The 576716-nt window shown below is 40.5% G+C and overlaps 9 protein-coding genes and 6 long non-coding RNA genes across 39 annotated transcripts in view; 10 read left to right on the forward strand and 5 right to left on the reverse strand.

Annotated features, from left to right (window-relative positions):
• Positions 1–5979: 5979 nt before the first annotated feature.
• LOC309381111 (macrophage mannose receptor 1-like) lies at positions 5980–39939 on the forward strand. 2 transcript variants are annotated; one of them, XM_081931610.1, is made up of 19 exons: positions 5980–6151; positions 7921–8325; positions 10734–10907; positions 14232–14390; positions 15280–15393; positions 16886–17032; positions 19093–19272; positions 21338–21495; positions 22532–22645; positions 26955–27070; positions 28772–28920; positions 29034–29233; positions 30270–30391; positions 32929–33013; positions 33991–34129; positions 34741–34776; positions 36578–36747; positions 38470–38537; positions 39822–39939. In XM_081931610.1, the coding sequence occupies exons 1-19, from the start codon at positions 6091–6093 to the stop codon at positions 39928–39930; spliced, it is 2706 nt and encodes a 901-aa protein (XP_081787736.1). In that variant the 5' UTR covers positions 5980–6090; the 3' UTR covers positions 39931–39939. The 2 variants fall into 2 exon arrangements, with proteins under 2 accessions (XP_081787736.1, XP_081787735.1); XM_081931609.1 differs by having other exon boundaries at positions 5981–6151; positions 16886–17029; positions 19090–19272.
• A 239-nt stretch (positions 39940–40178) lies between these two features.
• On the forward strand, positions 40179–59789 carry LOC309380850 (macrophage mannose receptor 1-like; the record flags this gene model as incomplete). Its single annotated transcript, XM_081930945.1, has 12 exons — positions 40179–40188; positions 41200–41342; positions 42040–42154; positions 42330–42472; positions 45826–45928; positions 48275–48507; positions 49019–49184; positions 50225–50377; positions 52376–52486; positions 54988–55173; positions 55967–56002; positions 59352–59789. 12 exons carry the CDS (start codon positions 40179–40181, stop codon positions 59576–59578), a joined length of 1626 nt encoding a protein of 541 aa, XP_081787071.1. The 3' UTR covers positions 59579–59789.
• Positions 59790–64517: 4728 nt separating this feature from the next.
• LOC309381062 (macrophage mannose receptor 1-like) lies at positions 64518–99133 on the forward strand. Its single transcript, XM_081931465.1, has 30 exons — positions 64518–64684; positions 66556–66957; positions 68125–68298; positions 69770–69934; positions 70630–70743; positions 71689–71832; positions 72814–72996; positions 73501–73658; positions 74109–74222; positions 76226–76341; positions 77177–77325; positions 78161–78360; positions 79510–79631; positions 80700–80778; positions 81822–81963; positions 82382–82417; positions 82942–83111; positions 83875–83942; positions 85479–85579; positions 86529–86671; positions 87240–87351; positions 89585–89727; positions 90399–90501; positions 90968–91200; positions 92869–93034; positions 93523–93675; positions 95029–95139; positions 95936–96124; positions 97820–97858; positions 98519–99133. The coding sequence occupies exons 1-30, from the start codon at positions 64624–64626 to the stop codon at positions 98746–98748; spliced, it is 4320 nt and encodes a 1439-aa protein (XP_081787591.1). The 5' UTR covers positions 64518–64623; the 3' UTR covers positions 98749–99133.
• Positions 99134–106268: 7135 nt separating this feature from the next.
• LOC309381064 (macrophage mannose receptor 1-like) lies at positions 106269–151974 on the forward strand. 2 transcript variants are annotated; one of them, XM_081931466.1, is made up of 30 exons: positions 106269–106403; positions 108260–108661; positions 109015–109188; positions 110845–111009; positions 111478–111591; positions 112714–112857; positions 113836–114018; positions 114526–114683; positions 116318–116431; positions 117699–117814; positions 119469–119617; positions 119743–119942; positions 122840–122961; positions 123233–123311; positions 124281–124416; positions 125034–125069; positions 127095–127264; positions 129359–129429; positions 132061–132161; positions 133762–133904; positions 134626–134740; positions 136098–136243; positions 137573–137675; positions 138481–138713; positions 139911–140076; positions 142172–142324; positions 143498–143608; positions 145541–145729; positions 148987–149025; positions 150383–151974. In XM_081931466.1, the coding sequence occupies exons 1-30, from the start codon at positions 106319–106321 to the stop codon at positions 150415–150417; spliced, it is 4152 nt and encodes a 1383-aa protein (XP_081787592.1). In that variant the 5' UTR covers positions 106269–106318; the 3' UTR covers positions 150418–151974. The 2 variants fall into 2 exon arrangements, with proteins under 2 accessions (XP_081787592.1, XP_081787593.1); XM_081931467.1 differs by lacking the exon at positions 143498–143608.
• On the reverse strand, positions 108691–189988 carry LOC309353409. Of its 4 annotated transcripts, none has more exons than XR_014161815.1 (3): positions 189590–189988; positions 184177–184332; positions 108691–108755 (listed from the first exon to the last, which is right to left on the reverse strand). It is a non-coding gene; the product is annotated as an uncharacterized lncRNA (long non-coding RNA). The 4 variants fall into 4 exon arrangements; XR_014161816.1 differs by lacking the exon at positions 108691–108755 and adding an exon at positions 113851–113938; XR_014161817.1 differs by lacking the exon at positions 108691–108755 and adding an exon at positions 119518–119614.
• SLC39A12 (solute carrier family 39 member 12) lies at positions 162300–181125 on the forward strand (the record flags this gene model as incomplete). The annotated part of the gene is made up of 6 exons (XM_081930926.1): positions 162300–162448; positions 165767–165986; positions 173425–173476; positions 175237–175358; positions 175899–175974; positions 180718–181125. The coding sequence occupies 6 exons, from the start codon at positions 162300–162302 to the stop codon at positions 180759–180761; spliced, it is 663 nt and encodes a 220-aa protein (XP_081787052.1). The 3' UTR covers positions 180762–181125.
• Positions 189989–190175: 187 nt separating the features above from the next.
• On the forward strand, positions 190176–313762 carry CACNB2 (calcium voltage-gated channel auxiliary subunit beta 2). Of its 10 annotated transcripts, none has more exons than XM_081882366.1 (14): positions 190176–191379; positions 199166–199258; positions 269784–269903; positions 288058–288180; positions 291718–291854; positions 293092–293168; positions 297175–297308; positions 300578–300658; positions 300891–300949; positions 302687–302796; positions 308563–308714; positions 309266–309361; positions 310083–310268; positions 311704–313762. In XM_081882366.1, the coding sequence occupies exons 1-14, from the start codon at positions 191272–191274 to the stop codon at positions 312181–312183; spliced, it is 1956 nt and encodes a 651-aa protein (XP_081738492.1). In that variant the 5' UTR covers positions 190176–191271; the 3' UTR covers positions 312184–313762. The 10 variants fall into 10 exon arrangements, with proteins under 10 accessions (XP_081738492.1, XP_081738494.1, XP_081738495.1 ...); XM_081882368.1 differs by lacking the exon at positions 297175–297308 and adding an exon at positions 297918–297979; XM_081882369.1 differs by lacking the exon at positions 297175–297308 and adding an exon at positions 297455–297474 and having other exon boundaries at positions 190177–191379.
• Positions 290178–297448, reverse strand: LOC309353483. The gene is made up of 2 exons (XR_014161898.1): positions 297350–297448; positions 290178–290742 (listed from the first exon to the last, which is right to left on the reverse strand). It is a non-coding gene; the product is annotated as an uncharacterized lncRNA (long non-coding RNA).
• Positions 313763–319334: 5572 nt separating the features above from the next.
• Positions 319335–342456, reverse strand: NSUN6 (NOP2/Sun RNA methyltransferase 6). Of its 7 annotated transcripts, none has more exons than XM_081882542.1 (14): positions 342156–342456; positions 341296–341383; positions 336599–339767; positions 335084–335239; positions 334156–334235; positions 333366–333478; positions 332507–332660; positions 331330–331411; positions 328899–329018; positions 326452–326596; positions 325680–325828; positions 322664–322789; positions 320559–320606; positions 319335–320008 (listed from the first exon to the last, which is right to left on the reverse strand). In XM_081882542.1, exons 3-14 carry the CDS (start codon positions 336671–336673, stop codon positions 319802–319804), a joined length of 1455 nt encoding a protein of 484 aa, XP_081738668.1. In that variant the 5' UTR covers positions 336674–339767; positions 341296–341383; positions 342156–342456; the 3' UTR covers positions 319335–319801. The 7 variants fall into 7 exon arrangements, with proteins under 7 accessions (XP_081738668.1, XP_081738666.1, XP_081738667.1 ...); XM_081882540.1 differs by lacking the exon at positions 342156–342456 and having other exon boundaries at positions 336599–336706; positions 337501–339767; positions 341296–342019; XM_081882541.1 differs by lacking the exon at positions 342156–342456 and adding an exon at positions 341875–342003.
• Positions 340325–341212, forward strand: LOC309353488. Its single transcript, XR_014161902.1, has 2 exons — positions 340325–340985; positions 341022–341212. It is a non-coding gene; the product is annotated as an uncharacterized lncRNA (long non-coding RNA).
• A 203-nt stretch (positions 342457–342659) lies between the features above and the next one.
• On the forward strand, positions 342660–350587 carry ARL5B (ARF like GTPase 5B). Its single transcript, XM_081882754.1, has 6 exons — positions 342660–342858; positions 345365–345425; positions 347038–347185; positions 348450–348533; positions 349240–349391; positions 349997–350587. Exons 1-6 carry the CDS (start codon positions 342813–342815, stop codon positions 350043–350045), a joined length of 540 nt encoding a protein of 179 aa, XP_081738880.1. The 5' UTR covers positions 342660–342812; the 3' UTR covers positions 350046–350587.
• An 8570-nt stretch (positions 350588–359157) lies between these two features.
• On the reverse strand, positions 359158–443162 carry LOC309353390. 2 transcript variants are annotated; one of them, XR_014161782.1, is made up of 9 exons: positions 443070–443162; positions 442636–442864; positions 439017–439092; positions 418007–418085; positions 413914–414063; positions 393786–393857; positions 376416–376589; positions 372731–372852; positions 359158–360370 (listed from the first exon to the last, which is right to left on the reverse strand). It is a non-coding gene; the product is annotated as an uncharacterized lncRNA (long non-coding RNA). The 2 variants fall into 2 exon arrangements; XR_014161783.1 differs by lacking the exons at positions 372731–372852; positions 376416–376589; positions 443070–443162 and having other exon boundaries at positions 442636–442726.
• Positions 436637–576716, forward strand: part of MALRD1 (MAM and LDL receptor class A domain containing 1) — a gene marked incomplete at its 5' end in the record, with an annotated part of 228456 nt that continues 88376 nt past the window's right edge. The window contains 30 exons of one of the 3 annotated variants that reach the window (XM_081931395.1): positions 436637–436934; positions 441036–441173; positions 445819–445913; positions 445998–446159; positions 448681–448777; positions 457838–457957; positions 458706–458852; positions 467185–467330; positions 471550–471645; positions 476659–476866; positions 477891–478037; positions 481767–481876; positions 482537–482716; positions 486423–486537; positions 488045–488191; positions 489133–489285; positions 490128–490233; positions 491662–492029; positions 492768–493189; positions 501223–501310; positions 501835–502011; positions 503355–503529; positions 521753–521909; positions 523718–523828; positions 525546–525759; positions 530659–530906; positions 531799–532087; positions 541691–541936; positions 544074–544231; positions 572339–572519. In XM_081931395.1, the coding sequence (XP_081787521.1) occupies positions 436772–436934; positions 441036–441173; positions 445819–445913; positions 445998–446159; positions 448681–448777; positions 457838–457957; positions 458706–458852; positions 467185–467330; positions 471550–471645; positions 476659–476866; positions 477891–478037; positions 481767–481876; positions 482537–482716; positions 486423–486537; positions 488045–488191; positions 489133–489285; positions 490128–490233; positions 491662–492029; positions 492768–493189; positions 501223–501310; positions 501835–502011; positions 503355–503529; positions 521753–521909; positions 523718–523828; positions 525546–525759; positions 530659–530906; positions 531799–532087; positions 541691–541936; positions 544074–544231; positions 572339–572519 (5164 nt within the window). Of the gene's footprint in view, positions 436935–441035; positions 441174–443247; positions 443336–445818; positions 445914–445997; positions 446160–448680; positions 448778–457837; positions 457958–458705; positions 458853–467184; positions 467331–471549; positions 471646–476658; positions 476867–477890; positions 478038–481766; positions 481877–482536; positions 482717–486422; positions 486538–488044; positions 488192–489132; positions 489286–490127; positions 490234–491661; positions 492030–492767; positions 493190–501222; positions 501311–501834; positions 502012–503354; positions 503530–521752; positions 521910–523717; positions 523829–525545; positions 525760–530658; positions 530907–531798; positions 532088–541690; positions 541937–544073; positions 544232–572338; positions 572520–576716 lie in introns of those variants that run through there. The other 2 variants (XM_081931396.1, XM_081931397.1) reach the window with 2 other exon arrangements.
• On the forward strand, positions 459148–462085 carry LOC309353476. Its single transcript, XR_014161891.1, has 3 exons — positions 459148–459713; positions 460086–460440; positions 460801–462085. It is a non-coding gene; the product is annotated as an uncharacterized lncRNA (long non-coding RNA).
• LOC309353434 overlaps positions 551502–576716 on the reverse strand; it is a 37314-nt gene continuing 12099 nt past the window's right edge. Inside the window, exons 2-3 of one of the 2 annotated variants that reach the window (XR_014161848.1) lie at positions 569272–569346; positions 551502–551659 (exon numbers count right to left, since the gene is read on the reverse strand). This is a non-coding gene — a long non-coding RNA (uncharacterized lncRNA). Of the gene's footprint in view, positions 551660–565324; positions 565785–569271; positions 569347–576716 lie in introns of those variants that run through there. The other variant, XR_014161849.1, reaches the window with a different exon arrangement.

A 576716-nucleotide genomic window follows, 5' to 3' on the forward strand; every position in this document is an offset into this window, starting at 1 on the left:
ACCAGTGGGGGAGTGTGTGCCTGTGCCCCCTGAACCCACTCAGGCCCAGGCATTGCCCTTAAAGCCACCGCTGGGAGGCAGAGGCAGGCGAGAGGGGAAAGTGAGCCATCCCACCAGCACTTGGGAGCTGTGTGGAGCCACTTCTCCCTTCGCTGCCACTCTGTATCTTTTAAGCACCTACACTCAGGTATTCATGGTTTTTCCCCCCTGAGTAGTGGGCTGTGTTTTTGAAGTTGCAAATTAACAGGGCGACTCTTTCCTCCTTCTCTCCCTCTCTCCCCCTCTCTCTCTGTGCCCCCTCCCATCTTTCCACATATCCCTACTTAACTGTTTCCTGCCTCACTTTAAATCCTTTCTCACATGGAAAGACACCTTTGGGAAGCGATTTTGCCCTTTTGGCTCCTTTCCCCTAGGATTATAGTATTGTAGAATTGGAAGGGACCCTGTTGAGTATCATCTAGTCCAACCCTCTGCAATGCAGGAATTGCCACTATCCCATCCTTTTTTACATTTGCTCTCAGCCCTCATTTGCCCTCCTATGTAAATTTACATATCACTCTCCCTCTCTCCCTCTTTCTCTATCTCTCTCACACACTGTTGCCTCAGAGTAGACTCACTGAAATGAATTAAAAATCCAAACATAAATTTCAAAGTGACTTCCCTAAGTAGAATTTAGTTGGATGTAGACTGTTATTATGACCAAAGTATCTTACCTAAAAAGATCTGCACCAACCAGTTTATCTGAGTGCATTATTCTCAGGGTGGGAGGACTTATTTATTTATAATTGCTTAATCATATGGGACTAAATTGCATTATGTTGTAAGGGCCCTTCATAAAATCTTAGAATTGTACATTTGGAAGGGACCCCAAGGGTCATCTAGTCCAACCCACTGCAATGCAGGAATCTCAACTAAAGCATCCATGACAGATGGCCATCCAACCTCCAGTTACAAACTTCCAAGGAAGGAGAGGGCAAAACCTCCCAAGGGAGTCTGTTGCATTGTTGAAGGGCTCTTGCTGTCAGAAAAGGTCTTCCTGATGTTTCGTCAGAATCTCCTTTCATGTAACTTGAAGCCATTGTTTTGTGTCCTACTCTCCAGAGTGGGAGAAAACAAGCTTGTTCCATCTTCCATGTGACAGCCCTTCAAATATTCAAAGATGGATGTCATATCTCCTCTTAGTCTCCTCATTTCCAGGCTAAACATACCCAGCTCATTCAAGCACTCCTCATAAGGCTTGCTTCCCAGACCCTTGATCGTCTTGGTTGCCCTCCTCTGCACACGTTCCAGCTTGTCAATGTCCTTCTTAAATTGTGGCACCCAGAACTGCACACAGTATTCCAGGTGTGGTCTGACCAAGGCAGAGTAGAGTGGTACTTGATCTAGAGAGTAGACTTCTGTTGATGTAGCCTAGAATAGCATTAGCTTCTTTTGCTGCAGCATCACATTGTTGACTCCTATTGTGGTCTACTAAGACTCCTAGATCCTGTTAACATATACTGCTGGTAAACCAAGTGTCCCCCATCTTATACTGGTGCAACTGGTTATTTCTGCCTAAGCGAAGAACCTTCAGGCTTAAAGGGTCTAGTGGGACTTAGAAGAACAGAAAGGAAAATCTCTTCTGGTGGGCTCCAGTGTCACTTCCTGAAATTTGGGGATTCTTTTAAAAAATGGAATTTTGTAAAGCACTTACCTAGACTAGGGTAGGTTTAAGAAGGTAGTCCTCATCTGACCACAACACCCATAGGCACCAACTCCCTATGGCTGAGGGAATCTTGGACTACCCCACCCCCTGCAAAACTGGGATGGGACTAAGGAGGGGCCTGACCTCACTGTGGTGGGCCTCACCGGGTCTTCCCACGTCTACGATCAGCCCCATTGGGCTTTCCTACCCCTGTAGCCTAAGATATCTCAAAATGTTGCTATGATGACAAATGGAAAAGAAAAGAACCAAGTATGTCACCTTGAGGTCCATGGAAAAAAGATGGGATATAAACATAAAGATAAATAAAATAAATACGTAGCAAGTGGTTTTCAGTATCTATGAATGCGTCCCAGCTTTCACACGCAGCTGGCAGATAATCTGAACACCTGCTGACTGAAACTCTTGAATTTTTATATTGTTCATTTGCCATTTAACTTATAAGACGAAAACTATATATATTTAGTTCTAATAGATCAAAATTCGTTTAGAAGGAAATCCCATTGAATTAAAAAGGATTTATCCAGTGCTGCTGCTGCTTTTTCAGCCGGAACTTGCTGGAACTCAGTTCTGGCACCTCTCAGGTGGGCACCATTGCCATTCTAAGAGAGCAAGGGAGGCGCTCGTGGTGAATTCTGGCACCTCTTTTTCTAGAAAAATGGCACTGGATTTATATTCATGGAAGAATTCTTAAGCTTGCAGCCTGACATAAATTTAATAGTGAAATTTCCAGCTCTTCGTTCTCTTTGCTTACGCACCTGTAACAAATCTGGCATTTTAAGGGAAGTGATTTATAGACAAATACTTCCACTTTGGGGTTCGCTGAAGTTTGGCCTCAGCTGCACTGGATATATAGTTTTGTTTTTCAGTTACAACTTACTTGGAAAAGGGTTTCCTAACAGCCTGTTGTGAAATATAATTCTTGAAAACAATGACATATATTTCTTGAAATATATGTCCTACGCGTGCCTACTAGCAAATAAGGGGCTAACTACTGCTCACATACAAGTTCCATACCGTCCAACAACCCCCAGATAAAAATAAGGACATTTATCTAGACAACCTCCCCCTTTTTTGCCCCCTGCTGAGCATTTCCGATCAGAAGAAGGGTGAGTTCCACCACCATTACACCAACAGGACACTGCACACACACCCTCCTGAGAAAACTCCTGATTTTTTTTTTATTATTATTCTTTGGTAGATTTACCAAAAGAAAACCACATACCAAAAAAAATTTTTTTTTTAAAGCGGGCAAGATTACATGCAGATGCATAAAGCATTTTAATTTTTTTTTTTTTTAATGAAGACCCCTTGCACCCAACTCCAGACACCCTTTCTTCCTGCCCAGGGCACAGTGGTGGAGGAAGCCTCTCTGGCGCCCGGGGTGGGGAATGCGTATGTGCAGCAGCCTGTACAGACACCGCAAGCGCCCTCAGCTGCTTTACAGCTGGGGGGGAGGCAGTGGGCCATCTTGTCCCCCCTCCACAGGGTGGTACCCCGGGTGAGCCGCCCCCCACCCCATCATACACCCCTGGCAGGGCAGCCCTGCACTTCCCCCACAGTTTAAAAAAGCCATAAATTGCTTAATTAGCCAAGGGCTGCTTCTCCTTCCACAGTATTTCGCCAGAAGAGGAAGTGAGCATTGGAACAAATATATTGTCAGCATGTCAGCAAGCATGAATCCAAATGTCGAAAGAAGGTTGTATGTGACGAAGCACTCAATGCATCTTTCACAATGACAGTGTAATGAGTTTAGTATCGATTCTTGGTGTTCTTTTGCATGGCAAAGGCATTTATTAACAGTTTCTGACGGAACTCACTGCAACGGCAGTGACAGAGCCAAATAACATGAACCAACATCACTGCCACAAAGTTTTAAGAAGACCAGGAAGCACAGTCACATGCACAGAAATACCATACTCTCTCTCTTAAGCTGGGTTTTGCTGCCTCAGTCTGTGTCTGCCCTTCCATCTCAGCTTTCACTGTGATCTTCAAATAGGTGCCAGAAAAATAATTGCAGTCGCTTAAAAAAGAACACCATAATTAGACAAAAATAAATAAATCTGAGCAACATTAAACTTAACCTGTTTCCAAGGACTCAAGGCCTACAGAAAGGACACAACAGACATCATTCCTAACTGTTCTAAGGTAATATAACTTAGTTGCCCATAATGGTGCCCACTCCCTGCTTCAGCTCTCCCATGGAGCATGTGTAACCTATTGGTATTTGGTTATTATAAAATAATAATTTCCTGGATGCCTAGATCCAGACGCTGGGCAAGCTCTCTCCAGTCAGTAAGCCCAGCAGAGATTTAAAATAATGAAGCATGCAGCAAAGTAAAGCATGGGTATGTAGACTGTTAGACCTTTAAAATATCCCACTTTAACTCACTCACAAAGCTTCCCTTTGTTTCCTGTTAGCATAGAAAAGGCCACACAGTTTCGTAAGTTTTTTAAAAAAAAAATACTTACAAAGTTTCCAAAGATCAGATTCATGTAGTTTTCCATAGAAAACTAGAAAGAAAAACACAGGCAGATAAACTTAGTTGCAAAATTTGATAACATGGTTTCTAAACACGTGGTGTGGGCTCTGAGTGACAAGCCCAGGTGTCCTCCCTGGCCAGATTCACATAATGGAAGAGGGGCGAACAAAGAAACTTCACCTCCTTCATCCCAAGGTGAGGGGGTATGACCCAGTCAAGTCTAGCAAAAATAGCTTACTCTATGGTTTTAACTCCTTCATGCTACGCATGCTGTTTATATGAGACTGAATTTCCCACATATCCTTGTTTAAGTGATATGCAGCAGCAGGTTACATACCAATTATTCTTGTCCTTTGCCTGATAAGTCGGGTGTGGGTGGGCTGTATATACTTTTGCTTTCATGCTCCCCAGAACCTGCAGTGATCATTGCTGGAACTGACTTCATCCACTAAATTCACTCTTCTGAAAATCAGCTCTGAAACTTTCAAGATTTCAGAAAAGACTAAAGCCTGCAGAGACTATAAATGGTGTGTGTGTGTTCCAGCTCTCTTAAGGGTTGGTGGCTTGGAATATCATCCAGTGCATTCTTAAAGAACTAAACAGTGGCAGAGCATATGGTACTGTTGCCTGGGGCAAGTGCATTGCTTCAAGGGTGTACATATGCTGCCCTGGTAGCCCTGTACAACTGGGGCCTGACTGTCCTACCCCAGCCTCGGAAAGTGGTGCAGGAGTGCACTCTCGCATTGGAGCCTGGGAGTGGAGCTGTGGCCAGCTGCCGCAGTTGGGCCATCATGCAAGGAAGCTGCCACTGCAGTTCCTTCACTCATTGGAGCCAGGCTCCAAAGGCCCGACCCGGGCACAGCTTCCCTCACCGCGACTCTGGTCCCAATGAGGGAGCCAGTCATGGGGGTGGCCTGGTTGTGCCCCTAAAAAACACACACACACACAACGCCTCTCTGCCCTCCCCACGCTACACCTAGGTTATTACAAGGAGCTACAGTGGTACCTCAGGTTACATATGCTTCAGGTTACATATGCTTCAGGTTACAGATTCCACTAACCCAGAAATAGTACTTCAGGTTAAGAACTTTGCTTCAGGATAAGAACAGAAATTGGGCTCTGGCGGCACGGCAGCAGCAGGAGGCCCCATTAGCTAAAGTGGTGCTTCACGTTAAGAACAGTTTCAGGTTAAGAACGGACCTCCAAAATGAATTAAGTATTTAATCAGAGGTACCACTGTACTTAGATGGCTCTTAGTCACAGACTGCATCTGCACATTCTTCAAGTATTTATAGGGTGCCAAGAAAAGGGCAGGAGTTTCAAACAAGAGTTTTCACTCTCCTGAAATCCCTCAGCAAACCTTGTAGAGTAAACCTTGTGGGCCAAGGATGCAGTTTGAGTCTTAACCTTAACACACTCAGCGTCCATGCTGTCTGTGGTCCCACAATTGGGACACACCAGGCCTTACACAGTTCCTGCCAGCTCTTTGTTCTGAGCAGCTCATCTCACTGACTTTAGCCCAGAGATTCCTTATCTGTTTGACCTGGAACTTGATCTTCAAGTCATGGCTTAGCAAGAGCATAGTTATCAATGAGAATCCTTTAGTTACTTCCTTCCGTAGCACTGTGTACTGTTTGTTGGCTTGGTAAGTTGAACCAGCCTATGTGATGGGAAATAAATCTAACCCAAAGATTTTCAGCAGAAATAGTTTTCTTTCTCTGAAGGAAGCTGATTAAAAGTTTAGCAAAAAATCTAAGTGAGTGTGCTACAAGTGTTTCATAATGCCAAAGACAGAAGTGAAAATATCATTCTGCCTGACTCATTTATGAAGGAGTTCTTAAAAAGCAGCAAACTCTGATTTCTTTTATTTCCACGGGAGCGGTGTGGCAAGTTTGGTTGTGGCCAATGTCTTTCCTTTTGTTCCTAAATCTCTTGATCCTCATTCAACCAGCTTTTCAGGTATCAGGTAAGCTCTTCTTCACTTCCATCACCGTTGCTACCTCAGCAATAAGTTGAGGTGCATATTTCAGGTACTTTTATTTGGTTAAATTTAAATAATCTTCTGGAAGTTAAAGTTGTACAGCTAGGAAGTTAAAACCATGACATGTTAGATTGAATGATAACTAATTTAATATTTAAGTTGCTCACAACAAAGAAAACAGGTGTGGGTTACAATAAATTAACTGCTAACACAATTTTGAAAACATGTTTTTAAATTGTGTTCTATTGCTTCAAGAAATATTTTGCTTTTGTCCTATACAGAAGTCAGTCATATCGCTGTTGCTTATTTTTGCACAATACAGAAAAAAATGCTAAATAAAGAAATTCTTAAACAGTAATACGTTAACAATATTATTCATGAAAAATACTCAGCATCTTCATTAAATGACAGTGTTTGCTGATGATACATTTATAATGGTGCAAGATTCAATTGTTGTGCTTCAGTCTTTGAAATAACATTTAGAAATCTTCCATCAAGATTTAATTGCAAATTAATTATGCAAAATAAAAAATACTACCAATTAATTTGATGGTGACACTTCAAAAGCGGCTGACAGAAATGTCAAAGATAAAGATAGCCCATGTGAGGTTTACATAGCTCGGGATAATCTTAACAGTTGATCTCAAACACTTAAATCAAAGAAATTATGAAGCTTTGTTAAAAAAACAATAAACAAAGAACTGTTAAAGTAGAAGTTCACAAGCCAAAGCTGGCTAGGTCATATCATGGCTATAAAAATGTCAAGACAGCTGGCCAGAGGTAGGTGGAACGGTATTTGGGGAGGGAGAATAAAAGGAGCCATTTCTGAGGAAGTTTAAGAGAAAGCAAAAGGGAGAGTTGTTTCTGGTCTGTTTGTGTCCATGCTGAGGAAAATATCTATAGCTAGAGAAAGGAGACTCTTATCTTAGATTAGAAGACTGTGTGCAGTGCCTAGGGAGAGTATTCAGCCAGAAGTTAAATGGGAGGCTGAGTTTGACCCAGGAGAAGTAGAAGTTGTGAGGTTACAGTTTACTTAGGTCTCATTCCAGTCAGGAGGGGAGAGCTCCTCTAGAAAGAGAAGACTCCCAAACCAGTTAAGAGGGGTGCGGTGATCCCTTGGGTCTGTTACTTGGAATACCTCAGGAGTGTGATTGTAAAAAGGTAGGGTAACTGGCAAAAAGTACCACCTTGGTTAGGAACCAAAGAATTAAGCTGTGGAGGAAGCTGTGTATGTAACACCAAAGTAATTAAGTTTGAGGAACTGAAGTAACATAACTGAAAATAAGCAAAACATTTACCAACTTGTCTAGAAATCTGTAATATCTAATGGAAGCACGATAACTGAACATAAGCAACTGAAACTTAAAAGAAGTTGTGTGTTTACTACCTTGATTGGAGGCCTGTAATGGAATCCATTAGATTTAGTGTAAATATTAAATAAGTTAACTGCTTCTTGAAAGTACATAATTTCCTGACACATCCTTTGTTTTATTAACTTTATTCTATAAAATAAATCTTATCTGTTCAACTTCTGCCTGGGTCTCCAAGTATCAAAGTTTTCCCTCACACAAGAACCCAAAGTCAACCTGTTGTTGTGATTATAGTGTGTGTCCATAGGTGGGAGCTACCGCAATTGGTGTACAGCAGTAGGATCCACCACATAATTGGTGCTAGAAGTGGGATCCACTACAAGAGCCCTGTGCAACTTTCTCACAAAGTTCCTTCCTATTATTTTTCCTCTCTTAATTTTACAGAGAGTGACAGCTTTCTGATATATAATGAAAACCTCAAGCTTTGTATACAGTCTTGGAACACTCGTTCCATCATCCTGGACTTCTGTGATAAGAGTAATAAACGGCAAAATTTTAGGTGGGTTTCCAACGGCCATATTTTGAACATGGCGACAAAGTTATGCCTGGCAGTGCCTTCCAAATCAGACCAGGCCCGAGTCACACTTTCCTCCTGTAATGAGACCATTGAACTTCAGAAATGGGAATGCACAAATGATACAAAGTTCCTTGGACTTGAACACCAAGATTTGTTTGTAACTCCTGAGGGTGGTCGAAAAGATCGTGTTATGCTGTCTAATAAAGCCACCAGTGAGAATACCTGGAAGATCTATAGAACTGAAGACAAATTGTGTTCTAAACACTATGAAGGTAAAGTTCAGATAATCTGTTCTCTTTTTTTAAAATGACCAGCTTGTGTATTTGCTTCAAGAATGATGAATCCCCTGCATCAGGGGCGAAATAGGAACGATGGTAATCACGTAACTTCAAAATATATCAGTAGAAAAACCAAACTTGATAACAGTCATCAGGACCACAGTAAAGGGGCGGCAGAGGCTGTTTAAAACAGTCTGCTTCTACAGTGACAGACTTGGGTAATGTGGCACTTCGTGTGAGGTCAAAATTTGGCACCCTCACTCAGCCCTCATGCTCCCTTCTCAAAGACAGGTAAGGAGTCTCTTGACTTTGGGAAGGAGGCATGAGGGCTTGGGCAGGGGCCTATAGGCCTCCTATCACCTTCCCAAAGATGGGAAAGTGCTAACTAGGCTTGGTAAGGAGACAGAAGGACTCTAGGACCCTGTCAGGGCCTTGCGCCTCATTCCCAAAGCCCAGTATTTTCCTTACTGGGCTCTGAGACAGCACCCTCTCAGCTCAGAGCCCAGTGTTTGTGCCCTGCTCGCACAGCCCTAAATCCACCTCTGGCTTCTGCCATGGTAAAGACAAAAATGTCACCTGGCCTCTCCATCTCTCTGACTGTCCATCCTCTATCTCCCTAACACACATCTACACACATACATTAGTCCCAGGAAGGAATCCTTTTTGTAATGAGCACTCAGCACATTACCTTTTTCTTTATCAAAGTAGTGATAATGTAATTCCAGCCAAATCCAAGTACTATGAAAACTCCCATTACTTCCATGTCACAATAGAACTGGTTGTTGTTGTTGTTGGAGATTCCAACACTTGAAAGTCAAAATGCTGCTACCAGTCCAAGTCTCAGCTGGTAGTTCAAGGGTGGGGATTAAATTCTATTCGGTTTGCATGTAAAGCTGAATTTATCACATTTACACGTTTGAAAATGTTATGACAACTAAAACAGAGTTTCCCTTCAAAATTCACAGTTGCCTGAATTTTGCAATGTAGTTCTGCAACCAAGCATTGCTTACAAAAAGGTATCTATTAGGGGGAAGTGTGCACAAAAAATAAACACATTTGCAAAAAAATATTTTGGGGAAAGTTGCTTGCAGAAATATACACATTAGTCAAATCTGCATATAAAATGTGCTCCATATGAGATATTCACACTAAAATGCTGAATAAATCACGAGGATTTTTTAAAGTGCAAATTCCTGCAGAAATGTGGAGAACTGAATTTACATTTGGAAAAAAAGAAACTGAGAGAAACAAAACTGACAAATTCTTCCATCCCTAGTCAAGGGGTAAAAGCTAACTAGGGGAAATATCAGGAGTGACAATGGTGGAGTCTGCTGTCAGAAGCCAGCAGTAAAGAGGCAGAGAACATGCTCCAGGGTTCAGTCTTATTAGCAAGGGGTGGAGTCCAGTAGTAAATGAGCAGGGCATAAACAATTACATTGTTCAATTCAAGTGTGGATGTGTTCCTCGTATGTACCTCCGATACAAATAATCAGTCCAAACTCCAGCTAGATCACAAGAACAGAGCAAAAGCTAAAAATGTTGAACTCTAGCAGCTGAGGGAAACTGCAGAGCAAACATTAAGGCTTATGTGCAAACCATATATTCAAAGCACATCTCCGCAAGGAATCCTGCAAACTGTGGTTTGTTAAGGGTGCTGGGAGCGTGTGATTTCCATTTCTCTCACTGAAGATGCTGCACTGAAACATTCGCCACTTCCAGGTGCTGCTTCACTCCTGTCACAAAGCACACATGTGCCTTCTGCCATAGCAAAATGTTCAAGTGAAGTTTTTCAGTTGCAAATGAAACTGAAAATCCATTCCAGGATAGAACTATCCCTGAACAGTGTGTGCTCTATTTCCCTTTAGCTCTGTTTGCCTTAGAAGGCAATGCTTTCACCTCCTTTGTGTTGCAACAAGGGCTCAGGTCTACCCAAACTGGATGGGCTGTACTTTTCTGTTTATTTGGCCACCCGACTCTGGAATAGGCATTCCATTATGGGCACTAGTGTTTGAGTGTGCATACCATGCAGCCTACTTCAGAAGGACTTGGAAATATAGCAAGATGCCTTGTCTGAAGACAGAATATTGGCTCGTCTACCTCTTATTGTCAGCACTGACTGGCAGTGGTTTCAACCAGGAGTCTTTTCCAACCCACCCTGGACACACCAAGGGCTGCTTATTTACTTCAATTAAAGGGAAGTTTTCGTGTATGCATTGATGCAATAGAATGGATGTTCAAAACTTGAGGGATGTGAACACTGCAAAAAAAGTGTATGTGTGCATCTGCGTATATATATGGAGCTCTATATTGAGAGTTTTGTATTCATTTCTTCTGCTTTAGCTAATTCTCATAACTGTTTGAAAGCAGTCCGGCATAACACAGTCTGTTCCATTTGCCTTTAGCTCTGTATACTATAGAAGGCAATGCCTTGGGAGCCCCATGTAGGTTTCCATTCAAGTTTCGGAACAAATGGTATGCTCAATGCATAAGAGATGATGATAATCATGGACAACTTTGGTGTGGAACAACTGAAGATGTGGATAGAGACTCTTTAACTGGATATTGTCCAATAAAAGGTAAACAATTTCATCTCTCTGTGGTAGCTTATCTTAAAGTTTTAAGTGTCTATACGCTTATTGCATTTATAAATTTAAAATTTATTGTTGTAAATTGTTTTAAATGTTTGTTTTCCTTCTGGGATTGTACCCCCAAGTATGTTTTATAAGCTGGTCTCTGACCATAATAAATTATCTAGCAGGTAAACAATTAAAAAAGTTTTGTTGAAACCTTTACTTTGCCATCATATCTTTGATGCTTAGAGGAATGGTTCACCTATAAAGAGAAAAGAGAAGCTGTCTCTGTTGCCTCTGTTGTACAGATTGTGCAATTTAAGAAGAAAATGGAGGGTGGGGACCTCTCCCCTGTGAGTCAGAACAAAATGAATTGTCAGTAATGTCAGGCTACCCTACAGGATCAGGCCTGCCATTTTTCATTGGAAAGTGATGGTTATAAGGATGCAGCTCAGTTCAGGCCAGAATCGAAGTCTAGACCAGAGTTGGGGAGCTGTCAGGGATTAACCAGATGAGGAGGAGTGGGGGAGACCTCCACCCCAGCAGGCTTCCAGGCAGGAGGCAGATGAAGATAGTATGGACCCAGGGTCATGGTGGTTTGAGACAGGACACACCCCAGAAGAGGAAGCAAAGAGCTGGGAAATAATGGAGGGTGAGGAACAGGAGCAAGCTAGCAGGTACCCTAGTCCTGAACAGAGAGAGGACAGAAACAGTACAGCAGACAAATGACATCATGGCACTTGAAAGCTTGGTAGAGCTCCCTTCTTATCCTAGAACAAGACGCTCCCTTCCTGTCTCAGAGCAGAAAGCCAAACAGAGACAGAAAGATTCCTATGCCAGCCAGGAGGAGTCTGGGATGTAGGAAATCAGCGCCAAGGGAAACGGGTGGGCACCCTGGGCAACAGCTCAAGCTTAAGGGAGTACATTCCACAGCCTCCGTGTATTCTGTTTGATACTAATAAAAGGACTGAAAAGCCACTGTCTCTGCATATATGGATTTACTCAGCAGTTATCTCCATGAGCTGTGTGCCGGCTCCCTCGTGACAGGAGCTGCTGGATGCAGGATGCAGACAGATTTCATCTGGTCCCCTCCCAACATTCAGTGGGGAGCAGCTATGGGGGGAAGGGGTTTGGTATGGTGTAAAGCAGAGCTTTCCAAACTTCTAATGTTGGTGACACACTTTTTAGACATGCATCATTTCATGGCAGTAATTTAGTTTAGTAACCAGAAGTTAAACTACTGTATTTACTCAAATACAATGTGCATCTTTTTTGGCCAAATTATGTTGCAAAAAATAGGGTGTGCATTAGATTTAATGGTGCATTTACATTCTCCAGCAAATACTTTTTTGGTTTCAAGGTTTGCGTAAATGCAGTAAGCCATTTTTGCGTAAATGCAGTAAGCCATTTCCAGCCCCAGGAGCATTTACATGATACGCCTACTGACACACTAATGTGTTGTGACATACAGTTTGGAAAGCTCTGGTGTAAAGTGTGTAACTGCACATCTTTCCCCTGCTGCAAGAAGAAAGCAGAGGGCAAAATGTATTGGCAGACTTCTGTTCCTTGTAAACATGAATCTATGGATTTTTTCACTCATATACTGACAATTTTCAGGATGCAGTTGCATATAGAAGTTTATCTCTTTGCATAGCTCTGAAGTGGGACTTGCAGTTTACCAGCGCATTTACTTTATTTGTATTGTTTTTCTGGGATGACTGCAAGGGTTTTGATACATGGGTCGAAGGGGTCAGATTTGGGGAAGAAGGGAGGCCAGACTCCTAGCTTTAATTTTGAGAAGAAGTAAGTCAAATGGGCAGATGTGGATAAAGGGACTGTGGATATTGTCCAGTAAAGTTAAACCCATTCATTCAAATAAAATTCATTTACAGTGGTACCTCGGGTTAAGTACTTAATTCGTTCCGGAGGTCCGTTCTTAACCTGAAACTGTTCTTAACCTGAAGCACCACTTTAGCTAATGGGGCCTGCTGCTGCCACTACGCTGCCACCGCACAATTTCTGTTCTCATCCTGAAGCAAAGTTCTTAACCCGAGGTAATATTTCTGGGTTAGCGGAGTCTGTAGCCTGAAGCGTATGTAACCTGAAGCGTATGTAACCAGAGGTACCACTGTATTTATAATCTGCACTTTTATATATATCTTTTAAAAAATTCAATGGATGGTATAAGATAGGAGGCTTTCAGTTTGTCATCATAAATGAGCTGTTTAGAGGGATGCTTCTCCTACAAAGAGAAAAGGGAAGCAGTCATTATTTTCTCTGTTTTATAGATTGTGTAACTTAAGCAGAAAATGTGGGGCGACAGGACTTTCCCCTGTGGATCAGAACAAAATGGATCTCAATAATGTCAGGGCCTCCTACAGTATGAAGCCTGTACTTCTTCATTAGAAAGTGAGAGGGATAAGCATGTAGCTCACTTCAAAATCAAAGTCTACAGCCGAAGTAGGGTGCTAAATCCAGGGTGCAGCTAGATTTCATCTGGTCCCCTGGTCCCATACCAAACACCAGCTGTTCAGTGGGGAGTAGCTGAGAGGGAATGGGGTTCAGATATTGTACAAAGCATGCAGGTTCTTTCCTTGTGGTAAGAAGCCCAAAGCAGAGAAGGAATTTGAATGAGTGGAGCTCCTAAAATTAAATATATTCCTCCTTATTTGGGGAACGTGTATAATGGTATGTTAAAGGTGAATGTTTGTGCTTGGCTCTGGCTCTCATTTTGGAGTCTGTCCAGTGATGATTTGTGTTTTTATGGAGTGGGGTGTGACAAAGCAAAAGTGAGGTGAGCTCTGGGGTCAAAGGTGAATTTAGGGAAGCTCTACAGGTTCAGTCACACTGGGTGCACACTCTCAGGAGCTCTGCCAGGGATGCCACATGATTATTTAGTATGGATCGTGAAAGGAGGAGGTGGGGTAGAATTTTGGCATTGCCTAGGGTGCCATTGAAATTTGAGACCCCAAGGAACACCACTGCTGGGGTAGTACAGGCCACACATTATTTATTCTTGTTTTTATTTATTAAATTTGTATGCTGTGATGGCCTGATTGCAGTTCCAGGACCTGGGGGCAGGTATCCATGTTTCTCCCTTGCAGATATCCACACGGAATGCATGAATATGGGGCTTGAGAAGCCCTCTGATTATGGAGTGAGGTCCAGTGATGCTGCCCAAGTATCACATAAGCTTCTATGTTTCTCCATAATGTTTGAGGTATTCTTTTGATAAGTGGTATGTTAAGTCATCAAATGTATCTCACTTGTAGATTTAGCTTCACCATTGGTAATTTTATAATTTGATGTTAATGTTAACAATGCTTACAGATGATGATTTTTTCTGGACCAGAAACCATTGGACAGGGGATCTGTATCAGATCAATTCCTACTCAGCTCTAACATGGTACCAAGCAAGCAAAAGTTGCCAGCAACAGAATGCAGAATTATTGAGCATCACCGATTTACAAGAACAAGCATACCTGACAGGTAGGACATAACAAGGCATACCTGAAGAAGCAATTGGTGTCCTGTGATAATCTACTAATTAGTCAATACCATCTCAACTATAGACAGCAACTTCATAAACATTATATAAGAAGTAACCTCACCCCAGAGGAGTTTCGAACAATCCCCATACAGCTTATCTGTTATCTCAGGTTACCAAAGGATCTGGTAGTTCTTCTGTGTCTTTAACAACTGTATGAGGAACTGCATATAGGATTGTGTTGGTTGAAGATGTTGAAGCATTGTACCTGCATACTAGACAAAATGTTCCATCTAATTTCTGCCCTAGAAGCATAAAAATGAGTATGGTCATACCTTGGTTCTTGAATGGAATGCGTTCCAGGAGTCTATTCGAGTTCAAGAACCAAGGCACAGCTTCCAATTGGCTGCAGGAGCTTCCTGAAGCCACTCAGAAGCCACAGAAGCCATGCTGGAAGTTCGGCTTCCGAAAATCGTTCAAAAACCAGAACAATCACTTCCGGTTTTCGATCGTTTGGGACAGGAACGTTCGAGTTGCAAGGCGTTCGGCTTCCAAGGTTCCACTGTATTTCTTTCATTTTCTCATTGGCCCCTGCCTCCAGCTTCCTAACTATAAACCTCATGCTACATAATATCTGCTTACCTGGGGCTCCGGAGGAGGATGTTTGCCACACAATATGACTGCAGCTGGGCCCAGGAGGCCGCCATCTTCCTGCCCAGCCAGGGGAAGGGATGGCCATCTGGTACCCCCCCACCTCCGGCCGTGCTGTGGCCTAATTCAACCCAATACCAGTATCCTGTGTCCACTCTGTCAGCCCTCCCTACAGCAGCTGCAGACATCATGTGCCTGTGGCAGTGATTCAGTATGACTGATATTCTTTTCCTTGAATAGGATTAATAAATGATAAGAAAAATGACTACTGGATTGGATTGAACTCTTTCGATGTTGAGAGTGGGTGGCAGTGGATTGGCGATCGTCCTTTCAGATATTTAAACTGGGCTCCAGGTGAGTAAACATTGGCATGCCAACAACTAAATAAATACTGAAAGCCATCTCCATTTAGTATTCAGTCACATATGGTATTATTATTATTAGTAGTAGTAGTAGTAGTAGTAGTAGTAGTATTAAAACATTGTATTCTGCCCTATACCTTCAGGTCTCAGAGTGGCTCACAGGATAAAATCACAATATAAAAACACAGAATATATAATCAAAATAAATAGGGTAAATGCTTCAAGGGATTTACTGGCGCCTATAAGATCAAGAATGGATACTACCCAAAGGAATTCTCTGGTTCTCACCAATGCCCTGAAGTTTAGTTATCCATTGTCTCATGGAGAGTATTCTCATTCCGCCCCTCCCCCCCCCCCCCGTGTTGACAAATGTTCATTCTGGCGGCAGTCAGCAATGTTGCATTAACTACCTCTCCCCTCTTGGTACAATAACTTTAAGATATTCAAATAACAATATTAGAGGCTCCAAAACTTAGCCAATTATTACTTCTTCCCAGAATTTTCTGATTTTAGGACATATCCAAAAAATGTTACACAACCCAGCATTTTCTGCTTTAGGGCTCCAATAGGCATCATTCAATGTACCATATATCCAATTAAGACATAATAGTGTCTTAGGTACCAGCAGAAGAAGAAACACACATTTAAACACATACAGAGTTATTTTCCATTTCAATGTCAACCAAGCAATTATACTTAACAACATATTTGGGAGAAGAAAAGGCTAAGGAGTAAGCCCGACACAAATCTGGAGTCCCTAAGACAGTGGGATGGCACCCAGCGGCAGAGGAAGTGGGGGGCAGGGGGGCAGTTTACCCCGGGTGTCACCACTGAGGGGGGGTGACAAAATGCTAGGCGGCACTCACGGCGGTGCCTGCAGTGCACTCTCCTGGGAGTGACACGGTGGCTTGGGCACCCGCAGGCTCTGCGCTGCCCCAAATGGTCTGCCCACTACCTCCCCCTCAGCTGTTGGTCGGCTGAGTTGGAGGAGGCAGGCGGAGCATCCTGCTCCAGCTCGCCCTGCCCCACAAGCAGCTGATCAGCTTGCTGCGTCACTGATGGCATCTTATACACCTGCTTCCAGCAACTCCTGCAGCCAAACTAGTGTCAGACGTATTTCTCTGCTTCCTTTTGAACCACACTAGTAAGGCCAAGAGTGGGGTCTTGTCATCTGGGTAGTCCAGGACTTCCATACACACTGTCCAGGCTTGCACCACAAGGAGGTCATTTTGGTGCTGTTACTGCAGCTGTTTGAGTTCATCCCCAGAGGCGCACTTTATTGTCTCTCAAGACAGACAGATGTCAACAATAACACCACAAGCCTTACCCATTCCATAAAAGGGCTGTATATACATGCTTTAATAAATCAGTAAAGTGTATTGGTATTTAAAATCTTGTAAGCAACATCTTGAAATAAATAATAATTACAGTGTTGCTATGTTAGGACAAAGCAAAAAAATAGTTTTTCTCACTCTTTCTTAAAGGTAGCCCATCTCCAGAAACAGAAAACATCTGTGGATCAATGCAGTCTGAAAATGGCAAATGGCAGAATAAAAAGTGTCAAGATAACATTGGGTACATTTGCAAGAGAGAAAATTCTTCATTAGATACTTCTGTTATTTCTTCAGGTAGGATGCTGCACTGGGAATGAAGTTTACCTTTATATTGTTGTACCATAAGTTATGGAGTGTGCCAGTGTCCAATATTTCTTAAAGCTTTTCTCTAGTAATGGAGGTTTTGCTATTTGTAGCAGTGTATGCAATGTGAAGCATTTTATTGGACTCAGATGCTGGAGGATATTTTATCAGTAGCCAAGAATAAGTTATCTATCGGTAAAGATGTAAGGTGTGGTCTAAAAAGGCATATGTTACAGGAACCTGGACCACATATGGCGGTGCCTGAGTAGATTTCCATGGGATGGATATAATCTAGAATTCAATCATGAAAAAAGATGGGAATTATAGAAAAGAAAGAAATATATTGGAACTCCTGTACAAAGCTCAAACAGTCTTCCCCCTACACCTAACTTTGTGATTATTACATTTTTGTGTAAACCTTTGTGATCCTTATGAATGTGGTATATAATTATTATCAGTCAAAACAAAAATAATTCCTTCCAGTAGCACCTTAAAGACCAACTAAGTCAGTTCTTGGTATGAGCTTTCGTGTGCACACGAAAGCTCATACCAAGAACTGACTTAGTTGGTCTTTAAGGTGCTACTGGAAGGAATTGTTTTTGTTTTGACTATGGCAGACCAACACGGCTACCTATCTGTAATTATCAGTCAAGTCATTGAAAAGCTGTGAGTTGTGTGCAAAGAACTGTGATGGTGGTGTGGGCGATTCCTCCGCACAGGGCACTGAGCCAAGGGGGAACAAAATAAATAAATAAGTAAATAAGGAATGAATGAATGTGAAAATAAGAAATATTGGGGAATGCCAATTTTTGTCCTCGCTCAGGGTGCCATATTCCCAAAGCCTGCCTCTGAGGAAACCATCTGCTAGGACTGCTGAGAATATATGATTGCAAGTTTATGCTATGCTATAAAAGTTTATATGTTCTATGACATTTCCTTGTGCTCCTGCTTGCTCAAGATCTTGTGCAAGTGGAAGGATGTCTTCAGATTTAATTTCACAATTTCCTGCAGTAAAGGGTGGACTCCTCAGATGGCCTGCCACTTCCACTCACTACACTCGGCTGAGCTGTGCAAATTCATAAAACATGCCTCACAGGGGGAGAGTAACCCCACTTCCCAGTCCCACCTCAGATCTTGTAGACTTGGCTCAAGTCTTGTAGACTTGGCTCACCACCATTTTGTTACCTCAACTGGGTTTTGAAGTGGTTGCAGAAGGGGGGAGGGTCTTACCAGAAGCCTCTTCCTCAGAAGCTTTGACCACTTGTGGTGGTGCATCCTCTGCGGGTGCAATTATTTTCAACACTGAGCAGGACTTTGAAGTACAGCTAATGATAGTGCTTTCTCGTGACCTGAGGCAAACCTAGGACCTGTTCAACAACTTTCCTGGGATGAGGGAGCCCCATGTTGCCAGGGTTAAGTCTGGTAGACCCCAGTAAAGGGGCTATGTGAAGTCCCCTTCTGCATCATACATGACGTTTGTCTCAGTCCCAAATTCTGTCTGGATTAATTGACAATGCATAATTTCTAAGGACCGTGTGTATATGTGTGTGAGAGAGCAGGTTGCGTAGCAGTTAAGGCACTGGGTAGGATCCATAGTAATTAATCAAAAGGGGTGCTGTTCTTTGGGTTTGCCTTCCAGGAAATTGGGGTACCCTGTTAAGGGTATCCTAAGAGAGGTGCTCATAAGCCCAGATGGGGGTTGAGGACCATAGCACTCCCCTAGGTGGCGATTCTGATGGGTTGCTCCTATTTGGCGTAAGTCATAGGGCATTCCTATCTCAGAATTGACCCCATCGCCAGCAGTCAGCAGACCAGCTGACTGAACAGAGAATCACCTAATGCCTGAGCCAAATTCATTTACATCTGTAATCAATAAAGTTGTGGCCTGTTTTGATCCAAGGACATAGCCCTGGTTGCTTTTTTTAAAAAAAAAAAATCATGTATGCAAGGCACCAGGCAGTGAGCTCAGTGTACCTGAGCTTGCAGTTGTTTTTTTTTTAAGGAAATCCATCCAGTCATGCTATCTTAAATATGATTTTTTCTCTTTTTAGGCCGGTCAAAGCCTATTAAATGTTCAGATGGCTGGGCTCCATATGAAGGCCACTGTTACCGCCTTTACAGACACCTCAAGACATGGCCGCAGGCACTATCATCCTGTCGAAAGGAAGGTGGAGACTTAATAAGTATACACAACATTGAAGAACACAGCTTCATCATTTCTCAGCTAGGCTACCGTAAGTATATCCAGAAAGTTCTGTTCTCCTGGTATCCAAGATATATGTGAGATAAAGGGGAAGAGAGTTTTTGAAGATTCAGGACAGATAGAAAAAAGGACTTCTTCAGGCCACTCAGAGTTAATTATGAAACTCGCTCCCAAAGGAGGCAGTGATGGCCACCAACTTGGATGGTTTTAAAAGAGGATTAAACAAATTCGTGGGAAAGAAGGCTATTGATGGCTACGAGCCACGATGGCTATTCTCTGCCTCCACAGTTGGAGGTAGCAATGCTTCTGAATACCAGTTGCTGGAAGCCACAGGAGGGGAGAGTTTGCTCTTGTGCTCAAATCCTGCTTGCTGGTTTCCCAGAGGCATCTTGTTGGCCACTGTGAAAACAGGATGCTGGACTAGATGGACCAGCAGGCTCTTCTTATGTTTTGTTGTTGCCACATGCTGGAATGGAAAGTTATTGGGACCCCTTCCCTGATTAAAAATATTTTGGAGGGATTGTCTGTTGTTGTTGTTGTTGTTGTTGTGCTGATGATGATGAATATGGGACACAAAAATGTCAAATGTGAGATATGGCACTGACTATTACAGCCTTCCTCAGCCTGGTTCCATCCTGATGTTTTGAACTACAAACCCTATACATTTCAGCATAACCAATGGGCAGGGATGATGGGAGTCGTATTCCAAAACATTGGAGGGTACCAGGTTAGTGAAGATGCTACTGCATCTGTAATACTGCATTATGTGACTGACACTCCAAAATAAACTTTTTGGCTTGCCCGGGGGGGAGGGAGAGAATTTAGGCCTGGGCTCTCCGTCTAGCTTTTGGGGCTCTCCGTAGGCGACACACACTGGATGTGTTCAACATCCACCACAAGAGCTTTTGCTTTGCTGGTAATGGCTCTTGCTTGCCTAGATGGAGAAGACAGTATGGCTGCAAGGGTCACTCACCTAAAATTCAGGGTGGGTGGCAGTTGCAGTCCTGGCACATCTCCCCAGGAGCAGAAAAGATCATTTTGCCCTCACAGCTGGCCATTGGAATATTCCTCAGCCAGCTGCGCGGGATGATGGGATTGTCTGTCAAAATTCTAAATATTCTGGGCCAATCAAGACCCTGGAGGGGTGGTTTGAGCAGCAGACCCGAGTACTAGTCTTCACTCTGGTCCACCTCTGGAAAATTAAAAGCCTGCTGAGCACTGGACTGTCAGCGCAGTCAGCAGAAGAAAATAGCCTTCCCACCAACCCTATATACTGTTCCTTGGGCACCTCGTTTTGAAGACTTTGCTGTGGTTCAAAATGGTCGCTGTATTAGGGACTGGGAAGGAATTTACCAGCAAAAAAATTTGGCCTGTTTGGGGTTTCTGTCTTCCTAATAGTAATCATCACATCTTTCAGCAGATAAGGTATTGGGTGGAATCTTTAGTCTGTCTTTGTGTGCAGGCTGACATGGTGGACCACCCCGACCACAAGCAGGGTATCTCAGGGTATCCTGGAAAAGTGGTCAGAATCAAAGTTCTGTCCTGAAGCCAAGTGGGGAGCAGCTGGGCTTCCAATTGCAGCCCAGGGCAGGCCACCTTAGTTGACCCACATCTTGAGGTGGCCCTTAACCTCAGGCATGACCCTGCCCTAACTTCAGCCTTCTCCTAGCCAATACACAGCCAGTGCCTAAGCCTGCCTACATCTGTAATCAATAAAGTTCTGGCTAATTTTTAACCCCCCAAAGTTGTTGTGGCATCTTTGTTCCTCCTGCCATCACTTGCCGCTACCTTCCACAGGGGGGCTCACTGCACATGGGTGTGCAAAACCCCATAAGTTATGTGTGACTGAAATGTAGCATTGCACCACCCACTCGTGTTTTTGGCCCAACCCACAACTGGCAATGCTCCTCGAAAGATATTCTGGATCTCTGGCTGAAAATGGTTCCCCTCCACTGAGGGGACATTAACGTGTCCAACTGGGTGCTAATTCCCCATTTGTACCCCACAGAGCTGTGTAGCACAGGATCCTGTTCCACGCCCGAGTTCTTTGTAACTAAAGTCACGGAGTAAATAATATGATGAATTTGTGTTCTTAGAGCCGGAGGATAGTCTATGGATAGGACTGAATGACCGGAAGACTCAGATGTATTTTGAATGGAGTGATGGATCTACAGTGAGACTCACCAAGTGGCAGAAAGGAAAACCCACACACATAAATGATGTGCAAAACGACTGCGTATTCATGAATGGGGAGGTAAAAATAAGGAATGCTAATAGAGATGTATTTCCCTTGGATTCGTCTTTGTGTGAAAGACCAAACAAATATACTGACATCCAATCTGACACTCCCACAGCTGTGCTAGTGCACACCAAACTTTCCTACACTGTCCTTGTACTGTCCAGGTAAGCAGCATAATTGGTGTAAGCTGGGTGACTCCACAAGACCCTCCCCACCATGCCAGCTGCTCTTGTTGAAAGCTAATTGTATACATTGCAATTCTAGGAGAACTAGGGGTGTAAGGAGACAGTGATTTGCATCCCATCCATTGTTAGTCATAATTAGCACTGTTTCCATACCACTACATGAAAAATGATCTTCTTGAGAATCTCGCCTTCTTTCTTTTTCTTTTTGAAAGAGGAATCTTCTAGCAGATATGATTGTGCCATCACTCTGGTGCTGATGCTTCTGGGCATCACTAAGAGTACCTTCCCATAATTAGAAAAATTAAAATAAATTACACAATTAGTAAAAATAAATCAAAGAATACATTTTGCAAAGTAAAATAATATGCATGATCTGCAAACAAACCTAAACAATGTATTTTTAAAGACAAGATAATAGAAATCTGAATTTTATATTTGAAACGTCTACAAAGGTGGGAATTGGGCCACCTCACCTTGAGTTCTCCAATTGGGATAGAAATATATTTTCAAATGCAACCAATTTTTTGCAGGCTGAAACCTGACTTTGTTTATTGTTAACAGGCTTGAAATAAATCTCTCTCTAATCCTTTTTTCTTGGTATTATTGGTATAGGCCAGGGGTGGAGTGCCATTAGCTCGTTATCTGCACCACCACTCACAGTCTCACAACTTATTCTTTTTTCTCAGTATAGAAATGCATTATTGTAGAGGCTGTAGAATTCAGAGCAGTGCACATGTAATGGGCGTTTTGTGCAGCTGTCCCCCTTGTGCAACAATAGAAAACTTTGCATCAAGAAAATGAGAAAGTGTAAAGATAGTCTACCCTCCTTCATTGAGATACACATTTCTTCCCCTTTCCATCTCCAGAATGGATACTGGGCAGATAATTTTTGTGAAGAGGAACTTGGTTACATCTGTAAAAGAGCATCTTTGGCAATTATTTCTGAAGAACCTGAAATTGCTGATCCAAATTGCCAAAAAGTAAGTATAAAGTCAACCACGTTGTAGTTTAAAAAGTTAAATAAGCATATATGCCATCCATTTCTATTCTTAATATTCTATTCTATAAGATTCTAGTCTATAGGATTTGTTGCCCATTGATGCAGAGGCACCTCTAGCCTTGAGATGAGCTGTACAATTTCTCTCTCCCACATACACACCAATTGCTTGCCCTTCCTCAACCGCATTCTCCCATCTTCAGCAACTACAACACCATTCCTCACTTCTTTTATTTTTTTACTGCTAGCAATGGGAAGATCTAGACTGTTGTCCTAGAGGGTTTTCTGTTACTTAAATTTCTCTTTCTCTAGTACTTAAGGTAGCAAACAATGATAAATAAAGCAAAATAAAGTAAACTTGGGAGTCCAGCATCACTGCTAAAAATGTATTAAACCTTGCCAGGTGGTGAAAAGGCCAAAGAGAATCAATGTGTTTTGCACACCGTCTGGACGGCAAATAAATAAAAGCAAATTCAGATCTCAGGGAGGAATTTGCAGTGCCTTGGGGCAAATTTTTCAAAGGCCCTGCTCCTCATGAGGGCAGTTCCATCAGATACGCATTATACCATCCTCCCACTGCCCATAACAGGAAGAGACATTCTTATAAATCTGTGCTGGTCTCCAAGGTGTCAAATGCTAAGCTTAATCAAATTTACTTGGAACCAAGGAAGCTTCACTTCTGGATTATAGCCAGTAACCACACTTCAAATTGAGCCCTCATGTGCTTATGGAAGTGTGTGTTCTTTGGGGTTGTCATAGAATCATAGAATTGTACAGTTGGAAGGGACCCAAATGGTCATCTAGCCAACTCCCTGTAATGCAGGAATCTCAACTAAAGCATCCATGACAGATTGCCATCCAGCCTCTGCTTAAAAACCTTCAATGAAGGATAGTCCACCATCTCTCAAGGGAGCCCACTGTCTAACAGCTCTTACTGTCAGACATTTTTCCTGATCTCCATTCTTGTAATCAGAATACAAGTCTTGCCCTCCAGAGCAGGAGAAAACAAGCTTGCCCATCTTCCATGTGACAGCCCTTTAGATATTTGAGGATGGCTATCGTATTTCCTCTTTCCCTGCCTAAAAATACCCAGCTCCCTCAACCATTCCTCATAAGGCTTGGTTTCCAGACCCTTGATCATCTTGGTCACCCTCCTCTGCACACATTCCAGCTGGCCAATATGCTTCTCAAATTGTGGTGCCCAGAATTGGACAGAGGATTCCAAGTGTGGTCTGACCAAGGCAGAATAGAGCAGTTCTGTAAATTCCTTTTATCTGGACACTATACTTCTGTTGATGCAACCTAGAATAGCATTAGCTTATTTCTTTTCTTTTCTTTTCTTTTCTTTTCTTTTCTTTTTCTTTCTTTCTTTCTTTTTGCTGTATCACATTGTTGACTCATGTTAAGCTTGTAGTCTACTACAATCCAAGTGTCCCCTGTCTTATATTGGTGCAGCTGGTTCTTTCTGCCTAAGTGCAGAACCTTACATTTGTCCCTAGTGAATTCCACACAAAACGTTTTGCGATTCAGATAACGCCCTGCGTGCATTTGAAGATCCTCTATTGAATACATGGAGCATTTCCTGAGTCAGAGAAAAGTATTGGACAAGGGAACCTTATGCATATGCCTTGGAGCCTCTATGTGTACATTCAAGGCTCTTTATCAGTCTTTCATTGTTAAAGTATATAGTTAGTTATATATCAGGATTGTTCCGTTTTCACTTTTTGGTTTCACACTACTGCAATTTCCAAAAGGGCAAAAAATAATAAAGATTGTCACATTGGCTGGGGTAGCAAATTACTGGCAACAATGCTGAAGGTCTCTGATTCATTGACCTATCCAATAAAAAAGAAGCACTGCGAGTTCGTGCACTGTTAGGGGTGATGACATCATTGTCCCTGGCAACATATAGGAGAACTCTGTATAAGTTCTATGATGTCTAGTGGTGGATGTGATTCTCATCTCAGTAAATGTTCAGCAGCACCATTAAAATAAACGCAATGTCATGATAAACAGGAGTGGGGAGAGAGGGCATCCTTGTCTTGTCCCTTTTTCAATTCTGAATGTATTTGTATTATTTATAATCAATTTAGCAAATTGGTTCTTGTATATTGCCTCATAAAGCCTGTTTATCATGGCTTTAGAGGTAATAATGAATAAAATAAGAACAACACCAGAGATACAAGGGATTAAGGTAGGAATAAAGGAATATAAATTAGAAGCTTATGCGGACGACTTGATGCTGTCTTTGGAAGAACCACAAAAAAGTCTCAACAAAACACTGGAATTACTAGAAGAATATGGTAACCTATCTGGCTTCAAATTGAATAGATTAAAGACAAAAATGATGACTAAAAATCTGGGAAAGGAAGAAAGAGAAAAATTAGAAAAACAATACGGAATTAAGATCACGAAGAAAATAAAATATTTGGGAATCTGGATTACTCCAAGAAATATAAATTTAATTCAGGACAATTACTCAACAACGTGGAGGGAAATTAAAAAAGATTTGGATGTCTGGAACAGAGTTAAACTCTCGTGGATAGGAAGAATGGAGGCTATAAAAATGAATATACTCCCAAGAATGTTGTTTCTGTTCCAAAACATACCAGTTCTTAAAGGCTCCAAAATATTCAAAGATTGGCAAAAAACACTCTCGAAATTTATTTGGAATGGGAGAAGGCCAAGGATTAAATATAAATTACTTACGGATCGAAAGGAAAGAGGGGGGTTTTCGGTCCCGAATTTAAAATTGTATTTCGAAGCCGCCTGCCTTTGTTGGACCAAAGACTGGATAACTTTGGAAAATACAGACTTATTAGATTTAGAAGGATTCAAAAGGTACGGCTGGCACACTTACTTATGGCCAAATAAAGAAAAAATACACAAAGATTTCACAAGTCACATTATTAGAGGCCCATTATATGATGTTTGGGAGAGAAACAAAAAAATGTTGGAATGGAAAACACCGTGGTGGTTGTCCCCAATAGATATTTCAACAATTAAAAAAATAAATATGGAAGGACAGAGATTGACTTACGAAGACTTACTGACGAGATCCGAAGGCGGCTGGATATTAAGACCATATGAAGAACTGAAAGGAAATCTAACAGGCTGGCTACAATATCATCAAATAAATGCAAGATGGACGGAAGATAAAAAAGTAGGAATAAATGAAAAGAAGTCCAAATTCCAAATAGAAATAATAGAGAGTAAAACCAAGCTGTTGTCCAAAATGTATGATATACTATTGGAGTGGGACACTAAAGATGAGGAAATCAAGGAGGTTATGGTAAAATGGGCAATGGACCTAGGGCATAATATAGAATACGAAAAATGGTCAAAATTATGGAAAAATGGAATAAAATTTACGGCGAGCGTCACAATAAGAGAAAATGTACAAAAGATGATGTATAGGTGGTATATAACACCAGCTAAGTTAAATAAGATGTATAAGACGGGTAATAAGGCCTGCTGGAAGTGTAAAACAAAAGAAGGCAATTTTTTCCACATGTGGTGGACGTGTGAGGAGGTGAAGAAATTTTGGAATTTAATTTATAACGAGTTAAAAAAAATATTTAAATACACCTTCGTAAAAAGACCAGAAGCCTTCTTATTAGGAATTATTGGCGATGAAATAAGAAAAGAAGATAAAACCTTATTCCAATATTCGACAGCAGCGGCCAGAATACTAATTGCACAAAATTGGAAAAGTACAAATATACCAACAGTGAGGGAGTGGCAAGCCAAACTATTTGAATTTGTTGAATTAGCTAAAATGACCCAAAAAATTAGAAACCAAAGAAATACAAAGTTTATTGATGATTGGAATAAATTTATGACTTATACAGAAAGAAATTATAAAAACTTAACAACTATAGCAGGCCTATTATAAAACTTACGATGTTTTATAACCAGTAACAATACCAGCTGTAGAAAAGGGAGTCTCTAAGTAAGAAACCCGAATCCAGCAGGGAAGGAAGTCAACTTGTATGTCGGAAATGTCTATTGGCATTTCTCTTGTTTCCTGGTTTTTTGGTGTGTTTTTTTGTATGTTGTGTTTCTTTTTTATCTTATATTTTTTGTGCCTTATTGAGATTTTTGTTTTTCTCTTTTCTGGGTGTATGTGTTTTTTGGTTTTACTTTTTTTGTTTTGCTGTCTTTTGTAATGTTATTTGTTAGCTGTAAAGAAAACTCAATAAAAAAGATTTAAAAAAATAAAAATAAACGCAATGTCTCCATCCTGGTAATATTGTGGTAACATATGGTTGTTGGTTCTTCTATGTCAACAGGGCTGGAGAAGGCATGGTTTCTACTGTTACTTAATTGAACAAACATCTGCAACATTTTCAGAAGCAAAGACATCATGTGCAGCAAATCACGGAACTTTGACTTCTGTGGAAAACAGGTATCAAAACTAAATGGTCTTGCTGTTTGGAGGGCATATACTGTATTCCTTTCTTCTTCCCTTTGCTGGACATGAAAGAGAAATGATTACTTTTCTTGTGAGACATGAAAGATAAATGATTACTTTTCTATGGGTTGTTTCCAGCTAAGGTTTGCTCACATTAAACCTGCTGATGGACATAAATTATCCATGCTCATTAATTTCAATGGGTCTACTCTATTGTGAACAGGACTAACAACCATATGTGTTTTATGTGAGTGAAATGTGTAATTGCTATATTTCTTTGTCACATAATGAATATTAAGATTTGACCTGTAGCCTGTGACTAAGCTACTTTGTTGAATTAGCTGCTCTGTGTTTCTTGTGAATTTCCTACTTGATTTGCAATCTGTGGCTTGCCTCACTTTCCTGAAACTTCTGCACTGCATGGACCTTGCACTCCTTGTCACTGATTTCATTACATGCAACTCCCAGTTTACACGGGGCACTGTTTGTCTAAGTGAAATTATATATATTTGAAACACCACTGAAAAAGCCTGCTAACACCTCATTCTCCTCTACCCCTACCCTGTTCTGCCCATTTTTGTATGGGGTTTGGGTCACTTCCAGGTTCAGCGTGATGCATGCATGCACAGTCACACGCATATTGGCTGTGCCTATAATGACCGCTCCCCGCTTAAAACGGGGGGCGCCCTTTGCATGGGCACGTGCAGCCCCTAGATCTGGAGCGGCTCCAACAGCATAGGCTTGGCTTTGCCTTCCCTCAGGTGGGATACCTGAAGGTCTCCGCCTACCTCAGTCAGTTGTCCAATCCCACCTGGGGGAAGCGTTGCCAAGGAGACCAGGCCAGGTAGGGGAGGGATTACCTGCCCACACAATAGAGGGAGGATCTTACCTGGGAATCCTCACTTCGCTCCAGAGCTTCTCCCACCCTACCCACCCTCAGTTAATGTCTTATTTTGCAGGTTAACTTTTCTTCACAGGTATGCGGGCGCTGCTACGTTAAGGTCGCTGTTAAAGGGCCGGAAAGGAATTTCCCTGCATTGGCAGGTTTCGCCTTTCCCGTAGCAAAACGTCACAACTTTGGTGGTATCAGGCCTTGGGCGGAATCCTTTAGTCCATCTTCCCCTTTGTGGCGGCGATACCAGGGATCCCCGTTAAAGGGGTTTTCTGAAGGGAGGCTTTGACCGTACGCCGAAAGGTCGTCATTGCTCTCCCCTGCGGCGGCGGCGTTATGAGGGCAGCTATCTCTGCTTGAACATATGTTCTCCAGAGCCGGCCCATCCCCCCCCCACACACACACTGGATAACCCTGATGCTCCCTAGGTCCCCGGCTAGAATTCCTTATAAAATCCCTAATCCTATATGTATGTTACACAAGTCGCCTAATGTGCAGCCTGGGCTGAGATTCTTCTGCTTCAGTTATTTGCCTGGATGCACTTGTATTTTTTTGTTTTTCACTTGTAAAATTGCTGTAGACTGAATTGTATAGATAGATGCAACATGCAGGTATATTGCTTAGTGATAGTGGATCTATTGGTTTAGACACATCCCTTTCTCCACTGTGGCCTGTCCATTATCCTGCTAGGCTCTGTACTTCAACAGGAAGAGAACTGTCCTGTGGTAGGCCATCAGTTTAGTTTTAAAATATAGGAAATTTAAAATAATTCGAAAGAATTGATTACATATTCTTCTCCACAGATATGAACAGGCCTTCCTGACTAGTCTAGTTGGACTTCGTTCTGAAAAATATTTCTGGATCGGCCTTTCAGATGTAGAGCAACCAGGGACATTCAACTGGACAAATGGAGACGGTGTTCTGTTCACCCACTGGAACTCAGGAATGCCTGGTAGGTATTGCCTGAAGTCCACCAGGAATGGTATTTCACAAAGGCTTTCTCCAATTGTTTTGAATATCTGTGAAGAACAAGGCTCAACTGAACTTTTCTTGTACTTCCAAAAGGGCAACAACCCGGCTGTGTTGCCATGAGAACTGGGACTGCAGCTGGATTGTGGGATGTTGTGAACTGTGAGGAGAAGGCAGCCTTCATCTGCAAACAATGGGCAGAAGGTGTAACAACAACTCCTGCTCCCAAACCAACTCCTCTGCCTGCATGTCCAAATGAATGGCATCCAAGCAGTACTAGACCTGTGTGTTTTAAGGTAGGTATACTGTTTCTTGATGACGCACGTGGCTCTGTGGTCTAAACCACAGAGCCTAGGGCTTGCCAATCAGAAGGTTGGTGGTTCGAATCCCCACGACGGGGTGAGCTCCCATTGTTGGGCCCCAGCTTCTGCCCACCTAGCAGTTCGAAAGCATGCTAAAGTGCAAGTAGATAAATAGGCACCGCTCTGGCGGGAAGGTAAATGGCATTTCTGTGCACTGTTCTGATTCACCACATGACCCGGAAGCTGTCTGCGGACAAACGCCGGCTCCCTCGGCCTATAGACCGAGATGAGCGCCTCAATCCCTGAGTCGTCTGCGACTGGACCTAACGGTCAAGGGTACCTTTACCTTTATACCATTTCTTGAGTCAGTTTCAGTGCCAGTTCTTGCTTGTTTCAAAACAAGGATGGATACATATTTCAGTATGTCTGTTTTAATTTCAGTGTTACTGCTCAGTGCAGGTTTTTTATCGTTACTCTTTTTATAGTGGGGTTTGGTTCCATGATTTATTTGAACTGCCAATATTCAATTGCTTATTAAATGTTTTATAGATGGGGAGGATGGAAGGTAGATCTTTGGTAGGTTTGCAGTAGATCAAAATGGACTTCCAGAACTGGCATTAGAGCAGAAGAAGCAACCTTCTGACCTTCTGTAGAAGAAAGACTGTGCTTGTGCAGTTTATCCAGGACTTTCAGATGGAAACACAGAGAGATTTATGCTTCCCTGTGTTACCTGCTTTCTCAAGAACCACTAGTCTGGGAGTTCCTTGTGCAAAGGCAGGAGGAAGGGCAGCTGGTGGGAGGGACAAAATGTTGGGAGGAAAGTTCAAACTGGCATCAGTGGGAGCCTCCTGCACAAAGCTATTTCTGTACATTTTAAAAACATGTACAATTATGCCATGTCTATTTTGGTCATTAGCCACTATTGTTAAATGCCAAATAGGTGTTCATGCAAACCACACAAATCTCACTGTGAATGAATTTTGCAAGATTTGTTTATTACCTATATGCAATTGTATTTATATGCATTTAGGCCTATTACAAAGAAGTAAAGAACAGGAAATCTTGGTTCGAAGCACAAGATTTTTGTAGAGCAATTGGAGGAGACCTAGCTTCTATTCACAGTGAAAACGAAAAAGATGTTATAATGGAATTGTGAGTTTCATTAAATGGTTTTTCCTTCACTTTGTCTCAGTATCAAAAAGGGTTGGGGAAGACATTTGCAATTTTTTTCTTGTGAACCTCCCAACTGACATTTCCTGAACCAAGGTGCGAACCCAAACACCTCTCTCCTCTGAAATGCATGTACTAAAATGGCCTGCCTCTCACTCACTTCCCTCATGCCCATCTCTCTCTTTGCCCAGGTTCTGTAGCTGCAGTTTGTGTGTGACTGTCTTACAATGCAGTTGTACCTTGGAAGTCGAACGGAATCCATTCCGGAAGTCCGTTCAACTTCCACAACGTTCGGAAACCAAAGTGCGGCTTCTGATTGGCTGCAGGAAGCTCCTACAGCCAGTCAGAAGCTGCAGAAGCCCCGTCAGAAGTTTGGCTTCCTAAGCCGACTGGCCAAAATATTGGGAATTGCTAGAAAAAGATGGAAATAATTGGAAATTGCAGAGTATGGAGAAAATGAAGGATAAAGTGCGAGACTGGTTACATTACGCTCAGATTAAAGAAGTTTTTAAAAATGACAAAAAGTTAGGGTTCCAGGTGGAGAAATCGAAGTTGGAAACAGAATTGTTAGAACCTAAGACTAAGGTACTTTCAAGAATGTATAACTTGCTGTTGAAATGGAACACACAAGACGAAATGGTTAAATCGGCTATGATAAAATGGGCACAGGATATTGGGCATAACATTATGTTTGAAGACTGGGAAAGGTTGTGGACCACTGGGCTGAACTTTACTGCATGTAATGCTTTGAAGGAAAATGTAATGAAAATGATATACAGATGGTACATGACCCCAGTTAAACTTGCCAAAATATACCATTTGTCTGATAATAAATGCTGGAAATGTAAAGAAAATGAAGGAACATTCTTTCACCTCTGGTGGACCTGCCCTAAAGTGAAGGCCTTCTGGGAAATGATATATAATGAGTTGAAAAAGGTATTTAAGTATACCTTCACTAAGAAACCAGAGGCCTTCCTTCTGGGTATTGTCGGCCAGAAGGTGCTAAAGAAGGACAGAACATTCTTTATGTATGCAACAGGAAGCTCCTACAGCCAGTCAGAAGCTGCAGAAGCCCCGTCAGAAGTTTGGCTTCCTAAAATGGTTTGCAAACCGGAACAGTCACTTCTGGGTTTGTGGCATTCGGGAGCCAAAACATTCGAGAACTAAGCTGTTTGAAAAACCAAGGTACGATTGTAAAGGAAACACAACTTGCTATATGGTAACTTTTCCTACTGCCCCACACTTTCCAAGAGCACCTCCTGTTTCCATAAATGAACCATATGCATAGGGTTGGGTGCATGTCCAGAACAATATGAGGATAGAGTTTAGCATGTAAATATGAAGCTAAAATGCAGGTTTTCCAGCTGTTTGGTGATGGAGATGGTTTGGACAGCAGTATCGCCTTTCCCATAAGTCCCTATTTTCTTTTTTAAATAAAGGATTTGTAAATTTAGCTTGAAAAAGAAAGAAAAAAAGATGGCAGTGAGAGTGAGGCTCACTTGTAGGGTGATGGTTATGTGGGTGGACAAGCAGCATGGCTCTGCTTGGCTGGGGTGCTCCGGCATTGTCAGTGGCTTGCCCACCCTGGGCATGAACAACTCACGCTATGCCACTGCTTTCAGTCTCCACTTTGTCAAGCTTTACTAAAAGTAAGAGCTCATGCTGGCTCCTCCCATATTTCATATTATCTCACCACTTCTTGAACATTCATCCCAGTGACCAGCAGCTGAGAGCTACCGATTTTCCTAGAAGAAACTACATTGTCACATAGTTAGCTTTGTTCTGAGGGAGGCTTCTGGGAAGCAAAGGGAGAAAGTTTTAACAAATGTATAAATGAACTCATGGGCCGCAGAGGACTAGGGACACCTGGATTATAATGTGGTCACCTATACAGAACCAATAACTTAGTTTGAAATCCAGGTGTGCTTAAGAATTGACCATGTGAGCAGAAGTTAGACACACACACAGTTCCTGCTCCAAACAGTACACCCGCTCCAGAAATCTGATACTGTACCAAAAATTAAATGTATGAACTGGTGATAGATTCATTTATGCTATTTTTCTAAAGAATATTAAGCTAGTCGCAATACAGACAACTTCCCATTTGCACGCATTGCTGCAAACCCGTAAGTGGCACGACAAAGCACAAAAACAGCTCCAAAGAGTGCAAAAAATGACACAGCCTTTGCATTGACCTTTGCAGCCTTTGCATTGACCTTTGAGGCCAGTAGAGAGTTGGAGTTTGAGAATGGAGGTTTGGAGGGAGCAATTGTGGCAGAGTTCAGTGGTCTGCTATTTTTATTTTAAAAAAGGTTCCCAGAGGTTTTGGAGGGTGTTTACAGGCTTTTTCAATGGTGTTCAATAACATGGTTTTACTTAAAGGTATGGTGCCTTGGAATGTATCCCTTGTGTAAATGGGGAGTGGTCTGTACCATGAAGTTTAAAACACCAACTATATCTACATCCATACTCTGTTTGCAATTTTCTGATCTCTGTATATTTATTGTTATATATTTTAGAATTAGGAAAAAATATGGTTATTATTGGACTGGTTTCAGTGAGTTGGCACCCAATAAAGGATATACTTGGAGTGATGGATCTCCTGTAAGTAAATGACCTCTTACTCTCCAACTGAACATTGACAGATCCCATAGCAGTGTTTTCGATTTTAAGTCACTGGAAATTTCAGTTTTTATAAACATGATTTGCTTGTAATCTCATTTTTAGATTCAACATTTACGGCAGTTACTACAGAGCAGTGGCGGAGCTTCATGCTCCAGCAATGGGGGGTGGAGAGCAGACGGGGCGTGGCTGGCTGACATCCTGGGGGCATGGCATGCGTCCCAGGAGCATGGTGCACTGCCCAGAGGAGCGTGGCATGCATCCTGGGGCCGTGGCATGCCGCCTGCGGGGTGCAGCGCCCAGCACGGGTCAGGTGGGCACCCCACCAGGATCGCGCTGCTGGGGGTAATGCGCTCCCACTGCCCCCTCTTCTTCCACCAGTGCTGAAGAGTTGCTGCTTGTCTGGTTGGATTAGATTTGTTTTTATATGTTTAAATGAACATTTTTTATTTCAAAAACAAGGATACTGGAGCAGGAGAGCACACGTTGACTGCCTGGTTTATGTTGTTTTGAGTATGTGGGCAGGTAGGCGGCATTCCTGGAACCAACAAGCATTAAAATCTAAGCAATGATTCAGATTCCTGGAACAGCCAGGCTAGCTTCTTGGTAAGGTAACTGGCCATCCCAGTAACAAAGGAAGTGGTTTGGCATTAGAGGGAAAATGGGTGGGGGCCCCTCCCTCAACTCGCTTGTAGTTAGAAAGCCAAAGGCATGGGCCACAGGGCCAGTCATCTAGATAACTTACAGTGACCTGAACTGATTCTTTATAATAACCTATAGGATCAACACACTATTAATAAACAAATGACAGCCCATCTCTCTTTCTACATATGCACATGCACACATTTGTACAAATCTTTCAAAGACTGCAACATAAGTCTGTCTCCTTTTCTGTATATTACTGCTAAAGCTTTTTTTTTTTTTTTAGAAAGAGTAAGAAATCTTTATTCCCACTGTAGGTAGACTTTGAAAGGAATTTTCATCTTAGTGATCGTTACCATGAAGACACGGGATGCAGAGCCATGTATGTCTATAGTTCGTGGCAGAGTTCTGACTGGTGTGAATATTTTAAGAATTGGGTTTGCCAAATAAAGAGAGGTAAGGTACCCTTTTAATCTAACACTAGTTCATTAAGCAAAGTGAACAGGCTTTATGCTGCTCTGCTGAAACCTGGCATTTTAACATTTTTATTACATGCCTAACTTTTCAGAGAAGGAAATAATAATGTGAAATACATTCAGCCGTCATTAAGAATGTTGCAGACTTCAGATCCTTGGCTTTCATTTTATGAGATATGAAGTACAGGTGTCTCCCCATATGCGCGTGATTAGCATGCATGCTCCCACTGACATGTGTGCCCTTTTTGGCACCAAAAGGGGCAGGAACAGTACAAGGTGTGGGCAGAACAGGGAAATCCCCACTCATGTTCATCCTAGCGACGCACACAGTAGCCGGGAACAAAACCCCAGTGTAAGTGTGGATTCTCCTGTGTTCCATTTTGATGAGAACGAGGGATCTAGTGCATCAAACTCTTTGTGACTACAGAAGCCACTGATTGTTCTGTCGCATTATTCTGTCAGAATTACAGAAATGTCATATGCTATAAATGACACTTTAATTTTTATGTACTCCTGTTTGCAATATGAAACGATGTAAGAAAATAGAAATTATGCTAGGGTCCATTAGAATTAATGTGTTTTGTTTTTCAGGTGTAACAGTGAAAAAAGATCCAGTCGTTGGTTTTGGTATGTTGGGTGATTCCACCTTTCCTTGGGTCACACATGCCTCTTTTAAGCAGCACCATGGAAAGTGGGGCTGGGGCTGCCTTTTCAGCTCTCTTGGGCCATTGATGGTTCTGCCAAAGATGCAGGTGCTCCCTGGCTTGGGCTTGTTCAATTCTGCCTTCCCTCAGGTCACACAAGTTTAAGTAGCCCCAGAGAAAGTGAGAAAGGAGCCACCCCACCAGTTTCTTTTCATCCATTGGAAATTCTGTCAGGAGCCAGCGGCAGCTGCTCCCTAACCTGGGCTTGCTTGCTTGGATTACATATAATTGGGGAGGGACTGTCTCTTAGTGATAGAGCATCTGATTTGCATGAGAGAGGTCCCAGGTCCTCCATATCTCCAGGTAGGACTGGGAGACATCCCTGACTGAAACCCTGGAGATTACAGCCAGGCAGTGTTGACAGTACTCAGTTAGGAGGACCAGTGGTTTGGCTTAGGCACCCCCTCTGTTCCTGAGTGTCAGATCTCCTTAGCTGCTGTACATCATATTCTTATAACTTGAGTTTATCCTTCTCCTCCCCCGCCCCTTTATTATTTTTGTATTTTCATTGGCTAGGCTAAGAGGATTGAACTGCTTTGGAATGTAGGATTGTCCCTCCACTTTTTGTTCAGGCTGCACTGCCGGTGCACAATTTAACAGCTTGATACACACAAATTAGCACACACACTGGCAGAATGTGGTTCTCTAGCTTCAGGAAAACCACCTGGCGGCCTGAAGTTTAGTTGTACTAGGCAACTACTGAGTGTGAGTGAGAGCAAGAGAGATGTTATCTCAGTACAGTCGTGCCTTGGAATTCGAAAGGCTTAGTTGCTGAACGTTTTGGCTCCCGAACAATTGCAATACGGAAGTGAATGTTCTGGTTTTCCAATGATTTTTGGAAGTCGAATGTCCGGTGTGGCTTCCCCAGCTTCCAACTGGCTGAAGGAAGCTCCTGCAGCCAATCGTAAGCCATGCCCTGGTTTTCAAATAGTTCTGGAAGCCGAATGGACTCCTGGAACACATTCCATTCGGCAACCAAGGTACAACTGTACTATGTATGTCTACCCAGAATTAAGTCCCACTGAATTAAGTTCAAGAGTGATGATGTCACAACCCCACTGCCCTTCTCCACAAAAAAATCGCCCATCATGGAGATGAAGGCTGATTCTGTTTCATATCTGGTCCAAAACCCAGACTGAAAAGGCCAAGAAAATAAGTTCTCTCCAAGAGCATCTGAACTACTACTAAACCTCTCATGCACCTTGCCCCTCAAAGGACCACTAGTGACTTACTAGCTACCATATGTGAAATCATAAGACAGTACCTTTAAAAATGCAGTGTCTTGCATACTTGCATTTTAGCTCACCCCCCCCCCAATGCTGTTATCATCACCACTGAACCAACTTTTTTTCCCCTTGGGAAATATATGTCCATGGTTCTAGGTGCTCTTTTTATATTTTACTTTTAAAATATTTTTAACCAAACGGGGTAACCAAACTGTTTTGTTTTTAGTTGAATGTGAACAGGAATAAAGCATGGAGTAGAAAAGGGGAGTGTGGTGGTGGTGGTGGGGAGTCCTTGTAAGTTTCAAAACTGAAATAATGTATCTGTCTAAAGTAGGGGGGTTATTATCTTCATTAAGATCACTGAAGTTGCTTAGCTGGACCACTTGTTGTGTGAATTAATGTTATTCACATGTTTATATACCTCTTCAAAATCTTTTGATGAAAGGTAGTTGAGAAATATTTTCAATCAAATAAATAAATATATGCTTTCTTTTGCAGAATATGAATTTACAAGAATTGAAAATGGCTGGATTTTGTATAATGAGAGCGAGTACTATTTCAGCAATGCAAGTTCATCTGCAGAAAGAGCATGGGAATTCTGCAAGAAGCAACATGCAGATCTTGTGGTCATTGAAAGTGAAACTGAAAGACAGTTTTTGTGGAAATACGTAAGAAATATATGGAACATATGCTTCCCTAATCAAATATAGCTTGGTTTTAAAAAGAGCCAGATACATTGTTTGATAATAGCCATTTTGTTGCCTGAAGAACATTTTCTTCTGCATGGTGTCACCGAAGCTTGCAGAGATAATTAGTGCAATCCTATGCATGTCTGCGGAGAAGTAAGTCTCTTGACTTCAATGGGTCTTACTTTCAAATAAGTCTGTAGAAGATTGCAGCCTAAAAGACCTAATTTGAGCCTTTGTGGTCATATGCTTCCATTGTAAAACAAGGCACTGATGGGGAAGTGAGACTTGCCAAATAGAAATCTACATACATTCCTCTCACCATCACCCCATCCCCCAAATAATTGTTACAATTCAGGCATGATTCACAGCCACAGCAATATGCTGATAATAGTTTCCATGTGATCAGGGGTCCACACAGGTATGGAAATAGGATTCCTGAATGGGCTGACCAGGTTGTGTGATAAATGCCCAATCTAGTACTAGACTTTCCAGGCATTGCTTGTGCTGACAATTATCTCAATCCGTCCAACCACATGAGAAGAAATTTAACAGGAACTGAGGTACAGTGCCCATCAAACAGTTTCTGATTATGCTCCTCTTGTTAGGTCTCACAAGAAGTTATATTTTCCATTCCTGTTGGAGCTGGCATTTTCTGTGGCTATACTGAACTACTTTCCAGCACACCGGGTTCTTTCAAAACCTAAAAATAGTTGTTTCAGTATTTATTTTTGTGACTAAGCATGTAATTTTAATTCCACCAAAGTTAAAAATGCCATGCAGAAATAATTTTCTAAGAAACTTGATGGTTCTGGTAATAGGCTATCAAATGTTTGGGAAGAGCAGAAACTTCTCAATAGATTCTCATGAAAGCATGGTGGGCTTATCACTCAGAGTTTCACCTTCTGTCTTCACCTGCCCAACCACCCTTTCTACCTTTCTCTTCACCCATTATGAAAACTTCTTCTAGCCCCTTCTTATCCCTTCCCTCTTCTAGTTGGTTAAATGTTTAGTTGGTTGGTGGTTATTTTAATTTGGGTATAACTGTAAACTGCTTATTATTGCTGCTGCTGGTGGTGGTTTCTATTGATTTGTTGGTTGGTTTGTGGCTCATATAGGATATTTTGTTTTCCAATGTTTGATGCTTTGTTGTGATTTTATATATGTTGTAAGCCTCCCAGAGTGGCTAGGGAAACCCAGCAAGATGGGCGGAATATAAATTTAAAAACTATTATTGTTATTATTATTATTTATTAGTTCTTTCCTCTTTATTTTCTCCTTTTATTTCATTTGTTACTTTTCCTCTTCTTTGTCTTCACTAAGAATTACAAATTCACTAAATGAACAACAGACCAGGTAAACACCGTGCTATATTATGGCCTGGAAGCTGGTGGAGTGGGGTGCAATGTTACTGAGTTATATAGAAAATAGAAATCTTCAAATAACCAGCTAAAATTGAAACATTTTTTTAAAACTTTCTTCTGTGCTTACCCTCATTGTAACTGACAGGTTTTAATTTGTTTTAATTGAAAAGCTTTAATTTTATTTTTAAACAGCATGGACATGCTATGTTCGTAATTACAAACCTCTTTCTGTCTTGCCTGATTCTGCACTTCCTATGGGACAGCTGAATTATCTTGCCCTGGAGAATATGTGATTGCTTTATTGTTGCATTTACTTCCCATTTTTCTTTGTATGTTGTAGAATCAGCTTTATCGCAGTCATTATGACCATTATATTGGTTTAACTGTGGATTTTGAAAAAAGTTACCGGTAAGTAAACACAAGTAAACAAACAAACAAACAAAAAGTGGAAATCAGATTTTTAGTTCTTGTGCCCAAAATAGCAGTTGTCATTTTCATCACTGGATAACCTTCCTTTGCCTAGAAGGGACGTGGGTAGCACTGTGGTCTAAACCACTGAGCCTCCTGGACTTGCCGAGTGGAAGGTCGGCGGTTCACATCCACGTGACAGTGTTAAGTTCTCATTACTCTGTCCCAACTTTGGCCAACCTAGCTGTTCGAAAGCATGCCAGTGCAAGTAGGTAAATAGGTACCGCTGTGGTGAGAAGGTAAACAGTGTTTCTGTGCACTCTTCCACTCATCACTGTGTTCCATTACACCAGAAGTGGTTTAGTCATGCTGGCCACATGACCCAGAAAGCTGTTTGTGGGCAAACACCGACTCCCTTCGCCTGAAAAGCAAGATGAGTGCGACACCCATAGTCACCTTTGACTGGACTTAACCATCCAGGGGTCCTTAACTTTTTTAAACCTTCGCCCCTCTCTGCTCTGACTCAACATTGGGTCTAACAGATCTCAAAATATACCTTCTATGATTTACTTACTTACTTACTTATTGCATACCTCCACCATAAGGTCCCCAGGTAGGTTACAACAATGTAAAAATACATTCTTAAAATTTACTATGCTGCCACAACTCCTTTGTCTCTCCCAACTTTATTAAGACTTCAGGCACCACCTTCCCAATGACAAACTTACTGTGCTCTAGAATCATGGAATTGTAGAATTGTAGAGTTGGAAAGGAATCCCCAGGGTCATCTATTTCCTCCAAGCCTTCTGAGGGCACAGCACTCCTTTCTCCTTGTAACTGGTATGGTGCAATGGTTGGAGTGTTGGACTATGTTACCTATTAATATTATTTTATGCATTATCTTAAAGAAAAAGTTTGCTTGCCTCAGGCATAAAATCCAAATAACCTCGTGGTGATAAAAAAATGATATTAAGGAAAGTAACAGGCAATTTGCTCTGCTTTAATAGCATCTCAATCTTTAAAGATAATGATTTTTTTCTGAGCCATTTTGGCTCCATTATTTCAGCAATACTGCTGGATATATTTAATGTTGTTTCCTCAAAAAGAAAATCTGACAGTGCTGTCTGATAGAACACTAAGGTCAACAGCTAAACCGTTTTATTAGCTTGGTGTTCTTTGGCCATGGAGCTCAAAAAAAACCTGAAAACCATTGTAAAAATATGCAGTATACATGAAAAAGCTATGACTTTGTTCTGTCCAATACTGTCATATCATTTTCTCTAGCTGGTTGAATGGAACTCCAGTTACCTATGAAGCCTGGGCACCCAATGAACCCAACTTTTCAAACGAGGATGAAAATTGTGTCATCATGTATTATAGAACAGGCAAGTAGAATAAAATATTATCATTCTTTTTAAAAAATCTGAGAATGAGAATGAAATAATTTATATATAGTTAACTACTACACACTGGTCCCAGCACACATATTAAATCTTAGAGATATGAATTTCTTCTATTCAGAGCTAAAAACAAAGTTTCTCTCCAAACACCGACTCCATTAGCCCGAGGCTGGAAATAATCTGGAAATAATCATTAGCAGGTCTTTTTCTCTGACTGCTTTCAGAGAACCAAAGACCCAAAATGGTGCCTTGTAATTGAATACCTCATGTGATCTAAGTTAAACACCTGACAGAGCTAGCAGAGATACATTCTCAGTGATACATTCTCAACTTTTTAGGCACTCTGCTGGTCTTGTTTAGTTCAATGGAACTTCCCATACTATGCTATGCTTTTAGCAGTACACACAGAAAGTTATATAGAGTTATTTTAAATTTCGATGTACAATGAAACAATTGTACTTAACATGACAGGATATTTAAACGTTTTAAAGCACACTTGAGGCTATGTCCACATTATGGATTATGGATGGGCATTATATTTGTATCACATCAGCAAGTGTATACAACAAAAGAGATTTGGAGAGATGCTAAACAGATATATACATTAAAGATTGATTATTTTTAATAACATTGGAACCGTAAGTAGTTCAAATTGTGAAGAACTGCTTATTTTACAGTGGTACCTCGGGTTACATATGCTTCAGGTTACATACACTTCAGGTTACAGACTCCGCTAACTCAGAAATAGTACCTCGGGTTAAGAACTTAGCTTCAGAATGAGAACAGAAATCGTGCTCCGGTGGCATGGCAACAGCGGGAGGCCCCATTAGCTAAAGTGGTGCTTCAGGTTCAGAACAGTTTCTGGTTAAGAATGGACCTTAGGAACGAATTAAGTACGTAACCAGAGGTACCACTGTATTTTATTTTTTCATTTATCCATACGCCCCACTGTCTTCCAACATGGAACTTATGCAACATAGAGTTCATGGACAGCCTCCCTTTGAAGCACATTGATCAGACTGAGACCAGCTTAAGTTCAGAAAAGTTGTTGTACCATGTGCCTTCAGATTGTGTACTGGCATAATTGGTATATATACCACAACAATCAAGGGCAGTGTGTTGACCTGCAAGCTCTATTTCCAGTACAGTAGTAGTAGTTGCTGTCAAGACTTTATTTGTAATGCATCCTTGAACGGCTGTTGATTATTTTTCATTTGGGAGTGATTTCATCTTACTGATCAACACAAAACTTCTCTATTCAGGCTTATGGAATGACATAAACTGTGGTGCTGAGAAAAGATTCATCTGTGAAAGGGATAAGAGTTCTGTCCGTTCAGCTGCTGCTCCCACAACGCCTGCACCTGTTGGGGGCTGTGCAGATGGCTGGCTTTTCTTTGATAAAAAGGTAACTAAGAAAGTGATTTCAAGTATACTGGTATATTACCCCTTTTCAGTTATTATAGCACATACAGTGAATGTTTTTCCAGGGCTTTTGAGTATGCAGTGATTGCTCTCCACGTCCACAGTTCTATGCAAGGGCTCTTTATAGAGGTTAAAATGAATGTGCACGTAGCTTAGGGGTTAAACCTCCCATCATTATTACACATCTCTCCCCGCCCCCCCTGCTTCCGCCGCCCCCATGTCTATAAGGACTGAAAAGGACTGCTGTGCTGCAAAATAGAAGTGCCAGATTTTAAAATAAAAGGTGGTATTCTTAAAGTTTGGTTATGTATCAGCTACCCAAAAGAGCAGTTAAATGGTATTCACACTAAATTTTCAGAATTTGGTTATGTTAATTTTTATTAAATGACACTCTTTTTGAAACAGGTTATTTTCTTCTCAAAGAGAAGCTCAAATGCTTCCCTCCTATACTGCTGCTACAATTTGAAAAGTGTAGGCGTTCTTTCATCTGACGCGGGCAATCTCATCTTGTTGCATAGCAGAGCTGGCTGTAGACAAAACAATACCAAAACATTTAAAAGGCAATGACATTATCCAAAGCATCAAATTAAAAGCAATAAAATGCAGTTTTCAATCATTAGTTTTCTGACATTTATTTCTAAAAGAAAGTGGATATCACAGCTCTTTATCTTTCTTCACAGTGCTTCAAACTATTAGGTTTGAATGAAGAAGAGAGGAAAAACTGGCACGAAGCACGACTTGATTGCAAAGAATCCGGAGGAAATCTGGCTAGCATACCAAACAAAGAAACACAAGGTGCAGTCATTGCCTTTAAAACATGTTTAAAACTCCCGAATTAATCAAACTTTATAGGTTTTTTGTATACAAAATATATCAGTTCATGGTATTGATTACTTATTGGTCATGGTGGTGAAATCCACCATGGTGAATTTTTTATGTTTTAGTCATTTCTTGGTTTTTTGTTTTTTAGCATTCCTTATGGTGCAATTACAAAGTGCTGCAACTGACCCTTGGATTGGACTGAATGATTGTAGTTCTAGTCACAGATTTGTATGGACAAGTGGAAGTGGAGTCTACTTTACAAACTGGGCCCCAAAGTTTCCCAATTACAATGTAAGTCCTGCCTGCAAAGGCTTTCATCTCTCCCCCTCCCCAAAGATGATAAATGTATCCTACATTCTATTATAGTAACGCCTTCTCAGCATTAGGATCCCATTTATATATATCTCTCTTCCCCCTCCCCACCTACTTTGAGGGGCATCTACTTAGTTTATCTTTTAGTGCTGAAGTATCAAAAATAGGCAGGGACTGTTGGGATACTGCCAGGGAGACAAAGGCCATCACTGCCTTCCACGTCGTCTCCGGACGATCTGTTGATGTCCCATAGTCACGCAGTATCAGCAATTAGCGGCACCAAGCCTCAGAAATAGATTGCCACATTCCTGGGCTGGTGCACACTCTTTCAGCAGAATTCACACAGCAGAAGTTGCACTCAGGAGAGTATCATTTAGAATGTTTATTCAGCGTTGGTCAGAACAAAGAAAAACATGACCGACTGCTATCGTGTTCTGGCGCAGAGAGAGAAAACGAAAGCAATAGCAAACATAAAACATCCTGAGAAACGGGAAACACGCAGACTCTGACTCACACAGCCTGCTCCCTTTTAAGGTGGAACGGAAATATCCTAACAGGGACGTGGGTGGTGCTGTGGTCTAAACCACTAAGCCTCTTGGGCTTGACGATCAGAAGGTCGGCGGTTCAAATCCCTGCAGCGGGGTGAGCTCCCGTTGCTTGGTCCCTGTTCCTGCCCACCTAGCAGTTCGAAAGCACCTCAAAGTGCAAGTAGATAAATAGGTACTGCTGTGGCTGGAAGGTAAACGGCGTTTCCGTGCACTGCTCTGGTTCGCCAGAAGCGGCTTAGTCATGCTGGCCACATGACCCGGAAGCTGTAGGCCGGTTCCCTCGGCCAGTAAAGCAAGATGAGCGCCACAACCCCAGAGTCGTTCCACAACTGGACCTAATGGTCAGGGGTACCTTTACATTTTTATCAAAAGTAGGCAGTAGAGTTGTAAACAGATTCTGAAGAGCCTCTGTAGAAGTTGGTGTGAAACGCCTTATATGCCAAATAAGGCCTGTTGCTTTAAATGTGTCAATTAAATTTGGTCTGGAGGGTTGGAAACTTCCCCTCACCTCTCTCTGGACATTTTTATTCTGTTTGTATTCTGCCAGTGGATGAAAGATTTGAAGATAATCTGTCAATGTTTAGTTTCCTAGTTAGAGTTAACACCTTCCTCCCCAAAACCCACTGAAGCATTGCCATTCGTTTCAATTGTACATTCCCTACTGAGTTGGGGAATTCAGACATTCTGAAGGGCATCTCACCCATTTCTGTACACACTTTCCTTGATCTTCAAACCGGTAGGTGCTGCCACATCTTTCTCAAATAGCAATCACTTATATTAGGTCTTACAAGGATTCAGAAACATGCTGAGAAAGTTGCAAGAATCTGAGATGGCTTCTATTGTAGCATTTAAAATATTGTCCTGTCAGTGTGCTGGTGGGATGAGTTATTAGAATACCACCCAGTGTCTAGGTAGAGTTACTGCTCCCTTTGATGCTCACACCTGACAACCCTTTTCTTAAAAAGCTGTGGTCAATCTTCTGCCAAGGCTACGCCCACATGCCAATCACCTGGTGTCATTAGAGCAGGAAGAAAGGATAATGGACTTCTGAAGCACTACATGTTGAAATCCTGGCAATCAGCTGACTTTCAAGTACCTTGACCCCTGATGCCATTGTGGCATCAGGCGGTTAACCAGCTGCCCCCCCCCCCCGCTACATTTAAACTCTACATTTAAGCCTGGCTGCCATTTTATTTTTCCCAAGACTAGTTTTCAGGAAGTGTCCTGAATCCTCACTCTGATACATGGAGTCCCTCTTGTGGAGGAGCTTGTGTGGAAATTTATCACACTGGGTACTCAGTGGTAATGTACTATTTCTGCCAAGACTTGAACTTAAAGGTGAGGTGGATGAATTGTCCGGCAGGAAGAGTGTTTCAAGCCAAGCTGCTTGTTGGAAACAGTATTCGTCAGGGGCTCAGGAGCAGAGGCACAGGAAAGGGAGGAAATGGAGAGCGAGGGGGAGGAATCCGAAGGAAATGTAAGCGATGACAGTGGTCCGAGGTCTCTGAGTCTTTCCAGCGAATCGGAAGATTCACAGAAAGGGGCTCCCATGGTCAGAGCAAGGGGGGTGCCTAGGGGGACACCCCAGGAAGAAGGGGCCAGAGGGGACTCAGAGCAGCAGTTGGAAATCAGGACCAGCTTCCCCACCAGAGCGCAGTAGGGGGGAGGAGTCCCAGGTATCGGGATCAGGCTGGTCACCACCAGCGGGAGGAGATGAGTCAGGATTGGCCACGCCTCCATCGGAAAGCGGGGAAACGGTCAAGAGGAAGGTTGGAGGCTGGGCGCGCGCGCCAAGTTCAAATGTACAGGCGAGCGGCACAGTCGGTAGCCCGGATAGGGAGCCAGGTCCTAAAGCCCGCCGAAAGGAGGGGCAGGAGTCAGGGGGGTAAGCGTCAGAAGAGTCCAGAAAGGAGGAGACCCAGGGGGGGCAGAAGGACCCAGAGGAGAAAGGAGAGACGGAAGAGGTGGAGTAAGGCTAGAGTCTTAAATTGGTGTACAGGGGGTGGAGACTCAGACGGAGCTTCACCGATCTAGCTTCTAGACGTAGAGCTGCACGCTGCAGCTTGTAAATGCAAACTGAACTTCAATAAAGACTGTTGTACATTACTACCGGCTAGCGTTGGTCCTCTGTGAGCTGGGACCTGGAGGCAGCTCTGACAGTATTGTATCAGGAAGAGTCAGGCATCATGTGAGCAGTTTTATAGCCGGCCCTGCTGACTACACTACTTCCTGTAAACTTCAACAGGGCCCTCATCCAGAGCATGCATCATTAAAAGATGCCTACCCCTGAGTAGGGTGAAGATGGGAGGCCTTGTGTTGCCAGACATGCAGTGCACCTTTAGCCTAGGGTTTGATGTGGTCTTGGCACCATCTGATCCTGGAATCACACAAGCAATTGTGTAGTCTGGATTGTGTTGAGTTGTATGATCTATTAGCTTTCATCAGGTATCGTGAATTCACAGGCACCCTTAGTTGCAGCAATCTCAGGGTGTTTGCTGGACTCCACTAACTCCCTTTGATCCCAGGAAACAATGGGGCCAGCCCCTCCTTAGATATTTAATTCAGTGGTGGAGGCTGTTTCTTGGCTGGGTTGGGCAAGACAGTGATGAGAAGTGATGAGTGATGAGAGCTATCAGTGATGAGAACTATCCATCTGCAAACTTATTTCTAAAAAGATAGGATACTGTTTTCATCTAGTTTGAGAAGTACAAAAGGAGGGCTCTTAAGAAAAATCTATGACAAAAGGATTGCCCCCTACACAACGTAAGTGTTTTTATTCCTTAGGGAGACTGTGTTTTTATTATGCGTGAGCCTCTACCGAAGGCAGGAAAGTGGAGAAATGGACCATGTTCTGACAGGAAAAGCTACATCTGCCAAAGAAACACTGGTACATTTTAACTTTATTGATTACAGATGTTTGCAAGTTGATTATTGTTTACAGGTGTAAGCAGTTTTTGGTGTAGGCATTGGATATGTATCCTGAATCAACCAGTCAGACTGCTGATTTTTTTCTTTTTGGCTTCGTCGAACTTGGATTAAGGTTCACCTTATGACAGGCACCCCCGAACACGGCCCTTCAGATGTTTTGGGACTAGAATTCTCATTATCCCTGACCACTGGTCCTGTTAGCTAGGGATAATGGGAATTGTAGTCCCAAAACATTTGGAGGGCCGAGTTTGGGGGTGCCTGCCCTATGATGTGTACAGTACATCAAACAGAGTGATCCATCAGCCCCACCACTCGGGACAGGTATCATGGCCCATCAGCCCCCATCTGGCCACCATCCCCTCCTTTATTGGGGTACCAAATCTTTTTAGCAGGAGGGTGTGGGATCCCCAACACTGCCCCCTCCAGGCTAAGGATCCAACCCAATGCTTTACCCACCATAAAATTGTGACAGTTGGTGACCACTGCCACGAGGTAGGCAGAAACCTCTAGACAGGCCCAGTTCATTAGCAATAAAAATTCCTACGTAGCACCAAATAGAATGATGGAGAATCTCCATAGCTGGATCTTGAGCATGGCCTGCCCACTTACCTCCAGGCAGGACCGGAGGCTGATACATAGGGAATAAGGGTGCGGGATCTAGTGGCAAACAAGCCGGGAACCACAATTGTGGTGCCCCTTTATGAATGACATGGCCATACCCACTAGCTTGCCTGTCATAGTCCCATTAAACAGACAGGCTCCCACCAACTCGCATGACCACAGGAGGAGGATTTTGTCCCCCAATGGATGTGCGGGACAGGAAGAAGATGCCCAGCTCAGCTGTGGTCGCCCCAGGCCACAAACCATCACTCCCAGGGGACTTAAGGTAAGTGGGAAATCTGCCAAAGAAACACTGGTATGTTTTTAGAAGAAAAGTAACAGAAAATTCACCCAGTGCTATACCAGCTGCACTGGCTCCCGGTGGAGTACAGGAACAGGTTTAAGGTGCTGGTTTTAACCTTTAAAACCCTATACGGCTTAGGACCCTCGTACCTATGGGACCACCTCTCCTGGTATGTCCCACAGAGGAACTTATGGTCTTCAAATAAAAACATCCTGAAGGTCCCAGGCCACAGAGAGGTTAGGCTGGCCTCAACTAGAGCCAGGGCTTTTTCGGCTGCGGCTCCAATCTGGTGGAACGCTCTGCCACAAGAGACTAGGGCCCTGCGGGAATTGACATCTTTCCGCAGGGCCTGCAAGACAGAGCTGTTCCGCCAGGCCTTTGGTCAGGGTGCAGCCTGACTCCCTCCTTTGGCAATCTTCACAGAACTTTAGCTTAATGGTTGCCATCAATTTGATTTTAATTAATTTTTATAATGAAATGTTTTTAGAATGTTGCACTATTTTATTGTTGTTAGCCGCCCTGAGCCCGGCTTCAGCTGGGGAGGGCGGAATATAAATAAAAAATTATTATTATTATTATTATTATTATTATTATTATTATTATTATTATTAAAATAATATGTAAATCAGATTGACTTATGGAGACCAAAGGCAGTTTTCTATGTCATATCATTTTGTTCATAAATAAAAATAAGATGGCCGCCTGTCTTTGTATTAGAGATTCAACAGTGAGCCGTATAAAGAAAAAGTGCAGTTGTGACAACTATATCTTATAGGTGCATAGAAATGAACTCTTATGAGAGAGAGCCTCAAATGTGCACCTGCTGAGATATAACTTGGCTTTTCACCCCTGAAATAGGACTGAAAGAGGCATAAGTTGAGTTCTATTTCTGTGTCATAATATCTAACCATATTCAACATGACAGGATTCTCCCATAATCTGTGCAAGTTCATTTGACCAGAAGAACAGAACTCCATGTGTACAGCTGTCCTCCTAAGTGTATTTCTTGAACCCACCTTGAATGACTGAACAGAGGTTTATTATAGGAAGCTAACTGAAGAATAGTTTCTTGAAGTCTCTGTGAAGAAATGAATGTGTTTCAAAAGGGCCTGTTGACTACATGTTGGGAATTTGGTTTGCTTCTATTGAGACTATAAAGGAAATATATTTTGATGCCCTATCTGTGTCATCTTGAACTAGAACTAGAATGTTTTTGTTGACATTTAAAATGTTGATTTTCAAGGTTTTTAAATGTTTCATTGCCAATTTTTAGTAACTTTGAGATATTAAAATGTATGTGATAACAATAGTACAATATTTCAGTATCCAGTGAAATAAAATATTTGTAACATATAAAGTCTAATCTGGACTTTGTTTTTTCTCTTGATTGCTTTCCTATAGATCCTGCATTATCACAGCCCGAAACAATGGCTCCAGCCTTTCGCCATATCCCTTTTGGGAATAGCAGCTACTCTTTCATTGCTCCCAATATGACTTGGGAAGAGGCTAGGAAAAAATGTAATTCAGAACACTCAGAGCTTGCCAGCATTTGGAATCCCTACATTCAATCATTCCTATGGCTGTGGGTGTTGAAATATGGAGAGCCTGTGTGGATTGGTCTAAACAGCAATATGGTAAGAACTTGGCCAAGCAAGCCAAGTTTGAGGCTCCTGTGTGGAAAGCAATTCAGGTGGGATACCAGTGATGGAATAACACCACAGTTTAAGAAGGATATTGACAAGCTGGAACATGTACAGAGGAGGGTGACCAAGAGGATCAAGGGCCTGGAACCATATCTTATGAGAAACAATTTAGAGAGTTGGGAATGTTTGGCCTGGAGGAGAGAAGACTGAGAGATGATATGATAGCCATCTTCAGATATCCAAAGGGCTGTCTCACAGAAAGGGTGGAGCAAGCTTGTTTCCTACTCCTCTGGAGGGTAGGAGAAATCAGCAGTGCATTGCAGGGGTTGGGCTAGCTGAGCCTTTGGGCCTCTTCCAACTCTATGCAATTCTCTGATTCTGTTGAGTGTATGTGCAAGTGAAATGAAAGGGGAAAATAAATGATGCAGAATTCATGTTGTGGGAAACAAAGATTTTTCTAAACCAGCATTCTGGTGCTGTTCCATGTGCATTTGGATTTTAGACTGGTGGGCACTACACCTGGATAAACAACCGGAGATTGGCATATACTAATTGGGCTCCTGAAGAACCAACGCAGAAAACAGCCTGTGTCTTCATGGACCTTGAGGGTCATTGGAAAACAGGAGCTTGCAATGAAACCTACTTTTCTGCCTGTGAGCAGTATACTGGTAAGCAAAGGAAGTATCTGTTTTCATGTGGAACATTACTTTCTAACTCCAATAAAGTCTCCATTTGAGCACAGTACTGAGATATGTGCTCTTGGCACTTTTGACTATTTTGTAAAGAATAAATGAGTAAAAAGTTACTATTCAATCCATCAGGTTAGAATAATAAACAAACAAAAATAGAACGGAGGCTACAATAAGTAATTGAGCCTCAGGTACTGCAACTAGCTTCCAAAGGAAGGAGGGGTAACGAAGTAGGGGATCTTTTTCCTGCTTTGAAATCCCCCTTAACAAATGGTCTTTCTCCTTGAGTTTTTTTACTGCTGTACCTTTGTAATTAGCTGCCCTACCCTCTTGTGAGAGGAAGGGTAGAAAAATATAACAACAACAATCTTATAAATAATTTTCATTGATGCTTATTCAATCCCATTGAATGAGATTGATACTGAAGCAGATTTTCTAACCACATGCTTAAGGATATGGCTTGCCACTAAGGATACAACAAAATTGTGTTCTACTAAACCGTGCAGACTGATCAAATGGTGAACAGAGCCTTGTTAAACAAATTTATTCTACTTTCAGAATATACAATTCTGACCACAGTAACCATCTTCATCCAGATTGAGGCTAAGTGTCTCATTGTTTCTCCACACCCACACACACCATGTGGGTGTGTATTTCAGATTCTAGGTGTTGCTTTGTAAAATCACCTGATTCTGCTCAGGCCAATTCCCTGACTGTCCAATTCAACTTGAGGGGTGAAGTTCTCTTCCCCCTACCTTCACTTCTGTTCACTGTTCTGAAATTTAAAAATGACAGTAGTGGCTGACATTTGCCAGCATAGTAAGAGCATGGATAAAGTCTGCCAAATTATAAACCAATTGGTCCAGAGGTTTTTACGCTACATACCTTGATCTCTCTGAGATATCATGCTTTGCTTCATGATTCATGATTTCTTTGAACCTCATGCGCATCACTAGTGTTTATAGATTTCTAAGATGCCTGTTCTTTTTTTTGAAAGAAAAATATGTTCTCCATAATAGGTACAATCCCAACTGAGGAGCCACAGCTCCCAGGAAGATGCCCTGCATCAAAAGAAGATGGGAAAGCTTGGGTACCTTTTCGGGATCATTGCTATCAGTTCTTCTCTGGCTGGTATGAATGGCCAACAGCTTCCTTCGAATGTGCTCAGTTAGGTGGGTATCATTTTGAATTAGATCACAACATGAATTTTCCATTCTAGTTAGTACGGAAAGCCAGTGTGGTATGGTGATTACCTGCACTGCAGTTCTCTCCTATACTTCTCTCCAGAAGTAAGTCCCATTGGGTTTAATGGCACTTATAGATGCCTATGTAGATATGGGATTTTAGCCCTGGACTTTGACAAGAGAGGCAGAAGCTCAAATTCCTGCTCACCCAGAAAGCTCACTAGATTACCATAGGCCTTTCAGCTTAGTGTATCTCAGTTGCAAGGATAAATTAGGAAACATGATGAGCCCAGCGTCTCATCGTAAACTCTCATTGGAGGTAATGTATGATGAAAATGTAATAAATTACCAAACATATACTGTTAATGGGCTGACACTAAAGAACTGTGTGGCTATTTTCCTTTTATGCGCAGTTAGAAATACAGAGTGAAATATGTTTTAAGTATTGGAGTTCAGGATTTGTGAACCATCTAACTTGCAAAAATGACATTTATTTTAAATAAAATAAAAATCCTTCCAGTAGCACCTTAGAGACCAACTAAGTTTGTTATTGGTATGAGCTTTTGTATGCATGCACTTCTTCAGATACATTGAAACAGAAGTCACTTATATATATAGTGAGAGGGAGGGGAGGGTATGACTCAGAAGAGTGGTGGGAATGGGTGGTTGGCTGATAGGTGTGGTAAACCTGTTAACGACTGCAATTGGTCTTACAGAAAAAAGCAAAGGGTGAGATGGCTAAAATAGCTTTATGATGTATAGTGAGATGAGAGAAATGCTTGATTGTATTACTGCATTTCACCACATAATGGTCACCACCGCATAATAGTCGCATCCCTTTTTCTGGACCCCAAAAATGGTCCCAGAGCATTCCTTGCATAATAATCACTGGGTAACTACTTCTGAGGCTCCTCTAGGCCTCAAGCCTCTTCCTTTCCTCCTCCAGCTGCCGCCACCCCTGTTCCCCTCATACCTCACCAGCTTGGCCATGAGCTCCTAGCGGGAGTGGAGCGAGTGGGAATGTTTCTTCCTACCTTCCTCCTGCTGCTTTTTAATCACTGTTTCAGTGGGAACCGATGCTGGGGATGGCTGGGACACGTGGGCTGAGGGGAGATACGGCGGGCACCGGCAGGCCCGGCCACAGGCACTGCTGTCACGACTCATTTGCTGCTCCCATGGCGTTCCTTACTGGAACTTCCTGTCTAAATTTGAATGGCTGTTCTGCTCTTGCAATTCAAAGTATAGAGCGGTGACTATTGTTCACCATAGAGATTCTGATAGATGAGCGATGCTGCTGCACATCAGTAGGGTGGGCAATGGAACATATGCCCAGAGTGGCTGGGGAGGCCCTGCCAGATTGGCAGGGTAATATTATTATTATTATTATTATTATTATTATTATTATTATTATTATTACTATTATTTATTATATTCACAAGGAGGGGCTTCATTTTTACAGAAAGGTATGCTAGTGTCTTTTTCCGTAAGTGTTTTCTCTCCCCATGGTCCCAATAACAACAGTTATTTTGTCTCCAGCTCGTGCTCGCTCTCCCCATGCCATCGGCTCTGCTCCTCAGATCCACCTGCTGTTGTCCCCATTTTTTCCTTTGCATAATGGTCACACTTTTGTATTTCCCTGTGTAATAGTTGCACACACACCCTTTTGGAACGGGGAAAAAACGGCACCAAAAATGTGACCATTACGTAGTGAAATACAGTGTCCTTAAATGTTTTTCTTAACTATTATTATTGGGGAAAGGAGCTAGGTTACAATGATTCTTTTCTACTACAACATTATGCAATAGGATAGCAATTACAATCATTTGAAAGAAAAAGATATACACTTTCTGTAAGGTATCTAGAACCTTATATTGTTGCCAGTACTGCACAGTGAATCACTGGTCATACTCTGTTAGGCAGTCTCATATTTTTCAAGGGGAAGACAATGTTTTAATGAGCTAACTTTACTCCTCTTCTGTATCTTAGGTGCCACCTTGACTTCAATAGTAGATTTAGCTGAACTGCATTTTTTGAGGGATCACACTCAACATTTATCTCGTGATGAGTATTGGATTGGAATGTTCAGAAATAATGATGGTAACTGTTTAACATTCAATATTTAATGTATAATATATTATTAATGCAAAAATATGTTCAAACATATGGCATTTCATTTTCGTTTTGGTTTTTGGAAGTAAAAGAGCTCAGCAGGAATAACTGTTAGCGCAAGCAAATGGTACTAGCAAATTCACATCACCTTGTATTTATGAGTCTGCTTGGTATGCATTCAGGAAATTCACCAATTTTCTGTTAGTTCTTTCATGGCATTTGCACTATCTTATTGCCCCCTGAAAAGTGAAATGATTTGCTTCCCCCACCCCCCACCCCGTTCTTTACTCATCTCCTATCACAAGCCATGGAAGAGAGCTGTCTGGAAATTCAAATACCTGCATCCAACCAAACTCCACTGGGAATAATAAAAGGGTTATATGTGAAAGGGGGCAACTACATAAAATGTGGCAAAAAATCAATTTACCCAAAAAAGATCTGCTTGGTCAAGTTCTTTGAGCATCTAAATGAAAGCAATCAACAAGAATTTCAACTAGATAGTAAATGGTAATAAAGGAAGCAAACCTCCTTTCAAATCTTTAAGCCCTGTCCCTAATCACATCCCTTTTAGTTTGATTATTGCTCTGCTATCTGCCCCAGATGTCCCTCTGGGCATATTGGGAATATAAACATACCCAGCTGAAGTGAAGGACATGAGGCAGGAGTTGGTAATGCAGGTGAGCTGTGCAGAAGCAAGCTGCCAGCTAGCTCTGCCGAGGCTCTTTTTATTAGCACAATATGCAAAGCCAGTCAGATACATTTTGGACTGTGACCTTTACACATCTTCCAATCCCAAGATTGAGGGGTAGTACAAAGTTATTTTGGCACCTGTTTCTACCGCGTCACTTTCCCCTTGAACAATGTATGACGAAGGAGACAAAGGTCACAGACAGGGCACGGCAGACTACTAAGAAAGTAAAAGGTTAGATAGAGGGCATGATGTTTAGACAGCTGCGGTTTGTCTGAGGATGGAAGTGTGCTCCACACCCGGCGATCATTCCTTCACCCAGCTCCTTTAAGTGTTCCTTCTAAGACTTGATTTAGACTCTGTTATCTCTCAGAAGACATGCTGAACTAAATCAAACAGGAATTATTGTCCCATATCTCTGCTGAAGTCTTTTGAACTGAGATATGAGGCCTCAGACCTTAAGGTATCCTGGACCCAAGTTGTTCAGGGTTTTGTGTATCAACATAAGAATCTTGAACTTGGTAGTATGGGGACCACTTATATGGCGCTTTCCCACAATGAGCTGTGTCCAGAGCAGCTTACAGCAAACATTCAAAATATTGAAATGCAGAGCACTGGAAATTCGAATATACAAAATGCAGAACATGTCAGTAAATTCAAAAAAACAAAAAAGGAACAATTTGGCAAACATAGAATAAATTCAATATTACAAAAGGCTTAAGTACCAACACACAAAGCAAAACAACAATAAAGGTTCCTTTGCTGGTCTTGCTGCACTCCAATGAGGCTTAAATACAGTTCAGAGCAGAAGGGTAGATGGCATATAGCTGGTTCCAAAAGCTCTCCTCCAGAGGAGGGTGACAGCAGCAAAAGGCAAATGTTGGGGAGCACAATGATGGTAAGTCTCTGGGGGCATTGGGGCAGTGGCGTAGGAAGGAGGTTACAGCAGGTACGGTCCGCCCTGGGTGTCATCACTGAGGAGGGGTGACAAAATGGCAAAAATATGTGTTTTTAAAATAAATTTTAAAGAATTGGGCTCACAAGACTTAAAAAAAAAGAACAACTTCCGCAACCACTACACACCCCTTCCTATGCCACTGGTAGCTAGGTGAAGTGGGGGCACTGGGCGGCACACTGCAGGGCCTGCAACGTGCCTGAGCCATGTGTATCTCCTGAGGGGGAGGTGGCAGCTGGATTGCCTGCAAGCTCCGCACTGCTTTTTTGAGCAGTGCAGGGCTTGCGTCTCCCTACTGCCTCTGCCACCCTAAAGCTGAGGGGGAGGTTGCGGAGAGGCTCCACGCAGCTGCCCTGCCTTGGCTTGCCCTACCCCCATGGTAGCTCACCCCACCCCCGGCTGCAGGACGCATGCACCACACCAGGCAGCCAAGCTAATAGCTACGCCGTTGTATTGGGGGGTGGGTTAATGCTGCCAAAAATCACTGAGATCATTAGTGCATTCAGTGTTCTGATATGATAATGGTGGTAGCTTGCACATTTTCAAAACTGCAAACATTTGAGAGGAAAAGCAGTCAGTTTAGTTTTAAAACATATTTTCATATCTGAAGGCAGCCCTGTATAGGGATGGTTTTTAATGTTTGACGTCTCACTGGGTTTTTATAATTTGTTACAAGCCGCCCAGAGTGACTGGGGGAACCCAGTTAGATAGGAGGGGTACAAACTACTATTACTACTACCACTACTACTACTACTACGAACATTATTGTTTTTGTTAATATTGTCTTAGACGTATTATTCTACTATTTTCCATTTCGTTATGTAATTTATTTATTTTAATAAATAGGAGAATGGATGTGGCAAGATAACACTGCACTGGATTTTGTCAATTGGGACAATGAAAAGCCCACAACTGATCCTGAGTCATACCGTTTTAATTATGAGAAATGTGTTTTCATGAACAGCCAAAATGGGAAGTGGTTCAGGCAAGGGTGCCGCTATGGCAAGGGATATATATGTAAAATAAACAAAAGTAAGTCTTAAATGGTTATTAGACTTAATTTACCAATAATTCTGATTCAATATAGTAGTTTAATGATGAGTAGAGCTACTGCTTAGGACTTTTTCCTATCTTGGCATTTTAACAACATTCCCTGCCCCCCGAGCTATCCTTACTAGCAAGTTCTCAGCATTCTTTGTGGCAATCTCTCCATAGATATACTGTCTACCATCCTTTATGTCACATAAGCCGCTTTTCATCAAATGGAGGCTCTGCTTTTTGTCTTTACCGCTCTTTGTCACTTCCTACTGCCTGTCCAGCTTCTGGCAGACCTTACTGATGCTTCCAGTTGTTGACACCCTAATAATAAATGGCAGAAGTGATGACAGAACCAAAGTTGAAGCGTATTTATTTTTTGCTGCTAATAATATGATAGCCTGTCTTTTAAATATAATAAGATAAATACCTAATAATAAATGTTCTCCCCCTTTATCATTTACAGTCCCTAGAACTGTGGAGTTTTTATAATTCATAATTTTTTTTTATAAATCAGTCCTTTTTTCAAGAGGGAATATAATTTAATAGTTTCCACACTGACAGGTTTAAAGTTGAGGTCACTATACTTGATGCTGCTATCATAGGGATTTGGTGAATGCACTAAACATTTCAGATTCAATGCTTGTTTTACATTTTTAAATTGTCAAGTTTTGTATTGAAACGTCAGCATTGGTAATAAGCACTAGTAAAGAATCATGCCTGACTTTTGGTTTTGTATTTTGCTGTGATATCTATAATTTACACAGTAAGCATATCTTTTGTTTTACAGTTATTGAAGAGATGACAACTTCTGCAAAAATGCCTGGTAAGACTCTTAAACTAAGTTAAAGTGTTAAGCATCTACCATTGGCAACAGCAGGTGGGTTTTTCCCTTAGACAATTTATAAGATTTTCTATCAAAAAGAGTAAATCCAGATTAATGGGGCCAGAGGAAGGAATGCAGGCTGACATTCAGGTGGACACTGCAAAGACCTTGCAGACATCAGGTCATTTTCCCTACTACAGCTCAGCTCTCACTCTTTGCTCCCCATTTGTAATGAGAATGGTAACCTTATTCTAAATCATGGAAGTCTCATAAATGGTGCAACTGAGGCCGCAACAACCTCTCTGATCAAGATCGAGTCATTACTCAGAATGGTGGGCATGCTGATCACAATGATTGTTGTTTCACTACTATTATGTCATTTTGCTTGGAGGGCTGCCACTCCCATCCCCACCCCGGTAGCAGTCATGTCTTTTGTAGCAGGATGGCAGGCAAAAATCAACAGCAGAACCTTCTCTCAGGGTAATTCCCACCAGATATGTGGGCACAAACTGGTTCTGCTGGCTCTACTGGGGAAGAAAGGATGGCAACTCTTTTCTGGTGATACTAGGAAGCAGGAGAGGTGGAGGATGGGAGAGAGATCTTGATTTAATTGAAAATTCAATAGTGTCGCATGTGAAAAGTGGGGGAGAGGATAAGTTCCTCTCTCATCTGCATATCCATAAAACAATGGTATCCTGTTAAAGTTGTAGTGCAAATTGCCTTGACATTTGGGAATTGTTCAGCTGCACTGAAATATCCAATGTCTTTTGGGTTGGATTCCTTCAGAACCTGCCAAAACTCTTTTTTAGAAAGGGCTTTTCTTTTTATACTTCAAGGAGAATCAGAGCAGCTCTCATACACACACAGGTTCTGATTCCACATCAGTTCAGCTTTTGCATCTTCTTCCCTCCCTGCCCCTCCCCCCGTCAGATGGCCATTTCCTTGCAGGGGCGCCGAGTTATAAAAAATATTGGGGGGGCCCATACCGGGGTCCTGCCCCGGGAAGTTTTCTAAATTTTAGATGAAAATTAGTGAGTTTTAAAGTTTTTTAAAAGTATTTTAGAGTCATATGATCAACATTAGAACCCCGAAAACTCGACTCTCTATAACTCCACACTCCGGGAAACTCGACAAGCCTGAAACACTTTTTGGCTTTGAAAAAAGAAACAAAACATAAACATGCACGGTATTTTCGTAAAAAGCTAATTTAATTTACAGTAACAATTATGCTTATAGACTATTACAGAGCAGTGAATATATAGCTCTGAAAAGACTGAAATGATATTTAAATAAATCCTAAACTATCATTAAAAGAATAAAACATAAAATATTGCTGTCACACAGTAATAGCACTTTGATTAATAAGTGAAATAGCTAATTTAAGCTTACTTTGAATAAGGCTGAGGGTTCATTAAATAAAAATAATATCTCAAAGTTAATGCTTTAATACAGTTAATAAAGTTAATACAGTATGCCTAATACTGTATGTAAATACTGTAATACTGTATGTAAATAACGGGCTTTAATTGGGTCTTACACCCTAAAAATATTTAAGTATTAACTATAGTAATATAGAAATACAGTACTAAACTAGTACTAATATTTCGAAACTGAAAATTTAACATTCTGTATGTATTTAATTCTCTATTTTATAAAGATTTTTAATATCTGACAGTGAGTTTGGAGTAGCCCAATGCAAAAATCCTGAGGATCCATGTGGATCCATGCTTTGTAACCACGTTTTTGTACCACTGTGACCCTAGGCAACAGTGGGTGCGTGATTTTTTTGGTGCAAGATGTAGCCATGGACATGCTATGTGATCTGATGGTGAATTTGGGGTGACCCAATGCAAAAATCCTGAGGATCCATGTGGATCCGTGCTTTGTAACCACGTTTTTGCACCACTGTGACCGTAGGCAACAACAGTGGGTGCGTGGTTTTTTTTTGGTGCAAGATGTAGCCATGAACATGCTATGTGATCTGATGGTGAATTTGGGGTGACCCAGTGCAAAGATCCTGTGGATCCATGCTTTGTAACCACGTTTTTGCACCATTGCAGCCCCAGGCAACAGTGGGTGCATGATTTTTTTGGTACAAACTGTAGCCATGGACATGTAATGTGATCTGATGGTGAATTTGGGGTGACCCAATGCAAAAATCCTGAGGATCCATGTGGATCCGTGCTTTGTCACCACGTTTTAAATGGGGAGGGAAGGAAAAACACAGAAGGGACAAGAAGCACAAGAGGGGTGTGCGGAGAAGCAGCTGGCTAAGAATGCAGGGGAGGAGTTTAACGGGGTGGGGGGGAGGAAAGGAAGGCAAAAGTCCCCCCCCAAGCCAGCCCTCCCTCCCTCCCTCCCTCTCTCTCTCTCTCTCTCTCCCACCTGCACGCAGTGTGACTAGGAAAGAATTAGAAGGAAGGACTCGATCCTTTCCTTAACCCTCTGCTTGCCAGGAGGGCAGGGGATTCCCTGCTCTTTGTTGAGTTTGAGCAAACGCAGCAACAGAAGCGGGTGGGCAGTAAGACCCTGAGGCAGAATGCAGGAAAGCAGCAGCTTCTGCCTTCCCTCCGCCCGACTGCCCGATCTTATTTTTGCCTGATTTTTGCCTATTTTTGCCCCTGCGCTCCGGCGAGTCAGCTCCAGGGACCACACATTCGCTCAATAACACACACAGAGCGAAATTTACGGTAATAATTTTCTTAAATTATTAAAACGAATTTTTGAGGGGGCTCGGGCCCCCTCAGGCCCCATGGAGTCGGCGCCTATGTTTCCTTGGTTTGTAAGCTCACAGCAGACTATGCTTAGGTGAAGCAAACAACACCAGGGATGTATGACTCTGTTGGGTTTGGTTTCTTTCAGCTTCTCATTTTTCCATCTTAAATTCATTTCTCATTATTCCCCCACCCATTTGCATTCACGGGGTTCTGAAAATTCAACATCATTTTAGTGTGATTTTTTTCTGAGCAAAAACATGCTTGTGTGCAATTTTCCCCAATATAAGCATTTTTACAAAACAATTTCGCTAAATACAATGCATTTTTGTATATTATTTTAACTAATATCTGTACTCCTTACTCCAGTATATGCATTTTTGAACATATTACTTGACAGGATAACTGGATTACAAATTTCAGGCAGCTGAAATTTTTAAAAGATGGCTGTTTTTCAGTTTTCATATTGTTTTAGGGAGTGTGGATTTGGTGGGTTTGACATTAATTTATCCCTTATCCCTAAACACCACCCAGCTGTCTTTCTTAGTCATACAATGAGATAGAATTGGTTATAGTATGAAGTAGTTACTGCTCTCTCTGCGTGTATGATATACATTTTTTTCCCTTATTGGTAGAGCAAGAAGACAGCCTGGCATCAACACAGGGCAGAGTTCTGAAGGCGGTTCTCCCGGTTATCTTCCTCCTCATTGGTGTGGGTATAGCAGCCTATGTTTTCTACAAAAGAAGAGGCAGACGACAAGAAATCACTGGTAGCATTGACAACCCTATGTATCACGACAAAGTAGTCATTCTTCCAAATAAAGATTCAGAAATGGGTGAGGATGAAAAAGAGGGAGATTAACAAATGTGTAACTCTATATGCATTTCCCTGGGAGTAAGTCACATTGAGCTCACCAGGACCATTGATGGAAATTAATTGTTCCAAGCTGCAATATGTAGTGGTACTTCCTGTGACAAGACTCATGATGTCACAGTGTAAACATGATTATTACTTAGTGAAAACAAATGCTATATGAAATATTTTCAAATTAAAGATTACTTGACTTGAAAAACTAAGTGTCAAGATTCCTATCTTACTTCAGAGTCCCAGTCAGTCACTTATGTTCAGAGCTACCTGCTGAGCTCTTCCCCTTTCAAGGTTAGGGTTCATCTCATCCCTAGGTACTTTCTTGTTGTTGTTTAGTCGTTTAGTCGTGCCCGACTCTTTGTGACCCCATGGACCAGAGCACGCCAGGCAGGTTTCCTTATTTATCCGTCTGCCACTTAGGCTACCACTGGTTTGCTGCCCCAGCCTTTACAACCCTATTTCCTCTCTTCTCTATTTCCTGGATCCTTGGTAATGCTTGCTATCCCCTCTTATTCAGCTGTAACCTCTCCTCCATTAATTCACCACAGGTAGTGCCCCTTTCCCTTATTCCAGTGCCAGTCAGTATCCTATTCTCATCCCTTTCCTGTTTACCACGTGGTTATCTGCTTGTTCCTCCTCCATTTCACACTCACTCATACACAGGGTCGGTAGGGGACATTTTGCTGCTTGAGGCAAAGCTTGTGCTGCCCCCCTCCCTGCCAAAGCTGCCTCCTCGCTGCCACCGAAGCCACTGCCTGCCACTATTGAAGGTGGCCAGGGAGAGAAAAGGCAGCCCAAGAGGAGCAGGTCGCAGCTCAGGAGAAGGAAGAGGAGCAGGCAGCTAAGGAGGAGCAGCAGGCAGCAGGCAGTAGCCAGGGAGGAGGAGGGCAACAAGCTTAGGAGGCAAGCAGCACACTCCTTGGGTCCCAGATCTTCTACCTCTCCTGACTGTTCCCCACCCGGCCACCTGAGGCCACTGCCTCACCGTGACTCACACATTCCCTTTGCCAGCCAGTTCTCCCTCGCCTTTGCACCTCACCCCTTATTTATCTGGGATTAAAGGGCTGTATTGCTCTGGAGATTATTATGTATTATTTTTTGTCCCACCTTTCCTCCGAAAGGAGCCCAGGTTTTAAAAAAACAACAAAGTACTAACACAATAGTTTTAAAAAAAATGAAAATGAAATGAAGTTGAAAAATGAATAAGAACAACTAAAACATACATAAGCAGCTTAATTAAAATTTCACTCAGTAGGGGATGTTAAGAGAATTACAAGAAAAACAGAAACAGGAACAGAAATTCCTGAGGTTGCCTTACTCATCCCACGCCCAGAACAGAAATCAATCCAGCCAATATGATCAGTATTCCCTACTGCTGTTGTGTACAATCTGCAAAGGACAGATAACTGATTACATCCATTTGCATTGTGTTTCCTTTGCATTAAATGAACTGGGTGGAATTACATAATGCCACCAGAACTTGCATAATTAATGTAAGTTACATAATTTTGGCACAATAGGCAACAGGACAAAGTTGCAGTCAATGGGATAAATGTCCAGAAAGGACAGGGGCAAAGCATCCATACACAACAAACTCATGTCCATGTATGGAGGCCTCACTTAGACACACACATAATGTGTTCAGAGAGGTTTCACATATCTGGAAATCCCTGATGAGATGTTCATATAGCATTTCCTTCTTTTTTCTGAATTAATTCTTCTGAATGATCTAGTAGGATCCGGACCAGACAGTAACAATGTCTGCAATGAAGAAGTGACTTGAACAATTTTTCCATTTTTTTCTAGGAAACTTCTGAACATGACAGCACGCTTTCACTTCTCTTTCTCCTTGAGTCACATTTTTTCAGTTCTCCTTTGGGGCAGGGGGCGAGGGGCTAGGCATTACTTGGACTGCACAAGACACAAGAGCAGCCCCATGATCCTCCCCACCTCCTCCGCACATGTTGTTCTTTATAGCTCGTGCCCTGGCGTTATTTCCTGCCCCTGCTCCAGAAATAGGCATTGGCTGCTGCTGGCGAGGACAAGAAAAAACACTCAGCATAATGATGCAGGGAAACACAGAGCATAGCAAGTTAGTTCCTACAGGGGTGGAGGTGGAGATATCAATGGAGGAGAAGGCTGTCCATAGCTTCTAGTCCTGATGTTATATTGCTTCCAGTATCAGAGGCAGAAGACCTCAGAATGCCAGCTCCTGGGGCCAGCAAGTGGGAGAATGCTGTTGCACTTTTTGTGAGCTTCCCATAGGGCTTCACCATTTTGAGAACACAATCTGGACGAGATAGGGCCAGGCCTTTGGTCTAATCAAACTTGTCCTTTGGGAAGAGGACCTTTACATACAGTTCTGCTCTGCCAAAGTTCTGTAATGAGAAGGAGACCTTGGGAGCAAACCAGCTGTACCATTGGGTAAAGTCAGGTGATCACCTTAGGTGGCAGATGTTGGAGGGCTGTGGCTTGTCCTTTTTCCATCTTAAATTCGTTTCTCAACATTTCCCTAGCCATTTTCATTCGTGGGGTCCTGAAAATTCAACATCATTTTAGTGTGAAGTTTTCTGAGCAAAAACATCTTTGTGTGCAATTTTTTCCAATATATTCCTCTGCCTATTCCTCTTAATTTAATTTCATTATACACAAGTTGTACAATGACAATAAAGGTATTATTATTATTATTATTATTATTTTCCCCTGACCCCCTTCTTCCCAACTGGAAGATTAGCACCACTCTGCTGAACTAACCTGCTGCATAAGGTGAAGTCCAGAATGCTAGCCCATTGCCACTGTTGAAGGAAGAGTCAACTGCCACTCCAGTCTGCTTCTGTATGTGGAATGATAAAGAGCAGTAGCGCAGGTAATTGAGTTTAGACCCTAGACTTAATGGTCTTAAGGGGTCCTCCTTTTAGATTGCAATTTTCATTACTTCAGTTCTGAAGCACCGAATCAGCATCTCTCCCCCACACTCCCGGCTATTCCATTATTTACAGCTGCTTCCATATTCCTGATTAGTTATAGCAAAACAAACAAACAAACAAACACATTTGCCAATCATAATTTTACAAAAAAAGGAGAGAAATACTATGAACACATGCCGTTCTGCATTTTAAACTCATTTAAACTGTAGTACTTTCATGACAACAGGAATAAAATGCAGTTAGCTTCTGCTGCCCCAGAAAGGATAATATATTTTGTCCTGTCGGGGGGAAAGGTGGGGAATAAATCAATATATAATAAGCATATTGTCAGGGAACTGCCATCAGTACTGGAGGGAGAGCGTGAAAGCCAGAGGGATTCCAGAGGGCGTCCAGGGATCGGGAGAAGCAACCCATCTTCTGGGGAAGAGAATCAGGAAAGCACCAGTGGAGAAGGGGGGCAGGTGGGGGAAGTGGCGAGGCGGTTCCATGACTCCTTGCCTGGGACCAGCAGGGAGACTAGGGGTCCTCCGTTGCCCACACCCTCCCTACGCAGAAGGCTTCCGCGCAGAGAGGGTAGGCGGAGACTAGGCGTCAAAGAGCTTCTTTGCTGGAAGACGTTTAAGAAACGCCCACTCACGGATTCTGCCAGCGACTGAGTCAGCCACGGGTGAGTGGCGGTCCGGACAGATAAGGTTCACTTTGGCAGCCCAGCCAGGTGTTTGCACCAAGCCAGGAAGATAGGCACCTGCTTACGCACGAGCAACCCCCTTAGGAACCATTACACATATATTTTAAAAGCAGAAGTAAAATGAGCCTCTGCAACCATGCCGCCAGTGGCAACCTTGACTATAAAATTGTTTTTTTAAAAAAACAATGTGGTTTAAAATTGGATGGGGGAACCATCTGTTGAGATTCCTGCATTGCAGGGGGGTTGGACTAGATGACTCTCAGGGTCCCTTCCAATTCTACAACTATGATTCTAAGAAGGTAGAATACTGTGTTGATCATTGTCAGCCCTATGGGTTCCAGCATATCTATATCATGACAGGTGCTAATGTGCTGTTGAGTGAAAGGCAGGCAATGACACCATTGCACACCTGCACCAAAATATGCATTTTGTGAGTGGTTTTAAGGTCCGTGGCTAGAAAGAATGGTATAAAAGTAATAAATAAATTTAAAGAAATAGTAAAAACGAAATTTAGTTCTCCAGAAATATGAAGAGACTCATCAAGGCATTTCAACTTTTGGGTGTGATTTAAAAAAAAAAAAATCATTCTAAATGTGAAGCTCCATATAAGACATTAAATGTGAAGTGCAACATATTTATTTGCCTATTCTCATTAGAAAAAAGTGTCAGCAGTTATGAAGTAAGAGTCCTGTACATGTATGGGTTATATAGCCTGTCCCTGTAGCTGGACCATAAAGAAGGCTGATCACCGAAGAATTGGTGCTTTTGAATTATGGTGCTGGAGGAGACTCTTGAGAGTCCCATGGACTGCAAGAAGATCAAACCTATCCATTCTTAATGAAATCAGCCCTGAATGCTCACTGGAAGGACAGATCGTGAAGCTGAGGCTCCAATACTTTGGCCACCTCATGAGAAGAGAAGACTCCCTGGAAAAGACCCTGATGTTGGGAAAGATGGAGGGCACAAGGAAAAGGGGACGACAGAGGACGAGATGGTTGGATAGTGTTCTCGAAGCTACCAGCATGAGTTTGACCAAACTGTGGGAGGCAGTGGAAGACAGGAGTGCCTGTTGTGCTCTGGTCCATGGGGTCTCCCTGTATCCAAGAAAGATATCCTTTATATCAGTGGCTCCCAACATTTAAGAGTCAAAGGACCCCTTTCAATCCCCCCCCAAAAAATTAAAGGGTGCAAAGAGGATCTTCTGGCCCCCGTATACTGTATTCAGATTAAGTCCACTGCTGCATTTGCCAAAGACAAAAAATTGCAGTATTGCAAAATTTGGCTTTGTGTACATTATAACATGTCAAACACAGAAGTGAAATTTTCATTCTGCCTGGCTCATTTATGAAGAAGTAACTGAAAAGCAGCAGACTCTGATTTGTCTTCTTTCCATGGGATCTGTGTGGTAGGTTTGGTTGTGGCCAATGCCTTCCTTTTTGCTCCTAAATCTCTTGGTCCTCATTCAAGTGACTTTTCAAGTACCAGGTAAGCTCCACTATTGTTACTTTAGTAAGTAAAGGTGCACCTTCAATAAATTTAACTGTTTACATTTGAATTATCTTCTGGAAGTTAATGTTGCATCATTAAAGTTAAATCCATGCAACAGGAGATACAATGAGAAGTAATTAAACATTGAATCTTCTTATAGCAATAAAATCAGGTTTAAATTACAATAACATCACAGCCAACATCATTTTGAATATAATTTACTTCATGAGTTTTTACTGTTGCAAGAAAGATTTTGTTCTTTCTTCATGCAACACTCTGCTGTATCCTGTTACTTTCTTTTTCACTCCTGTTACTTTCTTTTTCACTATATAAAAATGAACTGTAAATATAAGAAATGCATCAACAATAACATTTTAACAATATTAAACAAGAAGAATATCTGACATATTTATGTACACAACAAAAAAGGCATCTTTTGTTGTTTCCATTGGTGTCCTTTGCACTGACCTAGAGCTCTTTGATCCAGTGGAGCCTTTTGTCAGGAGACAATATTTGCCATTCCTCCTTCCTCATGTGCTTCCCAAGCTGTGCCAAGAGGTCTCCCAAGTCTCTGGAGCAAATTGGGAGGAAATACAGTGCAGGAGGAATGAGGAATTCCCAAAATATTGCCTTCCTCCCTGTTTTGCTAACAGAAAACTGCAGGATCAAAGAGCCCTCCTTTCATAGTGAAGGATCCCACTGAGTGCATTCCTTGCGCTTTAGCAAATCTAAATTACACCTCTTCCTCATGAAAGGAAAGCATCATATCCTTACTGTTCTTGAATATAATGTGATATTTCTCAGGTTATTTATTGGTATGGTTGGAGTGTTATAATCATGCAGGCTGTTAGCCTACATGACTGTTTTTACTGTATCTATTGGGTAAGAATTTGTCCTGGTGTTTTTTATGACTGTTGATACTACTTTTAGGATACTGTATTTCTCATGTCTTATGTGTATTTTTTTTAAAAAAGAAATCACCATCAGACTAATTCCTACTGAATTAGTCAAATGGTTTTAATTACATAAATAGCAAATGGTTTTAATTACATAAATAAATAGGAAATCAGTTGGTGACCACATATTGTGGGCCATAGAATATGTCTTGGTGTAATAAAAGCAGACAAGTGGGGAATATTTGGATGAGATCAATGGTTTGGGTAGGCAAGAGGAGCTAAACCTTTTCCCAGCTACATATTTGTCCAAATCCTCCACCAAAGCTGTTTTTAGCCATGGGGCAGAGGATTTTTTTTCACAGAATGCAGGTGCCAGCATATTATTCCCTGTACAGCGCAGGATAGGGGGTGGGGGGCAGGGGGACAGATAGTTTCAGGGCACTGATGTGGAAGGATAGGTGAACCTGCTCACCTCTGTTCTCCAGTTCAAATTGCCCTCGCCCCATGCTTTTAGCAATAAATAAATAAATTAAAATAACAATTATGAAGATTCAATCTCAGATGTCTCGCATCATGTCTAGTTTGGCACTCAAAAGGAGTGAAATATTTTTTTTAAAAATCCTTTTTAAAAAAGCTTTATTTATAAAGGTATGGGTCTTTTGTTTAAAAATGCAGCATTTTGAGAATAATCAAATGATTACAAACTTATTCAGAATAAAATAAACTGCAAACAGGATTTGCAAGAAGGACATCAAAGTCAGTGTCCGGGCTAGGAATTAAGCAAATTATGGATCTCTGATAAATAAGGTGCAGCACTGTCAAATGCAGAATCAACATGAGAGGTATTTCTCTCTTTGCTCTTTCAATCTTATTGCTTCTTGGTATTATCATCCTGCCAGTGGTTGCCTTGTTGGAAGCTATGTGGATTTTTTTCACCATGTTCCTATAATTTTTCCTCTCTTGATTTTGCAGAAAGTGACAGCTTTCTGATACAAAATGAAAACCTCAAGCTTTGTATACAACCTCAGAAATCTCGTTCCATCATCCTGGTCAACTGCGATGAGGATAATGAGTGGCAACATTTCAAGTGGGTTTCCGACGACCAGATTTTGAACATGGCAGTGAAGTTATGCCTGGCAGTGCCGTCCAAGTCAAACCTGGTTGCACTCACCCTCTCCCCCTGTAATGAGACGACTGAACTTCAGAAATGGGAATGCAGAAATGACAGCCTCCTTGCACTCGAACAGGGGGATTTGTTTTTAAATCCCGAAGGTGGCCAAAAAAGTCGTCTTATACTTTCTAAAGTAGCCACCAGCAAAAGTACCTGGAAGATCTATGGAACGAAAGACAGCTTGTGTTCCAAGGGCTATGAAGGTAAAATGAGAGAGTTAATCCTCTTTCTTTAGATATTCAGCTGGTGTATCTGCTTCCAGCATGTTGAATCCCCTACATCTGGGACCCAAAATAGGTATGATGCAAATCACATAACCATCAGTCCAGACTCCAGCTATATCAAAAGGACAAAATAGGATCTAAAGGCAGAGTACTAAAGAAAGTGGCTCAACTTAAGCACCAACTATATATATAGTCAGGGAATTAAAGATCCCATTTCAAAATTAAGCAGCTAAAAAATACCCCCTTCCTACAAACAATACAATACTCTCACACATCCTTTTTTACATATCAGATGTTCTGTCACACTGAATAGAATATTTATCACACCCCCATTCTCAAATTATGTTCTTGTGTATATGGGCTGCCATACATCTGGAATATCCTATACATAACTGGGATTTGGCCATCACAAACTGTGTCCGGGTGGAAATTGCTTCAAATATCTGGGAAAATCTTAATGTATGGCAACCCGTGCTGGAAGTGTGGATTTTTGTGAATTTCCTTAAAAATATCTCAAAAACCTTTGTGTCTGGATGTTCAATTTTTGAAATATGGCAACCCTATGTGTATATCTTCCCCCTGGAGGGATGACTGTCCTGTATGGTAATAGCTTTTAGATGCTAAACATACCTTCATATATCTGATATAAACATACATATTACTGTTTTATAATATTGTTGTTTTTATGGATTTCACACACAGAGCCCAATACTTGATTGCTGCTGACTGTTGGTATGACTGGTTGATGTCCTTAAGTGATGGCTGGGCAGTTTGGAGGGTTCAAGCTTTGGTTAGGTAGAAGCTGGGCCAACCAGCATGGACAGCTGAGTGGTGGCACCTTTGGGAACTTAGTACCCTTCCTCTACAGTACTTTCCTAACCCTGCCTGGAGACACCAGAGGCTGACAATTCATTCCACATAATGGAGGAATTGCATGCATTTATTCTGCGTACATGCAAAGGGATGGATGCTCAAAATTCCACTGAGGTGAACATGGAAGCCTGTACACACAAACAGTGCATATCTGAGTTTACATAGAATCCTATAGAGGGCTTTGTCCTTGTTACTTCTGCTTTATTTGTGTTTGCCTCTCAATAGTGTTCAAAATTATTCCAGCCTAACATTATCTGTCCAATGTTCCTTTAGCTCTGTATACCATAGAAGGCAATGCCTTTGGAGCCCCCTGTGTGTTTCCATTCAAGTATAAGAATAAATGGTATGCAAAGTGCATAAGAGATGACGATGAAAATGGACAACTTTGGTGTGGAACAACAGCAGATGTGAACAGAGACTCTTTAAGTGGATATTGTCCAGTAAAAGGTAAGCACTTAACAATGTTTTGTTTGAGCCTTTACTATGTTATTGCGTATTTGCTGCTTAGAGAAATGTTTAACCTACAAAGAGAAAAGGGAAGCTGTTATTATTGCCTCATCTTTACAGATTGTGCAATTTAAGAAAAGAACATGTGGAAAGAACTTTTCCTTTGCAAGTCAGAACAAAATGAATTGTGATTCGAGGACCCGTCCCCTGCTTGGGAATAAAGACACGTGGACACAGTATATTAGGTTAATGGGCTAGAAAAAGGCCACAACTTTATTGATTACAGCATGTGAGAAGGTATTGGCTTAGGCATTGGACCACTGAAAGTTTAACTCCACCCACTCAGAGAGGGGTGAGTCTGACGAGGGGTTAACCACCAGTAGGGGGAGCCTGTTGATGCAAATACAACTATAAGCTCTCCCCTGATGTCACCGAGGGTCGTGCCATGGCCCCCGCCACACAGGGCATCAGACAGGATCCACGACCGCCAGATTCCTTTAACGGAATACCCATAAGTGAAGGGGTAGGCGATGGCCACACCTTGCCCTTCCATACACCAACAACACATTCCAATGCCTAACCGGGCCCCTACAGGATCAAGCCTGCAGTTCTTCATCTAAAAGGAACAGTGATGAGGATGTAGTCCAGTTCGGGCCAAAATCAAAGCATAGAGCAGACATGGGTCCTTCTGGATATAGCCTGCAGCCAGATTTCACCTGACTCCTTGGTCCTCACAACCATCAGCTGTTCAGTGGGGAGCAGCTGAGAGGCAAGTGGGTTTAGATGTTGAACAAAGCATGCAGTTTCCCAGAGGCAAAAAGATTAAAACAGAGAGGGGACCTGAAGGTACAATTTGAGTGGAGCTACTAAAATTTTAGCAGATGCATAGGTCTCTCTGTGTGATGGTGGGTTAAACTAAGTGTTTGTGCCTGAGTCTGGTCCCTCCCAGTTTGAGATCTGTCCAGTGGTGGCTCATGCAATGAGTGGGGCGGAGATCATGGTGTCCTCCCAGCAGCAGTGTCGATGGAGAGAAACAAAACAGCAGTGAGGTGGGATGAGCTCTGGACTGGTGCCGGCCATATGGGTGCAGGTACATTCATGCATTAGGTATGGATGTTTACAGGGAGAAAGCCAACTCATCAAAACTATCCTGGAACCTGAAGTCCTGATTGCACACAGGGTTTCCAGGTCCTGGGGAAGCACAAATGGTTAGATATCTAGGTATGTGTAGATAACCACACCTAATATGTGAACACTTGGGATGGGGCTTGGGAAGCCATCACTTGATGGGGAGAGCCAACGATGCCGCCCCTTGATCACACAAATTCTGTGTTTCTGCAGATTGCTTTGAGTATTCTTTGGAAAACTCAAAGAATCTAGATCATTAAAGAATCAAATATATCTCAGCTGTAGAATTAGCTTAATCATGGGTGATGTGAAGATTTGACACTCAAGTTAACAATGCTTACAGATGACCATGATGAGTTCTTCTGGACCAGAAACCATTGGACAGGGGATCTCTATCAGATCAATTCCCAGTCAGCTCTAACATGGTACCAAGCAAGAAAAAGTTGCCAGCAACAGAATGCAGAATTATTGAGCATCACCGATTTACATGAACAAGCATACCTGACAGGTAGGACATAACAAGGCATAGCTGAAGAGGCAATCAGTGTCTTGTGATCTTTTGCTAATTAGTCAATACTGTCTCAGCTCTAAGCATAAATTTCATGAAAATTATGAGAAGTCCCTTTCCACTCCTAGAATATCTTAGGATGTGTACACACACAGCCTTAAAGTACATTTGCTACCTTATACAGATGACTTTTTTGTGCAAATCATCACCTTCCTATTGTTGGTATATTGTTCTTTTGGTGTTTTAAAGTGCCTTTTGATTGAAAAAAATGTAAAATACACTTGGAGAATATATAGTAAAATACTTTTGAAACTCTACATTTATTTATTTTGGTGTTGTATGCACCATGTTATGTTTTCTTTTAATCAGTGGAACACAATTCTGACTTTGTTGTTGTGAACGAAAAGCCATAATCTTACATTGTCTCTCACTTTCCCAATATTTTTAGACATAAGACGCACGTGTCTTCAAAAACTGTATGAAAAGCAGAAATTCATTGGTTGAAACTGATGCTGGTTGAAGCATTGTATCGGCAAACTAGATGAAAAGTTTTTTCTGATTAATTTCTATTTGGTATCCAGCTTTATGGGGGTGGATCTGACATCCTGTTATGTTTTGTCCCCCCCCCCAGCTTCATCAATATACATCTCCAAGCTATATAATACAGTTTAATTTATTTTATTTTCCGTGAATAGGATTAATAAATGGTATAGCTACTTACTACTGGATTGGTCTGAACAGCTTGGATCTTGACAGTGGTTGGCAGTGGATTGGCAACCACCCTTTCAGATATTTAAACTGGGCTCCAGGTGAGTGAACAACTATGTGCCAAATCGGATCAATATTGAACAACATTGTTGCTTAATATTCAGGCACAAATGCCAAAAAATTGAAGGGATTTACATGAGGTTAAAATATCCAGAATATACTACCTAAAGGAATTAGTTTTGAATAATCATGCGGCATTTAAAAACAATTCTTTGTAGCCTTCTTGTAATGATTAAACCAAATAGTTTAACTTTCCCTAAAGTTCTTGTACCATGATTCTGAGAAGATCTGCCACTTTCTGTCCATTCAGCTTCTTCTGTTTTTTAAGAGCTCTGTGGGAGACAGCAATCTTTTAGTACACATTCTCCCATCACAGTGTTGGGGAGGGGAAATGACACTTAACAGAACCTCAGTTTGTGCCATAATTTTTAAAGTAATGCAAGTGCCCTCCTGCTGCATAGAATATGGAACTGTGGTGTAATTCAGTAGTCACAATCCAGTGAAAAGGTACCTGAACCCAAAGAGAGATTTCCAGTTATCAGGTAGATCACAGATCATGCACACCCACCCACTTCCAATTGCATAGCGGATACACATTTGGACTTATTTTCCAGCTCAGATGGTTTGCTTCATTGTTCACCAGTAAAGGTGATTAGACTGAAGATATGGTGATAAAATGGTGGCTCCACAATTATGGAATGCAATTCCAGTAGAGATTAGGCAGACTCAAACTTTTAAACAAGCCTTTTCAAAAGCTCTTGATGAAGGGGCAATGGATGGATGAGGTTAATTTACTGGAAAGTGGCTCATTTATTATTGTTCTATGCTGGTTAGTTTCAACTTTATTGTTTCTGGTCATATATATATTAAATGGTTTTGTGCTAATTTAAAATATTGTAGGCTGCTTTATGAAAGATCTACTCAAACTGCAGCGCTGCAGTGTTAACACAGGACTCAAAGATCACTTGTCTCACTCTTTCCTAAAGGGAGCCCATCCCCAGAAACAGAAAAAATCTGTGGATCAATGCAGTCTAAGAATGGCAAGTGGGGGAATGATAAGTGTCAAGAGAAACTTGGATACATTTGCAAAAAAGCAAACTCTTCATTAGATGCTTCTGTTATTCCTTCAGGTAAGATGATAAACTGGGAATGAAGTTTACCTATATCTATATAATTGTATCATCATTATGTATAGAGGGCGCCAGAGTCCAAAATTACATTTATAACAGTAATACAGGTTTTGCTGTTTGTAGGGGCATATGCAATGGGAAATGTTTGATTGGACAGAGATGGTGGAGAGTATTTTGTCTATCAGTAAAGACCTCAGATTTAAAGGCTGCGGGCAGGCTTTTACTGGAGGCAGGCCAGCTGGTCAATCAGCACCGCCTGGTTCGTTCCCAGGGGTTAAAATTGCGGTCCGACCTGGCAGTTTTCTCTCTGACCTGTCTCTCGCTGGATCTCCCACCCTCCCTCCCTTTCATTATACTCATTATACTGGTTTTTTTCAACCACAACCTTGCTATGGACCATGTCAACCACTGTATTAGGGGCCAGGCAAACTGGCACCGGCTATTGGGTTTTTGCTTACCTCAGAGCAATCATCACAACTTTGTGAGGCAATCGGGTAAACCTTGGTCTTGGCTGGAGAGGAGGTTGTAGACTCTATCTCCCCCTCCTTGGTGGAAGGTATCCTGTTAAAGGGATCCAGGAGAAGCAGCTTCTGTCTGGTTCCCAGATAGGGACAGGGTCATAGCAATCCTCTAATGAGGACCCCTCGGGGGGGGGGTACCCCTATTTGATGTAGGTCATAGGCCCCCCCTAGTGGTGGTTTAGCCTTAGATGCACTCCCAGCAGACAGGCTGGAGTGCTGTAGTCTCGCTTCACCCAATGCCTTTGCCAAATTGTTCACATCTGTAACAAATAAAGTTGTGGCCTATTTTAACTGATAAAACCTATATACTGTTGTCTTGTCTGGTTATTCTCCCCCTTAGGGGAACTGTGGAGTTGCAGGGTCCTGACACACAAGTGAGTCAATGACAACATAATGGCAGATCAGAATTTTTAAAGCTCATTCAGTCATGCAATCTTAGATATATTTGTTTTATTTTTAGATGGCTTTAAACCAATTAAATGTCCAGATGGCTGGGCTGCATATGCAGGTCACTGTTACCGCCTTAACAGAGACCTTAAGACATGGAAGAATGCGTTATGGTCCTGTCGAAAGGAAGGTGGAGATTTAATAAGTATACACAACATTGAAGAATACAGCTTTGTCATTTCTCAGCTAGGCTACAGTGAGTACATCCAGAAAATTCTGTTTTCCTGGTATTTGGTGTGTCTAAAAGAGAGAGGGTGGGGTTTTCCCCCCAGCCACATACAATTATACATTGTTACTAAGGCCCTCCCCTATTGAAAAGCACCACAGAACGATAGTCTGCTGAAGTGATTAAGGTGCACAAACAAGTCAAATATGGGAGATGACACTGACTATTATAGCCTTCTACAACCTAGTGCACTTCCATCAACCTCAGTCAATATCACCAATGGTCAGGGATGATTACAGTTACAGCTCAAAATATTTGCAGAGCAACAGCTTGGCGAATGCTGCTCAATTAGACACTACTCATTTGTAGTTCAGTATTCCATTAATCTTTATGTAACTAGTTGCACATGTCAAACTGAGCTATAGTTCAAAATGGTCTCCCATTTCCAAATCTATGCACCATAGAACAGTGTGCAATAGGATCCTATGCACTCTGGACTGGGGGCAAATAAATAAGTCGGCTTAATGTTCTTAGAACCAACAGATCTTCTATGGATAGGACTGAATGACCAGAAGATTCAGAAGTATTATGAATGGAGTGATGGTTCTTCCGTGACATTCACCAAGTGGCAGAAAGGAAAACCACAACAAATAAATGATGTGCAAAATGAATGTGTCATCATGAATGGGGAGGTAAAAATATGAATCCTATAAGAGAGATGTATTCCCCTTGGTCCTCAATACATTTATTCAGCCTATTACACAAAAGATTCACTAATCCCTTGAATTTTCTCCAGCCAAGTGGGACCAATTCTTCTTAAATTTCTATACTGTCCTTCATCTGGGGATCACATGCTGGTTTACAATGGCAGCACTGGTCTCTCTGCCATCATGCCAACTCAATATCCTAATCATCATCATCAGAATTATCAGATCCTCAAGCTGAATACTTCATTAGTTTCAGCTGAAGATTTCAGTGAAGTTCAAATGTAATAGGAATTTTGTGAAGTTGTCCAACTCATGCAAAAATGGAAAGCTTTGCATTGACACAAAGACATCAAGCAGGAAGAAAATGAAGAAAATGAGAAAGCCAGTGGACCCCTCTTCACTAATATTTGTATTTCTTCACATTCCCATCTCTAGAATGGGTACTGGGCAGATTATTTCTGTGAAGTGGAACTTGGTTACATCTGTAAAAGACAACCTTTGGCATCTCTTCCTGGAGAACCTGAAGTTGCTGATCCAAATTGTCAGAAAGTAAGTCTAAAGTAAACTGTGTAGTGATTTAAAAAGTGAAATATGTATAGACACCAACTATTTCTTTTCTTAAAGCTGTCCATTAATGCAGAGGTACCTCTAGCCTTGAGGTAAGATGTAAAATTTATCTTCCCCCTCCCCTCCAATTTTGTACCCTTCCTATGGCCACTCAAGCCTCTTCAGCAGCTATACCACGAGTCAGCTTTCTTTGCTTCTTTTCCTTTTTACTGCTGACCGCAGGAAGGCTGCTTTATCAAAGATTGAAAGACAGATCCACTACATATATGCAGTAAACCCTGCTTCCACTGCCAACAACAGGAAATATTCCCATATATCTGTCTTAGTCTCCAAGGCATCAAGTGTGAACAGTAATCACTTGGAATCACTTCTTATGGATCATAGCTAGTAAACAAAATATGGTGGAGGTGCTTATGGGAGTATTTGCTTATAGGGGCAGTGCAATTCCTTCATTTGATTCAGATAATGGTCAGCATGCATTTGACAGCATGAAGCATTTCCTGGTTCAGAGAAAGATATGGGGCATGTGAAGATTATGTGTATGTCTTGGAGATGCTATGGGTGCATTGAAGGTCCTTAACATCGATTCACTGCTTCATATTTTTTAAACATTTCAGTTTTATTTGAATCTCTAGTTATTGTTCTATTTTAAATTTTTGGTTTCACCCAACTGCAATTTTCAAAATAGTGATGGGCACAAGTGCTGGTGATGCAACTCAGGGGCACAGCATATGCTGCAGGCCTCAGAATCAGCCTTTGACATTTCAAGAGGATTTTGTACAACACTCCTGGAAACCTTCTGCCATACTGAAGGAGACCTGTTGCAGACAGCTTCATATGTTCAGCTCCAGAAACAGTTTGCAAAAGTCACACTCATCATCTGGATTTCTACCAGATGTTTCCCTAAAATCTGCTCTAGACTCTGGGCTCAGCTCAGTTGGTAGAGCATGCGGCTCTTAATCTCAGGGTCATGGGTTCATGCGACACGTTGGGCAAAATATTCCTGCATTGCAGGGAGCTGCTCTAGATGACCCTCATGGTCCCTTCCAACTTTACAATTCTATGACTGTATGAAATGGCCAATGTATTAATTTCTATGCAGACGTAAAGGCTCTTGCACCACTTTAGAGAATGACAACATTGGCCTAGATCAAAGATCTCTATGCAATTTCTGTGGTACCTCAAGCTGGATGAAGAATCCTGTTTTAATAAACTTTCAGCAGTGTCACTAAAACAAACACAGTCTCTCAATTCCAGTGCGTTTTCAGTAAGTTACTTTAAAGATAATATTCGGGTGGTACTGGACACCTGTTAGACTATCGTATGTTATAAAATGAACTTCACCGCTATGCTGGAGGAGATGCAGTGAAAGAGGATTTGTACTTCATGCTTCTTGTGGTGGGATTGCCCTATAGCTCAAAAAATTTGGAAGGGTGTATTTTTCTAATTAGGCAAAATTACCAAAAAAATATCCTATACTTAGATCTGATTCTAATGCTCTTATTGATTGGAAGTGGTAATAAACATAATAATAAAATAAATTCAATATTCCACGTTGTTGTTGTTGTTGTTGTTAAATGGAGAATTGTTAGCAATGTTGCTGAATGCAGAGCAGCTGGAACTAGGGTTCTGTGGAAGGAGGGTTCTGTGCTCACAAAGGAGGGGTGGTATATAAAAGAAACCCTCATCTTAAACCATTAGCAGAACTGACATAAAAGCGTGCAGTGAGAATAAACTAAATAGAATATAAAGGATAACCAGTAAATAGATTTGAATTGGATATGTAGTGGTAAAATATATAATATAAGTAACCACAGAAAGTGGGGAAGGGGACGATATTAAGATTTGGTTTTTTAAATTGCTTATGTAAATTTATCTTTGTTATAATATTTGTAAAATGAGAAAATAAAATTATTAAAAAAACCTCAGTGTCTCCAACCTAATACTGCAATAATAAGTGGTTGTTATTTCTTTTATATTGACAGGGTTGGAAAAGGCACGGTGTCTATTGCTATTTAATTGGACAAACATTTGTAACATTTTCAGAAGCAAAGAAATTTTGTGAAACAAATAAGGGATCTCTGACTTCTGTAGAAAACAGGTATTAAAAAGATTTTCCTTCCAGAAGAAAGGAACAAAAAGAAGTGTTTTTAATAGCGATAAAATGAAAAATTGGTTTATTTCTGCATATTCTAAGATTACAAGCAGAGAAATAATTGGTATGGATTGTGCTGGTACATGCAATATGTAGATGTATTGTTTAGTGACAATGGACCTGAAATCTTAGGGTATGTGTGCGTTTTTACTTTTTACTTTGAATAGTACTATGGTCAATATACCCAACTGGTTCGATGACACTCTTGCAACAGGCCCACCTAGACACCACCTTAAACCTGTCTTCACACCATATATTTGACACGCACACCCCGGAAAAAAGAATAATGAGAACTGTAGTTTATTAAGGGTACTTTGAATTATAGCTCCGTGAGGGGTAAACCACAGTTCCCAGCATTCTTGAGTTGTGCATGCTTTACACAACCTCTCTGTGTCAGGCAGCACAGCCACATAAGGCATTTAGAACATTTAACTCTATGTTGCGATATGAAGACACATGCACCCAATTTATGCGAAGGTAGCTGAAGTTAACTAAGTATACAGCTACCTTCTGCATGTGATCTCCTTCTGATCTCCTTCTGTATCTGAAGATCTCCTTCAGCATTTTGATCAGCATGACAAAAGCATATTTCTCATATAAATTACAGGTATCACCAACCACATTCTGTAGTGGAGTCTGACACTTTGGATTTATAGCTGTTGAACTCACTTCTGCTTTGATGTACAGAGTGGCCAACTCCAGTATGTCCTGAAAATTAACTTTTTCTTAAAAAAAAAAAGCACCCACTTTTAATGCATTTATTACTCATTTTTCCCCACAGATATGAACAGGCCTACCTGACTAGTCTAGTTGGGCTTCGTTCTGAAAAATATTTCTGGATTGGCCTTTCAGGCGTACAGCAACCAGGGACATTTAACTGGACCAATGGAGATGGTGTTCTGTTTACTCACTGGAATTCAGCAATGCCTGGTAATAATAATAATAATAATAATAATAATAATAATAATAATAATAATATACCACCTATCTGACTGTGTTGCTCCAGCCACTCTGGACAGCTCCCAACAAAAAATCAAAAACACAATAAAACATGAACTGTTAAAAACTTCCCTGTACAGGGCTGCTGTCTAAAAGTCATATAGTTATTTATTTCCTTAACATCTGATGGGAGTGTGTTCCACAGGGCAGATGCCACTAGTGAGAAGGTTTGCTGCCTGGTTCCCTGTAACTTCAATTCTTGTAGTGGGGATCTACCAGAAGGACCTCAGAGCTGATCAATGGGAGTAGAGACACTCTATACAGGGCTGAAGCCGTTTAGGGCTTTAAAGGTCAGCGCCAGCACTTTGAATCGTGCTTGGAAATGTATTGGGAGCCAACGCAGATCCTTTGAGACCAGTGCTATATGGTCCCAGAGACTGCTCCCAGTCACCAATCTCGCTGCCACATTCTGGGTTAGCTGTAGTTTACGAGTTGCCTTCAAAGGTAGCCCCACGTAAAGCACATTGGAGTAGTCCAGGCAGGAGATAACCAGAGCATACACCACTCTGGTGAGACAGGGTGAAGGCAGATAGGGTGTCAGCCAGCATAACAGGTGGAGATGGTAGACTGCTGCCCTGGACGCAGAATTAACCTGCATTGGACAGCTGTGTGTTAAGTACTTCCTGAAGCCTAGTTGGAATGATATTTCACAAAGGGCTTCTACATGATTATTATTATTGTTGTTGTTAGTAGTAGTAATAGTAGTAGTTTTACACATATGAACAGAAATTCAATTGACGTGGCTTGTGTCTTGTGTCTCCAAAAGGGCAACATCTTGGCTGTGTTGCCATGAGAACTGGGACTGCAGCTGGCTTGTGGGATGTTGTGAACTGTGAAGAGAAGGCAGCCTTCATCTGCAAACAATGGGCAGAAGGTGTAACAACCACTCCTGCCCCCACACCAAGTCTCCCACCTCCATGCCCAGATGGATGGCGTTCAAGCAGTACTAGAAATGTGTGCTTCAAGGTAGGCATACCAGTTCTTGTCTGCTTAAATAGCAAGGCAGAAATGGCTCTTCTCTATCAGTAAACCATTTGAGATATTTGAGGGTGTGGTTTTAGTTTTAAAGTCAATATTCAGTGCAGGTTTTTTGTGACTATTGTGGGGTTTTACTTCAATATTTTGAACTGTAGTTTATTTGAAGTACAGACTTTTTATATTTTAGTCGAGGAGTGGGCAGAATGTAGCTCATTGGAGAGGTTAGAAGTAGATCAGAATGGATTTTTGCCTCTCAACTATAGATCATGGTTAATGATATTTACGGAGCGTGTGTCCAGAGGGAATGTTTTCTATGTATCTTTGTCATCTATGAATTCAAACACAGGATCAAAACAACCAAGAATATTCATTTCATATTTGGCTGAGTCCTAAAATATGTGACTCTAAGGAATTGAAATAAGATTCTAAATGGCTGCTTCACAAGTATCCACCAGATCTTTCAGATAGTTCACCTTGTGCAAAAAATCCTTGGGAGGAAAAATCCTTCAATTTACTTTTTAGAAAGAGTTTTAAATATCCTCACTTATCTTATTAAATGAGATTTACAGCTAAAATAAAACACAATGCATCTAATTTTAATAGCGATCAGATTTTTTGCACCCTGCTAGTGACAGAAGCAAAAAAATATTCTGGAAACTGGCACTCATCATACTTTTTTCTGTCAAATGTGACCTTGCCAAAGAAATTGATTTGGGGGAAGTAATTTGTGATTTGTCAAAGAAAAGGGCAAGAAAAACCTTTTAACTGACTTGGTATTACTGTATTACTACTACGGTTATCCACTCTTCACCAACAGGTCCCAGGGTGGATTGCAACAATTTAAAATTTAAATAAGTTAAAATGGATTACAGTGACAGTAATAGGGTGGACAATATAAAATGTTTACAGCTGTGTTGGGATAAAAACATGGGTGCTGGAACTGGTTATTGCTCAGAAGCAAAAGTAGTCAAATCAGATGTATAATATAAAGTTGGAGAACCAATAGAAAAGAGTATCAGGATATGAACCTTGGTTAGGAAATAAAGAAGGGAATTACCAATATTCAGGGAGAGGGAATGTTATATATTTAAAACAGATTATTATTACTTATGTTTAACTATATTTTTATGTCTTTAGGCCTATAAAAAAGAGAAAGAGAGCAAGAAATCTTGGCTTGAAGCACGAGATTTCTGTAGAGCAATTGGAGGAGACCTCGTTTCTGTTCATAGTGAAGAAGAACAGAAAATGCTATCAGAGTTGTGAGTTTCATATAATGTTAATCCTCATTGTCTCAGAAGAATCAAAAACTCTTCTGGTTTAATGGCATTTTAATGTCAGCTTTCCAGTTCACACTTCACAAACCAATACACATACCAAAACCTATTTCTCTTTTAAAGTTAACACTCCGAATCCTGCTGCATGGCACAAAACCACACGGTACCTGAGGCATCACTAGAAAATGTCATTTATTGCAAGCAGAGGAATTAATCCAAACTGGCAGAAGTGGAGGTCACAGCAACAGTGTCATCCCTCTCTCTTGCTTGCCGTGCTTTCCTGAGAGGAGGAGCTGAGACTGGCACCTCCCAGTTTGCCTTTATCCCACCATCTTTTGCAAACACATTGCAATGACCAACAGCTGGCAATGGCCATTTTTGTTTTCTAGACGCCCTCCTCAAAATAACACTACATTATCACATAGTGTTCTCTTTTCTGAGGAGCAGGGAATTTCTGGGAAATAAAAGAGGTAACTCCCAGCTGCTTGAACCCAGAAGGAACACAACTGTCCCACCCCCAAATTGCAACATGTATCACAATTTTGCTACCCATGTACAGTCCAGCTGGTTAGAGCAAATCAGTTCAACCTTGGTTATTAGCAAATAACCCAGAGGTGCATTTAAAATAAAAGCACACATTCTACTCATGTAAAAACACCAGGCAGGCCCCACAAATAACCCAGAGATGTATTTTAAATAAAAGGACACATTCTACTCATGTAAAAACACACTGATTCCAGGACCATCCGTGGGCCGGATTTAGAAGGCGATTGGGCCGGATCTGGCCCCCAGGCCTTAGTTTGCCTACCCATTTCCTAGTTTATAATACAGTCACCTGTAAATATCCAATGACTTAGCATGTAATGCAAGCATGCCTAAGATGCCTAAGAAATGACCACATGTAATCTGAACACACACACACACGCAGAGAGAGAGAGAGAGTTCCTGCTCCAAATGGCTCATCTAAGGTGATCCTCAGAGTAGTCATTATATTGTAAATTTTAAAACTCTTGAAATCAACTCTCTGCTTACAATATTTTATATATATTTTAGGTCTTCTGCAGACTATTATTGGATTGGTTTAAGTGAATTGGAGCCCGATAAAGGATTTACTTGGAGTGATGGAACTCCTGTAAGTAAATGATGAATACTAATGCATTGTTGGTAAAATTATTTGCAAATTCATTTATAATCTTAGTATTCAAGCCTTGTTCTCATAGTGAACTTTGATCGAGTACATAGCAATACTTTAAAAGTTTATTTATTGAAGTGTCCAGCATTAAAGTATTTATAGATGTGATGTGCAATCTAATTTTTGGACCCAACACTTATGGCAATTGCTGCACAGTTGCTTGAAGTTATTGCTTGCTCAGTTGGAAAAGTGTGTGTGTGTAAGGAACATTTAATTTATTTATTTTTAAATGTAAAAACAAGAGAACACAGACTAATTATCCACTTTGCATATAATGCAAAGCCAAGCTATGGCTTAGGGCAAACAGAGATTGTGGCTGCTGCATTCCTTCCCTGGTTCTGCTAGTGCTGCACTACCTGAAGCAAACCCATGGTTGGGAAAGCAATCATTTCAATTAAAATAATTAGAACAATTTAAAGTAAAAATAACAACAATCCAGATGCAAATTATTTCATCTAAAAAGAAAAGAAAAAAGTAGAGTGATAAGATAGCAAGAAAAAAAATGCATTTGCTTTTTACTATCTCCTTAAATCTATGCATTTCCATTACTATGATGCTGTGGGCTAACCATGTGATACAACTGCTCCCCTCTAGCCCAGATGACATGGCCAGTCATCTGAATAACTTGCAGAAGCTTACACACACACACACACACACACACACACACACACACACACACACACTATTAATGTGAAAATGATAGCCCATCTCTCCCTATGCACTAATACATGCACATGTGTGTACAATAAGGTTACCAGTCCCGCCCCCTCCCCAGTGAATCTGGGGATACTTTTCAACTTCAATGGATTTTGTATGGGGACTAATTTGTAAATCCGGGTACTGTCCCCGGGAAACAGGGACGTCTGGTAATCTTAGTGTACAACTCATTCAAAAACTGCCACTGTAAGTCTCTCCTTTTCTATATGTTACCCTTGATGATTCTTAGAAAGAAAACGAGTAAGAAAACTTTATTCCTACTGTAGCTAAACTACGAGGAGAGGAGCTTTCTCTATCAAGTTTTAAGAGATAAAGACATGGGGTGCAGAGGAGTGGCTTCATTTTATTCGTGGTGGAAACCTTCCTGGTGTGAGCATTTTCTGAATTGGATTTGCCAAATAAAGAGGGGTAAGATTCCTCTTCGTTTACAACAGGTTCATTAAACAAAGCCAACAGGGCCTTCATCTGCTGCACTGCTGAAACCTGATTTTTTAAAAATATGATTATTAACCTTTTGCCCTTTGAGAAGAGGTTAAAAATGAGAAATGTGAAAACATTTAGCCTTCATAATGATTGTTGCAGGGTTAATATCCTTGGCTTTCATGCTGAGATGTAAAGAACTCCATTTCAATTAGAACAAGGAACCTGAGCCATGTACACCATGGTGAATATCGGTATTTGCTGATAGTTCCTCTGCATTAGGTTGTTAATTGTGCCCTGGAAATGTACAAATAACACCTTCATTTTTACAAACTCCTGTTTGTATGAAATAACATAATGCAATAAAATTCACTATGATATAATGAATATGTGTTTGGTTTTTCAGGGGTGTCACTAAAACCGGAGCCAAGCAATCATTTCGGTATGTTGGGTGATTTCACTTTTCCTCAGCTCACACAGGTCCATCTTAAGCAGCACCATGGAAAGCAGGGGTGGAACTGCCTTAACAGGTCTTTCAGGCTATTGGGGGGTCTGTCAGGAGCCAAAGATATGTTTGCTCCCTGGCCTCAGCTTCCCAGTTTCTGCTTTCCCTCAGAACAAAGAGGTCTTTTGTAATCTAATGGAAAGTGGGGAAGAGGCAGCCCCAGTGATTCTCTTTGGCCACTGACAGTTCTGTCATGAGGATCCCATGGTAGATGCTCTCTGGATTGGGCTTTCTCGCTCCTCAAATTGGCTACATTCAACTGGATCCTTTGCATGCAGAAAGCCACAGTTTCTGTCCTCAGCATCTTCAGGTAGGGATTGAAAGATTCCTTCCTGAAATACTGGAGAATTGCTGGCTGGGTGATTTAAAGCTACTCACATGTTTGAATACCACTCTGAAATCTTTTGATGCGGAATAGTTAAGAAATATTTTAAATGAAATTAATACTTCTTCTGTTACAGAATATTCATTCAAAAGAATTGAAAATGGCTGGATCTTGTATGAGGGCAATGAGTACTATTTCAGTAATGAAACAGCGTCTGCAGAAAGAGCTCGAGCATACTGCAAGAAGCATGGCGGAGATCTTGCAGTCATTGAAAGAGAAAGCGAACAAAAGTTTTTGTGGAAATATGTAAGAAATAATTGGAACATATGCTTTCCTAATCAAATATAGCTGGGTCTGCTGAGACATAAGCCTAGTTGAATCTAATGGGTTTTACTTCCAAGTAAGTGTGTAGAAAATTGCAACCTAAAGGACTTTGACTTTCTGTGGCCATATACTTTCCCTGTAGCATCTGGCACTAACAGGTAAGTGAGGCTTTCCAAGTTTCAAAAAGAATGTACCATCCACTCACTCCACTAATCATCACAAATTCATGCTTTACTCATGAGAAAAGTGCTGAAAAATGTCTCTGTGTAATCAGGATTCCAGCCATTCAGGGTTCTTACATTCATTGTTTAATTTTCCCCCTCCCTCTCCTCACCTCAGTTAAAAAACCAAAAAAATGTAATTCACTAAGTGGAAGAGTGAGATGGGAAACAGTGGGTAGAATTCTGGCATGAAAGCTGTGTGAGTTGCACTGTAATGCTTACATAGAACTAAAAATCTTTAATAAACCAGCTTAGATCAGTGAAGCCCTACATTAGTATATTACAACATGATGCGAAATTTTCTTTCATGCTTAGTTTAATTTTAGCTGGCATGTTTTAATTCATCTTAACTGGAAACTTTTAATGAAGTTTGTAAAAAGCACAGATGCTGTGCTCATCATTACAAACCTTTCTGTATTGCCTGATTTATGAATTCTGCACTTCCTATGGAGTAGCCTACATTGCTCTGCCTCTGAATACTATATTGTTTCATTTACTTCCAATTTTTCCTTTGTCTGTTGTAGAACAAGCTTTATGGAAGTTACAAGAACATTCACATTGGTTTAATATTGGGTCTTGATAGAAAGTTCGGGTAAGTGAAGAAGAAAAATTAGAAGTGGAATTCAGATTTTCAACAAAATTGTAAATCTAAGTTTCTCCTAAGTAACTAAGCTAATATTAATTAATCTAAGCTATAATATTTTCCCCCTTCCACAGTTGATCTCTAAAGGAAATTTAGGACTCTTCCAAATACAGAGGTTGCCCTACAGTCCTGTTCCCTGTAATGGTGTCCTGGAGGCTACATGAAACTTCAGATTTCCCTCCATGACCATAAAGAGGAAGCTTTAATGTCAGTTACCTTCTCCTCACCACCTCATAAAATTTCACAGCCTAATAACATGAAAGCCCCAATTTTGGCATGGCTGGAAAATGAACATGGGGAAGGCTTGGATCCTATGGATCCAACATCTTCCTAGTCCCACAATATACCCCCAAACTGTGGAGAATACCATTTACTAGGCTGTCACCACTTCCTTGTCTCTCTAGGCTGTATTAGGTCTCGGGGTGCTCTCCCCCTGTGAACTTTCTTTTTATGCACTGAGGAAGAGGGTACCACCCTCCGATCTGCCTGACTCCTACAGTTGTTTTATGTACCTTGAGTGTGGTCCCAGCCATGCTCTGAATGTTGGAGCAATGACATTCCCCATCTCCCAACTAGTGCCTTTTGGGATGCCACTAGAAGAGACTAAGAGTGCTTTCCAGCTGATGGTTGTCCCTACACCTGACATACCTGGCCTTTCTTCCATTCAGGCCAGCAAAGGAGCAATGTGAAGGCATGCCCAGCCTCGCTCCTCTTCCCCTGCGTGAGCCAACTGCTGTTCTCCTTCACTACTGCCCCCCTCCCCAATCAGGACATTAAGGTTGCAGTTGTAAATGAGGTTTTTTAAAAAAATGTGTGTAAATTAAGAACCAATTTGATCATTTCTCAACTATGAATGTTAGATTCCACATATAAAATACAAGCATTTCATTTTCTTCTAATTAAAATGAACTGCCCCAGTAACTGTAAGAACCCATATTTCACTATCTGTCTGCCATTCGGCACATCATCATCATCATCATCATTACTACTACTACTAATTCATTTTTCAGGATAGGGCTGGGCCAGGGCTATAGCGTCATCACCAATTTTGTTAACCCTAATAAATGAGCTGTTCATAATTCTATCTATTAACATTATTTGAAGCAAAGTCTTAATGAATTATCTTAAAGAAGATGTTTCCTTGCCTCAGGCAGAAATTCCAAATACTTCCTGGCATGGTGATACTAAATTATTATTAAAGAAAATAACTGGCAATTTGCTCCTCTTTAACAGCATCTCAGTCCTTCAAGATTAGGATTGTTTTCCTAGTCATTCTGATTACATTATTTCCGTAATTTTGCTGGATATTCTTAATGCTGCCAACTTAATGCTGACCTGCAAGGTTCAACAGTAAAATGTTTTCTAGACCTGCTGTTCCCTTGACTAAAAAAGCCCACAAACAGCAAAAACCATTGTGGAAATATGCAATGTAAATAAAGGACAATTACATTGTTCTGTCCAATACTCTCGTATCGTTTTCTCTAGCTGGTTGGATGGAACTCCAGTGACTTATGCAGCCTGGGCACCTAATGAACCCAACTTTGCAAATGATGACGAAAACTGTGTGGTCATGTATTACAGCACAGGTAAATAGAATAAAATACTACCATTAAAACAAAAATCTTGAGAAACTGTGTGTTTGAGGATGGGGAAAGGGATTAATACAGAACAAGTACAACACAGTGGGCTTATCTGGACTTACCTGTTGCCCCACTCTTTCCAGGTACAGTCCTGTCTTTAAAGCTCCATTTCCCAGAGTTTTCATTGCAAAAACCCATTTTTTAAAACTGAAGCACAACAAACAGCAATTTGGGTTTTCCGCAGATTGCTGTTTGCTCCAATTGAGATTTAAAGAGTGGGTTTTCATAGAGAAAGCTCCAAGGCAAAAGAAAGAAAGAAAGAAAGAAAGAAAGAAAGAAAGAAAGAAAGAAAGAAAGAAAGAGCACTCGGACATGGAGCTTTAAAGTGCAGACTGTGCCTGGAAGCAGGGAGGAAAGGCAAGTGTGGATAAACCCTGAATCTATAGTTGCAATGACTATTCCATCCATAAATATACATTGTTTGGGAGGGAAAATTCATTATTTTACAGCTCTTGAATTGCCTTTTTAAAAAATATGACATGGTATTAAAAGTTTTAAAGGATGCTGTATATTTATCACATGAGCAACTTTATACAGCAAGAGAGATTTTGGGAAATACTACACTGTTTCAATGCTATTTTAATAACTTTGGGACTTTAAGCAGTTTGTATTGTGAACAACTGCTTGCTTATTCCATCTACACATTGTCCCCACTGGCGGAGGAAGAGGAGTGCGGGGGGAGCACCCCGCCCCCGGCAGCGCGATCCCAGCAAGGTGCCATCACGGCTGCCCCCCCCCCCGCACTGGGTGCCATACCCCTGATTGTCCCATTTCTTCCAATATGGAATAAGTTGCTGCCGCTGCTCTTTGTTATTCAAGCCTTCATTTGTGCTGTGTACCTGAAGGACTGCTTGCCCTTTTCAGTTTGTGAGTGATTTAATAACTCTCTGTTTAGGTTTATGGAACGATATCAATTGTGGTGCTGAGGACAGATTTGTATGTGAAAGGCATAACAGTTCTGTCCGTTCATCTGTTGCTCCCACATTGCCTGTGCCTCTTGGAGGCTGTGCTGAAGGATGGCTTTTCTTTGATAAAAAGGTAACTAGTGTGGTCATTACAAATTGCTTGGCATACTAGTCCTTTTCAGGTAGTATTAGTGCATACAGTGAATACTTTCCCCAGAGCTGCTGAACATGCAGAGGTTGCCCTCCATGTCTTACTCAGGTGTTCTGTATAGAGCTTAAAATAAAGAAGCACGTAGACCAGGAGGCGCAGCTTGTCATTATGTTGTCACATTCTTCTTCTCCACTAAGAACTGAAAAGGACTATTGTGTTAGAATAGTAAATATAATAATAATAATAACAATAATAATAATAATCTGTATCTGAATAGTTAAAATTTTTGATTAAAGGGGGGATATTTTAAAAGCTCAAATTAACAACTGTAGCTACCAAGGTGGATGTTCTCCCCAGTTCCTTCCTCTGCCCCATTTTCCACCCCATCCTAATCTCCTTCAAACCAGCAAATCCTATGGGGTTAGAACTGCTCTTTAAAGCCAAGCAAAATTATCCCTGTCTGTTTGCTCAATACCATTTCATGATTGCTACTTTCATTACCCATTACATCATGTATGGAATTTTGGAGAGTTGTTATTTCCCCCTACAGTGCTTCCAGCTATTTGGTCTTAATGAAGAGAGGAAAAACTGGTCCTATGCACGAACCACTTGCAAGAATCTAGGAGGAAATCTGGCAACTATACCAAACAAAGCTACACAAGGTGCAGTCAGTTCTTTTTAAAACAGATTGTTCATATAGACTTGACATGTTAAAAGTCCAAGAGCCTCGACTCAAGTTATGTTTGTGCCAGAAGAAGGGTTAGAAATGGCTCCCTTGTGGCGCCTGACTACTCAGGTGGCTTGAAAAACTTCAGGCCACACGGTGGAGCTAGAAACCAGGGCAGTGATGCAGCAGTGCATATTACCAGCTCCTTCCACATGGCCGTAGACCTCAGGGACAGCTCAGTTGGTATATAATGAGATTCTTAATCTCAGGGTTGTGGGTTCAAAAGTCTCACGTTGAGCAAAAGATTCCTGCATTGCAGGAGGTTGGAGGTCCCTTCCAACTCTACAATTCTATGATTTTATGATTCCCCAAGTAGTATAGGAAGAATCTACTCTGCAAAGATTCCCACAAGACAAGTGCAAGAAGAATAAAATGACCCCATAGGTATTCTGTATAATGCATTTGGTGGCTGCAGTTGGATAATACTTGGGGAACTTGAGAAAGAGTGACTGCTATTTTAATAGCAGTTAAAAGAGATTTAATAGGCAAGCTCAATAGCTGGGGTGGGAAAACTTTTTACCTGTTGAGAGCTGTATTTGCTTGAGGGGCCATCCGTTAGGGGCTGCAGGAATAACGAGGACAACAGAAGGTTGGATGCAAGTGAGCTGTGCAGAAGCAAGCTGAAAAGCAAGCCTTGCAGAGCCTCTTTTTATTGGATAAAATACAGTTGGAAAAAGAAGTAGTGAAACCACTCTGAACTTTAACATATTCCATCTAAGCACATTCTAAGCATTAGCTAATACACGTGTCAGCAGGTGTTTCCCGTAGGCGTTGTGAAAGTGGATTGCGTCTGTGTTCCTTGTTATGCTTTAGCCAAGCATTCTGTCTAGTAAACAGATCATATGAAAGGACAAAAGGTCAGGGGGAAAACCCTGTCTACTTGCCAAGAGGCCACAAGTTCATGGAGCGTGGGTGCAAGGCTCCTTGGCACACTGTGGCATGCCGGGTGTGAGGTGTGCCTCAGAACAAGCAGAGCGTTACCTCCATAGCTCCAAAAGGTCAGGGGGAAACCCTGTCTTCTGGCCAGGAGGCAAAAGTCCAGAGAGTGTGGGCACAGAGCTCCTTGGCACGCTGTGGCATGCCGGGTGCGAGGTGTGCCTTACCTCCACAGGGGCTGCATACTGTCAATGGGTAGAGCTGAAGGCAAAAGTGGCCAGGGCACCCTTTCTCTCTCCCAACCTTTACCTCCCTGCCCACTTCTCTGCCACCATTTCCCCTTTCCCATCACCCATACAAAATTAGCCTGATAGCCAAAATTAAGCTACCCACTCCAATTTTATTGTCTTCCAAAGCATAATTTTGTACATGGACTATATTTGGCAAGCAACAATGCTTATATTGATAAGATAATGAGTCTTAATTAATATGTATATTGTCAGTTTGAGGGAAATAGTCTGTTGTCCATCATTTTGAAAAGAAAATGGAGGGACTATTTGGAAAAGCATTACAAAGAAATGAAATCGAGGGCAGGATTTGAGATAGGAACAGCGGAAGATAAATGATAAAGTAATTGTATCAGAGGGATTTTGGTAATAGATAATAATTTGATACAGAATGCAGTAGAAAAGAGTTTGAATAAAAATACTGTGGCGATGGGAAGTCAGTATATGAAACAATGTATTTAATTTGAAGTTAATTTGTGAAATTCAATAAAATTATATTGGGGGAAAAGAGAGGAAAATGGGTAATGATTCAAAATCTTTAAAAGGCAAAACTTCACTTCACCAAACATCTTCTCAGTTCAGATCTAGACCCTTCTTAAGCTGGGGAAAAGCTTGTTTATTGTAAGGGTGGCCTATTAATGCTTTATCCAGGTACAGAATGTGGTGTGCTGGATTCAGTGGCCCTTTTTGTTATTATTAAAACAGAGTAGTCAATGTGATGTCCACCACACTTTGTGAGACTGTAACTCCATTAAGCCCCAGGCAGCATAGCCAGTGGTCAGGAATGGCAGAAGATTTAGTCCAACAGCATCTGAAGGCCAGTACACTGGCAATTCTTGCATTAATCAAATGTGTTTTGATGATGATGATACAACATGAACCCAAACTACAACTAAATCACATTATGACATATCATAACACTTATGACTATATCAAACACTTATAGGTGAAGGGCGTACATTTGCCAAATCCTTTTTGAAAAAATGTGTCATTGTTTTTATTTAGCATTCCTCACGGTGCACTTAAAAAGTGCTGCAACTGATCCTTGGATTGGACTGAATGATATTAATATTGAGCGCATGTTTGTATGGACAGATGGAAGTGGAGTCCACTACACAAACTGGGCCAAAGGTTTTCCAGGTTATGGTGTAAGTCGTGCCTGCAAAGGCTTTCATCATTTTTACCCCAGAAACAAGAAATATCTTCTATATTCCATTCCTGCAGTGAAAATACATGTGCAGAGAACCTTCAGTGTTAGCACCCCATTTCTGTACCAATTCCCCATTCAATCTCTGGCTGGTGTCTCCTTTGTTTATTTTTAGAGCCAACTGTCTCAAGCTAAGCAGCTAGTATGTAAAGTAACAGTTAGGCAACACCTAACCAGTTTTATAACTGGTCTGCTATCCTACCCCACTTCCAGGAAGCATCAGCTAATCCCTGATCTAGAGCACGTATCAGCTACTGATTCCTACTCCTGAATAGGATCCAGAGATAGGAAGCCTTGCGCTGACAGATGCACACTGCACTTGTAGTCTGGATTTATTCTTGCCACTATCTATGATTGGGTGATTGTGGAGCCTGGTATTTGTCAAGAGCGGTGCTATTTTTCTAGGAAAAGAGGTGCCGGAACCCACCATGAACACTTCCCTTGTTCTCTATTAATGGCAATGGCACCCACCTGAGAAGTGCCGGAACTGAGTTCCAGGGAGTTTCGGGTCAAGAGTATAAAAGGAAAGTTTCAAGTACAAACGGATTGGCCCCTACATTGTATAAACAGCTACTGTTTTACTTGTCCCTTTGTTATATTTTTATTTCTTAGGAGGACTGCATTTTTATGATGAAGGAGCCTGAAAAGCTGGCAGGATATTGGAGAGACGCGCCATGTTCTGCTAAGAAAAGCTACATCTGCCAAAGAAACACTGGTATGTTTTTTAGAAGAGAAGAAACAGAAAACAGTGTTTAATGCAGATTGCATTATAGAGTCTAACTCCAGTTTTCTGTTCTGGTAAAAAAAAAATTAAAAAGCTGATTGCCAGTTTTAATGACTGAATTGAGGTTTTGTCATCTGAGAATGATGGTGGATAGGAAGCTAATTACAGAACAGATTCTTGACCTCTCTGGAAAGAAATGGAGGTGTGTTGTTAATGGTCATGTTGACTACATTTTAGGTATTTTGTTTGCTCCTTTTGTGATAGTAAATTAAATGTATTCTGTGGCCTCATCCATATATGTTTTTGAAGAAAACTTGACTAAGTGTTATAGCTGGCATTTAAAATGTCGATTTTCAAGATTTAAAATGTTTAGGGAATAATAGTATTCAGAAATTTAGTGTCAGGTGTGTGTAGTCTAAACTGATCTCTGTCTTTTCTCTTGATTACTTGCCTATAGACCCTGCATTATCACACTCTGAAACAACAATTCCAGCCTCTGGTTATGCCCCTTTTGGGAATAGAAGTTACTCTCTCAGCAGCCCCAAAATGACATGGGAAGAGGCCAGGAAAAAGTGTAAATCTGAACAGTCAGAGCTTGCCAGCATTTTGGATCCCTACATTGAATCATTCCTATGGCTGTGGGTGTTAAAATATGGAGAACCTGCATGGATTGGCCTAAATAGCAATATGGTAAATACATATGATATACATTAACATAATACTGTACTACATAGCCACATCAAGAACATGTGTTCAGAAGGACATAGAAAAGACTTTTATTACCTGACTTTATTACGAATATCCTTGGTAAGCATTACAAAAGTTTTGGATATCGTCTGTGGGTTACCTATGAGCTATTTCCAGTGGCTATACTTTATCTGTAAACGAAATCTTAACAGAAATATAACAATTTCCAGTCTGTAAAGGGGCTTCTGCACTCAGTGCAGCAGCACACCCCCAGGCAGCAAGATCTTTAGTAGTCTTTAGTCTCGACTCCTTTTTCACCCTCAGAAAGAGAAATCAATCACTTCTATGTTGCTTTAGGAGGGGTGGGGCAACAGGTTCCATAGATGACTCGCATTGTCTACAATGAATACAGTAAACTAAGTACCATACTGGATCAACACCAACCAGGATTCTTATATATATATATTCAAAACTTGACATCCATTTCCTTCTCTCTGTGGTTCCTTAAATTTATTTTTAATATCTTAATATATACTCATAAAACTGCAGGTTATTATAACAATCCTGCCAATGTTCTTATCTGTTTACAATTTATCTGTAAATATTCAATCAACTATTTCCATTCTTTTATAAAATGTTATCTTGACTGTATATTGATGGTAGCTATTCAGGAAGGTGCTTCCTTCCTGATATTTTAGGTACTTGGATCCCAAGATGTTCAGGATTTGGTATGCTAATACCTTGAATCAAGCCCCATAAGTCAATGACAGCCAATACAGTGATTTCTGGATGAGTGACCCACACATTGTTCCATCAGGCTGCCCCACTTCCCATCTAGCAGCCACATTCTGCAGTAGCTTCAGTCTCTGGGCCATCTTCAATGATAGCCACAGATAGAGCACATTAGAGTAGTCCAGGAATGGACTTGATTGGCAGACATAAAGTGGGCATAAGCTCTCCTAGTCAGAGAAGCCAATTGAGAGGACAGCAACAGGAATCCTGCAGCACTCCCAAACTAAGACCCTGTTCCTGCAGGGCAATTGCAACCCCTCCCAGGACAGGTTATTCACCTAATTCCCAGACATAGGAACCACCCCTTCACAGCACCTTCATCTTATCAGGATTCAGCCTCAGTTCGTTGGCCCCCGCATAGCCTATTACTGCTTCTAGGCTCCTGTCCAACACCTTCACAATTTCTCATGATTCAGATGGAATGAAGAGCTAGAGCTTCATGCCACCAGCATACTGAAAACATTGTGCTCCAAATCCCTGGATAGAGCCATAGCTACAGAGGGGTTAGTCAGGTTTTTTGCCCAGGGTGGAGCCTCTAGAAGGGCACCATTCAGGCTCCCAGCCTATGTCTGTGTGTGTGTGTGTGTGTGTGTTTGTGCATGCACAAACACGTGTGCGGGGGGTGCCAACCTGGATGAAACAAAGCCTAGTTTCGCCCCTGCCTTTGATAGCTCAGAATTGTTTCATACTCATGACTTCAGACGTCATAAGTATAGTACTACTACCCAGACTTCATCCCCTAAAGGATGATGAAATGTGTGTATAAATAAAATGAAAGGGAAAGAAAAGTAAGTGTTGTGGAGTTCATGTTATGGAAAATGAACTTAAAAGCTTTCTCTGGGCCAGAGTGTGTTATTCCACTGTGAATTTGGATTTCAGACTGATGAGCAATATAAGTGGATAAGCAACTGGAGACTGGTATATACTAACTGGGCCCCTGGGGAGCCAAAGCAGAAAAAAGCCTGTGTCTATTTAGACATTGATGGTCACTGGAAAACTGGAACTTGCAATGAAGCATACCTCTCTTTCTGTGAGCACTACCACGGTAAGCAAAGGAATGTCCATCTGAGCACAGAGCTGAGAAATGTACTGTTGACATTTCTGCCTCTTTCTAAAATGTTACTTTTCAAACCATCAGGATATAATAAATAGGCAAGCAAAAATAGAATAGAGGTTGCAGTAAACAATCCAGCATTAGGTAACCATGTTTAGCAACTGAATACACTCAGGCATGTGTTTTAAGACAGCAATTCTATACACATTTACCTAGGAGTAAGCCTCATTTGACATTACTGTGAGTAAGCATCTAGGAGTACTCAGAAACTATAAACCTATTATTTTAGGGAGACTTCTTTGACATGTGCAAATTTGCAGAGTTTCATCTCCCATTTCACCTTCTACATTTCCAGGATTCCTCCAAGATACTCATGTGCACCTCAAGATTTTGGATTTGTTCAAATCTTATGCATATCTCTGGTACTTAAGGGTTTCTAAGATACCTGTTCAAAAAATAAAATATTTGTTTCATAATAGGTAAACTCCCAACTGAAGCTCCACAAGTCCCAGGGAAATGCCCTGACTCAAAACAGGACCAAAGATCTTGGATTCCTTTTCGGGCTCATTGCTATCAAATCAACCAGCCTTCAAATGGATGGCCAGATGCATCCTTCAAATGTACTCAGTTAGGTGGGTGTCATTTTGATTCAAATCACAACGTGATTTTTCCATGCTAGGAGATTCCTAGTTAGTGTCCAAAGCCAGTAATGTACACTGGTTAGTGCTGCAGTGCAGTCCTATACATATCCTAGCGTGTCTATTCAGAAGTATGTCCCATCGAGTTCAATGGGGCCTATAGCTAAGTAAGTGGGTACGGGCTTTCAGCCTTGTACTTTGACCAGAGAGACAGGGGTTCAAATTCCTGCTCACTCACAAAGCTTACTGGGTGCTCCTGGGCCAATCCCCACCTTTCAGTTTAACTTATCTCTCAGGATTGCTGTGATGATAAATCAGGAAGGGAATAAACCTGGCATATCTCTCTGAACTCATTGGAGGTACAGATGACTTATACGGGGGTTGGTTTCTAGGGATTGTGTGTAAAGCCAGAACAACCCTGGCACCACCACCCACACAACCATCCCTACCTGTCGAGAGCCAGCACACCGAGAGTGTCTTGCCCCTTATGCAAGGTGGAGAATTCTCATGCTGGCTCTGGGAGGCTCAAATGAGATCTCACTGCAAACAACGGCTTCTTTCTTACTGTCTGAATCCAGCAACAGAAAGATTTATTATTAAAAGAATATTTAGAAAACCTCATATGCAGGCCTGTTATCAGGGATCAGCACACTCACGCATTGGCTGATGATCCAAGCACTTTGAAGGACAGCTCGCCTCCATGTGTCCTCACCTGAAGCATGCAGGATTGTCAGTGTAGCCAGAAATCCCACTTGCTGTGGCTTGCCATTTTATTTCCTCCACAGTACCTCTGAGCCCAGACAGAAGGTTGCTCCACTGGGGCCAGAGAAGCACTATGGGGGAACAAAAATGGTATGTGGCAGCAGCAGGGCTTTCTTGCTAAGCTGACTTTTTGCTGCTGCCTGTAGGTAAAGTGAGAGGAAGAGAGATTGGCCAGGGGTGTGAGATAAACAGAGGGGTGATGAGGTGACCAGAGACCTTGCTGCCTGGAAAAAGGGCTTCACTAAGAAAGGGACTTTGCAACCCAGCTCACCATTCCTGCATCCTGGGGGCAGGCGTTTTCATCAACACTCCTGACAACTTCATTATTGCCAAGGATCACTTGCCAGGGCTGTCAAAAGTCCCATCAAACCTCATGTCAGTTCTACCAGTGCATATCTAATACATATATGAAGGTGATTTGTTACCTAGCCATCACCATAAGGTCCCAGGGTGGGTTACAGTTATATTTTTTAAAAATATATATTAAAATGGGAATATTTTAAATAAATTAAAATGAATAAATAAAATTTAAAACAGGAATGCAATTTTTAAATGAGTTTACTTTACTTGTATGATGTTTCCTAGGTAGCACCTTGATTTCTATAGAAGATTCAGCTGAACTGAACTTTTTGATGGAGCATACTCAGCAATCCCAACATGCTGACTATTGGATAGGATTGTTCAGAAACATAGATGGTAATGGTTTAACATTCAATATTTATTTATAATACATGGGGCTGTGCCCCTGCTTGCTCCACTCATCAACACCCACCCACCCCAGCCATTTCCCCACATTAACCCTCTAGACCAGTGTTTCCCAAATTTGAGTCTCCAGCTGTTTGGGGACTACAACTCCCATCATCCCTAGCTAGCTAGCAGGACCAGTGGTTTGGGATGATGGGAATAGTGGTTCAAAAACAGCTGAAGTCCCAGGTTTGAGAAACACTGCCCTAGATCTTCCCCATCTTCCTCCCTAGCTTCCCCCTTACTCACTTTTATTGAAACTTTGGCCGTGGTATAAACCTGCCATTTCCTCTCTGTTCCTCCACTCCACCTGTTTTACACAAACCTTGCTGTTGTTTTAAAGCACCATTGCCCAGTCAGTTCTGTCCATCCATGCTTTACTCGAACGTCTGCTATGGTAGGGCTGCCATATGTCCAGATTTTCCCAGACATTACTGTGAATTTCTGAAAGGCAGCGCTTTGCACTGGATCTTAGGCAAGTCATACAGAAAACTGCGCTCAAACCAGGGTGGCCTGGTTTTTACTTTTGGAAATATGGCTGGCATTCCTATCATTTACAACTGCTATTTCCCTTTCTCCCCCCAACCTCTCCCCATTCCTGCTTTACTCAAAACACTGCTGTTGTAAACCGCCACTTTCCTTCCTCTCGCTCTTTCCCAGTCTGACTTCATGCAAATCCAGGATTGTGCAGTGGCATTACTCTTTTTCTCGACAGTCTTTATGCCATTTACTTTACTTTTATAATTAGGAGAATGGATATGGCAAGATAACACTGCACTGGATTTTGTCAACTGGAAAGATGAAGAGTCCACACCTGATCCTCAAGCTATTTTCAGTGATAGCGATAAGAACTGCATTCTCATGAACAGCCATAATGGGAAGTGGTCCAGGGAGCACTGCGGATACTCTAAGGGATTTATATGTAAAAGACACAAAAGTAAGTCTTAAATGGCTATTCAGCTGAATTTCACAATAATTCTGATGCAGTTGAACATTGAGTCACTTGTCTAAAGTTAGTGTCTTAGGACACTCTGCTCTAATTGCTCTCTGACTAGATTATGCTACTAGACGTTTATCCTTGTCTCTTTATTTGCCTTCTTCCTAAAGCTGTCTAAGGAAGGGGCTTCCATGTTACTACAGAAAGGGACTTTTCTCTCTCTTGGCATTTTAACAATATTCCACCTTGTCCTATTCTTACTAGGTAATCTTTCTAGACTGTCAGTCTTCCTTTTTCTAGCATAAGCCACATTTCATCAAATTGATACTCTGCATTTTGTCTTTCCTACTCCTTGTCACTTCCTATTCTTTTTTCAACTTTTGACAGACTTTACTGATACTTCCAACCAACTAAATACTCCCTAATAATAAATGGCAGGAGAGAAGGTAGAACCAAAGCTGAAGTCTATTAATTATTTGCTACTAACTATAGAATATTCTATTTTTTATAACTAATAAGGTTGTTAACATTTTATCAATATCTAATAGTCAAGGTTCCCACAATCATTCTCAGTCCCCAGAAGTTCTGTGTGATAAATATAATAAATTTGCCATTTTCCTCAAAAGGGAAGAGCATTTAGTAGTCTCCACATTGACATATTTAAAACTCAGCTCATCATCGCTGATCTCACTAAGCAAAGGGATTAAGTGACTACACTAAACACTTCAAATTTAAAACTTGGCTCCCATTTTTAAACAGTAACATATACTTATTGATTTTTTTTATTGAAAGAAGCACACCCAAAAGCAAATGCCGTATCTAAAGTGCATAATCATGTTCTTTTCATGGTGTGATATGTCAGGACCCAAAGCTTGAAAAATAAAAGGATAAATGTGCTTCCTATAATATTGTCACACACACCACATTTTTCAGGCACTAAGGGATTCCAGAGGTCCCATCACATACCTTTGGTTTTTGTTTCATTGGGAGCAAAATCACTGGAGGCATAAGATGAACGTGCACACAGCATTAAAACTCCAATAGAACTTTTTACCTGTTAGGTTTTGGAGGGGAGAGGTGTCTCCAACCCTTTAGCTTTGGATTCATCACAGAGAGTGAATCAGGCTTCTTTCCAGCTCCAGTTGCCAAACCAAGACTGCCTATTATTTGTTCTCCATCAAAGATAACACCAGTACCAGCCAGAGTAGGGGGAGGACATGCCAACCTTTTTTTTCTAATCTTCAGATGTATTTTTGCTGTATTCTTTAGCCACCGTGGCTATGCTCTGCCACTGCAGTTGGAGGCAGCAATGCTTCTGAATATCAGTTGCTGTAAACCACAGGAGGGGATGGTGCTTTTGTGCTCAAATCCTGCTTGCTGGTTTCCCACAGGCATCTGCTTGGCCACTGGGAGAAGAGGATGCTGGACTAGATGTGCCATTGGCCTGATCCAGCAGGCTCTTCTTATCTTCTTATGACAAGCTATGAAATGTCAGTTGACCAATCCTACATTTTTCTTCTAGATGGGAATGGCACCAGGATGTGCTTGCTGGCATGCTGCTTAAGTTTCTTTTCACTCCTCAGTCTGGTTCACTCTGTTGCTAATCAATGCTAATTTTTTATTTTAAAAAATATTGATTTGCATACCTAACTTTCTTACTATGCTGAGAACATAAGCATATCTTTTGTTTTACAGTTATTGAAGAGACAACTAAAGCACCTACGAAAAGGACAGGTAAGGCTGCTTTGTGAAAAGAACTCAGGAAAATTATAAGCATTCTTGCTATCCAGAGCCTTGCACCAAACATTCTGAGAAAAGAACTTCTGGTTCAAAGCTGAAGAGAGAAATTTCTGGGGAAAGGTGGAGGCATTATAGCTCTCTACTGGGGGGAAAGGGTGGCGACTGTCCTTTCTGGTACAGAACTGCCACTATGAAGCGGAGAATTGGGGGTTGTGTGAGAGATTTCCATGTAATGGAATATTCCAGTGTTTCAGATGGAACATGAAAGAACAGAATAGTATTCTGTTTAAGATGTAGTACAAAAATAACTGGGGGGTGGTACACCATTGCCTTGGCATTTTGTAGTTGTTGCCAGCTGCGATGAAACAGCTAACATCTTTTGGGTTGGATTCCTTCACAGCCTGCCAAAACCCTTTTCTTTAAGAAGGGACAAGATGTTTCTGACTCCACATCTCTTCTGCTTCTGTATCCCCTCTCCATGCCCTCCAGTCATGTGGCCATTTCATTGGTCTGTAAGTTCTTGGCACACTATGCTTATGAGCTGCAAACACCACCCAGCTATCCCTCCTTTTCATACAAGGGGGTCTATTTGTGTGTGTGTTTCTCTATTTGTGAGTTTGTGTTTGTGTGATATACATCTTTCCCCATTCACAGAACAAGAAGATATTCCTGCATCAGCACATGGCAGAGTTGCAAAGGTACTTCTACCGGTTATCTTCATCCTCATTGGCATGGGTACTGCACTCTATATTTTCTACAAAAGAAGAAGTAGAAAACAACAAACCACTGGCAGCTTTGAAAACTCTCTGTATCGTGACAGTGAGATCGTTCTTCACAATGATTCAGAAGTGCTTGTGGATGATAAAGAGGGAGATAGGCTGTAATGTGGGAGTAAGTCTCATTGAGCTCAATAGGAATTACTTCTGAATTGACAGGGTTAGGATTGCATTATTAATTCATTTCCAAGAAGTAACCATATGCATATGCAGAGGTCCTTTCTATCACCACATTCATTGTGTGGCATGCTCTGAATGCATAATTATTATTTAGAAAAAAAACATATTCTAAATAGAATAAATTCAAATTAAGGTAATTTTAATCTGTTTTAGTATTTTAACTTTTGTATGTTTTTAAGAATGGTTGGAATTTCTCCTTGATTTTATTGTTTTATCATTTTGTAAACTACTTTGTGGTTTTTAAAAAATCAAGAGGTGTATACATTTTATGAAATAAAAAAATTATAAATTAAAGGTGACTTGACTTGAAAAACTAAGGACCATGTCATTGATATCCTTTGGCAACCAAGGTACTGCACAATATTTTTGCCCTAAATCAGCACAGTGTCCATGCATAAAGCTAAAATTCCACTTGTCTGGTTTTATAGGAAGAGTATGCACCCCATACTCTTATGGGGTGCATCTAGCCCTCCTCCACTCTTCCAGGGAAGCCAATCATCTTTTTTTTTTAAAAGGAATTCCATATGTGCAGCTCTGCCGATTCAGTACCTAATTTTGTATATGTTCTTTCCTATCCAAATAGGCCTATTTAGTACAGTACTTGCCTTTAAAAAGGCTACTAAACATTATATGGGCTTGTGTGGGCTTATACAACAATAACTATACTTTACTCAGAAGTAAACCCCACTGAATTAAACAAATCGTGTATACCAGATTGCAACCTGAATTGGTTATTCTTAAAAGGTACCACGCAGAACAGTTAACAAGGCTCCCCATACACCTCCAGGCCCATAGGAAAATATTATCATCCACAGGCACACATACTTTATTAACTCTTATGACTTCTTTCCAGAATATGGAATAAGGAATAGTCAAAGTATCCTACATACTGATAACCTGAAACTAATAACCTGTTTATTGATAATATATTGATAACCTGTAAAGCACTCTATGTGGGTCTTTTACAGAGATGCAGCTCAGTCTTATACCTCAGAGGTGAGGAAATATACCTCATATATACCTTATACCTCAGAGGTGAGAGCCACGTTTGCTCAAGGTCTGGGTTTCTAGAACAACAATCAGTGTCTAAAGGTGTCAGGGCCAAAGCATACATACACAACCCACTCACCCCACTTAAACACACGTATAATGCATTTGGAGGGGCTCCCGCCCAATTGCAGAGAAAGAGGAAGCTTATGACACACCAATGAACTCACTGCTAAGATGTTCAAATATAGCATTTCCTCTTTTCCTGAATTAATTCTTCTGAATTATCTTGTAATATCCTGGTCAGTCACTCCAGCCATGGGAATGAAGAAGTCACTTGAATAGTTCAGTTCATAAATTTATTGTTCCAGCCAAAGGCCATGACAAACTTGTATTAAGCAATAGTATTAATAAAATAATGCAAAACATCCATTCATAATATAAAAATATGCAAAGACTTTTGCCAAATTCCTTTGCATTAAAACAGTTTCCCTTATGCATCTAACACCTCCAATTCTAATATTATTTTGCCTTTAAAAATCCAATTTCGAACATTCATGAGGTAAGAGGGAAAAGTTCCAAAGATACCAACAAACTCAAATCCAGCTTGATTTCAGATTAAACCTCTGAATTACAACAGTTTATCACAATTTTATCTAATTCAGATCTCCTGATTATTTTTTACAGCCATTATATAGAGGGCCACTCTCTGTGTTATGAAGCTGTTATTGTCACTCAAAAGAAACCAAACCATTTCTGTTCATTCTAACACTTCAAAAGTGTTCACAAAAGGCAATACTGAAGGAGAGACTATAATATAATCAATAGCACTTCCACCATGTTTGTATATTGACCTTTAGAATTTATAAATTGTTCTTGTTGTTGGCATCTATCTGTCTTGGGAGACAATGGAAGAGTGTGCCTTTGGAGGTAAATTCAAACCATTACAGTGCCTGCTATGGCTGTAGAGACCAGATGAAGGTATCTGGTTTTGCTTCTGCAGGTACACCATGGTGTTTCTTCTCTCTGTGTTCCTCCTAGCAGTCTTTCTTCCTCTGTCATTGCTATGGATGCACAGCCTGACTCACTGTCTCCTGACTGCTGTGTTGTGTTGTGCTGTTGTGTTGTGTTGTGTTGGAATAGAAATTCCAAAATTTTCAGGCCCTGTGCATTATATTTCTTGTCCAAAGAACAATGTGAAGTTAGGCAGATATCTTCCAAGTCTAAGCCTCAAGGCAGTAAGATACCCTTTGCAGTTGCTCCAGTTTGGGCATTAAAATCTCCACACAAAAAAGTATAAATACTCTGGAGAATTCATATGCTCCAGTATGGATGCTAGCTCTGACCAAATCTTGGTGGTCTGTGACAAACTATTAGTAGGGGGAAGGTAGATGTTTATACAGAAAAGAAAGATTCCTAATTCAGTTCTGAGTGGTACCAACGAAAGCTGATCATTTGAATTCCAAAATTTGCTAACCAAAATTCTCCTGCCAAATTACATATAATAGTTTGTGGTCAAAACCAGTTGGATACTGCATAATATTTTATTATTATTATTTTAAAAAACAGTATTCGTTCCCTGCCAAATATTAACAACACAATCCTATATCCACTCAAAAGTAAATCCTACTAGTTTACCACACAATCTTAACCATGTCTACTCAAACGTAAGTCCTATTGAATCAGGATTAGGATTGTAGAATTACTCCCAGAAAAGTTGGTATAAGGTGCTGGGAAGGACCAGATTCCAAACAGGCTATGGGTGGATCTTCCCTCCTGGTTTACAACATTAAGGAAGGGTTAAGGAATGATTTACACAACATAACGGACACATTACATTTAGCTTAGAATGTTAATAATGCGTTATTAAAATGTTGCAGAGGAACCATGGTTGCAGAGCAACCATGAACCAGCAATAGGGAAACTGTTGTTGCCAACAAAACAAGGTAGAAACATTTTAAATTTACCAGTACGTCCTGTGACATTTTAGAATAATTTATCTAATGTCATTCTAATAATGTTTAAAAGGTCAGTACAGATCCAGCCTATAAATTAGACAAATAAACTTCCCTGATCAGCAGCCAAGGAAAAATTACGGTACACGTCTGTTGCTCTGGCCTTCTTAGGAGGAAGATGTCAGATGAATCAACACATTTTAATGCCATCATAAATTGCACATACATTCTATATTTCTCTTCAAAAATTATTTGATAGATGATGGTGATTATAAGTTTATTGTCATTACTGAAATCGTTTCATGTACGTGCCTACCAGGAGCTTGGGCAGCTGGGCAGTTTGTGCTTCTTTGATCTTCTGGACCTTGTGCTGGAGGTGCACAGACGGACAAGGTGGCTGGGCAGGCCCAGATGCTGCTGCTGAAACCCATAAACTTATTCCAACTCATGTGATATTCACGCATCCACACCATTACCCAATATGGAATGTCTGAGCTGGGCAACAAAGGGAGTGGGAGGAGGGCTCCCCTTCTCTTTTAGACTTCAGAGCAAGTGAGAGGGCAGCAAGCGTGGGGGGAGTCCATCCCCCTGCCCACTAGTTTAAAGGAGGAGGAGTTGCTTCAAAGGGTGCTTTTACAAGCATTTGAAGGCACTCTCTGTGCTCCCCCTCCATGAATGAGCAGTTGGGCATGGGAGCCTTTGGATGGGGCCATGGCCCCCAGTTTGGAAGTCACTGCTCTTTATCTCTGAAGCTCAAATAAGGAGCAGCCGGAGTTCAAATCCCTGCTCAGTCATGAAATTCACTAGGTGGCCTTGGGCCAGTCACAGTCTCTCAACCTATCCTACCTCACAAGACTGTTGTGAGGATATAATGGGGAAGAGGAGAACAATTTATGTCACCTTGAGGGTAACAAATGTAAGATAGATAGATGATAGATATAGATGATAGATGATAGATAGATAGATAGATAGATAGATAGATAGATAGATAGATAGATAGATAGATAGATAGATGATAGATGATGATAGATGATAGATAGATAGATAGATAGATAGATAGATAGATAGATAGTGTGTGTGTGTGTGTGTGTGTAAGATATAAATGCAAGAATAATATATAAATGTAAGAATAAAGAAAATAAATAAGAAGTGATTTTCAGTCACTGTGAATGCGGCCCCACTTTCACATAATCTGAATAGCTGTTGAATGGCTTGAAACTGTTGAATATTATATTTATTCACCTTTTTAAAAAATGAAGTTTATTCTGGCAGCCCAATCCTAAATAAATTTGCTACAAAGAAAATCCAATTCTGCTCAAAAGGCTTTACTACCAAAGAAGGGTGCTTAAGCTTGCAGCCTGTATACATTTAATAGTAACATTTTCATCCCTTCTTATTTTCTTGTTGTGCCTTTTCACGTTTTACCTAAAGCAATTTACATGCAAATACTTCCACTTTTAAGGATGCGGGTGGTGCTGTGGGTTAAACCACAGAGCCTAGGACTTCCCGATCAGAAGGTCGGCGGTTCGAATCCCCGCGACGGGGTGAGCTCCCTTTGCTCGGTCCCTGCTCCTGCCAACCTAGCAGTTCGAAAGCACGTCAAAGTGCAAGTAGATAAATAGGTACCGCTCCAGCAGGAAGGTAAATGGCGTTTCCATGCACTGCTCTGATTCGCCAGAAGCGGCTTAGTCATGCTGGCCACATGACCCGGAAGCTGTACGCCGACTCCCTTGGCCAATAAAGCGAGATGAGCGCCGCAACTCCAGAGTCGGTCACGACTAGACCTAATGGTCAGGGGTCCCTTTACCTTTTACTTCCACTTTTGGACTTACTGAACTTTCTCAATTTCAGACAACATATGGTTTATTAGCTGATGATAGCTTACTGCACTCAAAGACTTGAAAACTGGTTTCTTAATATCCTGTTGCAAAATACATTTCTTGAAAACAGTGTCCATTTGACTTAAATGGAACTTAAAGCTAGTCAGAAAAGCCAGTCAATAATGAATAGTAAAAGTTAGTCATCCTACATAGATTTCAAAAGTGCATACTAGTTTGAAGAACTGTTCCTAACTATAGGAGCCAAAAAAAGGTTTAGCGCTTAGGGCCTGCACAAAAATCATTACTATAGTGATTTTTTTCCCATTCCAGTTGTAAATCCCAAATTTATTTTCTTCAACCTTGGGTCCCCAGACGTTGTTAGTCTATAACTCCCATGATCCTCAGTCAGCATAATCAGGGATGAAGGGAGAGGTAGTCTAATAACACCTGGTGATTCTAATAACACCTGAAGGCTCGAGGTTAAAGAATATTGGCCTTTTTAAGTATAATTGTTTAATTGTACTTTGAAATGGAAAATGACTCCGTATGTGTATTGCTAAGGGGGCATGGAAAATTCTAGTGCAACTAAGAAAAGCTCTCCGGGTACCTAAGAGGCTGGTAATTAACTGTTGATGGTATGTCTGCTGCTCTCTCACATGGTCTTTAACTTTAGATTACATGGGAGCAAATCTCCATTTGGAGGGAGTTCTTTGTTCTCAAGCCACAGCAAAATAAAGGTATGCAAATAAGTCTATCCTGGAGAATAAAGCCTCAGGCTGGATGCAGGCTAATGGAGTCTGTGTGTGGAGCAATATACCTTTGATTTCAGGCCTGTTTGGAGTAATATTATATTTCTAAGAAGATGTTCCTGTGCTTGAACAAGCATAGGATTTTATACAACTATTTGGATGCATCATTATTAAGACTATTCAAAGAAAGTTCTGTTAGTAAAGTTTTGGAACCATATTTTGGTCTGGACAATTTTTATTCCAAGAAGAGTCAGATTTTATTCATCCTATTGCTTTAAGTTGCACAATATTACTATCTGCAATAGGTCTAGTATACCTCACAATGTGGACCATCAGCCGTTTGCTCTGCCTGTGATCTGCATTAGTAGTGTTTGCTTGAATGGGCAGGTAAAGTCATGAGAAAGACCCAACACGGAGTTGTATAATGGGGGATGGGGAACTTGTGCATCTTCAGACATGGTTGGACTCCAACTCTCATGAGTCCCATTCAGTATGGCAGCAGTCAAGGATGATTTGAGCTAAAGCCCAATAACATCTGCAGAGCCACAGGTTCCCTATCCCTTTAACAATGTGGTCGGTTTTGTAAAGCTCTGAACATTTAATAAACCAGATTTAATCTATAAACAACCTTGAGTCCCTGTAAGGGAAAAAGGTGGGATACAAATATAATAATAGTAAATGATGAGGCTGATAAGCTTACCATGCACTGAAACATCAAGCTCAGCTCCAACATGGCCTCTATGAAAATGGTTTGTGTTGTTATCTCTTTATGTTTATTCTCCAAGCCAATGCTAAGAGAAGTGAATCCTAGCTTGCACTCCTGCTTGACTTGCTTCTTTCTTCGGGCAGGCAGGTAGAGAGAGCAAGCTTTAGCCCCAGGGACTGAATGTGGCCCTCCAAGCACCTATATCTGGCTTTTGGGACCCTCCCAAGACACCATTCATATGTTGTACCTTCTTTGGATGTTTTTGCCTGCCTAAAATGTGCCCTTGAAGACTAATAATGCTTCTTGAATGCCTGGGGGGAGAATATGAGAAAACTGCATGTCAGGGCATGTGTGTGTGTGAAAATTAATATTTGTTGCTCTACACCAGGGGTCAGCAAACTTTTTCAGCAGGGGGCCAGTCCACTGTCCCTCAGACCTATATTTTTTGGGGGGGGGGAATGAACGAATTCCTATGCCCCACAACCCATTTTTTTAAAAAAACACACACATTCTACTCATGTAAAAAACACCAGGCAGGCCCCACAAATAACCCAGAGATGCATTTTAAATAAAAGGACACATTCTACTCATGTAAAAACGCATTGATTAGTTTGCTTACCCATGCTCTACACAGCAGCGGCGTGTGGGCCCTGGACGGTTGCTTCTATTTTACTTTACTTCTACTTTCCCATTCCCCAAAGCAAGCCATGGATGTTGCTGGAACTGGGCTCCAGCCACTAAATGAACAGTTCTGTGAATCAACTCTGAAAGTTCCATGTCTGAGGAAAGGGACTCAGATTCCTAGCTGAAGATTGTCTCTGAGCTTGGCAAGTCTCTGACAGTACTATTGCTAACAAGAGTGTCTGGGAGTTTTTTTAATAGAAAAAAAATTGTGCTGGTGCCCACCAAGAAGTTGTTACACCAAGTGCCACACTTTTAACATGTGGGGGGAAAAGGTGCGAGTACCATGTACCCTTGAGTATTCCCAGAAAGAAAAACACTGGTTAACAATTTGTATCACCTATCCCCTCTTCCCTCCTTTTTATTTTTTTTTATTTTTAGCCCTGAGCATTATTATCTTGAATTTTAAACTGGTGGATTTTACAAGGCTAAGTGGTGGGGAAAGAATCAATATGGCCCGAGCTATTATTCTGGAATAGGTATTTCCCATGAAGCTATGCTGTGTGTGTAGTATTGTGAAAACTTCATTCTGTATGACTCATGATGAAGAAGTAACTGAAAAGCAGCAATCCCTGAGTTTGTCTTATTTTCAGGGGAGCTATGTGGAAGGTTTGGTTGTGTCCAATGCCTGCCTTTTTGCTCTTAAATATCTTGATCCTCGTTCAGCCAGCTTTGCAGGTATCAGGTAAGCTCTTCATCACTTCCATTCCCATTATGATATTAACAGTAAGTGGAAGGGCATCTTTCACACTGTAGATTTACCTTTAAATAATCTTCTGGAAGATACTGTTAAAGGGAAATCCATTAAGTGTTAGATGCAAAGAGTGTTAATTAAACAATTAATTTGCTTTTAACATTGAAATCAGGTTTAAATTTTAGTAGAAGAATGGCTAAACATAATTTTAAATGCAATTTACTACATGGTTGCAAGAAAGAATTTGCTTTTTTCCTATGCGGCAGTCATATCCTGCTACTTATTTTCTTCACAATAAAAAAAATAAGCTGTAAATATAATAAATGCGTAAACAATAACTTTTCAACAAGAAAAATATTCAACATTTCTTTTTCCATCACTAAAAAGTATCTGCATTGTACTCAATGATGTCCTCTGCACCAACTCTTTGATCCAGTGGAGGCTTCCATGAACAGAGCAGGAAAGGGGCAATGTTTGCCATTTCCCACTCCCCCTAAATGATGATATTTCCTCTACAGCTCTGGAGAAGATTGGGAGAATATGTAAGGTCTGAAGGAGTAAGAGGGAATTGACGAAATGTTGTGTTTCCTTGCTAATGTCCCGTTTTTTGCTAATAGAAGATACTGCAGGATCAAAGAGCCTTCCTTCCGAGAGAACGACACTGCTGGTCACAGCCCCCTGTGCTTTAGGAAATCTGAATAGCATTTATTCCTCACAAAAGGAAACAACCACATTGTTATAAGAATGTAAAATAAAGCCTGGTGGATGAGGCCAATGGCCCATCTAGTCCAGCATTCTGTTCTCACTGTAGCCAACCTGATGCCTGTGGGAAGCCCACAGGCAGGCACAGAGCACAAACACACACTCCCTTCCTGATGCCTAACTGTACTTGAATACAAGGGAAACAACTTATTGAAGTGGCTGGAGTTTTATAATATAGATTATAAACTGTTAGCTTAAATAGCTATGTTATTTCTATCTGTCTATTTCTATCTTAACTGTTCATACAGTTTTCAATGACTCAAGGATATTGTACTTCTCATGTGTACATATTGACTTGTTTATAGTATATTGTCACCATCACCATCATCATCATCATCATACCTTGAGATGAGTTCCTAGCTTAATAACAAGTGCCTGCATATTATTCCCTTTACAAATAAAACCAATGGGGAGAGCATTAGCATCAAGGAACTGATTTGGCGAAAAGGTTCAGCCCACACCCCTCTGTTCTCCCCTCTCCCCAATACTTTTAGAAAAACAAAAAGACATTGGGAAGATCCAGTACAAACTCTCATATGCCACATTTAGTTAGGTCCTCAAAATATTAAAAATAATATTAACTATAATACAATACTTATAACTATAATACAAAAGAAATGTAAAATAAAAATATTCCTAGTGGCTCTGATGTCTTCTTTAAAAATAATAATACAGATTTTTTTAACCAACCACCTTTTAAAAAGCGCAGCATTCCTTAAAAATAGATGCTGAGAACACTAAGGTAATTCACATATTATTCAAAGTAAAATAAGCTGCAAACTAATCTGCAAAAAGACATCAAAATTGGTGTCTTAGCTATATGAACGTAGAAAGTTATTGCCCACAAATCAATAAGAGCAGTGGATAGTGAAAATTAACTACAGAATTAACACAAGAGGCATTTCTCTCTCTCGTCTTTCCATGTTATTGCTTCTTATTATGAATCCTGGTATTATTCTGTCAGTGGTTGCCATAAGCCTCCCGAGTGAAGGGCAGGTAATAAATTAAAATGATTAGGATGATATTTGAAGTTATATGAAACTTTCCCCACAATGTTCCTGTTATTTTGCCTCTTAATTTTACAGAGAGTGACAGCTTTCTGATATATAATGAAAACCTCAGGCTTTGTATTCAGGCTCAGAAATCTCATTCCCCCATCCTGGATTACTGTGATAAAGACAATGAGGGGCAACATTTTAAGTGGATTTCCAATGACCGGATTTTGAACATGGCAGTGAAGTTATGCCTGGCAGTGCCTTCCAAGTCAGACCAGGCCCGAGTCATGCTCTCCCCCTGTAATGAGACCACTGAACTTCAGAAATGGGAATGTAGAAATGACAACCTCCTTGTACTTGATCTGGAAGATTTGTTTTTAAATCCCGAGAGTGGCCAAAAAAGTCGTCTTATACTGTCTAAAGTAGCCACCAGCAAGAGTACCTGGAAGATGTATGGAACGAAAGAAAATTTGTGTTCTAAGCACTATGAAGGTAAAATTCAGAGAAGTTCTCCCTTTTTCTATATGATCACTTCTTTAGACATAGCTTGTTATGTCCTGCTTCAAGCATGGTGAATCCCTTGCATCTGGAGGCCAAAACAGGCATAATAATAATCACATAATTTCAAATTATTTCAGGAAACAACCCAAACTTGATAGCAGGCATGGGAGTCCAGTTTCCACCAGGACCTCAATAAATAAAAAGGCCTCTTTAATTCCATGCACGGCCATGAAAAATCTATCTCTCTCTCTTACACCCACATCCACACCCTTTCTATTAGGAGGAAACTTTTCTTTAAATGTTCAAAATTATTTCAGCATAACATCTATCCATTTTTCTTTTAGCTCTGTATACCTTAAGGGGCAATGCCCAAGGAGCCCCCTGTGTATTTCCATTCAAGTATCAGGATAAATTGTATGCTCAATGCATAAGAGATGGTGATGAACATGGACAACTTTGGTGTGGAACAACTGCAGATGTGGATAGAGACTCTTTAACTGGATATTGTCCAATAAAAGGTAAGCACTTAGCAATCTTTTTTTAAAAGCCCATACTATTCTACCATATATTTGCTGCTTAGAGGAAGGTTTCCCATACAAAGAGAAAAGGGAAGCTTTTGTTATTGCCTCTGCTTTACAGATTGTGAAACTAAAGCAGAAAAGAGAGGGGGTTACCCTGTGAATAAGAACAAAATTGTCAATGATGTCAGGGCCCCCTACAGGATCAGGCTTATAGCTGAAAGGGAGAGTTATAAAGAAATAGCTCAGTTTGTGCCAAAATCAAGGTCTAGAGCAGAGAGAGATAGGGAGCTGCTAGATACAGGATGCAGACAAATTTTGTCTGGGATTTTGGTCTCATTACAACCATAAGCTGTTCAACTGGGAGCAGTTGACAGGGGCTGGGGTTTGATGTTGTTACAATTGCAAGTCCTTCCCCTGTGGTAAGAAGATCAAAGAAAAGAGGGAAATGTCATAAAAATCTTCTGCTCCTGTGCATTTTTTCAATTACATACTTGAAATTTTCAGAATGCACTTACATATTGAAGTTTGAGCCTTTGGAAGGGTAAGGCATGGCTTGCAGTTCATCCGTGCGTTGACCTTGTTTGCATTGTTTTGCTGGAATTATTGAGTGATTTTTGCTTGCAAGTACAGAACAGAGAAGGACATGGCCACAGAGCCTAGGGCTTGCCGATCAGAAGGTCGGCGGTTCGAATCCCTGTGATGGGGTGAGCTCCCGTTGCTCGGTCACTGCTCCTGCCAACCTAGCAGTTCGAAAGCACGTCAAAAGTGCAAGTAGATAAATAGGTACTGCTCTGGCAGGAAGGTAAACGGTGTTTCCGTGCGCTGCTCTGGTTCTCCAGAAGTGGCTTAGTCATGCTGGCCACATGGCCCGGGAGCTGTATGCCGGCTCCCTCAGCCAATAAAGCGAGATGAGCGCTGCAACCCCAGAGTCGTCTGCAACTGGACCTAATGGTCAGGGGTCCCTTTACCTTTACCTTTTACAGGACAGAGAAAGGGTGATAGAAATGGTGTGCTGTTGTTTTTATTAGTGAGCTGTTTCTACTTTAGGTCAAATAGTCCATGGAGGAAATGCATGTACAATTTGGAGTGGGTAATAATTAAATATATGCCTCTGTTATGTATATGTGTGATTGTGCAATGACACTTCCAGCATCCCCGCAGGGTAGACTTGTATTTTGAAAGTAATTCACTGACATGGATGGGGGCAGAAAACAAGGCAGCTGTGAAGGGGGGGGGATACCCTGGGTTTGTACCAGTCACACAGGTTAATGCAATTCAATGCATTAGGTGTAGATGTTTACAGGGAGAAAGTCAACTCACAGAAACTTTCCTGGAACTTGGAAGTCCTGATTGCACATGGGGTTCCAAGTCCTGGGGTACATAGTGAGTTATTTATGTGTAGATTTCCCCCATGCAGATATCCACACCTTATGCATTAACACTGAAGATGGGACTGGGGAAGCCATCAGTTAATGGTGGACTGCCAGCAATATTGTCTTTTGATCACATAAACTTCTGTGTTTCACCATTCTGCTTTGTGTATTCTTTGGGAAAGTGGTTCCCAGATTATTAAAGACTCGAGCATATCCAGCTTCTAAATTTTCTTCACTATTGGTGATTTGATGATTTGACACTTGTTAACAATGATTACAGATGACCATGATGAATTATTCTGGACCAGAAACCACTGGACCAGGGACTTCTATCAGATCAATTCTGACTCAGCTCTAACATGGTACCAAGCAAGAAAAAGTTGTCAGCAACAGAATGCAGAATTACTGAGCATCACTGATTTACAGGAACAAGTGTATGTGACAGGTAGGACATAACAAGGCATATTTAAAGAAGTGATCAGTTTATTAGGATATTCTGTTAATTAATATTGTCTCAACTAGAAATAGCATTTTCAAAATGATAATATTAGATGTACCCTCCCATCACCCAAAGAATTAATTTGGATTCAGTCATTTTCAGACCATTTCAGTATGAAATATTAATTGCTTCTCAGGTTACCAATCTTTTGCAGGTCCTCTGTGTCTTTAACAACTGTAAGAGAAGCAGAAATTCACTGGCTGAAGCTGATGAAGCACTGCATCTATAAGCTGAGTGAAAGGCTTCAGCTGAAGAATTTCTGATTGATACGCAGCTCTGCCAGTAGAAAAAGCTGACAACTCTAGTAATGTTGGGATGAGAATGTTTAGTTTTTGCTCCCATGACCCTAGCTTCATAAATATAAACTTCCTAGCTTCATAATGCAATCTAATTGATTTTCTTTTCCTTAAATAGGATTAACAAGTTGTATGCCTACTGACCTGTGGATTGGGCTGAACAGTTTAGATGATGAGAGTGGATGGCAGTGGATGGGCAACTATCCTTTAAGATATTTAAATTGGGCTCCAGGTGAGTGAACATCTATGTGCCAACAAGGTGCCAACAATTCAATCACATATGCTAATTGCATGAAGGGATTTACAGTAGATTAGAAGATCCAGAGTTTATACTACATAAAATACATCAATTTAAACAGGTTTAATGATAAACCAAATATAATGTATTGCTATTTTTCCTAATGCTTTGCTATAGCTGCTTGGATCATCATTCTGAGAACATCTGCCATTTTCTCTCCACTCAGTTACCTCTTTTTTAATAGGAACCTTTTGATTTATTATTTAAATTTGTATGCTGCATTCCCTATAAACATGCTCAAAGTGGCTGACAACAGACCGATGAAAATGCAAATCAATTGTTACAATAATTCTGCATAACATAATTCAGCCATCCAACAAATAACTCAATTTGATTCTCAAAGAGCTCTGTATAAGGCATGGATGTTAAAATCCCCTAGGACAACCAGACGAGGTGTCTCCAAGGAGAACATCCACCATGACCTGAAGCAGCTTGAGCATGGAATTCTTGGTGCAGCAGGGAGGTTGGTACACCAATAGGAATCCTATTGCCCAGCTTCCAGATCATGCACTCAGAAAACTGGGTCTCCCCAGTAGGACACCTGGTGCAAGCCAGTGACTTCCTAAAAATCACTGGAAACACCCCCCCCCCCAATGATTTGGGTTGCTGTAAGAAAAACCTGGCAGACAAGCAGTGGCAAAAACAGGCCCATCTGCCACGTCTAATCAAGTTTCTGTTACACATGCCAGGTCAATTCCTCCATCCACAAACAAGTCATGGATGGCAATAGATTAAAGTACATGTGTAATAGGGCTTTTTTCGGTGGTGGCTCCACAATTTTGGAATTCAATTCCTGTAGAAATTAGACAGACCCTCTTTTCTCACACTTTTAAAGAGGCTTTTCCATAAGCTGTTGATAGTGGTGGGACAGGACAGGGCAGTTACTGGGGAATGGCTAATTTATTATTTTTTTATGCTGGTGAATTTAAACTTTATCATTGCTGACTATATATTAAAAAGTGGTTTATGGAAATGGCTTAGTACTATTAAAATAATGTTGCAATGTTAACATAGCTTAACATAGGCAATTATCACCTGTCTCACTCATTCCTAAAGGCAGCCCAACTCCAGAAACAGAAAAAATATGTGGATCGATGCTGTCTAAGGTTGGCAAATGGGAGAATAATAAGTGTCAAGAGAAACTTGGATACATTTGCAAAAAAGCAAACTCTTCATTAGAAGCTTCTGTTATTCCTTCAGGTAGGACGATAAACTGGGAATGAAGCTTCCCTATATATCATTATATCATGATTTATGGAGGGTGACATTGTCCATATTTATACAGTAATACAGTTTTGCTGTTTGTAGTGGCATATGTAATGGGAAACATTTTATTGGATTGAGATGACTGAGAGTATTTTGACAGTAGCTAATAATAGGTTAGCAATCAATAAAGACTGCAGGCATGGTCTAAATGCATGTGCTTCATAAACTGTACTAGGCTGGTCTAGGTATGGTCAGTACCTGGGTAGTAGATTTTCTAGAATTCCATGAAATAAAGGTGGGATTTAAATGTAAGGAAGAAATATCTCAGAACAGCTGAACTTTGAACTAGTTAGAGAAGGAGGGTGACCTTCCTGGAAGCCACCTCCTCAGGAGCTTTGGCCCCCTGTGGTATTGATGCACCCCCTCCTTGAGTGCCACTGAACAGGACTTGGAAGTGCAGCTGATGCTAGTGGCTTCCTTGTGACCTGTCTCAAAGCTAGGGTCAATTCAACCCTGTCCAAGGGTGAGGGACTCCCTGGAGTTGGCAAATATAAATCTGGTGGCCCCAGTAAAGGGGCGCTCTGAAGTATGTTCACAGATCAGGCTTCTCTCTATCCCAAATTCTGTCACTGAGAATAGATAATTTATAAGGACTGGTGGGGGGCATTGAGCAGCTTGCCTTCAACAAGGGAGATAAGGAGCGTTTCCATCTATGACTGCCATTGTACACCAAACCCACATTCTATCAGGTCAAAAAAGGTACAGTATGTGACTACAAGAACTGTTTGTTAACATTGACAATAATATAATCATATGAGAGGATGGGTTACCCTCTTTTGTTAATATCAATTGCCAGATTTGCATCTACTAAATTCTGTATTGAGTCAATGACATCATAATGGCACATAAATTATTATTTTTAAAAAACTCCATCTAGTCATGCTATCTTACAAAGGACTGTTTTCTTTTTAGATGGATTTCAGTCAATTAGCTGTCCGGATGGCTGGGTTGCATATGCAGGTCACTGTTACCACCTTAGCAGAGACTCCAAGACATGGAAGAGTGCCCTATCATCCTGTCGGAAGGAAGGTGGTGATTTAATAAGTATACACCACATTGAAGAATACAGCTTTGTCATATCTCAGCTTGGCTACCGTAAGTACATCTAGGAAATTTGGTTCTCCTGGTATCTGATATATATGTGAGATTAAGAGAGATGGTATTTTGTGTTGCTTTTTTGTTACACATGCAAAGATGGAATGTTACTGAGGTCTCTGTCCTGTTGAAAAATACATGAAGATAAACAGGTCAAACATGAGATGACATGGACTATTATCGCTTTCAACAACCTGGTTCAGTCGCATCAACCCCAGCCAATATAATCAATTGTCAGGGATGTTGAGAAGTATAGTTTAAAACATGCGGAGAGCACGAGGTTGGCCAGTTAGATTATCCTCAGTTGTTGTGCTGCATTTGAAAACTGACATTCTCCAATAAGCTGTTTAGCTAGCTGCACACTGACATGTCTATTTGAATTACAGTTGTGAATTTTATCCACATCTATGTACCATAGAACTGTTTGTGATAGGATCCCGTTCAATATCTGGACTCTTTGTACCTAAAGTGTGAGAGCAAATTAATTAGGTGCCTTTATGTTCTTAGAGCCAACAGATCTTCTATGGATAGGACTGAATGACCAGAAGACTCAGATGTATTATGAATGGAGTGATGGTACTAAAGTAACATTCACCAAGTGGCAGAAAGGAAAACCCACACAAATAAATGATGTCCAGAATGAATGTGTCATCATGAATGGGGAGGTAAAAATATGGAACTTCCAGTAGAGATATATTGGTCTTGAACTGACTTTTTGGGTGAAATATTGAGAGTCAGTCTGGCAAACTTAATGCCAAACCCTCAATTTTTAGAATAGTTGAAAAACCAATTCCCAGGCAATTCTGGGAACTGAAGCTCTGTTAGGTCTCCTAACAACTCTCAGCACTCTTAGCAAACTACAGTTCCCAGGGTTCTTTAGATGAAGCCATGACTGTTTAATACTGCTTAATGCTGCTTATGTAAAGGTAAAGGTAAAGGTAAAGGGACCCCTAACCATTAGGTCCAGTCGTGGCCAACTCTGGGGTTGCGGCGCTCATCTCGCTTTATTGGCCGAGGGAGCCAGCATACAGTTTCCATGTCATGTGGTCATCCCAATGCTGCTTATGATACCCCTTTAAATTTATAGTGCCAGGTAAGTGGCAATGCTAGTGTCAGGAGGGGAAGCTCTGAAAAACTACCCAGCACACCATTCACTCCTGTTGAGAAATTAGTGTATGGACGCAGCAAAACTGTATTACTGTATAAATATGGACAATGTCACCCTCCATAAATCATGATATGATATATAGGGAAGCTTCATTCCCAGTTTACCTGGCACTATAAATTTAAAGGGGTATCATAAGCAGCATTGGGATGCGGGTGGCACTGTGGGTTAAACCACAGAGCCTAGGGCTTGCTGATCAGAAGGTCGGCGGTTTGAATCCCCATGACGGGGTGAGCTCCCGTTGCTCAGTCCCTGCTCCTGCCAACTCAGCAGTTTGAAAGCACAAAGTGCAAGTAGATAAATAGATGCCGCTCCGGCAGGAAGTTAAGCAGCATTTCCATGCACTCCTCTGGTTTGCCAGAAGCAGCTTAGTCATGCTGGCCACATGACCTGGAAGCTGTATCCCGGCTCCCTCGGCCAGTAAAGTGAGATGAATGCCGCAACCCCAAAGTTGTCCGCAACTGGACCTAACGGTCAGGGGTCCCTTTACCTTTACATTCTGTTAGAACACAGAAATAGTGTACAATATGGTACTACATGCAGAATTATTTTTCCTGAAAATCTCATCTTCCTTTTTAAAAAAAACATTTTCAGCTGATCATAGTTGCACCATTGCTTGTGTGGGAATTTTCTCTTAAAATCTCAGAAGCCAAACATGTGGCTCAGTAAGACTTAAAGTCTTTGGTAGTGATGCTTCAGTTCTTTGATAGTGAATGCTTTTTACCATAGTTATAGAAAAACTGAAATAAACTATGCAAAGTAAAACCATAGCGCAGAACAAATTTTGCAAACTAAAAGAATTTACATACTATACAAAGATTGCAGAATTTTAAATAATGCTTTTTAAAAAACAAAATAATTCAATCCTAAACTTCTATATTTGAAAATCTTACATCAGTGGGAACTGGACCAGCTCAGCCTTAAGTTTTCGAATTAAGATGACCACTTATGTTTGAATGCTACCATTTCTTGCAACCTGAAACCCTGTTTTGTTTATCATTAACAAGCACAGTATTTCTCAGTAGTTCATTAGTTTTGGTTGTAGATATCAAGGAAGACACCAAGCATCAAGGAAATGAGAAAGTGTAAAGATAGTGAATCATCTTTCACCAATATTTATGTTTCTTCATCCAGGGTGGATACTGGGCAGATTATTTCTGTGAAGTGGAACTTGGTTACATCTGTAAAAGAAAACCTTCAGGAGTTCTTCCTGATGAACCTGAAATTGCTGATTTAAATTGCCAGAGAGTAAGTCTGAAGTGGTTTAAAAAGTTCAATGCACATATATGTCTATCATTTATGTTCTCTACCAGGGTTTTAAAGCTAATTAATAGTTGAAATTTCTCAGCAGCAACTTGTGACCATAAGAGTGTGGACATGATGGCTTGTTCAGATCCATCAATGAGGGACTCCTGTAGGGGGCACAAGCAGAGGGGAAATTAATAGATAAAATTACAGGAATTCCTGAATTCTAGTTGCTGGGAACTGCCGGAGGGAAGAGTACTCTTGTACTCAGCTCTCATTTTCAGGTTTCCTAGAGGCATCTGGTTGACTACTGTGAGAACAGGATGTTGGGCTAGATGGGTCAGTTTAATCAGTTTCCCTTGGAATCTAGTTCTGTATTATAGCTAATAAATGTGATAGAGCTCTGATGTGCTCATGGAGGTATGTGCTCACAGGGGCAATGTAATTCCTTTATTGGATTCAGATTTTGGAATTTGGGGATTCTTCTCTGAATACATGGAACATTTCCTGATTCAGAGAAAAGTACAAGTATACATTGGAAGGTCTTCATCATCCATTCAGCAATTTATGCATTTCAATGGTTAGATTCAACTTTATTCCTTAGCTAGCAGGATTGCTCTGGTTGTTGTTTTTTATTTCACACAACTGTGTTTTCCCAAAGAGCAAAATATAATAGAGATGGGCAAAATTGCTGGTGATGCAACCCAGTGGCAAACATATGCTGGAGGCCTCAGATTCAATCCCTGACATTTCCAGGGGAAAGGGAAGTTGGGCAGCAACACTGAAGACCTGCTGCTATTCAGAGTAGACAATACTGAAGGAGATTACATTCTGACTCTGCTTAAGACAGTGTTGTATGTTCTACTCCAGAACCAGAGGAAATCAGACTCGTCTGCTTTATACCAGACTATTCCCCATAATCTGCTTTAGATTGTTATATTGATAGTCTGGGCTCAAAAAAGAATTGTCAAATGGTCAAAGTACTGTGAACTGCCCTGAGATCTTATGATGAAGGGCAGTATATAAATATAATAAATAATAATAATAATAAGCATTAATTATTATGCTGAGATAAAGACTCTTGCATCATTTCAGAGGGTGACATCACTGACCCAGGCAACATATAGGACATTTCTGTGCACTTCTGTGGTGCTTCATGATGGACAGAGATTCCCATTTTAGTACATATTCAGCAGTGTCATTTGAAAAACCTCATTGTCTCCAACCTAATATTGTAGTAATGTGGTTGTTGGTTCTTTTATATGAACAGGGCTGGAAAAGGCACGGTATCTATTGTTATTTAATTGGACAAACATCTCTAACATTTTCAGAAGCAAAGATGTTCTGTGAAATAAATAAGGGATCTTTAACTTCTGTGGAGAACAGGTATGAAAAAGAATTTCCTTAGATCAAGAATGCAGAAACGAGCATTTTAAATATTGATAAACTACAAAAAGCTATATTTCTCAATATTCAACTGAAAAATAATTGGTCTTGATATTCAGAGGGCATTCTTCACTCCACTTTCCCCACTTCCTGGCCATGAAAGAAAAAAGATGATTTTGTTATGACTATCTGCTCAATTAGTTTTATTTTTAAAATTTATGCACAGCTTTCTTACTCTTGGTTGTGTCCATCTAAATTTCACTCAGACTAGATCTGTTGACATTAATGGACCTAAGTCTGCCATGTTCATTATTTTTTATGTGTCTACATTAAATAGAATGAACATTGGATACAAGCTTATGAGTGTTATGTGGGTGAAAAGTACAATGGTTACAATTGTTAGAGGCCGAATTCTTTGGCCACATAATACATATTAAGAGCTGAACCACAGTCAGGTACTTTCTTGAATGATCTGCTCAGCATTTATTGTGAACTTCCTATTAGATTTGCAATCTGTGGCCTTACTGATTTCCTTGAGACAGCAGCAGCATTTCATGAATCTCAATTTGCTCATCAGGGATTTACTGGTTGTCCTTGTGACTACAAGACACTTAGCTTGAATGATTTTTCTGTCTTAAATGGGTGCATGTTTTCTAGAATATCTTCTAAGCCCATTGATGATTTCCTGTATATATGTATTTTGCTGTTTTATATGTGTGTAGTCTGAACAGAGAATCATGTGCCTCAGTTACCTACTCTGGATGCACTTGTAATTCTTTTTTCAGACTTGTGACAGACCTGTAGATTATGCTGGTAGACACAATATGTAGATGTATTTCTTAGTAAAAACTGACCTGAAGGCATAGGTGTGTGTTGTTGTTTTAACCTTTTACTTTTGATAGCATTGTGGTCACTTTCCCCAGTTGGTTCAACAATGTTTACATCTTGCAGCAGGTTCTGGCTACCACCTAAGATTAAAGCTATCTACACACCATACATTTCAAGTACATCTCTCCCCGCTCCCAAGAATCTTAGGAACTGTAGTTTATTAAGCATGCTTGGAATTGTAGTTCTGTGAAGGGTAAACTATACTCCTCAGTTTTATTAAGAGCATGGCTTTCTATATATGGTGTGTAAGCAGCCTAAGTCAGGCCTGAGACCCCTCTGGTTGGTTCCGTGACCAGCTGCCCTTGGTCACAGTCATTGAGGATATCTAGAACATTTACCTCTTTGTTGTGATTAGAACACACATGCCCCCAATCAATGTGAGAATGTTGAAGCCACCTATTTATCTAGCATTCCCTCTTTTGAATGCCTCCTTGATCTCAGTCTCCATCTGAAGATCTCCCTGAGCACTTTGAGCAGGAGGACAATAGCATATCCCCTGTACTAAAGTACTCATCAGGCTTAGTATTGTTACCTACATGACACTGTGGTGGAGTCTAACCCTTCATGGTTTTCCAGTGTGTTGGCTTCTATGTCTCCTCTGATGTACAGAGTGACACCACCTTAAGTATGCCCTGGGAATAATAATAATAATAATAATAGTAATAGTAATGCACATCAACTCCAGTATGTCCTGAAAATTAACTTCTTCTTTTTTAAAAAAGGTGCACTCACTTTTAACGCACTTATTACTTATTTTTCTATGCAGGTATGAACAGGCCTACCTGACTAGTCTAGTTGGGCTTCATTCTGAAAAATATCTCTGGATCGGTCTTTCAGATGTACAGCAACCAGGGACATTTATCTGGACCACTGGAGACAGTGTTCTGTTCACCCACTGGAATTCAGAAATGCCTGGTAGGTACTTCCTGAAGCCTAACTGGAATGATATTTCACAAGGGGCTTCTACACTGTCATTATTAGTAGTAGTTTTACACATATGAACAGATACTCAATTGGACTGGCGATTGTATCTCCAAAAGGGCAGCTTCCAGGCTGTGTTGCCATGAGAACTGGGACTGCAGCTGGATTGTGGGATGTTGTGAACTGTGAGGAGAAGGCAACCTTCATCTGCAAACAATGGGCTGAAGGTGTGACAACAACTCCTGCCCCCAAACCAACTCCTCCGCAGCTGTGCCCAGTAGGATGGCGTCCAAGCAGTACTAGAAATGTGTGCTTTAAGGTAGGTATAGCGTTTCTTGTGTCTAAGTTCTTGTTTGCTTAAATAGCAAGGCAAAGGTAGACATGCAAGCCATCTGAGAGTGGTTTTTGGTTTAAATATAAATGTTCAATGGATTTGTTTAATTGTGATTCATTTTATTGTGTAGTTTAGTTCAATGTTTTGAACTTTAGTTTATTTGAAATGTCAACTTCAAAATTGATCTTTGGCTGGTTTGCTGTAGATCAGAATGGATTTCTGCTGTAGATCAGAATGGATTTCTGCCTCCCCACTGTTTAGCAACAAAATGACTCCCCCTTCCTTGGCTGCCCTATTTATTCTACTACTGATATGAAGAAAGCTTAGATTTTTGTGTAGAAATGCTGTGAATCTCATTCAAGTCTGGGCTCAGAATTTTTCTGTTGCTGGTTTAACATATTGTAGCTGCATATTTATTTCTGTTTTACTGATCCTTTTTGTTGCGGCTCTCATATTTTGTGTGACCATTCATAATTCTTGTCTCCTATTTTTCAACATTAACCTAAAATTGTTCAATAAGATCAGTTTCAAACTGGCCTGTGAAAGATAATTCCACACTGACAGTAGCCCAGTAAAACAGCTCTGGGCTTAAGAGAGGGAGAGGAAAGGGTACCCAGGGCCCAGAGATTTGCAGCTGTGCTGGCTTAATTAGATAATTCTGGATTATATTTATGGAGTCATTATCCAGAAGGAATATTTTTTATGGTGTTTTGCAACTTTTGTCACCTGTTAAGTAGAGCACAAACCAACCAAATTCAAACCAACCAAAAATGTTTGTTGTATATTCTGTTGAATCTTAAAATTTGTGACACTACAGGCTGAGGAACTGGAGAAAAATTCTACACATCTTTCAGATAATTTTAAGATAATTTTCCTTGTGAATTGGGATTGGGGGGATCCTTCAAATTTACTTTTTGAAATGAGTTTGAAATATTCAGTTACCTTAATAATAATAATAATAATAATAATAATAATAATAATAATAATAATTAAATGAGGCTTACAACAAAAACAGTGCAACTAATTCTCAATGAAGGCTGCATAGCTATCCAGATCTTTTGTATCCTGACAGTGACAGAATCTTTAAAAAAGGTTCAGCAAACTAGTGTTGATCATACTGTTAGGGTTGCCATATTTCAAGTTCCAGGACAAAGTGCCACCTTTTGGAAATTCCCCCCAGACATATGGCAGCCCAACACACTATAGATGCTCTTCTAAGGTATGGCAGTAAAGCCACCTAGCATTATTTTCTAACAAGTGTGCGTAAGTACTTACACATGTAAGTAATTAACATGTGCAGTGTTTTAAAAGTAACGTGCAGTATTTTAAAAGTGAAATAGCAGTATGGAGAAGCTCAGACAGGATCAGGACCCACATAAGTCCTTCTGAAATCTGAAGAAGAGTACCACTTCATAACTGCTATTTGCATTGGGAGGAAAACTCTAATTGTCTTCACATCCAGGGTTATTTACATTTTTAAAAACTGTGTATGTCAAGGGTTTTCAACCAGTGGCACCCTGCGGTACCTTGAATGATGATCAGGGATGTGGCAGGCAACTCCTCTTTCCTTCCCTCCCATCTCATGTCTCTGCCCCCCAAATCCTGCATGGCTGTTTGTTGCAGTAGCCCTGGCTATATGCTCTCTAGGCAAATGGTGCCCCTGCAGCTGAGGTAGCCTTGGAGTAAGCAAGCAAGTGGATGAGGAGGCCCAGCCAGCCAGTCCACCAGCCCTTGGGAATGGATGGGCAAGTGGGAGGTCAGGCAGGCAGGCAGCCCCCACACTAGCCTTTCTTGTACTTGCTGTGTACAATGCCTGCCTGGGAGCTGAGAGGTGGACACTGAAGGGGAGCCTTTCAGCCATGCAGTTCCCAGCAGCGCCTGCTGCTGCCACTGTTGCCTCCCAAGGTAAGGAGCTGGCCTCACATTCACCTTTGGCCAGTCTCCGTCAGGTCACTAAGGCTAGGCCCCTTGGCGCAGTGTAAGGAGGCACCTCTCAGAGACTCAGAGACCCAGAGTGGCAACAGTAGGTTCCCAGAGGACTTCCAAGGAGAGGAGAGAGGAGGCTGAGGGAACACTCCACAAGGAAGGGTGTCCAAAAAAGGGTAAGAGGATGCCAGTGCTGTAGGCAAGGGGTGACACAACTGTGTTTCTAAGCCCCACAGAGGTGCCACAGAAACAATGTTGTTGGTCAAGGGAGCCGTGGACTCCAAAAGGTTGAACTCTTCTAGTGTAAATACATTCAATTATGCTATGTCTGCCTTGCCCTTAGCTGCTTTCCTTATCTGTGAAATGGGAACTCATGCAAACCATACTCTGAATGAGATTATTTGATAGTCCCACATTTTATATTACAACTAGCATAGAAATATGTTATTTGTCTTCAGGAAAAAAAAAGAAAGAGCAAGTAGGAATTTCATAAGGAATGCTCACCAGATTTATCCTAGGGATGATTCACACACAGGACTGGCCCACCCATGAGGCAAAGTGAGGCAACCACCTCAGGTGGCAGTATCCCTGGTGGGGAGAGGGATACTATTTTATGGTTGCCTTAGGTGCCAAAATGTTTTGGGACAGCCCTTGTCACATATCTCTAGTTGTAGCAGAATGAATGAAGCTCACACTTTAAAGCTCCTTTCTTTTCTATAACATGAATAAATTGTTGGTATGTAATAAAGACAGAACAGGGTATTGGTTAGTGGTCAAGAGCAAAAATAGTAGAATCTGATGCAGAATATGAAATTGGAGTCTGAATTCAAAAGGTTATCAGGCTATGAATCCTGGGTGCAAACAAAGAAGGAAATTAGCAATATTTAGAGGGAGGGAGTATTATGTATTAAAAGCTGGTGCTTATTATCAGTGTTTAATTATGTTTTATGCATTAGGCCTATACGAAAAACAAAAGTAATAAGAAATCTTGGTTTGAAGCACGAGAGTTCTGTAGAGCAGTTGGAGGAGAACTCATGTCTATTCACAGTGAAGAAGAACAGAAGATTCTAGAAGAGATGTGAGTTTGTTTGATTTTAATCCTTCCTGCTCAGAATGGCACACCTGTTCCAGAAATTTGATAATGTAACAAGCTTTAAATGAATGAACTGATGACACACATGTATAATATTATTCTAGAGAATATCAAAGTAGTGAATGCAAATTTAAAAACTCAGATGTTTGAAAAAGATCTATACGATCTGAAGAGAAACCAGAGTATCAGATTTATGAAATCCATTCCTTTGTTGAATTTTTCTAGACTCTGTATCACTATTTTTTATATATTTTAGGCGTTCCAATGACAATTATTGGATTGGTTTGAATAATGTGGATCCTGATAAAGGATTTACTTGGAGTGATGGATCTAATGTAAGTAAAAGGGTAATGCTGATGTATTGATAGCAAAGTTATTATTAGTTTTACAAAAAATGTCTTTAAGCTTGGCGTACACACCCTCTTGTTCTCATATTTACATTGGACAGATCACATAGCAGCGTTTTAAAACCTTTAGTAACTGAAATATCCAGCAATGAAGTCTTTAAACATATTACTTGTATGCAATCTACAAGATTTGCTTGAAATTACTTATACATGCCCATTACAAAGTATAATTTTATAATTTACTGATATAAAACAGCCACTTAATCGAAAAAAGAACATAGGCAGAATGAAGAAAAGACAAAAAAAGGGAAAACCTAAAGAAAGAGAAAGCAAGAGAGGAGAAAGAGAGAGAAATGTTTAGAGAAAGATAAAAAAGAATAAAAGGACTTCTGGATCTCTATCTTGCAGCTAAATATAGTATTCATTCCTTAAAATCTAACCATTCTATCTTCTCTAAAACCAATATTTTTTCCATCTTCAAATCCTCAAGTTCAGTTACTCTTTCACGTAAAAATTCTGCATGCAGAAAAATCAGTGCAGCTTGCTTCTCATTATGACAGCTCAAATACTCAAACACATTTCTGACATTGTCTCTTAATTGTCTGATAGGTAAAAATCTGCTTTGGTCATGGTGTATATTAAGTCTTATAGAATTTTTAAAAAATTTCCTAACAAAATCATTTGAAATAATTTATAGTCATTATTCAGTAATGAGATTGGTCAATAATTTTTTATTAAGGTCAACTCTTGTCCTTCTTTAGGTATAAGAGTAATGTTAGCCTGCACCCACACAGTATTAATAAGGAAATGGCAACCCATTTCTTTCTATATATGTAGATGTTCACATGGGTACAAATCATTCTAAGACTGCTATTGTAAGTCTGTCTCCTTTTTGGTATGTTGCCACAGACGAATTTTAAAAAGAATAAGAATAAAAAAAGTTTGTTTCTACTGTAGCTAAACTTTGAAATGAGGAGCCCTTGGTTTTTCTATGAACCAGATGCAAAATGTGGAGGAATAGGACAAAATTGGAATCGTTGGATCCCTTTCCACTGTGACAGTTTTCTCAGTTGGGTTTGCCAAATTAAAAGAGGTAAGATTCCTTTTAATTTACTACCAGTCCATTAAACAAAGCCAACAAGGCCTTCATTTGCTGCACTGCTGAAGCCTGGCTTTTTAAGATGCGTGCCTTTTTGAGAGGAGGGGTAAATAATGAGAAATGCATTCAACCTTTGCTATGAATGTTGCAGAGTTCAGATTATGACAGTCTGAGATGTGAAGCACAGGTCACTCACAAATTATCCACATTTCATCTATCTGCTTTGCAAAAGGGGGTGGATGGCTAGAAAAAAATACTTTGGCAAGCCCCGTCTTGCCCCTGCCATTGAACCCAATATGTTTTGACCATACATGGTTTGGGCTCTAGGTGCTATCCCCGGAACATAACCCTAGCATAAGTTCTGAGTCGCCTCTATTCCATTTCAATAAGAACAAGAAATTAGGCCATTGAGGCTATTGTGAGTACAGAGCTATTGATTGTTCTTTCACATTAGGTTTTACCTGTATTTCCACAGAGATGTAGAAATGTGGTATGCTATAAATAAAACTTTACGTTCATTTTTATGAACTCCTGCTTGCTATATGAAATAACATAATACAATACAAATGATACTATAATCCATTATAATTAATTTGTCTTTGGTTTTTCAGGTGTACCATTGAAACCTGAACCAAGCAATGATTTTGGTATGTTGGGTGATTCTGCCTTCCCTCAGGTCACATTGGTCTTTTTAAAGCTGCACCATAGAAGGTGGGGGTGGGTCTGCCTTAACAGCTCTCTCAGGTCAAGGATGATTCTCTCAGGAGCGAAAGATAAGTGTGCTCCATAGTCTGGGCACCCAAATTTCTGCCTTCTCTCGGGACAAGTAGGTCCTAAGTAGTGTTGGGGAAGGTGGGGGTGGGATTGTCCCAGCAGTTTTCTTCAGCCATTGAAAGTTCTGTCAGTAGATTCTCCTTGGTATAGGCTTGCTGAACTTGTTAAGATTCACCTCTAGAAGGGATGCCTTTAGCTCATCAGTAAAGCACATCCTTTGAGTGTTGAAGTAACCATCAGCATCTCCAGGTTGGATTGGAAAAGATTCCTTACAAAGTCTGGAGAACCACTGCTAGCCACTGTTGACAAAACTGAGCTAGCTGGAGGTATAAAGTAGCTTCCTGTGCTCCTAAGCGTCAGGTTTCCTTGACTGCTGTACAGTGGTACCTTGGGTTACATACGCTTCAGGTTACAGACTCCGCTAACCCAGAAATAGTGCTTCAGGTTAATAACTTTGCTTCAGGTTGAGAACAGAAATCGTGCTCCAGTGGAGAGGGGAGGCCCCATTAGCTAAAGTGGTGCTTCAGGTTAAGAACAGTTTCAGGTTAAGTACAGACCTCCAGAACGAATTAAGTACGTAACCAGAGGTACCACTGTACCTTATATCCTTATAACTTCCTTTTCTGCTTCTCCTCCCCCATAATCTGCTTAGTTCGTTTCCCTTTGTCACCCAAATTATCTAGAGTAGAAACATTGCAGTTTTGGAATGTAGGATCACCCCACCCCCTTTCTTCTCACCATTCCTCCACTGTGACTTTGATAGCTTGAGGTACGCCGATTAGCCACTTGCTAGCACACTTCAGCAGACTTTTGGGGAGTCTCAAGAGGCTCTCTAGCTCAGATCTTCAAAAAAGCTGGCTGCTTGCCTGAAGGTTTGTTGCACCTTCAGTGCAAGACTAATGGAGTCACACACACTCTGTCCCTCTCCCAAATAAGGTTATCTGTCAGGGGGCTGTCAGGGAAACTATGGCTGTTCCAGATCTAGACCTGAATCCAGACAGAAATAGGTCAAGTTAACTAGTTCCTTCAAGACTGCAGATGAATTACCACCAAACTCTCAAGCACTTTGCCCACCAAAGCATGGGCTACCAATTTGTTACCGGGCCCAATTCAAGTGCTGGTTTTGACCTATAAACACTTAAACGGCTCAGGACCACAATACCTCAAGGACTGCCTCTTTCCATACGAACCTACTCGAGCCCTGAGATCATCCTGTGAGGCCCTTCTTTGTGTGCCTCCTCCTCGAGAGGTCCAGAGGGTGGCAACACAAGAACAGGCCTTCTCTGCAGTGGCTTCCCGTCTGTGGAATGCTCTCCCCAGGGAAGTTTGTCTGGCTCCTTCATTATACATCTTTAGGCATCAGGCAAAAACATTCATTTTTAACCAGGCCTTTGGTTGATTTGATTGACATCCTATGCCCTTCTAAAATGTGTTTGGGGGTGTGTGTTATTGGGTTGTTGTTTTTATTTTGATTATATGTTTTGTGGTTTTATAGTCTGATTTTATTTTGTGAACTGCCCTGAGACCTGCGGGTTTGGGGAGGTAAATAAATTCAATAAATAAAAATAAAATAAATAAATAGGTGCTCATTTTATATATAAAATATAGTATCATGGTAACTAAACTGCTTTGTTTTTAAATTAATTTTACAGTGTGAACCAGCAATAAGAAATGCATGGGGGGTGTTGATTGTGTGTTTCAAACTGAACTGATGTGCGCGATTGTCTAATGTAGAGGAGGGGAGATCCTCATTAATATCATTATAGTTTCTTAGGTTTAGCACTGATTGCATGAATTACCGTTATGCATATTTCTGTATAACTCTCTGGAATCATTTGGTGAAGGGTATTTAAGAACTACTTTAAATAAGATAAATAAAAATATGTCTTCTTTTGCAGACTATTCATTCAAAATAATTGATAATGGCTGGATTTTGTATGAGGAACATGAGTACTATGTCAGTAATACAAGTACATCTGCAGAAAGAGCACGAGCATTGTGCAAGAAGCATGGTGGAGATCTTACTGTCATTGAAAGTGAAACAGAAAGAAAGTTTTTGTGGAAATACGTAAGAAATATTTGGAACATATGTTTTCCTAATCAAGTACAGCTTGGTGTTTTTCTAAAAAAAAAAAGAGCCAGATGAATGATGAGTTGTGGCTATTTTGATGCCTGCTAAACATTTCCTTCTGGATAGGGTCACCAGAACCTTAATCTTATACATGTAGTCATGTACTTCAATTGAAGTGTAAGACACTGACAAAGAAGTGAGAATGGGGGGGGGGTATGATCCAGTCACCCAAATAATCATCACAGATCTAGGCTTGATGCAGAGCAATAGGTCAAAATGTATTTTTGTGCCTAAGCATTTAATTTTCATGCCAGCAAAGTTCAATATTCTATCCATCAATATACAGTTTTCAAAGAAACATGATGGAAATACAAAATGTTTGGGAAGAGGAGCTTCTCTACAGATTATCAGAGGCCTATAATGAAACATAGTGGGCTTATCACTCAGGGTTTCACCCTCTGCCTTCACCTCCCCAACTTCCCTTCCTGCTTTTCTCTACATCCAGCACTATTTTTCTAGAAAAACAGGAATGGAACTCACCATGAACGCCTCCCTTGTTGTCTTATAATGGCAATGGTGCTCACCTGAGAGGTGCTGGAACTGAGTTCCGGTGAGTTCCAGCTGAAAAAAAGCTCTGTCTAGATCCATTATGAAACCCTCTTTATAGATCCATCTTATCCTTTCCCTCTTCTAGTTCTTTTTCATTGATTGTTTAATTTTCCTTCCCCATCTCTTCATTTAGAAGACAAAGAAGTGCAACTCACTAAGTGGAAGAGTGAAGTGAAATGGGCAGCATTATGACATGAAAGCAGGTGGCATAGGCTGCATTGTAATTTATACCACATATAATTAAAAATCTTCAGTAAACCATCTGTTCTCTTGGGGCTCTTGAGCTGATGTCAAGGATGGGTATTTAGGTCCCTCTAGCAGTTGCAGTCAAAATTGCAAGCTGGAAAGAAGTACCGTAATCCAAACTGTTCCCTCATTGAAAGCCAGTTTTATATTGAGACAAGCCAAAGAAGGGAAAGAGAAGCCAGACACATGACAGCAAAAGAAAACAGAGAGACTCTTCGCCATCAGACAAAAAAAAATGTATATACAAGATAGGTTAGAGCACAATCCAGATTGGTTTTTTTCTTCAATTTTGCCTCAGGAAAGCAGTCTGTTCTTGACTCTCTACATCTTCACTATAGGCTTGTATTATTTCTGTATCTCCTTGTTTGTGTTATTGTAGTGTGTTGCTTTCCCTTGTTGCTAAAGATTTTTTATTTTATATATACGTACATATATTCCCTCACACACATTCCCCCAACTTGCAACCTGCAACAGCCCCACTACACTCTTCTGTTATGTTTTATCTCTCTATGACAGCTTGGCTTCTGTCTGGTTTTTATGAGGGACTCCGGAGCCAGTTGAATCACCACTCTTTCCCCCCTCCCCTCATTGTCCCTCTCCCACAGCAGAGGAAAGGCAGATCAGTTTTCTCCCTCTCCCTTCTTTATTAAAGGAAGCAACCAAACAAAAGAAAACAAGGTCAGATTGCTTTTCCTCTGGGGTTTTTTTCCAAGGAGCTAAAGGTGGACTCTTGGTTTCTACATTTAATTCCCACAACTTGGGCAGTGACTGTCCCAAGGTCACCCAGGTAACTTCATAGCTGTGGAGATTTGGACCTTGATTTCTCAGTTCCTAGTTCAGCACTTAAGAAATCTTCCTCCCAAGTTGTCTATTGCCTCTCACAAACTGAGGGAGGAATTTGAATTTTTTTTTCCAGTTTGCAGTTTGCCTGTGACTGCTAGAGGGAGCTAAATGCCCATTCTTACATTGACCCAAAAATCCTTTTCACGTTAAGGACCAGTGGTCTTATTACGGGTACATCAGTTTATTAATCCATAATAAATAACTTCCTTGTTTTCTCTAATTTTAGCTGACAGGCTTTAATTTCTTTTAACTGAAAGCTTTATTTGTGTTTTAATAAAGTACAAACATGTTATGTTTATAATTACAAGTCTCTTTTTGTATTGGCTGATTTGTAAATATATCTGATTACTTTATTGTTACATTTACTCCCCATTTTTCCTTTGTATGTTATAGAACAACTATTATGGAACTCACTCTGGTGACCTTTACATTGGTTTAACTGTGGGTCTTGATGGAGAGTTTGGGTAAGTCAACAACTTTTTTAAAAAATGTAAATCATACTAAGTTTCTTAGATAATATCTAGGTTAATGTTAAATAACCTGGATAGAAGGATGTTATATTCACCATTTTTCTCTAAACTGATTCAATTAATCTCCCAGATATATAGATTCACTCTGCAGTCCCATGGTTCCTGTAATGGTGGATAGGGATGGTGGATAGGGAAGACTGACCTTAGAGAGGAAAACTGACTGTCAGTTACCTCCTCTGTGCTACCTCAGAAACTTTCACAGCCCTTGCTCTGTTGACATCAAAGCCCAGTGTTGGAATGAATGCATACATGCAAGGGAAATACCAGGGGAAGGCTTTGATCCTAAGGATCCAGCACTTAGCCCCCAGCATGCCCCCACAAGGTGGTAAAACTTATGTCTCCAATAAAAGTGAAATAGTTTGGGGAGTAGCCGGAAAAGGATAGAGAATAAAAGTCCTATACCACCATTCCTTCTGGTATGTCAGTGAGAGCCCAACAGGGATTTGGATATTGTAGTTCAGCCAATTTATCTGTTTGACTATTTTAGCTCTGTTAAAGTAGACTTTACAAAGGGTCTACAGAGCCACAGGCTAATTCTTAACTGGTGGGCCCTTTGCTCAAAGATCTCAGTAGCCATTCTAATCACTTGACCTACCTTTCTTAGCTTTGCAAGTTGTATTTCCCTCTATTCCTTCCGCTGTTCTACTCTGACTTGCCCCTGGCTCTATCAGACCCAGAATTATGCATTCTAGTTCTTGTTGGCCTTGTTATTATTATTAACGTGTTTTACCCATCCTTAACCATAAGGTCTCAGGATAGGTTACAACAATCTAAAACTACAATGTTACAATTCACCAGGCTGGCATCACACCCTTGTCTCTTTCATTTGCATGGAACTTCTCACTTATTATGCCGTTTCCTCCAAAGCTTTTGGGGGCACCACCCTCTTTCTTCATGTGTTGAGGAAGAGGGCACCACTCTATCTGCCTGACTTCTATGGCTATTGTATGTAGCTTGGATGTGGCGTGTTCCTAGTTAATTGCTCCCTTCTGCTCTGCTCCCAGCCATGCTCTGAACATTGCAGCACTGATACTCTCCCTCTCCCATGACATCCTCCCTCTAATACTGATGGCCTTTTATGACTCCAGTGCAAGAGACTGAGAACCAGGCCCAGCCCAAGATATTATGTCATTGTAGGCAAAACACCCCAACACCACCCCCATGATAGCACCCCCCACTGATCTAAGCTCCCTTTCCACACCCTCCCGTCCCTGCTGTTGTGCCCATGCTGCTGCCAGTCCTGACACAGCAGCTGCACCCTTGCCTGCATCTGCATTATAATGCAACAGCAGCAGAGAGGGTGCAGTGGCAGCAGCGTGAGCAGCGTGGTGGCAGTGGTACAGGTGAAGCCCCAGTGGGGCTGGCAGCTGCATAATGATGGGAGTGGGACATGGGTCAGATCTGCCACCTGAGGCAAATGGCTTCACCTTGCCGCTTAGAGAGAGCTGAGAGCTGATTGTTGTCATAGTTCCCCACACCTTGTATACTCCCCCCCCCCCTTACTCCATTTGAGTTGGCAAAGAAGCAGTGCAAAGGCAAGCTGTCCCTTTTCCCCCACCAAGCTTTTTTCAGATCTTCCTCACTACTGCCTCCCCTCAGACTTGAAGATTACAGCCACGAAAGGAGGCTTTTATGTAAAAGAAGAACCAATTTAATCATTTTTCAAATATGAATATTACATGCTACCTATAAAATACAGGCATATCATTTTCCTCTAATTAAAATAAACGGCCCCAGTAACTGACAGGCCCCTTACTTCTATCTGCCAGTCATAGGAATTTTATTTTTATTTTTCTAGGGCTAGGCCATGGCTGAGATCAGAGTGGGTCAGAAAGGTGCAATTTTGGAAAGACATAGAGAGGCCACTTAGACATCATAAAGAAAAGAGGAACTGCATTACCAAAAAGCAGGGGCAGTGAACAAAAGAAGGAACTGATTTGCATAAGTCCTGTTTGGAATGTTTTATAATTGTATGTATGAATTTATAAATAATTGCTATAAATTCAATATATTTTCAATACATCTCACCATGAGGTAAGAGAATGACCAGGAGACCTATAGTTCTTTAAACCAGCTTTATAGTGGACAGATCTTCAAATAAAAGATTGTCCCCTAAAAGCCTGTCAGATAAAGGACTGTTCACTTTAAAATGGGGCACATGGCCACTCTTAAGAAGACAAGAAGACAAAGGAGCTCAGTGAGCAGGTGCTTGTGTTTCCATGCTTAGCCTTAGAAATTGCTATGGCTGCTAATCACGAGACCCTGCATTTTAAAGAAAGTCCCTCTAAAGGTAAAAAGAGAAAAAGTAATGCTAGATATATACAATGCCACCAAGAGATGCAAAGCCTGGTGATAAGAATAAAATAACAGTGTAAATAATATTCTTTATTGTTGTAAATTAATATTGTTAAATGCTCAGTTTTGCTAAATAGTTTATCAGCCTGGTGTTCCCTTTGCTAACTCCCCACAACCCTGCCCCCCAATATTTCTTTTGTAAAAGTATGCAATGTAAATGAAGGGCAAAATACATTCTTCTGTCCCATTTTCTCTTACTATTTTCTATAGCTGGTTGGATCAAACTCCAGTGACATACGCGTCCTGGGCACCCGGTGAACCCAACTCTGGAAATGATGATGAAACATGTGTTGCTATGAAGGCTATCACAGGCAAGTAGAATAAAAGTTTATCATTTGGGGGGAGGGATCATAAGAATCTGCACACTTGACAATGAATACCTATCACACATTGAATCTGTAGTTACAATGACTATTCCATCCATCCATAAATATACATTAAATGGAAGTGGAAATCAATTGTTTTACAGCTCTTTAATTGTCTTCTTTTGAATATGACAGGATATTAAAAGATTTTAAAAGACACTATATATTTACCATGTGGACAAGTTTATACAGTAAGAGAGATTTTTGGAACTTCCACATGGACTTTTATATATGCTACTTTACTAACTCTGGGACTTTAAGCAGTTTATATTCTGGATAATTGCCAGTGCCTTTTTTCTAGAAAAAAAGGTGCTGGTACTCACCATGAAGTACGGTACCCTTCTTGGGCCAGAGAGCTGAAAGAGATTATGCTGAAGGATAAAGAAACCTCTCAGTGTTACTAACACACCTGAAGCCTCCCTCTCTCCCCCTCTCTCCTGTCACCTAATGCGGAGACAGAGCCAACGCAGAGAAGACAGGGATGACTCACAAAGGGAGGAAATAGCCTCAGGGTAGGTGAGCAGTGTGAGCTCCTAGCTGGGGACAGTCATTGCCATTACATAAGAGGGAATTGGATGCTTCAGCCACTGTATGACACAGTGATGCACCCACTCACCGGCCCTGCAGGCTTTGGGCCTCCTCCGCTCCCAAGCTTTGCCCTCCTGCATTAGTGACAGTTGCCATGGCTGCTCGGCATCCTCATCGTTCCTTTCACACCAGCCTCGGCCCTGAGCAGCTGCTTTTGCTACCACCTCAGTGGCAAAGAGTCCCAGGAAATGCCCACAACTCTCCTGACTAGACTATGAGATTGCAGTCCCATGGACTCCAAGGCTGGAGACCAGCAGCAGCAAGAAGCACAAGGTTTTTTGAGACAGAAAGGAAAATGCTGTGTAAGAGAGATGCTGACTGGGCCTAGTGGCTGGAGGCCACGCTAGATTGGGGGGGGGGGTGCCAGTACTGCATACCATTGAGTACCATTGAGTGCCAGAAAAAAAGCACTGATAATTGCGTATTACATTTACAGGCGACAACCGTTTTAGGCATGTCTGAATGATGTGCAATTATGCATGCATGCACAGCACTGCACCCAGAAGTAGCCCCCAAATGTCCTAAAGATGTCATGAAAAGAGGGGGAATGGGACAGAGCAGGCTTATGCACATTCCACAAACACCTGCAGGGGTCCGGAATGTAACCCCTGTGCAAAACAAGGACTTCCTGTATACATAATCCCCCTTCCATCCAATATGGAACTTAAAACAACACAGAGTTCATGGACAGGCTCTCTTTGAGGCTTAACCCACATAGGTTTAATTTCAGCATGGCTTCTGTATGATGTGCTTGCAGACCGCAGATTGGAATGATTGACATATACCACAGAATGTAGGAACAGTATGGTGTCTCTCACAAGCTCTATTTTCAGAAAAGTGGTGGCTGCTCTTTGTTGTTAACAATCTTTCATTTGCAATATATACTTGAAGGTCTCTGTGTGCTTTTTCACTTGGGAGTGATTTAATCTTACTGATCAAGACATAATTCCTCTTTCAGGTTTATGGTATGATACAAATTGTGGTACTGCTAATAAATTCATCTGTGAAAGGCATAACAGTTCTGTCCGTTCAACTGTTGCTCCCACAATGCCTGTGCCTGTTGGGGGCTGTGCTGATGGCTGGCTTTTTTTTAATAACAAGGTAACTAAGAAAGTGACTGCAAATATAACTGGTATATTGTCCCTTCTCAGTTATTATAGTGCATACAATGAGCTTATGACAATGGAGAGATTGCTCTCTGTGTCCACAGTTCTATGCAAGGGCTCTTTACAGAGCTTACAATGAATATTACAGTCAACTTGCATGATGGCAGCCTCACACATTTGGTGGCTGGTCAGCTGTGATCAGAGAAATTAAATGCACACAAGATGGAAGGCTTAAAAGCTCTCTGCCCTGCAAAGGGTGCAAGGCCCATTCAGTGCAAAGCTTACAAAAGGTGTGTGGGCTGTTCCAAAATATTCTGACTATACACAATTGTGGGGTTTGCACAAACCTCAGAACGTAACCCCAGCGCAAGTTGTGAGTGGGCTGTATATTACAAAAAGCATTCAATTAAAAAGTAAAAGAATATGTTATTCAATCACTCCTTTGTAAACTCCTATCAGTGGTAAATCTACACTTGTAGAGCTATCAGCAGATATAGCTGTAGTTGCCAGGGAGTCTCTCCCCCAACCTGCAGCAGGTAGGCATCTCTGCCCCATCCTCCACTCTATGATAACCCTAGTCAACAAATCTCAGATTTCTGATTCCTCTCTGAAGTCATTAAATAATCCATGTCTGCTACTCCAGTACCATTTCATGATTGTTGATTTCATTATATCATGACTGATGAGAGTTTTGAGTTTGTATTCTTTCCCCCCAGTGTTTCCAACTGTTTGGGTTTAATGAAGAAGACAGAAAAGATTGGTCTGATGCACGAACTGCTTGTAAAAAACAAGGAGGAAACTTGGCTTCTATAACAAGCAAAGCTTTTCAAGGTCAGTTCTTTTAAAACATATTGCTCTTATGGACTTAAAGTTTCAGAAGTCCAAGACCCTCCTGCTCAACTTTTCCTCATGCCAGAGGAACTGCTACAATGTGACTCCTGCCCTTGCCACTCAGGTAACTTGACTAACTGCTTGTGACTTGGAGGAGCTGGAAACCAGGCCAGTGTTGCTGCAATGCACAGAGTTCCCTCCTTCCTTACATATACATACGGCTTTCGCCATTCGGGTCCCCAATTCATGTAAATTTTACTTGGGAAGAAGCACCATTGAACTCTGTTGGGATTTACTTGTGAGCTTGGATGGAAACAACCCCGTTTTTGCAAATGGCACACAGTGCCAGATTAAACCCAGTGGAGGCCCCTAGGCAGTCAAAATCTCAGGGGGGACCTCATGTGCGTGATATAGTGGGATAACATTAAACTAAGAAAGCTTGATTGTAATTTTCTTTCAAGATCAAATCAATATTATTTTGATTTGTTGTCATGGGGCCCCTAAAAGGCGTGGGGCCCATAGGCCAGTGCCTACACTGCCTGATGACACAGGCATACAAGCTAATTTTCACGCCTCCTTGCCTCCCTTGCTGGAGAGATCTCAACCGCCATCCCTCCTCCCACATTGGCAGCCCCTTCATGCACTTGGACAGGCTCTCCAAAGTGCAGATTTATTCCTGAGTAAAACCTTCCCCTCCAACGTCACTGTAGTATAAATCCCCCAGTTGCCTGCATGTTAACAATAGACAAAGGCAGCCACCAGGGAATCTCCTCCCTGCACCAAATCGGCACGCCAGAAATGGAGAGCCGGGGGGGGGCACAGAAACTAGGAATCTGGGAAATGACTGGGAGGCATCCAGGAGGAGGACTCAAGGAAGGATGGCCACAGAGGAGAGAGAGATGCAGGAAGATAATGGGCTGCAAGTTATGGGCCCCCTGCAGCTCCCTTGGATGATCCTCAAGTCTCCCCAGCATGCCATGGCACACAGGTTGACAACCAATGGCCTAATTCATTGAGGGTTTGAGATCCATCGGTTACCCTCACCTGGCCATTGCCAGGGTGTGGCTGCTGTTGCATGCTGAAAGCTTCTAGGAGCCACAGGTGAGAGCTGAGGACAGGGTGGGGACCAAAGGTGGGACAAACTATCCCAGATGGAGCACGACATGCCCCCCCAACAGAGGTACTACCCACCCTGTAACACTCCATACACCTCTCAGCAATATACTTGATCATAAAATGCTTTAATTACATGGGCCAGAATAGATGTGAACAACTTGGAATCTTGGTTCACTTATAGGTTAAGGGGATGTGTTTGTCGAATCTTTTACAGTGAAACGTGTCTTTTGTTTTTATTCAGCATTCCTCACGGTACAATTAAAAAGTGTTTCAACTGATGCTTGGATTGGACTGAATGATATTAATTCGGAGCACACATTTCTCTGGACAGATGGAAGTGGAGTCCACTATTTAAACTGGGCGAAAGGTTTTCCACATTTTTGGAGGGTAAGTACTGCCTGCAAAGGTTCCCCCACCCCCAAAATTTAAAAAAGGTCTTCTGTACTGCATCCTGCAGTGAGACTACTTATTCAGAAAACCCATTTTATGTACCACTCTCCCATCAAATCTTCATCTGGCTCCTAGTTTGTTCATTTTTAGTGCCAGCCATAGACTTTCCTCAGAATTGGTTATAAATGTACATGTTGTGCACAGAGAATGAATAGTTCTTATTTTATTTGCTAAGGGCTTGCAAAGAGTCCCAAGCAGCACTTTGAAGTTGTAATCATCAGCTGATTGCCAGGGCTTCAAAGTGTCTGCTGACCAGGTCCAGTTCTCTACCACTACTCAAAAACTCTACAATTACTACTACTCTTTTTACAGACCAGTTTTCAGGCAGTGCCCTTCTGGGCACCTTACTCTTAGACATATAGTAATTCACATTATCTCTGATTCATCGTCATAGCACAATATTCAACTACATTTTGGCTGGCAAGGATCAGCTCTAGCAAAAGCAGGAGGATTTCCCCCATCTCATCTCACTATGCCATCCCCAAATCTACTCCAGAGCCCCGGGGAACCCCATCAACTGATGTAGGAAGCACATGGAGGAAGGAGACATGTAGAAGGTTCTATTGCACAAGAAGAAATATTTGTGCTGATGGAACATTCACCTTAGCACTAACTGAATACACCGCTTGTGTGGAAATGTATCTTACTAGTTGGGGTACTCATTGTGTACTATTCCTGCCAACACTGAAACTGAAAGACTCCCTGTTTCCTGGTGAGTCAGAGGAGTTGCTAGTATAGCAGAGCTGATGAGAAAACAAGGAGAGTTGTTCATTCAGGTAAGAAGCATAGGTGTCTCAAGTCAAGGAGCCAGTCTGAAAAGGTGTTGCACCAGCAACAGCTAGGTTTCACTTAAGCAGTTTTATAGCTGCCCCTGCTACCCTACCCCACTTCCTGAAAACATCAGCATGCATCAGTTACAGATTCCTTCTCACAAGTAGGGTTCAGAGATAGGATACATGTTGCTGTCAAACTTGCACTGTCTGTTTAGTCAGGTTTTGGTGTGAACCTCACACCATCGCTGACCTGGAATCACAGAGGTGATTGCAGAGTCATTAAGTGGTGGAGCTTGCTTCTGGGCTGGGTTCAACAGGACATTATAAGAAGTGAGAAATAATAATCTACAAACTTGGCTCAAAAAAGTATAGATTAATATTTTCATCTAGTTTAAATAGTAGAAAAGCATAATATGTTACAAAATAATCAAACCCTACATGTTATAGGTGGCTCTTGTGTTACTTGTTCCTTTGTTATATTTTTATTCCTTAGGAAGACTGTGTTTTTATGATGAAAGAGCCTGAAAAGCAAGCAGGAAACTGGAAGGATGGACCATGTTCTGCTAAAAAATCCTACATTTGCCAAAGAAACTCCGGTATGTTTTTCAAAGAGAAGTAACAGATTTAAAAAAAAAAAATGATTGCCTGATGGAATCCAAAGCCAGTTTTCCATGTCATATTGGTCAAAAAGAAAACAACATTGAAAGCTCTTAATGCATAAGAGATTCCACACTCGCCAGTATAAATCAGCTGGCAGGGGTTAGGGGAGCAGCAGTCACGAGAACCTGTTTTTATAGATGCAAAGAGGTGAACTCTAATGCCAAAGAGTTGCTACAATTATATGCCTCATTTTTTACACATCATCTCTAGGACAGGCAGGAAGAGGATGCTGGCACAGGATTTTTCAGTTTAATGTTGTTGTATTATCACTGTTCAAAGTGATAGGCTTCTTTTATGACCTATGCAAATTTACTGTATTTGAAAATACGTAGAAAGTCCACTTTGAATGACTAAACTAAAGTTTTATTATCTGAGAAAGGATGGCAGATAGGAAGCTAAGTGAAATCTCTAGACTTCTCTGGAAAAAAATTAAGATATGTTTCAAAAGGGCTGTTGACTACATGTTAAAAATTTGACTTTTTTGCAACTGTAAAGAAAATGTATTCTGAGGCCTCATCCATATCATCTCTAACTATAACTTTCCTGTAATGTTATTGTTAACTCTTAAAATGTTGATTTTCAAGGTTTTTAAATGTTTCACTTCAGATTTTTAGTACTTTGAGATGTTAAAACTTAGGAGATAATGGCATTCTGAAATTTCAGTATCAAGTGAAATCAAATTTTAGGATGGTGTACAGTCTAAACTGATCTCTGCCTTTTCTCTTTATTACTTTCCTATAGACCCTGCATTATCACACCCTGAAATGACAATTTCAGCCTCTGGCTATACTGTTTTTGGGAACAGCAATTACTCTCTCATTGGCCCCAAAATGACATGGGAAGCAGCCAGGAAAAAATGTCATTCTATACAGTCAGAGCTTGCCAGCATTGTGAATCCATACATCCAATCGTTCTTATTGCTACACGTGTTAAAATACAAGGAGCCTGTGTGGATTGGCTTAAACAGCAATATGGTAAGAACATATGATATACATGAACATAAACCTGCTTATCCACATCAAGGGCTTGTATTGAGGGCATAGTTAGAAAACACAGAACTTTTAATAGCTGACTTCATTGAAAATACCCTCAACATTACTTCCCACAAACAGCTTTGGATATAATCTGTGGGTTACCTATGAGCACGTAGGGGTAGTGCGATGGAGGAGAGTCCTCTGTGCCACCCAACTTGCTACCATGGCCACTGCCCACCCACTCACTTTAAAGAAAAGTTCAAACTGCTTCAAACAGCACTTTTGCAAAATGCTTCAAGGCAGCTCCAGTGCTCCCATTGCAGGCTGAAACCCAGGCATAAGAATCCAACAGGGCCACATACACATGTATGCACATTAGCTGATGTGATGGGAGGTGATTCTGCTTGGTCTGGGTGCACGACAAACTCTGCCAGGTAGGTTACTGGCAGCCAGTGCAGAGTGATGATGTGTGGTGACATATCATCCCATCATGCTGCCACCAATCTACCACATTCTGCACTAGCTGTGGCCTCTAGGTCATATTCAAGAGCAGGCACATTAAAGAAGTCCATGTGGGAGATCACCTGAGCATGGACAACTGAGACCCTACTACTGTGGTCCAGGAACGGCTGCAGCTAGCAACTTAGCTCAACCTGGACATAAGCAGTCCTAGCCACAGAAGCCATTTGAGACTCCAGTGATAAGTTGGAATCCAGCAGTACTCCCAAACTTTGAATCTGTTCCTTCACAAGGGACCTCCTCCCAGAGAAGGTTGTCAACCAAATTCTTTGACATAGGAACTGTCCACCTACAACACCTATAACTTATCAGGATTCAGCCCTTCTATTGACCCCTACCCATTACTGCTTCTAGACACGAGGTCAACACCTTCCTAGCCTCTCCTGATTCATATGGAAAGGAGAAACAGAGCTGTGTTGCAGTCAGCATTCTGATGACATCATGCTCCATATTCCTGGATAACACCTCGCCTATTTCAATTAGATGTTAAATAGTATAGGTATTATCTCTGGTGTCACCCATATAGTAGTACTTTAAGTTAACCCCCTGAAAGATGATGGTGTGTGAGAGTGTGTGTAAATAAAATGAAAAGGAGAAAAAGTAAATAATGTGGAGTTGATGTTATGGGATGCAAATGTCAAAGTTTTTTCTAAGCCAGCATGTGCATTTGAATTTTAGACTGGTGAGCGTTACAAGTGGATAAGCAACCAGAGACTAGTATATACTGATTGGGGCCCTGAAGAGCCAAAGCAGAAAATAGCATGTGTCTACTTACACCCTGATGGTCACTGGAAAACAGGAAATTGCAATGAAACATTCTTCACTGTCTGTGAGCAGCATCATGGTAAGCAAAGGAATGTATCTTTTTTAATATGGGACTTTGCCTACTCCATTTGAAGATAGAGCTGAGAAATGTGCTATTGAAACTTCTGCCTCTTTCATATGGAAAGAACTGTTACAGTTCGAACCATCAGACCATAACTATCAGGCAAACAAAAATAGGATGGAGTTACAATAAGTAATCTAGGATTTGGTAATCACATTTAGTACCCATTGATTTCAATTGAAGAGACTTAGGCAAGTGTTTTTAAGGCAGCAACCCTATATATATTAACACAGGAGTAAGCTCCATGCAACTCTGTGAACATTACTTTGAGTAAACTCTCATAGGGTTGCACTGTTAACCTACCATTGAAGTCAATAGGATTTAAAATAGCTCACATTTCATTAAGAGGATTCTTTTTTCTTTCTTTCTTTTGGTGGCCATTTTATGCCCATTCAGGGCATTGATTTCTCAGAGAGCAATGACTTGTAATATTACAAATAGTTGGGAACAATGCCAGCTCTAAATTTGAGATTTCTGCCAAAGCACCAGCTGATGGGCACAGCACCCTATGCTGGGGTGTCGTCCTGCTGGGCTTATCAGGTGGTGGCAAGAATGCTCTGATGAGCACCAAGCATCCCCCAGTCTTCCTTACAATTTCTCATAATGCTCCTAATGTAGCATCTGCCGGAAGCCCATGTCCTCTCCTGGTATGTCCTACAGAGGAACCCACGGTCTTCAAACAAAAACATCTTGAAGGTCCCAGGCCACAGAGAGATTAGGCTGGCCTCAACTAGAGGCAGGGCTTTTTCGGCTGTGGCTCCGATCTGGTGGAACACTCGGTCACAAGAGACTAGGACCCTGCGGGACTTGACATCTTTCCGCAGGGCCTGCAAGACAGAGCTGTTCCACCAGGCCTTTGGCCAGGGCACAGCCTGACTCCCTCCTTTGGCAATTTTCACAGAACTCTAGCCCAATAGTTGCCATCAAATTGATTTGAATTAATTTTATAATGAAATTATTTTAGCATGTTGTATTATTTTATTGGTCAGACATGAGTCTGACCAAACTGCGAGAGGCAGTGGAAGACAGGAGTGCCTGGCGTGCTCTGGTCCATGGGGTCACGAAGAGTCGGACACGGCTAAACGACTAAAAAACAACAATTATTTTATTGTTGTTAGCCGCCCTGAGCCCGGCTTCAGCTGGCAGCTGGGGAGGGCGGGATATAATTAAAATTTATTATTATTATTATTATTATTATTATTATTATTATTATTATTATGTGCAGGGGGGTGGGAAGGCAAAGCAGGTATTACTGGTGGGCCCTGCCACTGTGCCCAAGGATGCCATGAACTGACAATGGTTTTGGCTATGACTCAAATGAGATAAATTTAAATATTTTCCAATAAAATATTTGAGGGTACTGCCCCCCAAGTTGATTGGCATTGCCATTCAAATGATATGAGTGTCATTGATTATGTGGGGCAGGGCTTAGCTCCCCCCCCCCCCGCAATATTTTATTCAAGTTGGCACTCCTGGTGCAGCTGTAACAGTTTTTGGATGGGTAAAAAAATAATAATCACTTGATATCCCCTAGCATTTTGTCAACAAATTGATCTGAAAAATACAGACATGATAGTTTGTAGGTAAGAAACCTGCTATCAGTCGGGGAGTTATTTTGCTAGGCACCTTTAAAATTGATTCTGCAGAGGAAAAGAATTAAATTATTCACTTTCTGTGTAAAATTATTGACTCTGATTATATGCTTAACCTGTCAATCGCAGCACAGCTTTCCCTCCTTGCCTCTCCCAGTCTCATATTTGCTCTCCTCCCCCCCCCCCCATCATTTCATGTTTATGTTCTGGACACTTATCTGCAACAGTTTTTTAATGCCTGGATTGGCACCATGAAGCTCTTCTGAGGGCCCTGCTTTGACATGTGCAAAGCTGCAGACATCTCATTTTACTAGCCCAAGATGCCACTAGCCCAAAATGCCACCTTGATATTCTGCTTCATCTCATGATTTGGGATTTGTTTGCACATCCTTAGTATTTATAGGTTTTTAATATATTTATTTATTTAAAATAAATAAAATAAAATACTTGTTTCATAATAGGCAAAATCCCAACTGAACCTCCAGAGGCACCAGGAAAATGCCCTGAATCAAAACAGGACCAGATATCTTGGATACCTTTTCGGGCACATTGCTATAAATTCTTCACTGGTTGGTTTGATCGCCCGAGAGCACACTTCAAATGTTCTCAGTTAGGTGGGTATCGTTTTGAATTAGATCATGACATAAATTTTCCATGCTAGGAAACTCCTAGTTAGTATGTAAAACCAATGTGGTAAGTGGATGGTGCTGCAGGGAAGTCCTATCCTATGCATGTCTATCAAGAAATATGCCCCATCAAGTTCAGTGGAGCCTAAGCTAAGTAAGTGGGTACAGGATTTTAGCCTTGGACTTTGACCAGAGAGACAGAGGTTCAATTTCTTGCTCACCCACAAACCTCACTGGATGCCTTGGGCCAATCCCCCACCTTTTAGCTTAATATGTCTCACTGGGTTGCTATGATGATAAAGCAGGAAGGAAGGAAGCCTGGAATTGACCCTGTAGTCCTTGGAGGTACTGTAGAATGGCAAGGTACAGCAAGTGGGGTTTCTGGCTGATGACGCTGCCCACACCTACTTTGGGAGAGGCCAAGTTGAGGGAAGATTGGAAGAACAGGTGGTTTGTCCTTCAGAGCACTCAGGTCATCAGCAAATGCCTGACTGTGCTGATCCCTAATAATAAATCTTTCTATTGTTGGGTGCTTCTGTGTGAGGTGGGTTGTGGTGTTCTTATCATCCTCATTTGTCCAACCAAGAGATTTATGTATGAATCTTACGGAATGAAAGCTCATTGGTGGGGTGTTAAAAAGCCACATGCCATATGCACACACACATTTATTAACTTTCCATTTTATTTCCTCCGCAGTACCTCTGAGCCCAGATAGAATGTTGCTCCACTGGGGCCAGAGAAGCACTGTGGGGAAACAAAAATTGTGTGTGCCAGCAGCAGTGCTTTCCTTCTAAGCTGACTTATGATCATACATAACAGATGGACATCTAACTTCTGCTTAGAAACTTCCAAGTAAGGGGAGTCCACCACCTCTCATGGGAGTCTTTTCCACTGTTGAACAATTTTTACTGTCAGAAAGATCTTTCTGATGTTTAGTTGGAATCTCCTTCCTTGTAATTTGAAACTAATGGTCAGTTTTGCCAGTGTGTATCTATTAAATACGTTGTTGCTTCTGTTTCGTCTTACCTGCCCCTAAGGTCCCAGAGCAATTTACAATGATAAAAGTATGCAGTATGAAAATTGTAATTATTTAAATAAATTAAAGGTGGTATGACAAATTTCTTAATGAATTAAGAATTTAACTCATCTGATGTTTCCTAGGTAGCACCTTGGCTTCTATAGAAGATTTAGCTGAACTGAAATTTTTAGTGGAGCACACACAGCAAAACACACGTTGGAATTATTGGATAGGATTAATTAGAAATATTGAAGGTAACTGTTTTACAGTCAATGTTTATACTATAATAACATTTATAATACTTATTTCTAATATAGTTATTTATTAAAACAATGTATATATACAATATTCTCTATGTGGTTTACAAGAAATGCAATACAAGAAGGTAAAAATTGGTTAAAACTATAAACACTTTTGGAAGTGAAACAGCTCAGATGATACCTAACTCCCAGAAAACCTTCGTACATCAAGCCCAACAGTTCTTCCATGTGCTTGAGCGGTCACACCAGCATAATAATGTAAAGGCATATGTGGTGGGAATTGTCAAAGGTGAAGTTGTTTTAGGAAAATGTTGTCCAGGGAATTTCTTTAATTGCATCTCAGAGTTTTCCTTTTTTTTTTTTTTTGCATTAGCTAATATATGGAAGAAATTGAACAGTTAAAAAGCATAGAATTTGTAACACTTCTTCTAATGGCAGCACGTACAGCCATAGGTAGTAATTGGAAAACTTAAAATTTTCTAGAAATAGACTAATGTTGTAACACAGTTTGGCAAACAGCCTTGCTGGAATTACTGAAGATAGACACCAGTTTAGAAATGAGACAGTTTCCTTGAATTTAGGTGGAAAGGAGAAATAGAGCTGGGTGTCATGGACCCTCAAAACTCTGGACAACCTCTCCCAGTGGTTTCATGTAAATGTTAAATAGCATAGGCAACAGAACAGAACCATGAGAGACCCCGCAGGCCAATGGCCAAGCCATCAAGCAGGAGTCCCCAGGAGTCCTCCAGGAAGGAATAGAGCCACTGTAAAACAGTGCCTCCAAGTCCCATCCCAGCAAGGTGGCCCAGAAGGATACCATGGTCAATGGTATTGTAAGCCACTGAGAGGTCCTGCAGAACCAACACACTCCCCAGTTCCTGTCATAAGTCATCCACCAAGGCTACCAAAGCCATCTCTGTCCCATAGTCAGGCCTGAAAACAGATTAAAATGGATCCAGATATTTCGTCTCCTCCAGAAACCGATAGAGCTGAGATGTCACCATATGCTCCAGAGCCTTGCCCCAAAAGGGAAGTTGGAAACCAGAATATTTGTATTTAGCCTAGCAAACTAAAAAAATAAGTATGTTGTTCCCAGTGAGCTTGAGGTAAGTGTGCTTGAAGCTATAGCTTCAGATTAGAAGAATAACAGTCTACATTAGGAAATGGCATCTATATGTTAAAGTTCACTTTATGAAAAAGCAAAGCCAACCATTTTTCCAAAATAGTTGTGGGAGTTTTGGGTACTGATCTAGAAAAAGTTTTTAGGTATGAAAAATATGTACAGGCAGCCCCCCCCCAATTTATGCGCATTCAGTATGTGTGTGACCATGTAAATGTGCATCACACCAAATGCAGAAGTGACCTGGAAACGTTATAAAGACAGCACTGAAATATCACTAAAAGGGCAGAACGGGGTTGGGATGGGGTTTTTGCAGGCTTTTTTCAATGAGTTTCAATTATACACGATGTGATGCCTTTGAATGTAATTCCCATGTAAACGGGGACCTGCCTGTAATTCCTAGTTTAGAGAAAGGAGAAAAAGAGATGTATCTACTAGTCATTTTAAAAAGAAATACTACATCTAATCTGGTTTTGATCCCAAGCAGTGTGAGCAGTCCCTGCTCTTCTACGTTGTCTATAAAAAAATAAGCTGCTCCTCAGAGCCAGGCAGCTGTCCAAAATAGAGCTCAGTATGGTCTGGGGGAATGCAGGGGGAGGGGGCACTGTAGCCAGAAATCAGACACCCTCCCCATACTGTTAGTGTATTCAGTGTTCTGATATAATATGGCTGGTTGCTTGCATATTTTCCAAACTAAAAATGGTGAGTGTGTTTTTAAATTGTGTTTCCATATAGAACACCTTGCAATCTTTGTGCTGCTCCTTCCCTTTTTAGTCATTACAACATCTATTGATTTTAATAATTAGGAGAATGGTTATGGGAAGATAAGACTGAAGTAGATTTTGTCAACTGGAAAGCAAATGAGCCCACATTCGAGCCTGAAGATTATTCCTCTTACTATAGTGGCATCTGCGCTTACATGAAGGCAGATAATGGGGAGTGGTACAAGGAACACTGCAGAAGATCTAACGGATTTATTTGTAAAAGACACAAAAGTAAGACATTTTCTTACTTATTAGCAATAATTCTTATTCAAAACAGTATTTAATTGTTGAGGTGAGTTGTATAGAACTACAGTGAATGTCTTAGTACAGTCTTGGTGTAATTGTTTTCTGGCTAGATTCATATTACTATAAGTTTATCCGTGTCATCTCTTTATCTGCCCTCCTCTTAAAGTTGTGTAACAAAGGTGTTTCTGTGAGACTACTGCCCAGAGACTACTGTCTCTGCATGTTTATAATAATCCGCCTTGTTCTATCCTTACTAGCAAGTTCTCAGTGGGTTTTTTTTTTGAGGGGGTGCAATCTTTCCCAACTGCCTTTCTTTTTCTTGCACATTCCATCAAATTGGTCCTACTTTTGTGTGTGTGTCCTCCATACTCTTTGTTACTTCCCATTCTCTTTCCAACCTCTGGCTGACCTTACTGGAGCTTCCAGTCATCGACTCTCTAACAACAAATGGTAAAAGATAGAACCAAAGCTAGAGAATAATCATTTTCACTGCTTCGATATTTAATAATGTTATTAACATTTGATAAATATATAATAGCAAAGGTTCCCACTATTATTTACAGTCCTCAGAATGGGTATATTCAACATTTTAATAAATCGTTCCTTTTATTCAAAAGGAAAAGCCATTTAATAGATTCCACTTTGATAGTTTTAAGGCTCAGGTCACCATGCCTGATCTTGCTAAGCATAGGGATTGAGTGAACAGACCGAACATTTCAAATTCAAAACTTGGTCCCCATTTTTAAACAATAACATATTTTCTAATTGTTTTTTTTAAAAATAATATTTATTAAGGTTTTCCAAATTAAAACAAATTAAATCCAATTTATAAACTTTTTCCAATAACCAGGACTTCCCCTCCCCACCCCCTCTTGCATTCCAAATCTTCCAAATAAACAATTAAATTCAACAAATTCTTATCCCCAAATTACACTCATCATCAATAACCCAAATTTTTTTCCAAGTTCCCATCCCCTAAGATCGATCTACTCCCTTCCACGAGGTCCCCCTTTTCAGATATAATGCAGATAAATATGAAATAAAGATAGAAAAAAAAATTTTTTTACAACTTTTGGATTCCAATTTTCCCTCCCCCCCTTCCCTGTTGCGTTCCCCATATCCCTCCATTTCTAGTATCTTTCTGGAGTTCCCACATTTCACTAAGCCCATACCCCTCTGATTCTTTGCCAGTCATTTTTAATTTCGAGTGTCCGATCATAGAAGGAGCCTATCTCCAAAAGGGGCCCATTTCTTCTATCCAGATTTTTGTATCCAGGAGTGAAAACTCCAATTTTATTTCCATAAGCTTATCAAATCTGGATATCCCAAATGTTCCCACTTCCAGTTCGTTCTTGTTTCTTTGTTTATTTCCCTGTTCTCCCGCAGAAATGTTCTCTTTCCAAAAGCTTCTAGTTTCTCTGCAGAGGCTTGTTATTCAGGAACCAAACGTTGCGTCATGTCCCTTTCATTTTCCAACAGATAAATCCATTGTTTCTTATGGTGTGTAGATCTCTGTAGACAAACATATTTTCTAATTGAAAGAAGCACATCTGGAAGCAAATGTCCTATCTGAGGTGCATTTTTATTCTTTCCCTGTAATATTATTACACTCACACCAATCTCCAAGTGATAAGACCCTCTCCAGTCATCTGTACTCTTCAGTTGCAAAAGAGTGACTTAATACTCTCCAGGGCAATTTTACTTAAAGAAACAGATTTGGTGACTTTAGTAGTCCCCTTTTCTTTTTTGTCCATAACCTCCAAGGAAGGATCTTGAGAATCAGGAGTGCAGACCTACTGAGAGATATGTGCACAGCCCAATGCATACATGGCAGATACACTGGCAGTCCCCATCCTAAACTCCCAGACCTTGCCATATCTCCAGAATTCAATGTTTACACTAGGCTAGAGACAAAGGAACTGGCAGAGTCCTTGTTTACCTAGGAATGTCCCATCAAGAATCAGTTTTGCTCTAGTTTCTCCTCTGAGTATTAAATAGAAGGGTAAAAAATGTGCAGCACACTAAGCTATTTCTGGAAAAGTTGAAATACAAATGTGGTAAATGGATAATAATTGCGTATTTATTTCACAAGATTTATATATTGCTTGGTTGTAACAAAACCGCAGATAAGACTTGTAGGTAGCAATTGATTACATTGGATGGAAAAGCAGAAGGTTAGCTTATTGAGACATTTGTTCCAAAAGGTGATATATCGGTTCTTGGCAGAGATACTAAAGCTAAGCAGGTCTGAAAGTTATCTGGATATGATACTACTCCAAGCCATATGTAAACTGCCCTAATCTCTTAGGAAGAAGTGCAGGATATAAGTATACCAAGCAGAGGAATAATTAGGAGGTCCAAGGGCCCAATCTACTTGAATGCAATCCTTTCAATAAACTCCCTCTCCCTACCCCCCACATTCCCCATTAAATCCATTCCATGTACAGTGGTACCTCGGGTTAAGAACTTAATTAGTTCCGGAGGTCCGTTCTTAACCTGAAACTGTTCTTAACCTGAAGCACCACTTTAGCTAATGGGGCCTGCTTCTGGAGCACAATTTCTGTTCTCATCCTGAAGCAAAGTTCTTAACCCAAGGTACTATTTATGGGTTAGCGGAGTCTGTAACCTGAAGCGTATGTAACCCGAGGTACCACTGTAGTTTGTTTCTAGGTACTCCAGTCAATTTGATAATGTCACCTGACCACCTATTTATTCCTTGTCAAATGATGCTTGAAATGGCTTGCTGCTTACTTAACACAACTGATTTTAAAAGCTCACATTTATTTTTTGGAAGTTATTTCTGTAACCTGATCCTGGTATTCCAGAACAAAAGCTAAAGAGAAGAATCGTTCAGTGAACCATTCACATTTTAAACCCTTTTCTAACTTGTGAGAACTTAACATTCATTTCAATTTTTAAAAGCTACTCATGGTAGAATCCATTATACGACAAATATTTGAATGTTCAATTGACCATTCCTACATTTTTTTAATAGGCTGAATTTGCTGGCAAGCAGACTAACTTTCCTTTTACTCTTCCACATTAGTCTGGCTCACTTTATTGCTAATCAAAGCTCTGAACTAAAAAAAAAAAAAAGGTTAATAATACTGTCTTGCATACCTGTCTTCCCTACTATGTTGAAAACATTTGCTTCTGTAGTTTGCTATTACTGTAGATAGATAGATGATAAATGGATACACACAACAATCACACACACCTTAAACATTTCTTTTGTTTTATAGTTATTGAAGAGACAACTAAGTCACCTACAAAAACTGCAGGTAAGACTGGGTTGTTTTTTTAAAAAAGCCTCAGGTAAAATTACAAGCATCTGTGCTATCCAGAACATTGAGCCAAACATTCTCCAAAAAGAACTTCTGACTCAAATTTCTAGGCGTGGGGTTGATGCAATAACTGGGACCATAACAAACCCTCAACTCAGCATCTTTCGCCATAGTGGTCTGCTCCTTCCTCTTGTGCACAACAGTTCTGAGTTGTTCCACTATTCTAAGGTGGTCATTTTGCTTTGAGGGATCCCAACCCCCAGTGAAGTAATGTCTTCAGTATTCCTTTGTTTATTTTTTCAGATATCTATATACTGTGTACTGTATACTATATACTATATAATGAAGAAGTGTGCATGCACATGAAAGTTCATACCAATAACAAACTTAGTTGGTCTCTAAGGTGCTACTGGAAGGATTTTTTTTATTTTGTTTCTATATACTGTTTAATATTCAAAATTTCTAAGCCATGTGCATAATATGTATTTCTAAGTACTCTCAAACTGCCTCTGCTCTGCTATATGCATTTATGTAAACGTTGTTTGATTAGAGAACTGCATCACAATATTCAGATAGATGTGAATTCCAAAGGATAGCTGTGTTTCAGTTTGTGTGTTGTTCTAGAAAGTGTATTTGGTAGGTTCACCTTTATATGTGAAATCAAATTTTCCCCATGTTCCTACCACACCCAGGCAGGCAGAAATCAACAACTGAAGCTTCTTCTAGCATAAAGCTCTTCAGTTTATGTAGGCACTAATACATTTCCCTACTGGGGGGAAATGATGGCAACTCTCCTTTCTTCTGAAAAACTGCTACCATGAAGCAGGACAGTTGAGGAGTGGGTGAGAGATCTTGTTGTAATGGAGTATTCCATAGTGTTTCACGTATAAGATGGAAGCGCAAAAGGCAAATTGCCTTTAATCTACAGATGCACAGAATAATAGTATCCTATTTAAGATGTGGTGCAAGGACAACTGGGGGAAGGTATACTATTGCCTTGACATTTTGGAGTTTTTTCAGTTGCATTGCAACATCCAGCTTCTTTTGGGCTGGATTTCTTCACAGCCTGCCAAAGCTATTTTCTTTTTTAAAAAAGGGGTGTACTCCTATTTTAAGAGGAATCTGAGCTAGACCAGTGCATCTTTTTTGCTTCTGCGCCCCCTTCCCTCCTTGCAGTCAGGTGACCATTTCATTGGCTGGTAAGTTTTCAGCACACTATGCTTATGTGCAGAAAATACCACCCAGACATCCCTCCTGTTCTTACAAGGGGGTTGTCACTGGTTTGCCATAGTATATAGTATTCAGTGTTGTCTATTATATTTTATATATATATTACATTTTCCCCCATTGGCAGAGCAAGAAGATAGTTCTGCATCAGAACGTGGCTGAGTTATAAAGGTGGTTTTCCCAGTGTTCTTCATCCTCATCCTCATTGGTGCACTTTATATTGTCTACAGAAGAAGATTTCGACAACAACAAACTACTGGTAGCTTTGACAACGCTTTGTATCATGACAATAGGATTCTTATTCAGAATAATGAGTCAGAAGTGCACGTGGAGGACAAAGGAATGTAATGCTATATACACTTACCTGTGAGTAAGTCCCAGAGAGCTCAATAGGAGTTACTTCTGAATTGACAGGTATAGGATTGCACTGTTCATTCATTCATTTCCGAGAAGTAACCATTGTTGGGAATGGTTTGTCCTAAGCCTTAATATGCAAGGGTACTTTCTATGATCATGCTTATTATGTGGAATTCTCTGAATGCATAATTATTATTTAGTGAAAACATATTCACAAAATATGTTCAAATTAAATATTACTTGACTTGAAAAATTAATATTACTTGGTTGCCTTTGGCAACCAAGGTACTGCACAATATTTTTGCCATGCATGAAAAAAAAAACCAACTTGTCTGGTGTTATAGAAAAAGCAAGGGGTGTATCTCACCCTCTTCCACTCTTCCAGAAAAGATAATAATCAAGATGCTTTTTGTTCTTTTTAAAGGATGCAATATGTGCAGCCCAGGTTCTGATTCAGTACCTAATTTTGTATCCATAGATAGGCCTATTTCTGATTGCATTGTATGTTTAGCCTTTGCTTGTTTGGTGGCATTTCTGCTTATGGCTTAAAATGGCATGGTTTTATTTGTTTTCTTAAATATGATAGTGAAATGTTTCTTTGTGTCCACCCTTGCACTTCTCCTCCAGAAGTGCCAATCATCAGTATGAAAATAGGCTTCCATATGTGCAGCCCAGGTGCTAAGTAAGAAAGAGTAACTGCATACATAGCACCTAGTTGTAAATGCATTTTCTTACCTAAGACTGTTTCTGCCTATAGAGTGTCTTGTTAGAGGGCATGTCTTTGGGTTAGGGTATCGTTTAGCAGGTTTTGTTGGTATTATTATTGTCCCGATCGTCTAAAATGTTTTAAATTGTTTTTAACTGCTTTTAAAGTTGTGTGTTTTTAAAATTGGGGTTTTGTTGTTGTTTCCATTGAAAATTGCAGTGGCGACCTCAGTGGCCCAGCTATTCTCCTATCTTGACAGGTTAGCCTAAATTCTGTTGGCTATGCTCTGTTAACCTCTATGTTAGATTATTGCCACATGTTATATGTGGGGTTGCTTCTGAAGACAGTTTGGAAACTTCAGCTGGTACAGAATTCGGCAGCCAGGCTGTTCACCAAGGCAAGATGGTTTGAGCATATTACACCAATCCTGGCCCAACTACACTTCATTACATATCTTTAGGCATTGGGCAAAAACATTTTGCTTCAACCCGGACTTTGACTGATTAACATTCTAGGGCCTTTTAAATGTGTTGTGGGGATTTGTTTGTTTTTGTTATATTAACTATTTTGGGCTCTCATTTTGTATTTTTAAGTTGTGAACCCCTCTGTGATCTTTGGATGAAAGGTGATATACAAATCTAACTAACTAAATAAATAAAAATTAAACCATACAAATCAGTATCTGCAACGTGTTCCTTAAAAATTCTACACTGGTAGCATCACACACCCATTCAAATATTATTACAACACAGCAACAAACTGCTGGGAAAGGTGATGGGGACTTTTCCCCTCTCTCAGGTGAAAATGGTTTATTCTGGAATCAAATTCATCAAGAGATATCAGAAATTATTAAAACACACATTCACATTTCTCCTCAGTTATCCTACTAAATATGTGGACAGATTCTATGACGACATTTCACCAAAAGGAACTTTTGATATGGATGCTGTTAGCTGCCAGGATCTCTACAGCACAACAGTGGATTTTTTTTATTATTATTATTTTAAATCTGACTATATCCTGCAAAATTCCCCAGAACATTCAGGAATCCACCAAATTCAATATGTCTCCATGGGAAGACCACCTGATGGCTTAGGTTAGGGGAGAAGTATTGTCTGATCTAGTTCTACACATTTACACTGGCACATGGTACTTCTCTTATTACTCTGAAATGTGGGTATTATTTATGTCATCATTTCTGCATTGGCAAACTTGCCACATGTACTCCACCACCACTTCATTTTGTGCAGAGAGTAAGATTCTTTCATAAAAAATGCACCCCATGGATCTAATTACAGAATATATGCACACAGCACACTGATAGCATAGGGGAAATCTGAAGTGTGCAGGTTTCATCCTTTATTCCTCACAATTGCTGTGCAATTGTAAGGCAGCTCAAAGCTCATTTACCAAGTTTGTCAGTAAATTGTGGTCCTCTATAAGAAAGCTGCACATTACCAAGGGGGCATCATTAAAATATAATATTCCACACTGCTGTGTAAATAAAACTAAACTCTTATGCTGAACTGCTGGCACATATAGAGTTGTTTCTGCTATTAGCCAAGAAGTGAGTATGATAAAGCTTATTAACATCCCCATGTTGTTCAGCTGCTGACAGTGATGGAAATAACTGTGCAATACAGAAATCTGGGGCCCTTGTTCATAACAATGTTCTGCCAACAGTGTGTTGAATGGTGGAAGAAGCAACATTGTTTATGCTTCCACTTAGACTTCAGACTTCACCTGAGTTCCCCCAATTCCTGTTTTCCCACGTAGAGCTAAGGAAGTATTTGTGAAGATCACCTTCACTCTTGCTCCAGTGAGAGCATCAACTGAATCACAGCAAAACTAAATCTAACTCATGGTGTTTACTGTATTAGCCCAAATATAAGCGTACCTGCAAATAAGCCACACCTTTAAAATTCGGGGGGGGGGAGGGAGTCAAAATATGATGTGTGGAATTACGTTTCAGGTCGTTTACCCAGTACAGCCTCCAGACATCAATTCAGAAGTTCAGCAGCCTCTCTGGGACCAGCAGACATAGACAGAGGTCATCTTCACACTGCTGATACTTCAGATCTCCAGAAGAATAGGAGGCAGAATACGGTAGAACCCTGAGGCAGTCCATAGACATGGAACAGAAATCCGCCAACGGCACCTTCTGAAAATGATTCTCCAGGAAGGACTAGAGCCACCATAACACTGTGCTCCCCTGCCTCAGTCCCAATTGAGACAGCTGATCCAGAAGAACTTGACAGTTGGTATTAAAAACTGCTGAAATGTCCAGGAAAATCAATAGGGTTGCACTCCCACCATCCATTCCCTGGCAAAGGTAATCCTTGTCATGAGCTAATGAGAGATAGATGCCCTTATCTGTGGATTCAGCGATCCAAATGCTGGCTAACAGTCGTATGCATGACTTTAATGGAGTGCATCCCTCTGATTATATTTGCATTTAGGGAATTATTATGCATTACATAGCACTGGCTGTCTTAACTAAACCATGCATTCATGCTTAGAAAAAATTCAGGCAACCATGTGATTGGTCCAATGGGGGGGAGGGAATCCAGCAGCCTTTATTAGGGCTGACTAATATATCACAAAGTCATGTTACATGTAAAGCAAAACCATAACATTAATGGAGGGGAGAATGGAAATGCCTGGAATTCCACATAATCTAACTTGAGGTGGAACATGGGAAGTTTTATGTAGACTGAATTAAATTACAGTATATTGTGGTAGGGTGCAAAATATATTTCAGACTGCATCAAGGGCTACTGGGACATAGAAACATGAATGGTTGTTACCCCCTTTTTAAAAAAAATATACAAGTTAGCCATTATTTGGCTCTATCTCCAGCAGTGAGCAGAGAATAAGAATCCAAGTGGGCCACAGAGCATGCCCTTGTCTGCAATGCCCCCCTGTCTCCATGCTTAAATACAGCAGCTCCAGAACGTGGGCAGAAGGGAGCAGAGTAGCAGATGTATCGGATTCAACTCCCGTGCAAAGCTCAAAATAAAATATATACACTCAGGCAGTAGAATTCTTCAGTAATAGTTTACTGAGGTTCAAAAGCGCACAGGATCTTTCTGGATCCCCAGTAAGGTTCAAACTTCAGCTCATAAGACTGTATCCAATTACAGAAGCAAAACACACAGGATAACAGAAAGTAGAACCACTCAGGCAGGAGATATTGATTTGAACGTATTGCAGAACAACCCACTTCCCCAAAAAGATGGGAGACTTTTTGCAAGAAGGACTTTTGGGGGGGGATGTACTGGGAAGAGTGGGATAACATTGGCATTGACCCAACATCATCTAACCTCCCTGCAAGCAAATCAGAACGAATGTTTGATAAATAGCCAATGTCATCTACTCTCCCTGCAACAAATCAGGATGAATGTTTGCTACCAGTAAATGGGTTGCCTGGAAGGAGCCCAAATAATAAAAATGGATATAGAGGTTTCTTTCTTAAGTTATTCATACTTTAAGGAGTGGAGGAGGGCCTGGAATCTAGACATTCTGTGAATGAAATAGAAAGCATTTACATTTTCAATACTTTTTTTTTCTTTTGCAGGAAAATATCATTTAAAAGATAGAAGTGCTTCTTGATTACTTTATAATTTTTAATGAATAAATTGTTCTGCAGATATGTATCTAACTAGGATATAGTTACATAAGATATACACTTAAAATAGTTAGCTATATTTTACAATGTACTTTCTGAAACCTGCCAGGAAGAACTTGTACAAAATGTCTATCCACCTCCCTTGTTACCTTAAGTACAACTCTCTCCATAGCAACCAGAAACTTTTCAAAGCAGGAATAAACTAATCCTCTCTGGCTTGCAGAGCAGAGCCAAGGAATTTAAAAAACACTGGGCTTCCCAGCAGCTTAATACTTTGAGGGATTCAAAAGGCCACAAAGCTAAAGATACACAGTCCTCCCTTTTATCCCCCAGAGCAAAGGTAAGAGGAGAGAATTCAAGATGGGGGTTTCCTTCTAACATTTTTTCAGTTTTAAATCCTTTCCTGGTGCCACCCTAAAACTAAAACTATTTTTAATCATCAAAGGCCCTTCTTCAACATCCACACAGTTGTTAATTTCCCATCTGACTGTACGCCAGGCACTGTTTTGGCAGGCATTATTAGCTGCTTCTACTTTTATAGCTTCTTAGCACTGCTTTATTTCGTAATGAAACCTACATTCTTTTACAGTAAATCAGGTCTGATGTTGTGTATAACAGGCATGAATGCTGTGTGGAGGATGCTTCCAGTAAAGGGATGCATGCATACATTGATGTGCTTGTTTAGGGAAGCTTTTAATGTTTAACAGACCACTGTATTTTAATTTTTTGCTGGAAGCCACCTAGAGTGGCTGGGGAAACCCAGCCAGATGGGCAGGGTATAAATAATAAATTGTTATTATTATTATTATTGGCTACAGTAGGCCAAACTTCCTATTTCAAAGCAAAAGTTTGTCTTTTGATACAGAAGGTATATTGTATTGGGATGAAGGACATTTTATGAGTGATGTCCTTTGCCAGTGCTTTTTTTTCTAAAAAAATGTTTAGGGGTACTGTCATTTTCCTACTCATATTTAAATACTGCCCCCCAATGAGGCCAAACCTTAGATTCACAAAATGTTGAGGGGTATGCTTCCCCCTGCGTCCTCCCAGAAAAAAGCGATGTCCTTTGTGGTATCTGGAATTAGATATAGAATATATTGTATGTCTATAGGAGTTTCCTGGCATGAGCACAAGCGAATCTTCATACATTTCTAATCATGTTTTGATAAAATTACATATTTGCACGGTTCTTTTCAGCATGATGAGAACTTTAAGCAAAATGTGATGTTAGTCTGCTTTTCTTTTTCTTTTCTACATTTCATTTCCCTTTAATCTCACTGTTTTACACTGTTTTCTTCACTACCACCACCATGTGTATGCAAGCTTCCTAATTCAGGATTACACTTCAGGCATCTGATGAAATGGATTGTGGCCCCTAAAAGGTTACGTCTTAATAAATTTGTTAGTCTGTTTGGTGCCACAGAATTCTTTGTTCTTTAAGAAGTGTGGAGTCAATCTCGTCTGAAAATCATACTTGTTGGTCCTCTTACATGGAAACTCATTTTCTGTCTATAGATGTGTAGAGACTAACTGGTTTTTTAAAAAATGAGGAGACAATGGCATTCTACATACGTGCAATGGCATACTATCTTAAATAAGAGTTGTATAAGTGTTTGTACAGGTTCTATTTTGATGAAAACAACATGACAACTGTCTTCACTTTGTTTTGGGTTCTGAAGCCAATAAAGATAATCTTAAGTCCAATGTGAATCCAGTGTGTGTTGTAGTGGTTAGTGTCAAGGCTTCAGGGAATCCTATCCCTTTTACAGTGAGATGCCAAGAAGTGGAAAAACAAAAGGAGTTTTTACCAGGTAGTTTATTCAATATTCAAAAAGAGAGACTAAGGAATGTGGTCTCTCTTAGTTAATGGCATTGCTCCAAGTAAAGTTCCACCACATCAGTTCCCCCTATTCTATGTCACCCCTGTGCTGATTGACCTGTGCTTTCTGCCTTTCAGTTTTCTGTTCTACCACCCTCAAGGCACACCTTGTTCCGGGAGAGTGGGGGTCAGGAATGCTTTCAAGAGACACTGAGTCTTTTAGCTGTCTCTCCCCTGGTGCTTCTTCTTCCTGCTACTCCCCAATATTTCCCAGTTTCTCCCCTCTGTAGCCTCTGAACCTTCTGCAAACCACTGTTCTAAATCGATACTATCCCCTTCTCGGGAAGGTGCTGGAATAGGGGGGGGCACAGTTCCCACCATTCCACCTCAGTCCAGCCCCTGACAGTGTGTATGACAAGGAGAATCAAATTCAAATCCCCACTCAGTCATGAAGCTCATTGGATGATCTAGGGCATATAACTTTCTCACAGCCTAAGCTAAGGATAGTTGTGAAGATAAACGGGGATGCAATTCCATGTATGCTGCCTTGAGCTCCTTGAAGGAAAGGTGAGACATAAATGTAATACATAAAGAAACTGGATGTTGCAGTATTATGTGTGTGTGTGGGAAGGCAGAGCACTAGAACCGCAGTGACTGAGAAGTTATGATGAGGTGGTGTTCTGGACTGTACCACTCAGTCTATGGGTGGGTGATCACATTTTTAATACAGCCCTATGCCTTTGTGAATAGAAAACCAGCACAACAAAGTGCTGGAATAGTGTTCTTCACCTTTTCTCATTTAGAAACATTCAAATCCAGAATACACACCTACAATTTGAGCTGTGTAGTGCAGAATACCACCTCATTCTCCCATAAATGTAGACCAAAGCAGAGATGCTTCAACACAGGTAAAATAGAACCTGCTGTTTTCTATTAGTTCAGAGGCTCATAGGTTCAAGCTCTTTGTTGTGACTGGAAGTGACTGGAAACTGGTACGTATGTACACTTGCAGAGCTCTTATACTAATATGCAATCTTCGTTGAATTTTCCTAGTCCTCCTGACATTATGCAGTGAAAGGGAAACATAAAACCTTTTTATAAACTTATCACAGAAGCCTAGCATTATCAAATTGGTTAATGAAGAATGGAGCAATTTACTACAAGGATTTTATTATTGTTGTTGGGGATGGGGGAGAGGAATGATCCATTTGAGTCACCCTTTTACTGTGTAATACTACTGAGCCATTCTACCCACAGTCAACTTAGCTTCCTGCTGTTTCCCTGCAGACCCCCACATTATTCAGAAACAGCTTGTCGCTGCAAATCAGCTTAGCCAACCATATAAATCCTTCCAAACATATTGCAGTCACTCTAATTGAGGGTTCCCCCCTTTATTGTATAAATTCTTCAGGTTTCAAGTTTAAAGCTGCCAACTGCAAACCAGAATTCAACACCACCAACACAAACACAGACTATGGGAAGAAATATGTTTCCTGACTCTACCTGTCTCATTCTTTGGATAGCATTTTTGACTTTTATATTTGGACCAAATACTGCAGGAATGCATCCTGATAAAGAAATGAAGGAAGACAAAAGCTCTGCCTCTCGCCATAGGTATCTGAAAGTTGATTTAGGTATCATGTTAGTTAACAACTATAGTGAACACCACCAGAACCAAAGAGGAGATATTATCAAGAAAATACTGGAGAGAACTTTATGTCCACAAAGGATTGGGGGGATGCAAGAGGACTGTAATCTGGTCAGTGAGTCAAGTGATGAATGGAAAATTGTATGGATAACTTAGTAAGCACAGCATTTTCATGTGATTCACTTCTCATCTCAGCAAAGAAGGATTGTGTTGCTATTTATATATTTATTCATTTTATATGTTGTTTTCAACAGATGGGCTATATTCTTCAGGTACATGTGTACATTTATTTGTTACCATTTAGTTTTTTCTGCTTCGACTGTAACACTTACATAGACACTAGAAAGGGATTCACACTAAAATAGTTCTCTGGAACTTCCTAAGCTATTTTATTTTGCAGAGCTAAATATATAACCAAAATTATCTTAGATCCATTTGCCACTTCCTGCAAGCCTCAAGTTCAAAATGTTGGTAATGTGCCAGTGATTCAGATTAACAGTCTTTTAGAATGTCATTCACATAAATGGTATTTGGATGAATAGGATCTCATCTAGTTGGGCCCTTGGAGTATGCTGCCTATTACAAGCATGTCCTTTCTGTCTGTCAGATTTTGGAGGGTATAACACCTTTTAGACTTTTTAAAATCAATGCTTGTTTAGAGCAAGGGGGCATTAAATATGTGGCTGAGAAGGGGCATGATCTAAGGAGAGACCCAAGGGCCAGAGTTCTGAAGGGCTGCATTTGGTCCCCAGAACTAAGGTTCCCCACTGCTGGTCTAGAGCATTTGGACATGGTAAGGGGCGTGGCCATAGAAGCCAACTCCTAGGGGCCAAGGGGTCTTCGCTCCCCCAATAAAATATTTGAGGGGCATGCCCCCCCAAGGTTGATGGGTATTGCCATTCAAATAGTGTGCATGTGCCACATCATGTGATTGATTATGCAGGGTGGGGCTTACCCCTCCTATTTTATTCAAGTTGGCACCACTGGATGTGGCTGAGGAGCAGGTGGGAAACACAGGTTCAAATTCCAACACAGCTATGAAGTTTACCAGATAGCTTTCAGCAAATTTTTCTGCTGCTGCATAAGCTTTAAATATCAACTTCCAAAATGCAACAATAAAGAAAGAACTCATCACACAGTTTTTCTACCTCACTACTGATGCCACGTCCAGAACCTTGCATCATAACCTAATACCATGGCTCCTAAAACAGTAGTAGCCAGGAAGTGGTAGCTGTGGTGAAAAAAGCAGGTACAAGAGTAACTGGGGTGAAGTCTAAGGAGAGGAGAGGGAAGAGGTCAGCACCAATTTTCAGCCCAACAAACAGAGATAAACTTTAAGAGGTGCTTGAACAAATTGCTTCTGTTTACAGAACCTCTCCAAACTGCTAAATGCATTTTGAGTATGGTATATTCTTCATCAGAGGTAATAACCAATTGTTCCCTTCTGGGAAGGGAGAAAATGAAGAAGCGATGAATCATAATTGCATTTGCACATACTTTGCATGTGGTAGGTCCCTGGTTCCAATTTTATGTGTTTGTTTTTCATTTAAAGATCAAGGAGCAGGCGGTGTGAGAAAATGGTGCCTGAGTCCGTGAAGAGCTACTTTCAGCCAGAGTGGGCAATACTGAGTTAGAAGGACTTGATAAAAGGCAACTTCTTTTAAAGAGTTTTTCTTTTTAGGCACAGCAAAGGGTTCTGATGAAGAGCAGTGGAGGCTGCAAATGGATAGGATTGCCATATTTCAAAAAGTAAAAATCAGAACACCTAAAAAGATGTTGACTTGTCTAAGAAATTCCTCCCCAGTATTAATTTCACCTTTGAAATCCCCATAATGTCTAGAAAAATATGGACATATGGCAGCCCTACAACCTGCTCCAGCAACGCAGTTCTGCTCTCAACCAACCTGCCTTCTTATTTATGATTAGTTGCTGCCATCTTCCTCAGCCTCAGCTTTGCCCCTGTAGAACTCAGCAGGGAGCATGATGATGACAAAACTAGAATTAGTCATTGACTTTGGCTCCACCTACTGTTGGTCTCCTTGCCCTCAGCTCTTTTAAGTCCCAATGGACACCAACCACTGATGAAGAGTGTGCTAACAAATTAGAAAACTTGGAGTCTTTCTTTTGGAGTATACCTCTGTTGGCTCATCCAGACTCGCCTGCTTGTTTTGCAGCCAAACTTGCGGGTAACATTCAAGACCTGAGGAAGTAATGTGTACACTTTCTAATATTAATTGAGATTTGCTGCTGAGCCATGTTTTAAATTTTATGTGGTTTTTTCCTTATTCGTAGTGCCTTGAACCAGACACTTTTATATTAGTTGCTGGAGGAGATTTAGAAGTTATTTTAGTGAAGTCTTCCAAAAAAAAATTCTTTATTATATTACTCATCAAAGAGATATCTGTCCATCAATGTTTAGTCAGAGGAACCAGGATTATAAATTTTACCTAACTAGTATGGTCAATTGAAGAAGCAATGAAGACTTTTCTCTTGGAATGAAACTGAAGATGTAGTGGAAGCAATAAGGAAACATTTAAAAATATATGAATACCAGGTAAAAGTAAATTGAAGGAAAGCACAGGTAAAATGATGAGCAGATTCTTGTACTGTAGCTAGCTGCTACACACTCATGCCCAAAGTACAAAGGGTATTACCCTTTTTTTCTTTAACACCATCACTTTTTACTAATTAAAATCACTATACACATTTGATGGGCAGTGCTGCCCAAACTTCAAGGATATGGTGAAACATGAAATCAACACAAAGCAATGAAGTTCATAGAAAATGAAATTTGCTTATCAGTTTTATCAGTGAGCTTTTCAACTGTATGTACTGTAGATGAAAAGCTGTGGCAAAAATGGGCATGAACTGGAAATTTAGAATGCTGGCCAAACCTTGCATTATTTTCCAGAAGAACCTCATCCATTTTATGTCTGTCAGGATGGGGCAAAATCACCTCAGCAATACTGTAGTTGGAAATGTATTCGAAATATCTTTTCCTGAGGCTGGAGTTCTATGGATCAACCCTCTGCTAGTTAATCTGTTTTATATCTGAATGCTAAAAGGTTTGTGAATTGCTCAGTATCTAAAGTGAGTAAAATAGCATTCTTTTATATAATGGAGAACATCCCATTCTCCTTGATTAAACATTCAATTTAAAGGCCAATTTGCAGGTTCCTTTAGACTGCATGTGACCATCACAAAACAAGAAGCAGGATTATTAAACTGGCTGTTAGAATTAATATATGTTGCTGTTGAACAACAGCCACAAGCCTCATTCTCCCCCCAACACCAGAAAAATGTAGTTTCCCCAATGTCTGGGTGCCCACAATGATACTATTTAATGGATGCTGCAGCAGCTAGCAAGCTTTCTCATTGTAGCCATCCTGAAAGGGCAACAGATAGTTGCAACAGTAGAGAGCCCACACTCATTTGCACCTGCAAGAATTTGTACTCCTGTACTTCTGAATTCTAAACTCTGTGTTCATCACTACTTCTAACACAGTGTTTCCCAACCGGTGTTCCGCGGCACACTAGTGTGCCGCGAGACGTTGCCTGGTGTGCCGTGGGAGGGAGGCGGGCGAGTCGGGCGGCGAGAGGCTAGGAAGCAAATGGATTGCGAAGTCTGCCAGGTTCAGATTCGGGTCTCAGCTGTTTCCGGCAAGTGCAGATTCGGGTCTCGGCTGTTTTCGGCAAGTGCAGATTCCGGCCTCGGCTGTTTCCGCCGGCCCAACTCACCGATCCCGTGCCGTACGTAAGAATTCTCGAGGAAAGGCGCAGGCGCATTCCTCCTCGGAGAGAGCGGCCGTTGGCGTCCAAGATGGCGGCTGTGCTGGCTGAGGGGAGCGTGGGTGGCGCCGAGTCCGAGGCAACGGCTGTTCCGCCCATGGCGGGGCTGGAGATGGTCCAGCAGGGAGCCGAAGCCCGGGTCTACCGGGGCCTCTTCCTAGGCCGGCCAACTGTGGCGAAGCACCGCTTCCTGAAACGTTACCGGCACCCGCTGTTGGAGGAGCGCCTTAGCCGCAGGCGGACGGCGTAGGAGGCCCGCTCGCTGCTTCGCTGCCGGCGGGCAGGTGGGCGCGCCTTGAGACTGGACTGCGCGGGGCAGGGGCGCGGGCTGGGATTCCATCTCCTTTAAATTGCATGGCCGGCCCACCTCTTTGCAAGGAGTGCGGTTGGGAATTGCAAGCAAAGCAGCCACGCAGCTCGATTCCAGTCGTTAGTGACCAAAACTAATTCCCCCCCCCCCCCCGTTATAGGCAAGGAAGCTGAAGACTGGTTATGGAAGGCGGTGGGCTAAGCCACAGGTGTTCTGGTTTGCGAACATTTTTCAGAAGCCAAACGTGCTCCATTTTGCGTGCCATGCTTCTGTTTTGCGGTCTGTCTGCTTTTGCTGTTTATTTTGCATTTTTGTCTTTCTGACTTTTTTGTTTTGTTTTTGTGACTGATTGATTGACTGATTGTGTGACTGCAGTACATTGTTTATTGCTTTCATTTTATGGATCAATGGTCTTTATCGATAGTAAAATTCATGTTTAATTGCTGTTTTAGGGGTTGTTTTTAAATGTCTGGAATGGATTAATCCATTTTGCATTACTTTCAGCCAAACAGGCCCAGGTTGCGCACTGAATAAAGTATTTTATAATTTTTCATATTTCTGTTTACTTACTATTTCATAATAAAGTAATTATAAAATACTATCTTTGTGTTTATTTGATTCCTATTAAAGAGAGTTACTTTATATATAGTCAATATAGGCACAGAGTTAATTTTTTAAACATTTTCTAATGGTGGTGTGCCTCGAGATTTTTTTCATGAAACAAGTGTGCCTTTGCCCAAAAAAGGTTGGGAAACACTGTTCTAACAAACATAGTTTGTACTTTTGCATTGTAGACTGATACTCCTACAGACGACCCATTTATTGAGCATTCATTTTGATTTTCTTGCACAAAGCTTACTGTAAGGGTATCAGGGGGTTGCTCGAGAGCAATCAGGCAAATGCCTCCCTGGTCGGCTGTAAAGCCTTGTTATTGGTGCCAAAAAAACCTTCACCATGCAGAGCACCACTATTCCGTGGCTCCCTCATTCACTGGCAAAATCTGAGAGTGGGCAGTCCTTAAACCTTCCTTAGCAGAGTAGTTTCTTGACGCCCAGTCTGTGCTTCCCTCTCTGTGCGGAAGCCTACTGCACAAGGAGGGCGTGGGTAACAGAGGACTTTTCTCCTCCCCGCTTTGCCCAGGCAAGGTGTCCTGGCACCGCCTCGCTTCCCCCGAGCCCTGCAGCTCCTCTCCGCTGGAGGCGTGGTTACTCTCCTCCACTGAGGAGGTGCTGCTTCCCACGATCTTTCAGGGCTCTCTGTAATCCATCTGGCTTTCCCCCTCTCGCCCCTGAGCCGATGGCAGTTCCCTGACACTTACGTAGAAATTAGACTATCTGGTCTTTATTAAGCATTCATCCTGATTTCCTTGAATGGTGTTTATATACCTTTCCACTAACCATTCATTTACCCCACACTTCAAAGTGCATTTCCTTGTCATTTTGCTAACAGCAATAAGTCTGGTTTGTTTGTTTGTTTTAAAAAACACAACTGGATTTGTTGTGCTAGGGCAGCATAGCACTTTAATCCATTTTAATTGTTCAACTTGAATGCTTCTTGCAAAATACTCTCAGTCAGGAGACAACTTTAAGCCCCATCTATGAAAATGCTCTCATGTGTCTTTTTAATGTCATTATTTGTACTACAGTGTGATTAAGTTAATTAAATGTTACCGTATGTTTGTATATTTACTTCTTCTTTTTAATATCCTATGACCATTTTGGTGAATGGTGGTAAAGGAATCTCTTGATAAATAATACATTAAAAATATTCATCCAATTTTCTTCTGTTTTCAGTGTGTACACATAAGTGTTCTGGAAAGGAAAGCTGCTTTTCTGAACATCAGTTCATTTCTGAACATGAAAGTACCATTCCCCAGCAGGGTGCTGCCTTTCTCAGGTTGACCCTGCATGGAATCTGCCTGACTAAAACACGTTTACCTTCACCATAATTCTTTATGCAATGTATTTTCCATTCTTCAAATAGTATTAATGAACTCCATATAACAGGTAGATTTCAAAATATATCTTTGCTTTCATATCTTTGGCTGGGGCTGATGAGAATTGGAGTCTATTATCTGGAGAGCCTCCTCTCTGTACTATAGTTTAACCCTCATAGAACCATACCCTCAAACCAGGTAAACTGTAGTCAGGGTGAAATCAAACTGGTTTATCTATGGGATTAAATTGGCAGGAATAAGACAAAAAACAAGATTTACATGGTTTCTAGGTTGACTAGTAATTCTGAAAGCATCTTTAGAGAGAGGCATTTTTTCTAAACACACTTTATTCTTGTTTCTCTTAATTGCCTCATTAATGACATGAGCATCTTCCTTTGAGAAAGTAATTGCTAAGATGCTGTTACTAAATTTTATCTTCTGTTTTTCACACTTACATAAAAAACATTATTTGTCACTAGTAACAGATGGTAGCAGTTTTTGGTACTGCTAATTAATTTAAGAAACAAAATTTTCTTCCTTCAGATAAAATGCCATACAATTAGGCCATCAAATTTCAAAAAAATAGTTGATAAAATAAAAGCCATTAGGGACCAACTAAGTTTGCATGAAAAGTCAGGTATCTGAAGAAGTGTGCATGCACATGAAAACTTATACCCAGAACAAACTTAGTTGGTCTCTAAGGTTCTGCTGGACAATTTTTAATTTATTTATTTTGATACAATACGTTATTTTTCAGGAATAAAAAAGTGGTATGACTTTTAATCCATTCTCCACCTTGTCTCATTTCTCACTATTTAACAGCACAATGATTGCATATACTATTTTTTAATGTTTTGAATGAGTATCAGGATAACAAAAGTACTGGTTCTATCACCTTTTCTCTACTTGTAAGACGTACGTATAATCAAGCATTACCTTTGCCTCCAATGGTTTAGTGTATTATCTTACATTAGGCATTGCTAATATATAACCTTCAGATTCACTTGATTCTGTTTTCCCAATTTTACTTTGCCTACTGCAAGATGACCTGCTCATTTGTTCAGCATCTCTGCTTTGCTCTGCTTTGTTGTGTTGTGCTTTGTTTCATCTGCCTTACATCACAGTCTTGCCTAATCCTCCCAGCATATATGAGCTCTGACCTATGGTTTGTACCCTGGGTCAGGCAAGAATCCTATTTAATGGAAATGCTGTTGAAATTCATGGAACTTACTTTCACCTTATGAAGTGCTTCTTTGCCCTTTTCTTTATTTGACAATTGGATTTCAAAATATGAGCTTTCAAGTTAATTTAACAACAGAAATGCAAGAATTGTTTTTAGCATTGCTTTCATCTTTTCTTCTATAGAATATGGCTATAGCACTCTTGTAGATTTACTTAAGACAATTGGATCTATGTTTGGCAGAACTCTCATTCTATTTAATTCCTGTCAAGAATGTTACACCCTCATTTTACAGCTATTTGTGGGGTTAGATGTAGGAACTCTTTCTGGAGATGTCCTACTACATCTTATTCCACAGGTAATATTTGCATTTCCTTAAGTTTCAGTTCTTGCACATTAAAACTGCTGATTCCTTCCCCAAATAAACACATTCTACACACACACTAAACTTCAGTATTTTATGATTTGTCTAGATGAAAGGCAGAATTTGAGTATTTTGTAAGTCAGGTAAGAGGGAGACTCAAGAGAGAGGGGGGCCCTGACTTTAAAGATGTTTCAAAATATGCTGGTAGGTTTTTGGTTTTGGGATGTTATTGCTTTATTACATTGTATCACACTTTTGTTTAATATTGTATTTTTATTTCTCAGTTTCATTGTTATGTTGTATTTTTTTGTTTTCTAAACAGAGATGATTTTAAGTATTAAGCAGTATACAAATATATGAAATAAATGAATGTGAAAAGAACTATACAGAAATGTGGAATAGTCCTACCTCCACCATTAACTGAGCCAGAGTCCCTCCCCATGTGGAGGAACTCTCCACATAAATCAGCATGGGTGGAAAGCCTTTCTCTATGCCATCCAAATAGTTGAATGACAGGGAAGCATTGTTGCTATAGGTGGCAGGAAGTTTAGACATGGTGTGTGAGGCTATCCCATTGTTTCAAAACATGTGAGGGGTACATGTGAGCTTCCTATTTGTTATGCCTCACTTGTTTCTATCACACTACCTATATTTATCATTTTTCTTACACAGTAATGCGATCTTCAGTTTATCATGCTGCTGCATTGTAGGATCTTCCACTACCAGTTCCGCAAGAGTTCATTGAACCACAGTGATACAAATTCACTCCTGGTTCTCTGGATTATAAGAGTATTACTTGTCATTAAGCATTTGAAATGGCAATTCTATCTCTATGTATTGCTGGTAACATCACCACAAGTTAAGACAAAGCGTAGGTACATCAGTCACTACAACCCATACCTAACATTTATTAACTCAACCAGGATGTTTAAGGATTGCAATTCCCTTAAGTTATTTTTAAACATTGCCCTTAATTTTTTAAATATAAAATCAGAATATGTTGACATTAAAACATTTCCTGTAATTAGCGAGTGCCTGCAAGAATTCTGCAATGTAACAATGCAAGTATATTCCCTAGAGGCAAGGAGGGCCAAGCCAAGAGATAAAACCTGCCCCATGTATTAAATGGATTGTTGATGATGAACTAGGACATAGTTTTATCTTCAACAATTGGAAATACACGAAAAGGAAAATGTACAAAGAAAAATGATTTCTCTCTGCCAAATCTTCTAAAGCACGCCATCAGGACAATGATCACAAACTAAACTGGCCTACAGTGCAATTAGTATATGTATATCTACATCAGGCTTCCTCAACCTCGCCCCTCCCGATGTTTTTGGCCTACAACTCCCGTGATCCCTACCTAGCAGGACCAGTGGTCAGGGATGATGGGAACTGTAGTCTCAAAACATATGGAGGGCTGAGGTTGAGGAAGCCTGGTCTACATGGAAGTAAGTCCTTCTGACTTCAGTGGGGCTTAATCCCAAGCTTTTGTGTACACGATTGCAACCCTAATGATTTCAAACAAATTTAGTAAAATAAACTACCATTAATATATTAATATGTGTAAAACTTTATCAAGAACTGCTTGCTTTATTTGCCAACTCCACTTAACTTTCTCACCAAAGCCACCCACTCCTTCCTTCATACCTTGCCACAGACATCCCCAATCTCCTTACTCCTTGACAAAGACACCCCCATCCCTGTACTCCTTCTTCAAAGCTACCTTCCTTCCTTTAAACCTTGCCAAAACTACCACCTCTCCCCTCCCCTTAGATCTAGTAAAACCTCCACTTGGTAGCCTGGGCTACCCAACTGCCTGGATGCTCACTGAGTGGCCTGGGCTGCTGTTCCTTCGCAAGCCTTGGATACCCACCTGCCCACCCACCAGCCTGATATGAATGCTGCTAATTAGATGGAGACACAAGCAGTTTCAAATACACATGTAACCATGTGGACAAGCCCATGATCAACCAAACTATTGCTGTCAGGGACTGGCAGGGCTCTGACGAGCGTGTGACGAAGGCAGGGGAACTGGAGGCTGATTCAGGAGAGGGGGCCAGTGATTTATGTGGTTTGGGGTTCTGGGGTTAGCAATTTGAAAGCACGCCAGTGCAAGTAGATAAATAGGTACCAATGCAGTGGGAAGGTAAACAGCGTTTCCGTTTGCTTTGGTTTCTATCATGGTGTTCTGCTGTGCTAGAAGCAGTTTAATCATGCTGGCCACATGACCAGGAAAGCTGTCTGTGGACAAACATCAGCTCCCTCGGCCTGAAAGCGAGATGAGCACCGCAATCCCATAGTAGCCTTTGACTGGACTTAACAATCCAGAGGTTCAGTTCTCTTACCATACTACATAATCACATTCTATGCTACCCATCATGGCTATAAAATAATAATAATAATAATAATAATAATAATAATAATAATAATAATAATAATTTTTTATTTATACCCCGCCCTCCCCAGCCAAGGCCGGGCTCAGAGCGGCTTACAAGCAATAATAAAAACAAGATGAATGGTTACAACTTAAAAACAAATATAAAATACAACATTAAAATAATGGAACATTAAAATGTTAAAATGTAGCCTCATCGCAGGAGGAGAAGGAAAAGAAAGGAAAAAAGAGAGAGAGAGAGGGAGGGAATCAAATTGGCTCCAAGCCAAAGGCCAGGCGGAACAACTCTGTCTTACAGGCCCTGCGGAAAGAAATCAGATCCTGCAGGGCCCTGGTCTCATGAGGCAGAGCGTTCCACCAGGCTGGAGCCAGAGTTGAAAAGGCCCTGGCTCTGCTTGAAGCCAATCTAACTTCTTTAGGGCCTGGGATCACTAGGGTGTTGTTATTTATGGACCTTGAGGCTCTCCGTGGGGCATACCAGGAGAGGCTGTCCTGTAGGTACGAGGGTCCTAGGCCGTGAAGGGCTTTAAAGGTCAAAAGCAACACCTTAAATCTGACCCTGTACTCCACCGGGAGCCAGTGCAGCTTGAAAAGCACTGGGTGAATATGCTCCCATGGCAGAGACCCCGTGAGGAGCCTCGCTGCAGCATTCTGTACCCACTGGAGTTTCTGGGACAGCTTCAAGGGCAGCCCCGCATAGAGCGAATTACAGTAGTCAAGCCTGGAGATGACCGTCGCATGGATCACTGTGGCCAGGTCGGGACGGGAAAGGTAAGGGACCAACTGCTTGATGCGGCGAAGGTGGAAAAATGTCGCCTTGGCTGTTGCTGTAACTTGCGCCTCCATGGAAAGGGAGGCATCAAGGATTACACCCAAACTCTTAACGGAAGGCAATGGCACTAACTGGGCCCCCGCAAGAGAAGGGAGTTGGTCCCTCATCCCCATGCCATCCCGACCTAGCCATAGGACCTCTGTCTTCGAAGGATTTAGTTTCAATCGGCTCCCACGAAACCATCCAGCCACAGCTTCCAAGCATCTGGTCAGTGTGTTCGGGGCCGAGTCAGTGTGGCCATCCATCAGCAGATAGAGCTGGGTGTCATCAGCATATTGGTGACAGCCCAGCCCAAAGCTCCGGATAATCTGGGCAAGGGGGTGCATAAAGATGTTAAAAAGCATCGGGGAGAGAATTGCGCCCTGCAGCACCCCACACACCAAGGAGTGGCGCGACGACATTTCCCTCCCTAGTGCCACCCTCTGTCCCCGACCAGAGATAAAAGAGCACAACCAGTTACGGGCTATGCCCTGTATCCCCACGTCTGCAAGGCGGTGGTCCAGAAGATCATGATCGACCATGTCAATGAAGTTCATAGAAAATGAAATTTGCTTATTAGCTTTATCAGTGAGCTTTTCAACTGTATGTACTGTAGATGAAAAGCTGTGGCAAAAATGGGCATGAACTGGAAATTTAGAATGCTGGCCAAACCTTGCATTATTATTTGACATTTCCCCTTAAAATTATGGGTATTAGGGGTGGCTAGCCATGGCTTATAGAGCATATCTGCCACCAATATTTTTGTCACTTAAAAAAAACCAACTGCTGTTTTTCATCCCACCCTGCGGTGTCTTGATGCCATAAGCTTTTTTGTGGAACCTTAAGGACTTAAATTTTGACCATTTTTAAAAAGAAAAAATAATTTAATTTCACAACTCTCAATTCTCATGACAAAATTTTGATCACGGAATCAAAGCTATATTTTGATTCAGAGGTAAAAATGAATCCTAGTGATTCAGGATTGCCATCTTACAGCACAAATGTATGCATGGATTGCATTGCAATCTTAATGAAGGATGCTTAAAATTTGGGTTAAGAGAACCTCCCCCTGCCACACACACAACATATCTCTGTCATGTAATACCTTGAACCTTGCAGAAGGAGCCAGATACGGATCATATTTTTGCAGTATTTTTATCCATAGAGGTGTATGTATTTCTATTGATTGTACCACTGCATCTGCTTTTACCTATTTATTGTGCTTTACGTTTTGTTCTTAGAGTCATTTTAAAACTCTGAGCTCCTCTGAAAGTCTTTGAACTAATGGAGCAGGTTGAATTAATGTGTAACTAGGGATGGAAGAGAAATTTGATTCAGTTCCCACTAATTAATACTTTCATACTTTCAAAAACACTATGTGAACCAAAACAGAACCATCCTTTAGTAATTCTCTGAATGTGTACTAAAATATACACATATTATTGAATATAATATAAAAAAATGAATTATATTAGGGAAAGCTACATTGTAACAATGTGAATTTTCAAAAGGATATACCGGTATTTTTGAAAATCATAAACTGATGTGGAAATTTGGAGAAATTAAGACTGGAAAAATAAGAAACTGAAATTGACAGATTCACCCATCCCTATGTCTAACTTCATTTAGCCCAGATGGAAACAAATAGGTATATAACTGCCTCTCGTAATGATGCATTTCAGTTTCCTTTAATCTAGGAAATTTCAAAACATGACCCCTAAATGCTCTGGAATGATCCTTAGCAGTCCCCTGGCATATAGGACTTGCTATCCATTTCAGGGATGGCATAATGCTGTCTTTTCTTCAGGGCTAGTTTCCATGCTATTATCTTAATCCATCTTTGGCTGTTTCTGTGCTGTTCAATCATCATACTCTAATAACATAAAACATATATTAGGTAACAGAACAGTAATTTGCTTCAATCTAATTGTGCCTGCATTGGGGATAATTCTAAGAAAGTGTCCTCCTTTATCTCATCATCTCTCTCTGCATCAAATAAATAGATATGTGATTTTTTTTGCTTTTTTGCAGTTTTGACAGGAAAGGCTTCCAACTTCTGCATTTCTAGTAGCTAAAGAGCAATGCTATGGCCCAGTTTAAGGTTGACAGAGCATACATAGCTACAACTTCTAAGGGTGCTTCCAAACAATGGCTATTTTTAAGTTTTAAATTTATACTGTACATTTATAGTTGATTAAGTCAACCTCAACAAACCTGCCCCAGCCTCCAAATAGGACTTTTTTTGCAAAAAAGAAAGTGACAGGGAAATGTAATGGAAAGCTTGAGATTGAACTTGCTTTGAAACATTAGCTAAGCTCCCTGCTAACAAATCAGAATGAATGCTCAATAAACAGTCAACATTATCTAATCACTCCATAAACAAAAGCTCAATAAACAGGTCATCTAGAAGTGACCCAAGAGTTATTGCATTAGAAGTAGAATGGTTGCACAAGTGGAGCACCTCAAGACTGTGCAACAACTGGTTCCTTTAAGGACTTGTGTAACACCATTTTTCTTATTCAAATGTGGATTTTTACACTAGAGCCTCCTTTCCACCAGCTAGGAGTAAGATATAAATCTTCCAATGGATTGTTACAGGTCCAAGCACTGAATATTTTACCTAAGCCCTAACCTTCCACATCCTTAAAAAGGTGGATTTCTTCTGAAACGGATCTAAATTTGCAACTATACATATAAATCAGCTTTTAAAAAGCTCAGTTTTCTATCCTTATATATCTTTTTCTTCTCAGTCTCTTTGCTACCTCTTCTTCTCTAATGTCCTTATTTTGTTCTTATTATTTTGTATTTGGTTTCCATGTAAGGCAACAACCACTTGATTCCCCATTTTAATTTGGGACATGCATTAAGCAGACTTAGCATACTGTCACTTTTTCTAGCTTAAGAAACTGACTACAAGCAGTAGCCATCTATATACAGGTTACTTCCATAAGCTCTTATTTTACTACTGTCTATTATTAGCAGCTACCCATAGTAAGTATGTACAGTGGTACCTCGGGTTAAATACGCTTCAGGTTACATACGCTTCAGGTTACAGACTCTGCTAACCCAGAAATAGTGCTTCAGGTTAAGAACTTTGCTTCAGAATGAGAACAGAAATCGTGCTCCGATGGTGTGGCGGCAGCAGGAGGCCCCATTAGCTAAAGTGGTGCTTCAGGTTAAGAACAGTTTCAGGTTAAGAACGGACCTCCAGAATGAATTAAGTACTTAACCAGAGGTACCACTGTATATGGAATAGAGTACCATTAGCTGAATGGCTTTTGCTTAATACTGTAGTACTGGTCAACGGTAACAGTGATTTCTGCCTGTTTCTCCATGGTCTATCTTTAGCAAATACAGTAAGGTCATGGAAAACAAATTGTTTTCCATCTAGTCTGGGCTTATTATGGTGCTCAGCAGCCCCATCACCCCTGCATGCCAAAGTACAAAATGTTAAGGCCATTTAGTTCTGTCTATTACTACAGCCATTACATATACATATACATATACATATACATATACATATACATATACATATACATATACATATACATATACACATACATATACATCTACATCTATCTCAATAGAACAGTCTCAGGTGTGGCATGCTAAGATTTTGACCTAGCTAATGTGCATAGCCATTTTCAAACTTAAAGTGGTAAAGAGAATCTTTTATTTTCGTGGTAATAATAATAATAATAATAATAATAATAATAATAAATTTTATTTGTATCCCGCCCTCCCCAGCCGAAGCCGGGCTCAGGGCAGCTAACAACAATCAAATAATCCAACTTTCTAAAAACATTTCATTCTAAAAATTAATTAAAATCAAATTGATGTCAACTGTTAAGCCAAATTCTGTGCAGGTTGCCAGAGGAGGGAGTCAGGCTGCACCCTGACCAAAGGCCTGGTGGAACAGCTCTAGTGTCGCCATGGAAGACACCAGGTCCAGAGCCTGTGAGGAGGGAGTGGCATCAGCATGGATGTTGAAGTCCCCCAATACCAATAGGTTAGGGAACTCCAAGGCCCAGCCGGCCACCGCCTCCAGCAGGTCTGACAGGGTGGCTGCTGGTGCGCTAGGTGGCCAGTACACCAGCCAGATAGCCAAGCTCACCTCAGAGCCCCACACTAGGTCAACACATTCAATGCCAGGGATTGATGGTGATGGTAGAGCCCTGAAAGAACAATCTTCCCGGATTAATAATGCCACCCCTCCCCCCCAGTCCACAGTTCGTGACTGGTGGAGGACAGAGAAACCCAGGGGCACCATCTCTGGTAAGGTAACAGTTTCCCCTTCGTGCACCCAGATCTCCGTCACACAAGCCAGGTCGACCCCCTGCGAGGTAAAGAAATCTCGCAGGGTGGAGGTTTTGTTGCCTATAGACCTGGCATTGCACAACACCAGTGACGGAGGTGAGTAATCCTTGCTCACCCTACCCTCGTCCCTCGGGATGGGGCGCAGATTGGAGGGGGTACGAGCACATCCGTATCTCGATCGCCTTCGCCTATAACATCTGCCCCCACCGCCATACTTCCCTCACCCCTCCACGGTAGCAATCCCAAGCTCTTGTTCTATGCTCTACTGTGCTTTTCATGATTTTTAAATGGATATACATGTTGGTATCTAGGTTTAGTCTGTAAGTTGGCAAAGAAATCTAGGAAGCCTGCCAATGTTACCAAGCTTGAAGAACTACCAGAAAGCTAGGGGTGGTAGGTTCTGAACCAGGTGAGGGTAGTCAATGGGTGGGTCTAAAACCCCTGGTGAGTTAGAGACTTGTTACTTGTGTGATTGATAGATCCAACTAATCAATGCTGAACCCTAGAAAGTGAAAACAAAAAAAAAATTCCTTCCAGTAGCACCTTAAAGACCAACTAAGTTAGTTCTTGGTATGAGCTTTCGTGTGCATGCACACTTCTTCATCTGAAGAAGTGTGCATGCACACGAAAGCTCATACCAAGAACTAACTTAGTTGGTCTTTAAGGTGTTACTGGAAGGAATTTTTTTTGTTTTGACTATGGCAGACCAACACAGCTACCTATCTGTACCTAGAAAGTGAGGGAGATAAGATTTGCTCCACTGGCAAGATCCAGTTCCCCATGCCTGCTATAGGTGATCTTTCAGATGACCTTTAAAAACCAATGTGCAAGATCAGAACTGGGTCCTAAGCTTCTAATTCCGAACATGAATCACTTCTTAACAAGGACCTGTAGATCATGTGGGATGTAGTAATATGATTCTGCATCACATTTCCAAGTGAGAAAGATTGGGAATTCAGAGGGAAAGCACGCACATTAACTTTTGTCAGCGAGCCAGACTGGAACGCTAGGAACTGAGATCCCTATGTAGTTATTTAAATACAAATTGGGATGTGGGTGGTGCTGTGGTCTAAACCACAGAGCCTAGGGCTTGCTGATCAGAAGGTCGGCGGTTCAAATCCCCACGACGGGGTGAGCTCCCGTTGCTCAGTCCCTGCTCCTGCCAACCTAGCAGTTTGAAAGCACGTCAAGTGCAAGTAGATAAATAGGTACCGCTCTGGCGGGAAAGTAAACAGTGTTTACATGCGCTGCTCTGGTTTGCCAGAAGCGGCTTTGTCATGCTAGCCACATGACCCAGAAGCTGTCTGTGGACAAACACCAGCTCCCTCGGCCAGTAAAGTGAGATGAGCGCCTCTAACGGTCAAGGGTCCCTTTACCTTTACCCTTTAAGAACAAATTACAGTACATTACATGCACGTTTACTCAGAAGTAACAAGAGGACATACTCCTTAGTAAGTGCATTTAGGTTTACGCTGTAATGAAAATATAAAACCTTCTTTGGCCAGAACATACCCTTGCTTCCCCTCAATTCTCGCATTAAAAAAAAATGTTCAGGCATTCACATAAAGAATGTAAGGGAAAGGTGATTTCAATGTCACATATAGAAATGATGTAACATTTTGCACAGAAAGGTCCATCTTAATTGTAGCCACTACTGTGAAACAGTACCAGCCTTTTATGGGCTAATTAATATTTTATGTCTCTCTTCCTCTCCTTAGGAGATTTTGCAGTAATGTTAAGAACAGGTCTTTCTTCAAAGATTGCCATTTTAATGAACTTCTTAAGTGCTCTAACTGCTTTCATAAGACTTTACACTGGCCTTTCAATATCAAAAGATCCTTGAATTAATTACTACACCACACTGACTTTCTGTCAGCATCCAACAGTTGGATAGCTTAGCTCATAAATATGGCGCTGTACTACTGGATCAAGTCTCTGGATGCTTCTGGACTACTGCTAATTTCGGGTAGGATTCAATTATGTAACAGCAAATGTAGGTTGCACAATTAAAGTTGATTTGCAGCTCTTGTGTAACAAACCCACTTCCAACCAAAATAGGACTTTCTGGTATAAGGAAAGCGTTCATCAAACATTCTTTTCTTGGAAGGATTCATTTCAAAACTCTATGCATGTAAACTTCCAGTAATTCTTTATAGTGATGGTGTAAGAGCTGAAATCTTGGAACTGTATTTCTCATTTGATGAAGTAGAAAATATGTTCCAAGCTTACTACAGATTTGAATCTTATATTTAGAAACCTTGGGTTTAAAAGCCTTTACTAATGAAGTTTGTCATGTTTCCCATAAGACTCAGCCTGCCCCACCCACAGTCCCAGATATTAATATATTTGGCTCTCTTACTGCTGCCTCATCTTTTTTTAGCTTCCTGAAATGACTCACATCCAGACACAGAGGCCCTGGTTGATGTTTCTGCTACAGAACCTTGGATTACTATTAGGTTGGTTCTCCCTCTTGCTTCTAACTATATTCTTTCTAACCTTCTCACATTGTACATGGGCACGACTTGTAGGCTGATGGCAATAATGGATCTTTGGATTGCAAGCATTGTTTGATTGCTTTTGGTGCAGAAATCAAGATCACATTGATCTTATGATAGGAAAGAAGGAATGAGATGTCAAGGAGATGAGTAAATATAGGACCTTTAGAAGAAATCTGAAAACAGCCTTGTACGGGGAAGCTTTTTAATATTTAATGTTTTATTATGTATAAATGTATGTTAAATGCTGCCCAGAGTGGCCGGGGCAACCCAGTCAGATGGGTGGGGTACATTTAATAATTATTATTATTATTATTATTATTATTATTATTATTATTATTATTATTATTCCAACTCATGACAAGTGGCAAGCATGGTAACAGAGGACTGGAGCTAGTGAGCTTGTTCCCATCATGCAGCCTCCCTTCATGTGGCATTTTAGCCGTCATTGTTAGTGAAGAGGTCTGCTAACTGTGCAGTACAATCCTGCAGATTTCTACTAAGGCTACTAAGAACAAATTAGTTCCTTGGAACATTCCCAAGGAAGTGTGTATATGATTGGTGTGTATAGTTTTAGGCTTACCATGTATGGAAGAACCATGTATGGCAACTTGAGCTCCTTAGCAAAAAGGTGCGATATAAATGTTAAAATAAATAAATATGAAAATGAATTGCACTGTGAAATTGGTCATTACTTTCATTCAGCAAATCACAGTTCCCATGACTCTTCAAAATAAGCTATGACTAGTATCAAATTAGTGACGAAAATCACAGTTCCCTCTTTTTAATTTGTAACCAATTTGGCAGAATAAAGTATTTTCCAGTATGGTGGGAAAGCAGTAGCTCAGTAACAGAACATGAATGTTCCCAGGTTCGATCTTTACTATCCAGTAGTTTATAGTAGTTTAGTATTTTATTCTAAGCCCAATCATGAGTCAAATCAGACACCAATGATATAATTGGGTGCACAACTGCGCCAGCCCTCATTGAAGTACTTGAACTCCCAGTTTGATGACTATCAAAAAACTTAAATGCTTAAATAAGAATGGTACATAAGCAAGGTACTGCTACAGGATACAGCAGGCATACAAGAAGCTAAACACAAGCTAAGACATTGACCTAATAAGTGGCACGTCTCCAGAACCTTCTTTTTGAAGGATGGGGTGGGCACAGCACTTAGTGTGGCAAATGACTGGAGTCCCAAGACTAGGCAAGTAAATGGGCATTCCTCTTTGTGGGCTGGGCTTGCAAGGTCTGTTCGTAGTGATGCCTCCAGCTTCTAGTCACTTTAATGCAAATTTAATAGAAGAGTATGTGAAAAAAGACCTCTCTTTCTCTTGGAAGGGATAGGATTTACTTGACTAGCTGTTTTCCATTAAGACGTTTTCCAACAAACCATGGTGTTGAGTGAAGTAAAATAGATTCTCAGAGTATAAATGATATGTATGACTAATGACCTAGGGTTAAGAGAGCAAATTGAATATACTTTTCATATAATTTATCCTGGTGTAAATGCCCTATCAAATATTTTATTATTCCTTCTCCATTTTATTTTATTTCAAGAATATAGGGAAACCAGTCAAACATCTTTTTCCCCGTGCCAAGAGATGCATATGGCTACCCAAGTGGTTTGGGATAATAGAACTTAATGATTCCAAACTGAATGCCTAAAAAGACAATTTTGAATCCATCAGTACAATGAAAATATGAAGCTTTTTAGCAAATGCTGCATTTGAACTACACACATATCCATGCTAAACCAATCTCATTTTCTTCTTCATGCATTCTTAAGCTGAAAGGGTTATTTCATAGTGCTGTGTGCATGATAAACTGTATACTGAACCTTCATGAAGAACAGCAGATCAAACAAATGCAGACAGTTGTAATAAACCAGAACCATTTTATTGCAGTTTTAATAACGATGTTTCAGGCTGATTGCTCAAAAGCTGCCAAGAGCCCTTGAATAATAAAATTGGAAACATCTGATCTTTCTCTCTTGACAAACCTATCTGACCATGTTCACAATACCTGAGATATTTCCAAAACTTGTTGTGGAACATTCAACCACTTTTCTATGCAAAACCCATTTGTGATAATGCCTCAGGAGGAAATTTTGTTGTGCTTGGTGTCTTATGCCATTGTGCTTAGGCCATTCAGATGACCCAAGACATGAAGCTTAAACTCTAGTAAACATACAGCCCAAAATGCAATTTTAAAAGAAAAATCTGCTAATGGAACACTTGTATGTCTTCTTCAAAATGGAACTACCGTATTTTTCGCCCTATAGGACACACTTTTTCCCCTCCAAAAATGAAGGGGAAATCTGTGTGCGTCCTATGGGGCGAATACAGGCTTTCGCTGAAGCTTGGAGAGCGAGAGGGGTCGGTGCGTACTGACCCCTCTCGCTCTCCAGGCTTCAGGAAGCTATCAGCAAGCCTGGGGAGCCCGTGGGAGTTCCCGCAGGGCTCCCTAGGCTGCGGATAGCAGCCTGCTGCCCGGAGCGCAGGGAGCGCTGAAGCAAATATATACAGACATTCACCACTGCCATGGTCAAGGCATGCTTAGAGTCCAGCAAGAGTCCAAGACTCTCTCTCTACTTCTCTCACCGTAAGATGCAAGCAAGAAACTTCCAAGAAGTTACACAGAACTCTTGTTATCAGTATTTCCTGTCACACTACGCATGTCCAAAGAACAGTTCCCACAGAAAATGTCCTTGCATGGACAAAACAATCTCAGCCTTCTGCTTCTTCTTGAAACTTCTTCGCTGTTCTTCTCTGTTTCTGGAACAAATTACTCTCTCACAAACAGAGAGAAAATCCAACAGGAACTCCTATTCATTAAGCTCTCATCTGCTTTAGATACATATTTTTAGTTTTATACGGAGATGAGAAAGTGTCTGGATGGCTAACTACCTCAATACTTTTTTATATTCCTTGCTTCAATAGTGTCCATATTGCTAACTGTTGTGATTTGATTGTCATGGCCTTATAAGCAGTTTGTGAACAACTCAAAGCACAAATTCCAGTTATCCACATATGGGTTACTCAATCACCAGACAAAAGTTGTACCAGTAGCCTGCCAGAAGTGAATAAGGTACATTTTTGTGGTATTAGGAAACATGGTTCTATCCCCTCTGATTTGAAAGAGAGGCAAATATCTTTGCATAGATTTTTATTTTTACCGTGTGCCTTTGCATCACTTTGCCCCTTATCTGATGTGAAAACGTTGGTTTTGCACTCTTTTTGCTTGCTTTCCTTCTCTCTCTCTCTCTCTCTCTCTCTCTCTCTCTTTCTGCTAGTACTGTATAAGAAATCTGGGGAACTATAATGACAAGTCTTTTGGCTGTCTGCTGTTTTACATTTTCCTACAGTGAAAGTGAATAGCAATTACATTAGCCAATACTCCACAAAGCTTCCAAAACTAAGATTAATTACCAGATGTTCCAAGAAGCTTATCATCATCACCCCTTTCAGGCCTATTGTCCTTGCTTTGAATGTACATGCTTTAGTTGGCCCTTTGACACTTCACACAATACGCTAGACTGTTTCAGGGAGCGGCATGCTGCTCCTTAAATGAATTGGTTTGGTTTCAGTACAAGTCCTTTCCCTCTGTCAGTAATTCATTTGCAAGCTGTACAAGAAAAATGAGGACTCTATATGGCTTCTCTTGATTACACTACAGATTCCCTCACAATCTGAATTTCAGTTGGAAAGAATCACCACAGGAGTCTAATCTTCTTTTGCTCTCAATGGATAGGGATTAGTGTTGATAGAAGCTGTATGTGAGACTCCCTCACTGCATCAAGAGAACAGTCCCTTCAGTTAATATCACTGTTGGAACAGGGACTCCAGCAGTGTTAATATCTTGGAGAATTTGGAGCACAATTTTTATGGATGTGGCCACAGCAACACAATACAAAAAAAACTCTTAAGCTTCTATTAAATTGGACAGTTGGTACAGCAGAAATGCTCTTAAAATGAAGCCGTGATGTGATTTATGCACAGGATAACATTATTATGATCCTTGGTTCTGCAAATACAATTATTTGCCTATATTTGCATAGATGGTGTAGATTCGATGTTTATTGACTCTGTGAACTAGCAACCATCTCTACAAATCAGTCTTGCAATCACTACCTGAAGGGACAGTAAGGCACTAACAGCCTTCAACAAACCTATGAGTGAACTTTATTTTCATTCTTGCTTGCAGAGCAATTGTGTGAGGCTTAAAGCTTCCATTTAATTTCAATCTCACAAATGGAAGCTATCAGAAGTTACCATTTGGCTTACTTAGGATGCAATAAAACAGAGATGAGAAGTGCTGTATGAAGGGGCTATAAAAGGTAAAGGTAAAGAACCCCTGGATGGTTAAGTCCAGCTGAATTTGACTATCACCACATTCCCTGCCATTGAATTATAACATAAAAAAGTTTTGAAGCAAAATTGTACAAGGAAAAATGTTGTTTCTGCTCCTGAGATTATGTGTAGGATCATTACACTGGATCCACACACTTCAAATGTAGATTCTCACATGGTCAGCAATTTTGTGACACATGAAACAGTCCTAAAAGTTGTTCTACATGTTTGTCACTGCTTACTGGTGTGTACTTCCATTCAAGGAACGAAGGGTATTTGTTCAACCTGGCACATCTCTGCACTAAGACAAAACTGTGGTGGGTCCTTATTCAAGATATGTTGTTTGCAGATGACACAGCCTCGACAGCATCGCATAGCAGGACAGAGTCTTAAACAAAGATGTGCTCTCCCAAGCCCACATTCCCAGCATGTTCACACTCCTGTGTCAGTGACATCTACACTAGCTTGGTCATGTCCACAGAACAGAAGATGGAAGGATCCCCAAGCAGAGTTGACTTCAAGTACCAGGCCCACTGACAGATCAACTCTGCATTACAGATCTCTGCAAAGGTGATATGAAGGCTGGCAACATCAACCCCGCCCTGTAGGAATTCCATGCAGTACCTGCAGACAGGCAGTCAGGTCATGCATCCATAGCAGTGACCAGAGAAGGAATGAGCATGGGGAGGAGTGAAAAGAGAAGAAACATCTACAGCAACACAACTAGATGCCTTCATCTGCCCCAGCTGCAACAAAACGTGTCTCTTCCTGTTGGAAGGCGCTGTAGCCTTCCAACAGCTTGACATAACCACCAAAGGCGCACTCCTCTACTGTCTCCCAAGACAGAAGGGATATAGCATTTGGAAGAGGCATTTTGCTATTGGAAAGGTACTCTTTGATCCAACACACATAATGCATTTATCAAGGTATTTATCAGACTATGGGAGAAACTTTTGAACATCAACATAGATCTTAGATTACTTTTATTAATCTGTGAACTGTATTGTGGTACTGAAACAAGGGTGGGTGTGGGACTAAGGGGGTACTTGTCAGATGTCCTCAAATCATCTAAAGGTGTGAAACAAGGCTACATATTGCCCCCTACACTTTTTCATTTTGACATAAATGAAAAATGAAAGGTGCCATATTTAACACAGGTGCACTCACTTGTCCAAACAATCAGGAACAGACGGATAACCTGATGACATAGTGCTGCTATCACTCTCCTGCTTTGGTCTCAATAATCTACTGGCAGCCTTCAGTATGTATTGCTAGCAGGATGTGCTTTCCGTGAATTATTCCAAGATCAAAATTATGGTTCTTGGAAAGCATAGTCCCCGATTCAAATAGAAAATGGAGCAGTAGAATCTAGAGCAAATGCGTTCCTTTATATACCTTGAAGTCCTTTTCGCTGAGACACTGTGGTGGAAGGGGCATATCAAGGCTGCAAACCTAAGGTGCAGAAAGCTTGTGAGACACTAATGAAGTTTTATTGCATGGTAGGTGGAAAGCTGTTTGTAACTGCTCTTAATTTTTTTACTAGTAAATTGGTTCCCCAAATGCTTTATGGTACAGAGGTTTTGGGTATCAATATGAAAGCCAGTAAAGGACTAGAAATGGTGCAGAATAAATTTGTCAGAGCAGCACTCTCCCTACCTAACGGGACATCAGTGTTAGATGGCTGTATATTTTTATTGTATATTTAGTGTCTGTCAATGTTTTGGATGTTGTCATGGTCATTGGCTAGCACATTAAATGTTTCATTTGATTACAATACATTAAAAAGTAAAATACTGTTTATATATAACAGAAACCTTAATACTTACGCTATTTTAGATAACAGAACTGATTATTGTCTTCTATAATCTTGCTGCTAGTAACTGCTTATATTTATTATATATAATGATGATCATTTGTTATTTGTACCCTGCCTTGCCCCAGCCACTCTATAAAGAAAAGTTCTTTCTTTATTATATAAAAGAACAAATATTTATTGTTCTTTTATTTCTGTTTATGTAAAAATTTTAAGAGAAAGAAATTCTTCAGGTAAATACTGTATGAGGAATACTGTTAAAAACAGGTTTCTTAAAATTTGAGGGACTATACTTCAAACTGCTTATTCTAGATTCAGTTTGTTCCTTCTCTGTAACTAACAGCCATTTATACACAGTTGGCAGTTGATAATTATCTCAATGTTGTTCCCTATTTGATTCCACAGATTAGATATAATTATCACTTTTCACTGTTTACTTGTTTACATTAACATTATTTCATATGGCATAAAGTAGATTTTGGAATGCTGTAAAATGCATAAAGTAAAAACAAAGGAAAGATCTTCCTTCCTTCCTACATGTTGTGAATAGGCAAGCAATGTCTTACACCCTGTGGGGAATAAAAGCTCTATACTGAGAGTGTTACTGAGAGTGTTACTTTGTCCCTGTTGCCATGGTGCTTCTGCTCTCTATTAGCTTCAGATAAGCCCCAAGTTTTAACTTTGCATCTCACAATGAAGTTTTCTGGTTGTCATTATTTGAATCTCTCTCCTTCTGACCCTATTACACATCCAAGTCTCTAGGTAATAAATCATGAAACATAATTTTTTAAAACGTTCTTTTTAAAAAGGTTTGATGCTACCTGCCCAACCTAAGATATCCACAACATTCAGGTTCACAATGTCTAAGCACCATAAACAAAAGCTGAGTTATACTTTTCTATCTATTCAGCTTATGAATAAAAATATTTTATGCTAGTGTAATTTAGCTAGGGTTTTCTAATTAGGTACATGGTCTCCAGGAACATAATACAGTACAATGTTATATGTTTTAAACTATTATGTGCAGTGCTTTTATTTTCTTAAAAAATGTTTAGGGGTACTCTCATTTTCCCACTCATACTGAAATACTTCCAAAGGATTATTTCATGTTTCAGAGATAAGCTCCCCCTGAACAGCACTTTGCCTCTCCCACAATCAGACCTGAAACAGAAGTACTGTGCTATAGATATGGAAGCGGAAGTTCACAATTAAAGGTGAACCTATATAATTCACTCTCTCCAAAACAATACAAGAACTGTAACACAACTATACTTTGAAATTAACACTCTTCTGAATTCTCCATAAAAATGCATATATTTGCAAATAACATAAAAGTGTATTATTTAAGGGGAAATTGGTTTTGGAAAATGAGTATATTATGCAAAATTGTATAAAAATGTATACAGTAAGTGATATTCTCACTAAGATGCTGATGGATTTTCATGACAGCCTTTTTTAATAAAAAAATCCAAAATGACGTACAAATGCGGAGAACTGAACTTTAGATTAGAAAAATGAGTAACAGAGAGAAATTGAACTTCACAGTCACCTATCCATAGCTATAGGAAGTGTGTGTGCAATGCCTCTTCCCCCTGATATACCCCTTCCAGCTCCCCCTTCCAGAGAAGCGGGACAGTGATCAGAAAGGAGCATGTGGGTAAATTTTAGGTGGGGAAAAGATGAAGGTGAAGCAGGAGATTATCAGGAATGGGAAGGAAAGGATCAGTTAAAATTTACAATTTCTTCACATATAATTCAGGTTAAGTTAACTGTGAATAATTCCTTTATCCTTTCTGCAGCCAAGCATATAATTGAGAGAAAACATGTCAGAAATGCCTTATGAATTTTCAGTCATCACTTGTTTTCTTTGTGTGCTTTAGAAGGCTTTCCCCTGCCCCCAGTCATATGTGCAATTTGTTTTGATGAAAACCTACCCTCCTCCCACTATAGTGCTAACAATTCCATTTATCATGACAGAAATCTAACATTTCCTACCTGTATGGCTCCCTCTTCATAGCAAAATGGTCATCTGACTTGTTCACCATGAGGAAAGTGTGCAATTTTCCATGCCACTATTCAGTTTGCAGAAACATGCTAATTGTAGGTTCTGCTTGCGACAAATGAGTCAGTTTAATAAACTTCAAAGGAGACCTGAGAAGGAAGAACAAGTCATTCAGATTATGAGAATACACAGCAGCGCTAACAGGTTTATTTTGCATTTATAAAAGAGCACATCCAAAGCAACAACAAATGCCCCTCTTCCCTTCCTCTTGCTACCAAACTGGGCACCACTCAGCTATTATTATAGGCATAAATCCTACCTATTTGCCCGAACTCATTTCCTGTGTGTTGTAACCTGCATCTCTTCCATTCCAATAAAGCTCATTTAAGCATTATCCTCCTTAGTATTCTCAGGACCACATTATATTATTAGGGAAGGCATTTCAAGTATACACTTAAACATGTAAAGTATGTTTAGCAAAGAACCATATGCCCCACGTTCAATCTCTGCTATCTCTGGATAGTGTGCAGAAACACTCGTGTCTAGAAATTTGGAGAGCTGCTGCCAGTGTGGCCAAGCTAGACAAAGATGCCATTCACACATGAACAGCTTTAAAAAGTAAGTAGTGTGACTGGGATCCTAACTGGGATCCTTGCATGAGTCTGGGGAGCCTTAATCCTTTGCTTCCTGTTGCAGTTCCAATTCAGTTTGCAAGGCCCACTGCCTGAGCTTTGCATTGGGAGAAACATTTCCACTGGTGCAAATGAAAGGTTTTATTTCAGTACAAATAGCACGAGTGAATGTGTGTGTTAATTATTCATATCAGGACTGGAACATGGGGGAAAGGGTTAAATTGCCTCTCACTCCCCTACCAGGGCCCTGATCCAAACTGTGGCCCTCACACTTAAAAATTACTTTTAAGATGTTTGGAATTGCCCAAGAAAGATGTAAAGTTATTTTTGTATGCCACAACTGCTGCTTGAATCTTATTAGCCAAGAAGTGGAAAACACAAGAACTACCAACTGTGGAAGAATGGCAGATGAAGATGATGGACTTTTTTGAGCTAGCTGACCTGACTGGAAGAATCCGCGACCAGAAAGAAGAGGAATATCAAGAAGATTGGAGGAAATTCAAGGGGTATTTGAATAAATATTGTAATATTAAAAATTAGAAGTTACTTGAAAGTATCAAACAGGCCTAGGATTAAATTAGGATTTATTTAAATAAACAGGATTTAGAACACTAAGAAAAGTGAAGAAATTTGATTATAACTGGATTATTGTTGTTTAATAATGATATTGGAAAGCTGTTACATTCAGATACAAGGAAATTCAGAAGGGAGGAACTAGAGGAAGTCAAGTAACATGTTTATAAGGTTGGATTTTTAAATAATTATGTTTGTTTGTGTTTTTTATCTGTTTGCTGTTATTTTTTAATAGATGTATTTTTTTCCTCTTTTTTGTTTTTGTTTTGGTTTGTTTTTTGGTTGTGCAACGTTTGTTGCAGTATGTGTTATAATTATATAAAACTTAATTAAAATTATTGGGGGGGGAATAAAATTTACTTTTAAGATTGCTTATTGCATACATGGCATCTGGTCTAGTTTTGCCCTCAGGATGGGCAATACTAAAGCTAAATGGAGCAACGGTCTGGCTTATATAAAGCAGCTTCCAGTGTATGTAAGAATGAAACAAACCCAAGAGTAGGAATAAAGGTTCCCAATTATTACAAATACCATAACTATGCAGTTCTGCCATCTGCCTATCAGACAGAGATAGTCAAATAAGTAGCCAACTCCACTGGGGTGTGTGGGTGGGTGAGAGGAGACAATCCTCTTTACCCCTCCCCATCTATTCCTGTATCTGCAAAAATTAGGGTTACTTCTGTTTGCTTGCTGTTCCTTCATGAGGAAGCCTTTGGCTTATCGTTACTGTAACTTCCTCTTAGGCCTCTAAACCATTGGGAGGCATGTGGAAACTACTCCAGCAGCCTTCTCCAGTTGCATTGTTCTTGTACTGCTGGTCAGACTACTCATGAGTAAGCAACTGGTTTAGCAGCTTCTGAAAGTCTAAGGTAAAGGTACCCCTGACCGTTAGGGACAGTTGCAGACGACTCTGGTGTTGCGCACTCATCTCACTCTATAGGCCGAGGGAGCCGGCGTTTGTCCACAGACAGCTTCTAGGTCATGTGGCCAGCATGACTAAGCCGCTTCTGGTGAAGCAGAGCAGTGCACGGAAACGCCGTTTACGTTCCCGCCGGAGCGGTACCTATTTATCTACTTGCACTTTGATGTGCTTTCGAACTGCTAGGTGGGCAGGAGCTGGGACCGAACAATGGGAGCTCACCCCGTCATGGGGATTCGAACCACAACCTTCTGATCGGCAAGCCCTAGGCTCTGTGGTTTAGACCACAGCGCCACCCACATTCCTTAGTCTAGCTGCCACCAAAAGAAGTCAATGACTACAGGGGTTTGTTTGTTTTTGTTTCCCTTTTGAAATAAAGGTAATAAGGCCAGTTTAGGACCACACTGAATGGCTTTGTCCCATGATCTCACCAACCACCTTAAAGATATCTATCCAAAATCGTAATATTTTTCCACAGTGCCACATGTAAAGAAAGATCCAATCTCCTTGCACTCTCTACAACATTGAGGACTCATTGCACTAAACATACAGCTAAGAGCTTTCAGGGAAAGTGACTTTTAAAAAGGAATTGGCCCTTAGCTAGTAGCTACTGAATGAAAAGCTCATTTTCTGCATATAACCTTCCATGCATCAGCATCTATTGGCATATCCATATCCTGCTTTCCATAGCACCTGTTGTCTGCCATTAGCTGTGCCTGAAGAATTCTGGGGAAAACTTAAATAATTTTAATATTGTTACACAAGCCCAGTGCCTGCCTCTCTCTCCACCAAGCAAAGGCCACCAAGCAAAGGGTCATTCTCCCTTTGGAGAACAGAAGACACGGCAGAGACTGTCATGCTTTAAGAAATAGGATTTACAGTCTGCGTGGAGAGAGTCCAAATCTTATAGCATGGCCCAAAGCATTGCAGGCAACCTTCTCTCTTCTCCACAAAGATGGCTCTCAGCCTCACTTCCTCCTTCTTCCCAAAAGCCCCTTGCCCGCCCCCCAGCAGTTACACTGGCAACCTTCCAAGTCTCCAGACTCTGGTCACACCTGGGATAAGAAGTTACACTGTCTTTTTAACGACCCACAATGGCTCTCTCCAGGCCCCTAGTTTGGCCAGGCTACCCAGGAATTCCTTTGCAGCTTATATTCTCCCCTTCATATAACAGATCTTAGCATTTATTAATTTTAGTGTTTAGGGGATCCCCCCCCATCCCGTTCTGTAACAATATGATTAAAATAAGTTTAAAATAGGGTTTGTGTGAAGGTTTGCAAGCACAGCTGTATAACTTGCCACTAGAGTTGGTGATAGAAAAAAAACAATAAGGCAAATTTTCAGGTTTTTGTTCAGATAAAAAGTCCAAGGAATTTCAAAGAAACTAATAAGACTTTCATTAACAGTGGTACATTTTGTCAGTGGGACTTCATTGTAGCTCTGAAGATTTGTGTCTGTTTAATTAAAAGCTGTGGTTACACTAACAGCAAAGAAACATAATTTTAACTTGCTAACCATATAATAGACTGTGAAATCCTTAGACCTCTCCTTGGATATACTTTGAAAAGAGACTAGCTGCATTTTGTTAGATTCTTTGTTTGACTTTGGAGATAAACAGACATATGGGTTTGTGAATGACGAGTGATGACAAAATCCATCTTGGTAGAGCTACTTTGCATTCCTCCCTTCTGACTCTTTCCTTATACAGTTACTTCATACAACAGTATGTTTAATGTACCAAAAGCCTATTACTGTGAGATGTTTTTTTAAAAAACTACCGTATTTTCCCATTTATAGGACTAGGTTTTTTTCCTAATAACTTATATAAAAAATTAGGGGCGTCTTATACACAGATAGTGCTGAGGCCATTTTCTTAAATCTGAGTTTTATACATGGGGGCATCTTATAGACAGAAAAATACGGTACATGAGCAGACAGTGTGGCCGGATTTCACACCCACTGCTTCTGCATTTAAGGACTTCTATCTCATGTCAGTGAAAGAAACTCTCTACTTTATAGCTGCTGTCACATTCATTCACTAAAAAGCAGGCAAAAACAAATCCACATCCAAAAGCAGCCAACATGTTATGATAAAAATAGCCAACAGTGCCACAATTTAAACTGCAAAAGGGAAAATACTGCACAAGGGGAATAATAATAGACACAGGGGGAGGGAGATCCTTATGAACAAATATATTGTTAAAATATGCTAAAGGCTGAGTTATTTGTGCCAATAATTTTAAGAAGACTTTCTAAAGTGCAACAGTAAGTCCAGTCTATAGCATGGTAGAACGTGCACTTTGTATGCAGGATGAGATTCAATCTCTAGTTCCACCACATAAAAGGATCTCTGACAATAGGGATGAAAAGGTCCTGGTCTTAGGCCCTGGAGAATTGTAGCCAATTGGGGTAAACAACAAGGTTAGGATGGGGAAGCAGTGGCCCTCCAGATGCTGTTGGACTCCTATCAGTCCCAGCTAGCATGGCCAGTGGCTAGAAGTGATGGGAATTATAGTCCAACAACATCTGGAAGGACACCAAATATTGTAGTACAGGGATAGATGGACCAAAGGTCTAACTCAGCATATTTCCCTACCATTTGACAATTTATCCTCACCAGTAAATGCTGAACTGCTGCTTTCCTCCAAAATAGAAGTGGCAGCAAGAAACATGCTTTTAAAGAATTGCACATTATGTTTGGCTTGATTCTCAGCATGCCTGACTCAGGAATTTTGCTTGGGCTTTTTTCAAGAAAGGTGTTTGCTTATGTGGTAGGATTTCCTAATGCTAATTGCAGCATGTGGGTAGTGCTGGTGTTGGGGGGGGGGTTGTAGATTTACATCAGGATAGTGGCTGAGAGGGAAGGGTTAAATCTCCCTTTCCCCACATACTGCAGTCCTGGTGAAAATCACCACCTCCCTCCAGTACAGTGGTACCTCGGGTTAAGAACTTAATTCGTTCTGGAGCTCTGTTCATAACCTGAAACTGTTCTTAACCCGAAGCACCACTTTAGCTAATGGGGCCTCCAGCTGCTGCCGCGCCACCGGAGCATGATTTCTGTTCTCATCCTGAAGCAAAGTTCTTAACCCGAGGTAATATTTCTGCTTTAGCGGACTCTGTAACCTGAAGCGTATGTAACCCAAGGTACCACTGTATCTTGCACCTGCTGCTTCCAGAGGTGGTTGTGAGAAGCACCTCTCAGCAAAAGACAACCTCTCACGTCTGTCCCTCTTTGGGCCAAGGCAGAAAGCAGAAACGAAAGGAAGTGCTCTGCTCACTCACCTTCTCTCTATGGCCAGGATGAAATAGAGAGAGTTGGCCATCACCTCATATTCTCGCTTGCTCACATGCCCTCTCCTTCTGCCAGGGGTGGGGGCACAGTGGTGGGGAATAGGCCCAGGAAGACCAAATTCTCTTTTGTCCTCCATGCTGCTTAGTGAAAGAGGGCAAGGAAGGCGCAGCTGCTGTTCCGAAGATTAGCCAGTCTCTTTTTTTTGTCCACTCGCACTCGAGATCTGGAAGGCTTTGTTGGGTTTGATCCTTCCTGCTGCAACGCCAGGGTTGCCAACTTGAATAAAATAATTGGGGGGTGGGGAGGTAGGTAAGTCCCACCTGGTATAATTGATCCCATGACACAGCGCGCTCACAACATTTGAAGGGCAATACCCATCAACTTTGTGGGGCCAGTTACAGATAGGTAGCTGTGTTGGTCTGCCATAGTCAAAACAAAACAAAATTCCTTCCAGTAGCACCTTAAAGACCACCTTAAAGAAATGGAAGTCCATCAACTCATACCAAGAACTAACTTAGTTGGTCTTTAAGGTGCTACTGGAAGGAAATTTTTTTGTTTTGTTTTGTTTTGTGGGGCCAGCCCCCTCAAATATTTTAATGGGGGAAGGGAGCAAAGGGACCTCAGCCCCTAGGAGCTGGTTCCTCTGGCAATGCCCAAAGAGAGAGGGCATATGAGCACATACAGTTTCCCACAGGTGAGATCCAAACCAATGGCACTTAGTACTTGCACCTGAGGGAGGAAAAAAATGAAAGGCGGAGAGGGTGCTTGTTTGATATATTTTCTTTACCAGCACCAGATGCTGGCTGGCTCCTTGGCTGCCCTTCCTTCAACAAAGTGGCAATGTTAAGCACCTTTTCTCTTTTTTTGCTTTGTTTTACGTGCAGCTTGTAACCAGCGTGCCTGACTAGCCAATGTTACTCTTCGCTCGCTTTGGAGTGTGTGCCTTGTGTTTTAAAAAAGAAAAACACTTTGTTCGACGACGGCTTGTCTTGGCCTTCCGAGCAGGAGGATAACATTCAGAGACCGGCGACTTTCTTGAGGAGAAACGACGGGGCCGCCACTCGACGACCGCGCGGCGGCCATTCCACACACCCCTCCCTCAGCTTTTCCCGCGCTTTCCCCACCGCCCACCTTTCTCGGGGCGGGGGGAAGAACGACAGGGTGGTCGAGATTTCATCTTCCCTCAGGCGCCTCCTCCTCCTCCTCCTCCCCGTCTCCTCCCCCTTTTGCTCGGCTGTAGTAGCGGTTGCTGCGCTCTGGGCTCTACGAGGCACCGAGGAGCCGCGCTGTTACTTGAGGGCTGGGCGAGGCGAGCAGCTGCGGCAAGAGCCCAGAGTCTTTTCGTTTGGTTTCTCACCATCTCCCTCAGTCAAGCAACCGACCTAAGCAAGCAAGCCAGACAGGCGGGCGGGCGGGCGAGCAAGGAAAGGCACTTGAACCGTTTCAAAATGGCCCATCCCTGAGGGAGAAGAAGAAGAAGCAAGAGCCATCCTCGTGCACCAACCGCCGCCGATTCAAAGAGAGAGAGAGAGAGAGAGAGAGAGAGAGAGAGAGAGAGAGAGAGAGAGAGAGAGGCGGCGACTACTTGGCGACGGCTTCGCTGAGGCGCTTTGTTGTTGGAAGTGTCGGCGAGTTGTCCCCCCCCATCCACCCTCCCCACCCGCTTTCTCCAATGGTCCAAAGTGACATGTCCAAATCGCCTCCCACTCCAGCAACGGCGGCGCAGGAGATGCAGATGGAGTTGCTGGACAACCCCCCGGCTCCAGTCCCGGCTGTGCAGGTACAGTTATTGAGGGGTGGAGGGGGACAGAGAGGGAGGGGCTGCTCGCCTAAAAATTAGGGGGCGGCTTTCTTTCCGTGAGGCCCCCGCCCCCTCCATATGGCCAGGGGAAACCTTAATGGTGACTCCGCTTCCACATTGTTGCTCTTGGGAGCCAGAGTTTTCGAGGCTTCACTTGGCAGTAAAATCCCCTGCCGCCGCCCCCCCCCCCAAAGAACCCTGCTGGCTTCCATCTTTTTTACTTTACAAGGTAAAGCTGCTATTCGAGGGGAAGAGCAAGAGAAAGGCGAGGAGACTCCTCTATTGAGCAATCTCAGATTGGGCACAGGGTGAAATTCTGCCCCCAACGGCGTGTCGACTCGGATTTACTTCCCACCGAGTTCAGTAGGACTTGCTCCGGGGTCTGTGAGCACAGAATCGCAAGCTAATGTTCCAGCCCTGTGAGTGAGTGGGTTTACTCAGAAGTAGGTTTTGTGTGTCCAGTGGGATTTTGTCCCATGCCAATGTATTTAGGGTTTGCAACTCAGAAGTGAGCCCCTCTCTGTTTTTATAAGATTTATGTCCTAGTGTAACTTCAGGATTTCAATCTGGAATGATTTCGCTCTTGGTTCTTTATTAGCATGCACCGGTGTGAATGGAAATCTTTACCTATAAGCATGCGCTCAAATGTGGGTGGGATTGCTGGCTATTTGTGCCCTTAATTATGACTGCAACAGGGTGCTTTTGTCTCCACACGTGAGTGTTCATCACCTGATCACTGTACCATCACAAATAACAGACCCATAATTCGCTTGTCGCCTGCCCCCATCCCACTCACCACACCATGTACTTTAGTGGAAACTTCTCATGCTTTATTGCCACTCATCAGTTAGCCTGCAGTGATCAAACATAGAAAAAGCAAGTGTTGTGTGAACCAAGCCAGCGGTGGTTATATTTTACCTTAAATGGTCTGTAATAGGTGCCTATAGACCTACCAAAAATCTTGTCTTTGTTCAGAGCCAGACGCAAGTTCAGAGTTAGAAGCAAGTATTTGTTGTAGGGAAATCAGAGCAATATGAATGGCTCAACTTTGGAAAGTTGGTGGGAGAGGGGAAACTCTGGGCAGGAAAATTCATGTATTCCCCTTATGGGCACATGGAGAGATGTGGCCAATGAGGAGTTATTAAGTCAGGTTCTTGTTGCATCTGTTTTATTAAAACACATAATGTGATTTGTTGTATACTCACAATAATGGTGTTAGAGGACCAGAGTGGAGAGAGAAAATGTGCATGTGTAAGTTTAAGAGGAGGGCAAAAATTCTAACTCATGTAATGACAGTACAGAACAAGTGCTTCTGTATGTTGTTTGGTTTTTGGTTTTTTAAATACAGTACTCTGTATCATGGGGCGTGTTAATGTAAGCAAGCCATGATGTTTAATAGCTGTATTTAAAGCCAGACCAATAGTTTTCGTTATCTGAAAAGTACATGTGTAGGACTATATTGCCATGATTTCTTTCCTTAGCATATCAGTTGTTTCAGCAACAGTTTTCTACATGTTACTTTTGGTTTTTAAACCGATACTTCTTTCTCTGGTTTTCAATGTTACTGACAAGGGAACTATTTTATAAATATATGTGTGAGCATGTATATGAAATGTGTTCCTTACCGTAGTTCACACTTCAATTCCATTTTTGAGTTAGTTAACTGCATAAATTGCTGCTGAATGTTGTAAACGCATCAGGGATATGATAACATCTTATTGTGCATGGTGTTTTTAACCTAATTAATTATTTTAATGTTGGTGAATGAACAAAAACAATGATAAATCCATTACTTGCTTGGAATATTCAGCTAAAAAGAAGTATTCTGGAAGGACTCTATTCGTATTGCTAATAAATATTAAAAGATAATTGGCGTATCCACCAAGCTTGTCTAACTCCATTCATCACTTTTGCTCAAAATCAGACTTTATAGATTTCATCAGCTAATATCCCCACTACCTGTACAAGTGCATTACATGGTGATCATAATTATGCCCCAAAATGTATCTTTTTCTCAAGATACATTTCCCATGCTCTGATTTGTTTGCTGTTCCTCAGGGTTGCAATGACTGGTTCTTTGTAGTGTAAAGTGACCCTGACCTTTTGTCTTAGTATGAAAGATCTGACATCAAAAACATGGACCACTACAATTGTTTTATTTCATACTGCTGTTATGCTGGTGTCGATGTGATAAATTCTGCATCGTAGACCTTCTTTTGGGGGACATTAATGATGAATAAATGAAACATCTACAGTTGAAAAATATCTTTCCTTTTCACTGCATTTTCCCTTTTATGGACTTTTTGCAGTCATAACTGTTGACTTTTTACATAGAATAGCATTGCAGCTTTTAACAATGAAACAGGTGGGTTGGGAATTAACTGATTTTGGTCATATGAAACAATAGTGTTTCTCTGTTTAGGCAAAAACAAATGATCCTAATAACCTTTTTAAATAAGACAAGCCAATGCTGTTTGAATAAACATGCAATTCACTGGCAGTTAAAAATTTAATGGCAGGTTTCTTTTAAAAAAAAACCTGATATATTACTCTGTTAATTAAACTTTTAATTTTAATTGAGTGACAAAGCACTGCCTGTGCCTTTTATTTATTCATTTATCAATTTATTTTATTTTTATTTTTGGAAAAACAGCTTTTTGGAATTGTACTCAAAGTAGTCTCTAAATAAATCCATATTGAAAATAGTAGAAAAATTAGAAGTGAAGAACAAATGAATAAGATGAAAATGCAGTTAGAGTTTATAAACCTCCAACTGGGAATGCCTGGCCTGCATAACTTTGCACACAAAGATTTTGGCTTGAAGAGTCACTTGAACCAGTGGGAATCATGGTGAGATGGGGTCATGTACCACCAATGTGTTTCCCTGCTGTCTCTAACCATAATAAGCTCATTAGCTGTGAAATAAAGTACAACATGCATTTCTCAAATTCAGGATGCAACAAACTTGACATTGAACATCTTTCTTATTGTCATACATCACAGGCAGGTCCATCATTTGCAGAAGCACCCATAGGATTAACTACTGTTGCTATTGATGGAAAGCATTACATTCGATAGATAGACAGATAGATGGCCAATTTGTTCTCTCTTCTTGGAGCTACTGCAGGATCTGGGTCCTGCTCACTTTGCTTTTTTTCGTCTTACTCCATTCTTCCTATGGAATTAGTATGACCTGGTGGGCTTCTCTCTGGGAAGAAGTTGAATTGGTGATGCCATCCTCCTGCTACACTAGAGATTTAAAGCAGGATCCCTGCATACAGCAATGGACAGCTTGGTAGGACTGCATCACTCACCTCTACTCCATCCGGCAGAGTGGCTGCAGCATATCGGGATGGAGCGAGGAAGAGGCGAAGGAGTTGTGAGGTTGGTATGGAGCAATCATGCCAAGGGAGCCAATCTGATGCTCCTGCCATTGTGTTTGTACTACGCCAGCCTTGCCACCAATATGCCACCCTCCCTCTGTCCTGGTATGCTGCAGCAGCTCAGCAGGATGGAGTTCAGGTGTACGGCACACCCGCACTATGACATTTGCTGCTTCCTGTATATATGTCGTTATCGTCAGTATGTCAGAACAAAGATCTTGCAGAATCATTATTGACTTGTCTCTGTCCTGCAGCACTTGCAGCTTACACAGCTCAACTGAGAAAGTGTCTTTAACAGGAAAGGTTGCCAGTCTGAAAGCAGTGTCTCTGGGCAGAGAACAAGTAATAGTTGGTTTGGGTTCTACAGAGCTGTGCACTTGCTCAGTGTCAGCCACTCCAGAGGCAAAGTCCAGCGGTATCTCTTTAATTCAGGAATTTCACCACATTCCCTCCTCTGGAATGTCAGGAGCCTTAAGACCATAAGAGCAGCCCTGCTGGCCTTTCTAGTCAAGCACTCTGTTCTTAGAGGAGCCAACCTGATGCTTATGGGAGCCCACAGGCAAGGCAAGAGCTGTTTCCTGCTCTTGATCCCCAGTCACACTGCCTTTGATATTGGAGGTAACACAGCCACCATGACTTGTTGCCACTGATACTTTTATCCTCTATTTAATTAACTGGATGTAGCTTATTTGGAGAAAAGGGAATTGCTATCTATAAGCCATGCTTTTGTAATCTGCAAGCCTTACTGTTATAACGTGCTCCACATAGGATTATGCCTGAAAAGTGTTTGAAACCTTCAGATGTTGCAGAATATGAAGTTCCACCTTCCAGTCAGAGTGTACTTAGTTAGCACCATGTGATACTGATATATTTTTATTTTGTGTTTTATGCTTTAACATTGTACACCAACCTAATATTTTATGACATGGAATCATATGTTTATAAATACATGAACTAAACTTCCTACTATTAAACGTCCAGTTAAAGGCATCAAGTAAATCTTAAGTATTCTGAAATGCAAGTGTACTGAACTGATGTTTGTCACTTTTGTTGCTTTTTGATTCTTCTGTTTGTTGGTTTATCTGGATTTTTCAGTTATCGTTTGGCAGTTTTCCTTAAGGTTTTTGTTTTTTATTCTGCTTTTTTGTTATTTAGTTGCTGTATATTTAATACTTGCTTTGGATTGTCTTCTGAAAATATAAGGCAGCATAGAATGCTTTTAAATAAAAGCATAAGTTTTATATAAAAATAATTAACATCTTTTTTAAAAAAACCATGTTGCCTGTTTAATTAGAATTAATCAATTACGTAGGGACATAGGAAGTTACAGGAGTCAGGCTATTAGTCCCATCTAGCTCAGTGTTGTTGACTCTGACTGGGTTTAAAGCAGCAGCCCTTCCCAGTCCTATCCTGAGATGTGAGGTATTCAAGGGACCTGTTGTATGCAAATCATATGTTCTTACACTGAGCTACATATGTTCCCCAAATCCATAAATGGTTTTGGCCCTAGTTTTCACTAAGCACAATATTTTAGTAAACATTATTTAACTAGCATCTAATGAATGGGACCAAACTATATTTAGAAGATTGCTGGCATTCGTCTGTCTCAAGGAGGCAATGGAGTGTGCCTCCAGGGCTGAACACAAACTGCTGGAGAATCACAGTGCCTGCTGTGGCTATGCAGATTGGTAACTCGTAATTCCTGCCTCCCACATTGTTTTTTTGCAGTGTCAGCAGCACCAAATTTACCTTTCTAGGGCGTAAGCATGGGGCAGTGTGTATGGAAATTCTGGGCTTCCCAGATGGCAAGATGTCTCTCAAGGCCTCATTGATGTGGTCCAAAGGAAAGCAGAGCACCAGCTTGGCTGCAGGAGTTGCGAGAAGGAAGATAGGATGCATGTATTGCTATGTTCTTAATTTGATCCTGTTTTGTTAAAATTGGTGTGTGGGGGGGGGGACATCATTACACTCTGGACAACCTTTGTAAATGGAGTTAGTACAAATGGATTTTAATTTTGTTGTTGTTGCTTTTGATCTTTCAGCATGTTTGCCATCATTTTTGAACTTTGGGAATAACAATAACAAAAAAACCCCATTATCCATAACATTCTCCCAAGGGTTCTTTAGGATACACAAGCTTTCTGTACATTGGGCTGCTTTGAGTGAGTGGGCTGCATTTTTAAATGCCCCTGCTAGGGAACAGACCCTTCTGCATATAAACAAGCATGACAGTAAAAAAAGGAAAAGCATGTTTGTCAGGATGTATCCCGACATACAATCCCTATCTGCAGCTTGAAGCAGCATAAGCTAGGAAACCTTTATCACTTGATTGTGGTTATTTTATAAATTGGCATTGAATGTCTTTTATTTTTAATTTGACTTAATTTCCCTGGTTGGAAAACATGTATTTTATGGCAGAACTTTCCAACATTTCCCGTTGGTGACACACTTTTTAGACATGCATCATTTTGCGACACAGTAATACAGTTTTACTAGCAAACTGGAGGTCAAACTAACCCTTTTCCAGCTCCGGGAGGAGCACAGGGGGTGTTCACACGACACACCAACACACTGCAGCTGACACACTAAAGTGTCGTGACACACAGTTTGGAAAGCTCTGATTTATTGGTTTGTAATATAATGCATATAATATAGCTATTATAACTCCATATTACACACTTCTAATGTTGTTCTGCTAGTTCAAGCTTATCCCTGCCCTCCTTTTGGATTTACACCTTTTGTTCATCCTTGTTCTCTTTATTCTGGCACCATTACCTCTGACAGTGTAATCTCTGATAATCAGTAACATATATTCATAACAATAAAGAACTCTTCCCCCACCCCTCAGGGAGGGTAGAAATTCATGGCAGAGCTTAATTGAAATAAATTACTAGTGTCTCCTCTTTAATTAGCTATTTTCCTTATTTATTTATTTTTATACAGCTCCTGGTACTTTAGCAGTTACTTTGGGATTTTTCCTTAAGCTTGCTACTCCTGATGCTCTCTGTGTTTCTAATTTGGAGCTATTTTCTTTCCTTTTCTTAAATAATCATAGTCTTCTAATTTCCCCCTTATAAGTACATCTTAACATTGCTAAAATTAGATTTCTAAATATGACGGTCTGGTTTGAGTAACCTCTTGAACGTTTACATTTTGTCATAGCTTTTTAATTCCTACTTGTTGAGAAATATGCATACCTTTGGAGCCCTGTTTTTCCCCTGAAGTCTTGTCAGTGCCTTATCTGAGGAGCTAACTTCCTTATGTTTTTATTTCCAGTCCCTCTTGTGTAGCTTTCATATTTTTATACAATCACATTCATTGCCCCATAAAGTTAAGCTATGTATTGCTAGATTTTCACAGCTAGGTCATGAAACAGTGGACCCCTTGACTCCATTTATGACGTTTAATTGAAGGGATACTGCTTTAAACAATAGCTGTGAAAAGTTGTATTTGAATATTAACCTAGAGGGAACCAGGAGATTATCATGGCTGAAGCACTGCCCTAAAGCACCATTTTCTGTGATGTTTACCTATTGCTTTGATTTTTTTTCTCTTTAATGTTGATATTATATAAGTGCTACAACACTACTGCCTGCATGCAGCAGGGAGTGTTCTCTCTAATGCCAGAAGCTGATATCTATTCCAATGTATAATCTTAAGCCATGTTGGTCTGCCGTAGTCGAAACAAGATAAAATAAATAAAATAAAATTCCTTCCAGTAGCACCTTAGAGACCAACTAAGTTAGTTATTGGTATGAGCTTTCGTGTGCATGCACACTGCTTCAGATCCACCGAAACAGAAGTCACCAGACCCTTATATATAGTGAGAGGGTGGGGAGGGGTATTATTCAGAAGGGTGGTGGGAATGTATGGTTGGCTGATAGGTCTGGTAAACCTGTTGATGACTGTTAACGACTGCAATTGGTCTTACAGGAAAAAGCAAGGGGTGAGATGGCTAAAAATAGCTTTATCGTGTATAATGAGATAAGAATCCAATGTCTCTATTCAGACCAAGTCTCTCCATGGTTTTAAGTTTGGTAATAAGTTGCAATTCAGCAACTTCTCTTTCCAGTCTATTTCTGAAATTCTTTTGTAATAAGACAGCTACTTTGAGATCTTGTATAGAATGTCCTGGGAGACTGAAGTTTCCCAGGAACTGGTTTCTCCGTCTTGTGGTTCCTGTGCTGTTCATTCAGCACAGTTAGACAAACACTTGTGTAAGGGGTTTGTTCACTTTGTGCTATAGTATGTAGATTCTGGTGCCTGGCTAATTTCTAAAGCTGGCATTTGCTAATATAAAAAAATTAATAATATGTTGAGTATTTGTGTCTGCTTGATATATAGACATGTATGCATAAAGTAATAACTTTTCTTTTTAACAGTCTTACAGCAAAGGTGCAAGAAGAAAACACCGATTCAAAGGTTCAGATGGGAGTACATCTTCTGACACTACCTCTAATAGCTTTGTACGGCAGGTATGTTATTTCCTCCACTTTCCCCAATGGTGTATTATTGTCTTGTGTATAATCAAAACCAAAGGTGATATGGTGGTAACTGTAGAATATATAATTTCATGTTGATGCATCCTGTGAAGCTTAAAAGCCCATATATATTCACAGTAGATCTTATTACAAGTTGTGGTTTTCTGTTCCTTAAGAGTGTTGAAGACCAAGGCAAAGCACTATAATTGAATAGGTAGATTCCTGGCTTGTAGATTGCGTATGTAGATTCCTGGCTTAAATATGCATTTAATTCCTGTTGGATACAATAGCATAGGCAGTGCCGCCCCCCCCCGCCCCCCATTTACACGGGGGTTACATTCCGAGGTACCGCAATGCTAGTGAAATCATGTATACTGTAATTGAAACTCATTGAAAAAGTCTGCAAACACCCCGTTCCTTACCTGCCCTGCCCCTGTTCTGCCCTTTTAGAGACATTTAAGTGATGTCTTTATAATGTTTCATGGCCACTTCCAGGTTCAGCACTATGCGCGTATGCACAGTTGTGCACATATTGGAGCTGAAAGAGCAACTCTTGCAGTCATCAAGACTTTGCGGATTTCAGGCTCCAGTGGTTTCAGTAATACTGAAACAAAGCAGGTGTGGATGTCATCAGTCCTTGGATGGCAGATGACTGTACCTTCTGAACATAAATGTAATATATATAAAGTAATTTGACGATACTTCTGTATCCTTGAACATTTCAAATTCAATATTTTAAATTCGGGGGCCAAACTAGATAGGATGTTCATCAGCTTTGCATGCCTGGTTATTTTTTAACAAATAGATGCTTGCTATCTGTAATGGGAAGAAAACTCCCAGTAGCGCCAGTGGGAGTGTTATGCCCATTGTGGATAGTAGGCACAGGCCTTGACAATTATGCATTGGAACTGCAGCAGGGGGTAAAACATTAAAGCCTCCCCTCCCCCATTCTGTGCTGGCTATTCGTTTAAGAAAATATATGTGCAGGACCAGATTACATGTTATTGCTTTGGGTCTGACCCCAAATCCAACTTGTCTGAAATAATTGCAAATGAATTATACTAAGATATTTATAACAATTTCAAGGAACAGTTTGATCAACAATATCAGAGTGGACTGGTCCTTTATGCTGAAGGAGTGTAGTGGATCCAGCTCTTAATAGCATCATCTTGAGACTTTGATAATGTATAATAGACAATATAATTGATATTACAACAGAGCACATTCAATACACACCTACACAAAATACCGCTTTTTAACTTATTTGGCTCAGTTATGTAGCTTTTTTGAATGGAAAATAAACTATCTTTTCAGTATGGATTAAACAGCAGTAGCAGTTTGTTTTACCATGATGATATATGGGTATTTGAAGGAAGAACTCCTGTACTGAGTTACTTATCTGAAGGCATGCATAGTTTTTTGTACTCTGTTGTAATCTATTTTATTTAATTAGATTCAATTTATTTTTCTGTAGGGGTTTGACTAGTACTGGTGATGATGATGATGATGATTTAGAGAAGTCCATAACTTTAACTTTCAATTGTTTGGGTAATGAGATTAGATATGGAAACGTAGTTCTTAAGTTTGCAAATTTTCAAAATAGTTTACTTGCAAGTGATTTTTTTGTCTGACTATAATTTCATGTTAAGCGTTTCAAGTAGATCACAGCTATATATTTATTAAAAAGACTTATAAAAGTACAGATCAAGTAAACTAAATTGTGCAAGCAAAATCACTTTGATGAAAGGCACATAACTGTTATAAAGCAATTCCATATGCTATTGGTACTTTATATAAAAAGTTATCCTTGTGAGCCTTGTATTCAGATCTTATTTTAAAGCCTGATGTTTATTAAAAAGAAGCAACCTTATTTAAAAATCACTTTTGTAAATATTAAGCTGTGGTAAAGACTACAGGCTAGATGGGCTGCTTTAGACCAATATTTTTCAGTGCAGCCCCACAGTGTTTAAATACTGGCAGGATGCCTATTACACTGTGTTCAGTCACAAACAGGGTTATAAATAATGGCAAAGTGAATTTATTATCCATGTGATTTTCTGTAGAGGTCTTTTCTGCCTTTAGCACTGCTTTATACATGATGAATTGTGTACTTGGATATCATTCCCAAGGAGAAAATTACTTGTATCTTTCATGTCCAATACCATGAGTGACAAAATGTGCACATCTTTTTCTTTGTGACTCACTCATCAGAGAAGCCTCATTAGCAACAGGTTCCCAAAATATGCATTTGTTGACTGCATATACATAATAATGGAAAGAAATGATTATATAATAGTTAATAGGAGAAAACTGGCAGATGACACAAGCTACAGAAAAATAGGTTCAGACCCCACGGCACATAGTCAGAATTTGGTAAGGACTATTATCCAGGAGGCTATGGAACTGGGTTACTTATCGGATAAGGTAGGACAATTTTTAATACAATCTCATCCCGTGTACGAGTTTCTTACCTTTTACTAAAGGTACACAAACCTGAGAGACCGCCTCCTGGTCTTCCAATTTGTTCCAGCACAGGTTCACTCCTGGTACCTCTATCGAAATTTGTTGACCATTTTTTACAGCTTCAGGTTAGGTAAGTCAGATACATATATTAAGGATACGGCACATTTCTTTCAAATTATAGAACAACATACAGTTATTGAATCAAGCATTCTAGTCATTTTAGATGCACAGTCTTTGTACACATCTATTCCCTTGGATGAAGCAAGGTTAGTTCTGGAGGATACTCTAAATGCTCGGAAGTCTTTGGACCCCCCCCCCTTCTTCCTGATGGAATTAACTGACTTGATTTTTGAAAAGAATTATTTCAGATTTGGCCATGATTTTTATTGCCAAATTAGAGGTATTTCAGTCGGCTTACCATTTGCCTCTAGTGTGGCAAATTTATTAATGTATCAGTTTGAAAAACAATGGATCTTGGATCCCAACACTAACCCTTCTTTCCATGGCATTGAGTTATATAAATGTATAGATGACATATTTATGATCTGTTCCAATGAACCACATTTGGATGCCCTGGACAATTGGCTTAATTCAGTTCATCCCACGATTAAGTTTAGTTTGCAACATAACAGACAGGCCATCTCCTTTTTAGACAAGACCATATATAGGAGCTCCAATGGGCAATTGAATGTTACATTTTTTACTAAATTTACAGATAAAAATTCCCTTTTAAGATATGACTCCTTTCATCTATGACGCTTAAGAAACAGTCTCCCTTTCAGTTGAATGATTAGACTCAAACGGAACTCAACCTGGGGAATTATTAAGAGACTCCAGAATATTAGCTAAACAATTTCAAAATAGAGGATACCCTGATCACATCATCAACAATACAGTCAGGAGAGTGTTCAGTATTAATAGGGAGCAACTTTTTCAAAAACATTTGGAAATTGGATGCCTTTGGAAATTGAACATACAGCCTTTGATGTATAGCAAGAGACTATGAGTTTGTGGGTAAGAAGCTGAAGTGCTTTGTGGCCCAGGGTTTTTTTTTTAAATTATTGCTTCCTGTTGAATACTGTAGCCCAGGAAGAGAGGAAAATACTGGTAGTAAGCCACTGGCTGTTCAGGTGTTTTCATCAGGAAAGGTTTGCCTTCTTGGAGCATGGCCTCTGCTTCTTTGAGGAAGGACTTCCAGCAAGAGATGGGTTGCACCTCGCAGCAGTTGGCAAGAATGTGTTTGCTAAGAGTCTTGCAAACCTGATCAGAAGAACTTTAAACTAAATCCTGAGGAGGAGGGAGACAGTATTATAGATGACAGGTACTGGGAATGAATAATCGCTTCATTGATGCACAGGAAACTGAGTTGTTGCTCGAGAAACCTGCTAAAGGATAGGACGCTACAAGAAGGAATCAGCTGGACTTGTGGTTTTAGTTTTCTCTATTCTAATGCTCAGAGTATGGAGAACAAGCAAGACGAATTTGAGCTCTAAATGCAGAATGGCAAATATGACCTAATATGCATTACTGAAACCTGATGGGATGAGACTCATGACTAGAAAGTAGGAATTGAGACTCATGACTGGAAAGTAGCATGGAGGACAGACAGAGAACATATGTACAGGTAAAAATTGTAGGAGTGGGAAACTACTATTGTAGGAGTGGGTTTGCTGTAGACCTCCAAGTCAGACAGAAAACTTGAGTGTTACATTCCTACAGCAGATTACCAAACATTCAAAAAGGAGAGAGCTAGTAGTCATGGGAGACTTCAATTTTTCTGATATCTGTAGGAACTCAAACTCTGCCAAGAATGTAAGGTCCAACAAATTCCTCTGTTTCCTCACCAACTATTTCATTTCTCAGAAGAAGCAACAAGGTGATCATCTATATTCAACCTGGTCCTAACCAACAGAGAAACTGATCAATGAGACATTCCCAGCATGTTTGCACTCCTGTCTTAGCAATGTCTACACTGGCTTGGTCATGTCCACAGAATAGAAGATGTCAGGATCCCCAAGGACATGCTCGATCCATAGCAGTGACCAGAGAAGGAATGGCTTCTGGGAGGAGCACAGAAAGAAGAAAAACCATGGTGCATCTGCAGTAGCACAACTGGATGCCTTCATCTACCCTAGCTGCAATAAAGCATCTCTCTCCTACATCAGTCTCTACAGCGACAGCAGGCGCTATATCCTTCTAACAGTGTGATCTCACTCTCAAATGTGCACTCCTCCATTGTCTCTTGAGACAGATTGATGCCAACAAGATTTGGAGCACAGGATATCTTTTATTTCACTCGCTGACAACAAGGGTGCTGTGTTCACAGTGATCTAATTCTAAGCATTATCTTTTCCCTCTGTTTCCCCCCTCAGCTCACTGGATATGAAAAAATAATTGAAAGTCATGTGACAAATTGAACTATTCTTCACAAGACTTTCTTCAAGAAAGAAATGATATGATCAACATACACAAATATTACATTTTTTTCTCCCTACTGATTTAACATTTCATCAGCTATAGTGTTTAAATTTTGTGTAGTTATAATGTTGGTTCTTTAAATATGTCTACCCTGACCTAGAAATGTCATACAGAGTGCTAACCTAGGGGACTGGGTTGTAAGGCCCAATTTAAGAATATCATTAAATTCAGGTTTCAAATTTAATGACTAGCTTTCTCTTCTAAAACAGGACTTAGAAACTGGCCAATACCAGCAGATTTTCAACTTGCTTTGCAAAACATATGTTAAATTACCTATAAAAATCCTTTTTGCATTTAGAAATTGTACACAAAGGCCATATTATTGCAAAAATTATATGAAAATGTTCATCCAGTTTATTCCCTTTCCACCTATTCTTCTCCAGTTCACTAATCCGCATTCCAAAAAGTTTTAATTTCCCTGCATAGCTATTCTGACAATTTTTAAATCCAAGGAGTAGGATAATTTGTTTTTATCTCCACTGACCATTTCCATTTTCATCTCAGCAGGAAAGCAATTAAGAAAGTAATACTGAGGTCAGGCTGTTCTCTTGGCAGTAAAAAAAATGCACAGAAAGTGCTAACATCTTCCAGACATTGCCAGACAATGAAGTTTTATTTTCATTATTTTATTTTCTTCCATTTATATCCCATCTTTCTTCCATTAAGAAAGTGAACACATAGTTCCCAGGTGGTCACCTACCCAGTCACTGGTCAGGCCTATACCTGCTTAGCTTCAGCAAGATAATAGGCTAATGTGTCTGAGACAAGCTCATGTACTCTTTGACAAATTATTGCCTCTCCTGCTGTTTAGTCAAGGGGAAATGAATCGTATTGCAAAAAATGTCTGGAGATAGGAAAGCAACCCCTGTGGAGGAGAAACGTGGCCTACTTGTACCTTGGCAACACCATCACTACTTTTACTATCATTTTCAGCACCCATCAGCGTTGAGGAAGGGGGTTTTATGGTGATAGAAGAATCAAGCCAGGCTAAACAAAGAAGTTATTTGGAGAGGAATTAGCAGCCAGCAGCTCACATTAGCTCAACCAATTAGAGGTTTCACTGTTGCAACTGCCACAAAATCCCCTAGTTATTTGTAATATATGGAGTTCTGCTTTTAATTCCAGTGATACATGGATTGTATCTCTAATCTCATGGGGCTTCATTCATTTCCTGAAATACCTTGAATGTCACAGACAGATGATCCTTTGAATTATCTTTTATATTTTAGAAGGTTCATCAGCCATGTTGTGCACAAACCTGCCACTTGTTGGTGAATGCCCAAGCACACTCTTTGCACTGGTTGATTCCTGCTGACTGAAACTACTCTAATTACAAGACTAACGATCGAGTATCCATGTCAGCCTTCACTGAGAACAACTAGAGGACTGTGGGGAAAGTTGTTGTAGAACTAGTTTACTTTTGCTGCATTGTTACTCTCTTGACAGATTTCAGTGACAGTTTGGGTTCCATAACAATGATAGACTAAGTAATAGAATTACACATACACATACGCTTACACTTGATTTTTTTTTATGGTTTTGATCTTTTATTTTCTTATCCACCTAATATGATTTAGGTCTTTCTCAGTTCTCCTTGTATTTTAATGTTCTCCTTAGTGGAGTATTAGAACTAAATATAAAAAGAGGAATACAACAAAAGGCTTTCGTTTCACATAGGTGTCAGTACTAGGTTCAGGTGTCTGTTTTCTAGCTCGCTTTGATCCTATCACCTTGACACAAACTTAATACTTGGACACTCACACTTAAATGTTTGTGAGGAAAGTTGTCTGCACTGTTTTATGCGTTCAGAATGGCAGAAGACTTTGTTGAAGAAACCTCCAATGCTGAAGAACTATGGAATTCAAATGAAGCAGAAAATACAGATGCTGATATACAGAATACAGATGAAAAACAAAATGCAGATACGGTTCCAAATACTGAGGAACTGCAAAATAAAGATGAACAAGAAAGCAAAGAAGAACCATCAAATAAAAATGAAAGTGAGAATGCAAAGGAAACTCTAAATCCTAAACCTGAAAAAGAAAAGGTAACTGAAATGCAATACTTATGCATTGCTTTATTATTTTAATAGATTTTTTATGACTAGGTTGTCATACTTTGAACTTTTGGGAGGAGAACTACACTTGAATTACATAGATTGGGGAAAAGGGATATGTTGTCTGGGCAAAAGCTTCATGAAAAGGATAATATGTAGCAGAATCATCTGAGTATTCAAGGAACAGTAAGGTAGATGGTTTGTTTATTTTTAAAAAAGATACAGATTCTGAGTGAAAACTCTTGTAATTTTCATTTATTGGATGATAAATTATTTATAATTTGAGGGAGGGTTATAAATGCTGGTGCTCATTATGCAACTGATTCTAAATGAGCCAGGCTCCCTTTCAAGAGACCTTGGTTTTGTGAGACTGAGAATATTTCTTACAGATCTCTCTGTTTTCCTTTAATTTATATTAGTACATTTTAAGTTGAGATGAAAATACTTTAATGGTTCCTCTTGAGAAAAGCATATTCCATTAGTATTCTCCTTTTTTATGTATAGCAAAATCAATTTAAAAACAGACAATAGTTGTAATGGCTTTTAAATACATTTCTATTGCAGTTTTGAATTAATGGTGTTCCTTTTTTTCTTTTTCTGTTGAAAGACATTAAAGAACCATCCATAAAAGCAACAGAATGCTATCATTAACAGGGCAGAAAGTTCATTCCTTCGTTTTAAAATGCTTCTGCCTTTTTAGGAATATGAAGACATAAACATACAGCACATAATTAAATCTAAGCACTTGCATGATAGGATAGCACATTTGTATGGTAGTTCTTGAACTTTTAAGATAATGTTTTGATTACGAACATTTCATCTGATATAGAACAGACTCTGTTTGATGACAGAAAGCGGAAAAATGTTCCAATCTGAAGCTTGGGTGGATGCTTGTGCTATCTTCTGTTGGGATTCTATCAGATTGCTCTGAAAGTCATTGGTTCTGTTAAAATGTTCTGCCGTGGACAAATCAGTAGGTTTGGATGGTACTATTTTTACATCTGAAATATTATTTCAATTTTTCTATGATTGCTATCAAGTCATTCGGTAGAAAAATAATTTCAAATAAAAACCGGTATTAAACTAACATTAATGATGTTAGGACCAAACTATGTTATTCAACATATCCATGACTGGATCCCTCAGGTTTTCTTTTCCCCAGCCCAATCAAATTAAGCTATACCTCCTTCTATAGTGACGTTTCACTGATAGGGTTGGCAGCCCTCTGCAACTTCTTTTCATAGAAAGTTAAAATGTGGCTCACCCAGTTCAGCATCCTTTTATCAATGGGAAGTCCAAAAGTTAGGCAAGGACTTCACATCCCCCAATATGAATATCTAGTGCTCCAAGTCTCTACTCAACGCATATCATGCATGTTCTGTTTGAAGGGCTATTCTGTCGTGAGGGCAGTAGAGTGGTGTCTCCCAGTGTGGTCTGTAAGCGGCATGGCTCAGTGTCGTCCTAATATGTAAAAAGAAAAACTGGTTGCCAGAAACACTGGCAAATGGCGTACCTACACTTCACCTTCTTGTCAGACCTTCTAGAAAAGTACCTGATGAGCCTTCCCTCCTGCCATCAGATTTATATGGGTTGTACCATCAATTGTTAAAATAGAATTTATATTTTGTATTGTCTGCTAAGGAAGCATTCTCATATTTTTTAATGCTTTGTTGCTAATGGTAAGGAATAATCCCTGATTATGAGAGACCAATCTATGAGTTGTGAGTCAGCAGAGAAGTTCAGATCTGAAAAATTCTAAATATGAAAGAGACTGCAGAGTATTTGCTATGGGGTGTCAACATAAAGAATATAAGCTTTGAGGCGTTTTATGCTGTACTTGAAAATAAGAGTGCTGTATTCAGCTTATTTGGGTAATTTTAAAGTAAACATGTCTTCCATTAGGCCAGAATTTAGTAAACTGTAGAGTGACTGTGATCTGTTCGAGACTACTACTGCCTCAAACATTACTGAATAGATACTGTTTGCATAAGTAAGTACTGAAACATTTATATTCCACAGAGTGGTGTAGATTCCTATCTTCAACTATTTTCCTAGAACAGCAGTTGCTTACAGTTCTGTTATGCCACTACAAAATTGCCCTTGGGAAAGAAAAAGAGAAAAACAAAGGCACAAAAGATCAGTACAGTCTTTGTTTATCTTATTACAGATGATAAGTTACATTTGGGACCTTTGAATAGAAAACTCCCATGCCACTTAGCAAACTGCCTGTTATATCCCTTGAGTTTAAAAACCAATTTTCTTGAGTGTGAGAATTCTAAGGAAAACGAATCATATGGGTGGATATAAATGACTGCCGAACATTATTGTTAATTATTACAATAAGGATATGTGGGAACCTTTCCTCAAATTGTGCCCACTATGTTGTCAGGTGCAGCACCAAGTGTGACCGGAGGAACAGCTAGCCTATAAAATAGGTAGTAAATCTGTGACTATACAGGGACTGATCTTAGGGGCAAGTTACATATTTTTGTTGGAAGATCAGCAATTTGAGATTTACGTTCTTTAAAAACTCTTCAGTGATGTCATCTTAACCTGGTGAATTTCTCAGTAAAATCTAGAACTTTCATCTTTTGTCACAGCTTTTCTTCGCCACAGTTCTTAGAGTCCCATGCAGGCACAGGGATCTGCTGTATATCTTTCCTTCTCAAGGCAGATAATAAGAATTCGTTCAGCTTCACTGCAATCTCATTTTCCTTCTCTAGTACACTTTCGACTCCCTTGTCATCCAAAGATTCAACCACTTGTCTCCTGCTACTAATGTATTTGAAGAATGTATTTTGTTGGGCTTTTGCTTTTCTCAGTGTACTCCTCAAAATCATTTTTGTCCATTTGCATTTATTTTGCATTTTTTATTTATTTCATTTGTGTTCCTTTTTGTCGTCATGTAAGGACAATACTTCCATTTTCTAAAGGAAAACTTACTGTCTCTAACAGCTTCATTTACTCTGCTTATTAACAATGTTGGCATCCTCTTGGCCTTGGTGATCCTTTTCCTGACCTATGGTATACTGTACATTCTAGCTGAGTTTCCATTATTGTGGTTCTGAACAATTCCTAAGTACTTTTTGCAGAAATGTGACCCTATTGCCTTTCCACTTCCTTGTCACTAATCTTCTCATGTTTTGAAAGTTTTGTCTTTTGAAGTCAAATGTAGTTGTTGGCTTTTATTGCTACTTGAATGTGTATTGAATTTGGCATGAATTTGGCATTCAGTAACAAAAAAAATGTGTAAGTTTAAATTAAAAGCACAGACCGGTTTGATATGGCACCAAAACTTATTTGATGGCAAGTGAATCTCAGCGGGGTCTTCTTTGGCTGAGATGACACCACGGAAAGGCCTTTTCTTTACTTGCCATCAGTCTAACCTGCAAAAGTGGGTACATCCAGAGAAAGGCATGTGGGAAATATCCTAATAACCTATCAGATCTGTCAGATGCTGCTGCTGGTTGCTCGTGAGTAACCAGGCAGACCTCCAACCTGTCTTTTACAAGTTTTATTGTGCAAACTATTTACAGTGCAGAACTACAAAGTCCATGTCTGTGTTAGTCACTTGCAGAATCCGGGAGTGGCCCCTTCTGGCTTCTGCCCCAACATAAGAACTTCTGCACCCCAAGCCTCTGCCTCCCTTCCTTGCGTTTTACCCCTCTGCACAAGCTGGGCGACGGAAGAGGCGTCTGTCCCTCCTGGCCAGCCTGGCAAGATGAGGCGCTGGGGCTCTCAGCAGCATCCTCGAGCCCTTTCCCCTCTCCTCCTCTGGAGGTGTGGCTTTCCCCACCAGCAGCATGGCAAGATGAGGCGCTGGGGCTCTCAGCAGCATCCTCGAGCCTTTTCCCCTCTTCTCCACTGGAGGTGTGGCTTTTCCCACTGCCGGAAAAGGAACTGCTACTCAGGATTTTCGGAGGCTCCCTGTATCCCAGCGGCCCCCCTCCCTCCCTGCCCTGTTCCGATGGCAGTCCCCTGACAAGATCTGAATTTGAACCTTGGGGATATTGGGTCACAAGCAGTAAACAGCTTAATAGGTAAATTTTTTAAAGATATTCTTGCAACACTATTTCAGCGCCTAAACACCTTACCTCACTCATCTGATCTTTTTCAGTTTTGATATATGTTATCACATGACAGGAGTGCAGTGTAGTTTGTTACATCACAGAAAACGAATAAATGCGCACAAATCTGTCATCAGAAATGAAGCGTGCAGAAAACAGCAGTAGGGTAAAAATCAGGAGAGATTGATTGTGGCAGGAAATTCAGCTCCACTTGCATGTCCTGTGAATGTGTTCTTTGACTAGCATGTTTTTTTGCTATTAAGGGGAATGTATTCTCTACCCTGCCTTAACCCGCTTCCCTTTTCTCTCAGCAGCCACGGCTTCTGTCACTTACTTGTGACAGAGAGTGCATTTGCATTGCTTCATTTATTACTGTTTAATATGTGATAGTACTTAATTATGTTAAGAAATAAGTAATAATGCTGAAGCAAAGCTGCAAAACTTTGAGAAGTTTTTATATACAAATAGTTTTAAAATGTGCAGAATTGCCCATTTTTGTTTCCCTGCCTATGATCCCATTTGATTACAGATGGTCGGAGAGACAGTTACTATAGAAACCAGGCCATTTTACTTCAGACTCTTCCTGTTGCTATGGCGTGCTGAGGGCTGTTATGTGAAAAGTGCCACTTATAGTAGCTAGTGTAATAGAGAATATTGATTTCGAGATAACTAATAATAGTACAGTATAAAACGACATCCTAGTTAGCCCAATGAACTAAAGATTGCTGGTCTGGGAAAAATTAGTAAAAGTTTGGTTTAGAGTAATTTCATTTGGAATTCTGCCTGTCTCTGACTAATGCTAATTTTCTATTTATCATTAAATAGGTTTTATCAGTCAGTGCCCTCTGTCCTGCTTAACATTTGCGTGTGGGCATTTCTTTATCCCACCCAAATTATTTATCATTCTAAGGAAACAGGGAGTATATGGAGGAAGATGCTGACCTAAAAAGGAAATTTCCCAGCCCTCACAACTTTCAAGATAATAGACCCAGAAGGGCTTTCCAAGGGTTCATTTTAAGTCTGCAGCATTTAATAATTACAGCTGAAGTCTGCTGCCATCTCATGGCAAGAGGTTGAATAAAGATAATTTAACTAAATAAATTTAATGTTTACATGCTAGTTTCGTAAAGGATCAGAAATACTTATTCTTCCATTTCCTCCTTTTATTGTGAACTTTGCACACTTCTTTGTATTAGCTAACAGAGTCACAGGGTGTTGTATTCATCCCACTTCTCTGAGGGGCAAAACTTACTGAGATTTAGTTTCCTTTGGAAACAGGTCACAAATGAAGGAACAGCTTTTAAAGTACTCCACCAAACAGCCAAAGCCCTACTCCCACATCAGATTTATAAGAAGACAGGTGACGTCCTAAGGTGCTCACAGGGTCCAAACCTAGCTCTTCCTGTTTTTTGTCTCCATACTGAAGTTCTCTTCATAATAATAAAATTTTATTATTTATACCCCATCCATCTGGCTGGATTTCCCCAGCCACTCTGAGCGGCTTACAGCATATCTAAAAACATAAATCAAGCATTAAAAACCTCCCGATACAGGGGTGCCTTCAGATGTCTTCTAAAAGTTGTGCAATTATTTATCTCCTTGACATCTGAAGGGAGAGCATTCTATAGGGAGGGCACCACTGCCAAAAAGGCCCTCTGCCTGGTTCCCTGTAAATGCTTCTTGCAGTGAGGGTACCAGCAGAAGACCCTCAGAGGAGGAACTCAGTGTATGGGCTGAGCGATGGAGGTAGAGACACTCCTTCAGGTATACTGAGCTGAATAATAGTATCTTCACACACAGTCTCCTAGATAACATTATCTGAGATTAGGGGAAATAGTTATCATCCCTTCAGGTATTTTCTAGTTGTTCATGGTTCCTCCAGATGATCAGTTTATTGAGTTTATTAAAACTGAGCCTACAAACAGACCTCTTGGCTACCAGATCCAGGTGATTCTTTTCTTTTTGTGTTTTGATTTTTCACCACCGTCTGCCTTGTGTAATTTTCGCCTCCAGAAGATGAAGACTTCTGGAGAACTCAAAAGCTTGACACGCCTTTTGTGACTTTCAAGTTGGTTCTAATCAGCAGGGAAGTCTAGAATATTTGTTTCTTTGTGTGTGTGCACAATAACAAACTTTTCAGAAATAAGATGTAGAGGTGTGTCAGTTCTGTGGTCAGCTTTGCCATCTAGTGGCCAAAACATAATAATTTCCATCCCATGGCCCATGAGCAAACTGTGAGAGTGCTACTGTATACTTTTCTCTTTTAGTAAATGGATCTTAATATATAAATATTCCATATTAACTTTGACAGTAATTAGTAGTTTATGCTTTTTAAGAAGCAAATACTATTTTTATCTTAGCACTGTCTGTTGAAAGAGATGGTGCAGTATTGGTGGTCCAGTGAACCACTATGTTCCCCATAATGCTTCAGTTGAAATTTTGCTACCTTGTAGTATAGGGCAGTGGTTCCCAAAATACCCCCCCCAAAAAAAACCCTCAGTGAACCACTTGAAAATTGCTGAAAGTCTTGATTTATATTCAGATTAAACTTCTGAATTCCAGCCTTCCATTAACTTCACTACATTTAAAAAAGGAGAATATTCATTTTAATGCATTGAAAATCTGCTACATGAGTACGTTCTTTAATATCTACATGGTATAGTATTTTCAGTGCAACACTAATAAAATCAATATAAAGTTTAAAATAAATGCTATTATTTCCAGAAAATAAAACACAAATAATCAGTAATATACATAACATCAGAAATTCAAATTACTATCTGCTTAGACAAGTAAGGCAATGCACAACATATTTAAATTATAACTGATAAATTGTCACAAGAAATACATTTATTTTTTAAAATTGGCTTTAAGTAACAAGTCTCAAATGTTTTTAAATTTATATTGACTCCTCAAACATCTTAAGAGGATAAGTCACCATCTTTGTCTCCACAAGTAACAGAGCTTTCAGTCCACACTGATCATCTGTGAGATCATAGAATGAAGTTGATGGTTGTGTAAAATTCAATAAGCTTGTTAGAAGCTGTGTTTTCTTCTCTTCTAGGCATTTTAAGTTATGAACTACATATGTAAGCTTTCCTGCTCTGTCTACAGTAAGCCTATTCCTTTTTGCTGAATGAAAAAGTCCATAAGTACGGAAGCTACGTTCTGTTGCAGCTGTCATTGGTGGCATATTTAAAATGTCCACAGCCACTCTGCTATGCTTTGAACCAAAGCATGTTCCCGTCCACCAAACCACTGCAACCACTTTTTCAACTGACTTCAATACATATGACTTGCTAAAAAAAATCTTCCTTAGCATGATATGGTGCCAGCTCTGCCAAAATATCTTGTGCATTATTTGGTGCACTTGCTGATATTTTGAGATTATTCGTTACTTACACTGGCAATATCACAGCTTGACTTATTATTTACTAGATTTTTTTAATGTGGGTTTTAAAACTTATTCTTACATTAGAGTTTACAATTTGTGGAGAATATTCTCCACAGAATTTTCTAGCAGAGAATATTCTCACCTCACATCAATAATTTTTATGCTGCCAACCACCTTGTGATCATTAGATGAAGGGTGGTATATTGAATGAATGAATGGGTTTTTTTCTCTTCCACCCTTCCCACTCCCAGTTGCTCAGTGAAAAGCCTAATGCCAAAGGTGTTGGCTCAGTTAAGATTAAAGATATGTACTAACTCTACTCTGTGCTGCCTACAGGAGCTTTTCTAAAGGTTCTCAGACAGTAGCCAAAAGAACAGGTAATAGCATCTGTGAAGAACCAAAGACGTAAAAAGGGGAAATGAATTTGATACACTATCAGCAAGTTTTCAAAGTGTTTATTTACGGCAGACACATTTTATCTGTAAGCCACTTTAAGTCTCTGTGAGAAAAGTGGGGCTTAATAAAACACTGAACATATTGTAATTTCCTGCAGTATAAGCAAAAAACTTTATGCTGTGTCTGAACTTCCTGGAGCCCGACCAAGTGGGCCGGGGGGGGGGGGGAGATGAATGAATTAAACATTTGCAGGAAATGAACCCAAGTACTTAGAGGCCATCTTCTTTCTGTTTGAGTTCCTCCATTATTAGTACACTGCTCTTCTCATTCACAATACAGAAGGCCATTAGAGAAGATAACTAGGCATTCAAAACTGTGGTGTCCTTAGTGTGCTGGCATTAAGCTATGTGAATACATTTCATCAGTTCCAGACAGTCATTTGATCAGCTGATTCAGTGTCTGGCTAGCAACAGTCCTCGGATGAGAATGAGCCAGCTCACATAGCTCACTTTTGTAATGCTTTATATTTGGAGTTAGCTACTGACATTTTGAGTAACTTTTTAGGGGATTCTGTGATGCTCACCCTTGAAAATCCATTTTTGAAGGGTAATAATTATTCATCTATGCATTATAGTCCTCAATAAATATGTTAACAATAATTCAGATTTTATAACATTAATGCTAATAAATATATTAAGTTCTATTTCCTGTTTTCAAACACACTTATATCAACAATGTTTTCCTGACAATGGAGTTGCAGATATAGTGCTACAGGGTTTTATTTTTCAGGTGGAAGAACTTGGGAAACTTTTATCTTTGTCACTTTTATTTGCTTCTATATATGTATTTTAAATCAAAGCATAGTGAAGGCAAATACACTCCTACAAGTAGGAAGTGGATCCTGAGAGAGCTGCTTAATCAATCCCCCCCAAGGCTAACTTCATGTAGAAAATCTCCCCCTGTCTCTGCTTCTAGCCATTTGACATTTCAAAAGTGCTGTTTCTTTCTCATATGCACATCCTTGCGAGGTACTTCTGAAAACAACCCCTTCCTGGCCACCTCTGCCAATGCATTGTCCTTTCAAGGGACCAGCAGTTATTAAGAAACAGTAACTTTCTTTTGTCAAGAGCTCTTGCTACACTTGTAAACATACATTGTTCCTCCTGTCAGAAAAAGCTTGAATGCCATGCTGAGATAGCTTAAAGAACAGTTGTACATGTTAAAAATTAAAAGCTCAGGCTCATGGTTAGATAGGTATTCACATTTTTTAAAGGTTTTTCGCCATCACCAACAAATGTTTGCCCAAGCCAAAAATGGTCTCCAGTGAAGATTTTCAGTATTAGCAAGAAAAACACAATGTTTGATTCTTTACTCCTTGTCCTATACCCAGACATACACTTCTCTACATGATGATAACAGTCTCTTCACAGTCCCAGTTTATTTCTTATCAGTCTCAGAGTAACTCAAGGAACAAAAACTTGGCAGCCCAAAATTGTAAGGCACCCCAATCTCCTGCTACAGGGACAGGGGTATACCTAGGAGTTGCCAGGTTGGCCCTGACCAAGGGCCCAGGCCCAGGAGGACTTGGAGTGGCTAGGAGCCTACCTGTCCACCAGCCCATGTACACTGCACTCCCCAGGCCACTCCTCCACTGCTCTGGGTGGCTGAGCAGGACATGTAGGCTCCTCTCCTCTGGGCTTCTCAGCGAAGGAATCCAGTCACTGGCATAGGCCATCACAACAGCCCTGTGGGGGCTCTTCCACAGTCAGGTGAGTGCAAAGCAGGGCTCAGATGGAAGAAAAATGGAGAGAGTAGATGAGAGTTGCAGGAAGAGGTAAAGGGGAGGAAGGAGACAGAAGGGAAAACAGCAAACAGAGGGAGGAAGGGAGGCAGCAAGGCAAACATATGGACCGGCGGAATAATGGAGGAGGAAGAGGAAAGGCAGAGTAGACCTGACCCAACCCAGGAGGAAGTTACTGGCGGAGCACGAAAGGCAATGAAAAGCAAACCTATTGAGTTTCTGGTCCATGGTTTCTCCTGGCTTCTGAAGTGCTGCTACAGCTCCTTGCCAAGGGCACAAGGGAGCCTAAGTATGCCTCTGCACAGGGATGCTATCAAAACACCCAGTTCCCAAACATCTTCACCACAAGTGCACATTTCCTTTCCGTTTCTGTGTGTTGGTGCTGAGTATAATTCAATGAATATAGTGTTTCTTTCAAGGCAAATTTCCAGGGAGAGAAAATGAGTTCCCATTGAATTGTCTTCTCTGTGGGACATTGTGGAAAGGTCCCCTCTTTCTTCATTTTGCGGCTTCTGAACATGTTCTTGGACCAGTCTAACTCAGGTCTTTTCCAATCTGTTGATTTAAAGCCCATCACAATGCTTTATCTAAGGCAAGGGTGGATGACCTGTGTGCCTCCAGCTGTAGGTTGTCTACAACTCTCACCATCCCTGACAATTGTCCATGCAAGCTTGGACTGGTCAGAGTTGAGAGTACAACAACATCTGGAGATCCATAGGTTAGCCACGCCCAACATATTCTGCCTGACCAGCAGAGCTGATCTCTTCAAGCCAGTTGTCAGTTTCCTTTCTGTCATCACCCCTGTCATTTACACAGGCTGTGATATCAAACTGATTTCCCAGTCTGTTTTGCACCCATAATTCACAGTTTCTATATTATTCTCAGTAGTGGAGCTTGAGGTTTTCAGGGTATACAATTGTGAAGAAACCACCTCCTTCCATTACTATAGGCCAGGTCTGGAGAACATGTGGCTCACCAGATATTGTTGGATCTACACTTCCGTTATATAGGACAACACCCATGATCCAACAATGCCAGTGGTTAGGTGATAGGAGTTGTAGCACAGCAGTATTTAGAGGGCCACAGGTTCCCCAGCTCTTATCGTCTCTTGCTTCAACTTTTCCTGTTGCTTTTCCTTCCCCTTCCCCTTACTGCTGGCCTGAATGGACAAAGTCTCTTGATTCTGTCAACTCCTCATTGTTCTCATGCAACTTCTCAATAACCAGTAATTATTCAGTGGGTGCTTGACAGCTAGGCTTCTGTACAGCTTTATCCTGTATAGGAAACATGCCTCTTGTTTTTTCCAGAACAGCTTCCAAACTCTGCTTCAGGATTGCTTTATAGGGTCCTCCTAAAACCTTGCTGTAAAGCCTCCATTTCCTTACAAAGATTATCCTGTGAGTCTTCTGTTCATGGCTGGGCTGCTGCTTAAGGTGAAACAGGAAGTGCTGCCTCTGGCACTGGCCAAGAATATCCAGCAAGATCTTGCATGCTCCACAAGATGTCATTGGAAGTTGATGGCAGGGGCAGGTAGGGTGTCCATGGGGTCACCACCTCAAGGGCTTCCACCACTCGAGGCAGCTGCTGCACCCTCCCTCAAGGGGGGACCTGGCTTTGCTGCACAGGAGTGCAGTCCATTGCACATTTTAGGTCAGTTACAACAGTTCAGTTTTTCCTTTACTGAAGCACTATCCCACTCCTAACTAAAGTAATATCTTCCCATGAACATGAAGAAATCATTTGGGCACGTCTGCACTACAGGCCTTAATTTCCTTTGGATGTGGCAGTGCAGGACTGGGGTAAAGTGTTTTTATAAACTATTTTTGTGTGTGTGTATATATCATAATGGACGTGAATGCACTCCTATAAGCAGACAGTGGATCCTTAGAAATACTTCTGCTTCCCTCCCTCCCCCAAGTATGTATCCCCATTTAGCTAACTTCAGTTATACTTCTCACCCTTCTCTGCCTCTGTGAATTCAGAGCTGTCACCCCCTTTGCAGGGCATCTGCCTCCCCAAATTTCTCATAAAAGTGACCATCCTCATTCTTTGATGAAGCTTAGCATTGCTTTGTCAAAGGTGCTGGCTAATCACAGTGATGCAACTCGCAGCAATAAAAATATATAAATTATAAACATTGCAAAAGGTTACCACCAGAGAAAAATACTTATCTCCAGTACTGTTCTTGGTTGTTTTAAAGGTGCATCAAAACTAAATTTCTGCTTACCTTTTACTGTTATTGAAAATATTATGTCAGTTTCAACAGGAAGAAAACACTGTGCAACTGCAGCTTCTAAGCCAGTCAGGTATTGTAGCCAGTAAAAAAAATCTCTGCTTGAAATTCATGTGAAACACGTACCGCAAGACAAAGCTTCTGACAATTTGTGCAGTGGTTCTGTAGTCCAAAGAATCCAGAGAGAATTAAAGTCTAGACTCAGTCATTTTTCAAGCTTGGAGGTGGGGAATAAACAACAGATCAGATATGTCCATTGTAGACCAGAGGAAGCATTGAATCAAGGATGCTCTTGCTAGTTTGTGTATTGGGAAGAAGCCTGTAATAACAGCAGCAGCAGCAGCCACGGCAGCACGAAGAAATCAAACACAAAAAGGGTATTTCACTAGTCACAGAAATAAGATTCTTCTATTTGAGATTATTTTTTAAGTTCAGAACAGGTAATATAAAATCTTCAAGTAGGAAATAATCCATCTCAGTAGAGATGCATTATAGTAGCATAGGGATGAGAACACAGACATTTGGTAATTATATATTCAGCTGAAACAGAAGGGATTTATTTATTTAAAGGAAACACACACACACACAATTTCATCAGTCGCAAGGGCACTTTTAACAACATTGCTTGGCTGAATGATTTTTCTACCTATTCTCTTTTTCTGGGGCTGGAGAGTAAAGAGGAATGGACAGTGTCTCAGAGGAAATGACAAGACAGTCTGAAGCTTGGTGAGACCATATACTGAGTGTTTTCTGCTGTCCTCTTCATGCAGTGCTGTGGGTTGGCACACCGGCGTCGAGTACGGGTTTCGTATGTAAGTTTCTGATTGTTTTAGAATGGTGATGATTGTGGAGGTGAACATAGTATATTTGATAGTGCAGTTTACTTTATGCAGATGCTTTATGAGATGTTTGTTGGATGAAAGACTAATGAGCAATGGCTTTCTTGCACAGAGCTTAAGAACAGTTCTAACAGGTATTTTAAAAAATGAATGAATTAAAGAAAGAAAACAAAGCAGTAATTCATAAGGAGCAACACGGAAAAAATACTGGAAGCAACTTGTAGCAAATAACTGACCTTTCTGAGATATTCTATTGACAAAAATGATAGACTTTAAAAAAATACATTTGTATGGCAGTTAGGGTTGTATTTTGTCCAAGTATGTAACAAATATATTAAATTTATTTACAAGCCTAAGTGTCAACTATAGACATGTATAGCAGCTACCACCAGCTGCTTAGTGTGGGAAATTCTTCCTTTTTTTTCATTTTACCTCAATGTAAACATCAGCATGGTGGCAAAAGTATGGCATAAATGTTAATCAGTTTCTGGTGTTTTCTAGAGCATAGTATATAAGTCCTGATTGTTTTTCCATACCTGTATTGCAAAAAAGCTGTTTGAATCTTGCTGTGAAATTTAGGAATAAAACAGATATATTAGAAGAAATAGAAGGACTGAATGTTAATTGAAATGTGCTGAAGATGCACTTAGCTGATGTAATAAGTCTCCTAAGTGATGCATTATGCTTTAGCAGTTCTTTTCTGGTTTACTGTGCAGATGTTACAGGAAGCAGAAGGCTTATACGATGTGGCCAAGCTTATAGAGTTGAATTGCTTAAAGTAGCAATTGGCCTATAATGGTTGGGGAGGGGGATGTATTTTTGTGATGCAGTGTGTTTCTCTGACATACAGTGGATGTGTGTTTTTTTCTATTTTGATTTAACATTGTATGGCAAACAAAACCCAAGATAGCTAAGAAGGGTTTTCTGTAGCTTCTTTTAATTTCATTTTCACTTCTCATCTTCTTGGTGATGCAACAGTTGACATAATGAATTGCTTTACTAATGGAATAGCACACACTGCAATCCTATAATGTTGGCACTCTGTCTCCTTTAGAATATGAGTAAGCAACAGAAAATATATGATACAGTTGGAACACAAGAGTCATACTACTGGGTAAAAATAAGTCAATAATTTTGATGTATACAAGGCAAATATTGTGGCATCAACTTTCATTTATTAGTAGCAAATGTCAGGCCCACATATATTTATGAACAATCTAAAACAACACAGGCATACTTGAGAATAAGAAATTCATTGCTTTAATAACTATGTGTTCTACTAATTAAGTTTTAGCTTTGTAGCATTTAATGTTATCAAGCAAGACATAGGTCAATATTTAGGCAGCTGGCTGAAACTGAGATGCTTATCTCATAGGAAATAGATTTCAGAATTTCACCAAAAGTTGCATTCCACACACTGTTTCAGAGCCAAATAGGATCAGACTTGATGTTGGCAATGGGAAAGTCTAAGGATGAGTTGAGATAGCAGCCCTTATGGGCACTGATAACCACCTGTGTTGCAGTCTTGGAATTTATCCTAAGCCAGGCACTTGCAAAGAGTCATCTCATCAAGCACTATGAAGCTTTCATTTCTCAAGTTCCTACCTAAATCTGAGTTTCATGTTTCTCAGTTGTATATTCATCATAATTGGTGCCTAAGTCAAGATAATTTTTCATATGTTTTGAATTTATTTCATAAATCTTACTCCATTACCTCCCCTCCCCCAAAAAGAATACTAGAAAAAGAATGTACTAGCCAGCTTGTATATTCTCTGTAGGCCTGCCATATATTTGGTGAATAAGAAAATGTCACAACTTTTTTGGGTTGGGATCCTAGGGAACAAGTAGACTCCAGAGCACTCATATTTTGAATGATGAGACCATGATGAGTTAAGGTGAGCCAGTAAGTCCAGCCTTACATAATCTGAGACAGGACATCCAGAGGTGAGGTGATGAGAAGATGAACCCTGGAACATTCCTTTAGGTCAGGTTCCTCTGAGTCAGACATTGCCTCATCAGCATGTTGATGCCTACTGATGCCTTATAAAAATTAGCTTACCTGATCGTTCAGCCCAGACACAGAGGTCCAGTTCCAAGGACCTTCTGGTGGTTCCCTCATTGCAAGAAGTGAGGTTACAGGGAACCAGGCTGAGGGCCTTCTTGGTAGTGGCATCAACCCTGTGGAATGACCTTCTCTGAGATGTCAAAGAGATAAAGACTTTCCATAGACATCTGAAGGCAGCCCTGTATAGGAAAACTTTTAATGTCTGGTGTTTCGTTGTGTTTTTTGTATTCTGTTGGAAGCTACTCAGAATGGCTGTGGCAGCCAGTCAGATGGGCAGGGTACAAGTAATAAATAAGTATTAGTATTAGTATTATTACCTCCTGCTGATTCTTTCCCTTCTCAAGATATCTGTTTTTAAAGCAGTGTTGCCCTGTCCTGGAGCTCTTGCTCTTACAATAGAGAGGATGAAGGCTCCCAAGGAGGGGTGTTTTGGTGCCAGAGTTGTTGGGCAAGGTCATATCCTCTGGTCTGGAGTGTCTAGGAATTTTGGGGTATGTGGGTGGGTGCTGGCTTCCCAGGCCCTGACTCATATTCTGCCAAGACTCCTCTAAACTGGGCTGATTGTTGCTTAAGTACTTAAAGGAACTTTTCCCCCTAGTGTGCACCCAGAAGCCTTTCAGATTGCAACATTTGTTCAGAGGGTGCTCCCCACATAAGCGGGCAGTTGCGTGTAATGAAGAAGGTATCTTTGACTATGTTTGAAGCAAGAGAAAGAACATGCAAGTAGTTGGCCCTCTGTGTAGGGAAGAAGGAGAAAAGCTACTGGATACCAGAGAGAAAGCAGAACTGCTCAACACCTATTTTGTCTCTGTCTTCATTGAAAAGGAAAACAGTGCCTAACCTGGTAATAATAGAATAAACAATGCAAGGAGGGAGCCACAGCCCAAGATAGAAGAAGAGGTGGTAAGGGAATACTTATCTACTTTAAATGAATTCAGATCTCCAGGGCCTGCTGACCTTGTAGATGTAATCTCAGAGTGTCTATCTAATCGTTGAGAATTCTTGGAGAAATGGTGAGGTCTCTGCAGACTGGAGGTGGGCAAATGTTGTCCCCATCTTCAAAAAGGGGGAAAAAAGAAGGGTTTTAGTACACCACAAGCTTAACATGAGTCAACAGTGTGATGAAGCAGCAAAAAAAGCTAATTCTGCTCTAGGCTACATCAACAGTCTAGTCAAAGTACCCCTCTATTCTACCTTGGAACAGACCGCACCTGGAGTACTGAGTTCCTCCTGGAAAGAAGAAGATTGAGAGGAGATATGAAAGCCATCTTCAAATATCTAAAGTGTTGTCACATGGAAGATGGAACAAGCTTGTTTTCTCCTGCTTCGGAGGGTAGGACCTTAACCAATGGCTTCAAGTTACGAGAGAGGAGATTCTGACTAAGCATCATGAAAAACTTTTTGACAGGAAGAGATGTTTGACAGTGGAATGCACATCCTCAAAAGATGGTGGACTCTTCTTCCTTGGAGGTTTTAAAGCAGAAATTGGATGGCCATCTGTCATGGATGCTTTTCTTGAGATTCCTACATTGCAGTGGGTTGGACTGAATCTCGGGTTCTCTTCTAACTTTGTTGTTGTTTAGTCGTGTCCGACTCTTCGTGACCCCATGGACCAAAGCACGCCAGGCACTCCTGTCTTCCACTGCCTCCCACAGTTTGGTCAAACTCATGCTGGTAGCTTTGAGAACACTATCCAACCATCTCGTCCTCTGTCGTCCCCTTCTCCTTGTGCCCTCCATCTTTCCCAACATCAGGGTTTTTTCCAGGGAGTCTTCTCTTCTCATGAGGTGGCCAAAGTATTGGAGGCTCAGCTTCAGGATCTGTCCTTCCAGTGAGCACTCAGGGCTGATTTCCTTAAGAATGGATAGGTTTGATCTTCTTGCAGTCCATCCCCCTATGTGTCTCCTGATGGATGTTCCAGAGGTCAGCAAACAGTTTCTGTTCCAGAGACATGTTGAAAACCAATCTGAAAGAGATCAACGATTAGTTTCATCCAAGAAAATTTCTAACTAGATTGCCATAACAAGTCAGTGTCCTAGGAATGGAATGCTAGAAATGAGGTGGTGGTTATTTAAATCAGATGGTTGTGTAGCTAATTTTTAAAGAAAAGATTACACTAAGGTTTCCTTTAGAACAAGACCTGCTTTCAAAGAGGCATTAATATTCTATTGTCCAGCTAGATAACCCTGACCTGACCTTTTTAAGCAGCCAGGATGGCAAGAGTTGAGTGTGTATGTGATCCCCTTTCTTCAAATTTTCTGTTCCCACCACCAGGCTAAACAACCTGAAGGGTATTCATAGAAACCTGAGTTGAGGGTACATGATAGAAGCTCCCAAGTTGTTGTACACGGGAGTCCAGATTGGAACGGATACAAATGTTTTTGTCACCAAAGTGTTTCAGAAATTGATTGTAACAAGTTTCTGAATACCTCTCTCTCTCTCTCTTTCTCTCTCTCTCTCTGGACTCAGCTGTAAAAGGCCCCTCAATACTGCAAACAACTGCTGGCTGATGCAAAAGTGGTAGAAAAGTTAGGATTATTTCCTGGTGCTATATGTCCTGAGATGCATCAGACAAGGGGACATTGGTACAGATGTTGAGAGTCTCTCAGGATCACCATTCTGGGGAGTAAATGGTATGCAATAAATCTTAATCTTGCCCCAGACAAGTATATACACTTGACGGAGTACCTGGTGGACAGAAAGTGAGACGGAATCCTGATAGGAATTGCCCCCTTTCTATCATATTTTACAAACTACTATAACATTATTTAGAAACCCAGATCAAGTTTAATGTCTGCTTTTTTGGAGGCTTGAAAAAGATATTGGGTTATATATTGAATGAAGGTGAGTCGTATCAGCCTTAATCCAATTTTGGACTGGAGATATTCAAGGAAACTCAAGGGTACTGGCAACTATGAAATTGATGATACACAATTCTTTCTTCTGACTCAGTGTTAAAACAGTGCTCCATTGTGCCTTGATCTTCTTGGTATATGGCACTCCTTGTACTATTACATTAAGATGTTGTGCTTGCCAAAATACTACTTTGGTGATTATATTCTTTCTGTGTATTTTGTACTGTTCTTTTTTACTTCTGTAAATTTGATGAGTTGAATTCCTTATGTAAACCCAGTTAAACTGAATTGTAGAGTCGAACGCACAGCTTTCCTGTATGCAAGTTACTTCTGCCTATGTTTTTATGTCCCATAACAGTCCAGTATCATTTATCAAAGCTGGGTAATTGATTTGTGTTCTGATTGTTAATGTATAAGGTTGCAATTAAAGGACATATGTGCGTAATCAAAAACTAGAAGGGAAAGCAAATATAAACTTATTGTCACAATCCATAGACTCTTTAAAAGCCCACTGCCCACTGGACAATATGAATACAAATAGGGATGAGAAATATAACACCTCAATACTAAGGATTCCTCCCCACTCCCACCCTAAAAAGTAAGGCTGCAAAAGTAAACTAGAGAGCCTAGGACTTGCCGATCAGAAGGTCGGCGGTTCGAATCCCCACGGCGGGGTGAGCTCCCGTTGCTCGGTCCCTGCTCCTGACAACCTAGCAGTTCGAAAGCACGTCAAAGTGCAAGTAGATAAATAGGTACTGCTCCGACGGGAAGGTAAACGGCGTTTCTGTCCGCTGCTCTGGTTTGCTGGAAGCGGCTTAGTGATGCTGGCCACATGACCCGGAAGCTGTATGCCGGCTCCCTCGGCCAATACAGCGAGATGAGCGCCGCAACCCCAGAGTCAGCCACGACTGGACCTAATGGTCAGGTGTCCCTTTACCTTTACCTTTTTATTTATGGGTAAACATGCAGAAAATTTAACTGCTGGAAGCAAAAGCTAACAAATATTGAGTTCATTTGGATATTATAAAGAGACTCTAGGGCACTTTTCAAACAAAACCATTATCTTAATTTAATACTTTTTTCATATTGATGAAACTGTATAATTTAAGCAGCACTAAGAAAACTGGTATTGATTTTTACCAGTAGAAGAGTATGAAAGCTGTTCAAAATTCCACATTGAGAATTCCACATTGGACAAGGAACCCACAATGAATGTATCTGGATAATATAAATATAGTCCAAACTTTTCATAATAGCACACTGAGCAAATGTGTGAATGATAAGTCATAAAATGCAACCAGCAATCATGTATTCTGGCCTGCCCCGGTGGATTTTCTTATATGAGTAATGATCTAGTATCTGTATTCAGTTTTGTGGTTCAGAAGTTGTGTAGGCCTGTTCCTTCTTTGCTTGGTTAACACATTATCACATAAACTCAAATCCTGAGAGAATTTCTCCCAGCAAAAGATTCTGGTTTTAATTCAACATCTTTCCATGATGCAAGTTCCATCTGCACCAGCAAAAGGTGCACAGGAAGTTTTGTATATATGGGAGAATTTTAAAAAGCAAGTGGTCCTCATTGACCTGGTGCGAAAAGGTATTGTCATCCAGAGGAGCTCTGACAGCCTAGATAAAACACTATACCCCCCCCTTTCCTGGAGTAAGGCCCACTGAACTCAATGTGGCTTTCTTCTGAGTAGACAGTTATTTACTAGATGCAAGTGATCAGCACCAGAAAACCCTGCTTGGCTAGGCGCTGGGTTAGATTTCACCCTGCGCCTAGCAGAGCCGGGCCGACACTGCAATATCCAAAGACCCTGATCCACTAGGTGCTGGGGTGTATTGCACTCTGCACCTTGCAAAGTCAGGCCTAGGCTGCCACTGCGCCCAGCACTGGCGGCAGCAACAAACAGCTCTGGCTTGCCCAGCACTACCCATTGCCACCCCATTACTGCACTTACCTGACCTGGGAATTCTGGATTGTGGGCTCTACTGTTCAAAACAGGAGCAATTGCCCTCTTCCACTGGAAACAAACCAGGACTGCTCCAAGAAAACATACGTGGCAAAAAGGAGCACTAGGCCCTGGTGGGCTGCCCCCTTACCCGCTTGTGATTGACGAAGTGGATAGCCAGCCAATCAGGATTTTAAATATATATATATTTCCCCCCTTCACTTCTCACTTCCCTCTATGGACCCTAGCCTCATGCTGTGGCCCCCCATTTACACGATTTTTACCTGTGCCCCCTCTGGAATATCCTAGACCCCACCAGGGGGCCATATGGCCCCCAGATGGGAAACACTTAACTATGCCATCTTTAGTCTTCTAATGAAGAATAACCATTGTATGAGATTTCTGCATCATTATGAATTGAAGAAATAAGAATTACTGTCCTTCATTTTTTTAGTACAGGACTTAAAAGTGTCTTAATCTTTTCTGAAAACAAAAAGTGCTGACACTTCTGGATTATGAGGAAGGAAGTTTGAGAGAATTTATGGTTTGTTTGTTTGTTTGTTTGTTTGTTTGAGTGTGGGTAAATAACACTCCAAGGAGAGCAGGCAGTACATCTGTGGATGAGTACTCAAGGGATTTACAGTGATGTCTTAGAATTCTGACTAGAACATTTCTCATCCAGATCCCAATGGCCTGTTCATTGGAGGATTTTTAATCATCATCAAACCTTTATTGGCATCACATACAAACATTCAGAATAAATAGGCCAGTGCGATCTCGTCACCATTTCAACAGTACAGTAACTTGTCAAAGGGAAGAAGAGGCAAGCAATCTATTTCATCTCTGTGGGTCTCCAGCAAGGGCAGGATCCTGTAGCATACTTTGGCAACAAAAAAATCAAACAGAGGAACTTAGCTACTGTCTTGGTGAGCTCCTGGTCTCTCCCCTGTAATAAGAAGTGCATAACCTCTGTCTCTGGTTTCCATGTTGGAATACATAGATGGTCTAGAAATTGTTGGCCTAGAGTTTCCACCCGGTGAGCATTGCATGGGCAGATCCTATCTCCTTTTGCCATACCCGCAAACCTACCCCAAAGAAGGTTAGAAGGATTAGAATTGGACCTAGCCAGCGAAAAAGCCCTTCTTTCTTGCAGGTTAAACAAAAATAGTAAATAATTAAGGTTAAATTGCTGTGCCCAAGAGAGTCGAAAATAAAGAGGGGAACATGTTTTTTCCACAGCTGAGATTAGTTCCTGGTGATCTATGTCCCACACCCTAGTTTTTAACATGGCCTTGGCGATTGGGAAAGCCGCAGTACCCAGGAGATCCTATGAAAGCCCGAGTTGCCATATCTTTGTGCAAAACAGTTGTAGCCCTGGGGAAGGGAAGGAGTCTAACAGAACTTTGCTAAGTAAAGTATCTTTGTCTGCTGAAAAACAATTGTTTAGCCAGCATAAAAGAAAACTTGTCCAGGCAGCTGTCTCTAGCTTATGTTGGCCTCCCTTTAAACACAGGGCTGCATAAGGTACGCAGCGTGGGACAGCGAAAATCTTAAATAGAAAGGCTGCCTGCACTCGTTTTTAATAGCAGTATTTTCTTTAACAGTATGAGCACATGACTCAGTTTGGAACCAGTTTTGTAAAATAGATTGCCTCAGTCCAGTGTGCTTTGTGGGATGCCCAATTCAATTTGTCCATCCATGTCTGCTTTGTCATCCTCCCCTTCAGTCTTGGGACATCAAAAGGGGCTATAACTTTCCTCACTTTTGACAGAAGTGGATGAAATCTGCAGACATATATACGCCTACAGAGTGCATAAAGTCTTCCAATTTAGAGGCAAAACGGGTCTAGAAACTTTTGTGCTAATACCACTAAATTGTTAATAAAAATAATAGGAATAAAATTTCCTACCTTATTTAGGATGACATTCAATGAAATTTGCAAGCAAGGTTCCCCCATCTGAGGGCATCAGCTGTACAAAACTTTTTCAGAAGAATAACTGCAGGGTTTTCTTGTAAGAGCTTCCTTATATAGTAGCTAAGAAAAATATTCACTTAACCCCGCTTAGTGTCTTATGGTCAGTTGCTCTGACAACTGCAGACTTGCCAAATCACGTAGAAATTGGCCCAGGAACTCTTCTGCTGAGCACAAGTTTGAGCTGTCAGTCACAGCACAGGTCTCCTGCTGACCTATTCCCTCTCCATCCTGGCATCTTCCTTAAGCTTCGGTTTGCTCTTGCAAAGCTATCTCTTCTTCCTCCCCCAAAGCCCTGGGACTGGACAGTGCTGCTAAAATCATTCCCTTTGATTACAAGCTGGAGCTGTCAGTCTTCCTCCCCACTCCCGGAGTTTCTTTGTGTAAATATATATTTTCTTCAATAACACCTTATGTTATGGAACCCAAGTCAATGGTTCCCCTTAACCTAGATACTAAAGTTTGGATTTTGCAAAGCCTTTTCCTCACCTTCCACCCACCACATCCTGATATTGACAGTAAAACGTAGACACATAGTTTTTCACAGATACTTGTCCTCAACTTTTTAGAATGTCTGAATTGCTGAGTCACGTGAAGTTATTCAAGGGTCTCAGCTTTGACTTGTGCTCATATTCTAAAAGCCCACCTTGCCTCATAGGTACCTTAGACCCCTCCCAAGCAATCACCTTGGCTTGTTATTCAGGATTACTGGGACTCTTTTGCACACCTGTGTCGTCTTTGTTTTCTAACAATGATATTATTTTATATATTGCATTTTCTCTGCACAGAGTGAAATCTGCAGGTTTTTATGATCCTGACACATGCATGTAGTGGTTAGGAACTATTTTTTTTGCAAGCCAGTCACTTTTTACGTAACTTTTTAAAAACCAGTTAATCAGAAAATTAGCTATCTAATGTAATGTTTTGTCCAGAACCATTAAGGTGTGGCATTGGTTTCTTAGCTGCTCTCTGGCCTAGGTTTTAAATTGTTGAGGTTATAAAGATGCCTGAGAGCAAACATCAGCAACAATTTTGTAGTTACCTTCCTGTAAACAGAGATTGAGAATTGTCATTAAGTCTTGCTACCTTCTGAAATGGGGGTGTATCATATGGAAACATATGTGGTTCCAACTGGGGTCAAAATGATCCCCAAAGCAGAAATAACAAGTACTGCTCAGTGTGGAAATAGCTACAATGCAAAAAGCAAAAAGCAACACGCAAACAAACCATGGTTTTGCTGGGCCACAGTGAAGTTTTTGTGACACTCGGCAAAAATTCAGATTTGCAAAAGGGTTTAAATGAGTGTGGGGTAGTATTGTCTCATAAAACCATTGGCTGGGGTAATAAACATACCCTAATGGCAAAATCCAATGCATTCCTGGGATACTTTGTCACACATGGTTGTTTTGTTTTTGTTTTTTGTTTCCAGAAGGAAAATCATACCCAAGCTGAAATTTGGGGAAATTGTACAGGTGACAATTTAGGGCAATGTCCTAGAAATAACCCCCTATAGGTCTGCTTACAAATTGTACGATTAAAAGTGCACAATTAAAAATGCAGCTGTGGTAAATGACATATAAGTATATTATACCACACACATTGTTTCATTACATTCTATAGTCATGTTTACTTGCTTACCATTGAAGTAAATGAGAAACTAGAATTACTTTCACAATTTTGCAACATTAGAACTGTTTTATCCAAAGTTACTGAAATTGTTGTTAATGTGTATTTTATTTGGGTTAGTAATGTAACATTCAGAACCTTTAACTAATGAGTATTTTTTTTCAAAGAATACATATTAAAGCATATAGTCCTAATCATTTACAAACTAGTAAATAATCACGTCAATCTCTCAGGGAGGTAATGCTTTAAATCATGTACTCAAAGCCCTTAGAATATTAGTGACAAAATGCGAAACATTTAAATTCTGCAGTGTGTTTTGATTTTCAATGCTTCCTTGTAAATCTTCAGAAGCTGCTGAAGTGTTCCAACTAGAAGACAATTCAGATGTATTTTTGTCTTTCTCTTTAAAAGAAACCACAAATCTAGCTTGCCCATGACTCTGAAAATGGATTGTTCCAAATGCAGTAATGTTGTGAGGTGAAGCATAAATGGTTTTCAAATGGTACTGGCCTGTTTGCTGAGTGAGAAGGCAGAGGTCTTCTTGTATAATCCGATTTCAATCAGCTCACGCTAATCACTACTGATAGTTGCAAAATTTAGCCTGGATCGGCTTTGGTAATCTAGATTGACAAGAGGTAAAAGTAAAGGGACAGAAGGACAGAGATACAAAAGGAAAGAAGCAGGGAGTCTGATCTTTCAGTTTTTGTTCTCCCTTCTAGGGCTTCTCTTTAAACAAATGCTGATTGGTTGTTAGGTTACCAGTCTTTTCACAGTGGAGATACATCAACAACAGGTGCACTATGAGGCTCTGAATGAGCAGCAGCAGCAGCAGCCGCTGGGTAGGGAGAATGCGCAGAAGGAAGCAACAGGTATATACAGTGTACCTGCTTCTATACATTATTTATGGAAACTGAGATCTTAATTCTTTTTATATGTCAGTAGATTCCTGGAGTTCAGAAATATTCAAGCATAGCAAATCTTAATCAATGCTACCGGAAACCAAACTCTTCAAGGTCTTCTGAAGGCTACTTGATCTCAGTCTCAGTATTTATTTCTTAATTCTCGGGTAAGCTCTAGCCTCAAAGCTTTTATTAATCGGGTGAAGCATTTTTAGAGCTAAAGGAGGACAACTGCACTTCAATATTGCGTGCTTTTGATTTAGATTTTTTGACCATTTCGTCAACTTTTTGTATATACCGAAAGTACAGATTTTTTTCTTTCTGTGAGCATTTCTCATTTTTTCTTTATTTCTGGCTGGATGAAACAATAAGGAGAAAAATGGCTTTTTTAATTGTTTCCTTGCATGATACTCACTGCACCTGTATCATCTTGGCTAAGGGACTTTATACATTTGGGTAACAGAGAGACTTGGATTACCCCTCCATCAGATTTCACATGCTGGTGGGACTGTTGTTGGCCATCTCAGCACTGCATGTTGCCATGCTAAAGACACCCAAGGGTAAAAATGTGTCCTGGGTAAGTACAAGTAGGTTACCAAAATGTTCTTCTAAATGCATATTGCTAATTAAAAATTGTAGTAAATAAAGATATCTGTGTAGCATGTTATTTTCGTTAGCTATTTTGGGACCCAATTCTAGAGTAAGTAATGATGACCTATTTTAAACTCAGTCTCACACTATTATATAATCGTGTCCACACACAGCCTGCTGTCAAAAATAAAACACTTTGTAGTATTTCACAAAGACTCTGCCATATCACATAATATGCAATACATATTTTTATTTGAAGTTGTTTCAGAGCTAATGCATATATCCCCTTTTGTATGGCATTTACTCTGTAGTAATCCAGCAACCCTGGCCTAGTATCTGTCATATCTTCACAGTATGTTGTGTAGTAGGGCAGTGGCTATGTCTATCCTTTCCTTGTTAGTGTCTAGTACATATTTTCTTACCTTTGAAGTACCTCTGGTCACTGCTTAAATGAATATATTTAGACATAAAATCAGCAGTTGCCTCTTGGCCCCTTGATTGTTCTTCCTCAGTACTGTATAACATATACTGCTTAGAAAGAATATTCTCACTGAGAGAATAGTGCCGCAACAGTTACTGCATATTGCTGCTATATCTAGATATTTATTTCATTAAAAGAATGACATGTGTAGTACAAGATGAGATGGTTCTGCACATGTGAGAGAGCACGGATAGTGATGGAATCTGCTGCTAACAATAACCACATTCTACAGCAGGGATCTGTACATGTGCAGATCTTCCTCCCACTGTGCTACAGTCTTGCAAAGTACATATCTATAGCAGAGGTTGCAGCATATGAGGGGGAAAGTTGTTTATCTTCCAATGGGGCATTCATTGGCCTGAATCCTTACCTGCATTCACTTCAGGCTAGGATAGTGTTGTTGCTCTTACCTGGAAATGTCACACTTCCAGACCTTTTTCAAGGACCTGAGAGGATCTTAAGTAGGTCAGGCTTGCAGTGGCTTCCGGCTTCCAGAAAGCAGAACAGGAACCATATTGATTGCTGGAACCTGAAGGCCACTGAACAGTCAGCTAATCAACATCCCCTTATTCCCTGTCAGCCAAGGGACATGGCTTGTAAGCAAGGATATATACCGTAATTAATTCAGCATTCCTTCACCTTGATTTTATAGCTGCTGAACAAAAATGAAGAGTGGTAAGGGAAATCAATGGAAGTTTCAAGTTCTTCAAAAAGCAGATAATATTTTTTATTGTTAAATAACATTTATGCTATTTAGACAGTACCTCTCCCAGCATCATTATTTTGGCAACATATGGCAGATGGCGCAGGAGAAGCTTGGATTAGAAGTTCTAAAAATAGTAACTACCAACACTAAATATTTACGCTTGGACTCTATATACAATCATTTTACTGAAGTATACAATAATGACAGTTAGCTGGGACCAAAATCCGAGGATAGGGTTACAGTGACTGGCATATTTGATGTGCGCTTATAAGTCTGCATGTTTATGTACCATTCCTCTTGTTAACGTTTCTACAAGCATTCCATAATGTTAAGTGCTGAATTGGTAACTAAATTACAAATTAGCTAAGTATGGGAAAGAGAAAGTGTGTGGTTGTTCATTGCATGGAGGTGAGATGAAATAGATGGACTGGAGCATGAGTTCTATAGTCCCTGAAAGGGACATTAATCTGTTTATGTAACTGTTGATCTCTGTTCCTTATGACATGCATATCTTTCCCATTCACACCCCTCCCCTTCATTATGTCACTACTGTGTTTCGAACACCAGACAGTGGAAATAACAATCCTGTGTTGTGGAGGGTGGGGAATTAAAATAATTAAGAATTAGCAAAACATAATTCTATATAAACAGTCACATATGTGAACATTATTAAATTTTGGTAAGAACAAAAGTAATCTGGAACCATAGAAATATGATGTTATAGCTTCTGCTCAGTTAGCAGTTTGCCTCTATGGTTTGTTTCTTTATTTTAATGGATATTGCATTTGGAGGATCAGACTCTCAGCCAGGACTTTCTTCTGTTGTGTTACATTGTTTGAGAAGGTTACTCAGTATATGGAAAAAGTCTGTGTACAGAATTAAGGCTAGAGTGCAGTCATGTTATTTATATAAAATATATAGAGGTCAAGGTTTGCTTAAAAGGTTAAGTTATAGTTTGCTTTTATATCGCATACCATTCTGCATAATCAGTAGGGCAGATACTGCAGGTGTTTACAAGTGAATTTATTGGATCCATATTTAATCATATTTAGAATAGTTGAACTCTATGCAACATAGCTTAAGTTTCTTTGATTTCAGTGATAAACTCGTACTTTGACTATTGTCAAATCCAAACCAATATTGCTGCACAGATGTATTTAGTTGTTTGTACTGAGGCTCAGACTAATATATTGTAGAATTTGAATCTAGCTTCTTCTTTTCTTAGTATAATATGTTAAAGCTAATATCACTCTTCATTGCTTTTGTCTAGAACATCGTCTTTCAATTTCTCTTAAACTTCTAACTAGACTTGCTTTTTTTATAGTCCCCTTGCTCTGTGGTCATTCCTGCATCTATTCTACATTCACTTAAGTCTTCCTCTACTGAATCTCCATTTTTTGGTGCCTTTAAATGGTTTTAAGTGTTTTCAGTGCTGTTTTTAAGAGGGTTATTTATAATAAATTCATTGTGTGTGTTTTTGTTGTTGTATCTGTTTTCATTTATGCTGTGAGCTGCCTTAGGTCCTGCATTGGGAGAAAGGTGGGATGATATTTAAAAAAAACAAACCAAGGCAAAAGTTTGTCATTAGAACCACACAAATTGGACTTGCAATAGTATGCTGTATATTGGAACGCTCTAGCTCAGGGTTCCAACCATCCACCTCATACTTTCCCCGATCACATGTTCTGTATACTGTGACCACATAGCATGCTCAGATCTCAGTTTAGGAGGGAGTTCCTCCTTAGGTTGTATTTGGCGAGGGAGGGCTTTCTGGATTTTTCTGCTTTTGGCTGCAGTCCTGCCAGCACACACCAGCCAAATTCATATTAGAGAGAGTGGATAAATGCAGTGCATAAAAGCCAAATCTGTTAACTGAAATACCCAGAGGAAAAAGCAACAATATCCTCATGTGTATTTATTAACCTATATTAATTATTTGTTCCATAATTTTCTTAACTTGAACAATTCTATTTGCTAAGTAAAACCTATTTGCTAAATAAAATCACACAATCTAGCCAGGCAGAAAATACATATACAAAGCATAGCTAGGAATTAAAACAGAATATAATTGACAAATACAGAAAAAGTTATCATTTCACAGGCTCCAAGGTACACACAGGTTGCACTCACACTCAAATTAAGTGGGGAATGTTCAAGCCCAAAACTTTCACAGGCATGTCTTTGTAGTGCTAAAGTTTTGCAGATGTTTGATAGCACTTTGAAGTCCCTCCAGCTGGGGATTCAAGGCAAAGCATCACCTGACATCATTATGATGTCAAATGATTGACAGGTTTAGCCTGCTAGTTATTGGGGAGAGGTTCCCAAGCCCTCTATTAAACCATGGTAGTGTGTCATGCAAATGCAGTGATAGAGTTATCTTCCTTTCCAGCAAGGGCTTTCACATTAGCTGCAATATTATGGGGCAGTTCTGCAAGTTTAATAGTGTGCAGAAGCTTTATTGTATCGGTTAGGGACCAAAATAGATGATACTTTGCTTCATATCTATGACATTAAGTGCGTTTTTTAAAAAGATGTATTGCCAGTTCAGGGCCCCTAATCCATATCAGGGTGACTTTAGCCTTTGTCATTTGCTATGCAATGAGTACAAAGGTGTGGAGGTGCAAAATGGTTCTTGGTGCATAATTTGGATGAAGATATTTAATCTTAATGAGTGCTAATGTGTTGGTGATTGTGGTGCCTTATATTATTTTAGTTATAAAAATATTAGTATACTGCCGTGTCTCATATATGCCGTTTACAGCAAGAAAACATTACACCACATAATACAGTACAAAAAACCATTGTTGTTTAGTCGTGTCCGACTCTTCGTGACCCCGTGGACCAGAGCACGCCAGGCACTCCTGTCTTCCACTGCCTCCTGCAGTTTGGTCAAACTCATGCTGGTAGCTTCGACAACACTGTCCAACCATCTCGTCCTCTGCCGTCCCCTTCTCCTTGTGCCCTCCATCTTTCTCAACATCAGGGTCTTTTCCAGGGAGTCTTCTCTTCTCATGAGGTGGCCAAAGTATTGGAGGCTCAGCTTCAGGATCTGTTCTTCCAGTGAGCACTCAGGGCTGATTTCCTTAAGAATGGATCGGTTTGACCTTCTGGCAGTCCATGGGACTCTCAAGAGTCTTCTCCAGCACCATAATTCAAAAGCATCAATTCTTCGGCGATCAGCCTTCTTTATGGTCCAGCTCTCACTTCCAAAAAAAAATAAAAAAAATAAAAAATTGACCATTGTGGAAGCATATATTCTTAACTGCCTGCATAGGCCTGGCAGAATAGAAAAGTTTTTAATAGGTCTTTAGAAGCTGGCCTTAGGCATAGGTTGATGCAAAAGTGAGGTACAAAGCTATTCCTGTCATTAGGAACAAGTGGACAGCTTTCCATTTCTTCAGGGAACTACAGACATTATGGCAGCTTTGTTCCCTGGGTGGTTGGAATGCTCATAAACAACATTACACACCTCGACAACATACGGTAATTGTGTCAGAATCTTCATCATCTTAACCACAATGCAATTATACATACAGTATATAGTTTTAAAACTATGTGAAAGTTATTTTATAATAAAAGACCAGCATAAAATATCTTACTTGATAATTCTTTCTGATATAACTATGCCTCTGACTACTGTTGTTGTACAGTGTTCGGTCATCAAGTGCAAATATATTTATTTTATTCTTGTATTGTAAGGCTTGGTTCACACAGTTCCATCTTGAAGTCCTAAATTATAATCCACTAATAGTAAACGGAAATCTATTTATATCTGCTGTGCCACATGCCTATTTTAGTATGGAAACAAGCCATACTTCAAGCATGAAACTTCTGTTTGATTTTCTACATACCATACCCTTGGGATATAGTAACAAATCAGTGCTTTTCTACTTGGTATCTCAAAACAAAAATAAATAGTGAAGAATATTATGCAAAATGCAAAACATACTAGCCTTTTCTAGTGTACAAATATATTCAGATTTGATTCAGTTCTGAAGTGCCAAATGGACAGAGCCTATTTAGACAAATGGAGAACCGAACTAGCTGGTCTTGCAAAAATGTAACAAGACATAAATAGGAACTTTTTTTAAAAAAGACATGAGTAGGAACTTAAAAAAAAACTTTAAAAAAACTTTTATTTTTAAAGAAATAAAAATAAATACATTTTTGTTGATGAAAGAATATCCAGGCATTGAGTTACACTAAACTGTAACCTAAAATTTCTATTCTTCTGTACTGCAAATGCATGTATGATAATCACAGATTGAAGCCAAGTGCATGCAGATGAAACATTCCCTGCAGAAAAATCCTAGGTTACTTCATTGTGTAAATGAAATTGCACTTACACCACTGAAATAATTAAGTAACAGTGTCAGTTTTCAGTTTCTTTAAGAATAAATTTAATGGCCAGCAAAACCTGGTATTACTTATTATTCCTTAAGAAATTATTCAAATATAGCATATGAATATGTCATTGTAATTTATGAAGTAGCTATCTTTTAGCTTTCGATACCTTCCCAGTTAGGTCTCTTATATGTTTTTCCTCTTTGGATTTCTAACACTGTATTTCACTGTTTCTAGTCAGAGAGGATTTAGGGTCCATTCATGCCATATTTTCTTTACTGTTATTGCAATATCTCACTTGTGCACAACATTATGTCATCATCAGCCCATTGTTCTCTGGTAATTTCTGCTCTTCGAGCAATTTTTTCAAAATATATTTTGTGATTATTATTTTTTATTGAACTGTCATTTTGCTATGTTTGATGGCACTGTCAAACAATGTGCTAAACAAACTTTGATTGAGGGAGTAGCCTTAACCTGCTTTACTGGTCTGGCATCTTTCTGCCCCATCATCACATTCACTTTTGGGCAGGAGGGGTCTTTGGGGGGGTGGGAATTGTTTTCCATTTCCTGACCTCCACTGATCAGACCAGATGATCAACCATTCAATGAGACATTTCAGTCCTCTTGAATTAGGGTGATCTTTTTTTACAAAAGAGACCCCCCCCAAAAAACACACCATCAGCTTACAGAATACATCTGTGCTCTCACAGACTGTACTGTAAGAATCAGGGATCCAGTCCTACCATATTGCAAAAGAATTGATCCATACAACTCTTTTAAACAGGATGCCACCAAAACCAAAGCCTTTAGAGTGAATCATAAAAATTACAGAGCCTATAAAGGAAAGGCTTACAAATACTGCAGAACTCATTTTGATCTCTTTCCTCTTTAAAGAAGTAACATTCTAAATGTCTATTATCACGTTGCCTCTTTCATTCTCTTCCTTCAATGTAGTACTTCAAGTCTGATAGTCAAATCCTATGCATGTCTATTCAGAAGCAAGTCCAAATTATTTCATTAAGGCTTACCCCTAAGTAATTGATTGTCATATATAAGAGTGACCTGGAGGACAACCTAAACCCCCAAAATATAGTGGTTGGCAAAGAATAGGCAAGAGGGTGCCACCAAGGTAGGGAAAGGAAAGTAGTGAGACATTATAGTTGTGGTGTCACAGGAGATGAATGCACAGGCTTCACTGTTGGTTTAAAGGAGGGTTTCTTGAATGCTTTTAGCTGGAGGTGAACAGTGTAGCATAAGGTAGACTTAGGGGCAAACAGGTGGTGAACAACCCATTCATGTTAAAAGTGAGAAATGGCTTAGCAATCCATGGCAAAGGGAAAGCAAGGTGCCTGGAAAGATTAAATTGCTTCAAAGAGAAACTTGGACAGTCACAGAAATATAGGCAGAACACATATTTTTTTAAAGGAGATAGTCCATTGGCAAATGCTACGGTAAAACAACTCCCAAAATATTCTGTGCATTCATTTATGGGGGAGGGAGGGTGTGAGAAGTGTGCTCTGGAACAATCCACCTGACCTAAAAACCACCACCCATTTCTCCTGCACCTCTTACTCCATACATTCATATGTTGCATAATGTGATATTCACTTATGTGTGGATATAGCGATTTAAAGGAAATACTACTACAGCAATGCTCCCATTGTGGACATGGCCTTAGATAAAGGTAAAGGTACCCCTGCCCGTTCGGGCCTGTCTTGCCAGACTGTGCGCTCATCTCACTCTAGAGGCCGGGAGCCCGCGCTGTCCGCAGACACTTCTGGGTCACATGGCCAGCGTGACGAAGCTGCATCTGGCGAGCCAGCGCAGCACACGGAACACTGTTTACCATCCCGCTGGTAAGCGGTCCCTATTTATCTACTTGCACCCGGGGGTGCTTTCGAACTGCTGGGTTGGCAGGCGCTGGGACCGAACGATGGGAGCGCACCCCGCCGCAGGGATTCGAACCGCTGACCATGCGATCGGCAAGTCCTAGGCGCTGAGGTTTTACCCACAGCGCCACCCGCGTCCCATAGCCTTGGATACTGAGCATCATATCCTTGGACATGGCCTTAGATGCTGAGCATCATAAGACCCAATAATAAGCTCAACCTATGCTTAAGGTGAAATAGAAGGGGGGGGGTACAAAGTTCTAATCAAAGTGTTAAAAATGGCACCTCTGCATTCTTAAAGAAAGCAGAATAATTGTTGACTAGTGTTGGCAGTGGCGAGATCTCTGATTCAGTCATTTATGTAAAAGGTGCTAAGTTATTTTGAAAATGCAGAGTAAATGAAATATGAAATTGCTAATTGGGGTGAATGTTTTCACTGTGTGACAGTAGCTCAGTATGTCTATACAAAGGACTTATTGACACACTTCATGTTGATTATCATATTCTGAAAACAATACTGCTGCAAATTGATTGCTAGCATTGAAATGTCTGGCAAAGTGAGTCTTTCCAAGATCATTTGTAAAAGCTCATAAGCCCAATGAAGCAAATTGTTTCTCTGTCATGAAGAACAAGTAGGAAAGTGCAACCTGTCTAATTAAGGTTTCTCCCAGTACAGAAGTGAACAGAGATGCAGCAGGGGCCAAAAACCAGGATTACTTCATTGTGGATTACAGTCTAGGACCACAGAACTATTTCCCAATACCTTTCTGTTACTTTCCTTACAAAATGATATATGCTTTTATTTAATTAATTAATTTGTTACTTGTTTTTCAACCAGTCACCATAGTACTTCATAACATTCATAAATCTAATAGAACCATTAATAACTTTATCTTAAGCAAACAAACATCCCCCACACAAAAGAAATCCAGCTGAAACAGGAGCAAACTCACAAGCCTGTCTCCCTTCCCTTCCTTTTTGTCTCTTGCAGGGTAGTTGTCACTTTTACTTAACTTGTGCTTAAATCCTAACAGCCTCTCTCACTAAAAAAATGCAGTGCTAATTAGGACTCTGCTGAAACTTCACTAGAGTTGAACACATTCTTTCAATAGGATCATAGGAGCCAACTCCAAGGGCTGAGGTCCCTTTGCCGCTGCCCCTAAAATATTTTAGGGGACCAGCCCCCCCCCAAGTTGATGGGCATTACCATTCAAATGGTGTGCATGCACCGCATCTTGTGACTGATTATGCTTACTTGCCCCCCCCCATATTTATTCAAGTTGGGACCTGTGAACATGACCAGAATGGCCACCAAGCCATTTCTACTGCCTTTACAGCATTGTTGTAGCTGCTCACATTCATTCTTTCCATGGGTTGTTGCTGCTTTGTTGCCATATTTTCCTCCGACCCCTTCCTTGAGTGTTACTACATAATCAGAAATTTTGTAGCAAGAGTTACGATCAGTAATGTTGGATTGGTAAGCAATATTGGATTATGTGTACTTATACCTGGAAAAAGTTAGTCACAACCTTTTCAGTTTGACTGCTATTTTGTCCATTCATAAATTGCTAGTTTATCTTATGAAACAATGCAGGTTTGTGTGTGTGTGTGTGTGTTTCACCCAGCCTCATTTGTGGTGATATCACTGATGGGAAACATAACTGAGTTGGAGTGAGGACGATGTTTCCTGGGATGCTCACATGTTGAATGTCAGAAGAGCCCTGCTGAATCAGGCAAACACTCATCTGGCGCCTCATTCTGTTCTCAACCAGATGCCTGTGGGAAGCCTGAAAGCAAGATCTAGGTCAGGGGTCTGCAACCTTTAAGACAAAAAGAGCCATTTGGACCCGTTTCCGAAGAAAAAAAACCTAGGAGCCGCAAACATGCGCACCGCTGCCCTCCGATCTGACAGTGGGCGGGAAGGTGACGTCGGGACAGTGCGTGACTAACGCCATGCGACGTCACAGCCAGTACAGCACCTGCCACAGTGGGGAGTGTCGGGGCGCACAATGCGCTTCCTCCCCTCGCTAGTATCCGCCCCGGAGCCGTGGCAAAGGTGTAAAAGAGCCACATGCGGCTCCGGAGCCGCAGGTTGCTGACCCCTGATCTAGGTGCAACTGTGCTTCCCATGCCTTTGATTCCCTGCAACTGGAATTCAACAGTAGATTTAGAACATAGCCGTTGTGGCCAGTAGCCATTGATAAGCTTATATCCATGAATTTGTGCTGTCCTCTTGTAAAATCATCCAAGTTGGAGGCAATCACGCCTTCTTTGGGAGCAAGTTCCATAGTTTAAGTATGCACTATGTCAAGTATTTTCTTTTGTCTGTCCTTTCAACATTCAGCTTCAGTGGATGTCCTCTTCATTGGAAACAGTGTTATGCCTAGCCGAAAACAATTTCTCTAACCACTTTCTGCATACCACGAATAACTTTAAATACCTCTTATTTTTATACACCCTTATTGTCTTTTCTCTAAATGAAAAAGTCCCAGATGTTGTGACCTTTTCCCATAAAGCAGTTGCTATAGCCTCTTGGTCATTTTGATTCTATGAAAATTTACATACATCTACAAAAATAATTCCCAGAACACAAACGGTTAAGTGCAATCTAACATATACCAAAATGTTTGATATACAAACAATTTTATTTTAAATGTAGATGTTAGGGACTGGGCAGAGGAGGAATGGTGGAGACCGCCTCCCCAGCCTGACCCTTCCAGAGAAGAAGGCAGTACATAATTACAACAGGGGTTTGAGGAGGTCACAGCTCAGAGGAAGATGAGGGGGGAAGTTGGGAAATAATGGGAGAGGAGGAGGAGGCCGAGCCGGAGCAGCAGCTGACTGACATGTTATCACTAGAATGCATTCCAGACCCACTTTCTTCCGGAACCTGGCGGGCCTTGAAAGTGGGAGAGATAAGAGCTCAGTGACAGATGACCCTAAGTAGCAACCAAAAAAGGGGGGGTGCTGTTGACGAATGAGGAAGTGGGAGAAAAGTGGGGTGGAGATTTACTTGTGCCAGCATCATTATTCAGAGAGGCTACATTCCCAAGCCTCTCTCAATATTGAATAAAAGCAGGTGGTAAGGACTTTTCCTTGTCTTGTCCATTCCTGGCAACCTTCTGTGGGGGTTGGTTTGTCTGTTGCCTGACAGTAGAACTACTCACGATCGTACAAGTTCGAAATAAACTGACTAGAACTGTATTTTCAATATGTAATAATGGCTATACATCATTGCATTCTTACAAATAGACTGTCATCTGCTCTTACCATCTACATTATTATATAATATTGATATTGCTCTTCTAAGCTATAAATGTCATCATCATGCAGGCAAATAAGAAAAGCCTTTCCCTCGAGCAGCTTACTGTCTAAATAAAGACTGTGCTTTTAAAGTGGATATTTTGACCGAAGCAATTACGGTATATAGTCTAGACCTGAAAGAAGACAAGCAAAGGTCATGTAAATAAAGGGGGGGGGGGAGACGGGGACTTTATCTTTCAATGAAGGGATTCACAATTTATGTAATTCAAATAGTTTTTACTGATCCAGTAACAAATGTAACAAATACAAATATAAAAATACAAATGTAACAAATACAACTCTAATAATGCAATAGGTATTCATATTTCTGATAGATCAATTTATATCTAATGCTCCCCCCCTCAAAAAAATACACGATTCCTTAATGGATAGATTAACTTTGTATTGGTTTAAACTGATACTGAACAAATATAATTTCCTTGTGTATTGTGGCCTGTGCTTTTTCTTTGTGGACTCCTGCATAATAGCCACAGTTGGTTCTAGGGTGGAGGTAGAGCACCATCATTTGTAATATTGTTGCATTTATGTAGAATAGGTATTTCATTTAGAAACTGTAAATAATTTCTCTGTTTCAAACTCATGCCCATGCTTAGAACCTTTCATAGCATTTCCTCCTGAAGAAAAAATTATATTTAATTTGGATACCTGTACAAGGCCACTAGTACAAGTTGATAAGATGAAACACATCAACACTTTGTATTATATTTAGTAATATACTATTTACTTGCTGACTTTTGCTTTCTTGTGTTGTGACTTTGTTTCAGGTTTTACCCTTTGCAACAATTTGCCTCTTCTTGTAAAAGACCCAGGAGAAGGCTAGCTGCTTGGTGGCAAATTCTTTATAGGTTGTGCTTAAAATTTACAAGAATAAGGTCCAAAGAATAGTCTCTAAAGAAGTAAGGAACAGTAGAACTCACAGAAGTATAGTCAGGCCTACCAAAATACAAGAGTGAACAGAAACACTGAAGAGAAAAGTAGTCTGAAACAAATTGGAAGCAGGGATTCTATTAATAATGTTTATATTAATTATTTTATATTCTTTTCTGGTGACCTTCATTAGAGGGGCAGGAAAGTCCAAACTAGATTAATCCAGAAGATTAATCATCTTCTATTATGGCAACTTCTATACTCCTTCCCTGAGCTTTCCCTGAATTTGAGCTGGTCCTGTCATCTAGACCAGGGATTATGGCTTAGAGCAAACTCTGACCAGTACTCAGAGTAAACAACTTCAAACCCTGATTTCTGAAGCTAGCTTGTTAAACTAAACAGAGTTTGTTATAAACCACAATCCCTGGTTCAGATCACATGCAATCTGACTTTTTTCATTTTTCCTTAAGAAGCTGCCAGTCCTCCTCTAGCTATATGGGAGAGGGAGGGTGAGTGCAAGCTTGAAGCCTCACGTTTTAGCATAATGTGCAAATGTGGCCAAAGTGTCTTTCCACTTAACACTCTTCTGGCACTGACTCAAAGGCAATAACCTGTTTTAGGCCGCAGAGTAGGGCAAAGTGAATGCATTTGTAACCATAGGCCATCACTTCAAACTCATTCTTATAATGGCAATGTTAAGAGTATGCTAAAAAAAACTTTTTAAGGGTATCTAAAATTAAATACAAGGATGTCCTGGAAGTGATGGATGAGCAGAAAGAAAATGAGGGAAATACAAGCTGTGGCAACAATTTGTTTTTAAAAAATCCAGAATAATACAGTGAGAATGTACCCAGAAGTCTACTAAGAAATAAAGTTGTATTTCACTTTACTGTATAAACAATCAATGCAATAATTACAACACATAGTTAATGATGCATAAATCTATTGTCTTAATCAAAATACACATATTCTATGGATTTTGGAACGTGGTCTGTCTGTCTGTTCTTTATAAGTTCACCCACCTCTCGAGATACCATTGCAAAATTTGGCCCAAGGCTTCTTGAGGTCAAGGCAATGGTTTTCATCAGTGTTGCAATGTTAGTCACATTTTGAATCAGCGTGGTAAACTAAAATGACTTTGGTGTGACTTTTTTTTTTGGCATACGTATGGCCACCTTCTGAGATATCTTTGCCAAACTCAACATGAGGGTTCCTGAGGTGGGAGCGGTGGTCTTCATGGATGTTTGGAAGCCAGGCACCATTTTGAGTCAAGATGGAAGAGTGAAACAGGACTGTGCCTCATTTCTCTCATAGGTTCAGTCACTTCTCAAGATATCAAATAGGCATGAGGTGCTTTATGTGAGGGTGGTAGTCTTTGTCAATGTTTAGATGCCAGGTACCACTCTGAAACAGCATGGCAGACCAAAATGTGATCTTGACATGACTTCACCCAATTTTTCACTTAACTGATCCAAACTCACAAATTACACTATCCACTTAAAAATCACACACTAAAAATTGTTTCTAAAAGTTCCTGAGCAGTGCAAAGCTGGTACAGACTGATTTCGGCTTGAATTGTTTGTTCTTTATAGTTGTCACAGAACATGCCGGCCAGTTAATTACACTGCTTGAGCTGGAGTTAACTCTTTATTAACAAAAACATGGTCTTCACTGACTTTGCTGAGTGTCAGCCTAAGGAGTACAGCAGTTCATGCCCTGTGGGTATTACTTTATGAAATCAGTTGCTGAGACTGAAAGTCCCTGCCTCCCCACAGCCAATTAAATTCCCTCTTCTTTAAGGCTTTTCCCAAGCAATCAGAGGCTGCGCCTACATGAAGCCTGTTGCTGCTCTGCCTCTTTCAGCCCTCTTCTGGTTCTAAGGAGACAGAGAGGGAGGGGAGCTTGTCACAGCAAAAGGGGCAGACACCCATGACTCTTCACCAACCTGACACATCTCAGCCTCTTGGCCTCCCTCCTCCCACTCGCCTGCTTCATATTCTGTTCCTGATTCTTGACTTCTTTCTGCCATAGACTCTCCCAGCTCACTAAGCCCTGTTACCTTTCATCTTCCAACACCTCCTCTTCCTGGTCTTCTTCTGACCGCTCATCATTGTCCCACTACACCACTCCCCAGGTTCTGAGCCTTCTTCCCTTGGTGGTTCCCTAGCTGGTTCCTCCCACCATTCCTCTGTGTCCAACCAGTCCATGACTATATTTCATGGAGAGCTAGTGTGGTGTTGTGGTTAAGAGCGGTAGTCTCGTAATCTGGTGAACCAGGTTTGCGTCTCTGCTCCTCCACATGCAGCTGCTGGGTGACCTTGGGCTAGTCACATTTCTTGAAGTCTCTCAGCCCCACTCACCTCAGAGAGTGTTTGTTATGGGGGAGGAAGGGAAAGGAGAATGTTAGCCGCTTTGAGACTCCTTAGGGTAGTGATAAAGCGGGTTATCAAATCCAAACTCTTCTTCTTCTACAGCTAGAAAAGCCTGACTCTAATAAAGTTTTTCAAGGCATAGACCATGAGTGTGCAATCCATGGCCTTCCAGCCTACGTTAGCTCCAGCCAGTATGGTCACTCTGTCTGCATAGGCGCCGACTCCATGGGGCTTGAGGGGGCCCGAGCCCCCTCAAAAATTCGTTTGGGGGGGCTCTGCCCCCCCAATAATCTCCAGCGCCCCTCCAGCAGAGCGCCATCGCCGCCCCTCCCCCAGCCCAAAATGCACAGGGAGGGGCGGGCTGCATGCCTCCTGCCCTCCCTCCCGAGCAAAAGCTCCACCCAATTTCCTTTGGAGCTGATTAATAGGCGCAGCACGCTCTCCCCTATTCGCTCACGAGGAGGCGGCGCCACTTTATTTGCATATTCATGAGCTTATTTATTATTCATGAGCTTTCCCGGGCCCCCCCAATATTTTTTATAAGTCCGCGTCCCTGTCTGTCTGTCATGCATGTTCCATGGGCATGGTTAAACACTACATGCAGTTCCCACTGTCTGCCCACTTGTTATGTAAAAATTTGCTTCTTGGAACACATACACAGCTGATACAGATACCCAAACAACTGGGTTTTGCCCACTTCCTTGTTTGTGCTTTGCTGGCTTACAGCAGTCATTTTGAGGCAGACGCTGTATAGGGAGGTAGGGGAGAGAGCAAGGCAGAAGTGATTGAACAAATCATTTTTTTCTTTGTCTCCTTTTTGCTGATTGGCTGCAGCTGTTTTAGGAAGAAACCATGGTGGGAGGCGGAAGAGAGATCACAGATTAGAAATGTTCCCTTAGGAAATAAGGGAAATTGTCAGCTTGTTATGCGATCACTTGCCTAACGAATGATTTTCTCGGAATGCTTTGTGTTCAGAAAGCAGGGCCTGTGTGTATATACAGTATTAGCATTGCTCTCCCAACATTTCCAATTTCATCTTCCAGTGTGCCAGTGTAAGGCAAATGCCTTGTATAAGTATTAAACTCTGGTCTTCAGTTTATTTTATGGCTTCTAAATCATATATTGCATTCATTGTCCTTTCAGAATTAGTGAAATAATTACATAGCACTAATGCAATGGAATAATTTCAGTGATATTGGGTGGAGGTTGTTAATGTTATTTTGGGTCTTGAAAACAAGTGACAAAGTAGCTAAATAATTATTGCTAACTATTGGGCATACAGCCCAACAAAAATTATCTTTAGAAATGGATAGAATGGTTGTGGGTGAAGGAAAGAGCAACAAATGGTGTGATACAAAGGAAAAAACATTATTAAGTCCTCTTAGAAATATTTAATAAGGACTGCATCAAAGCATAAAGTGGTCTAAAAGATGTGTTGTTGTTGTTCAGCTGCTTGTAAATATATCATAAGTTTTTCACAGCAGGGGCACATAATGCTGATGGTGTGTGGTACTGGGTTTCTGATTTTGTGTCGAAGCATAGAAGCTCTATCTGGCAGCATGCAACAGCCAATTAAAAATCTTGCAGTATAGACTCAGAATCATGTGAGATTAAAAACATGATGAAGTTGTATATAATGAGGTCTCTTGGGTCATGGGCCCTTTTGTTGTCTTCAGTGGAAGCTAGTTTTGGTGTTGTATACTCCCACATCTTTTAAAAAAACAGAATTTTTAAAATGCAAAAGGGGTGCTCAAAGTAGGTTAAGAACAGGTAAGTAGTTAATACATCCTCACCAATAATGAGTGTCATGTCTAGTAAGAGGGGGGGGGGATATTTTAATATCCTATAAAATCACAAAATATACTCACCATACTATCTGAATTAATTGGTTTATGACAGATGTTGTGTGGTAGATTATTTGTGGCCAATCAGAGCAATTGCTGCTTTTATTAATTGAGGATAATTGATAGTATAGAAGTAAAATAAATAAAGTTATAGTGTTAAGTGGTAGGAGACATAGCATATATGGAAAATTATTTTAATATACCCCAGCATAATAGCAAAATTGACATTGTTGTTGCTGGCACAATAATCCATGCATAGGAAGCAAAAATCATGGTTAGTAGTTAAACTATGGTTTAAGGGAGAACATGTGGCTTACTGGTGCATAGAGCTAAAATTGTGGGTGCTTTACTCCTCTCCTGTTCCTACTGTTCTTCATTTACCACTCGTGGTTTGTTTTAGGGAAACAAACCTCAGGCCGGGATTTAAACATAGCACTAAGCCAAATCATGGTTAACTCCTCCCAGTGCAGTAACAGGGGAGGAGTGAAATGCCTGTGATTTTCACTCCATGCACAAGTGAGCTGTGTGTTCACCTTTAAACCACAGTTTAGTTTAAATGTGATTTAAAATAGCATGAAACAAGACCACAGATAACACACCTTTTTCAAAATATTTTTCTTTCATTAGTCCAATAGCATTGCAGTAGTTAAATCCAGAAGTTACTAGGTCATGAATATGGTAACCATGGCTAGACTATCCCTGTCCAGGACTGGCTGTAGTTGGTTGACCAGCCATAGCTTGTAAAGGATACTCCATGTCACAGAATCAACTTGAGTCTCTGGTTATGTCAGAAAATATATTCAGTTTATTAGCCCTCATCCAGCCCATCACTAAACTTAGGAAACTAGTTTAGCACTTCCACAGACTCACCTGATTCAGATGTTAAGGAGAAAGAAGTGGGACCTGCAAATAGATGCTGCAATGAGAAGTGCTCCTGTTCACTGACTCAGTAGTAACCTTCTTCATGATACTCCAGTCCTCTTCCCCCTCAGTTTTCAGTCCCATACCCTAGTCTGTCAGCATTTTGTGACTGTTGAGCAAGACAGGGAGCAGGTCCTCCAGGACTCACAGCCAAGTTGTGCCGTGAATAAATTAAGAGGGAAAATATCATCATTTGCATTAAGTTTTATGTCTAGCTGGAATGTGTCCAGGGATCCTACCTCTTGCCTGCCTTTTTGGATGAGTTAGGATGTGCAGAAACGTAGGCTTTTCTGTGGCTTGAATGTATTCTGCATGGCTGGACTGTACAAAGGTTGCATCCATTGGCCCACCTACGTTGCCTCTGGCCTCAATCATCATTTGCATATGGTCATTGGACTGGAAAAGGTTCTTCACCGCTGCAGCAGGGCTGGACGATAGCAGCTTTTCAACATTGCGGTGTATCACTAGCCAAACATTGCAGCCTGGCGATATACCGCAATGTTGAATAAACAAGTTGCATTGGCCTCAGCCCACGAAGCTCCAGGTGAAACTGCTGCAGCTCTCACTGTGGGAGCTGAGGTGGTTTCACCACAGTGCATTGTGGGGTGGGACAACGCAGCTTGTTTGCACGGGTCAACTGGGGTGCGGGAGGACTCCCCAGCGGAGCCAGCCCCGGTGCTTTCCCTGCCCCGATACATCACCCAGGCCTACCCTGAAGTAAAGATTGCCTACTTAAAGTACAGTATGCATACTATAGAATATCTCAGAGATAAACTACCTAGTGGTGGGTACAGAAATCTGCAAGATCTGCAAAACAGCAAAGTATACTTCAGACAGATTGAACATTTCACTGCTTCATTCTCCCCCTACTACGACTTGCAAGCCTCAAATAATTCTTACCAATTTATTCTAATACAGCTTTCTTGAGGTTTATTGTTTTGTCATTGCAAGCAGGATTGTAAATGGAGTATAGATATAGATATAAATATTCACATGGTCGTTTCACTCATTTTATGGCATAAAATGAGAAAAAATAATCCTAGAGTAACCCTTTGCTAGTCGTTTTGATCAAAACAGCCTTTTTTCCTGTGTTTTAAATCAGTCGTTATCAGCCTACATAGTGGTTCAGTACAGATGTTTCCTACACAAGTGTTGTGCTCACATGCTCTTTTTCTCTTTCTCTCCTTCTCTCTACATGCTAGAAAAGGAAATCAACACCATCTGTTTTTAAACTAACCATGGTTCTTTGAGACATTTGATGTTAGAGAGCTGTGATTTGTTTAAACTATGATAAGTTTATGATAAGTTTAAACTATGATAGGAGGGACGCGGGTGGTGCTGTGGGTAAAACCTCAGCGCCTAGGACTTGCCGATCGTATGGTCGGTGGTTCGAATCCCCGCGGCGGGGTGAGCTCCCGTCGTTCAGTCCCAGCTCCTGCCCACTTAGCAGTTCGAAAGCACTCTTAAGTGCAAGTAGATAAATAGGTACCGCTTTATAGCGGGAAGGTAAACAGCGTTTCCGTGTGCTGCGCTGGTGCTGGCTCGCGAGAGCAGCTTCGTCATGCTGGCCACGTGACCTGGAAGTGTCTCCGGACAGCGCTGGCCCCCGGCCTCTTAAGCGAGATGGGCGCGCAACCCCAGAGTCGGACATGACTGGCCCGTATGGGCAGGAGTACCTTTACCTTTTATGATAAGTGAAAAACAACTAGTATCAATCTGTAGTCCTAGATCGTGGCACTGCTTCTCAAGTTCAGTCATCAGGAAAGTTACTTAGAAGGATAAAGGCTGGTAGTGATAGAGAAATTGTAAAATGTTCCTAAAATAGAATAAAACAGGCAAAACACACAAATCCAACTTCCTTCTGTTGGATTATATTTGCCACACAATGCCAATTAAAATAAAATATTCTAGAGCGCTTTTCAAATGTTTGGACTTTTGTTTGTCTACAATTGTGCTCAAAGGACAGAATATTGCTCAGTTCTCATTTAATATTAGGGACTGCCACCCCTGCTCACTCAGTTTGCCAATGCTGTCTTCCCCTTACCCCTTCCTCCCCCCCTGACCAAATGTCCCCTTTCCACCTCACCCACCCTGTCACCTATCACCCTTTCCCTGCAGCTCACCTCAAGCCCCTCTGCTCTCACCCCAAGACCTATATCATTTCAAAGGCTTGCTAAAACATACATTTAATAGAAGGAGCACTGCACAAGAGGCTTGATAACTGCTGTGTGAAGGGCCTCCCCCTGCCCCGTTAAACCTTGCACTTCACAGTTGGTTCCCGCTCAGTAAACAGCTCAGCTGGGCGAGCCTGCTGTTCTTTGTGCTGCAGTTGGCGTGACCACCTGTTATATAGACAGACTGAAAACAGCTTTGACGTGATTACTTTTCCATGCTGACTCCATAATTATGTAGTGCTTGTCATCATATTATTCCTGCATCAGGCGGGCACCGCTTTCACACCAGCATCAACTGCCATCAGTGATGTGGGCCAGGCAGAAGAATCACATCATTTAGCAGTGCAACAATTTCAGCTATGCATAATAGCAGCCACTTTTCTATGTTCTTTTGTAATGTATAGCTTATATAATACTTAAACTGCACATGATGGCATCATACTCCTGTCTCCAATTGTATATTTTAATCAAGTGAAGTGGAGCACTGTTAGGTGGTACTAAACTCTTCCTCTTATTTGCATCTCTTTTCGCTCAACTAGACTCTAAATTTGGGAGTATAGCTAAGAATAACACTTCTGTATGAAGGAAAAGTAGATAGAAAATGAATTGAACTTAAATAATTTTTCTTCATTAAATAAGGCAGGACTGGAGGAAAGATGTCCTTTTGCTATTGCTTTTTGAGCATGTGTAACATATCTGTTTTTTCAGGATACAGTTTGGATAATATATATGCTGTAAAAGAAAGGCTAGTGATTTGTGTGTATATATTCAATATTCAAAACCACATACTAAGATCGATTCATAATTCTCATTACACCTTGCCATCAACATTGAATGTGGTGTGAATATGAATAACTCAATATCTGCAGCTAAAATGGAATGTAATTTTTGATGTTATGCACTTTGCTTATAAATACAGTAAGCCTACAACTTGCACTTGCTTTACTTAAGTGATTGCAACCTTAGGTGGGTGGAGTACAAACAAACAGAGAGTTAAGAGAACTGTCTGAAGTAATCTCAAAACATAGGCAAACAAATAGCACACAGAACTGATTTTTTTATAGTTAAGCAAAATCTATGGTTTTCGACCCGGTTTGGCCTTTGACTCACAAGCCTTTGGCTCACAATCCTTTGGCTAATTCATGTAACACAAAACCATAGTTTACCATTATATCTAAAGACATTGCTTCTTAGCGACTTATGTGAATTTTTCCACATTCTTCTGGATTTGGGGAGTATGCACATGGAGATGGAGAGTGCTGCAACTGAATTGTGTGATGGCCTTTGAACTTTTGAAGTTGCTATTACAGACATTGCAACAGGATTCCTAAAATCAGTCTCAGAGATAACATGAAGAAAGTATTTATTTAAAAAAAATGGAACAAGTGATTTGAGAAACTGATATTACATCCTTGATTCTAACCCTTTGTTTTGCTCCTTTGCATATAACTATGTAACATCTAAGTATGGAAGGAAATGCCTAATTTTCAGTCATTGAATTTTTTTACTATAAGGAGGAGGAAAGAAATGTGGCCATTATATTTTTCTACATATGAATATTTTTAGCCACAGCTTTTTAAATAAAACACATATTGTTTCTGTCTTATCAGAAATTACATCACCGAATCACTGGCCAAGTATGCTATTAGTATCCCTATTTATGATTTATGATTGCTCAAAAGCTCTTCTGTGCTTAAATTAAAAGTTGTTTCATTCTAACAAAGCCCAATCTCTTTTACTAAAATAGATGTTCCCCCTAAAAGAGAGTAAAGGACACTCTGTTAAGTGATGTTGAAGAGTTTCTTTGAAAGAGCAGCAGAAACTGAATCAAATCAGTATTTTAGCAAGACCTCTTAAGGAATTACATTTTTATAATAACTTTCATGTGATAGTTTATTGTGACCTCTTTACTAATATATTCCTTTTTCCAGTGTTTTTTTCCTGTGATAAATATTTCTATTGGCCTTCTTACAACCCATCTTGTATAAATTACAAGGTGAATGGTGCACTTTATTCAGCTATGAACTTTATTTCTGATGTCAGCAGATGTTAAGCAATACCATGACAAATATGTACATCCAGGAAAGTGACAGAGAATATAATAAACTGAAGCTAGTGGTATTTTACAATGCATTCTTATGCATGTCTACTCATATAAAAGTCCATAGGATTGCAACCTTAGTAACTAACACAATTACTGTAGAAATAAATAATTTCAGCTCTCATACTATCAGTGTGAAAGATGAATGACCAGGAGTTTACAAAACTGCAAATACTATTAAGTAGTTGAAACAGGTTAATTTGTTTGCTATTGCCCATACTTTTCTTTTTGGAGTGGTAGCAAATAGAGCCATAACAGTTTGTTCTCCTTCATGTGGTGAAGTGCTTTTTTTTCCTGGGTGCCTTTTTTCAGTGCTTTTTTTCTGGGGGGGCTCAGCGGGACACATACTCCTAAACATTTTGTGAATCTTTGTACTTTTGTCCATTTACTGTATTTATTTTTCCCTATTTGAACTATAAAATAGTGATTTTCTTGAGTCAAAATGAGAGTAAGGTAAAGGGACCCCTGACCATTAGGTCCAGTCGTGACTGGCTCTGGGGTTGCGACGCTCATCTCGCTTTATTGGCCGAGGGAGCCGGCGTACAGCTTCCGGGTCATGTGGCCAGCATGACTAAGCCGCTTCTGGCGAACCAGAGCAGCGCACGGAAACGCCATTTACAGTGGTGCCCCGCAAGACGAATGCCTCGCAAAACGAAAAACGCGCAAGACGAAAGGGTTTTTCGGTTTTTGCGTCGCTTCGCAAGACGAATTTCCCTATGGGCTTGCTTCGCAAGACGAAGAGTTTCCTTTGGGAAGGTGACCATAGCTCAGTAGTGAAACCAATTTAACTGCCTGAAGCCCAGCAGAGCTCCTTTTATTGCAACTTCCTGGCTGGTTTCTTTGATGTGGGAAAGTGCAATATATGTACAGAGCATGGTCTGAAGGCGCATTATGCAATGGAATTACTGAAACTTTGCAGTTCTAGGTCTGATCAGTGACTGCATAGAAGATCACCTGGAAAACCTAAGTATATTATGATGGATTTCATCATGAAATAAAGGCAGGCTAGAAAAGCAATATATTCATTTTTTTTTCTCAAAGATTTACGTATTTATAGAGAAAGCAATTAAAAGACAAGGAATGAAAGTTCTGCAGTAGTGATGTAGACACGATCAATTACTCAGTCATTTGGTTCCTTTTGATTGGTTCTTAGCCTGTGATCTGCTCATGATCATTTTACTGTTGTCTTAATTTTATGCTGAATATGATTATGGTTTTATACCATGAACTGTGGTTTTATTGGTTATATCCTTCCCTGAAATTAATTGTTAGTGGGCAGGTTAAAAATATTTTAATTACATATATATATATATATATATATATATATATATATATATATATATTTGTTGTTGTTGTTGTTTAGTCGCTTAGTCATGTCTGGCTCTTTGTGACTCCATGGACCAGAGCACACCAGGCACTCCTGTCTTCCACTGTCTCCCACAGTTGGGTCAAACTCATGTTGGTAGCTTCGAGAACACTGTCCAACCATATATATTTCAAAGGACGCTGACTGCAATTGACCCCAGAGTTTTCCCTCTTGCCATGCTATGTGGTGCTGCTTTGAGTGATTAAAAATGCATAATGTAATAAAAGGAGGAATAGTTTATGAAGGAAACTATTCTTGCCCAGTTGCATCAACATGCCATACTCAGTAGGCACTGATACAGAAATGATAAAAATGAGAAATGAATTCCTGCAAAGTATATTTTGAGTCAGATTTTGATTTCACTTTTGTGATTGGGTATTTTAGTCACTAGGAAAGGCATAAGTAATGTAGCAGTGCTCAAAACAAAAGTTAATACTGCACAGGAAGGGAAGCAGTCCAGAGAAGGATTGAAAAAAACAGGGGCTTATGTCTGGCGGACTGATAAGATGGATAGCATCTATTTCTGGAGTTGAACTTCCCAGTGATAAAGAAAAATGCTGTTCAAAGTATCATGGATAAATGACAGCAACGTATTCAACAGGAAAGCCTAGAGATGTGTCACTTCTCCCAGATAAATGTAAAATGGCACTGATGCTGCACAGCCTGTTTATTTCAATAGAGCTTATGCAGAAGCCGCAGTAGCAACACTTCAGTAAATACTAAATTGGGCAGAATATTGTTTCATCAGGTAAAAAGAGGTGAGGGAAAATATGTATATAAAATAAATCCCATTTTAAGTTACACTACTGACATTCTTTTACTGAATTATGCTTCCCAGTATTAAATCTGGTTATATATAATCCATGCACATTGTTAAAGTGATCCAAATAAAAAGCTTGTTGAGAGAGAGAGAAAATGAATGCATCAGGTTTGTTAAGAAGAATATGTTTATTCTATTAATATTGCCAACTAAAGCTGTGGTGTCTTTCTGTTGCTTTTCCCAAAGGCATTGCATTGCAAACTTATGCAAACTTATTTATAGTGTGCCTAGTTGTGTAACTGGTGTTTTTTGTAGCTTTTGGCTAAGATTCCAATACCAAGACTTCCTGCTAATTCAACTACAATATGATATTAACAAAAAGTCAACCTGTCAGGTTTCTGAGACAAATTCGTAAGTTTACTAATGTATTACTGATCTTATGGGGAGAAAGTGTGGTAATGGAAAGAGAATAAAATTCATTGGGAATTTTAACAAGCCAAGGGAGGCTGTGTTATGTCAGGAGTGGGGAACTTTTTTTGAACCTCAAGGGCCACATGCCAATAGAGGGTGAGAGCAGAGACAAAGCATTTCACCTTTGTTCCATTTCACCTTTGTACAGAAGGTTACTTTCTGCACACATTCATACACCCCTCAGTGTCCTTCATACAGGCAACCAACAGCCATCATCAGATACATTCCAGTCAGGCAAAACACTTATGAAATAGGGCTAGTGAGTGGTGTGGACTGAGGAGAGAGAGGACAGCTGATGAGGGTTGTGCTTCATAGTCCAAAAAGAAATTAAGGGAGAATTAGCAGCACTATAGGGTTCCACAAGAACCCCAGATCTACTACCTTTAATTTAAGGGAGATAACAGTGAGTCCCTTATTTTATTACCAAGCAAGTCTGGGACCATTCTTGTCCCTAGGATCCCTGGAATACACATACAAGATTAAGCTGCCCCCTTTCTCCAACCTATTAAGTCCTTCCTGAAAGCTCTGTAGTTTCTTCCAACTAGCATTTCTTCACCTCAGATTGGCTCCTCCCTCCAGGTAAGTTAAGCAAGGTCTTTAATTTTCTGCTTCTGCCTCTTCAGGGAGACGTGCCACTCTGCCCTTCCAGTCCGATCCTGCCTCAGCTGGGGTAGGTGGGGTCTGATTGGAGCTCTATAAACAGCCATTACTGTTTTTTTCAGAGCAGGGGGGAAACTTGTTTTTTCTCCTTTTTCTTTTCCTCACCCTGTCAATGAGTTACTGCCTTCTTCCCCTTAGTCTTCCTCATCACTGGAGGACGATTTGCAAACAATGACAAGCAGGGTAGACCAGTACCCGGAAATGCTTTATTGTGGGACATATGCACTTGGTGTGGCTGATGGTGTCTTGCCAAGGAACATGGTGATGGGCAGCAGGCACTTTTGTCTCCTCAACAGGTCAGGGCATGCTTGGGCAGCCTCCTGATCTGTGGGTGTAGCTTCAACACGGGTGCTGATGTTTTTCAAATAGAAGCATTGTTTGAAGCAGGTCTGCCAAGTGGAGCTGGCTCAGAACTCCTTTGCAGGTTACTTGAAGTGTGCATACAGCATGAGAACCTTCTTGTACAAGGTGCTGCCATTGATGAGGATACACCAATGGTTCATGCTTTCTAGCCATAGATTCAGTGCCTCATCCCACATGTGACTGGGGATCTTGGCAGCTGTAGGGGTACTGGGACTTGCTGCCCCTGAAGCCTGGAGTTTCTTCTCCCTTATATTAATGGCACATATGTTGGACTCATTCCTGCCAAACTTGCATGCCACAGCACATGCTCATGCAGTCCTGTAAACAGTCCATCACTTCCAATTTCTCCTCAAGCTTGGGCACCAACCGCTGCCTCTTGGGTTTGCCATCACTCGAGGAAGATGATGGCGCTGTGTGTTTAGGTGCCATCTCAAAAAACAGCTAAAAAACCCCTCCAAACTCCACCACAATCACCCCCTCCCGACCTCCTTCCTCAAACTCCAACTCTGCACAAATCTCAGTGCAAGGGCTCTTGGGATTGCAATTACAACGGCCTATGGGATTGCTAGGTACTGTTTTCATGCCTTTTCTAACTGATTCACACCTCTTCTGGGGCTGTTTTAGCAATTTTAAAATTCACTTCCAGATTCGGCGCAATGTGCGTATACACGGTCATGTGCATATTGAACACGCATAAATAGGGGGCTGCCTGTAAACATCATCATCACAATAACACACACACACACATGCACACACGTGGCATATTTAAAAGGCCATAGGTTGTTTAACTTGATTCTTACAGTTTCAATATTTATACCCTGATGGAATGGAAAGGACTTTAAAAATTCTTTTGAAAATAAGAACTGAAAAAAGTTCAGGCAACAGAATAGTGTTTGATTAGAAAACGGGATGCTCTGATTATTTCCCCCATATCTCCTAATGAGCAGCTTGTTCTAACAAAGGTTGTAAGTGAATTGCTTTTTGAGCCTCTGCCTCTAATTCGCCTCTCTAAGGATCTGCCCCCTTTTGGAGAGCTAAATCTTCTTAAAGTGCCAGTCATGTCACCAGATGAGATCTCAAAATACCCATTTCCTGGATCATTAATACTATCTTGTACACAAGTGATTGTATAGAAAGAAAAGTGTGCATATACTGTAGTGAGATGAACTGCAACAGCCCTTGGCTATTCCTACTAAGTGAACAGGATTCTTGCTATTTTTCAAGTACAGCCCTATACTTAGAGCCAATCATTGCAGGGCCAGCTACATGCAATTAGCATGGGACTTTTGAATAACTGACCTATGCCTTTCAACTGTACACTTCTACTTATAGAAGTGGATTAAGATAACACATCATTGTGGCTGTCTTTCCTTGCTTGTGGAATATTTTTACTGGTGCAGCTTGCCAAATCATAATTTCCCTAACTGCCTACAGCAAGAGGTTTTGTTTTTGTATCAGAGAACAATATTTAAAGACCATTTCAACCGTGGGAAACAAGTACTGAAGCTCTGTATCCCAGCTGTAGAAAGTATATCACTAAGATAGTGAACTTTTAAGAGAAAACTTCAAGACTATATGAACACAGTGAAGAAGTGTAAAATTCGACAAAGATATGTACCTTTACGACAATGAAGATTTTGAAGGGGTAAGTTGTGAACATATTGTATGTGAGCGGGTTGGGCAGACATGTAAAATTTCTGATTATTTTTGAACCATAAGGGGAAATATGCCATCACCCCACTTTTTGAGGGAATGGGGAAATGGGTATTTGTGAAAAACTGAAATACAGGCAATATTCACTTTTTGTTTCTAACCTAAACTTAGTTTATAATCTTTCGTATATTTATAAAATTTAAAAGTAGATATGCTTTCTAACCTCCAACAGTAATTGCAAATATACCCACTTTATTTATTTTATTTTGAATGTTTTTAAACTGCCTTTCAAGACTACATCATTCTGTTCTATTAGATGAAAGTGCAATCTACTATACCCTTAGGTATCTAAGTATGCAGTAGCTTTTCCCAGTTGTGAAAACAAGGACAAATAAAATAAATAAAAACAATGTCATAATAAACAAGAGAAAGAGTTTCTTATCCATGCTTTGAGCTCCAACATTATTATGTAGAAGCATAACTCGTATTTTCAGGAACAAATAAATGCCCTAGTAAATTTGGCTGTGCTGTTGAGCTTATCAGTAGTACAGTATCATTATACATATCAAATATAGTAATAGTGGACAAAATTAGCTATCCTGGAATCTTATATATTAATATGAGATCCCTTTGCAACATGGTAAATAATATAGCTTGATAATATATCTTAATTTTATTTCTTGAATCAGAATTAATGTTACAGCTTCTGATTCCTTTCTTTCAGTTTGAGCTTCACATGCTAGTTTGTTCCTTGAATAAAAATAGATCCATACAAACAGTCATCAGTTGTTGTTTTTTACTACAGTAGATGGAGGAGTTTGAGACAACTGAGTGTTGTACAAATGCTGCAGCACAGTTGTTGACAGGAGTGATACCCTGTCAGATTATAATACCTGCACTTGGAGTTTTGTACTGGTTGCTGATTTGTTACCAGGACAAGTTCAAGGTCTTACTATTGGTGTATAAAACTTTTAATTGCTTGGAACCTGTTTACTTGCGGGATCACAAGTGTGTCCACTCTACCACTTTAGTCTGCAGAACTAGCATTGTTACACATGCCACATTGTACAAGTGTATTGTACAGTGTATAACCACATTGTACAGCTATAAGAAATCGGTATTTTAGTGTGGTACCACCCACACTTTGGAATTCCCTGTCTATTGACATCAGGCAAGTTGCTTTGCTTGTACTCTTTTCCGCACCTCCTTAAAATATCCAGAAACGTTGGTGTTGATGTGTTTTAATTTTTTTACTGTTAATATTAGTGAACTTTATATGTTTTAGATAGTTTTAAACTTTTTATTTTAACATATATTGTCAATCAAGCATCATATATATTTTTTGTTAAATAAATAAAATAAAGACAAGACTTTGTCCCCATGCTTCAGGAGAAATATGCTTTGGAGTCTCTCAAAGTGCAGTTCTGCACCAAATACCTGAAACATGTATTCTGTGTTCTGTGATTTGCAACATTTGAAAGTGGTTTCCTTGCATTATGTTTTGAAGTACATTACTTCTCTAGTATAGAATCATAGAATTGTAGAGTTTGAAGGGAACTCGAGGATCATCTAGTCTAACTCTCTGCAATGCAGGAATCTCAACTAAAGCATCCATGACAGATGGCCATCCAACCTCTGCTTAAAAATCTTCAAGGAAGGAGAGTCCACTACATTCTCAGGAAGACCTTTCCACTGTCAAAGAGCTCTTACCGTCAGAAAGTTCTTCCTGATGTTTAATTGGAATCTCCTTTCTTAGAATTTGAAGCAATATATCATTATATTATATTAAAAGAAGGATTCCAATAACCTTGAAAAAAGTAGTTAACTTATTGCTTGCCTATGTAATGTGTGTAATATGAAGGTGGGATATAAATATTTAAACAGTAACATCCACATGTAATATTTGCTTTGCTTTTTCAATATAAGAGTTTTGCAGTAGAATGAATTGGCTTTAATAACATTATTTTAAACACAACTTCTTATATGTAAAAATACTGTATTCATCATCCAGATTTTTCAATTTCCTCCCAAATTTCAATTCCCTCCCCTTTTTATGCCCCCCCCATTTTGGACCCCCCCTCCCCTGCCTAGGCTTACAGATTTTTTGTTTGGTGTTGGGATATAAAGTTGAATGTGTTTAAGAACCCATGAGGTCCCAATTGAAGAAAATATTTTCATATCCTTATCCCACACAAGCAATCATTTCTGAGTCACTGCACAACAAAGTACAGCCGGAAGTGTGACAGAAAAATTAGGGGTTTTCACTTAGATTCAAAACGTGCTGTTAATTACAATTACAGGAAAAGATTAATTCTGAATCTCAGGAGTATAGACTAGAAACAGTGATATAAATTCAACCTACTCCTTGCAAATACAGTACAACAATAAAAACAGCAGTTTATTATTAAAATAATCCGGTATGTTTTTAGGGGGGGGGAATTGCTGTAGCATTGTGGTCATTAGTAGCTTTGTGATCATTAGGTGATTTGGGGCAAGGGGCAAGCAGGCCTTGGACTAGTTCCTTGATGTCGTGATGGGCTGGATAAGGGCAAATAAACTGAACTTGAATCCCAGCAAGACAGATCTCTGTGGGTAATGGTTCCCATGTCTGAGAAATAGAAGTTGTCTGCCATGGATGAACATAGATGGCTGCCTCATACTGTGTACTGTATGAGAGCCAACAAACTGAAGCTCAATCCAGATAAGGCTGAGGTACTGTTGGCCAGTTCCCTAGACTACCTGGCTGCCTGCAGAGAGGTTGCCTGCTCTTGATGGGGTTTAACTCCTTCTGAAGGACCAGATAGGCAGCTGTGGGCTACGTCTGGATCCTTTTGTTGTCACTTGAGGCCTAAGTGAGCTCAGTGGCAAGGAGTGCCTTTCATCAGCTTTGGCTAGTGGCCCAGCTGTGCCCCTATCTGAACTGGAGTAGCCTAACTACTGTTGGCAATGCTCAGGATACCTCTAGCTTAAATTATTTCAATATGTTAGACATGGTGCTGCCTCTGAAAATGGTTCGGAAACTTCAGCTGGTGCAGAATTTGGTGGCCAGGTTGCTTACTGAGGCAAGACAGTTTGAGCATATTGCACCATCCTGACCAACTACACTGGCTGACAATTAGTTTCAGTGCCCAATTCAAAGTGCTGGTTTCAACCTATAATCCTTAAATGGCTCAGGACCGCAATACCTGAAGGACTGCCTTTTTATGCCTTGAGATCACAGATGAAATGTGGAAGAAGAAGAAGAAGAAGAAGAAGAAGAAGAAGAAGAAGAAGAAGAAGAAGAAGAAGAAGAAGAAGAAATTAGAGAAGCAATGGCTCTATCAAGATATGAAACAAATATGAAAATATCTTGACCGCTCACTACAGTACTTCAAATAGTGTGAATGCCTAACTTATTAGTGGAAATATTTCCTTTTCCTTTGATTCTATGATTCTGAAGGTGATAGTCCCTTTCTAAAACTAACAGGACCAGTGGTCAGGGATGATGGGAGTTGTAGTCCCAAAACATCTGGAGGGCCAAGTTGGGGGTGCCTGGGATAGAGGCACACATACTGTATATATATTAAAGAGGTAAGACACCATCCTAATTAGAAAACAGATAATTCATTGTTGAAATACTTACTCTTGACGAAACAAAAAACATGTTTGCAGTATCTATAAATTGTCGCCTTTCACCTCCTCTTTTTAATTGTATTGCTGTTTTGTTGTTGTTATGGTTATCCTGAACGCCTACTGTGCTGGTAATGTGGTAGCTGAAGTGAGAGAAATACTTTATCGTTTGTTATATATTTCTGTGGTAAGCTCATTTATATGCCACTCTTAATTTAGAAGATTCCAGAGCAGTTATTAATCCAGAAACTATAATTAGTATCATGTCTTCAAGTATGTTCTTTGTGATTCAGTCCTAATTAAGCATTTCTAAGTTCAATTTATTTCAGTGGTAGAGTGAAGTATATTCAGTGGGACTTAGAATTGCTTAACCTTAATGAGCTCATACTTTCATGCTAGTAAATACAGGACAGGTTCAATTTAATTTGGTTTTTTTCTTTTACAACATGTTTAGGCTACATTGCAATGTTCCTCTCCCCCCTCCCAAATTAAATGCATTACCAGTCCTTCACTGGCAGCTACTAGGGCAGGTTACAACAATTTAATTTTTAAATGGTTAAACAGATTGCAATTACTGGAATAGGAAAGGCCCTGGAAACATGGATCTCATGTAGCAAAAGCCAGTTCAAAACGGTGGGCTTTCAACATTAGCTGAAAGCTGTTTGGTGAAGAAGCCAGACACACCTCTGTGCAGGAGGAATTCCACAACTTAGCGGCTCCTGCAGAGAATGCCCTTTCTCAGGACACCCCTGCCCCAACCTTCTGAGGGCAGAGGAAATACCAAGAGGACCACATCTGCTGATCTTAGCACCTGGGAGGGTCTGTAGAGAAAGAGAGAAGGTCTTTCAGATATTTGAGGCCTAAATCATTTATGGCTCTAAACACCACCATGTTTTGCACCTTGAACTGCACGAGAAATGAACTGGCACCCAGTGCAGCTATTTTAGAATAGGGGTTATCTGATTTCTAAAGGCAGTCCCAGCTAGTAAGGTGGCTGCTTCATTTTGGACCAGTCATCATCAAGGCCATTCCCACTTATAGCACACAGCAATAATCCAATCTGGAACTTTCCAGAGAATGGAATACCATGGCCAAGTCACCTCACCAAGAGGCTATAGCTGACCAACCAGCCATAGCTGGAAATAGGCAGTCCTGGCCAACAAGGGCTACCTGGGCCTCAAGTCACAATGTTGGCTCCAGGAGTACTCCTAGGTTACAAACCTGTTCCTTCCAGTAAACAGCAACCCTGTCTAAAACAAGCTGTTTTCCCACCTGGACTTGGGAACTTGGAACCCATAGCACCTATGCCTTTTCAGGATTCAACTTCAATTTGTTGACCCACATGCAGCCCATGACTGTTTACAACAACTTTAGTATGAGAGTTATGAACTTATTTGTGCAAGGATGCCTGATGCTTCTGGATGCTGGTGTTTTCCTGCCTGTGTCACCATGGTTTACATTGCTGGCAGGTTGTGTGTAGCGTGGCAAGACGTGATAGTGATGTCTCTCTGTCAGCATGATTTCAGCCATTAGTTTTATAATGTACAGCAAAAACAAACAAAATATTTTGTTTAGTCATAGGAGCAAAAAAAGTGCTTGTATTCAGCATTACTGATCTTTACAAATTAATCCAGTTGACCTACATTTTTGTACAATTTAAAATTGTTCCTTCAGGCTAATAAATGAGCTGTCTCATCTGAAATGTAGCTTTTATTGTACAATTCACCTATTACCTGAGGCAGAAATCTTCAAATGTTGGTGCTTCAGAGTTTAGAATGACTTTCTGTTGTTCATCTTGGTGTATACCCAAGGCTAAAACTTTTAATTCCCTGCTCCAGGATGTATTTCTGTGAGTATACATGCATAGCATTCAAAGGTAAAATTGTACCAGTAGTGGATTCATGAACTAGCATACACTGCCCATTCCTGAACATGCTTATTCAAAAGTAAGGTCCAACGTGTTAACTGATCTTACTTTGGATGATAACATTGTTCACTGAACACTGGATAAGGGGATCGAGCACAATGAGAGGCTCAACTCCTGACTTTCTTGTGTATTGCCAAACCCTTCTACAGAGTTTGCATACTAATATGAACCATGAAAAAGGTAGAATATAGTTTATTTAGAGAAGATTTATAGTCTCTGAGGTGGCAGGCAGAACATTATACAGAACAGGTGAGCTGTTTGCTCCATCTTGGTACCTACTCCATATAACAGTGGAACCTCGATTGTCAAATGTAATCTTTTCTGGAAGACCAGTCGACTTCCGAAACGTTCAACAACCAAGGCTCAATGGGTGGTCGGGAAAGTATGTGGTGAAAATTGAGAAATGCACCTTGGAAGCCATTCAACTTCCCAGGCGCATTTGAAAATGGAAGCAATTACTTCAAGGTTTTCGGTGTTCGGCTTCCGAAACGTTCGAATTCCAAGAAACTAAAAAACAGAGGCTCCACTGTATTGCTATGTTTTTTACCTGCAGAAGCTGACATTCTTTGCCAAGAGAGCCTGACCTCTGATGATTGTCAGCTTGTGCCAGCTGAGACCAGTAGGGGCGGGCAAAGCTCCCCTCCCTTGGGGGAGCATTGAGGGGGTAGGACAAGGACAAGGATCACCATGTTCACATCTTTATGTTTTCTTGGACTTATATTATGGGCCTGGGAGGAGTGAGGAGTCAGCTGAAGGGAATAGGGCATAATGAGATGGCCCTGTCATTTTTTTCTTCATAGTACCAAAGCTATGGTAATGTCTCTGAGAAGAGATCATGGATTTAATTTTAAGAGATGAGGCTATGTTCCTATGCACAACTGTTTGGCAGTAATCCTTATTAAACTCAGTTGAATTTATTTCAGGATAAACAAACATAGGATTGTATTGCATGTGTAGGTTTATTGTTGCATTCAGATATTTTAAGCCATTTTTAAGGTAAATGTACTAAAATAAATTAAAATCTATTTAAATTTTAAAATATGTGATATATATTTAAAGACTTAATTCCCCCCTTCTTTTCTGCCCTACGTCAGTAGCTAGTGTACTAGTGGGTAAGAATGCATAATGAAAAGATGAAAGGAATTGCTTTTCCATGAAAAGGCATTATGTACTTCCCCTCCGGGACTTTTGAGATTTTTCATAGAATTCTTGAATCATCCCCAATACAAATCTGGTGAAATCTTGGAAAGACCTTGGAGAAATACAAGTCAGAAATCTTGGAAAGACCTGGCTAATACCAAGTGCTTCCTTGCCTGCGCTCTATCTTCCCTTTAGCCAGTCTCTCTCTAATTCACAGGTCTAATTAAAACCTCACAAGTATTTTGTCTAGGATTGTAAAAAGTTACTTCTGAATGGATGGTATGGATAATATCTTTTACTCACTGTCCAGATGTCAAACTCCAGGACATCATTATTAGAAATAGTTACTATAGCATTAGTGAAATAATATTGTAACTCTTATTTAAGGGCATCCCTAGTCAGTTGTATCTATGTGAAGCCCCAGGAAACATGGGGCTAGTTGAACTGCAAAAGATCTGATAATGACTTCAGAATCATAATCATAATATTATTTTATATCCCACCCATCTGGCTGGGTTTCCCCAGCAACTCTGGGTGGCTTACAACATATAAAACACAACAAAACGTCAAACATTAAAATACCAAGATATCCTATATAAGCAACAAACGAAGAAGAAGAAGAAGAAGAAGAAGAAGAAGAAGAAGAAGAAGACGTTTACAGTTATACCCAAATTAAAATAACTGCCAACCCCAACTAATCATTTACCCAACACCAACCCAACAAAAATGAAACAGAGTAACCAAAATTAGAATGATTAATTAATTCATTTAATTAAAATGAATTAAAAGATGGCGGACCAAAGCACATTGCTGTAAGTATAATAGGGTATAATATACCATAAGTATAATAGGGTTGATTTTGGAGAACTTTAAAAGCACCCTTTGTATATTCTTGAGATCACCCAATTTACTCTTTATTTTAAAAACATAGACTACCGTCTCACACATCAATGCCTAAGTTGGTACGTTTATGCTATTCAATGAACCATTGTTATGCAAGTGCTAAAAGCATTCTCCACTCATCCATTCACCTAGGCTAGTTTATATGTTAAAAGATGAGCATATGGACTAATATTTGTCTCTGGTCTTAACATTTGGGCTGGTTTTGTTTTGAGACACGTCCAAAACGTTGGCTGTAACCCAGATGCATTTTGAAAGCCTAACATGTATAAGGTACTTTGTCTTCGTGGGCCCTTAATTTCACTGCTGCATTGACTTTTTGAAAAATGCTCTTCCATTCTTAACCCAAGGAGGTTTATATCAGCATCTGGCATGTAGAAAAGAAGACATTGCCAACTGTCTCCATGTTATCTTAGAACCAGTTACCTTAGCAGGAAAAACTCAGCAAACATCCATTGTGTTTACATTCCTGCTGAAAAATATTGCACATTTGATGAATGCTGATGATCCGTTTTAGATTGTGTTAGCGCTGTTAAGTTCTAGTAGTATGGGGAGATGATGCAGAGGTGCCTGGTATGTAGACTAAATACTGGGAAATATATAAAGCTTTTTAATTCCTAAATTCAGTAGTTAGATTGCGAGCCCTTCAAATTTAGATGATTTCCCACAAGACTCCCAAATTCTGTATTCAGGGGGGAAAGGGCACATAGAAACTGTAAATAGGGATTGTGACATATTAGATTTGTTTAAAGAAACCTTCAACAGATAAAATGTTATAATCAGCTGTTTCTAGAGAGGGAGAGAACTGAGGTTACCTAGGGGTAATGACTAGTGTAATTACTGGGACATTGGAACCTGCAATTATAGAATCTTCTTACTGAGAAATGAATAAAAGCCCTGAGAGGTTTCACTTCCCATGATGAATTGTTTGTATACTGTTGTTTGCAACCAAGTACGTTTTGGATATGAATCCCTGCATTTTAATTCTTAAATGGCAGTGTGTCATTAGTTAGCTTTGGAATTATTTGCCATTCAATGTATAGACTAGGAAGTGTATAGTTTGATGATATTACAATTTTCTTTTATATTGCTTATAAGAATTTAAACTTTGAATATTTCCCATTTTTTAATTTATATTTTCAATGCAAATTGTTATCTGTAGGTAGAATCAATGCTATTGCACCAAGCCTCCCCCCTTCTTTTAATGAGTGGACAGCAGGTGGTGGGATAACTTGCTCCAGGGTTTGAAGGAGAAGGGGGCAGATGCTTTAAAGAGTTTTTTTTTTCAACCCTCCCTCCTGTTTGTGCCTTCAGAGGCTGAAATGTGGTGAGGGAGGGGACTGTCTTCCCATGATCATTTCTTAATGTCAACAACCTCTTAGCCAGGCTTCCTCAACCTCGGCCTTCCAGGTGTTTTTGAGACTACAATTCCCATCATCCCTGACCACTGATCCTGCTAGCTAGAGATCATGGGAGTTGTAGGCCAAAAACATCTGGAGGGCCGAGGTTGAGGAAGCCTGCTCTTAGTTATAGAACATTGGCAGGATTTTTGCCTCATTGCCAATTACATTTGGCTTCCTTAGTTTGTTATTAAGGATTATTTCTGATGCTTTAGTGGGATAAATTCTATGGATGTGGGTTGCCTAATTCGGAGTGGGGGGCTGTTCTGGTTTGCTTTTTCTAATTTAGGTCATTTTGTGGGGAGCAGACCTTTTGAGGCTGTGTGTTGCTCCAGGAAGCATTTGCTGCTCATGTTTGTAGGCTTAAATAAATGCATATAAATAATATAGAATCAAATTAATTGTATATAGCTTTACTCACAGGAATCTTTGACATTTGTAACTGATAATGCTGAATCTACATGGAGGAACATATTGCATTAGTGACAATTAATTGTTTCTTTTTAATTCTTTTGATGATTACTTCAATTGAGTTTCCTTGGAAATAAATTTTGTATCTAGTTCAATTTGTTTGATCAGTCAGATTGTTCATCATTATGATATATTGTTTTGTTATGAGATTGCTCATAGTGGCTTACAACCATTAAAACAGCAATGCAAATGTACTGGACGAGTGAGAATTTTCTAAATTAAACAAGCAGTGGTAGGCTTAATTGTTAATGGTCAGAGACCATTAGGGGACAAGTTTGTTCTCCACACCAATATTTACCAATACAGCCTGTTTACCTTTCACATGCACAGCCTCTACCCATATAAAGCAACCCGGACTCCGTTATCATCACCTGAGGCCCTTCTTTGTGTGCCTCCTCCACAAGAGGTCCAGAGGGGGGCAACACGAGAAGGGGCCTTTTCTGCAGCAGCTCCCCATTTGTGGAATGCTTTGCCCAGGAAAGTTTATCTGGTGCCTTCAGTATACATCTTTAGGCACCAGCCAATAATGTTTCTCTTCAACCAGGTCTTTGGCTGATTAATATTCTGCAGCCTTTTCAGTGCGATTGTAGAAGGGGGGCGGGGCAGGCGGTTATTGCTTTTTTTGTTTTAACTATTTATTTTGTGCTTTTATCTTGTGAATATCCCTGAGATCTTCAGGTGAAGTGTGGTATATAAATTTAATATATTTATAATAATAATGTACATGCATGGCTGCAATTTATTTGAAAGGGGAAAATATGGGGAGTAGGGAAAATATGGTAACAGACACATAGCTATCACCCCCAATAGTGAAAAATTCAGAAGCAGAGTTGAAGAAGGGGAGTAGGGGTGAAGGTTATGCAGAGCATTTCCTTTTTCCTTTGCTCACAGCTTCTAGCAGGTGCTTGGAGGTGGGCAGGGACAGCTCCAAAGAGTGGACTGGTTAGGAATTTTCATAAGCATGAAGATAGCAAAGGGTCTGCTGGTCCACCACTAACACCATTCTCACTATTCATAGAATGCCCAAGGAAGTCAGGGGAAGAAAGGCAAAATTACATGTTTCACATCTTCAAGGTTAAGGGGTTTCCCTGAAAATGACTTGTTCATCATCTTAAGAAACCTGGAGACTATAGTGGAAAAAGGTGTTAGAAGTGTTCATTTTTGCCTTATAAGGGCCTGAAACCCATTGTTGGTTCAGGGTATCATGAGTCAAAAAGCCTGATCCCCATACCTTGTTCAGGTCAATGCTCCATGTTCTATCCATTACAGTGGCCACGGTGTTGGATGGGGAATATGTAATAGGGGATTCTTCCTCTCTCTTCCTCACATGATAGCACAATATTAAATACATTTTTATCCTTCAACATAAGCCCTGCAGTACGTGATAACACACAAGTTACTATTATCAACACAATACTGTACTCTATTGGGGGGGATCCAAATCTTAATCTGGCAAAAATAATTGGTGTTTGTCTATGCAGTATGATTCTAACTCATTAAAAACTCAGGAATGAACTGTATGTGACATAGCCTAGACATTGAGTGAAAGAAATACATTTTATGACAGATATTACAAAAATAAAATAGAGCACAATAGCAGCTATTTCTGCTTTCAAGAGACCTTGCCGTTTTCCAGCTGTTTACCCTTGAGAAGTAAAGTGGTAATTTGACATAGACTAGCAACACAGTGTGATGTGAGCATCTGCGTAAAAGGCTGTGCATATGGAGCATGCCCAGTGATGTGAAAAGCTTCTAGCCCCACCCCCACCACACACCGAGCTCTGAAGAGATGAAATGAACTTTGCACTTGCAAATGTTACATTTTGCAGAGGATTTGTAAAGATTCTTTTATAAGCACTGTATTCTAAACAGTTAAAAAAATAGGCAACAAAGGCAGTTAACAAATAACAGCAGCAAAGGCAGGGTTTTTTTGTATGTACTGAGGATTGCATCAGTGTAGCATCTCTTACATTATATTTGGTCTGGAAATTCCCCCCACTGAATTAATTAAACATCTTTGCTTTTTGGTGCCATGGGAAAATTAAAAATTTACTTACACTAGAACAGAGACATTGAGGACTTGCAAAACTGAGGAAAGAGCTTGCAGCAGAGCATGGATAGGAAAAGAACAGTGATTCTGCGGTGTTCAGTGTGCACATGTTTTATGAGAATCAGTGCTGGGCTCTGCAGCTGCGGACAATAACTAAGCTGTCTGGCTAATGAAGGCCACCTGGATCAGGCTTCTGAAAAGAGCCAAAGGAGGACGGCTGAAGAATTCTGATATCTGTGTAAGCTCTAAATTTCAATTCGCTGGCATATTTTGCATTGCAGGTGGGATGGGGGAAGGCTTTCATTCTGTTTGAATTAGCAGTTTCCATTCTTTTGCTTGCAACAAGGAGGAAAATCTGAGATGTAAGTTGTTTACATAGTTATTCTAGCATTGTGACCAGGGGTTGGACATGTGCTTGACTCCAGACATGTTCTGTCAGCTGCAATTTGATTTGTGGTCATTTCTTTGTTTTTGCTGAAGGGCTGAGATTTATGCCGTGTTATTTTTTCTGATGGGGAAAGATAGTGTCAGGTGAGGAGGTGCTCTGCAGTTAAGATAAAATTAATAGTTTAAAGCAGACACTGAGGTGCTTCTCAGGTGTAAGGATTTCTCTTAGCAACTTCGTATTTTTTATCTGAATGCTGCTTTTAGTGAGACTCAAATGGCCTTATTTGTGGCTTGCTTATCTAAAGCTATCCTTGAAACAGCTGCACGTCCTTCAGCTCTGCACTGCACCATTACGGTTACTTCACGGAAACTAGCTCTGCATAGCAAAAGGCATATGCAGATTAGAATGAAGGAGAAACAGCAAGTATAGAGCTGGAGAAAGAATGCTGGTTTTCAGAATAGCCTCAGGGTTAAAACAATTTACATAGTAATTCTTTTTCTCATTGATGCTATTGGGAATCACAGGTTTTTAGAATTTGTTAAATGAGGATTTATATCAAAGTGCTGCAAATAAGAATTCTGAACTAGTATATATTTTTAAAGAACACAACACGGTTTTCTTCATTTGTAATATATTCCTTTTGTCCAGGGTTCGGCGGACTCCTACACTAGCCGTCCATCTGATTCAGATGTATCTCTTGAGGAAGACAGAGAGGCAGTGCGGAGAGAGGCAGAGCGACAGGCCCAGACGCAGCTGGAAAAGGCAAAGGTAAGATGCTGTTTCACTCTCTAGATTAATGGAAATGTTGTTTCTAGTAGAACCTGTTGTCTTACTAAATCATCATTGACATATTTTCCTATGCACAATACAACCCTCATTTGCCCCTAGTATGTTCTGACTACTATAGTCAGTTTTACAGAAAAAACGAAGCACTTGGATTTTGCATATGAAAAGCAAACTAGTGAAAAGTTGCTTTTCAGTAATTATATAGAGATATTCCAGAATCTTATATAGAACATGGAATCCCAGATTCTCTCCCTGCGTATGAATACTACTATTTTTCTTTGGTGATTTTGAATTGTGAGTATATGGGGCCAAAGGTGTGTGTGATAATATTGTTGGTAAAAGGATGTTGTTTAAAAGAAACTCTTGCATCACTCTTTTTATGCTGCTGCTGCTCCTTTGACTTCACTTGTTGCCTTCCATATATGTCTTAGTACAATAATTTTAATGTAATTTTAATTAACTATATCTTTAGTTTCTTTAGAATGTAGTCTTTCACATCTATATTCTCTATTCTCTTTACCTCACACTGTTCTTTTAAAAAATGTTTCTAATATTCCATATACTTGTTCATCCTATTTTTTCTCATTGTCTGATTATATGTGTATATATTTATTTTAAAATGTATCTCCCACCTAATTCAGAAATTGTATTGCCGCTTGCAACTAAGTTCAACAAAATCCACCCTGTGTTTAAAAACATCTTCCAAATAAACAATTTAAAAGGTCATGTTAAAGCATCATCAAGGTCTTCAGCATTAAAGCCTCTTCTTTAGGGAAAGGCTTTGCAATGTTATTCTGAGGATTTTAAGTTGTGTGGTTTCACTCTTAGTATATTGATAAATGTGCATTGATTCCAGGAACAAGCATTTGCATAATTTTAAAGATTTGGTCCAATCTTTGGAAAGGTTGCCTGATCCATTTTTCATAACTAAGGTATGCTAGATCAGTGGTAGCTTTTTGAGGATGTTACACATTTCTTGGGGGGGGGATGCTTATGCTATGACATTCTTAAATAATGGGCTGTTCATAGTCATAGCCAACTGCTTGAAGGCTTCAAGCCCTTTGCAATAAGACAAATTTGTGGTACTGGCCTTTGAGGTGCACTTTTTTAGATGGTCCATTTAAGAGCCTTTGAGCTCTGTCTTTTTAGGTTTCCTGCTGAATCTGATGTGCTCTCCCAGCTGCCCTGAAGGAATACTGTTGTGTTCTCTCCCAGCTGCCCTGCTTTAATTCTGAACTATGGAGACAGAAAGCTGCTAAAGGGTTGCAAAATTTAGATCAGTAACTTTTGTTAGTGATGGCCACCCTGAGAAGTAACTAATGGGTCTGGGTTGTCAGAGTTTGATAGCTGTGAATATGTGTGACAGTTTCTTCCTACTCTTACAGACTGCATTTTTATGATACAAATCAACTGCTCTAGGAAAGAGTATGCATTTTACTATCAGTGAAATTAAACTTTCAAAGAAAAGAGATAATAAGAATTTACAGAGAAATAGGAATAGCATTAGTGCACTCACTAATGCTAAGCTGATGCATCTCTTACTGATGAGTAAATCTATGTGAGTGTTGCTATGGGAATTTGGCTTAGCAATGCTGACTTGAATGCATGGACAGCCCTTATGTAATATTCATGACCTCTAGCAAAGCTGCCGTAGGAGTTCACAGAGAAACTGCCAGCAGACCTTGACTTTTAAAAACTGTATTTCCATGCATCAAAACAGTGTTCTCACTTCGGTAGGCTCAGGAATAATCTCCAGGTCTGACATTGTCTCTGGCTGTGAGACAACTTGTAAACAGTGGACGTGGGAGGGCACTGGCAGTGTTAAGCTGTGCTTCAGTACTGCAAAGATGTTAATGTTTGACATCATTTTTTGCATTAATAAGAATGATAACTGAACACTAAATGACAAACAAGACAGGAAAATGTATATTGTCCAATACTCATATTTAACAATTCCTTGCCATTTTAAGATATTTAAAAGCAGTTATTTATTTTTAATATTGTGGATGAAAATAGTGATCCTGATTAATGTGATGACACTTCTTTTTGTCATAAAAATGTAGAAAATGTTGGTATACATGAATAATGCACAATACGTTGATGGAAACCTAAGAGCACATAAAAAAGCTTGTGAATACATAATCAATGGTGTCCATTTTACTTTCTAACTTTAAGGGCAAACCTCCCCCAAATGATAAGCAGTGGTGTACATAAATACATGTAAATAGGAAACTGTTCTTGTTTTGGAAAGTGTTCTTGGCTCTTAAAGTTTGCTTTGCTTTTCTTATTTCAAGGTTAGTTAACAAGTTTCCCTGAATTGTAAAATCTTTTCGACTCCTATGCAACTGTGGAAATGCTGCCAACATGTGGTTATCTTAAAAAGAGTTTTTAAGTAAACCATTCCCTTTTTAATGCTAAAAATTCACAAATTTATTCCCATATAGCCAGTGCTTTTTTTTCTAGAAAAAGAGGTGCTGGAACTCAGTATGAACACTTCCCTTGTTCTCTTTGAGTGGCAATGGTGCCCATCTGAGAGATGCCAGAACTGAGTTCCGCCAGGTTCTGGCTGGAAAAAAAAGCCCTGTGTGTAGCTAATACAGGCATAGGCAAACTCGGCCCTCCAACTGTTTTGGTACTACAACTCCCATCATCCCTGACCATTTGGTCCTGTTAGCTAGGGATGATGGGAGTTGTAATCTCAAAACATCTGGAGGGCCGAGTTTGCCTATGCCTGAGCTAATAAATGCATACTTAGATTAAGCTAGGACAGGCCAAATCTACAAAAGAAGGGTAGTGCTGCCCAATAATAAAAGGTTGGGAAACTTTTCTCTCTTCTATACTCTTTAAACCTACCAAAACATTTGAAGGACAACCACCATAAAAGGTGGAGAAGACGAAGACTTAACACATCTTGTCCTGATCTAAACTAATATGTAATGCATAAATCCAAGAGTAAAGTATGTAAACATAATGATTTACATCTAGAGATTGTGATGCTTATAAGCATACAGGATCTTGGGCTGCATGGGGCTGGCCTGCCTTTTCAAAGAATTCTTTGCAGCCTGATCATGTGGACCGTCCCTGGAATGCACAGACCCGACTGCTGTTTGAGCCTGGGAGATACCCTGTTTCATGAGAAAAGGTGGAAATTAGGCTACTTGGTTTTTTTATGGGCCAAACAAGCCAGTGCTTGCCCATCTCTAGTAGCAAGTTGCACCTGTGAAAAACCCTTCTTTTATCAAACAGATGCTTTCCTCTGCATCTGGAATATGGTAAATAAATAAAAATGTGGTTTCCAAAAGAGCTTAGAATCCTGGATCCAGTATTATCCAGTATTGGACAACCTAAGAGCCCATAAGACCTTGACTAAGTGTTGACTAGGGTTCAGATAGAGTTGTATTTTTTTTTTTTAATATAATTTTTATTAGGTTTATAATATACAAAATTCAAATTCCAAATACATGTTTCCATAAATCTAATGGACTCCCCCCATCTTCCGGACACTGCATTCTCTGTAAAACCAAAACCTCAGCAATTTGTTGACTTATTTTAAACATAATAATATATCTTCCATTTTATCGTGATATCTGGTCTCTAAACATTTCAATCCAAATCCATTAATTTTTAGTTTCAACACAATAAAATTATTTCATTACACCACTTCTGTCTTGTTGTGCCTTATTTACCAATTCAAAGATTTACCGATACTGAAGCTATAATTTCCTAGAGAGAAGCATTTTTTAACATTCATACAACTTATAATGCTTTTTCAAATAGTCCTTAAATTTTTCCCAAACTTCCTCCGTTTCTTCTTCTCCCGAGTCTCGAATTCTGCCAGTCATTTCAGCCAATTCCATATAATCCATCAGCTGCGTCTGCCATTCTTCCAATGTGGGTAGATTTTGTGTCTTCCAGTGCTTTGCCATCAAGATCCTTGCTGCTGTAGTAGCGTACATAAAGAAAGTTCTATCTTTCTTAGCCACCCTCTGGTCTACCATGCCCAGGAGGAAGGCCTCCGGTTTCTTGGGTAAGGTGAGTCTAAGCACCTTTTTTAGTTCATTATGTATCATCTCCCAGAAGGCCTTCACCTTCGGGCAGGTCCACCAGAGGTGTAGAAATGTCCCTTCCTCCTCTTTACATTTCCAACATTTATTGTCAGACAGGTGATATATCTTTGCAAGCTTGACTGGGGTCATGTACCACCGGTATGTCATTTTCATAATATTTTCCTTCAAGGCACTACATGCCGTGAATTTCATTCCGGTGTTCCATAACCTTTCCCAGTCTTCAAACATAATGTTGTGCCCCAAGTCCTGCGCCCACTTTATCATGGAGGATTTAACAATCTCATCCTGTGTATTCCATTTAAGCAGCAAGTTGTACATTCTCGAAATTAACTTAGATTTTGGCTCAAGCAACTCTGTCTCTAGTTTCGATTTTTCCTCCTGGAAACCCACTTTTTTGTCCGCTTTAAAAACTTCCTGGATTTGAGCATAATGCAACCAATCTCGCACCTTGTTTTTTAACTTTTCCATACTCTGCAACCTCCATTTATCTCCAATTTTTTCAATTATTTCCCAATATTTAGGCCAATGGGCCTCCATGTTGAGTCTTTTACGTGCTTTGGCCTCCATCGGTGAGAGCCACCTCGGAGTTTTACTCTCCAATAAGTCTTTATATATTGACCAGACCATAAAAATTGCCCTTCTGACAATATGGTTTTTGAACGATTTATGAACTTTAACCTTGTCGTACCACAAATATGCATGCCACCCAAAAGCATTATCAAATCCCTCCAGGTCGAGGACATCGGTGTTCTCCAACAAAATCCAATCCTTCAACCAGCAGAGGGCTGCAGATTCATAATATAACTTCAAGTCCGGCAGGGCAAACCCCCCTCTTTCTTTCGCATCTGTTAGTATTTTAAACTTTATTCGGGGCTTTTTGCCCTGCCAGACAAATTTAGATATATCCCTCTGCCATTTTCCAAAACATTCCACCTTATCCACGATCTGGAGGGCCTGAAACAAAAATAGCATTTTCGGCAAAACATCCATCTTTATAGCAGCTATTCTGCCCAACAAGGAAAGTTTCAGTCTTGACCATGTTTCCAGGGTTCAGATAGAGTTGTAACCTGGGGTGTGGTGAGGTGAACAGGATCCAGATAATAGGGAAGTGTCAAGTATTACAGGATGTGGGAAGCCGTCCAGTGAGAGCTCCCAAGCAGCTTATGCATTGCTTTGATAATAATCTGAAACCAACTGAGGACCTAAACAACAAAGCAGGATTGTCCCTTAGCTGAAAATGGGAGTTGGCAGAGCCCTAGTTTGAAGCCAACAATGTTGCTGGATACTTCTCAGGTTTATTCCCTTTGTTTTTTGCAAGGAACATTTGTGATACTGAAGATCTTTGGTTGATGGCTGTAGTAGTGAGTTTGTAGAGTTCCTCATTTGGAGTGTGCAAATCTCCAGTTACAGGTGCAGACTCAGGCCCCAAACTTCAGAATTCACTCCCCTCCCCCCCCCTGCTGTTCAAGTGGGCCTAATTGGGCTACTAATTTGTAGAGGCTCCTTCTGCTTTGAAGTCATTGTCCAAGGTATCTAGGTTTAAGTTGTCTATCAAATCTATTATCCCTCATATAGCACATTTCTAACCCTCAAAATGTGTCCTGAAAGAATGTGGGAAAGTGGCTTATATCAGTTCAAACCACTGGTCCTTCTAATTCTGTATTATATTTCCTCTACCAGGTGTCCTCTGGAAGTAGTGTTATCCAATGTAACACTAAGTTAAAAATTACTTAATAGTATACTTGTTTCACTGGTGCAATGTTTTGTACCAGCAGAACGTTGTTGCACAATAATATTTAAGCAGTTTGCTTGTAAGTTTGTTGTACAAAAGATTTCTGTACAATCTGTTGTACAGCAAGCTTACACTAGTGCAACTGTTGCATTGGATTTCTCTTTTGTGCACCATTTAAACTCACCTGTCTGTTTGCACAACAGCCTTTGCACTAGCGAACAGAGAACATTGGATAGAGTCCCAGATGTTTGGAACTACAGCATGGTCAGACAGCATGCTCAGTTATGATGAAACATGTTGTCAAAAATACCACATTTTTCAGTGTATAAGATGCCCCTATGTATGACAACCCCCATTTTTTTGAACCCCAATTTAAGAAATCAATATTTCTTGTGTTGCTGAGCTTTATGGGGGGAGCTTTTTTTGCAGAGATTGCCCTTGAGTTGTTTGGGAGGTCGCCGCCACCCCCACCCCCCAACAATCGCTCACTACAGCCACTGCCAATCACCCCCATGCCTTTTCCCCCTCTAAATTCACTATCCGTGTATAGGACGACCCCCACTTTTTGCCTAATTTTTTTTAGCAAAAAAACATTGTCTTATACACAGAAAAATATGGTATCTGGAGGGCATGAGGTTGGAGAAGTCTGCTTTATACTTTCAGTGACTTTCCAAGGATTCAGTCTTTCCGAGGTGCATTTGGAGATAGGGTCATTGTGGTTAATATGTAATGCAATGGCTTTAAAATTAGCATATTACAATTAGCTGTGGAAGAAACCAAACCTTTTGGAGAACGTCTTATGTTGTCAAATAATTACTTGCAGTGATACTTAGAACAGCAAATTAGGCAAGCAATGATGCAAAGTATTTTAATACCTCCACTATTGTGAATTGCCAGAGAGAGATCGAGAGATCAGGTGACTTCATTTTTGAAACTTAAATATGAACATAATTGGACCTCTTGCCACCTGCCTACCAAAACTATACACACTATACTTGTGAGAGATTATAAGTTAACAGTCATATTTCTAAACTCAAGTGTTAGTCATTCACCAATCTGCCACTGTGAGGCCTTTACAGAATAGCAGTGATTAGTCTTACCTGTTGTTATTGTGTTTAATCATTAGTGTTTCCAGTCTCTGTAGGAAAATAGACCCCCTCCCCAAAGTGCTATAATACATTAAAGACTAGCTGATTCATTGTTGATTTATCCTTAGAATGTGGGGGGGGGAGTGGAAAAGTAGTTCACTGTAAAACTGAATAGACAAAACAGTTAATATCAAAATAGATTTTCTTAACAATGAAGAAGTCATGCTGCCTTTACCATTGGACATGGAAGAGAATCCCGAACTAGCTGCTTTACTGGAAAGGGACAATTCTTCGTCTTCTTGCAACCTTCTCCCACTCACTGATTCTTTCCCCCTCCTAAATATTTTGCCCTAACCCACTTCCCTTTTGAAGCCCCACTTATCAGCTGGGTAAGCAGTAGCATAACAGCTTCAGGGACAGGAGTGAAGGAGATTCTTTTCTCCCTTCCTGACTAAACAACAACAGCAACAAAGCTCCAGTGCCTGGTGTGCTGAGAAGCCCCCCAAAGCCCTTTAGAAGTGCAAGTTTTCCCAAGGGTTACCGGCATATTTCATCTTACTGGTTCACTACGGTTTAAAATGTGTTGTTAGTTTTCAAAGGTACTTTGTGCTCTTTCAGTGAATCTACAGCATATTTTAAGGACCATGGGTTATGTAAAAAAAGTAAGTGTCAAGCATACTGCATAATTTTGAAGGATAAGTTTTCACTGTCATATGTTGAGATGGACTGAGCAGACACATTAGATTATGGTGTTCATCTAGTAGATGTGGATCTTGCTCATTTTCATGACCAATAAGATAAAATATACTGTGGCACATTAGAGAATAATTGCAATGTTACATATTCAGAGGCCCAAAATTTTCCCATCTATTTTTGATGTGGTTAAAATTAGAGAGATAAAAATTAAGAGGACAAAATATGAATTAGTGGACACAGCCACATATTCTGTATTTTCTGTTAGTGAGAAATTTGAATACTTTGTGCATTTTCTAAATATATTTTAAATGTTCAGAAGTAAAGGAATAAGGATGGTTCTCCGTCAATTCAGGTATTTTTTAGGGTCGTTAATTCCAGTAGAATGAATTTAACCAGATGCTTAACTCTCATCAAAATTATTGTGCCTTACCTAGTCTGAATCGTGACCTATAAAGTTAATGACTTTGAAATTTAATTACATAATCTTTCTTATTACTTTTACTATATTAATACCATTTGTAAAATGTAAAATATCAGAAGTAGATAACTTTTACTCTTTTACTCAGTTTAATAATTTAACTTGAATGTACCTTAGAGAATCACTGTTCCAAAAATACTTTCTACTGCTTCAATATTTAATAACCTTAAAATATCTTCTCTTAGATTTTGTCGAGTTCATATGCTCAGTTGGGAATTTCAAGGCGGTCTGGCCCTTTAACTATTTGAAATTATATAATTTTTACTCAGTAGTGTTTCTTACTGGTTGGAGCATTAGGAGAGCCTGATAAGCGTAGAAATTGGCTGAGTATACTGTTCACCCCTACTAAGGCCATCTGTTCAAAAGAACACTCTAGTTGGTCTGTTCATTAAATATTTACCTACACAATCATATGGGAGTTTTATTTTGGGACAGAGTTAGGCATGACTAGATATCTCAAAAAACAAGTTGCTTCATCCCACTCCACATATCTGACTGGGCTTGGTTTAGGTTATACATATACAGAGTGTGCAAACCCTGTGGGTGGTTTCATGTTTTGATAGGAAATTTCAGGATGAAGCTGTCTCTTACTCCAAAACACTTACCATATTTCTTGTTATTCACAAGAGGGAGTGCAGAAAGCAAAAATATAAACAATAAAGGTTTGGGGAAATTGTTGTTAGCTTCATTAATTGTATTTTTCCTCACCCAAAAGTTTGAAGAATGATGGCAAGATGTAAGGAGAAATTTAAGCTGTCGTATAAAAGAAAATGAGTTTGTTGGTTTAACTTGGGTTCCACGAAAGTTTAGTCATGACTTTGAGACCCATTACTTCCATGTCATTTTCTCTGGAAAGGTGAAACAAAGCTTAAACCAAAATCCACAAACAACCCTGGTTTTCTCAAAAGGGAATTTGGAAAAAAGTGAGGACCTGATTAAGGCATATAAAATTATGCATGTGTTGGAGAAAGTGGGTAGAGAGACGTTTTTCTTCTTGTCATAGTACATGGGACCAGAGTCATCCAAATAGGCTGGATTTTGGAAGACTGATGGCAAAAAGAAGTGCTTTTGCTACAGGATATAGTGATGCAACAGGATATAGTGATGGTCACCAACTTGGTTGGCATTAAAAAGAGGGTAGACAAATTCATGGAGGACTATCCATGGCTAGTAGTCATGATGGCTGTGTGCTACCTCCAGTGTCAGAGGCATACCAGTGTCTCTGAATTGCTGGGGAACACGTGGGGAGACTACTGCTGTGCTCATGTCCTGCTTATGGGCTTTCCATTAGTGTCTGGTCACTGTGCAAACAGGATGCTGGACTGGATGGGCCTTTGATCTGATCCAGAAGGGCTCTTCTGACATTTCAATAACTTTCATGAAGCAGAATTCTCCTTATTTCATGCTTACAAGTAACACTGGTTTAAAAGGAAAAACAACAACCCTGAAAGCAAATAATGCTAGCAATTTATATTGAAACTACTTTAATTAACTAGCCTTATTAGCAATGCTAGTGCAGTGTTCCAACAAGACCTTCCCATTTAATTCTAAAACGATTATATGTGCTGTCCTTATCTTAAATACTGCTTGCAGTTTGAAAAGAATGCTGCATGTGCATAAGAATTCATAAGCCTCATAACAATGTGACATTTAAACTCTTACTTTTATATTCATGCTACTCTAACATGTTTATACAGTACTTATTTAACAAATTATACAGTACAGACATTTTAACAAGCACCATGATAACAAGTGGAGAGATTACAAAGGATGAATTCGTTCTAAAAATGTGTGCTGGCATATGTGAAAACATAGCTTTTAGAAATGTAATTATTTCTCTTTCTTTATAATGATAATTGGTATGCTCAACATTTTTCATGTTACATGATAACAGTGATGCTGAAGAGTTTCAGTTAAACGCTGAGGTCAGTAAAATACTTGTACAGTAAAATACTTGTTCAAGGAAATATATATTCTGTATGTATAATTCATTTGTCTACAACACTAACAATAGTATGAATGAACAATGATACCTGCATATTATTATTTTGAGAGGTATTTTATAATACTTGGGAGAAGGAAGATTGCTCTCACCAGTAAAATACATTTTGGCACACTTAGAGTGAACATGTGGGAAAGGCCCTTTTTTGCGACTCAAATGCCTGGTTCATACAGTCATATGTACAAGCAATTTGTCTGCACATGAAGCCCCTTTGCTCATCCCTTTGCAGAAGCCGTGCTCAAACCAGTAAGCCTCTAGTTAACTATAGTTTGTCCAAACCACATTGGCTGACCACTTGCTAGGGTATTAAGCTGACTTCAAACCATGGCTTAAGATTCTGGTCAATTTTGATCCATGTGGCCATAGTTTCCCAGTTTGGATAAAAGAAAAAACATGGTTAATTAGAGATGCATTGGTTTAATCATGGCTTGTGGGAAAGGAAAGGAGTGAAGGGGCTCACTAAACAAACAGTAGACTGTACATAATACCTTATTATGTAGTATGTTGTGTTGCATTGTCTTGCAGGCAAAGAGAAAGACAGATAAAGTGACTGCAGAAACTAAGTGCATTTGTATTCCAAGAGAGTCTGTTGTCTAGAAAAAAAGATTTACCAGTAGTTCAGATATTTGATTTGATAGTGTTGAGTGTAAAGTCTCTGCATAAGCAACAGATTTCAGTCTGTTTCCAGCAAAATAGAATAATAATATAGTTTGAAGAGCCTCTGTTAGTGCAGTCCTGACCTATGTTTGTTTCTTTTCCTAAGGATTTCAGGAGCTTCCATTACTTTAAGCATGTGTGTATCATTCTGCCTGAAAGATGTGAAGGCACGTTGGGAGAATAAACCATCCTTTGTTTGTTCATTAGCACACCTTAAAATGTTGCTGTTCCAAGTGTTTGGGTTACTTGTGAAGTCAGGTTGGTCCTGAATGCACCACAGTTCCACAGTGTCCCTTGTTTGTTTGTTTTTTACATTTGGAACTGATAGCTATAAAGATCTCAAACTTCTTTTTATAAAACTCATTAATTCATCATGGCTCATCAGCAGTTTTATTAAAGCACAACCACTTAGAATAACCTAATTCAAACAATTTCAATGTTTCAATGATACCATAGGCAAGCTGAAGAGAACCCCCAATGCTAATTTACTTTCACAAGAATTCAATAAATATGAATTTCAAAACATTTGGCAGTGAGCTCACAGAACATGTTTCTTAACTATTGAATAAAATGTTAAATATCTGATTTAACATTTGATGAATATGAATACATGCAAAGGGGCATAGGAAGTTGCCTTATAACAAGTCAGGTCATTGACTAGCTCAGTGACTAGCAGCAGCTCTCCAGGGTTTCATGCAGGAGTCTCTCTCAGCCCCACCTGGAGACTGAACCTGGAATCTTCTACATGCAAAGCAGATGCCCTGCTACTGAGCTACAACACCCATCCCTAGTAGGGCTCCTGAATAGTCTCTTACATGTTCAGTTTTAACATAGATACTGTAGTTCTGCTAACACAATTCTGTTTGACTTACGCATTGTATAAATCAGATAGAATTGTATAAGGAGAGGCAAATTTAGCAATGAAGATTGCTAAGGAAGGATTAAAAATCAGGTGTGGTGGCACCACCTGACTTCCTAGACAGTTACTGGGTCCCCACTTTCCAGCAGAGCCCACCGGGTTGACACCGTGGGCCTCCATATCAGGCAGCTAGGTCTGCAAACCTCTTTTTTAATTCCCCCCAGTGCCCCAGAATAATATTACATCGGGCTCTCCTGCTGCTGCTACCTAATAAGCCCATGAGAGGTAGTATTTTGTTCCTCAACCTTGAAACGAGCTCTTACAAATAAAACCTTCAGTAATATAATACTTTATGTAACTCTAAGGTAAACACAATTCAGAATACTCTGTGCACTTCTGGGCACACTGTCTCAAAAAGTACATCATAGAGCTGGAAGGAGGAAAGGAAATGATAATAAAAATTGATTAATAGATATTAGCCACAATAGTTAAATGACTGCTCCACATTCAAAGGCAACTTCTTAAACACCAATTGTTGAGTGTCAGGCAGTGGGGGCCAGCTGTTGCTGTCGTACAGTTTTTGTAAGAAAGCACAGAAGTATCTGGCTGGCCAGTAAAGGCCAGGATGCTGGAGTGATCTAGCAGGGCTCTTCCATGTTCTTATCTCTCAACAGGAATGCTCTTAGACTATTTGAAGTAGTTTTAGTTTATTTTTAGTTTCTGAATCTAGTATCAACATGGAACTCTGTGGGCTGTTTGAATCGGTCAGAAAAATAAACCTCTGGTTTCCATAAATGCATTGTTCTCATGGACAATAATGTATTAAGTTCCTGAGTTTTGATAACTGGCTACAGATAATACTGTATGCAGTTCTGTAAGTATGAAACGTAGGAGAACTGATAAATCTTTTGCAATTGGGTGCTGGTGGATTAGAACTTTTGGAGCTAAATTAGCATCTTAGCAATTTATAGTCCAATTAAAGTCCAGTTCTATCCATGTTTATTCATAATTAAATTCCATTAGATTAATGGTGTGCATATTTACTCTGAACATAAGTCCTACACAGTTCCAAAGGAGTTACTCCCATGTATGTACTCAGGATGGGATATTTAATCCCAAGTAACTGTGTTTTGGTTTGCAGCCTTAATTCAGCATTGGTGGTGACTTAGTGGGCAAAATTATAATTAACCAAGTGCTTTAAAGTTCACCCATTAATTATACCTTAATGCCTAAATAATATTGTGCCAAATTGCATTGGTAAATGTACTTCTGAAATTACCTCAGTATGGGCTGCTATACTCCCTGCAAAGAATATAAACCTGCACACAATAGTTTCTACATTTTCTGCTTTAGTTTCTAAATATGATTCCCCTTTCCCCCTGATTGACTAACATTCATAACTCTAAATCCTTGGCAATGCAGTCCCATATGTGTTGACTCAGAAGTGGGACTCACTGCAGTCTCTTCACATATTAATCTCATGAAGGGGGTCCACATGTAGAACAGGGCAGTGGGGCCACATGGCTGGGCCTTTGCCCGAGGTCATGTGGCTCATGCATACATTGAGCATGGTATCTGAAAAGGGGAAACCTATCCATAGAGGCCTCTGCATGTGTAAGCTTCCACAGGAACTGGGACCCTTGTCATGCGGGTTTCCATCTCCCATGGAAGTCTACATAATCTATGCATGTAAACCTCCCCTTCTCAATATCAATGAATGGAACTGGGGCAGGTGGGTTACAGCAAAAAAGGTCTCATGACCACAGGAACAGGGTCAGCGGTGCAGTCCTGCTTTACCTTTCTACACATGGATTCCCTTTCTGTGATTAACACATGAAGGGGACTTACCTTTATTTTCCTGTCCTTCCAAAGAAGCCCAGAGTGGCAAACAACGAGTGATAAACCAGGGCAATTCTTTCAACAGCAGGGTAACATGTTGGTAATACCCTGCTCCAGTGAACAGTTGAGCTATTCCCCCTTTTTACTGGTGCTTGTCAATCTAAATAATCTTTCCATATTGCTGCATTGCAAATTTAAGCATGGGACCTGGGTGTAGAAGGAATAAAAGAGCAGGCAATGTTAGGCCAAAACAGAAATCAGTTAGCCATAATTACTGGTAGTCATAGGAGAATGCCATCAGTGTTGGCAGCTGCTTTGATTTCGCAATTTTATATCTTATCTTTAATCCTTTAATCTTTTGTTGGGCAGCATGCAAATAATGGCATCAAATACCGGTAAGTTGGAGCCAGGTTGGGGGGGACTTTTATTTCTGGCCTGAGACGACCCTGGAAAGGACTAATCTTTGTGGCTTTGGGGTTTCCTCTAACATTACCCAAGCCTAGGCTCTGGAGCAAATTAAATGTCTTGCAGATACCCCCGTCTCTGTCTACATGTGTGGCTTTGCAATCAAAGAGATCTGGTTGCCCCATTTTAAAAAGCTGGAAAAACTGAAGGAATAATGATCAAACCTACCAGGGGGCCTGGGGCACCTTCAGGGCTTCAAATCCTCCACTCAGCTGTAATTTCACAGGGTGTAACCTTGGGGGGGCCATCACTGCCTGTCAGGTAGAAGGGGTGTGTGGGGAGAAGAACCACATGCACCACCTTGAGCTTCCTGTAGAACAGACGTGGGATTTACATGCAAGCAGAAGGAATGGAAAAAAAAACCTTTTCCAGAGCAGGGATAAAAACCTCTTCCATAAATGGCACTCTTCCCTTGTCCACCCCCCCCCCACACGTACGTGCTTGGATTTAGCCATCCAGGTGTTTCATGTACTTGATAGTATTTACTTGTGAGTAGAAGGCAGGCACCAGAGCAGTCCCCACCCCCTCACCGAAGATATCTCAGCCTCCATCCCTTACCCCACAATAAATAAGGCAAACGTCCCACTTTGCATAGGCTGCTCCATAACAAAATCCCTCGTGCATGTAAGGTGCCTCAAAGCCAACTCTACTTGAGAGCAAGCGGAGTGGGAGAAGTAATCTGGGACATGATTGGAAGGCAGAAAGCAGCAGCAGGAGCAGCACCCCATACCAATTGTTAAGTCACCCAAGGGTGCCAAAGTACCCAGGTTGAAATCCTCTGCCCTAGGGCAATGCCCAATAGTCTCTAGGAGTAGACAATCTTCACCTGTCCACTCCACTCCACAATTCGGGGAAGGATTAGAGCTGTAAATCCAGACTGCATTTAAGTTTAGTGGTGTTTACTAGCTTGTGTGTGTGCTTGAGATTTAAGCTTACAGAATGTTTGCATAGTACTCTGATACTGTTACCACATAAATATATCGGTTTTTCTTAAAATAGGGACTTTGAAACTCTTTCAATAAAACACAAAGCATTTTGAAGGCATGCTCAATTGCCATGATCATCAGACACACTGCTTCTGCCATCTACCTTTCAATCATTAATCAGTTGTTCATACGTGTGCAAAACATCTAGTTGTGTACTGCTGTGCAAAAATGCTGGTTTCTGAAAACCTCTTCTTAGGATCTAAGATAGGAAGCTTGACTTTTTTACATGTTGAGTCACTTTTCCAGCTTTATTCATATACATTATAAGTAGAGCTGTGGAAACAACACATCTACAGTGGCGCCTATATTTAGGTTAACACCCTTTTTCGAAAGGCTCTCTGGAGACTGTTTCTTTTGAAAAACTCTACTTTCTTTTTTCCTGTTCTTTTTTATATCTGCTCTTTGATATGAAACACTGAAAGTCCCAAGCTGCTATTGCACAAATACCAAGGGAACTATCAGATAATTTCTAGAAGCATGCAGCATTTTTAGAGAGCTGATTATACATATCACAATATTTTCCTTGCTGTGTTAGATAGGGCAGTCTCACCTTGAATATGAGTGAATGACGCACATAGTAAGAGGGAATAAAATTGGCCATATTAACAGAATTGTTGTGAAGAAGTGTGAGTTAAGAAAATTAGCTTATTATTATTCTGGAACTTTAGAAATGAGACTTCTCAAACTAAACATAATTTTTAAAGCACAACTAATGCAAAACAGCTAACTCTTGGGACTTCCCTTTGGTAGCATTAGTATAGTGTTTTTTATCTGACTAAATCTCTATTGAACCTCCCAAGGCTGACTACAAGTTGAGGGGGCCCTGAGCAAAGTGTCCTTTAGTGGTTTCCAATTGGTAAGTGCTAGCACACTACCCTGGCACTGTTGGTGGGCAGCAGTAATTCTCCCAAGCAGCATCATGTGACTGCGGGACTGCCACTTTAATTTTCTACAATGCCATAGAATGATGCTGTGATGGGTCATTGTGAGAACTGAAAATTGCTGCTAGACCCAGCTGCCCAGTGTTTAGAGCACTCTGGCAGAGTTTAAAAGGGGCAGGCAGGTATTAGTGGTGGGCCCTGCCAGGTTGTTGAGCTGATAACACTGACCCTGAGCAGGGGATTGAACTAAATGGCTTACAAAGCCATCTCACATTTTTTATTCCACTATTCTATAATAGATATCTTTTGATTGTCTTTGAAAATCTGTCCCCCCTTAAATTCATATAGACCCAGAATATATCTCATTCTTTGTGCTTTCACCTGATCATAACTTTCTCTTAAGCTGTTTCCCTTTCTTCTGTGAGATGTCAGCTTAACTAAGATTGCCATCTGCTGAAATTTACACCCATTTCATAAGCTATACTGAAGGTACAGTTGCCAATGGAGATATATTGTGTGGATGCCAAACCACAGTTAGTCATTGGTATGAAATTTTGCCCAGGTTGTTCAGTTCAAACCATGCCAGAATTCCTTCTGAATGAATCTGCCTAAACTTTGTGGATGTACTTTATACAAGCTGCAAAAATTGCATCCAACTTGTGAATCAAGCTTTAGTTCTCTGATGTTCAGATCACGGGTGGGAACCTCAGGCCCAGGAGCCAGATGTGGTCCTGAAGTCCTCTTTTACTGACCCTCAGAACTGTCCCCAAGCCATGCACCCTCTCCCTTGGCAACACTCCTCACTTGCAGCCCAAGTGTTTTTTGCCTGTCTGGAATGTGTGCTCGAACATTGATAGTGTCTCTTGCTTGTCTGGATAATGGAGAGGTGTGTGTGTGTGTGTGTGTGTGTGTGTGTGTGTGTGTGTGTGTATTGGAACTAGCCGACTGTACAAAGATAAAATTTATTGTTCCTCTGCCTACTTTTGCTTCTGAACCTGTTCTCACTGAACTGTGATGCTTGTGTTCAAATGTTCTAGTTTAGATAACATGTTAAGTGTGTTAGTACCAGCATATAAAGCCCTAAATGGCTTTGGACTCAAGTACTCACACTAGCCTCTTTCCATTTTTAAAAAATAAATAAATACCAGTTTTAGTAAAATATCAGTTTAGACCTATGGCAAAAGTCCTTTGTCCCCTGGCAGACTGTTGTGGAGAGAGAGGGTTGTTAAAGAAGTGGCAAAAAGGTGGTAATCTGCACATTTTTTACTTTTGCTCATCATTTGCATGTAGCCCTCAATGGATTACCTCAGGCGACTGTGGTCCTTAACAGGAAAAAAATGTTCTCTACTCCTAATGTAAAATAATATATTTCTACCATGAAGGCCACAAACATGAATAGTTTTATAATCGTATTAGTTATATCTTCTAAGCATGTTCTAAGCATCTTCTAACCTGTTGTCAGTTGCTAACTTAACTTCACTGCAGAATCTGCTTGTTTGCAAAATAGAGGGGAGAATCACATTTACTATACTATAATGTTCACTGAATTGAAATCCCATCTAATTCATATATTGTATCTTTATACATATGTATTCATACTAGGCGACTTGGGGTAACTTTGAGGTTTGCAGGAGTGCAAAACATCTTTAGTAAAATAAAGTAAAAATGACAAGGCAACCCCAAATTGAGGTGTAACCCCCCCCCAAAAAAACAGTCCAGTGAGCATGCCCAGTAAGCTTGGAATCCTCACTGGCTGGTGGTGTAAGGGGAAGAAAACTATGGGAAGTAGTTGGAATCCTGAACAACTCCACATTGCAACCTTTTGTTTTAGAGCCCCATCACTGATTCCCCACATCCTGTTGCAGAGAAGCCATTTCTCCCAACGATATGTATGATGTTTTCAATAGGCAATCACCACATAAAGATGCTGTCACTTAATGGGCAAGGGTGGATATAAATGAACGGACTTTCAAATTTGGTGGAAACAGACTCCTTGCATTTGTTCTTCTTTATAAGCTTCATAATTAGGTTACAAAAGAGACTTGTGTGGTAGCACAGATGAGATACCAAAGCTGCTTTACTTTCTACTGTCTAGGTAACTGTTAACTATACTTGCTGGGAGAGTTGTCAGTGGGCAAGTCTGGGAAACTTGTCAACAGGCAATGAGTCTTCTCCCTGACCTTGTGAAGTGCCTCTGGAATAATCAAATTTGTTACAGGTCTCCCACTTCTAAGTTATTTGGAAAACTGCCATCTATCCTCAGCATAATATCATCACTTTGATTGCCTCTTATGAAATACTCCCCAGACTTTTCAGTGTTTTCATTGAAGACAAGCACATTTTAATGCCGGGGGAAATATCAACTCTCTCTCATTTTGCTCTACAGACAAAACCTGTTGCATTTGCAGTCCGGACAAATGTTAGCTACAGTGCAGCCCACGAGGATGATGTACCAGTCCCAGGCATGGCCATCTCATTTGAAGCGAAAGATTTTCTTCATGTTAAAGAAGTAAGACAGCTTATATTTCAGTTATAGCTGTGATTGCAGTAATATAAAGTATGCTGCTTTATTTACGCTGGATGGAATCCAGCAAGATTTTACATATGATAGAGACTGTGTGCCACTCTTCCTTTCTCATTTTCGTTTAAAAGTAATGCTTATACATCATGAACAAACATTTGGGTTCCCAGATTGCAGCCACTTTGCCTCATCTCTGTTCCTGCTGCTGCCATACAGCTATGAGCTAAGCCATGGTTTGGCATAGCATTATGTCCAAACCTGGATTGGTGGTTTATTTCACTCCAGACAAACCATGAACTGTAGCCAAGGGTTTTGTTTTGTTTTTTGCTACAGTTCGTTGTTTGTCTGGAGATAAAACATAAGCCTAGGATTTGGACATAATGCTAACCAACTCCATAGTAGCAGCAGGAAGAGAGGAGGAGCAGAGTAGACATGATATGATATGATATTCTCTTCAGAAAACCACACATTTGCTCATTCGCACTAAGCCATGGTTTGTACAAACTGGGTCAGTTTAAATGCTGCAATGCCTTTGCCCTTAGTAATCAGAAGATTCAGTGAATTGCTTTTGTCTCGTTTTTTCTTTTTCAGACAGTAAGCTAAAGTGCTACATAAATGTTTCTGTGACACTTATAGTAGACTTCTAAGTCAATATACCTTTGGTGTCCATGCAGTTTACCGCGATAGCAGCAAATAAGAGATAATGTCTGCATAAAGTGATTGAAATGGCTAACTTGTAGATAGTAATACATCTGGATACTCTTTTAGACTAGCCAGATTTTTACTCAGGAAAGTAATAGCCATTTAAAGCAGATATGTAATATTCTATTAAAGAGTCTTTTGTGGTTTGAAGAAAATAAAAATGTTAGCAAAAGAAAGAGTATTTGGAAAGAGTATTTGTATTTGGCTGTGTAATGATGAACAAGAAGTATAACAAATTGGCATTTTTCCTTAACCTAGTCTGATAGCAAATAAGGAGTAACTCCTTCCTTCCTTTTTAAATGCAAATTGTGTCTTGTATGCACACCAGTCTTTTCTGAACCATGAATAAATCACAAATGGTTGTATCCCTTCTGAAGGGCAATTGTCTGCAGTTATAATGCTGTTGTTGAAATACTGCCACTCCTTCCCCTCTCTTCATATATTTTCCTCTTTTTTCTTTTCATTTCTTTGATTTTTTCCCTCCTCTTTACTGTTGTTATTGCTTTTTGTGCATTATAAAGTGAGAATGAAACATTACAAAAAATGTAGTATTCTTTCTTAATCCTACTCAGATATGATGCATTGAAAATAATGGACATTACTAATTTCAGTCCATTAATTATACATTAATTAATTAATTATACAACCCTATTACTTCACCCCCAAAGGCACACCCTTCCATTGTCTCCTGAAACAGATGCCACCCAACCAGTCTATATATTTCTATGTAATTCATATGAAACAAACAAAAAAGATACACTGTATTAATAATAAATCCTAGTATTGGAGTCATATTAAGGAAAGAATGATCCTGAAACAATATGGCACTATTTCCAACCTTTCTTTTTATTTCTCCAAACCTTTATTAGGTATTACAGATACAGACCATTTTAAAGTATCCATATACAAAAGAATTAAAATATATACAAAGAAGCAGCCATATAAGATATAGAGTGTCTTCCCACTGCCATTCACCACTCTTAAGAGATACTATTGACAGAATGTTACCTCTGGGTTAATATCAGACAGGTAGAATCTGATGTTTTCATTGTGCCCTGATGTTAAACTACCCAAAAAGGGGGATAACACACATTTACGTAACTGGTTGTGCAATGAACAGTAGAAAAGAATAGGTTCTACAGTGTCCAGCACATTCAAATAACATCCACAATGTCTATCATTTCAAGGGATATTTAAATACCTGCCTTTAACAAAAGCCCAGGGAGAAACATTGTCAGGCTAAGGTAAATGCCCTATGTTGGGCTGGAATTATTAACTTTGAGATATAAGTAATCCTGTTATTGGTTGTATTTAAACCATAGAACTTGGGGGAGCAGATTTTATTTACAGCTGACTCAATGCCCCCCCCCCAGCCCTTAATCTAATTTTGATATTGTGATAAATATATTGCTCACTAGAATTATACAATAATTTCAAGACAATACCAATAGATCTAATTTCGCTGTGTATGGGTTGGAGCCATCTGGATTTATAGGAGTCCTTAAGTAAATTGGAAACCAGGTTTGAAGGTTGGGAACAAAAATGGCAATGCAGCCCATATTTTATAGTGCTAATCCACACCCAGTATTCTGTCATGTGTCTACTTAATTCTGCACACATTGTCTCATACTTGATTGTATCCATTCTGGGATCCCAAAATGTAGCTGGGCCAACACTTCAGCTTGAAAAATCTGAATGGCAGCTCGTATAAATTGGTTACCTTTTCAAAAATAAAAACGAGTTACTGCTGAGGAGGTACAGTCTGCTTGTTTATAGCACTTGTGCGATGGTCTTCTGAGATATCTATTGCTGGATTTCTTGTCCTCTTATTTTCCATTTCTCAAGTTTCTGTGAATTAGAGAAGAGACTACCCATTTTCTCTTTTAAATTATTTACTCTTGCTTTATGGAAATTCAGTATAATGTGCTTTCTAACACATGGGTGCTCCACCTCATGTGTAGTTAATGCATGTCATCTTACCAAATATTTCAGGACTAAGTAAACATGGATTGCTTTGTGGATGGTGACATGATGCTTAATCGTTCAAAACTTGTAGTGCAATCCTTATCATGCAGCCAAACTTAAGTACACAAGTCCCATTGCACATGCGTGATTTTCTCCCATCAAAGTTAATGAGACTCAAAAGCACTTAATTTTGGTTGGATAGAGCCCATAGTTTCTCCAACACCTAAAAGTCATTCTGTGTTAGCTTGAAATAGCATTGTCAGGTGAAATACTTTTCTAAATTTCCTGATGCATCAGGAATGAGTCAGATACTAGGGTTCCTGCCCATTTCTTCCTTAATCCTGTTGTCTGTCCCTCTTCTCACTCCACACCTGCTGTGTAGCGGATTTAGAATCCTTTTATTAAAGCAATTACTAGTTGGCCGAGAGAGTAGGTGAATAAACAAGTCTTGACTGTTTTGTCTTCTACTGCATGAGGGGAATTTTAAGGTACAACATGACTCTTTGGATTACAGCCTGCTAATTCTAGCTTCAAGCTTTTACTTCTTTATTTCAGATATACATCTTTCCGTTCTGTATCCTTTCATCCACATTCTTACTCATTTTGGTTAAGGGCTACATTCTGATAAATCTAATAACCCCCAGACCCTCCATCTACATTCACACATGCTTGATATTTTATTTAGACATCTACTTCCTAGGCTTAAAAACACTATGTAGATACATTATATGCAATTACTAGCATGATCATTTACCAGCATGGTAAATGTGATATGTTAGGATGAGGGGAGAATTCTTTGGCAATAGCAAGAACGAAAACTTCTGACATTTAAATTCATTAATCTATTCTTTTCTCTAGAAATTTAACAACGACTGGTGGATAGGACGATTGGTAAAAGAAGGCTGTGAAATAGGATTCATACCAAGTCCAGTCAAATTAGAAAATATGAGGCTGCAGCATGAACAAAAGGCTAAACAAGGGAAATTTTACTCCAGGTAATCAATAACAATTACACAGAGACCGTGATTTAATCTATGGGAAGTTGTTAAAATTAAAAAGCCTGGATATATTTTTCTTCCTTGGTGGTGGTGGTGGTGGTGGGGTGTGTGTAAAAATCCTGTTATCTCGTTCTCTACTCTTATTTACCAGAGCCATTCTTTAAGTGAAACTTTAATGCCAGGATTGTACTTTGAAGGGAAAGGCTATGAACATGCTTCCAGTTTACATGCTCCTTCTGTCTCTCATAAAGGATTGATGAGAGGCCTTGGTTTTGTGCAAGGAGATTAAAGAAATACAGGAACTTGCTAATTCAGTCTCCCTGCACAAAACCAAGGCCTCTCTGCATCACTCTGCAGCTACAATCCTTGGAGTCAAGTATTGTCTGAATTGGCTCTTTTGATTTGAATTTGTTTCCTCATGTGTAGAACTAAGACTCCCTGAACATGGTTCTCTTCCTCAATATTGTCATAAGCTGCTAATTGCTATTTTATATCTTTCAAAGAGAGAATAAAATTTCCACTTTAGTTATATTTGTGAAAGATGGTATTTTTATTGTTGTCATTTCACAATAATAGCTAGAAGTGGTGAAAAGAGAACTTTTAAATCTGTAGTGTTTTCCTCCTATAAATTGTCGACTATATATATAGATATAGATATAGAGATATAGATATAGATATAGATATAGATTCATTCCTTGATGATTGATTGTTGACTACAGATGTGTGGTTTTTTAATTGAAGCTACCATCAACACCCATATGTTTTTTGTGGGTTTTATTTATTTATTTAATCTGTCAGTTTTTTGCCATGACAGCCCAGAGCCACCAGCAATATTTTAATATGATCTTCAAACTCTATGCAGTCCAAAAATATTGTTTCTGTGGACCCTTACCAGGGTATATCAGGCCTTTTAATATTGAAGTAGTCATTTTAGGGAAGTTTATAATGTTAAATTGCTTTTTATTATTATCATTATTAATATCTGTTGGTAGGCTGCCCAGAGTGGCTGGGGAAACCCAGCCAGATGGGTGGGGTATAAATCATCATCATCATCATCTCTGTTTTGTAGAGACAGATTAAAGGCATCATGTCATTTGGCCTTCAGGACCAAGATTTGGTTTCTGTGGAAATTCCTAACAATTCCACTAATCTTACAGTTTTCACTGAACATCATCACATTTATACCTTGTGAGCATTATATTAGAAAAGTGAATGTTTATTTACTTTACTCTAGTAAATCAGGAGGAAATTCATCATCCAGTTTGGGTGACGTAGTACCTAGTTCCAGAAAGTCTACACCTCCATCATCTGGTAAGTGGGCCATTGCTTTTTTCCACACTTATAAATAATAATTAATATAACTATTGTCTTCCTGCACATTACACTTTTCAGTAGAAGTGAGAAATCAACCCTTTTTCATTTTTTAATTAACAGGTTCAGGGTACAGATGATTTTAGCAAAACTGGTAATGAGGAGTAGAACAGAACTTAAAGAGCATCACTCTGGCTAGTTCATGTATTTATGTTAGAGTGATAATGTAAGTTGTGGATCTTTGTTGAAGGTGATAGTCTCTTAGTCCAATTATTATGTGGAATATGCTGTACATCTCCCAGCAGTTTTGCCAGGCAAGTAAAATGGGTAGAGGCCTATAGCTGAGGCTGTGGCTTTACATGGTTTACTGGAACCATGCCAGCAGCAGTCATGGTGGCCTTTGGGGGGAAGGGGGTGAAAGTTCTTACATAGAGCATTATATTCCTACACAGTTAAACAGTGGAATTTGCTACCAAAAGATGTGGTGATGGCCACCAACTTAGAGCCATTTAAAGGGGAATTAGAGAAATTCATGGATAAGGCTATCAGTGGCTGCTTGAAGGATAGCTGTATGTTATCTCTAAGGTAAGAGGCAGCAAGCCTCTGAATAACAGTCACCAGAAACAACAGCAAGGACCGGGTTATTGTCCTACTTGTGAACTTTCCATTGAGGCTGCTAGTCTGATCCAGCAGGACTCTTCTTAGATTATTAAACAAATATTTTTTAGATCATCTCTAAGATCATGGAAAGAGGATTGGCAGCACCACATTTTGTTAGCCTCTAGACTGTTTATGTGGTAAAACATGTTTTGAAATATTAAATAGATTGCTTTTGATACCTTGCTTCTTAAGCCTTCCTTGGTTATCTTGAATGATAATCTCTTCGCCATATGAGCAGTGAGCTTGGTGCAGGAGGAGCGCTGCAGAGCCCAGGGCCAAGAGGAAGGGGACCTCCAGCAGTCACTGGCTGGGTGGGCCTGGAAACTGCCAGGCCATAGCTTTGGCTTGGCAAGAGAGTATATGGATCCAGTTCCTCCAGCAATGGCCTCTCGGAGGGGTGGGCACCTTTGTTGGCGACATTCCAAAGTGACTGGGTGTGTTGTTTCAGTCACAGTATCAACACTTCCAGGAAAATGCAGGCTGTCTCCAAGCATCTACTGAGTGCCTTCACCATAATCGCTCATCACGGCCAGGCCCCACAAACCACACTAGTTGGTCATTCTTCTTAAGTCTTGACATCTCCTTGTTAGGAAGCTTCCCTAACTCCAAAAAGGGAAGGCCCTACGTCCTTTGCCATAGTTTAAGTTCAGCTGCTGCTGCCATCTCCCACCCAGGTTAAACTTCTTTGGGGTTATTGCTTTGGGTGTTTTTTTGTTTCAGCATGTGATTTATGTTCTCATTTTGTATTTTTATTTTGTGAACCACCCTGTAATCTTTGTATGAAGAGTGATATAAACATGTAATTAATACATAATAGAGGAAGAAAGATTAAACATTTCCGTTGAGATCTATAAAATCTCTTAGAGGAATACTTTTTGAATTGATAATAACTATATATCCAGATTTTCTTTTTACAAAATTGATTGAGCATGTAAACTAGAAACATGTTTACAGCCTTTCACTTCCCTTTAATGTACAATCCTGGTATCAAATCATCACTTAAATAATCGCTAAGCAATTGCTGAGTTCTGTTGCCAATGTTACTAATAGTAACAGTAGTAGTAGTAGTAGTAATGAAACACCAGCAATGCATTAGGCAATCCACAATGAGAAACATCATAGAAGTTTAAGCATAGAGAACTTAAAATATATTGCATATTTGTTGCATATTTTTGCTACACATATATGTTCCTTTTGGAGTTAAGACAGGGAGATGTTTGTACTGCTTTCATGTTCATCATACAACCCAGCTCCCTGTTGTCATAAAGACCCTTCTTTTAATATTTCTGAATATATTATTAACAAAGTTGTTTTGAAGTGTATGTACAAAAATTATTATAATTATTGCAGATATAAAATGATATATAATGTGTATTGCTTGGATTGGTGACCATAAATAAAAGGTATTTTGTATCAATAACAATTAGAATTTATAGGAAGGAGGAAGGGAGGGGAGAAGAGGGTAATTAAAATATGCACTTCATGAGTGCAAGACTATGGGTACTATTCTACCATATGCCTCATTATTTGTGTGATCAATGAAGACACACCAGATTGTGTAAAAATTGTCATGTTCTTTTGGCTTCTTGCTATTTTTATTTTTGTGGGTGCGTCAGTTTTTCCAATAATGCTGTTTGTCAGACTGGTGCGTAGTTAATAATTGTAATGATTTCTATGTCCTGGCAGTAGTTTTTCTTGGAGTAGTTAATAGATGTGTTATGAGTTCTTTGTTTCAAATTTGCAACATATCGTGACTATAAAAGTAGAGCCAGTCTTAGGTTCATGGGGACTCTCTGCCTTGTAATCAAATATATTTCTGTACATTATTTTCCCCAAACTTTTCTGTTTTTGCACACTCCCACTACATGTGCTGATATGTGCCCATAGTGGACATCTTCTCCAACACGTGGGAGAACTGTTCAATTTTATATATGCTAGATGGCTATGGGTTAAGTACCAGCCATGCACAATTTTAGGGGTTCTTTCTCTGGTTGTTGCCAGTATGGATTTGTATGGCACTTTTGTCCACAGCCTGTTCTGTGCATCTTCATTAGTTTCTAAATCCCAATTCAGTTCTCACCACCTTTTGAAATTCTGCTGAAACAAAATTGAACCTCCATGATAGATTTATACAAAGATGGTATTAACACTTTTGCTATTATTTTTCCTTCCACTATTATTTTTTTCCAAATGCCATTAATTGTCTTGTGGCTTCATTTTTAATCTGGGAACTTGTTAAAATGGACCTAAATTGGTAGCCTAATAGACATAATACTTGAACATTTTCCAATTGAATTTGCATCTCATTAATGGTAATTGGTCATCTTATCTTTGTTAATTTTCCCAATCAATATAATTGTTAGAAAGCCCTTTCAATAAGATGTTTGTGTGTTCCATAGTGTCCTATAATAGTCTTTCCCTCCTCCTCCCCTTCTTCCTATTGCCTTAAGATGTAAGGCTTTATATAACAGGAATGTATCCTCAGTTTATTGTTCAGTTTTTACTTAAACAAAGCAGCTGGTGCCAATTCAGCTGGAGCCCTCAATAGCTATAGCATTTCCTAGATGACTATAGATAACTTTCATTTAAAAGACTTTTAAAACTTCAGCTATATAAAACAGGTTTAGTTTTCTGCCTGTTTCACATAATCAAACACTTATTTTTTATAGCATTTAAAATTTTCTGTATGTGATACATTAAAAGTTTTCACAAGAGGTGAATGTTGATGTGTCAAATCATTATAGCGATTCACAACTTTTCATGAAAGGAACCAACAGGTTCCAACCCCAACAAGAAGTCAGACCCCCTGTGGTTAATTGCTCTTAACTACCACTGGCAATATGACCCACTCATTTGAATTCCATGACCCATCAGTAGGTTTTAATCACTTGGGGGGCAGGATACTACAGGTCACAAGATAAGTATGTGTGATATGCATTCTTTTTTGAGGTTAAGTAATCTATGCCACTTGGATTTGGGATTTGCCTATGGCCCAACCTAGGTCACTAGTTCTGAGAGCTTGGTTATGGATTCAAAGTTGGTATAAACCTTCAGTCATTCTTGAAAGTGTATATTGCAGTATAATGAAGGATACATTTGTATTGGTAAAGCTGGAAAAACTTAAAATTGAACAAAAATTAAATACAATTTATAATTGTATATAATTGTATCTGTATGCCTACATTTAATCCCTGAGTATTGTACATTTTAAAATTTCCCCTTTTGTTTTTATTCTGTTTGATATTTCTGACGGTCTGACCTGGGATACTGTTGCTTACTATTTCTTTTTAACCCTTTTCTCCTTTCCCTGCCATCTGATAATTGTACATTGTTTATCTATATATAGCTATAGACATAGATGCCACTGGTTTAGATGCAGAAGAAATTGATATTCCAGCAAACCATCGCTCCCCTAAACCCAGTGCAAACAGTGTCACATCACCCCACTCCAAAGAGAAAAGAATGCCCTTCTTTAAGAAGGTAACGCCTACTTCCAAGCTGCCATCTGTACACCTGCTCACCTGCACTGCGTCACATTTTGAGTCCTGTTGACTGTCTGCGTCCTTTGACAAGCCAATAACATGCATGCTTTTGTTATTCTTTGTTTCTTTTCCATGCTGCTGTAGCTAAGCAGAAGCAGAAATCGGTAAGTTTACTTGACACGAGTTGTATTTATTCTGCCACTGGCATCATTAGCATCACCTACAGTTTATGTAGTGCAATCATTTCAGTACAAAGGAAGAAACTTATCAGACTGCTAGCTGTTCCAGTACAGTAGAAACAGGCAGACCAGGCCCTGTGAGTGACTTAGTCAAATGTTGCTTATGGTACTTTTCCTTTTTGATGGAATAATAGGCTGCCAGGGGAATTTCTTTAAACATCCACAGAAGTAAACAAAAATTGACAAGACCAGATAATGCACCGATCTAGTGCATGCTTATTCTTTGTCATTTTTCCAGATTTTTTACTTGTAATTCAGTCTTATAACTATAATTCATTTTTGTTAAATCTAAACAGATACTCATCTTGTTCTTTAAAAAGAACTTGCAATTTTTAATTTAGTCAGTATTTAAACTTCTAATCCACTAGGTGCAAAATCTGCAGATGAGCAAGACCAGTGGAAAACTGCAGGCTTGTTTTGGCGGTCTACTGTGAGTTTTTCCTATTGTCATATATAAATTCTTTCCCATTGTTCTTGCCTTCTCCTCCAGCAGTCAGACTATAGCATCTTGCCTGTTAGATAACAGGACTGGGGACTCCCTTCATAGTCAAAAGGTACTCACTAGGGAGGCTGACAAATGTGGTGTATTGTCATACTCTTTTCATCCCTTGTCTGGGAACTACAAGATGCTCCCAAAGACCTGACTAGAATTTGTTATTTAGCAGCCAATTATGAGCAAAGCTAGCTATTAATATTTATTTATTTATTTGTTTATTTTTACTAAAGCAATCTCAATTATTTTTTAAAAAAAATTAGATTCACACCTAGCATTATATATACATGATATACATGTTCTTCTAGAGACCAATGTTTTGCTAGTGTGGTCTATGGCATGCTCAATGAAACAACAAATTCACTATCTTCACAACAGTCCAGTCGCCTTCAGAACTGTTCAGTTCTTCTTGAATTAAAAAATTCCCTTGCTTGCCTTGTTTATCTACATATGTCAGTTGATATGAAAGTTACTTTGTCCACTGCTTTACGGAGTACTAGTATATAAAAACGTTGGGCACATTGGGTGTTTTACTTTTTCTCCCCAGAAAGGCAAGATATAAATCCCATAAATAAATATATTTTTTAATTCATCACCTCTGTGACCCCATGTGTATTTTCTGTTAAATATGATTCACTTCCTTCTTTTTACTGGGCATAAATCTTCCTTAGTAATGAAAGGCTATTTCTAAGAGCCACACCTAATAATTCTTTTTTAGTCCTTTCACTTTTAAAAAGCAGATTTCTCAAAATCTCAACAAAATTGCCATGTGCAGGAGAAATTCATGTCATGTGTTGACATTTGCTCACCACAATCTGGATAGACACTCTAATTAACTCACTGTAACAGTCAAAGCACAGCCATCAGATGAAAAAAATATCCCTCCCTAGCTATCTGGAATGAATTTGAAACAGTAACATGGAGGTGAAAGTCTCTTGTTGCACATTTCAGTCCCATAACATATTGCCACTGACAGCATATCTAATTAGAGCTGGGGGAAGCTAAAGGCTAGCATACAGCTGATTTTAATAAGTACCAGTATTCCATCAAATAAGGTAATATCTGTACCTACCCTAATTTTCAAGGGTTATTAGAGTGAGGCTGGTTTTTGGATAGCCACCATAAAACATAGATACAATATAGTGGGATGTTGATTTGGCAAATATAATAGGGTTGTAACATTATTCATGAGGGCTGATACAGTAATGCATGCACCAGGTTATTTATCTTTATAGCAAAAATAATTCCAAAAGTATATATTCATAATTACACAGCAGAGTCAACAGGCTTCGCTTCTAAGCAGTTAGTGGATCTGGCATGCAAAAATTAAATTCACATGCTTTTGATGCCTTGGGCACTGTTATTCATTCTTCTTACTTTAACAATTATGTGTCAAATTTACATGTAAACAGAAACAAACACTGACACAACTGTGTTCCATGTTTTAGACTGCTGCTTGTGTGGCATTTTGTGCTGTTGCTGTATTAATGTTTGTCTTTGTTTTCTTATGTTTGTATTCTACCTTATTGCTTTTATTATTATTACTACACTTGGGACATGTTGAATACTGAAATAATGAACAATGACAACATTCTGTGATGTTGACTGATGTATTTATACTATGTAGGCCCTTGAAAAATAGATCTGGCATACCTACTTTTAAGCTTTTTCCAGGTTGGTGGTTTTGAATTTGAAACATTTTGCCCACTGCAAACAAGCAAAACTGAAACAATGTTTTTAAATAAGCCACTTTTGGTGGTTTTGGTAATGTATTTTATATATATATATAAAACTCTTTTGACCATATTTGCATATAATTGTATGACACATTTTACACATTGAATGGTCAATTATCCATTCATAACTTTTGCATGATAAATCAAGCAAGTAATTTACAAAACATGCATTACCATTAGCAGGAGTCTTTTAGAGAGGATTGCTGTTTAGAATTCTGCTAATATAGCATTCAGCAGTTGCTAAGATAATTGTATTCATGAATTCATATGCCAGTTGATTTGAAAATAAAAGTGTAAGTTTAAAAGTCCAGTCAAAAAGATTTGAAATTAGTATCATCATGGTTTAATGAACCGTACTTATTTTGAGGGGTGAAGACTGGTGATTCTTACCTTTTGTTTGCCTCTTGTCTCTACAGCCTCAATTCTATTATTAAATTGTCTAACAGCTTTGACTATACAGTAGTCTTCAGTTACCAGAAGTTGATGGCAATAGAGTTCTATAGATATATTCCATTTGCCACGCTTTCAGAGTGATGGTTATCTTTCAGTTACATGGAGTGAATCTAATTTAAACTGGCTATGCAAATAAGGTTGGATGGAAGCATTTTTAAAACATTCTCCCAAATATGAATAATCTTTTGATACTTTTGAAGTTGTTGCTGGGAGAGCCCTGGGGGGGAAATGCACCTCAGATTTCCCCCAGTGACACCACTGGAACGTCAGCTAGATAAAAATAATAATATATTAGAATTAACCTTTATGTAGGAATTAGATGTTTAGTGCTTTTTCTCTTTATCAGACAGAACACATCCCTCCGTATGATGTAGTGCCTTCTATGCGACCAGTAGTCTTAGTGGGGCCTTCCTTAAAGGGATATGAGGTAAGAAATTTAATTTAATTAGGTATCTTTTTCCCCCCTGTGTGTAAATATGAGAGGATGAGAACTAGTTCAATGATTTTAAAAGGTATTGCCTACCTTGATGCTGCCGAAGTGTGTGAAATTTTATTAGATTCCCCCACACCTGTTGTTGGCAACATTTTGTTCATTTAAGAGTAAAAATATTAATTCACTAATCTCACATTAAATTGGTTTGTTTCTTCTTTACTTTCAGGTGACAGACATGATGCAAAAAGCATTATTTGATTTTTTAAAACATAGATTCGAAGGGCGGTAAGTATTTAAGAATTTAAGTATTTAAGTTGCATTAGTTAAGACTGAATCTAATCCCCACTTCTAAACCATATTTCTAAATCTGAATGGAATTCAGATTTATTTTTCTTTTAATTGCTTTTACTCCTATTTGGGTTTTCTCATGTTTGTTGACATCCTTCTTGAAATAAGCTACCAGAGATCACAGCTGAAAGACCTCTTCTTGAATTTCATCCATGTAAGCCTTAAGGGCTTGAATATGCATGGATGGATTTTGTTTTGTTTTCATCCGTCCCCTTATGCTATATCCAACTTGCTTCTCAAGTGTGAACAAGTTTGTCTCCTGTTGTCTGCAAATGTTACAAGCATATTTTCTAAGCTTTATCCAAGCAATATAGCAAAATATTGTCACCAATGAACCTCATGTGTAATATTTTTATCCTGTGTAGAATTCTGTTTGTTATTTGACATGAATTACAAATCTTCATAAACTGATATTATTTGATTAGTTTTGAAATTAATGTTGCACTTTACCTTTTTTCAAAAACATTGAAGGCAGCAGATTATGGCTGCAGTCCTATTCCTACTTACCTAGGAGTTCTGAGTAGGATTGACGTCTTTGTGTATATCAGCTGTTTTTAGCAACCAACAATTCAAAAACAAGAAAAGCAAAGTGGTACTTGGATACATAACTAAATATATAAACATAAATAAAAGCAGATTAGGGGTACAGGAATGGGCAGAGGGCAGTGGGAATTGCAAATTATCACCTCAGTCACTGTTATACTGATGGATCAGATGTTACTCTGTCAGCAACATAAATGTATGCAATCCCTGGGGTTTTTTTAAAAATCAACTAGCCTCATAATTGTAATATAGTCTTGTTAGCAAGTATTTTGTTTCTAGTCAGCTAGTTTTAAGCATGTGTTGCGTAGTGAAAAAAGCCATCTAAAGACGATCGCTATTTGCTATAACCTGGATTCCATTTTCAAGTGGTAAACTGTTCAGAAAATAGTTTCATGAGTCTCAAGTCTCTGTTAAACTATCTTCTGTACATTTCTGGCAGTTTCCCAACCACTGCTTTAAAAAAAAACAACCCACCCCCACCAAGTGTGGGGACATTTTGGCTCTCCAAATGTTGCTGAACTCCTAACCTCCTGATCCCTGGACATTGGCCATGCTTGCTAGTGCTGATGGAAGTTGTAGTTCAGGAACTTCTGGAGGGCCAAAGGCTTCCCACATCTTCTCTGGGGTAATGGCAGATCCCTTGTTTTATAGTTAGTTGTTCATTCTGGCTGCATGTGTTTTTCTAGGAAATATAATTCCCATTGTGAAAGGCAACTTATTTGATAAAGCTATATTGTATAACTGTTTTAAACACAATTTTTAAGGCAAACTTCCTGTACAGAGATTATACCACTGTTACTGTTTCTGCTGTTACAGCATCTAAGTTGTATTTGATGCTTGCTTTTTTTTAAAGTTCCTTGCCTAGGCAGTTGACAGTCAAAACTAACACACACACACACACACACACACACACACACACACAGATAACTACTGTACAAGGTTTAACTTGGGAGCAGATAAGCAAGAATAAAGTCTGAAACCTCAAGATTTTAAGTGCTGTGTGAAAACCCCTTTTGGCTCAGAAGGGGTAACAAGAAACCAAAAGGAGAGGCCCTAACTTGGTGTGCTAAAAGTATCCTAGATTTCTCTGCAATGAATTACAACACTACTCTTTTTTCTTGTTTTGTTCAGTATATCAATCACACGGGTCACAGCAGACATCTCGCTTGCCAAACGCTCAGTATTAAACAATCCCAGCAAGCACGCGATAATAGAACGGTCCAATACAAGGTCAAGTTTAGGTAAGTGAATGGAATGATAGTATTAAAAGTCATCACTAACTATAATAATCTAAAACTTGAAAACTCTTCATTTTATAAAAAAGGGATTATTCATTATAACTCCACATACAGTGTCAGGTTTAGGCACTGCCTCCCTGTGGAAGTCAATTTGGTACATCCATAGATCTTACTGAGGTAACACATGTACTTCTTGGGTAATTGTGCACCTGAAATTATGTGCCTGTTTCAAAGTAGCAGGTTTTTCAAAACCATTCTTAGATTCCTTCTGTAGCTTAGTAAAAAAAATGCCCATGGTATTACAAAAGTTGGTCCAATATCCGTCTAATATAAATTCTTATGTACTTGTTTGCTTCATATGTACATCTCACAAACCGTTAGAATAAGTTCAGGAATCTTTCTTGTAAGATATGAGAGCAGGGGCACCAACTCATGGGGACTAAGCCCTTTTGCACCACCAATGTCCCCCAAAAATCAGGGGGCAGAGCAAAGACAAGCAAGCAAACAAAAGCCGACCATATGCTTAGCATGGTATGTGTAATCTTTCTTCCTTGTCAGTATTTATCTTTTTTTCTCTCTTGGCACCATGTAACTGTGGTATTTGTTTTCCTCAGTGTTGCTCTCTTCTTACTCTGTTGCGGCTGATTTCTTAGTCCTTTTGAACCCTTCATTCTTAAATGTGTAGGCAATCACTAATTCTCTTATTAGTCCTATTAGTTAATAGTTTATATTCCAACTTCTTCAGTCACAGAACTCAGTTCAGTGTTTATGGGGTTTCCATAATCCCCCGTCCAAGCACTGACCAGACCTACACGTGCTTAGCTGCAGGAGGTATTTGCATCTTGCTTCCTCAAACCATACGTTGGGACCATGGACAGTCTCACAGCTAAAAAAGAACTATTCCAAGTTCATGTCAAGTCATTAGCAATTCAAGCATTTCCTCTTATAAATCCTTCTGGGCATAGCATGTTTGTTGTGTTTCAAGAACAAATAGCTGTTGAAAAGTTATTTGAATCTACATTTGTGTGAGAAAGGAAGCTTTACTCGGAAAACATGGTTAAAATCCAGTAGCCATATATGTGTCTGTGTGTACATGACATCTGTATAAGTTGCTGAACCAAATCTATGGCTTTTGCTTCATTTAGTCAGTTTCAAGACTCCAACCCCCCTTTTTCTTGTTTGTTCCCATGTATGTTACATTTCTAGCTGCTTTTGTTGTAACCTTATCTCATTCTGTATGCTTTGGACAAGAACCTGATTTTCTTGGGTTTTTCCATTCTTTGCTTCATTAATGCCCTCCCTTTCCAGATGTTTTGGGTATGTATATATGGTTGCTAATTATTTTTGCTTTTGTCTTTGTGTTCATGACGTATTGCACCTCACAAAACCACTATCTCTTTCTGATAGCTGGTTTTGTAACAGTAAAAACAAGTTATTTGTGTAGTCTGTATGGAATTCTCTATTCTAGAGGGTATCAATGATTTTAAATGTCAGAAATCAAGTCACAGTTGGCTGGAAAATACTCAGAAAAACTAAGATTGGATATCTAAATTGTGTACTCAGAATCTGTACTGCACTAGTCTAAGATAGTAAATGTGCAAGTGCGAAAAGAGTTGTACACAGCTGTTTGTAGAAACAGTTCTCCTTTGTGTAATATATGCACACATTCTTTCATGTATATTAGAGGAGCTTTGCTTTGAAAATCTTGTCTTAGAAGCTTTGTTTACTTGTTTTGTTGCTATATATGCCATGCCGGTTGTGTTAGAAAAGACAACCTCCAAATGTTTGAAAAATTATTGTATTTTAACTAATGTGTAGTTTATGTGTTTTCATCCCACATCCCTTGCTTCTAGGAAAAGATACTGTACGCATAAAAACCACATCCATTGTATAGTGGTAGCCCTTAATAGCATTACAATCTATAACTATAAGGAACTAAAGTTTCCATTGCTTTTTAAATATGCCATTTTTGTAGTAAACTGTTTACCGCATTGTACACAGAACCCAGTTCTTAGCCTCAGAGGATCATGAATCTAACAACAGTTCACACACCTAATACAGCCCTGATCAAGAGTTCTCCATTTCAAGGATTAGAACCGCTAATTTGCACATATTTGTATGATGAACCTTTCAACCATCTTAATTATCTTAATACTGCATCATTCATGGCCAGAACACCAGAGGGTTGGCTTATAATTCACAAAATAATCATACTGAAGAAGAAGAAACCGTTACAAGGATAGAAATCAGCAATGCTTAAAAATCTATTTTTAAGATATTGTTCTTTATTTTTTTATACCATAAAATATACCTTTACCTTTAAAATCTTCTCTCTTGGAGAAGAAAAATAACATTCCAGGCAAACAAAATTGGAATAGAGCCAAAACACCCTTTGGGAATTTTTCAGTTCAAAACTGAGGAAAGCGGGGAGCTGTTTCACCACTGCCTATCTCATGATCTTGTTGATTGTGTGTGTGTGGCACCCACATGTAGCTGTGGAAAACAAACAAACAATTCTCTATCATGAGAGTGGAAAGCACTGCACTCCTACTTGGTTTCCGATTTTAGCACTGTGACGAAGTCAGACCATGATACATTCAGTGCTTTCTGCCCTCACCATGGAGTCTTTCAGGTTAAAACAAGAAAGGCACCCACCAGCAACTTGAAATAAAATTGTGAAAAGTAAATTGGGGATTTAAAATGGCATATTGATCATTCTGCATAATTTCAAATAATAGGATATAAATATATATATCTATAATTAACAGAATTATTTGATTTGATAACTGGTTAAGATAAACAAATCCCAAAAAAAGATATAAAGCAATTCCACTTTTCTATAAAACTATTTTCCCACTGTCTACCTTCCCTAACTCTGATTATGTTTGTTAGTTTTATCAACTAACATGTACTATGTCCCAGACTTCAAGCACCCAGGCTTCTAATTCAGGAGGGTCTGTTTTTTTACCCGTACCTGACATAATGGTCATATGGGCTGTTAAGAATTGACTTTAAAATCTTCATGCAGCACTACATCTTTAGTATAGCTAAATAATAATAATATTAAAGGGTTTCTTGGTCATTCATAATCCATAATCTATCCTTCTCTAATAATACTTTATCCAAATATAACCTCATTTGGTGCCAAGACCACAAAATGTGAAAAAAAAACATCTATTTGAGATCACCAGCATATACTACTGAAGTTGGGATATATTTTGTTTAATCTTCTTGGTGTCAAGTATTGTCTTGTAATATGTGTTCCTCTTTCACATATTTCTGGACAAATCTGTTGCCCATTGTCTTTGATAGCAGTTTCTTTGCATTTCAAAATGCAGTAAAATGCCATGAGCCAATGCATTCAAAATTCCAAGAGCAAGTTTACCTCACAATGCACGCCTGTTTGACCTCACTAAAATTACCAAAATGGATCCACAGTCTGATAGCCCGAGTACAGGACCAGGTTGCTGATGGGGTGGGACCATTTTGGCTTCAGCCATTAAGGAGAAAACTCTGCTTCACACAAATTTCTTACATGGGAGCAATTTTTGTGTCAAGCATTTTATCATGTAGCACATTATCATGATAAGTAGTAGGGTTATTTTACTGAATTAATTTGACCTCAAGACAGTTCAGTATTGGTGTACAATTCTTTTTTATTGATTAGGCAGTGGGTTTTTTCCTCTTTTGAACACCGTTAAATAGCTTCCTTCTTTAGGAAGACATTCATTTCATTGACTGGCAGGTTCTCATATTTAAATCTCATTAGTTGTTTGAAGTGAAATCTGGTGAAGTTAATAAAGAATAGAAATGTAGAAGTGTACAGAGGACCTAGTATCCAGAAGTTGTGTCAGATTAGATTATATATATATATATATATATATATATATATATATATATATATATATAGTGTGGGGGGGATTCCCATTCATAGGAAATGTGGCTTATATCTAGAGGCAAAGTTCTGATATAAGCCCAATTAAATATGCTGGTGTCAATCCACCAGCATCTAGATGGGATTGGGGCTAAGGCATTTAGTGTGGACCACCTTTGTTCAGAACTTAAAAATCTGTTCCTAGCCTAGATGGATAGATATTTCCTATGTTATATTTTGGTATTTCGTAAATTAATGTATTTTTCTATAATTGTTCCTGCTCAGTTTGTGAAATACAGCATGAAAAGCTCAAACATATATATATTTCCAAATACACCTTTGCAAATTTAGGCCACAATCTACCCAAATAAAGCCATATTAATATCTCTGGTTTCAGTTAGAATTTGTACTTAACGTTCCCATTGACATAATAATTCAACTTTTGCTGAACTGTGTGGTTGTTTGCCATTAAAACGAGTAGCAATTTATCAGCTTCTTCAGAAAATTAAATATCAATTCACCACATGTGAGATTCTTTGTCTTCCTAAATATCACAAAAAATGCCACTGTAATTACAAATTATAAGACTATAACCCTGCTGAAAGTTCCAAGAGCTAATCCTCGCTTGAAGTTTTAATAAATGTTAACACCTTGCTGCTAAAACATACTTGCCAGCACAGCAACTGCCCAGTTGCAATCTAGAGACCTTTCCTGGCTCTTAAATAGACTTGCATCATGAAAGAGGGAGCAGCTTTTAATGTGAAATAAAACTGGGTAAAAATGTTTTAAATATAAGGCAACCTCTGGAATGTTGCCATTTTGTGTATCCTGGATCAGTCTCCACTGAGAATACTATGCTTTGAGGCCAAGGATGGAGGCCTCCTTTTCCTTCCATCCCATACTTACCCTCTTCCTGGAAAAAGCAGCAACTGACAGTGCTTGACACTGCTTTGAAAAGGCTTCCAGCACAATGACCTTTAGTCACACACACAAATTTGTATGGAATCACTTTTAAAGAACTGCTTTTGCTCCATAAGGTCCAGTGTTACACATGAGACACCTTTCTAGTGAATTATTAAGCCATTCTTGATCATTTCGTTCTGATTTCCAGCAGATCTCTGGACATGTTTTTAACCTTTATACTTCGAGACCTTGTGACTCTTTTGTTCATGTTACAAAAACTAGTGACACAGTTGAGGAAGGGAAAGCACTGTAAATACATTTCATTATTTTTTTAAAAATTGCAACTATATAAATCACTGATATTCCCAAGGCAGCTAGCACGTATATTTCATTGACATGCCCAAGACAGATAAGAGAAGTGCCTATTGAAATATTTTTTTAAAAAGTTGAAGTAATCCAGTACAGAAGCGTAAGACGACAAATATTGATAGAAACAGAGAGAGTAGGATTTGGTCACCCATTACTTCGATTACTATCAGTTGAAAATGGTTTACTGGCAGCTACAAGGTGGGATAGTGAAAGGCGTGGTTTTATTTCTCTTTACTTTGACACGCAGTAGTCTTAGGGCAGCAGCAATGGCCCTTAGAGAGTTTGCTATATGAGTGCAAAACATTCAGTTTGATTCATGTTCATACGCCACTCTTATTCTTGGGCCTTCGGTGGTGCCAGGAACGGCGCTGGATTGGGCTAACCACCCGCATGAAAATGTGAAGAAAGGCCAGTATCCAAAGATACTGGGCAGGAGAAGAAAATTCTGAAAGATTCTCTAATGCGTATACCCAGAGCTCCTGACTGTTATTAAAATGGCCATAACCTGTTGGCAATTTAGGCTTCTCCAACCTTTTAGCAAACAGAATCATCCTGTTCTATATAAAGAGTGAATGTGGAAAATGAACCTATCCATAAACAAGTGTCTCTTTGCTTTTCCACAGCTGAAGTTCAGAGTGAAATTGAACGAATATTTGAATTAGCAAGGACGTTACAGCTGGTAGTACTTGATGCCGATACTATTAATCATCCAGCTCAACTTGGTAAAACCTCTCTGGCTCCCATTATAGTGTATGTAAAGATTACTTCTCCAAAGGTAAATATTTTCCACTGGTAGTTCAACGTTTGGCCTAACCTTTGCTTCCAGTCCCATGCTGTGGTGTGGAGATACTTGCGTTGCCTGGAAATATTGATGAATTTCATCTTTGAAGTACTGTGTGGTAAAATATATTTAATGAGTGCCTGGCGTGCTCTGGTCTATGGGGTCACGAAGAGTCGGACACGACTAAACAACTAAACAACAGTTTAGTTTGCCGCCGTATTTCTGACTAAGTCCAAAGGAAGGGCTTATACAATTCACATCTTTTGTATGGGATCTGGCTTCACAATATCAAGCAACAAGACTGAAATCGCTGGCCCTGAATGCAAAAAAGAAACCAATTTTAAAGAATTTAAAGGGGCAGTGTGGCCGCTTGCTGGCCCACTGTGACCGACCCTGCAGTTGATCAGTGTTTTCTGTGCCTCTGCTTTAAAATACTTCCCTCATTACAGTATCTATGCATGCAATCTGTTTCTTACATGGTTCAAAATTGATTCCGTTATATTTTCATTCTTTCATATTTTAACTGTGGTCTTCTTTTCCCACAGGTTTTACAAAGGTTGATAAAATCCCGAGGCAAATCTCAGGCGAAGCACCTTAATGTTCAAATGGTAGCAGCTGATAAACTGGCTCAGTGCCCTCCAGTGAGTTATTCTTAACATTATATGGGTAGAGCTGTGGAACTGTAACTCATTCCTTTCTCTACTGATTGAAAACGACCTGAAATTAAATCTCTGTGTTCATTTTTGCAGCAAGTTCTAGCCATGAGTTCACAAATCTCTGTAATTAATTATTCCACAGTTCAGCTATCTACACACATGCAAAATCTGTTCTAAAAGCAATAACCATTTGGTGCAATTACTGTTTTTGGAACCAATTGGTGCAATTACTGTTTTTGGAAGACAGTTCCATGAACATAGCCCATCCAGCTGGATTTGAGGAGATGAATAGTGCATGCAGCACTATGTAGCACAGTTCCTTATCCAGGTCAAAAGGCCACTAAATAACTCCTACATCAACGGTCTCTTCCTCTATGTACCCAAGTATTGGATATTGTATGCTGGGTGCTATATCCTGGTCTTCTAGCTTTCTGTTGTAATAATGGGTTTTCCCTTCTTGCAAAAACCTCTCTCTTGTACTTTCTGTTGCCAAATGAAAACAAAATCTTAACCAGAATGGTGGAAATAGTGATTCCCCACACCCCAGAGTAGTAAATTTCTGTGTTGTATGGCAAAGCTTTGGCTGAGTTTAAGTGTCACGTGAGTTTAATGATTTGAATATTATGAACATGGTTTTCCATAGTTCTTTGGTTATGGCGTTAGATGATTTATTTTGCATTGTTTTGACTGAATTTATCATTTCCAGGAAATGTTTGATGTGATTCTGGATGAGAATCAGCTTGAAGATGCTTGCGAGCACCTGGCTGACTATTTGGAAGCTTATTGGAAGGCCACACACCCTGCTAGCAGCCACCCTCCTAATGAGCTTCTCACTCGCACACTGGCAACCGCCACTCTTCCTATCAACCCAGGCCCAAATGTTAATTTGCAGGTAAAGGTATTTTTTGGGTGCCATTTGGTTTTAAGGCTTTCCTTCAAGAGTCCCTGCTGTGTACATGCACTGTGGTGGCTGTTTGTGTTACAAAAATGGATCTAATTCCCAGTATTAAAAGATCACAGGTGTCCTCTCAGCTTTCAGATCCGATGCAGCTGAAAGATGAGCTGTTCCATTTCAGCCTAAAATAAGTAAAATATCTGAAAATGGAGACAGGTTGTGCAATTTACAACAGCCAGATTCCAGCCTAAAGCAAAGCCCCCAGTTCTGGCTTTATTGAATTAATAACCAAAAGTAGTCTATATAAGGTTAAGTAGAAGTACTTTTTCTAGGAGTTATGACTGTAGAAAATATCAAAAGAGTTCTGCTCTTGCCTTAACTCTAGTTTTGTAATAAAAAAATGTAATATTTAGGATAATATCTTAAGTATGAGCATTTCATTAGGAGTAGCTAAATCTTTTGAATTTGCTTTTAAGTGGTTTTGTGAAAATTGTAAAAAAAAATGATGCAAGTTAAGATGATTAATCAAAACTGTTCATTTTTCAGTGATTTCAAAACATTGTGCTGATGAAGATTAGGTTTGATTATGCTTGGTAATTTTCACTTCTGTTTTCAGTAATGTGCTAGGAAATTGAAACAATAATTTCACTCTGTTTTTGTTTTTTGTGGCAAAGTTCAACCCTTCTGCAAAAATAAATTGGCAGTTCAAAAAGACATCTTGCCACTAGAATGCACTTACAACACAATCCAAGCATGTTTACTCAGAAGTAAGTTCTGCTGAATTCAGTGGGGCTTACTCCCTAGTATGCTTGTGTAGGACTTAAAAGCTTAAGTGCCTTAAAAAACACTACAGCAGTGATATTATTGGTGTTATAATACAAGTGCTATCAAGCTTGAACCTCTGAATAATTTTTATTTTAAGGACAGTATCCTGTTTTTAAAATGAAAACTCTTGATTCACCTACATTCTGTGGTTTGCTATTGATCTTTTTTGCGGTGTGGTCTGCTTTCAAAAATCTTTCAGGTTTATCTCATGCCTGATTCACCCACCTCATTGCCAGATCTGCTCTTTATTTTCCATGTGGTGTGTCTGTGCTGGGAGGTGGGGCTAATCAAAATGTTCTGAAAGTTGATATGATCACCAGAGCTCAGGGCCTAACTGAAAATAAAGTGAAACTAATGTTGGTTTCTTTGTGGCATGAAGGTTCACTTGTATTATAAAGCAGTATCTCCAGTAAAAGTTCCAATTCTTGTATTCCTAGATTTGACTATAGTTGTTAGCCATAGGTTGACTTCAGACAGCTTACTGTGGAATAGCATTGTGAAAAAGATGTCTGCTTAGCAGTTTAAGGATCATGACATTACTGGTTGATGAGGTGTTTTCTGCTCAGTATTTACCAGTGTGAAATTACAACTCTGTTGTATTAATTAGGGCTCTCAAGGAGATCAGAGGAATGAACAATCAGCCCCTGAACGAACTGGTTCCCAAGCTGAAGAAGCAGCACGGGCCGAACCCACCAGGAAATCTCAACACCGCTCTTCCACTTCAGGCCATAACCATCGTAGTGGAACTAGTCGTGGCCTGCCTAGACAAGAAACTTTTGACTCGGAAACACAAGACAGCAGAGATTCAGCATACGTAGAGCCAAAGGAGGATTATTCTCATGAACACTATGATTCTCATCGAGATCACAGTCACAGGGATGAGTCCCATGGGAGCAGTGATCACAGGCACCGAGAATCAAGGCTTCGCTCAAAGGAAAAGGACCGAGAGCTGGACCATAATGAAGGCAACAAGCAGCGTAGCCGTCATAAATCAAGGGACCAGTATTGTGACAAGGATGGGGAAGTGATATCTAAAAAACGTAATGATACAGCAGAATGGAAGCGAGAGGTGTACAGTCACCAATAACGTTTGGCAGTTTTGTGTTTCTTTTGAAGTTGTGTATGACAAAGCCCCACCCCCTTTTTAAAAAGAACAAATCTGGGTTTTCATTGCAGAACATGTGGTATCCTGTATGCTGCTTTAAAAAAAAAATTGCTGTTGCTATCACAGCAATAGCATGAAATAGAATATTCATTTTGATTAGTGCTATAACACATTGGCATAGTACAACTGCGAAGTCCCTGGTGTTGTACCAAGCTTTTCTCCCCCCAAAGCCGTTTTTGGTAGCTGCCACTTGAACAATATCTGTTGTCATCAAGGTGTTGTTAGTGTTTTCAGACAAAATACAATTGGTGTTTATTAACTTCCCATGTTTTTCCGCAAGCCAAAATCAGCACATCCAAAACTGAAGCTCTCATCTGTTTTGATTTTTTTTAATCGTTAGGCACCTGATTTGCCATTGATTTGAGAGCCACTTTCTGTTGATTGTACTTCTAGTGGACTACATTCGGAGACAGAATTCAGTTTTGCCTTACACACAGGGGATCATAAAAGTCAAAATCTCTTTTCTATGTACTGGTACTGTGTACTGTATAGACAGTTTATAAATGTTATTTCTGCAAACACCTTCTTATATAAGATTGACCACACTGTTTAAAGTCCTAATGCCAAGTCAGCAGATTTGCTTTTGAATTACTGGCAACTGGAACTAGCCTCATTCAGGAAATTTGTTAACAAGGTTCACTCTAGACACACTTTCTTCAGTAGCAGAAAGCTTATATTTAGTGTAAATAGGAATACATTAGGATAAAAGGTTGGATCGTCCTTGCAAACTTAAAATCATTTTTGCATTTTTAAATCTACAGCAAAAATAATGTGACACTATAAATGCTCTAAACAGGACACACTAATTGCAGTGAGCACACAGATAACGTTTTTTCTTGTCAACTTGATAGGCCACATTTGACATGGTGCAAGTGTGTGTTTGTGTGTAAAACAATTTGACAGGAGTGGTTGTAAAGGGTACACAGAAGACTCTATAGGCAACCCATATGTTATGAATCAACCATAATTTCCACCTTTAGCTGCTCAGGTATTATGATTTGTACACACATGCAGTACAATGTCAGGAAATCCTTAATTGTACTTTCATGAAAAGGGATTCCCACCCTTTCAATACGCCCTCTTATCAAAGGACCACATGATCTTCCAGGCTTAGATTTCAAGCACCACACTGGCCATGGCAGCAGAGAACTCATTTGAGCAGCTAAATATGGCAATTGGGGCTGAATCATAGCACATCAGTTGGTCCCGAGAATGTAATTATTCAAAAAATGAGTAAGGGTTTTCCTTCTGTCTGCAACTCTAAAGGTCCAAATTGCAGGCAAGCAACATGAGGAAGTTTATGTCTACAGGTAATTGGGAAAGCATCAATCTGCTGGCTCTTCGTTGAGGATCCAGGAAAGTAAAAAACACAGGCAAATGTGACTGAGTGTTTCACTGGAAATGTAAAATCTTTTTGTGTTTTAGAGTATTTGTTTTAGTAAGAAAAGTTTACACTGCTTGTGGAGAGTTATTTTGTTGGAAAATAAATTTTTGTAGCTTCTCCACTTTCCTATATTCGACAATCTCTGTATCCTGGTTAACATGGCCTTCCGACACTTGCCTCTGGATTTTAGCCTCTAGCAAGTTCCTAAAAGGCTATTGTAACTTCCTGACAGAAGCAAGCAAGACTCCAAACTGAATTTCAGGTTTGCCCTGTACAGCTAGTATACTTGTAATGAGAGCGAGTTAATACAGGTGCTCCACACACACAATTTATGTGCTGGGGACTGGAACAAGTTCCAGAATACCCAGTGGGAAAGACATTCACATCATTCTTGTGGACAGTGGTTCCAAATCGGGGGGTCAGCATAACCCACCCAGGGGGTCTGTGGCACCATTCAAATAACAAAAACTACCAAAGAGAAATAAAAATTGTCAATAATATGGGGTACATGGCTTGGCTTTTGAAAAACGGAAGCTGCAGTACTTAGCTAATTGGTAACTGCTGCGCTATGAGACTTTAATAGGACTCAAAGAATTAGAAGGAACTCAGGGAATCAGCAACACTCTCTCTCTCTCTCTCTCACTCACACACACACACACACACACTACTACTACTACTACTACTACTACTACAGTACTATGGGGTAATTACAATATAATGCTAGACTGCCAATGTCCAGGGTTAGGTGAACAGGAAGCTATTTATCCCAGAGCTCTGTAGACACTTTCTAATTAGGGAGAGTATTCCCACCTCTCCACCCATGATTCCTTGGTGGGGGGCTTCTCACTATTTGTTGTATTTCTGCTCAAATTCCCAATATTCTAAAGCCCTACCCCCCACTCCCCTGGCTATAGTCATTACTCTTAATACTTTGAATCTGGCTTTTAAAGCCCATTCTTTTTTGCTGCAGGATTTGTTCTACTTAAAGTTAATCTTTGCAACACTTTGGCAGGATTTCAAATTCTTCAGCTTCTGCAACAAGCTTCCATATAAAGCTATGAACGTTGTAATTGTCCAGTTGGAACTGCAAACTCAATGGGTTTGATTCAGATAGTTCATTTGGACTGCAATTCTATTCACTTATATGGATGCAATTCAACTGATCTCAATGACACTTTTGAATAGAAATATATAAGATTGCTATGTTAGTTTCCATTGAAATCAATAGGTCTTAAAGGTGACAACTAGCTTGTCTCATTGATTTAAATGGGATTTAAGTACAACTAACTTGGTTTAGATGCAATCCAATGTTTATTCATTTCTTCATAGTATGCACTATTAGCAAACTGATGAATTCTAACAAATCTATTGGTGTCAAGGCTGAGTACTATAGCTCATAATCTTTTAATGATTACTATTTGGTACTTAATAACCCTATCCATAATGTGTTTTCCTCAATTACTCTTAAGAGAAAGAGAAGAGGTAGGCTGGCCTTGTACTTCTTGCAAAGTGATGGGTCGTTTTTCTGTTACGAAGCTGCTCACCAAGAACCTGACATTCAGGCAGAATACAACAGGGTTTTTAAATAATCAAATCAATACTAAAACACTCAGATGAAGAAAGTGCTATACATTGAAGAAAGTGCTATGCATATACAACTTTGCTTTATTTACAGCATTGTAAAATGGCAAATGCCCTTTGCCCTAATAATCAGGATTTGTGCTGAATACTAAAAGCTTTTTAACTTACGTGTTTTTAACCTTGGAGAGGGTTGTTTGTTTGTTTTTTAACTGAAAGCTGTGGGAGGAGAGCTGGAAAGAGCAGAAGCTCCCCAATTAGTCATTCAGGGTAGGGGTAAGTATGGTAAGGGGCACTTGGCACAGGCACTTAGTGGAATCCTTCCCCCAAAGAGTCTCTCCTGGCGCCTTCACTGCATACCGTTAGGTGCCAGGTGAAAATGTTTCTTTGTGACCAGGCCTATGGCTGATTAGCACTTCATGGCATTTTAAATGGGGATTTGGGGGGGGTTGCTTTTGTTTTATTATTTTTTGTGTTCTCATTTGGTATTTTTATGTTTGTAAACCACTCTGTGGTCTTCAGATGAAGGATGGTATACAAACTTAATAGAACAGTAATAATTAATGATGGTAATAATAATAATATGTTGACTGGCAATAATGAAGATGCAACAGTACATTTAAGAAGGATTTTGATCTTAAGTCAGGATTATGAAGAATGGGTAAACATTTATAAGTGAAATTTATATTGTTTTTATTGTTTCGTCTCCACTAAAAGTTTGGAAACAAAACAGGTAATGTAATGGTTTTCCAGACACTAAGAGGGCTTGCTAGGTATGCAGAATTAAACTGCAGTATGTATGCTAGTTACCACAGAGTCACAGTCAAGTTAAATTCCTACCCCCGGGCTCATATAATTCAATAAATTTCCTTTAAAAAGGCAAATCTCAGTGAATAAAGAGGAAGAAATTTTAGGATTTAAAAAAACCCTTCTACTTGAGTGAGTTAATGCACTTACAAATTCATTCTTGCCACGACAGATTCTTACACATTCTGTGCCATGGAAGTAACAAACATGTACATAGTAGACTCTATATATTAACCTCCACAAACTCACATTTTCCCCTCGGGATTTCCACTCCAATTCTCGCCCTCTGCAGGAAACACTGAGGCTGGGCTCCCTGATTTTTTCAAACAATAGCTAGCTTCTTGCAAAGCTTATGTTAAGGAATAGGGTGCAACTGTTTAAGCAAAAGTAAAACAACCCAGCATTACTGTAATATGTGTTGCACAGGCTAGGCCTATTAACATTTAGTCATAAATGCAGGACCTAGTCATTGCCTCCTTTTTCTTGCTGACTTACATTTCACTCATGGTGAAACAGATGCTTTAATTCAATGCCAGGCTGCCTCCACTCATGCCTTCTCTTAATAGCATCTGTCAACCTTGTTTCACCCTCCCATCTACATACAGCCCTGTTGACAGTAAAGTAAGTCATTAATGCAAATGAAAACACATGGTAAGTAGGTCCTTGGTGGAGGAAGGCAATCACTGCACTCCTACTGTCCTGAATTTCAGTGATGACTCCAACCTGTATCAGATCTGAAAAACTAAAGGCAAGGGAGGACAGATGGAGGCTATGTTGTAAAGCCAGCTACACTGGAAAATGTTTACCTAGCATGCAACTTAAGGCAGATTTTTGGTCCATAAATATGTACCTCCCTTGTTCTCTTAAACCAAATGTTTTTTGATACAAGAATATGTGAACCACACTGCTATGTTTTAATACTTGTTAGAAGTCCTATGGATTCAAGCGAATGTTTAGTGCTGGAAGCAACTGTGTGTATGTGTGCACACGCTATAGAAATGCAGCAGCCTCTGATGCTCAGGCAAACATGAAACCTCTTGCTGTCTCTCACACAATGCCCTCAAGAGTGGCTTGTGGAAGTTGTAACCTCTACACTGAAGTCAATGACTCAAGTTCACATTAACTTCAGAAATAAATTTAGTTAGATCTTCTAGCAGAAAAACTTACAGCTTTGCGCAGCAAAAGCCAATTGTGCCCAAGTCCAATTAAGATTAACGAACAGAACTTAAATTCAAGATGACAACAATAATAAAAAAATATTTATACCCCGCCCATGTGGCTGGGTTTCCCCAGCCACTCTGGGTGGCTCCCAATAGAATATTAATAATAAAGCAATAAAACATCAAACATTAAAAACTTCCCTAAACAGGGCTGCCTTCAGATGTCTTCTAAAAGTCAGATAGTTGTTTATTTCCTTACACAGTTCCACCTGATTTATCTGTTGCTGAGTCTTCCCGTTTCAGACAGGATTTGTATGATCACATTTGAATCTCCCCTCTCATATACACAAGACTTCCTGTATCTACATGCCAGGACACAATGTTCCAGGCTACTTTTTTATGTGTACATAAAGCAGGGGAAGATCTAGATATTTCAGTCCCACGCTACAGTACAAAACTCAATTACTAAGTTTCATTCCATTGCTTTCAGTGAAACTTGTTTATGATATAGAAAACTAGCACCAAATTGATTCAGTCAGGCTTTCTACTTGATGGTGATTTTCCTCAGCAAGCTGAAACTTCCCTCCCGTGTCATAGTCTTGTTGCTGAGCAAAAACATGCAGAGCTCAGTGCAGTGGGAAACCAGCCAACCCAAAGGGTCTCTGAGGTGTACTTGCCTGGAGGCAGAGTCGGCATCCAAAGTCAGGTCCAGTCCTAGGGTGGGGCAAACAGCAATCCATGTGGTCAGACAGTCCAGGGGTCAAAGAATCTGATGAGCAGGTGGCCAAGGGTCAAGACGAGCAGGGAGCAGCAAGTTAGGCCCAGAAACTACAAACGTTACCAGCATCTCACCGCTGCTGGAAACTCTGCTTAAGAAGGCTGAAAGCCAGCTGGTTCTCATCAGGGCCTTCTCCTCCTGATCAGCTGCAGGTGGAGCCACTCTGCCTTCTTCCCCTTCAGGCTGCTGTTCAGCAGGTGAAGCCGACTCCTGGCCCATGACACCCTGTGATTCCTATGATGACTGCCCCAATGCTGTTTTTTCCTAAGCTTAATAGCATTGGGCAGGGGGCAATTTCCATCAAAATTGGGGAAGATGGTGGGAAGGTTTAAAGCTTTCCCTCCTATCCCTGTTGTGCTGCTAAGCTGACTGGGGAACAGCTGAGAGTGGTGTAAAGGGCTGGAATGCAAAATAAGTTATTTTTTAAAAGATGGATCCCTTCTTCCTGCTACTAATAAGTTGATCAATAGGAGGATCTGTTGTGGGCCTTGATTAATTAGTGGATCAACAGAAGGGCAGAGGAGATGAATTGTACTCTTGCAAACAAGAGATAGGACTATGCATACTGACCAGAGAATGTGCTTGCTGCCTGCAGAACGTAAAAAACAAAGGTCAGATATATACCCCCCTCCCAATGACTCTTGGAGATTATACGTAATGACCAGAGGATGTACCGGATTCTGTAGATATATGTGCATTTCCCAAGCTCCTCTGGAGACTATGCATATTGCCTGTAAAATGTGCACTATTCATGGATGAATTATGTGCACATTCTCCCTGATGCCTGGTGCATCTGTACACTGGCCAGTTATGCACATTAACCACTCAACATTCCCCATTCCATATATATTACATCATTCTAAACTGCTTGGTGGCATTTGTTCTAGTAAGTGGTATATAATTAAAAAATAATAATAATTACTGCTGGAATTGAGTATCCACTTGTTGGTTCCTGAAATTCAGTGGAATACCCAAATCTATAAATCACAAACATATTACAATAGAAGCATTTCTAGGATGCAAAGGCTATTTAAAATAAAAATAAAAATGAGACAATATAAAAGCAATGTGAATGCTAAGATTCTGAGTTGCCACTCCTTCTAGGGCCAAAGATGATGGTGACGCTTGAAGGAATTTTTGGTCTGTTAGCTTAATAGTATTTCTTTACATCAGTCTCAGAATAAAATATGGGACAGCTGATCTTGGAGTTCACAAATCTGCATTCTCCGGAAACAGAATGTTAGAATGCTGCTAGAAAGTCAAGATACAAGGAAAATAGGATTAGGCCTTGAAAGATATCTGCTTAGAAGACATGGATTAATAACTTAAAGCACCAAGATGTACAATATCACTTAAAAGATTAATATTGTTTTGTAAGAAATGCCATTTAATAATATAAAATTGTTTTTCAAAACCAGCAATTTGAGAGTTCAGATAAGGTTTTACAACATGTGACAGTGTATTTAATTACTGATAAAATACTTTGAAAGCAGATTTTCTACTGTACATAATTGCAGCTTTTTTCTAAAAAAATAAATAAATCTTTTAGACAAACTGAAAAACAAGCATGTTTCTAGAATCAGTGACCTACTGCTAATATAAAACCAAATGGAGCATTACAAATTGAAGCTGCCCCTTCCCTCAGACTTGTTTCTCCAACCTGTGGATCTCTCCCAAAGGAAACAGCTGGCAGATTTTGCTGCTGCTATGGCAACTGTGTCGTCAGTCCGTTGGCTTGGCAACATTGCAGCAGCAGCATGAAGGTAGAGTTCAGAATGCTCCAAATGTTAACAGAAGGGGTGCTTTTTATGTTGACTTCTAAAGCCATGATTTTCACGGTACTTTTATAAATTTTGCAATAAAAAATCCTATGCAGTCCTTATTTGCCATGCTTATCAAATCCTCGTATCTGAATTCTTGCAGTGAATTAAAATCCATTCCCTGCAAAACTGCTTCAGATGGATCAAACCTCTGCAGCTTTTTCAACTGCTCAGGTGACAGCCCAGCTCCCATCATGCCTTCTCCTCCAATATGGGGCTCCTTTTAGAGAGGAAAATAAAACAAATGGGCTTAATTGCTCTGCAGTTCATTATTTATTTACCCAAAAATGAAAGCCAGTATTCACAAGGGTCAGTGCCTCTAAATAGACCACCGTAGGCACATCCTTGGAGTACTTTTACTGCAATCTAAACTGTCCTGGAGTTTGCCTTGCTACATTCCTCTGGAAGGAAATATATTTGTAGAAAGGTTCAGACTAAGGAGGCAGCAGAATAACACCGAAAATAATTTGCTCATTATCAGTTAACACTGATGAAATTTACACTAACGAAACACCACTTTTTTAAAAAATGAACATCATATGCAATCTAATTTATGCTTGAGTTGCCATGTTGTGTCAGCAGCAAATTAGTGATGGAAGGCTGAACATGGATGCACAGGTGTTACAGTACTGAAAATATTGAGATAATCACACTATTTTGCTACCCAACAGGGGTGGGCTTTCCCAGGACCCGAGGGCAAGTAAATCCTGATACTACTGACAAGAACGTGTTGAGACTCAAGCTGCAATCGTATGCGTATGCATACTTACGTGGGAATAAGTCTCACTGAATTCAGTGGGCCTCACTTCTGAATAGATCTGTATAGGATTGCACTGTAACAGTGGGTGGCGCTTCACTTAATAGTCACTGCTGCATATACTTGTACACCCCAAAAACCTTGCAGGGTGGCCAGGAAGATCCTTGAGAATGGTCAGCAGCAGGACCTCAGGGCTCTAGCATCAAGCTCCAACAGACCAAAAGGCCTGTGATCTTTCCCTGCCACTGTCTATTGCTGCGAGGAGTCCAAGTCCCTGGGTAATAAAGAGAGAGACAGCTCCCCCTTTAGCTTTGTGTTAAAGGAAGGATGCTTCTTTGTAAAATACATAAAAGGAATGAGTGGGGGGGAGCAGCCTATGAGAGTCTTTTTCTGGCTCCAGCACATGGTGCCAATGAGATACACACAAAAATAGCAGATTTTTGCATAATCAGGCAGATCATATATATATAACAGATTTAGGGACCTCGTAAATGGAAACCCTGATTTATGTGTGCTTCTTTTACATGTCTCCTTCCTCAGAGAAATGTAGTAAGACACTTAATGCTGTTAAAGGTTTAACCAAAGAAAGCCTCATACAAAACAGTTCAGTTCATCAAGTGCTTCTTCTAGTTTTTGCATCTAAGGATGGCATTGAATCACTTTAATACGTTATGCACTGGAATTTCAAATGTAACAAACAACCATAACAGTGCATCAGCATTTTCTGTAGACATGCAATAAGACAAGCATGATTACAAAAAATACACAAAACCCACTATCAAATTAGAGGCTGTCTCAGCCATTTAATCCTGCAAGATTAAAACCTAATCCCTTTAGCCACTGTTAGTGAAGGTCTGGGAGAAGTGAAGTGCGACTAATTAAACTCAAAGTCACACAATTATCTGATGCCTTCTGAATACACAACTTTTCAGAGTTTTGTGTCATATCCGATGCAGTGTTTTGGTAGGCATGTATTACAAACGTATTAGATACTAACATTTACATTAGTTAATGATTCCCAAACAGCTGCCAACTCATAAAGCACTGGCACAGCCTGCTGAACCCTGCACAGGGAAGGGCAACAGAGTCATAGAAGCTCATCCACACAGATGTTTCCCCAGCCCTCTCTCCCTGCAGGATCAGCAGAGTGCCCAGACTCAGATAAGTCAATGCAGGCGTATTCTGTGTCCATCTGCTCCTCCTCCCTGTGCCCTTTGTAAGGGGGAAACAAATGCTCAGAGACAGAAAAATGTTGAGCAGGCCACATGGTGCTGCGGGCTCTGGCCTTCTTGGCAACCTCTGCCAGCTCATAGGACTCGATGATTCTGTACCAGCAGGTGTAAAGCACTTGAGGTGCAGCTTGCACTACGATCAGGGAAGCTACCTCACTGGGGAAAGACCTCTTAACTGTTGGCGGGATCTTAGAAATCACCTTTAAGCATGAGCACTGGGACAGAAATGGGGACAGGCAATGACCATTCTTAAGAAGGCATGGAAGGCTAAGGTTTGGGGAGAGGTCTCCAATCAAGTCTCTGCTTCCCTGTCTGATGAACTGGAAGCTTTGGGAAGCAATGGCTGGTTTTGTGTGCATGTCAGGGAGGGTGGGGAAACCTAAAAGTATAAAATAATCATAGAACTGCACAGTTGGAAGGGACAACGAGTGTCATCTAGTCCAACCTCCTGCAATGCAGGAATCTTTTGCCCAAAGTGATGCTCAAATCCACAACCCTGCGTTGTGTGTTCTCTACCAACTGAGCTATCCTGAGGACAAGAATGCCAAAGCTTTGGGGCTTCCCCCCCCCACCCGCTGTGGATGCTGTGCATGTTCTGGGTGGAGTGTGTGTATTTGGGCGCATTGAGGTGTTTCAGAATATGGAATGCTTCGTTAATTTCTGTGTCATCCTTTTGCAGGGGCCATGCTAATCTTCTCTGCATCATTCCAATTTCAGTCTATGTGCTGCCGAAGTAGCCACAGCAGAGTGAGCATAGGAAGCTGAGCAGAGCTCAGAGTGGCAGCAAGTAAAAGACAGGGTTGTTGTTTTTAACTGTCAGCAAGCATGTAATGTCATATCCTAGTGAGAAAGATGCAATTTTTTAAAAACAACAACATGTTCTTACCTGTGACTGAAGCTGAAGGCATGGGAAGGTCTCCAATGCCCAGGCAACTTGCTCCTCATTTTCAGAAAGCGTAATTGTGCAAGTACTGTATACCAAGATGCCCCCTGGCTTCAGCAGCTGCACTGCCTAAGGAAACAATACTCTCATTTTTAGGATACCAGCATTTCTCAAGCAAACTTACTTTTAGAATGCAGAATTACACAGTCCATATTCATTTTGAAAGGATCAAGGACAACTTCTCATGATGTTGTTTCAAGCTGCCTTTGTGTTGTGAGCCTTGTGTGTGTACCAGTGTGTACTGTCCTCTGCTGCACTGCCTCCCCTGTATCCTGTAGACAAATATTATAGGCAACTAGCCTAGAGTGGCAAGTTAACAAGCAAGGGTCAATCTATGTGGCCAGTACACATGGTTGATAAAAATCTAACAATTAAGATCTTACACCTTTGATGTTTTCAGTCCCGCAAAGATATATATTTTAGCAGATATTATCAGAAGGTCAACAAACACTTCCAAAGTTGCCTCTCCTTTAGGAAAAGTGGAATGCATATACAAAAGCTGGCCTTGTTTAAGCAAACATTTGAAGGGTTCTAGGACACGACTGAAACTTCCCTTCTTTTTGGCTCAGCAGATTCCAATACACAAGGGAACACAGCTGAATAAATCATGATTGTTGATGTTCCCAACCTCCATCTGAGCACAGCAGTGATATTAAAGATGTCTTGGGACAAGGCAAATAGGGCACAAAGCCATCTTCCCACTAGATTTGCTAACTTTGTCAATTTGACAGAAATGAACCCTCCTTACTTCTGTCAATACAAGAGCTTAGTATCTGAGATGGATTTCAGTAGCCAGGGTTACACTTTCAGTGGATTTGAAATTTTATCAATGGTGTCATTCTGTTTGATGTTTGAGGGAATATTCTATGCACATTTAAGTAATATCATGCCCAAGCCCTACAGATGGGGCAGACTAGCAAGCCAAACAGATAAGTAAACTATGCCCTAGGAATTCTCAAACATCTCTGACTATACTGAAGAAATTATGTACTACCCTTTTTATTTTAAAAGGGAAAGGGTTAGAAAAGACATCTCTTATCAACTGGATTTTTACCAACAAAGGTGAATGCCTGTGCTAAATTTAACTAGATCTATTTATGTTCAAAAGATATTGTCTTCCAGCTTTAGAATTGATTGGCCTTTCTGTATGGTTTGCCTCCACATCACCATAGGCTCTGCTGCCAGGATAACAACAATGTGTTTTAGATAGGGAGCTTGATTTAGCCTTGTTACACATCTATTCCAATGTTGCTATTGGTTCGAGAACAATGGAGCTCAGCGCAACTCCAACCAGCTGAACTTTTGCAAGTGCCATGAACTGGGTGTGCTCAAGATAGGATGACCAAGTGCCAACTTCTACAGTGTAACCGCATGCACTTCCCTTGCCTCCCTTGTACTAATAAGACAAGGCTGTGAGCTAACGGGTCAATTCCTTTTTTCTTTTTTTTTTTTGCAGAGGGATCATAGCTCGCAGATATGCAGGCAACCCCAATAATTTATTGTAGAACCCTACAGAACTATGAATCACTCCCATTCCCCACCTCCAAGGAACTGGATTGAATTTAAAAGATACATTAAGAAGCTGCCATTTAAAAGTACAAAATCCACAGAGTGGGTTTCAAGTACTTGGAAGGGGCTTGGGCTGGCTAGTAAGCTGGAGTTCCTTGGAGAAACTTGATGAAGGGAAGCCAGGATTGCAGACTAAGATTATGCAATGGATGGAAGCTTTTCTTTTAATCCAGTATATAAAGACAAAGCAGAGGAAGCTTTTGAGGTGCTTCAAATGAGGAGTAGGGCTGTACAACATTGTTGGATACCTGCATTGAAATAACATCTTGGAAAATGTCTCAACAAGGCAATATACCTGTGAACAAAAGGTGGAGACTCGACAGCTTCCCAGGAGGTAGCTCAGAAGAACACATACTTTACAGGCACCTTGTCTCTTGCTTTGTTTGCTCTCTCCCTCCCTCCTAACCATAAAGCTTCACTTAGAGCTCAGCTAATTACGCAGAGCCTCCAAACAATCCAGGAGAAACCCCCCACAGCTAGACAACCAAAGATCCAGCCCCAAAGTAAACAAAGAACTGGAAAACACTTCTTTCTTCCCTCACACTCACCCCCACTGGTGAAAAAAAGAGAGGAAATTTTTGTTTTATTTTCTGGTGGTGTTTGTGTTGGTGGTTTCCCCCTAAAGAGCTTTCCTCCATATTAAAAAAGGGAAAGATTGTGGGATGAGGGCTTTTAGTGGGAGGCCTTCTGTGGAAGGGGGATGGAGAAGAGAAGACTTAGCTGGCTTCCTTATGCTGAAATGGAAGGTTGGGTACTGTGTGAGAATGATGGGGAGGGTGTTTTTCAATGAGCAGTGCAAGCAACTGCGGGTCTAATCACAAGCAAGCCCTACTGAATTCAATTAAGCTTACTCCCAGGAAAGTAGAAGTTAGTTTAGCTGAACTCAGTGGGGCTTCTGCGTGCATAGATTCCACTCAAACCTCTGAGTGGGGAAGCAGATGCAACTTGACTAGTTAATCACTTGAACAACTCTTAAATTAGTTGAAAATATATTAAATATATTATATGGAAGTTATTATATATATTATATGGAAGTTTATTTAATATTTTTATTCAGTCTACTTCTTCCTTAGATTTTAAGTCCCTCTACCACTGCAGGGAGCCTCCTCAAGGCCCTTGGCTGCTGTGAGGAAACACGGTGCACCCTCTGCCACTGCGGGGAGACCCAGCAAGGCCCTCCACCGCTGCAGATATATATCGTGATATATTGAGATATCATCATATTTAGCTAGTGATATATTGTGATGTTGAAACCAGATATCTCCAGCCCTAATGAGGAGCCAGTAAGAATTCTCAATGAAGCACTGCTTAAAAGCAATAATGTGTTTGAAGTGATGACCCAAGGGTCAGGTTACTTATTCTTTGGTAGTTTTTACGGCAAAATACATACCACTCTGAAGAGCTTGCGCTGCAAGGGCTGGTAAGAAGTCACTTCCTTTAAAGACCAGGAATACGCCATATTTGGTCTCTGCCCCATGCCACTACAGGGAGCATCGAGAAGTATTCTGTCAAATGATTCTGGTAAAAATGGAGGTCCTTCTGCAAAGAGGAACATGATCAGTTAAAAAAACTATAGCCAATTTATGTTGCATACTTAACTTTGCTATTGTTTGGGGAAATGTCACAAAAGAATTTATTTAAATAGCATGAGCTTGACGTCAGCTTAACACAGCTAAATTGGTATGAACTGCAAATACAGTCATACTGCTCTTGGTTTCAAAGTCTTTATAACTGCTGATAAATCACCATTATGTTTGGATATAGAAAGCAAAATGTCCTTTCCCTCCTACTTTCTGACTGAAAGATCTGAGTCACATTCTGTTGCTGCACATGACAGTTTCCTCAAATTTGTATTGCTGATGTTGAGTGAAGACTGAATTTGTGTGCTGAGAACCACCAAAAAGAAACCTGACCTGCCAACTGCTACCTCACTTGCACTTATGAAAGATGTCCCAAATTACCAGCCATTTATAAATTATATAGCGTTTTTGAGGTTTAAAGGATGTGGATAAAATGGCAAGTCAATATTAACCAACATCCAAATTACACTAAAGCAATTGTAGTCCTAGTCACAACAGGGTCTTAATGATTACCATAAAAATCCTGATCCTCCACAGAAAACACAGCTACAACAAGAACACCGAAATGAAAAATAATATTACCTTGCCCATCCTGTCCTTTGCCAATGGCAAGTGCCTTAGTACCATCATAACAAAATGCTTTAATGCAATTCAACTTCAGTAACGCAGCATTTTGCTTTATCTTTTTCACTTTTTCTGCAATCTTGTCCAGGGCAATTACTTCTCCCTGAAAAACATGTTGGAAATCAAAAGGGTAGGGATTTATTACTTATTTGTTTCATAAACTCCTATATACCACTCAATTGTAAAAAAGAAAAAAAAGGAAAAATGAAAACGAAAAACCCTCAAAGCAGTTTACAAAAAGTTAAAACAGTAAACTGAGGAAAAACTTCACGACTATACTTTGAAATATACAAAAGTTAAAATACTATAAAACAGATTAAAATCACCTCAACTTTCTAAGCATCTGAGTGGGCTTGTCTAAAGAGGAATGTTTTTAGCAGGCACTGAAAAGAGTACAGTGGTACCTTGGGTTACATACACTTCAGGTTACATACGCTTCAGGTTGGAGACTCCGCTAACCCAGAAATAGTACCTCAGGTTAAGAACTTTGCTTCAGGTTGAGAACAGAAATCGTGATCCGGTGATGCGGCGGCAGCAGGAGGGCCCATTAGCTAAAGTGGTGCTTCAGGTTAAGAACAGTTTCAGGTTAAGAACGGACCTCCAGAATGAATTAAGTACTTAACCTGAGGTACCACTGTACAGTGAAAGTGCCTGCTTGATATCAATAGGCAGGGAGTTCCAAAGGGTTCTTACAAAAGCCCAATGGGTATTATGTGGCACCTGCAGTAATGCCAATTCCACCAACTGAAGCAGTCAGCTGTTGCCCTGCCAACTCCTATCAGCCCCCACTGGCATGGGAGATGGTGTAGTCCAGCAACATCTAGAGGGCCACAGGTTTCTCATTCTTTCTTTAACCACTGCTCTGCTTGACCAAGCAGTTACCATTCAATCTGCACATTACACATAAAGACTTCTTTGTACGGGAATGGCATATTCCAGGAGAACATTGTATAATGTAGTCAGCTCCAGCCTCTTCCAATTCCTTGAATCTTGCAGTTGTTGCTTTTGTTTTGTTTTTTATAACAGCCTCTTAAGGTATCTTTTAAATAGTACAAACTGCTAACTAAAATGTTTATGGGACATGCTGACTTAGCAAACATGTGTCCATTAAAACTAAATCAAATTGATGGAAACAAACACCACCACACTTAAACACTTTCCAGTACGAAAATGGTTGTTTCTTTAAAACTTCCAGGCTGTACCTCATGCCAGCAATTTCTCCATAATGAAAAACTGAACAGTTCAGTAAGCAAAATATGATTATGTCAAGAAAGCTGTCACATATCACAAATTGCATGGCTCTTCTGTACAGAACACATGGCTGGCCGTAACAACTCCAGCTGTGCTGTCAAAGTATGTTCTAGTTTGTGGAAAAGTGTAAATCCTGGATATTGAAGAGAATGCTCGCCCAGCATTATGCAGTAAATGATACAACTATAGGAGCCCCACCTCCTCCTTAGTCTCTAGGGATGTGTGTAATTTCCAGATAGAGGGGATGACCTTTGTCAATCAGGCTAGATAGGTCAATTCTGCTCAGAGAAACAATTTAGTCTTCTGAGAAGTTCCTCAGTCCTCTCAGATGCCCTGAGAGTGTATGGCTAAAGAGCAGCGTATACATTTCTTTAAAATGAAACAAATAAATCCTGAATACCAATGAGAAAGTGTGAAAAGGGGTGGCCCAACTGTCAGAAGCAAAGAGAGATGACTGGAGATGGGGGAAATTGAAAGAGAATGAAGCGAAGAGGTTCTGTGCTCCCCAAGTTAGGAAAGACGGGTGCCTCTAAGAGATCTAAAGTCCCTTCCTTCTCTTTACAAGCAGAAATTGTCCCTTTAAATTAGCTCCTGCCAATTTCCAAAAGGCACAAGATGTTAAACTACTCCATGCAATTTAATAACTCAAAAGTCACAGAATATAGCAGATCCTAAAGCACTCATGATTAACTCATTATTTGATCTTATTGAAAATGGTGGGCCAAAGTGTCATGTTGACAGTTTGGTTACTCAGTACTCTCATTTGAATCACTTTGTTTTTACACAATGAAAAGTACTGAAGTTTAAATGAATTTTAAAAACCAAGCTTCTGCACTAAAAATAGCCCAAATTAATTTGTATTAGTTCTTGCAAGACTTTTCTACTTTTTTTTCAATCTATCACATGTCCACCGAAAGGAAATCTATTTGTTCGAAATATGTTGTGATAGGTAAGCCAGAAAGATTTATCTTTGGTTCAGCAATTCTGCTATGCTGCAAAAATCAGCCAGTAAATCAGCAGCGTGTTCAAATATTAATGGTGTGCTACTTTGAGTTATCTGTGGATCTCAGCAAACGAGTGAAACAAGCCATGCTAATGAAGCACAGGTCAAACTTTCCTCACTGAGACAGAAAATGCTCAGTGACTTCACTTACCTCATCACACATTAATGTTGCAAGATGGGTTGTTTTCCCCCCGGGAGCAGCACACATGTCCAAAATTCTCTGTCCTGGCTGAGGATTTAAAACATAACTCACAACGGAAGAGGGCAAATTCTAGTAATGGAAGAGAAAAAAACTAGATTTGCTTCAATGATGACCAACACAGGAATATCTTACTTAAAACTAATTCTATTGTTTGTTTCCTCCACTAAAAGGCAAAATTGTGCGTATGTGTGTTCTAATTCTGTAAGCAGTGTTCAAAACATTCACAGCATGATTGATTGTAGCAACTATAAACACGAGAAAGGAATACCTTCAACCTCGGTACAAGCTGCAGCAAAGCACTTCCTCTGGGGCAAGGGCAAAGTAAGTCACCGAGTCACCAAATGTATAAGATAACAAAACGTGTCTAATTTTACATTAATTGTGTGTTTACATTTGTATCCCAAATTGTCCTACAGATTTGGACCATTTACTTTTTAAATACACTTCGCTTTACTGCAAATCGCTTTTTTACACACATAACCTACTTGTGTCATCCCTTCAAAAACATCAAGACAATGCATATTTACCTGGGAATAAGCCCAAGCAAGTTATACTTCCAAGTAGAAATGCACAGAATTGCACAGACAATAGATTATATATTACATATTTAAAGACTGACTGTTATATATACATAACTAAGTCACATATATAAACACAAATAATTGCATTAATTCTCCATTAAAACATATTTACAGAAGAAACTGCTGGTGCCTATGGGCGAAAACACATATTACCTAATAACATACATGGTGAAAAGATTAATCAATAATATTGGCTTAATGGTACACAACATTAACAACACAGTGTTCATCAATATATTTTTTCCACACTCTCAGTAATCAGGCAGTATCTGTTTCTCAGCTACATGAGCTTACATGTATATGCTGAAGTGTTCTTGCATTATAAATCAATTGGTGAAGCATGGAAAATAGGATACACAGGGGGCTGGTACGAGATGATTTGATGACACTTTCAGCCAAATTATGTGTATTGTGTATGATTTGACCAGGAGGTATAAAACTCTGTCTGAGATGGTCATCTGTGATCACTTATTCATATACATTCAACTTCTCACCGAGTGCTACAAGTGATGAGCATACATGTGTCCCTTAAATCTTCTAGTTAAGAAGTAGTGCAAAGCTGCAGCAGAGCAAGCTAACATGCTTTTGCTTCCAATACGGGAGAAAAGTCAACAAATGTTTTGGAGGAGGAGTGAAAGACTGGTTTATGTTCTATAGTTGAAATAACACTGGAAATGTGGATGGTGGAAATCTGCAGCCACAAAGTGCAATGATAGATAAAACAGAAGGTAATTTCTTGTTTCATGACAGGTTAAATTTGTCTTCAAACAAAACAAAATGCAAATTCAATCGACGGCACCTACACACACACACACACACACACACACACACACACAGGCATTTCTTGGGAAATGTAACAAAATCAAACCAAGGTTTCTTATTGCAGAGCTTTCCTTATTGGAAACAATATATAAATAAAGACTTCTGCTTTGGATGCACTGACCACTTTAGATCAACAAGATGAAACAACATAGATCTGCAGAGTTGTGTGTCAGCTCAGGGACTGGATTCAAGGCTTATGTTGAAATGAAATGCCCTCCAGACTTTGTCACTTTGTTCACAACCTGTGAAATGGGAGGTGGGGGACAACTTACCAGAGGCATCAATCATGCTCCACACTGCGGACAGGCACCATTTTTCTTCAATGCAAATTCAAATTCTTCCCTAGCAGATGCAAAAGTGAGGCTAAAACAGAAAGGGTGGGAGCAGGAACCAATGCTTCCTGACCCCCCCCCCTTTTGGTATTTGCTGAGAGGAAGCATGGAAGAAAACTGCACCTAGCAGGAGCTGGGACTGTCAACACAATGCTATTGGGACCCATTGGCCGACAGCACAATCACCACCACCTGGATCATATGAGCATGCATTAGTGGCATAAAATGTGAGGGAAGTACGATTTATGTAAAACTTTTGTTCTCTCTAAGCCATTTCAAAGCCAACGCACTTCTCAAAATAAGTTTTGGATCACCTCTTGTTCAGACCCATTGAAGTCCACTATCACCCTATTACGTCTAAACTGAACTATAGATGAAGCTGTCCATATCATTTATTGATATCTTGCCAAAGGCAATAAAAAAAACAGAATTAGGTAACATTTCATTTCACAGCACAGTGAAAACAGTCCACGGCTAGCATATCAGATATAAAATACTTACAGAGCTATTTTAATTGAATTTCCCCCCAAATAACTTATTTGCTTAGATGTGAAGTCCAACTGTGTTCAATGGGGCTTAGAATGCAATAGAAAGGGTTGTGACCTCAGAATTCAGAAAGCTAGTGTTATTTTTAATATGACTTACCTGCAGAAACAGATAACTCGATAACATTTTGTCAAATGAAGGACTAAGGTAAATTGGTTCTGTCATTTTTATTCCCATCCCTCTGAAAGGCACAATACACACCGGTAAGGAAAAAAAAAATCCTGATCTGAATTTCTAAAACTGTATTATACTAATAATCTTTTAATAAAAGATCCAACACTTCAACATAATATTGGCCAGTAATTAAACAGATTCTGATCTGACTTTCATAAACACAACTAAGCGAAAATTGAAAATTTGCAAGATATACAGTGGAACCTTGGGTTGCGAACGTGATCCGTGCGGGAGGCACATTTGCAACCCCCAGCGTCACATCTGCGCATGCGCAGGTCACAATGCAACGCTTCTGTGCATGCACAAAGCACGATTTAGCGCTTCTGCGTGAGCACTGAAACTCTGGTATTTCCGGGTTCGGTGCAGTGCGCAACCCAAAAATGCATAACCATCTGTAACCCGAGGGACTACTGTACTATAAACTCAGCATAAACTTCTAACTTTCTCTCTGTGTAATCTTGGTTTAATGTTTAGTTGCGTCTCTTGTATGTGGACAAGTTGTCATCTGATTTCAAAGCTAATGTGGTGGTTCAGTTCCTAGGATAAAAATGTAAAAGTGGTCTCAAATTATTGCAGTTATACACCCTGACTTACAAAGACACAAATTTGGAAGATGACACCACTCAGCGGCTTCATGTGGATGTTAAAGAGAATTGTAGAGTTGGAAGGGACCACAAAGGTCACTAGCCCAACCCCCTGCAATGCAGGAAGCTTTCTGCCCAAGGTGGGGCTTGAATCCATGACTCTGAGATTAAGTGTCTCATGCTCCACCAACTGAGCAGTAGCTGTGTTCTATTAGAAACTGAGCACTACTAGGACTTGTTTCTTCTTGATTCCCAATGTATTTCTTATCAATAAAAAATTCAGTGGTGTGAGCAAATTTTTATTCTGAAAGTGTGGCCCAGAGAAAAAAAACTTTCAGAACCACTGCCCTAGGTGATGGCTGGGAGATGATACTCAACCCCATGCAGTTTCCAGTGTGGAGTACACAGGCCTCAATCTTTTTACCCATTCTATGGTACTTTATAATATGATCATGGGACATCCAGAAAGTATAACACATACATATTATTCTCAAACTTTATTACAATTTCTGACTTACTTCATTGGGCCAGTAGAATTAAAGATTTCATTTCGGCTCAGTTCAGAAATCCCATTTCCGATGAAAACTTTGCTTCCGAGAAATTCTTTGGCCCCTCTTTTACACTTCCCTTCAATATCAGAGTATACTGAAACAGTATCTCCAGCTTTCATGACTAAGGAAAGAAAGGGAGAACATTTCAAATAATATTTTATTTGGCACAAGAACTCACTGGGGACTTCAAGTAGGCCACATACTTGAGCCCCGACTATTTACAAGAATCTGTTCAGGTCAAGAGTAGCTCTGGAACAACTTCAGTAATGGCTATTCCGCATGCATACTTGGCAACTTCTTCTGTAACTTTTTAAAGCATCTAATCTACAAGGAAGAATAGTTAATACTCAAGTTACTAAAGCTTAGGGACCACAGAGTCTGAGGCAGGGAATGAAATAGATGCAGTGGTAAATGTCTGGTTTCCTGATTTTGTCCTTTCTTATCAAAACCATAGGACAGGATAATCAAGTTTGTTAGGACATGCATTTCTTAACAAATTCTTTAAATACTGATTACATAACTTATAAACTTCCTCAACTGGAACGTGACTCTCTTATAGTGCAAATCTGCCAATTTAGTAGTAGCACCTACTCTTTTACAGAATCCTTTTAACAGAATTTCAGAACAAAGGAGGGTAGGGAAGTAAGACAATGGCTGCAACTTGCATTCAATCTTACATTCACAAACTACAGTTCTAAGCAGTCTAGTATTGGATATTTGAAGAGATATTAACACTTAAAAAGGGTAGCTGCTATCAACTACAAAGTATTATTTTCCATCAGTCTTACAAGATAAGGAAGCGTGAAGGGGGGGTGTTACTACATACATTTTGAAGCAGATATGATTCCTGGGGCATAGACGTGTGCTCCTCGAAGCACCGCATTCCCACACTGTGCACCAACAATAACTTCATTTGTCAACTTTTGTACCTCCTTTCTGCTGGGGGCAGGGGAAGGAGAGAGTTAAGAAAAACCAATCAGCACAATTATAATTCACATCTGCTGTTCTCTGCTGCCTTTCTAATACCACTACTATCCACCTTATTGGCGAGCTGCAGTACCTGCTGCAGCTGTAGAGTTAGTTGGCCAAGCTGGATTGCATTGCAAGGAAGGCTGAAATCCTAACTCCACTTTTCAGGAAGACACACCAATGAATTTGATGTAATTTACCTCTGAGCAAACATGGGGCTCATCGAGACTTCCTTTTGCGGCACAGGTCCATGCTTCAAAGCTCCGTGTCCAAGCACTATAACAAAACAAAACAAAAAAACCAACCCGCTGAATCAGAGCAAACGGCAATACACGGAGAACCCAAATCACTGCTTGTTCTGATTCAGTGTTATGGAGTAGGTTTTCCTGGGGAAAGCGGCAGTGCTTGGATGTAGGAGTTTTAAAGCATGGACCTGTGCCTAGAGAAGGAGGGGCAAAAGGTAAATGTGGATGAGCCCACAGTTAGGCTTCTGCTGCAAAACATTATCTATTTTACAATGACCAATATGCCAGTTCTAAATATTTGCTCTAGCACATATGTTTTCATGCTCCAAATCAGTCTATGAGCCATCAGAAGATGAAATACAGATAAACTCCATTAACATTAAAATTCTAAAATACACAGACCTGGGCCCAATAACAGGAATAAGTAAGATGTCAGGAAGTTTTGGATGCCGAAGAACCGGAACAGTAAGACTTGTGTACTGCTACGTATGGAAGAAGAAAAAAGTATATTTCTTAGTTTTGGTTAATGAAAAGGACCTGAGTGTTTTATAGCCATTTTATTCATTGACATTATTTATTGTCATTATTTACTTACTAGGTTTCTTACCATCCTTCATCATGTTGTTTCAGGGCAAGTTAAACAATTTAAAACATGTTTTTTTAAGAAAAACATTACACTAATATTTCCATTAGACAGAAATGTTTAAGGTCACAATACATTATGGACTCTCTAATAGTGCTAATTAATCAGGATAGTTACAGCAGTGATGGAGTTTACTTCAGAATTCAAAACTGACGGCCAAATACAGAGTTGTTGTTTTTAGTTACTCTTCCTTATACAGGTATGACCAACCCATCCATTTCTATTATTATTAGTGACTACAGAAAAAGTGTGCTGCCTTGCATCTTCGTTCATGGGTGCACTTAGAAACTGGCACAGATCCAAATCAAACACAGAGAAAAAGAAAAACCTGCAGACTGAACGTGAAGGAAATCATGTTTGCATTTCCCCCCTTAATTTCCTGCTTCCCTGCATGAAAAGCTCCCTGCTCATTAAAAGCTGGCATGGCAAGAAAAGCTTTAGCATGGGCTCCATACTAATGTGACCCTGCTTTTGCCATGCATAAGCTGCCTCTAAATTCCAAACAATCAAGCTACTTATTTGCAGGAGGGCAGGGGGCACTTGGATCTTCCTAGGCAGGAAAAAATATTACAGCATTTCATAATGTCCTGCTACACAAATCTACTAATGTGAATCTACCGGTAAGTTGCACCACATTTAGTGAATTAACTGATGGCAAGACAAGTAGTAAGGAGACACTACACAGACCTTGTGGATCTCTTCAGAAAGCAGACCTCTTACATCTTCCACAGATGCCAGATGGGTGTTCACTCGAACAGTTGTGAAAGCTGGTGGATGGGATAAATTATTTAACAGAGATTCATATTTCCGTTCAGCTTCCACTGCACCCAAAGCAGTTAGGAGCTTAAAAAAGAGAAGAAAATACATTAGATCAGCAAAAATAGTGGCTTATACTATAATCCAAGGAGTACAGAATTGTTGATTCAAACTCAAGGCACAAGCCAGTTAAGCCACAGTATATCAGGTTTGGATAAGTCTAGCCTCTTCCCAGGTGTATACATTCTGGCTCCCTTACCCTCTCAAAGTGGTAGAAGTTCAGAAATTTCCACTTTTAACTATGGTTACTGTGATTAACGTTAAATACAGTTGGTTTAACTAAGCAAGCTTCAGAAACCATGGTTTGAAGTTTGCTTGCTTAGAACTAACCAGAATTAGTGTTAATCACAATTTGTTGGTGTGTATGGATGACATGACAATCTGTGGTTAACCAAAAGCAGAAGCAAAAGTCTTGAAACTCCTCCCCTCTGTCACGTTGGAAGAGGAAAGGGTATGCAAGCCTAGGAGGACACTTGACTTGTTCACGTACTGCGTAACAAATATTAAGCATGATACCTCTTACAGGCTGCATTAGTGTAAGATGACAATCCTAAACATGCGTACTAAGATAAAAGTAAATCCATGTAGGATTAGCTATAAATTAAAGTACACATTCTTAACCAACTGATGAGCAACAGCCTAAATGGGGAAGAATTTAATGGGAATAAGCAAGCATGATTATCTTCTGTTTTGTTCAAAAAATCTATTTTGTTAAGATTGTTACCCACCACGATCTTCTGTGGATGGGATGAATGATTTTAAAAAGCATTTATTGTGAATATATTTTTTTGCCAAAGAGATTGACCAAACTTCCCTTTGTGCTGGACTGGGAGGGTGGATTTGGCAGAAGTATACCTCCACTCAGCCCTGTCAGTGGCCACTGTCAGCCCTGCGGAGTGGCATGGAGCTCTCTCTCTTCTGTCCACCAAATGTGAAGGAAAATGTAAGTGCCACCAACAGAATCTCTGCCAGTGGACAGTCCTCAAATGGGGAATTCCAGGGAGGGCCTGAGCTGACCTAGGATCCACTGGATCCCAAACCAGCCCAACTGTCATCACGGTAATCCACCTGCTGCCTCTACCCACATTGCATTCTAGCTGGCATGTGCAACAGGGCTCCATCAGTGTCTCTGTTAAGCTCCATCAAACAGTGGCGGGGGTCAGGAATCCACCCCAAATCTTTTAACTCGGACATACCAAAATAAGAGAGAAAGTGTGCCTCATTAAATTTAAAATAAATAAATAAATAAATGACAGATCTCATCTGAGCAACTACCTTAGCTGGAACTAAAAGTGTTCCTGACAGCAGCCATCATACACACACATACACACACTTGTGTACCTCTTCCAAACATCTCCTTCCTTAGACTTGCTTTAGGGTATTTACCTCATCATTTTTAAACGTAGCCCTCAGGTACTCTTCAACCTTTGCCCTCAATGAGATTTTGGGGAAAACAGACATAGTCTTTATTGTCTCCTATTTTTTGTAACACATCTGGAGAAAGAGAATCATTTTCACATGAACAATTCAAAACCAAACAAATTCAGATTAAAAAGCTTCTTTTATAATCTTTTTCTCCTACATTGTCATAGAATATGAAACAAATTTAAGGCATGACGTAAGTTGACCTCGTCACTTCACCAGCTTTAACATTCAGCCAAACAGTGCCATTCCCAAAGTGAATGATGGTTTATAGCAGTAATAAGCTGCATTTTGTCTGCTATACGATGCAGCTGGTTGCATCATAAATTATGTAATGTAATGATTATTGAAGCAATAATTTAATGTTCTATGAGAATGAGTGGCACTAAATAAGCTAAACGGTCCTGTACAACAGTTAGTATGAAGGAAGCATGAGGAACAAGGCCAAGATTCCAAGCCCATTTTTTAAAATGGCCTGCCAATAATCTTATCATTGCATCCATCTTTTTCTCTCTTGGATTGGCATGGAAATACTCGGGGGGCCAGACTCGTCCAAGAGTGAGCAGTTACTAATCGCGAACTTCTTCGGCTGTGTCCACGCTTCCATTTACTGTAGCGCTCTCGCTGTATTTAAAGTGCTGGATTTTTCACCTGTTTTTCACATGACATTACCCCAAACGCCTAGGCACCCTGCACTTTACTGGGAAATACCGCTGCTCGATTTGCTTCACGCAAATTTGAGCCCCTAATTCGCCTCTAGTCGGTGCAAAACAGGCGTGGCGACATTATAATCCGATTTGAAACGGGGAAGGGGGGGGGGCTTTGGAGTACATGTTAAATTCGGTCCCGTGTCTACTTCGCCTCACACCTCTTTCCACCGGTTTTAAAAGGGGTGTGCGTGTGTCCTCGAGGGAGGCCATTTGCAAAGGGCTCCCTTTCCCCCTCAGGAGCCGAAAAGCAGAGCCCGCCTCCGTCGCGGCTGCCTCGGACGGGGCGCCATCTGCTGCCGGGCGCCGAGAGCGACCCCGGCGGGGACTGAACACCGGGACGTGGCTTCCCCTCTTCTCCCCGGGCTGGGGCTGAGGCACCGGGGTCCGCCACCCCGGGGGCCCTCATTACTGTCGTCCTCCCGCGCCCCTTTGCCTACCCCAGCGCCCGAGCAATGCCGCGCCCAGTCCCTGCCTTCGGCCTCCCTCCTGCCCTCATCCGAGGAGGCGATAGGAAATGCCGCCCCGTCCTAGCCCAGCCCCGCCTCCCTCCCTCCTTCTACTCCCCAGAGCACGAAACTGCAGTTCTTTCGGGTTCCTCGGGAGTAAGCTCCGTTCAGGGTAATGAAGCTTTCGCTCCAGAACGTGGGCGCCCACGGGGGAGGACGTGGTTACCAGGCGGGGAGGGGAACGAGGGAGGCAGTAGCCAAAGACTTGTAACTATTGCGGGGTTGGGAGTCCCCCCCCCCCCGCAAAAATAATAAAACCTTCAGTGCCCGCAAAAGAGGGGTGCTTTTCATTTCAACTCCCCACCCCAGATCACAATTTGCGGGTGTACGAATAGCATCGAAGACCGGCCAACAAGCCGACCACAGAGACGCCGCTCGAGGCACAAAATAGCAGCGGATTAGAATTCATGTCCGGTTTGGAATGCTCATGTGAAGATCTCTAGAAAGGAGGCAAGTGGGTATTTTGCTGCCAGGGGCATGCACTCTGCATGTGCTCAGAGACCTATTGAATGCAGAAATGTGCTGCAACACGTGGTGCGCCCCACCCCCCGCTGCTTCTCATTTCCTCCCAGGATGGTACTTGAGCCTTTGTCACAGGAGGGCTGTGTGCCCCCTGCCAGTGACCTATCCAGGAAGCTGCATTGTTAGGTGGGGTGGAAAGCCTGCCGGTGGCTCCTGAGAGGTTGTAGTCGACTTATATCATCAACAACCATTTTAGTCAAGGGTCAAAGCTTAGAAGAGTTATAGTCAACATCTGGAGGGCTACAGATTTCGCAGGAAATGTGGATCTGTGCCATTTTTATGGGGGGGGGTGTTTGATAGTGTGTTTTCCAGCTCCACTCACTGCACCTGGGCTGAGCATGTATTATCAACTTAGTTGCAGCATATTTCTGCCTTCTCTCCAGACCTAATGAATATACATGGATTCAAAATATTTTACAGCAAACAGCAAAACATTCAAAAACCAAAATAACCAAGAAGCTCATAATAGCTACTAAAGGTAAAGGGACCCCTGACCATTACGTCCAGTCGTGACCAATTCTGGGGTTGTGGCGCTCATCTCACTTTATTTTTCTGTATATGGCATTTATTAACATGACAAAGGCCTTTGACACGGTAAATCGCAATGCCCTGTGGACTGCCCTCTTGAAAATCAGCTGCCCAGCTAAATTGTGAACATCCTTCAGCTCCTCCATGATAAAATGACAGCAACAATCACAAATAACGATGGCTCTCAAAGTGATTCATTCAGTGGGATCAGGCGTTAAACAGGGTTGTGTTATTGCCCCAACTCTTATTTTCATCACCATGATCCTACACTTTGTTGAAAGGAAACTCTCCACTAGAGTAGAAATCAAATCTAACTGATGGAAAGCTCTTTAATCTGAGTAGGCTGAAAGCAAAGAGTAAAGCTAACATAAGAGATTCAATATGCTGAAGACAACGTGTGTGCACACTGATAGGATGACCTCCAAGCCATCCTAAATATCTTCACAGAAGCTTACGAAAGGTTTGGCCTATCGCTCAACATCCAAAAAACCAAAGTACTGCACCAACAAGCACAAAAAACCCCCTCTGCAGCGCCACAAATCCAACTCAATTGTGTAATGTTAGAAAGAGTCAATCACTTCTCCTACCTGGGCAGTTATCTTTCCACAAGGGCCGAATGATGCCGAAAGCCAGCCTCGCCTGAGCTCTGCAAGTGCAGCTTTCTGCAGTGTGTTTCAGGACCGGCACATTCACAGGGAAAGCAAAATGCTTGTTTACAAAGCCACTGTGCTACACCTTACTGTATGCTTGTGAAACATGAACCACGTATAAATGCCATCTCCAACGCCTCAAAAGATTCCATCAACAGTGTCTTCGAAAAATTACATATCGCTTCGGAAGACAGTCAAACTGTCTGGCTATCTCCCGCTTGGACTACTGCAATGCACTCTACGTGGGGCTACCTTTGAAGGTGACTCGGAAACTACAACTAATGCAGAATGCGGCAGATAGACTGGTGACTGGGAGCGGCCGCTGAGACCATATAACACCGGTCTTGAAAGACCTACATTGGCTCCCAGTATGTTTCCGAGCACAATTCAAAGTGTTGGTGCTGACCTTTAAAGCCCTAAACGGCCTCGGTCCAGTATACCTGAAAGAACGTCTCCACCCCCATCATTCTGCCCGGACGCTGAGGTCCAGTGCCGAGGGCCTTCTGGCGGTTCCCTCATTGCGAGAAGCAAAGCTACAGGGAACCAGGCAGAGGGCCTTCTCGGTAGTGGCGCCCACCCTGTGGAACGCCCTTCCAGCAGATGTCAAAGCGATAAACAACTACCTGACATTCAGAAGACATCTTAAGGCAGCCCTGTTCAGGGAAGTTTTTAACGTGTGATATTTTACTGTATTTTTGGTTTTTATGGAAGCCGCCCAGAGTGGCTGGGGAGGGTTATTATTATTATTATTATTATTATTATTATTATTATTGCCAGTGTACTGGAAGAAGCAAAGATCACCAGTGTCAAAGCAATGATTCTGCAACATCAGCTTTGTGGGACTGGTCATGTTTGGATGCCTGATTATCGTTTTCCAAAGCAACTACTCTATTTTGAACTTAAAAATTGAAAGCGTAATGCTGGTGGTCAACAAAAGAGGTTTAAAGACTCTCAAGGCAAATCTTTAAAAATGTTTTATAAACACCGACAATTGGGAATCACTGGCCTGCGAGTGCTCCAATTGGAGAACAGCCTTTACCAAATGTGTCATGAGCTTTGAAGATGCTCAAACTCAGGATGAAAAAGAGAAACATGTTAAGAGGAAGGCATGTTTGGCAAACCGTCACCGTGATCAACTCCCAAGAAACCTATGTCCCCACTGTGGAAGTACATGTGGATCCAGAATTGGCCTCCACAATCACTTACAGGGTGAGTGCTAAGACCGTGTTCATGGAAGACAGTCTAACGCAGCTACGAGTGATCACCAGAGAGGATGAATTCCAGGGTAATGGCCCTATGCCACAATCCCATGCACATTTACTTGGGAGTAAAACCCACTGAACGCAGTGGGATTTACTTGCAAATAAACACGCATAAACTTGTGCTGTCAACAATATTGATAATCTATATAATTATTACACTTGTTGATGCCTCTGTAATCATCCTGATTCTATTAATACTTGGTGAAGAGAGAAATAATCACATTTCCCTTCTACTATAAGCTTTCTGGGGTCATTCTTAAATGGTTGGCAAGGGAAAATAGGTTAAAAAGATACTTCCTGAATGCTAAGATCCAAGTTTGAGGCCAAGTGCTCTTTGATGAGATTTAAAATCACAAAGCATGCAGCAAAGTAAAGCGTTGAAATAAGCCCATTTAAAATATGCCCTTGTGAGTTCCTTCCAACGTTTCCCTTTTCCCTCAGCATAGAAAAATCTACACATTTAGGAATGGTTTACTTACAAACTCTCCAAAGGTCAGGTTCATGTGATTTCCATACATCAGTCAGAAAACACAGGCAGTACAACTTGCCTCAGTTACAGTGGTGAATTTTCCTAAATTATTGGTACAGGAACACAACAATGGTTTGTAAGAGCCATGCAGCTAAGATGTAGCAACTACCTTAGCCTCTTCACACACTAAGTTTCTCTGGTAGACAGAAGGCAAACAAAGGCATTGATTACCCCCCACCCAAGGTGAGAGGGAGTGACCTAGCTAAACTTGGCAGGGCAGCTTACTCCGTGGCATTAACCCCTTCATGCATTAATTAAACTTAACCATGTTAGTTATATGAGGCTGGTTATCCCATAATTCTCTAATTGCAGATTGATTAATGTCTACATGTGTACTTAGGAGCAAATTACACTATAAAAGCTCAAATGTCTTCCTCCGCAGGATACCAATTATTAGGACCTAGCACTCTATTAAACCTTATTACTACTGTGGCTTCAGGAGCTTCTACATGGCTACCTACACTTTTTCTACATAATCAAACATGCTGACTTCAAAGTGCTGAGTTGGGCGTGGCGTGGCCAGGGGAGTTTACTTGCACAACTGAGCCCTCGTGGAGACTCAGTAGTTTACAATCCGAACTTTTTTAAAAAAATAAAATTGAAAATAGCCTTTGACCGCCACTATTCTCCATGCGAGTATCTTCGCATTTCTATGGTGATACTACTCTAATCTGCATCGGAAGTCATTAGTGAAAATCCACTTTAAGTCACGGCTGCGCGATATTTGTATCATTCCATATATAAAAATCTAACTCCGTGTGGAAAAACCCGGCTGTCCCTGTCAGGAACCTTCTGAAAGAGGGAAACTATTCACCACGGGCGTGGGAAAAGAGCGCCTCCCTCACGTCCGGAGCGGAGGGTGACGTCACTCCCGCGGCCCCGCCCTGCCCCTTCCTCGTCCAAAGGGAAGCGGCGACAGACCGCAACGATACTAGTCACTTCCGGCGCCTTGCTGAACCAATGCCAACAGAAAAGGCCTGGCTCTCGCGCCCCTCATATGGCGCCGCCCGAAAGAAAACAGGAAATGCACGTAATGTCCGGGCGGGCGTATCAGCTTTCACCGTTTTTTAAGCCGGAGCAGTTGAAATCACTGATCATGACTAAGTCACGCCCATTCCCTGCTCTGAGCAAAAAAAAAATCCACCCCGCCCCACAAGGGAGGGTGTGCGTGAGAGGGAAACTGCCACCCTAATCCCAGTTTCGGCCTTTCGTCAGCGGCAGGCGTGGAACGTGCGTCGTTCCTGCGGACGCGGTGACGTCAGCGCGCCTTGCGGAAGGAAGGCTTGGGGAAGGGCTCTCGCGCCGCTGCCGTGGTCGAGAACAGGAGGGGGCGGGGCGGGGCTTAAGCCCCTCCCACTTTATCCGCCGCGTTGGCCACGAGAAGAAAGAACCGACGGGAAGGAGGGAAGACGCTCGTCAGCAGCAGAAGCAGCGGAGGAGGCGGTCGGCGGTTTCTGCTGGCCAAGTCGGGATGGGCTTGATATTTGCCAAGCTGTGGAGCCTTTTCTGTAACCAGGGTGAGTAGAGCGGGGCTGGGGCTGGAGGGGCACCTGCGCCGCCGCTACCGGGGCTGCTGCTTTTGCTGCTCCGTGTGGCATTTTTGCCGGGAGGGTTTCGTCTCGGGGCGGGGGGGGGAGTGTTTCCCGGGCTGCCCTTTAACGGGGGGGGGGGGGGTCGGGGAGCTCGGTTGAGGGAGGGCAGCAATACCGCAGAGGAAGGGAGAGGGTCGTGATCCTGAAGAGATATCTCAGTTGTGTCTGTAACAATTAGGGCTTTGCATTGGGTGGGAAGCGGGGTATTTATTGAGCCCTTTCTCCCAAGGAAGGAGGGGGCATCGTCCATGGTTCTCTTCCCCTACCCACCCGCCCTATGCTCACAGGAGCCCGTGGAGGTAGCTGAGGCCGAGAAGGAAGAAGTGTATGACTGGCCACTCGGGGTCTTTTTCTGCGGGGACTTGAACTTGGGTCCCCCCCGTCTTGGATCTCCCATGTTACGGAGGTGTACGAAAAAGGCAAGAGTGGCGTTGGGAGAGGGGACCGTTTTTATTTATTTTGACAGGGCGGAGTAGCAATAGGGTAAATACAGTAATATGGGGGAAATGGTGGGCTGAGAAAGGAAGGGACTGTGAAAAGTTAATACAGTAAAGTTGGGAAATTAGGGGAGAGGAGGCCACTTGCTGTGAGTCGGAGCATCCTGTCTGTTTGACCAAAGGTGTTTTAATATAAACAGGGCAACAAGGACTGGTTTTGAGTCAGCGGGGAAGGTGAGCTGGAGAAATAGGTATGATGAATAACAAGGGTGAATAATGGGGAGGCCAGGAAGTCAATTAGCCTGTGGATTGTAAGATGCTAAGTGCCAGCACATTTCAACCAAATTCAACTGGTAGTATACAGAACCTGTGAACAGGAATGTGGCAAAAAGTTAAAGTTGGAGTTTGAGTTTTCCCCAAAATGTAAAGAAATTCCATGAGTTCCTCAGCCTTGGCTGTTGGTGAAATCTGTGCAGGAAGTAATAAATTTGTGTTAAAATGTTGCAGTGTCTGTAACAACTTGCAAACCACCTTCTTTCATTTTTCTTTTGTGTTTCTTGAGAAAACACCCTGTTGAATGCATTTGCAGAGAACAGTCATATTGCCAGCTGATCGTTTTTCCTTTTCTCTGTTCAAATTTGCAAGACGTATATGCTTTTGTCTAATCTTATTTTAAAAGCTTTGCCCGCAAAATAAATGCATCTGTGTTCTCCAAGGCATGGTGGTTACTGTTTTTATACAGCAGCAATCTGTTTTAATTTTAAAAACTCCAGCAATGCAGCATCTGCCTTGCATTCTTTAAGCTAAAATAGCATGCCAGATATATACATGAAGAAGCCATTCTGATGCTGTTCCTAAGGTGTGGGGGTGCCATGCAAAGCTGCTTTATGCATTCCTTCCTTAATGGAATACCTGTTAACATTTTATGAGGCATAATCAATAACTCCACTACCTTGAAGGTACTGAACAAAGAATTCACACAAACCTACGTTGTTTTAATTACATGGTGCTGATATTGGACCTCTGAGCTAAAGAAATTAACAGTGGTTTCATGTAACAAGAGCTTGATGCAACAGCTATCATGCAAGATTTGCTCATCCCATGGATGTGTGCAAAACCTCTTGCCCTAGTGGTTGGCCACCAGTCTCTGATGAACTTCATAAGGTGTTTTCTCACTTAAGACCTGCTGCTTGGATTTGCCACCATGTAGAAACACTCAGCTTCCATATGCAGACCTAATGTCCGCACCACTCTTAAACTACTGCCAAAAACAATACCTGCTTGGCAGTAGTTTATTCTGTAATTGCTTAATTGAAAGACTGGTAAGAATAGCAGAAATGGTGTGGAGAGTGACAGTGGTAGGTTGTCTTAGCAATGATACATCTTTGCAAGAGTTGCATTGGGGAAAGAGGGAAGACCACTGAGCTTGATAGCTCACAATCTTACCTTTATCATGGGCTGCTGAGGCTTGGAAAGGTAGACTTCCAAGGAGCTAGTCTTCACTCTTTATTTGCCAACTTTGTCTTGGTTGATAATGAGCTCATGGGCTTCTAAGTAATTCATACTTGCTTTTCAATGACACCTGTTGACTTTGGAAAACAGCCATAGAGGCATCATTGGCTGTCAAAAGATCACTGTTGTTTTCTATCCTAGATACATCTTCCAGTCTTTTTGGGGAGGGAGATGTTCAACATGTTTGGAGTAACAAGGATGGGCGGGGGTTCAGATCTAATCGCAAAACACAGCAAAATTAATCTATGGTGAGCCAGAAAAGACTTGGGGGGACGGGATTGAGTTATTGAAAATATGGGTAGAGTTTGTCTTACCTAGTTGTATATGGGAAATGCTTATTGATAGCTATCCAGGTGGTCATATGAACTACTACACCAAGAAAAATCTAGAAGCATCATTGTATTACACTTTCATATAATCTATGGTATGTGATAACCTCAAGTTTACAGCAGCTTACAACTGTTCACTATTATGTATTGTAGAACACAAAGTAATAATTGTGGGCCTTGACAATGCTGGAAAGACCACCATTCTATACCAGTTGTAAGTATTTTAACAAGGTAACATTCATTCCTTCTGATATGATACTGTTCACAATTCAACCAACACTTGGAGCAGGGTTTTTAAGCACAAAGAGAACTTGGGACAGCCTGTCAAAATATTTGAAATTATCCAGCTTCAAAGGTCTAGGAATCCTGTTGTCTTTGAAGCTTGAATTTTTTTCAGACTTGAGCAGATACATGGAAGCTTTCCTATGATCTTCCAGTATGTCAGACTCTCTAATTATGACTCATTCATAAATGCAGATAGTTCATCAGCCCAGCTATTCCCATTGGTGAAAGGATAAAATCTTATGGCTGACCTATCACCTACTTGGGTTACAGTATAATGTGGCAAATACAATGCTGCTTGAAAGTATTACTTCACTATAGTGCAGTAGCTATTATAACTGTCAGAAGCTGTGGCTATAAAACTGGCAAACAGGTAACTGGCTGATACTGCTTACAGGAAGATATAGATAAGCTCTGAAAAGGGGGAAAAACCATTTTGGTAGAATCTTGCTAGTTACTAAATAGCTTTGCTAATCTTGTTACATATAGAATGCTTTGCATTATATAACTCTAACCAGGGCGGATAAAAATCAATGATTTTTTTATTTAAATCATTTTTTTAAAAAATGGATTTAATTTTTAAAAATTGCTTTTGGAGGAAAAATCTTTCTATTTAAGTTACATTATAGCCCAAAGGCTATTAATCAGGAAATAAGGATTTGTTTTAAGTTTTTCGTGTGTGCTAAAACTCAGTCTAAGTTTTTTTTTTTAAAAAAAGTTTAACCACATCAGTTAACAAACATGGATACATATGCTATAATGTTATTGTTTTAGTTAAATTGTTTAAATTGTTATAGGAAATGATTATTTTTCTCCTTCCAATAAAGTACAGCAGAAAATTTGTCCAAATATAAACAGTTAACTTATTAAACTTCACAATAATTATTGGTCCATGTATTTCTAATAGTATGACCAAATCATTAATTTTTGATATAACTATAAAAACTACTCTGAAAATGTATTCATCCAAAAATAAAACCTTCATTTGGTTGTAAATATTAAGATTATACCAGCTAGAATGAGTCTTTCTGTAAAAAACTGATTTAAATCGTGATTTAAATTGATTTGATTTAAATCTAATCCACCCTGACTCTAAGGGTGCATCGTAGAATGCAATATATAATTGCTTACCATCTTACTAAAGCGACAGTTAACTTCCTCTACATGGTTCTGCCCATGGATATACAACCATCTTAATAAAAGGAAAGGTTGTTAACACAGTTAGCTGGCAGCTCTCTTTGATCACAGATATACCTATTCATGATGAGAGGCAGCTGTGAGCTCACTATCTGCCTTCCAGGTCATCGGAATAGTCTTAAACAGTTACAAGCACACACCTGTGATCATATGGAAGAATTTCATGAAAACCTAAAAGCTTTTTCTCAAGAGCTTAAATTTAAGTAAAAATGAGCATTTTCAGATAAATTCTGATTGAGCTATTTTCTGTACAATCTTCTTTTAATCCAAAGACAGGAATTGTTCTATGATGGCATGTTTCTGTATGGATGACCATGATAAACATACAACTTTTTCATCCCCTTTAGCCTAATGAATGAGGTGGTTCACACTTCTCCCACTATAGGAAGCAATGTTGAAGAAATAGTAGTTAAAAACACCCATTTCCTCATGTGGGATATTGGAGGACAAGAGTCTTTAAGATCGTCCTGGAATACCTATTATTCAAATACAGAGGTATGTTGATGCTGTTCTTAATTTAGGCAACCCAAAAGTCCCAGGACTGTGCTGGCAAACGTGTGTGACAATTTTCTGAGGGTCCCATCCCCCTTGGCCCACGAGGCTTAAGGCAAGATCCAAGAGAGAGGAAGGGAAGAAGCTGAGGAGAAAGCAGTAGAAACGTTTTTTGTATTAAACCTCTGAAAGGCTTTTCAGACCATAGGAAGTGCTCCCCCTTCCTTGGCCCACCATAAGAATGAGCTCTTGATGTTGATCTCTGGTAAATATGAATGACAGGGTTGAACTGGGAAGCATTCCTGACTCTTTTCTAGTGTGCCTGTGTGGAAGCAACAAGGAAGCAACACTGCCCTTGTTGCTATTGTCACCTAGTTTTATTGAGCTCACTTTCCCTGCCCTGTACTGCCTCAGATAGCAGTAGGAAATTAAAGAATGCTGTGTACAGGGGACTCCCCACTTACACAGGGGTTGTGTTTAGGCCCCCGCCCGCATAAGTAGGGAGCTTGAAAGTTTTTTTTTTTTTGAGTGGCTGTGTTTCCCCTCCCCTTTTTGTTTGGAAGGGTAGGAGCCAAGCAAGAGCTATCTAAGGGGCAGCAGATACTCCCTTCCTCTCCTCTCCTCATCCTCAGTCTCACCAGTAAGGGCAGAGAAACCGCACAGCTGAGCCCACTGCAGGGAATGGTTTCCTGCCCATCAGCTGTTGAGCGGGGTGGCGCAGCAGCAGAGAGGGTCCTGCATGCTATTTTGGGTTCAGCTCTGGAGCCAGTAAGCTTTTTAAAACAGAAACCTTTTTTGCTATCCACTTTGGAAGCAGAAGATGCCCCCACCCCAAGAAAAGTATCCACAAGCTTTGTGACCTGAGAGAGACTGAAAAAGTCATGCAAGCGAGACCTGCTGCAAAGCGTCTTCCCTGCCTCTCAGGTGATGAGCGTGGTAGCGCAGCAACAGCAGGGGTCCCTGCATGCCTTTATCAAGCCAGGTTGGAACCCTGCTCCTTCATAAGCTAAAAGAAAAATCCCTCTTCAGGCTCTAGGGAGGGGCTCCTCGCAAACCACGAGGACTCTCCAGCTCTCTCTCACCCTTTCCAGGTTTGAATCACAACATTTATTTATTTCCCAGTGATCATGCGCAAGTTGAACACATGTGTGCCTGTATAGCCATTTTGTTGTAACACAAATGTATCATTTCATTCCGTCATACCTTAGTTAGAAACATGGTGGCTACCTTTAGCTTTTTGTCCACCTTTTCTTCTTTCTTTCCACAGTTTATTATCCTTGTAGTGGACAGCATTGACCGAGAGAGACTATCTATCATAAAAGAAGAACTATACAGAATGTTGGCACATGAGGTACGATATTCTATATTCTGTGTGTATTCTAAGAATACAGACAATGGTTGGGACACAAAGCATTGCCCAAAATATTACACAAGTTGAAATTGGCAGGGCCCCAAGTTTTGTACATCCCATAAAGTGTGAAAGATTTCTTGCCCCTCAGGAGCAGTTTTTCAAGAAATGCAGGTGGTTGCCATAGATGGGGGAGAGGGGGTTGGCAGAGAAGAAGGTGGGGTGGGGGGGGGCTTCCCTTATGTAAGTCTAGTGTCTTTTGCTTTTGAAACAGCATATTTGGATCCAAGCTATTCTTTTTAAAAAATAGCCACAGAAATGAAGAGCATTAGCTAATCTCCACAATCCTACACATATTTACTAGGCTTTTGAGTTCAGTGAGACTTCTACCCAGGAAATTGGGTACAGGGTTGTACCCTAATTTTTTAAAAGTCTAGTAATTGTCTCCATATACATCATAATGAATTCTGATTTGGTTGGCTTTAACAATATGTGTTGAGACTGGTGATAAAAGTTGATGCTTTGGAAGGGGAAGTGTAGCAGGAACAAATCTACAACCTATGCTTATGCAGTTGGCAGAATTGCAACAAAAGCAACCTTAAATATAGTGGAAAATATCTATTTTTGCTTTCTTTTTTTAAAAAATCAAGGATTATGTAGCTGTTAGGGCCATGGAAACATAAATTTTCTAAATACACGTCTTTTACAGGATTTGCGGAAAGCTGCAGTTCTCATCTTTGCAAATAAGCAAGATATGAAAGGCTGTATGTCGGCAGCTGAAATTTCCAAGTACCTCACCCTTAGTTCCATAAAGGATCACCCATGGCACATTCAGTCCTGTTGTGCGCTAACGGGAGAAGGGTAAGTAGTCATAGTGTTAAATAAATGATTGTGTACAGAAACTGGCAACTTGTCGGAAAGTATTCACACTCGACAGGAAGCCATGGGTTAGCACAGCAATACCCAATGTGCTGCACTCCAAAAGTGTGAAAGCAAAACCTCAGGCTCATTTGCCCCTCCTCCTGATCTCCAAAAATCAGATGCACAGCTCCCACCCCATCACAGACAGAAGTGTATTCCACTTGTGCAACCATCCCTTTGGATTAAATCCAATATTGGGGTGGATTCCGTGCTACAATTCCCATGCTGCTTGCTGTGCCACAGTATTCCCAGATAGCTTTCAGTATTCCCAGATAGCTTTCAGAAAGGCCTCCAATGACCAACGTGCATTTGAACACACAATTTGTCGTAATAATAGAAGTGTGTGTGTTTTTTCCAGCAGCGTGCTCACATTTATTTGATTCAAAATATTTTATTTTTTAAAAAATGTTTTGTAAGATGGTTTTGATACTTTGGTAACATTAAGTAGAGAAAAGCAAAATCTGTACAATTGGTGACACTTAGCATAGTGATTTTGCACCCTGTATGTTTATTATTAAGACTTGGGTTTTCTTCCCCCTTTTCAGATTGTGCCAAGGCCTGGAATGGATGACTTCCCGAATTGGAGTAAGATAACTTCTTTTCTGGAGTCAAAGCGACACTTGCCTATGGACAAACTCCTTTGCGGTACACTTGACTGCTGAGGCAGCAACAAACTTAACTTAAAACTTCTGAAACCTCCACAAGCAACACTTGAATCAAGTGCAGCTGAACTTAAACTCAAAAGTATTTTTTAACATTTTTAAAATGCACTAATCTTGGATGGATGAACAAGTGGGACTATATGAAAGCTCTCCTATATAAGCTAAATGACTGCCTTGTAACAATTTGCCATTGAAAATGCTCCTTATTCTTGCTGCTTACAGTAATCGCCTCTAACATAGGTCGGTCTCCTTCCTTTCCTGTTTCTATGCTGCAACAATTAGCTTTAAGAATCCCAAGGTTATGGGTACTAAAGTCAACGTGATTCCAGTTGATCGGAGTTCAAATATTGATGCACACTACAGGAGTTCTCTAACATTGAAAGTTATTTATTTGCTGTTGTTGCCTTTTTGTTTTTGTATTGCATTTTATGACTTGGTGAACATACACCTTTTTTAAAAAGAAAGAAACTTAAATTGACTGCTAAGTGTTTTATATATTCGGTTTACCTGAATTTTTTTGTTTATTTTTATTTTTGGTAAATCAGTGAATATGCTGCATGTTAGCAAGGAGGACAAATTTGAGTGCATTGTGTTTTAGCAATGCAGGTTTGAATAGGGGAAAGTGTTCAAATAAGTGGAGGTATAGCTTCTCTAACAATATTGTCTCGTAACAGTACGTGAAAGCCAAACATTCAGCATTTGTTATTTTCTGTATTACCCAACCTTCATCCTTAGGTGCCAAGGAGCATTGCAACAGTTTTAAATACAAACATTAAAACGGCTCACAATCACAAAAATAGGATGGGTCCTACAAAGTATACATCTCAGGGTGTCAAAGGCAGATAAAGAGTTATATCTTCTGCCCCAAAAACGTATAGTGAAGGAAGGAGGGAATTCCACAACTTGGGGTCTGCCACAGTGTATGTGCTCCTGTAGGCCACTGCACCCCTGAATATCTTAGGGTGGTTGAAGTTCGCCTCTGCCAATCTTAACATACAAGAGGATCTGCAGAGGAGGAGGTGGGCTTTCAGATATCTGGGCCTGAGTTGTTCAGGGCTTTAAACACTTAACATGAGCACCTTGAATTGGATCCGGAAACAAACTGGCAAACCAACGCAGCTGTTTTTAAGGTGTGTGAAATCTAAATGGAACCTCAGCAGTAATCTGGCTGCTGCATTTTGGACTAGTTGTTTTCAAGGGCAGCTCCACACAGAGGGCATTGCAAGGATCCAGTCTGTAAGTCACTAGAACATGGAGTGCAGTGGCCAAGTCATTTCTGTGAAAAAGGGACTGTAGATGGCGAGCCAGCTGGAGGTGCCAAAAGGCACCCCTTGCCACTGAGGCCTCCAGTAATGGGTCTGAATCCAGGAGCACCCGCCACCCCCGGCTGTGGACCTGCTCTTTCCAAGCAAGTGCAATCCTTTGGAAAAGCCAATTTTTTCTGGGTATTCCGCTTGTCAGTGAAATTCTACAATCAGATTCTGGATGATTGTGGCACAGAAATCATTTATTTGAACTGTGTCTGTAAAGTATGCACACACCTTCAAATGTGAGGCCTGCCTACCTACATCTCTGTTGGAGAGAATTGGAGCAAAAAGTACGCTTGAAAATAACTACTCTGTTGGCACAAATTGAACTAGCTTTCCTACAAAACGCATTAACTAATGCATTAAAGTGGTTTGCTTTGTTGTCGTCCCCACACCAAGAAATCACTGTAAATTTTTCTGGTAAATTTTTAAATACCATTTTGTCTGCCTTCTATAATGTCAATTGATTCCCCTCTCAGTTGTTTTCTGTCTTAAGGCAATGCTGGTAATGTATGTGATCTGACACTTAGCATTACGTGAAAGCTCTTGTATTCAGTGCTTCCCTGAAATGCCAGACAACTTCAGAGCCTGCAAAACAGCTGCCCTTTGTGGCTTAACCTGTGTGTGGATTGGGGTAGAAATACTGCATTGCAACTGGGGCTGAACGGAATTTCCATTGGGTTCATTTTCTCCCGGTGAAGGTGACATACTTTAGTGCGCACAATTTTTTCTCTCCAACCCCCCCCCCCCCAGGCAAATGGTGTTCTGTAAGAAAAGAACCCCTCACACTTTGGACTTGTGATCTCCCCCAGCAATTCAGTTTGAAAGCAATTGTTATTTGCCTCTGTTGTTGCAATGTGTAAGGGGTGAAACCTCATGTCATTTTGCCTTCTTTCTGTTCAGCCCTAGCGTGCCAAGCAACGGTACAGTAGCTTTCATCACTGGGCTTGTAAAAAAAAAATGCAGTGAGATCTGGGCTTTTTTCTCTTAATGGTGTCAACTCCTTTGACTTGCACTGTCGAATATAGGCACATGTTCCTGTAAAATTAGATGTGCAATGTTATATTTGCTAAAGGCCACACACGGCAAGAGTTAGAGGTATAAGCTAAGCATCAAACCGAAGACCTTTGTTGGGATAAGATTAAGCTGCCTTATATGCGTGAAGCTCCTTGTTCCTGTAGCCCAGTATTGTTGACTCGGGCAGGGGTCTTTCTCATCACTTGCAACCTATTGTTTAAGCTGGAGATGCCTTGGGTTGAATTTAGGACCTTCTGCATGCAAAGCATGTATTCTGTTCAGCTATGGTTCCTCCCTGTGTACGTTTTCATATCTATTGAAATATATTTAGAACTTTTTTCTTAGCATCTTAACAAATACATTTCAAATGAAGTCTATTTCTGATCTTAGTCCCTGGTCATTAAAAAAAATCTTCAGGGATGTTTGTGCTAAATTGGAAGAGATTTTTCTTTACTGGTACTATCTGTTGAGAATACCATGATTTTTCCAATTTGCCCTGCCTTCTTCTTCTTGGCTTTGCTCAAGAGCTGCACAGGAACTGTGAATTTACCATTAGGCAAGGAAGCATTCAGTGTTTAATCTGTACTTATGATGCCACAGGGTTTGAAAAACATGGCCCTTTTTGTCCAAGATAATGTTTGTCATTTGATCACTCAAGTGGTTTATCAATCTTGTACACTTTTTTATAACAAATGATCAGCATGGTATTGCATTGTAATCATTTTGTTGGGGTGAATTAAAGTGCTTGGCTGTGTAAAGCAAGACTTATGTTTTTTACACTTACAAATACTGCTAGCAGTGAGTGCAATATTTACTCTGAAAAGGGCAAGAAGGGAAGTGGGGACTGATTTGCCAGTAAAAGAGCTCTGCTAGGGGGCATATGTACAGTAATTTTACATGCATGTAAACTGGCTCTTTGGACTGGAACCGGTGCATCTATTTTTAACTTTGGTGTGTTGCAATTTGAATATTTTAACGGTGAAAAATTAGTTGCACCATTTCAACTGAAAAAAATAACACAGAACCAACATTAAGGAAAAAAACATGATGAGGCAGAGTGGGGATGAGTGCTCTAGCTGCACCCCACTGCAGCTGCCCTCCATGAATTGGAGAGATAACTTCTAAGAACATAAAACACCTTGCTGGACCAGGCCAAAGACCCATCTAGTCTAGCATCCTGTTTGCACACTGGGTATGTGAAGCCTGCAAGCAGGACATGAGTGCAATAGTGTTCTCATATGGGAATATGTCTGATCTTTTAAAGACTATCCTAGTTTGGTGATTGTCCCTAACTCTTGTGGGAGTGGATTCCATAGAAACCTGCTCTATTCTGGTAGGGTCCCTGTGATTCCCATCCCCATGATTATGCCTCCAACTTGTGAAGGGTACCTGCAGTGATGGGTAGAAATAGCATACTAATACTTACACTTCTCCATCCCATGAGGGATTTAGAGTGTCTGGCTAGTCCAGCAAGAATGCCCTTGTGTGATAAAGAATTAGCCTACAGTGCTTAATTAGCAAAGCTTCTCTTTAGAATACAAGCTTTTGTAGAAATGATGCTTAGCTTGTAAGTTGGACGATGTGACTTAGACCATTGGCCCACCTAACTATTTATTGTCTACACTGGCGGGTAATGGCTCTCCAGGGATTCAGAGGAGGGGCATTCCCTGAAACCTTCTGCATGCAAACCGATGCTCTACCACTGATGCTCCTCTGCATGCCACTTTATCGTTGATCACTTGGTAAAATTCTGGAGTACATCAGAACTTGATCTAAGAATGTGTTTGAAAAATGATCTTTTTCGTCTTGTCTTTTGAAAGCATGTTATGGTTTTATTTACACTGCGTATGTCAGAAGGTGTTTTCAAGAGCTAAAAGGTAAAGCTGGAGAGGTGCTATATCCAAAATGTGATGTACACATCTCTGAGTAGTCCATAAAACTGAACATGTGGGCCCTTAAACTGATCCTTTCCCTGCAGGGTGGATGAAGGACCCTCTAGCACTCACTTCTGCTTCAATTTATTTTGTAAAGTTTAAGGTTTAGAGTAGCTTTATCCAAAAATTATTATAAACTCTTCCATTCTAGCAAGGCAGCATGAATTGGCCAGTTACTGCAAGTGCTGGTTAACCAACTGCAATCTTAGGTACGTCTTTTTAGAAGTCATACTGAGTTCAGTGATGCCCTCAGGTAAATGTTTGTGCGTTCACAGCCTTAGTCTTTACACTGATAGTGAAATGACTGCCTGTGCGCGTTCCATAGGACAATGTGCTTGCCTGAGACAATTCTGCATATTCAAGCAACCTTTCCCCATGAGTTAATGGAAGTGAGTTGGCAAGCCTTTGCTCACACCATGGACATCCTGCTGTGTGTGTACTTGTGTTGTGCATGTGTGCATGTGTTTCATCTTCCAACCTTAAGTACTGTGGTGCTGCTTCAATAGCTTAAATGCATGACTTAGAATTATCCAAGTTGTATGTTTCCCCCCCATCCTGAGGACTACCATGGCAAGGAATTGAGGAAAGCCCCTTTTATTGTGAGCCAAATAATTTCCAACATGCTAATAAGTTACATGGCTTCTTTTTAATAGAGGGTTATGGAATATCTGGTCTTCCATATGTTTTTGGAATGCTGGGATAGCTTAATTGTTGGAGCATGAGATTCATGATCTCAGAGTCGCCAGTTCAAGCCATCTTGGGCAAAAGTTTCCATCACTGCAGGGGGTTAGTCTAGATCGCCCTTGTGGTACCTTCCATTCTATGACTCTATAAGTCCTATCATCCTTGGCTGTTGGACAAGCTGAGTGTAGCTGATGGGAGATAAAGGCCAGCAATATCTGGAAGGCCACAGTACACACACCTCACACTACTTTAACGTTTGTAGGTCCTGAACCAGTGATAGGAAACATCAGACCTGTGTAGCTTCTCTATCTGGTCCCTGAGCCTCTCCTCAAAACATACCTGTACCTAGACCATTTCCTCTTGCCCCTTCAAGAGCTTTTGCCTGGCTGGAATGTGTCTTTGAACTACAATGATGAAAGTTGCACAACACCCACACTACTAGGCTGGACCTATTCTGACTGGCCCCCTGCTCAACTGGATCCCCGTTCGCAACCAGTGGTACCACTGTAAAAGGGCACATTCTACTCATGTAAAAACATACTGATTCCCGGACTGTCCGCGGGCCGGATTTAGAAGGCAATTGGGCCGGATTCGGCCCCCGGGCCTTAGTTTGCCTACCCATGACTTGGAAGGATGCTTATGTCACCTCCATTGTTTACAGCTTCTAATGTAAGAGCCCTTCTCTACAGCAGTCAGGAACACTCAGGCAGGCAGAGCAATGTGAAAGGTGTATTTTGGACAGTGAATCAACATGGAGAAACAGGAAGCATGATGTATGCAGAGAGGCTCTATAGCTCAAACACCCATGCTTTTGAATAAAAAGGTAAAGGTAAAAGACCCCTGACAGTTAAGTCCAGTCACAAACGACTCTGGGTTGCGGCGCTCATCTCACTTTGCTGGCCAAGGGAGCCAACGTTTGTCCGCAGACAGTTTTTCTGGGTCATGTGGCCAGCATGACTAAGCCGCTTCTGGCGAAACCAGAGCAGCGCACGGAAATGCCGTTTACCTTCCCGCCAGAGCGGTACCTATTTATCTACTTGCACTTTGATGTGCTTTCGAACTGCTAGGTTGGCAGGAGGTGGGACCAAGCAACGGGAGCTCACCCCGTCGCAGGGATTCGAACTGCCAACCTTCCGATTAGCAAGCCCTGTCTTTATGCTTTTGAATACAGAAGCCCTAAAGTTCAATCCCCAGCATCTCCAGGTGTAAGGATCAGGTAGCAGGTGATGGGAGAGACCTTTGTCCAAGGCCCTAAAGAGCTGCTAACTCTCAGAATTAGACAGATAGCCTTAACAACACACAAAGCAGGTGCCTGCATTCCTGTTCTCTTACCAGTTTAATGTTAAATGTCACTCTGAGCAAACTAGCAGGTTCTTGCTTTGTGGGAGGAACATGAGTGAGATGATCTTCAGGTTTCTTACAGGTCCCTAATCCCATGATATTAATATGTTTCAGGATCACCACTCCTTGTTTTATAGCCCAGAGGTATGCTGAAGATTCTATCCAGTTCAGCAGCTTCTATGGAGTTTGAATGCTGCACCTTGGGCTTAAATTGCCTTATTTCCTGCTACTTCAGCTGTGACCTCGAGGTGGCACTAAAGGACTTAGCTATGAAATGTTGGAATTATACAGCTCTAATTTAAAGGCGGTCAGAGGTGCAGGGTGGGAGTCATTCACCTTAAATTAAGAAAATGTCAGTGGGCAAGACTGTAATTTAAAGGGAGGAGAAGACTAGATAGGAATACCCACTAATTAATGCTCTGGATGTAACATAATGTATAGCCCGCTTTTTGAAATGGCTTGTGTGCACACATGACATACAAGCAGGACCTGCCTACTTGTTGCAGTTGACTGCCAGATGTGTGCTCATGTTCTGTTTCACCCAAACACAATTTGGCAAATGTGTTTTAGGTTCCTAACTCTCCGTACTCCTATGTACCATTGAAAATTGCTCTGGGTCTTAGTGGACCACTTAATGATTTTTTAAAATATATTTTTACCGTGTTGTAGCAATTGTAAAGCAGTATGCTAGATTTTTCATTTTTTCTTTTCTTTTTAATTTTTATTTCTTATGTTGTATTTTATTGTATTATAATAATAATTCTATGGAATAGAATAAAATGCAACACAACCAAATACAATATAAGAAATAAAAGAAGTGATTGAAATGCAATAACATATTAATATGAATATTTAATGTGATGGACTTGCCATCTCCCAGCTTTAACCACAAATCCACAGACATGCTGCAGACAACCAATGGTCCACAGACCACAGCCTGGAAACCCCCGAAATAGAGAATAGCTGAAGATGGCACCATGCACACACACTGTTAACAAAGCTTTGTGATCCTGTTTGTACTGCCTAGGATCTGCCAGATGTGGAGCAATTTCTGCTCATTGCCCTGTGCAGCTAACAGCATTGGATGCATAAACAGACAGACAGACAGACAGATGGGGCTATCCAGGAAGCCCAACTTCTGCTGGCCCAAAACAGTGAGGGTGCAGTCTGAGACTGTGGCAGACAATGCTGCCATAGTACAAGAGGCAAGCTGAGCAACAACTGGGGCAAGTTGAGGTGGGGACGGGCCAGCTACAGAATCTGTGGTGGAGCACAGCAAACGCAGACACAAACATACACCTCAGTGCAGATGCTTCAAATAGACAGTTCATGAGAACAAGTAAGGTCTTCAACAAAATGTTGTAACATGGAGCACTCTTGTTCAGTATCCTACCCAACCATTCATGTCCTCTTCCTGGGATGGGAGAATATGTGTCTATTTCAACTGCACATACTTTGGCTTAGGGGTCCTGGGGACTTGACCAGGGTGGCAGTGATCCAAAGGCTACCCAGAGTAAGTATAAGATGTCTTATGTATTACTTGTCACAAGACCAGTGACTTCACACACCTGTGTGGCCTGAATGCTAGAGAAATGTAAGAAACACATCACTTGAATAGGGAGGCAAAAGGCTGACATTTCTTACCAAATGCTAAGAAAAGAATGCCTAGAACAGCATCATTCTTGATGTGTGGTGGAACTAAACATAGGTTAATTATCTCCATAATTTCTGTTGCAATTTGTGGAACACATTTTCCTTTAGCTGTCTAGACATTGCATTAGTGCTATACATTACCATTCTGCAGGTGCCAAACACTGCTAATTTATCATTAAGCAATTCAGTATTTGTCAATAGTGTTTACAACTGCAGAATACTCAGCAAATTCAGTAGGTGGCATTCAGTGATTTATCCAAAAAAAGGGATTTTCTGTTGCCCTGAAAGGGAGGTACAAATATGACAAAAGGAAGCTTTCTGTATTCACTAAATTTCTTTCCCCCTCCACATCCATTTCTACATATAAGCCAAGCTGCAACCTTATGCACACTTAGTAAAGGTAAAGGGACCCCTGACCATTAGGTCCAGTCATGACCGACTCTGGGGTTGCGGCGCTCATCTCGCTTTATTGGCCGAGGGAGCCGGCGTACAGCTTCCGGGTCATGTGGCTAGCATGACTAAGCCGCTTCTGGCAAACCAGAGCAGCACACAGAAACACTGTTTACCTTCCCGCCGGAGCGGTACCTATTTATCTACTTGCACTTTGATGTGCTTTTGAACTGCTAGGTTGGCAGGAGCAGGGACTGAGCAATGGGAGCTCACCCCATCGCGGGGATTTGAACCACCGACCTTCTGATCGGCAAGTCCTAGGCTCTGTTGTTCAACCCACAGCACACTTAGTAAAGGTAAAGGTACCCCTGCCCGTACGGGCCAGTCTTGACAGACTCTGGGGTTGTGCGCCCATCTCACTTAAGAGGCCAGGGGCCAGCGCTGTCCGGAGACACTTCCGGGTCACGTGGCCAGCGTGACAAAGCTGCATCTGGCGAGCCAGAGCCGCACACGGAAACGCCGTTTACCTTCCCGCTGGTAAGCGGTCCCTATTTATCTACTTGCACCCAGGGGTGCTTTCGAACTGCTAGGTGGGCAGGCGCTGGGACCGAGCAGCAGGAGCGCACCCCGCCGCAGGGATTCGAACCGCCGACCTTTCGATCGGCAAGTCCTAGGCACTGAGGCTTTAACCCACAGCGCCACCTGCGTCCCTCACAGCACACTTACCAGGGAGTAAATCCCTTTGAGCTCACTTCTGGAAGAAAAAAATCTGTATAACTAAGCTGTGAGCATTTGTTCACTTTGGTCTGCAGGTGGACCCAGATCTCTGGGCTCAGGGGTTTAATTGGACTTATTTGTAGGAATGGAAAGTTTCGTTCTGTCCTGTGAGTTACCACATATCACCAGCTCAATTCAGTTTACATTTAAAGGCAAAACTAATTTGGCACTTTCTAAAGCAGTATACAAACTGAGATGTAGCCATCCTTCAAAATTCAAATTTTCTCTAATTCTCAAGCTAAGTAATGTGTGCAAATATGCAAATACCAAGATAAAATGTTGCATTACAATTCACAGATTAATGAAAATAAATGTACAAAAAATGTTTTGTGTTAGGGGAAATATGCCAAAATGTGCAGGCTAGGCAAAATTGCATGCAGAAATGTGTTTATTAGGAGAAAAGCACACTAAAATGCTGGTGAATTTTCATGAGGACTTTAAAAAAAGAAATTGCAAGCTGGTGTGGGAATGTGGAGAACTGACCTTCAAATTGGACAAATGAGAAGCAGAAATTGAAATATGTACCTGCCCCATACCAGTTTGTGCTGGTTTCATAAGAAGCACAAAAATGTACTCATATGTATGAGTCCAAGAAGGAATCTGCTGCCCATTCTTTGCAGAATGGGCAAAAAAGCACCGTAATAGAGTGCAAAGAAAGAAAAGGAAAGAAGACGAACTTCCTTGCCAGCATTTAAAGTGGAAAATTCAGCATAAGCTGATTTGTAATTCATGTAATGACCTTTCATACACTGCAGTTGTATGACATTTTCTCTCAAAGCAGTTTTTATTCTCTGTGTATGTAGGCATGAGAAAGAAGGGGGAGCTGGGGAAGAAAATGCAAGCTATCCCTTTGGATGAATAGGGGACACAATAGCTCACAAGTGTGATGCAGGATGTAAACAAGTCCCAAGAACTAGCCTGATGCGTGATACAGGAGCACGTTACAGTGAGTCTCATAGACCTTATTTATAAAACGGCACGTGGAAAGACAACTTACCACAACTCTTTTGCAAGAATTGGTTCTCAGCCCATCATTATCTGATGACATCCTGGTTTCATTGCATTTAGATGCCCATGCTACTTCTGTTTAGGGTAGTTTGCAGCAGCATGCAATCTTCTCCAAACCACTGCATGATGACGCCTTCATATGATTTCTGCAATACAAACCAGCCATGAGCTGCCTCATCTATGTGGGCCAGGCAAGAGAGACTATGTGACACTAGGGAGGGTACTGTGTAGTTCTGGGGCCAATGTTTCCAGGTGATGGGGAAAATATTCTGTCCGAGATGCTGGCTAGCAGCAGCCAGGCACAGTTGACAATAAACTGACCTGGTTTAAGGCACCTTCTTCTTCTTTTTCATTCGCTTCTATGATTTTAAAACTCTCCATGCGGAGCTTTCCCACAGAGCAGCAGTTCTCAACCTGTGGGTCCCCCCAGTTGTTGTTGGACTACAACTCCCATCATCCCTGAGCTCTGGCCTTGCTAGCTAGGGCTGATGGGAGTTGTAGTTCAACATCTGAGAACCCACAGGTTGAGAAAGGCTGCTAGAGAAAGCTGCATGAAAGTAGCCACCCTCTTGACCCATTGTTATGTATTTTTAGCCACCATTTCCCAGGGATTCACTTGGGGCATGATGTCCCTTTCTTTTCAATCCATAACATTCATATGGATTGTGGACAGGAAGCGGTGACTGTCCGTGTGTCATGCTGAACCAAGCATTACTTCCTCTACACTAGAGATGGGGAGCCTGTGACCCTCTAGATCTTGTTGGACTACAACTCCCATCATCCCCGCTGCGGCGATCACACAGGGTCCCCGGACGTTTAACGGTCTATTGATCCCTGTGCCACCACTGTGCTTGCTTCCCCACTGCCACCAACCCATTACTCTTGGGTAAAACACTGAGTCCAGACAGTTGTTAAAATTGAACCAAATAAACAAGTTTATTTTATAAGCATTAGCAAGTTTATGGTTTCTCAGATAATATTCCTGTCAGTATCTTAACTTTAGTTCCTTTACTGGCCTATGCCTTCCTAATACCTTCTGACTGATTATCTCAACTGTTTGACTGACTCCTCTTAAGAAATTCTCACATGCTCTCACATCAGACTAGCCCAACGCACAGACTTATCCTCTCTGTCTCTTCACGAACTCCAGACTGACTTCTTAACAACTCTAACTCCTCCCCTTGGGTTCCTATTGGTTAGTCATTTTACAATTGGTTAACCCTTTCCTTATGAACCCAGTATGATGTTACACACCTAGGAGGGCAAACGCCACAACTGCCCATCGGCCATGGTGGCTACAGCCAATGGGCATTGGAGTACAACAGCAGCTTGAGGGTCACAAGTTCCCTATCCGTACTCTATATCAGTGTTTCCCAACCTTGGGCCTCGCGCTGTTTTTGGACTACAACTCCCATAATCCCTAGCTAGCAAGACCAGTGGTCAGGGATGATGGGAATTGTAGTTCAAAAACAGCGCGAGGCCCAAGGTTGGGAAACACTGCTCTTGGATGCATTCATGGAAATGTACCATGGAGGTCGTTCTGGAATGTCTTAACTAGGTTCTGCAGTAAGGCTAATGCTGGACTGTGGTAACATCTGGACAAACTGGAGGATGGTGAAATTTGGGCGAGTTGGTGCTTTTTCTCTTTCTCTTTGCCTTTTCATCGCTTGCCATCCATATGTGACTGCTACCCAGCCTGACTTTCTATTTGTCTTTATATCTCCTCCCTGATCCTGATCCTCCTTCACCCTGTCTCATTTTTTTCTTTACAGAGTACACATGGCTTCACCCCCACTCTAAAATCCTCAATGTTCTTCCAAATTAAATCAATTACCCTATGCTTTACAGGCAGCAGAATTGATCAGGTAACATGAGGGATGAGGGATTGAAAGCCCAGGACAAGAGGAGAAAAATGTAATCGAGAGCCATTGCTTCTAAGTGTGAGAGCAAAGTATTTACTTAGAAAATATATATAGATCACATACCCAGAAAAATCTCTAAGTGGTGCACATAATGAAATTAGCAAAAAAGATAAAAATCAGCAACACCTTTTAAAAAAAGAGTGTACATAAAATAATTATCAGTAAAGCAAAATATGAAACCAGCTAAAACTTCTGAAAGCAAATGTACATTACTAAATTATGTGACTAGGATGACTTGATGAAACAAAGTTTTCAGCAGGTGTTTAATATGGCAAGGACTGTGAATAGGCAGGGGCAATCTCTCAAGTAAACTGGTCCCAGGCTGTTAAAAGACTTGGAGGGGTTGTCTATAGTTTGGGGATTTCAGTGAATAACTTTCTCTTTTAGGTTTACAAATGACAGTGGCAGTTCTAATCACGGAGGGTAGACTGTTCTCAGCTAGAAAACATATGTATAGAATTGTTCATTATCTGCAAAGCAAGAAAATGAACAATATGCAAGAAAAACACAATATAAATGTAAATAAACATCCATAATTCTTTTTTTCTTTTAATGGAGTGAAAGCAGTTCTCTACTGAAGCATTTTTAAATCTCTTTTTCAACACAAGCTTTTTCTGCCTCTTAGCAGGGAATTGCTTCCACACGCCCACAAGCCTCCTCCAAACACTCAACCCCAAAAGTACAATAAAAGTACGATAAAAATGTTTTAGTCCTAGACATGTTGTGGTCCTACTGGAAGTTGCTTCTAAATTGCCACTTCTCTTTGCCATTTTTCTCTTGCTGCGGCTTCTCTTAAGGGAACACCTGAGAATAATTCTATCATAACATTTTTTTCCACAGGGAAATTGCCACTCTTCAGTCGTTGCAAGACTAATGTTAGGAAAAGGGAAAATGTGGACCTGTGATATGGATGAAGAGCAGGCATCTACATTCCACTGGTTCCAGTGGAAAGTTGCATAGATTCAGGGGAAAACCTTTGACATGTTTTGTGTCAGTTACTCAAATGCACCCTTTTCGGTGAAATGTTGTTGAAATAGCTCTGTCGATTAGGACAAATAAATGCATGCGATAATGAAATAATATTAGTACTGTAGTAATAATAGTACCCACCCTTCACCAACAGGTCCCTGGTTGGGTTACAATTTAAAATTCTGTATTAAAAACAAGTTGACCCTGAATGGGATGGGACTCACTGGTGCAAAATATCACCACATCTTATTCTGTTTTTGACTGCCCATGGCAGCCATTCTTGTAGCAAGGTATGAGTACTGGCACCTCAATATTTTTTTTCTACTAAATAAAGAAGAGAGCACAGGATATGTTTGTTAGTTAATTATATTTCCTCAAATTTTCCAGCACCTTTCTAAATTTGAAGCAAGACTTCAATTTGCATTTTGAAAAATAATCAAGATACAGCTTTTGGGCTGTGTCCAGACTTAGTCCTACCTGGAGTAGATGCATTGAAATCAAGTTAGATCCAACCCAGTGGTTGCTTTTATTTTTATTTTTCCAGCAAGATGCAGCACATGCTCTTTTTATTAGGGGGAAAACAGGCAGTTGTTATATATTCAGTTCTTGTGGTTTCTTCAGACAAACACAGAATAGGGATGGAATGTATGAAACAGTAAGCCATCACAATTTATTGCTTCAATGATGCCCTCTAACAGAAATGAGGGTTGCCTGGTTAAAATCAGTAAGCCCCACTGGACACAGTAGAGCAGGTATAGGCAAACTCGGCCCTCCAGATGTTTTGGGAATACAACTCCCATCATCCCTAGCTAACAGGACTATTGACCAGCGATGATGGGAATTGTAGTCTCAAAACATCTGGAGGGCCGAGTTTGCCTATGCCTGCAGTAGAGCTTACTACTGCATGAATACGCCAAGGAGTGCTCTGCAAGGCTTCAGTCCTATGCACTTGCATGGGAGTAAGCCCTATTGAACACAGTAGGATTTACTTCTGGGTAAACATGCAGAGGATTGCACCATAACCGAGTGCAACCTTGGCTTGGAGTTCCACGTATTCACTGATATTCCACATACTTTGCCAAATGCTTTCTGTCTTTCTTCTGCATTAATTCCTCCCATTCCTTTTTGTTTTTTGCTTCCTTTCCTTGGACTTCAGGTAAAGAAGCATCTTGTACTGATATGAATTATATGTACTCTGATCCTTAATAATTGAAGACAATTGCTTTCCTTCTAATTCAATTGCTGCTGTGACCATTTCATCCAGTCAGATAAAGTGAACAGTAGCCATTGATTTTTGCAAAGCCTCCAAAAATGTTGCACTTATCATAATGATTATCCCAAATGTAGATTCCTCTGCCCCTCCCAGTAAGAAAACAAATCCTTTGAGTTTACTGTCAGTGTTCTCTAGACTCATTATTTTGTAAACTCTGTAATTAGTAGTGACCAGCATACTTCCTAATGGCTGTAAAATTAAGAGCCAATGTTACTATGACAGAAGCAAACCTGTTTAGTTTGACCCTGGTCTGCCTCAACCATGTAAACAGGAATTATAGAGAATGTCCACATTTCAGTGCAACCTTCCCTAACCTGGTGCCTTCCAGAGATTGTCAGACTACAACCTCCATCACCCCCAACCATTAGTCATGCAGATTGGGGATGATGGGAGCTGGAGTAAAGTGATATTTACAGAACCCTAGAGGAGTGTTTTAAAAAGTGATTTCTCCCCCACACCTGCAGTCCAAAGTGGTGCATCCTATTCTCTCATTTCAGAATTCCACCACTGTTTTCCCACCTCATTCTGCTGCATGTGAACTGTAGGACCAGGACTTGGCCATTGTGGGTGTATCCATCTGGTGTCCCTTAACTGATGGGAGGTGTCCATCAGTTGAACAGGAAGAAAAGCCATTTTTGGTGACTCCTGCCCACCCCCACCCCAGATACCCTCTGCTTTAGAGGATCTTCCAGCACTCTGGAGAAGATTTGGATGCTGGGGGACTGCAAGAAGGAAAGACAATCTCAGAAAATTGCCCCCCTTCTCATTTTGCGACTGATGTCTTCCGCCAGCAGAGAAATACCAATTGAATATCTGGCATCCATATATATTCCATTATTAAGGGGAATAGGAAATGTTGTTGTAATATTTCTACTTTTACCTCACCATTTTCTTCCCTCAAAATGAGTCAGATTTCTTCTAGGATACTGGTTTCAAACTGGGTTCTGGAAAGCCCAGAAACATTTTCCTCAGAAGCTTATTACCAATGAGATGGTTGGCAATGGCATATAAGTTTTCTTGAAATACAATTTGCATCCTATTGCTGGTCTTCCCCTCCAGGAACAGGGAAAGCAGCAACATAGGAAACTGCCTTATACTAAGTCAGACTGTTGGTCCATCTAGCTCAGTATTACTGACACTGACTGGCAGTCTCTCTCCAGTGTTTCAGATAAGAGTCTTTCCCAATCCCTGGAGATGTTGGGGATAGAACCTAAAGATCATCCTCACAGTGAAGCCCAACAGGCCCAGTCAACATTCCACACCCTGTATAAGCAGGAGTTTCATGACTGTCAGGCTTGTTGGTGTTCCTTAGAAGTGTTCCCTAAAGCTACAAAATCTGAAATACGAATGTTTTCTAATAGCCGTAAGTGAAGACATTAGAGGTCTACTGTAGGATGCTTACAGTTAATGTTTCCAAGTAACCTTCTCTGTCTTGATTTTGTCCTCACTTTCAGAAAGAATGAACACTATTTCAGAGTGATGTGATAAGTGCAGCAGTTCATGTTTCAATGCAGAAATCCACTCCGTTTCCATTCTTTCTTTTTAAAAAAAGGAATTGTAGTGAATTTGCAGTCTGAATAAAAAGTTAAGGCTGCAATAATTCTGCACACAGAGAGCACGGGAACTTCAGACAAAGCACTCCTAAATTAGGCTAATATATGTGTTTCGTTCCAAGGGAGCCAAGCAATAAAATCCTTGAAGCAACCATTACCATAAGGTAATTGACTGTATCTGCAAGTTAAACGTTCCAAGAAAGAGACAAAGTTATTTCCAACTGACAAGGTCAGTTATCACCTGTCTGCATCCCCACTGGTGAGTGTTACTGTGAGTAACTTTCAACTCAAAATAGCAAGCAAAACTTGGAAGGTTTTTCAAATTACCCTTTTTACATACTTCAAAATAAACAAATGTAACAAGCTTTTATAGCTATGCGATTAATTGCAGTCTTGAAGTCTGACCTTCATCTTCACACATCTGCTTGGGCATTATATAGGGAGTTAACCAGCACTGAGGACCCAGTGTGGTGCAAGACCACTGAGACCACTGATGACTTGAGATGGCGACTGGCAAGCACAGTCCCCCTGAACTAAGGCCAAGAGCTCTTTACCCTTCAGGACCTGTTAAGGGGAGGTCCCCCTTATTATCTATATCCTGAAGCCTAGGTGGAATGGTGACATGTCCTCTTAAAATGGTGGCGTGTCCACCGGCCTGTCCATCCCCAAGATCTCACTAGGCTTTGAAAGATGAAGAGGCTCTGAGATCTCGTGGGAGGATAGCCCTCTCCCTCCAGCCATGGTGTCCTTCGTGCAACCCTGCAAATCATTCAATGGTTTCAACAGGTTTGTTGGGCCACAATTTATTGTATACGTACTCAAAGGTTTCTCCTGACCACTAAAGGGGCCTAATGATCTAAGAGAAGTAGATGTTACTATTTTTAAGTGCCGCTGAGTGCTGTAATGATCACTTACAAAGGCTGCTGCAATTCCTGACCCGTAACCCAGATGTTTTATTTTTTAATAAGTTCAATTAATTTTTCAATTATCTGGAACGAGCTAAAAGAAGAGAATGGAAGCGGGGGATGAGACACAAGCTACTTTCAGGGAGATGGAGAAGACTGTCACTTTTTAATTAGCAAGGTCTTCCTGTGAGGCAAAGCTGCCTTGGAGACATTTTCTGAAGAGGCTGCCTTAGCCCTTGCACCAAGAAGATGTTGTCAGGATGATAATTATAACAAATATACAGACAGAACTCCTGGATGCTTTCAGACTAAAGAAGCATAATGAAACAGACGTGATAACTGAATGAACTCTCAGCTGACCCTCCTCGCTCCTTCTAGCAGGTGACAAAGGCCTCTAGCAGTAAGACAAGGGGAATTAAAATAAGAAAAGCTTGTAATAATTATGGAGGCCAGCAGGGAAATGAACACTCTAAAAAGACAAGAAACAGCAAGGTGGAATTACTCAAGCAGCTTCATAAAGTACATTTATTTTGAAGTTTGCATAATGCCTGTTAAGGTGCGTGTCAGAATCCTTAAGGTAACAATGTAGATAAAGTTGGGGGCGGGGGTTTAAGCAAACAGCAAAATGTTTTGGGGTTGTATCCATTAATGATTTGCACTAGTAGAAAGTGCTTCCACTTGTGCGAGACAAGGCACCTGATTTTCACTGATTTCCCCCATCTAGTGATGAATAGCATTATAAGTCTATGCTCTGGGGTGGTGCTGAAGGATACAAATGTTCTGATGAAAACTAGTGGATCCCTTGCTGATAAATTCAGCAGGTGGGGATCTGAGAACTCTAGAAAGAGAACAGGTACATAGGTAGAGGTGGCTGCCATTGGGATTATCAATTCAAATCTAGCAAAAGGTTGTCAAGATTACGTCCTTGAAATGAACCCATCAATCAACCATCATGACTAATGGGTCTCACATATTCCAATGAGATTTAAGCATGACATGTTTTTTTTTCTGGATGAAGCCCATTTTGTGCCATGTTAAAGGTGGAACTGTAGCAATACAAAGCTGCCTTTCCCGGAGTCATGCCCTCTGGTCCTTCCATCTCATATTGTCTACAATGACTGGCAGCAGCTCTCTATAGTTTCAGACAGGGATTCTCTTCTAGAGCCTTACCCAGAGATGCCGGGGGTTGAGCCTGGGACCTTCTGAATGCAAAGGAGATGGTCTGACACTGAGCCATGGCCCCTCCATTTAGCCCTGATGTCAATGGACTCCAATTCCCATCAGTCCCAGCCAGCATGGCCAGTGGCTAGGGATGATGGGAGCTGAGGTACAGCAACATTTGAGCCATAGATCCCCCATCCCTGTGCTAGAAATTTGTGTTCACTGCAGCGCTGCTCACCTATAAAACGAAGTTGAGATGTGGGGTAAGCTGCTATTTTGTGCCATGTCTCATTTGAGATTTTATCCTTAGTTCTGTAATGTTCTAAGGAGCGGTTGTTGCTGTCAGAAGGAAGGGAAACAGCTATCAGTGGAACAGAGCTATAAAAGGATATTTCCTTTCTCTCCCCCTGGGCTGTTAAGTAAGTTGTTTGCAGCAAGAGAATATGCAATACCTCCATTTCTTTTGTTCTCTAGTTGGAATAAGCAGCTCGGCTGCCTCTTGAGGAATAAAAGAACCAAGAACTGATTTGCAATAGTGTTGGAATCTTTTTATTTTATTTACTTTTTAATGGCTGTGCTCATCAGCGGTTACTGAACTACCCAGGCAACAAGGCTGCAAATTTTCTGCTTCACTCTTTTTGTAAAAAAACAGGGGGAAGGATGCTTACCAAGGTTTTTTAAACACTTAGATAATAATGCAAATAATATTGCATTCAGTCAATGTTGGAAATCTTAGGATTTGGGTTTATCAGGTACAGTATTAAAAACAGCTTTTAAAACAGGTAGTTTTTTTTGTTTCAAATAGTAATTTTTTTAAAAAACCCTCTCTTGCTTTGGATCCCTGCATTACTGAAAGGATTGAATTAAATTATTAAACACGAGGAGTCTTCCATAAACTTTGACAATTGCAAATATAGTATTTGTATTGGATACAGGGTTTTCTACTATCCAGGCTTGTAGTCTTGTGGGTGCAGAGATGAGTTCCAAAACATTTACTTACATTGCATCAGTGACTAAGCTTCTAGCCAGCTACAATTGCTTATTTGGTGCTTTGCTCTGCTTTTTACTCTTTGTTTCTGGTCGCTTGCTGGGGTGATGGTGGGAATTGTTTTCTCCTGGTGGACTTGCCTTTTTGTCCCCACTATCAAGATAAAGTGTCACCAGGCAGATTATGTTTAGCATGACAAAAGCACTCCAGTTGTTGGGGGAGGGGTTTCTAAGCCAAACTGCCAAGGATCCCTCCATCCAGCCTACTTCTGGAAAAAATAGCAAAGGAGCTGTAGATTTACTTTCCCAAAGCCTGAGAATTCAGGCTTTAAACAAAACTTGTGAAATTCCATTAGAACACAAGAAGTAGTTTAAGAACTATGCAGCTTAGCATCTGGGGAAGATTTTAAGGAGAAATTCCAGGGGAAACACTTTTCAGAACAGTGAAATTTCAGTATATATGACATTTATTGGGGGGAAAGGAGGAAACAGATCACACAAACAGAATATAAAATCAAATCAAAGAGTCAATCTAACTCTCCTAGTAACAATTTAGCTACTTCTGTAGAGTCTTGGGTTTTAGAGAATGTGTTGAGTTCTTTGCAGAAAAGATGGCCTGAGAATACTAGCCTCTTGCAGAACATCTGTGGTCACCTAAATTGTATGGTTCTGAAGGAGACAAAGGTGCTGTGATGCCCTACACATTTATGGGAATCTGATGCCAGTAAAAGTGTTTTGTGAATCAGTGGCATCTCTGGTCCAGGTAGTTCAGGTACCTAGTATAGTATGTATTTAAATGATGAGCCTAACTTCTTAATGGTTTTGAACTTCCATCATAAAAGTTCAGACCAGTTAGACTACTGTGTGAGACAGAAGGAGGGAGAGAGGGGAAGGAATTAAATTGGAAAGGGGGATTGGAGATAAAACCAAGGCTATCGGTTTATTCAGGTGGTGGTCAGCAGGCATCCAGAGTCTCAGAGGCTTTAGATGTTGCTGTTGATCTTCTGTGGAATATGTTATTTCCTTCATGGAAGCAGAGTCAATTATGCAAATAAATCAAAACAAAAATATGCTCAATAATATGTCTAATTCAGATCACATAATTTATTAGTTTTCATTGGCACAAAATTTTGGGATACTTTGAGTGCAGAATGTGGATTTTTCTTCTTGTTCAGGGATATTTTTTACAGTTCCAAGTACTATGAACATTTGAGTTGAAAGATCATTGTTGTTATGTATATTTGCCATCAGACTATTAAACAACTCAACTTACTGTTCAGCTCAGTAGCAAAAGTCTTTGAAACTAATTATTACTGCAATTATACTTGCAATCTTCCCAGGCTGCAACTGCCTTTCCAGCTCTGAGTCAATTAATAAAATACCCTATACCACAAAACTTCTACTAATAAATGATAGTCACTTCTTCTTTTTACTGGCAATGAATTGGCTTTTAATTTTTATTCTGTTCCTTTATGAGGAAGTTAATATTTAATAATTCATGTTTCTGCTGCCTCTGACTAAAAGATGGACAGATGTAGAAGCAGTGGTAGTCAATCTTCAGGTACTCCTGAAGTTTACTTACGTTTCAGAGAAGTGTCCAACAGTTAAAATCCTCTTCCTATAGGTCAGAGGCATCAAGCCAGGTGCACAATACTCTGAAACAAACTTTTTCATTACTGGGGACCCCAAGGTTCTGGGGTGCAGGGACTTGAACCCCTTTCCATAGAGTCAGTGGCACAAACCACCTCTAAAACCCTGTTTAAGAGTAGCACCCCAATATAGTCCTTTTTAGGGGGGAATCCTAAAGCATTAGAACAGAAGATGGGCCTTCCAGTAAAAAGCAGGTGGAACAACTGTCCTGTTTTTGTGATGACAGAAAATAGGCTCTATATTCTATGGTGTTGGAGGAGACTCTTGAGAGTCCCATGGACTGCAAGAAGATCAAACCTGTCCATTCTTAAGGAAATCAGCCTTGAGTGCTCAGTGGAAGGACAGATCCTTTGGCCACCTCATGAGAAGAGAAGACTCCCTGGAAAAGACCCTGATGTTGGGAAAGATGGAGGGCACAAGGAGAAGGGGACGACAGAGGACGAGATGGTTGGACAGTGTTCTCAAAGCTACCAGCATGAGTTTGACCAAACTGCGGGAGGCAGTGAAAGACAGGAGTGCCTGGCGTGCTCTGGTCCATGGGGTCACGAAGAGTCAGACACGACTAAAGGACTAAACAACAACAACAATGATTATGAAAAGACAGTCTTGATAGTAAAAGAAATAGCAATTAGTTTAGCCTTTGTGAAGTAGAAGAAATGGGGCTTTACAGTAGGCACCATGTGACTTAAACTGCAGGTGGGAAACCTGTGGCCCTCCAGAGGTTGCTGTGGCCTTCCAGTCACGATGGCCAATGGCCATGGAAGATGGGAGTTGTAGTCCAACAACAATGCTGAAGAAGCACTACTTGTAAACTACTTTGTATCCTAATTTGGCATTACGCAGCACTTACATTAATAAACAACATCTGGAGGGCTACAGTTTGACTTAACACATGGATGTGTAAATGCTAATAATATTAATATTTTTTGTATTTTACCTTGTTTCTAAGTTTTGATGGTTGGTCTAATTAAAGTGTTTACTATTAGAGATATTTTTAAATAAATCTAAGCAGTGTGCAACTTAAAAATAAAGAACACCATTAAAGGGAAGTATACTGTAAAACCAGTAAAATTCAGGGAATTTAGACAAATGAAGGTCCAAACAGGGGTAGGCAATATTTCTGGTAGAATTTAGGTAACACGAAGTCATACTATTAATACTATAGCTTTGTATTTATTATTTACTAAAATAATACTGTTTACCAAAATAGCACTGTTTGCCAAAATAGTACTGGTATATATTTCAGCATTCAGAAAACATGACACACAGTTGCTCTGGTGAGAGAAATCTTTGTGGATTGGCTTTTCCCTGCTGCCTCCATCAATGACTATGTCACTTTTTAACACACTTTATGAAAATATACATTGATATAATAAGAAAGACACATTCAGTTATAGAAGAACTCCATCAATGTCATTTTTAATTGAGAGCGGTCAGAGCTGTCACAGGACTGTCACTTCTATAATGGACATGTTGAAACATGGAGGAATTACTAAGGCGATAGAGACAGAAGTCTATGAAACTGACTGAGTGCTGGGGAGGGGCTGCAGCTCAGCAGCAGACCATCTGCTTTGCATGCAGAAGGTTCCAGGTTCAGGTCCTGGCATCTCCTGGTAGGACTGGGAGAGGCCCTTGTCTGAAATCCTGCTCTGAGTTACATAAACCAGTAGTCTGGTTCTGTATAAGGCATCTCTCCCTCTGATCTCTGCACCAAAGGAACATAGATTAACAAACCTGGAACCATCCACAATTGTAAATTATGGCTGAAACAAGATGAATGAGCTGCCAATATGCTTTGAGACCAAATTTAAGGTTTTACAGTTAGCAAAACAACTTGGGAGGAGGATATTCCCTATATACCTGCTGATAGCTGTGGAAACCTAGAAGGGCCCTTCTAGAGGGGGCCACATGTGCTGGAGGTTTGCTCCATGGTAGCTTGGACTAGATCCTTCAAGACAGAAACACCTGCCCTGTGGAACACACTACCTGCCAAAACTCATTGACAGGCTGCAACGCTGTGTGCATTTCATCAGATGCTAAAAACTTATTTGTTTTTACAGGCTTTCCTAGAAGGATGAGTTCTTACTTGTTTTATTTTGTTGCTGTATACAGTATCGCTGTTGGCAACCATCTGTTTTAGGAGACAATGGAGGAGTGCGCCTTTGGGGGTAAAGTCAAACTGCTGGGCAGTTGCAGTGCCTGCTGTGGCTGTAGAGACCGATATGAGACAGAGACATGTTTTGTTCCAGCTGAAGCAGATGAAGGTGTCCAGTTCTGCTGCTGCAGATGCACCAAGGCATTTCTTCTCTCTGTGCCCTTCCCACTGTGGTACTGTTGTGATGTTCATTGTGATTTAGAAATATTTCTAATATTAACAGACCACTACAATACTCTTAATTCAGGATTTCCCAAACTTGGGTCGCCAGCTGTTTTTGGACTACAATTCCCATCATCCCTGACCACTGGTCCTGCTAGCTAGGGATTGTGGGAGTTGTAGTCCAAAAACAGCTGAAGACCCAAGTTTGGAAACCCTGCTCTAATTTAATTTCTGTTTTCCCATCCTGTTTTGCTCAAAAGTGAGCATTCTCTTCCTAAAGAAAATAATATTGCCAAATTCCTAACCAAACTTGTTTTTCAGAACTGAATTTCTCCCTGCAATGCCTTTGGCCTTTAAAAAGGAAATTTATTTGCTACTGCCTATAAAACTTTACTACTTTGTTGCAATGTTTAATTGCATTACTGTCGAACAGAGCCTCAGGAATGTGTACATCAAATCCCACTATTAAATCTGACATTCCTAATCTATAAAATATATACACACGGTTCCAGTTTGTCATTTATGATATCTTCTTTAGGCTACAAATCAAAACAAAGCATTTGTATGCACGTATGGGAGAAATTGTAAGGTGTGGAGGGTATTGGTGTAAGGTATTGGTGTCCATGGTGAATCACACAGCAAACAAGGGTTTTCATTTAAATGACTTTCATAGGACCTGTATGTTCCTACTGCCTGTATTCCAGAGAGTTACCGTATACTGCAAATGGCTCACACTAGGCAAGTGATATAAGCACATTAGCTCTTTCCTTTCTGATAGCTCCCCGCAGAGAAACACTGCTGGAGATCATCCTACGTGTTGAATTGATATCATTTCTTTAGGGTCACTGACATTTCTTAAAGAGACTTCTATGCTCTGTGATAATTAAACCAAAACATATTGCCATTATCTGTCTCAGTAGTAATGTGGGGTCCCCCCCAAGGTGTAATGGGCTGATCAAATATTTAAGGAACTTAGCAATATTTCTTAAGGTTGTGACTACAAGTTTCAGAAAAGGCTTGTCTTCACAATCAAGTACCGTTTAGCTCTATTTTATATGCCTAAATAAGAATGAAATCCCATCCTCTTGTGCCCTACACAGGTCATGATTGAACTGTGAAGTCTTCCTGTCAGGATCTGGAGTCCTGATTTAATTTACAAGCCCACATACCTTAGAATAGAGAACCCAAGAACTCTTGATGTTACAGAGGGTCATGCAGCTTACATCATCATCTTATCTACCCATGAAATAGTGTCTGAAGCTAGTCCAAGGAGCTGCTATCCCAACCTGAATAACAGGCTAGATCTCAGCTAACAGCTCAATCCTAACCATGTCTGTTCATAAGTAAGTCTCATTGAGTTGCATGAGACTACCAAATAAATACATATAGCATTACTCTTAACTGGGACAAAGCCCCATTAATATCAATAGGACTTACTTTTGAGTAGACATGGTTAAAAAGTAAAGGTAAAGGGACCCCTGACCATTAGGTCCAGTCATGGCCGACTCTGGGGTTGCGGTGCTCATCTCGCTTTACTGGCTGAGGGAGCCGGTGTACAGCTTCCGGGTCAAGTGGCCAGCAGGACTAAGCAGCTTCTGGCAAACCAGAGCAGTGCACAGAAACGCCATTTACCTTCCCGCCGGAAGCACTTTGACGTGCTTTCGAACTGCTAGGTTGGCAGGAGCAGGGACCGAGCAATGGGAGCTCACCCTGTCACGGGGATTCGAACCGCCGACCTTCTGATCGGCAAGTCCTAGTAATAATAATAATAATAATAATAATTTATTATTTATACCCCGCCCATCTGGCTGGGCCTCCCCAGCCACTCTGGGCGGCTTCCATAGAAACCAAAAATACAGTAAAATATCACACGTTAAAAACTTCCCTGAACAGGGCTGCCTTAAGATGTCTTCTGAATGTCAGGTAGTTGTTTAGCGCTTTGACATCTGCTGGAAGGGCGTTCCACAGGGCGGGCGCCACTACCAAGAAGGCCCTCTGCCTGGTTCCCTGTAGCTTTGCTTCTCACAATGAGGGAACCGCCAGAAGGCCCTCGGCGCTGGACCTCAGCTTCTGGGCAGAATGATGGGGGTTGAGACGCTCCTTCAGGTATACTGGACCGAGGCCGTTTAGGGCTTTAAAGGTCAGCCCCAACACCCGCACCCCTGACATGGTTAGGATTAGACTGTTAGGGTTCAGTCCAGTGTAAACAGGTGCTTCAGACACCTTCAGTATCTACAAATTAAAGCAGGCGTGAGGAACCTGTGGCTTTTCAGATGAATGTTGGACTCCATCTCCTGTCATCCCTGACTGCAAGCTGCACTGGCTGGGACTGATGGGAGCTGGAATCTGATAACATCTGGAAGACAACAGATTCCACATCCCTGGCGTGTGCTGGTCCTGCAGCATTTAGCTTAGTGACTTCATTGTTAGTTATAGCATTTTTTTAAGGTTAAATTCTTTCCCTCAGATAGCTGCATTTTAAAGTCAGGTCCATTTTTCTACCCCCACCCCACCCATTCATTTGTCATACTAAATCTTCATACAGTGGTGCCTCACAAGACGAAATTAATTCGTTCCGCAAGTCTTTTTGTCTTGCGAGTTTTTCGTCTTGCGAAGCACGGTTTCCCATAGGAATGCATTGAAAATCAATCAATGCGTTCCTATGGAAACCGCCTTCAGACCAGGTCCGGGGACAGTCTGTCCCCCGACCTCTTCTCAAGGCCGGCGGGGGGCGAAAGTCTTTGCTTCCACCCCGCCTGCCTTCCCGGGACAGCGGAGACTTCTCCGCTGTCCCGGGCAATCTTAAAATGCTGGCAATCTTAAAATGCCCCCGGGAAGGCAGGCGGGGGGGAGCAAAGACTTTCGCCTCCCGCCGGTCTTCAGAAGAGGTCCTTGACCTCTTCTGAAGGCCGGCGGGGGGCAAAAGTCTTTGCTCCCCCCCACCTGCCTTCAAAAGCCGTCCGGGAGAGTGGAGAATCGCAGCGTGTTTCTCTGCTCTCCCGGGAAGGCAGGCAGGGGGGAGCAAAGACTTTCGCCCCCCGCCGGCCTTAGGTCCAGGACCTCTTCTGAAGGCCAGCGGGGGGCGAAAGTCTTTGCTCCCCCCCGTCTGCCTTCAAAAGCCGTCCGGGATAGCGGGAAGCGCTTCCCTGCTATCCCGGACCGCTTTTAAAATGCTGGCGGTGGGGAGCAAAGCCTTTCGGCCCCCGCCGGCCTTCCTGGACCTCTTCTCAAGGCCCAAGGGGGGGGGAAAGGCTTTGCTCCCCACCACCAGCATTTAAAAGAGGTCCCCGGAGATTTCCCTATGGGCTTTCTTCTTGCGAAGCAAGCCCATAGGGAAAATCGTCTAGCGAAGCGACGCAAAAACCGAAAAACCACTGTACTGTCAAAACTAGCCCAGACTTTGGTAATGGACATGTCAGTCTTCATCTCTCCAATGACCGCAGTTTTCTCTCACCTCCATGTTTTCCCATCATTGGCTCATCATGCCATCTGCCTTTCTCTCTCTTGTATATTATCAGCCACAAAACCACTTGGTTCATTCTTCCTTTTCAAACAAACATTCTGAATTTAATTACTAAATGGAAGAGTTGGCAGATCAGTTAGCTTTCCTCAGGGTAAGATGTTGTCGCTTAAAGCAAGAAAGAAGAACCGATCAAAGAATTATCAGAGATATGAAGGCAGTGCATATAAGGATTGTATTTATGTTTTGAGATGTTAAAACAGTAGCATTCACTTTGTTGGGCACACAGTGGGCACCTAGTCAACAGGAGGTGAATAGTGCCACTCTAGTGTACATAGGTGGGCTTTCACTTTGGTGAATGTCCAACAACCTTAAGATGAATGCATGAAGAAATTCTGATTTTCTTTTTTGTGGTTACCAAGCTCAAAGAAGCATTTCCCTGAAAATCTGCCTTAAAACTGCACAGTGAACTCATGGTAAGATGCAATTTAGCAAAAAAATTCTTGCAGAGAAACTCGCATATCAGAATAGTATCACTAAAATATTAATTGAAGAATTTTTGGGGGAGGGAGGATACTTTTATTTCCTTTATTTTATGTCATGGTATTGGGGCGGGGCTATGTGATCCTATAAAGAGACACAGTTCCTGATCAACACACCATAATAGGCCGACACGCTTGCTGGCTCACAGATACTTTGGGGAGGATTTCTCAGCTTCTCAAGAAGTGTAATTATTGATGTGGCTGCAATTATTGATGCACCTTTCCTGTTCAGGGTCAAGAGAGATCTTGAGGGGGATTATATATTCTTGAAGGGAAAATAGGGACCAAAATCCTTAACTATTGCTTCTATCTTAGATCCAAACTCCCACTGGTGGAGGTTTTTAGTGTGTATGGCTTTTCCTTTCAGAGAAATTGGAGGGTGAAGTCTTGATTGGTGGTGATCCTGATATGTCACATTGTGAGGGTTTGGGCAGGAAGGGTTGAGGAACCCCAACCCTAGCTGTCAACTTTTCCCTTTTCTTGCGAGGAATCCTATTCGGAATAAGGGAATTTCCTTTTAAAAAAGGGGAAAGTTGACAGCTGTGACCCCAACTTCTCTGTTCAGGGTGTGCAAATTTGCAAGTCTTTTAGTCTCCCATGGACACATGGCAGGAGATACATTCTGCTGACCTAGGTTTCATTTTCTGTTCCTCTCAATATGGGTCCCCCTGCATAATCAATTATGTCTCAATAGACTGTTCTTTCCATGACAGCTTGAAGGGGGGGGTGTAGGCCCCAGGAAGATAGATAATAATTAACCTTTGGATTCTGGGCACTAAGCAGGAATCCCCTGTATGGTATCGGAAAAATACTCTCCTAGCACGTCAGGAATCAGTGCAGGCGTCAAGTGATGTGATACAACAATAGGTAAAGGTAATGGGACCCCTGACCATTAGGTCCAGTCGTGGCCAACTCTGGGGTTGCGGCGCTCATCTCGCTTTATTGGCCAAGGGAGCCGGCGTACAGCTTCCGGGTCATGTGGCCAGCAGGACTAAGCCATTTCTGGAGAACCAGAGCAACGCACGGAAATGCCGTTTACCTTCCCACGTGGAGCGGTACCTATTTATCTACTTGCACTTTGATGTGCTTTTGAACTGCTAGGTTGGCAGGAGAAGGGATTGAGCAACAGAAGCTCACCCTGGCGCGGGGATTCGAACCGCCGACCTTCTGATCAGCAAGTCCTAGGCTCTGTGGTTTAACCCACAGCGCCACCCATGTTTAATTGTAATAGGGATTCCTCCTGCCCTGTTGTATGGGACTCTATGCAGTCCTGAAGGGAGTGGCCATAAATGAATCATCTAAACCAGGGGTCTGCAACCTTTAAGACAAAAAGAGCCACTTGGACCCGTTTTCGAAGAAAAAACAACAACTGGGAGCCGCAAAACAAGCCAAATGTAAATAACCACACATTCTTCCCCTTCCCCATTCTCTCTCTTTTCCCTGAGTCTATTTCAGATAGCAAAGAGGGGAATGGTACCTCTCATATCCATTTTTTGCAAAGCACCATGTGCATAGAGGGCATTATACAAATTAATACATAGAAAAGTGTCTGTCCCTCCCTGCAGTTCAACTCCCTCTCTTTTTACTAAAAGCACATATCCATTCCTTCTGCTGGTGCAACTTTCTCATCATTTCTACATAGCAGCATTTATAAACCAGTGCCAGAGAAACTGGGTGAAAGGAAGGTGAGAGGGAAGAGATATGAATATTTATGTGTGTATATGTATACAAACATACACCTACACAATTACAGGTTTGAAGCCAACTTAAAATAAAAAGAGCTGGTAAGCAAAGGAATCTGTGGTGCTTTCCATGGGACCAGGGGACATGTCAGCTAATACTCTTCCCTTTCTTCTTCATTTGCTTGTCTCTGCAGCAAATCTCGAGGGGGAAGGGAGAAGGGCAGGAATTGCATAGGCACGAGAGAACGGGGAAATCCCGCATGCAGGATTTTGGTGCGTAACAGCTCCCCCTCCCTCTGCAATTGCTCTCGTGCTCCCCCGCCTCTCCTGCTGGCTACCTCTGGACCCCCTCCTCCCTCAACTCGGCGGCCACTCAGAAGCAAGGCACAGAAAAGGATCCCGAAGCACCACCGCCACCCCTCCCTCCCTCTCTCTCTCTCTCACACACACACACACACACGGGCGCCTACTTATAAAAAATATTGGGGGGGGCCCACTGTGCGATTTGCGCTTTTTTTGCACGCACCTGCTTCCTGCTAGTACGGTGGATCCAGGGAACTGATGCTGCTGCTTCGCTTTTCATGTGTGGACAGGAGGGGAGGGAGGGAGGTTGCTGGCTATCCAGGGCAGGAGGGGAATTTTTTGGTGGTGGTGGGGCGCCTGACTGCCCCATCGGCGCATCCACCTCCACAACGGCCGCGCTGCCTTGTTGCACGCCTTTTTGGAGCAGCGGCTGCAAAGTTTGGGAAGTGCGCAGCGACTTGTGCCGCTTTGCAACTGCGCAGGCCGGCGTGGCGGGAAAAGGAGAGCGCTGTTGTGTGGGAGCCGAGCAGCACTTGGCCCGGGGTGAAGCGGCGGCAGCTGCATTGTGCAAGCGCTCTTTGGGCAGGCTACAGTTACACGGAGGGATGCGGAGGAGGGAAGGAGCTCCCCCCTTCCCCATCCCGGCCAGTTTCCAACAGCAGCAGAATTGACCACCTCCTTCCCCCGTCGCACCGGAGGGCAGGCAGAGAACCGGCCCAGCAAAGAGACACATAGGGGTGGGAGGCCGGAGGAGGGGCAGAGGGGAGGGAACAAACAAGTATTGGGGGGCAGAGCCCCCCCAAACGAATTTTTGAGGGGGCTCGGGCCCCCTCAGGCCCCATGGAGTCGGCGGCTATGCACACACGCACAAACCCCACCCCGCCATTTCCCTCGAGCGTGTGTGCGCTCTCTCCCTCGCCTCAGGTGCCTCGCGTGCGGGGCTGAGGAGAGCGTGGCCTGGGTGGGCGGCTCTCAACGTCAAGCGGCGCAGCGCGCGGGGCCTGAGGGCGGGCGGGCTGCTGCGACCGACGGCGAAAGGGAGCGCGCCTGCTTGTGGACGCGCCCGTGTGTGGCAGGTGCCAGCGGTGGCAGTGGCAACAGTGTCCACCTGAAGGGAGAACCGCCGCTGCGCCCTGGCGCGCCTTCCTGCCGCCGCCCTCCTCTTCTTCTTCGCTCCCTGCACCATGAGGGAAGAGGCGCCCCGGAGCCGCAGCAAAGGTTTAAAGGAGCCACATGCGGCTCCGGAGCCGCAGGTTGCCGACCTCTGATCTAAACAATGCTGCTCCCCTGTTTTTACCTACCCTCTCACCATATATCCAATTGTGGTGGGACATGAAGCAGGGACTCTCATGCCAGTCTTAAGACTCAGGTAGATTCATATGAGAGATGGAACCTTGTAGGTAGTTTACTTGCACATGCTATTTCTGTGATACAATATGAGCACAGATATACTGCGGTCATACCACTGTAATAATATATAGTAAGACTCGTTTTTCTTTACTGTGTAAATCTCATTAATTTTTAGTGCAACACATCTCTAAAATAAGGTCCGTATATCCATTTACAAAACAGACAAAACTGCTAGCATTTATAACTTTCTCTAGCTATTTTATGTTCTAACATTTTATCCATTATTACTCAACAAGCTTCTCACTAATTTGATAATTAAATGGCCTGTTTGTGTTTTTTCTGCAGAAAAGCAATGGAACTATTCTGTTATTGAATCTGATAAGCTCTTTCTTCATATGATTAGAAATGCTAAGGGAGGATTTTTCATTTCCAGTTCGCAAAGGCAAACTTTTTAAAAAATAAATAAATGCAGAGATAAATGAGGGAATCTGAGCTGTTTTAATGGCGTTTGACTCATAAAAGTGTCTAAGTGGTGTTTGAAATAAAAAAAATGAGTTATGCATTCATAAAAGACATACAGATTTGTTCCCTGCTGAAAACTACTTGCATATTTGGAATGGGAATAGTAATAAGATTTCCTCTAATTAGAAAACTAATCATATTTCCCCCACCAATCTAAGCCCTGTTAACTCATGATACCAAAACCTGGTAAGATGTTGTTCCATGATGGAAAAAATGGTGGGATAAAAATGAATTAAATAAGAAATAAATAAACTTGAGTATACCTAAAATAGCTCCTGCGATCCCATCTGTGTTTTTTCAGAGAAGAGGGAGAGCAATTTCTGAAAAAAAACAGAAACTATTTTAGGTGCTATTTTAGGGAACTATTTTAGGTTCACTCAAGTTTGTTTATTTCTTATTTAATTCATTTTTATCCCACCATTTTTTCCATCATGGAGCGACATGCCAAAAACAAACACACATGAGGTGAAGGTACCCGTGTATGTGCCACAATGGTCAAATGATCTCTGCCCAGTAAGGGGTGCAATGGATGGACCAGCCAAAGCTGTTGATAGGTGTCTTTTACTACAGAGGCCACCTGAGTCTACATGGACAAAGATGGCTCCAAGAACCCCCCCCCCAATTGCTTATCTGGTTTTTTTTTTCAGAGGGAGTGCAACACCATCTAGAGCAGGCAGATCCCCCAATTCTTGAACCTGGGAACCACTTGCCCACAGTGTCCTAGCAGGATTCAGCTTCAGTTAATTGACCCATATCTACTCCATAAAGTGCAGTGGTTCAGCTTATGCACAGCCTCTCCTTATGTTTAATAGAAGAGTAGAGCTGAGAGTCAATAGTATACTGATGACACTGTGTCCCACACCTCCTGATGATTGTTCCCAATGGTTTTATGTAGATGTAAAATAGCACTGTGGACAAAATAGTGTCTCGAGTCATCTGGCAACTAAGCTACCAAGATGTAGGTGTGAGTCTCCGGTACCAGTCATGCGGGTAGGAGCAAAACCATCATAAAACTGTGCTTCCAACACCCAAGCAATGGCCCTGCCCATCCGTCAAAATGGACCGCATCTTCTCCGTGTCTTTTTGTTGTTTAGTCGTGTCTGACTCTTCATAACCCCATGGACCAGAGCACGCCAGGCACTCCTGTCTTCCACTGCCTCCCGCAGTTTGGTCAAACTCATGCTGGTAGCTTCGAGAACACTGTCCAACCATCTTGTCCTCTGTCGTCCCCTTTTCCTTGTGCCCTCCATCTTTCCCAACATCAGGGTCTTTTCCAGGGAGTCTTCTCTTCTCATGAGGTGGCCAAATTATTGGAGCCTCAGCTTCACGATCTGTCCTTCTAGTGAGCACTCAGGGCTGATTTCCTTAAGAATGGAGAGGTTTGATCTTCTTGCAGTCCATGGGACTCTCAAGAGTCTCCTACAGCACCATAATTCAATAGCATCAATTCTTCGGCAATCAGCCTTCTTTATGGTCCAGCTCTCACTTCCAAGCCATGGCCCTGCCCATCCGTCAAAATGGACCATATCTTCTCCATGTCTTATATCTGTCAAGTATTAGTCCATTCCAATTATACATCCTGAAGGTAGGTTTCACTGGGCTGCAAATCACAAGGACAAAGTGTCTCTTGAAGAGCTATGGAAAGAGTAGGGACTAATAAGGAAGCTGACGGGAAGAGGGAGAGGACCTTCTGCTGCCTGTGGTGAATAAACTATTTGGTATATGGGAGCTGCTTCAGGCTATGCAAGCCAAATAAGGTGAGGTACTATACCTTTTGGTTGGGCTTCAGCCCTTTGGCTCTGGGCAACTAACTATTCATATCCTATATAGAAAATGGAAAAATTACCTATCACTACAAGAATGTTTTGGAAGGATAAACGAGGTAAACTTTATTGCAGATTAACATATCCTTAGGGATTGCAATTATGGCAATAAATCTAAAAGAGCTTGTGAGGTAATATATGTTCATAATAAAGTATTTAGCTCCTATCCATAATCTCATGAGCAGAAGGGGGAAGAGAGGTTTGGCGAAGAAAACAACATAATTAACAACCCACTTAATGGCAGGCATTACTACACCTCTCCAGAAGAATATGCGACAAAACCTGAAATGCTTAGAAAGCATTTTCAAAATAAATTTTATATACGTTGTGGCATGATTGCTAAACACCAATAAATATTAATGGTTGGTGTTTCTTTTTTGTGTTGTTTTTTCTGCAAGTGCAGTAAAACACTTTATTTACTCTAAGCAAATGAATGACAAGGGCCGTGATTTAAGACAATGATCTGGATAAAATTTATTAAACAAGAGATTTGTGTGACTGGATTCTGAACTAGTTGTGTTTTAACTCAGAGGTGTGTTTTAACTCACTGACCCTGACTTCCTGTTAGGTGTTCTTCATTCAGCAACCTTAAACACCTTCTGCATATGAACATAATCCTGATTCTCAAGGATGTTTTCATGGCTAACAGAGAGGCTATACCACAACCAGCATAATGCAATCAAGATATGTTATGGTACTTTGTGATGCATTTCACAGCTGCCATGGCGAAGATCCAAAAACATAGCTGCAGCCACACATGAGGCTTAGGCTATTTTAGTTAAATTGTTGGCTTTTCTCCTTTTGAATGGCTGACCCCAAATGCCCGAAAGAGTAAGAAGTCTTAGCTGCAAAAGCAGCTTGCTTTGTGGCATGTTGTGGTTTGAAAACAATAAGCCTAAGGTCTCGCCGAGCATAATAAACTGTAGTTTTGCGCATCTTTGGATTGTGGCTAATGTTACTGCGTTATATAAATGTTGTTATAAGGATGTTGCGGCATCCTTTTTGCATGCAGGAGAGGCACTTCTGTTTAAAAACTGCTTTCATTCTGTGTTCTTTTGTGATGCAGTTGATTTTAAGGAACACCCACGCTCTTTTGTAGGAACATTCATGGAACATAATGACCATGTCTATTTACAGCTACACAGAACCCAGTAGACATTATAGATAATGTGTGTGTAAATGATTTGTTAGTGACTTTCACTTTGAATCATTGCAATTAGATGTTTGAGGGGGTTGTTTTATTAAAAACATTAATCCCAAGCAACAGCTTTCTTTTTACTGGGAATTGGTAAGAACTCACTAGAAAGGTTCAATCAATCCAAACAAGGAGTAAGCAAAGCTGTTATCTCTCAGATTGTGTTTGTAGAAAAAAAGCATGGGAGGAAAGAGAAACAGCCTTACTCTATGAAATTCCCCAAACTATTTCATTAGTAACTCTGCTTTAAATTGATAAAATTTTAATGCAGCTTGCAAAACTATCGTTTTTAGGGGAGAACATTAATGACACCCATGAGAAACAACTATATTTCTTTAGATGGTGTCATAAGATGGTGTGTCACTTTGATTTTTTTAAACGGCTTATCTCACTAAGAACAGTAAAATTTCCTGGACAAAATGGCAAAAAGGTATATTGACTTTTGTTCTCATGGCTGAATCCAGGCCATGCCAGAATGAATCTTCCTTCAATGAAATGTCAATGAAATGAAGTCCAAGATTTTACAGATCCTCCAGACTTCAGTGCCATCCTACAAACCCTCAGCATCTTCGGAGAAGTGGTGGCAGCCCCATCTGCAGCAGAGTGTTTTCAACTTTTCATTTTTAATGTTTATAGATTACGTTCACTCTTAAAATAAACTGCAGCCATTTCATTAAATCAAGCCTCATCAAAGAATACATTTGCTCTGACTCTAAATTTGGACTCTGTCCAACACAGTAGAGCTGTGCCAGAATTTACTTGTAATAGTTAACATGTATTTTGGTGCATTGTGCTTCTTTTTTACTGATATGGGGTATAAGTTTCATAAAAGACTGCAACTGAAATAAATAATGTGGGGAAGCCTTTTTTAAAAACCTGAACCTGTGTTTAAAAAAATCCAGCATGCTTAATGTATTGACACCTAAAAGTGCTAAAAAGCATTGTGGAGATTGAGCTGAACCAGCAGGTGGGAGTATTCAGCCTAGAATTTGATGTAGTTTGATACCCAATACTCTCATGCTCTAATGGTAGCAACAAAACCATAAGACTTCTGGAAATCAGTGAATAGAATATGATCCATATACCATTTTGAAAAAGGCAATGATCATGAAGATGAACACCTTCTCTGTTTATATTTAATATGCAGCTGGTCTGGTTTTGCATATTAGGAAGTATTGGCTTCAGGCAGGTTCAACTCCTTAATTCCTGTTGTCAGAATCTGTTCAATCTTAGTAAGGCTGTAATCCTGCCAACACTTACAAGGTGGTGCATCTTGCTGAACTCTGTGGAATTTATTCAGAACTCAAAGTAAACTATTCAGAATATGTATAGATCAAGCTGCAATCACATGTACATTTTACTTGGGGCAAGCATCACTGAGCACAGCAGTACTTATTTTTGTGTAAATATATACAGGTCATTGCTGTTACTTTTAACAGAAGGGATGCTTTGATGTGTATCGTGTGCAGATCCTTAGCATGCTATAAATAAACAAACATAATCTATCTGTACAAACAAGCACAAATAATTAAGTGTAATAGTTCTGTGTCTGTCTTCATTGGATGAGGAAGTGTAGAATAAAGATTGGGTTGTCTCATCCCGTCCCATCACATTCTTCTACAAGCAAACATGTATGTTCTGTCCCGCTCATTATGCTGGTGATTATAGAGTAAGTTGGCCAGGTGCAAATTACGACAAGGGTCCTGTGTCTTTAATAGTTGTATAGGACAGGAAGTTTCAGCAGGTGTAGATGACATTCCTTCCTCTTTATAGCTATTAAAGGTGCAGGAGTCCTGTTTATTTTTGCATCTGGCCATCCTGATGCAAAGTTATGAGGAAGACCTACTGATCTGTTTATCTGTCAGGAATATTAAAAGGAAAATATAAGGGAAAGTTGACTGAACTGTGGACAACTGCAGGAAGTAATAGGTAAATGCCTAGTTGAGTAAAAAAAGCCACAGCAGTGACAGCATTTGAGGAAATTGTACAGGATGAGGCCATATATGAAATGGTGACGATGCTATGAATTCATACTGCCCGCTACAGAAATATCACTGCAAATTTGCATCAGATTACTAGGAAGCCTTTTCTTTTTAGCTTTACAAATGTAGTTCCTATGGGCATTTACTGGCCACGTGAACTAGATGAAACCATGAAATGAAAGAGTGAGACAAATGAAGCATCAGTGTACAAATTCCAATTGGTCAGGCCATGTGCTGTCAAGCAGCATTTGACATGAAATGAATCAAGGCAGGTGAGACAAAAGAGATCAAAGGGTAGTTCTCTGGGGGACCAAATGAGAAACATGTGCTTCATTCCATTGTGCAAATGCAGCACAAATAAACTTCATGATGAGACGCTGTACACATAGATCAGCAAGGAGAGACTGTGTTTTATAATGTGTGGCATTATACATTTATCACTAAGTGTTTGTTTCTGAAATGGTGAAAAGAGGACCTTAGTCAAGGATTAAGAACATATGAATGTGGGGGGATGCTCCCCTAAAATCCAAGAAATAAATGAATGTCAGAATCTAGATAATATTTGGGATATTGAAGGGAAAATACAAGCTGCATAGGGATTCTTGGGCTAGCCTATGCAAGCCATCTGGCTAGTTAAGTGCAGAGCCATTAAGAGTGTCATTAAGGGTGTGCTTTGAAGAGGGAGGAGAACAAAGGCCAGACCTCAGTGAGTCTGGCAGAAGGAGGGTGCACTAAGAGACCGGGAACCATGACTGACTGCTGCTTCAGACACAAGTTTGCTGAATCTATGAAAGATGCTCTTGGGATATAATGTTCTGCACCTTGGGATATAATGTTCTGCACCTCCTCCAGGTGTAAATATGGGTTAATAATATTCCTTAAAGACTCCACTGTGCCTCAATCCTCCCAATGGAAACACAATCCTGGGTGAGCACCTGGGACCCCTGGAATCTCACACCCTTTGTGGAGATTGGGGTGGTGTCTAACAATATATTCACTGGGTTAGAATAATGCTCCAAAATAGCCCAACACATCTGGATTAAAGACATGATAGAACCTCTGGAAAGAACTTAAAAGTCCAGAGTGCATTTCTGAGTACACTCAGTTTTCCCTTGCCTCTGTATCAGGAAACGCAAGAGGACATGATCACTTCCTCCAAAGGTTCCCAGCTGCTTCCACTTTAATGTTCAATTCCTTCCTGTTGGTGAGGACTAGAGTCTTCAGTGTTCGCTGCCAAACATTCAGTCAGCTTTTCTTGCTGAGACTTAAGTGCTTACTTTTACTACTAGAAGCTGAAATCTTGCCTGCGGCTGTATTTCTGGTTCATGAGTAATGCAATGCTTGTGTGAGCACCTCCATCCTGCCCTGCCTCCAAGTTGATTTAAGATTTTTAAAAGGCCTTGCAAGGATCACGCATACTCTCCAGGACAGTCTGCCTAAGGAAAATAGAATGTCGACCTAGTCTGCTTGCTGTTCCCTTAGGTATATCCTGCCAGCTTCCATATAACATTTTTCTCAAGTAGAACCTGCTCCTAGCAAAACAACATTTTAAAAACTGCTTTCCACCCACTAAAACTGCTCTAGGGCTTGTTGACATACTTCTCTGTGATAAGATCAAGAACACAAGGCTTGCTGGGGATTTTATATGTACTTCTATACCCTTAAGAACGACTTGTAGATGCTAGTGAATATGTAAATGAGTCAAGGCTGCAAGTAAGTTATTTATTATGGATTTATATGCATTGTGCAATTGGCAGCTACATTTTATTGCAGCAGGAAACAAATCTCTCAGTCTCCTGCTGTTTGGGAAGATTTATTAAAAGTTTATGTGGGGATTTTTGAATTGGATAGAACATATCAAACTAGTGTTAAACAAAACAAAAAAAGTCCTCAAATATAACAACAACAAAAATGACTTACTGGCTTTGAATATTTGCATTTTGTATTCTATGTACATATATCCACACATGGTTCACATGTGCAGCTGTTCTAATAATGCTGTTAAGGGAGGGGAGGTTAGGCTGAATGCTTGGGCCCTCTTCTAATTATTGGAATAGCCAAGCTAGCTTTCTGGGTGACAAGCCTTTAAGGGGAACAAAGGAAGGGGCTCAGTGCAAGATGGCAAATGTGTGGGGGCTCCTTCCTCAAGTCACAGGTAGTTAAAAGGACAAAGGCAGAGTTGAGAGTGGGAGAGTGAGTCATGTGAACTAGAAGCTGGAAGCAACAGACAGGGAAGCCAGAGTGATGCTTGATTTCTGTTTGTATCCAAGGCTGTGGAGGAAGCAAGGCCCACTTGGGGTATTAATGCTGTGAACCCCTCCATCATAGGTTCAGGTTGTATATATGTGTAAATAAACCATATATCACAAAGGAAACACAAACCCTGGGTAAACATCTGAAAGCCCGGAATCTCGCACCGCTTGGAGATTGTGATGGCATTCAACAATATATATTCTTGAGATCATTTATTTTCCCCAAGGGCTCTATGACTTTGCCATCTGTTACTCCAGCTACCGGTCAGCCTGAACTCCATGACTGTTGACTTGCTGCAGTGGCAGCATTTGTTCTGGGCATTGGCATGGGGGAGATGGAGAGAGCTTCTAGACTATTGCTGGAGTAGCAGTTGTTGCTGGAGCAGTGGCCCATGTGGTAGCAGTAGTAAAGGAGTTGGATCTCATTGTGGGGTTGGAATTGCAAGTGTGTGTATGTTAGCATCTGCCTATGCCGGTCATAATTCCAAGCTGAGTCCAGGAAACTTCATGCAGCTCCCATCAGTCCCAGTCATCATGGACAATGGCAAGCTAGGAGATCCTTTTACTCTCCAGATGTTGCTGAAGCATAGTCACCATCCTTGGCCATTGGGCATGCTTGCTGGTGCTCATGGGAGTTGTAGCTTAATAACATATGGAGGGCCAAAAGTTCCCCATCCCAGGCACAGCCAATTGAAACTGGATTATGGAGAAGATCACGTCCACCCAAAGAGGAAAGAGAGCTGCTACACCAGCCAAGAGCCAGGTATACTCCACTCACCTTTGTACTGATGAAGAGAGTGGTAGAAACCCAGGAAATGCCTATTGACTACCATTTGCTGCTGACTAATATAACAGATCTGGAAAATCATGGAAAGAGAAGCATTTCCCCTTGATATTGCTAGCAAAATGCCATGGTGAATGGTACTGAATATGAAATAAACTATTTCAATTGTGTGGAATGACTGCTACCATAATACTTCATTATGCCTCCTGACACAAAAGACTTCATCCTTCTAAGGCTTCAAAACACATTAACCTCATTTTTGTGGGGGGTGCAGGGTGCAAAGCCACTCTGATAGTCATTTTAATCAAGTGGAAGCTAAGCATAGGGGCCCACTCAACCAGCAACTGAAATAATTCTGATTTCAAGGGAAAGCGTTGATCTGTATCACTGCATTCACTCAGCAAAGCAGCAATATTAAAATGGCTGGAAAAAAGGGCACACTTTAATCAAAGTGATTTTCTTTTGACAGTCAAAAATATATTGTATTGCCTTAAGCAATATCTCTGACAAAATGTTTTCCTTTTAGATAAGATTTGATGTATGAGGAATAAAGAGCATCTTGGGGTTCTTTTGTTTTATTAACGGGAAAGAAAGTGAACAATTTTTTAGAGAAAAAAACATTTGGAGCCTTTCAAGGAACCTCATATTTTAGGTTAGCATAAAATATATGCAGTTAAAATCTGAACCACATCACCAGTAGGTTTTAAATGGTCTATAGATCAACTCAAGTCAGTGTCAATGACTAGTCCATTGAGTCTAGACATTGTCTTTGTCTCTATTGTAATGGTGATAAGTGTTGTTCAAGGAATGGAGGAAACCACACTGACATTTTTATTACCCCCTGCATGCTTAGGGAGTGAGTTGGTTGCTTAGAGACTAATCTTGGGAACTGCAAATAAAGGCAGATGGCATTATTCTAATCTAGAATGATATTGACAGAGGTCAATACTAGCCTTCGTTTGTGCGCCCTTCACTCTGTAAAATACTTGATTCTTAATTAACTTGGTTGAAGCATCATGTTTGTTTAGGCTAAACAGCGTTTTATAGTAGATGCATATAGATGGTGGGGGTGGACAATTCTATAGCACAAAGCTTATTTCTCACCATCCTACTTGGCTGCTGCTTATATTGTACCTCCACGGTTGGAGGCAGTATGTCTCTGAGCACCACTTGGCTCAGTGGGGAGAGTTCTGTTGCACCAAATTCCTGCAGACATCTGGCAGGCCACTGTGATAGCAGGATTTGGTGACTTCATTTTACCTCTTGCTCTGTGGTCACATATCAGACATCAGAAACATTCTCATACCTTCAAACCAAACATAAATATTGGCGGATGCTATTTTCAGGTAATATCTAGTCTTCCCAGAGCTTTGAAAGCATATTGATTCCCTCTCTCCCTCCCTCCCACCCACCCACCCAACAAAACCCTAATAAAATGTTGATTAGGAAGTAACAGATGACCATCATCCATGGCACACTGAAAACACAAATGCATTTGTAAAGCGAAGTGTTCCATAAAGCTGATTTCCCCCCGCCCTTTAAAGTGTCTATAAAAATGTTACGTTCTTATTCAGCATGTCTTCTTTAGCTCTGCAGCATTAAGTTAGAGAAGACTAGAGGCAAAAACAAACCTAATTTTCTATGGGCAGAAGAAACTGGGGAATGTACTTTTATTTTAGTACTGGTAATAACCCATACAATACAAATTATGTAGCTTGACATTAAATCCCATGTTAAGTACACAATAGGGAGGTGTTAGGAGCAGAAGATGAGTTTTGTGCGTGTATGGGTTCAGGATTTTTCTGAATATGATGCATACCTCTACCTAATACTACAAAATATTTACACACTATTCAAATGCAGAAACTTTCATCTGCAGGAAAACAGTCCTGGGCTTCCCACAGCAGAGAATTCAGAAGCCTGGGTACAACTGCTGAGAAGGCCCTCATATTTCCTGCTTGGCAATCTGCTCCACTTTAAGGGAGCAGAAAGGCATGGAGTGGGGCCTTAGATTAATATGTGAGTCATTAAGCAGGGCGATATTGGACAAGGCAGTTCGTCAGGTATCCTGGGCCTAGTGTTCCTCACTATATGACTGCAGCTTCCAATGATGCCTTGTCTATAGCCCTATTCAGTCATTTGTCTTCTGGAATAGCTAAACATATGAGCAGGAAGAGCGGCAATGAGTGAGAAAGCTCCAGCCACTCTCCACCACTGTCTGCATTGCCCTCCACAAGTTGGAGAGTGATAATCTGCAGGGTTCTGCATCAAGCAAGGAGGCTAAATGACTGGGTTTGTGTGAATTACAGACGAATCACAGATAAAAAGCCAGAGAATTAACATTTGTATTCTAGAACTCACAGTGCTTTTCAACTGAGTCTCTTCATATGTTTTGTCAATAAGTGTAGTGAAATCCAATTATGTATATTTATGTGTGGTCCATTTTAAGAGATCAGCAAATGTTCTTGCGTACTAACTGGGCTGTAGCAATAACGGGATATCTTCTATGTCTGTCTGTCACTTGGATTCATAGGTTAGAATCCTATCCTTATTGATGGCTTTTACAAAGACTTTGATCCAGTTCTCATCATTTCATCTACAACCCAGCTTGCCAGCTCCATTCTTGACAGCTGCCTTAGGTGCATTACTTAATTTCCTCACCCCTTTTCTCATGCTGTCTTTGATATGTTGAAAAACATACTTTTGTAACAACATATTTTGATATACATCAGGATGGTGTAGCAAGTTTCTACTAATACAGGTGACCAGATGCAATGTAAGGCAACCATTAGGACACTTCTGCCTGCAGGGTAATATCTGGTAAAAAATTTTAAAAAAAGACTAAGTTGTGTTTGACAGTAGAATACTACTACAAGAAGATCAAGCTCTAGAAGAGTCTGCTAAAAAGGAAAGTTGGAATTAATGGAGTCTAAAATTGATTTAGTAAACTAGCTCTTTGATGGAGTGGAAACTAGAACTGCAGAAAGAAAGATACAGCTAATTGAAGAACATAATTTAATTCTTGAAGCAGAGTGTGAAGCTCACCGAGGGGGAGATTGCAGCTTTAATTGAAGAAGGATTTGTATGTTTGTATGCATGTGTGTTTTTAATGGGCAGTTTGTCCAATGATATGCAGAAAACTATTACTTTCAACAGTGATATTCAAACATGACTATGCCACGAAGACAAATCCCCCCCCCAACTCACTGGTAGTTAGAAAGACAAAGGCAAAGTTAAGAGTTGAGATATGTGAGCTGGAAGCTGGAAGCAAAGCTGCAGGCTGGGAAGCCAGAGAGAGAGAGAGTCATGCCTGGTTTCTGCTTGAATCCAAGGCTGCAGATAGCTGCAGAAGCAAGAACCTTTTGGTTCTAATGCTGTGAGCCCCTCCAGCATAGGCACAGGTTGTAAAGGTAAAGGGACCCCTGACCATTAGGTCCAGTCGCGGACGACTCTGGGGTTGCTGTGCTCATCTCGCTTTATTGGCTGAGGGAGCCGGCGTACAGCTTCCAGGTCATGTGGCCAGCATGACTAAGCCACTTCTGGCGAACCAGAGCAGCGCACGGAAACGCCATTTACCTTTCCGCCAGAGCGGTACCTATTTATCTACTTGCACTTTGACGTGCTTTTGAACTGCTAGGTTAGCAGGAGCAGGGACCGAGCAATGGGAGCTCATCCCATTGTGGGAATTCGAACCGCCGACCTTCTGATCGGCAAGTCCTAGGCTCTGTGGTTTAACCCACAGCGCCACCCGCGTCCCGGCACAGGTTGTACATATGTATAAATAAACTATATATCATAAAGACATCACAGTTTCCATTGTGCCTCATTCCAAAGGAAACATGAACCCTGGGTAAGAGCCTAGAATGCCTGGAATCTCACATCGCTCAGAGATCAAGGTGCTGTGCAACAGTTTGTTCAGTTCATCTCTTTCACTTTCTATTCTATAGTAGCAGCAAGGCTGGCCTGAGACATTTTGGCACCTGAGGTGAACCGCAAAAACACCCCCCTGAACCAGGGAATAAGAAGTGAGTGAAGATCTACAACAGGAACAAGGGGGGGAAATAAAGATCTGCATCAGAATCTGCTGTCCCTGTGGATACTGTTGCCCCAACCTTCCTTGTGGGTGGACCGGCTCTGGTAAGCAGCATCCGTACATGCACACAGAGGGTCAAAAGCAGCTGTTATTGTTTATTAGATTTCGTACTGAAACTCTTCACCATGAGGTCCTAATGCTGCTTACAACAGCAAAAACAGTACAAATAAAATAAGTACAAATGAGACCAGCCTACCATGCCCAACAACCAGCAGCTTAGACCCCATGCTATACTATCCTTTGCTTCTCTATACAGTGGTACCTCAGGTTAAGTACTTAATTCGTTCCGGAGGTCCGTTCTTAACCTGAAACTGTTCTTAACCTGAAGCACCACTTTAGCTAATGGGGCCTCCTGCTGCCGCCGCGCCATCGGAGCACGATTTCTGTTCTTATCCTGAAGCAAAGTTCTTAACCTGAAGCACTATTTCTGGGTTAGCAAAGTCTGTAACCTGAAGCATATGTAACCTGAAGCATATGTAACCCGAGGTACCACTGTATAACTGGTTAAGAGGAGCTCTTCTGTTTAAGTGAATGCAAGGGTAGCATCCAAAACAGCAGCATTTCCGAAACAGACAATCAGGCAATTAAGCATCTCTCAGGAAGTTAGTTACCATGGAGAGCAAAACACTGTCACCGCCAACTGCGTTCTCTGAACCTACCTGCTAGAAGCTAATCAGAATGAAGCAGAAAGCCATGTTAATTAGAAAACAAATTATCTAAACCCTGCCAATCAAGTCAGATGTAATGAAAACTGCAGTACATTTGCGGAAGTGTAACACTCAGAAAGTTAAATGGACTCTACGATGTACTTAAGCATCCAGACCACATAATTTTACCTGCACAGATATGTAACCATTTCCAAAAGGGATAGCGACATAGTGTCTTGCAGCAAAAGTGACTGGTGGCGCCTGAAAGACAAACAAATTTATTATGATGTATGCTTTTGTGGGCTACAGTCTACTTCCCAAAAACAATCCATTAGAGGAGAGAGAAATGACAGAACACTACTTGTTGCCAATTACAAGTTAAAATTATTATTATTATTATTATTATTATTATTATTATTATTATTATTATTTATTACTTGTACCCTGCCCATCTGGCCAGGCCTCCCCAGCCACTCTGGGTGGCTCTGAACAGAATATTAAAAACACAAAAAACATCAAACATTAAAAACTTCCCTAAACACTATATTCCCTAAATCACTATATGCTCAGTTTTCTACAGCCCATCCCAGACAATGACATTTCCCTCTTCCAGGCCTTGGATAGAAGGCCTGTAGTTGCTTACAAAGGACATTCATAAAACCTAAAACTAGTGGAGGTTGGTACATTGGGGCTGCTCCACCAACCTCCACCTGTCCTTAGTCAACCTACACCTGCCTGCCTTCTTTCTTATATAAGCAGTCAGCTTCCTCCTCTTCCTCCTCAGTATTGCACTTGTAGAATGGGGACAAAGCTAGAATTTCCAAACTCTTCCTCTCATTGGCTCTAGCTTCACCTACTGCTAGGCTTCCTGCCTTTCACCCCACCTTTCCTAATGGGCACTAGCCACCACTGCTTAAAACAGCTACTCAGCAACAATGACAGGGATATCTACACAGGGAGCAGACCCTGGGGCAGACTGATGCCACCAACTCCATCCACAGCAGTATTACAGGACCCAGTAATGTCATCCACCCCACCAGTGGTTCATTCACCAGCTCATCTTCCAAAGGGACATAGGTGATCATTCACCATCACTGCCCTTCTGCATTCTACATGGTGCAAAGAGGCCTGTCGCTATGGAAAAGAATAACGGAAACAAATCTGTCATTGGACGTGGCCTGTGGGGAACACTTCAGCCTCCAAGAACACTATGTAATTGGCCATCCTTAATCAAAGGCACTTCAGAGGAGTATAACTACTGGATACATCAAGAGCTTCAGTGCTACCACATGTGGACTCTGATGGCACAACTGATTTTTATCATGTTGGCTTACCAGTGCCAGGATGTGTTTTAGCACCTAGGTTTTTTTGTGAATGGCCACAGTTAGTAATGGCCACCTGTACATGTCATATATTTCTGACCTCACTGTTTATAATTCACCACACACACATACATACATACACACACAGACACACACTACACACACAAGCAAAATCATGTGTGTGAAGTGACCTGTAGTCCACAAAAGCTTACATCACAACACATTTTTAATTTTTAAGGTGCCACAAAACTCCTTGTTGTTTTTGCACATATGTTAAAAAAATAAAGTGAGCCCATGGCATTGCTTCTCTGTTTATAATGGAATCTCAACTAGAGAATGACCACAAAGAGGTAAATCATTTTGGCTGATTTGGTCAATCGTTTTGCTAATACACAGGGCTTCTTGGGGGAATATGTAGAATGTAGAGTTAATGAACTAGTCCAAAATAATAGGTGCTCTGTGGTTTGAAAGTCTGGAGGCAACACACTGCCTCCCACATACCACCTACTGTAGATGGTGCTCCTGCCGGTTGGGTAGTGCTGCCATGCAGGAAAGGTTTAGGCACAATGGGACTTTGGGGTCATCTAGTTCTCTAATTCTAGGATTTTAACTTTGGTAATCTTTAATGCAGCTTTGCAAATTCTTTAGTAGCTTATGATGACAACTGTAGCATAGCAAATCTATACATGGCCCAAGGACACAGATTTTCATAAACATCTGCTTAAGCATTTTACATTGTGCTGAGGGATTAGCCTCCCCCACTTTTTTTCTGGAGGCCAAATTACAGTTTATGTTTCCAAGACAGAGTTGTTTAAGGATCTTCAGAAAAACCGGAGAGAGCAAACAAATATAATTTCAGTATTTAACGAATAGGTAATTGATTTCATTGCAATTACTTAAATTGTGCTCATTCTAGTATGTGAATCATCAGCGAAGTCCTAAAAGCTTGCTGAACCACTTTCACAAATTTCAGGACCAAAACATTATAGGATGAAGACTCAAACCTATTGGGCCTTGTATTATAGTTTTAAGATGTTGAACTGGGTAATTTGCATTCCCCTCCCCCTACAAAGTTATGTTGATTTATATATTAATGATATGCTTACTTATGGAGACAATGGTTATTTGCAATGGAATGCTCATCAAATTTGCAGATGACACCAAACTGGGAGGGGGTAGATAATACCTTAGACGACAGAATTTGGATTCAAGATGACCTTAACAAATTGGAGAACTGGGCCCAATCTAACAATATGAATTTCAATAGGGACAAATGTAAGGTTCTACACTTAGGTAGGAATAACCAGCTACACATATACAAGATGGGGGACACCAGGCTTGCCAGTAGTACAAAAGGATCTAGGGGTCTTAGTAGACCACAAGCTTAACATGAGTGTGATGCAGCAGCAAAACAAAGGTAATGCTATTCTAGGCTGCATCAACAGAAGTATAGTGTCAAGGGAAGTAATAGTCCGACTTTATTCTGCCTTGGTCAGACCACATCCGGAGTACTGTGTCGAGTTGTGGGTACCACAATTTGATGCTAAAGTTCCATTTCTATGATGCTTGCTGTGTTGCTGACTTATGTGGGCCCTTCACATGCATGTGTGGTCCTTAGACATGACTCACACTCCATGTGCACATCTGGGCTGGGCTGGGCATACTCCAAAGAGGTTCCCATAATGCTTCTGGGTTTGTATGTCATGAGTATTTATATAAGGTTCCATCAGTCAACAAGTGATGGACACGTATTTCAGAAACAGCTACAGTTCTAACTTAGACACCACTAACTACAAGCTTGCTTCCCCCAAGAATACTTGTTTTAATATTTTATGCCCAGCTGACACTTGAGCACCAAGTCATAAAACTGACATTTGGGAAGAAAATACTATTTCACTTCTATGCACCCTACCCTTCCTATCTAAACTCTGTGAAGGAGGCTAGATTGAGCAACTGTAAATTGCCCAACTTGGCCACCCACTGGATTTTATAACTGAATGGAAATAATAGTAGAGCCATGACATCATATTGGTTCCAGTGAATCTGGCATGTACTGTGTAGAAGAATGATACAGACATTTAGTATTCTACTAAAATAGCAGTTAGGCCTGTTTTGCTACCTAGAGCCTATTGATTTCTATAAAACCATATCAATATAAATGGCTTGTGAACCACCCCTTAAATTTCCTAGGATTTATATACCCATGGATATCACAGATATTCTCAGAGGTAAATTCCCCCCCCCTCTCATTGTCCATATAGCATGCAGGGAAATTATTTATGCTATTATCTGTATCCCGAAATAATAAAAAAGAAGGGTTCCGGGTTTGTTATAAACCACTCTGATGTTTTTACTATAGCATTCTCCGTCAGTAATTACCTGGACCACTGAATTAGCATGTCCCTTGAGATCCCCCATACATTCCCCCACAAAACTCTGTTTGCTAGTGTGCATTGAATAATGAAATTTATCTGTTTAATTCTTGCAAGCCAGAAGAAGTTGGTATTGTGATAGGAAAACATAATTTTAAAAACATGTCCTTTTTTTTACCAATTAGATGCACCGATAAAAGTGAAGACTGTTTTCTCTAGCCTATTTATATAACCATAAAAATGATTTCAAATCACAAAGGCTAATCTAAAGTTAATATTATATGGATTTTTTTGGTATCCAGCAAGTCACCTTGTAAGAACAAATGCATGATGTCATTCTACAGTTGGGGAAAGGTAGGCTATAAAGGTATGAAGATAACGAAATAATTTTTAAAATGGGCTGCTTGTCAGTTGGAGGCCTTGAGGCATTTTTTTTGTACCTTTCAAATTTTGCAGTTCCATGCCTGACTTTTGTGGAGATCTGAATTAAGAAATAAGAAAAAGTTAGGAGGAGTACTGAGCTTTAAACATTATCCCCCCCCACACCCCATTTAAGAAAGTTTTTGGGTGTGTTTCATTTTGTTTTACAATATTATTTTTAAAACTTAAATGCCATTTATTTGTGGTTGGAATTCCATGCTAACTGGAAAATGTAGAAACAAAATATTGTGCTGCTTCTGGGATTAGTGATAATATTGATTTAAAAAGTCGTGGAGACCCACACCAAAAAAGGACATTCTTCTAGCAAAGTACTAAATTGCCATTTCTGTCTTTCTAAATCTTTAGAAATTCTGCACAGTTAAATCTAAAGCCTTTTGCAAATGCCTCTCTTTAGTTCCTCAGCAGCAGATGGATTTGCAGATGACCCATATTAATTTATGATGTAATGTCTCCTGATAGGGAATCATTGCATGCTGTTGGGACTCACTGCAGTAGTAATGCCTTTTGCTATGGTAAATGCCCTCAAAAGCAGGATCCGGATCAATGCCAATCTTAAATTCAAGTATCAGTGATTATTAATGGATAAATTATTTTGCCAAAGTGCTTTAAGTATTAACTAAAACGGAAGCAGATAAATTTCATTTGGGAGTTTCTTTTTATGTTGCAGGGGGGGAATGATTAAAAAATAAACAAGCACGTTTTTAAATAAAATCCTTATTTCATATACTGCAATGTATGAGTTTTTGGTTGTAGCCCAATCTGCACTATGCATTTAAAGCAGTAAAATACCTGAGTTCTATGGGAAGAGGGATTTATTAAAAACACTCTGGGAATAATAGCTTTGTGAGGGGAATAGACGTCTCTTAACAACTGAGATTACAAAATCTTTGTGCATGATCTTTTCCTTTATCTGTCCATGGGATGTGGAAACTGTGACCCTCCAGATGTTGTTGGATTCCAGCTCCCATCAGTCCCAGCCAGCATCATTAATGGTTAGGGCTGATGGGAGTTGTAGTCTAGCAACTTCCAGAGGGCCACTGATTCCCCAACCCAACCTACCCCATGCAGAATAAACATGCAGAGATGCACTTGAGCCTTGCGTCTGTTGCAGTGTGTGTGGAAGGAACCCAACCTGAGTTCATAGCCCTTATTAGCATGATCTCCACAGGCTCCATCCCATACTTCAATAGGATGCAGATACACTCCAGACAGTTTGCATAGTTGCTTAGTTGCATAGTTTGCTTGCATAGTTTCTATTTTGAATGCTGGAACCAAAAAATCTCTTGGGTTGTCTGCCTATCACCTATCTTCTCAACCTCAGCATTAAGTGTGGTGTTAGAACCTTTGAAATAAGTTTCTTCTTAACTCATAAGAACATAAGAATAGACTTCTAGGTTGAGTCCAGTGGCCCATTTAGTCCAGGATCTTGTTCTCACAGTGAACAGCCAGATGGTAAATTAAGTTTAAAGTCCTCAAGGTCTCCATAATGGGGTGGTTTAAATGGATACAGGAAGCTGCCTTATACTGACCATTAAGTCCATATAGGTAGCTCAGTATTGTCAGCACTGGGTGACAAAGCCGATACGCTATCACTGAGATATGGCCTTTCCTTCACCTGGGCTTCAGTCCAACTTTAGGGTTGCAATTCGGCTGATGTGAGGGCAAGAAGGAGATACTATTAGCCAGCAACCACAATCCTCCTTAAAAGAATTGGATATAATAAATACGCTCCTCTGTACTCAAGCTTTTGTCCTCTATTTTTTAAAACTAACAGAACCCCCCAAATCATGTTTATATTTATATATCTGCAATACAATCTCTTTAAAGATATACAAACATGCCCCATGCCCTGTATTGCTCGAATACATGTAATAGCAAGAGAAGTCTCCTCTCTCTCTCTCTCTCTCTCTCTCTCTCTCTCTCTCTCTCTCTCTCTGTGTGTGTGTGTGTGTGTGTGTGTTTTCCACATGAGGACGTTCAGATCCAGAAATAATGACTTTGACTTTAGCCAGACCCCTACAGGTGGCAGATAACAAGAAAGGTGGGCCTGATTGAAGAAGACAAGTGTGGGCCGCCAGGGTCACATTCCAAATGGTCTTTAGGGGATAAAACTGAAAAGAATTTAAAGCCATCACTAGACAAGATTTCAGTGACACAGAATCTTAATGAATTTGATTTCTATCAGCCTGGTTTTTCCTCCACTGGAATATAGCTTTAAATAACAAAAGGGCAGAGGGCCAGTTGCCTTATGTTCGCTGGGTCATGAGGCCTTCTTTCTGCACACAATTATCAGTGGCAAGCATTTTGTGCCAGTCCCCACTTCCTCGAGAGCTTAAGAACTGAGGCAAAGGAAAGGTTTCTTTTCTCACAAAGGAATTGGTTGAAAGCCTTGTTCTCTGAGATGGTAGGTGAAATATTTGTTCATGCCAGTCCCTACACCAGGAGTCGCCAACCTTTTCAGATCAGCAGGCACATTTTACAATTTTGAGAGAGTGCTGGAGCTGCCAGTCACAAAATAGCTGCTGCTATGGAAGTGCATGTTGTAACACAAAATGGCTGTCAAAAGGAAAGAGGCAGTCCTGCCTTCCCCTGACAAACCATGGGAGGTCAGCTATGTCCTGATGGTCCTGAATGTGGAGGGCACTGCCATTTTAGTTTTAATTTCAGTATTGTTTTTATTGCATTTAATACTGTGATTTTAATTCTTATGAAAGGTGCCTTGGACAGTGGTAAGGCAGGCTACATTTTAAGAAAACAAACAAAACCCCCCCAAAAGATAGATTATTATTATTATATCTGTGCAACCTTTTGAAAAACAAGTACAAAAGTTTGATGTAATCAAAGCCACATACTGAAAGACGTGGCTTGAATCCAGGTTCCTCCAGCCTGAACCACACTTAATATGAACTGGGGAAAATCATTCCATGCTTGCCTCCTGCTGAAAACAAAAAGGGCTACTATGTGTGCATGCCAGCCACTTCTGTACCTCAATAGCGAAAGGCACATAATTTCTCCTTTCTTTTCCTCTCTTCTCCCTTTAGCCATGAGCATTGATAGATAAGATCTGTCTACTTGCAAAATCGCTTTAGTTGTTTGCTACCTACCCCCTCAATCTCTGCACACACACGACACTTAATTACCTTTAATTATTTTTGTTACATTTACAGTTAGAGCAGCTGGGAGGCACTCATTTTTCCTTTGCTCAAGTTCAAAAAATGCCTAGCTTGTGGTTAGCTGCATATTTTAAAAAAAACACACAAAAGATGTCGTGAAGAATGAACACGGTGGAAAATGAACACACCAGTATTTCCCCAGAGGTAAAATAAATCCAGTAATAATCTTCCAGAGGTTCACTAATCAAACACCGACATCTTTTTCTTTTGCAATAAATATAACAAAGAAAGTGATTGTTAGTCCTATGGCACACTTCCGAACACCTGGACTCTGAAAGAAAGAGCTGAGCCTCCAAGAATGTAAAACAACAAGGAACACAAATATGACAAGATTGCTGAGGCGGTAGATGCGCAGAAGGTAAGACTAAGCAACAAAGGAGTGAGGAGCCGAGTAGCTTCAACCCTGCTGTTGTGTGCTACTCCCTGATGTCTACACATACAGCATGAACATGAGGCCCTCTTGAGGGATGACGGCTGTATAAGCAGACACCAAGACACCATGTGCAATGTCCAGGACAGAGCCATTCAATATAGCCCTGCTTCTTGCGCCCATGTTCAACAAGGGGTTGGACAATACCCAAAGAGGGCTTAAATCTGTCAATAAATGGGATTGCTCAGAGAAGGCCCTTCATTTTTGTACATGTGGGGCCTCCGCATTCCCTCTCCAGCTGAAGCTTCCTAGTTCTGCTTCCTTCCATCTGTTGTCTTCAGCCTTGGGTCCCCAGATTTTGTGGAACGACAACTCCAATTTAGCCAATGGCTATAGATGGTGGAAATGGTAGCCCAACAACATCTGGGGACCCACGATTGAAGAACACTGCTGTAGGGGGTCCCTTGACCCTTGAGAATGGCTTTTTAGGAGATGTACTGGGATACAGTGGAATGGAGAAGGTGAAAAAGAACTATTGCATGGGCATAACTCTGCCTGCAATTTTCTGGATCCCCTCCATTAGAAATGTGTTCATGGATGCATTTGATATACTTTCTGAGTAGGGAAGAGTCTGTACTAGAATAGCAGGCTGAGAACAGGGATTAAACTCCAATTCCACAATTGGTGTGGAAACAGCTTCTTTGTGGCTTCTCACATTGGCCCAGTAATCTCAAGACAAGGTGGGTGGGGGTGGTGATGATCATGAATGGTGTAGTGTTCATCTCAGTTGAACTTACTTAGGTGCAGGGCTTTTTCTCATTCGGAACTCACTGGAACTCAGTTCCAGCACCATTGCCATTACAAGGGAGCCGTTCATGGTAAGTTCTGGCACCTCTTTTTATAGAATAGCATTGCAGGTGTTTCAGTTCAATTTCATTACAAATTGCACATCTGAAAAATAATAATACTTAGGCTGGGTCCAGATTAAGTAGGTAGGATTCATTTCCCAAATAAGCCAGTAAGATTTAAGCCACACCTAACTTGTTCCATGGATTTCAACAGTACTTAATTTAGTCTGGATCCATCCTATGGTGTTTACATTCTGCATGTTTTTGCAGTATTACTAGCAAAGTCTAAGTCAAACTTTCTTTTTCTACGTTCTCTCTTGATTGGTTTATACTTCTTTTTCTTTTTTTGAGAAAAAGGAAGAGAGAAATAACAATTAAAACTTTAACTTGATTCATTTTTTCTAGTACAAATAGCTTCTCATTGAAAGAAACTTCTGTCTCAATGATTCATTAGAGGTAACCACCCATATCTTAGTTCATCAAAAGTTCATTACATTCCAATCTCTTTAAAATGCTGAGTCAGAGGAACATGATAATGGAAGAAGCATAGAAAATAATATATCCAAAAACTGAGTACAGTTGTAAACGTCTTATGTAGGGGTTGTAGTGCTCTTTATTTCTTTCCTATAACATTTGACAACTGACATCTTTTATAATCAAGAATGCAGATCTACTTAGTTTTCTCTTTGCTTTCAAACACCTGAAAAATTCATTTGCAGGACCAATACTAGGTCAGTTGTTCTATTTAAGGAGATTCAGTTGGTGGCTCCAAATCTTTGCATCTTCTGTGCCCACTTTGGGAAGCCTAGAGGTATTTGGAAGCAAATCTGCACTTCTCAGTCTTAAGTGCAAAACTGAGCTATGGCTTAGAAACCAAGCGATGATGATAGCTGAGGTCTGGTCTCCCATAGTCCAGTCCTCCCTGAGTTTAGCATCTGCACCAGCCTGCACAAAGGCCTTTGCAGATGATCAAAACTAATTTTAAAAATTAATTAAACACCATTTGCAGTTCACTGTTGGGCTTTAAACATTAAACAGCACTAGCTCAGATCAAGCGCTAGTAGTGTAAGATGCTGGGTTTTCTCAATATTAACTATTGCAGATTTGAGATATGATTTCTCTCAGATGAGGGACCTTAGACCTGGGGGCTGAATATAGGCCTTCCAGGCCTTTCCATCTAGCCCTTAGCTCTCTCCTCAGGACACCTCCCCTCCCACTTCCCTACTTTAAACCATCCTATGGGGTGGGATTTCCCAAACCTGGGTCTCCAGCTGTTTGTGGAGTATAAGTTCCATCATCCCTAGCTAACAGGACTGGTGGTCAGGGATGAAGGGAGTTGTAGTCAACAACAGCTGGTGAACCATGTCTGGGAAGCCCTGCTTTAGGGCTTTTATTTCCCTTTCTGGAATGTGTCCTTCAACTTTAATACTTTTCTGGAGGGAGAATAAAGACTTCAGTGTGCTATATTATCCAGTTTATCATGAGATGACTGGAAAATGGAGTTATGATATCATCTCTGAAATTAAATATATACATGCATGCTGTATCAAAAAGTCTATGGAAATAACGATTTCCCCTCTCACATGTGCTGTTACCTCAGGAGAAGATTGAAAGCTGTTTTAACATTCTTGTCTTAAAGCCAGGCGAGTCTACAAATCTGTGCATTGTGCGATATTTCATTTGATTGGGAAGAACAATGAATATTCAGAAGTTAACCCTCTTAGTTTTATTACACCTCTCTTTTCCCCCATCTGGCCATTACCTTATCTGCTTTGAATAGAAAGCTTTATTGTTGCCAAGGTTGCTTCACTTTCTCTTAAACCATAGCGTTGCCTGACTCAAAAATTCCAGTCACTACGAAGTTTGTAGCAAAAGGCCAATTAACTAATTTCACCAACCTACTGAAAGGAGTAGACATTTTCTAATGAAAGCTGTTTAGCCAATGTAAGGCTATATAGTAAAGTTTCCCAAGAACATAAGAGGATGCCTTCTGGATCATCCCAAGGCCATCTAAATTTGCAGTCTTCACCACATCACAAGTGGGGAGAGCGGTATTTCACTCAGTCTGCAATGCAGACTTTCCATAACCATCAAGCTTGCCACTGTGAGGGCAGGATGCTGTACTAAATGAGTCTTTGATCTGATCCAGCAGGGCCTTTATGGCAGCAAATTACTAGTTCAAATACGCACTGTGTGTCTGTCCTGAATCTTCCTCCATTCAGTTTCATCAGATGACTCCAAATCCTAGTGTTATGAGATTGGGTGGGGGGACTTCTCTGTCTACTTTCCACACACTGTAAAAGCTTGTCAGAACAAAAATGGCTTCAGTTGTGGGAGTCCTTGTAGCTTCCCTACATCTTCTGCTGCGAGTACAGATGCAATGATTTATTTTTTGCAAAGCTTTCCTGCAATTTCCTTATCCCCCTTATCTGATTTTTAAATGTATTTTAATACTTTAAAAGCAACATGTGTGTATTTATTTGTTGTATTTATTTATTTATTTATTGTTTATTGTTTATTATTTATTTATATTATTGTTGTATTTATTTATTTGTTGTATTTATTTGTTAGTCCTAATGTTTTTAGTGAAGGGCGTCTTATCCTCCTCCCCGCAAAAAATCTGTTCACATTTTTGCCTGAGCTAGGTTGCATTTAGTTCTCATTTGAGTAAGAATTCCATTTTCTGACAGAAACCTTGTGTGCAATAGTTGCCTAGAATCTGCTTTTTAATAATGCCGGTCTTCTTGGACTTGGAAGATGCATTTCAGACTAGGAATCAAACTCCTAAACATGTTTTGTGCAATCCCCCATCCACAGAAAACCGTAAGTGTGATGATGGTCTGGAAATATATTATTGGCTTATGAAGTATCATCATTTCCAAAGACAGTCAAAGCTTTCTCTCAAACTATCCTCTTCCCTCCCTCTTATGGCCCCCAAATGGCTATAATATGGTATCTCGCTATCTTGTTAGTTTCTGCAGGACTGCATTTTGTGTGTGCAAGATGTACGTTTTTGCTGACCTGTTACAAAGACACCTGAGTAATGAGCCATGCAGTAAAACTTCCAGAAATCCTCTATAAATAGCATTTTCTAATTCAAGGGAGGATGTAACACTCTTCTCTTTTCTTCAGGCACATGATTTAAGAATACAAAAATGAACTATATAATCCTAAACTGAAGGCCCATATTATTAGATCCGCACTTCTGAAGCCCACCCCATATAGCTGTGTTAATTGATCTTTTAATCTTTCTTATAAATTTTTATCCACCCATTATCTATCCTTAATTAAGTATCCTATGTATATGTTTAAATCTACGTTTGATTCTAGCTACTATTTATTTAATAATTATTCGTCTGGATTCATACTGTTATGCTATTTATGTATATGTTTTGTCTATGCTGGTCTATGACCGTAATAAAGTACTTGACTTGACTATATAACCAGTTACCAAGTAGGGCTGGCAGATTTGGCAGTTCTCCAGCGACAGTACAAAATGTAGAGAGAATCTCTTATTTGGGACACTACTCAACATCCACATCTTGTTGTTGTTGCTGCTGTGGTAGTTGTTATTTTACAAATTAGTTTTTTGTGACCATGCCCAAAGGTCACACAGGGCTCTTGTAGCACAGGAAGTTTAGAAACTGGTGTACAAATGGTTGACAGAGTCTCCCATCTTAAGTTGTGTTTCATGGCAGTCCACATTCTATGGGCTATATTCATGGACCCAATCATGTCACCAAGAGTGGCCCATTAGGAGATTTCTCTATGGGTACCAAATGCACCGTCTTAAGCCCATACTCTTTTACTGCTTCTTGCAATCTCTTGAAGTGCCCCCACAATCCTCTAAAACAGTAGAGCGGATTCTGGGACACCCTCTCATTTTGTACACAGGGTGACACAAAGCCTGTGATGGCACAAACACATCAGGTATCCCTGCAAACACTTCCTCCTACAAATTTCTGGCAAAGAAAGCAGCTATCCTGTTACTGTTCAGGTTGCTGTATTTACAGTTTTCATTTGAATTCAACCCTTCAGCACCAGCATTCAGAGGAAAGCAAAGCAAATACCTCACAGCCTGTAATTTACTCAAAATAATTTAGCTATGCTTTCTGTACTCCCAGCACACTTATTCTGTGATTTCCAGTTGTTTAGGAATATTTCAAAGGGGTTTCCTTTTTTCGATCTCTGGTTTAGTATCAGATTGTGGACGATGTCTTAATACTCAGCAGCTGCATTTTAATGTGAACCTACCAAATGTACAGGTCCCAAACCAATACACAAATCTAAACACAGCTCTCCTTTGAAATTCTCATTTCTCCAAACTTTGCAATGCAGTCCTTCAACCAAGGAACATGTGTAAAAATATATTACAGTGGTACTTCGGGTTAAGTACTTAATTTGTTCCGGAGGTCCGTTCTTAACCTGAAACTGTTCTTAACCTGAAGCACCACTTTAGCTAATGGGGCCTCCTGCTGCTGCTGTGCCGCCGGAGCCCGATTTCTGTTCTTATCCTGAAGCAAAGTTCTTAACCTGAAGCACTATTTCTGGCTTAGTGGAGTGTGTAACCTGAAGCGTATGTAACCTGAAGCATATGTAACCTGAGGGACCACTGTATTGCAAAAATGTATACAAAGAGATCTATATCAGAGAAAGGTACATACAAAAAATGTGTTCCATTAGAGGGAAATGGCTTGAGAAATTCATATATTCTAGGCAAAATTTCATACATAATGCAAATACTGAGAGAAATGGACCCCAAAAATGTTTTGTTCTATTCTATTTTTATTCTACCCATCCTTTGAGGAGCTTAGAGTAACACAGAACTCATGGTTCTCCTCTCCACACTTTATCCTCACAACACTGTGAGATAGGTTGGGCTGAGAGAGGCTGGGCAGGAATTTGAACCGCAGTCTCCCTGATCCTATGTAATCCCTGATTGTTGGACTACAAATCCCATCAACCCAAGATAGGCCAATAGTCAGGGATGATAGGAGTTGTAGTCCAACAACATCTGGTAGTCCAGAGTTTCCCTATCCCTGCTCTTTACTTTGCTGGCTTCCAAAATAGGAATTTTGACTGAGGTAACAGATAAACAGATATCTTTTTATTTTTATTTTTGACATGATTAGGCTAACATAGATTATAATGATTTTGATCTAACCTTCCGTTTAATTTTCCTGATTTCATTACAGCAGAGCAGTTTTCTAATATAGATGCAATATTTAATCCATGTCCATGGCCCTTCTGTTTGTTTGCGTGACTCTTTTTGAAAAACGGTTCCTGCCTTCTGAGAATGCTTAGAGAAAGGGCAAAAGTTTTAGGAGACCAGTGAGAAGAATAAATTCACTTCCTTCTAGGGTAGCTACCTGCAGTGTAGCAGAAAGCTTAAAAATTTTAGTTTTTAAGAATCCAGGGACCTGCACTTGTGTTACAGCAATACAGAGAATTGTTAGGGTTTTTATAAAAACACCACAAACAGCAAGTCTCTATATAAAGGGAGGCAAAGGAGAAATATTATTCCTCACCACCAGAGAAATAAGAGATTGATTCAATCCCTTCCCTCTGAACGAGTTTTGCTTTGAGGTGACTGGAAATACCGTATTTTTCTGTGTATTGGACGAGTTTTTTTGACTCAAAAATCATGTCATCCAATACACGGATAGTGGCATCTGTTGGTGGGAGCGCAACTTCCCCTGATGCCACAGCAAGCAGGGAGTGATCTGGGGGGTGTTTCTTAGCCGCAGCAGCATGGGGGGAGGGGGGAGAAGCTGCATTCTGCCAGCCAGCTTGTTGGCAGGAGTGCAACTTCCCCTGATGCCACTGTGCATAGCTGGCGCTCCCTGGGTCATTTCCCGCATGTGGCGGCATCAGAGGAGGTTGCGCTCCCACAACTTCTCCCATGCCACTGTGCGTGGGAAACAATCTAGGGAGTGTTTCCTGCCCACAGCTGCGTGGGGGGGAGGCCCAACAACTTTGGCCCATCTCCCCTCATTTTCTTAAAATGGAGTCCCCCCAAATAGGGGGTGTCTTATACAAGGGGGCATCTTATAGACGGAAAAGTACAGTATGTGTATTTCTGGGTAGCTAAATGTTTGTCACATTGAGAAAGCATTATTATTTTTATTATTAAAAAGGAAAAAAGTTGAATTGTCTAAAAAAGAGATGAGTGTTACATCTACGAAGGTTTATGCAAACACCTTAATGTTATGCAGTTTAACATTTCTGTGCTAAAGAACAAGAACATTGGAAATATTACTGCAAAGCAAACCCAAGTCCTTATTTAAACTATTTGCCATCCAAGTTAGTATTTAGCTTTGCAGTTTCTGGTGAAGAATATGCCAACAGAGCTTCTACCACCACCAACAGCAGCAGCAGCATTATTAAATAGCCTTCTAAGCAGTTCACAAGTATAAAATCCAATTACACAAGCATTAAAATGCTGTTTTTGGGTGCAAGACACCCCAAATTCCCGATCCAGCTAGTGTTAGAATTAAATTAAGGCTTAGACCGAGTGTTAAAACTGGTTGCTAGACTCATGTGTGTATTTGAACTGTGTACTAGATACCTTGAGCCCTCTGGAATCAACATGCATCAAAAGCTAATTAAGCCAGGACAAGCCTCTTACATGAGCTGATAGTCTGGGGGTAATGAATGTTTAGGATCAAGGGCATAGCTGTCAAGTGTCCCTTATTTGAAGGGACAGTCCCTTATTCCAGTGCCATGTCCCGCTGCTGTCCCTTATTGATGAATGTCCCTTAAATGTCCCTTAAATGATGTCCCTTAAATTTCAAAGGAAGCAGCTCCTCTCCCTCCGTCCCTGCTGGCCAGGGAGGAGGGAGGCTCCAACTGTGTTGCTTGGCTGTGTTGCTCACCCAATAAGAAGTCTAAGAACAACTGGGGGGTGGAGCTTGCATGCCTTGTGTGTGGCTAGTTAATGCAAGCTGAGGGGTTTTTTGAATGCTGGACGCCATTTTGTTGCACGTGCTGCTGCAAAATTTGCAGTGCAAAGCCAGGCCGGGGAGCCATCTTGAGGCTGCATAGGCCTTGTGGTGCATGTGATTCAGATTCTATTCAGTTGAACCTCTGGTTACCAAGTTGGTTGGACAGTGTTCTCGAAGCTACCAGCATGAGTTTGACCAGACTGCAGGAGGACAGGAACACTGGAGTGCCTGGAACAGGTGAGGCTGCAGGTCCCTTATTTTGGCTGCTGGTCCCTTATTTTCAAATCTGTAAGTTGACAGCTATGATCAAGGGCAACTTTCATTTGCAAATGAGTGGGCTTACTCATTCCCTCCCTCAACTGAGAGTTAGTTTAAAAAGACAATGCCAGTGTTTTAGGTTAGGATTTTAGAATTGCAGTTGGGAGTTATGTGACAGAGATAGTAAGCAGTGGGTTTGAGAGTAACGTTTGAGACAAATGGTTGGGTGACAAATCTAACCCACCCACCTCCCTCCTGACATTGGATGCAATAGGAGTGAAGTTATCCCTTTCCCTAAGAGATGTCCTGTTTTCCTATTAGCTTTGCCATGTGATTTTTTTATTCAAGAGCCATTGGAGATTCTAGAGATTCCTAAATCTCAAGTGAGTATTCCATGGCAAATGCATTTCTTACAGGGAGTTTTTCATGCAAAATGAAAATCCACCCTCCAGTGTTGAGTAATGGCTTTAGTTGTTGAATATGTGTGATTAGCATTGGGTCAGGAATAGCTGAAACAACTTCATTTATGATATGGATATTCCTGAGATACTTTCTCTTCAGTAGTTAGTCAGCTTTAGTTAATATAAATCTGTCCTGCTGCCAGTGCAACATAAGCAAAAATGGGGAGGAGTATCTATCACTTGCTAAATGTCATGCCTCCTCTGTGCATTGTACATTAAATCCCAGGACCAATATGTAATATCTTTTCTGTCTCAGAGTGCAGAGCTAGCCCTGCCAATTCACATTGAATCAATTCAAGCAGTAATACATGTTTAATTTAGCACAGAGCAGATGACTCACACTGGCAAGAAATACCTACTGGATGATAGCTTTGGCAGTAATCCACACCCAACAAATGATAGTCCAAATATTTCCATCCTATTAGTGAGAGTTATGGGGCAATTCAGTTGGGTTACAGCTTGATAATTAAGGTTTTAACTTGTTCATAAATGACCCGGAGTTAGGGGTGAGGCAGTGAAGTGCCCAAGTTTGCTGGTGACACCCAATTATTCAGGGTAGTTAAAACAAAAAGGGATTGCAAGGCGCTCCACAAAAAGTGTGAATGGACATGAAAAATCCATATGCAGTTCACTTCAGTGGTACAACCTCTCACTTCTTTACTGCTGGATATGGCACCTAATTTATTCTTATACGAAGCCTGATTATTAATGTGCAGGTCAGTTTGTGTGGCAAAATACATTGTCTGCATAACCAGGTGACATCTGAAAGTACAGAAGTTGGACACTGATCTTCCCCTTATGGTAGAAGAAGAGAAGAAGAGTTTGGATTTGATATCCCGCTTTATCACTACCCTAAGGAGTCTCAAAGCGGCTAACATTCTCCTTCCCTTCCTCCCCTACAACAAACACTTTGTGAGGTGAGTGAAGCTGAGAGACTTCAGAGAAGTGTGACTAGCCCAAGGTCACCCAGCAGCTGCATGTGGAGGAGCGGAGACGCGAACCCGGTTCCCCAGATTATGAATCTACTGCTCTTAACCACTACACCACACTGGTAAAGGTAAAGGTAAAAGAACCCCTGTCAATTAGGTCCAGTCGCGGACGACTCTGAGGTTGTGGCGCTCATCTCGCTTTATTGGCCGAGGGAGCTTCCGGGTCATGTGGCCAGCATGACTAAGCTGCTTTTGGCAAACCAGAGCAGCACACGGAAACACCATTTACCTTTCCGCTGGAGCGGTACCTATTTATCTACTGTACTTGCACTTTTGATGTACTTGCACTGCTCACCCCGTCATGGGGATTCGAACCGCAGACCTTCTGATTGGCAAGCCCTAGACTCTGTGGTTTAACCCACAGCGCCACCTGCATCCCGTCCTCTTATGGTAGATCATTACTAATTATCTAAAACAATGGAGGATACTGACGAATTAGCACACCTACTCATGTCTAAAATTGGTGAGCATTGTATACTGATTACCATGCTAGGTCAATCCTCTTTATCAGCAGTTCCAGCCCTACCATTAGGCAGATCTCCTTAGATGGCAGTCAACATTTCAATGAAGCTATCCACCAATATCCCAATACGTTTTTGCCTAATTAGTGCAAACCTTATTCATGTATTATGTTAAGTTGGGGGGTTTTTTTGCCCACATGTAAATCATTTTACATGTTTACATTGAAATGCATTTCCAATTTTAATGCCCACTCACCGTGTCTTGAGCTCCTCACGACACCTCATCCTTTTTTAACCACCATGAATAATTTGGTGTCAATAATACAATCAGTGTAGCATATAAATGGATTAATTTTATTGTATACTAGAGTACACATTGCTGTCATAATAGGAGTTTGTTTTTGTAATTCTTGCTGTAAGTACAAACTGTACTTACAAAAAACTAACTTCAAAAGGGCCCCATTTCATTTGACACAAGAAATGCAATTTGAATGGGTTGCAGATCTCAGCCAAAATAGTATGCTTAGGTTATGACCTGCCATTGATTTTACCGAAGAAAATATTAAGCTTCCATGGAATCCTTTTTAACTGTTTTAGAATTGATCCATGCTAGAGCTCCAATGGAAGGAGAAAGAAATCTGATAATCAGATTTGACATTTTTGTTATTGTATACTTTTGCTAGCTTGATAGGAATTAAATTAGAGCAGATTTGCACTTGGGCTCAAAAGTCTTGTCCCAAACATCAGGGATCGAGGTGCTATTTTAAAATCTACATTCTTATTGAAATTGATTGGCAGGTATTTGAGGAACAATAATTGGGATATGTACACAAATCCCTAACGATGCATTATCAGGGTTTGATTTTGTTATCATTAGGGTTGTCAACCAATCCAGCAAATTACAGTAAATGGATTTCATTAACTGATTAAATCTGCATACACCTTGTATGTGAATAAAACAATACTTTTGAAGAAAAAAAGTGTTATTTGGCCTTTTTAGCCGATGCCTGCCTGTGCTGCAGCAGACATTATCTTAAAAAAAGAGGTTCCCTCCTGGCTGAGAGAAAAGTTTTTCCCCTCCAATAATCTGCCACCTATAGCTTTTATCAGTTCTTACATCAGAAGTAAAAAATAGTTGCCTGATTTAAATGGAGACACCTGTTAAGTTGATCAGAAGTATTTTTGATCGATTTTGTGGCACTCACTCTCATGCTGGTTGACCTCTGCAACAGGGCTAACGCAGTAACACATTTGTGTACTTCTACAAGCTGAATCAGCAGCAAACAATAGTTGTGAAAACACCCACAGACACACTCACAGAGCCCTTGAAAATTCTGTCATCATTCATGAATTAGGATGTTGGTCACTGATGAGGACCATATTATATATGCAGAGATGGCACCATCAGTTAATGGCTGGAAAATGCTCTGATGTTGCTGAATCTAGCACACAGATACCCTCACTCCAGATACAGAAAGCAAGTACTGCACCTTTTCCTGCTTAAGTTGTTATGGTCTCAGTACAGAACCAGAAAATAAGCTCTGGTCCCTCAGTGGGATCAATGCCCAAACACTGAAGATGTACACTGTGCTTTTTTCTGGGGGGCACACACAGGGGTACGCATACCCCTAAACATTTTGTGAATCTAAGTTTGGCCTCATTGAGGGACAGTAGGGAAATGAGAGTACCCCTAAACATTTTTTTTAGATAAAAGCACTAGATCTACATAACACTTCAGACAACATAGTCACCCAGTTGCAATTTTGAATGGTGGAAAAAATCTGAAAAACACCCCATTTTCTATTGTTTTGAAAACAATAAAAGTGTTTTGCATTTCTTTCTAGCCATTGCTCTCGCAATCAGTTGCTTCATGAGCACAATGTTTATATTTTAATAGACGTTGCCTACACTCTCTCTGTTTCCCCAGCCCAGTTAGTGTATGATTAAAGACTTTTTGCTGTGCACTGATGTACTAGATTTTAATTAGTAATATTAAGACCTTCTCTGCACATCAAATTCTGAAGCACACACCTATTATGTACAGCTAAAAATGCAACGGGTAAGCAGACCCTTGTCTGCTTGCTTAAAAGTACTTGGTTGCTGTGACAATCCTCCTATCAGTGGATCAAAGATTCCCTCACCTTGAATGATGCTATGTGCTGTTCCAGAGGTATTGTCTGGGGGAAAATGGTGGCCAAGCAAAACTTGTGGTGGCAGCCAAACTCCATTTTAACAACAACAGCAACAGCAGCATCAGCAACAACAGCTCTCCCTTTTAAATTCTTCCCACCCCAAAAAACATGTCAGAATGTCCCCCATAAATTATAAACAGAACTATCTTCTTCTGCTTCTTCTTCGTCATCATATTTGTATCTCACCTTTCTTCCATGGAGCTCAAGGAAGCTTACATCATTCTCCCCATTTTATCCTTCCAACAACCCTGTGAGGTAGGTTGGGCTGAGAGTATGTGCCTGGTGCAAGGTCATGCATTGAGCTTCCTGGCCAAGTGAGGATTTGAACCCTGGTCTCTCAGGTCATAGCCCAACACTCTAACCACTATGCCATGCTGTCTCTCTTTCTCCATGAAAGGTGGGGCATTTTATTTTACAATGAGCATACATTTTTCTTGGGTTCATTTGCTATGACAATGAAAATGTGAAATTCTGTTTTGGATTTACCTCTACATAGATGCACAGCAGAGCACACTCCAGCCTGTGAAAGAAGATTCTTCATGAATGAGTCATTGTTGAACTGGCTGCTCAAAAGGAAGCTCAGAGTAGTCCATAAATCTTCCTTACATTCCGTTATTAAAGAACATGGATTTTTGTCTGGTAAATAAAGGGAAAACACTCATTAATCCACTTAGTTCTTGTATGAGGAGGCAGGGAAGGGGAAATGATGCTTTACGAGCAGCAAACATTTTGTAGACAAAAGAATGGTCTAAAAAAAAAATCCAAAACACCAGTCTGAAAACCTTTCAAAACTAATACATCATGACTTTGAATCTGTTATGTTGTCTGCACAGCCTTGTTCTGTTGTAGTGGGTTAACTCAACTGAATTATATATATTATAGAGAGAGATTTCTATCAGAATGAGCCAGATGTTTGCCAGCGTGGGATCTGGAACATCTGTCCTCTACCAGTTTAGCTGTTTCACCAGCATGGTGCATGTCATGAGAAATACTATCAGAAAGCTGAAAGGGAGAGGAAAATAATAGATTGTGGGGCAGTATTCAACATCTGTCATACTCTGAGTAGACCAATTAAAATTAATGGACATGACTAACTTAGGTTTGTTCACTTCAGTAGCTCTACTCAGTGTAGAACTTAGTTGGCCACACTCTTATGTGCAAGAAACTACCATACACATAATAATATTCTGCTAGGAATAGCAGTAAGGAAACGGCTTTTTCAGGCAAGGTCATTAAAACAAAAGCAGTAGGCAGGTATCAGTAGCCAGCAAATCAACTGGGTTCATGGTTTTGGAGAGCAATCCAGAACAACTCCAGGATTGGAAGAATAACTCTACCGGATAAAAATGCAGCTAGGTTGCCCACCCCACCCCACCCCGATACCAAATTTGGATCAAAGTTGATTTGTGGGGAAACATCTGAAAAAGTTGTATTTTTAAAATATATATATATAGATACACAATAGAGATTAAATGTGGCTAAAGGTGTGTGTACATCACTTCCCAAACCAGCAGTGGGTGTGCACTGGATGCAGAATAAACAAGGGTGTGTTGATACAAGCTTTAGTATCAAATCAAACAAGTTCAAATTGATTATGTGGTCACAGATCTTTTGAGAAAAATGTATACAAGGTGTCCACTACCTCATTGACAGAATTTGATTAAAGTCATGGTGTTTTTTTTCTGAGGTATTCAATCATCCCATCCATCAAGTATGTACTCAATATAAAGCATATTTAGTGCCTCAAAGTCAGCAGTCTATTAGCTAAAAGAGACAGTTCTCGTATTTCTGAGAGCATATTGGCTGTCAGTCCTGCTCCCTGTTTTGCAGGCCTTTTTCCACCTAGCCTGGTGGGGCTGGGCCCTGACTGACTCCCGCTTTTTGGGTTGGTGTATTTGGTGGGGGTTTGTTGTTGTTGGTTTTCTGTATCCTTATTTTAGAGCTTTTTGTGATTTAGGTGGAAACTGTTCACTTTCTCTGTGTATTTTTTTAGTTTTTTATTGTTTATGACTACTTGTCTTATGTGGTAGTTATGTATCATATTTTCATGCTGTACGCTGCCTTGAGCATGGTTTGAACAGTGGAATATAAATAAAATAAAATATAAATAAAATAATGCATGTATGCGTGAGAGTACTGATAATATGGGTGTTTGTGGGTTGTTTTTTTTAAAAAAGAACACAGTACTCAGCAAAGGAAATGCAGGCAGTAATTTAGGCTTAAATATGTCTCATGGGTATCACCAAGCATAAGTACAGCTATAATTTAACTTGTGGTATTAATATTACTAAATGTGTATATTTTTAAATTAATGCATCATTTAGCTAGGTGTTGAGAAAATTATGGTTCTTTTATTTAAAGATGGAGGCTCTTTATGCAGACAATATATTTCATCTATGTTAGTTTATTATCTCGTTTGATTCTAGACAAAGGGTGTCTACAACGAGGGAATCCAATCTCAGTTTTGACAAGGCTTCTCAAATTCAATGCACAAAATTCAAGCTTCAGTGTACTTTTAAGTAAAGATCCCTTGCTACTCTCCTTTTGTGTATAAGAGTCTCTCTCTCTCTCTCTCTCTCTTTCTCTCTCATGTGTGTGTGTGTGTGTGTCTATTTGTGCATGGCAGAGAAGTGCTTTGTGAAGTTACTGCTGAGCTCAAGAGGCTGTGACATTATTAATTGAGAAGACTACATTTTATTATGGATTGCTCGGTCAATTAAATATGTATGGTTTCCATTTTGGTACTCACGGCACAATGAGAAAGCAAGTGTGGGCCTGAAAATATTGTTGTAGGCATCCTGTTTGGATGGGCAAAATGACATTTTTGCTAGGTTTTTGCATAGTTTATGTCTGACGATATTATTTCCACTTGCATTGATGGCTAGATGGTTACTTGAATGAGCATGGATGGGTTTTGATGACTAGCAGCTACTAGCTACTGGGAACACCCCACTTACTTGCAAATGTGTGTTTGTGGGTTGGAGAGAAACAGTTCGGAACTTACAAATGCAACCAGTGAAGAGGAAAATATCAAGTACAAGTTTTGCAGCTGGCTTGCAAGAATGAGCTTTGGGGTGCATCAAGAGTAGGTTGTTTGTTTGTGAGCCTAGGTGTTGGTTTGCTCCCCTTGTCTGTACAATGCTACCCCTGGAATTAGTCTCTTGGGAAAATTGGGATGTATGCAATGTACTTGGTAGCCATGAAGTTGCAATGAGAACCAATGTGATTCAGAAAAGAATGATTGCTGGGCTTCAGTATGAAAGATCTGAATCTGAGTCGCTTTCTCTGTCATGGACTCATGGGGTGGCTTTAATTCAGCAGGAAAATAATAGAAGAAGAACTACAACCCACCTTTATCCCAACTTCTACCTTACTTTAGTAAATGAATACCTTAATATTTGCTGGGTCAGCATTCATATACGTCTATATCATTTAGTGTCTGACAGTATACCAAAGCTGAAAACATGACTGCTTATAAAGAAATTAGCATGTTCCCCATATTGTATGCAAATAATATGTAGCGGATGTTATTTCCTCCCAGGCAAATTGCTTACTCTGCAGACACTCTTAATTACTTCCACTATCTCAGTTTGACTTGCTGTTGAAAATCTATTTGGGTTTTTTATGGTGGCATTTAGAGTCTTCCTTTTGCTTGTGAGTCTGACTTTTTGTACCAGCACTTGGAAGATGGGATACAAAGTTGCCCTTCAAAGTTGGCCATAATTCATGCTTGATTTCTTTGCTCATGAAGGGAAAATAACAATGTTGTAAATATTCTTTAAGCAAAAAGTTTGCATTGAAAGAGACTCGGTGCTTTTAAAAATGTCTGCTTAATTCTACCAGCCTCTTGGTTTGCCATTGTTGTGCTCATATTCACCTGTTCAGTGTGCAACAATTAATGCTCTCTTTATCAACTCTCCATTGTGTGCATACAATTGATCTGTAAAGCTTTGAAATATTGTTAAGCAAAGGGCTAAGAGCCCAAAATCTAGAGTATTCTTTAACTTCTCCTTCTCTGTCCCTGCCCCCTGCTTTAAAAAAAGAAAAGAAAAATACTGCATCAGTTTAATGAAAAATCAGAATTAAAGACCCTTCTAAAAGATAAATGAGCAGCTCTTTCGAAAAACTCTCCACTCTATAGTTTTCATGATCATACCTTTTCGGTATCATTTTGGGGGTTATCCTGTGGTCGGAAAAAATGATCATGGCACTTCTCTTCTTCTGAAGATAGTGCAGTCTAGCCTAGTATATTATTGATTTGTGGATTATTGCTTGCTTCTAATTTATCTGCAGGAGACAGAGCAGATAATGGAAACAGCCATGTTGGCAATGCAGCCTGTAGAACACAGGAGACACTGCTTCATCATCCCAAAGCTCTATTTATCTCATTTGTTTACATCTATTAGTATAATTCTGTATTAATTATAACTGGCACCTCAGCCCTATAGATCTGCTAGAACAGTAATATCCTAGGATTTGGGATTCTGTTCTTGTGGCAGTGGCTCTGTGGAGGATGTACCACATTAATAATTACATTGCCCAGTCTTCTCTGTGATCAGAACTAAATGTTTAGACTCACCTCTTGAGGGGAAAGCCAGTTGGTCTGAGTTGCATGGAACTGATTTCCTCTTGGCTTCTTGTAAGATTTGCTTTGGCACCTGCAAAAGCCCAAAACAGTTTATTACTTGCTCATAGTGTGGTAAATAAATAAGATTGCATGCTATTGTAAATATTTTTTTTTGTAATTATTCTTAATTGTTTACTTATCTTCTGTTGTAGCTTATGGCTGGCTGGCTGGCTGGCTTTATAAGGAGTAAACATAGTCGAAACTGTCATTCTGATAACTTACCATAAGAAAATCCATCCAAAGGTTTGTTTCTATTTTCCTGTTACTGTAATTTTTGTTTTGAAAAGTTTGCTAGGATGCGCTGTGGAATCACCATAACTTCTGCTCCTGCTATTGCCATTGCAAGAAACAACTTTGTGAACAGTAGGTTGAAACACTAGTACAGTATTGTGTCAGTGGCTTCCGCTGAGTTGTTTGTAAGTATAACATCATTAGCTGGGGCATGACACCAGGAGGCTAATCCTGTGTCCTTTCCCCCCTTTCTTTATAGTGAACTTTGTGAGCAGTGAGTTTCCTTCATTTGGAGATTCATGGGTTTCCTGTTCCATGCCTTGTAGTACTCTTAATTAAGGTGCCTTTTGAAGTCCACATATGGGGTTGTGCCAGCAGAGAACACAATACAGGAAATCTTCTCCCTCCCTTTGTGGAATCTCAGGGTCTGGGCAGTAGAAATCCTTCAAGCATTGAGCCATGGAAGGATGTACATTCAACATCAGAACTTTGAACTGGACTCCGAAAATCAATAACATGGGGACTGGAGGAGGAGGTATTTGGGAACATGTAGATAGATGTGTATTTTATTCAGGAAATGCTAAAGAAATATCCACCGCTTTTATTATAATAACTGCAGTGAAGCTTATTAATTTATGAAGGTGAAGCACCTTGAAAATAAGCATGCCTCCACTGATGGTAATAAAAGCTCCATTTATCATTAAGTGTGTCAGGCTGAAAACATTATCAGCGCTCACCTAATAAGCAGTGATGGAAGAAATGGAGTGCAGCACACTCAGGAATGCACCAATGCATTAGTCACGCTGTAATACCGTCTGATTTGCATTATGACACCCTCGGGAAGAAAACAGTGTTGACAGGTGCATCAAAGCAAAGGCATGAGACCTCTGAGATGGGTTTATTCAAATGGGCAAAGGAAGAAATACAGCAGACATCAGAAGGAAAAATGGGGTGGGCAGAAGCAGTCAAAGAAAACAGTCTAGCTCAGTTCTGAACATCCTCTCCATTCCCATGAATTGAGTGGGATTTACACGAATATTAAACATGTAGGAAGTTAAGAATTGCTTCCAGTATTCGGAGCACCCAGTAGTCAGAGGTATGATGAACCAGCCCAGAGACAGGCCTATCAGATCTCCAGACAAATTATTCAGAGCATGGGCTAGCGATGGCTTAAAATCAGGGCGGGGTAAGACTTCAGGGTACTGCCAGTGGGTGGCATCCCCAACATATACCTCCAATGCATGGTATTTTTCTTCTTCTGCCACTGCTGTTGCTGCCAAGGCTACAGCAACACCACTCACCAAGCTTTGCTGAACCCCTGGGCAGCTTTTTTAAGCAGTGGGTCAGTGCTGGGGCCATTTTTAAACGAGGGTCAAACTCTGTTCCCATCTGTGGTGACCACATGCTACTTTAATTTACCCTAAATGCACACACCAATTTTGGGTAAATCCAAAATGCAACATCTAGGCCTGTAGGTCTATGAAAAGATTTAACAGCTCTATAGACCTGGGCATTGCATTTTGGATAAATTAAGATGGAAAGGGGGAGATGGCCACTGTGAATGGGAACCAAGTTTGGCTCCCATTCGAAACAGTCACTGCCACTCATTCACTACTAAAACAGCTGTCTGAGGCCTCAGCAAGGAGGGCGGGAAGTGACTGCATGGCTGGTTCACATCTTCCTCTGGAGCTCTAAGGCCCTGAGCCAGTGCCCAACCTGGCCAGCTGCTGTTGCTGGGCCTATTTAGAACCATATGCCTCAAGTGAATATGTATATGTGTGGTGGTGTTTTTAAATGAAAGTTTAATTGCCATCCATTCTAGAAGCATCTTGCCTCAATGTCAGGCTTGCCGTTGGCATCCGTGGACCTTGCTTTATGGCTCGTCTGCAAGTGACTGATCAGCTAGGGATCTCGCCAAAGGATAAATGTGTTTTACTTCAACATCACTGCTGAGTACCATGAAATATTAACTTTATACATAGAACTAAAACTATCTTCAGAGCCAAAGGACTCTTTGAAACTATTTTTCTTGTTGATTTATTCATTCATTTTTCAAAAGGCAATAAGACATTTAGCATCTTGAAGTCATTTGGTACCTTGGAGGTTAAAAAAAGCAAAAAGAAACCCTACTGAGCAGTATTTATATAATAACATAATGCCATGGGTAGCAAACATAAGACCTTATGAAGCCCCTTGTGGTGGCTACCCTTACTCATGCTACACAAATCACTGAATTATCTCCAAGGACCATCCTAGTTGCAAGGAACTTGATGCCTTCAATACAGCAAAAAAACTAATTCACTAGTGCCTGTTACTGCATGTTTTTGCAACAGCCTACACTGTGCACCCATTTCTGGTGTTATTGTTGCTTCCATAAATGTATGTTGGGTGTTATAGAGCGTGCAAAGAAGTACCATGCCATGCAGTGTTGCATATCAAGTAGACATGGCAATAGATTCATATAAAACTGACATTTTTATTGAGATAAAAAGGAGATGACTCAAGGGCAGGGGTGGGGAACCTCCAGTCCTCTAGATGCTGTTGAACTACACCTCCCATGAGTCCCAGCCAGCATGGCCCAATTATGAAGGAGTTGTAGACCAACAGCATATATAGGACTGGAGGTTTCCCATCATCCCTACTCCAGGGAAGCTACTGTGTGGAGAATATGGCCCTTCACACCTTCATTTATACCATGTTAGCATTAAATACAGCATCTTAAAAAGCAGAGACATCGCTTTGCCAACAAAGGTCCGTATCGTTAAAGCCATGGTTTTCCCAGTAGTGATGTATGGAAGTGAAAGCTGGACCATAAAGAAGGCTGATCGCCGAAGAATTGATGCTTTTGAATTATGGTGCTGGAAGAGACTCTTGAGAGTCCCATGGACTGCAAGAAGATCAAACCTATCCATTCTTAAGGAAATCAGCCCTGAGTGCTCACTGGAAGGACAGATCGTGAAGCTGAGGCTCCAGTACTTTGGCCACCTCATGAGAAGAGAAGACTCCCTGGAGAAGACCCTGATGTTGGGAAAGATGGAGGGCCCAAGGAGAAGGGGACGACAGAGGACGAGATGGTTGGATAGTGTTTTCGAGGTTACCAGCATGAGTTTGACCAAACTGCGGGAGGCAGCGGAGGACAGAGGTGCCTGGCGTGCTCTGGTCCAGAAAGAGGTTGGAAAGTTCTTGCAAATGGAAAAGATTTGCTTGTACAAAAAATGCCTTTCATATTGATATCAACATGCCTTGTCTAATTCTCTCCACGAGTACTCTGTGACATTAATAGTTGAAACTTTCAAATAGCAACCTCTAACAACCTATGGACACATTTTACATCAAGGATTGGGAACCTGTGGCCCTGCAGTTCCTGTTGGACTTCAGTTCTCATCAACATGGCCAGTGATTATGGGAGCTGTAATCTAGAGAACCACAGGTTAGCCATCCCTGTTCTGCATGTTGAATTTTTCCCAATGGTTGGGATGTAAAAAACATTACTTGTTCCACATACTAAAGGGTTGGCATTTCTTAAACAGGAGCCCACGGTGCCACATGTCAAACTACCTGAGGGGACTTCTAGAAATAAGACACGCCCTTCAGATGTTGTCAGACTACAATTCCCATTATTCTTGATCATTGGTCTTTCTGGCTGGGTTTGATGGCAATGTAGTACAATAGCATCTGGATGACACCATGTTGATTACCCCTGGTAGATGGCATGGGAATCTGCTCTTTAAAAAAGAAAGTAAAAAATCCCACTGACATGCCTATGAATCCCAATCAATATATCATCCAAGATCTGTCTGTCATGTGTAAAGAGTGCAGCAGTGGAGGAGCTCATGTCAACCCTTACTGTTGGTTATGCTGACTGGGACTCAAAAACACCAGGAATGCCACAGGTTCCCCACCACTGGAATAGGGCAATATGTTTCCCACTGGAGTGGAGTCAGATCTACTCACTAATGAGAGCCATTCCAGTTCAAGAAATAAGACACTCCAAGCCTGGAGCCCTAAACATACCCAACTCCCTTGACTGTTCCACATAAATAGTGGTTTCCAGACCCTTGATCATCTTAGCCACCCACCTCTGTACACAATCCAGCTTGTCAATATCCACTTAACAGTTACCTCATCTAGCCCAAATTTTACCAGCTTCTCCATAAGAATATGATGGGGGACTTTGTCAAAATTCTTACTGAACTCAATATACAGCACATCCACAGCATTCTCCCAATCCACCAAGCTTGAAACATGGGAGAGAGAGAGAGAGAGAGAGAGAGAGAGAGAGAGAGAGAGAGAGAGAGAGAGATAGATTCACCCAGCATGGATTGTTTTTGTGAAACCCAAGCTGGTCTTAGTAATCACAATATCCTTTTCCAAGTGCTCACAGACTGACCATTTAATTATATTTACTAGTTAAACCCACTCCCCTTCATACGAGCCAGAAAACCCTTTCTTCTTTTTCTGACCATCTATGATGTGACCTCCTTGGTTGCAGATTTCACTTCTGGAAGTGATACCTGTACTGATTACCTCGCTAAGTTTTAGAGAGTTATATGACCGTGGAATTGTGTGATTTTGACCTCTGCTGTGATGCAGTCATGGATTCATAAACTTTCATTAAGCATAAGATCAGTTGAGAAAGGCGTTAAGTCAGCAGTGAGGTAATAAAAGAAGAACTGAGGGATGAGACTGAGAACAGGAAATTTGGAATATTAGCAAGCAAATCGAACGTGAAAAATGTCAACAAGTGGCACACAAATCCATATCACACCTTAAGCCACTTTACACCTCTAGATTTTGAGATATTGTTGCATTTAATATTAGAGTTGTGAATAAAAGTGCATTTGACTGATGAATGTGGGGCCAATCTGTCAGTCAAATTAAATTAAATTAAAATACGCATTGAGAACTGTGCCACTTCAGAGCTGATGTAGTTAACAACATGACGGGATATTTTATCCTCAGCAAAACCCTCTTGCCCCATGGAAAGTCACAGTGTTAGAAGACTTCAAACAGACTTTTTCCTGATATGCTAATTTTCCTTGCACGTATGGTTTGGATTATTATTTTTTGTATATGGAAACAAATAATCTCCCTCTTGTATTCTGAAGTACAGTCTCAGGAGAACAGCATCTTGTGGTGCTACTTTTTCCTGCTGAAAATGTACACTAGTGGCAATGTGGATACACGTGGGAAAAATCTCAAAAAACCCACAATTTTTAATGTGTGGTAAGATGTAATTTCTCTTTCAGAACCACTGTTCTGCCTTTTTGATCCAAGAACTGAACACTTTCTTCTTCTTACAGATGTGGACTGCATGATTTAATTGCAGCTGTTCTTGCTTTTGAGTATCACAGCCATTCTGTTTCCTTTTCAGATTTGAGCTCTTTTTAGAAAGTCATTTCTCCTTGATCTTTGCCTTGTTTTTTGTATCTTCTTTCAGTGCTTCACATAGTGCTATGCAGCTCTTCTAGAATGTTATATCATCAAAAGTGAAGCTTCAAAATTGGGATGCATCGAACCATATAAAGACAAACATTTGTGAATACATAAATAAATTAACCTCAAAGACTTGTCAAAACTAAAGTGTACTATGTGTACAAAGTGGAGGCATCAAGAAGGAGACTTGCATGTCTGCATATATGTAGTTGTCGAAATACAGTTACATAAAATGCTGGCCAGATATATAAAGGAGTCCAAATAGCCGTATCTGAGTGGAAGATCGTATGTTTTGTATATATAATCGTCTCCACTGACTTCTATTCTATTTGTAGCTCTAACTGAATGTCATTTACAACTTGGGATCAGGATACCTAAAGGGTCTTGAGATCTTCAGACCCCCTTCTCTGAGTGCCCCTGCCAGGTGAAGTGCAGTAGGTAGTTAAGGGTGAAAGGGCCTTTTCAGTAGTGGCACCCTGGTTATCATATGTCCTTTCCAAAGAGGCTCAACTAGTGCCTACTTTGTTGTCATTTTGGTACCAGGCAAATACCTCCCCTCCAGCAATGCTTTATTATTGATTGATTGATTGATTGATTGATTTAAAATTGTATCAATCAATCAATCAATCAATCAATTTATTGTACTAGCCAAAGGCCATGACAAATACATACAATCAGTTTATAACTCAAATAACATTCACCTCATTGGGGCTTGTGCTTCTTGTTTCAGTACATGGCCATTCATGATCTTTGAAGTACCTTTCCAACTTATATTACACTAATTGAACCGTAGGGGCAGGGAAAATGGATAAGTGGGATGGAAATCAAATTAGCCTAAAGGAAGCAAGACAAAAATAAAACCACTGCTTTGCACAGGGAACATTATGCAATAGTTGATTTTAAAAATCAGCATAAAATATGAAGAGGATTACTGGCTACTGGGGCTTCCATAACAGCTGGAGTAGGGCTTTTAAACGATCATATTTTGCTCAAGCAGCCAGCTGCTTAAGAAATTAGGCCACAGGGACTTTCAAACCCTTTTCAGCAGAAAAGAAGGAAATATACTGCAACTATTTTAAAGTAGAAGCATGTCCCATTTGCTTGAGACCAGAAGAGCTGTGCAATACCATCACTCTTCCTTAAAATAATCCCTCCTCAAAAGCCATCTTTTCATGATGACTTTGGTTCAGCCAGTAGTTTCCATACCCTACTGCAACTGAAGTCATGTCTTTATTGAATTCAGTAGGGCTTATGTACAGGTAAGTAGTATTTGGAGCGCAGCCTTAGGTGATAACTAAGTACAGGGTCGCTGCTGGACAACCTGTTTATTGAGCATTTGATTTGTTCTTACAAAGTTTGTTGGGAAGTTATTAGTTGTCACACCAAGCAATTGTTATTTCACACTTTCTAGTGTCTTTCTCTATTACATTCCTTACTGCTAGAAGCCTGTGTTGTTTTGGAAGTGGGGTTTGTTGCTCACCAGCTCCAAATCCACTTTAATTGAATGTGCTGTTATATAACTGAATCCCAACTGCAAAATAGTCTGGACAGTCTTGAAGTGTGCTAAGTACTTGCAACAGAAGCAATCATATGGTCTTTCTCTGTTTACCCAGCCTCAGTTTCCCTCACTTTCATATGTACTTCCCCCCGATATCACATTTTAACTGTTATGCTCTTTGGTGAAGGGATCTGTCCTCTGGTTCTCTGCAGACAGCTATGAACGCTAATGGTGATGTGCAATTAAATAAACCCATTGTGTGCCCAGCTACAGAGTCCCCGCCCCAGTGTGCCTAATACTAAAGGGTGTGTGTGTGTGTGTGTGTGTGTGTGTGAATGAACGAAAATGACACCTATCTGGGATTTAAAATGGCCACAACTTGAGCTATGAACGCTGATGATGCTATGCAATTAAAGAAATCCATTATAAAGTAAACTTCTCAGAATCTCCACACAGGGAGCACTTGCTTTCTTTAACTTCCACTTTCTAGTTCTCTCTGAGAACCAGGAATGACCAGAGCTCTGATCATTCAATATTTCCCTTTCTCTGTGCCAACTTTCTCGATAAACAATGAACAAAACAATATAAAGGTCATGCTGATGTAGGTTTCAGAGACCAAATTACTCCTTGGAAGAGGAATCAGCCTTAGATTTGGGCTTCTCTGGAAATCTGTTCCTTTCTATATAAGATAGGAAAACCGTTTGGGAAACCATATGAGGTTTGCACAAGGCTGTCTTAAATGTCTTCAAAATGTATGTAATCTCTTATCATGTTTTGTTATATTTTTGCTATGAATATAGTAAGCCAATGGACCCTGACACAATCTGATAAATTCTCTTTTTGAAGTACCCAGATAGGCTAAAAGGGAGACATCTGAAATGGTAAATTCAAAAGTGAGTGAGGAAAGTGGACAGTGGCCTATATTTCTATTTCTATTTGTTTTATTTTTGCAAGCAGGATTTGCCCCACAGCCAGCTGTTGTAATATCGAGCTTCAAAAATGTATTGACTCCAGATAATTAAGCTAAGGTTTGATTGATTGCTAAAAACCTATGTCTTTCTATACAAATGTTTTTAATGCTTAAGAGCATTAAATAAGGAATGGGGTTTGAGTACAACAATCATTTCTACACACCAATCAGTGGGCTCATCTGTCTAGTAGTCAGCGCCCATTTTCCCCATTCTGGTTAATTCATTTTTCACTTGGTATTGGGTCTTGCTGGGATGCTGATAGACCAAAATGAATGGCTGATGGCAATACTTTGATTTTTAATTTCTCAAGAGATTGCTTCATCCCATGAAAGCCTGTATACTGTTTGTGTTGTATGTAGATTCTAGTTTCTCTGCTAGGTGTAGCTGTTGCATTGCAAGCAACCCCATTAGTAACTCTCTTAGTCCTCATGCCCTCATATCACATGGATAGATATTTTTTCACTTCTTTTTCTAGTGCTCCTTTCAACTGGACCCAACTTTTTAATACATTTAAATAGCTTCTTATGTTTCTTGTTTTGAAAGTTTACTAATTTTTGTGAATCATTTATATCCTGTCCAAAAAACACAATTTGGGCAGCTTGAATTTCCCATCATGATATAGATTTCAAGCAGTATTCCATTGGCATTGCAGCTACATTACAGTAAATCAACCACACAGTTTTTACCTCCATGTCTTAACCTGTATGTGTACAGGTGGTATTCAAACATTCTATCCCCATGGCTACTAACAGAAATGGTGGACATGGGAATGGTGTGCGAGAAATGGCATGGAGAAGCTCCGTGTATTTACTGGAGAGACACTGAGGGGTTGTTTGTTTAAGAAAACAAACAATCCAGTTTTAATAAAGAGAAATAGCAGAGATGAATACAACAGAGAAACTTACAACAAAAAGCTAAACAACAGACCCTTTCCAAACTCCATCCTCACTCTACTTAAATCTTGTTTTAAACCGTCACTTCCCCTCCTGGCATCTCCCCTGCTCACGCTATTCAAACCTCTGCCATTGTTTAGAATCACCACTGTTATCGTCTTAGTATTCCTTCAGCTCTACTTTATTCAGACTTCTGCTGTTGTTTAAAATGGTGGCTTTCTCCCTTCTCAAGTCTCCGCCATTGTTTAAAACAGCCACTTTTTCCACTTCAGAGTCTTCATGTCTTTCTGATTATACTCAAAAATCCTCCTCTTTCCATTCCTCATCCACCACATGCAAGAGGGATAAATCACGCAGAGTTCTCAAATATTGCATAGTATGAAGGCACTTTACTCAGACCTCTGCCAATGTTTAAAGGCACATTTTTCTTTTTGGTTTTCTCCATCTCCACTTCACTCAATTTCTGCCTTTGTTTTAAATAATGTTTCCCCTTCTCAGTGTCCATTCGTCCTCACTCCCATACCATGGAACCAAACAATGAACTTCTCTGCTTGGTATCAAGTAAGAGAAAATATGCTAAAAATGCAATACTGTACCGATGTTATTTGACACTGGTTAAATTGGCCGAAATGTATCGAAAATACTCAAAAATCTGTTGCAAATGTCTAAAAGTTGAGGTTACATTTATGGTGGAAATGTAATCAGGCAAAGGAATTTTGGGAAATGGTGTATAACAAGTTAGAAAAAATATTTTAATTTACATTTCCCAAGAGACCAGAATCATTCCTTCTTGGCATAATTGGAAATGAGTTACCAAAAAAAGCCCATAATTTATTCTTGTATGCAACAACAGCTGCAAGGATAGTATACGCAAGATACTGGAAACAAAGAGAGATTCCAGGGAAAGAACAATAGTTAAACAAACTAATCAAATATGTTGAGCTTGCAAGTATGACATCTAAAATAAGAAATGTAGACAATAAACAGACGAAGAGTGAGTGGGAGTATTTAGGGGAATATTTAGAAAAATAATGATCTTAAATATAAATTCTAGATAGGGGTTACCTCTTCACCATACAAAGGATATAGGAAGGTGGAAAATAAGGTGAAGGTATTATTGTATATAAAGCACCCTTAAAATGCAAGTAGATAAATAGGTACCGCTTTATAGCGGGAAGGTAAACGGCGTTCCGTGTGCTGCGCTGGTGCAGGCTCGCCAGAGCAACGATGTCACACTGGCCATGTGACCCAGAAGTGTCTGCGGATGGCGCTGGCTCCCGACCTCTAGAATGAGATGAGCGGACAACCCTAGAGTCTGTCAAGACTGGCCAGTACGGACAGGTGTACCTTTACCTTTATTATTGCATATGTAGCTAATTAAGATGTACAAAAAACTGTCATGGAATGCTGGGTGGGAAGTCCAAAAGAAGTACAGTATAAGAATGGAAAATGATATGAGTGTATAACTGAAAATTTACAAATAAAAGCAAAAAAAGAAAATGCAGGATTATGAGGATGAGGCACTATAAATCCAATGGGGGCTGAGTGATGATATTCTAACATTTTTACTACATAGAGAAAGACCACTGAAATGAAATTTCTATGTGTTCCTGAAACATCACTTTACTCCCCCTCTACTAATTGGTATTAAGATATTTCCATAGTATGAGAAGAATGATTTCAGTTTTAAATAATTCATGTTACATGTGATTTTTTTTCTTGTCCTTGATGGATGACTGATCATTTATTTATTATATTTTCTGGTGCTTTATTTTTGGAAATAAATTTTTAATGGGCATCAAATCAATTAGGATGCATTTTGCTATCGTAGACTGTTGACTTAAAACATGGGTGCTGATGGCTTAGAAATTGGTGGTTGACTTAGGGAGCAATCCAAACCCAAGATCCATCAGGATGAACAAGTTAGATTGAATCCAGTAGATACCCAGCTTGTTTGGATAAAGCTTGTGGCAAGGGTCTAGAGAGCAAGCAGTCGCCCTGACCAATCCAAACACCCACAATTTAATATTAAGCCAATGAGAAATCCCATGGCACCAACTAGATAACTACTAACAATGGACGAAAATACTTCAAGTTCCAAATGAATGCAATAGAACATGCTATTCTGATAATAAATCCTCTCAATAAATTCTTGCTTGTTGTTGAGATTAAATATGATTACAAAATTGGCTGAATCACAGGGTATTCTAAATACGTATAATTATTCAGTCTTCTTCCAAGATACTCTAATCCCATCCCATTTGCCCTCAAAGGACACCCATTTCCTCACAACCATTATATCAGGCATAGGCCAACTTGGCCCTCCAGATGTTTTCAGGCTACAGCTCCCATCATCCCTGACCACTGGCCCTAGGGATGATGGGAGTTGTAGTCCCAAAACATCTGGAGGGCTGAGTTTGCCCATGCCTGCATTAGACAATTCATGGTGGTAATGATGAGTTTTTCTGTTTGTTTATTTATAGCATTCTTATTCTGTCTTTCCTCCAAGGAGCTCCAGGTGGCATATGATTCTCCCCTCCCCCCATTTAATCCCTACAACAACCCTGAGGTTAAGGTAGGTTAATCTGAGAAGTAGGTTAACCCTGAGGTTGAGGTAGGTTAATGAGAGCCAGTCACTAGCCCAAGGTCACCCAGTAAACTCCCTGACCGGGTGCATATTTGAACCATGGACTCCCAGGTGCTGGTCCTACACTCTGACCACACATTTATTTCCCACCTAATCAAAATCATTGGAAGGCTGCACACTAATAAAAATAAAAGAATCATAAAACCTTTTTATTTAAAGTCATAATTACAGATCGCATCACAAACACACAAATAAGACTAAAGCAGCAGTATCTAAATAAACCACCATGCAAAAATGTTTGCCTTCCAAAAACCTACAAAAATGATGAATAAGCTGAAGCTAACTGCTGGTGCAAATAATTGTTTTCACCTGTGCAGGCGTGAAACACAGATGTAGGGAAAAACATTTAAGTCTGGGATACAGTATTTTGTTGGCCACCCCTGATTGCAAAACAAGCATCAACAGTTGATAGCAGCCCTATCCAGTTACTCTTTCATGCCTCTGATCCTCTTGTAATTCCCATTGCATGAAGGGGGGCAGCAAGGATCACTTGCCCCCCTGCCATGTCCCTATTGTGGGAATTCAATTTTAGTTTCCATTTCAGAGCATGTGAAAGACAGTCCTGGGTTGTTTGAACCTTTAATTAGTCCTGTTGCCTACCCCCCATATAAACTACCCAAGACACTTTCTTTTAAAGTTTAAATAACACAGAACTTTTACTTACTGTACTAGCAGTTGCAGATTGGTAGTTGCAATGTGGGTAGGTGATACTTCAGTTGCTAAAACATCTTCCATAGATTAAGCTGCTACAGACTAACTAACTCTGAGGCAGACAGCAGCACAACTTAACATACCTGCTGCTCTAATGGTTAAACTGTATGTACTACTAGCTGTCGCGGCTGTACCAAAAGCCATAACTGCCTCAGGCTTATGGCATCTCAGAGTTCTGCAACTCTTTACATACACATTTTGGATGCTAACATCCCACACCTATTGCCATTCCTGCAGCTCCTCCGTTTTGTAATGGGAAGTCTTTTCTTCTTGAGAATTTAAGAACATAGGAAAAGCCTGCTGGATCAGGTCAATGGCCTGTCTAGTCCAGCATCCTGATCTCACAGTAGCCATCCAGATGCCCATGGGAAGCCTGAAAGCAGGACCTCAGTGCAACAGCACACATGTGATTCCTGGCAACTGTTATTCAGAGGCCAGTAGAGTCTAGACCAGTAGAGGTAGTGTAGAACCCAGATAGAGCTTAGAGATCATGGCTCCCCTGGAAATCTCCCTGCTGCAGAAGTTCAGCCTCCAGCATATAGAGAGCTGCAGGAATGGTGACAGGGATGGGCTAAGATTCATCCCTTCTCTGCTGCTTGCACAATCATAATTGCTTATGGAGGTGAGAACAACTGTATGAGCAGAGCTAGTGTTCAGCTCCATTACTTTGATCTCATTTGGAAATGGACAGTCATCAGTCATTAATGCCATTCCATGTATCTACAGTGCCCCAGTGGAGCATCATTATACCAATATAAACTTCCTATGCATATAGTGAGTGTGATGTTGTATATGAATTTCATGGAGAGGTAATCGCCACCATTAGATCAGCAAGCAGAACTGTGTCGTTAGATTAAAGCTACCCTCAGTGACTACAATGGATCTAGGTAGCTGATCAGTGAAAACTAAAATATAATGTTTACATTATATGCCTGTCAGAGTGTCAAAATTAAAGCTCATGGCTTGTGTAATCAAAACAAGATGCTCTAATTCCCCATCCTACTTAATTGTGATTTTGTCATCAGCATTTTAAAACAGTATCGTATTTACATAATAGACTTTAATTGCCTTGTTTTCACATGGATACAAGCAATTAAAGCTGTTTTCATGGCCCAAATCTCTTAATACTTTAAGGAGTTCTAATACTGAAAGTGATTTGCAAACTATTTTTATGGGGGGGGGGGAGTTAAAATGAAAGTTTTACAGCCCTTTATTGGTGCATCTGCATAGGATTTGGCATTTCTTTTCATCACTCCAGTCAATAACAGCACTGAAAGATATATACCATAAGTTGCATTGCAAAACAACCGTATTTCGAAATTGCAGTTTAAAAATTTAAACCTTAATATTTTCTTGGTGGGATACTTAAAAACTTGATGGTAAATGAATAATGCATTTGAAAACTGTATTCATTCTATTGCAAACATTTATAAAGGAACAATTTTCTTCCGAAATGAGAAACCTGATGGGAAGATTAATGTACTGACATCATCACCCCTACTGCATGGCTACAACTCCCACATGTTTTCTTAAGACCCAGCTGAATTGCAGCCTTCCAAGGGTACTGTACCCTTGTTCGTTGCAGGCTCACTATGACAATATGACATGCTTCCTGGGTCGGGGCATCCTTACTGGTAGGCAAGCTCAGCCATGAAGTTTCAGAAAGGTGGTGAAAATACTATGGGTTGGGGATTGGAACCCTCCTAAACCCAAACAATTAATAAATGGTACTTTTTTGATTATTTGAGATATGAAGAGAGAAATACAAGCTGCAGAACCAGACAAGGAATCCCTGGACTGGTTTATGCAAACCAGCCTGGCCAGGCTACTGAAAGGTCATTAACAAGACAAAAGGTGTTGATGGCCCATCTAAGAGGAATCATTGGGCCTGGGCAGAGAGAGGTTGCCAAGGTGGTTCCTTCACTTCAAGAAGTGAAGTCTCAGTAGTGGCCCCTCCCATCAGACATCAAACAGATAAAACAACTACAAAACTTTACAAAGTCAACTGAAGCAAGCCCTGTTTGGGGAAGTTTTTAATGTTTTAGATTTTGTTGTGCTTTTATTATGCTGGAAGTCACACAGAGTGGCTGGGGCAACCTAGTCAGATGGGTAGGGTATAAGTAATAAGTAACTATTATTGTTATTATTGTTATTGTTGATGATGATTACCGTAAATAATGAGAAAGGCACCTGCATGTCAACGCTCTCACATGAGAACTCATCTCTTTGGTCTCGCTTTGTGCAAACTGAGAGTTCATTACCGTTCTCCTATGACTGCACATTGGAGGGAAGGACAAACAATGGTAGCAGTGAGCAAGTCATTTTTCTGGGAATTGCTGACTTTTCCACTGAGGAATCCCTGATAAGCCGAGGAACTGCAGGGTTCCTAGTAAACAATTTGAAAAGCATTGGTGTGTAGAATATCGATTCAGCTCATCAGGGGGCAGCAATTTAGTAGAGGCGATTGGTGGGAAGAGGCTATACATCAGTGGTAGTGCACCTGCACTGCATACACAAGGCTCCCTGCATTCTTCAGTTAAAAGGATCTCAAGTAATAGTTCTAGCTCCTTCCCATGACTTGAAGAGCTAGTCCAAGTGCACTGTACTGGGACTAAATGGACCAATAGTATGACTAACTATAAGAGAGGTTCATATGTTCACACAAGCTGAAAGCCATACTTGCCTCCTGAAGACTGTTTTTTTTTATTTTGCTGTGACAGATTTGGAAGCTAGCTGTTCTTTTGCTGGGAAGTATAAATAAGTTTGTTGTCACGGCACTCATTCAGTTGGTCCATGGCCCCTGCTGTATCATGACTGTTAATGTTTTTCAGGTTAGCACCCCAGTCTTAAGAAATCACATTACTATATGCATATAATTCATTTGTAGTGCCACCTTCTCCTCCTTCTCCAGTTGCACAGTTGTATAGTTGTGAGTGCAAACTGTTTTGGAATTTTTTGAAAATAGGATTTGCTTTGGGTGCTTCCACCCCCCTCCACTTGTTATGCAATGAAACAGTTTTTCTGTAAATACACTTAGACAAATGCATGTTCTACAGTTCACGATGTTTATAAATTTGGAAAATTAAGTGGAGTGCCAAATGGGATTATATATTAAAGGAAATATGTACAGTGCTTCCGGGCACTTCCAGATTCCTTAGCACAGCATAGGTGCTGAATACAGGCTAGAGCATTATGTTTTGGCATTCAGGACGTATTAAATTTAATACAATTGCAGTCCTTACAAGCACAACTTTTCTCCTTAGGTAAGATGACTGCTACCTCACTAGGCATGAGACAAACAATACTGCCAGAAGCATATACATTTTGTCAGATAAAACTAGCATTATTGATTTTAAACTTTTCCTTATTCCATTCCCTAATCATATCTAGATCACATATGGGGAGCGTGTGGCCCATGGGCCACATGTTGTTGTTGTTAATTAAATTTATATACTGCCCTTCGTCCAAAGATCTCAGGGTGGTTCACATGTGGCACACAGCTGATTTCCATGCATGTTGGGCCCCTTTGCTATCTGATTTGCCTCATCTGGTTTTCCTCCCCCACTTTTCTGATGGTTGATTGATTTATATTGTTGTTTTTATAACATTTTAATTTTAAAGTGTTGGCAAAGTCTTCTTTCGTACTCGCGAGTAAAGGTAAAGGGACCCCTGACCATTAGGTCCAGTCGTGGCCGACTCTGGGGTTCTGGCGCTCATCTCGCTTTATTGGCTTAGGGAGCCGGCGTACAGCTTCCGGGTCATGTGGCCAGCATGACTAAGCCGCTTCTGGCGAACCAGAGCAGCACACAGAAACACTGTTTACCTTCCCGCCGGAGCGATACCTATTTATCTACTTGCACTTTGACGTGCTTTCAAACTGCTAGGTTGGCAGGAGCAGGGACCGAGTAACGGGAGCTCACCCTGTTGCGGGGATTCGAACCGCCAACCTTCTGATCGGCAAGTCCTAGGCTCTGTAGCGCACCCGAGCAGACCCTTGCAAAAAGCTCAATCTACGCTTTTGTTTGAAATAATGATTTGGACTGCAGCACCAGTAGTATTGCATCTAGCCCAGTACTGGCTGCTTTAACTGGCAGTGGGTCTCCAAGGTCTCAGATGAAGATCTGTGCCATACCCGACCTGATCCTTTTTATAACTGAAGATGCCAAGGGCTGATCTTCTGCATGCATAACATGTGCTTACCACTAAGATGTGGCACCTCTAGGTTTGTTTTTTGTTTTTTAAATGGTCTCATCCCTTCTTGTGGACACTTACTTGTGAATAACTTGAGAATAGCAGTGCAATTCTGTACATGTCTGCGCAGAAGTAAGTCTCATGGTGCTAAGTGGGGCTTATTCCCAGGTATGTGAGAATCACAGCCAAAATATGCAAAAGTTTGGGTCGCTGTTCTCTTTGGTCAGAATAGATAAATTTCAAAGTATATATTCCAGGGTGGGGAACCTGTGGCCCTCCTGATATTATTGGACTCCAGCTCCCATTATCCTCAGCCAGCATGATGAAGGGTCAGGGATGATAGGAACTGGAGTCCACCAACATCTGGAAAGCCACAGGTTTCTATCCCCGATATAATGTCAGAAGTTAATCATTGACATAATTCCCTGTCTATAAATCCTTTTGTGAGAATAGTTCACAAAAAGCACCTGGGATTTGAAACTGTATTTTTAAAAAGCTTGAAATACTTTTAATGTCTTTTTTTACAGTGGGTGTCAGGTGTGAAGCTAATGCATAGGGGAAAGGAGTTTATGTCAAGTTTTTTTTTGTTCTTTTTCTAAGAACCACGGAGCAGAGAAGCAGAAAGACGGAGTGAGGTGGAATTTTAATCCTGGAGGCTTACTTGAATGTTCATATTTTATGAGGATTTAGCTATTAAAGGTTCATGCATAAGGGTGCCATATGTGAATATTAAATTACACTAATATTATTCAATCTCTAATATTGAATTACCGAAGTGCTTACAAAAATACATTCTACAGTCTCATGCTGCTGCCGGAAGGTAGGATGTTAAGAGGTAACATATGATATGTAATTACAGAGGGATATTGACATCCCAGGCTTGCAGCAGAGCAGAGTATCATGTGGAACCTGCCCTTTGGGCAATTTTCAAACTTTTGTATAATGATGTATCACTGCTGCTGGGACTACATTTCTATCCTTGCAATTGTATGGATTTCCATTGGTCTAACTGGCTACCTTCAGGCACTATCCAGGATTTTATGACTGCATTTATGTTCTCAAGGCAAGAGTTTCCACATTATGAATGCAAATCCTCATTGCAGCAATTTACCTGTCCAGAGGAGTCATGTTGCTGGCTGATCTTGCCCTCCAGGGAGCTCTTGATTGGTGTTTCCCTATCTAGGTCCTGCTTTCATAGTGATGTACCACCCAGGAATGATGTTTGCAGAAAAGGAATGTACATCACAGCAGCCGCATTGTTTGTAAAATGTCTTGCTTGGGCAAAGAGACTGGGTAACTTCAACATTAGGACTAATCTGACAAGAATTTGACCCCCTCCCAAGCAAGGCAGGTTTATTAATTTTAATGAAGTGAGATAGAAAGTGCAGAACTCTCTTTCCTACCTGTGCCCCTCCCCATGAGCACTGGGGGCTACCACAGTACCTTGCTTCCCTTCTTTCTGTCACCAGAGAGTCTCCCATCAGGGCTGATGTCTGTTTTCTGGTGAATTGTGACATGTTCCTCCTTGAAGCAGGTGAACAGCCAGGAGGAAGAGCAGAAAAGTTGGGAGATCCCAGGAGCCAGCAATGCCCCCACCCTGCAAGAATGTGGACTTTGGCTAATCCAATATGCCAATCCTGGGTCCAAGGAATTATGATATTGTAAGAAATTTGATTAATTTTGAGAGGTTACTAAAAACCCTGATAACTTAATTTAAAAATGTGTGTGTCATACTTTTTAATCAGTTTATCGCTGCTGCCATTTGATTTTATTAATAAGGAGAAATGGCCTTTAGTACTGTCTTGCATACTGTGTGCCACTGTTAATTCAATTTATCTGATGTTCTTTGTAGCACCAGGCAACTGAGTTGCACTGTAAAGCCACAAACTACTTCAGCTTGTCATAAAATGTGGAGCAATCCGGTTAAATATTTTCCAAGTTTATACCTGTGTGAATATGAAAACTGAATGCATTACATAAGCCATGCCATACTAGAAGGAAAACTTCTTCTAGACCTGCAAAGTTTGAATCAGTTTTTAATGCACTTGTATTTTGAAATGGCATTTTTGTATACACATTTTGCAGGGTAATTGCTGCAATAATTCCATCAAAGACAAGGTATCTACAGAAACATTTTCAATGTACACAGCCAGCAACTTTTGTGCCTTGCTGTGTATCAATCTGGCAGCATTTTGGCCTTCTAAAGGAGACGTTTTTCAATGTTGTGATGGCTCTGTGGTTCCATCAGTGGAGTTGTGTGATTTCACCTACCAATGCAAGGATTGTAGTGATGCAGAACAATGTAAGTAGATGTCACTAGCCTTCAGTGCATTTCCTTTTTATGGTGTTAAATAGATTACAATACAACTCAACAGTTTCTCAGTGTTCTTCTAGAATCCAGTATTAGTTGGATGCAATTAGTTCTTACCTCAGATCAGCTTTAAAACAAGTTTTGAAAAACATTGCTGTGGAAATCAAGTTCATATTTTGAAAATGGACAGAGATCAAAGACCCAGAGAGTGATGATTTATTAACTTGGTAAGCCTTTAGTAAGACCTTAGTAGGAAGAAGACATTGGAAGACAGTTGGGGGTGGGGGTGGGGTGGGATTGTGATAAGATTGGGTATTTTGTGATTTTATATTTCTCTTGATTACTGTTCTATGTACATATTTATATTTGCAGCATTATTGTCCCCATTTTATTTAAGTATCATTTAGAAAACCAATACCCCACCTGCCCTTCTACTGCTTTTGCATCATTCAGGACAGGCTGCAACAATTAAAAATAAAACAAATCTACTACAATGAATAAAATAACAGCATAAAAGCTGAAATAGGCTTGGCAGTTAAAGTATTCTAAAATAAGGGTCTAAACTTGACTGAATATCTCTCCTCACTTTTGCAAGATCATTTTGCAAGATCAGGTCCTCCATGAAAGTAGATTGGGAGTATAATGCAAAATTAAAGGGATGGTGATCTAACTTTCTGAATGTTCAGGGTTGAGGCCTAACCTTAAATCTGAGGTGGGTGAGACCATCTTTCACTCCTAAGAATGCTGTGTTCCAGGAATGCCAAGTGTTTTTTTAGTATTCAAAAAAAGGAAATAAGAAAAGACCATTGGCCAAATTTAAATAGACACCCCCCTGCAAATTCTTAGAATTTACCTGCCCCAAGGATTCATCTAATATTTGGGAATGTTTTTACCCACCCCCACAATCTGCATAAGATTCTAATTAAAACAGTGTACCTTATTCTTGTGCAACCATGCTTAGAAATGTACTGCACATGCCACAATGCACCAGTTCCTTCTAACTAGTATGATTTTTTACCTATCATTCATCAAATGCTGACAACATCTGTTTTAATGACAAAAAGTTACATGTATGTCTTCTAAGATTTGAAGGGGCACCTGGTTAACAGCCAGTTTACTTACTGCAGCCATCTTGGAAATCTTTGAAAACTACCAGTGAGTTTGGACTGTGGCATTATAAGAGATTTAAAAATGGACACTAACCAGACCGGTTTATTAAAAAGCAGAGTTTGTTTATACATTACTGGAATATGAAATACCAAGATTATATTCATCTGTATATATTGCTTTCTTTAATATAAATCTGGCCTGCATTGTTGCTACTAGAAATTTCAATTATATTGTCACATAGATTGATTTAATGATAATTTTCATGTCATCATGATTCCCACCCCCCATTGTATGTTTGCATTTTCATAATAATAAAGGGCTCAAGGTATGAGCTGTAGCTTCTTCTCCATGCCCTGTCCCCTTCCAAGAAGTCTACCTAGAATTCATAGACTGTGTGGCTCTTTTAATCTTGGAAGGTTTACACATAGCTATAAGTCCTTTTAAAGAAATGTGGCCTGCATTTCAATAAGCTATTAACTTCAATATTATGGGAGGTAAAAACCTTACATTTGAGTAGGACATGCTAGCTGAGAGTCAGCCATATATTTTACTGTGTTCAGATCTTCATGAATCAGTTTTCAGTATGGGGCATCAAGTGTTTACATTTTCATTAGCTCTTTGAACTGACTTTCATATCTAAGCTGCTTCTGCTTTGCAGTTGTGTAAGAAGAGGAAGACAAATGGCTGACAGAGTGATTGCATATTGAGTCAGGTTCAAGATAACTTAAAATTATTCACCTAAGGGGTAAAATGAGAAAGTTTCTCCTTAAAGTATATACATTCCACCCCCCCCCCAAACATATACTACCAGATACTTTTTAAAGTGTCTTCTGTGGCCTGGAAAATTAAATGGGCATGGCTGAGCAGTAGTTTATGTTTAGACAGAAATGTGAGATACTGTGAAATAATGAAAAGATGTGTAAATCTCAGACAGTGTAGGGAAGCATGTGTAAAACAACTCACCCATTTTGCTCCGTCTTGTATGTTTCAGTTTTATCCAACAGGTTTATCTCCAAGCTGATTATATTCAGTGATGATTCTGAAGGGTATATAATATAAATTAAATTCTTATTCCAAAAACAATGCTTTTTAACACTACTTTGCTCCCTGAAATTAGTTTTTCTGGTAAGGTAAAGGTACCCCTGACCATTAGGTCCAGTCGCGGACGACTCTGGGGTTGCAGCGCTCATCTCGCTTTACTGGCCGAGGGAGCCAGCATTTGTCCGCAGACAGCTTCCAGGTCATGTGGCCAGCATGACTAAGCTGCTTCTGGTGAAACAGAGCAGCACACGGAAAGACCATTTACCTTCCCACAGGAACGGATCCTATTTATCTACTTGCACTTGACATGCTTTCGAACTGCTGGGTTGGCAGGAGCTGGGACCGAGCAATGGGAGCTCGCCCCGTTGTGGGGAGTCAAACCGCTGACCTTCTGATCGGCAAGCCCAAGACACTGTGGTTTAGACCACAGCGCCACCCACGCCCCTTTTTCTAGAGTCACCCCTAATTAAATAAATTAGATAACTTTTAAAGTATTATATTGTGAAAACTATACAATAAAATAGAATTACAAATCAGTAAACTTTTTAGTATTAAAAGAGCATCATATTTTGATGTCTTTAAATAGTTTAGGAAACTGAGGAAAACTCAACAGAAAATATTTAGTGCACAAGCCACTTTTTGGCAGTGCGCATGTATACTCAAATGTAAGCTTCCTTTGGGATTTCCTCCCAACTAAGCAGGTATAGGCAAGCTGCATAAATGGTTTTATGGAAGTTTCAAATTGCAAGGAAAAAGTGCTGTTTGCTTAAGTAAAACGACATTATTCTATACACCTAACATTATGCTGTTCCAGTCATTGTCAGTTTTGCCCTTTAGACTTTCATCACTGCACCATTTCAATCTTGCATGCTGATGTAAGAGTTGTTTTAAGGCCGGTGTGGTTTTTAAAAATGCCTTCCCTCTCTATTAATATTTTGCAACTGCCCACCTGAGAAATGTGCAGGATCGAGCCTAAGAGATCTTTACCACCACCAATGATTATAACTTTTTTTGAAGATGTTATGAACATATTGCTGAAAATGCAATCTAGCAAAGCATTATGTTGATGAAGATACAAATGTTTGAGCCAAATGCTTGTTTTCAGTGATTAATCTTCATTGCTCTAAAGGAAAGGGCAATGCTGCTGACATGTACAATATTGAATCATTAGTGCTAAATGCTGCCTTAGTTATGTTAGCAATATTTGCGAGAATTATTTTTTATGAATATCTACTTTTGCTAGCCTCTTCAATTTTCTAAACATTTATACAGAATAGATGAAAAAGCACAGAAAGACAGATTATTTTCATTACGGGGGGGAGGATGTTCTGCTGCATCCATCTTCTTATATACCCATTTAATTTTGCCTTTTATCATGTACAATGTTTAAGATGTGCAGGGGAAAAACAGGTTGCAGAGTTCTTCCTGGGGTATTCTTCCTGTAAATGGGGTAATCTCTTGTTTGAAAACTCCCTGCAAATGGAGTGCTGGGCTAAAATAATTCTCCTTGATTTGCTAGTCAGTCATCCAGCTTGGTCATATGCTTAAAGGTATGTTCATAATCAGAATTGGATTCTGTATGTTTCAATGCAAATCTGAAATAGTACCATTTGCTTTTGCTCAAATGCTGGTAGATTCATTTCAGATTTGTTTTATGTGGAGTAAACTTCCTTTCCATGTCTAACCACCTTATATCTGATAGAGATGGCAGATTTTGATAGTGTAATATCAGAGTTTTTAACATGTATGAAATAGACCTGTGATCTTTTATACTTAAAGTTCCTTGTTTTAGGTAAATTGTAATCTGAAAGCAATAGAACAGAATTGGCATGCTTTTTATTAATGAAAAACATTAATAAGTACCGTACATGTTATATATTATGTATAATGCAGGTGTTCATTATGGAATGCAAAGTATGCAAATAACCCTTTTAATATTAGGTTCCTATTATGGAAAATGTGATTTTGAAAGTGATCTGTGCAATATGAACAATGAGAAATCACCTGTTGACTGGATAAGGAGAAACGGAAGGAACATCATAGGCTCTCCTCATTCTGACCACAATGGGAACAACACAGGTAAGGGCAACTTACTCTCTTGCAAATAATAAACAAATCTATCATCATATAAATCAGTGGTGAGGAAACTTTGGCCTGCTGGATGTTAGACTCCAATTCCTATCAGCATAGCTCTACACCTGAGAGTTTATGTATATGTGTACACATTTATCTATGTATCAACTAAAGATACCATTTCATGCATCTGTTGAAGTAATACTTTTCTTGGTCTGGAGTCCACAAGACACATTATCATTTTTTATTCAACAAATTAACACAGCTACTCTTCGGCAAATTATTATTTTCTGTGAGGATTAAAACTGTCTTCTTTGAAAACCTAAACTGTAGCCTTAGCCAAGGGGTTTTCAGCATGTTGAGATATGTTTCAATCTCTTGTTCTGGCATGGTTCTCGGACAGAAAGTAAGTTGCAATGTGGTTCTTTAGCAAGGCCAGAAGGCATGAGAAAGGCCTGAAAAACAATGGACTGTGTTCCCTACCTTTGTTGCAATCTTTTAGTTACAGCAAGCGGAATGTTTCTGATGCTTAGCTAATGCCTTTTGGCTGCTGAGAAAAATGATTTTGAAAAGCTCTGAGAAGCTTTGAGTCTGCTTTGGTGGGGGGTGACTTCGGGCCTAGGTGAGGTCACATGTCCTCACCTTCCTTCAAAACATTTTAGATATTCAGTGATACTGTTTGGCTTCTGGTCCTTTTCTACCTTCAGGAACATGAACCCTATAGTTTGTTTTAGTATGGTTGCCACAGAGTATTTGGGGGGGGGGGTGAGTCAAATGATAAGGGACAACAATGGAGAGGAAAAGGGAAGGAAAAGGGAAGAATTCTGTTGCATATAATTATGTTATATGCATAAAGATATTATCAAGTGATAATTAACCATCATAAGAAGATTTTTGATGGTCCCTCTAGATATACTTTGAACCTCTGGTAACACTGGAAACAAGTATCCTCAGTATTACATTGTACACGAAGAAATCCTTTTACAGTACTCTGCTTTTTTTTTAAGACATCTTTTAAACATTTCTTGAGTTGGTAATTTTAAGACTTGGAAAGTGTACTAGGAGGCATAAAATTGGTTTCTGACCTAAAGTAGTCTTGGTCATTTTATTGAATTTAAATGGTCATCAAAAGTAAGAGATTGGTAGCCCCATTACAAATGGGAATTGGACTCAAATACGGTCACAGCCTCTGACTTAATACCAGTCAATTTTCAGCTGCACTTTCAGGAAATTCTTTTTTTATTCAAGCTGGATGTAATGCATGGCAGTGATAGTTCCTGCCCTGGGTGACTCTCTGAAAAGGTATGGCCTGCCACTTTCCTGGGTTTGCAGCGATATGTCGTGCTGGGTCAAGAACAGCGACTGCTTGCAAGCCTAGGTGGAATTGGCAAATGTCAAGTTGTGGATTTGTGTCTGAGCAGGCCAGGGGTCAAAGTCAGGAAATCAAAATGAGAAAAGAGTGACTCACCCCATCAAAGATAACATATTCCTGAAGTTCAGGGTCCAGGCCAAGGTCTGAAGTCAGATAAAAAGGAAGGAGCAGAAAGCAAAGACAGTCCCAGGAATGATTTTAGGCAGTGAGATGCAGAGTTACAGAAGGGTGCCTTGAGCACAGCCCTTTTTTGACCCTTAGGATATGTCACATGGGTTCTGGCTGAGGAGACTCTGAGTGAATCAAGCGAGAGGTGGAGGAGCTTCTGAGGAGAGAGGAAGAATGGGAAGGGAGAGTTTAAAACATTGACAAAGCAGGAGGGAGAGAGAAGGAACCATTGAGAGAAGGCTGTGGAGGAAAGAGCAGCCTCTGCCTGCACATAACAACACTGATTCAGCCAAAGCTCCCACCAGGAGCAGAGCTTGAGGCCTACACCTGAATTCCAAGTTTGAGAGATTCAGACTGCTCACCTGGGTCTAACTCGGTTATTTGGCCTCCACCCAAACTCCTGGGGTGGTTCAAATTATATGCCTGCCTCTTGCTCCCTCACTATCCCCCCCCCCGCAATTCTGTTAAATTGCCTATTATTTGCTCTTTCCTTTCAGGGTGGCAACAGAGGCTGATACACTAGAGATACCACACACTGTTATGGGGGGGGGGGGGACTTTCATTCTTTCCCCTCATCCACCTCACTACAGTTTGAAGCCAGGTCCTATGGTTGTCTCCACAACAAGAGGTTGCTGTTATGGAATTTGGGGTCACTTTAGGAGTGCCAAGGCAAAGCACCTCTAGGAGTACATGGCAAAAATCTAGGCCCTGCCTCAAAGGCATTGCAACCTGGTCTCTGTGTAAGGGTTAGGCCGGGGTTGGGAACTTGAGGCCTGGCCACAAAATGCAGCCTTCCTGGCCTCTCTGTGGCCCTTGGGACTCTCCCATGGCTGCTCCTCTTTCTCTACAATCACACAGTCTCTCACCAGGCCTAGCTTGTAAACTGTTTGAGTGCTTTTGCCTGCTCTTGAAGTCTGTGGTAATGCCTCTTGCCCTGATGGAGGATAGAGAGGGCAGACCCTTCAAGTGTCCCTATTTTCCAGGGACATCCCTGATTTAGAGAAGCCGCCCTGGTTTCTGATTTGATCCCGGCATGTCTCACTTTTCCTTAGGATGTCCTTACTTTCATTGAAGAAATGTTGGAGGGTATGGTGGGCTGTCCCAATTTTTATTGCAGAAATGTTGGACATCCGAGCTGTTTAATGTTTAATACTTTTATGTTTTTATATATGTTGGAAGCTGTCTGGCATGGCTGGGGCAACCCAGTAAGATTTGTAGGGTACAAATAGTGCTATGTATTGAAGTTATTACCCTGAGCACCAGGGGTATCATGTATATAGTTTTCACTCAGGTCCACGTCAGTTAATTTAGGCGGGAAACCCTGGGTGGTTGTTGTTGTTACAATGTTGACAGACGGCTGCCTATAAAAGCAGGCCAGCTGAGCTGTTTACTGTTCAGTTCAGTTCCAGCTTACTTATAAAGAACTACTTGGAGAAATCTCTGTGTCGTCTGCTATGTCTACCCAGTATTTAATAAATAGTAAAATTATCATTATGGAATGGGACGTCCCTATTTTCATCGAAAAAATGTTGGGAGGGTATAAAACTGAGGAAGCGAGGGCTGAGAAATTTGCCCTATTGGTTGAGGAAGGAAGAAACCTGGATGGGATGGTGGCCAGTCCTTTAAAAGGAGACTGGCATCCTGTCCCTCTTTGCAGGGCTGTGGGATGTAGGCCCTCTGAGATCTCTTGAGAGAATCACCCCTCCACACCAGCCATAGCAGCACCTGCCCTACCCCAGCAATCGACCAACAGCTTCAATGGGCTCACTTAGCCACAAGTAATCATTTTATTTTCAAAAGAATCTCAAAGAAATATACAAAATACAAATACAATGCAGCATATTAATAATAAAATAAAAAACCTATTAAAAAACACCATGCTATTCAGTCAGTAACACAGCCATCCATATCCCTCAGTACAAAACCCCAGCCAGTCACTTTGTATGACAAAAACAAAGATGTGCATAGCCTTGGAATTCAAATTAAAATAATCTATTCCAACTGGGTTAGCATATTCACTGTTGCATGCCTGTGGAGGGCAGCCTTGTTCTGATAAGACTCTGAATGGCTGTGAGCAACTTTATCTCCTCAGGCTCTTGCCCTGAGCTATAAACACCAATGCCCATGTGCCTATCAAAACAACTCTTGCACATCTATTCAACCATACAGCAAATAGGATCTGTGCATATCATAAAGCATATGACTTCCCCACGAGAATCCTGTGAGATGTAGTGTACCCCTCACAGAAGTAGAATTCCTGACACCCTTAGCAAACTACAGTTCCCAGGATTCTTTGGGGGGAGTCGTGCTTTAAATGTATGACGTCTATGCAGCCTTTGATTTAGGAAAAGGAAATCGAGAAAGTAAACTTCAAAAATTAAATAACTATAAAGAGACTAAACTAAAGTCTACTGGCCAGGTGTTTCAAATTGGTCACAGCTGGTTTCAGTTCTCCTAGGTCATCCACAACATAAGGACCAAGTCAGCAGTGGAATATCTGAGCAGATAGATTTGATGGCCTTGTTCCCATGTTCCTTACTCACCTGGCACTAATCAAGCTTGTGAGTGTTCAAAGGAGAGGGTGGTGGCTTGATGGACAGAGAGGGAGAAGCTGTATATAGTTAGGGTTTGGCACGGAAGGGGGCAAAACTGGTGGAGTGGAAGAAGGTAAGAAAGGTGCTTTCTGAGGAGTCATCAAAGCTTTTGAAACCCAAAGTTTGCAGGAGGAATCTGATTTACTGCAATGCACCTTGCAACATCTTTTTAATTGTCTTAATATAATCTAAAAGCAGCAGCAGCACATGAAAGCTGGGGTATGAGAAAATGTGACATGAAAGCAGGGGTATGAGAAAATGTGACATTGAGTTGCTGCTCAGCTTGTAAGAAATATATCAGCCCTGATCGATCTGTTCATTGAATATAAAGTAGATTGTTTCACTTTAACATCTGATGTGTGACTCCCAGTTGTCCTAACCCACAGTGCTCAGTACTGGCTACAGGCCAGTTGCCTAATCCATTATCCATTTTCTTTTCTTTTTTTCATACTGAGTTTTCCAGAATTCTACAAAGTCCAGGAAACCAACTTCTAATTTTTTTCCTTCCTATCAATAGCCCATTTCCTTACACTGTCCTCTGAACACATCCCATTTCCGGCCATTCTGAGGAGCAGAGTGGTCTTTGTGGCTAGCAACCAGCTCACCTGCCAGGTAACTGAACTATCTCCTCTTCATATTGCCTGCTATTACTGCAGTTTGCCGACACATTTGGACCGTTCCTATTTTTCTTCTTAGATTTCGTTTTACTATTGGATTGGTCAAATAAATGGAACCCTCACAGTGGGACTCCAAACCAATTCTGATAGAGCCTCGGGGACCATATGGCAAGAAAGAGGAGGAATTAAAAATCAGTGGCAAAGAGCTGTGATCACAATCAACAATACTCTGAATGTCGAGGTATGCAAGCTGCTCGGGCATATTCCAATACTGGGATGAGTGAAATGTCAACTTAAAGAGAAGAACTTGCACTAGAAATTTAATTCAAGTGAATAATAAGGTGGAATTCTGATGAAAAATTCATGGCTGGTATTACTTGACCTTATCTCAATGATTTAATGGAAGCATTCATTTTGTAATTATGCATGTAACTCAAACTGAAATTAGCTGGATAGTCACATGCTAGTATATGAAGTGGGAGGACATAATAATGAAACCCACTTACAGAAGTAATGCACTTACACTTACTTTTCAGTAGCGTTTTGCTTTGAATGTTGAACCAGACTTGTGCAACTTATCCCCCTCCAAGCCTAACATATCCTATGAGCCACGTAGGTCAGCTCACCTAGGGCTTCATAGGCACCCTATTCGTCTTCCTTCCTGGCACTGAAAGAAAATGAGGTTCTTAGTGATTTGCGTAAGATCCATGTGAGTCAGTTAACAGTTGGACAGGGATTTCAATATAGGTTTTCAAAGTGCAAGTTCATTGTGCTGATTAGACAACAATAGTGACTCTACATATGTTTAATGCTTTCCAGTTTCTCAGAAAAGCAGCAGCCTTCTTTAAACCTATTGAAACAATTTAGGAAGATACATATATTGGTTTATGAAGAAAAAGCATTAATTTAATAGTAAGTTAGGTTGTTGTAAAAAAATATACTGTTATACCAACTAAAAAAGTAAAAAGCATTTTCTTCTGGGTACTCTCTGGTTCTCAGACGTCAACCTATTAAGAAAATTGATTATTCTGATATGTATGTCATTATTCAGTAGGGCAATAAATAAAATCATGGAAGACTGAAATACTAACCCTTTACATTCAAGCTTCTTGGATTATAAATATTATGTCCTTCGGGATTCCATATTATGCATTATTCCTGAAAGTAAATGTGGAATATACCCTGCCAAGATAAAGTAGATACCTAGTTGCAGTCAGATCTCTAGTTATTCCAATGAAAACTTATTCTTGCTCTCCATTAGCCATCCTGTACAATGCTGCCTTGCTTGTCTCTAAATGCAAGAGGAAATGTCTCTGTGACAGACCTCTGACTAGCACAAAATTGTACAGTTGTTTAAGTTTTTGAATAATTAACAGCCCACAGGATTGGATCCTGGCACTATAGTATTGCTGCATCCCTTTTCATTTCCTTCCTGATGCCTGAAGAAGTTATAAGTCTAGGCTTGTGGTTTGCTACATGTATTTATTTCTTTATAATGGCTTGTTTAGTTGCACTTAGTTCCCATTAAAATCAGTAGGACTTTTGACAAACTAATAGGCTAATAGTGCAACTAATAGGCTGGATCCAACACATTATTCATATCAAGCTTCTTAGTCATGTTGATTTACAAGGTAGCTAAAAGTATAAAATCACAATAAAACAGGAGCAGTGACGACTTGCTAATATGCATAGGTTTATAATTATACCAGTGCTCAGAACTGTATTACTACAGTTTTCAAGCCTATAGCTAACAAGATTAATGAAACTTCCATTTAGGGACCAGCCCTTTATCTAACATCTGTTCAGAAAAGAGTTTTTAAAATCTGTGGAAACTCAAAAAACAACATCTTTCCTATCTCTAGTAGGCCTAGTAGCTTAGATACTCTCTGGTCAGTAGTAGAAGAAGAAGAGTTTGGATTTGATATCCCGCCTTTCACTCCCTTTAAGGAGTCTCAAAGCGGCTAACATTCTCCTTTCCCTTCCTCGCCCACAACAAACACTCTGTGAGGTGAGTGAGGCTGAGAGACTTCAAAGAAGTGTGACCAGCCCAAGGTCACCCAGCAGCTGCATGTGGAGGAGCGGAGACGCGAACCCGGTTCCCCAGGTTATGTGACTACTGCTCTTAACCACTACACCACACTGGCTCTCAGTTATGTTATGTGCTGCATAGAAGTAATGGGTGCACAGGGATGTAGTTATATTCATGTTCCGCTTTTCTTCTAAGGCATTCAGTGTGGCATACGAGGTTCCGCAGCCACCCATTTTTCTCCCCAGAACAACGCTGTGAATTAAGTTAGGCTATGAGAGAATAAGCTTGACCAGGAATTTGAGCCTGGGTTTCCCTGCTCCAACTTTGACACTTAAACCTAGCCTTTCCCACTTGCTTTCCTCCAGAAGATTTGAACTTCAGCCGACACCACCCAATGTCCAGGGATGATGGGAATTGATGGTACAAAGTAGGGAATGCTACTCTAAGCACTATGACACACTGGCTTAATGGAGGGGATTGTTGGTGTCTGTTCCCCTGTCCTATCTTCTAACACTGATGCCAAAAAGGAGTGGGCACAGAGGACATGTTTAAAGAACACATCCGTGTTAGGCCATAAGACCTTCTGGTAAACTAGAAAGGAACAAAGAGAGAGCCACAGCTTCTTCCAAACTCCCTTATAAGCTTCCTTGCAGATAATTTTAGATACTTCAGTATTGTAATAGACAGTATTACTACTGAATAACCATGTCTCCCTAATATTCTGGTTATGCAGGTTTCCATCAAAGGACAAATATTTGAACCTTGGGCACCAGGAGAAACCATTGCTATTGATGATGTTTCAGTCACTGAAGGATGTCTGCTAGCTTTTGGTAAGGATGCATTCTTGTAGCTGTACTAAATTATTTCTCTGATGCTTAATTAGGAAAAGAAAAAAGCCACAAAGCAAGAATGCCTTGTTGACATTCTAAGTGTGGATACTAATAAACCAGGGATTTCAGGCATCTGTTTTGAATTTACTTGCATAGCTGATCTTAGCTTGTGGTGAACCTTTAGTATGCAACAGATGCCATGGGGAGAATCTGACTGTTCATGTGTCATTGTACCTGGATGCTGGCTTGCTGGCAAAACAAGCTAGTTCAGTGAGTAATGCCTGCCACATGCAAACAAGTAATCAATCTTGTGATTTTGTACACTAGGAACTTCAAAAATTAAAAGCACATAGTCTTGATGTTGACAAAAGGTGGCAGTGACAGATGAGTTTTTATGTATTGGGGACTATACATGTGCATGGCCAGACTACAAGCTGGTGCTTCTTTCTAGAATACCTTCTGGCCTCCTAGATTTGTGCCAGGCAAATCTGTTATTTTTGTGATTTTTTTCTTGTTTCTGGTGTTGGGACCAGGTTTGGGGGATCTTGTGGACAAGATGCTCTTGAGGTCTCCCCTCCCTGCCCCTAGCAGCCCACTTCCTCCTAATAATTGATGTTATTGCCCATTTGCTTGCCTTGTGCCCTGAGCCCAGTCTACACTGGGAGTAAGAGTGGAAGCTGAATGGGAGCTTCTCCTCTCAAAAACTTGTTCATTTCTCCCAGAGAGGACAGATATACAAGCAGTGAGTGGAGGAGTAGGTTCAGGAGGTGATTGGGAGTGGGCCCCCTGTTTTTGGGGCCTTGGCAGATGCCTAACAATGCCAACCTTTGCAGTCAGCCTTATAAAACATCTGCCTTGCACCTCTGCTCCATTGATACTGACCTTCTGGAGACTGCAGTAAAAGAAAAATGTCAGGGGCACAGGGCCAGAGTTTTGTTGCCCTAAATATGTGACCCCAAATAACTGTCTGCATTACAATAATTTGGGTTTACTGGCAATAATGTGGAGTGCAAGGCAGCAACTAAAACCTACAAAAGATACTGGGAGATTTGCCAAGCACATTTAAGCCCTTGGAGTTGCAGAGTTCAAAGATGACCTCAAATTGTCTCTTACAATGCAGCACTGGGGGCCCATCAGTTTATTTTAGTGAGGTGATTCATGTTATATTCTAGAATGTAGTGTTTATGTCTCAGATAAATTTAGCTCCAGCAAACAGTTCTGAGCACAGGAGTCCAAAACAACCAGAGTCTCCTGAGACTGAAGGAAAAACTCGCTTCTTCAGTATACATGTAGTTTCTTACACCTTTTAGGATTCTGAGCAATATTGTTGCATCATAGAGCAAACATAACTCAAATGCCCTAGGAATTTGGCAGTAGTGCGAGATTTATTTCACATGGTACCTTTAACAAAATAGGAAAACAATACATGAAGAGCATACATTATACCTGTGGAGCTGGGCATTTTACTGTTAGGTTTATGTGTGTTCTGCTTTAAGAGTAAGTTGTACTTGCTTTTTATTGATTATATTATTTTATTTTATGAGTATGCTCTAGACATGCATATTTATGAAACAAAAATAAATAGTAGTAGCAGTTGTTTATGTATTTTTAATTTTTATGTATAATCCTTATACACAGTACTTTTTTCTAAAAAAAATGTTTAGGGGTACACTCATTTTGACTCAATAAAATCACCATTTTATAGTTCAAATCAGGGGAAATAAATACAGTAAATGGACAAAAGTACAAAGATTCACAAAATGTTTAGGGGTATGCATACCCCTGCATCCTCCCAGAAAAAAAAAGCACTGCTGATACAGTATATATATTTTATGTTTGCATGTTTTTGTTTGGCCTGTCCTGCATTTGGATTTGTATAGGCAATATAAGTATCTTGTACCAAGCATGACATACATTCCTTTACCAAATGTCTGCTAGCTTCCAAACAGTGCCTCTTAAGAGTTTTGAACATATTAGACTCCACCCCTGTAGTTTAGTTATACATATTTCAAAACCAAGCATCTGAATCCAAGTACACTTTCTCTGCTATGGATTTAGAGCCAGGCTTGTAGCACCTTAAACTCTAAAGAGATTTGTTGTAAGATAAGCTTTTGTGGATCACTCGCGGTGAGAGGATGAAGAATGAGGCCGGGCAAAGGCTGGCGCCGCAGCAAAAGGCTGCTGAACACGCCCCCCCTCAGGCACCTGGTTGGATGCCTGCTGAGGGGCATGGGCGCCAGCCAGGTGAGGTGAAGGCAGGGGGCTAATGCCCCCTGCTAGGGGCGGAGCTCGGGCTCCTGCCCACAACCACTCCCCTCTCTTGCAGGGAGGAGAGTTTTTGTAAGATAAGCTTTTGTGGATCACTTCATCAGATGCAGCTTATGCTGCAATAAATCTGTTATACTTTAAGGTGTCACGAGATTCTTAGTTTTTGATGCAACGGGCTGACATCAAGGGTCTCCAAGCTTTTGGATGAGAGCGCTAGGGGTGCCACTCTCAAAACAGTTGCCTTGGAAGGGGTGTGGCAGAACACAAAATGACTACTATGGGGAGCATGGCATAACACAATAGAGACAACCACTCCCAACGATGTTATGCTTACCATGGGAAATCAGCTATGTTCTGCTGGTCCAATGATGGAGATCACATTGATGCTGTTGCTGTCTAATAACAGGGAGCATTCCTCACTACAGTATCAGCAAAAATTACCTCCAATGGGTTCTTTCCCCCCCACAATTACATTTTCTATCTTGTGCCTAATATGAATGCCTAATATTCATAGCCTGATATGGGTCCTTCAGTACACAATATACAACTGCTGTGTCTGTTGAGAGGGTCGCATTCATGTGTTATAAGTCTGCTCATCCTTTTTGAGTAGTGAAGTGCAGTCTGTCCCCCCCCCCCCACTAACAGTACATGAATGCTCCCTTAGAATGCCACTCATGTTTTTTGTGTGTGGATAATCATGCCTGAGTATGAAAAGTCAAGTGTCAAGTGGTCCTCAGAAACTGAGTTTCAGGCTAGTTGCCGCTAGGTTGAATGGATGCAATTGCTAGAGTGAATAGATGTAACAAAGGGCAAGAGTCTATGTCTGTATCTTCAGTAGTTGTATAGAAGAAGGAATTTTGGCAGGTGTGCAGCTTGTAATTTCATGGCACCGCAGGGGTTCAAAAAGCTGTCAACCCACTCTATTGCCAATATTCTTTTAGAAAACCTACTATCTTGTTTCAAATGTTTTTTAAAGAGACCAATCTGTTATAAAAAGAAAGGATATAAAAAGTACAAAAGAGCTGAAGTAGATATTTAATTCTATCCCTATGAAGTAATAGCAGATTTGGACTTTAAACAGAACCTCTGCTCTTAGAACAGATATTTCTCTTTTTCTGCCTTGCTGTTCTAGGGTATCTTGAGAATTTAAACATTTCCCCAATCTTGCTTGATATGCATAGGAAAATGTCTGTTTGATAATGACTCCTGATATCTAAGCTCTTGGTCCCTATCACAACCCATTTTGAGTTCACATAGGCAAACTATAATGAATTTGCATCCTAAGTTTTTCCTGAAAATTATCTGTGAATGTTTTGTGTTATCTCTTTTCCAAATATTTGCTAAATATTTGTAGTATTAAATTTCCTTATCTGACAGTTGATAATTGATGATATTTTATAGTTCTTCTATGCCTTTTATCAGTATTTGATAGCTTAGCTTCAATGATTTAGCTATGATTAATAGCTGCTGCGTAATGGTGTTTAGTAATTCACAGTATTGAACTAACATATACCACATACCTGTCTACTTGGAAGAAACTCTACTTAGTTAAATGGGGCTTACTCTCAAGTAAGTGAGTATCGGATTACAGCCATACAGTAGTATTTAGTATTTGGTGGTTTTGAAAGTTACATGGTATATAATTCCTGATAATATGTAAATGCTGATAGCTTATGATGCTTTATGATACCAAAATATTAAAGAGACACTAGCAAATATAAACCACTTGACTTTTCATGTGAAATGAATGAATTTGAAATATCATATTAGAAATGTTAATACAATTGGAAAAAGATTAGTTTTTGAATAATTAAAAATACTTGTTTCAGCTCTAATTTAGGCACTGTAGAACACAAAGTAGATTTTTCCTTCTTTTTTAGTTTTCCATTGTTTTCAGATTTATTGTGAATCAGCATTTTTTCTCTGTAGCTCAGAGGTAGACTATATGCTCTGCATATAGAAGGTCCCAGACTCAATCTCTGACATCTTCAGGCAGGGTTGGGAAAGGCTCTTATCTGAACCTTGGAGAGATATCACCAATCTAGGGCAGCCTTACATCCAGATTTTCCCAGACATTACAAGGATTTCAAAGGCAGAATTGATGGGGAGGGGGCTTTCCAAAATTGTCTGTGTAGGGGGTTGTTTTTGTTTTTGAAAAAATGCTCAACAGCTTTTGGGATGTCCTGGTTTTTGCTTTTTGAAATATGGCAACCCTAACTAATCAAATGTGCACAATATGAGTTGGATGGGCCAATGGTTTGACTCGGTATAAAGCATCTACCCAAGACTCATTCATTCTCATATATGTGTGTGTGTGTGTGTGTGTTTTCATAATATTTGATGACTTAGGCCAAAGTGTTGGCTTTCTCTTTGAAAAGGTAGGTTCCCTTGGAAGGTGGTGGACTATCCTTCCTTGGAGGGTCTTTTTAGCAGAGGTTGAATGGCCACCTGTCATCGATGCTTTAGCTGAGGACCCTTGGGTCCCTTCCAGTTCTAAGATTCTATGATTGACATAGAGCAATATTTTATGCTACTAATTTATAATGACTGATTCACATATGCAAGTTGTCTCTTGTTAAAGAATGATGGAAACAAGTATATATGAGCTGAGTAATAAGATATCAGATATGTGAAATTGCTGTGGTGTGTCACATCTGCAAGATATGGCTTCTGTGGAAATGCTGTTCACTCTTTAAATTAGCGATTTCCCACTCCAGGTACTGTTCTTTTTCAAGAACCCTTGAGATTCTGTTCTAGGCCTGCTCACCCTAATTTGCTTCCCGCCAGATAATTGGTGTTGCATCTGGCTCCTTCCTATCACAATACTTCGGCAATTTCCTATATGCCTAGGAAATTAAAGCCTCTCCAGTGTATCCCCCACCCGCCTGCAGTCTTCAACAGTCTTTCTTGTTTCTTCTTTCAGTTTAACTCTTAGCTTCTGTTGCTGCATGACAAGTTTCAGCCCAAGGCCTATATTATTCTCTATTAATATGCTCTCTTGTCCTGTGGTTTTGGCCTAGCTCTGGTGTTGTTTTTTTTAAGTTACAATTAACTGACATGAGATTGGGAGGGGTTTATTTATTCTACAGGCATCCCTGTCACTTACATTCTGGGCCCCCACATGCGTGACCAGAAACCCGGGGAGCACCCTCTAAAAAAGCCTCCAAATGCCTTTCCCCCTACTCTTCCCCAGGTTTCTCTCCACTCTTGTGCCAATCCAGACAAAAATATCTAGAGTTGAAGCTCTGGGGTTGGCTGGAAGCTGGAGGATGCATGGGAAAGCGGCTGCGGAGGCTGCTGCTGCTATACTACCCCACGTGTCAGCTGTTAGGCGGGTAGCCTGAGCAGCCAAAACAAAGACCTGCTGCACCTCAGGTCTCTTCAGGGCTTCCTCCTCTCTCACTGATGTCGTCTTCAGCCTCCTAGGAGGGTCTCCTTGCGAGCCACAAGGGCTCTCCAGCTCTCTCCTGCCATTTCTGGGTTTGAATTAAATTATAAAATTATTTTCCGGCCTCGCACATATAGGTGGTCAAACGCGAGTTGATTGCACTCAAGTGGGGGGGGGCTGTATCTTACATGGTGGCTTTTTCAGTATAATTGCATAATCCAAAATGGTTAAAACTCTGCTACTTCAACAATTGTTGAAATACTGTCAGACCTTGCCAAGAACATGGAAGCAAACTCTTGTTGATGTTCAGAAACTGAATCTGCTTTCTGCTTGAGTTTTAGCTGGAAGCTCCCCTGAGCTTGGTAAAACAAGGGATTGCGCTGTCCCTTTGCTTCTGTTAGCAGAACTGGGAGGAAAGCATTTTTCTGGCCATTCTCTCCCAGTCTCCACAGCCCCCATAGCCTCAATTTGCTCCAGAGAGTTGGGGGCCCTTCTGGAGCAGATTTACTGGGCCAGGGGTGTGAGGCTGCAAGAGGGAGGAGGAATAACTGAAAAATGATTTCTTTCCAGATCTGCTACTGGAAGCTTTACCATCAGCTACATTTGAATACAACCCAGAAAATTTGCTCTGAATTGTGATTAGTTTGTAGAACATGCATTAAACATTTGCCTTTTGCATAGCTGTTTGACAAAAGGCTTTATTTCATTCAACCTGCAAATTTTGACATCAAAACAAAAACTTTGAAAAAGCAGTCCTATTCTTTTAGCACTATCAAGAAAAATAGAAAAGTGAGTCCTACTGCTCAAGGGCATGTTCATCTTATAGTAGTGTAGAAAAATGTTATTACCTCAAGGACTGCCTCTCTCCATATAAAACGGCCCTGACCTTGAAATCACCAGCTGAGGCCCTTCATCATGTGCCTCCTCCACAAAAGGTCCAGAGGGTGGCAACACAAGTACAGTTGTACCTCGGCTTCCAAACACCTTGGGAGTCGAACATTCCGGCTCCAGAACGATCGAAAACCGGAAGTGAGTGTTCTAGTTTTCAAACTTCTTTTGGAAGCCGAACGTCTGACGAGACTTCCGCTATTGTTTCTGACATGCCTGTGCAATCAGAAACCAATCAGAAGCTGCACCTTGGTTTCTGAATATTTCAGAAGTCAAACAGACTTCCGGAACGGATTCTGTTCGACTTCCGAGGTACAGGCTTTTTCTGCAGTGGCTTCCCGTTTGTAGAATGCTCTCCTCAGGGAGGCTCATCTTGCACCTTCATTACCCACCTTTTGCACCATTACATATCTTTTGCGTCAGGGAAAAACATTCTTCTTTGGCCTTTGGCTAATTAAATAATCTATGGTATTTTAAAATGTGTGTGGGCTGGGGTTGCTGTTTTGGTTTTTTACTATGTTGTGCATTTTTAATGTTTTTATATTGTGAACCATCCTGTGATTTTAGATGAAGGGTGGTATATAAATGTAATTAATTCATTAAAATAATAAAGTGTGGGCCTTATTGACTTTCCACAAGACAGGCCTCTCTCTATGTTTCATTCCTCTGTGATATAGATTGCTGTTCGAAGCAGTTAGCATGCACAACAAGCTCATCTTTTCTGTGTGTACTTAGAGATGGCAAATGACACATTGATTCTTTCATATCAGTAAAATTAAAGTAGAATGCCTTGGAGAAGAGAAAAAAAGTAATATGACTACATTGGCTACTCCGTGCTTAGCCATGTAGCCCAGAGGGGACAATGTTTGCAACTGTAAGGATTACAAGAAAACAGCTCAAATAAGTTTGGAATATTGTTATAGATCTATTATAAACATCCCATTACTAACCCTGATTTATTTCTGAAGCAATTCTCATTTCAAATGATTTATTGATCATTTCTCCTTTCTTCTTTTTTTCTGGCGTCACCAGTTGTCAAAATTAATTTATAGTAGAGCAATGCACAGTATTCATTGTCAAGAAGCTTGTGAAGTTGGAAAGAAAAAGAGAAATGCTATTTTTCTCAGGTTCTATCCATGGTGGCCTTGCATTAGTGCTTCTGCTTCCATAAGATGAGGGGGAGGGGATGAGGACAATGGGACAACCCAGTTTTTGCCAAGTGCCACTGTTTACTGTGGCCTTTACTGCGCTATCCCATGTTGTTCTCTAGGGTCCCCCAGTTTTTAAATGTTGCTTGCTGTGTGGCATGGAGGACTGTGGAGGATAAGGAGTTCAGAAAAAAAGTTGATGTCCTGCCTAGTAAAAGTGTGTAAAGTCCATTCTGCTATTAGCAAACCCTCCAAGTCTCCCTATTTTCCAGGGACATCCCTGTTTTAGAGAGGCCGTCCTGGTTTCTGATTTTATCCCGGAATGTCTTAAGATGTCCTTATTTTCATTGGTGAAATGTTGGCGGGTATGGTAGAATGTCCCTATTTTATTGGAGAAATGTTGGATGGTATGGAGTTATCCGGTCCCCAAGCTGTCTGAAGGCAATCTTGTATACAGAAAGTTGTTTTTTTGAATGTTTAATGCACTAGATAGTGGTGCCATTCAAGTAAACTTCAGGGTATTGGTCTCAGGCTCAGCAGTCTGGGAGTGGGTGTCCAAATGTCTGCCAAAGACAGCAAGAAATGGTGAGGACAACAAATAGTCCCAGTTTCAAAACTTAGTGTGGGAATACTGAGTCTAATGCCAGCAGCTGCAACACCAACCCCCCTTTCCCCTTTTAAAATCTTTGTATAGTGGTCTGGCAGTTGTGTTCTGTGCAGTGAAGCTCCAGCTACACCTGCCATTTTCATTTCCCCTGAAATGCCTCTGGGCCCCACAGGGGCAAGTTACGCTACACATTACAAAAAATATATGATCACTGTGAAGGTGATTCTTAGCCCTTTCCATGTAGCTTTATTTCCACTCAAAAGCAATTCAATAAATTAATATTATTTTTCGCACTACGTTCTTTTCAGAAAGGGTGAAAACAAGTTTCTTCAATTCCTCCCTGTCATGTCGTGCTGCTTCTAATAGCTTTAAAGAGCTGGGTTCTTCCCTTGTTGCTGCAGTTTCCCCCCATGAACATTCATGTTTATAGATCTATGTATGTCTATTTCTCAAGTGCATGACCTAAACATATCCAGAATATTATTTGATTTTGTTAAGAAGGAGTGCTACTTAGTTATATTCAAAGGGCTCATTCAGGCTTTTCCCCTGGGCCCAAGAGCTTTTTCCATTGTTCCACGGCTGTGCCTTGTGAAAAACTGATCTTACCTGATGAGTTGGATCTTAACTGATCTTACTTGCAGAGTTGAAAAATCGAAAGAGAGATTCTGCGTGACCAAGCTTCAATTCAATGTAGCCAATAATGATGTTGTATATAGGAATCTCAACTTGTATTCTTAAAGTTTTGATCTTGCTCTTTGCAGATAATACTTCATTGTGTAAGGAGAGAGTCCATGCTTGTGAAGAGACCCAAGTTCCAGATCAAGAGCACTTCAGTAATCCTTCCGGCATCTTTTTCAATGGCACACATGGAGGATTCTGCTGTAAGATTTATTGAATATAGCTTTATTATAATTAATTTATAAAACTATCTCTTCAATATAATACTCAGTCTACATTGTTTTTATTACATGGTCAGATGCTGCTGAACTAATAGGGACCACCTCTGTAAACAGCACCGATAAACTTACACAGGGGTTATGATCCAGGGTTCACGCCTAAAGCCAAAATCGTGTATAGCCAAAACCATTGCATTCAGTGGTGGATGGGATTACCAAAGCCATTTTTGCCAGAACCCTACCTCCTTTCTGCCCCTTTTAATTTATTTATTTATTTATTTTGCCAAATAGCTTATATGGTACTTAGACTACAACCAGTCTTTATTGAGCATTTGTTCTGATTATTTTAAGAGGCAATTATATGACAACAAGCTTTCATCCTGATTTGCTTGTGGGGTGTTTGCTTTTTCTCCCACTAATGATTTGCTCATCCCACACATTGCAATGCATTTTGTCCTACCTTTCTAAAATGTAAAAGCTCGATTTTTTTTTTTTAGAAGTTCATTTGTTGTGCTGGGGCAACAGACTTTAATTGTGCAATTCCAAAATTCTGGTATGTGCTTGAATCCCTCCCACAACATATTGACAGATTGGGGGCACCCTGAATATTTTCTTTATGTGGGAGCCCAAAGAAAGGGAATATGAGGAAGTGAAGGAACAAAGATCTCCCAATAATGAAAGTAATGTGAGATTCAATTAGCTTAAAGGGGAGTAACACCTTTCTTTCATTCAGTTCAACAGAACTGCAGTTTTAAGATTCACGTGTGTGACTGGAATTCTGATGCATCTGCAGAACATGTTTCCTGGGTTTCTGTGAAAGAATTACAAGATCGTGTCTTAAAATCTGTTCTTCTGAAAGATAGAAGCAATGACAGCAATGGTAATAAAAATGAATTAAATACACATTTGTCAGCTGATCTGAAACCTGTGGTAATCATTTATATATATATAAAGAAGAACCTTCATGAATATAGAATCAAAAACTGCAGATAAAGATAAGAAATTTCAATGAAAGGAACATATTCAGAGTATGAGATATGATAGTCAAGGCTCCCCCTTGTTCAGCTTCCAATTTTTGTTTCGTCATTGGTCAATTGTAATTAATTTTTATTATACTTCCTCTTGTTGTCTTTGAAAGGTACTTTACCTTTACCCTGCCCTCCAGTGAAGCTTGGCAGCAGGTGGTATGAATTCTGAGCAGGGATGCTCACATAGTTGAGTACCCTTTCCTTAAATTCTTATCCCATTCCTAGGTTGCAACTTCTGTTACTCTTTCCAGCTGGAGAGGAATCTAGGGAGACCCTCTGCTCTTTAGAAGAGCTGCAGCAGTGACTGCCCAGCCTTGGCTGTGAAAAGGATATGTGAGTGAGTTTGCTTTCCATCCATGTTGCTTGCAGATCCATTGTAGGGAATTGTCTTGGCCCCAGGCCAAATCCTTTGTGTGGGATTCTTCTCCCTTCCTCCTTAGGTTCATAGTGTAGTGTTGTTGAAGGCTTGTTGAAGACGGGAGGGCCTAAACGTGGAGAGAGAAGTGAATTAGCCTCCTGTTATTTGCTTCCTTCACTTGTGTCCATGATCTCTATATTTTTAGGAGCTAATATGTTTTTGTATGCTTATCTAGAAAGTAGCTTCTGTACTGTCAGGCGCTGGTGGTGGTTGCTCGTGAGTAACCAGGCAGGACTCCGACCTGTCTTTTACAGGTTTTATTGGTGCAAACTATGTACAGTGCAGGGGGACGCAGGTGGCGCTGTGGGTTAAAGCCCCAGCGCCTAGGACTTGCCGATCGAAAGGTCGGCGGTTCGAATCCCTGCGGCGGGGTGCGCTCCCGCTGCTCGGTCCCAGCGCCTGCCAACCTAGCAGTTCGAAAGCACCTCCGGGTGCAAGTAGATAAATAGGGACCGCTTACCAGCGGGAAGGTAAACGGCGTTTCCGTGTGCAGCTCTGGCTCGCCAGAGCAGCGATGTCACGCTGGCCACGTGACCCGGAAGTGTCTCCGGACAGCGCTGGCCCCTGGCCTCTTAAGTGAGATGGGCGCACAACCCCAGAGTCTGTCAAGACTGGCCCGTACGGGCAGGGGTACCTTTACCTTTATGTACAGTGCAGAAACCCAAAGTTCATGTCTGTCTCAGTCACTTGCAGATTCCGGGAGTGCCCCTTTCCGGTTTCTCCCCCAGCATAAGAACTTGGACACCCCAAATCTCCACCTCCCCTCCTTACGTTTCAAACCTCTGCACAAGCAGGGCAACGGAAGCAGCGTGTTTGCCTCCTGGCCGGCTGGGCTAGGTGAGGCGCTTTTGCTCTCAGAGGCATCTTCGAGCCTTCCCTTCACTCGGCTATCCCCTTCCCCCCTGCTCCAATGGAGGTGTGGCTTTCTCCACTGCCGGACGAGGAGCTGCTTCTCAGAAGCTTCAGAGGCTCTCGGTATTCCCCTGCCTCCCTCCCCCATTCCGATGGCAGTCCCCTGACAGGTAAAGGTAAAGGGACCCCTGACCATTAGGTCCATTCGTGACTGACTCTGGGGTTGCGGTGCTCATCTCACTTTATTGGCCAAGGGAGCCGACGTACAGCTTCTGGGTCATGTGGCCAGCGTGACTAAGCCGCTTCTGGCGAACCAGAGCAGCACACGGAAACGCCGTTTACCTTCCCGCTGGAGCGGTACCTATTTATCTACTTGCACTTTGACGTGCTTTCGAACTGCTAGGTTGGCAGGAGCAAGGACTGAGCAACAGGAGCTCACCCCGTCATGGGGATTTGAACTGCCGACCTTCTGATTGGCAAGTCCTAGGCTCTGTGGTTTAACCCACAGTGCCACCCATGTCCCCTGACAGGTACCATTATTAAAATAAACAGAACTACGTTTGAAGACTCACAGCAGATCGCTAGAACATATTCTTGGCACAGAGAAGATCCTATACTCTTATCTGTGGTTTCTCTGTCACCGTCAGTCAGAGTAGGCAATGCTGAGCTATTCAGATTCAACTGTCACATTTAGTGTAGGGCAGCTTTATATGTTCATATATAGTTCAGTGTTTCATCTTAAAATAACTGCTGAAGCACTTTAAGGTCAGAAAAGTATAAGATGCATAGAAACATCATAATTTCTGGAATGTACCCCAAGGTTTCAGTTGGTTCAGTCTCACTCATGATAGCTCAGGCACCAAGTATTTCTTTTCCTTCTATTTATTCTGAGGATAAATGGATAGCAGAGATCAGCTTTATAGCTCAAGCACAAAAAACAAAACAAAAACCTCTCAATGTCACGTACCACTCTCAAAAGCGGCTTGCTGAGGTTGAGATTTGCAAAGAAAATGTTTTCTTTTCTAATTTTGTTCAAGCCCCCTCCCACATAGATAGTGAGCATAAAATTAAATCACGATGGCAACTGGACAACAGTATTCATGAAACAAAATTGATTATAGAATATTTGTGAGTCTTTTAATGTACTCATACATATAATAAACTTCTCTTCCTGACCTTGACTGATATTTTTCTAGCTGTGTGATTTCTATTTTCTGTGTTATTAAACTCTTGAGTTTTATGGCACTTGCGCTAGTTGGAACTTTATTGAAATGGATGAGCTTTGCATCAAAGGAGTCCTTGGACTAAAGAACAGAATGCCGGCCGCTTGTTTAATTGTCCTAACGTTAAAAGATCTATTACCTGTTTGTTTATAGCATTTTCGGTATTGTTGTTTTCCTGCTGTTATAATTGGTATCTTTACTGGATTTTTCTTTCCTATTAGCTGTTTGCAAATATAGTGGACAATTATAGAGTTTCAGAATAAGCACATCATTTTAGCAACATATAGAATTATGTAGTAAAAATCTTAATCACCCAACAGAGAGTATCTTCTGGTTTAGTGTTGTATTTAGCAAATATTTTCTTCCCTTTGCACTGTAAAAACATAAACAAAAAACAAAGCCCAGCTATTTAAGATTATTCGACCGTTGCAGATTAGACTGCATTCCCCAAATCTAAGTTGGTGAAATATAGACATTGTTTTTTCTGCCTTCTCCATAAGTGATTAGATTAAACTCACTGCTCATTGATAGTTGAGAACATGTAACATGAGTTGGTATGAAAATTAGAAATGTTTAATTCCTTGCATCTGAATGTACAACCTTAGAGCAAAACTGTATCAAACACAAGCCACTTTAGGGCGTTGCTTTAAAATCCGAAAGTGTAACAAATGAATAAATGTATTTCTATTTACCAGTGGAAGTCTATGCAGCATTTTCACATGGCTGTACAGGACGCTGATATTGAAATTTGTCCATAGCCCTCTTCACACATCTCCCTCTATGTGATTTTAATCATATGAAGGGAAATAGCTAAACCATGCCACTGTCCCCATCTCTCCCAGCCTATCCCACAGTCTATGCCAGGGGTTGCTTACCTGACACCTGCAAGTGCAGTAACATCCACCAGTGCTTCTTATGGCACTCATGAATTGTCTCAGTAAATAAATATCCTCTCAAATATCTGCGGTGCATGCTTGCTGTTCCTGCTCAGTTCCTGTTTACACTGGCTTGACTTACCCTACATTAAACAAGGCCCCTTAAACATGCACACATTTCATTGGGTGCCAGGATTTGACAATAATGTCAAAAAATACCCAATTAATGCAGATTACATAATATTAATGACAAATGTTTCTGGGAGCTGTTTCATTGATTATTTATTACATTTTGATCCCACCTTTCATCTAAGTGAGTTTAGGGCAGTGTACATGACTCCCTGTGAAATAGATTATGTTGAAAGGAGGTAAAAATTACCCTACATTTCAATACTATAAATATAACAAGATTACTTAAACAAAAATAACAAGGGAGTTTCATAGTTTCACCTTAGTCCTTTTCCATGATGTTTCTCACAGTCCCTCATAATGCTTCCAAAGACAAAGAGTGGGATAATCAACCAGTCTTTACTAGCCAATACAAATATTTGTTTATATTCAGTGGAGGTTAGCATAAGCCCTGGTTTGCAGGATTTGAGAAGATTCTCTCTTTGCCTCCTTTTAAATGAACAGATTCCCTAATCCAGTACATCTAATCATGAATCTCTTCACATGGAAAGTTCTGAGAAGCACTCATGTGAAAATCATTTTGGGGCAAAAGGTATTTCCATAAGCCTAGGGAATTCCCAAGTGATAAGGCAAATCCATGTTCCGAACCCCTTACGTTCACCCACTGTAGGGACCTCTCACCATGTGGAAGCATTTCTCAGTGGCCGCCTGAGTGCTGCAACATGTTAAGTGCTCTGTTGTGAGTACACCTACAAAATCTGGCTCATGTTATCTTGCCTAGAATGTTACCCTTTGGACATGCAAGGTGGGTTATCATAGCATTCATTCATCAAAGACTGACCTGTAAACTTAGTCCTTTTAAAGTGGTAATTATTGCCAAGGGAAAGTTTACTGACAGCTCCAAAATGAGATGCAAGGTCCTGTGCCTAGTGAGCTTCAAGGATATAGCCGTCTCAAAGCATAACTCTCTAACAAGGGCTTTTGATACACAGATGCATACAAATGAGTGAGATTAGAAAAACTGCTTGAATAAAATCTAATCTTTTTTCCTAGATACAGTCTTTGAGCTATTTGATCTCAAGTTTCTAAAAAAGGAAATTGAAATAGTGCCGGGCCGGGGCTGGGGTCCCTATTAATACCCATGCCATATTAATGTCAACCTACCGGTATGCCCTGAGTGCAGAGGAACTTACTACTATCATTGAATATTTGTGTTTATTCAGGAACCACTATTTTGTCTTAGGCTGCAGTCTTGTGCACATTTACCTGGGATTAAGGTATCCGGAACTCAATAGGACTGACTTCTGAATACACATACAAAGAATTGCGCTGTTAATTTGTTGCTGTGCATAGTCTTTGCTAGACAATGCAATTATCTGTTTATATCCACTGAAGCTGGTGTTAAGATCAGAGTAAAAAGGTAAAGAGACCCCTGACTGTTGAGTCCAGTCACAGATGACTCTGGGGTTGCGGCGCTCATCTCGCTTTACTGGCCGAAGGAGCAGGCGTTTGTCCGCAGACAGCTTCTGGGTCATGTGGCCAGCATGACTAAGCTGCTTCTGGTGAACCAGAGCAGTGCCATCTAACTTATTTGCAGTACCTAAGAAAATTCTTTCCGTGCACAATGGTCAAACTACATATGGGGGCTTTAAGGGAAAATAGCAGCTGGGAGGGAGAGAGTGTTGGCAGGGAATTGGTGTAGAGCCCTAACCCAGATTGGGAGAACATTGTGCATCGGATCATAGCAACTGCCTTTCCTTCCAATACAAATGGCCTCCCCCCCCCCCAATAACCTAACATGTAGTTCAGCCTTTAAAGAACTCTCATTCTAAGAGCCTCATTTTAAATGTAATGGATCAGCTGATCTGTTACCGTGATCGTATCTTTTTTTCTACCATGGGAATATTCATGACAGCAATATTATACACCAGCATGGATGGCAACTCGTAATCATTTAGCCTGAGGTCTCATATTGCAATGTGTTGCAATCACACAATGGGAAGTTAATATCTAGAAGCCAGTCTGCATGGTGAGAATAATTTTACTGCACCCCTGCTTTCCCCATTTTTATTTGGTAGCAGGTATATGGTAAAAGTACCCTTGCTATATTGCCAGATATTAAAAATAAGCAGATTCCCATACATATGGACATGGACAATAGTGTTATGAGTTCATGGGTGCTAGACATTTCTAAATTCCTGGAGTCAGTAAGTGTTAGAATTTAATCAGACCCAAGTGTACTAGACATTTCTAATCCCCTGGAATCTGCAAGTGTCAAAAGCGGATTAAACCAGGATAAATTTCCTAAGTGAGGTGATAGTCTGGGAGATGAGCCATTAAGAAAACAGAGGATGAAAGGGGCTTGGGTGAGACAGCAAATGAGTCGGGCCTCTTCCTCAACAGATAAAGCTGGACTTTAGAGAGTTAGGTGTTATGTGACTGAGAAACAAAGCAGCAGAGTGTGATGTTTGATGTCAGTTTGGATCCAAGGTCATGCCTATGGCAGAAGCAACACTCTCTTGGGGTGTTGGTGCTAGGAACCCCTCCATCGTAGGCTCAGGTTGTATATTTGTTCAAATAAATCATATATCATAAAGACAACACAGTCTTCACTGTGGCTCATTTCCAAAAGGAAACATGGACCCCCGGGTAAGCGCCTGAAATCCCTGGACTATTTCACTTCTCAGAGACTGGGGTGATGCACAACAATATGTTGAACGCTAATATAGGGCATGGTCAGTTGTAGCCTCCCAATATTTTCTTTTGTACAATGTTCTGAATCACATGTTGGTGTGGTGCTAGTGGCCCTGGTTCTACAACCTGGGCAGTAGGCAAAGGGTAGCCTTGTGCCCTACTTTACAGAGGACAGCCCACTATTTGAAGAGTGGTTTGTAATTTAGCATATGGAAACCTGTGGCCTCTCTTTTGGGGGGGCTGGTACTGCATGATTGGCCACCCTAAATTGTCATGAAGGAAAAAGAGAGAAATATGCAACACAGAGAGCCTGTGGTTTACACAAGAACAACCACTCCTGGAGCTTGAGCCCTAATAATGAGAAACTAACTCAAAATTCATATCAACAAACTATGAATCTCCAGTAGCAGGAAGCTGTGAAAATGTTCCCATTCTGACACTGTAGATAAGAAGAGCCCTGAACTTCTGTTTGAACCAGGGTTAAGTGAAGAAGAGGTCAGCGAGCCACATGATCAAAAATGCCAGAAAGCCAGGGATACTACAGTCTTAAAATTTTCCTGCCTTGCCAATCAACTCAAATTAGCATCACCAGCCGGTGTACTTTAGTGCCAAGGTCAAATTAAATGACTTGATGCACAGCAGATCAGCAGGAAAAAGAGAAATGCCTGACCTCATTTTAGAATTTGCCATTGCCCCATTTGGCTACAGGGCCATCTTTTCTGTTTGATAGAAATTGTTCGGAGAACAAGCTCTATATTTCCCATCCATAATGATATTCACAGAAGCCGAAGGGTGAAGTGTTAGAAGATTTTAACTATCAGCTTCTGAAAATAGCCAGATAGTCCAATGATTCAAGAATAAGAAGTGATCATATATTTTTAAAAGAACAGATGTCTGCTCTTTTTATTTCAGGTAGTTAAAGGAGAATATGAAGGACACAAGTCATTCTCTTAGGCCTCCATAGAAATGCTGTTATCGGGAGCAAAAGGTCAAAAAGATCTGAAATTACAGCTTTAGCTGTAAACTCATGTGCTTCTGCAACTTGGTTGCACAATATGCCTTGCTATGAAACTACTGCAGGGGCTTACACTGATTAGATCTCACCTCCTTTGGTACTTTCTTCAGAAAAAACAGCTTTTTAAAAGCTGAAAACATTTTATTTTGATAATATTTCTTTATATTTCCAGTATAAATCATATGTGGAAACTCATAGAGAATGGAAGCAGATTGCTCCGTATTAGGAGGGTGGAAGGACCTGAGGACTTCTTCAAATGAAAGCTACAATGGAAACAACACAGTGGCCGCTGGGCAGACGCGATGCCTGTATAGTATTAAGTCTATGGCGGTGGTGGCTAATATGTGGCCCTCCCATTGTTGCTGAATGGCAATTCCAATTATCCTTGATCATTGGTTGTACTGTCTGGTGTTCTACACTAGCGACATCTGGAAAGTCACACTTTAGCCATCTCTGGACCATGGCTGCCAGGATTTTTTCTGGTCTGATTTCAAAGTTGCTGCTGGTGTTTAAAGCCATAAATGGCTTGAGACCTCGATACTTGAGGTAGTACCATTCCTCACATACTCATACCTAAGCATTAAAATCTCTTGGGGGGGGGGCTCTCATCTGTGTTCCACCTTTAGTAGGGCATACATGTGGAGATGCTGGAGAAGGCCTTATCTGCTGTAGCACCCTGGCTGTGAAATAGCTTCATTTTGGCACCAAGCATTTTGGCAGCATGAACTACAGTTGCATTTGAGCTAACTATGTTGATTCCAACTGCTGAGCAATGGATGTTATGTTGGCTATAATTATTAATGAGTATTGATTTTTGTGGTCTTGTGTTGTCATTTTATGGATTGTAAGCCATCTCTGAGATCATTTGATATAAGGTACTGTAGATTAGAAATAAGGTTACTATAAATTGTTATCATTGTTATCATCATCATTGTTATCATCAATTTTTGAAGAACTAATGGAGAGATTCTTTCTCAGGACGCTATAAGTGGGTCCACACATCATATGAAAGCCCAACTCTGAATGGCTCAATGTGTCATTGCTTTGGTGAAAACTGCCATATTTGGTTTCATTACACCATGGTGGATAACAGCGTTCTCAAAGCAGTACTTTATACTGATGCGGTAAGTAAATAGTTGTGGATATAATTCAGTTTCAGACAGAAAAACAGACTTCCTCTCTTGCAGCACATGCCCAATCTCCCTTCCTTTTTCATCCAGTTCTCCAGGAACAGGAACGAAGCTTTTATAGAAACTACTGAATAGTAGCACATTGTTTTTAAAAAGTTCTTTGTGCATTTTCAGTAGGAAGGTATAATATACTAAACTCCAGAAGAAAAGCTGGAAGAATGGAACATGTCTGCAGAAACAAACACTTTTTAAAAATAGGATTAATTGTTTTTGCAGGCTTTACTGTTGTGTTTCCCCGAATGATTACATACATTCTTTTCAAAATGGAAAAAACAAAAACACAACTAGTAGTAGGGAAAGGGTATTTGGGGGTTTTTAAAAATACAATTTCTTAATTTTACAGACCTGTACATTCACCAAAGCGTATATCATATATTTAACATCAACTTCCTTTCCCCTCCCCTTTAATAGTTCGTTTTAGTTACCCTTTTCCACTGCATATTCTAATCAATCTGTATTCTTTCCTTTTTCAGTTTTGTCTCTATACTGCTGAATTTACTCTAATCCTGCTAATGCCTTAATTTGTTTACAATAGTTTTTTCTAATATTCTACAAATCTTTTCCAATTTTCCTTAAAAACTCTTTCTTCCTAACCTCTTATTCTACTAAGTTAATTTAGCCATTTTCTGCATATTTTATCAATTTCCACCAGGGAAAGGATATTTGTAGTCAGGACATAGATCTTATCCTTCTCCAGAAGAATCGAAAGAGAGGCTATGAAGAATACATTTGTCTACCGCCTTCCTGCATTGCTTTTGTAGTAGCTTCACAAAGGAGCTGATAGCACACCATGCCATTTACTATACAGATCTTTCACACTGTATAGAGTACCTGCACATCATTGTCAGCTACTGTGAAGAATGATTCACAGGGACAGAGCACTAACCCAGAAAACAGGAGATGGACATTTCAATCCCATGCCCGGGGGGGGGGGGGGGGACTGTAGAATTCAGGCAAACTTGGGAGAGACTGAAACTCCTTGGTAAATATCTGATTTACCTGTAAAAGATCTTTAGTTCAATCCTTGCACTTCCAGGCAGGACTGGAAAAGGTTCCTGTCTGAAATCATAGAGAGCTGCTGGCACTCAGTGTAGACAATACAGAAGTAGATGGAATGTTGATCTGACTTGATACAGGGCACTTTCCTTTGTTCTAATGAATATGTGGCACTAGTATGGAGGCTCACCATGTGATGCAGAAAATCCATGTCGCAGGTGATGTTACTTTCCCCTTGCAGAAGACCCACCATATGGATTTCCCTCCCAGGAACTTGCATGTGGGGCTGTAACATGTAAATTGGCTCACAGAGTCAAAAGAAATCTGTGAATTCTATGGCATGGAGAGAAAGTGGTAGAAAAAGAGTAAATGATAGAAAAAAGCTCACCAGCTAAATTATGCCTGTATGTTCAAAGGCAAAAAAGCACCATGGTTTTTTCTTCTTCTTCTTTAGCTAGAAGAAAGGGTTTGCAAGTCAGGAGTTAGGAGTTTCATTTCCACAGACAAACAAACAAAGCAAAAACAAATTAAGTGCTGTATGCCAGCAAGTCACATATGCTCAATGTATCCTGTGGCCTCAAAAGAATTCTATTAAAATTATTTTCTTCTTCTCCAAGTACTTAACCAAAATCATAGGTCAATTAGGCACAATTTTTGTAAATAAAGTAGGGAAGAGATTAAAAGACTTGGCACAGAGATTAAATCAATTAACTGAATTAGGCATTGATATACATACTCAAATATAATTTTGACAGCATACATTATCAGATCTCAGACCTTTCTTTGCAGCAGCCTATTTACACTTTTTATGATTCAGGCATTATACTCTTTTCCCAGTCAAAATACAATTGCCTTGTGGGTTCAGCTCGAGTTGCTATTAGCATTTATCCGCTATCCACCCTGTTTCTTGCTGCCCTGCATTCAAGGTTGCTGTTGTTGTTTTAAGATCAAAATCTTGAGGTTAGGGGAATTAATGTAACCCCACAACCTATGGCACAGAGTTCTTGATGACAAATGAACCTTCAAAAAAGCAGCCAAAAATTGAGCCACAAAGGTACCAGGAACATTTTTTGAGGATGGAAACCAATGGAGCTGATGAACTGTAGGGCAGTGCTCAGAACATAGTGACATCTAGATGATCTATTACCAAATTACTTACTTTTTCTTCCTAGAAGGAGTGGAAAGTGTTTTCCAAGCCTTTGTGATGGGAACGGAGACAAAATTAGGCTTTCTGACCTGGAGGTATTATAACAAAGCAGGGGAGTTTTCACCTCTTGAATGGGGTTGAGCTTGACCCTTTCTGACTACTGAATAGCTTCATTCCACCCAATTAATTTTTTCTAGAGTTTATGTGAAATGCGAAGTCACATTCCTAAGGATTTAGTCTATATACCACACAAACTAGCACCATCCTTTGCTGCCTTAAGAGCAGCAAAGCCTTGAAAACTGTGGCAGGGCTGATTTTTCAACCTGCAAATGAAACTTAAGAGAACAGTGACAAATTGAAGTAGCTGACAGGGCACAAAGAGAACTTGTTCTTTTCCATTCCATACTGGCAGCAATGCCACCAAGTAATGTGCAATATAATAAGACTTCTGCTTTTTGAACTGTCAGAAACTTTGACCCAAGAGCTTCGGAGTCCTGAGACTAAGACCTAGCCCAGTGTGCCTTAGCATAATGGGCAATATCATTAGGCCCCAGAGAACATTTCCATTGTAGAAGAGAATTGGTGTGTACACCACCATCTTGTGATTGACAGGGAATCTGAGCCCTCTGGATAGGCCAGGGCTGATATCATAGGAACCTTGCCCAGTGCCTTTTTTCTCTTGTACTTTATGTTCCAACTTAAGACACCAGCTCAGGAGACCGTATAGAATTATATATGTTGTTGTTGTTGTTTAGTCGTGTCTGACTCTTCGTGACCCCATGGACCAGAGCACGCCAGGCACTCCTGTCTTCTTCCACTGCCTCTCGTAGTTGGTCAGGCTCATGTTGGTAGCTTCGAGAACACTGTCCAACCATCTCGTCCTCTGTCGTCCCCTTCTTCTTGTGCCCTCCATCTTTCCCAACATCAGGGTCTTTTCCAGGGAGTCTTCTCTTCTCATGAGGTGGCCAAAGTACTGGAGCCTCAGCTTCACGATCTGTCCTTCCAGTGAGCACTCAGGGCTGATTTCCTTAAGAATGGATACGTTTGATCTTCTTGCAGTCCATGGGATTCTCAAGAGTCTCCTCCAGCACCATAATTCAAAAGCATCAATTATATATAACCTATGGCATATCATGGTCCTGCCAAGAAACTCTCAGGTTTAGATATTTCTTTCCATGATCTATGCAACTTCTTAGCCTCTTGTCTCATGCAACCCTGTACTGAAATCACATCTTATAAGATCCATATTTCTTCACCCTGGCCTGGAAGGAGGCACAGCTAGAACTGCTCTGGCTATTTTTGCTTCCATGGTCTTAGCTTCTTTTTGACCTATACAAAAGAAAAGCTTAGGGCTTGTGTTTGGGGCACACGATTTGGTATAAGGCACAGGAAAAGAGATACTTCATCTCCTGGAAGTAAGTCACATTGAATTCAATGGGGCATACTTCTGAGTAGAAATTCATAAGATTGTGCTGTTTTCTAAACAAAGTTTCATGAGCATTGGCAGAGTAGATTCCCATTAACCTTTTGTCTCATGTGGGGGAACCACCCCACATTTGTCTTTTTGTCTGCCTTGTAACTTTCCATTGCAGTTTATTTTACATTTACATAGATATCTCCTGATAATTGCTCAATTATTGTGCCTAATTACTGCAAATGCCTTGTCTTCCCTGGAGTCCATGCAATCAGAGCAGTAAACACAGCAACGGAGTATAGAAAGCCGTGTTTCTCCAGGCAGCAGTGACAGCCTGATTATGGTTCAGAAAGTTCGGCTAAGCCAGCCTTTCCCAAACTGCTGCCTTCCTGATGTTTTGGGCAAAACATCCACCAGCCCCATTCAGCATGACTATGGTCAGAGATGATGGGGGTTGGAGTTCAACACATCTAGAGGGCATCAGACTGGGGGAAGGCTGAACTTAAGTGGTTTGACAGAAGCCATAGATGAAATGGATGCACATTTATAAATATGTATGTAAATTTATGTAAATATATGTGTCTTATTCCTGTCAGGATGAACAAGTGGTATTGTGGAGAGCCAGTGCAACAACTAACAATGAGTGGGTGAAAGCAGAAATACAGATACCAACAGATGTTAAAAAAACCAAGGTAAGAGAAAAAACATTTAAGCATCCCCACTTTGAAATTTGATCCCAGTGATCCTAGGGGTGCTGCTGAATATATGGAGAATTCCATGTTCTAGGATTTTTCTTCTATGAACTAACGCATGCTTGCAGCTGGAAGAATGTATTTCATGTAAGAGAACAGGAAATAGTTCTTTGGTCTACAACTTCCTTTTCAAGCACCTCAAGCAGTGGTGCAGCTAGGGCTGGACCTTGGCACCAAAGTCCGGGGCCTCCCAGCCCAAGGGAGCCCCAAATGAGTACAAAGAGAATGTCCAATTGTGGAAGAAACAGCCAAGAGACCCCACATCAGCACTCAGGCTGGCATGGGCATGCACTGGGCCTTATGCTGGTCTCCCTGCCATCTAATAATAATAATTATTATTATTCCCCAACCACTCTGGGTGGCTTTCAACCAAATATTAAAATACAGTAATACATCAAACATTAAAAGCTTTCCTAAACAGGGCTGCCTTCAGATGTAGGTAGTTGTTGTTCTCTTTGACATCTGGTGGGAGGGCATTCCACAGGGCAGGCGCCAGTACTGAGAAGGCCCTCTGCCTGGTTCCCTGTAATTTGGCTTCTCGCAGTGAGGGAACCGCCAGAACGCCCTCAGCCTTCTTTTTAGAAACAAACAAACAGATTCCCCTGTTTTATAGCTGGGGTGGCTGTACATGGACAGGTAATCATTATTTTCAATAAATATTAATTATAAGTACTATAATGTATTATAATAATAAATAAATAAATAAAAAATGTTTACCTGCCAAGATATTATCCTTTTATACAGCAAAACAGTGCTTATTCCCAAGTCAATATGTTTAGCATCAGGGCAGCAGAAGCAAACCCCATTTTCCCCCTGTAGTCCTGATGTAAGCAAGTTTGAACTAAGAAACTAAATATGCTCAGTGTATTTCTAAAAATAAAATAAAATAAGGGTTGGTAAACATCTTGGTTTTTTTGCATATCAGGAATCTAGAAGCAGTTGTTAAGCATGGAATGGCAGAAGGAGAATAAGGAAAAGTTTGATGGTGTGTGCCACACAACTGCAGTAATACACAAGTCTGTCCAGAGGGGGGCCCATTGCAACCACTAAGTCCACATTCTAAAATGATCTGCCCGTACCACTGACTCTAAAGTTTCCACCAAGTATTTGATGACTAGGCTGCAGGTTTCAGGAAAGAGGCAGGGAGCAGAACATGCATAGGACCTGACAATCCAGTCCATATCATTGGCCAGACCTCACACAGAAGCCTGAGACAAATTCTGCCCATGGGGCACTGGGGACCTTCTTAACATGCCAGGAACAAAACGGCTGCCCCACAAGAAACTAACTTTGTGTTGCAGTAAGCCTGCTACCATATCCAACTTAAAACTCTTCAGTCTTGTGTACTTCTTAAATGTTTTATTCCATCTTTTCTCCAATAAGCTCTGGTATATATGACATACTGGTAGATGATTATCCCCCTTTATTTCCCCTCGGCACCCCGTGAGGTAGGTTTGGCCAAGAGATAGTGACTGGCGCCAAGACCACTCAGTGAATTCCATGCTCAGTGGGGATTTGAATCCTGTTATCTCTGTCCTTCTTTAACACTCTAACCACCATCCTGGTCTGGCTCTCGCTCCCATAGCCTACCAAGTATAGAAATCACCTGGAGTGTAACAAGAAGTGGACCTGCCAGCAGCAGCTCCAATTTATTTCACCTTTAAATTCAGCCAGCCAGTTGCTGCTAGGTGAGTGAGCCAGTGCTGTTGCAGGATTAAGCTTTCCATTAAAAGGGCAGAATGGAATTTCAGAAACTATGGGCACACCTTGCATTTAAAAACATGCTGCAGGAAAATTACCTCCTGGCAATTTCCTGCGTCAAATCAATTTCCAGCATAACAAAACCGGATTACTTTGTTTGTAATTCCTCACTTCCTTCCAACTTATTTTTTAATAGTACTTTTTACTGAGTATATTGTACAGTACAATGTTCCTTCCTACTTTTCATCCAGTTGTGAAATTCATGCCTTATTTGAATCCTAAAAGGAGCATTATTTACAAACAATATGGTTTTTTGCGCATGCATATATATATATATATATATATATATATATATATATATATATTCTGAAATTGATTGAGCAACTGCATTAACTGAACTGCTTAGGAGATAGACTAGTCTGTGCATTGTGGATATAGAGTTCAGAGAATAAAAGCAATGAAATATCTGACCCTGTCAAATACCATCCTTGATTCCCTTTTCTTTTCTTTTCTTTTCTTTTCTTTTCTTTTCTTTTTAAAAGTGTTTTCCTCCTCTCTCCCCATAAGAGTTGCCAGATGGCAATTAGGAGACCCTGTCAGCTACTTTAAATATTCTAAGGCAGCAGGAGAATGTATAACATGTGGTTTGCAATATCATTTCCCCATTGGTGTCTCAATGTAGGGACAGAGAAGAAATTTGATTCTATCAAATTCACAGTTTTTTAAACAATATGCAAATAGAAACACATCTATCTTTCAAAATTTGCACTATTCTGAATGTGGTAATACAGATTGCCAACCAAGCAGCATTTTTTTAGTAAAGGTAAAGGTACCCTTGACCATTAGGTCCAGTCGTGACCGACTCTGGGGTTGCGGCGCTCATCTCGCTTTATTGGCCGAGGGAGCCAGCATACAGCTTCTGGGTCATGTGGCCAGCATGACTAAGCTGCTTCTGGCGAACCAGAGCAGCACACGGAAACGCCGTTTACCTTCCCTGCCAGGGCAGTACCTATTTATCTACTTGCACTTTGACATGCTTTTGAACTGCTAGGTTGGCAGGAGCTGGGACTAAACAACAGGAGTTCACCCCGTTGCGGGGATTTGAACCACTGACCTTCTGATCACCAAGTCCTAGGCTCTGTGGTTTAACCCACAGCGCCACCCGTGTCCCTGTCAGCATTTCTTAAAAAATGCATAAATTAGGGAAAGTGTGCATACAAATGAAGGTGTTGGTGAAAATAACATCCAAAAATGCATTATATTAGGGGAAATTGCTTGCAGAAATGTGTACATTAGTACTACATATAAAATGTGTTTATTAGGAGAAATTCACACTAAAATGCAAGTGGATTTTCATGAGGATATTGCTTATAATCACAAATTGTTGCAACATGTGAAAAACCGACTATAAGGTTGGAAAAATGAGAAACTGAGAGAACTGAAATGGACAGATCCTTCTACTAATCTGTTGTCCTTGCCCAGCCTATCTTCTGTGGGTTGAACCAGATCCTTGCAAGTGATGAGGGATGTCAAAGCTGACTGGTGAAGGCATGCCAGTATGCACCAATGCTGACTTCATTGTACTGGGCAGTGCAATGGGGCAGTCCTCAAAACCAATAATTTCAGTTGTGAACCATTAAAAATAAAATCAGGAAGCAGCATTGGCTGTAAAGGGCAACCAACAGTGCTTACCTACAGTGGTACTTCTGGTTAAGAACTTAATTCATTCCGGAGGTCTGTTCTTAACCTGAAACTGTTCTTAACCTGAGGTACCACTTTAGCTAATGGGGCCTCCCGCTGCCGCACGATTTCTGTTCTCATCCTGAAGTAAATTTCTTAACCCGAGGTACTACTCCCGGGTTAGCGGAGTCTGTAACTTGAAGTGTTTGTAACCCAAAGTGTCTGTAACCTGAGGTACCACTGTATTTGGATAGTACTTGAGCTGGGATCTGCTCTGCAATTCACCTCAGTGTACTGTGACTTACTCTGGCCCTGTTGACACAATTATAACTAAGGAAGGTAAAGTACCTTATTTCACATTTGTAGGGGTTAAAGGCCTATAGGAAGGCTCTGACTGAATTTTAGCAGGGAAGCAAAATGGATTATATACTGATCTCTTGTGAGCTTTCCAAAGAAGGAGATTTGTAAAGATAGGAAATCTGAGTACTTACCTCTCCATCCCTGCGAATGGCTTTGGTGTGTGTTAACTTGTCCTTTCTTTTTGCACCAGCTGTCATTCAGTTTGCTGTAATATTGAATATATTTCAACAGTTCATCATTTTAAAGGGCTCTTGAATTGATCCGCTTGTGTATATTACACAAGTGGAAATTATGTTAGAAAATGGAGTTACATGAGCTTGTTTGGCCTTTACGAAAGTGCAACCAAATCAATATATGCGTGTTTACCTGGAAGTTAGTCCCAGCGACTTCATGTGGATTTGTTCCTCATAAGCAGTCAACAATCTTAACAACTTTTAATTGAGCATTGATTGGAGCCCCTATGTGCATTATACACATGAATGGGCATCATCTGCAGAAAGATGCTTCAGGGCTTCCCCTGGCCCTGAGCTCATCCAGCTTTTTCTGGCTCAATATCTGACACCTGGGCAATAGGCATGGATATCCGCAGGGAAAACCCTATATGGATAGACCTTTAGGTGTTAGGCTTTCAATGAGAACTATAATTTTCCAGGATTGGGATTCCAGCTCATGTGGAAGGCACACAAATATTCATGCCTAATACATACACATTAGATAAGTGGCAAGGGGAAGCCAACAGACCACAGGAGCAGTCATGCAGCCCCATAGCCCCTTCATGTAATTCATGCATGAAGATGGCTTAGATTTCACATAGAAAGAATTTATACCCAATCCAATTGGTTAACTGAAGCATAGGCTTGTTTCATATAGTATGCAAGCTATGGCATATACCACACATGTCCTATATCATGTACATACACTTTTACCATTATTATGTAATGTTAGCACACTGTCCTTTAACGGCTTGTGTGGATGCGCTGCTAGCATGCTCATGTTGCACAAAATTGGGCCTGTGTGAATAGAAAGTGCATTAAATGTGGTGCATGAGTAATGACTTTATCTGTGGCTCATGTCCTACATTAATCAGGATGTTAAAAGAGGTTGCATGAAACACTGAGCAAATACATTAACCATGCTAATACCTCAGTTTCCATTTGTTCCTCTTTCCATTGAAATAATTTGGTAAATATAAAATAGTAACCATTCTTGCAGCTTCTTTTAGAAGGAACAGTCGAAAGCAACACGAGCACCATCTGCCTGCATCACTTTCATTTTGTGGGAAACCCGACATCAGAATTGCCAGAGGTTTGTTCTTCTGAACGATTTGCTTGTGCCAATGGCCAATGGATTGACAGTAGTTTGGCCTGCGATTACCACCTGGACTGTTTGGATGGAAGTGATGAAGATCCAGCAGCTTGTGGTAAGTTAAATCACCTGTTCCAAAGATGGTACAGTGCCAAAAGGACTAGTGAAAGCATTTACACTACAGAAAGGAATATTAGAAACAAACTATAATTTAGCAATAACCAGACTTTCCCTGAGTTTGAATGTAACAGGAAACTCTGGTAATAGTTTAGTGTTACATCTGAATAAGACCAATGCATATTCAAGCCTAAACTAGTAAATTGAATACAAGAACATTTCAGTGTTTTAGAACCACTGTTGGGCTAATCCCTTACTATACAGATAAAGGTACCCCTGCCCGTATGGGCCAGTCGTGACCGACTCTAGGGTTGCGTGCTCATCTCACTCAAGAGGCTGGGAGCTGGCGCCGTCCGAGGACACTTCCAGGTCACATGGCCAGCGTGACGAAGCTGCAACTGGCGAGCCAGCACCAGTGCAGCACACGGAAACACCGTTTACCTTCCCGCTATAAAGCAGTACCTATTTATCTACCTGCACTTAGGGGTGCTTTCGAACTGCTAGGTGGGCAGGAGCTGGGACCGAACGATGGGCGCTCACCCCACCGCGGGGATTCGAACTGCCGACCTTACAATCGGCAAGTCCTAGGCACTGAGGTTTTACCCACAGCGCCACCCGTGTCCCTAGCCTGACTGCAATTACGATCTAACTGCTTTTCAGGTGTCACTCCTGGTTGTTTTATATTGAAAAAAGTATGGTTTTACAGCACTCATAAGGGCCTTTTTGTGATACGTGCCAACTGAGATTAATTAGGAAACTTATGCCCTACTTTTAATCTTCAGTTTAAGATCTTCATATTGAATAAAGACTTCTGTGTTAAATTTATTGCAGCAGTTGGCAATAGATGTCTTAAAGTCTTCACATAGTTTTCGCTTTAAATAAACTTTTTGGATTTGAATGTGAAACCCCAATACTGTAGTTGCTTTATTAAGACAGATTAATTTAGATAATAATGCAATAACATTTTTGTATCAGTTTCCCACCCACCCCCTTGACTCTATTTGTGTTTCTGTTTTCAATAGCAAATTACACTCTCTGTGACTTTGAGTCTGACCTTTGCAAATGGAAGACACTGAACACAAAGGATGTACAGTGGAAGATAATGAAAGCACAAACTTCTGGGGATTCCCTCCTTCCTGGAACAGATCATACAACTAGCAGCAATAAGGGTGAGTCATGCTACAGCATTTTTCTGAGCTTTCAAGCACATTGTATGTATATATGTATGTATTAACCTTCAAATATGCAGTCTTGGGGTCCAAGTTACTTTGTATTTCCAGTGGCTTAAACATAAACAGTATGCTTTTAAATGCATATATTGGCAAAAAATGCACATTTAAATATGCAATTTGAGAGGATGTTTTAAAAATTCAGATTAATACAGGAATCAAACAGGACAGAATTATAGGTAAAACCCCGTGAAAGTAATGTGAACCAGAAATAAGACACATTCACTCATCCCTACTGTTGCTGTCACTGACTGATTTGCCATTAGGCACTGCCCAATGTGCTAATTATTACCAGCTCTAAGGTTAGTTCTTCTTTCACTGGGTAAAGGCAGACAGCTATTTGGGTCATGTAGAATGATAGCAGTCAATCCTAAATTCCCCTTAATCAATGAAATTTAGGTCCACCTAATCACAGAACCATAGCACTGGAAAGGACTCTGGTGTTCCATAATATTGGTCATTTTGGTATACCATTTATAGGTAAGATGTAGATTTCTGTGGAAGCTTGCCAGCTGGTTTTTGTTTTTGTTTTTAGTAGAACAGTACCATTGTCATCTAAAATGCTCCGTTCTAAAAACTCTCAAAGATGTTATCTCCTACATAGTGCATATCTGTAGTCGCTCAAATCCAAAGGCTGATAGTTTGACAGTCCTGATTAGATATTTAATTAAGTTTCCCTCCTCCCACTAGCACAAATAACAATGTCAAGCCTGTGGGCTTCTTGAGAAAAAATACAGTTCATGCTTTGGGCTTCCATGATCTGTAAGACTGCTAACATGCTTTAAAAGTACTAGCCTCTGCTGGCAGGTTGATGAGAGAAACTGAATAACATACATAATAGATGATTCAATGTGGTTGAGAACAGATAATGTCCAAGTTGAGATGATTATATCTCACTATAATAGACTGAGATATGAATAAGCTTTTTGCCCATGCATGCAGCCTCTTCACTCCTTCCTTTGCAGCATGTGCAATCAAACCAGGAATCAAACCTGTTTAATCATAGTTCTCTGTTTAATTTGAACCGGGAGCTTCTAGAGCAAGCCACAATATCCAACCAACTTTAAACCATGGTTTAATCTTCTGGCTTGTTCTGAAGCTGATAACTAGTTACTTGGTTGGAATGAAATGGGAAACTACAATTAGTTAGAACAGGGTGGTTCTTCCCAAAGCCGGGTAAACGAAATGCTGGGCTTTGGGAAGGAGGTGTGCAGGGCTCTCACAGGGTCCTAGAATTCCTTCCCAAAGCCTAGTTAGCACTTTCCCAGCTTTGGGAAGGAGGTGGGTGTGCTAAGGCACCCTGCCAGAGCCTCATGCCTCCTTACCAAAGCCTGACACCTCATCTTTTATAAATAAATGAATGATCATTTTTCGTGGAATGTTTTCCTTTTTATCGCAGAGCATTTAGTGTGTGTGACACACATACAAATGGCATGCATGTACAATTAGCTGCACATACAGCTAATTCAATGTATATGGGTAATTGCCGCTGGCGCCCGTCTGTTTCGGGAGACAATGGAGGAGTGTGCCGTTGGGGGTGAAGTCAAACGCTTGGAAGGTTGCAGTGCCTACTGTGGTTGCAAAAGCTGATACAGGAGACACATGTTTTGTTGCAGTTGGGGCAGATGAAGGCATCCAGTTGCGCTGCTATAGATGGAAATGCCGTGGTGCATACATGGCATACAAATCCTTTATCCGTGCAAATTATCATGTAGTGCTTCAATAAGGAAGAATAGCAGAACATGGGTGCCCATTTTTGGGCAACGGTTCCACACGATTTGAATAACTTTAAATTATTCTTTTTAAAGACAATTTTCTATTAATGGCAGGCATTAAATCTCTCTAACACATTCAAGACCAAGTAGCACTGGTCTCATGTAGCTTTAAATTTGCAGTTCTCTTACAAGTGAAATAATTGAACCAAAATAATGTGCTATGGTCTAGTCAATTTCAGCACCACATGGGACCAAGAGAAACAGTTGTAAATGAGGGGGAAAGGCATTTTCATTACAATGAGTTTCATCTCTTCCTCCTGATAACTTTCAAAGTTATCAAGCTATTGTTGCTTGTTCAGGACCAGAGCTTCATTAGCAGTATATATGCACTAGAATTTGCTTTGTTTGCTCAATTTAATTGATCGTCTGTGCACTACATTAATTCCAAACATAGTTTGCAGCACTGTATAGGGCAATGGAAACATACTTTTGTCTTCCCAGATGAGACCTTATGTACTCTGCTGTTTTCTAGCTCTGAAAACAAGCCTTGTGCTAATAGTGGTAGATGGGTGAAAAGGGAGCAGAGGGGCCTTCAGCATCAATCAGCGTTTGAGCAATAAACGCCAGAGTGATCTCTTTGAGTAGTGCCAGTGGAAGAAGAGTACTTCGGGCAAAGCAATTAATCACTCCATGACTCAGCATGTAATGTCTCTTTCGTTGGTTTAAAATCTAATGGCCAAAATAGATGAGATATCAGGGGATCCATGATTAGCTCTCATGCCTTTTATTTAAAGTTAAAAAGCAGTCCTACAGGGTGGTGGTGGAGGGGGTGGGTAAAAGTCTGATAGGAACAGTGGTGCTGGAAAGGATGAGAGGGTTAATAGCCCAAGAGTCAGCCTCTGAAGTTTACTGAGAATTTACAAAACTTACTATGACTGGGTACAAATATAATAAACAACAAGAACTTAAGAACCTAAGAAGAACCGTGCTGGATCAGACCAAAGGCATCTAGTTCAACATTCTGCTCTTACAGTGGTCAACTAGATGTCTATGGGAAACCTGCAAGCAGAAACTGAATGCAGTGTTCTGTTGTTTCATACATGAGCCTTGAGTTTGTGTGTTGTCCCTCCTCACTCCTGGTGTGGCCGTGAGGAAGAGATCTGAAATTTCAGCTTCCAATTTAATCTAACTACAGTTAGCATTGTTTTTACCTCTAAACTGTGGCTAATCATAATTATGATTTATTGAAACAAGGAAGCTTCATAAACTATAGTTTGAAGTTGGCCTGTTTCAGTAAACTATAGTTGAGATCAGAAACGGCGGGGGGGGGGGATTCAATTCAGTTCGCACTTTGTGAAATGTTATCTGAAACAAAAAAGGGTTCTCCTGTTAAATTTGCACTTCTTCCAATCTTGCAGTTCTCTAGCCAAGCGATGTAAATAAAAATATGTATATTAAAGTGTGTGTAAAAATGCATAGAATGGTGAAAATGATATACATAAAAGCATTATACTGGGGGAAATTGCCTTGCATGTGTGTGCATTAGGCAAAATTCTATACAAAAATGCATGTATTTGGAGAAATTCACACAGAAATGATGATGAATTTTCACAGGTTCTTAAAGCAAAATACAAACTGATGTGGCAGTTTCGCCAATACCTAGATAAGAGTAACCAGTTTGTCCGCATTCAGACATAATACTTAACTGTTGTTCATTAAAAATGGAAGCAAAAACTTCTGATCTTCCATGCCAGAGGAGAGGGGAGGATGAAGTACATGAGCCAGAAACACACCTAGGCTTGTATGCATAGGACATAATTTATTATTAGGTCTGAATAAGACCATATCAACAAGGCTTGAAGAAGAATGTCCCCAAGAAGTGCATTAAAGGTTCATGTCATTTATGTTTTCAGGCAATGAATGTTCCTAACAACCTCCCTATTTTATATTTCAGGAACCTTTATTTATGTGACTGGCTCACCGGAGGCAAACACCAAGCCTATAATTTCTCACCTCAGCAGCCCAGTCTTTACAAAAGTCTCCAGTGATGCTCTGTGTTGCCAGGTAACTTGGTGATATTTCCTTGCCATCCTTTGCATAAGCAGTTTTTGTCTTCCTGTTTAGCCAACCGAATTAGACCATATGTTGCTTTGTGGTTGGGGATAGGAACTTATACACCAACAACACCTGGAGGGCCAAGCCCAGTCCTGGCCCAATCCACCCCAACAGCAGCCTGCAAGATGCCCTTGGGCAGGGTCAACACCAAATTTCAGGGGGTCTTTGGCATGGTATAACAAATGCCCTCACCCCACTGTCAATGTCCCTGCCAGTGCCCCTGCTGACACTGGAACTCACCCACCCCACCACTGGAGAGCCCCTTGTGTTCCCCATCTTCCTCTTTGCTACTGGCCCCTTCCCTGTCCCCCCCACCACTGCAAGAGGCACTGGCAGCTTCTCTGCCAGCTCTTGACTCTAAGAAAAGGCCAAATAAAGGTGGTTCTTCAGAACCAGGCATTCTGAGGAACCTCAAAGTTTTCTAAGTATTTGACAATAACAAATTAAAAGCCCAGTCGGTTTTGGAGGGGAGACTGGAGGATGCTTGCAGGTCAGTTACATTAGATTTGTGATTAAAGGGTACATGGAAAGATACTGTGCATTCATAGTTGATTGTTTTGTGATCTATTGAAGGGGTTCATAATTTCATTTTAAAAATCCTTCCAACAGATGAGATTTTGGTATCAATTGTCCCAGGATTCCCAGCTGAGTGTCTTTCTTCGAACTGCTGTTGATGGGAATTTGCAAAGCTTACATAACTCAAAGCCTTTCAAGAGCACAATGCAGTGGACAAAAGCAAATGTACTTATAAGAAATATAACTGGCGATGAAATTATAGGACCTTTTCAGGTAAGCCCCATACCCGCACCAAGGTACAAGTGTACGCAAGTAGTTATTTGCTGCTGGTATTCCTCATTGCAAAATAACTTTAAAACTTTAACAATAACAATGTAGTTGGCTGGATCCAGATTAAGTCAGTTGTCCTAGTCACAACTAATCTGTTCCATTGATCTAAGTGGGACTTAAATTCAACTAACTTGATATGGATCCAACCCAATACATTACTTCAGTTGAAATTAAAAAATAAAGGAAAATGCTGCTAAATAGTATGGCACATGTTAATATGTATCTAATATTGGTTTAGAAACAATTGCAGAATGTTAAGAATTTCGCATTTCTAGAGATCATATTTATCCTAGTAGATATTGCTAAGTAGCATTTAGAGAAGGACTTGCCTCAGGAGCCTTTATGATTTCTATACACTCATTCAGAGGCCAAACCCTTTCAGAGCTAGTCAGACTCTGTAGGAAAGTAGGAGGAAGAGCTTTCCAATGTTGTTGATATTCAGTTATATAAAATTTTTAAAATGATGTGACATTAAAATGAGAGCCAGTGTGGTGTAGTGGTTAAGAGTGGTTAAGAGTCTCGTAATCTGGGGAACCGGGTTCGCGTCTCCGCTCCTCCACATGCAGCTGCTGGGTGATCTTGGGCCAGTCACACTTCTTTGAAGTCTCTCAGCCCCACTCACCTCACAGAGTGTTTGTTGTGGGGGAGGAAGGGAAAGGAGAATGTTAGCCGCTTTGAGACTCCTGAAGGGGAGTGAAAGGCGGGATATCAAATCCAAACTCTTCTTCTTCTTCTTTTCTTACAAGGTTTGAAAAATATTTTATTTTTGGTATGAGTGAGACTTTCCACATACTTTGACTGAAATTTGGTAGGGCTGCCAAAGGCTAGATAAGGTTCATATCAGGAGTAGGATCATCCTGATGTTGCTGGATCATCCCTGACCCTTCTGGCTGTGGCTAATGGGAGCTGGAGTCCAACAGGAGGACCATGGGTTCCCCATCCTAGTCTATGTGAAACTGATCCTTTCAGGCACATTAATCATGCACAGCCTTTTTAGTAACTTCATTTATGGTGTTTCACTTGCAGTGTTGTCACCATTTTTTGGTCCCTGCAATATCCCAGTACTTGGCAAATATGATGTTATATCTAAACTAACAACATAAGTAGGAATAGACAAGCTCCCAACATCTCAATTCAGACTGGGCTGAATTGGACTTTTTTGACAGACAGAGAGAGAGAGAGAGAGAGAGAGAGAGAGAGAGAGAGAGAGAAGGCCTGGTGCATTCTAGACGCTTTCTTCCCTGGTTGGCCTCCGCTGCAGCGTATCTTCCCTACCTTCAGTTTTCCTATGTCACCTTGCAACTTCCTCCCTTTCCCTAACAGTGTGCAAAGGTGGGCATAAATGGCAGCTCTGTTGCTTAGGTTACCAGAGCCTTACCAATAGGAAGTTGTTGAAGCCAAGATTTATTGAATTGTACTTGGCTATGGCTTCTGACTCAAAGGCTTTTCCCACTCAGCCACTCCTTAGCTGCATTCCTTTGTGTAGGTTAGTTTTTTCCTAGTCTGAGGAGCAGAGAGTTGAGCAGCATAGGAGAGCAGGCGCCAATGCAGGCCTTTAGGCCTTCCCACTCCTATCTAGGGGGTGTTATGCCCTGTTCACAGTGCCCCAAGTTGCCATACATGTGTGTTAATAACTTGGCAGCTTCCCCACCAGTGACAATTATGGTATTGTCACTGATTGGCAATGTTTCTCTAGCCAAATTCTTAAAATGACATATGAATTCCTCAGAACACGTCACTGTCGTTCTTCCCTTCCACCCCAACTCTCTGTGATTCTAATGTGGAGTCTGCTGTTGAGCTAATGTACCATAAAAAGCACCCTTACTGCACAAGCCCACTTCGCTTCATCCTGGACACCATAAATATTTATAGCGCAAGAGAGGCTTCTGTTTTAAGCATTGTTCTTCAGTCATATTTCACTTCTATGAGGCCCTTAAGCAAACAGCTATTTCTCAACAGCGCAACGCATAGCCCTCCAGTGACCCCCACAATAAAATGTGGCTCTATTTGTTAGCTGTCAGCCATTATGTGTTTACACAAAATATCGCAACAGATATTATTTCTCATTGTGAAAATGCCTTGTTGGCTTCGGTGGGGATGGCAAAAATGAATTAATGGGAGAATCAAACTGAATTGCAAACAACAACTTCTGCTCATCTAGAAAGCCATGTAACTCAGGCAGCCTATTCTAATGTCCCGCTAACACGGTTGCTGAGGCCCTGTTGTATGAATTGAATGTTGGATGTAATGACCTTTTATGGTCCCTTCCTTAGCCCTTGAGATGTTTGGATGGTGGATGTTTGTGTTTTGTGAAATTGACCCCTTTTCCACATGGATTATGCACTTTTTTACCCTATTTTTCAGTTGCCTTTCTTCTTGAGTTTTTACAGTTCAGAGGTGTGGAAGTAGAGAGTAATGCAAACCTTAGACATATTTCTCTCTGTGTGACCTGCATTCCCTTGTTGAGCATGATATATGACTAGCATAGTTATGATGGGCTACTAAACTAGTCTGATCCATATCCCCCAATCTCCTAAACCATGATATTTGTGTATATTGTATGTGCATGATATTCTTTCAAGCAGTGGTCTTGATCTTGGAATACTGAATAGAATCCTGACTGGCTTAATGCCAGTGTTTTCAAACTGGGCACAGGGTTACTCATACATTTATCACAGGATGAGTACTTCAGTTGTTGGTCCAAGTTTATTGCCCCAAAAGATGCTTCAATTGGTTTGTCCTCACACCTTCTCTTACATAATGGGGTATTACACTGCTCTTAATTCAGCAAAACAAAGATTGTGGGATAATGCCTTCTGCGATTTGCGGGCCTGTTCATACTCATCCTGCTCACCAAATGCCATGTGTATACAGTATGTCGGGTTGTTTTTCACAGCTGAATATTTAAACAGTAGTCAGTTATCATAGACTTTTTACTATGGCCAGATTTAATGTGTTCCCCTTGGAAATGCTCTGAGGTAAATTTGCCGCTGTTCCTTACTTTGCAAGATTTTCTCCCTGTAGTAATCAGGAAGTAGAATGCATGAAGCACATTCTTCTGTCCTGAAGACTATAAGCAGACCCGACAACATATGAGTAACCCACTATTGGCAAATCTACAGGGAAATTCTATGCCATTTCTATTCCAAGTTCCTACTGGATGATAGGATTCCTAGTGTGACTTCTTTGGCTGTTGCCAAGTTTCTGTCTGAGGTGGCCAAGATCAGAGATCAATTGGTATTAGACAAAAGACTGAAAAGTCATAATCTTATGATCTGCCCAAGCAGTTTGTGTGTTTTAATGTATTTTATATGCTATGAAAGTATGTTGTATGCATTGAACTCTGTTGGGTCTTTGGACCACAATAAAGAATTGATTGATTGATAAATGGGACTTATGTTTTGACTTTGGAGTGAGATGATATTATTTAGATTACATACAGTAGTTCAATACTAAATGTGATTATTAACGAGACTTGGGGAATTGACATATCTATGGTATTGTTGGCTAAGATAGTTGCATATTCTTTTGGGGGGCTAGTTGCAAATGGCTAGTTGCAAATGGAATTTAACTTCGTGTATTTAATTTTTAAACCCAGAGCATATATGTATAAGTAGTATTTAATAAGGTTATTTCATTGGTCTTGCAGATAATTCTACAAGCCACTGTTCAGTCAACAAAAGGCATTGTTGCTGTTGATGACATCAGTATAACAAAGGCTTGTAGGACTAATTATAAATCATTTTCAAGTTCTGACCAAAAAGGTAAGTACAGAGCAGCATTTTCAAATTGGTTTGCTGACCTATTTAATTGTTTATGCTTCCACAAAAATATATTACTTAGGCATGGTATAGTTACAGCGCCATTCTATACATGTCTACTTAGAAGTAAGTTCCATGGAGTGAAGTTCAATGGTGCTTACTCCCAGTTGAGTTGATAAAGGGGTGCTGCCTTAGTTGGAATCAGCAGGCTTCTTACAAGTTTATGAGGTTTTGTGATATGGTTTTTGTTTGGTTCCATAGGATTGATTTTTGTGTGCATTCTGGGGTGGAATCTAGACACATATAAAAAACGCTATGATATATTTTTTTTTTAGTTTTAAAATATATATTGAATTTGCCATAAGCTCACAATCGCCATCTAGTGTCACATTTGTATAATGTGCTTAAAACACACTTAAAATGTTATATTTGCAGCTGTGTAGCTGATTCCCAAGTATAGGTTTTTGTATAAGTACCTACGTTTTGAGGATGTGTTAGAATCATGCATGTCAGAGTTTACATTCATTCAATGGCCAATGACAGGTACTCAAGTATACTCTAAGAAGGGTGCTGCCTTACATGCATGTCCAGTTGGTGCATATGCACATACAGTTCTGTACATAAAGACTCAAATCACATATTTAATCTCTAGACTGTATATTGGACATCCTGGACCTCACACTTTGAGCCTGTGTACATGGGTTTGTACATGAGTATTCCCCAATTAGTCATAAGGGCCCTGTGTGAATAGCTAGCAGTATTCAAAACAGTGAAGGAATATCGAGTAGGGAGTCTCTCAGTTCTCACCTCATGCAGGAGAATAACTTACCGAAGTATTATCAGATGTAGTCCAATGCAGGACTCACATTATTCTGTGATTCAGTATGTGCAGAATTTGGCATGTGATACAGAATCTTCTGACTGTCATGGAACCTGCAGAATCTAAGCTATGGATTTGTAAAGCCATTGACCATCGACGGCCCACAAGATCAGGACAATTTTGCAAGCCTTTCTCCTGATCATACATCAACAAACATTGAATTAAAACCCCACTTCTTCTGCAGACTGAAGAATATATTGAATACATTAGTTGAAGGGAAAGAAGAAATGTTGCTAGGTAGGAAAGGATAAACTAAAGTTTATTCATTGGGTGAAGTTCAACTATGTTTTATTCAGTGTAAACCTACGGGAATTAATGTGATTAAGAAAGTCATGCCCACTTATTTCAGTGGGTCTACTCTGAGTAGGATTAACATCTAGTCTAGTACTGTTTTCTCTGACTGAGAGCTGATCTCCAGGGTCTCAAGCAGAGAGCTTTTTTTATCTCCTGCTACCTGACCCATTTATCTGGAAATACTAGGAATTCAGCCTTGGAACTTTTTGCATACAAAGCATGTGCTCTACCCCTGAGCCAAAAATATGGCAAATGTGTTCTGTAGATAATACTTAAAGTTTTATCTGCTGGTTTTTTTCCTGGCAAGAATAAGCAACTGTGTTTGGTTTTTTTAAGGGGCAACAATGTTAGAAACCTCTGATTCTTCATCTCTTTATTGTCCACCTGGATTGTTGGCATGTAAGAATGGAGACTGTATTACTTCTGACAAGTTTTGTGATTTCACTCCTGATTGCCCAGATGGCAGTGACGAAGCCCTGTGCTGTAAGTGAAAACACATTGATCTGTAATTCATGCTTTAAAGATCTTTAAATGTGCATGTCAATAGCCTTATGGCTATTTCATTAGGAGGATCAGTTAATTAAGACAAACCACGCAGAAGGTGAAGCACTTTCACCCAGCGTCTTTATTGATGTCTTTGTGTACAGTTGTGGCTACTTCTCAGGTTAAAACTAAAATTGAAAATGACTTGTCAGAATAACAGAACCTTAGAAAGTGATATCTAGAGCTTCACTTTTCAAATGAGGAATTCAGCTTTACTTTCAGCTTTGCTTTCTTAAAACATTCTTGTCTCTCTCTTAATACAGACACTCACAGCAGGGCTCTATAGAGTTCTAACTGATTCAATAAGGATGATTCACACATGTCTGGCATGTGGAAACAGGAGCAAAGCTAGAGCTTGTGAACACACTTTTTCAAAGCTAAATAATACTCTAGATCAGGCTTCCTCAACCTCGTCCCTCCAGATGTTTTTGGTCTACAACTCCCATGATCCCTAGCTAGCAGGACCAGTGGTCAGGGATGATGGGAATTGAAGTCTCAAAACATCTGGAGGGCCAAGGTTGGGGAAGCCTACTCTGGATCATGCATGGACTTTCATTGATCCCTTGGCCCACCAATTTGTTTTTAAATGAACAAATTGTGCAAACTCTGTTTTGTTCATAGAACCAGGTGCTCTTGGGTCTCCCTTCTCTGTGCAGTCCCTTTCACCTCCCAATAACTGCCTTGAAAGGTTGAGGAACCCTCCAGAACAGCATAGGAAGTAGTGTGGTGGTTGCAGGGCTATGGGGCATCAGAACAGCACTTTCTAATTAAGCACCTTCCAATTCACCTCCCCTTCCAACTGCATCTTGTCCTTCTGTATACACTGGTTGCTAACCTGTCAGATAAATTGATGCAGACTAAAATAAATATATATATTCCAGCTGCTAAATGTGACTTTGAAACAGACAGCTGTGGCTGGATGGAAACAGCCAAGGGTGATGCATTTGATTGGGTAAGGAGCTCCAGAAGCGGTCTACCCCTTGCTTTCCAGAAGCAAGCTCCAGCACGGGACCACACCTATAACCAACCTGCAGGTAAGGTCTTACCCATAGCCAGCTTCAGGTGTGAGTGGGACCTCAGCACAATATTCTTTGGTGGTTCCTATCCTATATCAGGTTTCTCTGGGATATTTTCCCGGTGGTTATGGTGGGCAGCAGCACCTGCGCTCTAATGATCAGGGGATGACAAAGTCTTGGAGCCACCACCATTTTAATTTGCCACAATATTGGGGGCATTGTAGGAGTGAAAATGGTGGTGACTCCTAGACCCAGCCACCTGGCACTTATTGGCAAACCAGGAAAAAAAGCATTATTTTAAAAGTAAATACAGGACATGTGGCTAAGGTTGCTACATAGTCATGCCAGGCATGATCTCACTCAATCTAAGTAGGAAAAGCCATCCATAGGTGCAATTTTATGTCAGAACATTTTTCAAGGGATGTGGTACAAATACCGTATTTTTCGCTCTATAAGACACACCAGACCATAAGATGCACCTAGTTTTTGGAGTATGAAAACAAGAAAAAAAATATTCTGAATCTCAGAAGCCAGAACAACAAGAGGGATCGCTGTGCAGCGAAAGCAGCGATCCCTCTTGCTGTTCTGGCTTCTGGGATAGCTGCGCAGCCTGCATTCGCTCCATAAGACACCCACACATTTCTCCTTACTTTTTAGGAGGGGAAAAGTGAGTCTTATAGAGCAAAAAATACAGTATGTGTGGCTTTTTTTTCTTTATTATGTTTTTAGATATGTGGTAAGCCACCTAGAGTTGCTGTGAAAACCCAGTCAGATGGGCAGGGTATAAATAATAAAATTATTATTATTAATTATTATATGTACTTAGTGGAAAAATAATTTTATTTTGCTCTTCTTAACAGGCCACTTTATGTTCATTCTAAGAAACAGCAGCAGTTTCTCACAGACTGCACAGCTACGAAGCCCAAAATTCAGCCAGGCTGGATCAGGTTGCACAATGACCTTCTGGTATGAATGAAGTTTGATTTTTGTGTTTAGAGGAAGACACGGCTGCCTTTGAAATGAAAAAGAGGACAGTGTTTGTCATTGTATGTGCTTCGTTCTGCAATATGTGGAATGCATTTTTAGTATTTGTTTTGAAAGTAGATTTGGATAAATTCACTACCCAAGAAAAACGTTAAAGCCTTTGAACACATTTAGAGCTTCTATGTCTGACAACTTGGTATATTCTGATTATGGCCCATTTCTACTAGTGTAACTCCTGGTTTATTACAGTGATTATATTACATTGAAATAGCACCAAGTCTTGCACCACTGCTCTGACATAATCATTGATTTCAAACTATTCAAAGTATTTCATGTGGTAGTGTACTAAATTCTAGGCTGTATCTACACCGACCTGTTTAACATTATTAGGACAATATTAGATGTATTGTTCTAAAATGTTACAGGGCATACTTTTAAAGTAAAGCTTTTCTTGCCTCTATCAAAACACTGTCTCCCTACTACTAGTTGCTGGTTGCTCTGCAGCGCCTTCTGGTGTCACATTTTAATAAGGCATTATGAATGTAAAAAGTAGAACGTCATGTGGCCATATGGTTATTGAAACCATTCCTTAACCCTTAACATTAAAAATCCTGAGTGTAGATCCTCCCCCAGACTCAATTGAATTAAAATCATTTAATTAATATTTTGTGCTATTTAAACAACAGCATCTTTATTATTTTGTGAATTCTAATTTTATTTTGGACTTCAGTCAGAAATCAGTTCCTAGTTCTTTCTGACTGGTTGTTTAACGTTCTTGGGGCTAATTTTTCTGTTTTGTTCTTTCTGGCTTCAGCCTTCCAGCAGTCCTTCTTAAAGGAAATAGAAAGAAGATCATACCAGGGTGATTAACAATGAAACATGAACTCCTTGACTGTAGTTTTTGAGTTTCTGTATCCTTGAAAATACCTTAGCCATTTCTGTCTCTGTGAGCCCATGACATTTTAAATTCCCTTCAAAAATCCAAAGTTCTCTCAAATTCAAAGTGTTTAAATGATTAAAAATCTGAAGCCTGATTAAGAGTAGATAAGCCAGTGTTCCTGATCTTATGTACTTTAAATAGCACCAATTGGTTAGACTCATTTCAACTATAATTCTGCTTAGTATTATGAATTATACAGATACTGCATGTTTTTTTTTTTGTATGTAAATCTCTTTATATGCAGTATTAGTATTGGAAGGGTCAAAAAAGGCCAACAATAATTGTCAGGAAAGACAGTCTATCCTTCTCACATGATTAAACTGCGTCAATTCAAGTAACAACTTGGTATCTCAAGCAAAGCATAGGTACAATACAAAAAAAAGGTGTTTGAGAGCAAATTTGGTCTCTCTGTGTGTATTTGTTCAGTGTATTGATGGTGTTGATCCCTAACTTTTAGACTCCCTTCTCAGGTATTACAACTATGGACTATCAGTTGGAGCAGCAGAAATGCAATTGCTTGTTGATGGACAAAAAGATCCTACAGCCCTTTGGAGGATATATTACAATCAAGGAGATCAGTGGCTAAAGGGTTTCATTCAACTTGGGCGCCTTCCACACCCATTTCAATTATCTCTAGATAAAGTCAGCCTTGGATTTTATGATGGTGTCTCAGCAATTGATGATATAACATTTGAGAACTGTGCAATGCCACCTCCAGCATTAAACTGCGATGGCCCTGATCATTTCTGGTGCCAAGACTCAAAGGCTTGCATCGACAGTTTGTTATTGTGTGATCTTGTTGATGACTGTGGAGATGGGTCTGATGAAGACAAATGCGGTAAGACATTGAAACATTTCCCCTTAAATTGCAATGGTCAACTTCAAGCACTGAGTAAATCTTGTGCTTGCGTCTTAGGCGATATCACAGTTCTGTTCACTTCAGTAGACCTAGCACACTGAGTACTTAGAAGAGGAAAGGATTGCACCCGTAAAGAAACCAAGGCCAGTGGAAACTGAATTTTAGAAAATGCAGTCCTTTGCTCACTTTGGATTAAGATTTGCTGATTTCCTACAATTTTTAAAATGGTGCCTCATTCTTAGCACAGTGCTAAGAATAAGTAGGAAATCAGTTGAATTTTCTGCATGAGAAGCCTAACAATTTAACACATCCCATTAGTTTACACTAACTAATGTAAGTTAGTTATCATTCGTCATTGAAAGTGTCTGAAAATAGATACAGATGCTTGAGCAAAAGTGGCCTCACCAAATTTGCTGCCTGCATTCACAGGTGGCTACTTCTGGGAGATGGGATCTGTAAAAGGTACGGGGGCGGGGCTTACGGTTAGCAAGGGTGGCTTACGGTTAGCAAGGTCTGTTTTTGAAGGTCTGTTTTTGAAGCTCTGCTGTCATGGGTGCGAGTAGAACTCCTCTCAGCAGCTGACAACAGGCAGCCACCAGTTTCTTCTGTGCAGAATGCCCCACATATAGTATTGACCTGTGGTGTTCCGGGGCGGGGTGGGATGTGGCATCTCTCTGGCATTTAAAAATCAAAGGCATATACATTCACTGGTTTCAGCAACTGAGCTGCAGTGCGACTTTGAACTTGGCCTCTGCAACTGGGAACAAGATGTGGATGATGACTTTGACTGGACCAAAAACCAAGGGCCAACCTCCACTTTTAACACTGGGCCAATGAAGGACCACACTTTGGGCACAGCCAAAGGGCATTATCTTTACATTGAGTCTTCAGAGCCACAGATGTTCCAAAACCAAGCCACTCTACTAAGCCCAGTCTTTAACTCTACCTTTACTCATGGAAAGAAAAGCTGCATTTTTCGCTTCCATTATCATATGTTTGGAAAGCACATTTACAGGCTGGCAATTTCCCAGAGAACTGTGAGCAATACAAGGGGACAGCTGCTGTGGCAAACATTTGGTGATCAAGGCAACAGATGGATAAAGGAAGTGCTCTACATTGAGAGTTCAGAGCCATTTCAGGTATGCTTGCTTAGAATGATACGAAATGTTTATGAAGATTTTTCCTTTCCTTTCCTTTCCAAATGGAAGTTTGACTGTTAGATCACATTTCCTTTGAACCAATTTCTGACCAAACATTAACTGGGCATATCTTTTGTGGATATTTAGCAGCAAAATATATTGTAAAGGGATCACTAACCTTTAGGGGCCAATGGGCACATTTTGAATTATGTGGAAGTGTTGTGGTCACCAGTCACAAAATAGCTGTGTGGGGAGTGTAGCATAGCACAAAATGGGGCCACAATATGGTGTGGAATGCAGGAGGCTGTAGTGGAAGGTTATAGGTGGAAAAGTTCTGTTTCATAAATGTGAACTCATTCCATCCATGGAAGGGAATTTTGGATCTGTGTCATTCAGTCTTTGCTTGTCTCTTTGGTGGAAAATCAATTCCTGATGCAAGTTTCATTTACAGAGCACAGTGCTACTCTATACTTATATTTTTCATACAGTTGTTTGAGTTTCCTCTGTTGTTTCAGACTAATCAAACATAAATGGCTATCAGTGACAAAATGGTATACAAAAAAAGTCTTTCTTATGCCTTTAATAATAGCTATAGAAATCTAAAGGCCTCTGTAATCAGGTACCCATAATGTTAGTTTGGGGCATCAAGTAGTTTGCTTGTTTATCACCTAACATTTCCTCCTAAGCTGTGCTGGATTTTATCCATTCTGTGTGGTTGGAAACTGTGTTAATTGCCCCCATGTGGCGCTGCCAAATTATAAGAAACCACTAAAAATGCCTCTAATATCTTATTATTCCATAATAACTGCTGCAGGTCTTTATTAACGACTCTTACAAAGTTCTGTTCATACATAGCTACATCGTATAAGTTGATTACCCCTGCTGCTTTTTGTAATTCTCATTATCCACATATCCTAGACTGAATTTGCTAAAATGCTGAGAATGGGAATTTAGTGTGCAAAACTGCAACAATGATTTACATAACATTAGAGAGTGAAGAATTATTCGGTACTTGAAAGAGCAACCTATTTAAATAACTAAATATTTATTCATACACTCTCAAATTTTAGATTCCTCTTGATGTCCTGCAGATACAGTTTTTGTTGGTCACATCGCTATCCATAGGCAAGTTACCAAAGTCTGAACTGGAAGAAACTTGATGTTTGCACTAGTCCCTAGCATAAACTAACAGAAAATATTACTTTGTGCCAAAATAATTTGCTGTCAGACTGCACTACTTTCATGTTGTTTAAGTCTAACATGAAATTCACAACATGCTATACATGTCTACTCAGACGTAATCCAGCTGAGGTCTAAGGGACTTATTCTTGGGGAAGTGGTTAGAGTATTGCAGTCTCAGAAATAGGAAACTTGTCTGCATCAAAGAAGTCATGTACACTGGAACAGAAATCCAGACTACAAAATGGAAGAGATACAGCTCAGTTTTATTTGACAGTACAACTAGAAGTAAGTACATTTCTCATGTGGTCCCAGAACAATAAATTTGCCCATACTGTAAGTCTGTAGTACCATAAAATTGTCCATGGGTCTCCAATCACAATAGGATAATTAGCAAACAACAGTGGCTCACAGCAAGCTCTTGACGTTTTTAGTACAGAGGGATAGCCTGTCCCTCTGATCTTCAGATGTAAGCAAGACTTAACTTTTTTTCTGAATTGTCCAGGACAAGGCTTTACTAAAGTAACATTTGGTGTTGCTGAATAGGTTTTGCCACACAGTCTACATAAGCAGTGCTTGCGAGGAAGTGAACTCCCTTACAGTCAGATTCTTGTCAATCAGATGCCCATCTTCTGTGAAATCCTAGGCCTTCACATCTATTTTTGAACAAACTTTCATTTCATAATAATTTTTACTTGTGAACCTGTGGAAAGGGTCCTTTGTACATCACTTAGTTTTTTAGGAACATTAAAAATGGGTTCAGAAAAAAAGCATTTAGTCGCTACTGAAAAGATGGGGCAGGGGAAACAGAAGAGGAGGAAGCAATAAGTTTCTAATTAGTTCCAATACGAAGACTTTTTGATTCAACTCCCACTGTGTTAAAATGAAAAATAGACCCAATTTTTGGCATTAGCAACAACGTGATGAAAAATGACATTGACTCTAAAGTCAATTTTCTTAATTTTGAAACACTGGATTAAAATTAATTGCTTTGCATTTATCATATTTGCTTATATCTTATCTCATTTTTCATCTCACGGTTTCTTCTATGTTGTTTAAAAGAATGTAGGCCTATCTCTGTCTGAAAAGTTTTTCGTGGCTTGGCTACTTGGTTCAGTTTAATGATTTATAACCAGTTTAGCATTTGTTTCTCAAAATAGTTTTAGTTATAGGATGCCTTATATGATTAATCATATATAGCTGATTCGTTAAACTTTGGGGAGGAAAATGAGTGTGTTATAGACAAAGATATTTTACTTTGTCTTTCCTCTTACACAGTTCTACAGAAAAAAGTATCCAAGAAAACTTGGTTTACATTTTGCTGTAAACACATAGATCTGGAAAAGACTGAATTGCCTAGAGCATATAACACATTCAGTCCCAACAGGATGCATCATGGTGACAGCATAGAGAAATAGAGAAATAGGCAGAGGTGGGGCAAGGATAGGACAGGAACAGGAGTGGGATGACTTTCATGGCATCTTTCCACCACCAGATCAGCTTGGTCTGTGCTCCATATGCACAACAACTAAATTGCAACTAAGAGGGGAAGAGAGATTGCGACCCATTTGCAGACAGAGGAGCTTAGGGGAGTGATGTGTCCTACTTTACAGAGGGCAGACCTCTACAGTATTTGAAAGAGTGTGTGACCCAAGTCCTATTTAAAGATAGGAAGGGACAGCAGGGGCCTTGAAGTTGTCCATCAGTTGTTGGTACCTGGATAGCACACTATGCAGGCACAAAGTTCACCTAGTCTCAATCTTCCAAACTCTGGTAAAACGGATTATATTTCTATGTAAATTATAGTCATTATTTCTTGATTTGCTTCTCTACAAATAAATTAGCATATGCAGATATGACACAAAACTATGTCTTCTTTTTTCCTTTTTTCCTTTTTTTTTTTTTTTGGTGATGCATTGCCTTTTTTTAAAGTGATGAATCAGTAGCCACTCTAGAGGCAAAGGGACATGGGCTTTCCCTCCGTGGTCCTTTAAAGTGGCTTACAACTCCAGGATTTGGGAGAAATTGGGTCTGAATTAATTAACCATCCAACACAATTTCCTCCTTCCTTTTAGGCCTCAGGCTGACAAGAGAGGAAGTCTATCTTGCAACACATGTGCATTATTTCATGTTTCTAATATTCTGTGCACATTCTGTGCCCAAACAAACAATCTACTCTGCTTTTGAAAATAGAATAGAAATAGAAGGTGGCACACATACACCCAAATTAAAACAATAAGAAATGCAAACATATATATATATATATATATAGACAGACAGACATATATACATACCATAAAACCGCAGAATAAAATGAGCAGTAAAAAAAGTAAAAGAAAAATCCAGCAGCTATAAAACACAAAGTTAACTTCTCAAAATCTCAGAAGGTAGATAAAATAACTATACATTCTGAATAACCACAGAAGATATGGAGGAATTGGGAAGAATGGGTCATACTACTGTTGGAAGGAATTGCCTTCATATCTGCCAAGAGACATATTAACCTATGAATTTCCATAGCATCAGCTTTGCCCTTACTGCGGCAGTTTTAGATAACAGAAAGTTCAATTTGTTCTAAAAATAATCAGTATTTCTCTTTAATATATGGTAAGTTAAATATAATGTATAATTCTCATTTACAGAGAATTATTTCTTATGTAATATTTGACCAATATTAAGGACGCGGGTGGCGCTGTGGGTAAAACCTCAGCGCCTAGGACTTGCCGATCGCATGGTCGGCGGTTTGAATCCCCGCGGTGGGGTGCGCTCCCGTTGTTCGGTCCCAGCGCCTGCCAACCTAGCAGTTTGAAAGCACCCCCGGGTGCAAGTAGATAAATAGGGACCGCTTACCAGTGGGAAGGTAAACGGCATTCTGTGTGCTGCGCTGGCTCGCCAGATGCAGCTTGTCACGCTGGCCACGTGACCCGGAAGTGTCTGCGGACAGCGCTGGCTCCCGGCCTATAGAGTGAGATGAGCGCACAACCCTAGAGTCTGGCAAGACTGGCCCGTACGGGCAGGGGTACTTTTACCTTTAATATTTGACCAGCTACATATGAGCCTTGTAAGTTTCATTCAAGCTGGATCTGCAAAGTTCTTAGAGCTAAAAGAAACTGGGAACTATTTATCCTCATTCAGATAATAAATGAGATGTGAAATTAGCTTCATGGTAAATGAGTTCCCTGGAGGATGGTACAGTATATATAATGGAATCTGAGGTTTGCACATACACAGTTGGCAGATGTTTTTTAAAATGGCTTGCATTTTGGAACCGGATTCTGACAAATCTTCCTTCACTACAAAAAAAAAAAGTAGATAAGAAACTGATCCTGTTTGCACCTTTACATGGAGTTTTGTGAAAACCTCTTTGACATGTATCACGAAGAGCAGAAATCAAGATTGCTTAGGCCAACTTGTAAGAATTATATTGGATATATCTAAGAGCCAATTAACATGTTGTGCTATATTTTTACGTATTTGATTACAGGTGTGGTGGGTCTTTGCCCCTCCCTAAGCCTCAGGGGTGGGTGTGGGTGTGATTGGGATCAAACCTGGGAAGGAAAAGGTTAATCATCCCATTGCCTCGTACAGCAGTCCCAGTTAAAATCGGCCACCTCAGCACCAGTAAATAAATATGGAAAAGAAAAACACATAGTAACTTGCTATGTGCTTAAAGTATCTTCTTGTTTGGACCTAAGAGCTCCCAGTTTGGAAACAGCAGAAACTGTACTATCAGGATTTTCTCAATTAATGTTCTCAATTAATGACAATTAGTTTGAAGTCTGTGAATGCAGTTGAGTATAAGGGTGGAAAATGGGCAAGAGAAGATGGCAACTGTGTCAGATGATGGCAGGTCCAGAATGTATAGGAAGTAGTTCTAATTTTAAAAATAACATCCAGACAAAACAGTTACTATTGGTTGGTGGAAATGATGGGTCTAGAAGAAGTATTCAACCTGTTCTAAAAGAGTTTTTTTGTTTGGGGGTAGGTACTCTTGATTTTGCCTCAGTTACAAATGTGCAGGTGACAGTGGTAGTCAAGAATGTCTTTGGCCACCTCTATTTGGTTTGCCAAGTGTACCCTTTCCTGAATGAAGACCGAGCTCCAACAGTTCATGCTACCGTCTCCTCCTCTATTTAATAAGAGATACAGATCTGTGTACACAGTACTGAACTTAAAACACAGCTAGGACAGACACAGGATAGATATGGATTGTGTACACATCATGTGTACTCTGCCTCCAAGACCAGCCTGAAAGGATGTGTTATGCTTTATAATCAATATCCCATTACCCAAAGCAAGGCTATTATTTATCCGTAACATATTAAATAAAGGAAAACCCCAAATTGAATATTCAGACTAATTTTGGAAATAATGTGGCATTGTACACAAATAATTTTGACTATATGTTTATTGTAATGCAGTCTTGGTATTTTTCTTCCTTTGACAGTCTCTTAGGATGAATTCCTTTCACGTTATTATTCTCCCACATCCACACTTCTATTGGCAAATTTACTTTATCTGCACTGAATTGTAGCTAACTGGAGTTTGCCTGCCTATCAAAGGGAAGCTCCTGGCATGTAAAAACAGACACTCATCCTTTTTGTATCTTGCAAGAATCCTTCCTATTTGTTATTCATTGCTAGTTTTCTGAGAGTGAAAATATTTACAAGAACTAATTAGCTGTAGGAGAAAGGATGTAGCAATACATAATGTCTAAACATACATTTCCATATTTGACCTGAATCTGTTTACCACATCCCCCATCCTTCATTCCCTCACCCAAATGCCAATGATACAGAACTGAAAAGAACATCATCTTATGTAAATGTCTGATGAGGAACATTTGTTTTTGAAAATATCAGTTGCATTACAATTTAAGTTGCACTTTTCCAGCTTATTTTTTCCCCTGTCACTCTTTAGTTTTGAAAAATATGGATGTATTGTCTAAATTATCACCTGTAGCTTATGGCACATGGAAATCTAATATTGAAACTAAGATGTATCTTTCTGTTTATCCAGACTGTGGGATTCATGTGTCTGCTTTTCATGATTGACGAGAGCATTATTGTAGGGCATGTGCATGCAAGGGTTTTATAGGCGTTCAATCATTTCCCCAAACCACATGACATCTGAATGTGCAGTTTTGATCTACTGCCTGTATTGCATAGCTGATGTTGGAAATTATGCTATCTACATGGATAATAATACTGGGTACTACCCAGACTGGGAAAGGCTAATCTCTCCTTTTCCAAAACAGGAAATTTATAAAATTTAAAGAGATGGGGGATCCAGTCCTGATTTTAATGTCATCTCATCCAGTTAGGCCTTGATATTAAAACTTGATAGGGTGTGTAGGAAGGAAGAAACTGCAGGAAGCAAGCAAGAAAGGAGCACACAGGCACATATGTTGGGAATGTGTCCTCATGTTCCTTATTTGACCGTGTTCTCACTATTCTACCCTGGTTGGTTCTCTCCAGGTTGAAGGACCATTGGCATAAATCCTTCATTTTAACTGTTTCCAATAATAGATTTTGGAATCAGACCAGATAATCAGGCTCTCCATCTTTTGTGCTGATAAAGAATGCCCAAATGCATTTAACAGTGTCCAAGACTAAGACAGAATATGAGCTCTCCAATCTAAAATACTGTGGACAAGATCTAAAAGATCTCACAAGAAAAAAGTGTCCCTCTGTCTTTGTTTGTATTCCTCCCCAGTGACAGTGCCTGACATCTCATATGACATGCCACTTTCAAAGCTTCTCCAGACTTCAGGGGCAGCTTAATTGGGGAGCTACCTGGGTGTCTCTCTGTCAAGGCAAGTCCTTTAAACTCTGGACATAATGAAATATAACTATTTAACTAAACAAAAACACTGGCACAAGGATTACTGCCAGTGCAACGGGGCTTTATGTCTTCTCCCCTCACATGCCCCACACTGTCCTCAAATATTCTCCATAGGGGTAGGGGGAACCCAGAACAGATTTATGGGGTGCATGGGGTAAGGAGATGGAGAGAATGTTACATTGCACAAGTAGAAACCTTGTGCTGACCAAACCAGCAACTTAGTGTTATGTTGAGTCCAGCCCATTGTATTTGAACTGGAGTTTAATTTAGGTTGCACCACTTTATTTAACATAAGATAAAAACCATAATACCATGGATATTGATTATAGTCAGATATCTCTTAGATCTTCTTTAGTCATTTGGGAGCTCCTTCACTCTGAGCAGCTCCTTCATATTTTCAGCATGATGTGACGTTCTTGTGATTCATTCCTGGCCATGTAGTTGAGTCATATACATGTGCTTCCAGGATAAGGCCTCACATGTGGCTGGGGTGACATCTAAAGGGAACCTCCGTATAGAAGGTCTGTTCTCTAATACCATTTCTTTACTGTTCGTTGAATAATATAATAGCATCTTCATTTTGGTTCATTTTAATGGTATTCCCCTAATATTATGCTTCAAACAGATGATGACTGAAATCATTAACCATGATTAATTATGTAATGATTACTACTGAATGTGCTAACAATGATGAGGCTCTAACTATAGAATCTTGCCATAATTCTATATTACAGTGATATTTTAATGGGCTTACACATGGCTGTGTAGCCAACCACACTAATGCTTTAAGTGTTCCTTGTGATTAAAAGGAGCACCAGGGAGAGTTAATCATGATTAGTTTCTCTCATAAACACAGTTTATCCTCAAGAAAGGCTATAAGCGCTTCATAAAAAGTCAAAATCGTACTCTTTTGAGGGGAGGGGTATAAATGGATATTAAACATGTAATTAGAAGTGGAAATCCTCTCAGTGGTGGTGACAGATGGCTTTTTAATTATTGCTTTTTCTTAGATCTTGGTGGAAGGTACTGTGGGGGATGGCTTCACTGGAGACATTGGAATCGATGACCTATCTTTTATGAACTGCACACTTTACAATGGTAAGGAGAAATCTAGACTTAAAACTTTTAGTGTGGCCAAATTGTGACTTATAGTTTGCATGCAAATGAAGTTCCCAATCCCAGAAATGCAGAATGCAGGAAAATGAATAGCCATTTTGGAAGAAATCATAGAATCGTTGAGTTAAGGAGAGCTTTATAGACCACCTAGTCCAACCCCCTGCTCAAGGCAAGAATTCCAGAGCTCTATATGAGGGAGAGCCCACCGCCCTTCCAGGTAATTGGTTCCACTGTTGAATGGCTCTTAGAGTCAAGGAGTATCACTTACTGTTCAACAAAAAACAACAACACCTATCCTCCTATAACTTATGTGCATTAGATCTTGTAAAGAGCAAACACCTATACCTGCCCAGCTATTTGAATGTCACCCGCTCAGTCTTCTTTTCTCCAGGTTAAACCTCTTCTCATTGGGCTTGCTTTCCATGCTAAGGGCCATTCCTCATATATGAAAAAATAGGGTATTTGCGAAACTCATAAGAGATAACTGTAACCATTTGCTTCTTAAGGGAATTTGCCAGTTGATTCAACAACTCCATCAGGGACATCCATTCCCGTGACACTTCCTATGAACAACTGTACAGAAAAAGAATTCATTTGCAGAGCCACTGGCCAATGCATCAATATCACCCAGAAGTGTGATTTCCGTCCTGATTGTTCTGACAGATCTGATGAGTCATCTTGTGGTGAGCATAAGAATTATTAATGAATACTGCTGCATTAAGTTGACCTGATTCTTTCATGGTGCTATTCCATGTTCATATTAGATTGCTATTCTATGTGCATATCTCAATTTTTTTTTTTTGTATCTTCTCCATTCTCAAAGTAATTCAGTTTAGGTTTTTCACTCAAAGAAACTGTTGTGTGCTCTTTCGTTTGATGCTGGGATTTGAAATGGCAGTAATTTAGAAGAAATGCCTCCAGCATGCATTGTTCTGCCCATTTCTCATTTTTAAAGTTACATATAATTGTTTGGTTTACTAAACTGACCAATGACTACAAATCACCTTTGCACTCATCTGCATGCAAAAGGCTATGGAAATTTGAAGCAATGAGTTGAAAATATGTGCCAATAAGTTATCTAGCTTGGTTTCTTATGCAAAATAAGCCTACAAGAGTATTGTATAATCACTGTTGATTTCATAGTACTTGATAGAGCAAATTTAATAGCTCATAACCAAAAAGCTCAACCTAAAAAATTTGCTCTGCATAACACATGGTAGGTCTTAATGGTTCCATAACAGTTAATGAATTTAATATATATAATCTGTTTCATTCTTGTTAAATAAATATTCTGGAGACAGTGGCTTTCAAAACTTGACAGGGATGCCACAGACTTCAAAATAGGTTTGTGGTTTTATTGAATAAATGAATTCTTTATTTATAAAAGGCAAATCCTTCACATCAGTTGTCATACCTAGGAACATAACAGGCTGTCATGTCACCAGTACAATTGACAGCCTAAATTTAGGAACAATTATTATAAGAACAAAACCCCTTCACTTATGACTACTGTTCAGAAGGAGGACAATATTTTGTTTAATACTACAAAAGCTAACTTTTTGAAATGAGGGGAGGGGTTGCTTTTAAGCAGAGCTATAAAAGAAACATTCAGGAAAATAGTATGTTAAATCTGCTCTCTTGTAAGAGACACAAATACAAAATCATGCTTTAACAATTATGCTGATCATATTTAGAGCAGTAGCCAGCCAGAACCATTTTGTTGGTTGGTTGGTTGGTTTTGGAAATTTTAATGTCCCACCCTTCAGTTTAGAACACAACTTTCAATACAGTATATCATAAAAAGGCTAAAAACCATCATGGGGGAAGAACATTTTGGGCAGGCTCTTATTGCTTGCAATAGCAAAGTTTGCATTGCTCTGACACAGAGTACCAGTGAGAGCATTCACATAGCAACTACTAGTGCCTTGTAAAGAAACTAGCCAAACTGTCCATGGAAATAAAATGGCATTTCATGTCTATATTGTTCAATATAATTCCAATGTTCTTTTCTTTCTTGTTTCAATAGCCTCAGATGCTTGTGACTTTGACAGTGGAAACTTCTGTGAATGGTATCAGCCTGCTGCTCAAGTGGCAACAACAGCTTCAACCCATACTGTTAATATATTCCAGTGGGGCCTTGGAAAGGGAGCCGGCATCCACCCAGGTGGAGAGGGCCATAGACCGTTGACTGATCATACTACGTGAGTGCAATGGTCAAACTACTCAGAATTATATGTATTTCTTTCAAGCAATGTGGATTTAGCCAGCTGTGTTAGATTTTAACAGTGAATGTGCTGCTGCTGCTTTGGTGTGCTTAACAAAGTTCTGAACAATTGGAAACAGAAAACACAATTTACTTAATAGAGTTTTTCAAGGGTTTCAGGCATGAGATTCTCCAGACATATCCAGAAATGCTGGAGATTGAACCTGGACCTTCTGCATACAAAGCATGTCTTCTACCACTTAATTACAGCTCTTCCGCTATCTTTACACTTTATTTCTTAGACTACTAGTGTGTGTGTGTTTGTGTTTAGATTATATAAATTATATCTAGAGCCTCCAAAGCCTGGTACATACGTGCATTGTAACAATGGAACACTGTATTTTGAGTCAGACTGAATAGCAATGGCTCTCCAGAGTTCAGACAGAAGGCTTCTCCAGCCCTACCTAGATATGCCAGGGATTTAATTTGGGACCATTTGCATGCAGAGCAAATGCTCTACTATGGATCTGTAGCCCTAATCAAGGGATTGAGCTGAAGGGTTGTCCGCACTGTGCCCTGTCCTCTGCTCTCAGGCATGAATTCCTCCCAATCACTGTGTGCCTCCCCCACCTGTCCTACCTGAGTTTGTGATTATATCTGGCAGTCATAATCCAAGAACACTCCCTTTGAGGCCCTGGGTTCAATATCAGTTATATGTATTGCTTAACTCAGATTTACGGTGGTGGTGGTGGATTCATGTGCAAGAAGGGATGCATGCTTAGGTTTTACAACTAAGGAAGGTTTGAGAACAGGCAATTGGAGGAATTCAGCATCATGCTTTTCCAATTATTTCATCAGTGCACGCTTGGCCAATGGAACAATCTCTGTTTTCCTCCCCCAGCATGGTATTCTAGTGGTGCTCCAAAAACCCCTGAGGTAATAATGTGTGTGTGTGTGTGTGTGTGTGTGTGTGTGTGTGTGTAAGGAGCCATGTGGGGGGAGGGATCCCATTTCGCCAGCAGGATAGTTCACTTGATTGCATTCCCACACCCACTGACTTGAATCTGACGCAATTTGAGGATAAACACTTTGAGCCCAGACTTCGTACAGCACCTACGACAGGCAATGTCTCACACACCCTCCCAGGTCTTCACATAACAAACAGTGGAATTGCTTTGGACTCAAGGGGTGGTGGAGTGGCCATTGATTTCTGGTGGGTTCATTATGCAGACCATCATTTCCTAGTAAAAAGATTATTTGGATTTGCGCATGATATGCTGAACAATAAAAAGATTTAATGTGCGTGTTTTGTTGCATGCTAGCTGTGTTTGCTTGTATATAAATATGAGGTCCTGCAATTGTCTGTAAGCCGAACTGTGGCTCATTGGATCATTTAGGATCTATTTGTGTGGATGGTCTATTCACATAAGGCTGTATCAAGTGTATAACTGCTAGTGGAAATGATTCTAAGAATTCTTATATGGCTTATATTGAAACAGGCATCCTATGGTGCTGTTTCCCTAGTGACACCCACTGTTTTCTCAGATAGACTCTGTTAAGTTATTGGCTGAATGTCATTGGGGTAATAGCTGCTCTCTGTTGGGTCTGGATCTGATTTGACATGACAGTCAAAAGCAGCAAGCAGTCATATAATCTTATACCCTGACCAAGTGGGAAAAACTGGAACTGTTAAAGCATTTGCCAAGTGAAACCTCAATTTCATATTGTGCCAAACCACAGAAGAGTTGCAAAACTGTAAATAAATCATGCCAACTGTGATTAGATGCTGTGCTGGAATGTCTGCTTCCATCTTTATTACTTGAGAGTGAGATTTTATCCCATTGTTTCCTTTTCCTTTCAAGCTCAGAGGATTTATGATGGAATGTTAATGAGATGTGCTCTGTTTTGGATGAGCCACAGAAGAATTGTGAATTAATTTCAGCTCTTTGTCAGAAGCAGCCAAACTTAAAGCACAACAAAATAACAACAACAAAAAGGAACAGTAGATAATTTTAAAGCTAGTATTCAGCAATTGTTGTGTTAAATATGGAATTCTTCATCTCTGGTGCCCTTTGGTTTGTGAATTATTAACCATGCTGTTTTTAATCAGGTAGTGGGAAACCTGAGAGCTTTTTGAATTATCAAAGGACGAGAAGTGAGTTAAAATAAGTAAAATCAAAGGCATTGTGAAAGAAACAGGAATCACATTGATTACCATCCAGTCTTGGCTTATTTACGTGCCTATAATATGTTTAGTTTGGCTGCCATCAGGCTTGTCCCAATATCCTTTGTTGGTAAAAAGTACACTTTTATTAGGTTATTTATTTATATTTACTCACATTTCTAGGTCACTGTAGTGGCAAAAGATCTTAGGGGTAGCAAGAAGAACTTAAAAATTTATACCAATACACACCACCACCAACAACAACAACCAGTTTAAATTTGTCTAAAACAAATAACATCTATTCAGATGTGACCCACACTCAAAAAGTAGAAACAGTCTCACAGCGGGAGCTTTGTCCTGGGTTGTTGTTTTTTTGGTATGTGTAACTGCAAAATAGTTTCCACTACCTAGGTTTGCTATATTTCAAAGTGGAAAACTCAAAAAAGACAAGAAAAGAATATATGGCAGCCCTACCACTACCAAAGAGATACGTTGCCTTGATACTTAACAGTGGCTTGCCCTTTGGGGAATGGAAGTTCAATGCAAAGCACATCTCTGGTTATGTGTGCATGTCTTCCACAGCACTCCATATCACTTTTTGGCCATTAACTGCAAAACACTAAGGATTTCTCAGAATGAACTAAATTCCTCTTTGCTCACCTACTGAAAAGTCTGGGTACCTTTTACCTATAGTGCATATAGAGTATGATTGCATTCATAGATTAACCTGAGTAATTTTCTTTTGACAAGAAATTCATTTTGCAGTTAATTATGTTACTGTGGATTAAATGGTAATTATCCGATTCTCTAAGGGCTCTGATTTCTGTGGAGTTGATTCTGTACTCCAGCACTAAGCCAGAAACAAGAGGTTTCTTGGTGTGAGGGATATGTAAAGTTTGCCTTCCTATTTTTGTAGTCTTCCGTTTTGACTAGTGGAGACTGACACAGTAGTTGATGTGACCTTCAAGCAATGATGGCACTGAATTAACACCCCTCTCTCAGTTGAGGCAGGGAACTGAAAGAGAAGAACCATCAGCCTGCACTAATTCTGTGGCTGAAGCTACATGTGAGAGAAGGGGTTTACTGAGGGCTGAGTGAAACCCTCTTCAGGCAGCAACACAAAGAGGAGGCAAATAGGCCGCAGCACATATTTTCTGCGTACTTTTCAAAAAGCCTCTCCCCCCACCCTGTCCTTTTTCAAAAAGTCCTTCCATAGGCAGCCAAAGCAAAGGAGATGGAATGGTCTCAGCCCTTCCCCAACCCCAACATTCTCCAAAAACCCAAAGGGGTAGTAGCATCTTTCCTTTTGATTTGATTTGGTATATTTTTCTATGCTGCCTTTCATTCAAATCAGTCCCAAAGCGGCTTACAAACAATACATAACAAGAACATTATAGAACACAATAAAACATCACAAGTAGAGCATAAATCTTATGAAATAATTAACAAGTCACCAGTGGAAGAATTACACTCTATAAACAAAGCAACAACTAAAAAAATAAGCTAAACACCGCAGTTAAGGCAAAAAGCATATTATGTGATTAACAGCATTTATAATCCATAAAACAATATTAACAAAATAGCAACCAAAAAATAAACTAATTGCTGTTAAGATCATACACCCCCACTCCACACCCCCATAACTCATAATATCTGCCTCTATTCAGCTCACTAAAGTGCATAAACACATAATGCCTGTGGCAGCAATGCCATTCTGGATGTTCTTTGGGCAGGAAATATGGTTGCACAGCTGAAACCAACCACCCTCTGATGGCAAACAGAGTCTCTCTTCCCTCACAGTTCTTCCTCTGGAAACAGCTCTGTTATGAAGGCTCCTAGGGCTGGACAGGTGAGAAAAGCCATTACTGGGACTTCCGGAGGCGGCGCGAACGGTAATGGCTGCCAGCTCCTGACCGGGAGAAGGTAGCTCCGTCGAAACGGGTCGCCCGCTGCGGCGAAGCGGGGACCCATCCAGAAAAACCACAGGCAGCAGAAGCCTGTGGTCCTGAGACCCGGCGGGCGCCAAAAGCAGCCCCTAAAACGACGAAGGGACCCCGTAAGGGGCTCCGGACCGCGGAGGGGGTAGCGGCGCTGTGGGTCGTTTCGCGATCGACGGAGCGAAGCCGCGTTGCTGTTGCCGGTGAGCGCTGACCTTTCTTCTTGAAATTGCTAACTCTGGAAAGCAACAACCCGTGAGTAATTTGGACAATACACTTTTAAAGCTTCTAAAATTGTGAATTTGGCTGAAAGCGGAGTGACGATAAACAGGAAGTCCGTCTTCCGCTGACACTGAACTTGAAAGTAAAGAGCAGGAGGAGTGGAGACAAAGAGTAACGTTTTGCATTGACTGATCTGGCATCTATTTAAACTGTTTTTCCTGGCTGATTTAAGGACTCTAAGTGGCTGATTTTTGGATCTATATTTGAGACAAGGATATCTTTCTTCTGCTGACCTATTGGATTACAAATAAAAGTAAGAAACCCAGGTACTGGAGCCGCCTGAGTAACTGAGCAGTCAGTCTGCAGATTTTGGATACTTTGAATCTGAACTTTGGAATATACTGAGTTTGAACTTGTTACTTTGAAACACTTGCTGTCTAAGCACTTGTGGAAACATTGTTTGGCTTTAAGTATCAACTCTGCTAAAATCTATCTTTGAGAAGATCTTTGGATATTAAATTAGATTTACCAATTTTAATTGGATTGGACTTCCTCCCCAAAGACATTCTAAGCTCCACCTAGAGGATCTTGGACTCACAGCAGTGACTTTGTTTTACTTTCTCTTTCCCGGCCTCCTGTCTGAGTGTTACCATCTGGGCTGTTATTTTCTCATGGGAACAATTCAGTTTGACCTTGGTTTTTAGATAACTTTGGAATGAGTGGAACAAGAAAAAGGGGAAGAACCAGACAAACAACTTTAACTTTACCGACAGTCTCACAGCGTAGATCATCTGTGCCTGCTTTGCCTACTACTTTGCCTCCTGAGGCAGAAGCGGCCTCCCTGCTACAATCAGGGGAGGGAGAAATTGAGGAATTACAACTGGAAGATATGGCCTCAGGAGCAAGTGGTACTATTTTGGAGAAAATTTTTGAAAAATTGGAGGCTCTGGACAGAAAGGTTGACCAGCAATCAGCTAAAATTGACCAAAATACAGAAAGTTTTAATAGACTGACTGGACAAGTGGCACAGAATGTTCAATCTATTGGAGAACTGAAGGAGGCTGTAGGTGAAAACCGGAAATTGGCTGAGGACACTAGCCAAAGACTGGGACAGCTCGAAAAAGAAGTAAGACCACTCAGCAAACAAGTAGGAGAACACCAGATCTACTTTTCTATGACAGAACTTCGGAACAGGGAGGCCAACTTAAGGATACGCTCAATACCAGAAGTGGAAGAAGGTAACTTAACTGAGTTCCTTACCAAAGAATTCTCCAAGTTTTGGAACTTAGAAGAAAAAGACTTTAAGATACTATCTGCTTTTAGGCTTGGAAGACTTATAAAGAAGGAGAAGCCCAGAGACTGTTTGATAATATTGAGATCAAAGGAGGAAAGGGACAAGATTTTAGGCCTGCATTACGGAAAGTCACTGGATATTTTGGACAAAAGAATTGAAATTTATAAGGATATTCCTAAACAGCTGTTGGATCTTAGATCAGACTACTCGGAATTAGCAAAATTGCTAAGGAGCAACTCAATCATCTTCAGGTGGGAGTTCCCCCAAGGTTTATCGTTTACTTTCAGAGGGAGGAAGACTAAAATTAGAACGCCGGAGGACAGAGACAAGTTTTTGGCGGCACACGGAGAAGATCTTCACAAAGGACTTGGATTACCCCCAGGGCCTGAACCTCCGGGGGATCCTGCACCCCCGGATCCTCAAAAATCCGAGAATAAGGTACCCCCACAGCAAGAATAACCAGATCTATTCAGGATGTCCCTGCAACTTTTGAGCTGGAACATAAATGGCTGCAACATCCCAGGAAAAAGGAAAAAAATCTTTCACATCTTAAAAAAGGAACATTTGGACATTATTTGTTTACAGGAAACACATGTGACTAGGCTCCACAGAAAAGTGTTAATAAATAAAAGACTTGGTCAGGAATTTATATCTTCGGACACAGTAAAAAAGAGAGGTGTGGTAATTTATGCAAAAGAGAGCCTTTCACCTAAATTTCTGTTTAAAGACGAGCATGGAAGAATTTTGGCGATAGAAATACAATATCAAGGAGAAAAAAATTTGATATTAGGAATTTATGCTCCAAATGAAGGAAAATCGGAATTTTACAAGAAGTTGCATGAGACTATGCTGGATTATCTGGACTACAGCAACATCATTATGATGGGAGATATGAATGGAGTTGTATCAACTAACATGGATAAGTCACAGAATCAAAACATTTCCAAAGATGGGAGACTACCAAAGACCTTTTTTGAAATGACAGACAATATGGACTGGATTGACATTTGGAGAGTGAGAAACCCCTTGGGAAGGGAAGGAACATTTTTCTCTGAAGCCCAACTGACTTGGACAAGAATCGACCAAATATGGATAACTAGAGGTCTGGCACCTAAGATCAGAAAGGTGGAAATCTGCCCAAAGACATGCTCCGACCATAACGCACTGAGAATGGACATGACATTGATTCCAACCGGTTCCTTCAGATGGAAGATGAATGATGGCCTGTTTAGAGATCAGGAGATTACCAAGAAGGCCCAAAAAGCTTTAAAGGATTATTTCGAGATCAATATGAATACCACAGTGGAAAAAAGAACTATCTGGGACGCAAGTAAGGCCGTGATGAGGGGGTTCCTGATACAACAGAACACGGTAAAGAAAAGGAAACAAAATGAAAGGAAAGATAAAATTTTGGAAAAAATTAAGGAGTTAGAGAAGAAGCTAAGATCCAACCCGAAGTCCCAGCCGATTCTGAGAGAAATCAAACTTTACCAAGCACAATATTCTAAACTGATAAATCAGGAAATAGAATGGAAAATTAAACTAATGAAACAAAAAACTTTTGAGTCGGCTAATAAATGTGGAAAACTGCTAGCTTGGCAGTTGAAGAGGAGACAAAAGTTAAATACAGTGACAAATCTAGAGATTGAAGGAAGATGTATCCAGAACCCCGGAGAGATTAGAAAGTGTTTCCAGAGATATTTCAAAAAATTATACACTCAAGGGCCACAAGATGAAACTGAGATTAAACAATTCTTAGAGACAAATGGATTGGCAAAATTGTCAGAAGAAAACAGATCAATCTTGAATGGTAAAATAACACGACAAGAGATTGAGCAGGCCATCCAGAACATGAAACAGGGCAAATCACCAGGACCAGACGGGCTGACCTCCAAGTACTACAAGATACTGAAAGACTACTTGATACAACCACTGATGGAGGTCAGCAATGAAATTCTAGAGGGGAAGAAGGCGCCAGAATCGTGGAAGGAAGCTTTCATCACATTGATACCAAAATCGGAAACTGAAAAGACACAGCTTAAGAACTACCGTCCCATCTCCCTTTTAAATGTGGATTACAAAATATTCGCAGACGTTTTGGCAAGTAGATTCAAGAGGGTTTTAAACAAAGTAATTCATAAAGACCAGGCAGGCTTTCTCCCAGGTAGACATGTGTCTGCTAATACAAGGAACATTATAGATATATTGGAGCTTCTACAAACAGACATAAATACTAAAGCTGTTTTAATTTTCATAGATGCGGAGAAGGCCTTTGACAACATATCCTGGAAGTTTATGAAGGGGAATTTAAAAGAAATGGGAGTGGGCCGGGGATTTGAGAATGGGATTGATGCAATATATTCAGAACAAAAGGCTAAATTGATAGTTAACAATGTGGTTACAGAAGAGTTTAAAATTGAAAAAGGAACACGACAAGGCTGTCCGATCTCCCCGTTATTATTTATTTCGGTCCTGGAAGTGCTCTTGAACATGATTAGAGGGGACAGGTTGGTGGAAGGGATACAGGTCGGAGCGAAACAATATAAACTTAAAGCGTTTGCAGATGACTTAGTTTTGACATTACAGGAGCCAGAATCTAGTACGAAAAGAGTACTACAACTAATTCAAGACTTTGGTCGGGTGGCGGGATTTAAACTAAATAAGCAAAAAACTAAGGTGTTGGGAAAGAATTTGACAGATATTGAGTCGGAACGGTTTCAGAGAGAGACAGAGTTAACTGTGGTTAAGAAAGTCAAATACCTAGGGGTAAACATAACAGCAAAAAATCTGAGTCTGTTTAAAGATAACTATGAAAAATGTTGGTCTGAAATTAAGAGAGACTTAGATAGCTGGTCAAAATTAAAACTTTCATTGTTAGGTCGAATAGCTGCTATCAAGATGAATGTATTGCCAAAAATGTTGTTTTTGTTTCAGACATTGCAGATTGTAGACAAAACGGAGTGCTTCCGGAAGTGGCAGAAAGATATCTCTAAATTTGTCTGGCAGGGCAAAAAGCCCAGAATTAAGTTTAAGATATTAACGGACGCAAAAGAAAGAGGGGGCTTTGCCCTGCCAGACTTAAAGTTGTACTATGAAGCCGCAGCTTTCTGCTGGCTAAAAGATTGGCTACTTCTTGAGGACACGGACGTGCTGGATTTGGAAGGTTTTAACAATGCATTTGGATGGCATGCATACTTATGGTATGATAAGGTTAAGATTAACAAGGTCTTTAAGAACCATATTGTCAGAAAAGCAATATTTAATGTCTGGACAAGATACAAAGACTTATTAGAGAATAAAACACCGAGGTGGCTGTCACCCTTGGAGGCTAAGGCCCGAAAAAGACCTAATATGGAGGCCAATTGGCCAAAATATTGGGAAATACTAGAAAGAGATGGAGACAATTGGAAACTGCAGAGTTTAGAGAAAATGAAAGATAAAGTGCGAGACTGGTTACACTATGCTCAGATTAAAGAAGTGTTTAAGAATGATAAAAAGTTAGGATTCCAGGTGGAGAAATCGAAATTGGAAACAGAATTGTTAGAACCTAAGACCAAGGTACTTTCAAAAATGTATAACTTGCTGCTGAAATGGAACACACAAGACGAAACGGTTAAATCGGCTATGATAAAGTGGGCCCAGGATATTGGGCATAACATTATGTTTGAGGACTGGGAAAGGTTATGGACCACTGGGCTGAACTTCACAGCATGTAATGCTCTGAAGGAAAATGTAATGAAAATGATATATAGATGGTACATGACCCCAGTGAAATTGGCTAAAATATACCATTCGTCTGATAATAAATGTTGGAAGTGTAAGGAAAATGAAGGAACATTCTTTCACCTCTGGTGGACCTGTCCTAGAGTGAAGGCCTTCTGGGAAATGATATATAATGAGTTAAAAAAGGTGTTTAAGTATACCTTCACCAAGAAACCAGAGGCCTTCCTTCTGGGCATGGTCGGCCAGAACGTGTTAAAGAAGGACAGAACATTTTTTATGTATGCTACAACGGCGGCAAGGATACTTATTGCTAAGAACTGGAAAACCCAAGATCTACCCACACTGGAAGAATGGCAGATGCAGCTGATGGACTATATGCAACTAGCTGAGATGACGGGCAGAATCCGTGACCTGGGAGAGGAGAGGGTTGAAGAAGACTGGAAGAAATTCAAGATTTATTTACAAAAGTATTGTAATTTGGTTGAATCTTAACAAGGAAGTCAGAGTAGAAATAACTGTCTACCATTAAATCACAATTTCATATCTGAGTTTAACCTAAATACTGGATTTAAGATCATAAACAAGATGATAATTTGCTTGGAAAAATCTGTTTGTAATGATGAAAGTGGAAGCGGGAGACGTGAGGGAGTCCACAATAGAATGAAAGGATGTTATGAAACTTATTCTGTTTGTTAAATATGCATTTGTATGAAAAAAACTCAATAAAATATTATAAAAAAAAAAGAGAAAAGCCATTACTGTACCTGCTGGCCAACCCAGAGTCTCTCTCCCCTTACCTATCTCATCCTATCTCTCCTATGCTCTCCCATCTTTGTCCCACAACAGCTGCCCAGGCAACGTCTTTGCTTCAGAAAAAAAGGGGAGGAGTTAACATCATAGCCAATTGGAACTGAACTTCAGCAAGTACTCTGTGTTGCAGAACCAGAGGCATCATACTTGCCCCTCTGTTTGTGTCAGTGGACTCTCCTTGCTTAGAAGGCTGCCTGCACAACTTTATTTCTAGAAGGGCTAGAGACTTCATTTAAAAAAAAAAAAAGCTCAGAGTTTAGGGCCACATCTGGCATAAATCCAGTTCTGACTCCACTCATTGGCTAAAAACACTGAAAGGTAGGAGCATCCAGGCTAGTTCATTTAACACAAATTGCTTAGCTAGATATCTGCACATTATGCTTCATAACTTTCTTTCTAGAAAGGTTAGAGACTTGGTGTTTGTTTTTTTTTAAAAAAAGTAAGAAGTCAAAGTCTGGTACCACTGTTCAGTGATGATTCTATTGGAATAGCCTCTACATTGGTACCTCAGGTTAAGTACTTAATTCGTTCCGGAGGTCCATACTTAACCTGAAATTGTTCATACATATATATATATATATATATATATATATATATATATATATATATAAAATTTTAACATGTAAATTATGAAATGTACCACAAAACCTATCATTTATACAATCTTTTTAGACTTCCGTCAGCACTTCTGATGATCCACTGTTTTAACCACCGTTTTTCTTAACTTTATATTGCCTTTACATCTCTTAACAAATCATCCTCCCCCTTGTCCATTTTTACAATATTTCTAATAATACTCCTCACAAAACCTCTTGCAACCCTACAAACGTCTGTTCTTCACAATTACTTTTCAAATAGCTAATGGGGCCTCCTGCTGCCGCCGCACCGCAGGAGCATGATTTCTGTTCTCATCCTGAAGCAAAGTTCTTAACCTGAAGCACTATTTATGGGTTAGCGGAGTCTGTAACCTGATGTAACCTTATGCGTATGTAACCTGAGGTACCACTGTAATGATTTTAATTGAGGAGCAGGAGAAATGATAAGTGAAAACAACACAACAAACTAGAAATACTAGAATTTGGCAGTTCATTGTAGTCATATCTCAAACAGATTCTCTCAGTTATTTGGTGCCCCTCAACCACAGAGGCCCTAATTTTACACATTATGTGCATACCTATAAATCTGCTACTGGTGCTTATCTCGCTGAATGCCTTTTGGGGAGGGACAGGGTTGGAAGAAGGCTCATATCTTTTGCCAGTCTCATGCCAAATGCACAATAACTTGCAGGCTGTTTGACGATGTCCTAATGGTGGAAGTTCCCAAAGAAATAAGGCTGATTTGTGGGACACAACAATAAGGGTCTAGAAAAAGAAAATCTGTAGAAACTCTTTAAATCGTAGACTGAAAATTATGAATCCAGGCATACTTAAAATTTAAAAGCAACATTATATACCATTGAGAGTGCATTTGTGTTTGCAATTTAGCTTTTCAGTATGGGTGAGTGGGTGGAATGAAAGGATAAATATTTTTCACTGCAATGTGTTTATGTTGGCTGCTTTGGGGCGGAATGTGCTGACAGTATATATTTTTAGATAGATGTCTCATTGAGATAGTGTGAAATTAATGGAAGTGCATTCAAATGACACTTTAAGAAACAGAGATCATAAACAGTGCTGGAGAGTATTCTTTATAATGTAGTACTTGAATCTGTGCAGTGAAAATGGCTCTTATGTAGTGTTCTTTACCCTCCACATAATCAGTTTTCAATAGCTAGTGATGTCTCTCCCCATGTGTGTGCATACATCTCTGTGCTATATAATGGTATGTATACTTCAAGCTCCATTAAATCTAGTCACTTCAGACTATATTCTATTCAACATGTAATGGAACGTATGACATTAATTTACATTGCCTACTTAGCATTCTTTCAATCAGTGTTATCTTCTGTTACTGCAGCCTGTTGTTGCATAATGCAGAAAAGTGGTGAAAGTGAATGGCTCCATTTCTGCATCCCTACTCATTTTTGTCTTTCAGTCAAGTCATGTACTTAAAGCTCAACTCTTCAACAGCAGCTGCATTGTGGGAAAGAGCATTCAAATCTCTTCTCAACCATGAAGTTCAGTAGTGCCTTTGGGCAGGTCTCACTGGCCAAGGGTACAGGTCACAGTAAGCCAGGGGTCAGCAAACGTTTTCAGCAGGGGGCTGGTCCACTGTCCCTCAGACCTTGTGGGAGGCCGGACTATATTTTGAAAAAATAATAATGAATAAATTCCTATGCCCCGCAAATAACCCAGAGATTTGTTTTAAATAAAAGCACACATTCTGCTGATGTAAAAACACCAGGCAAGCCCCACAAATAACCCAGAGATGCATTTTAAACAAAACGACACATTCTACTCATGTAAAAACACACTGATTCCCGGACCGTTTGTGGGCCCGATTTAGAAGGCGATTGGGCCGGATCCGGCCCCCAGGCTTTAGTTTGCATACCCATGCAGTAAGCTATAAAATATGGATTATCATCACCAGGAATGAGTAGTGTGCTGGATAGGGATGGATGAATCAGTCAAATCTGGATTTTCTGTCTCTCGAATCATAAATTCAGGTCACCTCATTTCCACATCTGTTTACAAAACTTCTGTGTACAGCACTGAATTGCTCCCACTGCACCTCTCACTTTTCCAAGCTGGGAGTGACGAAGTGCAAGTCTTGGCTTCACATGGTGTGCACACCCACACTTATGGTTTCTTCCAAACAAAACACAATAATTATGGCAAGATCAAACCTTTGCTTAGCATAAAGGTTTGTTTGGAAAACAATGCGCTGGCTTGCATGCCATGGTTAACCAGCTTGATGAAGAGAGAAGTCTAGTGCATATGCACTAGACTAGCACGTTGCTCTTTATCGATATTCTAATGCTTATGGTTTAGCATGATGTGCAATTGCAGCCACTCCCTGAGTGCAGGATTATGGCTAGTTTGTTTGGTTTACAATTCTTAGAAACAAAAACACTTTTCTGTAGAAGACTCCTCAAAATGGCTTGCAGCGGGGGTGGGGGGAACAGGGACAATCTTAAAACATTCCCGAAAGCGTAAGATTGCAAAGAACAGCAAAAATAATATGGTAACACCAAAAATTCACAGATGAGGATAGAAATCCGAACATCTCGTTAGAATGCTAATGGGTCTATGGTCAAGCATTGTACACCCTCAGCAGCACGGCAGGAAATCACTGAGCCAGCGACCACACTTCTTACAGCACTGGGACATGGTGTAGGATGTCCAATATTATGCTTGTTGTTTATTTATTTAATAGACTTGTTAGTTGCTTGCCACCCAAAGGTCTCCAAGCAACTTCCAACACAGTTAAAACAAAGACATAAATGCAGTATAAATACATGTATGCATTTATAAATATATGTGGATATCTGTTCCTGGGTTGGTTCAAATAAGACAAGGTGATTGTTCAAATATCCCATTCCCAGGCTCAAAAGAGAACTAGAAGGTATCCCCCACTGTAGTAAATAGCATGAAGCAGCTATTGCATTGCACCCAGAGGCTTCTGAATCAGAACACAAGGTTGCTCAAAAAACATTGTATGTTAGATGCAGGGGAAACAAATCCAGCACATACCAAACCAAGTCTGTGCTCTCAAATTAGCTGAAGGTAAAAACAAGTAAAAGAACAATGCATTCTTTCTTCTTTAACCAGGCCTTGGGCTGATTGACATCCCATACCCTTTTAAATGTGTTGTGGGAATGGGAGATTCTTGGTTTGTTTTTGTTCTTATTTTTGTTATGTAGTTTGTGTTTTTTATATTGTATTTTTATGTTGCGCACCGCCCTGAGATCTATGGATGAAGGGCGATATATAAATTTAATAAATAAAATTACTCTTCTGCTGTTAGAATAAGTTCACTGGCTGGCTAGTGACCACTGTGGAAAACAGGATGCTAGAAACTCTGAACTTGGGAGATTAAAAAATGGGAAGCTTGGGAGGAGAAGCAGAAGAATGGAATGGGAAAACAGCATGTCTGACTTTAAAAGTAGCATGGCACAGTGGAATTTTGCTGCATGCCCCAGTGGCTATATTTAATCATCAAAAAGACAAGACAAGGTTTCAGCTTAGACACCCATGCTAGCCCTGGCCTTCACATAGGACCAGATACAAGTTGACATTTGGATAACAACCCAGATACTTTTGTAATTGCACAGGACCCTTTTCTTCTTTTGTAGTTGACTTTGGAGAAGATCAGTCTACATCCCAATCCCCAAGAAGGGCAGTGCCAAAGAATGCTCTAACTACCGCACAATTGCACTCATTTCACACGCTAGCAAGTTTATGCTTAAAATTCTACAAGGCAGGCTTAAGCAGTATGTGGACCGAGAACTCCCAGAAGTGCAAGCTGGATTTCAAAGGGGTAGAGGAACCAGAGACCAAATTGCAAACATGTGCTGGATTATGGAGAAAGCTAGAGAGTTCCAGAAAGACATCTACTTCTGCTTCATTGACTATGCAAAAGCCTTTGACTGTGTCGACCACAGCAAACTATGGCAAGTTCTTAAAGAAATGGGAGTGCCTGATCACCTCATCCATCTCCTGAGAAATCTCTATGTGGGACAAGAAGCTACAGTTAGAACTGGATATGAAACAACTGATTGGTTCAAAATTGGGAAAGGAGTACGGCAAGGCTGTATATTGTCTCCCTGCTTATTTAACTTATATGCAGAATTCATCATGTGAAAGGCTGGGCTGGATGAATCCCAAGCCGGAATTAAGATCGCTGAAAGAAATATCAACAACCTCAGATATGCAGATGATACAACCTTGATGGCAGAAAGTGAAGAGGAATTAAAGAACCTTTTAATGAGGGTGAAAGAGGAGAGCGCAAAATATGGTCTGAAGCTCAACATCAAAAAACGAAGATCATGGCCACTGGGCCCATCACCTTCTGGCAAATAGAAGGGGAAGAAATGGAGGCACTGAGAGATTTTACTTTCTTGGGCTCCATGATCACTGCAGATGGTGACAGCAGTCACGAAATTAAAAGAGGCCTGCTCCTTGGGAGAAAGGCGATGGCAAACCTAGACAGCATCTTAAAAAGCAGAGACATCACCTTGCCAACAAAGGTCCGTATAGTTAAAGCCATGTTTTTCCCAGTAGTGATGTATGGAAGTGAGAGCTGGACCATAAAGAAGGCTGATCGTCGAAGAATTGATGCTTTTGAATTATGGTGCTGGAGGAGACTCTTGAGAGTCCCATGGACTGCAAGAAGATCAAACGCATCCATTCTTAAGGAAATCAGCCCTGAGCTCTCACTGGAAGGACAGATCATGAAGCTGAGGCTCCAATACTTTGGCCCCCTCATGAGAAGAAAAGACTCCCTGGAAAAGACCCTGATGTTGGGAAAGATTGAGGGCACAAGGAGAAGGGGACGACAGAGGACGAGATGGTTGGACAGTGTTCTCGGAGCCACAAACATGAGTCTGACCAAACTGTGGGAGGCAGTGGAAGACAGGAGTGCCTGGCGTGCTCTGGTCCATGGGGTCACGAAGAGTCGGACACGACTAAACGACTAAACAACAACAGCTTGCACATGTGAAATCATTCCTCCTTGCCATTGCCAATGATGTTCTTAAAGGTGTACAACTGCATTTCAACAACATTCATGTGCTATCTGGAGAGCGAATTCCATTTTTTCTCCAAGCCCAGAAATGATGTGGCTATGGTGCACAATGAAATCTGCTTTCCTAATAATTTTGAGAGAAGCCACGTGGTGACTGTGCTCAGCAAATGAGAAGGGAAAGCGTATTTATTGTGCAATAAACTGGTAATGTGGAAAATCCTCCAGGCACTTCAATGAAACCATTGCCGCAAAGTATGCTTCAGAGTTGGGTTTTATATGTAAAGCATGTAACAGAATAACATGCCTTTAAAAAACAATTCATACTTGACAGATTATAATGGTTTTTCTGAATATTTGAACTCCAATAGGAATCTACATCTGCATTTACTTACTTCTCAACTGCTGCACACGGAAGTACTGAACAGAATTGGTAAACGGTGCTGAGAGCTGAACTTTCATAGAAATTATAACCTTCCAAAATGGCTTTTACCTTTTTTAAAACTGTTTTTTAATAGTCTGGTTGAAAAATACTGAATTGCATGAGAAAGCAAATGTACTTATAATATAGACTTTGAAAACTTTAGATGTTCAGAATGTTGAGCTCCCTTCTTTGCCCAAGTAAGGAAAGAATTATGGGGATAAACAGTGAATCAAATGGTTGCAACAAAGCAAGGTCAAAATTGTAGTTTATAGCATTCTTTCATAGGATCATTGAAGCGCATTAAAATACTCTATGAGAGAACTCAGGAGACAGGGTAAAGAAACCTCACAGTATTGTATCTCTGCGTCTTCTCTGGTAAGCATTACTGTCATGAGAAAAGAGAGAATGTGCTTAACGCCCACTTAGCAATTCAGGAGGAATTTTCCCAAGGGCAAAGCAGCAGCAAGCATCATTTAAAAATAAAATAAAGACAACAACAGAAGACACAGATGGGTAAAATGTATCTTTTTTCTCTGTTGGTGAGCATGCAAACCTACATTTTGTACCCTCATAACCTGCAAAAATATTTAAGGTTAAACATTATTGATTGGTACTTGGAAATATTTACATACAAATCTATTTATTTATTTAACACACATATATGCCATTCTTCAGTTAAATGAATTTCTTAGGGCAGCAATAATATCAGGTTAACACTAACAATAGGTAAATAGCATTGTAATAACACAGCAACAAAGTAACAGTGCAGCACATAAAAACACAATATAAACAGGGGGGAAACCAGTAAGATATTAGCAGATTAAAATCAGGGGTTATATTAGAAGTCTTGTCAAATGAAACTGTTTCTGCCTGGCATCATTCCCCCTCAGCCCCATAAATCAAATTTGGCACTAAACCAAATGGGAAGGGCATTCCAAATTGGAAGCTATAATTGAGAAGGTTCTTTCTCTGGTTACCACCTGTTTAGGAAGACGGAACTGAGAGAAAAGTCTATGATGACCATAGCATTTGGACAGGACCGTGTGCAATACATTCATGCACATGCATGTATTATGCACATAGCCACATAAACTAGAGAAATATGCTCACTGGATTGGATAAAATGATTCTTGGTGTACTGATAAGCAGAGCAATGGAAATAATTGTCGGGGATCTCTTTACCACTAAGACTGACTTAAGAGTTGCCTTCATTTCATTTTAGATTATTACTTTGTAAAATTTCACCCAAAATTGGTACCCACGTTATAAGTAGCAAAAAAATGAGGGGGACATTTAATTATTTTTCAGAAGGAATTTTTTGAGCTGTGTTGAGTGTGGGTTTGTGCATGCTTACCATTGGTAACTGAGCAGCAGATTCTTTTAAAACATTTCCCACTCTTCCAGTGTAACACTAGAGCCCCTTAAGGTGGTCAATAGCTACCTGCTAGAATTACTGTCCCAGAATTCCCCCGGAACAATGTTACATCAAGATGTAACATCAAGGGGCTTTTTTTTTGGTGGGGGTATGGTGATCCCTGTCCAATTGCTAATAGTAATTATTATTATTACCCTTTTGGCATCCCTTTTAGTATCCCTAGCAAACTTAGCTGAAAGTTTGAAATGCTGAACTCTGGGCACACCCATACCCTATCCAGGCATGGCCAAACTTGGCCCTCCAGATGTTTTGGGACTACAGTTCCCAGCACCCCTGACCACTGGTCCCATTAGCTAGGGATGATGGGAGCTGTAGTCCCAAAACATCTGGAGGGCCAAGTTTGGCCATGCCTGCCTATACATTTGGACCACTGTGTTTGTTTATTTTTAATCATTTATATCCCACTCTTCCTGCCTAAGGAGATTAGAGTGGCATACACTAAAAACAGTAAAGTTATATAAATAAGCAACAACAGCACAGAACCATACTTCAGGCAAAATTTATAGGACTCAAAAGCCTGATTAAAAATAACCGTCTTATGGAGTGAAAAATATGGAATTAATTTGATTTGTGAATTTCTCTCTTTACAGGGCGACTAAGGAAGGCTGGTATCTCTATGCAGACAGTTCCAATGGACAATTTGGACATACTGCTGACATTACCACTCCAATAATTTCTCAGACTGGACCGAAGTGCAAGCTGGTGTTTTGGAATTACATGAATGGGGCAACAGTGGGTTCACTGAAGGTACTAAAAAGAGAGTTTATAGACTAAAAAAAGAAAGAAGAAGAATATTCACAACCTGCATGATGATTATGATGATTACATTTATATCCCACCTTCCCTTCAGGGAGCTCAAGATAGCATACATAGCTCTGAGATTACATCCACAAGCTCCTTCAGCCCCCTCGGGTGCAGCTCCTCAGGCCCTGGAAAGCTGAATTCATTTAAAGTAGCTAGGTGTTTCCTTACCCCCTTTCTTCCTATCTTGGGCTTCAGCTCCCTTCTTATATCATTTATTCTGTTATCACCCCCTGAACTGTCTCTATGGCAGCTAGTCATTGTTTAAGAACTGAGTTTGCTCCCCCCCCCTTTTTGCTTACCTGTCCCTTTCCCTGTTGTGTCATTGATGGTGGGGGGGGGAGGATTGTAAGCCTGCAAGAGGGGCTGTTTCAATTGATCATACATAAGCTGCTCTGGGAGCCTTTTTTGGCTGAAGAGTGGGGTACAAATCTTCTAATTAAATAAAAGAAATAATGTTGATATGTGAGACTTCTCTGTCAATGAAAACTGTTCCATTTAAAGGGAATGGCTATTTCATTTTGCCATGTTATGTGCAACTGGGAAATGCTTTTTCTTCTATTAAAAGGAAAAGCCTCTCTAGATAGTCCTGGAGCTAAAACTGCAGATCATTATACCTGGTGATAAATCCTGGAGAGGAAAAGCGTTTTGGGGAGCTGATGATGTACAGTTCTGTCATTGCTGTCTGGAATCACAATTTGACATACATCACCATACTTCCATCTCCTGATGTTGTCAGTTTGACTCAGTTAAGACACTTTAGCTTCAGTGAAGCATGTTTAGGGCAGTTGACTCCTGGGAGCAACCCGTCACAATTCAATGAATATTTACTGAGGCAGGAAGCGAGGAGGACACCTCATGCACCTTCGGAAGTTCAAACTAAACAAGAGCTCTGGAACTTGATTGCAAAAGTTTTTTTATGCAAACAACTGGATGTTTAATGTACTGCGAAACTAAAATGAGTTTTGAAACTGAATACAATCATGGGGTAATAGCAATTTTAACTGTTCTTGGTATTAGGATTGCTTTTCTTATTTCTTCGGCATACCAAAGGCAAGTGTCACCACTTGCTATTCAAACCAGTTGAAGTGGAAATGATCAAGCCTTGTTTACACAATCAAAATTTAAAAGTTGTTATTCTGGGGTTCTTATCCTCTCCCTTATGTGTTAATCTCCAGCCCTTTCAGGCATTATTCCCTCCTTGCCCTTCCTTGCCCCGCTAATAACATTGTGCAAGGGCAAGCATGGGGATGTTCTCTAGTGCCCCATGTCATGCCCCCACAGGAGGAGTGCTCAGTTGCAGAAAAGGACCCATCGCCAAATTTCTTGCTGTTGTGAATACTGGATACACATGTGAAAGACAAATTCTGACCAGGAGTTCAGTGATTGGGTCAGAAACATTGGCTTTGATCATGTGGTTCTGGTATTATTCAGACACATTCTGCAGATCTTACTAGAAGGAAGCCATTCCCTGCTAGCACTACATGTGACAGCAGGTTAATGCTTTGAATGTGTAAATAAATCAAAGGCTGGTGTGAGTTAAGAGGCTGCTATCCCAGATTCTGTTAAAGAAAAAAAAGCCATTCACCATAAACATACTGCATGTTCAGAGATTTGTAGGATAGTTATTATAACTATTTCTTTTCATGTAAAAATGAAACATGGAGCTAAACTGAAGCTGTTAAATACTGTTTGTCTTACGATTTGCAAAACACAAGTTGCTCATTTCACTGTAAATGTTTTTCGATTTTTAGGTGCTCAGAAAAGAGGGAAACACGTCTTTTGAACTTTGGTCACAGAGTGGCCCCCAGGGTCCTCAGTGGAACAGAGCTGAAGTGCATTTAGGTGTTCAATCTTATTTTCAGGTATGTGCAATTTTGTTTGCCTTCTTCCCTTACTATTTCAAGCTATTTAATGTTTCTGTTGTTCTGCTCTCGTAATGTCAGCCTTAAGACATCATTGCATTTTGAAGCAATCAAAATCAAAATGATGCCTCTGCTGTAGAATGAAGTTCATTCATTAATGGCACATAGAAGCAGAAATTGGAGGCAGGATGTTTCTTAGAGAATCTGTTACTTGAACTGACTGCTTTATTGTTGCTTTATGGCCGAGATAAGGAACCAGTGACCCTCCAGATGTTGTCGGATACAATCAACCCCAGGCAGCATGACCAGTGGTCATGGACGATGGACATTGTAGTTCTACAATATATTCAGGGTCACATATTCCCAATCCCTGCTTTATGATGTCAAAACCTTACCACAGTTGTCAGAATCACAGTCTTTGGAAAATAGAATAATTTAGCAACAGATTTTCAAGACTCTTTAATTTTTTTTAGCCCCAATTGTATTTCTGTTTGTCTATATATATTTGCTTGTTTTGTATTACAAAGTAATGGTGATTCTGCATCGTACCAATCTTCCCTGTTCCCTTTTCTAGCAGTAAAATATGAACAATGTTAACTTTGGAATTGTTCTTTTTCCCCCTTTTTTTCAATTCTTTTTTTCCCCAATGTTTGTTTAGTCTGTACATTGTAAGTCAGACACCTTTAAAACAATAGCTTGGTTTAAAACACAAACACACGCTCCCATTCCCCTAACCCCGACTGAGAAAAACACACGCTGTACAGTTCCCAAAGGGGCACCACCAAGGAGGACGGGACAGGTTATATCGGTCCAGACCCATCAGCTGCATGGACAATGAGGGGGTCCTATACATATTATATTTTAGTACACGTTATCATAAGGGAGTTGAATCTTGGCACCAAAAGTACTGCACTTCCTATGGCCAATGGGAGAAAGGGGTAGTTAGAAAAAGAAGTATTTATATATAAACGTATGTATTTATAGATCTGTATTAATATAAAAAGTCATCTTGTTAACATGATTGCAATGGGTTGGATCTTATCTGCGGCAGGACTCTTTTCAGAGATCGCAACAGTCACTGGTCTGGGAATGTTCGAGTCCTGTCTCAAAAATGTCCATCTCCCAGTTTGGGATGAGTGGGGAGCATGGGAAAACATCGCCCGCTGTCAGAACCAGAGAATCCATGTTCCCCAATGAACTGGAGGGCTGATGGAAGTTCAGAATGGGAATTGGGAAGATCCTCCTGTCTTTTCCAAGCATCAGACCTGACGTTTTAAGATGCCGCAAGACACACAATCAACTTTGGAATTGTTCACTCCCTACCAGCTATCTCCTTTGTGTTTCTCATGTAGCATTCTTACCAGTAGTGGCACTTGTGATAGATGGAGCTGCCCTCCTGCTCCAACATTGCTGCTGCTTACCTGGATGGTTTGGAGTGGTCAAGTCAGGGCCATGTCGGTGTCCTGGCAGGACCAATGGCTTGTCAGCAGCAATCCCACTACTGTACCTGTCCAGTCCTGAACTCTCCACCACCCTTTTCCTCCATATCTCCATACTGGTATGCATTAGTAATACTGGTGTCAGGAGAGAAGCTCCACCCCACTGATGCTACTGATGCTCACCACTATCATATGGATCAGAACATTGTCTATTTACTAGAGGTGCTTGCTTGTATCAGAATGTGGCTATTTATATTTCTACTTTCTCCACTTCACAGGTTATCTTCAGGGCGAAAAGGGGCATCAGTTATGTGGGAGATGTGGCAGTGGATGATATTTCATTTCAGGAGTGTTCCCCCTTACTGATCCCAGACAGACACTGTACTTCTGATGAATTTACCTGTTCCAACAAATACTGCCTCCCAAAGGGTAACCTTTGCGATTTTGTGAATGACTGTGCAGATAACTCAGATGAGAATCAAAGCATTTGCAGTGAGTACGGCTGTTCCTTGCTTTAATGAGCAGAAGTTATCAAGTCTCTAGTGAATTATTTATATAGTAGCACTGCTGCCAGTTCATTAGTGGTTCCAAAATGTAAATGAAAAGCAAAATTAATGATTTTGAAATGCCTGTTATACTGGAGTCTGCCTCACATACACCCACATGTTCATACAAACAGATGTCCCCACCGGAGAGTTTGCCAACCTCCTGGCTGCCAAAATCCCAAGGACTCCTGCATCACCCAAGTAAATGTTTTGGCAGGGGGCAGCTGCCTAAACCTTGGGATTTAGGCACCCAGGAGGTTGGCACCTCTTAGCTGTTTGTATGAACATGTGGGTGCATGTGATTCCAGTCAATATTAGTGATAGTGTCCAAGGCACCTGGAAGTTGCATTAACCAAATTAAATAATGTGCTTCATGCAATGGTGTGATTGTTATCTTAATTAATGTAAAATAAGAAAAAAATGACTTGTTATTTAGTGTACTGGTATGATGCTGCTCAGCTTGCGAGAAGACACAGGGGGGCACCGGGCTATTACAATAGCATTTTGGTTTTACTACGGTTGCAAAATAAAATGTGGAACCAGCCCTACACATACTTTTCTAGAGAAATGGGTTCCAGTGCAATGAAAACACATCTGATTCTCATTTGTTACATGGACACTGAGAGGGGTGAGTTTGGGTAGCATCAAACAGGGTCCTCAGAGAACTATGTGGAACTAGATGTTGTTGCCCTAGCACTGCTGCTGTTACTCTGTCATCTAGTGTTGTTATGTTGCTTCAGCATCAGCAAATGCTTCCCTGTTGCTTTCCTGGGTGGAGAAAGAGTGGGTGTATGTTAACAGTGCCATGTGCAAGTGAGGGTGTGCGGATGTCTCTGCCTGTGTACCCAGGTCTTCCTGCCACAATCTCCAACATATGCCCTTTGACTTTCTTGCTGCTACTCACCTTGCGGTCCACAGAGACAGACAAATCCCAAACTTCCTGTCGTATTTTTGCTAGTAACTTTCTTTCAGCAAGTTGATGTCGTGTTGATGCTGCTGCAATCTATGTCTTGAACCAGTTAACCATATTTTAAAATACAAAAAAGTGAAAATGAGGTTATATATTCATAGAAATTTATTCTGAGCAGAAGCAAGCTGATAAACTATTTATTGCATCTTAAACTTGACCATAAGCTACTTCCAGCTAGTTAAAACGGAAATTAAATTGTACATTGCTACATGTTCACTCCAGTGGCCAAGATTTAAATGAGCAAAGGGCTTTGATTCATGTATTTTTAAAACAACTTTTAAAAGATTTTTTTTTAAAAAAAGAAAGTAGTTAATATCCCTAGGACATTCATCCGCTTTCAGTGTTAAAGCATATGAAAGGATGATCAAGCAACAGTGGTCACAGATGACAGGGCAAATCCCACAAAAATAATGTGTTCTCTCCAGACCAAAAGGGGATGCAGAAGATGCACACTGTCCACCAAGCCCCGTTCTGTTCCCAGTAACCACAGGACACCTTTGCCCAGCGGCGCTGTGGCCCATAGATTGCAGCAAAATACTGGGCAAGGCTTTGCCCAGTATCTTCTCTGTGTGATGTGCTCATGGGAAAAAGAAGGGAAACTTCAACCTCTGCCACTGGCTAGGACACTAAGGTGTACCAGGTGGTTTTTCCTCCTGTCTTTCAGCAGAAGACCAACTTGGTCCCACCTTAAGTCTTTGCAATAGATTTGTCTATTTTTCAAGGGGATTTGTCCCATTCCAGTGACTATTTTGCTGTTATTCCTAACCTAACATTAGATCCAATCTCCTCCTACATGCCCCATTAATTTATCTTGATGATAATAAGAATGTCTAAGGGGAAAAATGGACACAGTGGAACAATTCCTCAGCAGATAAAAATGTAATTAAGTTTAGAATATAATCTATTGTTGAAGTCAGGTCTTTTTTGACATAAAATAATGAGGTAGCTATGCTCACTTCATTTCCAAGAGGAATATCATTGTTTAAAGTGTGCCAAATGATGATGACATCTTAGCTGTGATAATCTACTATCACAAAGCACTGCTTGGGATGGACCTGCTTACACGGTGATCTCACCCTCCAGAGAAGTGCATGACAAAGAAAATGCATTTCTTGAATTTTTTTTTTAAATTAATTAAAATGAGAATGTAGTCTGTACTGTCTCTTGACAACAAATCACGTTTGAGATTTATGAAACTGTGTGTTGACAATGCTGAAAGTGGACCAGCTGTGATGAATGTCTAATGTTTGGATTGAGTTTTGTTTAGTTTTTTGTTTGAAGTTCAGTTTCAGTCTCTTAAAGCTGACATAATCATTGCATTTGGAAGCTGCAGTGGCTATGTGGTGGTTCACTCTTTGATGTTTGCATCAAGCCCTGATTCTTTAAATCAGCAGGGCCCAGGAGGACCAGCAGTAAGAAGTCTTTTTGATGGAAGTGTTGGCATAATACTTGGTATTTGTTTTGGAAACTACTTGTTTTGGAGCTTGGACCCAAGACAGAGGAAGGGCAGTCTCAGTGAGATGTATTTATTATGGTTGCAAATTCAAACATGCACCAGGTTTTATTATTACCTATTGCATTTTATTCCACTCTTCCCTAAGACATAGGTTAGGCTGAGAGTTATGGATGTACCAAAGAACGGCCAGTGAGCTTGTGGAGTTGAACCCAAGGCTCCCTAGTCCTAGTCCAGCCATAGGCAAACTCGGCCTTCCAGATGTTTTGAGACTACAACTCCCATCATCCCTGACCAGTGGTCCTGTTAGCTAGGGATGATGGGAGTTGTAGTCCCAAAAACATCTGGAGGGCCGAGTTTGCCTATGCCTGTCCTAGTCTAACCACTGCAGCTTAGTTTTTCAACATATGAAATACCAGCTTTATTTCTAGTATCATTATCAGGTTGCATTCCATGAAATAAAATGGGAGAATTGAGGATTAGAGTAGAGGGTCTTTAAATGGTAAGAAAATGAAAAGCCTTTTCTTAGTCTGCTTAGGTGAGCTGCAGCAAGTTTGATTAGGTTCCTTAAAATGTGTTGAGAAGCACGCATGTGTACGTGAGGTTGGATGGTCATTTGTCATGGATGCTTTAGTTGAGATTCCTGCATTGCAGGGAGTTGGACTACATGATCCTTAGGGTCCCTTCCAATGACTGTTCTATGATTCTCTGCCTCTTGTGCAGCTGTCCTCTTTCAGTTGATGATGGCTCGTTCCATTATAGAGGTTCTCACTTGATGCAGCAGTTATCAAGTGACAAGCACATATGTGTGAGGCAATCCATCCTTGTTTCCCAATGAAACCTGAATACTGTTGGGGGGATATCCATTTTAAAGTAGCTCTAGTGCCTCTTTTTAAAAAGACCATACAACTTTCTTTTACACAAAAATATTGGGGGAAACATACATTGTGAAACTTTAATTTGCCTTCTGCAATTCTCCAAAGCCCTTTCCTCATTAATTTAGCTAGCTAAAAGAATACTTCAGCATAAGTTTAGATTTCCCTGGTTGTAAGATGGAAGTACCACTTACCGTCAACCAGAGAGGGCAGTCCAGTGCAGCTGCAGTGCTGCCTGGTTGTTTTCTGGCTTCAGCATGGGATGACATCACTTCCTCCTCCACTGGCTGCACCGGCTGCTGGAGCTCTCCCATGGTTGCAGCCAGTCATGGGCAAGCCTCTCATTGTTCCGCTCTTCATTTCTCTCTGTGTTCTGGGAGACCAGGGCAGAAGGAATCTGGTCCCAGCAGGAGGGGGAGACTCTCTGGATTCTTCAGCAGCCTGCCTCATCTCTCTCTCCTGCCAGCCTTCCTCTCCTGCCTCTGAGACTGTCCTCTGCCACAGCCTCTTCCTGCTCACTAAGCCTTGTTACTTCTGCAGCTTTTGACACTTCCTCCTTCCAGTCTGCCCCCTCTTCTCTCTCTGAACATGCATCACCATCCCACCACAAATCCCCTGCTTCTGAGCTGTCTTCCCCTGGGGGTTGGCTCTGCATCCAGCCAGTCCATGACAGCAGACAGGCTGGTTGATACAGGATACACACCCAGTGCCTACACCAAACCCTGATGACATCTCTAATAAATAAACTTGTGGCCTGTTTAATCCCAAATGGTTGTTCTGTGCTTATTTCAACTTCCCACCGCCTGCAGCATCATTGTGTCTGGACTCGCAAATTGTACCTTCTCTTTGAATATAAAAGAACATATCTAGTCAAGTTGTTTTTTGCTCTTTTTTAATTATCTCTTTTTATACTGAAGTAACGTTAAATCCAAATATAACTAATTTCACAGGTAATTTCAATATGAAATAAGCTGCATCCTGCTGTTTCTTTTAATAGTTGACCTTGTTCTCTGATGGTCTAATTCCTGTAGCTAGTATAATTCTGTATTTTAGTAAAATATATAAAAAGTTTGTTCTCTTTCGCTTGTCTAGAAGAATTGGTTTGTTGTGATCTTTGAATCTTAAAACTTGGAAACTTAAAACAATAGGGTTTAACAATTAAAAATTTAAAGTTTCTGTTTTTCTCAAAATATTATGAAATAAATATCTAAGGTTCTGGATATTTTTGGTTTACCCATATTGCCTCTTATAAACATTCATTTGTGAATTGCAATTAGATACCTATTGGGTAAAATAAGCCTGAATTAAACAAAGGCTGTTTGCTAATCTAAATTCCTTTTAAAATAATGTCATTATTACCATCAGCCTTTGCATGATGGTGCATCAGCCACCTGTTAAAAAGCCTTTCATTAGTTAAATGAGACTCCCTCCATTTTGAGGATAAAAGCAGAATATGTTTGTTATTATGGTGCTAATTTCAGCATTTTGCATTCTTTTTCAATTTTAGACACTTTGAATTTTGTTGGATTTTTTTTGTTTGATTGTTAGGTATGTCCATTGGGCGCTGTGATTTTGAGTTTGATCTCTGTGATTGGGAACAAGATCAGAATGACGACTTTGACTGGAATCTCAGAATTGGAGGAATCCCAAGAGCAGGCACTGGGCCAGTAGCTGATCATACCTTGCAAGAACCATCTGGTCATTACATCTTTATAAAAAACTCCTTCCCTCAATTGCCAGGGCAAGAAGCCAGAATTACTAGTGTGACTGTAAGCAGAAAGAGCAAACATTGCAAGGTATGTGAAGGAATGTCTAGCAGGAACAATAGAAGTTAATTACTAATTGCAAGACTCAAACATCACTTAAGCGTCCCTTAGAGAAAATATTTGGTTTTATAGGTATCACCTTGTTCCTTTAATTAGCCAAATGCTATTGTAAAGCAGTATTATGTTGCTTTCAGTGCAGAACCTCCAAAAAGGGAAATAGGTTCTGTTGAAAACTTCATTTGTTCTGAATGAAATACATTGCTTAAGTGACATTAGTGTTTGTATCTTGGCTGCTGGGTGTAGAAAACATCTTATGATAAAAATGTACAGAATAATTTGTGTGCCTCTGATAAGCTATAGAAATTAAGCAAGGATAAACAAATATTTGAATAAAAAAGATCATTGCGGTTAAAACGTCAGTTGGATTCCACCCCCAAACATTTGGTAGTGGGAAATAAATAAATAACTTCCTTTGAAAAATAAATGTTTATTAGGTTTCTAAGGTGCCCTACTGTGGAACTCTCAAGGCAGTTTAGAAGCATATTAAAGCAACAAGAAACAATCAAAAACAACAAAGTTAACTCAAAACAACGAAAGGAAGACAGTGTATTTTATTACACTGGATCTAAAATGAGACTTCATGGGTGATACTGAACCAGTCTCCAAGAATTCAGTATCTCTATTAAGAAATGCAACTGCTTCATGTTCCCCTGCCCCACCACCTTCCCCTTAAAAGCTGGTCTTTACTGTAAAATCATTAATGGACTATAGATATTTAAATGGGTAAATATTGCAAATCCACTGCACACTGACAGATAATCTGTTGGATTCTTTTCTCACAGAACCATAAAACATGTTTTCACTATGAAGGGAGTATTATTTAAAGTCACTGCTCCATATTTACTCCTTCTCTTCATTTCAGGTAATATTCTACTACCACATGTATGGAGCTAACACTGGATCACTAACTGTCTACCAGGTGACAGCATCAAATCCCCCCCAAGTATTATTCAGCCTCTCTGGAGATCAGGGGAATTTCTGGAAAAGAAAAGTGCTGCTATTAGAAGCCCATGAGGACTTCCAGATCACCTTTGAAGGGCATGTAGGAAAAGGCTACAGATATATAGCCCTTGATGACATCGTGTTTACAAGGGAATGCTTGCCATCATCAGGGTTCTTGCCAGATGAACCTACAGCATCACCCCCAACAGGTAATTACTTGAGAATGTCAAGAAAGATCTCACTCCCCACTTCACTTTTATATTTCGGCAATATAGAGATCGGCACATTGATGGGATGTGGTCATTGAAAAAGCATAAATATATTTGAGTCACTTTAAAGAGGGAGAATCTTCTTGAACTTCCCCATCACATATAAATGCTTGCAGGTTGCACAAACATTTCCCCTGTGTAGCAACGGATCTCTGAAGATCGCTGGATTACTTCAGACTTTTCTGAAATGTGTTAAATGAGGACGCTGCCCTGGTAATTGACAAAGTAATTCAAAATCTGCCATGTGCAATGGAGCTGAGATGCAGGACACCTTTTAAAATGAGATCCTCTAAAATAAGAGATCACTTAAAATAAGGAGCTTGTTGTGGTTTTGTGCAGGAGAGAATTGTACCCAGTTACTTCAATTTGTTCTGGGTTGTTGCAGCCCATAGTTGAAGTCAAAGCCTTTAATTTATTGACTTCTCTTGACGAAACTCTTTACTTTAGTACTGATGAGTCTGTGCTTCAGGAAACAGAACAATCTTAATTATATATACCCATATCAATGCATAAGGTTGCTCTCGGGGCATGTTCTAAAAGTATTGTTTACAATTTTAAGTGCAAAAGTCTATTTTTAACGATGTTGCGTTTATGGTTTAAAATGCATATCAAAGTAGCTAAAGATACCACCATAGTTCCCGAGAGCAGAAAGGGTTTTGTACAAGGCGATTTTCCCATATCCTCTTTCCTACTGTTAGGATTGCCATATTTCAAAAAATAAAAACCAGGACACCCGGGGCGTTGTTGAGCGCCGCTTGCATTAGGTGCTCCTACCTGATTCCCTTTCCCATTGAACCCTAGACCACATCCCCATACTTATGCAGAACGTTCCCTGACCCTGAAGAGAAACACTATTTCCCTCCCAGCACAACCTAATATTTAAGCGAGTGTGCTTTAGAATTGGAGCCTGAAAGCAATAAAATTGATGGTGATTGTCAGACATATTTCTTGCAATTTACTGCCCCCTTTGACAAGGCATTTATTATTACAGGGAATTACTGAAGCCTGGAGATATGGGTGTGCTTGACAGGGAGGTGTATTATGTTCCATCTCCATTGGCCTTTTGTTTAGCATATGATACCGATATGGTGTTATACTACACTGGGAATTAAGAAAATTTATTATTCTTGTTGTAGACATATTTTTTTTTAAGCGCCCTTGCTGCTTTGGAGACTCTGAACCAAAGTTCTGTGCTTTATTTGAAAAACAAAACAAAACCTTCTTGGCCACGTTCACCTGGCAGTTTGTAAGCAGTTGGGAGACACTTGGGATGGTTGGAAATTCTAAATCAATTCTTTCGGACAGTGAAAGCTTTTCATTTCTTATCATCATGCCAGGGATGTTAAAGCCTTACAAACATTCATGTGGGACCCATTTCCTTTTATAGAATATCCAAGGTTTTAGTCATATTTGAGTGTGTGTATGAATATATATATATATATATATTCTCTAAACACTTTCAGATTAACACAATTGTGCAGGAAGCTCATTAATCATTTCTTTTGTCCCATTCTTGTTCACCTGCCACGATTTGGTACTCAAAAGTTTCAAGGTCAGTGCTTTTAATGCAACTTTTTGCTGGAATTGTGGAGATCCAGAGACAATGGGATTAGCTGCACTAAAGACTCATATCTCTTTGATCTTTATTATGCTGAGCACAGCATGTTATAGTGTAGGAAACTGCACTGACAACAAAACTCAGCTTAAAAAAAAAAGCGCTCTATTTTTTTCCAGCTCCCAGAAATAAAGTTTGCCAGCCATTCAGCACTGACTGAGTTCTTTATTTGAACAGTATAATGACAAGGTTGTGAATAATTAAGTTCAATAAATTGAGATGACCCCCAAGCTGAAACACCCTCCATCTGTTTACTGAAGCACTTCAAAAACTTAATCATGCCTCAGACATTTCAAGTATAGCGCACCTTTTCGTTTAAGACAATTTTCATCTCATGTCTCCTACAGGATCTTTCTTCTGATTAAGAGTTAAAACTATTACATTATGCTCAAAAAACCCAAGCATAATTAATTTTAGAGTATTGTATATAATTAAATATTTAATGTATTATATGTAATGTAAACACAAATAACATAATTGTTTGTTGGTTTTGGAAACTGGTGCTACCCTCCATTATTTGATTAACTTCCCAAAATCTCTGTAGAGGATACTTATGACTTTGAATACTTAACTAATACTCCTATTAGTACTACTAGAACATAGACAGCTCAGTCAGCACAGCACGAGACTCTTAATTTCAGGGTTGTGGGTTCAAGTTCCACATTGGGTGGAATGAATATTCCAGCATTGCAGGGGGTTGGCCTAGATGACCCTTGTGGTCCCTTCCAACTCTGTGGTTCTATGATTCCACTATTAAGACACCATCAGTGTACATGGTATCTTATGAACTGGAAAAGATGTATAGAGAACTATAAGCAAGTATGTCCTGCAAGGTGTTTACAGCAAGGAAGGAAGCTGTGTAAGCAGTACAGGGAGAAGAAAAGATCATGAGAAAACAATTATATAAACCTATCCTATCCTGAACCTCCTGAACACACAGAGACCCTCCTCAGAGGTTCTGCTCCAAATGCTTGTGCCATCATAGTTACAATACATAGATGCTTGAGCTAGGGCCATCTTAGGAGTGGCACCCAACTTATAAAACTTCCTCCCAAAAAAGGTTCCTCTTGCATCTTCCATGGTCGTTTTAGGCACCTACTTGCCAAAGAAAATATTATTTTGAATGGCTCTGGAGCTCTTTGCGTTCTTCAGCGGCTGGTTCTATATCCTGGTATGCATGTCTGTCCTTCTCAGTTAATTTATTTCTCACCATAGTTTTTTTGTATTTTCCAAAAATATTATGGATTTCTTGTTAATTTTTCACTATTGTTTTTTTTTAAATTGTTAAGTGTTCTGTCCCAGGCAATGGTCTCATCTAGACTGATTTCTAGTCAGAGGAGAGTTAGTTCAGGCAGAGATCACGTAAGGCAGGATGCAGTCCTACTGAGGGAAATCTCTATCATCTATCTATCTATATCTATCTATATCTATATAGACTCTCCTCCCTGGAAGAGAGGGGAGTGGTTGTGGGCGGGAGCCCGAGCACTGCCCCTGGCAGGGGCGTTAGCCCCCTGCCTCCACCTCTCCTGGCTGGCGCCCACGCCCCTTGGCAGGCACCCAACCAGGTGCCTCCGAGGGGGCGTGCTCAGCAGCCTTTTGCTGCAGCGCCAGCCTCTCCCCGGCCCCATTCTTCGCCGTCGTCTCGTCGCGAGTCACCCACCCTCCACTCCCTTTGAGTTAGGGCTTAGGTCATTGGCCTTGCTGTGGACCTTAGGTTGGTCGCCCTGGTTGTCCAGGGGGCCTGGTAGGAGTTTTTCCATTTGGCATTAGGCCTTTTGGTTTTTTCGCCTACCTCGTAGCAATCATCACAACTTTTGTGGTATTGGTGGGTAGGTTAGGCATTGGAATATTGTGTTGTGGTGTGTCGAAGGGCTAGGTGTGGCCATCGCCTATGCCTTCAATTTTTGGGTATTCCGTTAAAGGAATCTGGCGGTTGTGTATTCTGTCCGATGCCTGCTTGGCGGAAGGCCATGGCACAACCCTCGGTGACATCAGGGGTGAGCCTATAGTTGGATTAGCATCAACAGGCTCCACCTACTGGTGAATAAACCCACGTGTTTTAGAGATCCAATGCCTAAGCCAATACCTTTTCACTGCTGTAATCAATAAAGTTGTGGCCTTTCCTTGCCCATTAACCTTATATCACGTGTCCTTGTGTATTCATTTCACATTGCGGGGGTCGGGTCCTTGAACCACAACTATCTATCGATCATCTATCTACCATCTCTATCTATCATCTATCTATTTTCAGCTTAGATGCTGTTTTCCAGAACTAAATGTCCTCCCAAACTGGCTCACAGTCAGAAAATTATTAGCAAAACAGCACCAAACAGCACCATCAAAATCACATCCCTCAAGTCACACATGTAAATTAGACATTTGAAAAATCTACAACTGACAGAACAGTATTTTTTTATTATTAAAAAAACACACCATAAAAATAACAGCCAGGCTAACATCATCAGATCCCAGCAGTGGTTCCATCCCTGCTCCCAAGCTTCCTGAAATACGTTGGTCAGCTGACACAACAACCTCCAAGCTTCCTGCTACCTTCTGTCTTCAGTAGCAAACCCATCTCTGTTCTCTCATGTCCATGGATTCTCTCTTGGAAGATTGACGCAAATCTATATCACCTTTTTCTTCACACAGGTTGGCTTAGTTTGCTGCTTTCTCTGTGTCTTAGGGATTCTCCTCTAGCAGAATTGGCAGCCATACTTTCCGAAGGATGTGGTGTGTTTTCAAATACCCTATTATGCCACCTCTTCCCAACAGCAGCCCTTTGCCATCTCCATGCCAATTGGCCAACTAGCAAATTGGCCCTACTGGCAAAAGTTAAAATACAATACACTAAAGCAAACCAACAGTAAGAACAGCAGATAAAAACCGTGCTTGAATAGTCACACAACTATTTTGTTTACACTGTTATAAAACAGACATGGACATCGGATCAAGTGATTTTATTTTATCTATGTGTTTATTTTGTAATATAGGGAGAGGGAAGATGAATCAGAATAATAGAATTAGACCCAGACTGGATGCTCATCGAATGCTAGCTTATTGACAACTGCAACAAAACTCATGGATGCTGGGTCAGATTCTTGGTGAGAAATAATGAGGGGAAGCAGAACTTTTTAGGTGTATTCTCTGAACAAACAGGCATGTATTGCTAAGAGAACATACTTTAGCATGCTGTGTCTGTTCACAACGGAGCTGCAAACAGAATATATGACCCAGTTCACTTCTAGGAATAAAGATTGTGGGATGAATAGAATTTAATGTGAGAGTAGAAAACTCTTCAAAAGCATTTTTGTCCACCTGCCCCCAATCTCTTTAACAATAACTTACAATATCCAGATCTGTCAGGGTTTACATGAGAAGACCTTTCACCTTGTTAAAAACATGACTCTTCTGTGCAAGCTTAAATATTTGTATTTTATACTTCCACTTCTCCTGATAACCTCTATCAGTGACCTTGTTATTGTTTCCACTTCACAAATATCAGTGTAAACTGGGGGTTTATAATGCTATTCATCCCATTTGCCTTGGTATAGTTATCTTGAAGCCTCTCAATACATACTAACTATAATATACATGGTGTGTCAAAGGGAGAAAAAGACTGCCTGCTATAGAAGTCAAAATGTTTCTGTGCAAATGTTAGCAGTAAATTTCATTCTACAAGACAGAATGATCTGCAAGTCCTGCTGTGGACACCATTAGCAAAATGCCTTATTTGAAATTCTGATAGTCGTGTTTACAACCATACGATGCAATACAGGGACAGACTCTGTTTGTGCTCATTCCATTTACAATGAATCTTCTGTCCCAGTGTTGAATAGTTTCAAAGAACCCTGCTTTCCTACTAAGTGAAACTGATTTTACAATGCTGCTCCTTTTCATAAGTCATTTTAGACTAGTCCACAATCCGGTGTTTGGTTTCAACCCACCAATTCAGCAGAATACAACCCCAAAATTTTGTTTTCCAAACCACTGATTAGAATTTTATCTCAGATGGTGAAAACAGATTACACCCATTTAGTAATTCTTAAATCTGGATTAATCCCAAGGTTTACTCTTGTAGCTTAAGTGGTTTGGTAGGTAAAGTAAAATTACTGAAGGAATAGGCTGGTAATAGAACTTTCTTCCTACCCCCAAAAGGCACATGTATTGGACCTAGGTATATCTGGCTGTATTTGGATAGTCTCTCTGCAAACAGGAATCTTAAATGCATGGAGGTTGGGACCCAGGTACCCGAATTTGAAACCCAGAGCCAGAGGGACAGAGGGACTTTGTTGAGGCTGCTCAGCTGATGTGCACTGTAGTAACTGCTGCTGCGCTTTCCTACATGTCAGCTGTTAGACAGGGAGGGAGAGCAGCCTCAACAAAGTTCTGCTGCCCCTCTGGCTCACAAGGAGATGATTCCCAGAGCCCGAAGAGGACATCATCTTCAGGCTTTGGGGAGGGTCTCCTCATGCCCCATGAGGACTCCCCACTTATGCACATTTCACTTAGGTGTCATGGCCCTGGAACGTAACCCCCGCATAAGTGGGGAATTGCCTGTATAGTGGTTGACGCCCAATCTTTGGAGATACAAAATCTAGCAGTCCACTACTATAAAAAGAATATAGGAATTTACCACTACAAATTCCCCTCATTGGTAGGAAGTTTGTGATCCCCACATGTAGATGGGTGCACATGAAGTATACTTCTTCCTTTATTCCTGTTCTGTTTCAAAAATTGAGCAGTGTGCAAACACTGAGTAACATTACTGTAATTTAAGAAATCACCGTGATGCTTGATATCTTACATCAATTACTGCTGGGCAACATGGTGACTTGCAATAATATTAAAGCTGCAATTAAAACATTGCAACCAGTAAACAATAGAAACTGAATAACACAACAGCAGAAGGAGTCAAAGTGACCATAAAGCAACAAAATCACTGTGCCTTTTGAAGACTTTGCAGTGCATGCAAACTCTTTTTTAACATGGCGCTTGGAGTAGGCACTGGGTGAATAATTAGGGATACAGAGTCCCAAAGCTAGGTCACTATTTCAGAAAAGACGCTGTCTCTCGTCACCATCTTCCTAAGATCTGGCAGTAGGAGACCTGGTGGGGAGTGGTGTTGTTACTGTGACAGCAGCAACAGAAGAAGATAAAATCTGTGTGGTTGCATTGGGGATGTAAGGAATATGTTTTGGGGAGTCCATCAGTGCTATATGCTGATGTCTGAAGTCTGGCTCTTACTTTGCTTCCAAGTATTCATAGAATCATAGAATCATAGAGTTGGAAGAGACCACAAGGACCATCGAGCCCAACCCCCTGCCAAGCAGGAAACACCATCAGAGCACTCCTGACATATGGTTGTCAAGCCTCTGCTTAAAGACCTCCAAAGAAGGAGACTCCACCACACTCCTTGGCAGCAAATTCCACTGTCGAACAGCTCTTACTGTCAGAAAGTTCTTCCTAATGTTTAGGTGGAATCTTCTTTCTTGTAGTTTGGATCCATTGCTCCGTGTCTGCTTCTCTGGAGCAGCAGAAAACAACCTTTCTCCCTCCTCTATGTGATATCCTTTTATATATTTGAACATGGCTATCATATCACCCCTTAACCTCCTCTTCTCCAGGCTAAACATGCCCAGCTCCCTTAGCCGTTCCTCATAAGGCATTGTTTCCAGGCCTTTGACCATTTTGGTTGCCCTCCTCTGGACACGTTCCGGTTTGTCAGTGTCCTTCTTGAATTGTGGTGCCCAGAACTGGACACAGTACTCCAGGTGAGGTCTGACCAGAGCAGAATACAGTGGCACTATTACTTCCCTTGATCTAGATGCTATACTCCTATTGATGCAGCCCAGAATTGCATTGGCTTTTTTAGCTGCCGCGTCAAACTGTTGGCTCATGTCAAGTTTGTGGTCAACCAAGACTCCTAGATCCTTTTCACAAGGTATATTCTTCCAAGGCATCCACAGGTATAGCCCATAGCAGTAGTCTACTATGGATGTTGCCAGGACATGAATACCATGTGGCCAAGCAAACTCTGTCCAGCACCATGATATAAAACATTCTCATTTTCAAAAAGTTTTGTGTGGGGTTTTTTTACTACATTGATTCTAAAAGTTTCTGTGTAGTCATTATCATTATTTGTTGTAAATCCTCCTCAGTTCATGGATTTTATCTTAGAGACACTAACATCTCCTTGGAGTCTATTATGGTCAACGTGCCTGCGCTGTAAGAACAAAAAGTCCACTTGCTAACAGCTTCTGTGATCATTGCTGTGGAAAAAACATATTGACCCCTTTCAAAGGAGTCTCTCCTGTCCATTAACTAGCCAGACTACTTTTATGACTTCTGTTTTATCAACAGATAATACTGTGAATATTTTGAAGCAAGCAATGCTGTAGAATTGCACTGCAAGGCTGCACCCTAAACACACTTTTTCAGGAATGAGTCCTATTGGATACAGTGGGATATACCTCCAAGTAAACATTCATAGGATTATGTTGTACAGCCCATGTATTTCAATGGAAATTGTTCCACCTGCACCCTCCTAGTGGTGCAGCAATAAAATTGCTAACACATTTGCAAAGCTAAGCAGGGTCCAGTATGATTTCAAACTGGATGGGAGAACCACATGTTGAGATTCCTGCATTACAGGGGTTTGGACCTTCAATGTCCCTTCTAACCCTGCAGTTCTATGGTTCTATGGCATCAATAGGGTTTAAAAGAACTCAGCTTTCTTTGGATTATGCCCATTCAGTTCTTATTAGTGCAGAAACACTTTGAACAACATTCTGTATATATCTACCAAGACGTCAGTCCTTCTGAACTCAGCAGAGCTTATTCTCAAAAAAGTGGGTACAGGATTGTTCTCTTAATTGCCTAATTCTGTCTAGTTTGGGGCCAGTGTGTTGCAGCGTAGAGTGCAATTTTTAAAACTAGTTATTAAAATTATTTTGTACTATCTTTAAAAGAAATTGTTGTGGCTTTCCTTATCATCTCCTTGGTTGGCTCTCCTTATTACGTGGTGTGCATATCTCTGTGACAGTTAGTTTCTTTCATTTTCTCTTTAAAAATGAAACAAAACAGCAGCATCCCAGTTCTCACATGTTTGCTTGAATTCAGTGCATGTGGTTTTAAAAGGCTTTTCTTCTTGATCGGTAGGTTTAGAACTCCACCAGAGAGTGAAAGCACGTGAAAAATAGTTTATGTAGTTTCATTTTGCTCAGTATGCCTATTAATGTGTAACGTTATTCCTGAATTCCCCCCCGCCCGCCCCCAGCATGTGCCATTCACTTACATTTTCATGGAGACTTTTTTGGCAAGGTATCCTTGTCCTCCTCCTCCTTCTTCTCCTCCTCCTCCTCCTTCTTTTGTAGCTTAGTCTGATCTTCAGATACTCCAAAAGGACTATCTTCCAGCTAAACAATTTCAGAAAGAGTTAAAGTATGATTGTTCCGCCTCTCTCCTCTTACCTTAATTCATTTCTGCTAAAAATGGCGTTCAAAAAAATTCAAATGTGATAATGGTTTTCAGACTTCATGCTAAATAGCATCTACATATCTGTCAATGAACTCCTGAATATAGTGGACCATTCAGTCCATTCTGGATGTTAGTCAGCATTTTGAACCTCAGGTTTATGTGTGAACTGATCACACCCATAGAGCACATTTATTTAACCCTCCCTGCGAGGAAGGTTGAATCAGTGGTGGTAGTAAGCCATAATTCAAAAAAGCTTGACTATCATTACTGATCACTTCATTGAGTAATCCAGAACTTCCTGTCATGCACTTTGTAAATCACTAATGTGGTTCAACGCCTCACTCTGCAGTAAAAGAAAACGTCAGCAATTAAATCAGGCTAGAAACAATGGAATACATTGTCATCAAAATCCTTCTCTCTTCTCTTTCTGTTTGTGTGTATATTTTTTCCAGGCTCTTGCTCACATGGCTATTTGGAATGTCTCAATGGCAAGTGTTATAGACCAGAACAAAGCTGCAATTTTGAGGATGACTGTGGAGATAATACTGATGAGAGAGAATGTGGGACCTCCTGCACTTTTGAAAATGGTTTATGTGGTTGGCAGAATTCCCTAGCGGATAACTTCGACTGGGTTATAGGAACCAGCTCACCTCAAAGCCTCAGGCCTCCAAAAGACCACACACTTGGAAATGGGAAAGGTACGTTGCCACTTCAGCACAGGGAATTTATCTGCATTCACAAACCTTATCATCCCATCCCATGCAACACAGGGCAAGTTCTAAATCTAATTAGAGTCCTGTTATGAATATCTAAATTGGTTAAATCCCCAATGCTGAAAACAGTTCTATAATGCAGTTTTAACACTGTTTTGCAAAGCAGCCTCTTCTTAATTGTTGCTTTCTCAGAGTGCAAGGGAGTTGCACACTTGTTTCTCAGGTGGCAAAGAGAAGCCATATCACATTGGTACCAGTTTACAAGCCGAGCCAGTCACCAATCAGACATTTCACTGAGTGAATATTTCCGCAGGGTCAAGACTAAACATTCAAGCCTTTGTCACAACACCCCTGTGAGCAATCTAAGTTGCCAGCTGAAGCTGGGTAATCACGCCATAAAAAATTAAGGGGTGAGCTAGCAGCAGAAGCAAAGGCCTAGGTGCTGAAACCATAGCCTGTATATGTAATCCAAAAGGAAAGAGATGCAAACAGAAGAGCTGGGAATGTCCATAGGAGACAAGTGGCTTCTAGCATTGTTCTGTGTGGCTTATCTGCTTCTAACAATTCCAGCTTTCCATTTTTATGTTAAGTTTCTAGCCTTCATGTTTAGAAGAGTGATTTGATCATATGTGGGCAAAAATCACCTCCAGAGTCTTTATTGCTGAAAGGGTTGCCTAACCTAGTATTTACTATGCCTTTTTCATATTATGTACTTTCCTGTGGCTAAGCAAAGAAACATCAATATAATTGTACCTCTTGCTCCATAAAGGAACTCTGTTTGTAATAAATGTTTCAGCTGGCACCTGAAACATTTTTGCAAATGATTTTCTTTTCATCATACACTGGAAAGTCATATTTCATGCTATTTGTTTGAACCCTCAGTTCCTCAGCATCATTATTTCCATGGCTGTGATAATACACAATATGCCTATAGTGTCAGAAGTGACCTTTTCTTTGCAGTGTTTAATGATGATTAGATCTTCCCCCTGGAGTTGGCATGGCAGCATTCATTTCCCAACAATATTGTTGCAGACTTAAGACAACCAATGAATGTCAAAGTGAGATTCACATTGTGGGGAGTATGAGGGATCTTCTCCATTAAGAGCTTTTATGTCCATACAAAAATATATGTCGAATTGTATGCCACCATCAGCATGCACAAAGCTTTACAAAGAACAGAGGGACAGATCTCTTTCCCAAGGATATTGCAATCTAGAATTCAGCAAATGAGAAGCAAAGGAAGTTGGGATACCCACGTGGTCATGGGAAGAGTATACATTTGTACATGTACAAATGCTTGATTACAGTTGGAATGGGGATCAGAAGAGTGATTATGTTAGAGGAACTAGGCATGGAGGAAGGGTTTAATTTCCTTCCATGGTCACAAATCACCCCATGTAGGAGAAAAGCCATCAGATGCAGAATCAGCCAAACCAGTTGCTATGACAACAGCCCAGTGCTGTCTATATAAGTGATTAAGGCATATCGGCTCGTTAGTCAGTCAGTGAGTCTGTCCGTTGTGCCTTGGAATTGCTGGAGCAATAGAAATACTTTCCACTTGTATATCTGTGTCTGCAATGCCTACAAACTGTATCCAGAACTGTATTACTGAAGCCTGAGCTTCTGTAGAAGTAAACTGTTTTGGACCTTAAGCTGTGTAAGAAGGTTAGGGAAACCAAGTCAAGCTGGTCTGGGCAAAGAATAAATTATTGAGGTTGCAGCCAAGTTGTCCCTAGTGGAATGTCTGCTACCAAATATGTGCCAGGTGTAAGAGTTTCATATAAGGGTTTTCAGCAATAAAGAGGCTATAATGGAAGCTGTTCAGCGCTGGAGGTGGTTCTTACACCTACATATGGGCATGGGTGGAACACAGTACAGCATCTGCTATGTGACTGCATAGATGACTACTTAAAAACAACACTTAAACAACAACTTGTTTTCTAACCATTCCACAGACCTCTTCATCCCAAAATATTCTGTGTGATAAGAGGTGGCTAAGAGAGGTTTTGCTTAGTACAACAAGCTCTGTAGTGGTATTTTTTCCATTTCTCTCTCCCACCACCACCCCCGGCTGGTTTAGTATTGTTGCCGTTTTCACATTCTGCATCATTTCTGATTCCAGGACAATTCCTCTACCTTGAAGCGATGTCACTAGGAGTAAGAGGTGAAAAAGCACTTCTCAAGAGTTCCAGATGGGCAGAGTCTAGCACCACTTGCATGCTGAGTTTCTGGTACTACATGTCTTCAAAAGCAACAGGACGCATCCAGGTTCTCATTAAGGTAATAGTTTCACTTCCCCATCGTCTGTCAAATAATTGATACTTCCACTCTCTTTGTCAAAGGGACACGAAAGCTTCTTAACAGAGGGGCTACTAGTCACCAAAGCCTACTGTTTAGTTTGTAAAAAAAAAAATAATACATGGGGAAAAGATAGGAGTGAATTGAAGCAACTACATGTTGCCACAAAGTGTGCATGCTCTGAGTCTGGAACTGATTTTAGAAACCCTAATTTAAAAGAGGTGGCACATAGGGCAGATCAAATTAACAGAATGAGAAAGGAATGAAATAGAGAAAATCTGTTCATTCCTTGAGTGAATTTGCAAAATAGTATGCACCCAGAAAAGTCATAGTTTCTTAGCACAGGATTTTGTTTACCTTGATGAAGAAGAATTATGATTATAATTTAGCACAAAGTATGCAGAATCGTGACTGCATAGCTTACTTCTTCTCAATGAATGTCTGGCAGCATTTTAATTCCACATTAATGACACATTGTGTCATGGTTTACTTTTAACTTGCATTGCACCCGGCTGCTTTGAAAGCACCCTTTAACACCATGGCATGTCATTTTAGGGAGTGAAACTTAATTTTTGCAAATTTCTTCAGTGAGAGGTCTTAAAAATAGGTTTTTGGGTTTGAGGAATTCAAATTTGCTGTTGTTTTTGTGATTGAACAACATTTAGCTTCGCAAGTCTGCGTTTGATGAAGAAGCACATAAACTGCTTTTGGAAAACCAAAGAATTTTAATTTTACCGTCTGAAAATGTCGGTAATGCTAAATAATAATATTTAATGTAAGTGCAAGTACTTGGGAATCTTTTTAGTTATTTCTGTGCAAATTTACACACATTTTACTTACAAAGCAAACTGAATTATATTAACTTAACCCAAATAGATTTTGAATTTTCGAGTCATGTTACAACTTTTTAGCACCCCTCATTTTTGGAATTTGAAAATTGAAAAATTCAAAATGCCGTATGTGTGGCATGCTATTAGTTTTTTAAAATGGTATTGTCCTACCATAAAGTGAGGCAGAGCAAAATGAAATGCAAAAGAGGAAATACCCTTTTACATAACCTCTATCTTCTGTTCATTATGAAGAAATTGTTCATTAAGAGAGCTTTTCCTCTCTGCATCCTTTTCTCTTTACTTTCTCCATGCAACAGTTTCCCTTCAAACAACAGACAACTGTCACTTTTTTTGATACTTTTCATGTTAGCAAAATGTTAGCTTTGTATACGGTCCCCTGTCGATTGAGAGCAATATGTAACCGTGCAGTTCTGAAATGGTGGCATCTGTCATCAGAAAATGTTCAGCAGCCAACATAAATAGAATGAAAACATAAAAGACACACCTGTGTCATTTTATTTCTGCATTTCCTTCTCCCCCAGCACTCTGCCACTCTTGTCTTTAAAAATGACATTTTACCTTCGCTACTCCACATGGATGAAAGCATTATTCAATCGTGATTCTTGGCAGGACAGGTGGAAAGGTGTCACCTGACTTTCTAAAAACAATCAAACAAACATTAAAACCAAGGGCATGGTTAGCTGCTTGACTATTATCCTTGGCCACTATTGTTTGTGCACAGGTTCTGTTATGATGCAAATACAGAATAGTCTGAATGGGACACTCCAGGGAAAGCTGCACTGCCAGAGCTTTGCAAGTGCTTCAAAGGCACACCGCACAATGGCAACAGATGGAAGGCGTGTATATGGTAGGAAATGGTGCATTTATAAGGCAAATCAAACCATGACTTCCATCCTAAGATAAGTTAGCTGAAGTTTGCAGAAGGAAAATATACCCTTTTCTATTTCCTCCAAATACCTGATTGCCCTCCCCACCCTCCAAAAATGTGGAACAGGATGCTGGAGGTGGGGGTTCCCAGAATTGGGATCAGAACCTAAGATAAGTTATGAACATTTATGGAAGGATTGTTTCCCACCCCCTCTGCCCCAGATGCCCCTGTGCATTCATCCGTGGCTTCCTTAAGTTAATTTAACTTAGGCTCCAAGCCTATTAGTCTAGTATAAATAAACATACTATTAGTAATCTTACATCCCAGTGTGGAATCATTATTTTCCAGTATGCTCACTGTAAATTTTCCCAGTGGTCATTTTGTTAGTCACATGATTGGAGTCCCATTGACACAACCTGCCTCACTCCAGGCTTTGGGTGTACTACATGTTTATCGTGGAACAATCACCTGCCATTTGTGAAATTCCAAACCTTGCTATCTTCACCAAAATGTATACTGATTTTTTTTTGTGCTTGAAAATTATCTGCAACAAATTACTGTCAACCTTGCCCAGTTATACTGAAAGTAATTCAGATGCCTGAAGATAAATGGTAACTTCAATATTTAGTCCCCTGGTGATAAGCTATCAGAAATATCAAAACAATGGAAGTATACCCCCCCCCCCCCGCGGCCGCCCAAATTAGCACAAATGTCTAACAATCACTGACCAATCTTCAGCTAGCTGCTCAATTTAATGGATCATTATGAGAAGTGTATACTGCTCCCAGAAGCTCTCAAGTCCATAAATCAAATAGCTAGGTGATAAATGTCTGTTCTGATTATTGATGTGTTTTCAAAATTAGTGTGCTGTGGCAGTGATGGCCATGTGCAGAAAAATCAAAATGAATAAATTTGCTCAGAAGATATTCGGAATTAAAACTTTATGTGGAACCACTCTTTTTGCTTAACTACTTTAGACATGAATAACAGTAAACTACTTACTTTGTACTTAATAAGCTCAGTGTGATATAAATATCTAACGATGCATGAAGGTGTTGGACTTTTGGAAATTAATGTTTATAAGAAGCAGCTATTGCCATGAAGATAAAGCTTTTGCTATATGCCCTGGAGAAGCTGCCTGTACTATTAAATGGAGTGCTATGCTGAGACATTTGGTCCAAACTTTTTTCAGCTCTTGTGGGAGAAGGGGCGAAAATCTCAGAGCATTTGGACCGAGGTAGCCAAGGATTTGGGTTTGTTTCTTAAAAGAAGAAAAGATTCACAGCTGCTTCAAGTGTCTGCTAGGCTACCCTCAGCAATCTGCCTGTGTCCCCCTCAAATTAAGGACAGAGTGCCTCATGGGAGTTATGCTGCATCACAGGGCATGGCCCATCCTGTTTTGCCACCTGAGGCAAAATGGGAAGGTGCTGCCGCCAAAGCCTCATGTGAGCTTTTAAAGATTTTTCCAGAGGCTGTAGCAGCAGCCACACAACCCTGGCAGTGGGAAGGGTTTGCTGCTCATGGGATTGCCAAAGGCAACTGCTTCAGTCTGCCTCATGGGCGGGCCGGCCTGCTACACCATGATGTCATTCCCTGGTGCAGTCTTAGGGCAGGAAATGTCTGTCTTAAAAGAAAGGAGCAACAGACAGCTGAAGCCGCATTTGTATATAAGAAAGACCTGCAAGACGTTTTCTTAGTTGTAAATGATATGTGGAGTGGCTTCTTTACTGCTGGGGATCATCAAACTTATAGTTAGAAAACTACAACCCCCCCCCCAACCGCTTTTGCTTTGTGCAGTATTTTTAGCTAAACAGAGGCATTGTGGGACCTTTCCTGTCTGGACATTGCCAGCCCGCCCACTCATGTTAGCTCTGTCTTCAGTCCCCAAAGTAGGGAAGGTGAGAGTGGAACTAGCAGGGATGTGGGAAATTACAGAAATGGAGCACAAACTGCATTTCCAGTTGAAAGGGGACTAGAACTTATAAAAATGAGTCAAGTGGCAAGATCCCCTGTCACTCAACATCTCATTCCATTCCTACTTGGCATTTGCAGTGTCATATACTTGGCAACCGTGTCTATATCATGTTTTTATTTCATATAAAGAACAACAGATTTTAAATGACTATATTTATATAATCCCATTGCTGCTTAGAGAAAAATAAATGTGCACTTTTTTGTTTTTGTAAAGACCTTTATCTTCCGCTCAGCTTTTAGCTCAGTTCTCTTGATCAAACATCTGGCGCTCATTAAGTCGATGAAATATATACAAATTTAATTACTATTTTCAACAGTAGGTTGTTGAGTTGTGTTCAGAAATAGCTTCAACAGTAGATTGGGGAGTTGTGTTCAGAAATAAGCCACAAAGGGATGTTTCCTTTAAGTCTCCAACTGTCAGCTACCCTATATTTGACCCCATTTTGATTGACATACCACTTCATTGGTGCTTTCATTTGGGTTCAAGAATATACTGCTTTTGTGTGAAGTTTATAGTATTTTACTATAGTTTCTCTCTGGCCTACATAAACATTCTAAAAGATACCGCATAGAATATCCCTATTTATATTTGCCAAGGCATAAAAACACAACATGGGTAAACCCAAGAGGGAAGACTGGATTATACTGGATGGCGTAAGGAGAGTGCACCTTCCCTTCTTACTCATAGTGCACCTCTTTTATCTCCAGTCTCTCAGATGCCCACATGTAGGCATAATTCAAAAAGACAAGCCCACATAAAATCCAATGCATAGAGTTCAAAACCTCATTCCCTGATTTTAATACATTTTGTTACAGCTTCCACATGGACAGAAAAATGATCTGATTCTCCGTGCTTCAGATTAAGAGCTTTGGTCCATAATAAAACTAGACCCAAACTGGCTGCAAAGGGTGTGAAGTGGGATAACACAAATGCCATTGTTTTAACACTGACCTTTACTCTTATCCCAGGCTTATTAATTTGTAGCATTCCCTTCCCTTTACCTTTACTAGCAAAACTACATTCTGAATTTAGTGAAATCATGTATCTTGTAATCGCAATATGCTACTCAACCAGTAAAATTATTTTATTTTTATAATCATTGACATAGTTTTTGGATATTTATACATTCAGGTAGCTATCCCATAATGGTAACATGAAAACCGTAGGGATTTTCACTGCTGTTGCCTGTCACAGTCAATTAATTGCATCTAAACATAAATGGGCAAAATCTTAATGGCATTTTGGAGAGCAAGACATACCAGCCAGCTAAAGTTAGCCAATAGAAGGGCAGCCCCATAGCCTGATGACCTACAGCTAGTGGAGCAGCCAGGAATAACGCCAGCTGGAGACATTTCCTACAATCCACAAAGCTGTTAATGGATTAATGTAGTACTGAATCTGTCACCTGGACACTGTAACTTCTTACCAGGTGTCATCAGCCATCACAGCTGTTGCCTTTTTCAACTAGCATAAGGAAGGGACGGGAACCAAAAGAGGTAATATATAAATAGCCTGTTTATTGGTCAAGATCCAGGTGCTGAAAATACATAGTCTTCTGAAATGTCCTGATTAGGTTTGGTGGAATGTGATTCCCATTACAAACATTAGAGCAAAATCTAGAATAGGGGGTCAGTTCTGACACTGAATGTTCAGGATGTGATGCCACCAAGATACCGTATATATCACGGTGGGCTGTCTTGCAGTATTTGCCTTGGTGCAGAACAAGCATTACATACTCTCAAAGTTCATATTTGATTCAGATTTCAGACTTAGTTGGAGAGAAATTTAAGCCCTGCCTTCAAGTTCCCTCCTACTGCCTACCTTTATTGATGCTCTGATGGCATCAGTGGAATGGAGGGACATCTCTATCACTCCTCACCTCTCTGATGTCACTCACTATTATTCTGCATGCCAGGTGCTGGGAAATTAGAATTCAGAAAATTAGATTCAGAAAAAGAGGCTTTTTCCAAGGTTTTTTTTGGGGGGCTGTTTCCCCCACCCCCAAGCCGTGTGTGTGTGAGAGAGATAGATAGATAGAGAGAGAGAGAGAGAGAGAGAGAGAGAGAGAGATAGATATGAGGGGGTAGTGACATGTTGTATGGTGTGACCAGGAGACGCAGTTGTGCAGCCACATTCCTACTTTGTGAAAGTAAAAATACTATAAACAGCATAAATCTTCTTCAGGCATTCTAGTGTGTAAAAGCAACGTGTGATGAGGTAGAGCAGGGACAAGCCTGCTAACTTTCCTTTCCTCTCACCCACAGTTTCCACCTCTCTCCCTGTCCACAAGCTAGAGGGCAAATTTCTGCAGGGGGAGCCTCCAATACTCGTTGAGACTTTATCTTGTAGTGAGCCTCCATCAACACAAGAGGCTCCCTACTTCAGAACTTCACCCTCTAACTCATGAAGGGTAATGGAATCAATGGTGGGACACAGAACATAACATGTCCACCTTCACTTTATATCACGTTTATGCTACATTTTCAGACCATACATTGGGCTTTCTCTGGAGTTATTGAAATCACAGCTTTTCACCTCCCTATAACATGCATGCTGGTAATAATCTGTGTCAGTAGCTGACTTTGGACCAAGGGTTTGATGCACTGTACTGAACTGAGTTTCTAACTTTGATGGGAGCTGCCTGAGGCTTGAATCTGATTGGCTATCTGTTTCAACTCCTTGTAGGCCATGGTAGCAAAATTAATCCAAAATGTTAATAGAAACAAGAGGTAAATAGCTATCAGTCATAGTGGAAAATCAGTAATAATAGAAAATCCTTTGGGAAAGTAATGAAATCTTTAAAGTATAGGCAAAGGATTTTATCATTGGCTGTGTTGCATTTTCTACGAATGAGAAATGGAAAGTCTAGGCTTATTGCAGGTAAATTATCATAAGAGAATCTTATGCTACTCTTAAACTGTGCAATTTAAAAACTCAGTCAAAGCTTTGCTGACCTGGAATAATAAACCTTTCCAGTGCACACAAGACTGGATTGCTTTGAATAAGGGTCACTAATGTGTTTTTGAGTTTTCTGACAGTGCTAAAAAAATGGGTGAGTGGGAATATTTTTAGAATGTAAAAAGTATGATTTCCATAGACTGGATAAAAATTCAGGTAAAAGAGTAGTAAGAACTGCAGTTGGATTTTGGGGATTATTTTCAATATCGGCCAATTTTTTCCTTTGAAAAGATGGGCAGATCTAAGATTCACATTCACTATAGTCCCCCACCTTTTTCCTGCTGCATTAGTAGCCTGCTGCAAATGTTTGAATGGGAAAGGTTCCCTGTTCTTGATCTGGATCCACTTTAAAAGTAGAAGATGGCTTAACTATACTGTTCCGTTTTCCTAGTCATCTCAGCAGGTAGCAGATTTAAGTGTCCAAGGCTTGTTTTCAGCATACAATTGCTGGAAGCAAATAGGAAATGGCTACAGGGTCACATCTCCATAATGGTTGGATATTAAGTATGAAATGCCTTTGTGGGAGAAGTCTCAATTTTAAATTATTTGCATCAGTTTACATACTGCAGAGACACTCTCCTGTGCAAAAAAAAACTGCTTTTGAAATCCACAGCACCATAAAAGAAGGACTTATGACCTTCTTTTCCAAGGATAAACCAAGATTACCAAAAGGTACAATGCAGATGACTCCTCTTTTGCTGGTTGGAATGATGAGGGCTGCAGATACTTTGATGTTTTCCTCTTGAGCCTAGCTAGACCTGGCAAAAGAAAATAGAGATTACAGGCAGGGTAGCATTGGCATTGACACTTGCTTTTCACCTACCAACACCAACTCCTGTTGTGCCCCTCCCACTTGACTGTTTCCCCAGATGCAAATATACTTGGCAGCAACAGTTGGCTCTGGAAAGCCACCCACAATTCAACATTTCCATTGGAGACCCAGAGCATCTCTCATAGTGTAAGCACACAGCCAGGAGGCCACTGATTGGGAGAGGGCTTGCCTCATACTTGGTGCTAGACCTGGTAGCAAAGCATCTCTCCTTCTAATTCCCATTTTATCCTATCCTTAATCCCCCCCACCATTCAAAATGAGCAAATTTGCATCCACAAGCCCTTAGCAATTAAAATTTAATATATGCCCAGTAGGATAGTTGTGTCCTTTAATGATTCTATAGTTTAGAGACGTGGGCTGTGTGTGTTTCTGCAGAGCCTTGGAAGTGTTCCACTACATAGCAATGGCTTTGGTTAATCTAGCAGGCTTAGAACATCAAGCACAGTGGCTCATAGAACTGTGCAACTAGTTCCACATGCATGCCCAAGAGAGCTTTGGACTTGTGTTTCTCCAGCGGCTCCCTCATGGTGCTTGGCAAACCGCTTTTGAAACTGACAAGAGCTTCAAATATCCTTTGTGATATGCCATGGAAATCTGCTGTTCAAAGAGAAGAAACAGTCAAAAATCTGACAGGACATGCAGAAGCCCTTGGGTCTGCCTAAAATAGCAGTTTGGATGCAAGCCAATATGTTTTAAATTATCTCAGTGAAATTGAAAGCTGCTTCAACAGAAAATAATCCAGCTCTTTGCTAAAATGGTTGTTTTTTAATTTCTCGTGTCTAGCATAAAAGCTAAGGTAGCCATTGAAGGAGAAGAGATCCTACATTTAATTGTGGTGATGATCCAAAGTAATTTACTTTACTGAAAATAGTAGAAGACACTAGTTTCCTAATTAATTGTATAAAAAGGTCAAATAAGGCTTTCATGTAAACTGCATTATTTAACAATCATCTAAGTGTAAGCCAATGAAAGATTCTTTAATTAGAAGCATCAGCCCATTGCAGCTGCCAGCTTCCTGCAGGTTAGGAAAACAAATTTATGAGCGGTAATACTTAACTAATATCTTCCTGGTATCTAATACCATATTTAGGGCTGTATGTATTTCAGACTAAAAATCAAAAGCATAGATTCTGAGAGTCCATATTTATTCTGTCTCACATAAAGACAAATTTTTCAGTAAAATATTGTTGCACACCACCCCAGTCTCTGAGCAGTGCAAGATTTTACTCAGGGTTTGGTTTCCTTAGGATGAGGTACAGTAGAGACAGTGGTGCCTTTAGGATATATGGTTTATTTACATATACAGTGGTACCTCGGGTTACATACGCTTCAGGTTACAGACTCCGCTAACCCATAAATAGTGCTTCAGGTTAAGACCTTTGCTTCAGGATGAGAACAGAAATCGTGCTCCGGCGGCGCGGCAGCAGCAGGAGGCCCCATTAGCTAAAGTGGTGCTTCAGGTTAAGAACAGTTTCAGGTTAAGAACAGACCTCCGGAATGAATTAAGTACTTAACCTGAGGTACTACTGTATATAACCTGAGCCTTTGATTAACACCCCAGAAGGTCTTGCTTTTCCCATAGTCACATGCTTGGATTCAAGCAGAAATCAAGCATGTCTCTCCCTCTCAGCCTTCTGCCTGCCACCTGCTTATGGTCCTCAACTCTCTCTTTGGTCCTTCTAACTACTTGCCAGCTTTATTTATTTTGCTAATGGATACTGAAATCCTGTCTCAAACCACCAAACTCTTATGCAGCCACCTCTCTGACTTCTGAGATTTCAGCAAACATTATGCACACATTTTCAAGCATATATTAGTCAGTCAGGGATTTAGAAACTTGATCTTAATGTGATATAAGGTAGTTTGAGGAAGATGAATTTTGTGCCCATAGTGGTACAATCTTTCCTTTTCTTTGTATTCATACAGAATTGCAGTTTTGCATTCATACGTCATTGGCCCTATGTCTTCTCCCCCCACATCTTGAGGGTGTTCATTCAGTACATTCTTACAAGTCACATTGTACCTGAGCAACTCCACATGGTTTGTAGTAGTCCATGTGCCACATAGCAAACCAGCAGTGTTTATTTGGAGATCCGATCAAGGCCAGTGTATACCATGCCAAATTCTGACCTAACACTCCTTGGCTCCCCTCAATCAAGGTGGGATCATTTGTCTTAATGATGGTAACTCATGCTGTGTCTCCAAGAATTTTCTCTTCAGACATGTCTCAGTTACAGTAACTACTAGAATAATCTCTCAGGGCATGTATATTTCCCCCGTAAGAAAGTGAAGAGACTTAACTCTAGATAGGTTTGCACAGGAATGAAAAGTGCTGGAAAAACATGTGTTCATTGGAAATTTTGCAATAGAATAGATGTGAAGAGGCATGGCCTATATCATGCTGGAATCGGTGCATCTGGGAACAAAATTGAAGCATCATGCAGCTTTAAAGCCATTTGTTTAGGCTTGTATTTTGTACATTTTGCCATCTCACCAGCTAAAATATTACCTGTGCTACTGAGCCAGGGCAAAGATAAAACTGCCCTACCATCTGTCAAATGAAAACCCGTGGCTTATTTTTAGCTTTTATTGGCTCTTCACCTGAACTGTTCCCTGGCACCACTACCTGACCTACACCAATTACTTTCTTCACTTTTCTCACTTATATTAGTTTTGTCTAGTGAAGAGAGAGAGAGAGAAGGTGTTATTCCCAAATAGGGGTTCTTAATTTAACCAAGAAGTATCCATGTTCAGATAGGAGTCTCTTGTGCTAGCCAACTCATTTCATTGATCAGTGAACAGGGAAGGCATTGCAGTTCAACATACTATGCAGTTTGTCATATTTGAAATGTTTCTCTTTGGCAGTGTTATATTCTTGACAGTCTGATTTTGACTAAGCTTACATTACAGATGTGTGAAAGTTTATTATCTCAAAACAGTACTTGTTATGTACCACTTAACTACCCACTTAACTGGGTAGATCCCAAATCCTTTGATTCTAGATGTAGTAGAATGTTAACCCCCATTTCCCTGAATGTTATAGCAATCTTTCATGCTCTGATTGGATCCCAGACCACTAACCGACTGGGAACTGTATATCATCCCTAATCTTGAGCAAGGGGCAGATGGGGCTCGTCAACCTGGGAAGGTAGCCCACTTAGGAGAAGGAAAACGCCAACCCTAAACCTCTGCGGCCTTGTGGCTATACTAATTAGTGAGAAAGGCTTCAGGAATAAACTCCAAGAAAAAGTCCGTACCCATTGCCTTGTGGGACATCTTCAGGAGAAGAAAAGGCTAAGGAGAAACCCTACACAAATCAGGAGCAGAGTCTCTAAGGTGTCTGGATGGTGTCTTGTATGCCTCCTTCCAGCACTTTTGCAGCCACATTGGTGCCAAATGTAATTGCTCTGCTTTTCTTTGGACCACATCAGTGAGGTCTTGTCGTCTGGGCAGCCCAGGACCTCCATGCACACTGCCAAGACTTGTGTCCCAGAGAGGACATTTCAGTGCCACTAACACAACAAAAACAATGTGGGAGGAGGCAGTTATGAGTTACCGGTCTCTGCAACCACAGCAGACACTGTGATTCTCCAGCGGTTTGACTTCACCCCTGGAAGCACATGCCATTGTCTCTTGAGACAGATGCCAGCAGCAATTCCTGACCATCTCTGTGTAATCTCTGTTTAATTTGGAACAAAGGCAAGTAAGAGGAGATATGACAGAGGTGTATAAATTTGAACATGGGGTGGAGAAAGTGAGGTGGAGGAGAGAGTTTTTCTCCTGACATTACAACTGAAGATCGTCTAATGAATCTGATTGACAGGAGACTTGGGAAAAGACAACAGAAAGGACTGCTTCACAAAAGTAGTACAAAGTGTAGCTTTGAACTCTGGAATTTTTCCCCATAAGATGTGGTGATGGGCACCAGTCAGGGATGCTGTGTCCTGTATCGCTGTGCCCTGCCTCTTGATACCACCTGCAACTGCTAGCCCTGCCCATGTCAATTTTGGGTGATATTGATGCTCTTAGATCAGGCTGCAAACTGGCAGAGGGTCTTGAACAACCAGTTGAAGACCAGCATCAGTTGAAGATATTCCAACAAAAGAATCCTGGGGTTTGGTCTCTAAGTAATTTCTAGTCAATTAAACAAATTAAGCTGCTATATTCTGAATCAGACCCTCAAGCCTTTTCCACCTGAGATCTTTTAACGGAAGATGCCTGGGACTGAACTTGGGGCCCTTTGCGTACAAACAATGCTGTTGAAACACATGCTTTTCTCACGTCACAAAACTCAATTCCGTTGCCATTTGAGCTCCCTTGCCCTGAAATTCTTTCTCTGTTGATAATTAAAATCAAGATATATTACAAGCATATGTGCCAATTTTGCGCCTGCTTGGTCGGCATTCATCAGACTAACCATTCAAAGATGGCATTGTGCTTTTTAGCACGCACTAAGAAATTGATTGCTTTAATTCCTTACTCTTGCTTGCTGAAATTGACTTGAAATTTTAAAATGGGGATGTATTTACAGAACAGCGCCTTGGCTCCTGGGCAATCAATTGGTTCATGAATGTCAATGTTTGGTTGCAGGGACATGGTAGTGGAGGGACACCTTGGATCTATGCTGCTTCTCAATCTGCTACTGAGAGGTTTATCTGGAGGTTACAGGGGAGATTTTCATGCCTGCTTTCTCTCTCTCTCTCTCTCTCTCTCTCTCTCTCTCTCTCTCTCTCTCTCTGTGTGTGTGTGTGTGTACATATATGCATACAAAACAAAAAGACAGGATATATAGATATATGAATGAAAGACAAGCTGTTCTGTCTACTCGTGGCTTCATATATTGGTCTAGAAAATCTGTGTTCCATGGTAAGGTTTTCTAGAGACAACAAGAACAGCTTCAAGCTGGGAGATAGGACTGTTTATTTTGGCTGCTGCAGTCATTTTCTGGCCAGCAGAAAAGGATCAGGGAGAGGAACATTTCGAGCAGGAGTAGCTGGCTTTTTATAGGCAAAGGTCTACACTGACACATGTGTCAACCCTCTGGGGGCCTCATGTCAAATTGGTATGGCTGAACTGCAACTGTCGCAACACCACCTTCAGAAGACTTATTCTACACTACTGTACTTTAAACCATTTTCATCATTCACGATTAAGTTCAGTTTTTTTGAACAAAATCAAAGGACAAGTTTGGAGGGGATGTTGTAGGGCTGCCACAAATAAACCATTTGGGAAGGTGAGGGGACTATAGGAACTGTCAGCTTTTTTAAAAATAGCATCACAGCAGAGGACCCATGTGAGTGGTCAGGATTTTATAATTTTAAAAAACCACACAACTTAAAAACAAAAAACAATTTAGGGGCGTCTTTGAGGGTCACAAAAATCTTCTAGAATTATGCTATCACTATGGGGCCTGTGGAAAACAGTATATTTTTCGGATTCTTTTTTCTGAGGGCAGAAAAAAACTTCATTTTGGAGAGAAAGAGTGTTCCATACAGTAATCAGTTGTCTCATTTAGCATGCATTTGAGGGTGCAGAAATTTAGAGCACATGGATGACATAATACTTAGTTTCATAGGTTCTTCCCATGGAGAAGCATCTCCCATCATTGTTCAAATGGAGCTAAATGAGGGGAGGGGACATGAAGGCCAGAAGGAGGATCCTTATTACTCAGTTATTGCTGTTTTGACATGGATGTAAGCTTTGACCTGTTTTATATTATTTTGATATACGTTGTGGTTTTAAATATTGTGATATTTTGTGCTAAGCTGTTTTCTGTTAACTCCTTTGAAAGTGGGATATAAGGCTAAGATGTCTTATGAAATTGTAAATGAAATTGTACATGTGCAAAACATTGCAAGCCCATTTAGTACAGTAATGAGGTTTACGATGTGTGAACCAATGCCAGTTCGTTCCAAGGCGAATTTACATGTGCACTCCTACTGAGCTGTTCCTCCCCCTCCTTTATAATTCATAAATTTGTGCCAAGAAGCAAAAGGGATACAGGCAGTATTCCTTCCTATAGGTCAGTGGTGGCTCACCTGCGTGTCATCAAATGTTCTTAGGTAACAAATCTGATCATCCCTGACCACTGTCAGTGCTAGCTGGGGCTGATGGAAGCTGGTATCCAACAGTATCTGGAAGGCCACAGGTTGCACATCACTCTGAAAAGCAGGCAGCTTTTCTTTTGATGAGAATGACAGCATCTCTTGTCTCTTAGCTAAGCAAAGCAAAGCAATGCAACCAAGAAACTAAGAAAAGGAGCCTGCCTTTCTACCTACCAGATGCCCCATTTGGAGTTCCATCTGTTGTACCTTAGGACATACTGCTATTACAAACCAATTTGCCCAAGAGTTTTGGCTAAATTCCAGAGGTATCCCTGCCGCGATTTATTTATTTATTTCTATATTATTTTGCCATTGACATACTAGGGGGAGATGTTGGCAGATTTCCAAGAAGACTTTTTGTGGGGGCGGGAAGGTTGTTTTTTTTATATATAAAAAAAATCTCTTCCCTTGTAAATTACAGGATCTCTTAAACTATGATGCAGAAATATTGGCACATAGTATGCTAACTGTGAAAGAGTCATGGAAGGAGAGAGTTTTCAAAATGCCTAAAAGGAGCATAGCAATGTAAGCATTTGTAAATATGGGTAATGCGGCGGGGGGGGGGCTATACCTGCAGATGTAAAACTGTTAATGAAAAGCTGGTATAAAATTCCGGTGGGAATGTTTGGATGGAAAACTTCTGAAAATCTCTGTGTTTTTGCAGCCTAGAAATGTGGACTATGGTGTGTGGGGCTGAAACAGTGACTGCATTTTGAAACAGTAGCTGCATTTTGAAACAGTGGCTGCATTTTGAAACAGTGGCTGCATTTTGAAACAGTGGCTGCATTTTGAAACAGTGGCTGCATTTCGCAGCATCACATGGTATGCATGCGTAATGAGAGCATGTTGTGCAGCACCGACTCCCCTCAGTCATGGTGGCAAGCTGGTGTGCCTGGGCTTTAATAAGGTCTAAACTACAGAATGATTGTAGCCAACCTCTAAAAAAAAGGCAGCCCACCCCACAACTGCAAGGTTCGGTAGGAAGTAAATACAAAGAAGTGAACCTAGGAAGCAGTCTTGTATGAAGTAAGGTCTGTCAACCCCAGTATCATCTATTCTGACTAGTACTGGCTCTCCAAAGCTTTCCTGCAACCTGAGAAACCTTCAACTGGAGATCCAAAGCCTAAAAACAGGGACCTTTTACACAGAAAACTCTGGGTCTCAAAAAACTTAGTTTCATTGCAGTGGAATTGGAACTCAGACCTTCCACTCATGAAATCAGCCAGACACCCTTAGTGCCAGGCAACATTTTGAGAAACTAAAAGTTGAAGTGCAGCTCTCTTGAAACCTCTGGCCTGTCAACCTGTGAATTTGGGGTTCTCCTTTAGTATTTCATTACCATGGAAAGGCACAACATCATTCTCTTTTCAATATTCTGCATAAAATGCTTCATTTGCCACTTTAATGCAGAACCCATTTGATATATTTGCAGTGTAAATGCTGTTCTTGGATGCTATTGTTGCCTGTGTGAGGTGTATCTAATTACTTTGAGGCTGCAAAGAGAGCTGTTTTGCAACAAAAGAAAATTGGCACTTTCTCGGTCAGACAGATTACCTTTCTCAGCAACATTTTATGTTGCTGAAATTACTAATAAATTGCAATTTGTCATGGTGTTTGTGCTCCAGAACTGTCAGAGGAACTAGTTCCAGAATTGTTGTCAGAGGAAAAAACAAAATCCCAAAACTTATGCTTTTATGAGAAAAATAATGTCTACATTAATAATAAAATACCTAACATATCTAGATGAAAACATTGCTGCTGAAATCCATGTACTGTATTATGCTCAGGCTACACAAGGGAACATGTGTCCTAAATAAACATGGTCACATTAATGCCATGTTTTATTTATGTCCCATGACACCCCGGGAATGAAAGTGCAATTTTCTGCATCCATACAAAGAAATTAGCAAGTATAACTGTTGAAAAAATATCACTGTGTTTTCAGAAGTAGCAATGAGACCATATTCAGTTCAACTGCATGCAGTCTCTGTGTGTGGTTAACTAAAAAGAGTTGCAAAATTGAAGTTACCCCGCCCAAATGAAGGCAGGCATCTCTTCTGAGTTAGTGTTCTAGTTACTGTTCAAGGTCAGGGTTAGGACTATAAATGTATTGTAGTTGATTGTTTGGACTTTCCACAAGGTCTCTTGGTATAAGGCTAGAGGATATCCAGATGACAACCTTTCATACCCTGGAATGGAGGAGGATCCATGTGAGTTTTTAAATCCCTTCATTTCTTGTCTGGAATCCTAGCCAGAGCAACACCGCATTCAGACTCCTGTAGCATTGGTTAGATTAATGAGGCTTCTGCCATAGGAGTCAAAGGCTTTAATATCTTCTAAAATGTGCTGCAAATTTATTCTGCTCATTTGTATAAATGGTTGCTCAAGGCTGCTAAAAGGGGACTGCACATAGACCCTTAACTTTTTAAAAATACAGAGGCCTGCATAAATATATAAGTAATTGCTAGATCTGAACTTTGACAATATTTGAGGTGAGAATACCACGCTGCTGCTCAAAATTGAAATGCTTCTTTAGAAATGGCACCAATATGAGATTATTCTCAGAAATAAAGTCAATGGAAAGATTGCATTCTTTAAAGTTATTGAGAAAAGCTAGTCACTGTGTGATAAATCCTTGTAGGAAGATATTCTACAGAAGCATTTATATAGCACTTACAAAGATTAAAAACATTTCACATTCCTAGTCTGTAATCTTTACAATGAGTTTGTAAGAAAGGTTGATACTAGAATTGCTGAGGCAGAGTCATGAGCAACAGTCTAAGGTGAGCCAGGAGCCCAGAAGTAAGACCTGGGAGACAAGTAGGGATGGGGAGGAAATTCTATTCACTTTGCCTTTGAGGGAGAGCCTAAAAAATTCACATTTTCCAGAACAATATGTGCACCAAAACACAATCATACTTTGAAATTCAGTTTTCTGAATTTTGCAATCTAGTTCTCCAGCAAAGCAACGTGTATAAATGTGCTTATATTAGTGAAAATAGCATACAAAAATGTTTCACACTTTTGTTTTGGTTTGCTTTCCTCCTTTCTGGTGACTATGTTAGGAGCCCTCCACATGCCCAATTTACTGTGCATCCGTAGGGATCTGAGTTCATGATGCTATCAGAGCATTCACAGGCAATCACACTTTCAGTACTATTTGTGCCTACAAAAGTTTTAGGGTGATCATACTGATTCATTTCTTATCAGTGTATATCTTGTAACATCTTGTTTGACTCTCATAACTTTTCATTCCATAAAAGCTTATCATAAAATTATAGAGTTGGAAGGCCTCCCGAGGGTCATCTAGTCCAACTCCCTGCAATGCAGGAATCTCAACTAAAGCATCCATGACAGATGACCATCCAATCTCTGCTTAAAAACCTCCAAGGAAGGAGAGTCCACTATCTTCCGAGGGAGTTCAATCCACTATCGAACAGTTCTTGCTGTTATTCATGATGTTTAGGCAGAATTTCCTTTCTTGTAAATTAAAGCCATTGGTTCAGGTCCTAGCCTCTGGAGCTGGAGAAAACAAGCTTGCTACATCTTCCATGTGACAGCCCTTTAAATATCATAGAATTGAATATCATAGAATTGTAGAGTTGGAAGGGACTACAAGGGTCATCCAGTCCAACCCCCCGCAATGCCGGGTTCTCAACACATGGTCCCCCATCCAATTTTTGTAACTAGGGTCAGTCAGGGCCTCGCCTTCCCAGTCTGGGTGGGAAAAGCCAGTAAGGCAGGGAGCAGGTCTTCCAGGACTCACAGCCAAGATGGTCTCTTCCCTGAAACAGCTGAAGATATTTTTTGTTCCAACAGGCATTTCCAACTGTGGGTCTTTAGCATAAGTGTCTACTCTGTTAGGGTTTAGTTGTGTTTCAGATGTATTCACTGTTCTTGTGTTTTTAACATTTAATTACCTTATGTGCAAATCATATTGAGATGGTATATAGAAGGCAATGAATAGATTGATGATTTAGTATTACGTGTCATTTGCCCTCAATTTGTCTACAGAAGGTTGCCTACTATGGCTGTGTTATTACTCCTATCTGTACAGTTTCATCAGTGTGCATGTACTCTGGAACTTAAACAAAATACCAATCTCTGCTCCAAAGAGCTAGATTTTGGTTTTGGCAGAGACAGTAGAGGCAAAGAGAGAGAGACTAACAATGAATAGATGCAAAAATGCAGAAAACTTTTGGGAAGGAGATATAAGGGGCTTTTACTGGAATCTCAATAAGAGTTGGAATGAATAATACTACTAATAATTTTATTTCTTATACCCTGCCCATCTGGTTGGTTTGCCCAAGGAAAAGCAGACGATCCACATACAGCTTCTTGCAGCAAGTTCCAGAGGTGAGGGTCAGAGATGAGGGTTTTAGGTGAACAACAGACTTTGGGGCAGCTCAGGATGGCTGGATTTTTCCTTGTTAGCATTAAGTAGTTAGAAGCAGGTGTGGACTACCTGGATTTTCTTCTTTTGCACTTGCAAAAGAATCCCAAATGGGATTTTTTAAAATCCCAGGTGGTTTCAGCAAGAAGAATGATTTTTAAAGGAAATCAAATGATCCTCTTTGGGCTGCTCTTGACAAGAATAAAAATGAAAGAAGACGGGAAGGTCAGAAGAGTTAACCTTCCTTTGAGTTATGAATGAGGATGCGCATCCCTTGGCACATTGTCATTCACTAGGCTGATAACAAGTCAATATAGAGAGTTCGCTAGCACTTTATAACAGAATTATTGGCAATAACTCATCTTAGCTCTGACAGGGTATTCTATTTTGGGAGAAAGCGGCACTATGTATAATCTAGTATGCACACATAATCTAAGGAGAGCAGTGATGTTTGGTATCCTTGTCATGTTTGGATATCACAAAGAAAGACTTGTGGTGATGGCGTTCTCTAATTAGCAGCCCCTTCATAAAAAGAAAAGAAAAGTGACCGTTCAATAAATCAAACCACCTGAACCTGTAGTCTGACAGCAGAATAACAAATTCAGTTTCTCCTCTCTCACCCAAGGCTTATCAGATATCCAGCAACTTTAAACTGGGTCCTTGGCAAGTGAACACAAACAGCAAAGTATTCCTTGTTTTGGAATATGAATGTTGTAATGCTGAGCTTCACTATGAAGTGAACTTTAGTTCTTCTCCAGCTTGCCTTTCCTCAGAGCCTTTCTTTGCTGAAGGGATGGGGTGAGATGGGATTGTGCAGGGGAGAAACAATGTGCAGGGAAAGGGTTAAGAATCCTCCTTCCTCCCACATCTTCTCCACCTTCTGTTTCAATGCCAAGAGCATTTCTATTCCACCATCCTTATGCAGGCAATTAAGACTATATCTTTCCATCACAGTTAGTTGATTTCTGATTTTAACTTTTTAATTTATTTTTTATCTTATGATTTTATGTACATTGTATACTGCTCTGATTTAAAAAAAAATTGCTGGACATAAATATTTTATAAAAAACAAACAAACTGCAACCCTGTCTACAATTACCTGGGAATAAGCCATGTTGAACTCAGTTGAATTTACTCATGACTGGACATTTCTAGCTCTGTATTGGAGCCGTGACTCTTTTCTCACTGTGTACTTCACAAGTGAAACTGAGGGACCTGCCAATATGACAAAAGGTGTTCACAGAGGACACTTCCCTGCAGCAACTTCAGGAATTCTTAATGCAGATTGTCATGCGTGATGATTCTGTGTGTGTATAACTTGCTACAGGCACACACATACAGATAGAGATTTAGGTGAACATTCAATGGGACTTATTCCTAGGTAAGTCTCATTGCCCAGGCCCTTATGTCTAAGATTGCAGCAATCCAGCAAAAGGATTGATTGAAATTAGTATACCTTTCCCATGTGAAAATGATTATGCTCTCAAATTAGTGGAATATTTCATCTCACACCACAAGAGGGAGTATTTTATTCCTGTTTGGGATATAATTTATATTGACAGATGATGTGCATTAAATAATGAAATGTAAAATGCGAAGTACTAAGTCCCTCTCTCGCTTGAGTCCCTGAAGACCACAAGTTATGCTGAAAATTGGTAACTGATGGCCATCCTTTGCTATAATAAATAGGGTATTTCCAGATGCTGGCTTTCTCCAGAGGCAATGGTGCCTTTGTGAGTGACTGGCACACTAATACACCAGAAGCTCACAAGGCAGCCTTAGTTGTTCTGATTCTTAGTTTGTCTCCTACTAGTCACAAAATGCTAGCATGTTTCCCTCAAATGTACAAGCATCCAAATACAGTCATGCGCTTCGGGTTGAATGTGCTTCGGGTTGAGCGCTTTCGAGTTGCGCTCCGCAGCAACCTGGAAGTAACGGAGCACATTACTTCCGGGTTTTGCCACTTGCGCATGCGCAGACGCTTAAAATGACGTCACGCGCATGCGCAGAAGCGGCGAAAAGCGACGTGTGCGTGCGCAGATGTGCCGTTGCTAGTTACGTTTTAGATGCGAACGGGGCTCCGGAATGGATTCCATTCGTATCTAGAGGTACCACTGTAGCAGCATTGATGGGACATCAATGGGTGTCCCAAATTCATCACAGAAGCACTATACCTTTATAACAACTACCTGTTCTTTGGGGTACTTCTCTTTGACTTTGGTTTTGCAGCTACAATGACTAGAAATGCTAGCACTGAGAACTTAGAACTGGAAGATCAAGATTTCAGGAGAGAGAGGCAGGCAGGCAAAGACCACTTCATGGCCTGTTCCAGAATGACTTTCCTCTCCCCTAACCCAAGACAAGCTACCATAGGTGCCCCCCAATGTCTGTTGGTGCAGGGCTGAGCTCCTCCAATCATGAATGGGTGAAGGAGGCCAAGCATGGAGATGGACTCTGTACTCAGACTCCAACCCAACCATCTGCCTCTTCATGATATGCATGCAACATGCATGTTGAGGGGTTGGAAGAGGCTAAGCACTGGCCTCTTGAGTTGAAGGCAACCATCTGAAGTCCATGTACCCGAAACCCTGGAGCCTGGAGTGGTGGCAAAAGGATGAGCCCTTTTCCTTCCCTTCCGTTCCCAACCTTACCACTGTGCTGTCTTCCAATAGGTTGCCGCTTCTGCTGCACCTGTTGGTCCAGCCTCCAAGGCAGGATGAGCAGAGACTACGAGTCCTATCACGCCTTGACCCCCCTCTGCCAAGCTCACTTCCTCTGTTGGCAGATGTATGGGCACTGGGGGGGGGGAGTTAAATAACACTGATTATATGTTCGATTGTGGCATCTCTCATTCCTCGGACAGCTTGAGCTATGTGTGAGAGGATGTGAACAGTATGAAGCTGGGAATTATTTAGTGTTGGACAGCCTCCAATGGACAATAATGTGTAAAGGTCACAACTAGGTGAGATTTAGTAGAGTGGTCAGAGGCAAAGTCTAGCTTTTGTTTTATTCTCTGCATTCTTTGGGGATTTGAGGGGTGGAAGCATAAACAAAGAATTGCAAAGGATGAAGAAATTTCACTACATAAACCAGCGTGACCTCTTTATTCCTGGAAAGAAATATAAAGTGGATTTGGAAATCACAATAAATAATTTATGGGAGTCCAGATGACTGACAAAAGGCAAACAGTGCTCCTATGTTTTTTAACTTGTTTGTGGAGAGAAAAGAGTGAGATGGAGAGATGCTTTTTTCCACTGTTTTTTCTTCCAGTTTGTCAGTTGCTGTAGACAAACATTTCCTTGCTCTAATGTCAGGGAATCAGAGAAAGTGTATGTTAATCTGTCCAGTCTGTCTTCAGGTTATTGATTTTTATTGTAAAGAAAGAAAAGGGTTATAAAATACAGTCCGTAGGTTTTTGCTACAATTGTACTGAAATGTTTGTTTTAATTTCAGCTTCCATCAAAAGTAATACACATTTTTCCAAAACGTTGATAACAGCTACACCATCATTTCCCAGCTCAGTTTTCTACAACAGGGATTTGATGTCAGCAAATCTAACAGGGTTAAAAAAAAAAAAAAACTTCAGAGAGAACTTAGTCTATTGACAGGAACACAAATGGAGTAGAAATGTTAACAAATTACCAATCCTGTTACCTGGACAAACAATAGTGAAGTATTATTGGAAAACTGTCTCAGAATTAAAAATACCTTCATTAAACTTGCCTCCAAGGAGCACAGGGTAACTTATAAAAAGCCTCCTCATTTTATCCTCATAATAACCCTGTGAGGTAGGTTACTCTGTGACCTTGGCTCACCCAATCACTATCATGGCAGAGTGGGGATTCAAACCTGCATCTCCCTGGTCTTAATCATCACTCTAACCACTATACCACAGTAACTTGGCACTCAGCAATACAGTTGCAAATAAAATATATTAAGTATGTTTTACGTGCAATATACAATGTGACACTAGATGGCGATGGTGAGCCTTATGGAAAATTCAATGTATTTTTTAAAATGCAGAACGTTTTTTATATGTGTGTAGATTCCACCCTAGTCTTCTCTACATTGGTCAGTTGGGTGATTCAACCTCCTTGAAAGAAAGGTGGTATATAGTCGGTTGTCTTACTGATTGTAGCCAGTCATGTTCACAATTGTTCTTCATTACTTTTACAGATTTTATGTTGCTGTATGCTGTCCTGGCATTTTATGAGCGGGCAGTATATAAATACTTCTATAAATATATTAAATAAGTAAATGTAATAATAAATAAAAAAACATAAGGGTCAAAGAAGTTAACTAGAGAGGAATAATAGATTTCCAGGATTTCTTTGCACACACTTTGTGTGGAGTGCATCCCTGTCCCTAGTAAGGCTCAGGCAGTGATGGAGTGGGTAATAATATAGCTAATTCTGATTTGATATTTGGGTTCTTTGAGCCCTAGTAACAGGCAGATTTAGGGGAGCATAACGGGTTCAGTCACACTGGGCACAGAGCATCAGGGACATCGCTAGGGGTACCATAACCCTGATGTAGACTGGAGCATGAGACGGGGGAGGGGGGCACAGGATATTGGTGTCGCAAAGGCACCACTGGTACTGTTAGTTCAAAAACAGGGGAAAACTCTTTAGAAAGATGCTGGCTGGTATCTCTCTGCCTAGGATTTTGACTAACCCTCAGACGAAATAATAAACATAGCTTGGAGGCAAGGGTATACTGGGAGGGTGGAAGTAAGGGAGGGGTCTCAAGCCTACCTACAGAAAGAAAGAAGCCTGCTGTCTTGAAATCCATCATGGAGACAGTGCAGTTTAGAAAAGAGTTGTGTGTATCAGCTTCCTGGGATTGTCCTAAAATGGAATTGACCATGTGGATAGTCCAATTAATTAAGGAGGGGTGTGCTTTCCATCTCATAATCATACCCAATGGGGAATTACTCGCTGAATTAAGGAGTTAATTGTATTTAGATAGGGCACTGGATTCTGGAATTAATTTGAGGTGATCCACACAGTAGGCTTTCCCTGTCCACCACATTGATACACTCATGGCTCACAGCAAAGTCAGGTCACACATACAGTCTCAGACCATATGGTAAGTTCTGGTTAAACTTCTCAGTAAGGCTTCCCTTCAGCTGGTGATTGGTACTGTCAACGTGCACAGTGCTCACAGTGTTTTAAAATAGTGCCCTTGCACACAGCAATGGCATGCATATAGCTCAAACACTCACAGTCCCCAAAGAACTGACAACAATGATCTTGTGATGAAAGTAGAATCTGTTTTTCTTCTCCAAGCAAACTCCATAATATGTTATATTGAAAAATATGGTTTCAGACCTTTCAAACAGAATTTCAGTTAAGAATGTTGGCCTATTTATACTTGAATATTTTCACTGTATTTGATGTTTTATTAAGTATTTATAAATTTTGAAACAGCAGAGGCTAAGCAGCGTAATAGTAATGGGCTCTTCTAGCAGTTCCAGATCCAGAAATGTTTACAAGGTTTGCAAAATAGCCATTTACGTATCAGATCCAAATATCCTTTGGTATTTGAACTCATAGATTTCAGTGGTGCTATTCCCTGTGCAACAGATAAAGCATATCTGTAAACATGTCTAAAGGATTACGGACCTTAATGCTTCAATACTAGAAATGTCTAATTCACTTTATTATCAGTAAATACTTAAATGGATCAATTTTGCATTATAATTTTCCATTATTAATTTCCACTTCAATTAAAGCTTCTGCTTAATTCCCCAATCAATGGCTAGCTCTTTTATTAATTAATCAGACTCTTCCTATTAATAATGTTTTGGAATGTTTTCCCACACAAAAGAGATTTCAAGGGCAAACTGCATGTATGTGTAAAGACAACTAAAAGAATAGATGCAATTAAGTGCTTTGAGTCTTTGTATTCATGTATATATATGCCCGCACACACTTCCCTGATGCAGAACTATCCAAATTTGTCCCTTGGAGTTTGTCAGTCTCACATACTTCACTGACGAATTTGTCTAACTAGTCTCTATATCTAGGGTTGCCGTATTTCAAAAAGTAAAATTCCTGAAACCCATAAAAATGTTTAGCTTTTTTTAGTAACCCACCCCACTGACCACCCTAGAATCATGGTGGTAGTGTGGCAAAAGAGAAAAGTGCACTCAATGGAGGAAGAAGAACAGAAGAGGAAAAGGAGGCAAAAAGGAGAAAGTGTTAGGAGCATCCTATTCTCGTGGACGCAGGTGGCGCTGTGGGTTAAAGCCTCAGCGCCTAGGACTTGCCGATCGAAAGGTTGGCGGTTCGAATCCCTGCTGCGGGGTGCGCTCCCGCTGCTTGGTCCCAGCGCCTGCCAACCTAGCAGTTCGAAAGCACCCCCGGGTGCAAGTAGATAAATAGGGACCGCTTACCAGCGGGAAGGTAAACGGCGTTTCCGTGTGCGGCTCTGGCTCGCCAGAGCAGTGATGTCACACTGGCCATGTGACCCGGAAGTGTCTCCGGACAGCCCTGGCCTCTTAAGTGAGATGGGCGCACAACCCCAGAGTCTGTCAAGACTGGCCCGTACGGGCAGGGGTACCTTTACCTTTTATTCTCGTGTAGGACCCTGGCAGAGACACATGCCCGACTGGCATGTTGTCTCCCTCCTGGTCAATCGTTCAAAAGCTTTCTCCAACCCGAACATCATAGTGACTGATGCCTTGGAGACATCAGCACACTTAGGGATCGGCAGAGTATTCGCAGTTTGTGGAACAGAACTCAGTAGCACAGCATTTTGGCTAATCTACGTTTATTTACATATAATACACTTGGAGCATTCTACTTTAGCTCCTTCCTCTTTCTCATCAGATAGCAAAGAGAGAAAGAACAAAGGACAATAGTCCCACTTCACATAACACAGTAATACCAAAACATCCTGTCTCCGTCACTTCCCACACTGTGGAATGAAAACATACACTGTCATGTGATAGACAACAATCCCATGACTGCAGACACGGGGAATGAATCTCCAACAGAAAGATGGCCATACTTAAGCTGGGAGTACATTTGCACTCACCATTCAGGAGAAAAGAGTACACTTGTTTTCTAGGGTCCAGCAGCAGAAAGCACCATGTTGCTGTGGAGTGAGGAGCTGTGTGTGCAGAGAGACAGAAGGAGACATAGTTAAGCAGGGGCAGACTTTTGGTCTTTCAAATTACAGCTGTGCCCTGTGTGATGCCAAAAATCTGCGTTCTCTGCCTATTGCATTTCATTCTGCTCAATTCACAACATCATAGTTGCGGTGACCTGCAGCACCCCCTAGGCTTGGTGCCCAGTGCGATAAGACTGGTCATGCTGCCCCAAATCCACCTTGTGAGTTAAGGCTGTGAGTGAAGAGACTGAGCCTTGAACAACAAACCCTCAGTTCTTCCAGTATATGATAATATTCACGGAATTTGTCTTTTTAAATACAGTTGGAATCCCTTTCTATTTTTTATTTAACACTGCACCACAATGAACCCTTTATTCCTTAAAATCACCTGCAAGATCCTTGGAGACCTCTCCAATGTGCATGCCCACCCTCCATTCTTATGGCATAATCTTATGGCATAATTGCAGACTGTCTTCGTTACATTGTCTAATAACAATGATCATATCCCTTGCTACCCTCCAGTTTTAATGTTGCATGAACTGGCGGCATTTCCCCCCCTTCAAATATATTGATAAACACATAGGACATGTTTAGGTACTAGAGTGTAGAGAGAAGTATGTAAGTAGCAGGCACTGTATTGCAAGCAACAAGTGCTGCCTTATGAGTAGCCTCTGTGCATGGAGTACTTTCTACCCATTTTACTTTCTACCAGCTGAGGTTGCTGCACCTCAAGCTGACAATTATACATGCTGTGGAGTGTGTGCCACTGTTCAAGCCTATCCCTCATGTCTACTCAAAGGTAAGTCCCACTGAATTCAATGGGACTTATTCCAGTCAAGTATGTGTATGACTGCAGTCCAAGAGGATGTAATACTCATTCAGTTAAATGTTTCAATCCACTTTAATGATACTGGTTGTAGGCCAAATGTGGCCTTGACATGAATAATGAATGGATTTTTAGCATTCCAAGTGAGGAAGGTTCAGAAGTCATTGTAGGCAAATTTGTTGTGTAAGGCAACATTGATTTTCATTGGCATTTGTATTGTTTCTATAGCTAAGTACTAATTGGGGCCTTGTTTGTTTTAGTTTGCTGTTCATCATCCCATAGCTGCCAAATCAACTGCACATAAGAGAGACCTAGAGCAAAGGCTATGTATTCAGAAAATCTGTGTTCACTCCCTGGAATTGACTGCACTAGTAGAAGTGTTTTATATATCTCTATCTACACACATAGTGGAATCAGTTAAATTGTGCTGTTCATGTGCCGTTGAATTAATGTTGACTTGAGCATGTGCATAGGAGTAGTCTGCTGGTTGCATATTTGAACTACATAGTGCTATCTTTTTTTGCCGGATATTACAACTATAAATATATTATGCTGAGTATAACCATGTTAAATATTTATTCTAAAATTATGCATTTTAGCTATTGAGTTTGTGGTCACCAGTGCCAGGTAGGGATCAGTCTATTTCCAGTGACTGTAAAATTCACATTCATTCGTAAGTCCCTTTTTGTCTTCTGGTGTCTTTGACACCGTTTAACTAACTGATCTATCTGGTCAGGTGCCCTTATCTATTACTTGTTAAGTTGTATTTTTAAGTAGTATGTGATTCTGGATTCTTGCCTTAATATGGGGTTGTTCCCTTGTAGTCCTATAGTTGTAGTAAAATATAATCTAGCCCTTGGGTTGCATCCTGTCAGAGCACTTTACCCCAAAGTTGGAGGCTTTGTGAGGATTGCCTATTTGTGTGAATCTCCTATGTACACAATACAGAAAATGTTAACAAAATCAGTAGTGTATTTTCAGACCAAAAAAAGATTGCCTCCAGGCGCTGCATAATATATTTTACTTTTGTGGCACCTTAAATTGCGGGTGTTGTGTAACCCAGCCGTAGCTTTGCCATGTAATAAGAAAATTTGCTCATTTTAGCTGCTTGGATGATTTGAAGCCTGAAAAAGTAGCAGCTGGGAAAGGCATCAAGAATGATGTAACACTTTTGAAAATAGGTCCTGTATGTGACAATTTGTACTTAACTGTCGGTACATTGAAGAATCAGATTTATCATCACCATCTGTTTATTTATATGCACTTTGCCGCAAAAATTTGCCCAAGTGGCTCACAATGTACCAAACAAACAACAATAATATCTCAATTCAAAAAGCAAGAACAAAATAATAATCATGTAAATAAATCCATACATGATCTAAAACAACATATAAAACAATACAAATATGCTAACCTAATGTAACAGCTTAAAAGTACAGATTAGAGAGAATAATGTCCAAAACAATAGCAAAATGGTAGTGTACAAACCTTGGGGGAAAGTCATTGTTCCCTAAGGACATTTCACAGAAACTTACTATAATTAGCTTACATGTATTGAATGGTAGGAACACCTCTCACTTGTGGCAACCTTTACTCCCAGCTCTTACCTGGGTCTCCTCTCTGTCATTACCCTGAATCTCACATGCACAGGTAAAGATTTCCAGTCCTCCTTCAAGACCCACATAACCCCTTCCTGAAAGTTTGACTTGATTATAAAAGTTGTGTTGCGTGTAATGCAACAGTGAAAGTAGAAGATGCCTGAGTGAGTTACATCATTTCCCCGTTCATCAGGAATCTTGTGCAATGTGACCCTTTGCACATTCACCCATGGATGTTTACGTTCTCTCTTTTCGTGAACCAAGGACAGTGGTTGCATGACTCACTTGCACATTCCCTTTCAGTTTTTATTCTCTGCTGTAGGTCAGGGGTTGCCAACATGGCACCCTCCAGTTGTTGTTGGACTGCAACTCCAAACACATCCAGCCACTATGGCCAGTGGTCAGGGATGTTTGTGGTGGTACCTTGCAGATGATGACTAGCCCTGCTTTAACTAACAGTGTTTCTTGTAGCTTTCACTTTCTTTTACCCACATTTCATACTCACGGCAGGTGCAAATTCAGCCTTCTGAGTTTTGCATTCACTTAAGCTTTATTCTTTTCTTTTAAGACTAAGAGTGGTCTTTCAAAGGTTTGGAGTGATTCTGGAGACTATGGTGGCCTTTGGAAGAAAGCAGAAATACATCTGGGGAAGCTGAGAAATTTTGAAGTTCTGTTTGAAGGCATACGGATCAAGGATCTTGGAGGAGGAGCAGCAATAGATGACATTGTATATGAGAACTGCAGCACAGGTAAGGACTTCTTACTTAAAATGGTATGTGCTGAAAAAATAAATGCATAGAAATGTTTTTTTTTAAGCAATGCAATAATGGTCAGGTTCACACATAACACTAAGCCAAGTTCATTGTCTTACTTTGTTCAACTCATCAACTCGAGCAGTTTCAAGAAGCATAAAGGGTAAAGGGACCCCTGAAAATTAGGTCCAGTCGTGTCCAACTCTAGGGTTGCGGCGCTCATCTCACTTTATTGGCTGAGGGAGCCAGCGTACAGTTTCTGTGTCATGTGGCCAACATGACTAAGCCGCTTCTGGCGAACTAGAGCAGTGCACGGAAACACCGTTTACCTTCCTGCCGGAGTGGTACCTATTTATCTACTTGCACTTTGACGTGCTTTTGAACTGCTAGGTTGGCAGGAGCAGGGACCGAGCAACGGGAGCTCACCCCGTCACGGGGATTCGAACCGCCGACCTTCCGATCAGCAAGTCCTAGGCTCTGTGGTTTAGAAGATGCCTGAGTGAGTTACATCATTTCCCCGTGCATCAGGAATATTGTGCAATGTGACCCTTTGCACATTTACCCATGGTGTGTTTAACCCACAGCGCCACCTGCGTCCCTTTCAAGAAGCATAGGCCTTCAGAATATTAAATAATAAATTTACATCTTATTAAAAAATAAAATCACAGCTATATTTTGCTGTTTGGTGGTTATGACAGTGTCTTTACCTTCTATCCCAGGAATAGCTAACATGGTGCCCTCCAGGTGTGGTGGACTACAATTCCTCTCATTGCTGCCCATTGGAATGTAGTCCAAAACCTATGGTGAGCACCACTTTGCCCCCTCCTGTTCTATCTCCTCTGCATTATTCTCATACATGGATGCCCAAACATTAGCCTTCTTGTCTCACGTGTCTGCTACCATATTCTTGGGGTGTGATTTACTCTATAGCAAGAAACAGAAATTCGCAGAAATGTAGAAAGGCAGATTCAGATATTATGACTTTATGACAAATCTATGGTCGCAGATGGGATTATCTGTATCTTAATGTCTTCACCAACAAATCTTTCCAATTGTGTGTGGATCCTCCTGCCAAGGCTTTAGTGCCCACAGGCAGAATTCTCTAAGAGTCAATATAATTTGTTAAGCTTGTTTTATGTCAGAATCAACACAAATCTTATGATTAGCCCTGGCTGAGTAAAAATCCCCACAGATTTTTGAATTGATAGCACACCTTATTTGATACGACTTCTCGCTACTGCCTGAGGAAATGCTTTATCAACTTTCCCCCAGAAACAGCTGTCCATAGCCACACATGTTACTGATGGTATGGTGCTGTTCCTATATCTAATCAGCTGGCAAAACACCCTGATACAAAAATACCTGAAAATGAAAGTGCTTATCAAATGTATTTTGAGGAATCCTGCTAAGCTTTATTGCTCTTTGATAGAATTCTACTTCCAAGAAATCTTTCTGAACTTGCACTTAAATAAATAAATATACATTTTGTTCATCCCATGGATCCAAGACCTTAGTTCCAAGTTCTTCACTTTCTGTTCCTGAACAGTTTTTAAACTATGGCAGTTGCCTTTATAGAAAAGTGGAAAGGGGAATCACTGAGGGCACAACCCACAAAGGATGTTTTCTTCTGTAAGATCCCTTTAGATAAAAGGTTACCCTCTGAATTCAAAGGCAGTTTGGTTACTAAACGCTTTACGGCTTTTAAAGAAGGGAATTGTTGGTGCAATAATCTACTGCATGTGGCATTTTCCCTTTAAGTAGTTCTCCTGTCAGAGAAAGAGTTCATTCATCAGTCATCCTTTTTATTAGTGATTTAACATTCACACCTCCTCTTCTTTGCCTCCTCCTTCATTTAATACAGGCTGTGCATCTTCAGAACACAGTTCCTCATTATTCCTTAAGATAGGAAGAGCTACAGCTAATTAACTATTGTCCACAGTACATCTAATTCAAAGAAATGCAGGTTAAAAAGAAACCCAAATAAGCAAACAAAATATTAAAGCCTTCTTTTTCTGTTTGTTTTCCTCCCTTTAATTTCTTTTTATACTTAAAAGTGATCGTCCTTGCTTTCATTTGGATTCACAGGAGCAGAATTCATAGAAACAATATAACCTTCAAAGAAACAACATAACCTTCAAAGAAACAATATAGCATCAAGAGAAAAAGAGGGAGAGGGAGAGAGATACCTGCCTTTAGAATTTTTTTTGTTTCATTGCAACACTTTATTCACCTCCTGATTCACATCCACACTCAAAAGTTCTCTATTTTGAAAGTAGTGTGTCAATGGCTATCTCAAAAACATAGCATGACAGCACTTACCGGTATATGTTAAGTATTTTTAGAACTCTTCCCAATTTTAACTTTGAAGTCTACCACAATAATTTAAAAGCTGGTAAAATATTTGCATGGCTAGCCATTTAATCATAATAATAATCCTTCTTGAGAGTGTGCCACAGACATGGTCCAAGATTCATAAGTTTTGATTTTTATCATATGCACTGAATCACAGCACCTGTGCGTGGCTGGCAATTTTTTCCCCTGTTGGCTACTTCAATTCTTCCCACTGTGAGTGATGCTTTGTGCTAACATGATTACATTTGGTATCTGTCCCCAGTGTCATTGATCATTTGCTGTGGGTGAAATTTTTTCAGACTGTTACAAACTATTCAGGGCTTGCTCATCAATAGTATATTATAAATGCAGAAGGCCCAGCAGGGGGCTGACATGATTACTAAGAGAAGAAAAAAGAGAGAGCAGCACATATTAACAGAGAAAGGAGAAAGCCCAGGCCAGGATTGTACAGACATGGTTTGTTTTATAAACGTCATATAAAATATCATGTACCCATTAAAAGTATTCTAATAGATTTTAACCTACTAAAACTATTCAGCTACCAATTTCACCCAGCACTTAGCATTTATACATTGCTGCTGCTCTCTATGCATTCAAAGCACTTAAGATTATCTCAGGAATCCATACAACAAACAGTAAGGAAAATGAAAAGCATCACAATAGCAGTGAAGGACATTGATATTACAGCTTTTTATATTGATCATCAGGCAGGAGTATATTTTAGCAAGTTTTGCATATACAATTTCCCCACAAGGCTTCTCACAAGAGGATCCCAACTGTTCATTTTGTATTTGAGGCATAATTATAGTTTCTTTTCCACCCCAAAAAAACTTTTATAGAAAAGCATTGAATAGAATTAAATCATAATTTATCATTTACCAAGGGGAAAAATTAGCAATTTCAAGAAAGGCCACACAGTTATTCCAAGGATAACTTTTTAAAACTAAGAGTAATTATTTGCATTACGGGGGGTGGGGGTGGCAAGAAGGGAATGCTGGGAGAAATGAAAGAGAAGCTATCCATGTCCTCCTTGCTGTACTCAAACATCCTCTTCTATTCCTCGACTGGCTTGTGTGAGAGAGATACGGGATGAAGAGCCTGCAAATATCCCACAGTAACTTCCCACAATGCATTTCACTCCTAGTACCTTGTGTTGTTTTAAACAAGAAGATCCAGCTTCCGTGTAGTAATTTAGAATGGATATTTCATCAACAAGCAAACACCCATATATGCACAACAGCCATCAGCTGAACTTAACCTTCTCTAACTGAACAAGCTAATGACACGCTTGCTCTTTAAAGTCTATTTAGCTTAAAGATACAGTAACAGATATCATCATGGGTTTGTGTGTGCAAAGGGGACTGCAGAACAGAAGAGAGGAGGAGCCACAGAAATGGGAGTGGCGGAGTTAATAAAATGAAAGAGAAGGGATAAAGGTGAAAAATGGGTTGCAAAAGGGGGTTGCAAAATGGTTGGAAGAGTCGGCATGGAAATGGAGGTAAAGATGAAAACAGAAGTACAAACAGAGCTGCATAATAGGAGGGGAAGGTGGCACCATAATTCGACTAAAGGTGAAAGGGGTTGTTGCAATAGGGTAGTTGCAATTGGAAGTGGGGTTCCACACAAGGAAGGAGGGACACGGGCATAGGAGTGAAGGTGAAAGCAGTGCAGTATAACAGAAGAGAGAAGTGGGTTAAAAAATAGGCTTGAGGAGGTGAAAAGGGGATTGGTAGTTGCATAGGGTAGGAAGGGGAAAGTCTAGGGAATGTGAGGGGAGCTGGTAAGCAGAGTAAGCAGGGGACAGAGCCCTCTCTCCAAATACAGTGGTACCTCGGGTTAAGT

This window comes from Podarcis melisellensis, assembly GCF_964234715.1.
Source record: "Podarcis melisellensis genome assembly, chromosome: 12".
NCBI lineage: Eukaryota > Metazoa > Chordata > Lepidosauria > Squamata > Lacertidae > Podarcis > Podarcis melisellensis.

What these genes read in the sequence shown, in the direction of transcription:
- LOC309381111 (XM_081931610.1), top strand. Translation starts at nt 6,091, where the DNA reads ATGTCTTTCCTTTTGTTCCTAAATCTCTTGATCCTCATTCAACCAGCT. An exon ending in ATATTTAAACTGGGCTCCAG is followed by an intron (nt 15,394 to 16,885) that starts GTGAGTAAACAT and finishes TCTTTCTTAAAG; the next exon opens with GTAGCCCATCTCCAGAAACA. An exon ending in CTTGGAGTGATGGATCTCCT is followed by an intron (nt 33,014 to 33,990) that starts GTAAGTAAATGA and finishes TTCCCACTGTAG; the next exon opens with GTAGACTTTGAAAGGAATTT.
- LOC309381062 (XM_081931465.1), top strand. Translation starts at nt 64,624, where the DNA reads ATGCCTTCCTTTTTGCTCCTAAATCTCTTGGTCCTCATTCAAGTGACT. An exon ending in ACCAAACAAAGCTACACAAG is followed by an intron (nt 87,352 to 89,584) that starts GTGCAGTCAGTT and finishes GTTTTTATTTAG; the next exon opens with CATTCCTCACGGTGCACTTA. An exon ending in AGCACCTACGAAAAGGACAG is followed by an intron (nt 97,859 to 98,518) that starts GTAAGGCTGCTT and finishes CCCCATTCACAG; the next exon opens with AACAAGAAGATATTCCTGCA.
- LOC309381064 (XM_081931466.1), top strand. Translation starts at nt 106,319, where the DNA reads ATGTGGAAGGTTTGGTTGTGTCCAATGCCTGCCTTTTTGCTCTTAAAT. An exon ending in GGTTTGCCAAATTAAAAGAG is followed by an intron (nt 124,417 to 125,033) that starts GTAAGATTCCTT and finishes TTGGTTTTTCAG; the next exon opens with GTGTACCATTGAAACCTGAA. An exon ending in GGCTTTTTTTTAATAACAAG is followed by an intron (nt 133,905 to 134,625) that starts GTAACTAAGAAA and finishes CTTTCCCCCCAG; the next exon opens with TGTTTCCAACTGTTTGGGTT.
- CACNB2 (XM_081882366.1), top strand. Translation starts at nt 191,272, where the DNA reads ATGGTCCAAAGTGACATGTCCAAATCGCCTCCCACTCCAGCAACGGCG. An exon ending in CAAGGGAAATTTTACTCCAG is followed by an intron (nt 291,855 to 293,091) that starts GTAATCAATAAC and finishes ACTTTACTCTAG; the next exon opens with TAAATCAGGAGGAAATTCAT. An exon ending in CTTCCTTAAAGGGATATGAG is followed by an intron (nt 300,659 to 300,890) that starts GTAAGAAATTTA and finishes CTTTACTTTCAG; the next exon opens with GTGACAGACATGATGCAAAA.
- NSUN6 (XM_081882542.1), bottom strand. Translation starts at nt 336,673, where the DNA reads ATGTCTGTTTTCCCCAAAATCTCATTGAGGGCAAAGGTTGAAGAGTAC. An exon ending in AATCATATCTGCTTCAAAAT is followed by an intron (nt 332,661 to 333,365) that starts GTATGTAGTAAC and finishes TTCTTTCCTTAG; the next exon opens with TCATGAAAGCTGGAGATACT. An exon ending in TCAGTGAGACTTATTCCCAC is followed by an intron (nt 320,009 to 320,558) that starts GTAAGTATGCAT and finishes CCTCTCTAAAAG; the next exon opens with GAGCCCCATATTGGAGGAGA.
- ARL5B (XM_081882754.1), top strand. Translation starts at nt 342,813, where the DNA reads ATGGGCTTGATATTTGCCAAGCTGTGGAGCCTTTTCTGTAACCAGG. An exon ending in ACCACCATTCTATACCAGTT is followed by an intron (nt 345,426 to 347,037) that starts GTAAGTATTTTA and finishes CATCCCCTTTAG; the next exon opens with CCTAATGAATGAGGTGGTTC. An exon ending in CCTATTATTCAAATACAGAG is followed by an intron (nt 347,186 to 348,449) that starts GTATGTTGATGC and finishes TTCTTTCCACAG; the next exon opens with TTTATTATCCTTGTAGTGGA.